A 562,864-nucleotide genomic window follows, 5' to 3' on the forward strand; every position below is an offset into this window, starting at 1 on the left:
GTCCGACCGACCCAGGGTGGTCGGGCTGGAGAACTGGTCCTGCCACAAATGACCACCTATCGTTTGACCCTCCTGATTTCTCTCAAACACAATATCAAGAGGTATTTCTAAGCCATGAAAACAATCAGGAAGCGTCCTCTAAATCGCTAAGGATGACTACCCTGTTGCTTGACCCTTACACGGATGGGGAAACTGAGGCGAGGGCCCGAAGGGCGGGAAGCTGGCCTCTCTCCAAAGGCCTATCCCCTAGCAGTCGAGGGCGTCCGGAAAGCGCCTCGGGCCTGACCCTGTCCCCTCCCCCTGCCCCCGAACTCCGGAATCCGATGCCTCCTCTGGCGCCAGAAATAGCTCTGACCCGCTGGCGCTGGTCACTCACTACTTGTGGCCCGCATTCTTTCAGGGGGTGGGGGAGTAAGGAGAGGAGGTACTGCTGAGGTCCTTCTCGCTTCAAGGGGAGGGTCCTAAAGGTGCTCTCGCTTCCCCCAGGGCTTACCTATGGCCTCCAATCCCAAGTGCCCCAGAGATCTGAAAAATTACAGGGTGAGTCTGGGGATGGCACCCATGGTGGGCTCTGCTCCCTTTCGCTCCCAAATCCTGCTCAGAACGTGTCCATTCCCTCCTGGGCCTGTGTCCAGGTTGGAATTCCAAGCCCGCACTTTTGTCAGAGAGCACATTCTGAACACAGAACTGGCTGCTGCCTGCCTGGCAGTCCTCCCTGAATCCAGACAGGTGTGAGTCTCCCCTGCCTTCTCCCCTCCTTAAGGAGTGTCTGGAAGAAATAAATTTCAGAGAGCTGAAAGGAAAGTCATCTCCCAAACACGCATACCTGTTTGTGATTCCTTTTTCTTAGATTTTTTTTAAGATTTTTTTTTTTTGACAGGGAGAGAGAAAAAGCACAAGCAGAAAGGAGTGGGAGAGGGAGAAGCAGACTCCCCACTGAGCAGAGAACCTGATGTGAGGCTGGATCCCGGCACACCCCAATCATGACTGGAGCCAAAAGCAGACACTTAACTGAGCCATTCAGGCGCCCCTAGATTTTATTTCTTTTTAAGTACTCTTTCCATCCAACATGGGGCTCGAACTCACAACCACGGATCAAGAGGCTCATGCTCTACCAGCTGTGCCAGCCAGACGCCCCTTGATTTTTTATGCTTAAATACATAGGCTCCAAACCTCATTTCCACAGACTAGAAAAGGAACTAAAAACCAGGGGAAAGGCCCCAAACCATCCTTTAGATGTTAAAACTAAAAAATTAATGGCCTCTCAAATCCAAATTTAAAATTCTGCTGCTTTGAAAAGACTAAGAATATGAAAAATTACTTGGGTTTCTAAATAAAATATATTCTCTCATTCACTCCTTCAGTTTACTAAGTCTCCACACACACCCCACCCCCAACCCAACATACACCAGGAACTGGTTTGCAGCCCTAGGTTCTGCTGGTGTTTTAGTGCCTAACTGTATAGTTATATATATGTTTTTTCAAAACAAAAGACATCAGTGGGCACTGGCCTCCTAAGGTACCTCCCTCCTACCATCCTCTCAGAAGCTGCTAGCCACTCTCGTCCTCACTGACCATCCATGGATGCCGGAGTAACTCCCCTTCTTCCTTTTTGGGACAGGTCTTCCTAGATGAAGCAACAGGCCTCATTCTGGCCTCCAGAGTCCCAGTGCCCCAGGCCTGAGCAGCCCCCAGATTTCTGACCAAGGAAGGGGCCTTAACTAGTTGGTGCCAGAAGGTGGGCTAGTCCTGGAAGGAGGCATCAACAACCAGAGCGTGCCTGAAGCCCTTACAGCCAAATCCTTTCCAGTCCTTGCCTCTCTAGGTTGGAGTTCAGTTGGAGGCACTGAGGCCCCCAGGCTGGCCCTAATGCTCTCCCCCTTCCCTAGCCCTTCACTCCTGGCAGATCTCACATGTCTTCCTCCCCCCAAGCCAGAATGGCTCTAACCTCTGGGCGTCATTGCTGGCTTTCTTCATTTTTGTCTGGAGTTGGAGTTCTCCCACCCCCCTATTCCAGGCACTGGAAGGCAGAAGGCCTGGCTGGCCAGAGTTGACCAGCCTTTTGGGGCCTAACTAGCCCCAGCTGGAGCCGAATCAGCTCCCACGGAGCCCATAGGAAAGTAAGTAAAGAGGGAGGTGGACAGCCGTCTTCATGGGCCCCTAGGTTAAGTGGGGGCTATAAAGGAAAGGCCTGTTATTCTCTGTAGTCCTGAGGGTCAAAGCCTTTCCCCTCCCAGGGAACTGAATAACCCATCGTAGTCTTCAGCACAAGGTCTCCAGTGACTCACCTTGGGGGCTATTCTAGAATCCCAGGAGGGCCTAGACCACCTGGGATGGTGCTCACAACCAGTTGGAGGGCAGAGCCAAAAGTGAGGCGCAGAGAACACCCAAGAGGAGCTGCCCACGGGGCCCATGTGGTATGGGCTGGGGGAGGATTGATCAGAAGCTGAGAACAGGGCTCTCCAGGCCTGACAGCCCTCAACTCTCCTGGCCCTTCAGCCTCCAGTGCGTCCTCCTCTTAGACCCCAAGCCAGAGGCTCCAGAAAAATAATCTGATTAAGGTTCGTCTCCTGCAGTGGAACATGAGCCCTTGAGGCCGGAGACCAATCTGCTCAGCGCCATATTACAACCATCACCTAACTACCTACACATAGTAGAGGCTCCATTTCTGTTTGAGAAGGAAAGAATGAGATGTTGCCTGCCTCACTTCCTGGTTGGTAGTCACCACCAAGGGTCCAAGCCCTGGGCAAAGCCCAAGGCAAATGCCGCAGTGTTTACCTGGGGGCCAATATGATTTAAGCTAAAGCCTTGGTTCTAGCTCAGATAAAATCCAGCAGACACCGACATGGACCAAACTTTGCTCTGGTCCCAGGATTCCAGGACTTTTTACTCTGGCATGTTCCCAAGGAATTGAAGGCTAAGGGCAAGTGCCCAGCTTCAGACTCTTCCAGAGGAAGGGAGGCTCCTGCCGCTGCTGCTCCCCCAGGCCCAATTAAGAGGGGCAAGGGGCAGTGCTAGCTGAGGATGGAGGCTCCTGACCCAAATGCCCAAGCAGGGCCAGCCAAGTCAGGGCCAGGGAGGGGTCCCTTTTGTCTGGATTTAACAGAAGGCAGATTGTCTGGCAGCTCTGGCAGAAAGAAAGGGCTGATAAGTTCATCCGGGAGAAACTGCCAGTAGGCGTGTTCGCGGGCCACCACCAGCCTTCCCAGAAGCCAGTTCCTTCTCTTGCAGGGCCCTCCACTCCAGCACTTCCAGTAGGGCCCTTTCTCTGTGTCTGGCACAGGGCCTTCCTCCAGTCAGCCAGGTGGCAGCTTCCACACCTGTCCATCCACGAGTATACAGTCCTGTGGGGACATAAACCCCACAGCAAGAATAAGTGTTGATTGCATGCTTGAAGATCACGTCTTCCCTCTGGGTGGACACAAATGTCTCAGCCACATTCCACTCCCTGCTGGCTCTGAGATAAGACAGTCCTCCAAGGCTGACTTGGGCGACTGTTCCTAAAACACTGGGCTTGTGGCCTTGAACACTGGACTAAACAGCAGATTCTGTCTGGTCTTAGCCAGGCAGCAAGTGGAAGCAAGCAAACTGAAGGTCCTATTTGTTCATTCTCTTCAGTCACTGACCAGCTAGCCCCCAAACCCAGTAGTGGGCGAAGCTCCCCATACCTTCTGGTTCAGCCAGATGGACAGTCCCTCTGTGCTCTCAGTCATGCGTCTAGGTCTGGCTCAGGGCTCTGCCACTGCCTTATGCAGGACAGAAACACCTCTTCCTCTCAGAGCGGGCCTAAGACCTGGGCCTGTTTGTCTCATCAGCCTGGGCTCGCCTTGGTGGCCCTTTAGTCAAGAGACATTAATGGGCTTCCCAACAATCACTGATTCTCATTCTGTTATCATGGCTGTTGGGTATGCCCTTGGAACACTGGAATGTGTTGGACCCGAGTAGACAGGCTTTGTTCTAGGCTCAGTGCTGACAGAGACAGACAGGGCCTCTAGGAACCCCACCTGTGGTCTGGGAATCCCCAACATTTCTGGGAGCCAATTTGAGGGAAACTAATAAAAGGATAAAGAGTGAATGTTGGCTCCTCAACCAAGCTTTGTGTTGGGTCCATATGAAGAATAAGTCCCCACTGGGACCTAGAGCTGAGTTCACTGTGTGATATTTCATAAGTTGTTTGCCTTCTCTGAGCCCCTTGGTCATCCCATCATCAAGTGACCCCGTGTTGTGGGTTTCCGAACTGCCTGCTCACTGAGAGTGACAGAAGACTGCTTTATGTGGCTGAGTCAGGACCAGGATGAAACATCATCATGTGTCGTCAATGCACAGATATTTACTGAGTCTATGATATGCTGGGAACACGGCAAGGGATGAAAGGAACAAACACTGCTGTTGTGGAGCCCAAATTCAAGTGTAACAAGGTAGAGACTGAATGAGTAAGTCAATCAGGGGCTGGGATTACCCGGCAGTAAGTCAGTCTCTTTAATCAGGGGATGGGAGGGCAGGCCAGGGGCTGGTCTGTGGTCCAGTTCATCTGGGAAGTATGTCCTGCAGAAGGTGAAGGAGGGAGCCCTAGGGTTTCCTAGGGAAGGAATAGCATAAGCCTAGGGAATGACCACGGTAAAACAGGGGAAGAAGTGGACAGGCAGGTCTGAGGAATCTCGGAGGTAGCCATGGACCGAACAGTGAATGGAACAGTGAACAAAGGACAAAGAACAACTGGTGGGAGGGAAGGCGCCAAAGCTGGATTTAACCGGGCTGGGGTTTGCCAGGAGTATAGGGTCCCAAGAGCAGGGGCATGGAAGCTGAAGGGTGGGAGCAAGAAGGAGGGGAGCGGGGATGGTGCCCTCAGGCCTCCTGGAAGGAATGTGGTGGGGTGAGGAACTAGAGGGCAGCAGCTTGGCCCCAGCCCCAGAGCTGCTCCTGCCTCTGGTAGGTGGGGAAAGAGAGGTGGGAGAGCAGGCAGGGGTAGGGGCAGAGATGGGGTCTTGCGGGGGAGGGGCATCAGGCACCAGAGAAGTCAAGCCAGAACAAGCATTTAGAGACAACATTTCTCACTTACCCTGCCTCCACCTTCGCCTGGAATGCAGAGAGGTGGCACCCCTCCTCCCAGCTCCAGAGGAGGAAGGAGAAGGGGAAGAAACATCCATTCCCTTGGGCTTGGGCAGCTCCGAGTGGGTGCTACGGGTCAGGGCTTTAGGAGAGACCCTGCAGAGCCCACCCGGAGCACAGAGCACCTAGCACCAACTCCTGGTTGGAGGGAGGTCCATGCGTTGGGCCAAGGTGGAGGTGGGAGAGAGTGGAGGGCGGGTTAGGAAGTGTGGAGTAGGGGAAGGGTCCTGCTCCAAGACAGGGTCAACTCCCTGAGGAGGCTGCTGCCAGACACAGGTGCAAAGAAGGCAGGTAGGGTGGCAGGTAGGGTGTCATCTGGCAGGTAAGGGAGGCCTTGATCAGCTGACCCATCTATCTCCCTCAAGCTTACTGCTGAAGGCCGATGACCTTCAAACGTCCCTCCCTGCAGTTGCCATTTACCCAAGCTGGACTGAAGTCCTGGCTGGGGTCACCCGTGAATGAGGAAAAGAGGGTCTATTTCCATCAGTAGGCTGAACCTGACAAGGGACCAGGAAGGCCTGGAGTGGGAAGCATTGGAAGTTGGGTTCAGTATGGGCCCTTGAGGTAGAGATACCCCGGCTTGAAGCTAGAGCTCTGAACCTCTGGGTGTGGGCATGGCTGGCGGCAAGCATGGTGATGGCTGCGGAGGCATTGACAAGTCCTATACAAAAAGACCCATTCATGATGGGTGGAGAGTTTTTCCAGAAAAGGTGAAAAGAAAACATTTCTTTCTTTTTCTTTCTTTCTTTTTTTTTTTTTTTTAAGAAACCTTTCCTCTCTGCCTCCCCCAGCCCATCCCCATGCCCCCAGGCACATCAGTGGCGTAATACAAAGGCGGGAGGGGGTGTGGAGGGAAGGCTGCTCCTGAAAGGGATATCCTGGACCTCAGAGCCAGGGCCCAGCAGCTGCTCTTCCATGTTGGAGGGGCCCCAGGAAAGAAGGCTGGCCTCAGTTGACCCCTACCCTCCTTCTGCCTGAAACTTCCTTGTACCCTGCTGCCTGGGACCCTTGGTGATTGGTTCAACATCAGTGGCCCTAGTGTTGAGGTAAGCAGAACACTGGGCCTTTTTACAGGCCTCTTTGCTGCACCCACAAACACTGGGACCAATCTCACCCTCAGTGAGTCTCCTCAGCTCACAGGAGGCAGGGCCTGAGGGTACCCCAGTCTTCCTTGCACTTAAGGCCGGTGGGTACTAGTGGGCAGTCCAGGGTTGAGGCCCTGAGGGCTGTGTGCACACCTGCAGGCAGGGGCCCTGGTGCCTGCCTCTGACTGACTGGGCACTTGAGTAAACCCCTTTCCCTCTCCAAACCCTTTCCCTTTCTGACCCTTGTGGGCCAAGGTTTTACAAAAGGCCCATGGTTGTTTCCTCTCCTTCCTAGAAAGGCCCAGACACAGGTGCATACGAAGAGCCGGAGAGCCGAGCAGGGGAGGAGAGGGAAAAAGCAACCCAGGGACTAGTGTGGGCTAGGGGTCCAGAGGGGTCCCAAAGGAGGCAATGCACCCCAGAAGGACGGACTTTGGGGGAACCTCTGGAAGAGGTAGGAGAGCACTTGCCTGCCTCCCTAGCTCCCTTCTCCACCCTAGCATTTGCTTCCCTGAGGAATTCCAGCTGCATCTGAAGGCAAGGGAGCAAGCAGATGCTCCCCTTCCCAACCCCACCCCAACCCCCATCTCTTCACTGGCTGCCATTCTCCATTCCCACGGCCCAGCAACCAGGGAGCTTCCTCACCTGCTGCTGCCCGGGCTCCCTCCCCCTTCCGGGGCCTGCAGCTGTTCCTTGACAGCTGGACCTCTGTGAGGCACTGCCTCAGGCTGAACTGCCAGGACCTTCTCCTCCCCTGTCTTGATGGCCCCAAGGCCCACCCACAGCCCTGTCTTTCAAACATCCTGACCCCCAGTCCTGGAGACCTGCCACAGCTGTGGGCCACCTGCACCTTTGCAAGAAGCGACAGCTGCCTTTTCTCCCAGGCTCCTCCAGGGCCAAGGTCCCCTTGCCTCCTGTCAGCCTGAGGGTGAGGTGCCTGCCCCTACCCTGCAGATCTCCCTTGTCTTCTCGGGCCTTGGTCTTCTGAGCATCCTCTCCCATAAAACACAGGGGCTTCGGGGAGGAAGGACTGTGGGGCCCTGTCCTCTGCTGGAGGCTGCCTTTGCACTACCCACTGACCCAGTCCCCATGTGGGAGCAGCCAGGGCCAACTTCCAACCTACCTGTCCTACTCAAGGCTCTGCCTGACTTCCTGCTGCTGGAGGACAGGGACTCCTCACTCTCCCCTCACAACCCCCTCACCTGCCCAGCTTGGCCCTTCCCCTCCAATACCTTCCCTCTCACCTCTCCACCCTGCATCCTCCCCATACATCTCCAATTCCGCTTCTCTCAATACTACCCCCAGTTCTTTTGTATCCCAGTTTTTATTTTTATTTTTTATTTATTTATTTTTAAGATTTTATTTATTTGATAGGGAGAGATACAGCGAGAGAGGGAATACAAGCAGGCGGAGTGGGAGAGGGAGAAGCAGGCTTCCCACGGAGCAGGGAGCCCAATGTGGGGCTCAATCCCAGAGTCCCGGTATCAGGACCTGAGCTGAAGGCAGACACCCAACGACTGAGCCACCCATGCGCCCCTTATTTTTATTTTTTAAGTAAGCTCTATGCCCAGGGGTGCCTGGCTGACTCAGAAGTGCAGGGGACTCTTGATCTCAGGGTGGTGAGTTCACGCCCCATGTTGGGTGTAGAGATTACTTAAATAAATATTACCCCCCCAAAAAAGTAGGTTCTATGCCCAACGTGGGGCATGAACCCACCTCCCTGAGCTCAAAAGTCCCCTGCTCTACTGACTGAACCAGCCAGGCACCCCCTACCCCAGTTTTTTCTTTGTGCATGACCCGAGTCACATGGAGCCTCTTTCAGTTGCTACAAACACGCCAGGCATCTGCCAGCTCCTCTCAAGCCCTCCCACGTGCAACACTTCTGCCCCCAGCATTCTTCACCCACTTGGCCTACCTCGTTCCTGCTCATCCCGGTCTCAGTTTCTGGACTGGGCAGGTGTCCCTGCTCTGGATCCCTGCTGAGCCCACCATATTAGTATGTCAGATTTACAATTTATCCCTTGCACAGACTGGATGATCTGTGTCTGTCTACTCCCCACCCCTCTATCCCCAGAGCCTTTAGAACTTGAGGCGGTGCCCGGCACTTAGAATGAATCTAATAAAATTGGAATGAATGAATGAATGAATGAATGAATGAGTGAATGAATATTTGATTGAAAATGAGGCTTCCTAGAGCCTTCTGGAGAGATCTGCCAGAGAATCCAATTGGCATTTTGGAGCCCAAACTCCAGAAGCCAATACACCTTCAGGAATTCCAGCCACCTGCAGAATAAATTTAAGCCCCACCCTACACTACTGCGGGCAGTAGGGACCTGCCCCAGGCTAGTCGAAACCCACCAGTCTCATCCCCTCTCCCCAACTCCCTGCGGAGTACCACCTGTGAGGGGCCCTCTCCCTCCACCCACCCAAGTCCTGCTTATCCTACTCAAGAACAACACCCACAAGCCTTCCCAGCACCTGACTTCCCATGGTCTCTAGGAGACCCCAAGCTCCTAGAGGGGGAAGATGGCCCTTGATAATAATATCTGCCATCATTGGGCTCTGTCTGGCACCCCAGGACACACAGAATTTCTCCATGCCTCCCAACAACCCTCCGTGGCAGTTATTGGCCCCATGTTGCAGATGAGGAAACGGAGGCCCAAGATTTAAGTCACTTACCAAACGTTACACAGGAAGTAGCCAAGCCATGGATCTGTGTTCACTTTTACAGCCTTCACTGTGCCTGGCCCAGAGGAAGGGACTCCACTGGTACTTGCCGAATGAGTGAACAAATGGATACAGTTACATCAAAACTTCAAGTAGCATGACCCTGGAGCCCAGGACCCAGAGACCTTGGACTCAGGAGAGGGGCTTCCAGACATGGAAGAAACATGACCAGGTCCCTGTCTTCCCTCCCCACTTGGGCACATAGCCAGTGGCCACTCGGCCTCACCTCATTAAGGTCTTGACACTGTTGAGCCGTGAGAGTAAGTCACGAACCAGTAAGGGAGGGAAGAGGCTGCAGGACAACCTCAGTGAAGAAGGAAAGGCAGAGGCCTCCAGGTCAGCCAGCCTTTTTCAAAAAGCAGCAAAAAGGCCTGGGGGCCAGTGTTTGGACAGAGGTATTCTCAGGATACCCCGATTATAAATTTCTGCAGGATTATAGGATTATGCAGTTCTGGCATTGAATCTAAGCTCACTTCAGTTCTGAATTCTAAAGGGTAAGGAACTGGGTGGAGGGCAGGGAAGTAGGCAAGTCGAATCACAAAGCCCTCTCTACTGAGTATCTGGTCTGTCCCCAGATACACGAGAAGGCCCAAAGTAGAAAAGTAGAAGTCACAGCTGGGACAACTAAGAAGCATGTGTTTCCACTCGGCAGTGGGGAAAGTTACACACAGGAATCAAGGTGTGTGGAGGGGAGTCAAGCAGCCTGCCTGGGCTGAGGGGGCCACCTGGAGGAGGGGTCGCTGCAGCTGAGTCTTTGGGGAGGGGAGCCGCTGAGTTTCCTGTTGGCTTTGCTGGCTTGGTAAATTCCCAGGAGGGGTTCAGCAGTAGCAGAGCCTGTCTAGGCCTGGCCAGATGGACAAGAAAGGGGCAAAGGTGACTGCCCTGCCCGAGCAGGCCCTGACCAGGCCTCCTAGACTTTGCTGGAACTTGCCTGGCTCGGAGCAGAATGGTCTGGAGTGAGGGCCAAGTAAGGGGAGCCCAGGGAAGGAGATAGGGGCACTAACGAGATAGGCAGCCGGACCTGCATTGCCCAACACTAGAGTCATCTGTTCCAGATTCCTTTCATAATGGGATAAAATGTACCCACAGTGAGGCCCAGAGTGGGGCCTGGTAGAGCCCAGGGACTGCAGTGGCAGGACAGTTGGGTCCCAGGAAAGCCAGGGAAGCACACACATTCCTTGGCTTCTTGTCCCCAGCAGCTGCAGAAAGCTGCTCCAAGCTCCCAGCTGTGCCCAGCAGCCCCCATGGACAGGAGAAAGTCTTGTTTCTTACCATCCCTCTGACTGGACACAGAGAGAGTCCTGGATGGGGAGGCTGAGTACTCAACCCCGAGGGAGAAGGTGGGCCTGCCAGTCAACATTTGGAGAGGCAGCCTAGGTCCTGTCTGGGACAGAGCCTGGGAAGGGGGTACCATGGATTTCATTCCCTGTGGCAAGAGTCCCCAACTTTCCTTACCTCCATAATCTGAGAAAGTTATTAACACTTGTCCCAGACAAACACGCCCCGCACACACCATCTTGCCTATAATTTAAAACGGTCCTAAACATCTGGCAGTGCTTGGAGGGACTCCAGGCTAGGAGCCTCTGGAGTGTGCTTAAGGTCGGTGAAATTCCAGGCTGTTTCTGCCTCTACTCGCTGTGAGTCATGGGCCATCTCCTGGCCATCTTGACTTGCACTGCCCTCTAGAGCCTGAGGAGTTGGGCTAGGGAGCCTCAAGGGGCCCACTGGCTCTGCCATCACCTTGGAGCTATTTCAAACCGTCCAATTGGAGACTATAAAAGAAAGAACAGCTTTAAACCCGGCTGAGAATCTAGACCTTCACTATCAGAGGTGGGCTGTCCCACTCACACTAGGCTTCCCCAGATTCCCAGCAGTATTTGCTGCCCGCCTTCCTTCTACCCATCCAGATGAGTCTGGCTGCCAATATGTGGGCCTCTGGGAGCTTTTGAGGTTCTGGGCTCTCATTCCCGTATACACTTAACACATCTTCTATTTTTCTTTGCATTTATTGTCTCTAACAGTCATTCACCACGTTTACTGAGCACCTACTAGGTATCAGGCCTGGGGCTCCAAGAGACACAAGTCCCAATCATGCCCATACTTCTGGGTCCTGCCCAAATCTCGTGTCCTCCCAACTTTTGACCACTACCCCCCACCCCATCCCTGCCCCGGTGCAGCCCTCCCAATTGGTTTCATTTTGAAACCGAATCCTTCTTCCACTCATCTGGGGCTTTGGGGGGTTGCCCAAGTGGTCACCTCTAGCCCAATGCAGAGCTCAGTCCCCGGATTCCAGGATCATGACCGGAGCCAAAGACAGACGCTTACCCGACTGAGCCACTCAGGCGCCCCTCCACTCAGTTTTCTTACCTGCAATGTGAGAATCATTACGATTTCTACCTTAAAGGGGAGTGGTTGGAGTGAAGAACGCGAGCATCAGGAGAGCAGTGCCTGGCGCAGAGTAAATGCTAGGTACGCGTTAGTGATGATTATTATCGTTACTATTCTTATCCTGATTTGTTCCTTTAACGTTGCCAGGAGCTTTCCCCACCTGGATCAGAAAGTTGGTTGCTGTTAGAGACCCACTATGCCATTGGACTGCAGTGCCATTCACTCAGTCCAAGTTTATACAGACTTACTCTTTCTGGATCCCCAAACATTACAAGCAAGAACAACTTGTGTACGTGAGAGAGAGGGAGAAAGAGTGTGTGTGTGTGTGTGTGTGTGTGTGTGTGTGTGAGAGAGAGAGAGAGAGAGAGAGAGAGAGAGAGGGTGCACACATACACACACAGCACAATCTTGGAGGAGGCTATGCAATGAGAACCCTGTCGTGGTCTTGTTTCTAATTATGCATGAGATTCTCAATACAATAGCTGTGTTGGGGGGCACCTGGATGGCTCAGTCAGAAGAGCATGAGACTCTTTGGGGCGCCTGGGTAGCGCAGTCGTTATGCGTCTGCCTTCGGCTCAGGGCGTGATCCCGGCGTTCCGGGATCAAGTCCCACATCGGGCTCCTCCACTGGGAGCCTGCTTCTTCCTCTCCCACTCCCCCTGCTGTGCTCCCTCTCTCTCTGGCTGTCTCTGTCAAATAAATAAATAAAATCTTAAAAAAAAAAAAAGAAGAAGAGCATGAGACTCTTGATCTCAGGGTTTTGAGTTTGAGCCCCACATTAGGTGTAGAGATTACTAAAAAATAATAAATGAAGTTAAAACAAATAGTTGCCCTGGTGATACTGATAACGTCTGGAAAAGACCTTTGGCAAGTTGAGGGTCCAAGGCTCAAGTGAAGAATTCCATTCTGGACCTCCAGTGCCCACCTCCAGCCTGTGCCAGTCCCACCAGCCTTGAAGGGAGAAAGCCGAATTCTTTTTTTTTTTTTTTTAAAGATTTTTTTTTTTTATTTTTATTTATTAGATAGAGAGAGAGACAGCCAGTGAGAGAGGGAACACAAGCAGGGGGAGTGGGAGAGGAAGAAGCAGGCTCATAGCGGAGGAGCCTGACGTGGGGCTCGATCCCATAACGCCGGGATCACGCCCTGAGCCGAAGGCAAACGCCCAACCACTGTGCCACCCAGGCGCCCCAGAAAGCCGAATTCTAATGGAAGAATGACTCCATTTCCCAGCAGGTGGCGCTGCTGTCCTGACTATGTGTAAGGGTTGCCAGCTTGGAGCTGTTTCCTAAGGCTGGAGCCTGCACGAGGCCCAGGAGATAGCACCAAGGAGGGCAACGCCATTTCATTCGTTCATGAATTGAGCAAACATTGATTAAAAAAAAAAAGATTTAAAAAGATTTTATTTATTTATTTGAGAGAGAGGAAGAGAGAGCACAAGACAGGGGCAGAGGGAGTGGGAGAAGCAGACACCCTGCTGAGCAGGGAGCCCGACACCACCTGGACCCTGGGATCACGACTTGAGCCAAAGGCAGACACTTAACTGACTGAGCCACCCAGGCAACCCTATTTTTTTTTTAAGACTTTATTTTTAAGTACTCTTGAGCCCCCATGGGGCTCAAACTCACAACCATGAAATCAAGAGTCACATGTGCCACTGACTGAGCAAGGGCCGTGCCCCTGCATTGTATTTCCATTGAACAGACACCCTCTGTTGTAGAAGGTGAATCAGACAACATACAAATTAATAAATGTGCAATACGATGTCAGCTGGGGAACTGTCGGGGCCGAGAAGTGACAGAAATGAGTGAACAAACGGGTAGAAATAAACACATGAGCCTGGAGATAGCATGGAGGCCAGTGTGCTCAGAGTAGGGGAGTGAGGAGTGTAAGGAGAAGAGGGCCAGTGGCACAGTTTAAAAGATTATTGCTGGGACAGCTGGTGGCTTAGTCGATTAAGCATCCGATTGTTGATTTTGGCTCAGGTTGTGATCTCAGGGTGGTGAGATAGAGCGGAGCCCCACTGCAGGCTTGGTGCTCAGCGGGGAACCTCCTAAAGATTCTCTCTCCTTCTCCCTCTGCCCCTCCCCCCTGCTTGCACTGTGCACTCTCTCAAATAAACAAATAAATCTTTAAAAAAAAGATTATTGCTGTATGATCATTTGGGAAGAAGTATGATGTTATTGATAAATTTAAGGACATGCAGGGGCACCTGGGTGGCTGTCCATTAAGCATCTGCCTTCGGCTCAGGTCATGATCCTGGGGTCCTGGGATTGAGTCCCACTCCCTGCTCAGCAGGGAGTCTGCTTCTCCTCTCCCTCTGCCCCTCCCCCCTCAAACAAATCAATAAAATCTTTTTTAAAAAAGGAACCCCTGGGTGTCTCAGTGGTTAAGCATCTTGCCTTTGGCTCAGGTCATGATCCCAGGGTCCTGGGGTCGAGTCCCACATTGGGCTCCAGTCCCACATTGGGCTCCCTGCGCAGTGGGGAGCCTGCTTCTCCCTCTGCCTACCACTCCCCCTCTTGTGCTCTCTCTCTCTGTCAATAAATAAATAAATAAAATCTTTAAAAATATATATTTAAAAAAAACTTAAGGATATGCTTTCTCCTATAAGCGTATCCAGCAATTTGATTGACTCAAATAAATCCCAGAGGGGCGCCTGGCTGGCTTGGTCACAGGAGCATGTGGCTTTTGATCTTGGGATCCAGAGTTCAAGCCCCATGTTAGATGTAGTAGAGATTACTTAAATAGATAGATGATAGATAGATAGATAGATAGATAGATAGATAGATAGATAAATAGTTTTTAAAAGATTTTTAAAAAATTTATTTGACAGAGAGAGAGAGAGATCACAAGTAGTCAGAGCCAAAGGGAGAAGCAGGCTCTCCACAAAGCAGAGAGCCCGATACATGGCTCTACCCCAGGACCCTGGGATCATGACCTGACCCAAAGGCAGACACTTAACCGACTGAGGCACCCAGGTGTCCCACAAATAAATAACTTTTAAAAAATGAAATAAACCTACAGTAGTGAGTTGCAAAGTTTTTAATCACAGAACAACATTACACTCTTAAAATTACTGAGGACTTAAGAGAGATTTTATGTGAGTGATATCTATGGATGTTTATTAGAAATTAAAACTGAGGGGCGCCTGGGTGGCACAGCGGTTAAGCGCCTGCCTTCGGCTCAGGGCGTGATCCCGGAGATCCGGGATCGAGCCCCACATCAGGCTCTTCCGCTATGAGCCTGCTTCTTCCTCTCCCACTCCCCCTGCTTGTGTTCTCTCTCGCTGGCTGTCTCTATCTCTGTTGAATAAATAAATAAAATCTTTAAAAAAAAAAAAAAAAAAAAAGAAATTAAAACTGAGAAAATTTAAACTATTTGCTTGTTTATTTTTATTTTATTATTTTAAAATTAAATTTGTTTTTAAAATTTAATTTAAATTTTCTTAGAGCACACTCTCTCTAAAAATAAAATAAAATAAAAAAGAACACTCATAAAGGCAACTCAGTAAATATGAAAGCCTGTATCGTTGTATTTTTTGGTTTAGTTTGTAACTTCTCTTTTTTTTCTATATGATTTAAAAGGTGGGGGCGCTTTGGTCAACTCATCTTTGATAAAACAAGAGAGAATGTCTGATGGGAAAAAAAATAGTCTCTCCAACAAATGGTGTTGGGAAAACTGGACAGCAACATGCAGAAGAATGAAGCTGGACCAGTTTGTTACACCATACATAAAAATAGACTCAAAATGGATGAAAGACCTGAATGTGAGATAGGAAACCATCAAAATCCTGGAGGAGAACACAGGCAACAACCTCTTTCACCGTGGCTACAGCAACTTCTTACTAGACACGTCTCCAGAGCAAGGGACACAAAAGCGAAAATGAATTATTGGGACTTCATCAAGATAAAAAGCTTCTGCACAGGCAAGAAAACAATCAACAAAACTAAAAGGCAACCTATGGGATGGAGAAGGTATTTACAAATGACATGTGGAATAAAGGGCTAGTACCCAATATCTATAAAGAACTTACCAAACTCAACACCCAAAAAATAAATAATCCAGTCAAGAAATGGGCAGAAGACATGAACAGATGTTTCACCAAAGAAGACACACAAATTGGCTAAGTTGAGTTGAGTATGCTCAACCATACTCATCATCAGGGAAATACAAATCAAAACCACAATGAGATACCACCTCACTCCTGTCGAATGGCTAACATTAGCAACTCAGGAAACAACAGATCTTGGCGAGGGTGCAGAGAAAGGGGAACCCTCTTACACTGTTGGTGGGAATGCAAATTAATGTGGCCACTCTGGAAAACAGTGTGGAAGTTCCTCAAAAAGTTAAAAATAAAACTATTGCCCAGCAATTGCACTACTAGGTATTTACCCAAAGGATACAAAAATACTGATTCAAAGGGACACATACACCCCAAAGTTTATAGCAGCATTATCATCAATAGCTAAATTACGAAAAGAGCCCAAATGTCCATCGACTGACGAATAAAGATGTAGTATATATATACAGTGGAATATTACTCAGCCATAAAAAAAATTGAAATCTTGCCATTTGCAACGACATGGATGGAACTAGAGGGTATTATGTTAAGCGAAATAAGTCAGTCAGAGAAAGACAAATATCATACGATTTCTTTGTATGTGGAATTTAAGAAACAAAACAGATGGACATAGGGGTAGGAAGGAAAAGTAAAATAAGATAAAAACAGAGAAGGAGGCAAACCATAAGAGACTCTTAACTATAGAGGACAAACTGAGGGTTGCTGGAGGGGGGGATGGCCTAAATGGGTGATAGGCATTAAGGAGGGCACTTATTGTGATAAGGACTGGGTGTTATACGTAAGTGATGAATCACTGAATTCTACTCCTAAAACCAATACTACACTATATGTTAAATAACTTGAATTTAAATACTTGGAAGATAAATAAATAAATAAATAAATAAAAGGCGCCTGGCTGACTCAGTTGGTAGAGCATGCAACTCTTGATCTAAGGATTGTGAGTTCGAGCCCCACATTGGGTTTAAGAGATTACTTAGAAATAAAATCTTGGGGCACCTGGGTGGCTCAGTCAATTAGGGGGTCCCACACGTGATTTCATCTAAGGTCATGATCTCATGGGTCATGAGATTGAGCCCCGGGTTGACTCTACACTCAAGGGGGAGTCTGCTTGAGAGTCTCTTCCTTTGCCCCTCCCCCTACTTACACTTGTGCAAGTGCTCTCTCTCAAATAAATAAATCTTTAAAAAAAAATTTTTAAACAAATGCATAAAACAATTATAAATTTATGTCAGTAGCCATAAAGTGTATAAAGATATTATTTTTGACAATAACAATATGAAGGGGGAGAAACAGATGTATGGGCATAGAGTGCTTATAAACTTGTTGAAACTAAGTTGGTATTATTTAAATTAACTTCTTATAAATTTAAGATGTCAGTTGTAATCCCAAGTTAGCCATCAAGAAAATAGTTTAAAAATATACAAGGGGGGGCGCCTGGGTGGCTCAGTCATTAAGCGTCTGCCTTAGGCTCAGGGCATGATCCCTGGTTCCTGGGATCAAGCCCCACGTCAGGCTCCTCCACTGGGAGCCTGCTTCTTCTTCTCCCATTCCCCCTGCTTCTGTTCCCTCTCTCACTGGCTGTCTGTTTCTGTCAAATAAATAAAATCTTAAAAAAAAAAATTAAAAAAATATATATACAAGGAGCACCTGGCTGGCTCAGTCGGTAGAGTGTGAGACTCGATCTTGTGGTTGTGAGTTCGAGCCCCACATTGGGTGTAGAGCTTACTTAAAATGAAACAGAACAAATATACAAAAAAGATGAAAATAAATACAAAAAAGGAAAGAAGGAAAACAAAGTAGTACACTACAAAAAAATTAACTAAATTTTAAAAGGCAGAAATGGAGGAATTGAGGAAAAACAACAACATACTGAATGCATATAGCTAAACTAAGTGTCATAAGAAATCCTTTATCAGTAATCACAACAAATGTAAATGAATTAAACTTTACTAGTAAAAGTTTGGAAGATCGGATTTTAAAAGCCCAGATCTATAAAAAAATAAAAATAAAAAATAAAAGCCCAGATCTATCTATATGCTATCAATAAGGGACTCACTTTAGATACAAGGACACAGAGAGGTTGAAAGTAAAAAAAGGTAGAAAAATATACTCCAAGCAAATAGTAACCAAAAGAAAGCTGGGCAGCTACGTTATTATAAGACGATATAGACTTAAATCAAAACAGCTTACAAGAGACAAAGAAATATATTTTAGTGTTTATTTATTTAAGTAATCTCTACACCCAACATGGGGCTTGAACTCACAACCCCGAGATCTAGTCACGTGTCTGACTCTTGCTCTCAGCTCAGGTCTTGATCCGGGAGTTGTGACTTCACCCTGCATTGGGCTCCATGCCAGAGGTGGAGCCTGTTTAGAAAATAATAATAAATTTAAAAAATAGTAAAATAAAATCTTAGCAAACAAAAAACAACAACAAAAAACATACTCTGTGATGGTTAATTTTTATGTGGACCACAGAATATCTACACATTTAGCTAAATATTGTTCTGGATAAGTGTGTTTGTGAGGGTGTCTCTGGGTGAGATTAGCATTCAAATAGACTGAATAAAGCACATTTCCCTCCCTAATATGGTGGGCTTCATCCAATCAATTGAAAACCTGAAAAGAACAGACAAGTTTAGTAAGGGGAAACTCCTCCCGCTTGATTGCTTGAGCCAAAACATTGGTTTTCCAGCCTTTCGACTGGGACTGAAACATCAGCTTTTCTTGGGTCTCAAGCCTGCTAGCTTTGGACTAGAATTTATGCAATCAACTTTCCTCATTCTTAGGCTTTCAGACTTGAACTTGAACTGAACATCGGCTCTCCTGGGTTTCCAGCTTACCATCTTGCGAGTCTTAGGGAATTCTCACGCTCCAAAACTGCATGAGCCAACTCCTTATTCTCTCTCTCTCCATCTGTGTAAAATACAACATGCTCAAAAAACAAAAACAAACCATGGGGTGCTTGGCTAGCTCAGTCAGTAGAACATATGACTCTTGATCTCGGGGTTGTAAGTTCTAGCCCCATGTTGGGTGTAGAGATTACTTAAAAATAAAATCTTTAAAAACAAATATGCTCAACATTTCTCTTTAACTTTTAATTTTTTAAATTACTTTTTTCAATTTTAATTCCAGTGTAGTTAACATACAGTGTTCTATTTGGTGTAGGAAACAAAGGTAGGGGGTGCGTGGGCGGCTCAGTCCGCGTTAAACAACTGCCTTTGGCTCAGGTCATAATCCCACGGTCCTGGGATCGTGCCAGCGTCGGGCTCCCTGCTCAGCAAGGAGCCTGCTTCTGCTGCTCCCCCTGCTTGTGCTTGTGCGGTCTCTCTCTGACAAATAAATATATAAAATCTTAAAAAAAAAAAAGATGGGCCACCTAGGTGGCCCAGTCGGTTAAGCATCTGCCTTCAGCTCAACTCATGATCCCAGGCGCCTCAGATCAAATCCCACGTTGGGCTCCTTACTTAGCAGGAAGCCTGCTTCTCCCTCTGCTTGCTGCTACCCCACCTTTTGGAACTTCCGTTATCTTTACTTCTCCCAACCCCAAGGTATATAATCATTTGCTCCTCACAATCCTGGGGCAGCAGGGAGCAGTAGGCAGCAGCACGCAGAAGCTCTTTCTGCCTATGGGTCCTGTCCCTGTGCTTTAATAAAACCATTTTGCATTGAAGAGGTCTCAAGAATTCTTTCTTGGCCATTGGCTCCAAACCTCACCAACACAATACAGCAACATTCAAAAAAACTACATTAATATTGTCTTCTACTTTCTTGAATTTAGCTAAGAGGGTCTTGGCTTCATGAAGGATGGAAATCAGATGCGAGCCAGCAGAAGGTGAAAGCAGAGTTTATTGAAGATATATGTATACAGAATGATACGGACAGAATGTCTAGGAGACCTGGAAAAAGCATGAGTCTCGTTTTTGCTTGAGGCCTGGGGTTTTTATTGGAGATTGTGGTCTGGTGCACATGTCCTCTTAGACATCAGGATCTGGTCAGAACAAGGAGAGGGTCCAGGTGCTCTTCAGAAGTCATTCATTTCCTGAAATCAAGGTCCTTGATGTGAAGGTGTTTGGAGTCAGTGGTCTTGGAGAACGTTCATGATGATCCTGCCCCATCACTCCTTAGATGTGATCTATTGTGCTAGAAGACTCGAAAGATATCACTATCTCTTTATTCCTTACAAGGAAGACATACGCTTTTTGCATTACAAGGTATGTGTAGAGTGGGGTGAGGGTGCTGGTCCTAGTAAGATTAGAAGCCAGGGCAAAGGTCCCAAAGATACAAATGTAGTGATCTGAAGGGGCACCTGCAACCCAATGTTTACAGCAGCGATGTCCACAATAGACAAACTATGGAAAGAGCCCAGATGTCCTTTGACAGACTAATGGATAAAGAAGATGTGGTATATATGAACTATGGAATATTATGCAGCCATCAAAAATGAAATCTTGCCATTTGCAACAACGTGGATGGAATTAGAGAGTATTATGCTAAGCAAAATAAGTCAATTAGAGAAAAGACAATTATTACATGATCTCACTGATATGTGGAATTTAAGAAACATAGCAGAGGATCATAGGGGAAGAGAGGAAAAAATGAAACAAGACGAAGCCAGAGAGGGAGACAAACCACAAGAGACTGTTAATATTAGGAAACAAGCTGAAGGTTGCTGGAGGGGGGTGGGGGATAGAGTAACTTGGTAATGGACATTGGGCAGGATATGTGTTGTCATGAGCACTGGGTATTATATAAGACTGATGTATCACAGACCTATACCCCTGAAACAAATATCACATTATACATTAATTAATTGAGTTTAAATTTTAAAAAAAAGAAGCCCGAGCAAAAGAAAAAAATGGCTATTTTTGTGGGGTTCCTTCAGTTTCCATCTCATTAGTGTTTTGTTTTTGTTTGTTTTGTTTTTTACTAATGGCTGATGGGAACACAAACTTTCTGGCTCTAAGTAAGATTTGGTGTTATCACCTTTTTTTCTTTAGGGTAGTTCTTTCTTTGGCTTTGGGTAGTTTCCTTACATGCATGGGCTGGTTATTACTAAGCTGAAGCCTCAAGGGGATCCCCCTAGAGATCTCTGGAGTCATCTCTCTGTGCAGCTCTGTTCTGTCTAGCTTCTAGCCATCTTTGCTCCCCAAACTCCCAGTTTTGTCTCCTCAACTCAAGGAGCCTGCCACTCCACCTGGGTTCCTCCTCACTGTATTTGGAAACTCTTTCCAGACAGTAAACTGAGACAATCATTGAGCTTATTTTGTTTCTCCTCTTTTAGGGATCGCTGTTCTGTGCTGCCTGATGGACAGTGTCTGAAAGTGATTGTTTTGTATATTTTGTCTGGTCCTTTGATTGGGTCAGGTGGGAGGGTAAATCTTTTCCTATTTACTCCATCTTAGCTGGAAGTAGAAGTATCTAAAATCGAACAATTTGTTCATTTGGAATGTATTCATTGAGCGCCATCTATGTCCAGCATGATGCTAGGAGATGTGAGATACAAGCCAACAGACTAAATTCCTACCCCATGTAGCCCAGTGTGGGAGACAGGCTTTGGGGGGATGATTACAATAAAATGTGGAGAGGCTCTGACAATGTACCATGATCTAACTTAGTCCCAGAGATCAAGAAAGTACTCCCTGAAAAATCAAAATCTAAACCAAGAACTGAAGAGTAGATAGGTGGTTGGTGGTAGGGCAGAAGTGATCTAATGAGTGTTCTGTGAGCAGGCTAGAAGAAGAGAGCGGGCACCATGTGGGAGGAACTGGAGTGAAGGTGCCAGGGATGTGGAAGGGGGCAGGTTCATTGTTTATTTTTTAAGTTATTTTTGTTTGTTTGTTTGTTTTGTAATCTCTATGTCCAACTTGAGGCTCAAATTTACAACCCCAAGATCAAGAGTCACATGCTCTTCTGAATGAGCGAGTCAGGGAGCTAGGGAGCTAGGGAGCTAGGGAGCAGGTTTTGAGTGGCCTGTGGCAGGGGCCATTCATGCTTTGGGCTCATGGACTTACCCAGAGCTTTTGGCTTTTACCTTGAAGCAGAATCCATGAGGATTTCACACTGAAAAGGTTGTCTTGCCACAGAGTAAGTAATGGATTGGAGGGGCTGGAGTGGAGGTGGCTGTCTACCAGGGAAATATGAGGTGAGACTCATCATCTGCAGTGAGGGGCCACACGGCTCTGTGTCTGCCATTGTAACTGAACTACATGAGTTCCCTCCTTGGTGAGTCATGGAAACTATCCAGGTGGAATTGTCATACAAAGAAAATTTACTTGCAGTAAAGAAGGAGATCACCGGGAATAACTTCCAACCTTGACTCCCAGAGCAAGTGTGAATGGGTTCCTTTTATTTAGGGTTAGGATAAATATTTGTTTACTCACTTATTTCATGTATTTTTTTAAAGATTTTATTTTTAAGTAATCTCTACACCCACTGTGGGGCTCAAACACACGACTTTGAGATCAAGAGTTGCATGCTCTTCTGACTGAGCCAACCAGGTGCCCCCTGGGGTTAGGATGCATAGAAATAGGAGCCTTGGGGTGCCTGGCTGGCTTAGAAGAGCATGTGACTCTTGATCTCAGGGTTGTGTGTTTGAGCCCCACAGTGGGTGTGTAAAGATTACTAAAAATAAATAAATGAATAAACAAACTTAAAAAAAAGAAGAAGATAAAGAAATGGGAGCCTTGTCATTGCATGTAGAAGTAGGCATAAGCTCATGCATGTGCCTTAAGGAAACATGCCTATACATATCTTATATGTTATGTAAATGAGGTTTGTGCTTCTCCTTGGGTGGAGACGTTAGTATTATGATGAGGTAAGGGTAACTGTCAGTGACTCCATGGGTCACTCCATGGTCCATCCACCCAGGCATGAGTCAGAGGTTAAGCTCAAACTGGTCTGGGTGATCTGGGCTGCCAGAGCTCTTCATCCAGGCAGTCGTTATTGCTTGAGGGGTAGTTTTGGTTTCCATCACAGGATGCTGTGTCCATGGGGTCTTTTGCCTGAGTTAAAAGATAAGCTGGAAAGGAAAGCTTAGAGAAAAATGTGGGACAAAAGTTGATGGATACTAACAGGCGAGCAGTAAAGGTCAAGTCTTGAGTTCTAGCTGGTGACACTAGGACTATGCTCTCAGAACTGAGTCCTAAAGCCCAGAACTTGTGTGTATCCTCCTGATTTCCAGGGGGCCTATAATCTTGTGGGATTTGAGAAAGCCTCTGCTCTAGCATGGGGTGGTCTTCATAAAGAGGAAACTCTCAGGAACCTGGAGAGACCCAGGCAGTGGATCATTAGTCTGAGTCCAAATGGAGACAGCAATGGCCAGTCCAGGAGACCCAAGGACACAAATTATTTTCCCTTGACAACAGCCAATGAAAAGACAGGGAATGTTTTCTGTCACTAGAAGTCTCTGGGGGCACCTGGACTGGGAAGGCATAAGTCTTCCAGGCTGTTCCTTGGGCTAGCCTGGAATCCTGGTTTTGTGTCTGTCTGATACACCCCTCTGAGAGCCCTGTGGATTATACTGGGCCTGTGTCTTTGGGTTCCTCAATAGGCTCAGGTCACCAAAGCTGGCCATTACCCGGAGGGTTCTGACCTATGAGGAAGGAGCCCCAAAGAGGCCCTTATTCCAGCTCTACTGCATACTGCTTTATTGTCTTAGGAAATCACCAGACCACTTCTGGCCTCAGCTTTGTTATCAATAAAACAGACGTAACTAATGAATGATCTCCAAAGCATTGTTTCCACAAGTGCCTGGAAGGATGGTAATGACAATAAACATAATGGTTAACATTCATTTTTTGCTTTGCTTATTTTTTCTTTTATTTTTTTATTATTTTTTTAAAAAGATTTTTATTTATTTGAGAGAGAGAGAGAGAGAGAGAGCACAGAGGGAGAGTAAGAGGGAGAAGCAGGCTCCCCCCTGAGCAGGGAGCCCGATGCAGGGCTCCATCCCAGGACCCTGAGACCATGCCCTGAGCCAAAGGCAGACACTTTACTGACTGAGCCACCCAGGCGCCCTTTCTTTTTTTCCTTTTAAAATCATGTTTATTGAGGTATAACATAGATATAATAAAAATGCACAAATTTTGGGGCATCTAGCTGGCTCACTTGGCCCACAGAACACGTGATTCTTGATCTCGGGGTTGTCTGAGCCCTGGGCTGGGTGTAGAGATTACTTAAAAATAAAATCTTTAAAAAAATTCACAAATCTTAAGCATTCAGTTTAAAAATTTTTGACAATTGTCTAGACAAATACAACTATCACCACAATCAAATTATAGAACCTTTTCATCACCCCCAAAGTATTCCCTTGTGCTTCTTCATAGTCAATCTCTTCCCTTCTCTCCCTGCCCCAGGAAAAACCGCCCTGATTTGTATTACTATAGATTAGTTTTGCTTTTTTTAGAATTTCACGTAAGTGGAATTATACAGTATGTACTCTTTTGGGTATGACTTTTTTTGTTTAACATAGTACATTTGAGATTTAGTGGTGGTGGTGTGCATATAATTGTTCATTCCTTTTTAAAAATTTTTTGGTAAAATATACATAATATTTACCATTTTACTCATTTTAAGTGTATAAGTCAGTGGCATTAAGTATATTCATAGTGTTGTATAACCAACGCCACTATTTACAGAAATTTTTGTCATCATCCTAAACAGAAACTTTGTATCTGTTAATAACTCTATTTCCCCTTACCCCCAGTCCCTGGCGACCTCTATTTTACTTTCTGTCTCTATGAATTTGCCTATTCTAAGTACCTCATGTAAGTGGAATCATAATACAATATTTGTCCTTCATGTCTGTTTTCTTTTTTCACTTAGCATATTTTCAATGTTCACACTAAAGCATTTATCAGTTTCATTCACCTTTAAGGCCGAGTAATTCCATTGTATGTATATACCACGATTTGTTTATCCATCCATATGTTGACAGATACTTGGATTTGTTCATTTCTTTTTATTGCTAAGCAGTATTCCATTGTATGGATACACCACAATTAGTTCATCTGTTCATCTCATGGACCTTTGGATTATTTCCAATTTCTGGCTATTAAGAACAGTCCTTGAGCGGGCCTATACATCCATTTCTCTTGGGTAAATACTTAGAGGAGTACAACGGCTGATCACATTGTAGGTATGAATTTAGTTTTTAAAGAAATGCCAAACTTTTTCAAAATGGCTGAAAATTATCAATGGATTAAGGTTCCAAGCACTCCACATCCTCGCCAGTCTTTAATTTTAGCCTGTTCGGTGGGGTTGTGGGAGTTCTGATTAGAACGGCCCTGATGAATAATCATATTAAACATCTTTTCACAGGTTTATTCGCTATTTATATTCTTTTGTGAATGATCTGTTCAAATCCTTTGTCCATTAAAAAAAGGGGGGGTGTTCATACCTATTTTTGCAATTAATGTCTGCCGGGCACTATGCTCATTATTGCTCGTGGCTTTATATGTTTTAACTAACCACCGCCCTGTACAGAGATAGTAACGGTGCAAGGCTTGGCCGCGGAGTACGGACGGTATCGCTCCGATACGGAATGGCTCGAACCAATCTGGGCAGGGACCACAGCTCCTGAAGGCTCGCGCCATGATTGGCCGAAGGAGCACTTCCTCAGGCACTTCCGACTCCCGGCCGGCCCGAAACATCAGTAATTGGCTGGGCTGGCCCAGCGCGAGTCTTCGCGGGAGTTGTAGTTCTTGGGGCTCTGCTGGGGACGCCGGGAAGGGCCGGTGGTCAGAGGCCGGGAGCGGCAGTTGGGCTTGGTCGTGGCTGTTGACACTATGTCCCGCGTGTCGGTGCCCTGCCATGTGAAAGGCACCGTGGCCCTGCAGGTGGGCGACGTGCGAACCTCCCAAGGCCGGCCAGGTGTGCTGGTCATCGATGTCACCTTCCCCAGCGTCGCGCCCTTCGAGGTGAGCAAGCCCCGTGGGCGCGACCGGGGCTCCTGGGCGGGGCTGCCCTGGGAACTCCGGCGTGTCCCAGGCATTTAATTTTTTACCGAAAGCCTCTGCAGTGTCCTCGCCCTTGCAAATCAGTTAACCATTTATTTATTACTTCAGTTAACACATGTTTACCGGAATGCAGTTTTCTGTCCTGTTCTCTTCAACATCTCTCCCCAATGTCCAGGACAGGGCAGGCGTAGAAGTGCCAAGATAGTAGAGTGATGCTGGAAATACAATTGTGAACCAAACAGAGGTGAAAGGTGAAATTTTGTTCCTGGCCACTGGGCGGGGGATCATTAGACAATGAGTTACTCCGACACCTGCCTCCTGCCCATTCCCTATCGTCCCTGCTGGAGGTCAGGTTCAGCGCATTCCTCATCAGGATCCCCCCAGTGGCTCCAGTCTCCAATCTCCAGTTGCCCGTCCACATCTGCTGGCAGAGTGACTGACACTACAAGACCTCAGCACACAGGACAAAGCCCACTTTCTAATGGCTTGGCCTTTGGAGCCACTCTGTGTCTGTGCCCCGCCTGCCTCTTGACCCCATGCACTTTGTCCCATAGCATGTGGTCCTCTAACAAGCAATTCCTTACGTAAGCTGGGAAACTTCACTAAAAGGCCCAGCCCTGTAGATACTGATTCAGTAGGTCTGGGGTGGAGCCTGTACATTTATATCTAAAAAAACAAAACTTATTCAGGTGATTCTGATGAGTGTCCAGTGATGAGAATTGCTGTAGCCAGGCTGAATCACTGCTGTTTCAGGAGTGTGCCAGGTTTTCTCACCCTTTGGTGACCCTTTGCTTATGTTACTTTTACACTGTCTCTTTCCCAGTCCACTTGGTGAACTCCTTCTTTTTAAGTAATCTCTACGCCCAATGTGGGACTCGAACTTACAACCCCAAGATCAAGAGTTGCATGCTTTACTGACTGAGACAGCCAGGAGCCCCTGAACTCCTCCTTCTTGAGGCCTCATTTTGTACATTTTCTGCCTCCTCCAGAGTTAGGATTCTGGCAGCATCTTAGACTTGTGACCAGATATGCGGTCATGGTTTATTTGCATGACCTGCTCATTTGGACTGTGAGCTCTTCTAGGAAAGTGAAATTGTCTTTGGGCCCCAGTAGATGCTTATTGAAATTGTTAGATTGGTAGAAGAGTACATTCCTAAGGGGAGGAGGAGATGGTATGTTTGAGCCTCTCCAGCCCTGGGCCTGGGTCTGATTTGTCACGGTGGGTTGTGTGTGCTCTAGTTACAGGAGATCATGTTTAAGAATTACTACACAGCCTTTCTGAGCATCCGTGTTCGCCAACACACCTCAACGCACACACCGGCCAAGTGGGTGACCTGCTTGCGGGACTATTGCCTCATGCCCGACCCGCACAGTGAGGAGGGAGCCCAGGAGTATGTATCGTTGTTCAAGCACCAGGTCAGCTGGGACTCAGCATGGCTAGGGAAGTCCAAATGAGGGCTCAACAGGGGGTCTGGGGATTGGGCTAGGATACCTGGAGGGAAGAGGGGAGGCAAGGCTGGCCTGGGCTTGTGCCCTGGAGGGATTACTGTTCTTTCCTTCCTAAAGTTCTGGGGAGGCAGCGTCTTGGCTCATTGCTGGTTGACAGGCTCTTGGGCAGTGAGCTAGAGCCTTGCTGGGTCCTTGTGTGTGTGTGTGTGTATCTATGTCAGATGCTGTGTGACATGGCCAGAGTACTGGAGCTGCGCCTGATTCTGCGACAGCCATCACCACTGTGGCTGTCTTTCACAGTGGAGGAACTGCAGATTTACCAGCAGGGACCAAAGGTAAGTGACCAGCTCAGAGCTGTTGGTTGGCCCTTTTGCTAGGAGGCTCTTAGCTATGGCTAGGAGAGCTGGGTGGGGGCTGGGAGTGGACAGTAAGACTCAGAAGGAAATTAGCCAGGAGAGAATGCTGGAAGCTAAGGGTGAGAGGTGAGGTCATGTCCTCGTATCCCCTGACCTTTGAGGCCACCTGCCCCTCTCAGAGCTTGAGCCTTCAGGTGCTGGGAGATACTTCTGTTCCTTGTATTCCCGGGGGCTCCTGCATACCAGAAGAGCTTAGGTAGTCTCTAGGTTCTTAGGTAGTCTGACTGCCCTGTGGACCTCATGGACCCCTGGACAGGGTTTTCTCAGTGTCTGAGGCCCTGGTGCCCTTTTCTCTTCTCTGAGGACCTTGGAATCTGGTCCTAGGGCTTTTCCACTCTGCTTCCTTCAGGGCAGTATGCCTTTGCTTTGCAGAGCCCCTCCATGACCTTCCCCAAGTGGCTCTCCCACCCAGTGCCTTGTGAGCAGCCTGCTCCCCTCATTGAGGTAAGCCCTCATCGTGGGTCAGAACCATGTGTGGACAGCTCTTGTGTCCAGCACAGGCCCAGGTGGGCCTCTTTCTGCAAGAATCTGGGGCTGGACCCAGGGCCCTTTGTTCACTCTGTGCCATCTTCCTCTTGGGTGGTCCATGGGATTTGAGACGTCTCTGAGTGGGACTGGGCTGCTTCCTGCACATCAGGCACCAACCTCATGTTTCACAAGGCATCTGGGAATGTTACTGGTCTCAGTTGGAGGGCCCCATAGCCCAACTTGGCCTCTCTGGAGCTTCAAGGGCACTGCTGGGGAGATACCCATGGCCACTGACCCCTCCTTCTGGGGCAGGGTCTCCCAGACCCCAGCAGGGTCTCCTCCGAGGTGCAGCAGATGTGGGCGCTGACAGAGATGATCCGGGCCAGTCACACCTCCACAAGGATCGGCCGCTTTGATGTGAGTGATCGCTTCCCTCTGCCTTGCTCCCGTTGCCCTGAGCAGGTCAGATATGATGGTCTTTTGTTTTGCAGGTGGATGGCTGTTATGACCTGAACTTGCTCTCCTACACTTGAACCGTGGCTGTTAGCCAAGATGTTGGCCTTCCGTGCCCACCCAGACCCAGTTTGGGCCACCAGAGGCTGAAGTGCTTTCCCCGTGCATTCTGAGTGCTGCCTGCATGCCCACTGGGTCTGGGCCGCGCTCACCCATTCAGGATTCATGGGGCTCACTGTGTTGCTTCAGCATGAGCTCTCGGCAGGGGTGTACTCTGTCCTCATCCGACTGCAACCTGAAACTCCTTTTTCTACCCTAAAAACACTTCAGTTCTATTTGCTAAGAATCCCCTTGTGCCCTCTGCTCCTTCTGCCAACATGCACACTCCAGTCTCCTGCCTGCTGCTTCACCCTGAGTGCAGTGGGTTGGGGTGACCTAGTAAACCTGCTCTAACTACAGCTGAAAGGCTGCTGTAGCCATCACACTCCTAGTTTGGAAGCTTGAGGGAAAAACAGGAGCCCATTTCTTCTTTCTGCGCCCTCTAGTGGTCTTCTTTCCCTTTGTGTTATGCCTGTAAGAAGAAATTTCCTTTCTTAACTCTTGCTGCCTACCTAGTGAGCAAAGCTGGAGATTTGGGCAGCCTGAACCCCTTGGTCCCTGAGCTGGCTCCTGGATGTGTGTTCAAATGGGTCTTCCCATCCAGCCCCGGCAGGTGTCTCCGGCAAGGCCGGGGTCTGAGAATGAGTTCTGGGACCTTGGTGCCCAAAGTACTTCCTTGTCCGTTCTCCCAGCTGCCCCCTTCCAAGAGTTATGCTCAGTGTGATGAAAGATCAACCTAGGCAGGGTGTGGGTCCAGGTGAGCGCTCTTATTGGTGTCTAAGAGGCTGAGGTCTGCTACAACCCCAGGCCTGCTGCTGAATAGGGCAGGCTGCTCTTAAGGGAAAATCTTCCTTTTCCGTTTTTTCCTGGCTTTGCCCCCAGGGGCTATGATGCAGCAGTACTCTATAACTTGTGCTAGACCTGGAAAATTGGACATTTGTGCGGCTCAACAGCTTTCTGGAGGAAGGTCAGCCCCCTTTTGGTGGCCACCCTCTGCTCTTACCAGAGTTCTTGCAGGTGTTATCTGCAGGGTCTTGCAGTTATCTTGCACGTGCCTGCAGGGTCATTTACTTAGCCCCATTCAGCTTTTGCTACTAGGGTAATGACCACGATCCTGTGCTCAGGGAGAAGCAGCCCTCAGAGAGGGTGTGTGTGTGTGTGTGTGTGTGTGTGTGTAAGAGAGTGGGGGGAGGTCCCTGGGGGTGTAGTGTGTAAGAGAGTGGGGGCTGGTGTCTGGGGCGGTGGCAGGGACTGTGCTTCATTCATACCCGGCATAGAGCGTAGTGTGCAGCAAGATCAATAAACACTTGTGGAATGCATGACTGCTGGTTGCCTGTGTCCTCCCAGTGGGAGAGCCAGAGACCCTCACTAGAGGCGGGATTACTGATGCGCTCAGCCCACCAGGCCGGCTCCACCCTCCTGCGTCCTCTCCGCCCCCTCCCCTCCCCCCATGTGACCTTACACTGCTGATGTCCTGAATGCGCAATTCAGGCCTTTTGGCCTTTTATAGAACTTTGATCTTTTGGAGGCAGGGCCGTCAGCAAGGGGAGGTCTAGCCCCTAGCTCTGTCTCTGAGCCGCTTAACTGGTTTGGATTGCCTAATCTACCCTGGAAGATCAGCTGGAACTGCCTGGGGCTGTTTCCCTACAGATTGGAGTCACTGCACACTGCTTGAAAGCCCCGCCTGCCCTTTGGGCTGCCTTCCTTTGGGGCTGCCCTCCTTTGGGGCTGCCCGCCCCTTCTGATCCCCTTTGTGGGAGACAGACCTGTCCAAGCAGAGCCGGGACTACATCTCCCAGCGTGCCTGGCAGAGTGGTGGCCTCTGAGTGCCGGCTGCACTGGCTGCGGGCAACAATGCAGCGGGCAGTGAGCATGGTGGCCCAGCTGGGCTTGCGGCTGCAGGCGCTCCCGTCGGCCCTCGGCCGTCCACTCAGCTGCGCACAGGTGGGATCGAGGGTGCCGGGGCATGGTGCCAATTTTGGAGGTGGGGGAGGGAGGAGGGTGGAGGCCGGGACACTGGTGGCCCTGAACCCAGCCACCCGCAGGACGTACTCCGCAGGACACCACTCTATGACTTCCACCTGGCTCATGGCGGGAAGATGGTGGCGTTTGCAGGCTGGAGTCTGCCTGTGCAGTACCGGGACAGCCACGTTGACTCACACCTGCACACACGCCGGCACTGCTCGCTCTTTGACGTGTCCCACATGCTGCAGGTGAGTCAGGGGAGCACCCTGGCTGCCTAATCAAGGCTTCTTCCCCATCTACAGTGGTGCAACCCTCGGCTTTGTGGGGAGCTGGGTTCCAGGGGCCACCACCCTCGCAGACGAGGTAGAGGTCTCCGGTGGCATAGACTATGGCCCCCAGGACATTACCTCAGAGGGCTCTTGGTTGTCTCCTCTTTAATCTCCTCAGCCTGCTCCCACTCAGTGGTGTGCCTCTGTGTCCTGGGTTCCCCCGGGGCTGGCGCCCATTCCCATTGGCTCTCCTGGGTGTTGGTTTGGAAAAGGGGGTATTTCAGGATGGTGCTGGGCCCTTTCAAGTTCCCTAACCTCCCCCATTGCACCCTCTCCTGTATTGGCAGATGTGGGGGAATCAGAGGATGGGGCTCTGCCACCTGTGGAATCAAGGGACTGCTCAGGCATTTTGGCTGGGTTGGACTGGACTGTGGACAGCAGGGAGGATACCTCCTTGATCAGTGGCCTGAGGTTTTTGATCTCTTTCCCAGACCAAGATACTTGGTTGTGACCGGGTGAAGCTGATGGAGAGTCTAGTGGTTGGAGATATTGCAGAGCTAAGACCAAACCAGGTGGGCCCCTGTTCTCTCCCATTTCTGCTCAGTGGGTGTTCTTAGTCTTCAGCCAGCAAATGGGAAGGGTGCGGACACAGTGGTGGCTCAGACACAGCTTCTCAGGGCTTGCAGTCTTGGGGAATGGGGTCCCTGAGTCAAGTCCAGATGTCCAGTTATCTGCAGGGAGGGGGCTTATTCCATCCTTACCACATCAGGCTGGGAAGCCAGAAACCTATGACCTGTTTTGTAACCTTCCATGCTGTCAAACCCCTTGCAATGCAAAGGTAGTCCCTAAACCAGCAGCCTCATCATCACGAAGAGCTTGTTAGGAATACACTCTCAGGCCCTGCTCCAGATGTGCTGAATCAGAACCTGCGTTTTAACAAGATCCCCAGGTGATTCGTGTGATCTCTCAACCTCAGGCTCTGTCCATCCAGTGGGGAGGCTGTGAGGCCAGCCTCATGGTATTCTGGAGTATTGCTGTGGCACTCACGGGATCATCAAGATGGACTTTGAAGTCTCTGTCTTGGGGTTTGGGGCATGGACTGAGTTGTCTCAGGTCTGGGTGGGATGAAGCAAGTCCTAGATGCCCTGGATTAAGTGTGAAGTGGGGCTCTCAGTACTGAGTGGGGAGAAGTACAGAGGCTCCACCAGATCAGGGAGGTCTCAGACCCAAGATGGGGAAGGCATAAAAAACTTTCTCAGCGCACGAGGATCAAAAGCCCTGGGCTTGGGCGGGGGGCCTGGGCTTACCTAGCCTAGCTCCTTGCCCCTCCTCCCCTCCTAGCCCTTTGCTTGAGGGTTCGTGGATTTCTGGTGGCTGAGTGGGCCCAGGGGTGTGTCTGACTCATACTTGAACTGGGCCTCCTGGACCTGGAGGCAAAGATGTTCCACTTTGGCACTAGGGGACACTGTCGCTGTTTACCAATGAGGCCGGAGGCATCTTAGATGACTTGATTGTGACCAGCACCTCTGAGGGGTACCTGTATGTGGTGTCCAACGCTGGCTGCCGAGACAAGGACTTGGCTCTCATGCAGGTACACACCCTTTGTGTTCTAAGTACCCTGTCTTTGCTCACAGAGCAGCATCCTTGTTGTCCAGGACAGACCTGGCAGGGACAAGGGGCTCAGACAATGGCTCTTTTGAGTGAATGAACAGCAGGCCCTCCATGGAGAATGCCAGGTTTCAGTGATGGGGGAGTAGGGAAGATGAGACTGGCCCCCGCTCCCAAGCAAGCATCCTCTGGTGAAGGTGGAGGCTGGAGCCCGATGTGAGTATTGGCGGACCTGGGCTTGGGTCATGCCTACCACTTAGTTATATGACCTTGTAAGATGGGAACAAGCCTACTCTGCCCAGCTCTTCAGCTCTCAGCCCGCAGTAGGTGCTCAGTAAGCGGTCCCAGAAGCTGATGAGGTGTTTCTGTCTTTCCTTTCAGGACAAGGTCGGGGAGCTTCAGAACGAGGGCAGTGATGTGAGCCTGGAGGTGGTAGATAATGCCTTGCTAGCCCTGCAAGGTGAGCAGGACAGGCTAGGGTTGGAGTCGACCTTTGCCTTGCTGGCTTTTTTGACTGCTTAGCATAGGAACCATTCCAGGAGGAAGGTGTGGACGGTGTGGTATTTGTGTGCCCTAATTCTAAGTTTGGAATTACGCCCTCCCTCTACCTGCTATAAGGTTCAGGGGCTGTGGGCAAGAGCATCTTCACTCACCTGCAGAGTAGGACTTGCTCAGTCCTTACTCTGGCCCCTGAGTAGGGGCTGGGTCCAGGTTTTAGGGGAAACTGGGACCTGGACACTGGGTCACTGGCTCCCTGGGCCCAGGCCCCACTGCAGCGCAGGTGTTGCAGGCCGGCGTGGCAGATGACCTGAGGAAATTGCCCTTCATGACCAGTGCTGTGATGGAGGTGTTCGGTGTGTCTGGCTGCCGTGTGACCCGCTGCGGCTACACAGGAGAGGACGGTGTGGAGGTATGTCAAGAAGTGGGTGTAGGGTAGTGCAGGGCATCCACTCTGGACCCAGTTGCCCATCAGCTCTCTGGTGTCCCATGCAGATCTCCGTGCCAGCTGCGACGGCAGTCCATCTGGCCACAGCTCTGCTGGAAAACCCAGAGGTGAAGCTGGCAGGGCTGGCGGCCCGGGACAGCCTGCGCCTGGAGGCAGGCCTCTGCCTGTATGGGAGTGACATCGATGAACACACCACGCCTGTGGAAGGCAGCCTCAGCTGGACATTGGGTGAGTTGGGCTAGTACTCAGGGATAGAATCCTGAAGGCTGGAGTGGCCAGCCCATGACTGCTCCCAAGGCTGTGTACCCCGGAGCAAGTGACTCAGCCTCCCTAAGCCTCCTATCCCTGAAGTTGCCACTGTGGCTTTGCCCATTAGATGCTGAGGATCTTCAGCTGGCTGAGGTGGGCAGCACAGCCTCTAAGAGCTGAGGATGGGCGGTGGGTGGCTGACTGCATTGCAGGGGAGGAATGGGGCTTCTGGATGGATGTTACTTGGGGTCCCACTAACTAGGACCTGCTGTGGCCAGGAGCCTTATGGACTGTGGCTTAATCCTTGTGTGTCATGCTTCAGGGAAGCGCCGCCGAGCCGCCATGGACTTCCCTGGAGCCTCGGTCATTGTTGCCCAGCTGAAGGGCAAGGTGCAGCGGAGACGTGTGGGGTTAATGTGCGAGGGGGCGCCCATGCGGGCGCACAGCCCCATCCTGAATACGGAGGGCACCGTGATTGGTAGGTGAACCAGAGAAGTTGGAGGGCCCTTGTCCTTTCCCCAGGAAGGTGGGCATTGGACTGGCAAGGTGATGCTGACATACGGCCTCTGCTCACACAGGTACTGTGACCAGTGGCTGCCCCTCTCCCTGCCTGAAGAAGAACGTGGCCATGGGTTATGTGCCCTATGAGTATAGTCGGCCAGGTACCCCACTGCTGGTAGAGGTGCGGCGGAAGCAGCAAATGGCTGTGGTCAGCAAGATGCCCTTTGTGACCACAAATTACTATACCCTCAAGTGAAATTGGCTTGGGGCAGGGCCCCTCCCATCCAGGAGCCTGGACCTGGAGGGCATTCTACAAGGGTTAGGAAGCTAAGGCTGAATACACTGGGGGTAGGTGGCTAGGGTGGAGGTTGGTTCTGGTTGTCTGGTTGAGGGGGGTCCCATGCCACTTATTCCCACCCCCCTCCTGTGCCTTTCCAACTTCAAGACCCCATTTTTGAGCAAGGGACCAGCTCATGCAATGTCAGCCTGTGCCCCCACCGACCTCATTCTTGTCTGCCTCCCGGAGGGCTGTGGAAAGCTTTAGTTCTGGCATCCATCCCTTCCACTCGGCCAGGTGCTGGCCGTGGAGCAGAGGCTTACATTTAGGGAATAAAGCCTGCCCAACCTACCTCACCAGGGTTTCTCACACTGCAAAAGGGTTATTACCTTGGGCAGTGCCAGCCATCTCCTTCAGTTTACTTTCCATGAATGCAAACTGCTGCCTCTCCCTGGGTCGGAATGATTCCTGACTCACTGCGGGCTGGCCCTGTAGGCCTGCTGTGCCTGTGTAAACTCGGGGACAGCTGAGGAGGCACAGACTCACTCGTCCACATTCCCGAGTTAGCCCAGCCTACTGCCCAGTAGCAGACCATGCCAGGCTCACCACCTGTTCTGAGCCCCAGGGCTGTTGTAGGACAGGCTGGGCCTCCTCCTGGACTTGACTTACGCTGGCTGACCTTTGCCCCTGGGGCCCATTACTGGACTCCACTGACTTCTAAAATAACATTAAATGAGCTTTCTTTTCTTCTTGCTTGCCAGCCTCTAGCTTCATTGTGTTTTGTCCACATGGTTCCTGGGGTGCCAGCCCAATGCCAGTTTGCCTGGCCTCTGAGGCAGGCTCAGAGTGGGTTCCCCCTGAGAGGGGCAGGTCTATAAAAACTAATGAGGATAAAGCCCCTTCCTGTCGGGCACTCACTACTGCTCCTCCAGGGGGCTGGCATCACCTCTCCACCTCTGCAAGTCGTTGCATTCTGGGCGCTGAGGGGCAGTAGCCCCCCATGTTCCCTCTCCAGTTTCCCCTGTGCATGCACACCCTTGTCCTGTCTGAATAATCACACAGCTGATGCACTTACACATTTAATAAGCCACATCCTCAGTTGAACCTGGGGTGAAACGTGAGACCCTGATTCTGTGTGGTGGTGTCAGTGGGTGGGGCTGGGGCTGCAAAACCGTCATCCTACCAGCCAGAAGGTAGCTCCGGAGTAGGTACACGTCCATCAGTGCAGTGTGGTCCTACTCCCAGTGCACCTCTGCTGCCAAGGTGGCCTAGCCAAAGGCTGCTGGTTGGAAATGTGACCTCTAATAGAGGAAGCAGGCGGCGGGACACTGAGGTAGCCCAGCAGAAGCGGGTAGGAGTACGGCCTTCAGGAAACGAGGCGGTTCTAGCGGTACGCTGCTTTCAGAAATGGCACATGCCACCCACACCTCTGGAAGCTCCCCTGGCCCACTGTGTAGGTGGCAGGCCTGTGGCTCTTCCCGGTTGAGGGTTCTTGGGGGCTGAGATGGTGCTAGTGGGGAGCCTGTGGCCTCTTAGGATGAAGCTCCTGTGGTTCCGGGTCAAGATGGGAAGTGATGAAGCTGCAGGGCATGGTGGGGCAGCGCCACTCCACATTAACTGTCTCCCTATGAAGGGGCAGGGTACAACCCCACGGGCACTTAAAACGGTGGGGGTGGAAGGTCACCCCCCGGGGCTCGGTCTCTTTCAGGTACCCAGCTTCCCAACAAGAACGACTGAGAGGAGTATGAATGAGGTGGCTCATTCCATAGCCTGGCTCATACCTGGAAAGCTCTGGATGGGCCAGGGAGGTGGGTGTTTGGTGCCTCCAAGTCCGGATGGTCCAGCTCCCCCTGCCTTACACTTGAATGGCCGGCTAAGTAACTACAGAGTGAAAGGCCATGTCCAATCCAGAATTCCCTGGCTCCCTGCCCACAAAGCAAAAACAAAGTCAAGAGACCTAGAGCTTAGGGGTCAACAGACTTCTCTTACAAATCCCAGAGCTGGTCAACCTCAAGTTTCCTCTCAGGATAAATTTCTATGGGGTCACATCCCAGGGGGATGGGAAGAGGGACAGGAAAAAGCCAGAGCAGAAAATGGACTGTTGGCCTCCCCAACCCAGAGGCTTCTCCTGAGCTGACCCCTGAGAGAGGAGGGAGGAGCATGCCTTCTCCTTAAGGCACCCAGATCAAGGTAGAGGCAAATTTTACTGGCCCAATGCTTGGGGCTGCTGGAGGCAAGGCCAAGAGCAGTGGAGGCCCAGGCCTGCAAGCACTGGGGTACTCCCTGCCCCCAACCCTGACCTCCCGGCCGTTGTCTCTGGGGTCTGGGCAGCAGCAGAACCCAGTGTGAGAACCAGCAGACCCGGTGATGTCCCTGGAGATCCCTCTGCTGCCTTCCCTTATTCTCTGTGGGTTTTGAGAGGTTCGTTTGCTGTTGTTTCCCTAAAAATGGAGAGAAGAGAGGGGTTATTCCACCGGCAGCCCAACAGTCTCTGATTGGCTCTCTCTAGCCCTTTAGGGGCTGAGGTGGGCTCAGTAAGGCCACACTACAACCTAGACCGCTCTACTGAGTTCCCACAGCCCACACTGGGTCCCCCACCTTTATCCTGTTGACAAATTCTTCCTCCTGGTTCCTCGCCTTATCATGGTGTTCCTGTCTTTCCCCAGTTGCCCAGGATCTGGGCAGTGGCAGGCCTCCTAACTGGCTTCTTGCCTTCTCTATTGGACCCTTTATCTTCTTGCCATGAAGCAGGCAGTTACAAAGACAAATTAGATCAGGCCATAGCCTGGCTGAGTCCTTCAATAGTTTCCTGAGATTTAGGATAGGGTTTCATGGTCCCTCCATGCCTTCATGTTTGAGCTGCAGTGTCACAGCCTTGTCTAGTCTTCCAACATGACACTCTTGTTCTTGCCCTGGCTCTTGTGCTATCCATTCTCAGCCTGGTACACTTGACCACTCCCTAGCCTTTGCCCTCAGCTTAGCTGTTTGGGGAGAAAACTCTGACTGCCCTCACCCTCTGCTCTGCTGCTCTTCCCCCCCCCCTTTTTTTTTTTTTAATTTTTTTGCTGCCCTCCCTTTTAAATCTCTGGCTCCCCCTGTAAACAGGGACTCAGTTCTTGTTCTCTGGACCTAGTGTGGCCTCTGTCATATGGTAGGAGCTCAGAGATTAGTTGAGTGAATGCTGTGATTAGTGATTTGATGTTTTAGAAATGAGGAGGCTGACCCAGATGAGGCCAGTCAGTGCAATAAGGACAGAGGCTCCTGCCTTCTTAATTGAGGGGCTTGCAGTAGAGTGGAATCCAACAGACTTGCCACTTCAACTCTGAAATCACCACCAGCCTCACAGGTTGCTGAACAGCCTATTGACGGGCTGTTCAGAAATTGGTGTCACTTGAAGCCTGAGTTCTACTTGCAGGCCTTGGAGCTTTCTGCAAAGGCCACTAAACTGGTGGACTCCTGCCCTGAGAACTTCTTGCCCCTTTCCCTGTTCCCAGCACAGGCGTGTCCTCTGCCTGCCAAGCATGGGGTTGCCATGGGCACAGATTTACTCACCACGAAGTGAAATGCGTGGAGCCATCAGGTGTGGATCCGTTCTGGCCGCCCAGACCTGGGGGCAGGAACACATCCAGAGCTGCAGCAGGCTGGGGGTGGGGATCTGAGCAGGTATCAGCCCAGGTCAGGTTAGAGGCCAGTGGTGTTGTCTGGTGGAGTCTCGTGGGGGCCCTAAAGGGACTATAGTAGTGTCTGATGGAGGTTCAAGGGAACAATTAAAATGTAATGCGTGGACCGGGGTTTCTGGCATGAAATGGTATCTTGGCATGGGTCAGGGTACAGCGTTAAGTAGTGATAAGGTTCTTAGGGGATCAGTGGTAGTCTACGGGGTTCTGGGGAGCCCAGTGGTACAGTCCGGTGGGGGTGGGGAGCCTCACCTGGGCGGTGATACAGCCCTGTCACCGTGCTCCCGTAGAACCCCCACGCCAGCTGGATGCCCAGGAGACTTAACACCAACCACAGTAGCAGCAGCTTGAAGAGAGTCACGCGCATGTCCTGCGCCTCCCACTCCCGCAGGAACTCGCTGCCCAGGGTGCCCAGCGCGCCCAGCAGCGTAGTCGGCAGAGCCTGTAAGGACTGCCCAGACCAAGGCTCCGCCATGACTGGTCCATGCCCCACCCCGGGGACTGTCACTGTAGTCCCCACTGCGCAGGCGTCTGGTCTTCCGGGGCCAGGCCCGTTAGTGCGCACGCGTAAACCAGGCAAGGCGGGCCTACTTCGCTTGCGCGAAGAGTTGGCAGTTTGGGGCGGAGTACTAAAACCGCGCACGCGCACTAGCCCCACCCTGCTTACTTAAAGGATGAGTGAGTCGAGGAGCATAAAATAGCAACCGGGTCTTTTATAGCCCCGGAGTTCCCGTGATGCCCCACGCGGCTACAGTGATTGGCTAAGCGCCTTGCTGTTAGGGCGTGGACGCGCTCCTGAGCAATCGTGGCTGAGCTGTGAGTGCGCGCGCGCGCGCGAGGCCGCGGCTGGGGCTGGCTCGAGCCCGCTGGCACACGGGGGCGCGCACGTCGCTCCCCGCCCTCCCGCCGCCGACCGCCCTCGCTCGCTCGCGCTCCCCGCCCGCCGCCCGCCGTCCTCGGTCGGTTCTCTCGTTAGTCTGCTGCCGTCTCCTCAGCCACCCGCCCGTCTCCGAGCTTGCGACTCGCGGACAGGCGTCCTCGGCGCAGAGAGGCCGGACTGCGAGTCGTCGCCTGAGGTGAGCGAGAGGGTTCCCTCCTGGCGCCGCGGCGCCCCGGGCCCGCCCGCCCGGCACTCTTCCGGCCGCCCGCCGGCCCGCCGCCCCGCCGCGGCCGCGCCCCACCTGCTGCTCTCAGCCGGCTGCCCCTGGGTCCCGGCCTCTGCCCCTGCCTCCCGGCCCGGGCCCCGCTCCCCAAAGCGGCGGCCCCGCCCGCGCAGTCCCCGGAAGCGCGCCCCGCGGCCTCCCGCGCCCCTTCCCCCGCCCGGCCAGGCCTGGTGGAGCCCAAGCCGCCCGCCCGCGGTCCCCGGCTCTTCCTCTCTCACGGCTGTGCCGGGCAGGGCGGGGGCTTCGAGCCGGGCCCGGGCACCGCGCCGTGCAGCCGGCCCCGGCGAAGCGCGCGTGGCTGTCGGGGAGTTGAAATGGGAAAGAAAAACTCTTTACAACTCCATCTTGGCTTTTACATTGAATATGAAACATGAATCACCGTTTTATACAGGGTGAAGTCCAGTTATGTTTTGGGTAGATTTTCTTTTTAAATGCAGTATTCTCGGAGATTGTGTAAGTAAAGTACTGTTGAAATCTTATGGCTTAGGATTCTTGGGTATTGAAAAGGGAATTTTCCAGTTGAAAACATTTTTTTCATGATTTAAACTGTGTTGCATCGAAATAGAGTATTAATTTGCAATTTTGCTTAGTTTAAGTTACTGCCTTGATAGGAATCATCTAAACAGCTGTCCTTCGTTACCGATTGAACCCAGTTACAACCCGTCTTTATTAAATAGCACTGTTTGCACTCCGATTTGGTCAAAAGAATGTTTAGTAGTTTATGGTGGAAAATTGGCATCCTTTTTGCCTGAGTTGGTTTCACTTGTGTTTTTTAATGGTCCTGATTTAAAATTTTTACCAGTATTGGTGACTTGTTTCCTTCTTTTTGTGTTATTTTTAAGTTTGTGTTTGAAGTCAATGTTTCTTGCAGGTGTGCGGTCAGATTATAGTCCTCCCTGCCAGATTTGAAGGGAAAAAATACTTTTAAAAAATTCTTAAAAATGTTAAATTTGGTGAGAATTTTTCAGTCACTTAGTGTCAGATACCCAAATGTGTAACATGTATATACCATTGCATGATTGTCTCTTTAGGTATGGCTAAGTTGGTAGAGATACTGGTACGAGCATTGGGCACAAGTGACATTGCTTGGCCTGAAAATACAAGACTAATTCTTAATTGTGAAGGGTAACTTACTTAAAGATCTCTTGATAAGTTGTCCGGAGAGTAGTTCCATCTACTTTTGTAGAGCAGTGGTGGCTCTTGAGGAACCCAACAAAATAGAAGAAAACTTGCTTTGTAAGTCAGAGTCTACTCCTAGAGTTATGGCTTCTGTTCTCATAAAAATCTGTACTAGATGGAAGAAGAGAATAGGAATCCACCAGCTTTTTTGTAGATTCAGGATTTTAGACCCAAAAGGAATCTTCAGGACTTAATATGGTTCAACCCCATTTGTAGGTGAGGAAACTGAGTCCCAGAGACTTATGTAAATTTCCTAAGGTTATTTGTCTAGTCAGGTGCAGGCCTGAACCATTTTCTCTTACTGTATTCTCCTTGTGCTCTCAAACAGCTTGCTTAGAGTTAGGTAAAATTCGGAACGTAACTTATTTCCAGTGTTTTTTTTTTCCTTTTATGTGTTACTGATTTTATATATGTTGTGAGAATCTGAAAAATTCATTTTCTAAACAAATTTCAGTTCTTTAGCTTCACAACATTAGCCTCCCTGAAACTGGATGGTCCTGCAGAAGTTGATTGAAATACATAAATAAATATACAGGGTCCTTGGTTGGCCTAGTTTTAGCTTTAGGTGTTTGGGTTCTTTTTTTTTTCTATCGTAAGATTTATTTATCCATTAGAGAGAGAGAGAGAGCACGCGCACATGCGTGTGTGAGTGTGGGGAGGGGTTGAGGGAGAGGGAGAGAGAAACCATAGCAGACTCCTCCCTGAGCTCGGGCCAACTCCGGGCCCAGTCCCACGACCCCAAGATCATGATCTGAGCCAAAACAGAGAGTCAGATGCTTAACTGACTGCACCAGCTGGGGCCCCTGGGTGTTTGGGTCTTCTTGGGGGAAGAACTTCTTCCAAAGGGAGGCCCAGACTCCCCTGTTCCAATTCCAACTTAATTAGGTCAGGCCAAGATGTTACCATGTGACTGAGGGCTCTTTTGCCTATTGATTTGAGGTGAAATGGAGAGAAACTGCGCATATCAAGTACATAGTTCCCTGTGTATATGTGTGTGGTGGTAGTAGAGTGTTCTCGTCGTCCTGATTCTTACTAGGAGAGTGAAAACAGGTAGATCTTGAGGTGTTTCCTGTCCATGGAGTAGAGTTCAAGCAGTGACAGGAGGAGGAGTTGCTACTTTGGGACTTAGTTGTCCTAGAGCTGAGAGATTTATGTTAACTCTGTCAGAAGAAAGACTGATACTTCAACTTCGAAAAGAACTAATTTGGGCTTGCTGAGCTTCTATAGACAGCACTTTGGGTTTAATTGCACTAGTGATAATGATAAATGGTACATAATCACTGAATTTTAATCACATACATTTGTACTTGTAAAAGGTACCTGAAAGTTATTTTACCTTCCCTTACCTCTTAAGTTTATCCCTTTATCCCTGGCCAGTGGAACCTAGTTTGCCTGCACCTTCACTTTAAATGTAACTAAATTTTAAACGTGTTAACGTGCTCTTTGGGGATATGCTCACTGCTAAGTACTTAGGAGATTAATAAATTAAAATTTCCAAGACAGTTTAAAGTTAGTAATTACTGTAAAATTCCAATTTCAAGTGTTTCTATTTCAAATGACTCATTTTTAATCTGTGGTGCTGTAGTATTAAGTGAAGGCCTTGTATACTCATAATTATGGTAGTCATGTGACAGAAAATCAGATAGGCATTGAAGCTGCTCATTCTGGGTGTTGGTCTGAATTTATTGGTGCTTCCTCCAGATGATCCTGGTTAACATTTTGTAGTTAATAATGATCAAAATATGAGATACACTCTGTTACATTGCAGCCAGTTTGCAGTTTGTCCCAAATTGAGCTTTTTTTTTTTTTAAATGAAGAGCGTGGATAAAGTAAATATGTTTAAGCATGTTTATACTAGTATCTTACTATTCAGGTGAAGGGAAAGAGGAGAACATAAGCAACTGAACTGTTTGGAGTGGAGTAAAGGGAGAAGTGGAAGGTAAAATGAGAGAGGTGGGTAGGGACCGGATCATGTAGGGCCTTTAGGAAATGGGAAGTCCTTTGGGTTTGTTCTGAAATGAGAAATCATTAGATTTTTTTTTTAAAGATTTTATTTATTTGCAAGAGAGCACACAAACATGGGGAGCGGCAGAGAGAGGGCGAAGCAGGCTCCTCGCTGAGCAGAGAGCCCGACGTGATGCGGGGCTTGATCCCAGAACTTGAACCCAGGACCCTGGGATCATGACCTGAGCTGAAGGCAGATGTTTAATTGACTGAGCCACCCAGACACCCCTTATTAGATGTTTGTTAGCAGGAGAATGATACGATCTGATATTAAATAACTAGAATCACTCCCCAAGAGTAGGAGTAGATCTGAATCCATTCTGACTTCAAATAGTAAACTAATATATATATATATATTTATTTAATATTTAATCTATCAGAGAAAGAGCACAAGCAGGGGGAGGGGCAGGCAGAGGGAGAAGCAGACTCCCTGTTGAGCAAGGGGCCTGATGTAGGACTTGATCCCTGGATGCTGTGATCATGACCTGAGCCCAAGGCAGATGCTTAACCTGACTGTGTCCCAAGTAGTAAGCTAATATTGATCATTTCTGACAAAAATATCAGAAAGATTTCCTAATATTTTCCTTGACCTAAGGACTTCACCCTGATTTTTTGAAGCCATTGATTTTCTGACAGTTGCCTTTCAGCCTGTAATTTCTCTGTAATGCCATATTAAGAAGAATGTGTAATTAGATAAAGCAAGTTATTCAAATGTTCATGGTAGTCTAGGTGGTAGGATTAGAGGTGTTCATGGTAAGATTCTTTTAACTTTGCTATGTGTTTGAAAATCTTTATAATGTTGGAAAATTAATTTGCAAAGGATTCATTTGCTTTTGATTTTTGCTTTTAAAAGGGCAGTATTATAATATTCACGAGATAATGTTGATTGTGAGCATTTTATTAACTGAAGGAGGTTAAGACTTGTATAAATGTGATTAATTTGGTGGTATATCAATCAAAGATTAAATTCTACACTTTTTCGCTCTCCTGGATTCTAAATTACTTAACGGAACTTTGGGCAAGCCTGTTTACATCCTGTGTTTTGTTTTGTTTTTTCCTTGTAAAATGAATGGACATAATTCCTGATATTTTTATATTTTTATAGTGCCTTTCATTTGAGAAGTTCAAGGCACTTGTAGAACTTCTGCCACACAGGCCGTGGGTCTTGCAGCACATTCGTAAGGTATGTAAGTAGAAACCTCTTTTACTCCCCTTTTCCCATGGAAGACAGATTATTGTATATTAACGTTAAGTTCTAGGGAAATGTGAGTGCATTATTGTTAATGAGTCTCTTCACCAATCTTGAATTCTTTATCTTATTCCATACCAAGCTCTCTGGTCTTATTTTCTTATGTCTCCATAAGGTACTCTTCTAATTTCCCTTTTTACTTCTAAGTGATCTTCCTTTCCTTTCCTTTCCTTTCCTTTCCTTTCCTTTCCTTTCCTTTCCTTTCCTTTCCTTTCCTTTCCTTTCTTGATGGGGGGGGGGAGGAGCAGAGGGAGAGAGAACACCCCAAGCAGGCTCCATGCCCAACACAGAGCCTGACACGAGTTTTGATCCCACAACCCCAAGATGATAACCTGAGACAATGACCTGAGCTGAAACCAGGAGTCAGACGCTCAACCAATTGAGCCACCCAGGCACCCTAAGATATTTCCTTTTTTCTTATTTTATTGAAAGATTTTATTTATTTGTCAGTGAGAGAGAGAGCACAAGCATGAGGAGAAATAGGCTTACTGCTGAGCAAGGAGCCCAATGCGGGACTTGATCCCAGGACTGGAGTCATGACCTGAGCTAAGGGAGATGCTTAACCAACTAAGCCACCCAGGCCTCCCAAGATATTTCTTTTTTAGAGGAGGATATATTTCCTAAGGAGATGGACTGGACTCCCTGTGTTACACACATATTCTTTTACTTCTGGGCCATTCCCATCTTACTCCTTCTGTTTTTCATCTTTAAGCTTTCATTTTTTCAATAGTTTGGTTGTAATATAGTTTATCCAGAGCTTGTGCTTTGGGTATATCAAATTATCAATAGCAAATGAGCCAGTTAGAGAAAGAAGATCAGAGGACAGTCTTTCCTCTTACCAGAGGGGGTCAGAGACATATTGGCTTAGGTGGGAGCAATATTAACAGCTGGTGTAATAGCCTGTCCAGGAGTTGTTTAAATATTTAAACTAATTACAAATAAAGGAAATGGAAGTATCTTAATTGATACCATGATAAATATCTTGGTCTAGTACTTTTTAATCACCTTTCCTAGTTCTCTTTGGGTCTGAGGGAACTCTGTATATGGAGAAGTGAGCTGTGAAGAGGATGAATATTTTTTGGTGAGATGGGCTACCTGGCAGTGAAGGCATATAATGGTAGTGGTTTTGGTTGGCTTTGAACTCCTCCATGTCATGGTAGAAAGAATGGCCAAGCTAGGTTGTGGTTTTGTCATTAATTCATTGAACAAGTAGTTACTGAATAGCTACTGTATGTCAGATGCTGTTCTGGGACAATGTGAAGAAAAAGGTCCTTGCTTTCCAGGTGTCTGGCTGGCTCAGTTGGTAGAGTGTGCTACTCTTGATCTTGGGCTCTCTTGATCTTGGGGTCATGAAATCACGCCCCACTTTGGGCATAGGGCTTACTTAAGAAAATAAACTGTAAGTCTCACATTAAAAAAAAAAAAAAAAGGGGGCACCTGGGTGGCACAGCGGTTAAGCATCTGCCTTCGGCTCAGGGCGTGATCCCGGCGTTATGGGATCGAGCCCCACATCAGGCTCCTCTGCTATGAGCCTGCTTCTTCCTCTCCCACTCCCCCTGCTTGTGTTCCCTCTCTCGCTGGCTGTCTCTATCTCTGTCGAATAAATAAATAAAATCTTTAAAAAAAAAAAAAAGAAAAGAAAAAAGAAAAGGTCCCTACCCTTAAGAAGTTGTTCGTTTTAGGATATCTTCATTCCTAAAAATATGAACAGTTGGTTTGGAACTAAAAAGTTTGTTGATTTTGAATCTTACCTACTTTTCTCAATATTGTTGACAAGAAAGTAGAAAGCACATCAGGTGTTAATAATCACAAAAATATTAATAGTCCTGCTTTCAGAGTTACTGTTATAGTAGGGAAGTCTGATGATAGGTAAGGGATGGGCTTGCCTTTTTTTAGGGAACAGCAAAAAAACTTGAATGGTTGGAACCTAAAGAACAAGTGGGAAGAGAGGAAGAAATAAAGTCTTAACAGGTAGGCAGGGGCCAGATGTTGTAGGAACTGGGAATTCAGAGTTTATTCAGATTGTGTTGGAAAGCTATTAAAGGGTTTTTATAATGGGAGTAGTGTGATCTGATTTATTTATATTTTTAGCTCGTGTATGGAGAATAAACTGTAGGGTGGCAAAAATGGAAGCAGGGAGCTCTGGTGGAAGCTATTTATTTATTAGAGAGAGAGAGTGCGTGCTCTCACGCACAGTTGGATGGGAGAGGGAGAGAGAATCTCAAGCAGACTTTGTACTGAGCGTGGAGCCTGATGCGGGGTCCATCTCACGACCCTGAGATCATGACCTGAGGTGAAACCAAGAGTCAGATGCTTAACTGTGCTACCCAGGCACCCCTATTGGAGGCTCTTTAAATCTAGTGACAGATGATAGTAGCTTGGACAAGAATGGTAACATGGAAGTGAAGGGATTCACAGTATATTGTAAAGGAGTGCTCATAGGTTTTGCTCATAAATTGAAAGATGTGGCTTCCTGAATCTCTGATCCGTGGCAAGATAGGAAGACAACTAGCCCAGCGCCCCTTCTCCTTTAAGTACTTTGAGTAATGCATTAGAGTGGTTTGATTGATGGCCTCCCCTGTAAGAGGGGAGACTATGTTTCAAAGTTGTTTTCTCAATTGTGTATTTCTACATTATTGTATGTAAAAACAAAACAAAAGGAAGGAAGGTTATGCTTATCAGATTCTTTACCAAAAATGCTGATGGCCCTGTAATTACAAAGAAGTTCTGCCATAGAAGAGGTGTGTGTGTACATATTGGCGTAGAAGAGGTGTGTGTGTACATATATACACACACACACACATAGATATTTTAACCAGATTATTTGTTTATTTAAGATTTTATTTATTTATTTGACAGAGACAGTGAGAGAGGGAACACAAGCGGGGGGGAGGGGGCAGGGAGGGAGAAGCAGGCTTCCGGCTGAGTAGGGTGCCCAATGCCGGGCTCGATCCCAGGACCCTGGGATCATGACCTGAGCCGAAGGCAGACGCTTAACAACTGAACCACCCAGGCACCCCAAACCAGATCATTTCTGTGAGCCTTGGGACCTGTTTATAAAATGAAGATTACATTCATTTTATAGGAGTTTTGTGGAATTTTTTTTTTTTTTTAAGTAGGCTCCACACCCAGCGTGGAGCCCAATGCAGGGCTTGAACTCAAGACCCTAGGATTAAGACCTGAGCTGAGATCAAGAGTCAGACGCTTGACTGACAGACCCATCCAGGTGCCCCCATTTTATAGGAATTTTAGATGAAATAATAATGAAGAGCACAATGCTCAGTGCATACTAGTTTTCTCCCTTGGTGGAAATACTTGTTCTGACTCTAATAGATTCTTCAAGGATATTTTGCTTTCAGGTTATTAGTGGATTGTATTTATATAGTGACCATTTGCTTTCAGAGTGACAGGGATTTTATTGGTAGAAAGCAAAAAGTTATGTGAATTTCTTTACTGCCACCTGACTGAATCAGGAGAAGCACATGTTTGGTGTTTGCATTTTCTTGTCTTTTGGTTAACTGTAGGAGTTAGTATGTTGGCACTTAGGTCCTAGGATTTTGCCATCATTTTTATAAATGTTGCTTGACATTATAAATAATAGTTTGATAACATGAGACTATAAATCACAAATTGTCTTGATTCATTCTTGGGTTGTAGTAAGGATTCTGCCTTTATTTAATTCTGGGGTCATTTAGTTCCACTCTTTAGCGGTAGAGATGGCACCCTCCAACAGGTGGACAGAAAAGTAGATGGTGGGGTGAAGATTTTTTTCTGCTGAGACTACCTTTTATAAGTAAAGGATTCTTGGACAATTTCTAACCCGTGCTAACTCGTACACACTTGTGTGTTGAGCTGCGGCTTAAGAGGGTTCAATCATGAAGCCATTTATTTATCATGTACCTGCTATGTGCACACTTCATTTATCTTTTAGGCTTATTCTTTAGAAGTTAGATTTTTCATTAATTAAGTTTTCCAATTTTAGTAATGCTGCATCCTGGCCATAGTCACTAAAAGTATTTTTTTTCAAGTTTTATTTATTTAAGTAATCTCTACGTCCATCATGGGGCTCATATTTATGACCCTGAGATCAAGAGTCACATGCTTTTCCAACTGAGCCAGCCAGGTGTACCTAAAACAAATTTCTAAAACGTATGGGAAAATGTTTTTTTGGTGTTTTGTTTTGTTTTTAAGATTTATTTATTTGACAGAGAGCACAAGAACACAAGCAGGGGTAGCAGGAGAAGGAGAAGCAGGGTCCCCACTGAGCAGGGACCCTGATGTGGGGCTCAGTTGCAGGACCATGAGATCATGACTTGAGCCTAAAGCAGTCACTTAACCAGTTGAGCCACCCAGGCGCCCAGCTCGTAGCTATTTTAAAACACAGAGATTTAATTCTGTTACTTTCAAAAATTGTTTAGACTTTAAGCATATGGTTGAGAATTCTACTTTTGTTTTTATATATATTTTTACCTTTTTCTCATTGTGTCCAAGTCTCTCTGGTGCAGAGCAGTTGGTCACTTAATGTCTCTCTCATGAATCCATAGAGCAAATGCTATGTCACTTTTCTGGTGTACTTTTATGTAACTGTGTTTTTCGGTATTTAGGTTTTGAGAGCCTAAGGAAGTATATTTAAGGTGGATATTTAATACTGTAGCTATACAGTTTTTGCCAGGAGATAATTTTATTACATAATTTGGCAGTTTTGTTGGAAATACTGCATTTAATTTTTTGTGGAAAAGTTCTTTTCTGGATGAAGTCTCTTTAGCTTTTCTAGTTACTTGGAAGGAAATTCCTGTTTATCTCTTGAAGGTCTTAAGTTCAGAAAAGGAAGGCAGTAGAATATGTTGGGTAAGAACATGGGTCTGGAGAGATGCTGTGACAGTTAAGTACTAGTTCTTAACACTTTTTTTTTTTTTAAAGTAAACTCTGCCCCCAGCATGGGGCTCGAACTCATAACCCTGAGATCAAGAGTCACATACTCTACCAGCTGAACCAGCCAGGTTCCCCTAGTTCTTACACTTTACGACTCTGGACAGTAATATGACCCCTTTGAAGCTCAGTTTCCTCTTCTGTAGAGGTGTGTATCTATATATCTTAGTATGTATATAGGGTTAGTATCGGAGTGCTATGAGAGTTCAGTGAGAGAGAAGCACTTAGCTCCAGTGCCAGATGTGCAGCCCTTTAACTTTCACTATTCAGGCCACGGTTTGTAGTACTTCCAATAATCACACTAATTGAACGTGGAAGAAATTGTTATTTTAAGTGTTTTGTTTGGTTGGTTGGTTTTTTTGTTTTTTTGTTTTGTTTTGTTTTGTTTTAATATTCTGCACCCAGTGTGGGGCTTGAACTCACAACCCCGAGATCAGGAGTTGCATGCTTTATTGACTGAGCCAGCAAGGCACCCCAATGTGGAAGAGATTTTTGGGGGGAGGAAAGGGGGGGATAGCATCCTAAGATGTAATTCTTAGGGAAATACAGCAGGGCTCTTATGCTTGGGAACAGTAGCTCCCAAACTCGGTATATCCCAAACTTGGGATCCAAGTCTCAAAATTGGAGTCAGTTTGGGAGGGTTTTTTTGTTTCTGTTTTTTGTGGGGTTTTTTTGTTTTTTGTTTTTTTTTCCTAATCACCTTTGTTTAGATATAAATTTACACATAGTAAAATGCATCTATTTAAGAGACAAGTTTTGGTACATACGTACACGTGTAATTGCCACCCAATCAATATACAAAAGATTTCTTTGAAAGCTTTAAAGTTTTTGTTTTTGTTTTTTTAAATAAATATACTTTAAAATTTTATTTTTAAGTAATCTCTACATCCTGAGTGGGGCTTGAACACACAACTCCGAGGTCGAGAGTTGCACGCTCTACCAACTGAGCCAGCCAAGTGCCCAAAGTTTTCTTTTTTAAGTAGGCTCCACACCCAGCATGGGGCCCAGTACCAGGCTTGAACATGGACTTGAACTCACAGACCCTGAGATCAAGACCTGAGCTGAAATCCATAGTTAGCTGCTTATATTATGTGTATTTTACCGCAATAAAAAAAGAGAAGGGGTGTCTGGGTAGTTCAATCAGTTAAGCAGCTCACTCTTAGTTTCCTCTCAGGTCATAATCTCAGGGTCATGTAGGGGCCCGGACTCAGCGCAGAGTCTGCTTGTCCCTCTCCATCTGCTCCTCCCCCTGCTCGTGCTTTCTCTCTCTCTCTCAAATAAATAAATAAAATCTTAAAGAAAGAAAAAAGTTTATAATAAAAGATGGGGGTGCCTGGCTGGCTCAGTTGGTAGAGCAGGTGATTTTTGATCTTGGGGTTGTGAATTCAAGCTCCACGTTGGGGGTGGAGTTTACTTTAAAAAAAAAAAATGTGTATTCTTATCCCAGAGCATAGTCCTCTCTCATTGTATTGCTTCCTTTGGGGCTTTAAAAAGATTTTATTGGGGCACCTGGCTGGGTTAGTTGGAACATTCAACTCTTTTTTTTTTTTTTTCTTTAAGGATTTTACTTATTTATTTGACAGAGAGAGACAGCCAGCGAGAGAGGGAACACAAGCAGGGGGAGTGGGAGAGGAAGAAGCAGGCTCATAGAGGAGGAGCCTGATGTGGGGCTTGATCCCATAACGCTGGGATCATGCCCTGAGCTGAAGGCAGACGCTTAACTGCTGTGCCACCCAGGCGCCCCATGAACATTCAACTCTTGATCTTGGGGTTGTGAGCTTGAGCCCCACGTGTAGAGATTACCTTTTTTTTTTTTTTTTAAGATTTTTATTTATTTTAGAGAAAGGGAGAGAGAGAGAAGGAGCAGTGGGGAGGGGCAGAGGGAGAGAGAGAGAAGCTGACTGCCTGCTGAGCAGGAATTCCCAGTGTGGGGCTAGATCCAAAGGCAGATGCTAAACTGAGCCACCCACATGCCCCAAGATTACTTTTAAAAATAAAAAAAATTTTTTTAATTTTTAATTTTTTAATTATTATTTTTTAATTTTTAATTTTTTAATTGTTTTAATTGTTTTAATTTTTAAATTTTATTTATTTGAGAGAGAGAGCAAGAGAGAGGTGTGAAAGATCACACAAGCATGGGGAGAGGGAGAAGGCGGCTCCCTGCTAAGCTGGGAGCCGGACTTGGGGATCAGTCCCAGGACCCTGAGCTTGAAAGCAGATGCTTAACTGACTGAGCCACCCAGGCACCCCTTGATTTTTTTTTTTTTTTTTAAGATTTTTTAAATTTATTTGACAGAGAGGGGAGTGAGTGAGAGTGAAGGAGAGCACAAGCAGGGGGAGTGGCAGGCAGAGGGAGAAGCAGACTCCCTGCCCATCAAGGAGCCTGATGGGGGACTTGATTCCAGGACCCTGGGATCATGACCTGAGCTGAAGGCAGATGCTTAACCGACCCAGGTGCCCCTAAAAAAATTTTTTTTTATTATATTAGAGCAGGGAAGTTGATGAAGCATGTGTATGAAACAGTGCAAAAGGGGTATGCATGAAAAGTAAGCCTTTCTCCCATTTTAGGCTCCCAAAGTCCTCCTTTAGAGAAAACCTTGTAACTGTTTCCTGTGTATCCTTCTAGAGATACTGTGTCTATATGTTACATATTTTTCCTTTTTTTAGATACATACTGTTGCACATCACAGTGTTAAGGATGTTATTCTTTCTCCGTAACAGTAGGTCTGGGTGATTATACGGCAAGATATTTAATAGCATACACTGTGGAAAATAGTTTGGCAGTTCCTCATATAGTTTATATTATAGAGAGTTAATTTGGAACCCAGCAATTCCATTCCTAGATCTATACTCAGAAGAATTGAAAACAGGTACTCAGACAAATGCTTGCGTATAAATGTTCATAGCATCACTATTCATATAGCCAAAAGGTGGAAACAATCCAAATGTCCACCAGCAGATGAGTGGATAAATAAATGTGGTTATGTACATAGAATAGAATATTATTCAGCTGTTTAAAAAGATGAAGTCCCTGCTACAAAAGGGATGAACTTTAAAAGTGTTGTGCTAGGGGCTTCTGGGTGGCTCAGTCCGTTAAGTGTCTGCCTTAGGCTGAGGTCTGATCCCGGGGTCCTGGGATTGAGCCCCTCTTAGAGCTCCCTGCTCAGTGCGGAGCCTGCTTCTCCCTCTCCCCCTGCCTGCTGCTCTCCCTGCTTGTGTGCTCTCTCACTGTGTCAAATAAATAAGTAAAATCTTAAAAAAAATTTTTTAAAAAGTGTTATGCTAAATGAAAGAAGCCAAACACAGAAGGTCACAGGTCACATATTGTATGATTTCATGTATATGAAATATCTAGAATAGTAAATCTATAGAGACACAAAGCAAATTTGGTGGTCGCCAGGTGCTAGGAGAGGGGAAACTGAAGACCAACTGCTTAATAGGTATGGGGCTTTCTTTTGTGGTAATGAAACTATTTTGGAACTAGATAGACTTGGTTGTTGTGCAACATTGTGAATGTGCTAAATATCACTGAACTGTACACTTTAAAAGAGTGAACTTTATATTATGTATATTTAACCTTAATTAAAAAAAAAGATTTTTAAATAGATTGAGGCCTCATCCTGAAGAGTTTTCATCTGCTAATTGTGGAGCCTTGAGAGGAATAGAGATGTTTGTGCCAGAATGCAGGGTTTCTGGCTGTGTATTGTCATTGCTGAAACACCTAGGCAGCTCACTGGAGCTACCTCCTGGTTTATTCTTCTCTGTATGGCAGTTCTCCTGACAAGCATTGTCTTGTGGGCAATGTAAGTGGAGAATTAGGCTGCACAAAGTCAAGTCCTGATTCTGCCCATCCATTTAAAGTTAACCCTGGAATATTTACATTTTGAAGTAAATGATAAGATGTGCTTAACGTAGGACGCCAGAAGGAAGTGTTTCTTTCCTCTAGCCCCAAAGAAGAATTTAAACCTGGGGTTGTTCTCGTTTGGCCTTATATTACAGGCTTTGTGGGCTTCTCCTCTGCTTGCCTTTATGTGTTTTAGGCCTGGTGCTCTTCGTATCTAAGGGCCCTTGAACTGACATCGACCCTTGACAGCTGCTTGATCAAGATGGCAAAATAACGACAATACCAGGCTCAAGGGCATTATGAACAAATGGACAGATGGTTTGAGCCTTTTTGCTAGAGGTCTCCTATGTTGTCTGCAGATAAAATAAATGGCTTTCCATTTTCAATTTAATTTCCCAGTGTTTAATGGTGTTTTCTGTGTGCCAGGCACAGACCCGCTGTGGGTGAACCTGGAGTTGATAGGACAGGTTTCTGCTCACTGCTCTGAAACAGTTTCAATGTAGTGATTTTCTTTGACTTAATGAAGTACTGTGTATTCTATTCATTTTACATGTGTACTCTAACAAAGGACAAAAGCAGTAGAATGGAAGGTATTAGAGAAGGGAGTGCCTGTGAAAATCTACACTTTAAACCAGGTTTATTGTTTGAACAAAAATTTAGGTCTAATTTGGTTGTTACTTTTAGGACTGAGTGGAGAAAAGGCTGTGTTTTGACCGTTATTTTCAGTTTCATAATTCTAATAGCTTTGCTTCCAGAGAATGCATTGTAGGGCGTCTTTTAAGTTTTTATGGGATTCATGTGTGTTTAGGTACAGTATGGCTCTTGTGGGAAAATTGAGATCTTAAACCACTGAAATAGTATCATTGTGTTCTAAATAACTGAAGCTTGCTTTCTTAAACTTTAAATTTTGTTTTGTTTCTGTAGTGGATGTCTTTTTCCTGTCTTGCAGTATCTGAGACTTAAGCTTCCCTGTGTAATAATTGAGGTCTTTCCTCCTAAGGGAAAGAGTTTTTGAGTTCTATCCGTGGAGTATGTTGGCGTGCTTTAGGACTGGCCAGAATGGCACTTCTCTTGCTCCCCATTTTATATTTCTGAGCCTGATTTACAGGGTTTTCTGTCTCCTGTGTCTTGTCATAGGCTGCACCTCTTTCTCACCCAAGCATGGATTTTTCTAACTGCTGTGAATTCAGCTACTGGCCAGTTAGACTTACAGAGTTTATAAAATAAGAGCAAATGAGTTGATAGGGAGGATCTGAGTTTTAACACTCCTGTTACAGATAACTTAAGTTTCTGATTTATATGAGGGGTTTCCCTAATTCTGTGAGGGCAGACTCTTTTTTTTTTTTTTTTTTAAGATTTTATTTATTTTGACAGAGACAGCAAGAGAAGGAACACAAGCCAGGGGAGTGTGAGAGGGAGAAGCAGGCTTCCCGCCAAGCAGGGAGCTGGATGCGGGGCTCGATCCCAGGGTCCTGGGATCGTGACCTGAGCTGAAGGAAACGCTTAACAGCTGAGCCACCCAGGCGCCCCATGAGGGCAGATTCTTGAACTACTAAAACAAGTGTCCTAGGAGATAGCCTCACCACTAGTGTACACAGCTGATGTTGTTTTAACTGTTTTCTTTTTAAAATATGTGTTCAGCAAATTGGTTATATAAAGCTTCTTTGCTCCTGGAAAATGTATTTTTTCAAATTGTTATTTGAACACTTAACCACTATGTGTTTGCACCTATGCTTGTCTGACAATGGTGAATAAGACAGATAATGATTCTAATATTAATAGAGTTTGGGAGGAAGAAACTTTGGAGGGTTGTGATGAATGAGGCAGAGAGAGATGTTTGGTGCTGGGGGAGTATCCAAGGGGCCTGATCTAAGTAGGGAGCTCAGGGAATGCCCTGAGAGACAGCGACTTAGTCTAAAGTATGAGTTATCTAAGGGGGGGCGTGAAGCGTAAGTGGGGTACATTCAGGGCAAGAAAGAAGGAAGAAATCATGGTGTAATAGCTTGAGTTATAGAATATTGTTTTGGCTGAGTGTGGTTGTAGCCTTTGGGTTTTATAATTTCATAAAATATAAATCTTGGGATTTATATATTTTCTTATCTGCAATATGACATTTTGTGTCCAGCTTTCATCCAAAGTATTTTTTGCATAGTTCCCATTCATCCAAAGTATTTTTTGCATAGTTCCCATTGACACTACACCCTCTTGCGGAAACTGACATTGACAAAACCTGGGGTTGGGAGGAAGTTTTTAATGTGCAGAAGGATCATCATTCTTCTGTGTGAAATTCACAGGATTAAGTTTGCTTTCCAAAAGACTGTACAACTTTTGCTTTTTAATAGTCATCTGTATAATACTGATTCATAACAACTTACTTGGAGAGAGAAATAAAACACACACTAGTTCTTCTTACCCATGGTTTCTGTTACCCATGGTCAACCGTGGTCTGGAAGTAATGATCCTTTTTCTGACATCTGTCAGAAAGTCAGTAGTAGCCTAATGGTACATCACAGTGCCTACGTTATTCACATCACTTCATCTCGTCACATAGGCATTTTATCATCTCACATCATCACAAAGGGTGAGTACAATATGGTATTATGAGGGGGTGAAAGGGGACTACAGTCACATAACTTATTACAGTGTATTGTAAGTGTTCTATTTTATTAGTTATCGTTTAGTCTCTTACTGTGTGTAATTTATAAGTTAAATTTTTTCATAGGTATGTATATACAGGAAAAAGCTTAGTATATAGGGTTCGGTACCCTCTGTGGTTTCAGGCATCCACTGGGGGTCTTAGAATTTATACTTCGGAGAGAAGGGGGTACCACAGGATATAAAAGTGCAAACTGGATTATATAATTGAGGCATAGGGATGTTAAAAAGGTAAGTTTTATGAATTCAGCTTCTAATTGTGTCCACTGCGTTTAAAGTAACAGGTACAGTAAAAAAATAAAAATTAAGTCATGTCCAAAGCTATGCTGTATTAAATGCTTTTATTTCTTGGCTGGTTGAGAAACGGTAGAATGCTTGCTGTAATCATCACTGCTTCTTTTGCGTAATTAGTTCCTTTGAAGAATTATGAGGTAAAATTATAATTATCTCAAGTATGCTAAATTAATCATTTTAAAGCTGTGATTATTTTATCTGCATAGAAATTTATTCATTATCCTTCCAAAATATTGTAAAGATCTTGATCCAGCAGAAGCAGCATAGTTATTCAGTTGAATTATTTTTACTTCTGTTTCTTGGCTGGAGAACTGTTTTGTGCCTGCTTATAATGAATGTTTGGCTAATAAATGTATAATACATGCATTGTAACCTAGTAGCACCATCTGAAACATCTTTGGTTGCTTCTTATCTGCCAAAAATAAGCTAAAAATTGTGCACAGAGGCAGATTTACTGTGAGTCTGAGAAAATAAGTATTACAAAATGTGTAGTCCCTGAACAAGTTACTGAAATTATTCAGCTAATTTGGGTTGTAGAATTCAAATTACTGTCACCCCTGAAGTTTAGTTTAAATGAACATCACACCCAGTCTCCAACTTACCTAATTTGAAGTCTATTTTTTAATAATTTCCCAAGAGAAATAGCAGGAGGGGCTCAGTCCGCGTCTCTGAGGTAATAGCGTGGTTATCAGTCAAGGAAAATCAGACTTGAGGGCATTAGAAAAGGTGCTTAAAAAGTATTGAGAGCAATGTGATTGCGTGTGTATGTTTAAAACAAATTGGCATTGGATTAAGGATTTTTTTTAAAGATTTTGTTTATTTGCTAGAGAGAGAACATGAGCACACAAGCAGGGGAGAGGGTCAGAGGAAGAGGGACCCTGGGATCATGACCTGAGCCAAAGTCAGATGCTTAACTGACTGAGCCACCCAGGAGTCCCAGGGATTTAAAAAAAAAAAATTATGTATTTATTTGAGAGAGAGCACGCATGCACGCACAGAGGTGCAGAGGGAGAGGGAGAAGCAGACTCCCCTCTGAGCAGGGAGCCTGACATGGGGCTTGATCCCAGGACCCAGAGATCATGACCTGAGCCTAAGGCAGATGCTTAAGTGACTGAGCCACCCAGATTAAGGATTTTCATAGCTGTCTTTTGGAAAGTTCTGAAAACTACAAACTCATTTGATGGCAAAACTTGAACTGAACTAATGAGAGGTTGTTTAGGCTTTATCCTCCTTTGTATGAATGCTCATTTATTTTACTGAAGTATTAACCCGTTGGATGTGTTATGGAGTATTTGGCATTTGCACCATATCATCTTTCTAAAATCGGAAAAATTCTGACTTTGGAAACATCTAGTCCCAAGGCTTTTGGATGAAAGTGGGCCTATAATTCCAGACAAGAGATAAGCTAAATAGTAACTTCTTAATTTTATCAGTAGGAAAGAAGAGGGTGGGATGCGGTATGGATGTGATATATACTTTGGAAAACTAATTACAGTTGATTCTTGAACACATGGGGGTTAGGGGCACTGACCTTTGTGCAGCTGAAAATCCGAGTATAACTTGACTCCCTGAAAATATAACTATTAATAGCCTACTATTGATTGGAAGCCTTAGTGATAACATAAACAGTCTATTAACACATTCTGAGTATGTTATACAGTGTTATATACTATATTTTTACAGTAAAGTAAACTAGAGGAGATACTAAGGATACTAAGGATACTAAGAAAATCATAAGGAAGAGCAAATACATTTAGTACTCTAATGTAAATCTGCATGTAAGTGGACCATGCAGCTCAAACCCATGTTGTTCATGGGTCAACTATATTTGCTAGGTAGGGAAATTTAAGAAATTTTAGGAAAAACAACATTCTTTTCAGGTCAGGCCATATTACAAACTGGTCTTCAGGTTCTGGACAGTTGGAATTTAGAGTTGCCATTTGTCCAAAATAAGACCTAAATAATAATGAGAAACATTTGTTGAACACTGACCTATTTTCAGTAGGTAAGCTCTTTTTGTCTTAATCTTCATACCAACACTTTTTAGAAGATTTCATTCTCCATTTGACACATAAGGAAACTGGTTGTAATGGGGCACAAAGCTAGTAAGTGATAGAGCCTGGATTAACTCTTAGGTAGTATAGCTCCTTTACCAGTACTTTTAAATGCCTATTATCCAATAACTATTGCTGCTTATAACTGAAATTAATTTCTAGTAGAATCTTTTCCTTTGGCTAGTCTGGAACCTGTCCATGTAATGAATATTTCTGATTTTACTGAGTAGTCCATATGGTAGATGCTGATGTTCATTAGACACACAGGATGGGACTCAGATTTTGAAACCCAAATATGTTTGGTCAAGTAAGGTTTTTGGTAGTGTTTTGGGTGGGGATGGGAGGTGGGTAAGAATCATCTGGAACTCTTTGAGAACATGTGTCAGAGGGCCCCTCCTAGAATGTGTGGTTGGGGTAGGGATTGGAATGCATGTGTCACACCTTCCTCCAACTAGAGAAGAGTCGAGATTATTCGTTCACAAGGTGAAATATGGTGATTGTAATGCACAATTTCCGGGCCTTTTCTCTGCTGCTTGGGAACACTTACTAGGATACAAGAAAGGAATCCTAATAGGCCTTAAAAACACTTGTCCTTGGGGCGCCTGGGTGGCACAGCGGTTAAGCGTCTGCCTTCGGCTCAGGGCGTGATCCCGGCGTTATGGGATCGAGCCCCACATCAGGCTCCTCCGCTAGGAGCCTGCTTCTTCCTCTCCCACTCCTCCTGCTTGTGTTCCCTCTTTCGCTGGCTGTCTCTCTCTGTCAAATAAATAAATAAAATCTTAAAAAAAAAAAAAAGCAAAAAAAGACACTTGTCCTTAGGGGTTCCTGGGTGGCTCAGTCCATTAAGCATCTGCCTTCAGCGCAGGTCAGGATCTCAGGGTCCTGAGATTGAGCCCCCCAGGTCTTGGCTTCCTTCTCAGCGGGGAGTCTGTCATCCCCCCCCCCCCCCGCCCGCCCCATGCTCTCTCTCTCAAGTAAATAAATAAAATCTTAAAAACACTTGTCATTAAAAAATAGTTACTTTGCTAGATTGGGGAAAGTTTCAGTTTTGAAAAAACACCACTGTATTCAGGTAACCTTGAATTTGCTCTCATCTTCAGTGCTTTAGCTGTTAACAGATTATTTTTGAGCTTCCATAATGAATCTCTTCAGCAGTCGAAATTGCTGCTCTACAGTATTCTAAGAATGGGGCTCCTGGCTAGCTCAGTTGGTAGAACAGGTGACTCTTGATCTCCGGGTCATGAGTTCGAGCCCCACATTGGGTGTAGAGATTACTTTAAAAAAAAAAAAAAAAAACCTTAAAAAAGAATATTCCAAGAGTACTAATTTGTCTTCAACGCTTTTTGTCATATGTAAGATGATAAGATATTTAGTCGTCTTTTTTCCCCTCCCCTTTATGTTGTTTCGTATATGAATGTATGGACTAGGGAGTTTTATATACAGTAGTTCGTTACTTGTAAGTCTAGTTTGAAAAGAAGTAACTTCCTACTTGAAGAATGAGACTTAAGGCCAATTTTTAAAAGAAGGGAAGTGCTTAGAGGAAGTAAATTTGAAGGCTAATGTCTAATCTTAGTAACTTGAGATTTTGAAAGTTTGCTTTCAAAAAGTTAAATTAACTCTTTCTTATACCGGTGCATTTTTAAATTTAAAAAAAAATTTTTTTTAAAGATTTTATTTATTTATTTGACAGAGACAGAGACAGCCAGCGAGAGAGGGAACACAAGCAGGGGGAGTGGGAGAGGAAGAAGCAGGCTCCTAGCGGAGGAGCCTGACGTGGGGCTCGATCCCAGAACGCCGGGATCACGCCCTGAGCTGAAGGCAGACGCTTAACCACTGTGCCACCCAGGCGCCCCACCGGTGCATTTTTTTAAAGTTTATTTATTTTTAGTAATCTCTACACCTATCATGAGGCTGAAACTCATGACCATGAGATCAAGAATTGCATGTTCTTCTGACTGAGTCATCCAGTTGCCCCCATACCATAGCACTTTTTATCCATTAACTTAGGAAGGCTAAGTTTCTTATCCTTGATTCAGTCGGCAAACACTTCTGTTGAGTGCTACTTTTTACCTTGTCAGGCGTTATAGGGAATACAGAAATGAAGATACAGTCTTTTTACTGGCGTTTACAGATAATAGTATCCAACAGTTAAAACATTAACTATTATGTGCCTAAGTATTGTTCATTCTAAGCCCTTTCCTTTGTTAACTCATTTAATAATTACCACTATCTATAATGGTAGGAACCATTTTTCCCCCATTGGTACAGATGAAGAAGTAGGGGTAGAGGGGGTTAAGTAACTTGCCCAAAGATTCACAGCTGCTCTGAATACTAGTACCCTGCTTCAGAGCCTTCTCTCTACCATTGCAGATAGAACATCAAGCGAATGTGGGCTTACATAATCATTTGGGAAGCAGCACCTAGTAGACCAAGTGCTATGGGAGTTAGGGATGAAGAATGAGTAGTGAGGGAGGCCTCTCTACAGGAGGTTGTAACTCTTGGCCTAAAAGGAGATAAAGAGAAGTAGTAGGAATCAATTGGCAGTGTTATATACTGTACTTGAACAGATAATCTTGTTTTATTTAGGGGTGCCTGGGTGGCTCAGTCAGTTAAGCATCTTAAAAAAAGTTTATTTTATTTATTTGAGAGAGCGAGCGAGCACGAGCAGGAGGGAGAGGGAGAAGCAGGCCCCCCACTAGACAGGGAGCCTGATGCAGGGCTTGATCCCAGGACCCTGAGATCATGACCCGAGCCAAGGGCAGACGCTTAACTGACTGAGCCACCCTGGCACCCTCTTGTTTTACTTCCTTGTAGGGAAGAGAGTCTAGCCTAGGGAAGTTGTAAGGGCGAGAGCGGACAGTATACTTTTAGAGCCTCCAGCAGCAGGTCAGATACCAGGATGGATTTTTTTTTTTTTTTTAAAGATATGATTTATTTGTGGGGGGAGGCAGAGGGAGAGAATCTCAAGCAGATTCCCCTGCGTGCAGAGGTGTAGGGGCTAAATCCCACAGCCTTGAGATCATGACCTGAGCTGAAATCAAGAGGCCTACGCTTGACCAGCTGAGCCACCCAGGTGCCCCTCTCCTGTTTTTAGATAGCACCACCACCTTTAGCTCAAACTTTGTTTCCTTTCCGCAGCTTCACTGTCAACTGAGAAAATGGAAACAACTAGAAGGGTCTGCTACTACATCTACTCACTTGCCTATGTTTGGCTCTTGTGGTTCTCTTCCTCCTTTGTTATAGTGGAGCAGTCCCTTAGGAGTCCATAGTTCATGTCTAGGGTTATCCCTTCCACTTGTGTGCCCCTTAATCACAATGTAATGTATTCCCCTTAATCACAAATGTTGCTGTAGCAATTCTTCTCTCTCCTGCCCCAATTCGGCATACAGTCCACTGGCCAGACCTTAATGACCTCACCTAGCTGCAGCAGAGGTCAGGAAATGTAGTTTTTCTTATTGGCAGCCACGTGACCAAAGAGGAGAAGGATAGATCATGAGGCAGACAACAAGCGCTGTCTACCACACCTTCCAGACCGTTTTTTCTTAATTAAAAAAAACTTTTGCTGGTAGCAGTTTTATGAGGTATAATTTACATGTCATACACTTCACCCATTTAAAGTGTATAATTCAGTGGGTTTTAGTATATTCACAGAGTTGTGTAATCAATTTTAGAACATTTTCATCACCTCAAAAAGGAACTTTTCAGCTGTCATTCCTCGGTCTCCTATCACCACCCCTAGCCTTAGGCAACCATAAATCTTCCTGTCAATGTAGATTGCCTGCTCTGGACATTTCGTATAATGAAACCACATAATATTTGGTCTTTGTGACTGGCTTCTTTTACTTAGCATAAAGTTTTCAGTGTTTATCCATGTTGTAGCATATATTTCCTGACTTTTTGAAATCGAGCGTTTTATACCACCTTCCTCGGAACCCTCATCTCCTCAGTCCACCACAGTATTACTAATACTCTTTTCTCATGGCCAGTGAACAGGTTTCCTCTGTATTGCTAGAGGCCTTTTGGTTGCTTTGTCTATGCCCTTTTCACTAGCCATTTCTTGAAATGCCCTCTTCCTTTCTCTTGGTGCTGGTTGTCATCATAGCTTTCTGACTGTTCTTTTCAGATATCTCTGTCTTCTTTATGCCTATGTTTTTCATGTTACTAGTAGTCTCTGGAGAGATCACTTGCTTCTCCTCATTCCATACACTTGAGGGCTATGCGGTTTTGTTTTTTTTTTTTTAAGATTTTATTTATTTATTTGACAGAGAGACAGAGAGAGAGGAAACACAAGCAGGGGGAGTGGGAGAGGAAGAAGCAGGCTCCCAGCGGAGGAGCCTGATGTGGGGCTGGATCCCAGGACTCCAGGATCACGCCCTGAGCCGAAGGCAGACGCTTAAAGACTGAGCCACCCAGGCACCCCGGGGCTATGCGGTTTTTACCTTAATACACAATTTACCTGGACTTTAATCTCTTTTAGCTGGTTTGGAAGGGGGGGGGGATATGTGTAGGGTTAGGGAAAAGCCTGTAGGTTGTGCTCCTTCCACCTCACCCTTTCATTACGCTTCTCTCTCCAGGGCACTCTCATACCCTCACCATGGTCTTCTCATCCCTGTCCAGTTCACCTCCTAGCCATCTGTCATGCTGCTGCCAAGGCTGTCTTCATAAATCACAGATCTGATTGTGCTGTTTCATTGGCTTTCCTTTGCTTACAGAATAGAATACAGGTTGCTATGTATGACATTCCAGATCCTCCAGTCCAACCATCGCTCATATTTCTAGCTTCGATTTCTAAGCCTCCTTTCTGAATTTTTATATTAAGTGTCATTGAGGTTATTTGCTCAGGAAAGTGTTCCTAAGCTGCTTTTACTTTTCTCAACTCCTTCAGGGTACTTGGTCTTATTCTTCAAGGTCTAGGTCAGATGTTATCTTTTCTGAAGACCTCTGGCAGAATTGCTTACTTTTCTCTTTATTTTATGGGAGAGTGAGAACTTTCGTTATAGTGCTTAATTACATAGTTTGTTTTCTCCAAGACTGTCTTCCACATAAGGCTGCTCTAGCACTTAGAACAGAGAATGGCCCGGGGTGTCTGGGTGGCTCAGTCGTTAAGCGTCTACCTTCGTCTCAGGGCATGATCCCGGTGTTCTGGGATCGAGCCCCACATCAGGCTTCTCCGCTGGGAGCCTGCTTCTTCCTCTCCCACTCGCCCTGCTTGTGTTCCCTCTCTCGCTGGCAGTCTCTCTGTCAAATAAATAAAATCTTAAAAAAAAAAAAAAAAAAAAAAAGAACAGAGAATGGCCCATAGAAAACCCCCAGTTTGTGTTAGGCTGATCAAGTGTAAGGGAGATAAGAATTGAGACAAGGCCACTGGACCTGGCAAGGAGGTGATTGGCATTGGGCTGAAGTAGTGGATGGAAGAGTGACTTGGAGGAAGCATGAGGGATGGGTGTTAAGTGCCTGTCAGAATTTAAGTGATCTGATTAAATGTTTTCTAGAAAACCTATAGAATGAAAATATGGGTATGTTCTCTTTGGTGGGACCCTTGTAGTGTGCAAAAAAAAAATAATAATAATAATAACATTGAGTAAGAATTCTGCATCTGCCAAACAGCCATGGGAGAATTATTTAGAAGACTGCTATCCAGTAGACTTTGTAATGATGGACATTTCAGTATCTGCCCTGTCCAGTACGATAGTCCTATGTGTCCGTTGAGCGTCTGAAATGTGGCCATTGGGACCAAGGAAGTGAATTTCAAATTTTTAATTAATTAAAATATTAATTAAGAAATAGTCACATGTGACTAGTGGCTACTGTGCTGGTCAGTGAAACTGTGACAGTACCATTTTGGGAGTGTATGCAGCCCAAACACTCTGTCTCTTGTGTTCAGGTGCTTCAAACAACAACTCTGCTCCCCATATATGTTTTTTTCACTATATTTATGTTCTATTGTAGAAGTCTTTGGCTTCCTCCCTGCTTATGTTGATTGAGATATGAGGGAAGTCTTTCTTCATGGTATTGAGGAGGGCTTCACATGTGCTTCCTTTGAAAGGTGGAATGAAGTTAAAGTTTTATTTCTGTATTTAGCAGCCACTGGTAGATTACACAGTGGTTTTTTTTGTTTCTGGGTTTTTGGGGTTTTTTTTTTTGGTTTTTTGTTTTTTTCCCCATTGAGCAAACACATATAGATAGCCTAATGGTGTCTGCCATTGATGGTGTAAAGATGAATAATAATACTACCCCTGCCCTAAATTAGCTTTCAGTCTAGTAAAGAGAGTCTTGATTAAGTATGAATGATACGTAAGGGTGAAGATACTTATGAAGTAAGTTGTGTGGGTTGGGAAAAGGAAATGGAAGATATCAGGAAAGAAATGACTTTTTGTCCTCTTGAAAGGTAAATATTTACTAGATAGACAAGAGGTGGGGAGGTTTCCTAGGCAGAAGGAAGGTATATCTAGGACCACATATACCTTTAATTTTATGAAATTGTATTGTGATGCTAAGATGATAATGGAATACAGTGAACTGGACCCTTTGCCTGGAGACTTGGAGGTGACTTTAATTTCAGAGAACTTTGTTGGAAAACATTGATTCTGCAGTGCAGTCCTTAAAACCCAGAAGGTGTCTCGTGATCCAGTTTTAAATTAAATTTCTGATCTTTGATCCTTGAGCTGATTTTTCTACCTGACCATCTTTCTTACCTAACTCTAGGTGAAGTTCTTGTTTGTTATACTAGCTTCATTGCTTAGTAAAATCAACTTTGTTGGCAGTTATGTAGGGTTTTTTTCCCCTTTTTTTCAGATTTTATTTTTAAGTAATCTCTACACCCAATGTGGGGCTCAAACCCACAACCCTGAGATCAAGAATCACATGCTCCACTGATTGGGCCAGCCAGGAACCCCAGCAGTTATATAGTTGTTAATGATTGATGTATAAACATATAGTAGTAGGTACTTTGTATTTTCTGTCATTGAAATGTCTCATGAATCCTGCAGGTGCCTGACTTTGAGCAGCCTTCTGCTCATCTTTGTTCCAGTTAAATTGTAATTAAGGTATGCTTTTTAAAATCCCAAATCACAACAGTATTTGCAACAACTAGTTACCTGCACTTGTCACTCTGGGCGCTTGGAAGATCTCTTAGGTGACTTCTTCACTCTTCTTCATTAAGTAAGTTTTTCACTTTGATTCCCTATTTTCCCCTTTGTCTGTTCTTTCATATTAGTAACCATGATTCATTCCTTTTGACCTTTTTTTTTTTTTTTTTTTTTTTTAAGTAGGCTCCATGCCCGGGTGCCTGGGGCACCTGGGTGGCTCAATCGGTTAAGTGTCTGCCCTCAACTCAGGTCATGATCCAGGGTCCTGGTATTGAACCCTGCATCGGACTGCATGCTTAGCAAGGAGTCTGCTTCTCCCTCTCCTCCCCCCACCCTGCTTCTGTGTGCGCACCTGCTCGCGCGCACCCTCTCTCTCTCTCTCTCCCTCTCTCTCTCTCAAATAAATAAATAGAGTCTTAAAAAAAAAAAAAAAAGGCTCTATGCCCATCGTGGAGCTCAGCGTGGGGCTTGAATCCATAACCCTGAATTAAGACTGAGTTACCCAGGCACACACACCCCCTCCTTTTGACTTCTCTTCTTTTCTTTTTTTTAAGATTTTATTTGTCAGTGCACAAGCAGGGGAAGCTGCAGGCAGAGGGAGAAGCAGGTTCCCTGCTGAGCAAGGAGCCCAATGTGGGACCTGAAGGCAGACGCTTAACTGACTGAGCCACCCAGGCGTCCTCCCTTTTGACCTTTTTTGAGAGAATTTTCTTTAGTTTCTCTATTGCCACCATTAACATTTGTAAATTTTCCTTGGAATCTTGAGCCCAGGATTAGGCCATTATGTTTTCCTAGTCCAACTTTTGTTCCATTTGTATTTTCTCATTATATGTTCACTGTTTCAAACTGATAGCATTTCACATGAAGTCTGAAAAATCATGACATGGGCTATCAGGGTGATTGCCTTTTACAGCCTTTGGACACTATGGATGAAACACAGACACCCGCCAACAAAGGGAGGGAAAGGAAGCTTGCTTTCTTTTGTAAAACTCATTTGCTTTTGTCTTCTGAATCAGTGTATAGACTTGAGCCTACCAATCACTTTTTTTTTTATTGAGTTAAAATACACATAACAAATCTACATAACATTGTAGCCATTTTTAAATGTTCAATTCATTGGTATTAAACACGTTCATTTCGTTGTGCAACCATCACCACTATCCATCCCCAAAACTCTTTTCATCTTGTAAGTCTGAACGGTACTCATTGAACAATAACTCTCCATTGCCTCCTACTCTCAGCCCCTGGCAAACACCATTCTACTTTCTGTCTTTATGATTTTGACTACTCTAAGTACCTTATAGAAGTGGAATCATACAGTATTTGTCTTTTTGTAAATGTCTATTTCAGTAAGCATAATGTCCTCAGGGCTCATCCATGTTCTGGTATATTGCAGAATTTCCTTTTTAAAACTGAATAGTAGGGACACCTGGGTGGCTCAGTCGGTTAAGCATCTGTCTTCAGCTCTGGTCATGATCCCAGGGTTCTGGGATCGAGTCCCGCATCGGCCTCTGCTCAGCAGGGAGCCTGCTCCTCCCTCTGCCTGCTCCTCCCCCTGCTTATGTGCACTCACTCGCTCTCTCTCTGACAAATAAATAAAATTTTAAAAAATAAATAAAAACAAAACCGAATAGTACTCCATTGTATGTATATTTAACATTTTGCTTATCCATTCATTGTTTGATGGATACATGGATTTCTTCCATGTCTTAGCTACTATACATAATGGTGCTATGACCACGAGTGTACTTTGTATGTCTCCAAGACCCTGTTTTCTGTTCTTTTGGGTATATACCCAGAAGTGGAATTGCTGGGTAATATGGTAATTCGGTTTCTAATTTTTTGAAGAACTGCTATACTGTTTTCCACAGCAGCTGTACCATTTTACATTCTTGCCAATGCTTGTTATTTTCTGGGTTTGTTTTGTTTGTTTGTTTGTTTGTTTGTTTTTAGTGGTTGTCCTGATGGGTTTGAGGTGTTACCTGATAGTTTAGATTTGCATTTCTCTAATAATTAGTGATGTCAATTATTTTTTCACATGTTTATTGGCCATTTGTATATCTTTTGAGAAATTTCACGTCCTTTGCCCACTTTTGAATCTGGTGGTTGCTTTTTTTATTAAGTTTTAGGAGTTCTCTGTATGTTCTAGATAGTAATCCTTTATCATATGTATGATTTACAAATATATTTTCCCATTCTGTGTGTTGCCTTTTTATTCTCTTGGTGGTGTCCTTTGAAGCACAAAAGTTAATAATTTGGTGAAGTCAAATTTACTTTTTCTTGTATTGACTTTGCCTGTAGGGTCATATCCAAGAAATCATTGCTAAATTCAGTGACAAGAAAAACTTCCCTCAATATTTTAAGCTTTTTATAGTCTTCCTCTTAGGTTTAGGTCTTTTATCCATTTTGAGTTAATTTTGTTTATGTACAAGTTAAGAGTCTAAATTCTTTTACCTGTGAATATCCAGTTTCCCCCAGCACTGTTTATTGAAAAGACTGTCCTTTCTCATAAAATATCTTGGTACTATGTCAAAAATCAATTGACCATATTTGTGAAGGTTTGTTTTTGGTCTCTTTGTCCTATTCCATTTGACTAAATGTCTGTTCTTATACACTGGCATTTTGATAGGGGTTCTATTAGTCTGTAGATCATTAAAAAAATTTTTTTGTTTTCTAAGTAATCTCTAGACCCAGTGTGGGGCTTGAATTTACAACCCCGAGATCAAGAGTCTCATGCTCCACTGACTGAGCCAGCCAGGTGCCCCTCTGTAAATCATTTTGTATAGTATTGTTATCTTAACAATATCAAGTCCTTCAGTCCATGAACATGGGATGTCTTTTCATTTGTGTCTTTAATTTTTTTCACCAGTGTTTTGTAGTTTCCAGTGGACAAGGTTTTTGGCTTTCAGAGCTCTTTTGCTGTACCAAATCATCTATATGGTGACGTTTCCTTATGATGACACAAATGGAATAATGACACAAATGGAGTATAAACTACCTTACTCCTAAATCCTGAAAAATTTTCTAACAACAAAATGAGAACCAATTTGCAAAGGGAAAAGTTGCTTTCCTAGATGGAATGAAAGCAGTCAACCAGCCAGCATCTATTCTGGCCTTTCTAAAAGTACTCCTTTCTTCCCAAATCAATTTTTATAATACAAATTCCAATTTCTTGAGTAATTCTCTCAGCTGGGTGTGAGGAAGACCAGTAGATTGTGGTAATATATAAAGTGTGACAGGCTGGACTCTTTTTATAAGAACCTATAAAGTCCAAATAAACACCCTTAGATGATTATTACATGAGAGATAAACCTTCTTTGACTATTCCTTGGCCACTCTAAATAACTTAGTTTGTGCTTGGGGGAAAAAAAAGGAATGGGAAGGTATATAAAAAAGAGAAAGACTAAACTGTGAAAAAGTCTTTAAGATATCGGAGGGAAGCAATAAACAGAACCATGATACAAAGCACTAGGAAAGAAGTGATAAGTTAAAGAACTAATAGTACAGGAGTTAATTTTTTTGGATAAACAATAAATTTTGTGCACAATTCAGGAATTTCACAAAGAGAGGAGATCCATGTAGCCACCACTAATATCAAGAAGCAACACAACAAGCATCCCCAAAGCTTCCCTATGTCTTATTCCTCTTAAGGTACTCCTGGACTAGTTTGATTTCTCTTACTATTGATTAGCTCTGCATGGATTTGAATTTCGTTGCTGGATTTTGTTTGGACCTGGTTTATTTAACAACCTTTTAGAGATTCATCCAAGTTGCTTCAGGTAGCAGTTGGTTTACTTTTCATTGCTTTGTAATATTCTGCTCTTTGATAACACTATGTATCTACTTAACTGTTGACTGATGATGATTTCTATTAGGAAATCTTGCACATGTGTTTGGAATACTTATTTAGTAAATATTTCTGTGGGTTTATACCTAGGATTGAATGTTCTGCTTTAGTACACACTATTTTTTTTTTAAGATTTTATTTATTTATTCGACAGACAGCCAGCGAGAGAGGGAACACAAGCAGGGGGAGTGGGAGAGGAAGAAGCAGGCTCATAGCGGAGGATCCTGATGTGGGGCTCGATCCCATAACGCCGGAATCACGCCCTGAGCCGAAGGCAGACACTTAACCGCTGTGCCACCCAGGCGCCCCTTTAGTACACACTGTTAAACAGTTTTCAAAGTAGTTGTACACTCCCACCAGCAGTAAATGCGAGTTCCAGTTAATTAGCATCCAGCAGCACTTTTTTTTTAAGAGGGAGAGGGTGCATGTTGGGGGGAGGGGCAGAGGGGAGAGAGAATCTTTTTTTTTTTTTTTTTTTTTTAAGATTTTATTTATTTATTTGACAGACAGGCAGTGAGAGAGGGAACACAAGCAGCGGGAGTGGGAGAGGAAGAAGCAGGCTCCCAGCAGAGCAGGGAGCCCGACGTGGGGCTCGATCTCAGGACCCTGGGATCACACCCTGAGCCGAAGGCAGACGCGTAACGACTGAGCCACCCAGGCGAGAGGGGAGAGAGAATCTTAAGCGGGCTCCATGCCCTGAGATCATGACCTGGGCCAGAATCAAGAAGTGGACACTTAACCAACTGAGCCACCCAGGTTCCCTCCAACAGCACTTTTTACATTTTAGCCATGCTGGTGGGTGTGTAGTGAAATCTCATTGTGGCTTTAAATTTTTTAAAGATTTTATTTATTTTAGAGAGTGTGTGTGCATGCGGGCAGCAAGGGGGAAAGAGAGGGACAAGCAGACTCCACGCTGAGCATGGAGCCTGATGTGGGTCTTGATCTCACAAGCCTTGAGACCATGACCTGAGCCGAAATCGAGTCAGATGCTTAACTGACTGGACCACCCAGATGCCCTTCATTGTGGTTTTAATTTTTATATGATGACTGATGGTCTTTTCCTGTTTATTGGCCATTTTAGAAAGCTGCTTTTGTGAAAAAGGATTACTTTGGACTAAGAAGTTCAGTGATTGGAGGAAATAAGATGCCTATGAAACAACCTAAGATGTAGGTTGAAATTTTATAATAGAAGCCAAAAGAGAGGCAGAGTAGCTCAGACGATCAGATAAGATGCCTATGAAACAACCTAAGATGTAGGTTGAAATTTTATAATAGAAGCCAGAAGAGAGGCAGAGTAGCGCAGATGAAAAAATTTCAGAGAAATTGTAAGACTCACTAAAAATTAGCTTTAGGTACCTGGTGGGTGGGCGTTTCATTTTACCTATAAAGATAGCATACACTAAAACAGGTTCTCAAAGTTGAGCATGAGTCAGAATCACCTGGAGGGCTTGTTTATTTATTTATTTATTTATTTATTTATTTATTTATTTATTTTATTTTGAGCAGGGGCAGAGGGAGGCAGAGAAGCAGACTCCACACTAAGAAAGGACTGTTCCAGGACCTTGGGATCATGACCTAAGTCAAGGCAGACGCTTAACTGATGAGCCACCCAGATGCCCCTGGAGGGCTTGTTTAAACCCAGATTAATGGACCCACCCCCAGGAGTTATGATTCACTAGGTTTGTAGTGGGAGCTGAGAATTTGCATTTCTATCAAGTTGTCGGGTGACATTGATAATACTTGTCTGGGGACTACTTTGAGAACCACTGAATAGACTCAGGATTCTTAAGGAAATAGCTAGTTGAACTGTGGCTAGATAATCGGTTTAAGATTATTTTGTTAATTGAAAATGAATGATTGAAGGATTAACAATACAGGGTGTTAGGTCAATCAGTAGTGCCTTACAGTATTTGATTTTTGTCCAGTGAGCAGTACTTTTTAATTTCCGTTCAATTAAACTAGGAAGACTAGACTGCTGTATGTTAAACTCTCGGCTAAATGAACAGTCCAGAAAACCTTCAGGAAGCTATTTAGACAAATATGAGTCTACATGATGGTCACAGAAACATGAGGAAATCACCAAATACTGCTATGTGAAGTGGAGAGAATTGAATGTTAATGCGTGGTTGTGGTTTACCTGTCCAAGTGCAGGAAGCAGCCACTCTTAACTTCTGAAAATGTCTGATGGACAGACCACTCCCCCACTGCACCTAGATGAGCAAGGCAGGTAGGAGTGCAAATTGGCTGTAGTTACCACAGGAAATCATTAGATGTGTAAAAAGAAGTGTGAAAAGGGCTGGCCACCACTTACTCAGTCTTAGGGTAGCAGAGTTTCCTGCAGCGCAGAAAGCCACAACCCTTGCTTGACATCATCTGTCCCCCAGTGAGAGTAAACAGGCTTAAGACACACTAGAACCAAGAGTTGCTAACTTCATAGCAACTCAAATATACTTGACATTTGGCAACTCTCTCTTCCTCTTTTTATGTAAATGACATTCTGAAAAGAATGTGTGCAAAAAAGTCACAAAAGGCTAGAAAACAACCTGGGAGGGGCGCCTGGGTGGCACAGTGTTTAAGCGTCTGCCTTCGGCTCAGGGCGTGATCCCGGCGTTGTGGGATCGAGCCCCACATCAGGTTCCTCCGCTAGGAGCCTGCTTCTTCCTCTCCCACTCCCCCTGCTTGTGTTCCCTCTCTCGCTGGCTGTCTCTATCTCTGTCAAATAAATAAATAAAATCTTTAAAAAAAAAAAAAAAGAAAACAACCTGGGAAACATCAAATAAATATAACATGGTTTTAAAACCACAAGCCTTTTTTTTTTTTTTTTTTTTTTTTTTTGAGGTAATCTTGAAGCACATGGTTGGCTCAGTTAAGTGTCTGCCTTCAGCTCAGGTGATCTCAGGATCCTGGGGCGGAGCTCCCTATCTGTGCGTGTGCACACTCTCTCTTGCCCTCTCTCTCTCTCTCAAATAAATAAAATCTTAAAAAAAAAAAATCTTAAAAAAAAAAAAGTAATCTCTACTCCCAGTGTGGGACTTGAACTGAAAACCCTGACATCAAGAGTTGCATGTTCTCCCTAATGAGCCAGCCAGGTGTCCCAAAAACACGATCAAATACATCAAAACCTCAAGGAGAAATAATTAAGAGTAATCAGTTCCCTTCAGTTACAATATTAATTGATTGACTCTTTCATGATGTCACCAAGGTTCACGTGGGTAGCAGAGGCGAAAAGGACACTATTAGCTGTATGATAGCTTCTTGACATTTGGGGAGAGGAAGGAGGGCAAGAAAGTGGAGTGTTTAGGAATGGGGGCTGTGGAACAGATTGCTTATTAGTTCAGTGCCCAGTTCTGCCTCTTACTGGTTAGCTGTGTGACCTTGGGCAAGTTAGCCTTTTGGTACTTCCCTTATCTGGAAATGAGAATACTAGGCTCTATCTCATTGGGTAGTTATGAGGATTAAATGTGTTAATAAAAAGTAAAGTTTGTAACAGCATTATTAAAGTGTTTACTATTTCTGGCATTTTCCACAAAGTGGTGGAAGACAAGATTTCTTCACCTTTAGCTAAATGCCTATGGGTCTAGGTGTAAGTTGGAGAAAAAGGAAGCTGTGGAGGAGAAGGTTGAAAAAAACCAAAAGATCTAAATAGATGGAAAGACCTCTTGTCTTCATGGATCAGAAGACTTAATACTATAAAGGTGGCAGTAATGCTCAATCTATAGATCTATAGATGCAGTGCAATCCTTACTTAAAAATCTCAGCTGCCTTCTTTGCAGAAATCGACAGCTTCTCCTAAAATTCATTTGGAAATCCAGGGGACTCGGAATAGCCAAAACAATTTTGAAACAGAACACAGTTGGAGGACTCACACCTCCTGATTTCAAAAGTTACTACAAACCAACAGTAATCAAGACAGTGTGGTGCTGGCATAAAGACAGACCTACAGATCAATGGAATAAAATTGAGAATCAAGAAATAAGTCCTCACATTTAGGGTCAATTGCTTTTCAGTATGGTTACCAACACCATTCAGTGTGGAGAGAATAGTGTTCATAATGCTGGGATGACTAGATTTCCACATGACAGAATAATGAAGTTGGATTCCTACCTCATATGATGTATAAAGATTAATCTAAAATAGATAAAAAGTCTAAATGTAAGACTTAAAACTATATGAGTCTTAGAAAAAAATATATAGATTTCTCATGACCTTGGATTTGGCAGTGGTTTCTTAGATGTGATGCAGATTGACAGCAACCAAGGAGAACATTAGATAAAATTGGACTTCATCAAAAGTGTGCCTCAAAGGACACCATCAGGAAAGTAGAAGCAACCCAGTTCAGAAATGGGCAATGGATTTGAAAAGACATTTTTTCCAAGGAAATATACAAACATCCAATAAGCACATGAAAAGATGCTCGACATTATTATTTATTAGGAAAATGCAAATTGAAACCTTGTGAGATACCACTTCACACCCACTCAAATGGCAGTAATTAAAATAGTGTTGGCAAGGATGTGAAATAATCGGAACCTTTGTACATTGCTAATGGGAATGTAAAATGGTACAGCTACTGTAGGAAACATTTTGGCAATTCTTTAAAAAAGCAAAACATAATTGCCTAACAGTTCCACTCCTAGGGGTGTGTGTGTGTGTGTGTGTGTGTGTGTGTGTGTGTGTGTGTGTGTGTGTGAGAGAGAGAGAGAGAGATCTGTATCTATATACTAAAGGAGTTGAAAGCAGAGACATGAGCAGATACTGGGCGCCAGTGCCCATTGCAGCATTAGAACAATAGCCACAATGTGAAAGTAACGCCATGCATCCACCAGCAGGTAATGGGCAAACAAAATGTATATCCACACCATGGAGTATAATTCAGCCATAAAAAGGAATGAAATTTGATATATGCTACAACATAGATGAACTTTTTTTTTTTTTTTTTTTTAAGATTTTATCTTAAATCTGAGACAGAATATGAGCAGGGAGCCTGAAAGGGTCTGGATCCCGGGACTCTGGGATCATGACCTGAGCTGAAGGCAGATGCTTAACTGACTGAGCCACCCAGGTGCCCCAACATAGATGAACATTAAACATTACGCTGTGTGAAGTTAAGCACAAAATGGCAAATATTGTATGATTTCATTTATATGAGGTATCTAGGCAAATTTATAAAGACAGTAGAGTAGAAGAATTTATCACGGGCTAAGGGGAGAGAAGAATGAGGAGTTACTGCTTAATGGTTACAAGTTTCTCTTTGGCGTGATGAGAAGGCTTTGAAAATAGTGGCAGTGATTGCACAACATTGTGAATGTAATTAATTGCCACTAAATTGTTGGAAGGGAAAAAAATCTCCTGTTTGTATCCTTTACTCTCAATGCTCCCTACGACATCTTCCACTTCTCACACTTTTGGTCACCAAATATTGGGGGGGAGGGTTCCCATACCAAGCAGTTCCTTAACACTGACTGGTGTCCTATAATTCAATTCAGTTCTGACACTATCTACCTGAAGTTAGCATCAGATCCCACAGGTTAAGCCCTTTGTCCCACAAGACTGCCCCGCAGCCTCCCACTTCAGACCGCAGTAGCAAGTCCAGGTTATTACCTGTGCTTCTGGCTCACTGAATATAAATCCCAGGATCCCACAATCTCCTCCTGGAGTTCAGTTAATTTTCAAGAGCAGCTCACAGAACTCAGGAAAATATTTTAATCGCTAGATTACCAGTTTATTATAAAAGCATATAACCCAAGAACAGCCAGATACGTAGGATAAGATATGTGGGAAGGGATGCTATGTGGGAAGGGATGGGGAGCTAGCTTGCCCGACCACCCCAGATGTGCCATTCTCTCGGTACCTGCACATGTCCACCACCCTGAAAGGTCTTTGAAGCCTGCCTTTTTAGTTTTTTGGTGGCTTTAAGTAGGCATGATTGATTAAATCATTGATCTTTGGTGATTACTTCAACCTCCCGTCCCTCTTCCCTACTCTAGGTTGGCAGGGAGGGGCTGAAAGTTGCAATCACGGTGCTTGGTTCCCCTGGCAACCAGCCCCCATCTTTAAGGGGTTTTCCCCGAAGTCCCCTCATTTACATAAACTCAGGTGTGGTTGAAAGAGAGTTTGTTAAGAATCACAAGACACTCCTTTCACTTTGATCGATCCTTCCAGAGCTATTTCAGGAACTGGAGCTATTTGAGGACAAAAGATCAAACATAAAAAGTTCTTCCATTGTTCATATAATTTAGGAAATTACAAGGGTTTTAGGAGCCCTGTGCCAGGAACAGGGACTAAGACCAAATATGTATAAATTACGGTATCACAGTTGTATACTTAAAAATAATTAAAATGGCAAGTTTTGTTATATATTATCACAACTTCTACAAATAATGTAATATACTAAAACTCACTGAACTGTATACTATTTTCTCCACTTTTTTGAGAGATAATTGACATCAGACATTGTGTAAGTTAAAGGTATGCAAAGTGTTGATAGGTTAGCTAACATCTGCATCATGTCACATAATTATCATGTCTTTTTTGTGGTGAGATCATGTACGATTTAGTCCTTAGCAACTTTCAAGTATATAATACAGTACTGGGGCGCCTGGGTGGCTCAGTCATTAAGTGTCTGCCTTCGGCTCAGGGCGTGATCCTGGAGTTCTGGTATCGAGCCCCACGTTGGGCTCTTCCGCTGGGAGCCTGCTTCTCCCTCTCCCACTCCCCCTGCTTGTGTTCGCTCTCTCACTGGCTGTCTCTGTCAAATAAATAAATAAAATCTTTAAAAAAAAATAATACAGTATTAACTGTAATCACTATGCTGTACATTAGATCCTCAGAATTGTATACCTTAAATGTGTAAATTGTATGGTATATGAATTATATTTCAATAAGCTATTTTTAAGAAACATACTGTATATCACACTTGAATAGCTTCTTTTCACATGTCTCCAAACCGCCCCCCTTGTGACCAGTAAGGTGTTCTTCCACAACATGTTTGCTGAGTAGACCTGGCCTAATTTATCTGTTGACTGGCAGAAATATAGGCTAATAGAGTTTAAGTATGATTGACTTGTAGGCAATGAGTAAATCCTTTCTTGTCTGTCCCAATTGCACAAGTTCTGTTTCAGCAATGTCTCTAAAAACAGATGGGAAACTATGTACCTCAAGCCGGAATGGTTTTTCAGTTTGAAAATTAATGTGTTTTAGTATACTGGCCTTACACTCAATAAATTTTAGTAACTAAGCTTCTTTCCCTGTTGGTAAAATAGAAATGAATGGTAATTATACCTCCCTTTGGAAGTTCAGGATCAAATAAGTTCCTGTCAGATGTATAGAAAGGGCATTGTGATACACAAGTGTGTAGGTGTCATGGTCGTTCATGAAGGTCAACACAGTTTGTTAGGATCTGTTGTAGCAGACACCATTTGTATTAAAGGGAACACCAGGAGAATGGTTAGTATAGTGTGGTTTTGTTTTGTTTTTTTTCTTAAAGAAGTTGTATGTCAGGTAATAGGCGGAAATGGAGTTGAGAGCCACAACTAGCCTGTGATTAGCGGTGGGCATCACTATCAGACATGGCAGTGAAGTGTATCTCGTGGTTGCTGTGATTGTCCCTCTGATGGGGCCAGTGAAGAAAATGCTTTGGAAAGTGCTTATCAGCAATGCCAGCAGAGGAGTCACCCTGAAAAACGAGGCATTACTCCGAAGTACTTATTTTTTTTAAAAAAGATTTTATTCATTTGAGAAAGAGTGTGAGCAAGAGAGCAGCAGAGGGAGAGAGAAGCAGACTCCCCACTGAGCGGGGAGCCCAATATGGGGCTCGTTCCCAGGACCCCGAGACTATGACCCGAGCTGAAGGCAGCCGTTTAACCAACTGAGCCACCCAGGTGCCCCAACTCACAAGTACTTACAACCATGTCAACCAGGATTTGCACATCACAAAAAAGATGTCTTACCTTCTATCCTTACTGCTGTTCAGGGGAGAATGTTTATGTCCAGACAGCCCTTATTTTTCTTGTGAAAGGAAGACACAAGGGTGTCATCTTGCCATTCATTCCCAGCACTGCATCTCAGCAGCAGGGCCAGTCCCATCCTCTTGAGTTCCAAGTAAAAGCCAAATCTTGGTAAGTTTTGAGTCTTTGGACCAATAAGACAAAGGTTCCTACTCTTCTAATAGAAACCATTAAATAGCAGTAACAGGGTTTTTTTGTTTTGTTTTGTTTTTTATACTTTAACCACAAGATGATTGAAAGTTAGCCATAGATAGCCACCCACATGTCATTGTTAAGTCTACCCTATTGCTGTAACTTAAAGCTCTGTGTCCAAGCATTCTGGACACAGTTAGAAGGTCTTACTGACACTGTGTGTGATTATCAGTAACTGTGAGTGAGACTAGACCAGGAGAATGGAGGGGCTTACATTTTGCCTATAGAATAGTAACTGTCTATCATTAAAGCAAGGTACCAGAGGCAGGGCAGGCTCCATATCCAAATCATGGTCACCTTCTTCTTATTGTTTTGGGTTTTTTTGATTTGCAGCATCTGTTGATACTGATAATTGCCTGTGTTTCCCTTCCAGGGAATTTTCTTGGCCTTGTAAATCAAAGGGCAGGACGAGGCCTGATAATGCTTGGTACAGTGTCACACTATGAACAGTAACCACTAACAGGAGTCATCTTTGCTCAGGTGCTACCTGGCTTTCTGGCGGCATTTTATGGAGATGTTTTCAGGTGTGAAGGATCCAGTGGTGGTAGAAAGTATATACGTAAAATTGGAGACTTTTGAAAGGCAGCTAGCAAACATTATATCAGAGCTAAAGAGGGGAAGCTGGAATGTTGAGACTCCAAAATCATCCCTAGTAAATCAGGTTCAGGTTAACCTACTTTAATTAGTCTGTTTTTTTTTTAAGATTTTATTTATTTATTTGATAGAGAGAGAGACAGCCAGCGAGAGAGGGAACACAAACAGGGGGAGTGGAAGAGGAAGAAGCAGGCTCATAGCGGAGGAGCCTGATGTGGGGCTCGATCCCAGAACGCTGGGATCACGCCCTGAGCCGAAGGCAGACGCTTAACCGCTGTGCCACCCAGGCGCCCCAAATTAGTCTGTTTTTCAAAGGAATATCATTGAAATTCTCAGTACTGAGTATAGCATATATGCAGGTCCGAATAGTCTTTTTCATTATTTTTGTGCTTGGCCTATGTTAGTTTGATTAGAATTTCAGTTGTTTGATTCTTCGCTGTTGCACCAATTTTTTTTCCCGATCTCCTGAATTCTATAAAAAACAGTCCTTGCTCCAAGAAAAGAGTAATCAGAGGGGCGCCTGGATGGCTCAGTTGGTTGAGCGATTGCCTTCGTCTCAGGTCATGATCCTAGAGTCCCGGGATCAAGTCCCTCAAGTCCCATGTCTTGCTCCCTGTTCTCCCTTTGATCCTCCCCCCTCTCGTGCTCGCTTTTTCTCTCTCAAATAAATAAATCTTAAAAAAAAAAAAAAAAAAGAGTAATCAGAATATCAAGGAGTCAAGTTTGTGGTTTTTTTTTTTTTTTAAGATTATTTATTTATTTGACAGAGAGAGAGAGAGAGCCAGCGAGAGAGGGAACACAAGCAGGGGGAGTGGGAGAGGAAGAAGCAGGCTCCCAGTGTAGGAGCCTGATGTGGGGCTCAATCCCAGAACGCTGGGATCACACCCTGAGCCTAAGGCAGACGCTTAAGACTGAGCCACCCAGGCGCCCCAGGAGTCAAGTTTTTTTATCAGTATTTTTTTTTTATCAGTATTTTTAGGAAATAGAAAGTCCCTTCTTTGGACTTTTGTTCCTCTGTATAAGCATCCCGTTCAGCATATCCTTGCTACAGTAATAATGCAGCTCCAAGTGGGACAGACCAAGCCAAATGTGGTCCCTGTCTTTAAGAAACTTATACTCAGGAACAGATAGGAATCAAGCACACAAGAAATATAACTGCTGTCTCTCTTCCATAGAGTAGGGTGCCTGGTAAAAGTGGTTGAATTGAGGTGTATATTATAAGGACCAAGAGAAGACCAAAGCCTCACTTGGAGGCAACATTTGATTTTGGGGAGTGAAAGATGTAGGACCAGAATTAAGAAACGGGCTTTGGGGGGGTGCCTGGCTAGTTCACTTGATAGAACATGTGACTCTTGATCTCAGAGTTGTGAGTTTGAGCCCCACATTGGGCATAGAGATTACTTAAAAATAAAAAATCTTAAAAAAAAATAAAAAGGAAAAGAAATAGGCTTTGGAACAGAGGGCAATACTTGGGGTGGACTGATGAGGTATTATTTTCTGGACAAAGGGAGAAAAAATTTCAAATAAGGTGTTACTTTGAGCTGAGGTGGGGGAGTTTTACAAGTCCAGTTAGTGGAATTGGGTCTGTGATAAGGAATGGAGAGAAGGTGGGAAGAGAAAATTAGAATTTTAGAGGACCCTAATGGTAAGGCTGCGAAGTCTTTTTTTTTTTTTTTTTTTTTTAAGATTTTATTTATTTATTTGACAGAGAGAGACAGCCAGAGAGAGAGGGAACACAAGCAGGGGGAGTGGAAGAGGAAGAAGCAGGCTCCCAGTGAAGGAGCCTGATGCGGGGCTCGATCCCATAACGCTGGGATCACGCCCTGAGCCGAAGGCAGACAGTTAACAACTGAGCCACCCAGGCGCCCCAAGGCTGAGAAGTCTTGACCTGATTTTGGCATTGAGGACCTTCTGAAGGCCTTTGGGTAAAGGCCTGATGGGCTAAAGCCCAGGCACAGGAATGGAGAATTTGGCTGCAGCAAGCAGGACAGAAGGGAGGTGAGACCAGTTGGATTTTTGCTTTTTTCCAGGTAGGTAGTACTGAGGACTGAGGACTTGAACAGTGATGGAAAGTCAAAGTGGGTAGTGGTAGTGGTGGAAGGGAGACCCATGAAGGGACAGAATTCCCCAGAACTTGAAAGCAGTCTTGCTGTGAGAAACAAAGGAAGTAAGAGAATTGTGTAACCACAGGGTTTCTTTTCTTTGCTTTTTTATTAGAGAGGGAGGGGCAGAGGGAGAGAGGGAGAATCTTAAGCAGGCGCCCCGCCCAGTTCAGAGCCAGACTTGGGGCTCCATCTCACAACCCTGAGATCATGACCTGAGCCAAATGAAGAGTCGGATGCTTAACTATCTGAGCCACCCAGGCACCCCAAACCACAGGGTTTCTACAGTGAGTTGAGTATTTAGGAGTATAATTTTGTTTTCATCACCAAAATTGAGGTAACTGGGAAAAGAAGATTGGACAGAAGTTGGGATGATGTCTGGAAGATGTTGAATTTGAGATGCAAGTAGAGCATAGAATTGAGGTGTATCAGAAGTTTTAGAACAGGGACTGGGTCAGAGAGAGAGATTTGGGAATGAAGTGTTTTTTGAAGAATTGAAATCCCCGGAGATAGGTAGAATATTAGGAGAATGAGGGAAAAACCCAGCATTTCTGAGAGCGATTAGGTGTGGAGGCTATAGCTAATGAGACAGACAACAGAGATCAGTACATCAGCATTATTTTGTTAGGGAGGTAAGTCACAACAAAAAATACCAAGGAGAATGTGGACTGTATTTTGTGAAGGGAAGTCATTGGTGATTTCTGAGAAGGTTTTGGTAGTTTGGGCAGAAGGCAGGTTGAAAGGATTTTAAGCAAGCCAGTGGGTATGAAGAAACAGAAATGTATAGCTTTTCTTTGAAGCAGGCCAGAGAGAGAACAGTAACCAGAAGAAAGCATGAATGTGGGAAGATTCATTATTTTAAAGTAGGGGCACTCTGCACTTTGTTGTAGACTGAGAGAAGGAAGCCCTTAGAAAGGAAGAGATAAAGGAGGTGTGGGATACCGCATGTGGCAATACTGTATGAATTGAAAGGTGCTAGAGGACGTGAGGTTAGGCCTAGCTGGAGGGAGAGACCGTGACCGTAGTAGTAGGAGCTGCTATTCACTGAGTGCCTCCTCTGATGCCAGACCCCATAAGAAATGCTTGCTGAGATACTGTACCCCCTGTAGAGGAGTGCTGCCCTGGAGGCCTATGGTGTGGGCTCCTGAGTCAGTGAGCTAGCTGTCTGCTCTTGTGTCTGTTAAGTATCTATTGCTTTTCTTGGGCATCCATTTCTATTTGCATGTTGGTGGGAAATATATTACAATATTGGTGGTCTTTGTTAACAGTAACTGCATAATGTAATTTGCCAAAGTCTGGTCCACATCCAGAACACAATTTTTTGAGACTGGGGGGAAAGACTGATCTTGTGATGGCAGATAACATAAATTGAAGTAGGTATTTTCTGTGCCCTCTCAGCACCATGGGAGATCAGTCTCCTTTCGACCTTTCTTTTTCCTTTTGACTTCCATGAGGGTGGCACAGTAACTTACATAAAGGTTTTGAACTGAGGAAGGAAATTTACAGTCATTTACGTACTGTTACAGGTGACTTAAATATGTCATATCTGACTTATACTGGACAAATAAACTTCTCCTCAAAGCTCTTAAGAATTGTTTCTGAGGCTGCATTCAGCCTAGAAAATGACACATCTGGTAGCGCTGAGTGTGATTTCCTTTCTTAAGCTGTGGCAAGCCATGTACTTAAAAAAGATGCTGGACTTATAGCAAAGTTAAAAGGAAAGACTAGAGTAACATTTTCCTGGGTCATTTCAGGAAATGACCTGATATTTTTACTTTTCACTTCTTGACAACAACTCTGGTTGTGTGGCCAGACCCCCAGAAATCAGCTTGTAATTCTAGGCTTTCATTTTCATTTTGTCCCATAATCACTTGTAATTCCTGTCTTTCTCACCAGTAGAGGCTGATTGGTTTTACACTTTTCCTGGGCCGAATGTTCCCCAAGGAAAATTTCCCAAAGCTTTTTTGATTGCTCCCTGACATTTCCATTTCGTGCATCTTTAACCACATTAGATTGAGAGAAATTATTTCTTGAGACTTGAGTGCCTTCTAAGAAGGAAGTATTCAGAGCTGGCAGCCTTTCTTTAAACCAGGGATTTCTTGAATTTTGTTTGCCCTGGTTGTTTGACTTTGGGCACAAACCAGTACAAGTTAGGCCTGAAGAGATGTGTAAAGTATATAAAATCTTGAAGTGAATTTGAGAGCATGAAAAAAACAGAAAATGATTAAGATGTTAGCAGTCAGACGGAACCTAGAGGAATGATATTTTAAGAGGTAAATCCATTAGTGTCTGTGCCCTGGATTCTGAAAATGAGGTAATCTATCTCCTTTCTCATTTAAAAAAATGTTTTTTGGTTTTTGGTTTTCTTGTATTTATTTAATAATACCTACTACATGCCCACTAAAGTACCAAACTGCATAAGGCTGCAAAGAAATTTAAGATATATTTTTTGCCCTTGCGTGATTTGCAGTCCATTTGGAAGAGAAAAACACAAGTGAAAAACTACAGGACCTTGAGACAGGTCCCATATCCTTAGGAATCCAAAGCAAAAAAGGAAAAGGGAGCTGAAGGGGTGGCCAGAGTACTGGGCTGTAGTTTAAAGGCTGGTCTCAATACAATACTGTTTTTGTTTTGTTTTTTATAAAGATTTTATTTATTTATTTGACAGAGAGGCAATGAGAGAGGGAACACAGCAGGGGGAGTGGGAAAGGGAGAAGCAGGCTCCCCGCTGAGCAGGGAGCTGGATGCGGGGCTTGATCCCACAACACTGGGATCATGACCTGAGCCAAAGGCAGATGCTTTACAACTGAGCCACCCAGGCGCCCCTATAATACTGTTTTGATTGCATGCTCCTATTGTTTATTTTTTTTAAAGTAGGCTCCAAGCCCAATGTGGGGCTTAAACTCACTACCCCGAGTTCAAGAGTCACATGCCTACTACTGACTGAGCCAGGCAGACTCCCCTGCATGCTCCTGCTGTTTGAAGAATATCGAGCACATTTCCTGTTTATGCTTATTATTGTACTTTTGTTATTAGTATTATCCTCGATCTAAACGCTTTTGTGCAAAAAATAAAAAATCTTTAAAAAATCACTAGATCACTTTTGGGTTTGGTTCACACTTCATAAAGTCTATGTATATATTTAGGCACATATTGCTGTATGTTAAGCATACTGAGAACTCACAAATTCATGATGGCAGTACTGTGAGCCCTTCCCATTATGGGATCTTCTGCTTACAAGTTTATGCAATTAAAATTTTAAAGCTAAATTCCTTAGGTTTTCTGGACTTAAAAATGTGTTTCTCGTGTTTCTTTCATGTATCCCCAGTGAATTATCATACCTGCTCCAGTTTGGGAAGCATTCCCTTTAGATAGTCTGGTTTTGTGAGCATGTATTATTGAGCATTGGTTTGACTACAGGTAACAAAGACCTGAAAAATATCCTCTTAAAGAAGATAGTTATTTATTTTTCACATGACGGAGTGTGGAAGTGTAGGCAGTCGGGCTGAGATGGTGGCTCCCAAGAGCATCTAGGATCCAGGTTCTTTCTGCCTTTTATTTCTACAACTCCGGAATGTGGCACCTATGTTCTTCATCCACACATCTACATCCTCACATTCCAGGATGGCTGTTCAGAAAGGAGCCTTGGCTCCGGGTTTAAGCACCAGGAAGGAGGAAGGGAATGAGGAAAGGCATGTGACTTCACTTTAAGGAAGGCTTCCTGGAAGTCCCACAGGCATTGCTGATTACATTTCATGAGCTAGAACTTCTAACATAGTTATACCTCTAATGTAAGGGAGGCTAAGAAATGTAGTCTTTTAACTTAGGCAACAGAGTACACAGCTAAAAGCTGGAGTGCTGTTCTAAGAGGGAATGGTGGAAATTGGGGTGATTGACTATTAGTTAGTCTCTGGCAAATGGAAGGATTCTGGAGGGTTTGTTTGGTGTTGTTTTTTTTTTTTGTTTTTTTTTTTGTTTTTTTTTTTGGTAACAGCTTTATTGAAATACACCCCACATACCTTACAGTCTACCCATTTGAGCGTACAATTCAGTGTCTCATATTCACACTATGTAGTATACTCATAGAGCTGTTGCTGTGCATCCATCTCATGACAATTTCGTCATCATTCCCTTTGTAATCATTTTCTTTCCTCCTTCCTCCAACTCCCTTAGGCAACCACCAACTTACTTTCTGCCTCTGTATTTTCCTATTCTGAACATTTTATATATACACACATATACATATACATATACATATACACACACACGGATTGTTTTTTTTTTTTTTTTTTTAAATTTTAATGTGGAGCTTGAACTCATGACCCTGAGATGAGTCCCGTGCTCTACTGACTGAGCCAGCGAGGTTAACCCTGGAAATTTTATTCAAATGGAGACACTTAATATGTGGTTCTTTGTGGCTATCTTCTTTCACGTATGTAATGTTTTCAAGTTTCATTCATACTGTAGTATGTATCAGCACTTTTCCCTCTCTTTATTGCTGAACATGATTCTGTTGAATGGATATATACACCACATTTTATCTGTTCATTAGTTGTTGGATGTTTGGTTTGTTTCCACTTTTTGGAGGAAAAAAAGATTTTTGGGGGCGCCTGAGTGGCTCAGTTGGTTAAGCGTCTGCCTTCAGGTCAGGTCATGATCCTGGGGTCCTGGGATCGAGCCCCACGTTGGGCTCCCTGCTCCATGGGGGGCCTGCTTCTCTCTCTCCCTCTGCCTGCCGTTTCCCCTGCTTGTTCTCTCTCTGTCAAATAAATAAAATCTGTTTAAAAAAAAAAGATTTTATTTATTTAGAGAGTACACAAGGAGGGAGAGGGAGAGAATCTTCAAGCTGACTCCTTGCTGAGTGCTGAGCCCAAGGTGGGGCTCAATCTCGCAACCCCAGCCAAAACCAAGAGTGGACAGTTAATAATGACAGAGCCATCCAGGTTCCCTGACTGTGATGAATATTTTTTTTTAAAGATTTTATTTATTTATTCGACAGAGATAGAGACAGCCAGCGAGAGAGGGAACACAAGCAGGGGGAGTGGGAGAGGAAGAAGCAGGCTCATAGCGGAGGAGCCTGATGTGGGGCTCGATCCCACAACGCCAGGATCACGCCCTGAGCCGAAGGCAGACGCTTAACCGCTGTGCCACCCAGGCACCCCTGTGATGAATATTTTAATGCTGCTATGAACATTTGTGTATAAGTATTTGTGTGGACATAGGTTTTCATTTTTTTCAGATGTATGTCTAGGAATGGAATTGCTGGGTCATATCTATTAGGATCCTTTGCGCCTCTCTTTTTTTTTAGATTTTAATCTTTTACAGAATGCATGAGTACGGGGGGGAGGAACAGTGGGGGAGGAGAAAGAAGGGGGAAAGAATCTCAAGCAGATTATGCACTGAGTGCAGAGCCTGATGTGGGGCTAGATCTCACTACCCTGAGATCAGGACCTAAGCTGAAACCAAGAGTCAGATGCTTAACCAGCTGAGCCACTGAGGCACCCCCCAAATCAACATCTTTATTGCAATCTCATGAGAGACCCTGAGTCAGATCAACTGCCTAAGCTGCTTTTTTGTTGTTGAGTTCTAAGGGTTCTTTATGTATTCTGCATACAAATCCCTTATTAGACATGATATTTGCTAACATTTGTTCCTATTCGGTGGGTTGTCTTCTTATTTTCTTTTTTCTTTTCTTTTTTTTTTTTTTCTTTTTAAACGTAGGCTCCACACCCAACCTGGGGCTTGACCTCAGGACTCTGAGATCAAAACTCATATGCTGAGCCAGCCAGGTGCCCCAGGTCTTCTCATTTCCTTGATGGTATCTCTTGAAGCACAAAAAGTTTTAAAAATTTTGACGAAAAGTCCAATTACCTATTTTTTCTTTGGTTGCTAGTGATAAGTATATACATATATATATATATATATATATATATATATATTTTTTTTTTTTTTTAACTTATTTATCAGAGCAGGCAAGCATACATGGAGGGGTGGGCCAGAGGGAGAGGGGGAGAGAGTCTCAAGCAGACTCTGTGCTGAGCATGGAGCCTGACACAGAGCTTGATTTCAGGACCCCAGGACCCTGAGACCACGACCTGAGCTGAAACCAGGAGTTGGACACCCAACCAACTGTGCCACCTACACCCCCCCAATATATTCTTAAATATATTATTCACAGTGGCCAAGAGGTAGAAGCTGCCCAGTATTTATCAGTGGATCAATGGATAAACAACGTAGTGTATACACATTCAACGGAATGTTATTCAACTTTAAAAAGGAAGGAAATTCTGACACGTGCTACAACATGTATGAACCTTGAAGACGTTATGCAGTGTGAAATAAGCCAATCCCAAAAGGGCGAATGCTGCTTGATTCCACGTCCATCCACATGAAGTAGCTAGTAGTAAAATTCAGAGACAGAAGGTAGAATGGTGGTTGTCAGGAGTGAGTGGGGAGGAAAGGGGAATAGGGAGTTAAATATTTTATGGTTTTAGCTCTTACCTTTGGGCCTATAATCTTTTTTTTTTTTTTAAGAGATTTTATTTATTTGAGATAGAGCGAGCAGGAGTAGGGCAGAGGGAGAGGGAGAAGCAGGCTTTCCACTGAGCAGGGAGCCGGTGCACGGCTTGATCTCAGGACCCTGGGATCATGACCTGAGCCAAAGGCATATGCTTAACTGACTGAGACACCCAGGCACCCCTGGGCCTATAATCCGTCTTGAGTTAATTTTTGTGTATGCTGTGAGGTGTAGCTTTCTAACTTCATTCTTTTGTGTGGCTCTATTAAGTTGTCTGAGTACCATTATTGAAAAGATGGTTTTTCCTTCATCAGATTGTCTCGGCATCCTTACTTGACCCTAAATGTGGAGGCTTATTTCTGGACTCTCAATTCAAGAAGCCAGCTAGTATTTTGTTAGGGATTGTCTTGAATCTGTAGAATAATTTGGAGGATGTTGCCATTTTACAGTATTCCAATCCAAAAAGATGAATGTGTTTTCATTCATTTTGATCTTTCTCTGAACAACGTTTTGGAGTTTTCAAAGTATATTTTGTACTTTTGTTAAATTTATCCCTGTTCTTTTTGAAGCTATTGTAAATGAAATTGTCTTCTTAATTTCATTTTCACTTTGTTCATTGCTAGGTTATAGAAATACAATTGGTTTTTGTATGTTCATCTTGTATCCTGAAACCTTACTGAATTTGTTCTAGTAATTTTTAGTGGATTCCTTAGGATTTTCCATATATAAAGTCTTGTCATCTGCAAATTAAGATAGTTTTATTTCTTCCTTTTCAATCTGGTTGTCTTATTTTGTTTTCTTGCTTAATTACTCTGGCTAGAATCTCCATTATCATTTGGATAGAAGTGGCAAGAGTGGCCATTCTTGTCTTGTTCCTAATCTTGAGGAATAGTTTTCGGTCTTTTTACCATTAACTATAGTCGTTAGTTTGGGGTGCCTGGACACGGTCAGTTAAGGGTCCGATTCTTGGTTTCAGCTCAGGTTGTGATCTCATGGTCCTGGGATAGAGCCCCAAGTCAGGCTCTGCATTCAGCACCGAGTTTACTTAAGATTCTCCCCCCACCCCCCGTCACTCCACTCACCCACTCTCTCTCTCTCTCTCAAATAAATAAATGAAATCTTAAAAAGAAAAAAAGCGTAAAAGGTATAATCATTAGTTGTGGAGTTTTGGTGTCAAGGGGAAAGTTGTATTAGCATTTTGTATTTGGGTGTGGTAATAGAGGCTTGTGCCCCATGGTCAGAAAAGTGTGTGTCATAGCCTGAAGCTATTAATAGCTGCTTGTGCGTTCTAGATAACAGCTTTGTCTCATGTTTCAGCATGGCTGCCATCCGGAAGAAACTGGTGATTGTTGGTGATGGAGCCTGTGGCAAGACTTGTTTGCTCATCGTCTTTAGCAAGGACCAGTTCCCAGAGGTGTATGTACCCACAGTGTTTGAGAACTATGTGGCAGATATTGAAGTTGATGGGAAGCAGGTGAGTACACTTTTCATAACAACTGGTTTCATTTTGCATCTTAGGCAAAGATGTTCATAGAGCCTGTAGAGAATTAGGCCTTTTTGTGTCTTTAGTACACAATAAAATAGTAAACACGTTTGAATCATAGCCCAGCTTGGTTCATTTGTGACTGCTATCATCTAGACTTTACTCACATCCCTATGTATTTTACATAGGGAAGCCTCTTTACAGCTTTATGTTTGAAATTTAGTTTGTTGCCAGATGGATAATGCTAAAATGAATCTCTTCGTATGGATGGACCCCCCCCCCCATTCTCATGATATTTCATTCAGTGAAGTATGAGGTTACTAGGTCAAAAAGGTCATTTTATGGGTCTCAAAGGGGTATACTAATCTACACCACCAGCAGTGTGACATTTAAATAACATCCTCATAGTTAATTTTTTGTAATGGTTTTTTACTTTAACATAAATAGGCCGCCACCATTGCTTCAATTACCTGTCACTGGCAACAAGGACAGTGTCTCTTCGTGTCTGTCCTGAAAGTCCACTGGCAAGACTAGAGCAAAACTCTCCTGGAATTAGAGTTTATATATTTTTAAAATTTTTTGTTCCCTTTTTTGGCAAAATAATGTCTTACCCAGCTCCTGTACAACTTTTGAAGAGGCATGAAATTCTTACTGCAGATGGGTCAGCTGAAAAGAAAACTAGAACAAGGGGCTCTTCAATATAGTCAGTCCTTTTGGGCATTCAGTCACATGTCTCATGCTGGTAGCACCTAATATATTGGCCCCCATAATTCCATGTCCTTTCTCCCTTCTCATTTGCCTGCTTTACCTATTAATCTCTTTCTGTCCCAGTGCTACCTAGCTTCAGTTTGTGGCACCGTGTATGGAAAACACATAAGCCAACTATTCAGAATTCTGGGGTCCCCGAAATAAAAGTGCTTGATAGCAACTCAGTAGCCTCCAAGTTGAGAGAGGGTGCTGCCTAGGAATGTTCATTTAAGAGTATACAGAAATAGCCTAGGAAACCATCCAAGATTCTAGGTGATTGTGGTCCCAGGAACAGACCTACCAAAGATGGAAAAGCCCATTCTGACAAGAGACAGGGGCAACACCCTGAAGCATTTCTCAGGAGATAGTCAGGGCTGGATGTGTCTAACTGAGCACACATGAGGCCTGGAGGGGCCAAGGTAGTGTGATCTGGCAGAGAGTGAATGAGCTGTACCATTCTGAGGTCCATTCTGTTGTGAGGCTTGGGTATCAGTGTATTAGAAATACACATACCAAACCTGTGGTGTATGTGCATGACAGAAGTGCAGTGGGCCTAGTGGAGGATGTGAGCGATGCATCCTAGGGCAGAGGTGGAGGGTGGAAGAGATAATTAGCCATCAACTTTAAGGAAAGAATGATATTTAGAAACTTTGAAATATGGGTTGTGAAGTCTCTGGGGAAAAAAGGATATTCCAAGTACTAGAAAAAGAGCTTCTGGCCCCAAAGTGTCCCTGAGCAGAAGCATTAAAATCCCATTCTGGTTGTGAGAAATCACAAGGCTGGCTGCGGTGCTGGACAACATGGAAGGAGACCTATGTCCAGAGCCCAGGCATCAGTTTGCCCTCCTACTACAGGAAGGTGAGCAGGTTCCCAGGGGTGAAAGGGCTACCCTGCTCTCTTAGTGATGCTTTCATTCAGACATTTTTTGAGTGGAAAAGGGAGATCCAGAGACCTTTCTTGTCCACTCAGACCTTGCCTAACATCCAGCATGGTGTCTTTTCTTACCCACCAACTCAAATATAATCTTTTTAAGAATTTATTTATTTGAGAGAGAGTGATCATGAGTGTGGGGAGGAACAGAGGGAGATAGAGAGGGAGAAGTAGACTCCCCACTGAGTAGGGAGCCCAATATGGAGCTGGATCCCAGGACCCTGAGATCACAACCTGAGCGGAAGGCAGACGCTTAACCGACTTAGCCACCCAGACGCCCCTCAAATACAGTCTTGTCTCCCTGTTTGCACATTGGGGCATAATGATGAGACAAAGTAATCAAACAGTTGAATTAGATTGTATTGGGAAAAGTTACTCAGGTCTGGTGTTTCCCTATCTTGTTTTGTACACCTGATAGAATGTTGTTTACAGTTTGATATTTCTTGTTCATCTGTTTTTCTACGTAGAATCTTGTTTATAATTAAATACTGTGCTTCTTACAAACTACAAAGTTATTTTTGACTTGATATTTTAAATTATGTACTTTATATAGTTCTAGTATTTTGGGAAATTTCAACCTAAAACAATTTAAACACCCCCTACCTCAGGCTTGTTTTACTATTTTGGGCAGTTTGCCATTTGAATGTACTCTGGTGAGTACCACTTCTTCTGAGAGTGGGAAGGATTAACCTTGCATTCTTGTGTTTATTTTTCCTATCACAGGTAGAGTTGGCTTTGTGGGATACAGCTGGGCAGGAAGATTATGATCGCTTGAGGCCTCTCTCCTATCCGGACACTGATGTTATACTGATGTGTTTCTCCATTGACAGCCCTGATAGTTTAGGTGAGTAACTCCGCAGCCTGATGTTTGTCACTGTCTGTGAGCCTGGTGACCCTTGGCTTCTCAGGTCCTTTCTGTGCATCCAGTGGTTGAAAAGCAAACATCACCTTCACAGAAGGAATCATCAGTGACCAGAGTCCTAGAGCTTTGGAACTATAAAACCTGGGCCCTGGGTCACTTTTCAGCCTAGGTCTCCTGTGTGTCTACCTTGTAAAGTAGGTGGGTTCCAAATACAAAGCCATCTTTTCAACTGAGGTTTGGGGAATGCCTTTTTTGGGTGCTCACACCTTTTTTCAGTACTCACATTGAGCCTGTTGCTTCCTGATATCTAGACTGGTGATTTGCTACTTCTTGGTAGTGTGTTTGTTTGTTTAAAGGTTTATTTATTTATCTGAAAGAGAGAGTGAGTGCGCGGGGAGGGTCATAGAGATGGAGAGAAGCAGACTCCCCTAAGATCAATAGTTGGATGCTTAGTCACTGAGCCACCCAGCACCCCTCCTGGTAGTATTTTTAAAGCTCCATCTTAGCCCTTTTCTTCTTTTTTTTTTTTTTTTTTTAAAGATTTTATTTATTTATTTGACAGAGATAGAGACAGCCAGTGAGAGAGGGAACACAAGCAGGGGGAGTGGAAGAGGAAGAAGCAGGCTTCTAGTGGAGGAGCCCGATGTGGGGCTCGATCCCACAACGCTGGGATCACGCCCTGAGCCGAAGGCAGACGCTTAACCGCTGTGCCACCCAGGCGCCCCTATCTTAGCCCTTTTCTACAGTATCTTAGCTAATAGAGAGAGACTTGAACTAAACCATTTCACTAGCTCAGTTGGTCACATATCTCAGAAGCCACCTTTTTTCAGAAAAAGACTGAATAATACTGACCTCACACTCTGCAAAGCAAGGCTCCAAGGCCTGAAACAAAACTAACTTTCAGTTTATACCTAAGAGGATAAAATGTCTCTCTTGGTGATGTAGCGCTCTGTCTTTACAAGGTAGCAGTTGGGCCAAGAACATTGTCATCATTAACACAAACCTTGGAGGGCCTGCTGGTGATGTGGGCTTGCGCTAGCAGGTTAGGGTTATGTGAACTTTTTTTGCCGATCGTGGTTGTACTCATTTTAATGACAATACTTGGGCCTTCTAAGATTTTGAACCACTTGATCAAGGTTATGCTTCCCAAGGCATCAAGCTGAGACTGAGCCCTCTGTGCACTGTCTCCCAAGACTGAGACAGACAGAGCAAGTACTCTCTGCCATTGGTTCATTTTGATCATTTTAAGCAGTTGTTTTAGTTTTAGTTTCTCAGGTGAACCTGGCTTCCTTTGGGGGGCTGTTGGAAGGCCCTAGAGGATGGGGCAGAGGAAAAACAGAGCCATGCAACACCCTCCCTTCACACACACATCGTGGACTTTGAGTCCCATGGGAATGAGGAGGAATGTGCGCCCTGTATCTCCTCATCCAAGGTATAATCCTTTAGGGACAAAAACACTTTCAGGGCAAAAAGTTACTTTTCTACATGTCTCCTGGTCTCAGAGGAGGTCTGTAGCCTTCGATCCCAGCACCCTGGGTTCATGACCTGAGCTGAAGGCAGATGCTTAATTGACTGAGCCACCCAGGCACCACTTATTTTTATAAGTATTTTTTAAAAGTAGACTCCAGACAAGATTTTATTTGCTGACCCCTGATCTAGATGATAAGGATTCCTTCTTTCTAGCTTTCTGGAATTCCCAAAGGCCCTCATACAACCCCACTGTAAATTCATGCAAAGTGATATTCCTCAATGTGATCAGATTATTTTGGGGGTGGGAGATACTATATGTGATTGCTGTCACTGATTTAAAAAATAAAGTTTTAGGGCCGCCTGGCTGGTTCAGTCAGTAAAGCATGAGACTCTTGCTCAGGGCTGTAAGTTCAAGCCTCATGTTGGGCATGGAGCCTACTTTTTTAAAAAAAGGGGGGAAGAAGAGAAAAAAATAAAGTTTTAAAGTTATTCGTGGAAAAAGAAGGCAAGACAGGGGCAATTCATTTTAATTTGTGTGTCCTGAATTCCAGGGGGTAGGAGGACTATTGGAGTAATAATTTCATATATTCAGCAAATAATTACTGAAGACCTATTTATGGAAGAAACTTCTAGATTAAGGGAGACAGAAGAGCAAAAACAACAGTAAATCTAAACAGTAAATCTGATAGAAGAAATTTTACAAATAACATTCTTAGAGGTGGGTATGGAATGAACTGTGGTAGTATTCTGTTTTAGAGGATGACCATAGAATAGTCAGCAACCATACTGAAAAGGTGACTTCTGGAAAGACCTAAAGGATCTGAGGAAAGCCAGTACAGATACCTAACAAAAGAACCTTCCAGGTAGGGGGAACAGGAGATGCAAAGTCACCACGGTAGGAAGAGGAAGGAAGGAATCCAGTGTAGCAGAAGGGGTGGGAGTGAGGGTTGCAAAGCCATGTGGTTAATGGTGTAGACTTTTCCTTTCATCGTGAGTGAGATGGGAGCTCTTGAAAGATTTGAGCAAGGGAGTGATGTCTCACCTTTTAAAGTGACCACTGTCACAGCTGAACTGAAAAGTGACCACAGGTGCAGAGGTGAGAGCAACGTTCGGGCTGAGGCTGTTTGGCTTGGTTGGTAGATGGATTGGTCCTTTTCTCTTTGTTACTCTATATTCTGAGGACTGGAACACTGTACTTCTTTGGGAACCTCTTTGTTTCAGAATAAAACTTTTGAGTTTTAAGTTGTGACATTGATGATACAAATTGACTCTGTTGTTGCTGTAGCAAAGGAAGAAGGACACGGTCAAGTGTCCATCTTCTGTGGTGAAGAATAGAGCATTAAATTGTAAGTTTCCTGACCTCACTCATACAGCTTCTTTATCTGATGTGGTCTTTCAGCCAGAAGACAGAACATCATCTTTCCATATTCTAAATAACTCTTGCCTTTTGATAATTTGTGTTGAAGTCAGAGAATGAACCGTTTACCTATTTTATTTTATTTTGTTTTGTTTTATTTTTTTATTTATTAATTAGAGTATGCATAAACAAGCGGAGTGGCAGGGAGAGAGAGAAGCAGGCACCTCTCTGAACAGAGAGCCCAGCATGGAAGTCCATCCCAGGATCCTGAGATCATGACCCAAGTTGAAGGCAGACGCTTAACCTACTGAGCCACCCAAGACGTCCCTGAATAGTTTACTTCCAAAATATAGCCTCAAATTACAAGCAGACCATTTAAATGATTGTCATTATTAAGTACTTTGTATGCATTGACTTAGAATAACCCTCTGTAAGGCAGGTAATACTATTATCCCAATTTTATGAAATCATGTCTGACACTGGGATGCCCAAGGCCGTGGTTGTGGGAGGTTGAACCTGGGCTACTTACACACCATGGTGTACATCCAACCTTTGTAAATTAGTACAGCATTGGCAAGAAACTGGTTATCACTCATTTTTAGAAGTCATTCTTGAGCCATTTGAAATACCAATAACCTACAAGATGGGGGTCATGCTGAAGGTCCATAAGCAAAGTATAGAGAGAACATGGGGACCGTGGGCCAGCTGCAGCCCTAGAATGGAGACCCTTTCTGTAAGATGTGGTCAGAATTACCAGCCAGCAGTGACAGAAATGGTCCATGGATAGCTTCCCTCCTTGAGTCAGGTTGCATCGCTGTGGACCCTTTGCTCCTCCAGAGACTTTAACTGGGCCCTACTTCCACAGGAGCTGAGCTCCTTAATGGGGACTGAGGAAAAGCTGGTGATTCTGTGCTCAATGGAAGAGGGGTTGTCTTTTTCTGTGGTTTTGAAACTAGTGAGATTCCATTAAATACCGAGCATACTTTTTAAGTAGTTTCCTTGCAATTTAAGTAGGGCTCTTGGACATTCTTCAAGATAGAATTGTATGTATCTCCAAATTTTCTTTCTTTCAGAAAACATCCCAGAAAAATGGACCCCGGAAGTCAAGCACTTCTGTCCCAACGTACCCATCATCCTGGTTGGGAACAAGAAGGACCTTCGGAATGATGAGCACACAAGGCGGGAGCTAGCCAAGATGAAGCAGGTATGGTCTGGTGCAGGGCTCTGTTTTCCTGTAGCATTCTTAAACCCAGGGCCCAAGGTTGGATGCAGGGGGCCCAGCAGAGAGTCCTAGAAACCTCTTTTTTGCATCTGTTCCTCATTCACTGGGGCCTGCTCAGAGGGTCCTTAAGACTCCCTACTCATATGAGATGGGAACCTCTCCTTTGAGGTGCTCTGCCTCCAAGGATTGCCTGCCTGAGAAGGGACCATCAACAGCAGTAGTCAGTACCCCAGATGCAGGAGCTTTTTATCAGGCTCTTGATTTCCCGGTTCAGTTATTACCTTGGTATATGTGAGAGCAAAGATTAAATTGGTGGCAACTAAAGGATCAGGAAATCCTGAGGACAAGGAGTCCAGAGAGCCCTGATTCTTTATAAAAGTGATGATGGAGGTTGCATCTTAGCTTCTGAGAAGCCGGGTGGCCCAATGGCAGGGCTTCCCCAGTGCAGGACAAGAGCCTTGAGGTCTTTCAGCCCAGGTTCCTCCACTGAGGTTTCTCTCTGAATGTCAAGGTCAGGATCTGTTTCCTTCCAGAGGCATTCAGTCCTCTGTCAAGCTAAGTACAGGAAGACCCAAGTGCTTACCCTGGATTGACAGCTTGAATCATTTTGCCCTTGATTCCCTCCTTAACCCTGCGGGGCTTCTCTGGCCTCTCCCTGCTTTCTCTCTACTTCCCAGAGAAGAGCTTGTTTGGTAGGGATTTTATATAGGGTAGGGAGGGTCACTGCATATGAGTTCATAAGACAGAACTCAAATCTGGGTTTGGCAGCTTTTAAAAGAAGTCTCTTAAGCTGAATTTGAGTACTTTGCACTTACTTCATATATGTGACACTTAACTGAAAGTGCTCTTTTCTCTTTGGTAGGAGCCAGTGAAACCGGAAGAAGGCAGAGATATGGCAAACAGGATTGGCGCTTTTGGGTACATGGAGTGTTCAGCAAAGACCAAAGATGGAGTGAGGGAGGTTTTTGAAATGGCTACGAGAGCTGCTCTGCAAGCCAGACGTGGGAAGAAAAAATCTGGGTGCCTTGTCTTGTGAAACCCTGCTGCAAGCACAGCCCTCATGCGGTTAATTTTGAAGTGCTGTTTATTAATCTTAGTGTATGATTACTGGCCTTTTTCATTTATCTATAATTTACCTAAGATTACAAATCAGAAGTCATCTTGCTACCAGTATTTAGAAGCCAACCATGATTATTAATGATGTCCAACCCACCTGACCACCGGGGTCCTTCTGACACTGCTCTAACAGCCCTCCTCTGCACTCCCACCTGACACACCAGGCGCTAATTCAAGGAATTTCTTAACTTCTTGCTTCTTTCTAGAAAGAGAAACAGTTGGTAACTTTTGTGAATTAGGCTGTAACTACTTTATAACTAACATGTCCTGCCTGTCATCTGTCAGCTGCAAGGTACTCTGGTGAGTCCCTACTTCAGAGCTTTACTCCTTAACAGATTTTATTGGCATAGCTCTGTGATGGGCATCCAGTTTTTTTAAAATGCCCATCCAGAAAGGCCCAAGTCCATGCAGCTGTGGCAGAGTGTTACAGTTCTGTGGTTTCATGTTAGTTACCTTATAGTTACTGTGTAATTAGTGCCACTTAATGTATGTTACCAAAAAATAAATATATCTACCCCAGACTAGATGTAGTATTTTTTGTATAATTGGATTTCCTAATACTGATATTTGTCATCCCTGCAGAAAGTGTATTGGTTTTTTAAAAAAGAAAGTGTATTTGAAAATAAAGTCAGATGGAAAATTCATTTTTAAAATTCCCGTTTTGTCAGTTTCTCTGATAAAAGATGGCCCATATCACCTCTTTTCGACCCCACATACCCCTCCCCAGAGCTGGGCTAAATAAATAGGAATTTGGTTTCATGCCTGAGGCACTTAGACACTTCAGAAGGTGGCATAACCTGTCTCACCTGGATTGCAGGGTCTGGCTCTAGTTCACAGTGCTCTTTTTCCTCACTGTATCCAGGTTCCCCCCCAGAGCAGCCGCCAGTTCTCTTGGGTGGCACTCACTTTCTTCTCTCCAGCTGACTAAACTTTTTTTCTGTACCAGTTAATTTTTCCAACTACTAATAGAATAAAGGCAGTTTTCTAAACTTCCTGTATCCTGGTGTTTGTGTTGCTCTCTCCAGGGCTGGGAGTGGGAGGATATATCCATCCAGCCTAGCTCTCGTTGGAAGGTTCCTTCAGAGTGCGAAATACCAGGTTGCCCCCCCCATTCTGACCCCCCCCCCGATTTGGCACTAACCTGGCTCCTCCTAAGAAGGTGGAAATGATTATTTTGTGTCACATTAAAGTTCACAGTGGCCTAGTGTGTGGAGTTCAGTGTACGGGGGAGACATGCGGGGTACTCCAAGCAGTCATTCCTCTGGGGGAATCTCAGGAGTGTGACATTTTTCTCTTCCTGTCCATTTTCAGTGGAACCTGAGCCTCAGGTGAAGTTGATTGGGTATGGAGGATGGCCTGAAATCGGCTGGGTCCACTCCAGAAGCTAGGGAGGGGGTGGGCCTCAGTGGCTCCTTGGGAAAACCAGAGCTAAGGACAGTGCCACACTGGAGATAGAAAAGGAGAGACCAGAGGCCTGGATGAGAGGATGCGCCTTGCAGCCCCAGAACGCAGGGAAAGGAGTTAGAGCTGCATTTTGGAGCCAGAGCCCTGGCTACCCATGGCAATGCCCACTTTCCTCCAGCTTAACCTTCCTAGAGCCACAGCGCCTCATCGCAGAGAGAACACTGCCAACTGCACCACCACAAGTCGCAACTCGCTCTGTGCACCTGGCGACAATAGGGCACTGACAGCAAGAGGAGTAGTATGGCTTAGCACCCGCTGCTGTTGCTGCCCAGTCTCCTTGGGCCCTGCCCGATCCCTTAACTAAACACCTTGGAGAAGGAATCGGAGCCCTCTTGGGCCCGAGTCTTGGGCGGGTAACGCGGGAACGCCACCAGCGCTGCGCTGCCTAGATGGAACCTGGCTTGCCTGCGGCTCCGCGCTGCATGGGCGGTGCCCGCATCCGGCCAGACCGCACCCTCCCACCCGGCTGGAGGGAGGGCGGAGGCCGGATGAGGCGGGGCGGGGCGGGGCGGGGCGGGGAGGGAGGAGGAGCTGCCGGGAATGTCCCTGCGCCACGTGACTCCACAGTCCTTGCTGTCCCCCGCGGAAGCTCCGCATTGTAGTCGGAAAGTCAGTCATGTGCGCCGCTCCGCTCGCCGCCGCCGCCGCCGCCGCCGCCGCTGTAGTGGCGGCGGCCCCGCGCTCGGTGTATGCCTTCTCTGCGCGCCCGCTGACCGGCGGGGAGCCCCTGAGCCTGGGTTCCCTGCGGGGCAAGGTGCTGCTCATCGAGAATGTGGCGTCGCTCTGAGGCACAACGGTCCGGGACTACACCCAGATGAACGAGCTGCAGCGGCGCCTCGGGCCCCGGGGCCTGGTTGTGCTCGGTTTCCCGTGCAACCAGTTTGGGCATCAGGTGCGCGCTGGGGGCAGAGCGGCGGGGGCGGAGGGGAGGGGGCGCCTGCCGGGCGGGGTTCAGGTCTGCCTAGGGGTTGTACAAGAAGGACAAGAGCCCGGTGACTCATCGAGAAACTTCTCGTTTGCGGTCCGATCGTTTCCCCTCTTGCGGCCCCGGGTTCCAAGCTCTTCTTCCCTCCCGCAGGAGAACGGTAAGAACGAAGAGATCCTGAATTCCCTCAAGTACGTCCGACCCGGCGGCGGGTTCGAGCCCAACTTTACGCTTTTTGAGAAGTGCGAGGTGAACGGCGCGCAGGCGCACCCTCTCTTCGCCTTCCTGCGGGAGGCTCTGCCTGTCCCCAGTGACGACGCCACTGCGCTCATGACCGACCCAAAGTTCATCATCTGGTCTCCCGTGTGCCGCAACGACGTCGCCTGGAACTTTGAGAAGTTCCTGGTGGGCCCGGATGGCGTGCCTGTGCGCAGGTACAGCCGCCGCTTTCCAACCATCGATATCGAGCCTGACATCGAAGCCCTGCTGTCCCAGGCGCCCAGCTGTGCCTAGGCAACCCTCCTATCCCTGCTGCTTGGCAGTCACAGCGCTGCCCTCTGGGGATTTCGTCCATGACGGTGTTTCCTCGAAATCTGCATGGAGGAACGCCTGATTTCCAGGAAAATCCTCTGAGCTGGGCGCTTCTTGTCCATCCCAGCACCGCCCCCTCCCCCCCTTACAAGCCTGCTCAGTAATAAAGTGTTGGGTGTTAGCAGAACTCTGTGTGTGTCCTGTGTCATTTGGGGACATCTTCCCTAATAACCTTATTGTCACAGGGCTGTGAGCTTAAGTCCCCACCCCTTGGCCTTTGTTTTAGCCAAGCCTGAACTTCCTTTGCTTTTGTCTGCAGTGTCTGGAATCCACTCTTTCCGGTGTTTAAAGCCTAACTCCTGTCCCAGTGTTTTTCCCTCTTCCAGGATATTTAGTAGGGCCATCCCAAGGCCCTGTTACAAGAGAAAGTCCGGATTCCAGAAAGAGGAAGACAAGTCAAGAGCCAAGTGCCAAATGCCGGCAGTAAGCCTCCTTTCTAAGTATGCTAGGCATGAAATGACATTCGCAAAAGAGAACACGAGTTCCCACACACATTCAGAGTCGGTGGCTTCTCCAAGTGTCAGGCCCACCTACTTTACACAGTTGTAAAACCATGCCATTTTACAAAAATTTTCCCATTACTTTGTTAGATCTTTGCATGTTGCTACCCAGACTTACTTATGTCTGCTCTGATGCCGCCCTTACCCGTTGTCGCCTCTCATGTATTCAGAGTGAGAAGAATATACAACTGGCCCTTCTGACCATGCCCTGCTTGGCACTTCGCAGTTGGAATTGCATGGTCAGGCTCAGGGTAGGGGCTTATCTTGGAAGCCAGCTGCTGCTTCTCGGGTGTGTTTGGGTCTAACCTCTCTCCCTCTCTTGGCTCTGCTGCCTATCTTTTGAGACAGACTTGGAGTCGTTCTTTCTTTCTTTCTTTTTCTTTCTTTCTTTCTTTCTTTCTTTCTTTCTTTCTTTCTTTCTTTCTTTCTTTCTTTCTTTCTTTCTTTAAGATTTTATTTTTTTATTTATTTGACCGAGAGAGAGACGGCCAGCAAGAGAGGGAACACAGGCAGGGGTAGTGGGAGAGGAAGAAGCAGGCTCCCAGCGGAGGAGCCTGATGTGGAGCTTGATCCCAGGACCCTGGGATCACACCCTGAGCTGAAGGCAGACGCTGAACGACTGAGCCACCCAGGCGCCCCTGGAGCCACTTTCTATCACAGTCCAGGGGATTCTGGACGGCTTGGATGCAGCTGCTGCTTGGGTAGACAAGGACGCACAAACACGTCAGCAGTGTCACCCAGTCCAGAATGTGGGCTCATCATTCGGTCCGTGTCATGTGTTCTGTTGGCTGCCAGGAACGCAGTCCTCGGGAAGGCAGACTATATCGTTACTAAGAGCATGTGGAGTTCGAGGTAGTACAGGGTACTTTGAGAATAAGAGAGCCCGGCCCAGTAGGGAGATCATGCTTCCCTCCTGGAGGAAATGGCAGTGAAGCTGAAGAGAAGTCAAGAAGCATTCAGCTGAGGAATGAACTGATGGAGGGTGGACAGGCAGGGAGTACAATGTGCAAGGGTCTGACGTGGGAAGGGGGCATCACTGACTGGGTTGGACAACACAAGGACAGGCAGGCTTGGGGAGAAGAGTATGTGTTCAGATGGAGACATCTTGCATGAGACGCCCAGATGGAGTATCTGGAGCAGGTAGTTAGAAGAGGCTCAGAAAAGGAGTATGGGGTGGAGACGAAGGTCTAGCCAAGGGGACGGTAAGTAGCCATTGGAGACTATGAGATCACTTGGGGAGAGTGGCAAGAAATAAACCGGGGTCTGGGGGCCTAGACCCGAGGCCTATGGATTCACAATCCTGGGTCAGGTAACAGGCACAGCGGGGAGCACAAGGATGGAGTCAAGGGGCCATGAGAAGGGATATTTCGTAACGGTTGCTGGGGCAAGTGCTTGTGGATTGAGTGTTCCTCAGCAAGCACAGTTTGCGGGGGGGGGGGGGGGGGGCAGCTGGAGCTGAAGCCAGATAACCAAGTGTCTGAGATGTGCCAGGTCCTGTTCAAGGAGCTAAACATAGAGCCTCCAAGAATCACCAGGGTACTTGTTAAAACTTGTGTTCCGTGGCCCTCACCCAGAGATACTGCTTTGGAAAGTCTGGGGACTTAGGATCCTACTCAGCTACCTCCCAGCTGAACCTGAGGACAGACCTTCTGCTCCAATTCTCCCGTTTCTTGTAAAGAGTCAGTGCTGCCGCGGCCACATTCTCTGGTTAGGCTCTAGATGGGAACCCAGGGCTTTCCGGACTAACTTCAACCTCTTCCCTCCCAAGCTGCCTGGTGACTCACTCTTACTCGCCCACTTTTTTTTTCCTCTCAGTTTATGCCTTGGGTTGCCAAAGAAGGGAACTTACGAGTTTCCAATGTGGGTGCCCCTGGCGGGCATATCCTCCTAAGACTTAAGCTGCCTGCCTCCCTTAACTGAAAGTCATTTCCAACCCTCTCATCTTCAGGAAGAACCAGAATAAAGCCAGTTACCACCACCTCCTCCTCCCCAAGAAACTGGACATCTTCCCCCAACACACACAAACACACACAAACACACACGCCTACACATACACATTCCTTATCATTCAACCATGAAACCGCTACTGGCTCCGACCTGCACCCGCCCCACCTCATCGTGAATCAGCAGTTCAAGTGAACAAGGAAAAGCGAAGGAATGCCGGGGAGCCCGCCAGAGGTCCCAGTGTTGAATTAAAGTGGCTGCAGGACCCTGCTTGATCTGGGAGCAGGCAACAGCATTTAGGCCACAGGCCTTCTAAGAAGGGAATGGGCCCTGCTGTTACTCAGGTTCACAAGCTTCGTTTTCGCAGTTCTTCCAGAAATACTGGGTTTTCTTTTTGTTTTTAAAGCATTAAATCTCAAAATTATGTAGAAGTACATCAAATCACCACAACGTACGCTTCAAATATTTTACAATTTTATTAGTCAATTAAACCGCAATAAAACTGAAAAAAAAATCTGACAAAATACAGACACTTCTTGCACAGTTAGCTCTTTATCAGATGACTTCCTCATTCTGACTCAACGTAGTTCCACAAACAACATTTGAAACTAGCTTTTTTTTTTTTTTTTTTTAATTAAAAATAGGGGCTCCTGGGTGGCTCAGCCAATTAAGCAGCTGACTTGGGCTCAGGTCATGATCTCAGGGTCCTGGGATTGAGCCCCACGTCTGGCTCCTCACTCAGCGGGCAGTCTGCTTCTCTCTTCTCTCTCTCTCTGTCTGCCCCTCCCCCTGCTCTCTCTCTCTCTAATAAATACATAAAATCTTTTTTAAAATTTTAAAAATAAATGAATAGGGGCGCCTGGGTGGCACAGCGGTTGAGCGTCTGCCTTCGGCTCAGGGCGTGATTCTGGCGTTACAGGATCGAGCCCCATATCAGCCTCCTCTGCTGGGAGCCTGCTTCTTCCTCTCCCACTCCCCCTGCTTGTGTTCCCTCTCTCCCTGGCTGTCTCTCTCTCTGTCAAATAAATAAATAAAATCTTTAAAAAAAAATAAAATAAAAAATAAAAATAAAAATAAATGAATGAATAAATAAAACAAGTTTATTTTCTCAGAAGTATTCCTGGCCCTATCAGTTCAATAAATCTCTTCATATCTTTTATTTATGTATTTATTTAGAGAGAGAGGGAGAGAGACCACATGGGGGGGGGGTTTGGGGGCAAGGAGCAGAGGGAGAGGTAGAGAGAATCCCAAGCAGGCTCGATACCCATTACAGAGCCTGACACAGGGTTTGATCCCGTGACCCGGAGATCATGACCTGAGGGGAAAGCAGTTGGGTGCTCAACTGACTGAGCCACCTGAGTGCCCCAGTTCTATCAATCTCTTGAGTTTAAATTTTTGGATAATACTGAGTAAAAAACACTGCCTAAAGATTTCCCTAAGAGAACCCAGCATGGATCTATAAAGAATGGGCAGTGATCCTTGCCAAAGAATCCTGAAGTTGGCAGGTTTTTGTTATATTAACAATCAACAAATAGGCTGGGAGAGCATGCTGTCACACACAGAGATGTGACACGGCTGGGATGGCACGAAAATAAAACCCAGCTTCAGCTGGTCACACAAGTCACCAGACACATGCTTTGCATCAGGCACTGCTGGATTGGGAGCTGGGAGCCCAAATAAGAGAAGTTCTTGCCTAAGGAGTAAGGGCCCATGAGTCTGGACCCTAACCCTGGGAGTAACAGAGAAGCAAACTCTGAGCCCTGACAGCCTTCAGCTTTGATCTCCCCAAGAACTCAACTCCTGATTTGTCATGTGAGAAAGCAAAACAAAAATCACGAACTAGGTAGGCAGCTTGCTGATGGGTATTCTGTTAGTTGCATCCAGAGGAAGTGAGACTGACCTGACATGACAATGTTGTGCTAGGCAGAGGCCCAGGGGCCTTTCCATCATTTATCTCTCAGACAGAACACCCCCTCCCCCCCAGTGTCCCTCTCCCCAGGCCTAGTATAGTTGCAGCCAGAAAGGCCAGAGTAAGAGACCACAAAACAGACCCACTTCATCCAAATGCCCAGAGTTCAAGCAGTATCCAGGGCATTGTGTAGCCTGCCTTGGGTGGTATCTTACAGACCTACAGGCCACCAGGCTCCACAGGGAGACAAGTGGAGGAGATCTGAGTCTCCATACAGAGGAGGCACCTGTTACCCTAGCCTCCTCTGTCCCCAGCACATAACTATGCCTGTGTATATGTGTGTATGAATCTAAAGACGCCCCGGTCCTCTGAGCATCTCTTGCGGACTCATCGAACATGCCCAAAGCCCAGGGGGAATGATAGCATGTCTTGGCTTCCTATGCCAGCTGCTTGGGTTTCCTTCCCAGCAAAGTGTCTGCAGCATCACCCTCCATGTTCCTGGACCACTTCGTCACACAACACACAGACTGTAATTACATGTGAAAACATCTTCCCCAGCCATACAGGCTGTGAATCTCTGGAGGGTAGGGACAGTGAGTTCCGGTACATAATGGATTATTAGTCAAATGAAAAAATGACTAGTATCTGGTACTCTTCCATTCATTCATCTGAGAAATGCCTATTGAGGATTTGCTCTGTACAAAGGGCAAACAACACAATAGTGAAATACTTGCGTATTCAGAAGACATCAATGGTAATAAAATTAGAGGAGGAAGAGAAGACACTGGCCACACCTGGGCCCAGGAAGCCACACCCTCTCTGCCAATCAGGGCTGGCCACCAATAGTGGCATAACCAGAATGGAATCTGTCCAATAGCAGGAGTCTTCAGTGTAGGAACGCTGATCCCACTTCCTCTCTGAGATTCCTTCAGGTCTTTGGCTGTCACCTTCCCCAATAATCTAATCCTTCTATAACAGAGGTTATAATGTCACTGCTAAGATGTTTAATTCTTCTGAAATGTACTAGAGCCTTTAACTTTTTCATAGTTTCCTGGGCAGGTTAAAGGAGCACAGACAAGAAGAAAACAATGTTCTCCCCTAAAGAGACCTGTAATCGAAAGCTGCCCAATATTTGTGAACACTGCCACACGTGCTCTGTCACTGCTGGCCTAGTGTGGACCATTGGGAGGGCCAACTCCACTTAGATGTAGAGCAAGCCACAGTGCCAGCCAAGGCAAGAACTTTATGATTTGGAACCAAATAAAGCTTAAAGTTCACACACCCAGACATTACAAACTCTCACTTAGGTCATCATGGTCCAAGATCAAGCAGTATGTGACCAATCAGTCAAACCTGTTTCCTCTAGCTCCCTTCCTGCTTTCCTTCCTGTTCTTGTGCCCCAAGCTGCCATGGCAATGAGGGGGTTGTTCAGTTCTACGTTTTGGTTATGAGGCCAAGTGAGTGCCCTACTAAGCCTACACCTGTCCCTAGGGTAAAAGGCCCAAGAGAAAACATGGCCCTGGTGCCAGGGTGTCCCCTGAGCTGAATCACTCATTTCCTCCCAGATCCACAGGTCACCCACAACAGCAGGAACACACAGGCAGAGGTTCATTTTGTTTCTAGTTCCCAATCTTAAAATTTTAATCAAACTCACTAAAAGCATTCTATTTTTTAAAAATTTTATTTATTTATTTGAGAGCAAGAGCAAGGAGGAGAGGCACAGGGAGAAGGAGAAGCAGACTCCCCCACTGAGCAGGGAGCCCGATGTGGGGCTTGATCTCAGGACCTCGGGATCATGACCTGAGCCAAAGGCAGCCACTTAACCAACTGAACCACCCAGGCACCTCAAATGTTCTATTTTTTAATTTGATTTTTTTATAGCTCTATTTATTTAAGTAATCTCTATACCCAACATAGGGCTTGAACTCACGACCCTGAGATCAAGAATCACATACTCTTCTGACTGAGCCAGCCAGGCACCCCATTAAAAATGTTTTAATACTTTGGAAATAACGATTTTCTGACTATGAAGTTTCACTTTATTCCTCGCATTGTAACTATTGGCACTTTGTGATCTTAGTATAAATTTTTTAGGAACTACCCATAATTAGAGCAAGATTTTTACAGCCACTTAATAACGCTGAAGAGATCGTGCCTTAAAAAGGTTTTCCAAAGTTTTCTTATTTATAATTAGGTTTTGTCCCCTTTTCTAGTGGTGCTGAGGACTTGTCCTACTTCCTTAAGACTCTGACCCAAGCCATAAATGGTATAGGAGAAATTGCTAAAAAAAAAAAGAAGAGAGTAGACACTCTCTAATGTAGGTTCTGAAGTCATGTCGATAACCCAGCTTTCTTTTTCCATAAATAATGGGGCTAAAGGTAGTGTTTCTCATTTCACAACATTTTTAACACTTTCAAATAACTTTCACAGGAAGGCACTCAGATTGTCAGGGTTGGCTTCCCAGATGTAGAATTATCACGCAGTGGTAACTTCTCTGCAGAGGATTAACAACTATAAGGGTATTCAGTTATTCAAGGCGGTTTTAATTCCAAATTTCCTTTTCCCCTCCCATTTACCCAACTGCCAAGAGGCCTGTGTTACCAGATGCTACTTGAGGGGTGTCCCAGACAGTGCAAATTCGATTCGTGTTAATTTCAATTAGCCAAAACCTGACATTAAAATAGTAAATCTGCTCAAACAACCTACCACACTGTCACCTAGCCAGTGCTCCCTCCTCCATCCCCAACACTGAACATGGCTCATCTGTTTCTACTCTGCTCCCTCACTGCCATCTCTCCAGTTAAAGGTTCTTAATAGATCCCTTCTGGGCTTCATCATTATGCGTATAAAGGACCCTCAGCCATTTTGTCTGTGCTCCAAAATCTTTTACAATATCTGTGAACCATTTAAAGCAGAGTATGCGGCCCCCCGGCCTCTGTTTTAGCTTTAGATCGAAGGTTCTTTCCAGTAGTCTGTACCCAGCTTAATTGGTCTAATCCTCAATCTCTGATTCTGACCTTCTTGTTTCAGAAACTGATCCCGTAGTCTCCCTTCCTGTAGAATGCACCACCATTTCTATGCTTCTTTAAAACTACACTAGAATGCTACCAAGTCAAAGTCTGACTCACAAGCTCAGGGGTCTATAGTCTTTGGTTCATAACCCTTTAATGGCACTTACCTACCACACACTGCTTCACCGTGGGGTTATTTGTGGAAGATCTCTTCTCCATTAGCTTGTTTGAAGTCAGGCACTGTGACTTATCTTTGAGGGCCAGAACTGCTAGACCAGCTGCTAGCCAGCTGCCCGGTCTCCTCCTTGCTCTGGGCTTACTTCCCACTCCATGAGGGCTGTGCTTTTTGTATGCAGGGTCGAGTGGAAGACATAGGGTTCAGGACACTGCATCTTGTTGCAGCAACAAATTAAGCAGCGGCTTGGGTACTTAATGTGGAGAACACACCTGGACCTCTCCTGCTTCCCCCGTTGCTATCGCCACTCAGCGGCTGCTTGTCTCCCCGACAAGGCAAGTAGCTAGCTCAGTGTGGGGGGCTTGGGGAATTCGGTCGTGGGCTATGATTCTGGCGTCTAAACTGAGAGGACTGTTAATGACTAGATCATACCGAGTCCCGGTCCCAAGGCGCTGGTATACCCGGCAGTCCCCCAAATCCCTGTAGGGCCTCCAGGGCAGGCACCCCGATCCCACGTTTGGGCGGCTAACGACTGGCCTAAGGTCTCCAGCTAAAAGCAAGAAAAGCTAGTTCCAGGGCTTCCCCTACCTGGCCCTGGGTTTATCTAAGGACAGGCTATCACCGCGGGCCCGGATGGGGTGCCCGAGTGGTCGAGGGGCCTGCGGTCAGGGGCCGAGAGATGGCGGGGCTAGACAGAGAAAGGGATGCGGAACAACCACCCCGCCGCTCCGCCCGCAAGGCGGGAGGAAGGGGCGGCTAGTTCGCTGGCGCCCACCGCCTCTTCCGGCCCTCTCCTGGCTCCGCCGCGCACCCGTGGGAGAGGGGCGGTGCGTGAGAGGCTGGGAGAAAGAGCGGAGGCCGGCTGGCGGGCGTTCGCGGCCGCGGCGCGAGGTGGGGCTTGGGCGCGCGCTCGCGTGCGTGCTTGCGTGCGTGCGTGGGCGCGGCCCACAGCACGCCGTGCGCGAGGCGGATGTCCGGGCCGGCTGGGCCGGGGCCGCGGACGAGATGGCGGAAGGTGGAGGCTGCCGTGAGCGACCGGATGCGGAGACCCAGAAATCCGAGCTCGGGGCCTTGATGAGGACCACGCTCCAACGAGGGGCGCAGTGGTGAGCACCAGACCCGCGTTTCCGCCGCCCAGGCCCAGAGGTCCCTCAGGCCGGACCCCTCTTTCCCGGCTTGGGTAGGGGCCGGGCGGAGGCGGTGTTAGTCACCCTGAGAGGGTGTCCTGAACCCTGCCTCTTAGGAGAGGAACCACAGGTTCTCCTCCGGGAAAGTGTGAGGGTTGTCCTGGCCCATTCGGAGCCCCAGAGGGCGGACCCGGTGGGGCGAGGGCTGCAGGAGGGGGAGAAGGGGAGTGCTTACGGGGACCTCCCGTATGGGAAGAGCCCTTTACCTTCGAGGACTCGCTGTGTGTGACCTTGAGCGAAGGCGACCACACCTCCCAGACCCCGGTGTCTTACTATTAAAGCCAGGGTAGCAGTATTTGGCACCCCCACCTTATGGGTTGAGGAGAAGGTCAGAAGTAGTTACTTTTGTAACTTATAAACTGCCGAACAGATGTCAAGGTCAGAAGTTGAACAAATGTTTGAGAGCCCCAGGTTATTTTGGTAGCAAATGTCAAAAATGATTGTGGCAGCGGTCTCTCGGAGTGGGAAAGGAGGATAGCTTAGAGCCGAGATAAAAAGATTAAAAGTCCAGGGTTTAGAAGAGCAAGTCTGAGGAGGTTTCTTAATAAATTGTTTAGTAGAAGGGACAATACTTCCACTAGTGAAGAGATTCCTGGGTGGTGTTATCATGTGAGAGTAGAGAGCTAAGGCTTAGGCTTTGCATCGAATATGATTGAACATCCATCTTTAAGAAATTGTGGTGGTGTTGATGATGCTACTTAGGGTTACAGAGGAATTGACCAGGGAAGGGAAACATTGGGCTTAGGAGGAGTTCAGATAGGGCTGCACAGCTGGCCAAGCTGTGAGAGGCAGGGCAAGCAGAAGTTATCCTCCATAGGGGTGATATATGAAGAATACTCAGCAGAACCAGAAGGAGGGTGAGATAGACTAAGATCACACATGAAAGTGTTTGGAGGGTGTTGTTCGAGGCGTTTGGAGGGAAAAGAGCATTTTAAAGATTTGGGTGTGTTTATGGATCCTTGTGGGCTCTGGGAAGCTGCCTGATTGCTGAGGTTTGTTTTTTTTATAAAACTTAAAGATTTGGGGTGCCTGGGTGGCTCAGTTGGTTAAGCATCTGCCTTCAGCTCAGGTCATGATCCCGGGGTCTCGGGATCTCTCTCTCCCGCTCTCTCTCTCAAATGAATAGATAGATAAAATCTTAGAAAAAAAAAAAAAGGCAAAAAAACTTAAAGGACTCTCCAGTATAATGGTTGTGCTTTTTTCCCCCACAGAGATTTACTTCTCCTTCTGTCTTAATTGTAAAACAGCATAGTGATACTTTCATTTTTTTATTTTTTCGTAGTGATACTTCAAAAATATAACCAGATCAAATTAATAACTAGAGACTATTATTTGTGTACAGTACCATACCTAGACACTATTATATGTGTATGTGCATACATATATGTGTACACAACACTTTTTTTATTTTTGTATTTATTTGACAGAGCACAAGCAGGGGTAATAGCAGACGGAGAGGGAGAAGCACACTCCCCGCTGAGCAGGGAGCCCGATGCGGGGCTTGATCCCAGGACCCTGGGATCATGACCCGAGCCGAAGGCAGATGCTTAACCATCTGAGCCACCCAGGTGCTCCACACACTATTTTTTTTTTAGCACACATTTTTAAAGTGTCCTCTTTGGTACTCAAAGGAAACCTGAATTGTATGGTGTTATTATCCTGTTTTCAGAAAGAGAATTAATTTAATGCTTTCCATGTAAACCAGTATAACCAAACTGTTCTGGACAAGGATCTCTATAAAGATCATTATGAAATTAATGACTTGGTCATTAGCAAACAAGATTTTACCCATAGGAGGACTTTAGTTAAATAAGCATTTTGAAGCCAATCATTTCCTTTCATTTACTCATTAAAAATTTTTTTTTTCTTCTTAAATAGGCTCCATGCCCAGTGTAGAGCCCAACACCGGACTTAAACTGACAACCCTGAGATCAGTACCTAAGCTGAGACCAAGAGTCAGATGCTTAACTGAGCCACCTAGGCATCCCTCTTTTTTTTTTTTAATTTGAAGATTTTGTTTATTGAGAGTGAGAGTGCATGAGTGGGGGGAGAGGTGGAGGGAGGGGGAGAGAGAGAAAAAAAAAATCTCAAGCAGACTCCATGCTGAGTGAGGAGCTTGACATGGGGCTTGATCTCACGACCCTGAGCTCATGACCTGAGCCAAAATCCAGAGTTGGACACCCAGCCAGCCGAGCCACCCAGGCGCCTGTCTTTTTTGTTGTTTTTTTTTAATAAAGATATTTATTTTTATTTTTTATTTTGAAGATTTTATTTATTCATTTGACTGAGAGAGAGACAGCCAGTGAGAGAGGGAACACAAGCAGGGGGAGTGGGAGAGGGAGAAGCAGGCTCCCAGCGGAGGAGTCCGATGTGGGGCTCGATCCCAGGACTCCGGGATCACGCCCTGAGCCAAAGGCAGACGCCAAACGACTGAGCCACCCAGGCGCCCCTAGATATTTATTTTTAAGTAAGCTCTGTGCCCAACGTGGGGCTTGAATTCATGACCCCGAGATCAAGAGTTGCACACAAACGCCATTGACTGAGCCAGCCAGGCACCTCTATTCATTCTTCAACAGTCATTTCACTTAATGGACTCCTGTCCTGGGCCAGGCTCTCTGTGCCATCTGAGGCCTAGCCCTGCTCTTGTTCTTGAGAATGTGTTTTTGAATGGGGAATGTGTGTTCCCCGGGTGGAAAGATCGTAAAAAAAATTAAAGGAACAACTGCAAAAACTTAGAACCTCAGTTTTTCTGGTATAGTAAATTTTTATCTGTCTCTAGGTATCTTATTGACAGCCGGTGGTTCAAGCAGTGGAAGAAGTATGTGGGTTTCGACAGCTGGGATATGTACAATGTGGGTGAACACAATTTATTTCCTGGCCCAATAGATAACTCCGGACTCTTTTCAGGTATAGTATTCCATTGCTTTTCTAATTGAAATGCCCACCTAGGCAGTGGCCTGAGGCCGTGTTTATCAGTAACATGGACGCTGTGAACCCGACTTTCTTGCTGTGACAGGATAGAAACAAGTGCCCTTGGTTTGCTTCTACAGCAGAAGTCTTTGTAAGACCCTTGGGGAGGAGTGAAGCTACTTTATTTCTTTTTTATTTATTTATTTTTAAAAGATTTTATTTATTTATTTGACAGAGATAGAGACAGCCAGCGAGAGAGGGAACACAAGCAGGGGGAGTGGGAGAGGAAGAAGCAGGCTCATAGCGGAGGAGCCCGATGTGGGGCTCGATCCCATAACGCCGGGATCACGCCCTGAGCCGAAGGCAGACGCTTAACCGCTGTGCCACCCAGGCACCCCGAAGCTACTTTTTTTCTAAACTAACTGCTTCACACAAGAGCATACTTCTAGTGTTTTTTTTTGCCAGTTAGTTTGTTAGAGATGTCAGATTTTAGATTAGCATGTGGAATGGGAAGAGATAGGATATCATTTTGAAATTGCATCTGGAATCTGAAATTTGGGCACCAGAATTTTCTGTGTTACCTTTGCAGTGGAACAAATTGCAGACCTGTCTATATCCATCAAGCATTCTTGTGATGGTTGTTTGTCATAGGAGTGTGTGAGGAGAGGTGGAAGATAGTTACTATCACAGTCAGCTCCCATTGGACGAAGTGATTGAAAAAATGATGCATGACCTCCCAGAGCTGGGCTTGTACCTGTAGATGCATAGATATGACAGTTGACCTTTCCCAGGCTGTGTTCTGTTTAGCTTTAGACTCTCTTGCAAGCAGAATGAGGGTGGTCTGTCGATTGTGTCCAAAATCAGGGCAGTAGGAAGGCAGACCATGTATGAGGCTTGATCTAAGTGCTTAACGCTGACTTGGGTGTTTTTAAAAATGGGCAGTGCTTCAGCTCAGACTTGTTTTAGGAGAGGTCTGAGTGACATCATAATTCCTGTGCTTTGTTTCCTGACGTAGGTCAGATGGTGGCATCACACCATGCGGTTTGGCATAAGGGAACATAGCGGTGTGTTTGCACTTTTCCTCCCCCTGCCCCCCCCCCCTTTTTTTTTTTAAGTAATCTGTAATCCCAGTGTGGGGCTCAAACTCATGACACCGAGATCAGGAGTTGCATGCTCTGCTGACTGAGCCAGCCAGGTGCCCCTCTTTTTTTTTTTTTAAATAGAAGATTTCTTAATGCTTTTAAGAATACTAATGATGAGACTCCTAGGGCTAGAGGGGCTCTGTGAAATCATTTTGCATGACCTTCAGCTAAGGGTAAGCATTTCTTCCATGGTCCCCCAATTTGATGTCACCTGGCTTTTCCTTGAAACCTTTGCTGTGTGCTTGGGAGGTGAGAAGTACATTGTGTTCAGACCCTGCTTGGAACATTGACGGTGCATGAATGGTGATGCTGAAAGCTGTGTGTTCCTTTCCCACATTTAAAGGTTTCTGGCTGCTGCTTGGCACACTGTGTATAGACAGATCTGCGTAGTGCTTAGTGTCAGAGATGAGGAATCGGATCTCCCCAAGTAAGACAAGAAGTGAATAACTTCTGTGAGTTTTACTTTATAAATCAGAGAAGAGTTGAATTTATAAATCAGAAAAATTTAATTTATAATCAGAGAAAAGTGTTAATTTTGGAGGGAAGCTTTTGTCTCAACGGACTGATACCAGTGGGTCATCCTTCTGTTGCTCAACAGAAAAGCCCTGCTCTGTCAGTGTTAATAGTCATGCCAGAGCTGCTGTGGAAAGTGGTTGGCCTATCAATGTGGAGGATCCATCTTTTTTTTTTTTAATTATGGTAAAATACACATAGTAAAATTTATTCTAACCATTTTTAAGTGTATAGTTCAATAGTATTAAGTATATTCACATTGTTTTGCAACCAACCTCCAGAACATTTTCACCTTGCAAACTGAAACCCCCTACCCATTAAACAATAACTCCCAATCTCTTTTCCTCCGAGCCCTTGGCAGCCACCATTCTACTTTCTGTGTCTGAATCTGACTATTCTAGATACCTCATTTAAGTGGAGTTGTTCAGTGTTTGTTTTTCTGTGACTGCTTTATTTTATTTAGTATAATATTCTTGGGTTCATCCTTGCAGCATGGGTCAGAATTTCCTTCCATTTGAAGGCTGAGTAATATTCCACTGTAGGTATATACTCCACCGTATGTCTTCATTCATCCATCTCACCTTGGTATTCCTGTCCTTCACTGCTATTCCTTTCCTCTTCTCCCTGGAAATGAAGAAGGCAGAGGTGGATCAGATCTGAAACTTGCTGTAAGGAAGGGCAGAAGAGCTGATGGGATAGGGTATAAACTGGTTGGGGGAGCATGCGGGTGATGGGAACCCCCAGTCACTTTGTGAATGCTACTTATGGTTTTAGTTTTGGTTTTTAACATGATATACCTCAAGTTACAGATGAGTTGCACCATTGTGGGTACTTTTGCACCCGCTGCGGAATGGGTGTTGATGGGCACAGGGAGGCTCCGTTGGTGGGAGGTGATCAGTCTTCTCTTGGTCCAGTTCCTTGGTCCTCAGTTGAGGGAGTGTGTTTCATGGATGTCCACTTCTGATTCCTGGTCATGTTGCCTGCGTGTGGTGGGTGTGAGGTGGACGTATAGCATGTTAGGGCGTTAAAGACATTTCCCTCCATAAGGGGTTGTCCAGCTGGGTTTTGGCTTGGACTGTGGAAAACTAAGCATACTGAGTGACTCTTAAAGTTAACTTCAGTGATGCGTTTGTTGCTTTCTTAGTAAATCTTCCAGAAGATATTTGACCTCAATAAAGTTTCACTAAGCAGAATATTATGTTAAATATTCATAATTAACAGTTTCATTGTGGAATCTGGAAGCATGTTGAAAATGTAATTTGGAGTTTTTTATTCTCCCTACTCCCATTTCATTATAGAAGAAATGCACATTCCTCTGAGGGCATGGCTGAAGACAGTTGTCAGGTCTGCTCTATGTTATGGCCAGTGACAGCATTTTGGAATTTTGTACGTGTTCCTATAAATAATTTTCTTGTTTCTGAAAAGTACATAAAAATCCTGTAAAACAAATATTTCTGGGGAGAAGAGCAGTGAGTTATGAGCTGTTTTCTTTTTTCAGATCCCGAGAGTCAGACCTTGAAAGAACATTTAATTGATGAATTGGACTATGTGTTGGTCCCAACGGAGGCCTGGAATAAATTACTAAACTGGTATGGCTGTGTAGAAGGCCAGCAGCCCATTGTCAGAAAAGTGAGTACACAGATTGTCGCAGCTGCTGGTCAGTGTCTGCGAGTACTCCCTGGGGACACTGACTGGTGTTGGCTTTCTGGGGTACTGGATGTACCTAAGTGGTTGAATAGAGGTGTTTGAGGCCTTGTTTCTGGTTCTCTTTAGGGAATTGTGGGCGTGAGTGGTGGTGAGTGAGTTGCTCCCCTGAGATGTTACAGTGAGTGGCCTCCAAACATCAGAGCTGCCCAGTGGCTTGGGATGTGTCCAGCAGTGCCATGAGAGCACTTTCTGGAAGGCTTTATGAGAGAAAGTTTACTTGGGGTTAAATGGACATACAGTAATGTACTGCTTCTTGTTTATCTTACAACTTTTCTGAGAACGCTTTTTCCTCTGTGTTTATGAGTCTTTGGCCATACTGTTGAATGTCTCAAAAAGCAGGTGTTTATAAGCCAGAGAAGAATAGCAGGCCATGGGATAGAAACCCAGATTCTTCACCCCTCTGGTAGATGGGACTTACGAGAAGACCATCCACCCTGACTCCCACAGTCATTTGCTTGTCCTACCAGAGGGGAAATCACATGCCTGCTAATAGGTAGACATTGGGTAAATTTCTCACTCTCCCTGGTATATAATTCCCCTTCTCAGAGTAGGAGAGATCTACAGTCCTGAGGCCATGCTTCTAAGAGTCATTGTTTGGGGCCAGAACTACCTTCTTTCTCCAACTGGAAACCTGGGCCCCTGAGAGGGGCTAGGGATTAAAAAGTTGGGGGTGTGCCAGTCTCCTGCAGATGTCCCCTAATGCCCACAGGCCCACAGTATTGCCATATGGTGGGTGTTCTGCTACCACAGGGATTTAGCTGCATTCTCTAGTCCTCCCATTCGACAAACCCTGCAAGGGAGACATCATGATCCCGACTTAGAGATGAACAGTGGCTTCCCTGTTGTGCAGTGTTGTAGCTAGCTCTGGTTCCAGCCGGGTGCTCTTCCTCATGAAAGAAGAAAGATTTTAAACTCTTGGACACATGCTGGTGGCTTTAAAAATCTGTCCTTCTGATCCCCTGATCACTTAGGAAAACTGATTATTGTGTGGATTCTGCCTCTTACCACTGATGAAACCTCTCGTTTCCAAGACTGTCTGGTGTGGAATCACTGCTTCTTCACCTGTGCCTCTTGTTCGCAGGTGGTGGAACATGGCCTGTTTGTCAAGCACTGCAAGGTGGAGGTGTATTTGCTGGAACTGAAGCTCTGTGAAAATAGCGACCCCACCAATGTGCTGAGTTGCCATTTCAGCAAGGCAGACACCATCGGTGAGTAGCTTGGCTGGGGGTTCCTGTGTATCCCAGGGGTGAGTGCAGAGCACTATGGCTGATGGGAGCAAAGCCGGGCACCCACTCCAGAATTGTTACCCACGTAGTCTCAGGTTGTGGTTACCAGTCCTGACCTGGTTCTTGTGGAGAGCTAAGCCTGGGAATCAGGTTTTATAAAACCCTGGGTGTGCTCCCTGACATGAGGTGTTATGGTGATAAAGACGAGGAAACACAGATTCAGAGAGGTCACAGTAATTTGTTAAAACATCTCTGCGAGAAAGTGGCAGTGCTGCTATTTGAAACCACATTTATTTTAACTTCAGAGGTAAGTTTTCTCACCTTTCTGTGTTGCTTGTGTGCTGTAAGTGGTACTCACCTCATCAGAGAAGGAGAACCGTAGGGAAAGTTTCTAGGTATGCGAGTGCAAGAGGATGCCCGTGGAAGACATTTGGCCTTAAGAATCACCACGGAGTTGAGGCCGGTCAGAACTTTCTGTTCAAAGCACTCTGTGACTGACCATCTGAACAGGAAGGAGGATGAGCATTAGCTTGCTACAGCTGTTTTTAGCCTTGTATCTGGAGGAAGTCTTGAGTGATCTTTCTTCCCGTCTCTAGCAACCATCGAAAAGGAGATGCGGAAGCTGTTCAATATCCCTGCTGAGCGTGAAACACGGCTGTGGAACAAATACATGAGCAACACCTATGAGCAGCTGAGCAAGCTAGACAACACTGTCCAGGATGCTGGGCTCTACCAGGGTCAGGTAGGAGGGCTCAGGCCGTGCCCAGCAGGCAGCCCTGCCAGGGTGTGAGGCCAGATATCTTCTGGTTCTGAGCTCATCACCAGTGAGGTGCTTTGCATATTCCTTATTTGGTTTCCCCTTTCACTCAGGTGCTAGTAATTGAGCCCCAAAATGAAGATGGCACATGGCCGAGGCAGACCTTGCAGTCAAAGTAAGTGAACTTTCTTTCCCTTGTAGCTGGGCGTAAAGGTGTAAGAGAGACACTATTTCCTAAGGCATTTACTTGTGCTAAGTAAAATTCTTTGGGGTCAGATGAGGAAACATTCCGTTTCATATCCAGAGTCTGTAATACTGGCCTTTTGGTAAGCAGCATGCTGGGCAGCCTTCTGAGGAAAGCTCTCAAAGTGTGTGAACACAGTGGTGAGGCTGTCCTTCTTGAGAAGGAAGAGAAGGGACCCAGATCCGGGAATGAGCAGCATTCCCAGCAAAAACAAAGAGGCGGCTTTGTTTTTGCCAGGGCTTTTATTTTCTCCACCTGTGATTAGAAGCTTGGCTGGAGAAAAAGAGGGTTCAGGCATGGGGTCCTGTATGACTTAAAGTTTGATCCCACCGCACTTTTTACCCACAGGCCTGTTAGTCATTGTTGCCCTTTTTGCATACTGGGGGGAATATTCTTTTGTTAAACTGGGACTCCAGGCACCTCTCTCTCAGGAGAGGTTTGTGTGTTGTGTGGAATTGTGTGTGTCCTGAGAAGGGGACAGAAGTGATGAGTTTTTCTTACGGTATAAGGTGGGGAAATTGTGTCTGTGTTCTGATAGTTATGGGGATAGTGTTGGTCTTTGCTGTCTTCCTTCAGTCAGGTCTTGGACAGTGACTGTTTGCTAGTGATGGGCTTGTACGTAACTCTATTGAGAATCATGAAAGCTATAGGCTCTCTCTTGAGAAACACGTCAGAATATGCAACATTTTGCCAACAATCTCAACAGTCAGGTTTTACAGATAACTTGAAGCCTAGCCATGGATTCCAGTTTTAGAGACCCTGATCACCAGTTCCTGACAAGATAACATATAGCTGTGGAAGGCAGAATAATGCCCCCTCCATGTCCAACTCCTAATCCCCAGAACCTATGAATATGTTAGGTTACATGGCAAAGTGATTAAGATGTGATTAAGGGTCTTGACATGGGGAGATTATCCTGGATTATCTGGATGGGCCCAGTGTAATCACGGGGTGAACGGGGGAGACAGAGTCAGGGAAGGAGATGTGAGGACGGAAGCAGAGTCTAAGTGATGATACGTGAGAAGGACTTCACTGGGCGACTTTCCAAGATGGTGGAGGAGTAGGAGACCTTAGTTTCATCGGGTCCCGGGAATTCAGCTAGATAGTAATCAACATTCTGAACACCTGCGAACTCAACCAGAGATCTAAGAAAAGAATTGCTGCAATTCTACAAATAGAAAAGTGACCACTTTCTGCAAGGTAGGGGGTGCAGAGAAGTGAATCTAAGGTGATATATGGGAAGGTAAACCAAGAGGGGAGGGAGTCCCTGGCAGCCAGCACCGGAAAGTGATAAAGCAGCTGAGCACAAAATCAGAACTTTCAGAGTCTGCTCTGGGGAGGGACGTCCCTGCCTGAAAGGCGGTCAGGTGGCAGAGAGGGGCAGAATCCTAGATGGGACAGTGTGGTCTCAAGATCCTTGGGGTCCCAGAAAAACCAGGGGTGCCTGAGTGTGGCAGAGTTCCGAGGCATCAGAGTGGGGAAGCTGGCTGCTATCAGTGAGCCCATGAGTGGGCTTTCAGCTCGGTTTTGTCATAAACTGCAGACTGCGGCACGGTTGGGCAAGTGTTCTCCGAGCAGGGGCCTGCCCAGCAAGTGGCAGAACCGTGGCAGGACCCACTCCTCCTCCCCGCCCCCGGGAGGAGTGGTGCGGGAGCGCGCTGCAGAAGCCTGCAGGGTCTGGAGACTGGAAGCGGGGTTGCTTGCCTGAGCTAGAAATGCACAGTCACAGGCCTGGTGAGCACGGAGTGCAGCTGGAGACTTGGAAGACAGGAGTGATTGACTGCTTTTCCATGAGGGCACACTGAGGAGTGGGGCTCCGAGTTCCGCTCCTATTGGGAGGCTGCCATTTTCGTTCTCATCCTCTAAAGCTGAAAGGAAAGCCTTCAGGGAACAAAAGACACATAGAGCAATCTGAAGCCGCTTGCTTAGCCTGGCCCCTGGCAAGGGCAGTGCGACTCCATCCGGGCAAAGACCCTTGAGAATCAGCACAGCAGGCCCCTCCCCCAGAAGATCAGCAAGAACCTCCAGCTAAGACCATGTATACCCATCGTAGAGACCTGCAAAGCTCCAGCACTAGGGGAGAATAGTATATAGAATTCATGGGTTTCTTCCTGATTCTTTAGTCTTTCAATTTTAATTTTATTTCTCTTTTCAACCAATTTCTTATTTTAGTAACTCTTTATATAACTCTTTCTTAATTTTCATTTTTACAGTTACATTCTATCCTTTCATTTTATTTTTGTACATAAAAAAGTTTTTCTTTCTTTACAATTTGGGATGCAGTTTCTTTTAACAAATAGACCAAAATACACCCAGATTCTAGCATATTGCTCTGTTCTGTTCACCTGATTATATTCTTTTTTTTTTTAAGTCTTTTAAAATTTTCACCTCTACAGTTACATTCTATCCTTTCATCATATTTTATTGTATTTTCATATATATGTAAGTTTTTCTTTCTGTATAATTTTGGGATATAGTTTCTTCTAACAGACCAAAATACACCCAGGATATAGTATATTGCTCTGTCCTGCTCACGTGTCTGTCTATACTTTCTTTTTTGTTTGTTTTTGTTTTTGTTTTTTTTTTTCTCTTTTTTCATTTTTGCAGTTACATTCTATCCTTTCATTGTATTTAATTTTATTTTGTACATATATAAGTTTTTCTTTCTTTACAATTTTGGGATCTAGTTTTCTAACAGACTAAAATACACACAAGATCCAGTGTATTTCTCTGTTCTGTTCACCTGTCTGATTATATTCTCTCTCTCTCTTTTTAAAATTTTATTTATTTATTGTTTACTTAATTATTTTTGGTTTTGGGTCACCTCTTCTGATTGGTTTAGTGTATATTTCTCTGGGGCTGTTATTGCCATTTTAGTATTTTGTTCTCTCGTTCATCTATTCTTCTCTGCACAGAATGACAAGACGGAAAAACTCACCTCAAAAAAGAGAACAAGAGGCGGTACTGACTGACAGGGATCTAATCAGTATGGACATAAGTAAGATGTCGGAACTAGAGTTCAGAATAACGATTATAAAGATACTAGCTGGGCTTAAAAAAAGCATAGAAGACTCGAGAGAATCCCTTTCTGGAGAAATAAAAGAACTAAAATCTAACCAAGTCGAAATAAAAAAGGCTATTAATGGGATGCAGTCAAAAATGGAGGCTCTAACTGCTAGGATAAATGAGGCAGAAGACAGAATTAGTGGTATAGGAGACAAAATGATGGACAATAAGGAAGCTAAGAAAAAGAGAGATAAACAACTACTGGACCACCAAGGGAGAAGTCGAGAGAGAAGTGATACCAGAAAGCCACACAATATCAGAATAATTGGGATCCCAGAAGAAGAGGAAAGAGAGAGGGGGGCAGAAGGTATATTGGAGCAAATTATAGCAGAGAACTTCCCTGATTTGGGGAAGGAAGCAGGCATTCAAGTCCAGGAGGCACAGAGAACCCCCCTCAAAATCGATAAAAATAGGTCAACACCTCGACATATAATAGTGAAGCTTGCAAATCTCAGAGACAAAGAGAAAATCCTGAAAGCAGCTCGGGACAAGAGGTTCATAACTTACAAGGGTAGAAACATTAGACTGACAGCAGACCTATCCACAGAGACCTGGCAGGCCAGAAAGGATTGGCATGATATATTTGGGGTGCTAAATAAATAAGAAAAATATGCAGCCAAGAATACTTTATCCAGCAAGGCTGTCATTCAAAATAGGAGAGATAAAAAGCTTCCAGGACAAACAGAAACTAAAAGAATTTACGATCACTGAACCAGCCCTGAAAGAAATATTAAAGGGGGTCCTTTAAGTGAAGAGAGAGCCCAAAAGTAACATAGAACAGAAAGGAACAGAGACAATATACAGAAATAGTGACTACAGGTGGTACAATGGCGCTGAATTCATATCTTTCAATAGTTACTCTGAGTGTAAATGGCTAAATGCCCCAATCAAAAGACACGGGATATCAACTGGATAAAAAAGCAAGACCCATCAATACGCTGTCTGCAAAAGACTCACTTCAGACCGAAAGACACCTCCAGATTGAAAACAAGGGGGTGGAAAACCATTTATCATGCTAATGGACATGAAAAGAAAGCTGGGGTAGTAATACTTAGACAAATTAGATTTATAATTAATAGGTCTATCCAACAAGAAGATGTAACAGTTGTAAATATTTGTTCCCCTAACATGGGAACAGCTAATTATATAAACCAATTAATAACAAAATTAAATAACTACATCGATAATAATACAATGATAGTAGGGGGCTTTAACACCCTACTCACTGCAGTGGATAGATCATCTAAGCAGATCAACAAAGAAACGAGGGCTTCGAATGACACGCTGGACCAGATGGACTTCACAGATATATTCAAAGCATTCCATCCTAAAGCAACAGAATACACATTCTTCTCGAGTGCACATGGAACATTCTCCAGATCACATACTGGGTCACAAATCAGGTCTCAACCAAAAGACTGGGATCACTCCCTGCATATTTTCAGACCACAATGCTTTGAAACTTGAACTCAGTCACAAGAGGAAATTTGGAAAGAACTCAAATACATGGAGGTTAAAGAGCATCCTACTAAAGAATGGATGGGTCAACCAGGAAATTTAAAGAAGAATTTAAAAAATTGATGGAAACAAAAATGAAAACATAACTGTTCAAATCTTTTGGGATGCAGCAAAGGTGGTTGTAGGATGGAAGTATATGGCAATACAAGTGTTTCTCAAGAAATAAGAAAGGTGTCCAATATACAACCTAAACTTACAGCTAAGGGAGTTGGAGAAAGAACAGCAAATAAAGCCTAAATCCAGCAGGAGAAGAGAATCAGTAAAGAGTAGAGCAGAAGTCAACAAAATAAGCGAAAAGAACAGAACAGATGAACAAAGCTAAGAGCTTGTTCTTTGAAAGAATTAATAAGATTGATAAACCCCTGGCCAGACTTTTCAAAAAAGAGAAAAAAAAAAAGAAAAGAGAAAGGATCCAAATAAATAAAATCATGAATGAAAGAGGAGAGATCACAACCAATGCTAAGGGAACATATTATGAGCAACTACAGGCGAACAAATTAGGCAATCTGGAAGGAATGGATGCATTCCTAGAGACGTATAAACTACCAAAACTGAGACAGGAAGAAATAGAACACCTGAACAGACCCATAACCAGCAAGGAAATTGAAGGGGGTAATCAAAAATCTCCCAACAGAGAAGAATCCAGGGCCAGATGGCTTCTCAGGGGAATTCTACCAAACATTTAAAGAAGAAATAATGCCTGTTCTTCTGAAGCTGTTTCAAAAAATAGAAATGGAAGGAAAACTTCCAAACGCTTTGTATGAGGCCAGCATTACTTTGATCCCAAAACCAGGCAAAGACTTCACCCAAAAGGAGAATTACAGACCAATATCCCTGATGAACATGGATGCCAAAATTCTCGCCAAAATACTAGTCAAGAGGATCCAATAGTACATTAAAAGGATTATTCACCACGACCAAGTGGGATTTATTCCTGGGCTTCAGGGATGTTTCAACACCCACAAATTAATCAGCGTGATATACTACATTAATAAAAGAAAGGACAAGAACCATATGATCCTCTCAGATGCAGAAAAAGTACTTGACAAAGTACAGAATCCTTTCTTGATTTAAACTCTTCACAGTGTAGGGATAGAGGGAACATATCTCAATATCATAAAAGCCATCTGTGTAAAGCTCACAGTGAATATCATTCTCAGTAGGGAAAAGTGAGCTTTCTGCTAAGATTGAACACGGCAGGAATGTCCACTGTCACCACTTCTGTTCAACATAGTACCAGTCAACAAAAAGAAAAGTCATCCGAATCAGCAAATAAGAAGTCAAACTCTCACTCTTTGCAGATGACATGATACTGTACCCCAGGATTGCTACAACCCATACAGGAATTCAGCAAAGTAGCAGGATATAAAATCAATGCACAGAAATCAGATGCATTTCTATACACTAAAATGAGACAGAAGAAAAAGAAATTAAGGAGTCGATCCTATTTACAGTTGCACCAAAAACCATAAGATATCTAGGGATTCACCTAACTAAAGAGGGGCATCTGGGTAACTCGGTTAAGCATCTGTCTTCCGCTCACATTATGATCTCAGGGTCCTGGGATCGAGTCCCAGGTTGGGCTCCTTGCTCGGCAGGGAGTCTGCTTCTCCCTCTCTCTCTGCCCATCCCCACTGCTCGTGCTCACTCTGTCTTGAATAAATAAGTCAAATCTTAAAAAAAAAAACAAAAACAACTAACCAAAGAGGCAAAGGATCTGTACTCAGAAAACTATAGAACACTCATGGAAATTGAGGAAAACACAAAGAAATAGAAAAATGTTCCATGGTCATGGATTGGAAGAACAAATATTGTTAAAATGTCTGTGCTGTCTAGAGCAATCTATACATTCAGTGCAATCCCTATCAAAATACCATCAACTTTTTTCACAGAGCTTGAACAAATAATCCTGAAATTTGTATGGAATCAGAAAAGACCCGAAATAGCCAAAGGAAGGTTGGAAAAGAAAACGAAAGCTGGTGGCATCACAAATCTGGACTTCAAGCTATGTTACATAGGTAATCATTAAGACAATATGGTACTGGCACAAAAACAGACACATAGATCAGTGGGACAGAATAGAGAACCCAGAAATAGACCCTCAACTCTATGGTCAGCTAATTTTCAACAAAGCAAGGAAAGAATACCCAATGGAAAAAAGACAGTCTCTTCAACAAATGGTGTTGGAAAATTGGGCAGTCACATGCAGAAGAATGAAACTGGACCATTTCCTTACACCATACACAAAAATAGTCTTAAAATGGATGAAAGACCTAAATGTGAGACAGGAATCCATCAAAAGCCTAGAGGAGAACACGGGTAGCAACCTCTTTGACCTTAGCCACAGCAACTTCTTGCTAGACACGTCTCCAGAGGCAAGGTAAGCAAAGGCAAAAATGAACTATTGGGACTTCATCAAGATAAAAAGCTTTTGCACAGCAAAGGAGACAGTCACCACCACCAAAAGACAACCGACAGAATGGGAGAAGATATTTGCAAATGACATATCAGACAAAGGGCTAGTATTCAAAATCTATAAAGAACTTACCAAACTCAACACCCAAAGGACAAATAATCCAATCAAGAAATGGGCTGAAACATGAACAGACATTTCTCCAAAGAAGACATACAAATGACCAAGAGACACATGAAAAAATGCTCAGCATCAGGGAAATACAAATCAAAACCACAATGAGATACTACCTCATACCAGTCAGAGTGGCTAAAATTAACAAGTCAGGGAATGACTGATGTTGGCGAGGATGCAGGAAAGGGGGACCCTTCTACATTGGTGGTGGGAATGGAAGCTGGTGCAGCCACTCTGGAAAACAGTATGGAGGTTCCTCAAAAAGTTGAAAATAGAGCTACCCTATGACCCAGCAATTGCACTACTGGGTGCAATTACCCCAAAGATAGAAATGTGATCTGAAGGGGCACCTGCACCCCAGTGTTCATAGCATCAGTGTCCACAATAGCCAAACTATGGAAAGACAGATGAATTGAAAAGAAGATGTGGTATATATCCACAGTAGAATATTATGGAGCCATCAAAAATTGAACTCTTGCCATTTGCAACACCGGATGGAACTAGAGGGTATTATGCTAAGCAAAATAAGTCTGAGAAAGACAATTATGTGATCTCACTCATATGTGGAATTTAAGAAACAAAACAGGATCATAGGGGAAGGGAGGGAAAAATAAGACGAAATCAGAGAGGGAGACAAACCATAAAAGACTCTCAATCATAGGAAACAAACTGAGGGTTGCTGGAGGGAAGCGGGTTGGGGGGATGTGGTTACTGTGCGATGGCCATTATGGAGGGCATGTGATGTAATGAGCAGAAAGACTTCACTGGCCATGAGCCAGGGAACGTGGGTTGCCTCTAGAAGTCCGTAGAGCCTCCACAAAGGAACACAGCTCTTTAGCTCAGTGAGAATCATTTTGGATTTCTGACCTGCAAAATTGTTAAGATAATAAATTTGTGTTGTTTTAAGCCAGCAGGTTTTTGGTAATTTGTGACCCCCAGCAATCAGAAGGCTAGCCCAGACTGCTAATTCCCTTCTTGGAACTATAAATGCTACAGAACTGAGAGAAAATAACATAAAAACTGTGAGGAACCCCCAGGGGAGACAGAAGGTGGATTCCAGTCTGGGAGGTAGGGTTGACAACTTGGAGCAGAAGAGGCTGGATGTACTGGCCAAGGGAGACTTACAGTTCTGCCTTTTTCTCTTCCCGGTGCTGCTGCTTCCCATCCCTTCCACACCCTGAGGTCTCAGATTCCAGTGAAGGGAGCTAGCTTTTGGAAAAGCAGTACCTCCTTGAATTTGCCTGACGGTTAGATTCTCCCTGCAAAGTGTATCCAGTGGCCAGTGAGCCCAGAGTGAGATTCCTGAGGTACACTCCCCTCCCCCACTCTCCTAATAGTGCCAGACACTGTTCTAGATATCGAGAATACAGCAATAAAGTTTCTATCCTCAAGGAACAGTAAGTAGGCAAGAACTATCCACGTGTCCAGTGGTTTATAAGTACTGTGGGAAAAAATCAGGGAAGAAAATCAAGTGCTAGGCTTTGGAAAGGGGCAGATTTAAGTAGGGTGATAGGTCCCACTGAGGTGCCATTTGAACATGGTCATAAAGGAGGTGAGAGAATCAGCAGCGAGTGGAGTGCTTAATGAGAATAAGGTGGTGAGGCTGGGGCACCAGCAGCCGTGGAAGTTCTGAGGCAGAAGCAGGCTTTGTTGAAGACTGGCATGAGTTTGTTGGGGCTGGTGCCGGGAGGGCTGGCAGGAGGGCTCGGGGGTCAAGGTGGTAGACCCCCTGGGCCATGTGAGACTCTCAATTCTAGTGGTACCTCTGGGGGAGGTAGGGAGTTCATTGGAGGGGGTGCAGTGAGTGGAGGAATAGCATGGTCTCACCCGGTGAACAGCTCATAGTGAGCCATAACGAAAAGCTGCCGGGTATAGTCGAATGAAAGGAAAATTGGCAGATTGACAGCCTGTGCTAGTGGGGGCACAATTCGTGTTCCCAGCCTCCTGGGAGGTTGGAGTAAGCATAGTGAATATCATCGAGGAAAGGAAGTGGGTACCTGAAACGAAAGTAAGGAGGCATACTTGGGAACAAAGAATTTAGGAGATGGATTGAGTAGCAGAATGGATGTAGCTGAAGACTGATTAGGAGGGATAGAGAGATGAAAGGCGAAGCAAAGTGCCATGGAGGATGGGGGGTAGAAACGTCAACATTTGTGTGATAGGAATCTCAGAAGCAGAGAGGAAATGACAGGAGGAAGGGGAAGAAAATGTTTGAGGTTATAATGACGAAGAGTTTCTCAGAAATCATAAAAGAGGAAAGATCTGAAATTTAAAGAATGCTAAACACGACAAATGGAAGGAAGAAAGCCGACGCCTAGACACACTAGGGTTAAAAACAACAAAGATGTAGAGAAAATTCCAAATCTTTTTGAAATAAAAAGTCTCAAATAAGCAGACTAGTATCAAACTTGTCAGTAGCAACAATGGATCTAAGATACTTTCTCAGCATCAAAATAACTTTAAAAGCAGAATTTTGTATCCTACTAAATTGTTATTTAAATGTAAAGATGAAATATGTTTTTCCTCTAGCATAGCTGTCCTTGGAAGGTTTTCCACACAGAACTCCTGAGTGGGGAAAGTAGTTGTAGAGCCCAGGGGCATGCAGTGGAATCCATAACTTGGGGGAGAGCACACACCTAAGGAAGTGTTGTGTTGGCCAGAAAAGCAAGGGCTTTGGGACTGGAGTGAGCAAGGATTTCTGACGCAAGGCACAACAACGCTACAAACCATGGAGGAGGAAGTAGACAGAGGGGTGACTGTGACTTTTAAGTTAAGAACTTCTGTTCGCCAGAGAGTAAAAAGGCAAGCCACAGGGTGAGAAAAGATACTTGCAATACATATGTCTGACACACTGCTTGCTTATACCCAGAATTTTGAAGAAACTCCTCCCAAGTCAGTAAGAAAAAGTTAGGCAAACACATTAGAAAGGGGGCAAAAAAATCTTTAACTGTTCGTTTACCAAAGAGGATACCGGGATGGCTAGCAAGCACATGGAGAGGTGTTAACCTCTGCAGTCATCCAGGAATGGCCAGTGAAAACCACAACACAGTGCTTCTGCACACCCGCCAGGATGGCTCAGTGAAAAAGATGGACAGTACCAAGTGATGTTGAGGTGTGGAGCACCCTGAATTGTTGGGCCCTGCTGATAGGGCATATAAATTGATGCGGTGATTTTAGGAGATTTGGCAACCCTTATTAGAGGAAGAATTAAGTACATAGTCTGCAACTCAGTGGGCCACTCCTAGGCATACAGCCAACAGAAGTACATCTCATATTCACTTAAAGGTATATTCAGAGATGTTCACGACAGCACTGCTTGTCATAGTCACAAAGTGGAGTTAAACCAGATGTCCACCAAAAATAGAGGGGATAGATACATTGTAATGTATTCACACAGTGAAAGTCAGTAGGGACCCAGCAGTGTTGAGGGTCATGAACAACTTTGAAAAAGAGAAGCCAGACGCAAAGCATGGCGTCCTATGTTCTCTTGATAACAAGTTTAAGAACAGGTAAAACTTAGCTAGGGGGCTCAAGGTCATGGTAGTGGTTAGCTGTGGGAAAAATCATGACTGAAGGGAGCATGAAGAGGACTCCTGGGGTCTAGGGCTGTCCTGATTCTGGGTCAGGTTACGGGTTATGTAGATGTATTCATTTGGTGCAGATTTCTTGATTTTGACTTTCATTATGTATTCTCTGTGTAGTACTTCAATAAAAAGTTGAATACTAAGGAAAAAAGGTGTAAGAAAGCAACCCATATCAATAACAGTCCAGAAGTTAGTTCTGGGTCATCCCACCATGGAAGACAAGTGAGGAAATGGGAGGCAGTGTGGAGCAGAGAGAGATGGGAATGTGCTGTACTCTTTCTCTATGGAGAAATGTAGGTAGTTACAAGTCTAAGTAATTGATGGGGGAAAATAAAAATAGTTATAGGTCCTCATAAGTTAATGGAGTAACTGCCAGAAATGTAAAAATAGAACATATATCTTTGAAATATGCTGTGTTGATTAGGAAAGTTTCGATGGCTATTAAGAAAGATAGATGCTTAAGTCTTTCTAAGAAGAATTTCTGAGGTGGGCAGTCCAGTGCTGGTATCATTAGAAACCCAGCCGCTCTGTCATGTTGTTCTGCTGTGTGCGGCTTCTACTTCAAAGGTGTTTCCCTGTGGGTCTAGGATCCTGGAGTTGCTGTGGTTACACCTGCATTCAAGTGGCAAGGAGGAGGAAGCAGGAGGGACATAGCCCTTCCTTTTAAGGAAATTTCCCAGAAATCAGGCATAAAACATCCTTTTGCCTCTCTTTGGCCAGTGATATGACCATACTGGGCTTCAAGGGAGACAGGAAAATGCCTTTTAGCACGTTTGCAAGGCGTCTGGCTAAAAATTGAGTTTCTTGGAGTGCCTGGGTGGCTCAGTTAGTTAAAAGTCTGCCTTCAGCTCAAGTCTTGATACCAGGGTCCTGGGCTCGAGCCCCGCATCAGTCTCCCTGCTCAGAGGAGGTCTACTTTTCCCTTTCCCTATGCCCCTACCCCTGCTTGTGCGAGTGCGTGCACGCTTGCTCTCTCTCTGTTTCTCTCTCACTCACTCTATCTCCCTCAATTAAGTAAATAATATCTTAAAAAAATAAAAAAATAAAAAATAAAAAAATAAAAATGGGAGTTCTTTTTTTTTTTTTTTAAGATTTTATTTATTTATTCGACAGAGATAGAAAAGAGACAGCCAGCGAGAGAGGGAACACAAGCAGGGGGAGTGGGAGAGGAAGAAGCAGGCTCATAGCAAAGGAGCCTGATGTGGGGCTCGATCCCATAACGCTGGGATCACGCCCTGAGCCGAAGGCAGACGCTTAACCGCTGTGCCACCCAGGTGCCCCAAAATGGGAGTTCTTTAAGGAAAAAGGGGAGAATAGTTTATTGGGAGGTAGAACGGGGGGAAAAAAAACCCACAAACCCTCTTTTTCTTTTCTACCAGTACTTCTTGCCACCCACCACGTGTAGGTTTTTCCCACACCATCCAGTTCTCTGACACCTGCTGGGTGTGCACAATTTCACTCAATTCTGGCGCCATCTACCTGGAAGTAGCATCAGATCCCACAGGTTAAGGGCTCAGTCCCATCAGACTGGCCCACTTTAATCCCAGTTCCAAGTCCACATTGTTACCTGTGCTTAGGATGACTGCCAATTAATCAGAAATTCCTGTGATTCCTTTGACCCCTCCTTGACTTGATAATTTGCTAGAACAATTCACAGAACTCAGGAAAACAGTTTACTTGCTAGATGTCCAGTTTGTCAAGAAAAGCTGTAACTCAGGAACAGTGAGATGGGAGAGGTACAAGGTGTGGGTATAGGAAAGGGGTGAGGAGCTGCCCTCAGTCATTCCACCCTTCTGCCATCTCCATGTTTTCACCAACCCGGAAGTTCTCCAAAAATCCCATACTTCAGGGATTTTTGTGCAGGTCTCAGTAAGCATGATTGATTAAATCATTTAGCCACTGGTAACTGAACTCGGATTTCCAGCCCTTCTCCCCTCCCCGGGGGCTGGGGGTGGGCAGCTGCAAGTTCCAACCCTCTAATCACGTGGTTAGTTCTTTTGGCTAGCCTCATCCTTTGTGACTTTCCAAAAGTCATTAACATTAAACTGAGGTGGTTGAAAGGGATGTGTTGGAACTGAGACCTTTCACTTTGATCACTTTGAAGCTATTTCAGGAACCAAGGACAACAATGCAAGTATAACAAAAGATGCTCCCATCACTCATCACTGAGGAAATTACTGAGGGACTGTGTACCAGGAATTTTGGACAAGACCAAAGTGCATATTTCTTACTATTTTTTAAAAATACATATTTCTTACTATAAATCACAGTACCCTAGGAGACAAGTAGGAAACTGCCATACCTAAGAAAGGAAATAGAGAGCAAGAAGTAAAAAAGAACAACTGAAAAGTTGATAATTAGAAAACATGAGATAAGGAGGCGGAATTAAGGGCAGCTTGAGTAGTGATTAGAATAATATAAATGGGTTAAACTCATCAGAACTCTCAGATCAGATTTTATTTTCTTTTTTTTTTTTTTTAAGATTTTGTTTATTTATTTGAAGGTTTTATTTATTTAAGAGAGAGAGCATGAGTGGGGGTGGGGGGTGGAGGTGAGGGAGAAGCATGCTTCCTGCTGAGCAGGGAGCCTGATATGGGGAGTCGATCACCAGACTCTGGGATCATGACCTGAGCCAAAGGCAGACGCTTAACTGACTGAGCCACCCAGGAACCCCAAGATTTTATTTATTCATGAGAGAGCATAAGCAGGGGGAGGGGCAGAGGGAGAGGGAGAAGCAGGCTCCCCGTTGAGCAGGGAGTCTGAAGCTCAACTTGATCCCAGGACCCGGGGATCATGACCTGACTCGAAGGCAGACACTTAACCAACTGAGCCACCCAGGCACCCCTTTTCATTGGATTTTCTTTAAAAAACAAAACAAAACAAAAAAAAAACAGCTATGTTTAGTAATGCATCATCTGTCAAGCAGACACAGGTTAACCTTGAGGGGGTGATAAAATTCCACAAGTGAATTTGTCATCCAGGGGGAAGTCATTGATTGGCCTAACCCTTTTTTTTTTTTTTTAAACCGGGCTATAGAGTCCGTTTTACATGTGTTGTGGCAAGAGAACAGCATAAATTGTTTCTGTTCAGTTCTTTTATTAGTGAGGGCCACCTTGTTAATTCTGAACATTTTTTTTTTAAGATTTTATTTGTTTATGAGAGAGAGAGACAGCCAGCGAGAGAGGGAACACAAGCAGAGGGAGCGGGAGAGGAAGAAGCAGGCTCCCATCAGAGGAGCCTGATGTGGGCTTCGATCCCAGAATGCTGGGACCACACCCGGAGCCGAAGGCAGACGCTTAATGACTGAGCCACACAGGCGCCCCAATTCTGAACATTTTAAGACAGTTTTCTCTTCCTTGTGGATTGCTCCAACCTTTGCATTCGTGCTTCCAAGGTTTTCTGTAGAGCAGGCCTCACTTCTCTCTCCCTCTTCTTCTTTCTAACCTGATAACTCCCTCTGATTTTACTTGCCTGAGGTCTCTAAGGCCTGGTTAGCTCTGCACCATGGCCCCCTTTTGAGGCTGCCTGTCCAGAGAGAGAGGAGGGCAGTGTTCCTGAAGTGGAGATGTGGGTGCATGCAGATGAGTGTTAACAGCATTGCTGTGGGGAGAGCATAGCTTAGGATGTTGTGAAGGCAGTGAGGATTCCAGTAAGAGTTGTGTTACCTTTTTTTTTTTTTAAGATTATCTTTCGTTCTTTCCCTAAGATTTTATTTATTTATTTGACAGAGAGACAGCCAGCGAGAGAGGGAACACAGGCAGGGGGAGTGGGAGAGGAAGCAGGCTCCCAGCGGAGGAGCCTGATGTGGGGCTCGATCCCAGGACTCTGGGATCACACCCTGAGCTGAAGGCAGATGCTTAACGACTGAGCCACCCAGGTGCCCCAAGATTTTATTTTTAAGTAATCTCTACACCCAGTGTGGGGCTCAAACTCACAACCCTGAGATCAAAGTTGCCTACTCTACCACTGAGCCAGCCAGGCCCCCGAGTTCATTGTTATCTTAATGATAATGCCAGGTGCTGGACTCTGGTTACTTGAGGTCATCCCTAAAGGCTGGGCTCATTTGCAGAGCAGCTTTCAGCCTAGAGAACATCTGAGAAGCATGCAGAGGTCAGTAGAGCAAGGAGGGCAGGCATGAGTGTGTTACAGGGCTTCAGTCATGGGCTCAGGGTATGTTCTAGTTGTGGTTGGTAAGGACTGGATATGCCTAGAAGCAGGAAATATCTGGGTAGAAAGCTACTGAGAGACCAGAGGCTTGACCAGAGTGTCTTTTAAAGGAGCAGAGGAATCTTTCTTTGGAGTTGTAGCCTCTGTTTTCAGAGTATTTGTGGCATGAGACCCAGTGAGGTCTTGCCTCACTTAATATGTACCCTTGAGCATAAGGCGTTTCCCACCAGTTGCCTGTTAATCAGCCTGCAGTGCCCCAGAATGTGCCCTAAAGCTGCCTGATGACAAGTGACAAGTGCCCAGGCATCTCCCAGATAGTCACTTTTCTGCACAGAGGTCTTGCTTTTTATCTGTCAAGGGTGGAGTTTAAGAAAAACTTTGACTTGTGGTGTATAAGTGGCTCAGTTGGTTAAGTGTCTGACTCAGTTTCAGCATGATCTCAGGGTCATGAGATCAAGACACCTCCTCCCTCCACCGCCTCAGTGCAGAGTCTGCTTGTCCCTCTCCCTCCCCCCTGCACCTCTCTCCACCATCTTGCCTTTCTCACTCTCTGAAATAAATAAATGTTTTTAAAGAAGGAAAACTTTATCCTTTTTTTTTTTTTAAGATTTTATTTATTTATTTGACAGAGAGACAGTGAGAAAGGGAACACAAGGAGGGGGAGTGGGAGAGGGAGAGGGAGAAGCAGGCTTCCCGCTCCCCCCGGGGTCATGACCTGAGCCGAAGGCAGATACTTAACAACTGAGCCACCCAGGCACCTCGAAAAGTTTGTCTTAAGTAAATTTTCAAGCATATAAAAAGAAGTCCTTATGTTCTCATCATTGGGTTTCTTTTACACTGAATTTACTCTGAAAACTACTGGCATTATTTTCTAGAACATTTTAAACAAATGTCAAATAAAATTTTTCTTCGTTTTCTTTCATTTCAGCCAGAAATGTCTGTTTAAGAAATTGACAGATCTTGGTTATGCATAGCTTCTATGGATTTTTGCCCTTTTGAGTTCAAAGAAATGGAATAAGTTACTAGTGAAGTTAGTAAAAAAGGGGAGTTTTTAGATTACATGCCTTGAGGTTCTGCATGTCAGAATTCAAATTTCACTATCTTATAGTACCTGTCAACAGACCTGAGAATGGTATGTTATATCAGACCAGCCTTGGGTAGCGACTTTTCTGCCTGCATAGGAAGCTGGGAATACCTTTTTTTTTTTTTTTTATTAAAGATTTTATTTATTTATTTATTTGAGGGAGAGAGAGAGAGAGAGAGTGAGCGAGAGCGAGCACAAGCCAGGGGAAAGGCAGGAGAAGCAGACCTCCCACTGAGCAGGGAGCTTGATTCGGGACTCGATCCCAGGACCCCGGGATCATGACCTGAGCCGAAGGCAGAGGCTCAACCATCTGAGCCACCCAGGTGCCCCTGGGAATACCTTTATCACATTGGACAGGTTTCATATATGTGCTAAAGTCCCCCTCGGTGCCCTTGGCTCTGCCAAGTCTCACTTATTGAGGTATCTGGGTCTTTGGACCTCTTCGCAACATGAGGATGAGGCTCTATGAAGCAAATGCTCTTCAGGATTTGAGAAAGGTGCATTTCCCTATGAGAAGTTGGGGGGCTGGGAGCCCTCTTTCCCTCTCTCTCACTGTGACGTCAGCACGTGGAGCGGAACTCAGTTCCTGATGCCCGCTGAGGCCCCTGGATAGTTTCCTGATGTCTGGCCACTGCATGTGTGGGTGCAGGGTCACTCCTTATTTCTGCTGCCTTGTTTCACTTTCTTGCAGGGAACCCTGGTTGAGATCAGATCCCATTAGGTTGGGCTGTCTGCTGGGGCGTATTGTAATCATTTTCTGTAATCTAAAAATAACCCCAAATCTAGAAGGAAAATCACATTTGTACACATTTGAAACAAAGCAGAACGACTCACTTTCTTCTACATTGTAGTAGAAATTTGATAGAATTTTAGTAGATTTTAGTAGAAAATTGATTTTAGTAGAAAATTGATAAAATTCATACCAATTTAATATTTGGCACAGCGCTTGCATTTATTAATTGGCGAGTTGGTGTAAATCTAAAATACGATTCTGTGAAAAATATTGAAACATGAGTTTGAAACAGAGGTTACTCACATTGGATAAATTTGAGGAAGCAAAAGCAATTCTCCTTGAATAACATAGTGAAACCAAATTACCATTTTTTTCTTATAGTGTACTTATTCCCAGCTGTTCATTTCGGGTCAGGTATTTTTGGGGATATTCATCTTTTATTGCCATTTTTCTGTGTCTTTCACTAGTAACTCTTATTAGGGAAGCTTATGATTTATAAATTGAATCAGGATGCCCTAAGGATTAACTTTGTGGTTTATCCTACTCAGGAATTGGGTGGGTGACCTTGTGGATTAATGAGACCAGGAGGATCAATTAATTTCTTGAGTCACTTAAATAAAATATATCTTGAAGTTGTATGACAGTAGGCCTTTTGCAGTTTATTTTAAATAACTGAATATGGAGAACATTTATCTCTTTTTTTTTTTTTTTTTAAAGATTTTATTTATTTATGTGACAGAGAGACAGCCAGCGAGAGAGGGAACACAGCAGGGGGAGTGGGAGAGGAAGAAGCAGGCTCATAGCGGAGGAGCCCGATGTGGGACTCGATCCCGGCACGTCGGGACCACGCCTTGAGCCGAAGGCAGACGCTTTAACGACTGCGCTACCCAGGCGCCCGAGAACATTTATCTCTTGAAAAGAGATCTAAGGCATTCAGTAGGGCTTGCTTTTTGCAAAAAGTCAGTAGCGTTGTCTCTGCTTCCTCTCTCCCAGATCAAGCACTGCGCCTAGCAGAAATTTTCCTACCTCTCCAACATCATCAGCAAGTCCCTATTCCTCAGTGTCTGCCTGTCCCATTGCAAATGGTGATAGCACTAACACCTCTGGGATGCACAGCTCCGGTGTCAGCAGAGGGTAAGAGCAGGCCCTTTCACTTTGCTTCCCTCCCCCTGAGTCCTTTCCCAGCCTGTGCCTGGAGAGCTCCTCTGCTGCCACACTAAGCCTAGTGGGATCAGGGTTCCCCGTGGGAATGTGCTGCATGTGTTTTCTCTCTCCCTTTCATACTCACCGTAAGGTATGCCTCCTACTTCTCACTTACGTTGCTTGTCCTTATATGAGCTGCTGTTTTGCCCACAGCCTAAGTCACTGGTGGTACTAGGGGGTTGCCACTTTTTGTGTGAAGGGATGGGCTGGCCACATCAGCACAGTAATAGCTGTGAGGGAATGGTTCTCAGCTGTGGGGGAGCCCTGCCTGTTTTCCCTCCGGATGGCTGTGATCCTTTGTGCAAGCACCTCAGGAGTGCCTGCCACGTAGCACAGACTGAACGGAGGAGGGTGAGGCGAGAGAGTGTACATGAATACTCAGGCACAGTCAGGACCGAGTGTGGCCTGGTGAGTGGTGGCAGGTGTGAGCTCTTAATCTTGGTAACCACATGTTCTTTCCTGAAGTCACATGGCAGTTAGCCTTCTAGAGGCATACACAGTTAGCATTTGCCAAAAGCCTGAGAGTAGAGAACTCAGATAGCATTTCTCCCCTTAAGGATGTGCTTATACCTGCTGTCATGTCAAATCAGGGGCAGGGGTGGGAGAAGGGAGTGGCTGGAGGGCTGGCAAGGGGAGTAGAAAGAACTTGTATCATGGAATTATTACGAGATAAGAATTGTAGAGGCCCTGGAGGAGCCCCACAAGGTATCCTGAGGGCATGTGCATAGCACCCGCTTTTATTGCTGATGTGGGTTGTGTTTTCCAGTGGATCTGGCTTCTCTGCTTCGTATAATTGTCAGGAGTCCCCCTCGTCTCACATACAGCCTGGACTCTGCGGACTTGGAAACCTGGGGAATACCTGCTTCATGAACTCCGCTTTGCAGGTAGAGGGGAGAACTGTCATCTCAGTAACACTGCTTCTTCACAGGACCGAGGCGTGGTTAGGAAAGGCGTTAGGGGGAATCCTTTACCAGGGGTCCCTGCCTACCCTTTGTCAGTACTTCAGGGATCCCTGTCAGGGCAACTCCCTACTGGTTAGTATAGAATGGGCTTATCACTGTTAATGGTCCTAAAATGTCTTCTTTTTTTTTTTTTATTTAAAGATTTTATTTATTTATTTGACAGAGAGAGAGACAGCCAGCGAGAGAGGGAACACAAGCAGGGGGAGTGGGAGAGGAAGAAGCAGGCTCATAGCGGAGGAGCCTGATGTGGGGCTCGATCCCAGAACGCTGGGATCACGCCCTGAGCCGAAGGCAGACGCTTAACCACTGTGCCACCCAGGCACCCCCTAAAATGTCTTCTTAATCAGTTCTGGGGTTCGTTTTACAGTAAAAATATTTTGAATTTTGTTGGCCATTAAGGAATGATCTCTCCAGAAAATATTGGAGTACTTGCCTGGTTGGTTTCTGCTGGGATGAGAACTCACTGCAGCTGGTACCATCTTCTTACCAATGAGAGCTGTCTTATCTCATGCCCCTGATTGTGCAAAATCCTAAAATCCACCTTTGATACCTCATTTGTTTGTTGACCAAATATTTATTGGGGACATACTATGTGACCATAATTTGGTGGACTTGGGCTGGAGTTAGGAGTGCAGAGTTCCCAAGACTACTTTCACTTCTTCCTTTTTTTTTTTTTCCTACTTTCACTTCTGACACCAGCTGCAAGTTTGGGAGTCCCCAAGACCGCCTTCAGTTTTCAGTAATTTGGTAGAAGGACTCATAGACTCACTTAAAACTAACATACTCACAGTTGTGGTTTATTGTAGGGAAAGGGTACAGGTTAAAATTAGCCAAGGGAAGGAACAAATAGGGAGAGTCCAGGAGGGTTCCCGTGCAGAGTTTCTGTTGTTCTCTCCCTTTGGAGTCAGGACGCATTATTTTCCTGACGTTCATGTGTAACAGTCGGCATGGGGTATTGCCAAATACGTAAACTCACCCGAGCTTTGGTTTCCAGAATGTTTATTGGTGGTTTATTACATGGCATGATTGATTGATTGATTACCCAGGTGGTTAAATTCAGTCTCGAGGTAGACTGGTATGATGTGACCCAAGCTTCCCCCTGCTCCCCCAAGTCACAGTGTTGGTCTTTCTGGAGTGGCTAGCTCTCACCTAAGACGACAGTGTAAGTGTGACCGCCACCACCCCAGATCACAGTGTTAGATTCTCCAGTATGACTGATGACCTCCAGACAAACAAAGATATTCCTGTCAGGGATAACATTCCAGGGGTCAACAGAGTACCTTCCAGAAGCCAAGAGCAAGGTACGCTTGGCTGGCTCAGTTGGTAGAGCATGTGACTCTTGATCTCAGGGTCGTGAGTTCAAGCCCCATGTTGGGTGTAGAGCTTACTTTAAAAATAAGTAAATAAAGATTAAAAATTTTTTAATTTTTAATTAAAGAAGCCAAGGGCAAAAGCTAGACTTTTTCTTTGGGCAAGGGCAAATTCTTTAATATACAGAGAGACTCAATGGTGAGCAAATGAGACATGGTTCTTGTACTCACAGGACTTACAGTCTAACTTTGAAGTTCGTGGAGTAGAAAGGAAAATATGACATGTAAAAAAATAGGTAACTCTTGGATTTGGACATTATTTTTCCCACTGTGGTGAGATGGGAAGAACAGAGGACTAAAGAAAAGAAACTTGTGATTTGGCTTTTCATGGGTAGGTTTTCTCAACTCTGCATATCCTCAATTTTCCTCAACTATCAAATGAAGATAATGATAACGAGGAGGTCTGTAGCGCTACATGTAAATCTCAGGGGAAAAAAAAAAGTTTAATTCCATGATTTAAGTTTCTGTCTCTTAATGCTAGGGAAAGAACAAACAAAACCCAAACGTAGTGGAAGGGGAATAATAGAAGAACAGAAATTAATGAAAGACAGGGGTGATTTACACTGTAGCCAAATGTGATTCTTTGAAAAAAAAACAAAACAATAAAATTGACATAAATGCTCAGGGAAACTGATGAAGAAGAAAAGAGAGAAAATATAAATGACCAAAACTAGGAGTGAAAGAGAAACGTCACTACAGACCCTGTAGCCATTAGAAAGATTATAGTAAACTAAACCAATATTGCACTGTGTGTTAACTAAGTAAAATTTAAATAAAATTAAATTTAAAAGATTTTTAAAAAGATTAGAAGATAGTAGAACAACTTTATGCCAATAAGACAATTTAGATGACAAGTTTGGACAAGTTGCTTTGAAAGGCATTATTTATCAAACGGACACAGGAATAAATAGAAAATATGAATAGTCCTGTATTTGTTAAAGAAATTGACTCGGTAATCAAAAGCTTTACAACAAAGAAAATTCTTATTCTGGATGGCTTTATGGGTGAATATATTCAAAGATTTAAAGCAAGAAGTGATACCAATCATACAAACTCTTTCAGGAAATGGGAAAAGAGGAACAGTTCCCCAAATCATTTCACAAGGCAGCATACTCTGATACCAAAATTTGACAAGGAATTTTTTTCCCCCTCAAATTTTACTTATTTATGTATTCATTCATTCATTCATTCATTCATTCATTCATACATTGATTCAGTTTTTAAGATTTTATTTATTTATCTGACAGAGGGCACAAGCAGGGGGAGTGGCAGGCAGAGGGAGAGGGAGAAGTAGGCTCACTGCACAGCAGGGGGAGCCCGATGTGGGACTCAGTCCCAGGACCCCGAGATCATGACCTGAGCTGAAGGCAGTCACTTAACCAACTGAGCCACCCAGGCACCCTCTAAAATTCCGTTTTTAAGTAATCTCTATACATAGTGTGGAGCTTGAATTCACAACCCTGAGATCAAGAATCACATGCTCCACCGACTGAGCCAGCCAGTACCTGCGACAGGAATTTTTAAAAAAGCAAAATTTTAGATGGTCATATCTCATTACTGTAGATGCAGGTAATGTAAATGAAATTTTAGCAAATCAAATTCAGTGATATCTAGATGGAGGTGAAGAACAAGGAGGATTTGTACCAGGAGAACTTGGTTGGTTTGACACCTGAAAAATTAACGTGTGTCACTTAGCATAGTCACAGAATTAAGAAGAAAACCATATGACCATCTCAGTAGATGTAGAAAAAACACTTGATAAGATTCAATTCTTGAATTTGAAGAGTTAAAATTAGTATGTACACACATATATCGATGTTATTCATTGTTTTTTCCACTATCTCGTTATCCTGATCTTTTCCTCCATAATGTTTCCGTTCTAGTAAGATATTTTGTCTTTAGCTTATTTATATTTTGTCTTTCCATGAGACAGTGGAATGTCCTAATCAATTCCAGTTAAAAAAAATTATCATCTTAAAGTTATGATGTTAAAAATTATCATCTTTCATTGAATAGAAAAGTATTCTGTCATTCACTTGGGGCATGCAGCTTGTGCCCTCAGGTAGTTACTTCAGAGACCGTGTGAGCCCCAAGACCATGTCCTTGGGAGGTTAGCTGCCAGGTAGGCCACCAGCGTGGGCTTCTGAGGCTGTGCCTTAGAGTTGTGAGCCTTGTAGAGAAATTGCTGAGAACCTCGTTTTGTTGGCAGTTGACCCTCACTGGCCCTTAATAACTTGGTTTATCTTTATCTCTGTGTGCTAGCCAGAAGGGGCGTGAGCTCTGATTGTGTCCTCTTTCAGTGCTTGAGCAACACCGCACCACTGACCGACTACTTTCTCAAAGATGAATATGAGGCTGAAATCAACAGAGACAACCCTCTGGGAATGAAAGGGGAAATTGCAGAAGCCTATGCAGAGCTCATTAAACAGATGTGGTCTGGAAGGGACTCTCACGTGGCACCTCGCATGTTCAAAGTAGGTTGTTGTATATACGTCCTTTTTTCCGTTTTGTGGAGGTTGATTTAGTGTTATTGCTGTTGCACTGGGTTTAAGATGGGGTCTGAGATTAAAAGCCCCACACGATGAGATCCTCCTTTTCTGTTGTTCAGTCATTCAGCACACAATTGCTCTAAGTGACCTCGGTCCCCACCTCTGGGCTGGGGATACTGCAGAAGTCTTTGTAAGCTGGTTGCTCAGAATGCTGTATTCTGTGGTGCCAGATTTGAAGTAGGAAACATCCTAAGCCAGACTAACAATTCAGTTTAATTTCTAGTATTATCTGAAGGATATTCGTAGGTTCTCTGAACCTGGAACCTAGCCCTCCTGTGGGCCCCCTAAGTCAGGAATTGGGTTGATATTTTTGGAATGTGGTGTGAAAGTCAGTTCTCCCTTGGATCCCTCAGCTAGGAAGATTGGGTGAACTGGAGTGGTGGGCTCTTGGAGCAACTTGGGCTTTCCTTTGCCTTAAGTGTTTTTTCCTGTTGAGGGGAAGTACCTTGCCTTCATATTTGAAATCTGAGAGACCCTATTTGGCCTGTACCAGTGGAGTTTAAGGAGCCTTCGTGAAGCACATGGTAGAAAAAGATAGGCTTATTTTTTATTCAAAGGGGAGGGGGGTCGTAGCACCTTGGCTCAGTGAGAAAATTTAAATGTTTTTTTGAAATTGAAAACTAATTCTTTTTACCCCTGTGGTCACATTGATCCATGGGAAATACATGTAAATCACTACTCCCATACCCTGAAGTCAGAAGGAGACTAGAATCAGGTGATGGCACATTAAGCTCAAACTCATGTAAGTGAACAACTGGCAGGCCGTATTTAGAGATGTTAGGGGTAGTTCAGAGCTTCCTTGATGATGGACATTTTCTCTCTCTGCGCTCTCTGGTATGACAGCCACTAGCCACTTGAAATGTGACTAGTGTGAACAAGGAACTGAATTTTTTTATTGTATTTAATTTTAATTTAAATAGTCACATGTGGTCAGTGGCTATGGTAGTGGACATCACAGGTAGAGAGCATTGATTGCCCAACTTTAGGATTCATCAGAACCTCTGGAGGAGCTTGTTAAACACGGACTGCTGGACCCCCGAGTTTCTGAATCTGTAGGTCTGGGTTGGGCCCAAGAATGTGCATTCCTGACAAGCTCCCGGGTGATGCTGGTGGTGCTAGTTGGGGGTCACGCTCTTGAGGATCGTGGATGCAGAGCAGTACAAGGCAGACCGTTATTTAAGGGCAGGAGGACTGTTAGATACGGGAGGATTCCTCTGGCTGATGCAGATTCCATTTGTAAAGTTCTCGTGGAGATGCTGAACCAAGGAAGGAAGTAAGAGAGGGATCTGTGTTGGTACTTGCAAGGAGTTGGCCACTCAGGATGCCACCCGTCACTTCACTCTTCTTTTAGGGTAGTGGCCCCGGTGCCAGGTCTACTATTGTTCTGGCTTTTGATTTGAGCCCTCTCTCTGTTGAGAACTACTGGCCTCCTTTAGGCTCTTGACGAATTAATTGGGTCACTCGGCCAGATGGTGTGTGTTCTCCCATACTATCCCAGCTGACCCTGCAAAGTTATTATTATTGTTTTTTAAGATTTTATTTATTTATTTTACAGAGAGAGAGGCAGCGAGAGAGGGAACACAAGCGGGGGTAGTGGGGGAGGGAGAAGCAGGCTTCCCGCTGAGCAGGGAGCCCGATGCGGGGCTCAATCCCAGAACGCTGGGATCATGACCTGAGCCGAAGGCAGGCGCTTAACGACCGAGCCACCCAGGCACCCCTGCAAAGTTATTTTTGATGGCAAGTTCCCATCTGACTTCAGTGGTTCCTTAAATCTTATGCCTTCTGATGTGATTGCTTTTGTTGTAGACCCAAGTGGGACGTTTCGCCCCTCAGTTTTCTGGCTACCAGCAACAAGACTCCCAGGAGCTGTTAGCCTTTCTTCTAGACGGATTGCATGAAGATCTGAACCGAGTCAAGAAGAAACCCTACCTGGAGCTGAAGGATGCCAATGGGCGGCCAGATGCGGTATGATACTGCATTTTTCATAGAAGTTGCTTCCTACCGAGAGTTTCAGGGACATTCTTTTAGTCTTTGAGTATTGGTGCCAAGGCCCTGGTTGCCCTTTGCTGTTGACGACATGGACACGAGCTCTTGTAGAGAAATGCATTCCAGGTCAGAAAGAGGCAAACTGTAGTTACTCCTGATTCTCCTGCTTGGGCTTCTTTAAGTTAGTGCCAGTTTGTGTAGTATAATTCCATTGCTGAACCAGAGACAAGGGCAGTCTGAAAACTAAAGTGCCTGTAGTATGGGCTTTGGGATTATTACTGCCCTCGTTGAAATACACATATGATTATTAAAATAGTTTGTTCTTAACATTATTAGGGCACTGATTTTTTGCCTCGATTTTCTGATGTATGAAAAGAGAATTCGGTATTTAAGTTACCCTATCACGTTGGGCTTAATCATTTGAAAACTTGGAAGTAGTATTTATATCTTGAAGGAAAAACTATGAGTTAGCTGAACGACAGTATAAATTAAAACCTCACTAAAGGGACTTTGGATCATTGAACACCTTATAGGAGGCAGTCTTTTCCCTCTTCAGGTCCATTTGCCCACAGTGCTGTCAGGGCTGTCTGTCTCCTATCAGAGGGCACACAGACGCCTGTATGCCCCATGATCCTATGTGAAGACTTCGTTAAGTGTGGGATTGGGCATAGAGCTGGCGTGTGGTTGTGAGTATGGTACACTGAGAGCAGTCCAAGCCCTGGCCGGCCTGGGCCAAGTTCTTTGCTGTAGAGACTGCCTCGCAGTGCAGCTCACATTCTATTGTAGATCGTTCCGGATGAAGGGGTAAACAACTCAGGTGTGTTGAGAATGTCTTGTTTATCTTTCCTTCCAGGTGGTGGCAAAGGAAGCCTGGGAGAATCACAGGTTAAGGAATGACTCTGTGATTGTGGACACGTTCCACGGCCTCTTCAAATCTACTTTGGTTTGCCCAGAATGTGCAAAGGTTTCTGTGACCTTTGACCCATTTTGCTATCTAACTCTCCCACTGCCCCTGAAGAAAGATAGAGTTATGGAGGTCTTTCTGGTTCCTGCTGACCCTCGCTGCAGACCTACCCAGGTAAGAGGATCTGCACCCTCACGGCACCCCTCCCCGTGGGACCCTGAGCACGGCTTCTTCTACCAGCTGCCTCTGAATCCCTGTGGCGCTTGCCTGAGTGCGCGCCCTCGGCCTCCGCCAGGCCTTTGTGTAATCCCGTATCACTCAAGGAAGACTGTGAAGGTCCTCTGGGTTTCTCTGTCACTTTTTTCCCCCTGGTCCATTCATTCAGCTAGGATAACATGACTGATCTGCTACGTGGTCCTGGCATCTGAGTGCTGGGAGGCAGCAGCAGGGTCCTTCTTGGTCAGTCAGCCAAGAGAGTCTGCTAGAACAGAAGGCTAGATGGATGGCATGGCCCGCGGGGCTTAGGGTCCCGCCCTGCTGCTGGCTCACCGGATGACGGTACTGCTTCGCCTTCTGGCTTCGGTTTCTTCACCTCTTACAGATGCATGACTTAGCAGTCTGTAGAATTTTCAGCCATTCCTTAAAGGAAGTAGTGAATGACTGCCAAAAGTGAAGAATAAGACAAAGCAGTATTTAGGAGGGGAAGGGGTGGCCGGGCTCCTGCGCTGCTGCCCGAATAGAGAGGCGGGTGCTGAGGCGGAGGGCTTGCCGTTGGCTCTTCTGTCTGCTCCTCTGGGCCCTGACCTCATGGACACTGTTCCTAGGAGGTCATCTCTGCACTCTGCGATGCCTGCTTCTCCCAGCTCGTCTCCTACCCTTTGCCGAGCACCTTTGTCAGCCCTCCCGTCTTTCTTTTTGCAGTACCGTGTGGTTGTGCCGCTGATGGGGGCCGTGTCTGACCTGTGCGAGGCTCTTTCCAGGCTGTCCGGCGTTGCTGCGGAAAACGTAAGGCGGAGTGGTCAGTGGCACTCAGCCTACTGGGGCCACTTCATAGTCCTTGGGAGTGTATTTTCAAACTTGTAGCCATTTTTAGGGGGTGGTTCTTACTGGCCAGCACAAATGTGATTGTATGTGGATGCCTCAGACCTCCTGACCTCCTGGCCCTCGCTCACTGTGCACACCGCGGCTGGGACTGTTCCTTCGGCCACGGGGAACACTCTTTCCTCCGTTGATGGCGCATTAGCCGTGGTCAGAGGGCCAGGAGTAGGGCTCTGCTCTCAGCTTTCCTGTCCCTTCCCACATGACTTTCTCTGTAGTCTGAGAAGCTGTTTCTTTCCTACACTAAACCCTGTAAGTCTGGAGTGACATTATGATGTTCTTGATAGAAATCTTTATTTAAAAGCAACTGCCCTCCTGAGTTTTCTGCAGAGGCTGGCCCTGTGTGGCATGGGGAAGGCAAAGATCCCTTCCCCATTCTCCTGCATGCTCCGAGCCTCCCCCCCTTGTCCTAGCGCTCGTCAGCGCCCTTGCTCAGCCCCACTCCCGTTGCACCCCAGCTGGTTGTAGGCAGTTGTGTTGTTGAGGTCTGGTGTGTTCAGCTGTGTGCCGAGGCTGGTTTCGAGACTCTTGGTCCCGGGGGACACCCCAGAGGTTTCTGGGTGACTACCAGTCTCTGCTCAGCACTCACTCCCCACCATTCCTGCCACTTGAGGGCAGATCCCATTGTAAACCTTAGGACAGATGTTACCAGCGTGCTTTCTGCTGGTGGCAGTCATGCTGTTCTGCCTTGGGCCCTGGCCCCTGAACTCTGGGGCTGGTGGCGTGGCGGTCTCTCTGGAGGCCACACTTGGCTCTACATTGTTTTCATTTGCTTCTGGGTTATGTAGAGGCTCTTAACCAACCTGTAATCTTTCTGTTACTGTTGATTCTTAGATGGTGGTCACAGATGTATATAATCACCGGTTCCACAAAATTTTCCAAATGGATGAAGGTTTAAACCACATCATGCCTCGGGATGACATTTTTGTGTGAGTACTCAGTGGTTTCTGCTGCAGTGTGAAAGGAAACATTCTAGAGGCTTTGCCTTGTAGGCGTCTCCAGAGCAGAAGATCTGGTAGTCAGCGCTCAGGTGCATTTGCCCTGACTCCTGGGTGCAAGGGATGGGTATTCAGAGCACTGTGGGCAGCCACCAGTGCTAAGCACCGCCTGGCACTTCAGAGCTAGACATTCCAGATAATTCTCTTCAGCACGGACATAGTCTTTTGTCAACAGTTAACTACCTTTTAAGAAGGTCTGTTTAATGGTTCTACAGATGGACTTGCTGTCAGAAATGCCTTTCTCAAGAAGAGTTAGAGCTGTGCAAGGGGCTACGGGAAGGTGAGAGAAGGGATGTGGTACACGCAGTGGCTCCTTGGGCAGGTACCGTCTCAAGAGTGACAGGGAGGGTTGATAGAAACAGCCTTTTTCTGTTCTAACATTCTGTAAGCTCTGAGACTTAGTTTTCTCATCTGTGTGGGGATAGTACACTGCCAGCTCCAGTGGCCCCCTGGGCCCCTCCCAGGTCCCTTTACTTCAAGGCCTTGTAACTTTGTGTGTGACCCTCTCCCAGGTCGGGTGGAGTGGAATGTGAGCCTGCCCGTGCTCCCTGACAGCCACTTGTTCGGGGAAGCTGAGATGTAGACCACACCCGTGCTCTTTCTCCCTCATTCCTTCTCACTGGAAACTTGACTCTGCTGAGAAAGGTTTTTAGGATTTGTTTGGGTTTGTATTTTGGTTGAGGAATGCAGTACACAAAGGAGGGATTTCCTTCTCTTTCAGTTTTTGGGCCTGTGACTTCTAGATCACTCTAGAAAGAGTACTTCTTGAGCACATCCAAGATCCTGGTTCTGTTCACACTTGCACAGGCTGCCTCCCCACTCACAGCCATCTTCGCTCACTTTACAAACGGGGGGCACCAGGACTGATGCTGGGCATTGGGCTAAGGCAGACCATTTCCGACCCCAAGCCCTGGACAGTGTCTCCCCTCAATTCTGGAAACTAATGCTTGCATACACTGGAGCTTAGACGAGCTGGGGCATTGCCGTGTGGGGAGCTTGGCAAACTACTACCAGTGAATTTGTGGAGGCCTGAGTGCCAGCCATAAGGAAGCAAGTTGTTTTAAAGATGAACTGGTAATTGTCATGAAAACACACTAGTACCGCTGATAGTCTTTGAGCATGTGGAGCACTGTGCTGCTGAGTTACTGAATTCTCACAGCTGCCCTCTAAGGTGGGTGACCCCATTGTTCACTGAGTAAGCAGTGTCAGAGGGGAGCACTTGGCCCTGTTACCAGAGAGTGACAGCAACAGACCTGGAATTTGGGCCAGCCTCACTCCAAGACCTGGTTCTTGACCCTAATGCTGGACCATAGGGCCTTTACCTAGAGTACATCTTGGACATTTTTGTTGAGTTTTTCTTAGAATTCCTCCTGCACATACTTCCTTTAGGATCGTTTGCCAGGCATCTGGGGAGGGGTGTGTGTGGTGTGTGTGTGTGTGTGTGTGTTCATAGTTCTCAAAAATTGAATCAGTAAGTTTGTGTCTCCCCCTATAGGAAGAGGGAAAGACTACAGTCGGTTGCCAGCAATTTTGGTAACATCTGTTCCAGGATAAAACATCTATAAATCTCCTCAATCCCATGTATTCACTAAGTAAGACACATTTTTCAAAATCGTTGATTTGTATTTAGCATTTTCTTTGGTTATCTATAATTTTTTAAAAATATTCTTTAATTTCATTGTTTTTGAACGAAGATGGCAGTTAGTTTTATAAATTTGCTTCCTCATTTGAAATAAAGAATCTTTGTCTAATATTCTAGGTGTACATTCTGGTATGATATTTGGTTTTATTAAAGGTCAGGGCACGTAGGAATACCTTTTTAAAAGTTGAGCTCCTTGGTTACAAAAGATGAACTTGGTGGCCAGGCCCCCCCCCCCCCGCCCCCGTGCCTCTGTGTCTGCAATGATGGTCCGGATGATGGCTGTCATCTGTGTTGAATTCCATTTGAAGGACCACAGAGTTGAGGCCATGGTTGGCGGAAAGAATCACGTTAACCCCAAGTCCCGGGTTGTGTCGGTTCACGTTTTGCTGACAGTGACCCTTGGGATTGCTGACCCAGCTTCTAGAATCATCTTGGAAATGGTTTATCCACCTTTTATGCTGAGGTATGGTTTGTCCCAGCAACCACAGTCCTGGCCACCATGTAGCTGCAGCTCAGATCTCTGCTGCTCGTAGTGACCCGCTGCTGAAAGTGCCCTCTTGTGTAATTGACACAGGTACGAGGTCTGCGGCACCTCCGCTGATGGCTCTGAGTGTGTCACGCTTCCAGTCTACTTCAGGGAGAGGAAGTCCAGGCCGTCGAGCACTTCCTCCGGGGCTGTGCTATACGGGCAGCCGCTGCTGGTTTCTGTTGCCAAGCACAAGCTGACCCTCGAGTCTTTGTACCAGGCTGTTTGTGAACGTATCAGGTTGGTGGCAGGAACGCGTTTTGCCTGTTATCTAAAATCTCAATGGGCCCAGTCACAGTAGTACCTGCCCCCCCCCCCCCCCCCGCCCAAGAGTGCCCGTATTGGTCCTGGGTGCTCAGTCCTATGAAAATGCAGTTGGGCTGGTCCCCAGGAGGGCCAGGTCAGGTGCTGTAGGGATGGGGCATCTGGCTTAAGTGCCATGACACTGGCACCTTAGCTTCCTCTGTGGTCCCTGGAGTCGTGTCTGTCACACTTGTCAGTCACTGGTTTTAGGCCCTCTTAGTGCTTTGATGTCAGTTTGTGTTTGAACACAGTTTCCGAAGTACTCCACTATCATTTTGAAGCTGGTGATTAATGTTAACTGAGAAATACTTCTTTTAATGATGGTGCCACGTGACATTCATAGAAGACTTGAAACAGGCATTCACAGCAGACTTAGAGTCTTCAGTGACTTGGTACTTAAACATCGTATCTTTTGGGTTCCTCTCAATTTCTTAAAGTACTGAGCCATCATGTGATTTTGTAGCCCTTTGATTTCCCTGAATTGCTTTGTGAGTAGCTGTATGTCAGTTGTGAACCGCATCTAGCTGAGTAGTGGAGAAAAACAGGTAAGTGTTGCGGCTAACCAGGAATTCCTTTTCCTTCTTTTTTTCCCAGCCGCTATATAAAACAGCCTTTGCCCGAGGAGTCTGGCAGCTCGTCCTCGGAGCCGGGGGCCTGCAACGGCTCCAGGGGCAACTATGAAGGTGAGCGCTCGCCACGTTGTGGGGCTGTGACTGACCAAATCCCTCTTGGCCTCCCTCTTCTTCCAAAGGTACACACAGGAGAGGGAGGCTCTGAGGCCGGGTGGGAGCTCTGGCTGGAGAGCAGACCTGGGAGCCCCGTTGCGCCGCTCCACGCTGCCGGCGCCTGCTGTCCAACTTTGGAGCCTCGTGGAATCTTCTTAGACATGTAGACTGGCTTTCACCTCAGGTAGAGTTAGCTTGACAGGACTGAGCGACTTGCCCGGGTCACGAGGCAAAGTCAAGAGTCGATTCTGGTCCGTTGGGATTGCAGAGTAGGAGCTTAGCCAGCCCTGACGCCTCCATGACCGGGCTTCTGCCTGCAGAGCTAGCGTGTTAGCCCTTACCCGTCACTCTGGTGCGGTACCGCCTCCGGGAAGGACAGGAGTCCTGGCCAGCCAGTCAGACGGCAGAGACAGTTTCTCTTGAGTGTTTCTTTTGTTCTACCCAGGAAGCTACAGGTGATCGCTGACTCTAGAAGGCTCTCACTGTGGGAGCGAAGAGAGCCACACTGTGCAAAGCGGTAGGCTAGGCTGGTTGCAGGAAACCCAGAGCCCTCGCCATCCTCCCGTGGTCAAATGCTCACAAGCTCATCCCTGACTGGGGACTTGTGTTGGACCTGCATTATGGTTGTCACCCTTCTTTCTGGGGCCTAGGTGGCTTAGTGGGTTTATCACTGTAAAACCACAAATGTCCTGCAAGTTAGTGCCATAAATTTTCAGCTGCAAATCCAAATGCTCAAATTTCTCTGAGACGCGCACGGTCTGGGAAAGCGAGAGTTGACATTAGAAATAATGCCTACGAGGCTCCGTCCTTGCGGGATATTGCAAGTCATGAGTAATTTAGGTTGAGTATTTAGTATAGGTCTAATGTTATTCTTGCCCAGAATATCAGGTCCTCCCACTAGGGATGAAGAGGAGGGGGTTTTGTGCGCAGGTCCCACATGCAGAGATGGCACAGTAGCCATGGCGGTCTCCGAGCAGACCCGGGCGACCCGCCGGTTCTCGGCGCTCTGGCGGTTAAAGCACTGTGATTCCTAGCTTAAAGTGTGGGGTGGACTTCAACAAGTCACCTTATTCCTCTGAACCTTGATGCAGCCACCTGCAGGATGGGATGAGAACATCCGCTTCCCAGAGTTGAGGTTACAGTTTAATGAGATAACGTGGGTTCAAGTACTTGGCACGAAATGGGTGCTCAATTAATAATCCCACCAGGTAAGTATTTGCTGCTATTATAATTAGCCTCACTTTTTAGACATTCCAGTTGTCAGTCTCCTGTTTGGGAAGAATTAACTGCCTTCTTTTGAGTCCTTTAACGGAGTCTTGGTGCACAGACTTTGAACTCCGTTTCATGTTGAAGTACTTCTAACGTCTTCACTGCCATGGCTGCTTGTCAGGCCTGTGGTGGCTGTCTCCTGCTCATTCTCTCAGTGATCTTGGGTAGCTGTCACAGGGTTCCTGTGACATCCACTCCTGCCTTAGCAGAAGCTTCCTGAGATTGTCCAAGTAGCTGGCAGCCAGTGGCACAGCCAGGAAACACAGTTTTTGTAGTTCCTGGGCTCTGTTTGTTCGCTGAGTGGGGCTGAAGGAGCTTTGGCTGTGTCCCTCTCAGGGGTAGCAGGTAGGGCAGGGTTTCACTTGCCGGTCTGGGAGCGGGGTAGGCTCACCTGGGGGTAAAAGGGCAGTGCAGCTGTTTCAGGAAAAGGAACGTCTGTGAGGGGCAGCCTTGCTGTCGTAGGCCAGCTGGCTGTTTGGGAATGGTGCCGATGGGGGTCCGTGTCACACCCTCATCCGTGGCTGTGTTGTTCCTGTGGCCTGAGAGGAAACTGCTGCATTGTCCTGGGCCTGACTTGTCGTCCCTTATGAACACGCCCAAAGCAGGCTGTCTTTGAAAAAGAGGATTCTTACATTAGAACATCCTCTTTTCCTCAGTTTCCATGTCTGCTGCTATTTCCCAAGTATATAAACCTCATATTTTAAATGTTTTCTTTTCTTCTTACTTTTACATTACCTTTTGGAGTTGTCCCATTTTTGTTGAAATTACTTACCCAATACCCTGACCTTCCCTGTTTCCCAACAACAAGAAGTGCGATGACTGTGTTTATGGATCATTTTACTGCCGCCACATATACCAGTTCTCTGGAAATACCTGGGAAATTTACTCCTCAGTGTATGTCTCTAGAATGCCTATTAAAACTCTTGAGGGGCGCCTGGCTGGCTCAGTTGGAAGAGCATGCGACTCTTGATCTCGGGGTTGTGAGTTCAGGCCCCATGTTGGGGGTAGACATTACTAAATAAATAAATAAACTTAAAAAAAAATTCTTGAAACTCAGCAACCTCAAATGAATAAGACAAAAAAAAAAAAAAAAAGATAGGGAGGACCGTGTCTGCTGTGTCCCTGGGACCCAGCCCAGAGCCTGTACCTGAGAGACATTCACCGACTGCTTGTTGAAGAACAGTCAGCATGTTTCTTGTAGAGGAACTGAAGGCTTTTGCTTAGTATTTGTAATCATAGTGATATTTTTTAAATTGACTTGTAAATTGTGTTTCTTAACCATTTGGTCCTTTTCTCTCTGATTGTCAAATGACGAAGTTGAAAAAGTCAGAGGCTGGGGGTGAAGCCCAGTAAGGTACCAAGTGTGGAGGCACCCACATTAGGACGGGTGGGCCTGCTGACTCACCTCATGCCTTCAGGGGCCTCTGTGAGCTGCGCTGGGCCTGCGCTTCCTCATCACGCGTTAGCAGGGCCCCTCCGTGTGTCTCACCGGCTCATGGTGAGAGTGAATTCAGGTGCCTTGTAAAGGGCTGGAGGGAGTTTCACATACACAGGACAAAATGTGGGAGGAAGCACCAGAGTCAGGTATGAAGTAACATTTTTTTTTTAAAGATTTTATTTATTTGTCAGAGAGAGAGAGAGCACAAGCAGAGGGAGCGGCAGGCAGAGGCAGAGGGAGAAGCAGGCTCCCCCCGAGCAAGGAGTCCAATGCGGGACTCGATCCCAGGACCCTGGGATCATGACCCGAGCCGAAGGCAGACGCTTAACCGACTGGAGACACCCAGGCGTCCTGAAGTAAAATTTTTAACATTGAAGTGGTGGCAGATGATATACCCTGGTTTTTGTTTGTATGCCAGGAGAAGACGAAGAAGAAATGGAGCATCAGGAAGAAGGCAGAGAGCAGCTTTCAGAAACAGAAGGCAGTGGGGAGGACGAGGTGGGTGGTGACCACGGTGAGACCACCCAAAAGAAGGTCAAAGGCCAGCCCTGCCCGAAAAGGCTTTTTACCTTCAGCCTTGTGAACTCCTATGGAACAGCTGACATAAATTCCCTTGCAACCGATGGAAAACTACTTAAACTCAACTGTAAGCACTTTCTTTGACCTTTCAAACTGGGCTGGCGGGGTGGGGGCGCTAGACTGTGTCTGAAAATCCTGTTTGCAACCAGCACCCACTGCACTGGGCTCTCACCATCTCCCTGTAGCTCCACGAACAGACACTTGTGTGGGCCTTGGCTTAAAGCTCCCTAAAGACTGTTTCCGAGACCTGAGCCCCTGCGCCAGCCGTCTTGTCAGGCTTGTCTCTCTGGTCCTCTCTCCGCCACCACCGCCCTTGGGGCCTCTGCTCTGGGGTGATAACGTTTCTCATGCCTCCTGCGTGGCAGCATTTCCCTGGACTCCTCTCCCTTACGAGACTACGTGCCTATTTCTTTTGTTCCATACGACCACTTGTGACACGTGACCCATCTAGACGACGGTCATGGGTTTCGAGCGCTGTTTGTTAGCTGGAGCCTGTAACGGGGGCTGCCGAGCCCACGGAAGGGCCCCCACGCAGGACGCGTGTGGAGAGCACAAGAGAATGGGGAAGACCCCTGCCCAGAAGCACGTCTCTGTCTCCTTCACTGGAAAAGAGATGAGCCTTCTTTCACTCCCTTTCTTTTTTGTTAGATCTCTTTTAAAATGTGTTCATACCAGCTTTATTGAGGCGTTTTCGGGTCTCTCTCCCTGTCTCTGTAGCTCCCTCTTCTCTGTGCAGCCGCCTCCTCTTGTCAGTGCCTTGCAAATTCTAGCCACTTCCTCGAAGTCCAGTCTTTGGCTCCCCACCTCCGCCTCCCCATCTCCTTCCCCTTCTCTCGCATGCTGCGGCCTGGAAAGTGCCTGCGGGCAGGAAGCTGGGCCGGGGTAGGCCTCACCTTGTTTGTTTGCCTTCTCTCCGGGATCTCACTCTTCCTCTGCCTAGTACCCATCATCTCAAAACCACGGTTTCGTTATTTCATCAGGTTTTCTCATGAGTTAAGGTGGGAGGGTTAAATCTGGTCGCTGTTACTTCATCTTGACCTCTGCTCTATCCTATATAGTTAGCGCCTCTGGAACTTACTGTAGCGTTGAGGAAATCTTTGCCAAAGGATTTGGGGGTCCAGGGGTTCCGAGTTGGCTGGCTCGGGGCAGAGCATTGCTCTTGCTGCGGCTGGTGATGGGGGAGCAGGAGTTGATGGTGCAGCCAAGGTGTGTTCTTCTCACTCCATCGCCTGAAGAGCCTCTCCTGTTGCTGGCTGTTAGTACCAAGTGACACTTTGGTCCTCCTCCACAGCTCGATCCACACTGGCCATCGATTGGGACAGTGAGACCCGGAGCCTTTATTATGATGAGCAGGAGTCTGAGGTGGGCGACTCGGGGTTCCTGGTCGGGGGGGATGCTGGGCTCTGCTCCACTGTGTATTTGGGTCACTCTCACCAGTTCCCCAGCAGTTGAACACATTCTGTGTCAGACTGAGAATGGAAAGCACTTAAAGATTTTGCATTCTATGTTCAGAGGCTCCAGAAAGTACATTCTCTTCTGGGCATGGGAGTTTGTGAGGTGTTGGCTTCGCCTGGTAAGAACTTACCTCCCCCCAGAAGTCAGCGCTCTGTTCCCACAGGCCTACGAGAAGCACGTGAGCATGTTGCAGCCTCAGAAGAAGAAGAAGACGGCCGTGGCCCTGAGGGACTGCATCGAGCTCTTCACCACCATGGAGACCCTTGGGGAGCATGACCCCTGGTAGGCAGCTCCCCGGTCTGGGCAGGGGCACCCGTACACCCCGGACTGAGATCTGCTGGGGCTATCTGTGTGCACAAAAACGCTTTTGGGGGGGGGGGGTCACTTCTTGTCACTTCTTTACATGACTGATCCTATATCACAGTCTTTCCGTGCAAATTGTTTTCCAGACAAAGAAAGCCATCCCCCCGTTTCAGAAGGTGGCTTAGAGACAGCCCCCCCTCCCCAAACTGTCATGCTGAGCGCAGGAAAGGATGTTGTGGGACTGTGGCTGTGCCTCGGTGTTGGGTGCCTGGGGGCCCTGGCTCCCCGCCTCCCCGCTAAGTGGAGGTTTCTCTTTTCTCTGCAGGTACTGTCCTAACTGTAAGAAGCATCAGCAGGCCACTAAGAAGTTTGACCTCTGGTCCTTGCCGAAGATCCTGGTGGTTCACCTCAAACGTTTCTCCTACAATAGATACTGGAGGGATAAGCTCGACACAGTTGTGGAATTCCCAGTCAGGTGGGTCCCTGAGCTGCAGTGTCCTTAGGAAAATTCAAAAGTAGGCAGGAGACCTGGGCACTGATTGGCTGAGAGTTTGTCCCCAAAGACTTCTCTGCATTAGGATGTGTGTTGCTGGGCCCCAGGCAGCTGGACTTCGGCTCACCCCCCCTCCCCCTCCTCCTACCTTTGGAGAGAAGATTCTCCAGCAGAAGTGCTTCCCAGGCTCAGGGTGATGCTGACCCCTGCTGCCCCGTAACTGAATGGCCTCCTGGCCGTCGTTGGTCCAGGGGGCCTGGGCCCAGCCGACAGCACGCACACCATGCTGCTTCTCCTTAACTGGCCAGAAAGCAGCCGGAGCGTAGTCTGCTGAGGAGAACTGGAAAATGGGGGGCTGTAGCGGGGTTCCAGAGCCACCTATCCAGTCCCTGGGGCAGAGAGTGGGACTGGCTGTCTACTCGTGGCCCAGGGTCCCAGGATGTAGAGGGACGGGCTCAGGAAAGTAAGTCAACCACATAAGAGTTCGTCCACAAAGTGCAGATTGTGAAGTGCTTCCTGGGGGGTGGGTGTGGAGGTAGAGACACGGACAGAGTAAAATGTGTTTAACTTTTCTGTATGTTTGAAATTTTCAAAATAAAATGTTGGGAGAAAACGTTTTCTGGGACCTGTTTGGTATTAAGCTGAAATGTTTACGGCACTGACCGTAATGTTGACCCTGACGGCCGTTTCTGCATGGATGCTGCGGCCCTCTTATCTGTGCCCAGAGCCCTTCCCCGCCGCTGGGTGTGGGGCTGTAGTGACCTGGGCGTCCGGTGGTCCGCACGAGCCCCCTGTGCCCCTGCCGCCGCGGCCTCTTCATTCATTCCTGCTGCAGTTCGTGTTCGAGTGCTCCCGTGTTCCAGCCTTGTGCATAAAAGGGGTTTGCTGGGTTACCCCAGCTTCTTGCTCTGAGTTTAATGTATTAAAGGCCATTTTTGTGTTTTGTGCCCAGAGCTCTGAACATGTCCGAGTTTGTGTGTGACCTGTCGGCCAGGCCTTACGTGTATGACCTCATTGCCGTGTCTAATCATTACGGAGCCATGGGGGTTGGCCACTGTAAGTACTGGCATCCGCCGCCTCTGACGTGTTGAAATGCCCCCGGCCAGTCTCCCCGGCCGCTCCCCGCTTGCCGGGCCCTGTCCCAAGCACTTCACACGGCATCTCAGTCCTCTGCTGTCAAGGCTTCAGGCTTGGTCCAAACTGCTGCTGCTCCTTCGCCACTCACTCTCTCTCTGTCTTTATCTTCATATTCTTCTTCATTTGTTTTCAAGACCTTAGTTGTAGGTAATATCTGCACCCAGCGTGGGGCCCGCACTCATGGCCCCGAGATCAGGAGTTGCGTGCTCCACCGACTGACGGGCCAGGCACCCCTGGTCTTCATGTTCTTGACTCCCATAGCCCCACCTCTGGGAAGCTGGCCTAAGGGAAGTACTTGACACTGGGAAAAAGCTTTATGCCCAAAGATTCACCTATTTGTGATAGTGAAAAATGAGTAGGTGCCTCAGTGACCCAGCAGTGGGCACTGCCGTCCATCTACGTGATGGAAGAGTGCACGGCCCTTGCAGGATAAAATGAATGATAACTTGGGGACATGCCCATGACGTGTTCAAACTTGTGTCATTGCAGAAGCTAGTATCACAATTATGGTAAAGCAAAAAGCAAGGAAACTTCTCTTTGCCCTACCTTATCTTCCAAAATGTCTGGAATGTGTAGGTTTTTGTTTTTGAAATGATTTATTTTTTTATTTGAGAGAGCGAGCGTGTGCGGTGTGGGGGGGCAGAGGGAGAGGGCCAATGGGGGCAGGCCCTCGGCACCTTTTCCTATGTTCTTCACCCCTGCGGTAGGCGCTCCAGTGAGAAGTAAAGGGCTGACGCAAAGTCATGGAGCCGGTGGAGACGAGCAACCAGTTCTCCATTAGAGTCCGTCATTTCGTAGACTCTGGAAGGGACAGGAGTTGCTCATTGCCGCTGCGATTGCTGCTGTAAACACGTCCTGCTGGGGAATAGTATACAGTCAAGACAGGAAGTGTTGGCTGTGGGGAATGCTTGGACCACTGTGAGGAATTGTTACCCAGCCACAGACTTGGACTCACAGTTTCAGAGAAAGATACGTTTAAGGCGTCTTGTCCACATCCCAGTACCGCAAACCCATCGCCCAGCATGTCCCTCACTGGGATTACCCCAGAAGCTCCAGAGGCAGAAAGAAGCAGTAGTAGCCATCTACTGGACCAAGTGGAGTTTAATTTGACCTGTTCTTTTGAGGGCCATTTTCGCTTAAATCTTAAAAGTATCAGCTTCTTTTATGGGTTCCTTAGCTCTGGATTATTGCTTATAGCCATCCTGAAGATTGATATGGGATTTCTCTATTCTTTCGATTCGTTTCCCAAAATTACAGCTTAGAGACTTGGTCCCTTACAGCTCCATTTTTAGCCGCCCCCCCATCTTTTTTTTAAGAGCAGGAGGGAGAGAGATTATGGGAAGGGGAAAGACAATCTTGAGCAGGCTCCACGCCCAGCATGGAACCCGACATGGGACTCAAAATCACAGCCCTGAGATCATGACCTGAGCTGAAATCAAGAGTCGGACACTTAACCAACTGAGCCACCCAGGCGCCCCCATTTTTACCCTTTTTGAGAAAGAACAGATTTAAAAAAAAAAAGGAGTTATCTTTTGGTTGTCACCTGTAAATTACTGTTAATTTCAGGGTCTTTGCTTTATTTTTTTCAGAGTTTTATTGTTGTTTAGTGCAAGCCTGGTAAATTAGCCAGATTAGTTTTCTGGTGAGTGCTAGAGGTGTTTTCTTTGTTGACTTGGCAGACACGGCATATGCGAAGAACAAAGTGAACGGGAAATGGTATTATTTTGATGATAGCAACGTGTCCCTGGCCTCTGAGGATCAGATAGTGGTGAGTAGGCTCTAGTACTTGGTTCCTCCTCTTACCTGACCGGTTAAAGCTGGGAAGCGTCTCCTGTGCTGGTTGGTTATTTGGTCATCCTGATGTGCCAGTGGGAGCTAGATGTGATAGAGAAGAAGAGTTGACTGCCTTTCCTTCCAGGACCCTTCCTAAACGAGAAGCGCCACTCTCTGGGTTCTGTCACAGGCGCCGGCCCTTCCCTGCTCTCTGGGTAGGGTCACCTTTCTGGTGGCCTCTGTGCAATGATGCACAGGGCAAGACGGCAGATCCCTGAGAGTGGGTTTTAAACAGGGAGCAAAGAGCTGGGAGAATGGGTGATAATTCCAACCGCTGAATGAACTTTACCCCTCTTGTGTTTTAGACAAAAGCAGCTTACGTGCTGTTTTACCAGCGTCGAGATGATGAATTTTATAAAATGCCTTCAGTCGTCGGTTTTCCTGGATCCTCTGAGGGAGGGACGAGCCCAGGCAGCTCACAGCAGGGCACGGGGGACGATGAGGCTTGCAGCATGGACACCAACTGATGCCGCCTCCAAGACCCTGCCGCCCCACAGCACCAGTGTAATCCCCCAGGAGAACATCTTTGACACTTTGAAGACTACTAGTGTTCGGTCTAAAACCCAGATAAGGAAATCCCCTTCTTTTATGAGCAGAAGAAAAAAAAGACCCTGTTTGCTCAGAAGGGTTATGTCAAGAGGCTGAATTATTTTTCTTTTTATACAGGTGGTGAGAAATTTCTGTAAGACCTGTGGAGCTGGAAAGTGGGGGGTCGGGAGGAGGGTGCACAGTGGAGTAAGGCCGATGAGTTCCAAAGAATGGAGAGGAACACTGTAATTGAGTATGGTGGCCACGAAGACCTGCGCAGGCTGCCCTGAGTTCCTGGATTTCTTATTCTGGTGCTGGTTCCTGGTCACCCCAGCAGTCTGCCCACAGTAAACCAAGCCTCCAGTTCACTTGATGTTGTCCCCTTCTCCCTCGCTGTGCACTGACATGGGTTTATAATTCCCTCAAAATTAGTCCCTGAAGCCCGTTTCTGTTTCCCTTTGAGCCATCTTGGAATTTCCAGCTTTCTTCCCCCTAATGAAATGAAGATCTTTCGTGTTGGGGTCTCCCGCCCCTCAATCTCGTGTGGAACCTAGCAGCTCTGTTATGTCCCTTACCATCCTTGATGAATTGAGACGGTTGGAGACGGTGTGGCGCTTTTATTAGGTATCACTTAAAAGAAGTCGGTACACAAAACTGGGTACAGTGGCCCATCCCGTTTTCTCTCCACGTTGGTTTGGGAATGGGAGCCTTCTCCTTCTTAACGACTTTGGTAAGAAGTGAGATTATGCGCCCCCCCCCCGCCCCCAGCGGCTTCTGGGCGGTCCCCTCCCCCCCCTCCCCGCCCCTTGCCCCGGCCACCCCCACCCTCCGTCCACTGCATCCGGCCGTTTCCCTCGCTGGTGGGGTGGGGGGGGGCTCGCTTCCGCTCCGGCCTAGTGGGTTTTAAGAACGGGGTGGTTGGTCCGGACATTCTTGTCTGACCTTTAACCTTGGCGGGGGGAGCAGGGAGCGCCATTCTCGGGCGAGCCATCGGCCGGGGCGCGCGCGGCGACCGTTGGCGGGGGTGGCGGTGTGGCCGCGCTGCCGGGTGAGGACGGGGCTGCGGACCTTCCGCCCGAGGGCCGGCTGGGGCTGCAGAGTCGGCCGGGGCGGCAGGGGCGGGCCGGCCCGGAGCTTGGGGAGGCGGGGCCGGGCGTCCCTGGGGCTCCCGCCAGATCGCTGGTTCCTCCGGGAGAACCGCGGGCCACACCCAACACCTGGGGAGGAGGGTGCCCGGAGTGTGGGTTCCTCTGCCCCCTGGCCCGTGGCGTGGATCAAGCTCCAGGAGATGTGTTTTTCGGGGGTGGTTTGCAACTTCGTCTGTAACGTTATTCTCGTGTTGCTCTGTGCATTTCCAATGTGTTACATAATAAAGACGTGGTCGCTTTTAGGGGGAAATGTCTGAAAAACTGAGAAGATGCAGAAAGGAGCTGACCGCAGCCATTGACCGGGCCTTTGAAGGCGTCAGTCATTCCCAGGAGTGCTCCGGCCGGCAGAGGCTGGAGCTGGACGCCGCGCCGCCCTCCTTCCCCCTGCCCGTGCACCGGCTCGTCTGCAGGAGACACCCCCTGGCAGCCTGCTCCTCCGGGGCTCCTTTCATTCCGGCCCCGTGTGCTCCAGAGAGCGAGAGCCCTGCCTTTGCTCCAAACCATGCCCCAGTGAATGCAAAGCCACATGCTTTACGCCTGAAGAGAAAGCCTCTGGCCAGTAAGGAAAACGTACTGATGCACCCCTCCGGGCCGGCGCCCGAAAGACAGTTTTGGAGAGCCCCGGGGGACGGGGAGGACTGGAGAAAAGACAGCCTAAGGTGATTCCAGCCTGACAGTGCAAAAAGTTACAGTCGGGGCTCTCATTTCTGAAAATCTTGAAGTTCCTAAACTGAGTCTGTAGCGGTGCTTCCCCTCTAGGACTCAGACCGTTTCTAGAAACCACTTTGCCCTTCCCACAGGGCTAGCGAACGTTACCTGATTTCTAAGTCACTTTACTTTTTATCCTGCAGAAACAAAAATCCTCATTCCAATGACCATACTAGGGAGAGGCCAGATGAATGGCTGGACCCTACTTCCCGCTTTCATCTTTGCTGCTTCTCCCTTCACCCCCCTTCCCACCCTACCGCGCCCGGCCTCATGAGGTCTTAGACCATCCCTGGGTCAAGATCTCCCCTAGACCGTTTTTTCCCTGATAGCTTTAAAGTTTATTTATTTATGTGATCGCTACACCCAACGTGGGGCTCAAGCTCACCACCCCAAGACCAAGAGTCACACGCTGTTGTGACTGAGCCCACCAGGCACCCCTCTCCCTGGTAGGTTGAAACTGCCTGGTTCTAGGCATCTTGATTTGGAGCAAGGATGACCATAGGGGATGGAACGTCAGGGTCCTGCCATCTTGGCTGCCCTGGAGGCAGAGAAGGAAGAAGCCATTTCGTTGGTTCCATTCTAACAAATGTGAACACGGGTGTCTGTAGGCATGAATGCGCTGTCCTTACTGCTGTCGCTGATGCTCATGAGTCATGAGGGTGATGCTGTTAAGTCAACTTCACTGGCTTAGGTTTCCAGTTGTCCTCTCTGATCACAGCATAGGAGCCGATTTAAAGTTACCAGTATGTTTCTGCTTTTAAGATTAACACTGAGTTCCCTACAGTATTTTCTTGAAAGAGGCTCTAATCCTCCACCTTTTCTTCTTTCCCCCCCCCCCACCTGGGGGTTGCAGGAAAGATATGGAGAAAGATTTGAAGGTTGACTCAAACATGCCACTCAGCAATTCTAGCCAAGAGGTCACAAAAGATCTGCTTGATATGATCGGTGAGTACAAAGCACAGGTCCATCCTCTCCTTGGGAGGATAGGTCCTTCACGCAGACTCCTGAGTCAGCTGGTGCCTTAAAAAAAAAAAAAAATCAACCCAGAAAACAAAATACACTCTTAGTTCTCATCCAGCTACGTGGTGGGTTTGTTCTGGCAGGCTCTATGCGTGGAGCCCTCACGGAGCTGGTAGCCTGAGGAAGTCACACGTGAGTCAGGTCATTCCATACACGGTTACAGTGAATCCCTGGACGTAAGGGACAGGGGTTCCCCAGGACTTGGTGGTTGGGCTTAGTTCTGGAGATAGGACATAGGCAAAGATGGGGTGGGTGGGGTGCAGTCCAGCTTGGGTAGATAATACCAGATGAGAAGGAAAGTTAGAATCGATGCATAGCCTTGGGGGCTGCCTGGAGCTGTCGGCTCTGGAAGAAACTCCAGGTTTGGGGGATGAAAGGGAGGCCTGGTGGGAGGGTTGCTCCCAAGGCCACAGAGCAAGCCGGGTGCCATGCCGCCACGTGAGGGGTTGGAGTCTCCTCCAGGAGCGGCGGGAGGGGAGCTGAAGTCCTCTGCCTCGGCTCGCCATCTTCCACAGTCCTTGCCAGCCCGGGCAGCATTTGAGTCCCCGAAAGACTCCATTTCTTCACCCGATGTCTTGTCATGCCTGCAGGTCAGGGAGTTCCCTGAGGTCCAAGACAAGCCCGTACGTCTCTGTACCCTCCCACTTGCACCTTCCGTGGGTACTGGCGGGTAGTTGGGCTCAACAAAGGCGGAGCCGAAGGGGTGGGCACCAAGACCAGCTTAGAATTCGGCGCTCGGTCTGGTAGCCTGCCTGCCCTGAAGTCCCTGAAGAGTGGCCACCCGTTTGTGCAGTGTGTCCCGAAACCACTCCCTGGAATTGTAATGCTCAATGTTCTCATTTTTAAGACCATACGAGCATCCGAACTATTGAAGAGTTGGCGGGGAAGCTAGAATTTGAGAACGAGCTGAACCGTGTGTGTGGTCGCTGCGGAGATTCGCCCTTCAGGGAGGAAGCCTGGGCCTTGCTGGTGGACGAGAGCCCTCAGAAGGCCCCAGACAGCGACCCCGGCAGCCTCAAGCAGGCTTTCGATGATCACAATATTGTCGAGACTGTGCTGGACTTGGAAGAGGACTACAATTTGATGACCTCTTTTAAATACCAGATCGAGTGAGGACAGTTGACCGGAGCTTTGGTTCTCTCCAGCAGGCGGCTGCCGGAGTGGTCAGTGTCACTGGGGGCCGCCGCCACGTGGCTGGCAGAATCTGAGTCACCACACCCTCTTTCACTTCTACTTGTGTCCCTTTTTGAGCTGAAAGCCCAATTTTTTTATTCTGTTGCTTTGAATTGTTTCTTACTGTTGATTTTTTTCACTTTTCTTGACCTCTCCAGTGTGTTTTTTGATTGCTGTTTAATACACCCCGTACCCAAGGTGGGTGCGGGTGGTGGGCCTCTGCTGTGTCTCCTGGTGTTCTTTTCCATGGGCCCCGGAAGAAGCACTGGGACCACAACCAGGGTGGGCTCGTGCACCCCCGGGACCAGCCCAGGCCAGCACAGCCCGCACAGACTGTGGCCCCAAGCCCTACTACCCTTGCACACCTCGCATACATGGCTGTTTGTTCTCTGCATGGGCTCCATACCCTCCTCGTGTCCAGACCAACGCCTCTCAGCACCCCCAACCCTGACCCTGCTCAGCTTGAAGACTCTGCAGGGGCCTCGTGGTTGTGTTGGAGGGGCTGATCCCCGCCTGACCCGACATTCCCACGAGGCCTCCCCACCACACGCCCCACATCACACACCTGGGCCCCCAGCCAAGGGCAGGGGGAGGAAAAGGTAAACAGAGGTCCTGTCCATCCACCTCCATGACTGAGCCCTCACGCATCCCACGCCAGGCCTGGAGACCCTGGAAGCCACGGGCAGTCCCTGTGGCAATGACCCTGCTGGGGCAAGACGGGCAGGAGGAGAGGAGCCAGGCCCAAAAGCCTAGCAGGGCTGGTTCCAACCACACCTCTTGAAAGAAAGGACAAGGACAGCATCAGAAATTATTTTGACAAATGTTCTTTCAGGAAACATAAGCTATCGGGCAAGATTTGACGCCTCCCAGAAATGGAGTCTCCGAGAAGTGCCTGCTTTCTGGGCTCAGACGGGGAGCATGGGGTGCGGAGGCTGGTTCAGGGCCTACTGGTAAGACCCAAAGCACTGGGAAGGAAGGCCCCAGTGGCCAAGGGGTCCCCTTGCCAGGCCATCTTTTAGGCTACAGACCTGAGCACAGGGCAGGCTGCAAAGCTGGTGACCCAGGCTCTCAGCGGGAGACCGCACACCCACCCCTGATGGGCCTCCCCTGCTGGGACAGCGTTGGCCACTGCCCTGCCTGGGGCAGAGGGGGACAAGATTAACCGGCGGCTCCTCCCCAGCCACCCCACATTCAGTCCCTGCAGGGGGTGGCACCCTCAAGCACTCACCGCCCGTGGAGTTGGGGACCAGTTTCTTCTCCCTTAGCAGGAAGGACAGGAGCAAATGAGAAGAAAGGCTTACAGCATCCTGGGCTGCCCTGCTCGGGTGAAGAACGGCTGTGTGCGTGGAGCGATGTCCGCTGATATCCAGAAAAACCAGGGCTCACAACCGTGCTTTCCAAGTACTAAGTGTTGATGTGGAGTCTCCCGTGGAGAAGGCGGAGCTTAATCCAGCCCCTGTCCTTTCACCCCCGCCTTGAGGCCGGGCTAGCCTTAATGACACACTTCCAAGGAATAGAGCAGGGAAAAAGAAAAACAGATTTTTTTTTTTTTTAAAGATTTTACTTATTTGTCAGAGAGCGAGAGCTTGCACAAGCAGGGGGGGAGGCAGGGAGAGGGAGAAGCAGACTCCCTGCTGAGCAGAGTCTGATGTGGGGCTTGATCCCAGGACTTTGGAATCAGGACCTGAGCCGAAGGCAGACGCTTCACCGACTGAGCCACCCAGGCGCCCTAGAACAGTAGATTTCTATGGAAAAGCTGACAGCACCTAAGCGAGTGATGGAGGGGAACACCACCAGTGATGTTGTGTGCATGCCCCCCCCACCCCCGCCATAGGGAGCGAGGAGAAGAGGGCTCCACCTCTGTCGGGTTCTTACCCAGACCCCATGTCCCCGGTCTAGTCACAAGCTATATGTCAGGCAAACCCAGACTGGGGGACGTCCTGCTGGATGCCTGGCCAGCATTCCAGATCGTCAGGGTCATGAAGAACAAGGACAGACTCAAAACCCGTCACAGACTAGCGAAGACTAAGGAGACACACTGACTAAACCCCCGTGTGGTATTCTGGATTGCATCCTGGAGCAGAAAGAAGACAATGGAAAAACTGGGGAAGTCTAAATAAAGGCTAGAGTTCATGTGTTTTCTTAGCTTTGACAAATATGCCTCAGTTACGTAAGATTAGAGGAAGCTGGGTGAAGGGTAGATACAAACTGTCATTGTAACCTTCCTGTAAATCTAAAGTTATTCCAAAATTTAAAGTGTATTTATTTTTTTAAAAGTGCACTTGAGCTCCAGTTTGTACAGATGTGTGTGTGAGCACAGTACGTACAGGAGATCGTTACAGAGGGACAAGGGGGTTTGTCTTTTTTTCCCTTGTCCCTATTTTCTAATTTATCTGCAGTGGACAGTATGGCTTCTTAAAGCCCTCATCTCCACCAACCAGCCGTGGGTATCCTTCACCAGCTAACTGCCCCGAGCTGACCTTCACAGTCCCCAGAAACCGGGACAGAGGCCAGAGGACCTTGACCCTGAGGATGCTGGGTCCCAGGGACCGGAAGCTCTAGGTCTCCTGGAGCCGCTTCTCAGCATTCCATTGCTGCAAGGGAGGGGGGTGGGCTGGCCCTAACGGGAGAAGACTGAAAAGAAAGGATTCTTTTTTTTTTTTAAGATTTTATTTATTTATTTGACAGAAAGAGCCAGCGAGAGGGGGAACACAAGCAGGGGGAGCAGGAGAGGAAGAAGCAGGCTCCCAGCAGAGGAGCCTAATGTGGGGCTCGATCCCAGAACGCCAGGATCACGTCCTGAGCCGAAGGCAGACGCTTAGTGACGGAGCCACCCAGGCGTCCCTGAAAAGAAAGGATTATTTCTGCCAGTAGAGGAGACTATGGTCCTTGAGAACAAAGGTCAGCATGGGGGAGGGACCCGGCTCTCCCTGGCAGGACAGACAAACATATTGCTGTTTTAGCTAAGCCTTTATGTAAAAATTCAGATTTACCAGAAGGGTAATTCATCCTGGGATCCTTGAATGAGGAGCTTTTCGTCCCTGTAGAAACACAGCTGTCCAGTTACAGCCGGTGAGCCCTGAGCCTCTGGCTGTGCAGTCCCAGATGAACAGGGTAGCCGTATGGTCATTTCCCCGGTGACATGGACTGCCATCTCTGCATCCCCCGCTCGCTGGGGTGCCCCAAGGAGACCTTCCTGCCTTTGTCATCTGCTTTCCTGGGCAGATGTGTGCTCATTTACATACGCGGGGGTGTTCGGGGAGTGGGTCTCCAGGGACTTAGCTAGAAGGGGAACAGGAGTCTAGAACATTTATTTTAATACAACTTCCTCAGGTTTTCAGGGGGCTGGGACCAAAGGCTCCTCGGGGAGACAATGATAGTCATATTTGAGAAACTAAAAATGTTTCACGTCATTTGGTTCTCTCCCCCGCAGCTCGTCTTGGCAAACCAAACAATCACTGAATTGTCTCCGTGGAAACACCAAACTGTGATTTGGATTAGCCACTCAAAATAGAAACAAGGCAACCTCGAGAATAAATAGGGGCTTTGGAACCTGCTAGTCACAAACTGCGAATTCAAGCCACAGCACAAGGCACGTGAGAAGAGGGGCCCATCCAGCCGTGTAAGAGGTCACCAGGTCCCCTGGCTGCGTCCCACCAGTGTCCCTGCCCAAGCCACTAGAAACCAGCTCTATATGCAGACTGGGAAGACTTTGTAAGGTGGGGGCTGGTCCATAGGAGGTCCTAGGACTTGCTGAGGGGCAGACAAGGAAGGCTGAGGAGGAAGGGCTAGGGCAAAGGAGAGAGATGAGCCAATGGTTGAGCGAAGGTCGGCAAGGAGCAGAGAGCCACAGCTGAGGCCTGAGAGCCGAGCAACAATTCTTTCAAAAGGACAATTCGGGGATGGCCATGGGCTGGAAATGTTGACCCTGCCTCAGCCTCGTCCAGATTGCCACGTTCTCCACATTCCTGGGCATGGCTGTCTAGCCACATGGGTCTAGAGTCTGAACTCTTGTCAGGGCAGCTGGGGGCGCTTCTAGTTAGCACGCCTCTGCTACTGTGGGCTCCGGCCAGCGCAACCAGGCCCTGGGGCCTGCCTTCTCCTCTCCGGGTCTCCGGGCTCCTCTCCCCCTGCCTCCTGCTCCCCCTCCCTGGGGGACTAGGGGAGCCACCGCCTGGCCCACCTGTCCTGGCTCCTTGGACCCTCCACTTCTGATCCCAAGGCAAACTGCAAGGGTATCAGGAGACCAGGCAGAAGGGAACAGACAACCTGGAGCATGAGTCCCTCACCTGTGCACCCGGGAATGGGCTGACAGGGCAGCGACACCACCCTCCCACTAGAGGAGTCGCGAGCTGTTAGTGATCAAGGAAATTGAGGAAGAGGATTTGCAAAAGAGGCCTAATTCAGGCCAATCTCCCTCTTCCTCAATGGCCAGGCCAGGGGCCCACTGGGTGCCAGCGTGCCACCTCGGCTAACCGGAGCACATAGCGTTCAGTATGGCAGTGACCAGTGAAGAAGGCACGCAGACAAGGGTGGGCACTGCACCGGATTGTAGAGAATTACTGAAAAGGCTTTCATCCCAAGACTCTCCGAGGCTCTGGCCATTTGCTTTCTCCCTGGAGTATGTGGGAGAATGTTAATATTTTATGTTCCAGCTAAATATTTATAGAGTAGACCAAGTTTTACTTAGGAAATCTACTTGACAATGAATCCCAGCCTTAGTGGGGAAGGACTCTCTGTGCTTGGCCGGCTAGAAGATGACTGATTGGATGAAGAGTTTTGGCCTAAAGCCTGGCAGGAAAAAATTTTCAAACCTGCTCAACCCTTGTAGGAAACAACTATCTTTTTCTGAAGGCAGAAAGGCTGCTTTCTGGGCACTTTGGGTGGAGAGGGGTTGCTGGGGAAGAGCGCATATTGCAGGAGACCCCTCATCGGGAGCCCTCTGGAACCTCTGAGACAAAATGCCAAAAGGGAAGTTGCAAAGGGAACCTAGAGAGACCTGACTTTGGGGCAGGGCTGCAAGGAGCTGTTCAAATGGTAAGCAAGACATCCCTGCTGTCAGCACTTGTCAAGTGTCTGCTCGTGTCAGACATTCTCCTGGATGCTGAGGACACAGCAGGCATGAGGCAGATGCTGCTATTGCTTCTGAGGTTTATTTCCCAACCTGCAAGGCAGGTGAAACGTAAGTATGCACATGGTACGCCATTTCAGATGGAGCGGCAGGGGAGAATTAGAACAGGGTAAGGACATGGGCAAGGAGTAGGGCAAGCTTCTACAGGAGTGGTCACACAAGGCCTCTCTGTAGGTGACATTTTTTTTTTAAAGATTTTATTTATTTGACAGAGGGAGACAGCCAGCGAGAGAGGGAACACAAGCAGGGGGAGTGGGAGAGGAAGAAGCAGGCTCCCAGTGGATGAGCCCGACATGGGGCTCGATCCCAGAACACCAGGATCACACCCTGAGCCAAAGGCAGACGCTTAACAACTGAGCCACCCAGGAGCCCCTATAGGTGACATTTAAATTGATACCTGAATGTCAAGACAATTAGGTGCTGTGGTTGGCTTTATTTCCATCCTCAGATGTAGCTGGGGTCATGAGCAGAGGGAGGCACCCCTAGGGGGCTCTCCGGGTCCTAGGTCCCTAGACCTCCCATGACATCCGCCCCTGTGTAGCCACATCTCTATCAGCATCCAAAGAGCCAAAAACGTTGTGTGCTCTGGGGATGTGCCTGGGCTATGTCACGCTCACCAAATCTGGCAGGAACACAGTAGTTTAAAAAAAAAAAGTCTTAGGAATAAAATAAGAAACAGAATATCCTTTCTTGATGATTACCAGAAACAGGCGGTGTAATTTTAATTAACCCAGGCTTGTTAGGAGATAAATTTACTGCTCATTCTACAAAAACACCCAGCTCATGGAACACTGAGTCACTCTGATCTTTGACTTCATGACACAAAAAGAAATACTTCTGAAGAAAAACAGAATTTTGTAACTCACAACAGAATCAAAGAACAGAGGGTCCTGCTTTGACATTTCAAAATTGGACAGACCCTTCAATGAGAAGGAAGGCCACAGTCATAAATATTATGAGTTAAAATGATTAAACTTTTCTAATTTTTTAAAGATTTTTATTTATTTGAGAGAGAGAGAGAGAGAGAGAGAGAGACAGCAGGGGCAGAGGGAGAGGGAGAAGCAGTCTCCCTGCTGAGCAGAAGGCAGCCGCTTAACCATCTGAGATACCCAGGTGCCCCAAAATGATTGAACTTTTCAACTTAAAGTAATAAAAGATTTCCAGATACAAAACCCTATGGTCTACAAGCCTTATGCTAACCGCTCAACAGCCACCTGTAGTCAGTTTGAGAAGGGCTGGAAGGAACCCATGGCGTGGCTGGGCCCCTTCCTCCCATGCCTTCCTCGCACACGCAGAGCAAACCAGTAGGGAAGGCAGGAGAGGCTGACGGAGGGCAGGGCAAACAGACACCCAGTGAGGCTCACAGGGCGAGAAAAGGCCCGGCAGCTTGAGGCAGAGCCCAAGTCTGCACTCCCTTGGCCTTGGACAGGGCTGCTGCCATTGCCTATGGCTCCCAGCTACAGGCCACAGGACGTTCTTGATCTGGAAACAGGAGTCAGAGCAGCTGCGGCTGGTGCCTGGTATCCCTGCCAAAGGTGACGAAGGCAAATTAAACTCAGACTTTTGTGGGACACACACCCTTGAAAATAAAGAATGTAAAAATAAGAAAAAAATCAAGAACCATTGCTTTCTATAACGGTCCACTCAGAGGCCCTAGTGTCATTTACTACTGCCTTGAAAATGGTCAACGACATGGATGGAACTAGAGGGTATTACGCTGAGCGCAATAAGTCAGAGAAAGACAAATATCATTTCACTCATATGTGGGATTTCAGAAACAAAAGAGATGAACATAGGGGCAGGGAAGGAAAAATAAGATAAAATCAGAGAGGGAGACAAACCATGAGAGACTCTTAACTCTAGGGAACAAACAGGGTTGCTGGAGGTGGGGGAGGCATGGGGTAACTGGGTGATAGGCGTTAAGGACATGTGATGTAATGTGCACTGTTACATACAATTGATGAATCACTGAATTCTACCCTTGCAACTCATAATACACTATGTTAACTACCTTGAATTTAAATAAAGAATAAAAAAAGAAAAAAGAAAATGGGCAGATTCTGGAAGCCAATCCATCCAGTGAGGATTTTTACTTTCAAACAACAAAGGAAGAGGAACCAGTCTGAGTAGGGTGGTGTTTATTCAAAATCATCTTGGGAGAAGCCTACAGATTAAAAAGATGGTATGTATCTTATCCATTTGGTTTTCTTAAGTTGATGGGAGATCACTTCAATAAACTTAGTGAAAAAATATGCTTTTTTTTTTTTTTAAGATTGTATTTATTTATTTGACAGAGAGAGAGACAGCCAGTGAGAGAGGGAACACAGGCAGGGGGAATGGGAGAGGGAGAAGCAGGCTCCCAGCAGAGCAGGGAGGCCAATGTGGGGCTCAATCCCAGGACCCTGGGATCACGCCCTAAGCCAAAGGCAGTTGCTTAACGACTGAGCCACCCAGGTGTCCCCCCAAAAATATGCTTTTAAGTGTTCTGTTTTTTGTGGGTTTTTGAGAGCGAGAGAGAGAGCAAGCAAGTATGAGTGGGGGGAGGTGCAGAGGGAGAAAGAGAATCTTAAGCAGGCTCCACTCTCAGTACAGAGCCACACGTGGGGCTCAATCTCAGAACCCTGAGATCATGACCCGAACCAAAATCAAGAGTCGGACGCTCAACCAACGGGAGCCACCCAGACGCCCCCCCAAAAAATATGCTTTTAAATGTTTTATATGTTTTATTTTTTGTTACAAAAGAAATATATAACAAAAATTCAAAACTTCTGTAAGATATAAACAGAAAGCCAAAGTCTCATATAAGCCCAATGTTCTCCAGAAATATTACTGGACCTTTAGATGCTTTCATTAGCTTGAAACAGGATGGGGAAAAACAGCCAGGAAGAGAAATGGATTGTGTGGCTTGTACACAGCGGCACTCCGGGCATTCGCTGGGTGCACGTCAGCTCTCCTTCATGGCAGCTTCACATTTTCTGTCCCTCTGTGCGCAGGAGGACTGACAGCACGTTCTGCAATACATCTACTGATCAAAAATGCGCGCGCTGACTGTGAAGCTGGATAAAAGTAATAGTGAAAATACTGAGCCTGGATAAGTATTGGTTATATGTAGGAAACACTGTGAAGACCAAAACTGTTGTGTTTGGGAGGCATGTTGCCACAGCAACAGTTCTGCGAGAGCCCTTCTGCCACTCGATAGCCGTCCTTTCACCAAAAACGGCACCTCCTCCTGCTGCCCTACACCCAGGCCGCTGCCCCAGCTCCCCACCACTGTCTTCACACACGTCACTCCAATAGGTAAGGATGCGTGGATCTCTTCTGCCTGCCACGGGCAGCACCTGGTACCCCGCATGCCAGAGCTGCTCCCCCAGCCCCGCACCCATCCTGCACTGACCCCCAGCAGGGCCTCTGAGCCTGAGGGCTCCCATCAGGCTTCAGGGACTTTCTGCTGTTGCCAGCTCCAATGCGCGATCCTTTGTCTTTCCGGCTGAGACCAATCAACTATCAGCTGAAGACATTTTGCGGGCTGGTCAGAAGCCATCGTCACTGCTGTCAAAACCCAGGTCATAGAGCATATTCTTCCCTGGCTCCTTGCACAGAGGGGGTTCTGAACTTCCGAGGTTGAGGTCGCTGAACCAGCTCATCTGGCGGTCCCCCTGGGAACTGGGAGAAAGCAGGCCGTTGTCTTGGGAAGAATACCCACTGAGTTGTAAGATGTTTCCTTGTGCGGCCCTCGTTGCCTTACTGCGCATGACTGTTCCTCCCAGAAGAGGGCTGTCTGGCTTTGTGGGGCTGCTGGGGCCCCACAGGCGCAGGGGCTGAGCAAGGGGTAGGGGGGACCTTTGTGGGCCAGAAACTGGAGGCTGAGGATACTTAGAAATGAAAGCACAAGTTTTGCTAGGGGCTTGTTCTTGCTTCCTGGCTAGCAGCCTGCCTCTGTGGGATTTCCTGGGCTGCTGCTTCCTGCCTTTCCGCCCTCTTTCCCCAGCTCTGCCTTTCTGTGCAGCCACCAACCTTTCTTCACCAGGGGCACATGGAGACACACCTTCGGTTTGACATTTTTGGCAGGTGTTCTTAATGCTGGTTGCACGGTTGTTTAAGTCCAGGGGTATAAGCCTTGAGGTTCCTTGAGAAACCTGGTCCCTACCACCAGGAACTTCAGGGCCTGGGAAGCCGGAGCCATGGTTCTCAGAGCTGGTTTTAGTAAGGGTCTGCACGACCCTGTCCTTGACTTGCCGGTTTCTTTTGCTGGTTCCAGCTGCCATCAGCACAGCCTCTTCTGGGAGAGCATCACTTTCCTCTCCCTTCCTGCAGACACCAAACTCTCCAGGCTGCAGGGAGCCCATACTCCCATCCCACACCGCAGGGCGGGCCGGGGCCTGCCACAGAACCGGTTCCTCCGGAGCAGCTCTGTCCTGCCTGGTGAAATGGAGGCTCTGGGCCAGAGCTGGTGAGGTCTGGGAAGTGCTGTCTTTCACGTGCCTGGGTACCCCAGGGACTGAAATCAATCTCTTCAGCTCTGCTAGGACGCTGGCCACATTCAGCTGGCCTAGCTGCTCACACAGCTGCTGGAAGTCCTTGCTCTGCTGGGCAACTAAAACTTCAAGTTGCTTCAGGTCGGATTTCATTTCTATAAATTCTGCTCGTCTCTAGGGAAAGACAGTGAGGAAAGAGTCATGGACACTGCAGCTCAGAATGTACAATGACATGTGCAAACCAACCAAAGGATGTGCCAGCAGAACCAAAGCTTGTCCCTTGCTGGGTGCTTTACAGAGGAAGCATGGCAACGTTCTGGAGCAGGGCCCCTTGGGTCCATATCATGCCAGAGAACCTTGGAGGAGGAAGTTGGCCCTACCCTGGTCCATCACCAAGGTACCTATCTGGCTTCTGGTCTTGGATGAAACAAATTGCAACTTTAAAGGTGTCTCTCTGGGTCTTAGTGACAAAGCTAAAAACATACTTGAGGAAAGAGGTTGGGATCCGCACTTACAGCTTCAAATCTCTTCTGTATCTCAGAGATGACCTGCTCCATGTTGCCTTTGTTGTGAACTGATTCCAACACCAGATCACTCTGGGCCCGCATAGCCTCTTGCACTAAATACAGGAAAACGACAATCACTTCATGAAGACTACGGCAATGCCCACCCTGCCCAGACCACAATGGTGATAAAGGGGGGAGGTGGAGTCTGGCTTGGGCCACATGAGCCTGGTCTGCTAGGAAAGACAGGATAACAACCAGATCAGCCTTGGTGAGGACAGGAAGCCAGAGTAGGGTGGTTCTTCCACTGTCTCTTCTTCCCTCCCTCCCTGAGAACATTCTGGCCAAGGCAGACTTAATCTCAGCAACACCTGGGGACTCTGAAACCTGCTGCCCAGACGATGGCACTAACCTCCTCCTTGGCCTACCTTTTTGGTCCTGTCATCAGAGTGATCTCTTCAGAATGTAGATATGTTCATGCCTCCTCTGAAACCTGCACTGAAACTTCCAGTAGCACCTCAGTGGCCACTGGATAAAGTCCGAATCTTTATTTATTTTATTTTTTAAGATTGTATTTTTTCATTTGAGACAGAGAGAGCACAAACAGGGAGAGAGGCAGAGGGAGAAACAGACTCCCCGCCAAGCCGGGAGCCTGATGCGGGCCTCAATCCCAGGACCCAGAGATCATGACCTGAGCTGAAGCAGATGCCCAACCATCTGAGCCACCCAGGCGCCCCGAAGTCCCAAACTTTGAATTGGCCATGAAGACCCAGGCTCACTTCCCCTTACCCTCTCTGTCCATCTCCACATCTCTGAGGTCTATTTCCTGTGTAATCTCTCTCTCACCATTGGCCTTGTCCGTGCCGTTCCCTTGGCTTGGAGTACTTACGTTCTATCCCTTATCAGCTCTACCCATTCCCCTCACTCACCACCTCAGTGCAGCTAATTCCTTTTTTTTTTTTTAAGATTTTATTTATTTATTTGAGAGAGAGAGAACACGAGTAGGGGGAGGGGCAGAAGGAGAAGCAGACTCCGAGATGAGCAGGGAGCCTGACACAGGGTTCAATCCTGGGACTCTGGAATCATGACCTGAGCCGAAGGGACATGCTTAACCGACTGAGCCACCCAGGTGCCCCTCAGTGCAACTAATTCCTATTCTTCCCTCTGCTCTCAGCAGTCACCTCCTTGGAAAACAGCATGTTCTGGCTGGCTTGGGGGCTCCTTTTCTCTGCTGTTGGCACCATGTGTGTGCTCTACCATCACTTATCACCCATCACCCATCACTTATTTATCCCCTATTTACACTTGGTCTGTAATGAACTTGGTGACCTGAGTGCTAACCACTCAGGACTGATACCGATTCTTCTCTTTGGCATAGGGAGATTTTACACACACACACACACACACACACACACACACACACACACTTAACACATTGTGTTGCAGTCAATTATTGCCACCCTCTTGCTAAATGGGAGGTCATGTGAAGACACTCTTACATTTATTCAACAGTATTTGATGAATATCTACTATATGCTATAAACTATTATAATTTCATATACATATTAAATACATAAAAATATAATTTACAAATAATCAGGAATAATACACCAGATACTCCTTTTATCTTCTCCTACCTATCTAAAGGGTGTTTCAAGATTCTTGACAAATTTTTTTTTAATTTTAGATGGGTAACAAACAACTTGGCAACATGAGAGTGCTTAATTCTTCACAGTAAATGGAAGGAAAATCAGAGTGACATCTGGTGATTGAAAAGACAGGATAACAAACTCAAATTTATGGGATGCTTGGGTGGCTCAGTTGCTTAAGTGTCTGCCTTTTGCTCAGGTCATGATCCCGGGGTCCTGGGATCAAATCCCACATCAGGTTCCTTGCTTAGCGGGGAGCCTTCTTCTCCCTCTGCCTGCTGCTCCCCCTGCTTGTGCTCTCTCTCTGACAAATAAAATCTTAGGGGAAAAAAAAAAACCCACAAAAAAACATATTTGAAAACTTGCCTCAATCTGATAGGGCTTTGGTTAGTTCCCCGTGTTCTAACTATTCTGTCTCTTTTATCTTCTCTTATCAGCCCAAGGGCAGGAATTTAACACACGCTATCTAATAAAGCTTAAGTGATTTACTTCAGAGTTTCTCTTTAAAATAAAACATAATCCCCTTCCTAAAATGAGTCTTACACTTCATATTTCTTATATTAACATAAATTCTAGATAGATTAACAATTTTAGTATAATTAAGTAAATCATAAAGTACAAGAAGGAAACATGGGGGAAATTGTAACTTTGTAGGGGAAGGCCTTTCTAAGCAAGACATAAAACCCAGAAGCCATTAAAAAAAAAAAAAGGTGAGTTGTGTATTCTTAAGTTTATTCTTAAGTTGTTTATCTTCTGTGTTACATTTATAAATGGCATCTTTTTTCCCATTACATTTTTTGTTAATTTCTGCTACCTTACTAAATTATCTTATGGTTTGTGGCACTTTCCCAGTGTGTTCTCAGACTATCAAGGGAAAACATGAGACTCAAAAAAATGTCTATAAGGGATTGTACCCAGATAACATAAAGAATCAAGCAGCAAAATGGCATCAAACATCTCAATAGCCAGACTAAAACTAGAAGACAATGGAACTATGCTTTAGAAATTCTGAGGACAAAGCACTTCCCCCTAGGATTCTAGACCCATGTGGAGATAGAGGACATTTTCAAACATGTAATGTATAAAAAAGTTCCCCTCCCATATACTCTTTCTCAGAAAGCTACTGGAAGGTGTGTATCACCAAACACAAGTGTAAACCAAAGTCCAGGAAACAAAGGGATCCAAGCTTGGGGATGAGAAAAAGAGGATCCTTAGAATGACAGTGAAGAGAAGTCCTAAGATTGGGACCTCAGGAGTAATCTGCCCAGTTTGGAGCTGGAAGACTGAGCTCCAGGCAGGGCATCTCTAATGAGAAAATGAAACAGAAAGAATTCTTGATGTGTTTGAATGTATTATTTAGAGATTTACAGTTTTATATGAAAATTATTATCAGATACTGTGCTAGGAATATGGAAACAATCTTGAACAAAACTGTCTACTTACGTACATGAATTTTTGCGGTTTTTTATTTTGAAAAAATAAAAAAAGTAAATAGGCATGTACAGATATAAATGAAAGCTGTAATAAATGCTATGATAGGGATTATAATAAAAATAACAGAGTGGGGAACACCTATTTCAGATAAGGCCATCAGAGATGGAGACATTTATGGTGAAACCAGAAGGATTAAAAGGAGCTAGCCCTGCAAAGATTAGGAGAAGGTTATTCAGATACAGAAACCAGCAAATGCAAACTGAAAGAGCCTGTTATGACTAGAAATAGACAAGCCAGTGTAGTCTTGCAAAATAGCAGTAAGAAATGATAAATTTTATGTTATGTGTATTTTACCAAAGTAAAAAAAGATTTTTTTTAGAAAGCAAATTTTCTATTACTCAATACAAAGTTAAATTCCATATGTCAACCAATTAGAAAAAGGCTGTTTACTTATGTTTCAAGTACTAGATTCCTATTCCTAAACCCAATTTGTCAAATATTTTTCCAGACATCCTTGTAGATATTTGTAGTAGAAAGCAAATGTAATTATCCTATCCTAGATGAATTCCTAAATAGCGATGTTTCTTAGCAACACTGAACATTACCAACCACAAAAGCAGAGAATGGGGAGGCAAGCAAAGTGTTTAATTCAGTCCTCAGAAAGCATCTATCTGTGGTCCCACATATTCTTTCCTTGTCCCCTGGGAAACGTATATTTGGGATCTTCTCTTTCACAGGAGCTTTTGTATCGAGCTCATTACTTCCAAAGTCTATCCCTTTCTTTTCCTTTTAAAAAGTTCATTTAAGAAAATAACTCAAACCTGTAACAGTATAAAAAAGCATGCAATGAAAAATTGACCGATTCTCTCCCCTGCAGACCTTGGTTCCACTTCCTGGAATTTAACATTATGAGCAGTTTCTGGAATTTTGCATTGATACATTGATACATGTGAATATCCATGTATAGATTATAGATCGTGTGTGTGTATGTACGTGTATGGGTGTTCTCTAGATGGGGACTCATTTCATTTCTGCTTTGGTCATAAACATCAGGTATTTTTAGCTTTTTTGTAAAAATGCCATTTAAAATCCATTTCCATATTCTAGACAGTATCTCTATTTTCTTTGAAGATGAATTTTTTATTCATTTCTATTTTAGCAATTTGATATGGGCTCTACTGACATGAGATCAGATTCTGATCCTTTTCCACCGATGGCCAGTGGTTTTCCTTTTATGTACTGTGTAGTTTTGCTCTCCCTGCCATGCTGATGACAGCCTGAGGAAAGGTCTGGGAGCCTCCATGTATAAGAAGAGATTGCTCAGTCTCCCATTTTATTTGGGATACCCTTCCCAATTTTCACTAACTGGTCACACTCCTTCACCAGATGTGTTCTGGAGTAAATTATGTGCACACAAGCAGCACGCTGCTCTTGTTATTTAACGATGAATACATATTTCCATTTCAACATGGTTCATAAAGATAGACCTCGGGGTGCCTGGGTGGCTCAGTCATTAAGCGTCTGGCTTCGGCTCAGGTCCTGATCCCAGGGTCCTGGGATCGAGCCCCGCATTGGGCCCCCTGCTCCATTGGGAGCCTGCTTCTCCCACTCCCCCTGCTTGTGTTCCCTCTCTCGCTGGCTGTCTCTTTCTCTGTCAAATAAATAAAATCTTTTTAAAAAATTAAAAAAAAATAAAGATAGACCTCATTCTTCTTAATGATTATATGTGCCTTGCTTTGAAAGGCATTTCTCCACTCCAAAATTATAAAAATGTTGCCCATTTTTCTTACAGTTTTTACGATTTAATCATTACACTTACTGTATTGATTTATATGGAATTTATTTTTATGTATAGAGTTCTCTGTTTTCTAAAGAAGACATTTTTCTGATATTCTTTCTTCTTCCTTCCTTTCTTTATATTTTTTTAAACATTTTATTTTTTTATTTGAGAGAGAGACAGTGAGAGAGAGAGCACAAGCAGGGTGAGGGGCTGAGAGAGAAGCAGACTCCCCGCTGAGCAGCGAGCCCAATACGGAGACTCGATCCCATGATTCCGGCATCATGACCTGAGCGAAAGGCAGATGCTTCACTGACTGAGCCACCCAGGCGCCCCATCTTTTTTTATTTTTTTAAGTAGGTTCCATGCCCAGCATGGAGCCCAACGCAGGGCTTGAACTCACAACCTTGAGATTAAGAGTTGGATGCTTAACATCCTGAGCCACCCAGGCACCCCCATTTTCTGATTTTCAATAGAAGCCCCTCCTTTTTATTTTCCTAATGATCATATTTTTCGGTAGAACTGATACCTATTAGGTGGTACTGCTCTTTACTAATTAGCCCACCTAAACCTAAAGTAGATGTGGACAGCCTTGGTAATTCATTCTATCACTCTGGTCCTCAGTCCTCAGCTGAAGAACAAGAGGCGTTAGATTAGATGGCTTGGAGTGATTCCTCTGGTCGAACAGGCAGACCGTGACTGGGGAAAGATTTCATGACCTCACTCTGTGAAGGTGCCCATTACATAACAACACAAGAGAGCACTTTTACACAGTACCTTTCCCTTTTCCTTAAGAGCCACAGTGAGTGCATACCGAAGGCTGCCGAGTGTACTGACTGGCAAATTCAGGGCTTCGGGCCAGCTAGACTGGGCCACACCATATGATGATATGTCTGGTTCCTTTTTCAATGACTAACTTCCTGATCCTGATCACTACCTACCAAGAAAAGGAATGACTCTGAAAAGGCCACTTGTGCCGTTTTCAAGAATGATCTGGCTTTCTAGGAGCGCCTGGGTAGCTCAGTCGATAAGCATCCGACTCTTGATTTCAGCTCAGGTCATGATTTCAGAGTCTTGGGATCAAGGCCTGCTTGAATTCAACTAAGCCTCCATGCTGAGTGTGTAGTCTACTGGGGATTCTCTAGCGCTTTCTCTCTGCCCCTCCCTCCGCTCAAGCTCTCTAAATACATACATACATACATACATACATGCATAAAATCTTTTTAAAAAGGAGAATGATCTGGCTTTGTAATTATTATGATGTCACAGTGTCTGTTACTGTTTGCCCTATCAATGTGGCTCCTTCTCCTGAGTCTTATTCTCTAAGAAGGAACCATCAGGGTGAAGGATCAGGATCCTTATGCCTACTATAGGCCAGAACCAGTTCTAGTCCTCGCTCTGCCTTGACCTTGTATTGGGAGCTTGGGCACTTCCATTCCCTAGTCTGGGCTAAGAATGCCACACCTTTGCTGCATGCAATCTTCCTTTTTGTACTTCACCTAGTTTTAACGTAGAAAGCAAAAGGAGTGCTTTCCTTGGGCACTTACAAATGAGTTATTCTATCATCTTATACAAAGGAAGCATTCCTGATTTGCTTGTGCTCTGTCTTGTTACTTCTTATGAGGGCAACAGTCCCAGGCTTCCAGAACTGCTTTCCAAACAGATGCACAGTTGCCCTGTGTGTGGGATACCCAGGTTGGAAGCCAGCAGACAGTACAGTGCTTTTTTGCAGACAGATGGAGATTAATTTCTAAGCCACACAAAGACATTAATTTTTGTAAATCATGAGCAATCCATTCCAAAGCATTTAAATAAGTTGACTTCAATTTGTTTAAAATAAAAAAATAAACACAGAGACAAATGCAAACAAGTGCAGATGCAGTCATCATCTTGCTGTTTAGTTGAGAAGCTGTTGGCTCTACAGGGGTGTCTGCCTAAGGAGAGCAATGGTATGGCTCTCTCTTCTGTTCAGTAAGAGCCAGGACCATGGTTTTACCTAAACATAAATCACTAATTTGTAGAGCAGGAGACTTTACAGATCACTAACTATAACTGAAATGGAGAAAGATGCTGTGATTCACTACAAAACAGCTCTCGTTGAAACCAAGGCAGCAAGAAGATTAGGTGACTGGAGTATTTCTAACTCCTAAGGGAGCAGTCTTCATTTCTAAGTCCTGAGGGAACAATGTCTTTACAGACAGCACAGCCAACAACTCATCAGGGACTCAGGGAGGCTGCCGATTCACTTCGGGCAGTGAGCTGAGAATCTGGCAGAGCTGCGTCTCCCGAGCGGCAGGACTAGTGGGTGGAGGGTTAGTGCTTCACAGAGGGCGTCTAGGGACCAGGAACACTCCCAGCACCTAGGTGGGTCCCACTACCCAGTCCAGCGTGCTCCGCAGCTCTTCAGGGCTAAGCTGCGTGTACCCATCCTCTCCTCTGAAACACTATGGAACCTCATCCCTGACAGAAACGTGGCTAGGGTCAGAAAGTTCAGTTCACTGTTCACTAGTGCCCTCTGCTGATAACCTCAAATACAAGATACTCACATGTCTTGGCCACAGTCTCCAAACAATCCAAAATAGACTGGCTTCTTGAGCTGAGATGTTCCTCAGACTTCTCCACAGATGTCTGCAACTAAGCAACCCCAAATTAAGAATGAATTCACAGACCATTGCCTTATTTTCCAAACTTGGAGTATTGTCATTTAATGATAAAAAAAGGTAGTTAAAATACTGCTATGCTATATGAATTAAGGCCAATGTAATTAGTAAACTTCTTAAAATGTAAAATGTTCTAATTCCTTGACATGTAGCTATACTTACCCTGTGAATGCTTTCTCTGATATGGGAAATGAAGTTGTATAGAGTCTCACTAGAATAAGCGAGAAAAAAGAAAATAAATCTTTGTGAAATACTGAAAAAGTATGTAACAGAATTGATGCCATGAACATGGCAGGCCTCCTCCTGGTATAGCATCAACACAGTGCTTGATTAGCGTTGGATCAGCCCTGAAGAATTTTAGTGTCCAGCTACCAAAAAACGAGAACATTGACTTTTTGTGACCATTGCCAAGGCAAACCACTTTTTTCTTTTTAAAATGTACTCTATGTGTATCTTAAATAAGATAAATATTAGCAACTCAAGTGGTTACTACAGTAAAACAGACCAACTTTCATATTCCTAGGAGCAACGGCTTCAGAAAATAGTGACTTCCTTCAGGTAGTCCAAAATTCCTGGAAACATCTTAGCCTAACGATTACTTCTTTGACTGTAAGAATGGGTAGAGATGATTCTGGGAGTAATATTAATTTCTTTTTTTAAAAGATTTTATTTTATTTTGAGAGAGTGAGCAGGGGAAGGGACAGAGGGAGAAGGAGACAGAATCTCCAGCAGACGTCCCGCTGAGCAAGGAGCCTGACTCCAGCTTCATCTCACGACCCTGAGATTATGACCTGAGAAGAAATTAAAGGGCCCCTGGGTGGCTCAGTCATTAAGCGTCTGCCTTCGGCTCAGGGAGTGATCCCAGGGTCCTGGGATTGAGCCCCACGTCGGGCTCCCTGCTCAGTGGGAAGCCTGCTTCTTCCTCCCCCACTCTCCCTGCTTGTGTTCCCTCGCTTGCTGTCTCTCTCTGTCAAACAAATAAAAATCTTAGAAGAAGAAGAAGAAGAAAGAAGAAGAAGAAGAAGAAAGAAGAAGAAGAAGAAGAAGAAGAAGAAGAAGAAGAAGAAGAAGAAGAAGAAGAAGAAGAAGAAATAATCAAGAATCAGAGGCTTAACCGACTGAGCCACCCAGGTGCCCCTCTTTTTTTTTTTTTCAAATATTTTATTTATTTGCTTGTTTGTTTATTTGAAGTGGGGGGAGAAGCAGAGGGAGAGGGAGAAAGAATCCGAAGCAGACTCTGTGCTAAGTGCAGAGCCCACCCTGGGGCTCAATTAAACAACTGGGAGATCAAAACCCGAACAAAAACCAAGAGTCAAACACTTAACCAGCTGAGCCACCCAGGTGCCCCAGCAATATTAATTTTTAATGAAAAAGAAACTATAACAATTATTCCTCAAATATTCCACTTTTGAAAAGATTCAGACATGGATTGTCATTAAAAATTTTTTATAGGTTTTGTTTCTTCAATCTACACAATATAAGTGCAAATATCAGGTTTTGAACCCTAATAGGACTACTCTTCATACCAAGTCTTTTGGATGCTCCGCCAGACTGACTTTAAAAGGAGAATTTTGGGGCGGTTCAATGGCTCAGTCAGTTAAACGGCCAGTTCTTGGTTTCGGCTTAGGTTGTGATCTTTGGGTCGGGCCTCGAGCTCAGTGGGGAGTCTGCTTGAGAGTCTCTACCTCTGCCACTTCTCCTGCTCATGTGCTCTCTCTCTTTCTAAATGAATAAATAAAACATTTTAAATAAATAAATAAATAAATAAATAAATAAATAAATAAATAAATGGAGAATTTTATAGGACCACTAGGGGTCTACAAATCTTACTTATTATGAAAGAGATTGGGATGGACATTACCTGAAAAATTTCAGTGTCCAGCTACAAAAAATGAGAACATAGACTTTTTGTGACCATTGCCAGGCAAACCAGGCAAACAATAAAAATATTAAAAATAAAATAGTTAATGAATTAGGGGCACCTGGATGTCTCTGTCGGTTGGGCATCTGACTCTTGATTTCAGCTCAGGCCACGATCTCAGGGTCATGGGATTGACTCTGTGCTGGGCTCTGGGCTCAGCGGGGAGTCTGCTGCTCTCCCTCTCTGCCCCTCCCTCCTGCTCACGCATGCACACTTGAGCTCTCTCGCTCTCTCTCTCAAATAAATAAATCTTTAAAAAAGTTAATGACTTAAGGATATTAAGAACAGAATGCTATTAAATTATAAAACCAGAGAATAAGAAAAGGATCTAGAAATTAAAAATAGCAGAAGCAAGTAGAATAGTTAGAATATAAAGTTAAGGAAATAGGATAGAAAATAGAACAAAAGACAAAAGAGATGGAAAATAGATCAATAGAAAAAAAAAAAGAGGATAAATGCAGGAGATCCAACACACACCCAAAACTAGAAAGAAGAAAGGAAGAAAGAAAAGTAAAGAAGAAAGAAAAATTAAAATATAGAGATTTTCAAAGATAACAAAAGAAAAATTCCCAGAACCAAAAAACACAAGTTTATAGGTCAAAAGGAACACCTCAATGCCCAAAGATTATGACATGCTACATGAAGGCACATTACTGTAAAATTTCAAAAGTCTATGGATAATGAGAAGGCCTTAAAAACTTCCAGAAAGAAAAAAGCAAGTGATGTACACAAGATCAGGAACTAGAGTGGCAACAGACCTCTTAAAAGCAACATACAAAGTGATACGGCAATGACAACAATGCTTTAGAAATTTTGGGGGAAAATAATTTCCAATCTAGAATTCTATATCCAGCCTAATTTGCAATCTACTGTGAGGGGAAAATAAAGAATTTTAGGTGCCATGCACCCATTGTCAGGAAGTTTCTGGAATATATGCTCCACCTAAACCAAGGAGTAAACTAAGAACAAAAAGGAGATAAGATCAAAGTAACAGAGAACTCAACACAGGAGAGAGGAGGTAGGAATGCCTAGGATGACAGTGAAGGGAGAACTCAGGATGACAGCTGCGCTGCAGAGCAAGAGAGTACCAAGTTCAGATCAGAATTAGGAAGGGGACTCTGAGAAGAAAATGACACTGAAGAATTTCTGATGTGTTTGGGTATAAAACAAGGAGCTTCTGGGGCACCTGGGTAGCTCAGTCAGTTAAGCGTCTGCCTTCAGCTCAGATCATGACCCGGGGTCCTGGGATCGAGCCCCATGTTGGGCTCCCTCTGCTCATGCGCGCTCTCTCTCTCTCTCTCTCACACACACACACTCTCTCTCTCAAATGAATAAATAAAATCTTTAAGAAAAAATAAAACAAGGAGGTTTTTAGTTCTGCTGCAGAATTTGGGGATGGACTGTGATTCCTACATGGAAAAAGCAGCAAAAAAGAAAACAAGGCAATTTTTAAGATCAGGAAAATGTAATCATAGTATATATAATTTTTCTAGGCTATCTAGATAAGGATTTAAAGATTGAAAACTGATTTTTTTTGTTTTGTTTTTAAATATTTTATTTATTTGTCAGAGAGAGCACGAGCAGGGGGAGGGGTAGAGGGAGAGGGACAGGGAGAAGCAGACTCCTTGCTGAGTAGGGAGCCTGACGCAGTGCTTGATCCTAGGACCCTGGGATCATGACCTGAGCTGAAGGCAGACGCTTAACTGACTGAGCCACCCAAGGGTCCCAAATGAAAACTGATTTAACTAAAATGATGGAAGATGAGAAGTTTATGGTGGAGGAAGCAGAGACGCAAATTTTTATTCCAGGGTAGAAGTCATTCTCTGAAGCTGAAAAAAAATCAAGAAATGACAATATAAGCTATCTATCATATGCTATAAGATATATGGACCTAAGTACTAGCATAGCTAAAAGGGTTGCAAGTTGGTTGCAAAAAGGAAAAGGGAACTAAAAGTGGGGGAAAACAGGCCTGCTGTTTTTCACTATAATCCTAATTGAATTTTATTTTATTTTAAGATTTTATTGATTTATTTGACAGAGAGAGCACACAAGTAGGGGGAGCAGGAGGCAGAGGGAGAGGAAGAAGCAGGCTCCCCACTGCTGAGCTTTCAACTCTTGATTTTGGCTTAGGTCATGATCTCGGGGTCATGGGGACCAAGCCCCATAACCAGCTCCTCACTCAGCACAGAGTCTGCTTGAGATCCTCTCGTTCCCTCTCTGCCCCTCCTCCTGCTCGCTCTCCCTAAATAAATAAATGAATAAAATCTTTAAAAAAATATGTACATGTAAAAACTTGATTAAAAAATACATAAAAATCGAGGTGCCTGGGTGGCTCAGTCAGTTAAGTGTCTGCCTTTGGCTCAGGTCATGATCTCAGGGTCCTGGGAGCAAGCCCCACACTGGGCTCCCTGCTCAGCAGAGACCCTACTTCTCCTTCTCCTTTGGCCTGTCTCCCCCAACTTGTGCACTCTCTCTCTCTCTGAAATAAATAAAATCTTTTTAAAAAACCATAAAAATTTAAAGATGTCTAAAGTCTAATAATGCTACCAAAATTCTTCCCGTGAAAGCCCCTACTATATTATACCACCACTTATACCATGGTATATCACCAGTTAAGAGTGATTCTTTATTCTTATGACCTCACTCCTTATTAGTACATTTGGGAACCGATGTTCCCAACAGGAAACTATATTATACAAATTAAATACTGTTTGTGTATAATTTTATATTGAAATGTTTTTTTCAAAGATTTATTTATTTTGAGAGGTGGGGAGGCAGAGGGACAGGGAAAGAGAGTCTTTAAGCTGACTCTGTGCTGAGTGGGGAGCCTGATGCAGGACTTGGATCTCAGAACCCCAAAATCACAACCCCAGACAAAACCAAGAGTCAGACAATCGACTACGCCACCCAGGCGCCCCTATATTGAGATGTTTTATATATAACTGATAGCTCCCATTACCTTAACTGTTTATTAATCCTTGATTCCACCATCTAAACTGAAATTCTGATTTACCCAAAGGCCTTAAATTAAGATGCTTAATAAACAGTAAAAGCATTAAAAGCTTGATAATTGAACCTTTCATAAAAAGCTGGTGTTTGTTTGGAAGCCATTTTTATTATTGTTTACCAAAATAAAATAAAAAAGGATGCTTAAAAGTAGAGATTTCTCACCCACCCGATATTATGTATAGGTTCATAGGAAGTCAATTATGACCTAATCTTTTCTCTAGAAAAAGTCAGTTAGGAAATTCTCTTTATTTGTGTTAACGCGCGCACACACACGCACACACACACCCTATTTTTAAGAACGGAAGTAATTTCTGTACTGTCCTATGTTGGTGTGTTATTTTGCTTTGAAAATCCCTCATTTTTTCAACAACTATTTATTGAGCCTTCTTTTGTGACAGGTCCTTGGTTATAAGCTTTAGTGAGATGGAGTGAAAAAAATTCAACTCCCTACCTTCAAGGAGTTTAACTAGCTGGTGTTTTTGAATGTGGTTTCAAAATCCACTCAAATCGAGTGATCTTCTTTATTAAAAAAATTGATCAAAGTGTATTGAATCAAATCTGCTTATGGAGATGTCCATTAACAATGTACTTATGTAAATTACAGTACATGCAGAGCTGACAGCAACCTTGCGAGGACATAGCTGTGCCAATTGCTTATAGTCAGCATTTTTTCTGAGTGGTTAGTATTCAAGTTGTATTTTTTAAAATCACTTTATTGAGTTAAGGTTGATATACAAAAAGCTGTACACATTTAATGTATGTAAGTTTGGAGATAAGTACACAACTGCTAAACCATCACCACAAATCTATTCCATACACATATCCATCACTTCCAAAAGCTTTCTCTCACTCTCTTTAATAGCAGTGGTAGTAGTGATAAAAACACTTAAATTAAAACATTTGCCATCTTAGCAAATTTTAAAGTATACCAATACTGTGTTGTTAACTATAGGCACTATGCAGTATGGTAGATCGCTAGGATTTATTCATCTTGAATAAACTGAAACTTTGTACCCTTTAACTAATACCTTCCTGTTTGTCCCACACTCCAGTCCCCAACAACCACCGTCCTACACTCTGCTTCTTTGACTCTTTTACATTCCTCATGTAAGTGCTATTAGTACAGTTGGCCCTTGAACAATTCAGGGGTTAGGGGAGCTGACCCCCCCACACACAGTTGAAAATCTGTATATAATTTTTGACTTCCCAAAAACATAAAAGCCTACTGTTGACCACAGCCTTACTGATAAAACAAATAGCTGGTTAACACAAATTTTACGTTATATGTACTATATATTGTATTCTTACAATAAAGCTAGAGAAGAGAAAATGTTAAAGTCGTAAGTAAAAATATTTACAGTACTGTGCTATGAAAATTTCAAATATAAGTGGAACTGTACAGTTCAAACCTGTGTTGTTCAAAGGCCAACTGTATTTGTCCTTCTGTGTCTGACTTATTTAATTTGGCATAACATCCTCCAGGTTCATCCATGTTGTCACAAGTGACAGAATTTCCTTCTTTTTTAAGGCTGAAGACTATTCCATTGTATGTATATACCGCATTTTCTTTATTCACTCATTGATGGATATTTAGGTTACTTCCATGTCTTGGCTATTGTAAAGAATGCTGTAATGAATATCGTAGTGCAGATATCTCTTTGAGATCCTGATTTCAATTCCTTTGATATATACTTAGAAGTGGGGTTGCACCAATTTATGTTCCCACCAACAGTGTATAAGGATTCCCTTTTCTCCACATCCTTACCAACACTTGGCTTTTTTTTTTTTTTTTATATAATGGCCAACCTGACTGATGTAAGATGATATTTCATTGTGGTTTTGATTTGCATTTTCCTGATGTCTAGTGATCTTGAGCACCTTTTTCATACACTTGTTGGCCATTAGTATGTCTTCTTTGCATATATGTATATTCAGTTCCTTTGCCCACCTTTTAATTGCGTTGTTTTTATACTATTGAGCTGTAGGAGTTCCTTATATATTTATTAACCCTTTATCACATACATGGTTTGCAGATATTTTTTTATCATTCTGTAGGCTGCCTTTTTATTTTGTTGATTGGTTCCTTTGCTGTGCAGAAACTTTTTAGTTTGATGTTATCCCACAAGTCTATTTTTGGTTTTGCTGCCTGTGCTTTTGATGTCATATCCAAGAAATCATGGCCATTGCCAATGTCAAGAAGCTTTTTACCTATGTATTTTTTTTCTTCTAGGAGTTCTACAGTTTTGAGTCTTATGTTTAAGTCTTTAGTCCATTTTGAATTTTTATGTATAGTATAGGATAAGGGTCCTTTTTCATTCTTTTCCATATGGATCCAGCTTTTCCAACACTATTTGTTGAAAAGATTAACCTTTCCCCTTGTGTATTCCTGGCACTCTTTCATGCTGTGCTAAATATTTAAAACATAACCCCCTGAAAGATCCATATGATAGAGTACAATGCAACCATTAGAAATGATTTTGTATATGGAATAGAAACATAATCATTAAAGATTATTAAATCTAAAAAGCAGATTAAAAAATAGTCCATAGGAAACAATATTTTTATTTTAAAAAATACATAAAAATAGAGCAGCGTTATATAAAACATTGTTAATGGTGGTTCACAGAGTAAACTGATCTAAGAGGCAAACTTGAGGTTCTGACAGACCCAAGATCTCTGCGCAAAACTCCTAGTTTAGATGTGCCCCTTTGGATGGAGTGTTTCCTGACACCCCCAGTCAGAGCTGGGAGCCTGTCCTAGGGCTTCCAAAGCATTTGGATGCAACCTCTGCTATACCATTTACAACTTTGTACTTAGAGTGGAAAGTCCAGAGTCTATTTTAGGCTGGTTTGTATTTGACCCTGTTTTCTGTTTAAGTAGTTCTTCAGGTTAGCAATCTTGGGGGGAACCAGAGCCTCTTTCTTCCTCTAGAGGTTGAGAGTGCCAGGGGCTTGCTTTCCTAGTTTCTCCTGAACCCTGGGCTCTTCCTTCACACATAACTTGCCAGACCAGGAGTCAGGAGAAAAAGACTGAGTTCTCTCTCTAGTGGCTGTGGCTCCAGCAGAAGGAAGAGAGAGTTCTAGGAGAATGGTAACAGGGTCTAGGACTAAACTGGCTACAGTGCAGGGAGGGTCTACTACTCTCTGGGCAGGGGTTAGTGGGCAGCAGAATTTGTACTGGACTAATTTTGTGGCTTGGTTTGGAGAATTCTCCATGATGCGTAGCACCTGGCAATTGCAGGACTGTTGCAAAAACTTAAAGTGGCCTCATTTTCTTCCTTGGAAATCAGAATCCTGATTTTTTTTTTCTCCCTCGATGCACTGCTACCCAGATAGATGACACTCCCAGACTCCCCCGAAGCTAGGTGTAGCCATGTGAGTAAATTTTAGCCAGTGTGAGGTATAAGGAGTGTTGCGTGTAACTTCAAGAAGAGTCCTAAATAGAAAGGAAGATACCCTTTCTTCTTTCCTTCATCCATTGTTTGTCTGGAACTCTGACAACAGCTGGAACTCCAGCAGCCACCAAGCACTGTGAGGACAGGAGCCACACCTTAGGGATGCAAGACCAGAGTGCTAGAAGGAGCTAGATCCTTAAGAACCATGAAGGTACCATTCTAGTCCTGGACCACACGCTTCATGATGATTTTTGCATTAAAGAAAAATAAACATCTATCTTTTTTAAGGTTTTGTTATTATGAGTGTGTGTGTGTATATGTTATATGTATATATATATATATATGTTATATATGTGTGTATATATATGTTATATGTATATATATATATATGTTATATACAGATGAACATAATCCTAGCTAATAAAACAAGCCACCCAATATCTTTTTCTCTCTTTTTAAATTGTAATTGACACTCATCACCCATCTAATATCTTTTAATAACTTTTTAACATTAAAAATTTTAAGTTAACATATAAAATTAACTGTGTATGTGTGTATGTATACAATTCTGAGTTTTAACACAAACTTAGGGTTCATGTAACCATTACCACAATCAGGAGGGCAGTATCCAAAGAAAACCTTCATGCTGTCCCTTTGTGGTGAAGTCCAGCCGTCCCTAACCCCTGGTAATCATTGATCTATTCACCATCTCTATAGTTTTGCCTTTCTTAGAATGTCACATAAATGGAGTCATAAAGTTTATAACTTTTGGACTGATTTCCTTCACTCAGAATAGTGTCTTTGAGATTCACCATGTAGTTGTATATCAGTAGCTCATTTTTTACTGCTGAGGAGTGTTCTGTTGTATGGACATACCATAGTTTGTTAATACATTCATTTATTTAAGGATATTCACGTTGTGTCCAGTTTTTGGTGATTATGAACAAAGCTGCTATAAACAAACATTACTGTACAGGCTTCTGTGTAGACATAGTTTTCATTTATCTAGGGTAAACGCTTAGGAGTAGAATTACAGAGGCATATAGTAAATTATGTTAACTTTTATTTTTAAATATTTTTATTTATTTATTTATTTGAGAGAGAGTGAGAGTGAGAGAGATCACGGAGGGAGAGGGAGAAGCAGACTAGCCATTGAGCAGGGAGCCCGACGTGGGGCTGGATCCCAGGACCCTGAGATCATGACCTGAGCCGAAGGCAGCCACTTAAACGCTTGAGCCACTCAGGTACCCCTTATGTTTACTTTTATAAGAAACTGTCAAACTTGTCCGGAGAGTCTATATCATTTTGCATTTCCACCAGTAAGAATTCCAGTTATTCTATATCCTTGCCCCGCCTTGGTATTATCAGTTTTTATTTGTTTTAAATTGAGCCATGCTAATAGATGTGTAGTAATGTCATTGCGAGTTTAATTTCTATTTCCAAAATGGCTAATGATGCTGAGCATCATTACGAGCATTTTTGTAATGAGCATTTTCATGCACTTGTTATCCATATGTACTTTTTTAAGTTTATTTATTTAAGTAATTTCTACATCCAATGTGGGGCTTGAACTCGCAACCCTGAAACCAAGAGTCACATGCTCTTCCAACTGAGCCAGCCAGGTACCCCTGTTACCCATATACTGTCTTTGAAGTATTTGTTAAAATCTTTACCCATTTTTTTTAGAGTTGCTTATTATTTAATAAGTTTTAAGAGTTCTTTTTTATATTCTGAATATAAGTCCTTTGCTGAAAATGTTTACAGATATTTTTCCCACTCTGTTGTTTTCTTTTCTTTTTTTTTTTAAAGATTTTATTTATTTATTCGACAGGATAGAGACAGCCAGCGAGAGAGGGAACACAAGCAGGGGGAGTGGGAGAGGAAGAAGCAGGCTCATAGCGGAGGAGCCTGATGTGGGGCTCGATCCCATAACGCCGGGATCACGCCCTGAGCCAAAGGCAGACGCTTAACCCGCTGTGCCACCCAGGCGCCCCTGTTTTCTTTTCTTATTAAGATTTTTTTTATTTGAGAGAGAGAGAGCACAAGCAGGAGGGAGGGGTAAAGGAGGAGGGAAAAGCAGACTCCCCAGTGAGCAGGGAGCCCAAAGTGAGGCTGGATCCCAGGACCCTGAGATCATGACCTGAGCCGGAGACAGACAGACACTTAACTGACTGAGCCAACCAGGTGTCCCTGAAGCTTGTGTTTTTCATTCTCTTCAACAGTGATTGTTGCAGAACAAACACTTTAAATTTTGCTTGAAAACAAAAACACAGGAAATTCTAAGCCAGAGCTTTCATACTTTGAATTCAGGTTTCCTTCCCCAGTTGCCACCATTTACTTTTCAGAGTCCTTAAATGCCACATGGACTGTGTCCGGGGCTTTTAGTTGCATTCAGTGGGAGAGATAGGATGCAGTATGCTTACTCTGTCATACCCAGAACCAGAACCAAATAAATAAATTCCTTTTCCATTTAAATGAACTTATTTCTATTGTTTACAACCAATAATTCTGACCTAGTTGTATTATTTATCCAACAAATGTCTGTTTGCCTACCCAGACTGAGAACTACAAAGACAAATTCGTAGTACCGGGCCTAGCATAGTGTTTGTTTAGTGAATGAATGAATAAATTTCACTATTGTGATCAACAATTATTGAAAGAACATGGTTATTTTATATTCTACTTGTAGTATTTAGGTGATTTATTCATAATGAGACTAATCTGTTTTCTCAAATATTACAGACAAAAAAAACAATAATCTGGGTCATGGTCATCCAATGTTTGGTGTACCCAGAATCCTCCTCTAATGGGGAACTGCGTCTTTCTGCATCCAAACAGTGGTTCTGGTGAAGACTTCCAGTCACACCTCCTTCCTTTCATCCCTAAGATCTAAGCAAGCCTATCATAAGCTTCCACTAGGATTTTTCAAATTCAAACCAAGGGAAAAGACTGCCTTTCTCTGTGTTGATAGGAAGCTGGTCTCTAATAGGAAAGAATAAAGTATAGATGGAGAGAGAAGCACAGAAAAGAGATTCTGATTTCATTTCATTCCCTGTCCTTTCCAGATTGGTTAAAAGAGCTAATATAACCTCTGTTTTGTCAAAGCTAGTTTGAGGTGAGTTTCTATTTGCTACCAAAATGGTCATAACAATGCAATCTGAGCTAATCGATTGGGATTCTTTTAAGATTTCTTTCCCTCATATGTTTTCTCTATAAGTTTGGGAAAATATGTACTTTCAAAACACAATATGTAAATCCATGTCTTATAGGTTTGTAGCATCTCTTATGTTTGGACCCTGCACCATGTCTTATCACTTTCCTGCTTCCAAATTTACAGTGGTATGCATTCTCTCTCTCATTTAAAAAATTTTCACTCCTTCTCACATTCTTAAAAAGATTTTATTTATCTGAGAGAGAGAGAGCATGAGCAGGGGAAGGTCAGATGGAGAAGCAGACTCCCTGCTAAGCAGGGAACCCAATGCGGGGCTTGATCCCGAGACCCTGGGACCATGACCTGAGCCGAAGGCAGACACTTAGCTGACTAAGCCACACAGGCGCCCCTCACATTTTTTTTAAGTAGGCTCCACACCCAACATAGGGCTTGAACTCAGGACCTTGAGATCAAGAGTTGCATGCTCTACCAACTGAGACAGTCAGGTACCCCATTCTTACCACAGTTCTGACAAGCACTAATTGACACACACACACAAAAACAAATCTAAAACTAAAATCTTGAGTTTTGGGGCACCTGGGTGGCTCAGTCAGTTATTCAACCGACTCTTGATTTTGGCTCAGGTCATGATCTCAGGGTTGTGGGATGGAGCTCCACATCAGTCTCCACACTTAGGGTAGAGTCTGCTTGAGAGTCTCTCCTTCTCCCCTTGCTCCTCTCTATTTGCCCCTACCCCTGCTCACGCTCATGCGCGCGCTCTCTCTCTCTCTAAAATAAAATCTTTAAAAGGAATAATAATAAAATAAAATATTGGGTTTTATTTTTGCCAGAATTTATTAAAATTATGATTTTTTTGCCTATTATATAAGTCAGTATCTTAAGCTTGAACTTTTAATGGAGAGAGATTCTTCAGAGTCCTCATTATTTGTTCTATTTATGTGCTATATATTTTTTTCTATCTTGTAAAAAATTGTTAACAGAAACTCATTTCACTACAAAAAAGAGAAGGAAATGATAAAGGGAGAGAGAGAGAGAGGAAGGAAAGAAGAAAATGTTGAGAGAAATTTAATGTTTCAAAAAAGTTTTTTTAGCTGCAGAATCCTTTTTTTTTTTTTTTTTTTTTAAGTAATCGCTACACCCAATGTGGGGCTCAAACTCACAACCCTGAGATAAAGGGTCTCATGCTCTACCAACAGAGTCAGCCAGCCTGCCCTTGCTGCAGAAATCTTGATCAAACAAAATATAATCCCATGCCCAGAGAACAAAAAAATTTAACATTCATCTATCTGAAGGAGTAAGAAGGTGAGTATTCTGCAGTACTGTACTAAAGCCATGAGGGGCCTCTGAGAAACTGTAGGGTCCTAGAGCCTGGATTCCCAGGGAAAAGAAATCTCTCAATGTCTGGGAAATGTTTATTTACCAACAGAATCAAACACTTCAGAGCATTTTGGTTTTCTCACTAAAGGAAGATAAGTATTCAACAGAAAGGATACTTAGTCTAAGAATCCTTAAAGAAACTTTGGCTCTTTCAAAATGAAAGTAACAGTGGTGACTCTAAGTGACACATCTTCACTGTCACAGAAATAATAAAGTATATCTCTGCTTGAGTGTTATAATTTCCATGACACCTAAAGATGTTCCCTGGTAACTTACTACCAAGAAATGAACAACTTAATTTCCTCAGTGACTTCAAATTATTTATTTATTAATACAGGAGCCCTAATTTATCTCATGTATTTGCTGAGGTAAATGAATAAACATAAAACTAACAAATAAGACTATGTATAAAATTTAGGGTATATCTTAAAAAATACCAACATTTTGCAGCACCTGGCTGGCTCAGTCAGTGGAGCATGTGACTCTTGATTTGGGGGTTATGGGTTCGAGCCCCATGCTGGGTATAGAGATTACTTAAAAATAAAGTCTTAAAAAGAATACCAACATTTCAATGTGAGAAAATCAGCCTGAATAGCCTGAATCAGCTTTTTAAAGAATTCATGTGCTGTGCTCACTTCGGCAGCACATATACTAAAATTGGAACCATACAGAGAAGATTAGCATGGCCCCTGCGCAAGTATGACACGCAAATTTGTGAAGCATTCCATATTTAAAAAAGAAAAGGAATTCGTGTGTTATATTCTTGACCCTAAAACAACTGTTACCTAATTTCCTAAATCAGATGATCTGAAAAGATAACAAATTAAAGAGCAGATTTTGGCAAAATAAACATAACATTACTTGAATACTGTATTTCTCTAAGAAGTCCTTTAGCTTACTTTTTCAGAGGGCCAGAACTGTGGCAGCCAAATTCAAATCTGCCACAAGTCACACTGACAAGTAAGCAAATAAAGAGTAATTATTAGATGAGCTATAAAGGCAACAGTATTATCATACTGAAATAAAATTATTTGACTATTAATATTCCATTTCTGTTTCCCTCAAAAGATATGAGATGTCTCATCCACTTGAAAAGTTTGCATACCTGTCACATTTGTCTTTTGCCCTTTTCTTTTTCTCTTCAAACTGTTCCAAGAGGCCCTTTGATTTTCCAACTGACAAAGGAAGAGGAAATAAACCTCTATCGTTTGTATCTCCTCCAAACAGCTGGGGTTTTGTCTGGTACTTTGTGAAAATACTAGGTTCACTCTGTTAAATGAAAAAAAAAATCACAGCATTTCAGACATGAAAATATTTATAGCATTCACTATTTTCTACACAATGTAGAGTCACCTTTACGTGCAAAATACTACTAAAAAACAACATGGCATGTAGTATTTCCTTTTTATTTCATATACATCAGAAAATTACATTAAAATAAAGCAACTCTTTTTTTATTTATTTTTTAAAGATTTTATTTATTTTATTTATTTGACAGAGAGAAAGGCAGAGAGAGAGGGAACACAAGCAGGGAGAGTGGGAGAGGGAAAAGCAGGTTTCCCACTGAGCAGGGAGCCCGATGTGGGGCTCCATCCCAGAACGCTGGGATCATGACCCCAGCCAAAGGCAGACGCTTAACAACTGAGCCACCCAGGCACCCCAGCAACTCTTTTTATTAACAAGGTTTCTGTCTTACCAGCCCAGAGATATTAAAAATGTCAGCTATGGGCGCCCGGGTGACTCAGTCAGTTAAGCGTCTGTTTTTGGCTCGGGTCATGATCTCAGGGTCCTGGGATTGAGTCCTGCATGGCATCAGGCTCCCTGCTCAGCAGAGTCTGCTTCTCTCCTCTCCCTGCCACTCCCCCTGCTTGTGCTCGCGCTCTCACTCTCGCTCTCTAATAAATAAAATCTTAAAAATATATATATACATCAGCTAATCAGGGTGCCTGGCTTACTTAGTCAGTAGAGCACATGACTCCTAATCTCAGGGTCACGAGTTCAAGCTCCACGTTGGGTGCGGAGCCAAATTAAAAAATAATAATAATAATAAAATATCAGCTAAAATGGCTTAAAATCCATTGCACAAATTTGAAGGCAATAACAGAATTCTTTATGCTGTCTCTGAGATGATATGTTAAGTTTACATAATAAGTTTAACTCAATTACTAGTTGAACTAGACTTGTTGATAAGTTTGACCTGGACTTGACAGTAAGCATGCTGAAATGTGGTGAGTCATTTTCAGCATTCTGAGGCAAAAATTACCCTGAAACATTCAGGGAGTACATTTTCTCCTTCATATCACTGGGTACCAATTTTTGTACTGAAATACTTATCTGAGAGCATACCCTACATCTTAAAGCACTGACCTAATCTTATCCATGGACTCTCTATTTGATTCAGTTAAGTCTATATATAAAGTTAAATCTAGTTTTAGACCAAAATAAATAAATATAGAAAAATATTTCTGACCCATGAAAGAAGACAGGCTGGTCTCAAAAAATTGAGGACTCAGGAGACTCTGTTCTTGATTCTGGCCCTTATTCATTAACTAAGTCCTCAGAATCCTCACATCCTTCTTCAAGGAGATAATGTAGCACAGTAGGCTAAAATCCACAAAGCACCTAAAGTTTCTTAGAAAAAATTTCCATTTAAAATAAAATTTATGTTACTTTATTCCTATTTTTCTAAAACTCTTGTTTCTTATGAAATTTTTACAAATAATAGTATGTGTTAGAAAATGTCATGCAATATTTGTCTCTCCCTGAGGGTCAAGGCACTGGCAATATTTTGCAATATATATATATATATATTTTCCATTTCAGACTACCAAGTTTATCAGACTACTGAGTTATCAATTGAGTGTAAATCCATTTAGAAGAGTAATCCTTAGAGGTGTATAATTCTAAAATATAATAGAACAGAATAAGTCTTCTTTATTGCTTATCTCCATAATGACTATGAAATGTGTGCAGAGAAATTCTGGAAATGAGACTCACGTCCAGAGAATTCTGTTGTGACTGTTTTGGATGTCTCAAGTGGACACCGTCCAAGGGTGCTGACAGAGTCTCTGAACTTTCCGGACAGAACTGGGATCCAAAGAGGAACTGGGAATCACTGAGACTGGAGTAATCAGTTTGATTATTATTCCAGCTAGATGACTTAGTGGTCCTGAAATTAAGCAAGAAAAGAGAAGTATATCAAGTGGGCAAACTTTCTGAAAAAGTGAAATCATAATTCACAGCTACTCATTTCTGAATATTCTGGGCAGAGTACTAGTTTGTCCTGACCTCCTAGTCCCCTGCACACTGCCAGTACTACCTATAAAGAAACACAAAGAAATTCTGAATTCCAGGCATTTTGATTACAGAAAAACAATCAGATGGAAATTCAAACACTAAGGACTGGCACCATTATTCCTTGTACAACAGTACTGTGGGCTATAACACCATTTGGGGGATCAAAGTTCCTGAAATCTTTAGGGATTAAAAGAACATTATCTTTTAAAAAGTTGAATCTGGGGGTGCCTGGGTGGCTCAGTCAGTTGGGCATCCAACTCTTGATTTCAGCTCAGGTCATGATCTAGGTTCATGGAATCAAGCCCCATGTAGGGCTCTGTGTTGGGTGTGGAGTCTGCTTGGGATTCTCTCTCTCCTTCTTCTGCGCCTCCTTCCCACCCCCATTCTCTCACTCGGTCTCTTGCTCTCTCTAAAAAAGAAAGTTGAATCTGTTAATCACTAAGGGAATAGATAAAAATAAAATACGGTGTATGCATATAACTGATGCATTAGTCAGAAGCAATAAACTAAATTTACATATAACGCATGAATAAGTCTCAAAAATGTAATTTTGAGTGCAGAAGAGTAAAAATGGAATGAACTCTATATCATTTATATAATCTTTTAAATCTACATCATACCACACCAAATAAGTATGTAACTGTGTGTGTAGAAGGTGAATTAGACTCTCGTTAACTTTCCTAGAGTGTGCCTACAGGGAAGGGAGGCAGCAGGATTACAGGGAGAATAGGAGTCCTAATACAAAAAAACACAAGACAGGTTAGTTACAGACCGAATATTTTGTGTTCTCCAAAAATTCATATGTTGAAGTCCTAATCCCTAATGTGATAGTATTTGAAATGTGGCCTTTGGGAGGTAGTTAGGGTTAGACAAGGTCATGAGGGTGGGGCCTTCATGATGGGATTAAGGCCCTTACAAGTAGAGACACCAGAGAGTTTGCCCTCCTTTCTTTCTTTTTCCTCCATGTGAGGACACAGAGAGAAGACAGTTGACCGCAAGCCAGGAAGGGAGCCCTCACCAGAAATGATCCAGCTGGCACATGGTTCTACGACTTCCAATCTCCAGAACTGAGAAAATAAATGTCTATTGTTGAAGCCATCCAGTTTAGGGTACTTTGTTATGGCAACCTAGCAGACTAATACAGGCCTCACCCAGACTGAAGAATATCATCAACTCAGATTTGTGCACAGGAGGATCCATTAAACATTGTTTTTGAAAAAAAGTGGTGTTCCCTTTCACACCTTTAGTGTATTATTCTTGCTTGAAGGACTTCCAGCTGTGGACTTCCAACTTGCTTCCTCTGGATATCTACACCAGTCTTTAAACCTCTCATATGAAAGGGAGAGTGATATTGATAATGATATAATCACACCTGAACACAGTGTACTGAGCCTATTACAGAGACAGCACATAAACAGGCAGACAAGTAAAAGACAGTCTTCAAGTTTTTACTTGAAAGATATCTCAGTAACAATTTGTGTTACTTAACGCTGTTGTGCAACCTGAAAAAATATGCTTTTCATTAAAACACACAAACACAAACCATTCCTTTTTAAAAAAGCTAAATCTAGGGGCACCTGGGTAGCTCAGTTTGTTAAGCATCCAACTCTTGATTTTGGCTTAGGTCATAAATCTCAGGGTTGTGAGATTGAGCCCTGAATTGGGCTCTGCTCTGGGCATGGAGCCCACTTAAGATTCTTGATTCTCTTTCTCCCTCTCCCTCCGCCCCTCCCCCGGCCTGCTCTGTCTTTCTCCCCTCCTCCCAAATAAATAAATAAGCCAAATCTAAAATAATTAGATAGCATATAAGTACATATCCTAAGCCAAAGGAACCATCATATATTAATGCGAGACAAAAAGAAACTCTAATAGTTCAGCACAGGAAAGAGCAATTATTTCACTGATAGAACCATTTTCTAAGATTAGCTAAGGTAATGGGCTGCACACATGTATTATAATACGGGTTGCGTAATCACTGCTCAAAATAGCTTAAATAGCTCTCTGTGACTCCCCTCTCAGGTCAAAGAGAATAATTAGCTGGGCTAGAAAAAAAAAACCTGTGAGGTTATAGAAATTACATAGGATTTACATCTTAAAGCTACGATCTAGAATTTAACAAAGATAGATTTTTCCCTACTCAATATCAACTGTAAGCATTTTTTTTTTCTTTTTGAGAAATAAAAGCACAGTGCTCTAGGTTTTTATTGAATTAATCACTGTCTTCAGGAAGGTGCTACGAAGAAAATAAACTATCCAATAATAAAACATGCCAAAAACAATTAGAAATCCCTTAAATATATACTACCTCTGGGGCACATCCACCAAGTTAGCAATGGCAGGCCCACTGCATGTCTGGCAGACACAAATGTAAATACTTCAGGGGAGCAGCAGAAAGGGCAATATCTTAGTGAGCCTTGTCAACAGCTGGAGTGGCTCTTAACTCCACAGCGCCTACGAATGGTACTACACAACTGAATACGTGCCTGAACGTTGTCTTGATGTCGCTCCCTGCTGTTTCAATAGCAATCGCTCCAACCAAGGTGAATTTCTAGATGTTGGGCCATGTCTAATTCTCACAGGCCCTATAGTCCTTGGGCCCAGTGCTGCACACAGAGCCACTGCTCAGTTAACACACACAGCTGAACTGACATTGCTTTTATAATCAGAAAATCGGGCAAAAGGAAAAAGACGAGGATGGGAGAGCAGTGAAAGGAAGGGAGAAGAAGGGGAAGAAGCTGTATGAAGTAACTCTATTACTAATTAACTAATAAGAAGGAGAGCCTTTTTCTATGAAATCAATACAAATATAAGACCCTCAGTATCAGAGAATATAACCAGAAAACTTACCCAGAGCCTGAGGGAATACTGAGCATCTCTTTGATATTCCAGACATTGAAATTCATTTCTTATGGTTAGCCCTATTAAAAAGAGAGGAATATTAATTTAAAAGGTTAAGATAGTATAACTTCCCCCCAAAGATTACTTTACTGGTGACTATTAAATGTAGATGAGGACATTTCAGCAACTACATTCCCATTCATTTGGTGAAAACTCCCATTACGTATGTGTCAGAAACATGTATTTTCAGGGCACCTGGCTGGCTCAGTCAGTGGAGCGTGTGACTCTTGATCTTGGGAATTATGAGTTTGAGCTTCGTGTTGGGTGCAGAGATTACTTAAAAATAAAATATTTTTAAATATAAAAGAAATAGGTATTTTCTGCTATTAAATTGCATACAAATCCCCTCCTTCTTAATACCAAGGAGAGCCCAGTCATCTATGAAACAGTAAATTTGCATTCCATCTTCTGCTCTCTTGTCCTTTTCTCTTGCTATCCTATTAATAATCTGCTTTTAGAAAAAGACCAATAAACTCTATTTTTCATTGCATTGATAAAATGAATGACTTAATCTATAACCTCTCCCAAGAAGACTAGTTCTCCCCCAATCATAGGATATGGGAATGCCAAGAGTGCTGTGGAATTTGGGCAATAAAGAAGCTTGATGAAGAGTGAGTGTTTTGGGCAAAGTGCTTTCCCACACCTCTTATGAGCATACCTCTTATTGGCTACCCTGCTCACTGCCAACCCAACACACTGCACACTATGGTTCATTATTATGATCACAGAGCCTGGATTTTATGAAACAAGACCAATTTCTAAATTTCTAAATTTTGTCTTCCTGATCTCACAGAACATTCATATTTATCAGATTATATATTACCAGGAGGGCATCAGAAAATGATTCCCACACAAATGGTAGGCATATGTGACCAAACATCAAATATTGTCCCAACAGAGATCTAGATAAAATGAAACACAAGTTCTGAATAAATATAAACAGTTTAGTATACTTTTATATAATTTAATCTTGTTTAGAGAAATCTGTTACATTGAAGTTTTCTAAATTTTTTTTAAGATTTTTTAAAATTTATTTATTTGACACAGAGAGAGACAGCCAGCGAGAGAGGGAACACAAGCAGGGGGAGTGGGAGAGGAAGAAGCAGGCTCCCTGCCAAGGAGTCCGATGTGGGGCTCGATCCCAGACCGCCGGGATCATGCCCTGAGCCAAAGGCAGAAGCCCAACGACTGAGCCACCCAGGCGCCCCAAAGTTTTCTAATTTTTTAGAAAAATAGATGCATTGGGGTGTTTATAACCACTTGTTTTGCAAGACTAGTAAGCACAGATCACAGGATCAAGGGGTGAAAGGCATTATCATTTACATAACCCTACTATGTATTGGGCACAGTGCTAGATATGCTGCAGGATACAAAGTTAATGATTTTCTGAGGCAGGTGTTGTTATTCCCACTTAGAAGTTTGTAAGGACTCACATGGTCTAAATAATTAGTTCAAGTTCTATCTGAATTTGGAGGTAAATATGTTCTATGCTAGGTCAACCCATTACCGAAGGCCATGCTGTGCTCTCGTTTCTCAACACTGGGTCTGTCTTAGATACTTTCTAGAAACAAGCAACTCTGTATTTCTTCCTTTATGAGCAGCTTGGTAATGACTTGAAAGGATATGACTTTAGAGGAATAAGATCAAGGTTCAGATCCTGATTTATAGTGTGAACTTGGGCAAATTAGCTAACTTCTTTGTTTTTTGTTTTTTTTTTTTCTTTTTTAAGATTTTATTTTTAAGTAATTTCCACATTCAATGTGGGGTTCAAACTTACAAACCTGAGATGAAGAGTCACATGCTCTACCAACTGAGCCAGACAGGCATCTGAAATTAGTTAACTTCTTTGAATCCCAGTTTCCTTAGCAGTTAAATGAAGACAACACCTATCTTTAAAAGTGGGGATAGGGATTCAAGAACATGAATATCCAGTGCCTGGATATGGATACTGGCACTTTTTAGGTGCTTCTTAATTACTTCCTCAGAGACTGTGGCTTCACCATTTTCAAACAAATCTATGGTCTCGTGGAGACTTTGACATTCACCTACTCTCAGTTCAAAGGACTCTCATATGTAACACACCAAGTCTCTCGCATTCACCTAGCTGAGAATAAAATTTCTGCAAGGTTGGGACTAAATACCAGAGTTAATTAATTATTTTGTCTCAGCACTCTTGAACACAGTTTAGACTGTGTAGAATACCTTCAAAGAAGTTCAGTGTAATATTACTATCCCATGATACAAATAAATTAATAAAATACCTCATTGAGATGAAAACTGAAGAAAATTCATTTTAAAAACTGGCAATATTGTCCAGGCAGATCCACAAGTGAATTCTACCAAACAATTAAGGAAGAAATTATGCCAATTCTCTAAAATCTCATCCTATTACCAAAACCAGATAAAGACATTGTAAGAAATGAAAACCACAGACCAAGATCTCTCATGAACATAGGTGCAAAATCATCAACAAAATATTAGCAAATTGGATGCAACAATATATAAAAAGAATTATACACAACTGTTATTTATTCTAGACACACAAAGCTATTTCAACATTTGAAAATCAAATAATGTAAACCATCACATCAACAGACTAGAGAAGAAAAATCATGTGATCAAATTAATAAATACTAAAAAAGCATTTGGGGTGCCTGGGTCACTCAGTTGGTTGAGTGTCTGACTCTTGATCTCAGTTCAGGTCTTGATCTCAAGGTTGTGAGTTTAAGCTCTGTGCTGGGCTCCATACTAGGTGTGGAGCCTACTAAAAAAATTAATTTATTAATTTTAAGAAAAGCATTTGACAAAATCCATCACCCATTCATGAGAAAAACTCTCAGCAAAGTAGGAAATAGAGGGGAACTTCCTCAACTTGATAGAAAACATCTACACAAAATTTCAAAGCTAACATCATACTTGATGAGAAACTAAAAGTCTTCTCTCTTAAGATCAGGAACAAGGCAATGATTCCCCCTCTTCTCTCAATACAACATTGTACTAGAAGTTCTAACTAATGAAATAAAACAATAAAAGGAAACGAAAGGTAAATAGATTGGAAAAGAAGAAATAAAACTGTCTTCGTTCAAAACCACGTGACTTTCTATGGAGAAAATCCAAAAGAAGTGACAAACTCCTGGAACAAACAAGTGATTATACCAGTGTTGCAAGATAAAGATTAATACACAAAAGTTAATCACTTTCCTATATACCAACAATAAACAAATGGAATTTGAAATTAAAAACACAACACCATTTACATTAGCACTCCTAAAATACTTATAACAAAATATGTATAAGATGTATATGAAGAAAACCACAAAATTCTGATGAAAGATATCAAAGAAGAACTAAATAAATGGAGAGATATTCATGTTCATGGATAAGAAGACTCAATATTGTTAAAATGTTGTTCTTTCCAACTTGGTCTATATATTCAAACAATCTCAATAAAAATTTGAGCAAGTTATTTTGTGGATATTGACAAACTGACTCTAAAGTTTATATGGAGGAGCAAAAGATCCAGAATAGCCAACACAATATTGAAGAAGAAGAACAAAGTCAGATGACAAACACTACCCAATTTCAAGATTCACTATAAAGCTACACTAATCAAAATTATGTGGTACTGGCAAAGGAATAGACTAATAGATCAATGGAACAGAATAGAGTGCCCAGAAATAGACTCACTCAAATATAGTCAACTATCTTTGACAAGGGGGCAAAGTCAATAAAATGAAGAAAACATAGTCTTTTAAACAAATTGTGCTAAAACATCTGGATATCCACATGCAAAGAAAATTTAGACACAGACCTTATACCTTTCACAAAAAATTAACTGAAAATGGATCATAGACCTAAATGTAAAACGTGAAGCCATAAAAAACTCTTTGAAAATAACATAGGAGAAAATATAGATGACCCCTGCATTTGCCAAAGACTTTGTAAATACAACACCAAAGACATGATCCATGAATGAAAGAATTAATAAGCTGGACTTCCCTAAGATTAAAAACTTCTCTGTGAAAAACACGGTCAAGAAAGTGAGAAAACAAGGCACATACTGGAAGAAAATATTTGCAAAAGACATCTGAAAAAGGTATCCATAGTTTCCAAAATACACAAAGAACCCTTTTTTTAAAAAAAAAAAACATATTATTTTTTATGGGGCGCCTGCGTGGCTCAGTCGTTAAGCGTCTGCCTTTGGTTCAGGGCGTGATCCGAGGGTCCTGGGATCAAGCCCCACATCAGGCTCCCTGCTCCGCTGGGAGCCTGCTTCTTCCTCTCCCACTCCCCCTGCTTGTGTTCCCTCTCTCGCTGGCTGTCTCTCTCTGTCAAATAAATAAATCTTTTATATTATATTATATTATATTATATTATATTATATTATATTATATATTATATTATAAATAAATCTTTAAAAAATTATTTTTTAAAGTAATCTCTACACCTAACATGGAGCTCAAACTCACGACCCTGAGATTAGGAGTCACATGCTCCACTGACAGAGTCAGCCAGGTGTCCCAAACATACAAAGAACTCTTAAAATTCAATGATAAAACAAACAACTCGACAAATACATCAATGGAATAGAAAAGAGAGCCCAGAAATTAACCCATGCATATATGGTTGATTAAGTTATGAGAAAGGAGTCAAGAATATACAATAGGAAAAGAATAGTCTCTTTAATAAATAGTGCTGGGAAAACTTGACAGCCACATACCAAAGAATGAAACTGGACCCTTGTCTTACATTACATACAAAATCAATTCAAAATAGATTAAAAATTTAACACCTGAAACAGTTAAATTCCTATAGGAAAACATAGGGGGTAAGCTCCTTGACCTCAATCTTAGCAATGATTTTTTGATCTTGACATGAAGAGCAAAAGCAACAAAAGCAAAATGAACAAGTGAAACCACATCAAACTGAAAAGCTTCTACACAGCAAAGGAAATCTTCAACAAAATGAAAAGGCAATCTGTGGAATGGGAGAAAACATTTGCAAACCATATAGCTGATAAAGGGTTAATACCCGAAATACATAAAGGACTTGTACAAACCCAAACAAACCAATTAATAAATGGGCAGAGGAACTGAACAGACATTTTTCCAAAGCAGATACACAAATGGCATAAGGTACTTGAAAATGTGCTCAACATCACTATTCATCAGGGAAATGCAAATCAAAACCACCCAGAGATGTCATCTCACACTTGACAGGATGGCCATCAACAGAATAACAAGAGATTAATATTGGTGAAGATTTGGAGAAAAGGGAAACTTTGCATTGTTAGTGGTAATGTAAACTGGTGCAGCCACTATAAAAAATAGTATGGCGTTTCCTCAATAAATTAAAAATAGAACTACAATATATAATCCAGCAATCCTACTTCTGGGTATATATCCAAAGGAAATGAAAACATCTGTACTCCATGTTCATTGCATGCACTCCATGGAGACATCTGTACTCCATGTTCATTGCAGCATTATTCACATAGTCAAGATCTAGAAACAAACTAAAGGTCTCTCAATGGATGAATGGATAAAGAAGGTATGATACACACACACACACACACACACACACAGAGAGAGAGAGAGAGAGAGAGAGAGAGAGAGAGAGAGAGGAATATTATTCAGCCATGAGAAAGAAAGAAAGTCTGCTACTTGTGACAACATGGATGGAACCTAAGGGCATTATGCTAAGTGAAAGAAGCCAGACAGAGAAGACTGCATGGTTTCACATACATGTGGAATCTTAAAAAAAAAAAGAAAAGGGAAAAATAAGGTCAAACTCATAGAAACAGAGAGTAGAAAAGTGGTTTGCAAAGGCTAGAGGGTGATGGAAATAGGGAGACACTGGTAAAAGGGTACAAACTTTTAGCTATAAGATGAATAAGTTCTGAGAACCTAATGAATTATGTGGTGAGTATAGTTGATAACACTGTACTGTATAATTGGAATTTGCTGAGAGTAGAACTTAAATAGTTTCACCAAATAAATACACACATACATATATAAACAAACAAATAAGTGATTTACAAAGTGATGAATGTAATAATTAACTAGATGGGGGAGATCTTTTCACAATGTCAAATCATCATGATATACACTTTAAATATATTATAATTTTGTCAATTATATCTCTTTAAGGTGAAAAAAGAAACCTAGGCAAAAACTTAACAAGAAATGTCCAAAAGTTATGTGAAGAAAGCTATAAACCATTCTTGAATAATGAGAAAGATACATCATGTTCATTGATAGAAAGAATCAACATCACAAAGATGTTAAATCTATCTAGGTTAATTTATAACTTTGAAATGTCCCAATAAAAATACCATCATTTTTTTTTCTACAGGGAGAAAACTGATTATAATGCTCATTTGGAAATGAAAAAAAGCAAGACCAGCCAGGAAAATCCTGAAATAGAAAAGAGGAAAGAGGAGGAGGAAAAAAAAGGGGGGGAGCAGCCCTACCAGATATTACAAACATAAAGCTTCTACAATTTTACATTATATTGGTACATGATTAGACAGACAAGCCAGTAGAATAGATCATAACAAAAGATCTAATTGAAAGTGGAAATGTATATGAATATATGATAAAGGTAGCATCTCAAATATATTGAGGAGAGAAAAACATTTTAAAAAGTAGAGTTGAGGGGTGCCTGGGTGGCTCAGCCAGTTAAGTGTCTGCTTTCAGCTCAGGTCATGATCTCAGGGTCCTGGAATCGAGCCCCACATCAGGCTCCCTTCTCAGCAGGGAGTCTGCTTCTCCCTCTCCCTCTGCCTGCCGCTCTCTCTTTCTCTCTCTCTCTCTCAAATAAAATCTTAAAAAAAAAGAAAAGAAAGTAGAGTTGAGGGGTGCCTCGGTGGCTCAGTCAGTTAACTGTCTGACTCGGTTTCGGCTCAGGTCATGATATCAGGGTCCTGAGACTGAGCCCTGAGTGGGCCTCTGCGTTCAGCATGGAGTCTGCTTGTCCCTCTCCGTTTTATCCTCCCCCCAGCACACTCTCATTCTCTCTTTCACATAATTAAATAAAGTCTTTTTTTTTTAAAGTAGAGTTGGGATAACTGAATAGCTATATGAAAAAAGATTAAGACTGAATCTAGTCCTTTCACCATATACCACAAAATATCCAAATGGATCAGAGATCATATAAAAATAAAACCATAAAAGCACTGGGGTGGGGGGGCAGGAGAGAAGCTGAAAAATTCCTCTATAGCCTGGACATGGGGAAAAGTTTGATTCAAAATTCAGAAGTAGTAAGAGAAAACACTAATAAATTTGACTGCATAAATTTTTTAAAAAGATTTATTTACTTGAGAGAGAAAGAGAGTAAGTGGGAGGGAGAGGGAGAGAGGATCTGAAGCAACTCTGCACTGAGCGCAGAGCCGGACGTGGGACTTGTGGGGCTCGATCCCAGGTCTGAGAGATCATGACCTGAGCTGAAATCGAGAGCCAGATGCTTTACTGACTGAGCCACCCAGCGCCCTAACTACATAAAATTTTTAAAAAGAACATTTTGTGGGGCGCCTGGGTGGCTCAGATGGTTAAGCTTCTACCTTCAGCTCAAGTCATGATCTCTGGGTCCTGGGATGAGCCCTGTCTTGGGCTCCCTGCTCAACGGGGAGTCTGCTCCTCCTCCCTCTGCCTCTTCCCTGCCCACCCCCCAACTCGTGCTCTCTCAATGAATAAATAAAATCTTTAAAATAAATAAATAAATAGGACATTTTGTTTTACATTAAAGTCTTATAGAAAATGATCAAGACATATAAGCCAATAATTCACACCCAGCTTTTGGTCTTAAAATACCACTCACCACTAAAAGGAACCAGGTCTGGGACAGGAAATGTGCGAGATGAGTCTAGGACATCTTGTTGTCCCAGAGAACAAAGAAGTTAATTAGACTACCAGGACCAAAGACTACTGAAGAGCTAACTTAAAGGGGCTTTAAATTTATAATTATGGTTTTTTTTAAACCCTCATCAGTCACTTTGGAGGATAGGCAACAACTTATTATTCTGAAAACTGGTAGGGTAGACAAAAGAATCAATCATTTATCTTACCTTTCTAGAATAGATGTACCTCAAGGTAACCAACATATAGATGGTAAGAAAGTTCTTCTTTATGGAAGTATTCCAGCTAATAAACACAGAATGAATGGTAGAATTAGATTATAACCATTTTGGAGGTCCAATGAAAATAATGAATCTAGGCAATGATTATCAATGGCTGCTAAAACCAAAGTAAGAACCTCTTGTTGCAGTTCAACAGGAGGTGCCAAGCATTACCAAAGAAGTAGGTATACTTGCCAAAAATATTGAGACTTAATCTGGTTAAGCTTCTAGATCTAAGAACCAGTTTACAGAAAATACAGGGGTTAAGTGGAACCAGAGGAATGTAATCGGCAAAATCCAGAGTGGTTAATTCTATAGTTTCAATGACTATATTCTTTTACAGCATAAAAGACAAGGGGTGGGGACGCCTGGGTGGCTCAGTCGTTAAGCGTCTGCCTTTGGCTCAGGGCATGATCCCGGCGTTCTGGGATCAAGCCCTGCAACAAGCTCCTCCGCTGGGAGCCTGCTTCTTCCTCTCCCACTCCCTCTGCTGTGTTCCCTCTCTCTCTGGCTGTCTGTCAAATAAAAAAATAAAATCTTAAAAAAAAAAAAAAAAGGCAAGGGGTGCCTGTGTGGCTCAGTTGGTTAAGTGTCCGACTCTTGGTTTCAGCTCAGGTCATGATCTCATAGGTCGTGAGATCAAACCTCCAGTCAGGCTCTGCGCTCAGCATGGAGTCTGCTTGAGATTCTCTCTTCCTCTCCCTTTGCCCCTCCTGCTCATGCTCTCTCTCTCTCTCTAAATATTTAAAATAATCTAATGTTTGTGCTTTGCTTTAAAACATCCAATCTGTCAGCAAATACTATGGCTAATTCCTTCAAAACATATCCAGAATCTGCCCACTTCTCATTCCTTCCATTATAGGTTTACCAGGTAAAATATAGGATGCCCAGTTAAATCTGAATTTCCCAAATATTGCATGGGACACATTTGTACTAAAAAAAACATTGTTTACCCGAATTCAAATTTAACTGGGTGTCTTATATTTTTATTTACTAAATCTGACAACACTACTCTACTGCCACCAGCTTGGATTACTGGAATGGCCTCCAAACTGGTCTCCCTGATTTCACCCTTGTCCCAACTTTATAGAGTCTTCTTTATGAAGCAGAGTTCAAACCTTAAGCCAGATCATATTGCCCCTTTGCTCAACTCTCCGCTGCTCCTACTCTACTCAAATACAAGCCAGAGTTCCCATGATTATCTTTGGTGTCTCCAATCTCCCCTTACCCTTGCTTCTTTCCCACCTACACTCCATTCCATACCTCTTACAGGGCTCCTCACTGTTGTTCTCCCTTGCTGGGCACACAACCAGCTTCAGGTCCCTTTCCCATACTGTTTCCTCCACTTGGTTCATTCACTCTTCCCTCCGATACTGGCATAATAGGCCAAACTACCTCCACCACCTCCAGATGTTCTCTCAAATTATCTGTTTAAAATTGTAATGCCTCAATATTTACTGTTTCTCCCTTGCTTTTTCTCCACAGCATACCATTATTCTAATACATTACGTATTTTATTAACTTATCTTGTCTATTTCAGCATGTACACCCAAGCCTACTACAATGTAATGTTAAGCTTTTTGAGGATAGGAATTTTTGTGTGTTCTGTTCCCTACAGAAAACCTAGTTTTCTATCTTAAAAACCTAGAAATTGTGCCTGGCATACAATAGAAAATATTTACTGTTTTAAAAAAATTTTTTTTAAATGAGAACTATGGGCACCTGGATGGCTCAGTGGGTTAAGCATCTGCCTTCGGCTCAGGTCATGATCTCAGGATCCTGGGATCCAGCCCTGCTTACCACCCCCCGCTCAGCAGGGAGTCTGCTTCTCCTTCTCCCTCTGCTACTTCCCCCTGCTTGTGCTCTCTCAAATAAATAAACAAATCTTTCTAAAAATGAGAACTAAATTAGGACAAGAGAGCAAAACTTTCCAAGTATCCACAATATTTAAAAATATATGATTTTTTTCAATTACTACATTTCAAATCCCTAGATCACCACAGACTTATTACATATTTTAAGAAAGGGGAAGAATTGAAGTAAATTTAGGATTCCGAATTCTTACATTTACTTATTTCTTTGATAATCTGTTTTTTATTCTATCCACACTTGTGAAAATCCCTCATTCTAGATTTAGAATCTAGACAATTTTATACACATCAATACAAGACCATTATTTAAGACCATTATTACTACATCTAGATGATAAATCCTCTATCATCTTCCATTTCTGTATATGCTGAGAGAGGACAATAATTTACACAGTATATAGCTTGGCGTTTAGAATAACTACATTGGGGGTTCCAAACTAACTTATTCTTAAGAGGTTTCATAAGGACCACATGGGGCTGGATGTGCTCAGCCTCAGGTTTATCTGTTCTCTGTGCACTTATCTCCATGCTACCTACATAGGCTTCTAAATTCCCATCTGCCTAACCTGTCCTTGTAGATGCTAGTATACTAGTAATAAAGAGGTAGTCATTCTTAGGTAGGACACTAGGTAAATGAAAACTGATATGCACACATTACAAACTTTCAAAGGCAGGGTTCTCCCCCCCATCCCCCAATCCTATTAAAAGAAGCATAAAAGCAGAGGAAAGGTTTGGGGGCGCCTGGGCGTCTCAGTCGGTTGAGCGTGGGACTCTTGGTTTCGGCTTGGGTGGTGATCTCATGGGTCCGAGGATAGAGTCCTGCGGGCTCCGCGCTCAGTGGGGAGTCTGGGGATTTTCTCACTCTGCCCTCCCCCCCCCCACACCAAAATAAATAAATGACAAAAAAGGCAGAGGAAAGGTTTAACTGCATGCCAGGAACACGGCTGTCTCCACAGGACGGGCCCTGGCAGGCAGGGGAGGAACGTGTGGGCTGAAGAGAATAACCTAAGGGTCTCATAGAGCACCCCTCACCCCCATCCGACCCCGTTTTCAACAAAGAATCCTGAAGCCACACTGTGAGGTCCTCTACGTGCCCCTCTGCCTCCTCCACTAGGTCGCAGAAAGCAACAGTCCTGTCCCTCAGACTTTGTGGTCCCGCGGGCCAACATCCTGCAGCCATCCTCTCTTCATCTCTTTTCAACCAGGAGACATGTTCTGGGCTCCTAGACTAAATCATTTCAGTGTTCGTTCCAGAGGCCTCCAAAGGATACTGCATAATAATAAAGGCAAATCGCAGTCGGTTTCCCTGGATTCCTGTTCACCCTGACTTTCTGGGTCAATTCTCTTCCTCGCGTCTAATTCCGGACTCGGGATGAGAGGCTGTGGAACCCCGCGAAACTGACGAAAACAGCTCTCCAAAGATAAGCACAGAAAGTAAAGTCTCCTCGAAGACCCAGAGTGGTCTTTCGTCACAGGGAAAGAATGAACGGCTAGAACCTCTAGGGCAAGGATCAAGTGGACAAGCCAGCGTCCCAAGAAACTCCTCGAGGTCCCCGGAAATCCCGAATCTACGCGTAAAGCCCCATATGGCTCCCCAACCCCCCCACCTTCGCCCCACCCTCCCCTCCCTGCCCTCTCTGACCAAATCCCTCCCGCCTCCACCTCTGAGGGCTGGCTCGCGCCCCACCTGGGGCGTCAGTGATCTCGCCTCAACGCCAGTCCCGCCGAAGTTGCCGGAGCATGCGTGATCCCGCCCCCCAGGGCCAGGTCTCACCAATGAGGGTTAAGCCCCGCCCCTGGGCCCGCCCCCTCTGCGTCGCGAGACTAAAGGTTCTAACGGTTTTAACGGTTTTAACGGTCCTAACCATTTTACCAGCAGTTCATTGGCCGCAGGTGGCCTGCCTCTCATTGCGTACCGCTACACGGCCCACGTGTACCTCGCAAGATGTACCCGCTCACCTCCACAGTCACACCCCTGCCGCCACCCGCACCCCACCGAGCATGCCCTCACCAATGCAGACCCGCTCAGGAGTTACCTGACCCATCCTGCTGTATGCGGAGTGGACTGGGTGCCCAGGGGCTAGGGCATGACGGGGGCCCAAGAGGTCCTAACAAGAGCTGGTAGGGAGAGCCGCTGGGAGGCAGCCACAGAACTGGCTGACTGGTGGGGAGAAAAAGGCAAGAAATAGTCCAGGGAACCTGGCCTGCTAGATACTGAGACAATCTGAGAGCAGGGTGGGCAGGGGCAGAGGGTGTAGGGAGGAAGGGTCTGTGGAACTCTGCCTCTGATGGTTATAGATGGCTTTTAACGCCATGAAACAGAGATCACCAATGAAAGAGTATGGATGGAAAACAGATTGCCCTGAGCCCCAGGACACACAACTTTAGAGGCCTAGATAAGGAAAAAGCAGCAAAGGACCCCAAGCAGGTGCGGTCAGGGACAGAGGAGGGACACCCAAGAGAGCGAGGTGCTGTGGAAGCCTCCTGGATCATCCTTCAAAGAGGAGGAGGAGACCAGCTATGTTGTTACTGGTGGGAGAATGGAGGAGTGAATGGAGGTCTCAGTTCTTGAATTCTCCATGAGAGACTTACATGAGGATCCCCACTTGAATAAAGACAGCCAGAAGGAAAGTGGCAAGCACAGAGCAATTTATTAAGTTTAAGACAAGAGAGTGGGCAGGCCCAGAGATGGGAACTGTACCAGGGTTAGGGGTGTCTTTTTATGTTTGCAAAGTTTATGGGTCACAGTGAGGGAAGTCTCTGACAGAGGTTGTTTCCAGTCATCTAATGGACTCCTCCTACTGGTTAGGAGGAGGCGTTTTGGGCCCTACGAGATTCTTGCTAGAACTGTCATGACCATCTTGCCCCACTGGGGGTCAAAACCACAGTGTAAATATAACGAACCTAGGGGGTTACCCTGGGGCAGAGGTTGAAGAGGAGAGCGCATGCTCTGCATCTGTGGCTCTTGGTCTGTCAGCCCCTGGGTTTTGGAAGCAGCAAGACCAGGATGTTAAAAGCCACAAAGTTAGGATGTTGTGCCCTCAGGTTTCTAATGTGTCACCTATTTATCACAGCCTTTGCCTCCCGCTCATGTCTAACTAACTGCCTGCTTTATCAATGTCAAATGCTGCTGATAGGTCAAGGAAAATGAAGAGTGAGAACTAATTATTGGTGACCTTGACTAGTGGTATAGTGGGGACAGTGTGTGGATTCAAAACATAAAGAAACAAAATATATAAAGAACTGTTAAAGCTCAACAATAAGAATACTACCTGATTTTAAAATGGGCCAGGAGTGCCTGGGTTGGCTAAGTGACCTACTCTTGATTTTGTCTTGGGTCATGTTCTCAGGGTTGTAAGATCAAGCCCCGTGTCGAGCTCTGCAGTGGGCATGGAGCCTGTATAAGATTCTCTCTCCCTCTGCCCGTCTCCCCATATCTTTATAAATAAATAAATAAATAAATAAATAAATAAATAAGCCAACACAGGGTTTAAGACATTGCACCAAAGACAGCAAATAAGCATACGAAAAGATGCTCAACATTATATGTTATTAGGGACATGAAAATTAAAACAACACAACAATGAGGTACCACTACACAGCTATCAGAATGGCCAAAATCCAGAACACTGATAACACATATGCTGGTGGGGATGTGGAGCAACAGGAACTCTCATTCATCACTAATTGGGAATGCTAAATGGTACAGCCACCTTGGAAGACGTTTGGCAGTTTCTTACAAAACTAAAGATACTCTTATTAAATGATCCAGCAGTCATGCTCTTTGGTATTTACCCAAAGGACACGAAAACTTATGTCTATGCAAAAACCTGCACATAGATATTTATAGCAACTTTATTTCATAATTGCAAAATCTTAAAAGCAATCAAGAAGTCATTTTCAGTAAGTGAATGAATAAACTGTGGTAATCCAGACAATGGAATATTAAGCAGTAAAAAGAAATGAGCTATCAAGCTAGGAAAAGACATAGAGGAAACTTCAATATATTTTACTAACTGAAAGGAGCCAATCTGGAAAGGCTATATACTGTAGGATTCTAATATAACATTGTGAAAAAGGCAAAATTATAGAGACAGTAAAAAGATCACTGGTTACCATGGATTGGGGGGAATCAGGGATGTATAGGTGGAAAAGAGAGGATTTTTAAGGCAGTGAAACTATTCTGTATGATAGTATAACGGTGCATACATGTAATTGCAGTATACTTTTGTCCAAACCCATAGAATGTACAACTGCAAGAGTGAACTCTAACACAAACTACGGACTTTGGGGGATAATGATGTGTCACTTTAGGTTCAGCAATTATAACAAATGTGCTATTCTGGTGAGGGATATTAGTAATAGGAGGGGTTATACAAATGTGGGGCAAAAGGTATATGAGAAATCTCTGTACCTTCCATTCAAGTTTGCTGTGAACCTAAAATTGCTCTAAAAATTCTATTAAAAATATATATGTATACATATATGTATATATATGGAGAGTTTTGCATATCCATACAATGGAAAACTACTAAGCCATAAAAAGGAATGAGTGATTGATAGGTACCATGACATGGATAAAACACAAGGTAATTACCCTGCATGGAAGAAGTCAGACACAAAGAATACATATTGAATGGTTCCATTTATATAAAATTCTAGAAAATGCAAAGTAATCTATAGCAACAGAAAGTTAACCAGCAGTTGCTTGAGACCAATGAGTGCCATAGAGGAGGATTACCAATGGGCAGAAGGAAACTTGGGGGTGAGGGATATGTTTACTACCTTGATAGTGGCTATGTTTCATACATGTATACATAGGTCAAAATGTGTCAAATTGTACACTTAATATGTGCAGTTTGTGTTAGTTATACCTAAATAAAGCTTTGAAAAATAAAAACACATAGAGTTGAAGCTCCACTCTGCCTTCCTTGATACCATTCCCCAGGTGACTTCTATCCTGAATTTGATGCTTATCATTTCTATGCATGTTTTATACTTTTAGTTCATATGGTTGCATTCATAAATAATATATAGCATTGTTTTGCATTATTGTATCATGTTATAAATGGTATACTTTGTGCATTTTTCTACAATTTGACTTTTTGACTCACAATTTTTAAGATATATATTTGTAGATTAAAGTATCTTTCCTATTGCCCTATTGGTAAAACATTCAGCTGCTTACAGTTTTTCCCCTATGCAGATGCTGCAATGAAACTTTTTGTACCTGTGAATACCTGTGAGAGTGGGTCTTCAGGGTAACTATAGTAGGGTGGTTTTTCTGGCTGGTAGGGTTGTATCATGGACACCAGCACGGTCTGAATGTTTTCTGCTGTTCAACTTTTTATTGGAATATTTTTAGAGGCTGATTGCCAGCTCTTTTTGGTTAGTGAAAGAGATGAACTTGAACTGTTCATGTCCCTGTGTTACAAATGAGAGAGAAAGAGACAATAATCTGCTGAAGTGTAGCTTGGAATGGAACCACAATGTCAGATATTTTCATGCTCCTTCTTTTGCTCCTCTGATATGCTCTCCTTCTTTTCTGGGGCCCTGGTAACAGTCACCTGCCCAGTGTTCTCAGGTGCCACAGACTCCCAAAAGAAAAGTTGACAGAACCTTATTCTGAAGCAGCAATTTTATCCTAAGAACCATCAACCCTTTTAACATTTCTTCTGACTCTGTGGAATGCTTTCTTTTTTTTATTTTATTTTAATGATTTTTTATTATATTATGTTAGTCACCATACAGTACATCCCCGGTTTCCGATGTAAGGCTCGATGATTCATTAGTTGTGTATAACACCCAGTGCACCATGCAATACGTGCCCTCCTTACTACCCATCACCAGCCTATCCCATTCCCCCACCCCCTCCCCTCTGAAGTCCTCAGTTTGTTTCTCATAGTCCATAGTCTCTCATGTTTCATTCCCCCTTCTGATTACCCCCCTTTCTTTATCCCTTTCTTCCCCTACCGATCGTCCTAGTTCTTATGTTCCATAGATGAGAGAAATCATATGATAGTTGTCTTTCTCTGCTTGACTTATTTCACTTAGCATTATCTCCTCCAGTGCCGTCCATCTTGTAGCAAATGTTGAGAACTCCTTCTTTCTGATAGCTGAGTAATATTCCATTGTATATATGGACCACAACTTCTTAATCCAGTCATCTATTGAAGGGCATCTCGGCTCCTTCCACGATTTAGCTATTGTGGACATTGCTGCTATGAACATTGGGGTGCATATGGCCCTTCTCTTCACTAGTTGATTCATTAGTTGTGTATAACACCCAGTGCACCATGCAATACGTGCCCTCCTTACTACCCATCACCAGCCTATCCCATTCCCCCACCCCCCTCCCCTCTGAAGTCCTCAGTTTGTTTCTCATAGTCCATAGTCTCTCATGTTTCATTCCCCCTTCTGATTACCCCCCTTTCTTTATCCCTTTCTTCCCCTACCGATCGTCCTAGTTCTTATGTTCCATAGATGAGAGAAATCATATGATAGTTGTCTTTCTCTGCTTGACTTATTTCACTTAGCATTATCTCCTCCAGTGCCGTCCATCTTGTAGCAAATGTTGAGAACTCCTTCTTTCTGATAGCTGAGTAATATTCCATTGTATATATGGACCACAACTTCTTAATCCAGTCATCTATTGAAGGGCATCTCGGCTCCTTCCACGATTTAGCTATTGTGGACATTGCTGCTATGAACATTGGGGTGCATATGGCCCTTCTCTTCACTACGTCTGTATCTTGTGGAATGCTTTCTAAATTTATGTTCCTGGCAATATGGTTACACAATTTTAAAATGCAAGATTCACCTTTAAAATTCTTTGATATTTCATTGACTATGAGTTCATCACACTCCACTGTGGAGTATATGTTTCTATATGTAAGGACTCTATCTAGACTGTTAATGCTGAGGGACAGATTTCTCTCATAAAGAAGTAAAAACAAGCAGGAAGCACAAAAGGGTAGCAGGCTGGGCACTGTCTCAACAATCTCAGCAGCATTGTGCAGTCACAACCTCCCTTTGTCACTAAGCAACAAGAAGCTGAGATTCTCTTTCCTCAGACATAGCCTCAAAAAGACAAAAGGAAAGTTTGCCTTTTCTACTTCCTTCCTGGAAAGATGCAAAGTGCTTTAGTAGGCTCCTGGGTAAGAGCACACTTTACAATTAATCTTGGCTCCTGGCCCTGGGGTAGTACCTGAAATGTGAATGAATCATGGAGTAAATTTAGCAAGAAAGATTTCATCCAGCATCCAGGCTGGAGGAGGACCCTGAACTTCCCACTCCCCCTCCGTCATTCTAAGGTTACCCCTAGAACCTACCTAGTCTTTCTGATGCCATGTCCTTTCCCATGTGTCCTGGTCTCACACTAACCAGCTGAATCTCCTAGTCTTCTAGCCACCCCATTTATTCCCAGTTTTTTGCTTGGTCTCCCCAAACTTCTGGAGTTTGACTGCTCTCTATGCTGGGAACATCTTGAGGGCAAAGACTGTTTTCTACCTGTATATCCCATGCCCAGTCCCGTGCCTGGAATGCAGTAAAGGCAGCCCAGTAAACAATATTGAACTAAACTGAAGAGAGAGCAAGTTAAACAGATAATAGAAAGATGGACAGACAAGTTGGGCAACCCAAACCCTCAGTGGGATGAAAAGATAAAGGGCTTTTCAGTCATGTATAGGAAACTGCTATGATGGCCAGAGGCCACAAACTTGGGTCAGCTTCTTTCTGCTCAGGGCTATGACTCCTCATATTCAGGTCCCACCCTCATTGTCATGAGGGGCTATTCCTGTACCCTGTCACTCTTGATCTAGTCATCAGGTTATTTTGTCCCTGATCCTATTCGTTGTTTCTGACTCCCTCACCATAAGGAAGTTTCACAAGGTCCAGGATAATTCTGTCCTTTCACCATGGTCTCTCCAGCTCATATTAGGATCTTATGAAAGAAAGAGGGGAAGGATGGAAGAAAGGAAAAAAGGGAAAGAAAAATAAAGGTGCCCTTTCCCTACACATACATAGCCCTCCCAGGTGGGCCAGCACAGCTGAGGCCAACTGTTCTTTTTCTTTTTCTTAAAGATTTTATTTATTTGTTAGAGAGAGAGAGAGAGCACAGCAGGGGGAGTGGCAGGCAGAAGGAGAGGGAGAACACTCTCTCCTCTCAGCAGAGAGCCCAATGCGGGACTTGATCCCAGGACCCTGGGATCATGACCTGACTTGAAGGCATATGCTTAACCGGCTGAGCCACCCAGGCATCCCAAGGCCAACTGTTCTAACGATGGATGACAGATGGGTGTCCCTCTTCTCAGATTCTTTTTATTCTCTCAGTAGCTCTCAGGAGAGGCTTCTGGCCTGGGGACCTTGAGGTCTGAGACTCAGGGTAAGCATTTGGGAGGGATTCACCCTCATGCCTGCCTTATTATAGCACAATGCTGGCTTCTATGGACACTACAGAGGCCAATTCAAGAGTGAAAGTGCTCAAGAATACCGCCTTGCAGCCAAGCCCCAGCCTCCAGCAGTGTTCCTGCAGCGATGTCAGGTACAAGGCAGCCCTGGGGGCAACTGGGGTGGCTGGGCCAGTTTGTTTCTCTTGGACCCCAAAAACATCTTCTCCAGACCTACCACTGCTGAACCTCAGGAAATGCATGAGTCCTGGCCACTCTTCTCTGAAATAGCATTATTTCCATTTCTCTACCTATAGAAAGGGTGGAGAAGAGCTAGTACCAAGCTGGACAGTCTTGCTCAATGCTCCTCTTAGGCAGAGGGAGGGTCAGGGTCCAGTTTGGGTAGGTGACCATGGGAAAAGACCCTCCAGAACCCAGAAAATAAGCCTTGAGTTTTGCCAACAACTGCTCTCAAGCTCAGATTCCTTGATGTCCTAAAAGCCCATGGTCTAATCCACAGTCAGCCTTGGAGTCCAGAGGCCCAGGAGGCTTCCTCTGGTGAAGGAAGCAGCATAAAGTGGCTGGGTACCCACCCACATGAGTAGCCAAGGAGGACTGGAAAGGAGTGATGGCAGAAGTGGCTTTAGGCTTCCAAAGAACAGGAGAGAGAGAGATGCAGGGCCCAGACCCTCTACTGCTTCTAGGCCTGGAAACAAGGAAGGGGCAGTGATCATTGGTTGGGGTCCCAACAGTAAAAAGCTCACTCAAAACAGGAGAACTCAGCAGAGTGTAAATGCAAAGGAGTGGATGTGAGGGCCTCAGGTAAAAGTGGTATCACAGGTTGGTAACAACCAAGTGGTCAGTACCATTGGGCCAGAAGGGACAGGGCAAGGTATGGCTCCCAGAACCCAGAAGGAGAGGGTGGTGTGGAGAGAACCACCCTGAAAGGAGTGGTGATTTTGGGTGGAGAGACACAGACAGGTGGGGGTTAGTCTGGGAGGGAGTTAAGAGAAGAAACATCTCTTTCCTTCCCTCCTTCTCTTCCTAGGGCTTTTCAGTGGCCGGAGGGAAGACAGGCTGGTGAGAAATGCACTTAGATCAGCCCCCTGGGCAACAGCAGGGTGGAGAACATGGAAGAGTGTCTGGAACATGCTCTGTCCACTGCAGCTTCTTGCTTCCAAGCCTCTAGCCAGATCCTACTTGATCTGTCATCTGAATTCTCCATGACTTGCTTTCCCAGGCCAAGAACATGGTCTGGAAGCTCCCATGTTATGAAGCTTGCATTTCCTTAGCATTCTTAGTTGGAAGGGTTGCCTGGCACTGCCTACTCAGAAAGCCAGGCCCAAATGCAGCTCCAGACCACTTATCTGGGGCCACTACCTCCCCCTTGAGAATAATGGGACCTGGGTAATACAGGGACAGAGGCAAACTGGGGACTTTCTGCTGGGTGTTTGTAGTTGCCCAGTGGCAGCTGTCATCCTAAAGACTGGAACATCATCTCAATCTGTCCCCCAGAAACAGAAGTAGGGAACGTGTTTTGGGATATGTTTTAACCGAAGACTTGTTACACAAAGCATTTACTGGCATTACCAACAGCTAGCTCCAAACAGCATGATCTATGTGTCTTGGGCTCAGATTGTATAAATGCCAAGTCTGGTGGCTCATTCTACGTCTAAAGCTCTTCTAATTAGTGGGACTGTTTGGGGAAGGTGCACATTTTATTTTCCTATTAGCTAAGAGATATCAGGTTTCAACCCAACTACTTGTAGTTATAACTGTTGAAAAACTTTTCAAGATGTGACACCACTTTTCTTTAGTTTTGGTCAGGTAGAAATTTTATCTGTGTCATTCAGGTGCAAGAAAATTCTCTTTTCTTCTTTTTCTTTTTCTTTTCTAGACCAGATTAACTTATTTCTAGCTATCACCTGCCTGACTCTTGGGACATGTAATCCTGGTCTTGTTTGTTCTTAAGGTCAGACAAGAGTCCCACGGACTCATGGTTTGGAGTAGGTCCTTCATTGGTGGTACCATGATTGTTGTATCCCTCCCTGTCCCACCCTGCCATGCCTCAGTCTGTCACAGGGGCTCCTTACTCAGCATCCTACTGACTGCAGAATGCCCAGCCTCCACAAGGGCCCTTAGCCCTCCCACATGCAACTACTGCCCCCTCCCAGGAAATCTACCTTTCCTCCAAGGTCTCTTCAGTTGGAATCCCAGCCTAAGCCCACCTGCTCAGAGACCACGGGTTTTACAACCTCAATGGAAAAGGATCCTAGAAACAAAGATGCAGGGGAAATTCTCTCCAGGGACAAGAATACTCAGAACTGCCTGGGTGGAAGGAAATGACTGCACTCGTTACCAGGCTCTCACTATTTTGAGAACAAAACTTGAGTCAATGGGAGTCAATAGAGTATCCTGCCACTGTTGGAATAGTGAGTTTCACTCTTCCAGGGACTGTGTCTAGAGGCATTCAGACTAATCCAGAATCTGACATCCCATCATAGGCCATCCTACAGTACAGCCTCTAACTAGGCTGTCCTGAACCCTTGATAATGGAATCGTGTACCTTTATACCAACAAGGTTGGGAAAGCGCCACAATCCACATGGGGCAAGTGACCAGGCTGACTTCAAGAAGTTTGTGTTGTAAGACCTAAAGTTCTTATGAAGTTGTCTGAAACAACATGTCAGCAGGGCCTGTAGTGATTCCCTATATGCTACGTGTGTCTATGACCAGATCAAGTGTGCTTTCCTTACTGAGGAGCAGAAAAGCACTGTGAAAGTGTTGAAGGCACAAGAACAGAGTCAGAAAGCTAAATTTTTCTTAATGAAGATTTTTGGAGTAATAAAAAAAATCAAAAGGCAAAAATACATATATAGTGAGTTTTCAGAGTCAGAGCTGCCTCCAACAACAGAGGCATCCACATTCTCGGGCTGTGTACAATTCTTTAGCCAAGGATAGAGATGGAGAAGAAATTTGGGGGTCAATTGGAACTTGCTGCATACTCCCAGGGTTTTTTAATTGAAATTTTTATTGAAATAACTGTGAATTCATAACCTGTTGTGAGAAATAATAGAAATCCCTTCCATATTTTTCCCAGTTTCCCACAATGATCGCATTTTGCAAAACTGTCATATAATATTGCAACCAGGACATTGACATTAATGAAACCCACCTATCTCAGATTTCCAATTTTACTTACACTCATTTGTGTATATTAAGATCTATAAAATTTTATCACCTATTCAGGTTTGTGTTTCCACCACTACAGTTAAGATACTGGCCAACATCACAAGTATCCCTGGTGGTGCCCTTTTATGACCACACCCACCAGCCTCCTGCTCGTCTACCCTTTCTCTGTCTCTAATCCCTGGCAACCACCAGCCTCTTCTCCCTTTCTAAAATTTTGTCATTTCAATAATGTTATATAAATGGAATGATATGGCTTGCAATATTTGGAGATCGGTTTTTCTTGCTCAGCATAATTTCCTAGAGATTCATCCAAGTTGTTCATGGTTCATTTTTCTTCATCACTGAGTAGTATTCCATGGTATGCATATACCAGTTTGTGTAACCATTCACCTATTAAAAATATCTGGGCTGATTCCAGTTTTTGGCTCTTACAAATAAAGCTGCTACAGGTTTTTGGGTGAACATAAATTTTCATTTCTTTGGATTAAATGCCTAGGAGTGCAATTGCTGGATTATATGGTAGTTGTATGTTTAGTTTTTAAAGGAAGCTGCCAAACTGTTTTCTAGAGTGACTGTACCATTTTACATTCCCACCAGCAATGTATGAGTGATCCAGTTTCTCTGCATTCTCAGCAACATTTGGTATTGTCTCTGTTTTATTTTAGCCATTCTGATAAATACGTCGTGAGAGCTCATTGTGATTTTAATTTGCATTTCACTAATGTTTAATGATGGAAAACATTTTTTCATGTGTTATTTGCCATCTGTATATCCTCTTCAGTGAAATGGCTTCATGTCGTTTGCCCATTTTCTTTTTTTAAAATTGAATTTCAATTCATTAACATATAATGTATTATTTGTTTCAGGGGTACAGGTCTGTGATTCATTGGTCTTATATAATACCCAGTGCTGATTACAACACATACCCTCCCCAATGTCCATCACCCATTTACCCCATCCTCCCTCCCCTCTCCCCTCCAGCAACCCTCAGTTTGTTTCCTAAGATTAAGAGTCTCTTACGGTTTGTCTCCCTCTCTCGTTTTGTGTTCTTTCATTTTTTCTTCTCTTCCTCTATGATCCTATCCCTTGTTTTTTAAATTCCACATATCAGTGAAATCATATGATAATTGTCTTTCTCTGATTGACTTATTTCACTTAGCATGATATCCTCTAGTTCCATCCACATTGTTGCAAATGGCAAGATTTCAATTTTTTGTTGGCTGTGTAATATTCTGGTGTGTGTGTGGGTGTGTGTGTGTGTGTGTGTGTGTGTGTGTATCACATCTTTATCCATTCATCTGTCAATAGACATCTTATGTTTGCCCATTTTCTAATTGGATTGCTATTTTACTGTTGAGTTGTGAGAATTCTTTATATATTCTAGGTATTATTCCTTTATTGGATATTTGGTTTGCAAATATTTTCTTCCAGTCTGTAGCTTATCTTTTCATCTTCTTTACACAAATTTTCACAGAGCAAAACTTGAAGAATTTTTTGATGAGAGCCAGTTTATCAATTTTTTCTTTTATTGCTCTTGCTTTTAGTATCAAGTCAAAGAACTCTTTGCCTAGTTCTAAATACTGAAGATTTTTTTCCTATTTTTTTTCTAGAAGGGCTCTGGGTTTTTAATCCCTGTCGTGTCAGCTTGCTTTATGAGGAATGAAAGGTAAGGCTGGCTGGCTTCTCACCTTCATGGAACTTTCATTGTATTTGGAAACCAGCACCAACTGTCTAGGGCAGGAGGTCCTGATAGGGGAGCTTGTTAAAGACACACACCACAGAAGATTCTGGTTCAGGGATCTGGGATGGAGCTAGCCCCAGCCTTTTATTTAGGAACCTGCTGTCAGTCATTGCTCATACCCCAACCCAGCCAAGACTAAACTCACCAGATCAGACACTTCATTCAGGTCTGCAGCAGGAGAAGCTGAATGGCTGGGGACAGGGAATTATGGGGCTAGAGACCAGGCACAAAGGCAAAGTGGATGGTCTTAGAAGAGATTCCTATTGAGATCTGGGGGTCTGTGGAGTGGTCTTTCTCTGCCTGGGTATAGGCCATGGTTCTCTGGCTCCAACTGGGCCAAAGCAAACGCCCTGGGAACTTTCTGAACCCTGTTCATTAATTAAACAGCAAACATGTATTTTCCCAGGCACCGGGCTCAGTGTTGGAGTTACAGATGAGAGCAAGACAGACAATAACCTTTGCCCACAAGGAGCTTATGTTCTCATCAGGAACATTAAGCAACATCATACTATGTAGTCACCTACTATTCCAGAAAGTGGAAAATGCAGAGTTGGGGTGATGGCACTGCTGCTGTTAGTGCTTGAAGTCCTCCCAAGAGGGAAGTGAGACGGAGTCCTACGGCCAGCTACAGGAAGAATCCCAGACAGAAGGCACAGGTGGTGCAAAGGCCCAAAGTGGAAATAGCTGGTGTGTTTCAGGAGCAGTAAGAATGCCAGTGTGGTTGCAGGAAATGGAGAGATCAATATTGTGTGGGTCTCATGGACCACTATGATGACTTTGGCTTTTACAAACGTGAGGAACTGTTGCAGATTTTCAGCAAACAAGGGAGATGATCTGATCTAAATATCAGAAGAATTATTCTGCCTGCTAAGAGGACAATAAACTGGAAGGGAAAGCTTGGAAGCAGGGACACCAGGCAGGAAGCTCTTGCAATAACTCAAGCAAGAGAAGAAGGTGTGTCTTTGATCAGGGAAAGCAGTGGACATGCTGAGGAGTGGTCCAATCCTGGGTACATATTGAAGGAATAATCAACAGGATTTCCTGACACTTTGGATATAGAGTGTGAAAGAAAAGAATCAAGGGGACTCCAAGGTGTTCGGCAGGATCTAGCTACCATGACCTGACCTGACCATGACCTGAGGCTGCGGAGGGGTGGGGTTGGTAAATGATCCAGAGCTCAGGCATGTGTTTGGAGATGCCTGTAAGACATTTACAAGGGGATATGGAATAGGCTGTTGGCTACTGAGTCTGGAGCTCAGGAGGGAGTTCAAGCTAGAAAAAGAAATGGCAGTTTCCAGGTGGTACTCAGGGCTAAGAGCTTGGGTTGCTCTTGTGTGGACAGAGGGGAGGAGAGAACCGAAGCCTGGTCCTGGGCAATCTAAGAGTTAGAGGGCCTGACATGAAACTTGAACCACTCCCCTTCTGGTGGAAGGATGTCTTAGGAGATGCTTTAGCCCCTTCATCAATCCGCAGCCCTAGAGACTTCTGCTTTGGAGGCAAATACCAGCACGAGGTGTCCTAGGAGTGAGGCATTGCTTTAATTTCTAATTGCCTTTTCAGGATTTTGGCAAGTTTAGCAGTTTAGGGGTAGTGGCTCCTGCCAGCTTCCCTCCATTACAGGTCCTGAGGTAACATCTTAAGGGCAGGTAAGCATCATTTTTTTCCCCATTCACCTTCTTTCTCACTGTCTTTAAAGGAGCCGGCACAGCAACACTTGTTCTCCAAGCATGACAACCGTACTTCTTTCGACAAAGTGAGTGCTGGAGAAAGGAAGGAGAGTGGGCAGGGCCCCAGCCTAGGTTGAAGTTGAGGTAGGGTGGAGGGGATAAGACACTGAGGGGAGGGAGGGCTCCTGACAATCTCTCTTGTCTGGGAAACAGCCCATTCCCCAAACAAAGGTACCTCTGCTTTGGTTTCATCCACTAGCTTGCCTGACAGTGAGCAAATATCCCTGGGGCCACTGACTTTCTGGATGTTTCACCCTGGAATGGAAGGCATGGCTGGGGAGGCAGGCCAAAGAGGCTGGGGTATAGGCCAGGGGGGCCAGGCATCACCAAGTAGGCTTGGGTTGAGGAGGGGGCAAGGGCGTGCTTGGTGCCAGGACTGTGGGCCAAGGGCCCATACCGTTGAGGAGGGCCCCTACTGCCTGCTGCAGGGAATCGGAAGGCGGAAAGACCTGGAGCGCCTGGGGCAGCGGCACACCTTCCTGCGCTGGGCACCCCATGAGCTGGAGTTGAGCCAGCAGCGGCCCCTTGAATCCTCCTACCAGGCCAATTTCCGGTCAGGCCCAGGACTCAGTGACCTCCCCCAGCGCCTTATCCACTTTGTGCAGATCACGCCTCCCCGTACCAGCACCACCTACCAGCAGAACTTCTGCCACCCTTCCCGGGGTGGCCACTGTGGCAGCAACAATATGGGACCAATCACCAACACACTGCCTGACCTCCCAGGGATCCCAAGACCCAAGCTGCTACAGCATTACCTTCATGCTGGGGTCTCGGAGTGTCTAAATTGGTCCAGAACATTAAACAAGGACAGCTGACACAGCGGCCTGTCTGTGCGTGCAGCCCAAGGGGCGTAGAAGCTGGAGAGCAGTAAGGCCCATGGCACCTGTGCATTGGGCAGGGGAGGTGCTGCCCTGGGAACCCTGCCACTGAGTGAGAAGCCTGCAGGAGGCTAAGGGTCCTGGAGGGTCGCCATGGTCACAGCAGATCAGCGCTGGGACCCCAAATCCATTCTTGCAGTAAACCCAGCTGTGAGCCCCTTGCACTCATGCGGCTGCAGGGAAAGCAGAGTCAGTGGGCCCTCCTAGTGAGCAGCAAAGTCTGGAGGAGGAGGCAAAGGCTGGCAGCTCTGATTTCTCTGGGAGGCTACTATGCCTCTAGGGATCTGGTGGGAAGCCACATAGTTCTGCCTTAGCTGGGACAGGGGGAGTCTGCCCTGGCCTAACCCCCCACTGGACCACCCCTCCCCATGGAGGTGCAGAGACTTTGAGGAGATCCTGCGTGACATGGACCTAGAGGTCATCCTGACTCTGTGGTGCTTTGCTGTGGTTTTCTGAGCTCTTCTGGCTGTCCTGTGAGTGCCCTCTAACACCCAGGACAGTGTGGGGCAGCAGTCATCCTATGTCACCAAAAGAGAAACTAAGGCTTCAGTGGGGCTAAGACACCAGAACACTTTGGGGGCAGAAGCCAGATCCAGAGGGCTACTCTGGACACTCTTCCCTGGGAGAATCAAGGCCCCTGAAGGAGGGCAAGGGGCTGCAGGGGCAACACAGGAGTCCACACCAAGGGCCATATGCCGGATTTTAGCAGCACTTTTACTTTCACATCTGAACTTCCTGGGTCCTCACAACAGCCCTGTGAGGTAGGTAGGGCAGGAAGGTTTCAGAGATCCCCATTTACAGATGAGGATGCTGAGGCACAGAGAGGTGAAATGACTTGCTCAAGATCACACAGTCAACAGTGTAAAGGGCCCAAAGCCAATATTCCTCTGGTCCTCTGGAGGTTCCTACACCCACTCCTCCACTCCCTCTGTGTCCTCTGACCTCTCTCAACTCTCCTGGGGCCACAGAGGCCTTCAAGGCAGGCTGACAGGATTTTTCAGGAACAGCCATTGGGGTGAGCCCGGTCAACTCCAGGCAGGCACTAATCCTGTGGGGCATGAGGCCAGCTCTCCCATCCTCCCACTTTCCAGTTGGACAGAGGGCCCAGTAGTTCCAGAGCAAGTGTGGAGCTAGGCATGGTCCATGAATGAATGGGGTAAAGGTGGGTATAAGCATATGTGTCCTGCACTAAAGACAAAGTCCCCTCCCCCTCTGAGACATTTGTCTCAAGTACCTGACCCTGTGCCTCCCTCATCCCACAGAGCCACAGTGAGCTGCTTCAGCAGCAAAAGGAGCCACAGACATTTGCCTCTGGCGCTGCGCTGCTCCAGATGACACATCCCATCAGGCATTCAGACCCCATCACACAGACACAGCGCCTCCACAGCTTGGCTGGGACCCTGGGCCACACCCCCAATGACAAACAGCCGGGGCCCAGCCTGCAGACTAGAACAGGAGCAGCGGGCTGTGGGCATGGCAGGCAGGGCCTCCCAGCGCCGCCGTGCAAGGCTGAAGCCCTCCACAGAGCCCAGAGGGCACGGCTGGTTGCCTGCAGGAAGGAGACAGAAGTTGTAAAGGGCACCGGCTGCAAGGGCCCCCGCTCTTTTGCTCGCTGAGCCCAGAGACGGCCCAGCAGGCATCACCCCAGGATGGGCTACCCGTGCCTTCCTACTCATTGCCCCCATTCATCATTTGTTCATTTCTTCAGATTTCTATTTGTCCGTTCATTCAGTGGTCACTTGTCCTGTTTCTGTCTCCACTGATGCCGGTACAGAGCCATCAGGTGCTGAGGGACACCCCAAGAGTGAGGCTACGCAGACTATCCCCTGTCTGCTTCACAGAGCGGGAAAGGGAAGCCCACAGAGCCCTGACCCCTGCCGTGCCTGAAGAAGGGCAGAAGGTAGTGCTCATGCTTCGGGTTCCTCCTTCCTGTCCTGGGCTCACCTCCTATCCCTAGCCCCACAGATACTCACCAAGGCCCCCAATGGCCATGATGTGGCCCCCAAGGGAGCCAACCACAAAGTCGGCCCTCTTATCCCTCATGCGCAGGCTGCGGGGCAGCTTGGTCCAGGACCCTGCAAGAAAGGGGAGGTCAGATCCAGTCCCACGACACACACGGTGCCCCTCCCTCCCATGGAAAGGAGGACAGCCCAGGCTAGCCACTGCTCACCATGTTCCAGGTCGAACATCTCCACAGTGTTGACAAAGTGTGGGCGGGAGTAGAAATTGTGGGGCCCGGGCTGCTGCAGGCCACCCAGGCTGAAGACGTTGCCTTCCGCCATGGCACAGCCAGCAAAGGCCCGGCGGCTGGGCAGGCTCGGGTGCCGGGTCCAGGTACAGGCCTCCAGATCAAAGGCCTCAAAAGCAGTCACTGGGAGCTTTCCCTGGCGGCCCCCTGCCAATGGAATTGGAGCACCTGGGAAGGAGCCTGGGAGGCCTAGCAGGCTCCTCCTCCACCGGGTTGCTAAGCCTTCACCACTGCCCACCCTAGCCCCCCCATACCCAGCTGTGTGCACACCAGAGCATGGGTCACCTGCCCTGCAGATCCTGAGGCACTAGGGTTTGGTTTTTCAGCCCAGGAGGGCCACCAAAGGTCAGAACCTCTAAGCAAGCCTGGCTCACTCAAAGCTGCTCTTGTCCTGCCATCTCAGGCTTAACCTGATCCCGGCCAACCTATGGGGATAGGTGCTTCTGCACTTCGAGCCCCTTCTCCGCCTCCCCCAGGCCCTTACCCAGGACATAGATCTTGTTCCCGTGCAGGAAGGTAGAAGCCCCGTAGCAGGGTGTGGGCATGGAGGGTAGTGAAAGCCAGCAGTCCCGCCGGGGTTCATATACCCGAACTTGGGCCTGGGGAGCCGTGTCTGGGCCCATTCCCCCCAGAGCATACACCATACCATCTGCATAGAAAAGAGCAATTCAGAGTTCACCTCAGCCTGGCCAGGGCACCCTACCCTGACAGCTGCCCTGGTCGGGCCTGGGGGTGCCTGGGGACCCACATGTTTGTAGTACCCCTTCCAAGCAGCAGAGAAACCCTCCTTCCTTTCCAGAGTGGGGGTTGGGAGAGCTAGGATTCCTGCTCTGGCCAGGGCCCCTCCAAGGGAAGAGCAGGAGGCAGATGATCTAATTATAATCCATCTCTGTCTCCCTGGAGATGCTATGGCAACCAAGTCTGGCATCTAAGCAGGACCGGTGGTCAGACCTGGAGGCCACAAGGTGGGGGCTCCCCTAGGGGAAGGAGGGTAGAGGATGGTTTAAGCTAGGGAGGGGCATATGGGGATCTGCTAAGCATAGAACTCAGACTGGGGAGGGATCTCCGGGGATCAGCTGGGGGCTAGGAGAGGGGCTTATGCCTGTAGGGTGGAGGTGCTGGCCGCAAGCCTTCTGCCCAGAAGCCCTGCCAGGACCTTTGTATCCCACCCTTTCATTACAGGAGGTTCTGGTCCTGTTACACCCTCCGGGTCAGCTGGGGGCATGTCTGGAGGCCTTGGGGAGATGGGTCAGTCAGCTGAGGGCTTCCATGGCAACTATCCCCAGGCCAGCTTGGCCTTCCCATCTCAGGCTCCCTGGTAAATGTGTATATGGGAGGAAGAGGGGGGAGGGAATCTAAGCACTCACTGGGCTCTGAGCCAAAGCCCTGCTCCCCTCCCCCTTCCCTAGACTATTTATAACCTTGAGAGTCATTGGGCTACCCCTCCTTGTCTCTTAGAGAAGAGGAATGGGCAGGGAGGTGGATGGGGCCTCCCATCATGCTGGGGGCCAGCCTGGGCTCTGCCCCCCACTTCACAGTGGGAAAGGGCGGTTAAGGCTACTGCTAGCTCAGCTCAGACCCAGGGAGGAGAGGGTCTTTATGAGAGTCAAAGCTGTGTCCAGGGCACTCAGACAATGTTTACAGCTCTTGTCCAATCTCTGAGGGTAAGGGACCAAGTCAGAAAAGAATAGAGGGTGTTGGGGCACCCGAGGGACTCCCTTAAGGCCACTCACCTCTCTCCACAGTTGCAACCCCCATGGCTGCCTGAGGGAGGGTGGCCCGACGCTCCCAGCGGCCCTCATCAGCCAGGAAGGCCTCCACGGCAGCTACAGGGCTCTGGCCCTCATCCACACCGCCCACCACTAGCACCTGCTTGCCCAGCACCACAGCAGCCGCACCGGCCCGGGCAGTGGGCAGGGGTGCCAGTGCGAGCCATGTATGCGAGGCCATGTCCAGTGTCTCGGCAGTGTCCAGGGGCAGTCCAGCCCGGCCACAGCCCCCCAACACTAGCAGGTGCCCATCCTGGTATGCCACTGTGCCATACACCCGGCAGGTGGGCATGGGTGGGAACACCTGCCAAGCAAAGGCTCGGCCACCTCCTGTAGCCATGGTGTTCACCTCCAGTGGCAGGCCATACTATCTGCTCAGGCTGCCGGCCTCACTGAGGGGCATCATGGGGCCTTATCTTGACTCTATCAGGGCCACAGGGAGTGTCTGACCAGTTCAGGGACCTTGCCTTCACCTGGAAGAGAGAGGGAAAACAAAGGGTCAGGGCCACTGACCAGTCCCTGAGGATACAGTTGAGCAGTCTGTAGCTGAGGGCAGGACTGGCCCAAAATCACTGGTGGGAAAGGCACAGGGAGGACCTACCCCTCCTGGCTAGCACGCCACTATAGAGGCCCTCCTGGGTGGGAAAGAGGGCAGATTCCCAGGCAACTTCCCCCCTTCCTATGGGGCATGAGGGATTCTCCCTCCACCCCTGCCCTCACCTAAGAACACCCAACATCCCCCCGCTTCACATCTAGGTCAAGGTGGGAGGTAAGTTGACTAGGATAGGACACTCCACCCTGGCCCCCTTCCCTTTCTCTTGACAATCCTCGTTCTGGTGCTCTGCATGAAGGGAGTTCTACTGTACCCTCCCCTTATTGCTTTCCAGTGTGCCCTGGACAGCCAGGGAGCGGACTCCAGGGTATACTTACAACCCTTTTGGGGGCCATTCCATAGAGATCATCCATTCCCATCAGCAAAAGGCCAAGATCAGGGCGTTTGGGACTGGGAGGGGAGGAGCTGGACGCCAGGGTTTCACATTCCCCCTTCAGGTCTACTCTTAGGGGTTTGCCCATGCCAGGTTCCCAGAGGCCAGTCTCCTTGGTGTCCAGAAGTAGGGAGGGGGATGATTTGGGGATCCCATGAGCATTAGGACTCTAGACTCCCATAGTCCAGGGCGTTTCCAGTAGGAATGAGCAGCTGGACTTCCGAGTCCCCTCACAGCAGATCCCCAAGTTCCTCAGCCTCTCCTTTCCCGCGGGGGCCACGCTCCTGGGACCCTTGGCATGATGGCCTCCTGGCCCCAAACTTCCAGCTCGCGGGAGGCGGGGGAGTGGGGGGCGGGTCCAGGCGAGCACGCTTGGGGCTCTGCGCCCCGCGCCCCAAACTTCCCCTGAGCGCGGCTCCTGCGGGACTCACCGGCCGGGGCTCCGGCGCCGCCGGGGCGCGGGGTCCGCCGTTCCGGCTCCGTGCCGGCTCTGGCTGGGGCTGAGGCCAGGCTCCGGCGGGGCTCCGGCGGGGCTCCGGCTTGGCTCGGCGCGGGGCGGGGCTGGACCAGGTCCGCCCCTCGTCCCCCCCTCCCGACTCGGGAAAATCTCCCCCCCGCCTTAACCCTGCACCTGCCGTGGCCAGAGCAGGGCGCGTCGACCCATAGTCACACGCAAATCGGTAAACAGACGGATGGACATGTGGACGCTGGGCCTGCCCAGCATTTAGGGTCCGACCTCGGGCGGGGTGGGGGAGAACTGAGGCAGCAGTGAGAAGCACAGCACGTGTATGGTGGGGGACCGCTCTGAACGCGACCCAGCCTCGGAGCACCCGCGGGGTGGGAGGAGGTGGGGGGGCGGGGGGCGGGCCAGCAGAACCAGCAGGCTTGAGGGGCCGGCGCCCGCCCACCGGCATTGAGCTCGTAGGAGCCTGAAGACGGGCTTCGCGGCGGCGCCCCCTGGAGGCCACTTGGGGAGTGGCCTGGGCCTCTGGTAGGGGCGGCGGCTGGGTCGCACTTCCCAGGCACACAGCGAGGCGCTTACGGTGGACACTGAGACTAGCAGGGGATGGAGGAGCAGGCAGTGCCGGCCTCAGGGCCTGACGGGCCCTTCCAGGCCTGGGTGGGGGAAGTTCTTGCTGGGAGGGTAGCTCTGAGTGAGGATTGAGCTTCAAGAGTCAGAGGCCAGGGGACCTCCCAGGCAGGTCACTGCAGGGCCTGAGGCGGCTATGATGGGACCCAAGACATTTTGTGACTGTTCATATCCAGGGGCTGGGCCTGCCTGTAGCCAACTCTGGGATCAGGTGAGAGCAAGTTGGTGTGACAGAGGCCTATCTATTTCGGAGCCAGGCCCTGGCACAGCCTGTCTTCTGGGCATTCAGAGTACTGGCTAAGTCTGTGAGCTACAGGACCATTTGTGCAGGTTGGTGGTCACCTAGAAGAACTCCTTGAGGTTGTCTGTGCTTGCTACTATCTTGTCCCTCTTTTATGGACTGTGTGTGTCTCACTTTCCCCAGAAGCACATCTGGAGACAAAGATATCAGTACATACAGTTCATGTGGGAGGTGAGGCCAGGAAGCACCAGCAGATGAGTGGCAAAAAGAGAAAACAGTCAATAAAGGCCGTGTCATCAAGCAAGTTACCACTGTGGGCAACTGGGACCAAAGCTTGCTGCGTTCCCTCCCAGTGCAAAGGTTGCTTGAGGAATTCATTCTCAAATCTCCATCAGTCGTGGGCAGAGAGCTGCTTGGGGGCACTAACTCCTTGGTTTGCCTAATTTCCGAAGCCAACCCTGAATGTGGGCAGAGCCTTCTTCATGTCCAGAGAGAGCCTCCAGCCCCTTTTACAGGCTGGCAATTGGAGTTGGAAGGCTTCCATGGAAATGGTGGTACCGAGGCCAGTTACAGAACCTAGACAGAAGGCTTCCATCCTCTCCACTCTGCTCCCGACTTGTTCTTCACTTAGGGCACTGGTACCTTTCCTCCACAGGGTGTTCCCACTGCTCTGCAAAACCCCTCACATTTCCCACTCTTCCCTTTCCAGGCCCTTTCCCTTCTCCAGCAATTAAGCACTTAAAATCCTCCTACCTTGAGATACCTCCCAGTACCCTCAGTCCCTCCAGTCTCCCTTTCCTCCCCTCTAGTCACCTTGATATCTGCTACCCTGTGTCCACTGCTCCCCCTAAATTGCTCTTGCCGAAGTCACTATGAAACACCATACAGGTAATACTACGGGTCCCTATGGTCTTTGTCACAGCTGAAATCTTGCTGACATCTTCAAAGTTTCATTTCTTGTGACCTTGGCACCTCTGCTCCAACTTGTCCTGCTTCTCAGAGTCTTTTGAAGACCCTGCTTCCTCTTCTCCCCAGGAAGTAGTTCCTCAAGATCCAGCCCTGGCTTTTCTCCTTGGCACACAGACTCCCTCCCAGGCCCACTGGCCTCATGCACAACTAGATCTCTACCATATCTCTCTGGTCAGGTGGAAATGAACCTAGGGCCCATCACTCAGGCCGTAAAAGATGCCAAATGGAGAGAAAGGGCTGGATCCTGGGATGACCCTGGGGTCTCTACCAACCTCATCCTTTCTAATCCCAGTTACACTTACAGGGTCAGCATCCACGAAAATCCAGGTTAAGTCACACTTTGGTCTGATGAATGCTCCCAGAGTTCCAACTGGCACATACTGACCACCAAGAGGCCGAAGAAGGCTCAGCTTCCCCTCAGGATACTAGGTACTCATGACTCTGACCCCTAACCCCTACTATCCTCCCAGTTCTAATGTCTGCAAGCCTGGGGATGGACCTGCCCTACCTGGTCCTCCATTTTGCACTGAACTCTGGGCTGGACATCACCAGAGAGGGATTCCCTTTCCAGGACACACCTAAATCCATGCCATCCCTGGAGGCTGGGCCCTGCCTCTTCATGGGACTGGCTTCTGTTTACACAGCACTGGCACTACCTAAACATGGAGGGGCCAATGCTGCTGGCTTTGGAGAAGCTGTGGAAGACAACTGGCACAGAAGGTAAGGCTAGATTGGTCCTGAGCTAATCCTCAACCATGGATGGGGCAGAGACAGGGCTCACCTACAGCTGGGGACTGGGCATACAAGGTGGGACTTCCTGACTGCTCCAAGAGACCCTGGCCCTTGGAACTCCACACTTCCCTTCTTTCTGACAGGATGGGGGGCTAGAAGCACTGACCCCAAAGGAGCAGGAGAGTTTGCATTTACTGTTGGGACACCTTGGTTATGCTTGAAGGCACTGAAGACCTCACTGTCAGTGCTGAGGCCCTGGGAAATTCAGAGTTGCCAGAGGAGGCCTAGGGTGGGTTGGGCATTACTCTTTAGGGGTACCCAGACCTTTCCATATTGACAGAAAATGTAGAGCAAGCCTGAGGATCCTGGGGTCATACGGGGAGAGAGAAAAGCTATTAGTCCCTAAATGAAGCATCCACCCACACTCTTGTGACTGCCCATAGGCTTTCACCCACCCCCAGCTATCAAATATGGCACCATTGTACATGTCACGGTCCGAGTATTGTGGCAATATTTCTGCCTCCTAGTTCAGGCTCTGACTGAAGTGCAAATGACCCCACTATCTCATCCATAAAACCAGAGCTTCCATGCTGGCTCCGAACCTGGACTTGGGGGGGCCTCTAAGAGGGGCCTTTGGTCAGAGTCTGACCTCTTAGACTTCAAGGGTTAATTTCAACCGGTGTCCTCTCATCTGGTGCTGCTTGGGCAGTGGGCCCTGTAACCACCAGCCCTCTGCTGACCCCAGGGTTCAGGTAGCAAGACTGAGGTCCCAGTCTCCTGGGCAAAAGGACAAGGATTCTGGGCCGAGTTAAGACTGGAGGCAGGACTTCCTGCCATTGATGGGGCTGAGGCTGGGCAAAGGTTCTCCCACTACACCCATGCACATGTTCCTGGGCAAGTACACAGTATGCTAGGACTCTCATATTGGACATGCCCAGCTTTGGGGTTGTTTGCAACATATGCGTGCCCACCAGCCTTTCATGCCACATGTGGTCCTCATTCTTGGGAAGAGAGGAGGGCCTGCTGCCCTTGAGAAGATAACCCTGCAGCACTCCCAGGCAGGCAAGGGGCATTCCTCTTTCCTTCTGGTCAGGAGCTCGGGACAGAGGCAGGCCTTGTCCGTGGCTGTGGGAGGACCAGAGCCTGGAGGATGGCTTGGAGCTTGCAGGGAATCCCTCCCAGATGTTGCTGCACCACCAGGCCCCTCAGAGGGGGTGTCAGTTAGGCACTAATCCAGTCCTAGGAGGGCTCCTGTGCAGTCCTGTCTGGGACAAATCTGAGAGCACCTCTGCTCCTCAGACTCCTGCTCAGGTCCGGATGGATTTAGAGCCGTCCCTGCGGTCACCTCCTCCAGGAAGCCTTCCTTGGTACCCACCTGCCCTGCCCCCAGACTTTGGGGGAAACGGGGTCTCGGGGGGGTCAAGGGTCACTAGGGCGGGCCAGGTCCCGGAAGCGGAAGTGCGGCACACTTCCGGTGCGCAGCGGGCGGCCATGTTGGAGCAGCGGAGGCGGCGCAGAGGCGCGTCCTGGGTCCCCGCGGCGGCGCCGGTAGGTTGGGGCCATGGGCCTAGCCGCGCCGCGGAGGGGCCGTCCGCGAGGCGACGGGGCGGATGGGCCGGGCGGCCGGCTCTTTCGAGACCCGCTCCCTCCACCGGCTTGGCCAAGACTCCCCCCACCCCCCTACCCCTTGCCCAGCGACCCCACCCTGGGGCTGCGCGACCGGTCGGGCTCGCCCCGCTCGCCCCGCCCGCCCCGCGCGTTTCGCTTCCTCCAAGATCCCTGCTCCTATCCGCGGCTCAGGCCCCAGGGACACGGACTCCCAGGCCAATGGCCCTGATCTGCCCCCATCCCAGTCCCCCTTGTATGAGGCCTCTCCCGTCCCCCATCTTTCATCAACTTCCCTGTCGGCCCCGGGGGCACGTGTGAAGGGAAGTCGGGGGCCAGACTGCAGCCTCTGTTTCCGGAGCCTCTTGGAAAGTCCAGAAGACCCCTCCCAAGAGTCTAGACCGACCTGGGCGGAAGAGCCCCCAGTTCACCCCCAATATCTGTGCCTGCGGGGAAACAGGCCCCTCCCTATTCAACAGTTCACAGTCCCGGGAACTACACCCCTTGGAAAAAAAAAATAATAAAAGAACTAAAGTCATGTGCAAGGACTGTGCTTGGAGAATGGCCTCTGGAGAAAGGAAGTGCCCGAGACACCTGAGGATCCAAGAATGTTTCCAGACAAAGAGCCCCAGGGCACTTCCTCCAGGGGATTCTGAAAACTTCCTCTGCTCCATTAGGGCGGTAGGAAGAACCTGCACAGACGCGCCTCCTGGCCCCAGGGACCTGCCTGATCCCAGCTGATCTTTTAATGCTCCCGTACAGCTGGGGAGCTCCCTCTGGGAGGCCTCAGTGTTGGGTTGGGCATTAGACATTAGTCCTGACTGACCGCCTGCGGCTTCTTCAGAGAAGAAGCCTGGGACAAGTTGGGTGTACCCAGACAGCTCCATGTGGGCTGTACCGAGGTCTGCAGCCCTCCAGACCCTAGTTAGGACAGCTCAAATTTCTAGTGTCCACCTTATTAACCATCCTGTTGGAGCCTTTGGCTGTCAGACCTTGGGCTCTTGGTCTGGCTACCTGGCCCCCAGGCTACCCGATTACCGAGACATGTATCTTGAGTACCTGCTAATTCTTAGTTTCTGTCGAAGGAGAGTCTGGCTCTTGCTTTGGGGTTAGTCTCCATGATTTGAGTGCCAGGATCAGACCTCTGAGCCTGTCTGGGGACTCCAAAAGCAAAATGTCTGGTGGGCAGGGAGGTTCACCCCTGAGCACCTTAACACCAGAGCTGGAGGAACAGAGATGGGCATGACTTCAAGGCACATGTTGTCCTGCTCTTAGCTGTTTTTCCATCTAGACTTCCCAGCCCTGACCACAGACTCCAGTCACACACATTAAATGTGCCTTACTGTTTCTCATTTCCAAGCCATTGCATAGGCTGTTCCCCTTTTTGCTCCATTTCCATCTGGGCCTTTCTATTCATTAGTCACATCCCATCTAGGTGTTGCTTCTCCTAGGAATCCTTCTCTAATTCAGTGGCAAGCTGGGCTGGGTGACATTGTGCACCCCCAAGAACTTTGATGGTCTCTGTCTTGCCTTCTGTATAGGGCTTCTTGAAGACATACTCACCTGCGTTCCCAGGGTTGTGTCTAATACCAGGTTTTTGGCCTCAGAAAACAGAGAATTGAATTAAAATGGGCCAACCAAGCCCAAATCTTTCAAGGGACCCAACAGCAGGTTGGATGGCTCTCTTGAGCTTCTGGACATTTATCTTGAAGAAACCGCCTTTGACCCAGACCCATGTGGGTCCCCCCTGCCACCCCAATCCTCAGTCTGCCACCATGGTAGTTCAGGAGACCAGGGGTTTGCCCCAAGCAGTGGCTTACTCTGGCCAGGACTTTTGTATCGATGATTGTTATCATGGAGAGTGCAGGCCCTGATGGACTTATCTACCTGCCTTGCCTCTTACCTCAGTGCTGGTTTGTTTTTGTTTTTTTATGTAATGATATATTTTCTTTAATGCAATATATCTGAAGTATTATCGTTTTTTTAAGTAAACTCTACACCCAACATGGGGCTTGAACTCACGACCCCGAGATCAAGAGACGCATGCTCCACCAACTGAGCCAGCCAGGCGCCCCTCGGTGCCGTTCTTATTGATTCTTTTCCTCTTGTCTTGGAGGTGCCGAGCGCTGGTTTGTGGATACCCAGGCAGATCTGCAGTGCCTAATGCCATGAGCGTGGTGCAGCATGTGGAGGAGAAAGCTGTGCACTCCTGGTCGCGGATCTCCACGGCAGGGAAGAAGGCCCTGGAGGAGGCGCTGCTTGTCTTTAACCCCATGAGCCAGGATCTCAGTGCCACAGAGGCCCAGCTTGTAGCCTTCCTGCAGGGCCTGCGGGATGATGGCTTCCAACCCACCATCCTGCGCAGCGGTGATGTCTATGGCTATAGTTCATGCACAGCCAACCCCCCAAGCCAGACGAAGCTGCAAGCTCGTGCCCCCACCCCAGCTGCCACATCACCTCCAGCCAGTGCTCCCCGAACTGCCATGCGGCTGCCTGCAGGCCGGGCCACGCTGCTCCCTATGCCACTATCTGGGAGGCTGGCCAAAGCGTCCACACCAGCCCTTGCCAAGCATGCTACCACCAACCTGCTGCTGAGCTCCCTGAAGCAGTCAAGTGCCAGCCGTGCCCGGGGTGCAGCAGTGGGCTTCCCCGCCCACCTCTATCCAGGTGTCTACCCTGCCATGCGGCTCTCTGTTGTCCTTGAGGCCCTGGTTCCACTAAAGTCTCCCATGCCCTGCTTGGGTGCCAAGCACAAGGCACAGTCACTGCAGCTCTCACTTGCAGACTCTCCCCTGAAGTTGCGCAAAGGTCCAGGGAAGAGGCAGGGGAACTGTCGGCCCAAAGCTCCCAGAAAAGCCACAGGCAAGGGCCCCAAGTGTCTGACTCACAGACGCCGCAGGGCCAGACCCCAACAAGGCACTACACCCCGGAACAAGACCTGCAAAGCCACTGGGTCCCTTGGTGGCCTACGAATGAAAGGTGGCTCTGCCCTGGGCACCAAAACGTCCCAGGCCAAGGCAGCTCGAACACTGGCCAAAGCTGCCCAGGCCAAGGCGGCTCGAACACAGGCCAAAGCTGCCAAGGCTCGGGCAAAAGCCAAGGCAGCACAGATCAGGGCCAGGGCCAAGGCGTCACGGATCCGGGCCAAGGCCAAGGCAGCACAGATCAAGGCCAAAGCCAAGGCGGTGCGGGCCAAGGCCAAGGCGGTGCGGGCCAGGGCCAAGGCGGTGCGGGCCAGGGCCAAGGCGGTGCGGGCCAGGGCCAAGGCGGTGCGGGCCAAAGCCAAGGTGGCTCGGACCCAGTCCAGGAGCAGGGGCAGGCCAAAAGGGTCTGTTCAGGCCAGGACTGCGAGGAGGGGCCCGAAAAGCCGCCCTGAGACTGTGGGGCAGAAGAGGAAAAGGGCTGAGGAGGCAAAGGATCTTCCTCCCCGGAAAAGAACACGACTTGGGCCCCGATCCCCTAAGGCGTGGCTAGGGCCTGGAACAGCAAAACTGCTGAAACTCCGGGCCATCAAGGTGGACAGGCGGTCCTCGGACGATGAGGTGCGGCAGCGGGCTCAACGGATCCTCCGTGTGAACCTGTCCCCTGTGATACAGCTCCAGCCGTTGCTGCCATACTCAGCGCCCTGATTCCTTCGCATAGCAACATTTGGGGAAACTGAGCCCAATTGTCTGTGTGGCCAGTGGCACAGTGTGCAATGCCCATGGATTCTACAACCCCAAGGACTCCAGGTGCCTCTCCTGGGCCCTGAGAGCCACCATTCTCCTTTCAGAGACTGGAGGATATGGGGTGGTATGGGTGGGCGGGAGGGCCGTTCTCATGGCGCGATGCACTGTGATTTGTTACTCTTCAAGTTGTACCTCCACTGTTCCATCTATCACGTTTTATACCTTTCCACCTTCCAGTCTCCCTGCCCACCCTTAATGGTCTTTTTTGCATTTGTAGCTGCTGGTAGGCCAGCTTGAGCATACAGGAAAAGTGGCCCCAGGAACAGGGCTGCCAAAAGGGGGTCCCAGTAGCCTGAGATAGGTCATCGCTGTGAGTGGGAAGAGTAGCTCTCAGGCTCCTCTGGAGGTGCTGGCCTCTGTGGATGTGCGAGAAGCAGCCCCTGTGGACAGGGGCAGAGCCACTCTGAGGTGGCACACCTCCCATTCAGGCTGCGCTGGTTTGTTTCCCAGTTAGGCCATACTACGCAAGAGGACAGTCGGTGGCCCTGTGGGGAACCTTGGCAGCCAGCAGGTTTCTAGGCCAGGGAAGGGGGATTTTGTGGTACTGCTCCCCAGGGGCCATTCAGACAGCCTGGCCTTGTCTCCTAGCTGGCTGTGGCTGAAATCTTGGGGCTTTACCTGAGCTTGTCTGGGGAAGGGCCAGGCCTAAATTACCTGAAGTACCTCTGTCTGTCCTTCCAGCCTCGACTTTTCCAGTTAGTGGCAAGGGTTTGGGGGTAGTGTCAGAGGCCAGGGCTCTGGGTTGTTTGGCCACTGAGTCTGTCCTCACTGACTGCAGAATTTTCTCCTTGGATGAGTGGGGTACGGTGTTAGCTGAGCCAGGAGAGTTTCTACAGCTGCTTCTCCCCATCAGCAGTGCTTTCTGCCTGAGTCCCAAGCACTCTGTTCCCAGGTCCAGCCTTATCAAGCTTCCCGACAGGGGTATGTGTGTGTTTCAGACACTAACAGCTCTTCCTGCTTTGGAGAGGGGGCTGGGCCCCAAACAAAACTAGCTCCCCGCCCATCTGCCAGTCCTTCCCTGTCTGCCCAGCCTGAAAGGCAGTGGCTGGGGCTGGCAGTGAGGGGGACACATTCCCCAGAGGTTCCTAGAGACCAGCAGCCTTTCAGGGCTTGGGGTGGGAGCCTCATTTGAATGAGAATCGGATCTCTTCTGTCTCTGTGGGTTGGTCTGAACCCTGGCCCCACTAGCGCCAGCTACATCAGGTGGTGGAACTGTAGAGAAGTTCTGCTTGCTTTTTGGTACCCCCCTACTTACCTTTTTTTCTGCATCTGATGGCTGCCATTAATAGGGTGCGGCCTCCCTTGGTTCTCAGGCTCTGGGGAACCCCTTGCTGCCAGCCTCACTGTGGCTTCACAATCCTGCATGCTCCTTGTGTCTGGCAGTGCTGCTTTCATCTATGTGAGTGTGGGGCGACACCCAGCTTCTCAAGGTCAGCCTGCTTGGGACCCACTCTTCATCCTCTCTCTCAGGCCTGATTCCAGCTCCCATGGCCCAGGACCCCCAGCCGGGCTAGGCCTCCTTTTTTGCAGTCTGCAACTCCTTTCAGTTCTGCTGCTGCTGCTGTCATGAGTGGGTGAGAGGTTGGCTCTTTCCTTGAGAGCTATCCAGAGGGAGAGAACTCTCAAGGCCTCCCTGTGGGGCAGAGTGAGGTGGGGGGTACCCCTAGGATCTCTACTCAGACCCTGTCCTTCCCAGTCCAGGCTCCCAGAACAATTGCTGAGGAGGTGCCAGACACACTAACATCCCCACCCCCACCCAGCTGCTCAAGTGGCAGCTGCTACCCGCCTACTGGCCACTTGATTGTTGGCCATGGCCAGAACCTTCAAGCCTCGTCCACCTGTGGCCTCCATGGCCCTGAGCCATACTGCATTGCCAGTCAGCTACAGGTGGGGAGGAGTGTAAGGGCTCTGGAGATGGTATCTCTGGGTTTTCCTGCAGGTTTGGCCTTGTTGGGTTCAGGTCATTGCTGGGGGCTGGAGGGGGGAGGACTGTGCTGTGAAATTTTGGAATTGGGGGCCAACCACCTACCTCTTGCCTTGTCATTCTCCTTGGGCATGCCCCCAGGAATCTGAGAATTGCTTCTTTTGTGACTCGGGACCAGGGAGGCCATGGCATTTAAATGTGATCTGGATTGATGGTCGTGGCAGCAGCAAGACCTGGTGGCAAGCAGAGAGTAGTGAGGGTACCCATGTGCCCGTGTGTGCAGGTCTAGGGTCAGGGCCTGGTCACTCTGACAAGCCCTTGTGGTTGCAGGTGTTGAGAATGTCACCATCCAGCTGGACCTAGAGAGTGCCTTCTACTTTACCCACCCCATCATGACTTTCAAGGTGACCCAGTGCCCCAGCCTGAAGGTGTGGTCGGTGCCTCCTGACCTGATGGGCACCAGTGATGCTTGCCCCTGGTGACCCAAGGATCCCCCTCCTGTCCCCAGACATTCTGCCCAGCAACTCTGCTCCTGGGGCGCTCAGTGGACCATGGCCACTCCTGGCATGTGTACCGATACTTTGCCTACAACTGCTTGGGCCTTTTTCCTGGGATCCCTCCTGCTCCTGGCCACAGAGTGACCTTGTTTGTGACCAGCGTTACTCTGACATCAAGCCTTCCACTGAGGGAGAGGTCACACCCAGAGGAAGGGGGTTTGGGCCCTGGGGTGAAGCCAGAGGCTCAGGTTTGCTTTTTTTCTCTCAGGTAATTTTCAAAGTTCTGGACCCAGGCACTCTGGTGGAGTACCCAAACAACCCCAAGATTCAGGGTAGTCGTCCCCACAGCCAGTCCTGTACTCCTTGCATGTTAGGACAGCCAGATACTGGGGGGAGGGGAGGTCCTGCCTGAGTGTGTACACAAGTGGGGCAGGGGTGGCAGGCAAGCCAGCATCACTCCCCAGCTCTGCCCCGTCATGGTCCTCCATTGTGGGCCCTGTTATGGCCCTCCATTCCTGTCCCATCATTGTTCCCCGTACCTGTGCCCCGTGCATAGGGACTGGCATGTGTAGCAATTTCTATCTCTGCCCCATCATAACTCCTTTATGGGGCCCCATTGGGGTTCTCATCACTACTTTCTATGCCAGCCCCCAACAATGTACCTATAATGCACCTATAACCTCATAACTGTCCCCGTTATGAGCCTCCATCACTGCCCCCATCATGGACCCCTGGCGTTGCCCTCCCTGACTCATCACCTGGGCCTTAGTTGGTACCCTGCATCTCTGCAGCTGCCTCTAGGTGGCGCCAGGGCGTCTCTGGGTTGTGACCTTTTTCTTGTAAAGCAGAAGTCTTGAAAGGTAAGAGACACAGAGCCAAAACCCAGCAGGGCCACCCAGAGTCAGGTCAGGCAAATACCAGAGCAGGAGATACCCCAAACTAGCATTTTCTTTGTGCTTTCCACCCCCCTTGACTGATTGTTACCAACTACTCACCAAGTCCCCCTGCTAGGTTTCCAAGCAGCTGTTGCTCTTCTGATCTGATCAGGAGAGAGACACCTGGCAAAGGAGGGGTATAAGAGAGAACCTTGGCTCAGTAACTGACATAAGCTGTGGAGCAGAAAGGAGCCATGGACCCATCTCTCCCATGTGTACGTTGAGCAAGTGCCCATTGAACTCTGCTGTGTTCCGGGCATCTGTCTTCTGAGCAGTGCTCAGTGGGGAGCAGATAGACAAGATGTCTTCTTGGAGCTGCCATGAAAGTGAGAAAAACAGTGGATAAATAAGCTAATACCGTATATGGTTTGGCTGGATGATAAACTGTTTTCTAGTTTTGGTGATGGGCTGGGGAATGGAATGCTTTACTGCATTGGGGAAGCAGGTTTCAAATAGCTAGTGATTCCAGGATGGGGTGTTCAGGAAGCAGTGGGATGTGCAGGTCTCAGCTCAGGAGTGATACCAGGGCTGGAGCCATGCAGAAGTGGAATTCTCACCATTAGGCTGTAGTCACCCTAAGATGGTATGCCCAGAGGAGCAGGAGTGGGGGGAGTCCCACAGCATGAATGCCGGAGGAGGTGGCTGTAGGGATGCAGAGAAGAGGCCCTACCCCCATTCCTCCCCCTTCCATTTCAGCCATAGAGGGATGATGACCAGTGCATCTGAGGTCCCCCAGTCTGTGTCTCCAGAGCTCCGCATGTGACAGACCTCCGTGTGAACTTCTCCAAACTGCACACACTGGGTGACAGGCCTCTGGGGGGCCTAAAGGGACACCCCTTCAACTACTATGCGTTTTATAAGCTCGTGGCCCCAGAGGCAGCTGCCTGTGCCATGGCCATGCCTCTGAGTGTAAGCCCACAGCTCGGACCCCAGCCAATGTGAAAAGCATGGCGAGCACCATGGGAGGGGCATCCTGTGGCTGGTGGGGCGGGCAGGCTGGGAGGACTGGGGCAGACTCATCTTGCCCTCCTCCCTGGCAGGTGCATGGCCTTTGCATCTGCCACCACCACACAGCTGGTACCTAGTGTGAGCGCTGCCAGGACCTGTACCAGGAACACCCATGGCATGCAGCAGAGCCTGGGCACCCTCACACCTGCCAGGGTAGGTGCCATGCCCTCTCTGCCTGGCCGTATTTGCCTGGGTCAGCCCACTCCATATCCGCCTAGAATGCAAGTGCAATGGGCATGCCCGCAGTTGTCACTTTGACATGGCCTTGTATCTGGCACCTGGCAATGTGAGTGGAGGTGTGTGTGACGTATGTCAGCAAACACAGCTGGGCGTCGCTGTGAGCTCTGCCAGCCCTTCTTCCACCGAGATCCCAAGGAGGATCCCCGTTCCTTCCTCTTGCAAATGTGAGTCCTCCAATCCCCAATTCCAACTCTGACCCCGATCCTTCAGCTCCATGGTAACCTCTGACCTAACTCTGTCCTCACCTCTGACCCATGATCCAGCTTGTGACTGTGACCCTGTGGGGACCCTGGAAGGGGGTTTGTATCATGCCCACACAGATGAGACTCGTGGCCTCCTCTCTGGGCAGTGTCGCTGCAAAGTTCATGTCTGGGGCCAGCGCTGTGACTTCTACCGGCCTGGTCACTATGGCCTCAGCCCCACCCACACAGAAGGTTGCCAGCGTGAGTTACCCTGGGAGAGGACCCCAAACCCCATGTCCTTGCTCTGCCTTCAGTCACTGCCCTAATAATATACACATGCACCTACCCTTGCAGCAGTCCCAATAGCACCCTGAGAGCCTGGTGCCCTAGCCTGCAGGTGTGACCTCCACGGCTGGGTCCCTGGCACTCATGCCTGTGATCCCACTAACGGTGCCTGTCACTGCAAACGCTTTGTCTTTGGACACGACTGCAGCCATTGGTAAGCCTTGACCCACCTCTGATTTGACCTTGATCTTGGGCATTGAGCTTCTAGAAGCCGATAAGTATGAGGCTATAATCAGGGTGACTATAGACTGAGCCTTGCACATGGGTTGGTTCGACTCCCTGCCCGGGCTGTCACGGTCAATGCCACCTCAGTGTATGTCCTCAGGTGGGAGCTTTGGGAGCATAAAAAGGAAAAGCGATGGAACAAGTTACAACAGTATTGGTTTAAAGCACTGGGTTTAAAGGTGTTTTGCAACAAAAATATTTGAAGGAACACTCGGTCCAAGAAACAATTCCATCCCTTTCTTGCCTCTCCTTGAACATAAATCCTTGGCTTAACTTTTGCTTTAACCCCTGCAGCGTCTTCATCCTACCACTTACGAAGTTGTGCATGAGTACACAGGGGTCTCCTCACCCCCTCTCAGCAGTAAGCAGAGGAGCATTCAAGCCCCGTGCCCACACCCTTTCCTCCTGCAACAGGCAGTCCCAGTATTTGACCTCCCAGGCTCCAGATCTTCTTGTCCTTTCTCCACCTACTTGCTCTCTCTTGCAGCCCAAGTTCTGGGGTCTGAGCGGTGACTCTGTAGGCTGCTGGCCCTGTGACTGTGACTTTGGGGGTGCCTACAGCAGCAGGTACAAGACAAGGCCTGGGAATTGGGATCAAGTGGCAAGAATCAGGAGTTGACTCTCCTTCCCCACCCCCATCTTGCTCAGGTGTTCTGCTGGGGAGGGCCTCTGCCTGTACCGCCCTTACCTCCGTGGCCGCCGCTGCCATGAACTCCAACCTGGGCACTTCTGTGCTGCTCTTGACCAAGCCACTACTCAAGCTGATCTTGGCCAGGTCCTCCGGCCAGCTGACCCCCAGTTGCCTATGAGTGTCCAGGAGGGGGGGAGGGGCAGGGGCAGGAGGAAACCAAGGCTCAGACTTGGTTTTCAGGGGAGGGAGGGAGTGTGTAGAGAGAGCTAGTTGGAATAAGAGGCTGAGCAGGGTTAGGAAGGTGAGAAAGTCCAGGTGGGGGCATCAGCATGGTTAGAGGTTTGGTGTCTTAGAACCCCCATTTTCAGGGCAGTGTGGGAGAAGAGCGGGCCAGAATGTTGGAGGACACTGACCCCCGACTGGCCCCCAGGGAGCCCCCTGGCCTATTCCTGCCCACTGTACACAAACCTCAGGGACATCTCCTGATTGGTTTCAGCCCCGACTTCGGAGACAGCGTGACCCTCCATGTGCCCGCCACCCTGCTAGGCAAGCCTATTCAGTAGCCAGCTGCCCAAGGTGAGGAATCTGAGGAACAGGGTGGGGTCATAGGTCGCCAGGGTCTTAGTAGGGATGGGGCCCTAGCCCTGGGGATGTGGGTCCCTGAGGTCTTGGGGTAACGGGAGCCTAAATCCTGAGGGTCCTGGTCTTGGGGTGATCTAGGCCTGGGAGTGTGTCTCACATCCAGGCCCCAGAGAAACCCCTGCCCTTGCAGCAGGGAGCTGGCTCTGCACTGCGGACTGGCTTGGGCTTTGCACATGTGATTGATGGAGCTGGCCTCTCTCTGCTGGCGCCCACAGTGCCTCGTGCCATGGAGTATGACATTGTCCTATGCTATCTGCACTCAGAGCAGCTCTTCCAGGTGGCCTTGACCTATCCACACAGGCAGGACCCTAGGACCTCCATTAGCAAGACCCTATTATGCTGCCAACACATTTGAAATAACATTTGAAGTGGAAAATCTCCAATATGGAATATCATCATGTCATAGAGCAATCAAAACAGGGACTGAATGTGACACAGAGTGGGATTTAAGAAGTTGGTCTTTTTTGCATGGGCCATATGATGAAATACTGGATGCAGCTGAAATGGGACACCCCTGGGACCACATGATCACAGCCTCCTTACCCCACCCTTACTCCTTCCCTGCTCCGGGCGGTGCTGTGGGGTTTTTTTGTTTATTTGTTTTGTTTTTTTGATTCATTTATTTGACAGAGAGAGAGACAGCCAGCGAGAGAGGGAACACAGGCAGGGGGAGTGGGAGAGGGAGAAGCAGGCTCCCGGCAGAGGAGCCTGATGTGGGGCTCGATTCCAGGACTCTGGGATCACGCCCTGAGCCGAAAGCAGACGCTTAACAACTGAGCCACCCAGGAGCCCCCAGAGCTGTGGTTTTATCCAGACCTTTTTGCTTTGAACCAGGAACACGCTACTCTGCGATCCTATGGCTGTGGAAGACCAAGGGGGTGCGGAGACCTGAGGGGGGCACTATCCTTCTGGATTCAGTGAGGTCCTAGGGGCTCCACCCCACATCTGGGGGAGACAAATTACAGCAGGATGATGTGGATGCGGGGGGCTGGGGAGTAGGCATCACAGAGGCCTGGAGTTGCACCAAGAGGACTGAGACAGGTGGATAGATAAGGCGGGGGATCCAGGCAGGAGCAAAGCACATGCCAAGGATAGAAGATGAGAATAGGCAGCCACCAGACCTCAAAGGACCTATGGGCCGGGAGAGGGGCTTAACCTTTATTGTGGGGCTATGGGGAGCCGTGGAAGGGACTTGAACGGGGCAGATTCATGGCGGAGAATGGATCATTAGGGGGAAGCTGCTGCAATGATTCTGAGTGAGAGGCGGCATTGCCTGGACTAGATCGGGGCCATTGGACAGGAAGGAGAAACAGACTCAGAAGAGGACGAGAAAAGGGGCAGGAAGGGGCTGTGAGACCCACTGCAAGGAAGTGTAGTTAGTAGGTTTAGCGAGTGGGGCTGGGCTTACTGCCCTCTGCCTGCCACCCTCCACCCTCCTACTAGATTGTGCTCTTGCCGCGGTGAAGGAGTCGCTGGCGCTGCGATCTGGGGCCACAGGGCACGTACAAGAGCTCCACAAGGCAGGCTGCATGGGGGCAGCGAGGACTGGCCTCCCCAGCACTGTGCCTGAGGTTTGTGCCCGCCTCGTCTGCAGCATCTCGGCCCTGCTCCACGGGGGCGGCCTTGGTGAGTGTGTGCCCCTGGCTTGAGGGGGCTGCAACACGTGTTACAGGAAGCACCGTGAGGTTCACCTTATCTTGCTCTTTCTCCTGCCAGCCTGTGACTGCTGCGCGTCTGGAACATATGGCTTCGGGTCCACTGGCTGCAGTGGTAAGCCTTCAGGGCCAGTGAGTATGGGTGTGGGGTCTGGGACCAACCATCTCCTTTCTCTGATGGCCCTGTCATTCCCCACAGAGTGCCGCTGCCACACCGAGGGGGCCACTGGTACCATTTGCAACCCTGTGAGTGGGCAGTGCACATGCTGGGCAGGCCTTGCTGATCGCCACTGTGACCACTGCCTCTCTGGCCGGCGGGGCTTCCTGTGCTGCTGGCCCTGCGCCTGCAGTGGGCACGCTGAGTTGTGCCACCCACTCACAGGCGTCTGCCAGGCGTGCCGGGGAGCCACCACAGGCCAGCACTGTGAGAGGTGAGCACTGTCACCGGAAGGGCTGGGTAGGAATTATGATGAGTGGGCCATGTCCCATTCCATGTGCTACTGTCCGCAGGTGCTTGGATGGCTACTATGGAGACCCTACGCTGGGCTCAGGCCAGCAGTACCGACCTTGCCCCTGTCCTGGGCATCCTGGCTCTGGCCTCTATCATGGGATTTCCTGCCATGTGGACAGTGTGAGTAGACGTGTCTTGTGCCTCTGTGCACCTGGCTATGCAGGTGAGGGATGTTTGACAAGGGAAAACCTGAGGCCCTGCTCACTTGTTCACAATTTCATCAGGTTCACGACACCTGTATGCCGAACTGCAGGCTGGGCACCTCTCCTGGAGGAGTTGCTGTTGGGGGCGGGGGGGGGGCGGTCAAATGGAAGGAGCTATAGGCATGGAATTTGTAAGCCAGGAAGGTGGGCTGTAATGTAGCTCCTGTGTTCTCTGCCCTCTTGGCTCGATCTCAGACTTTCTGGCTGGGTATGTGGGACCCACAGGCCACAAGGGTACAGGAAGCTACCTGAGACAACCCACACATACCTCGATCCTTTCTAGGCCCCTGCTGCAACCACTGTTCCTCTGGATGCTTTGGGCACCCTTGGCCAGGGGGAGACCCCAGAAGGAGTCCATGCCGGCCCTGTCAGTGCAACAATAATATCGATTCGCATGACCCTGCTGCCTGCGACCCCCACGGTGGCCACTGCCAGTGCTGTCTGCACCACAGCCATGGTCGCAGCTTTGCCCACGGCAGGCCTGGCTTCCATGGCAGTGCCCTGCATCCAGGGGGCTACCGTTGTGAGTGTGTGGCTAGGATGGGTGAGAACATCCCAAGGCAGGTGGGTGGGTTCTCCTTCCTCAGGCCCTCCCTCGTCCCCAGGCTGCAGCTGTGACCCCCAGGGCACTGTCCCTGCACGGTGCCCCCTCGGGCTGAAGCCTCCTTCTGCAACCAGGTCAGCGGGCAGTGCCCTTGCTGCCCCCACACACCGGGGAAGGACTGTAGCCACTGTGCCCCCCTCTCCTGGCACCCGGGGGGACCCCGGGGCTGTGAGCCCTGCACCTGCCATGCCCAACACACTGTGCAGCTGGCATGTCACCCAGTGAGTGAGGCCATATTGCACATAGCTTGTGGCAGTGTCCGGGTGTGAGTGAAGGTGTGTGTGCCTCTGACAAGACGTTATTTGTGGCTGGTGTGAGTGTTCACGTGACCATCAGCAGCGGGCATGTGGCTGCAAACAGCTGTGTGAGTCTCTGCTTTTGTGTGACATCGGCTATAAGATGGTGGCGGGATTTGGGGTAGAGCAGACATGAGACCACACGTGCCTGACCCCACATGCAGCCGTGTGCTAGTATGTGGGTGACCCACTGTGAATGGGTCCCGGCAAGTGGAGTGAACGTGGTGGGGGTTGGGCGGGGGAGGCTGAGGAGACACCGGTGAAGGGTGGGGATTGAGAGCTGGTGTAGGCAGAGGGGGAAGGTCACTGTGAGCAAGAGTTTCTAGGAGGAGAATGGTCAGCGACTGAATGAAATGAGGCCTGAAGTATGTGTTCTTCTGTCCTTGACAAAGAGATAGTGGGAGTCAAGGTGAAGGAGGCATCGGGTAAGGGTATGGAGACAGCGGGGTGTTTGGATCAGGACACAGAGGGGCAAAGAACAGCAGGTCAGGAGTTGAGAACCCAGAGGGTCTGTGGGAGGCTGGCAATGTGGGAAGGTGGGGCTGGCCAAGGAGGTCAGGCCAGAGGAAGCAGGAAGGGAGAAGCCTCCGGCCAAGCACAGGTGTGGGTGCTGCCCAGGGCAGGAGCAGGTCAGGGAGAAGACTCTGGTGTGCATGCACTGCCTTCAAACACTCGTGTCCTTCTCCCTGGCCCGAGGAGGCTCTGTGCTCCTACCGACTGGCTCATGCTCTCTTCCCTCAGGCCACGGGTCAGTGCACCTGCCGGGCAGGATTTGGGGGGGTGACCCAGAGCAGGACTGCAGAGGTGAGAGGACCACTCACACAATCCACAGCAGCAGGGGTGAGGTTGTCCTGAAGGAGCCCAGTGTGGAGTAGCAGGGGAGCAGCGGGGCTTTCCTGAGGGCGAGCTTAGCATGCTTATCGCTGTTTTCCCCAAAACTCAAAGAAATACTCACGAAAACGGCTGTCGGCAAGGCCAGGTGGGGTATGCCTACAGAGAGCACACATCAGGTGGCTCTTTTCTGAACCCATCTGCCAGTTCTTCACCCCAGCTGACCCCTGACTGGACTGTAGAGCTTCCGGAGCATTGTGCTGTTTCCCTGCCCAAAGGCTGCCATGCCGTATGGCCTCTGTGGCCAGGGAGGATGCCTGTGCCCGTGGTCATTCTGAGCAGTGGCTTAGGCAAAGGCTTGCGTGCGCCCTCCCACTCATACAGGGCTGTCCCCCAGGCTTCTTGGAGGCAAGGCTGGGGCAAGTGCTGCCTGCTCCCTGCTCCGACCCTGTCTCTCCCCCACAGCCTGTGCCTGTGACCCACACGGCTCCATCTCGCCCAGTTGTGATCCACGTGCAGGCGCCTGCCTATGCAGAGAGGGCATCTCAGGGCTGAGGTGCCAGGCGTGTGCACGTGGCTCCAGAGGTGGCTTCCCACGCTGCGTGGCCTGCCCTACCTGTTTCACCTCCTGGGACCTATGTCTAGCTCTGCTCCAGCTGCGGCTGGGAATTGTGGCCCAGAAGGTCACCTCCCTATACCAGGTGATGCCTGACTGGGGTGCTAGGGGCCAGGGTGGACACCTGCAGGCCCTGGAGGGGATACTCCGGACAGGCACAGATTCTCCTGGAATCTTCTTCACCCATTGCGGGGACTCTGGAGCAACTTACAGAGTGGATAGGCGGGTTCAGGCAAGGGGTCTTGGGTCAGTAAGGAGGAGGTCTCCAGCTAGCTTCTTAGGGTCGGGGATTTCAGAGAGTCTCAGGTTGGCCTGAGTCCTGGGTTTGGGAGTCAGGTGGGTTCTCTTGAGCGAGGCGTCATGGAGGAGAGTACATCTCTGGTCGGGCTGATAACGCCACCTTCCTGCAGAAGGAAAGTGATTGCATTTGTCCAGACACTGTGGGCCATAGGGCAGTTTGTGGCAGAAAGAGAGCCATGGGTTAGGAGGCAGTGTGCACAGCTGGAAGAATTATCCCCGGAGCTAGACTGTGTCAAGGGCTTGGCCTGGCCCAAAAGGGCCACAGGAGCCCAAGGTGAGGCCTAATGGGCAGGTGGGTGGGCAGGTGAGGGTAGGGGCTAGGCTGGGACAGAAGGAAGGGGCCAGGTGTCCTGGCTTATGTATCTGGGGAACCCAGAAGGCTGATTGGCCCTGCCTCAGCCAGTGGAACCCTGAGTCACCCCTCTATCCATCCCTGCCATCCCCCGCAGATGCTGTGGCCCAGGTCTCCTCAGCTGCCCTGCTTTCCCAGGAGGCCCTGCTTGGAGCCCAGGTTGTGGCCACATTTGGAGAACCAGACAGCATCCTGGGAAAGGCCCAAGAGGCCCGGCGGTGGACGGAGCAGCTGCTGTGGGGGATGGGCCAGCCAGGGACAGGGACAGCTGTGTGGGAGCTGAAACTAAAGGAGCTGGTCAGCAGGGTCCAGATGTTGCATCCACAGCTTCTGAGACTCCTCGTCAAAGCTGGAGTGGTGGGTGGAGATATGGATCACTAGAGAGGTTTTACCAAGGCGAGGACTCTCTTCTACGGTAACCTGGGTGTAGGGCAATAGGGGATTTGCGACATTCATTTCTCACTGGATCACCTGTCTTGTTTGCAGGAATGCAGGGGTTGGGGACCTGGGCTGTCTGTATTTCTGTACCCTGTGCTGTTCCCTCTTGCCCTGGGACCCTTCCCACTGCCCAGTGGGCTCCACTTGCTTCCCGTAACTCTTCCGATAGCCTGGACATAGCTGCCACAGCCTTAGAGCAGCGTCAGCAGCTGGTAGGAGCCATTGGGGCCATGAATGGGAGCCAAGGGGGGAGTCAGAGGGAGCCATAGCTTGGCCATAGGGTTGCAGGAGACACAGTCCACATCTGACCCACCCCTACCAGCTGCAGCGAATCCAGGCCCGGGAGACATGGCATCGGGCAGGGGGGCCCTGGGGTGTGGCCACCGTAGCCCACGTGCAGATCCTCCAGCATTTCGTCTTGGGTACCTGTCGGCTTGTTGTGTGTCTGTTCATAGCTGAGGGCAGGGGCAGGTAGGCATCTGGACATTGCTGTGATACTCCTTCCAGAATGAGGAATGCTCATAAGGGCTGACCAGGGGTCAGGTGGGAGCAATAGCGTGCTGCTAAATATTTAACAATTGGCTGGAGGTCAGAGGGAACTGATTGGTAGTGAGAGCCAGTTTCCATGGTGTAAGTAAATCCACCATGGCTGATTTTAGTCCGCCCACTGTGTACCAGCGGATTCACAAAATTCCTGAAATTTTAGCACTTGGCTCTTGTTAGCCCCCAGCATACCATGTAGTCATGTCAGAGGCAGGACCAGTGAGAGGTTAGGGTCAGGGTTTGTTGGGTCAGAGATCAGAGTTCATATCTGAGATTCCTACCCCAGTTCCCAGAGACGAAGGCGCAGAGGCTATGAGTGTGGAGCTGGTGGCATGGCGTGGGCTGGTGGTGCCCCTCCCCCAAAGTTGGGGCAGTGGGCATTGCCTTCCTGCTGGGTCAGATCCAGAGTGCCCTCCCTGCACCAGACGCCATAGGCCAGGAACTGCCCTGAGCTGAAGGCGTCCTCCATCAGGCACAGCAGACCAGGTGGAAGGGCCGGGAGGCTGGAGGCAGAGGGCAGAGGGTGGGGAGGAAACTGATCATCTGCACCCTTCAGGGAGGGGACATCTAGGGCCAAGGACCAAGCACTGGATGTTCAGGGGGTGCTGGTTGAGGTGAAAAGTCACACAAGGGCTGCAGAGCGAGGGCTGCAGGCAGCAAAACAGACACTAGGAGGCCTGGAGGCCAGTGTACAGGAGGTGACACCACACCCATACCCCTCAGCTCCTTCACACCTCTTGTTCAGTGGCTGCTATTATCCCTATCCTCCCCCTGAGATCCTTGAGCCACTGTGATACCATGGTGCTAGGAAATACACAGACCATGAAAGCACCCTACTTAGCTGCTATCCTGCTGGGACCTCCCTGTGATCCTCTGACCCTTGCCCCAGGCAGTGGAGGTGACCTCAGTCCTGGGGCATCTGTCCAGTGCAGCTGTGGCTTTCAGGACCTCTTTGGCCCTGAGTCAACAACAGGCCCAGGAGGCAGAAGAGCAAGCAGTCCATGGAATGGGGGTGGCTGGGGGCCTGGGCAAGGTGAGATGGGTACACTGGACATTGAGGTCTCACAGGTGAGATTTAGGCTGGGACTGGGCTATGCTGGGCTGAGGCAGGGTTTCAGTTCTAAAACCCCCTATCCTGCCCCCGCAAGGTACCTTGGGTAGTAATATGCCTGAGACAGTAGGATCTAGGTGGGGTGGATTTCAGGTCAAGTCCGGCTCTAGGAGTTGCAGGTGGCCCAATTAGGCATGGCAGAGTTGCAGAAGGGCACACATAGCCTGGTGGCCATGGCGCAGGACGCAGGAGAGCGGGCACAGCAGGCCCGAGCTGAGGCCCTAGAGCTGCTGAAGTGGGTGCAGAACAGCTGGAGCCAGCTAGAAGGGATGGAGATGGGCCACGGTGGGGCGGGGATGGGGTGGGATAAGGGTCAGGTGGGAGGGTCAGAGTCAGAACAGGGATGGTATGGGAGGGTCAGGGCTGGTGTCAAAGTTCAGAACAGGGGTCAAATGTTGATTAGGGTTAGAGTTCATTTAGGGCTAGGGTCAGAGTTGAGGTCATGATGGAATTGAGGGCCAGGGTCAGAGATTAGGGCCAAGGTCAGAGCGTGGCTCACATGACCTGATCCTCAGGGTTGGAGCGCTTCCTGATGCAGAATGAGCAGACACTGGGCAAGAAGATGGCGGCCCTGAGGGCCCTGGAGCAGCGGGCAGGAGAGCTGCTTGAGCACATGCTGCTGTGGGCAAATGTGTGTGCCACCTGCTGACTGCGGTCCATGGATGTCAGTTAGGTGGACTCGGGGACTACCTGAGTGACTCCAAGTGACTCCAAGTGATTGGCCCAAGAATCTCCCCACCTTGAGAGATCAAGGACCCCACTGAGTGCCCGTTGACACTGAGTAACCCCCCACGTGACCCCATGATATCCTCCAGTGATCCTCTGTCCTTGAGAATCCAGATTATCATGTAAACCTCAAAAAGCCCATCTAGTGCCTTTGACCCTGACAGAACATTTTCTGAGTGATCTAAAATACTGAGTCACCTCTAGCATCGCTGAGCCCCTCAGGTTGACTACATGACCCCTGGGGGTAACTGGAGACCCCTACTCCAGATAACTGCAATAACTCCCAGAGACCCTGAAAGTCCAGTGGATTGACTACTATCCTGCTCGGATTCTTCTTGAGAAGCCTGGTGATTCCCCCCAAGAACCCCCAGCTTTCTCCCCCGGTTCCACAGCCCTGGTTACTCTCCACCTGGCCCCAGACAGAGTGGGCACAGCTGTGGAGCTCAGAGTCACCAGGCCCTGGCCCTACAGACCCACGGAGTCCTCTGTCCCGCCTGTGGTCCCAGGGGCCAGGGTGGGGCACTCGCTCCAGCTCGCATTCCAAGCCCGGGCTCTGGCCTCCCGGCGGGCCAGAAGGTGTGGACCGGATGAATAGTCACGAGATCTGGATTCACTCACTGCCTCTGCCATCGTTTTCTCAGCACCCATTGTTTCACGCTGGCAAACTGAGACAGCGCTTCTTGTGCCTACTTGTTGTAGTGACTAAGGGAGGTGGAGACCCCTGGAGCCGTGGCTTGGGCAGGGGATGACCTTTCTCCATCTCTCCTTCTACCCCCATCTTGTCCTGTCACTTGGGCCAGGTCAACCTGAAGTTTCCCATGTCCCTAAATAGAGGAGCTTGATGTCTCTGTGTGTGCCCTCTCACCTCCCCACTGATGCTGGAGCCCTGGGACTGAACAGCCTCATTGATGGTGACTTCCACAGCACCTACAATGGTAGGGACAAAGGCTGTGTTCCAGGGGGCCATTTGAAGTCTCACATCAGACTCCTTTCCTTTGCTCATGCCACACCCCCTCCTTGGTGCACCCCCTAACTGTGGAGGCCTAAAGCCAAAACCCTTTCCCCTTGCTCTGCACAGGTGTGGGTAAGGGAGCTCAATAAAGATTTGCAGGTGAGCTGGCCTGTATCCGATTTCTAGAATGAGGGTTTTTTTCTGGGGAGGTGGGAAGAGAACTACTGTATGGTATTGCACTCCTGCCCAAGATCCGCTCCATGCTTTCCTTCTTGCCGTGCTTCTCAACTTTGCTCAAAGTCGCAGGACTCGGCTAGTGGAGGGGCCTCCGGCCGGAGGATTGAGTGGGAAATCAGCCACGGACTTACGCGGGCAGGGTCTGCACGGGACCCCGAGGGAGGGGGAAGGTGGGCACAGGCTCCTGACTTCTTATCACCCCTCATTTGGATTCCCCTCCTCTTCAGGATGGAGCGGGCCTCAGGGGACCGAGGGAGGGACCTGCGGGGACAGCCTGGGCCCTGGGAGCTTCGACTGGGCCTACTGCTGAGTGGTGAGAGGGCCTAGTGAAGGCCTGGGGTTTTGGGATGTGATGGTGGGTCCTGGGGAAGCCAGCCCTGGGGCTCCTGGGTGGGAGCGCAGCGGAACTGGCTGACCCACTGTTCCTAGTGCTGGCCACCGCCCTGGCCCAGGCCCTGGCCCCGGATGTGCCAGGCTGTTCGAGGGGAAGCTGCTACCCTGCCACAGGTGACCTGCTAGTGGGCCGTGCTGACAGACTGACTGCCTCATCCACCTGTGGCTTGCATGGCCCCCAGCCCTACTGCATCGTTAGTCACCTGCAGGTGCGGCTGGGTGGGATGGGGGTATTGGGGGGTAGGGGGTGCTGGCACTGCCTGAAACACTGACCCTGACCTTGACTCTGACCCAACCCAGGATGAGAAGAAGTGCTTCCTGTGTGACTCCCGGCGCCCCTTCTCTGCTAGAGACAACCCAAACAGCCATCGCATCCAGAATGTAGTTACCAGCTTTGCACCACAGCGCCGGGCAGCCTGGTGGCAGTCAGAGAATGGTGAGGCCGTGGATGGGGCATGGGGTGAGCAGGGTTGCCCACCAGTAGTCTCAAGTCCCTGACCTCCGACTCCTGCCCCAGGTGTCCCCGTGGTCACCATCCAGCTGGACTTGGAGGCTGAGTTTCATTTCACGCACCTCATTATGACCTTCAAGGTGCCCGCATGTCTGGGAGCCTGCTTGAATCACCCTGCTTGGCTCCCCATTGCCCCTGAACAGGGTCCCAGCTCCTTAGCCCAGCCTTGCTGAGCTCATAGGCTGTGTTCTGGCTGCATGGAAGGCTCCTTCGCCTCCCATACCTTCTGTTGCCTTCTGCCTCCAAGCCTTTGCCCATGCTGCCCCAACATGAGGCTGGGTCAGGTGCTGCCTCCCTGGGCCCCATGACCCCTGAGCCTTCCCCCTAGAAGTGGCTGCCTTCCCTGATTATTGCTTGGCTTCCAGTGGTCACCCCTGCCTGTCCATGAGCTGCTTAGGGGCAAGCCCCAGCTGGGCAGGGCTCTCTTGATGGGCTTGGGCTGGTCTTGAGTCCTGATGCTCACTGATCAGCCATGCCCCCCACCCAGACATTTCGTCCTGCTGCCATGCTGGTGGAGCGCTCAGCTGACTTTGGACGCACCTGGCATGTGTACCGGTATTTTTCCTATGACTGTGGGGCTGACTTTCCAGGAGTCCCACTGGCCCCCCCAAGGCACTGGGATGACATAGTCTGTGAGTCCCGCTACTCAGAGATTGAGCCATCCACCGAAGGCGAGGTGAGGGCTGGGGTCTGACGTAGGGCGGGGGGAGGGGGGATAATGGGCCTGAGGCAGGGTCCAGTGTCTCTAAAGGCTCCATGTCCCTCCAGGTCATCTATCGTGTGCTGGATCCTGCCATCCCTATCCCAGATCCCTATAGCCCACGGATCCAGAGTGAGTGTTCCTCTCTTAGAGCCTGGCACAGTCCCAGCGTCCGGCTGGTGACTATTGGGGCCTCAGTAGCTATTTTGGGTGCTTCTTAGGGCAGGTGCCAAGTCCAATTTAGCTCATACAGCAGTAGACAGGAGGTCTCCCAAGGTGACCTTGGCAGCTGCAGCCCCTGAGTGGGCAAGGGGCAACAAGAGCCTGCCTGGCCAGCTGGCTCCCAATCCTTTCCCCCCACTTAGACCTGCTAAAGATCACCAACCTACGGGTGAACCTGACACGGCTACATACACTGGGGGACAACCTGCTGGACCCACGGCGGGAGATCCGTGAGAAATACTATTACGCCCTCTACGAGCTGGTTGTGCGTGGCAACTGCTTCTGTTATGGACATGCCTCGCAGTGTGCACCCGCCCCAGGAGCTCCAGCCCATGCTGAGGGCATGGTGAGGACTTCAGCTGGCTGGAGTAGGGCTGGGGGCAGGAACAGGCCTGGCTGGACAGTGCTGACCACTTGCCTGCCCGCCTCCTAGGTTCATGGGGCCTGCGTCTGCAAACACAACACTCGTGGCCTCAACTGTGAGCAGTGTCAGGATTTCTATCATGACTTGCCCTGGCGTCCAGCCGAGGATGGCCACAGTCATGCCTGCAGGAGTGAGTGAGATCCTGGCCCCCATAGCCCCAGAACACTGTGGCCTGGCTGTGCCATGGGTAGAACTTAGAGCTGGCTGGTCAAGCGCCTAACACCCGGGCTATCTCCGAAAGTTATCCAGGCCTTAAGGGACTCCCTTAACCCTTTTCCACAGTCTGCTCTGGGCAGGGGCCCAGTACGATGCTGAAACCTTAAGTACCTGAGCCCCCACCCACAAATTCTGGCCTGTCGTCAGGGACCTGCACTGTCACTGGGACCCCTATTCCCCTTATCTTCAGGATATGGTTCCTCAACTGGCCTTTGTCCTGCCTTCCCCTCCCCCAAGAGTGTGAGTGCCATGGGCACGCCCACAGCTGCCACTTCGACATGGCCGCATACCTGGCATCTGGCAACATGAGTGGGGGTGTGTGTGACGGATGTCAGCACAATACAGCTGGGCGCCACTGTGAGCTCTGCCGACCCTTCTTCTACCGTGACCCAAGCAAGGACCTGCGGGACCCAGCTGTGTGCCGCTGTGAGGCTGGGTTTGGGCGTGGGAGAGGGAAGGCTGAGTCTGGGGTAGGAACTAGGAAGCCAGGCTGCTGTCCAGGTTGCAGGAGTTTGGGGTGGGGCGTGGGGGGTGGAGGGTGGAGCCAGGCTGGGAATCCAGCATGGGGGAGGCTTGGGAGATGCGTGGTGGTGGGCTAGTTGGGATAGGGTGACCCTGCGTCTCTTTTTGCCCTCAGCCTGTGATTGTGACCCCATGGGTTCCCAAGACGGTGGTCGCTGCGATCCCCATGATGATCCTGCTCTGGGGCTGGTTTCGGGCCAGTGTCGCTGCAAAGAACATGTGGTGGGCTCTCGCTGCCAGCAATGCCGTGATGGCTACTTTGGGCTCAGTGCCAGCGACCCTGCAGGCTGCCGGCGTATGTGCTTCTTGCCCTAGCTCCTGTACTGACCTTAACCCTTGACTTCTTACTTTCGACCCAATTCAACACCAGCACTGCCACAGCTCCCCAGAGTGTGTTGGGTCTCCTTCCCTGCAGGGTGTCAGTGTGATGCACGGGGCACAGTGCCTGGGACCACCTCCTGTGACCCCAACAGCGGAACCTGTTTCTGCAAGCGTCTAGTGACTGGACGTGGCTGTAACCGCTGCCTGGTGCGACTGAAGGGGCTTGGGGTTCTGGGGTCCTGCACTTATCCTCAGAGCACAGGGCTAGGGATTGGTGTCTATGCCCCCACGGGGTCGGTGCGGAGAGCTTAGGGTCCATTCCTGGCTGAGAGGCCTCAGGTCTGGGAGGCGAAGGGGGGAGCCATGGTCTAGGAACCGTGTTTTCACCAAGGGGTGGTAGAGGCTGAGAGCTGTCATTGGATTCCTGGATGGGTGGTGAGGGGGTCTGTTTCTAACGCCCAGCAACCTCCTCTCCCCTAGCCTGGTCACTGGGGCCTGAGCCATGACCTGCTTGGCTGCCGTCCGTGTGATTGCGACGTGGGTGGTGCCGTGGATCCCCAGTGAGTGCTGTATAAGGGGTCCCAGGAAGGGTGGGAAAAGATCGTGGGCAGGAGAAGGGGTCCTTCTTGAGTAACTGTGGGCTTCCCAGGTGCGATGAGGCCACAGGTCAGTGCCGCTGTCGCCAGCACATGGTGGGGCGACGCTGTGAGCAGGTGCAGCCCGGCTACTTCCGGCCCTTCCTTGACCACCTAACCTGGGAGGCTGAGGACACCCGAGGACAGGTAGGGGGCAACGTTGGAGGGCAGGGCTTGGGTGGGAGAGGTGGCGTTATGGGTGGCGCTTTGCCTGGGGAGGGTGTCTGGCCTTGGACAGGGCCTCAGCTGAGGAGCTGGGGTTTGAGGACAGGCTGTGGCAGAACTTACCTGAGTACCCACCCTGAGCTGTATCCCTCCCAGGTGCTGGATGTGGTGGAGCGCTTGGCGACCCCTAGTGGGACTCCATCCTGGACAGGCCGGGGCTTTGTTAGGCTGCAGGAAGGTCAGACACTGGAGTTTTTGGTGGCCGCTGTGCCGAGAGCCATGGACTACGACCTGCTGCTGCGCTTGGAGCCCCAGGTCAGACCCTGTGAAACCTGACCCAGAGCTGCCCCTCTGGATGTGGTAGTGCTTCCCTCACCATCCCCTCCCCCCAGGTCCCTGAGCAATGGGCAGAGATGGAAGTGACGGTGCAGCGCCCAGGGCCTGTGTCTGCGCATAGCCCGTGTGGGCATGTGCTGCCCAAGGATGACCACATTCCAGGGACTCTGCAGCCAGAAACCAGGTGAGGGTGCTAATGGTAGCGTCTGTAACGGTGGAGGGTTGTGGGCCAGCCCTGATTCCCTGCAGGGTACTCGGAAGACACCGCTGCTCATACCTCTGTCCCTTGCTTCGAGTGTCCCTCCTCCTGAGTGCTATTCACCAGGTGCTGCTAGGAATGGCACAGGTCAGAAGACGGAAGCAGAACAAGGCCTGCTGTCTTCGGGGGTCTAAGTTCCAGAGGCCTGTGGCAAGAATTAATGGGAAGCCATTAGTGTCATTATAGGGAATGCCCGCAGGGGGAAGGGAAGGCTTGAGAACATTCTGAGCAGCAATGTGACTCGTCTGATGATTGTTTCCTTCCGTTTTGGGTAGGATTTGTTTCAAGTATCTTTTGTCATCACCTTTTTTAAACTTTTTATCATGTAAGTATTCAAACAATACACAGAGGTGGAGAGACCAGCGTATAATGGGCCGTACCCATTATAGATGTTTTACCAACTGCGACGTGTATTTAACAAAGATCCCTCTACTTGCTGAGTGGAAAATAGACTTAAAGCTGGAAGCTGTTGAGTTAGCTGAGTGACAGTGGGTTGGACAGAGGTTTAGCAGTTGTTGTGGCAAGATGGTGAAGGTTCCAGAGGGTTCCAGCGGCAGAGCTGATGGCTTAGACATGGAGGAAGGGGAGAGAAAGTGGAAAATGACTCTAGCGTTTTGGCCTTGTTCATCTGGGTGAGGATTGGGCTCTTTACTGAGATAGAGACATAGGGAGAAGCAGTTCCGAGGTACTTAGGCATGGAGGAGAAGGTCAGTGGGTGGTTAGATTTCTGTGTCTGGAATTACTGGGAGGCCTCCAGCTGGAGATACAAATTTGGGGCTGATCACTAAGGAGATAGGTCTAAATGAAATGACCAGGGAAAGGAAGGGGGACCAGAACCAAACTTTGGGGTGTCTGAGGCCAGTAGAGAAGGAGGAGTTGGGGTGGGGGAAAATCAGAAGTGTGGACAGGGTTCCAGAAGGAGAGAGAAGAATGTCTCAGGAAGGAGGAAGCACTGCTTTCATCACATGCCGTTGAATGCTGGAGCAGACGGGAACAGAACAGAGGCTGCTGGGTTTGGCCACATGGAGGTCGATGGTGAGCTTGGTACAGGCTGTCCTCATGGCATGTTGGCATAAAAACTGCGTTGGCGTAGGAGGCTAGAGTGGAGGCAGTGACCACAGTCTAGTTTTCGGAATTTGTTGGGCAAGCAAATTTGTTGAAAGCAAAGATAAGGTAATGGCTAACGGAGACTCAGTGATTGAGGGAAGATGTTTTCAAGGGGGATAAAAGAACCCTAGCATGGTTTTGCAGGCTGATGGGAATGACCTAGGAAAGGCAGGGCCAGGTGGCAGAGGGGCGATGATGTCGTCTTGGTGAAGAAGAGCAGAGGTTGTAGGTCAAGGTTGGAGGAAGTGTGAGGAGGCTGTTGAAGAAAAATTGGCAGGTATTTGTGCCAGGGAGATGCTGTGCGGCTGCAAAGTTGTGGGTAGTGTTTTCAGAGATTGGTCTGCACAGGTATAGGAAACCCAGTGAGCCATGTTTGTGGGACTCGCCTGTATCAATTTTCTGTTGGGCTGTCCAGCTGTCTGTTGGCATGACCCAGCCCAAGTGTCTTTCTTGGCCAGTGGTTTGGTTGCAGGTGTGCGGGGTGGGGAAGCCTGGGGTGGCGGGTGTAGGGACCCTGGCTGAACCCCATACCTGTCTTTATCTCCCCCTAGGTATATGGTGTTTCCCAGACCTGTCTGCCTTGAGCCTGGCGTCTCCTACAAACTGCATCTGAAGCTGGTGCGAACAGGGGGACGTGCCCAGACAGAGGCTCCCTACTCCAGACCCAGCCTGCTCATTGACTCGGTGAGGAGCCCCTCTCCCCACTCTGACCAAGAAGGCAGGGTCTGTGGGATGGGACCTGTGGCGGGGGCCGGACAGGAGGGGCCCGTGACAGAAGAGGCAGGCCCATGGTGGTACTCGGTGCTCTGGCAGTCCCGATAGGGTCCTGGGTCTGGGCCTCACTCTTCCTTGCTCGTCGCTTCAGCTGGTGCTGCTGCCCCGTGTCCTGGTGCTGGAGATGTTTAGTGGGGGGGATGCTGCTGCCCTGGAGCGCCGTGCCACCTTTGAGCGCTACCGCTGCCATGAGGAGGGGCTGGTGCCCAGCAAGACCCCTCCCTCTGAGGCCTGCGCCCCCCTCCTCATCAGCCTGTCCACGCTACTCTACAACGGCGCCTTGCGTGAGTGTCTGTGCTGTGGGTAGGTGGGGCAGAGGTGCGGGGGCCCCAGGCTGACTCGGCCCTCTGCCCCTGCCCCACAGCCTGTCAGTGCGACCCCCAGGGCTCACTAAGTTCCGAGTGCAAACCCCACGGCGGCCAGTGCCTGTGTAAACCTGCGGTGGCGGGGCGCCGCTGTGACCTCTGTGCCCCCGGCTTCTACGGCTTTGGCCCCACGGGCTGTCAAGGTACCTGCCTGCCTTTCTTCTCTCTTATTCTCTCTCCTCCCCATGACTGTCCTCCTTCCTCCCTCTGACTGTGCTTCATCCTTTCTCTAACTCTGCCTTGGACCCCCTACTCCCAGCACCAGGGCACTGGAAGTTCTCTTCGATTCCCCGACTTTCCTACCCTGAGCCCACCTAGATTCCCTCCAACTGCTTCCCTGGCTCAGCCTCTGCCTTGCCCCCAGCCTGCCAGTGCAGCCCCGAGGGGTCACTCAGTGGCCTGTGTGAAGGGACCAGTGGGCAATGCCCCTGCCGAACTGGGGCCTTCGGGCTTCGCTGCGATCGCTGCCAGCGTGGCCAGTGGGGCTTCCCTAGATGCCAGCCGTGTGTCTGCAACGGGCATGCAGATGAGTGCGACACCCACACGGGCGCTTGCCTAGGCTGCCGTGATCACACAGGGGGTGAGCACTGTGAAAGGTGAGCCTGGAGCAGCTAGGAGTGGGTGGTGGGTGGGTGGGAAGGCGACTCCGGGATCACATATCTCTTCCTGTCGCTCCCTGAAGGTGCATTGCTGGCTTCCATGGGGACCCACGGCTACCATATGGGGGCCAGTGCCGGCCCTGTCCCTGCCCTGAAGGCCCTGGAAGCCGGCGGCACTTTGCTACTTCTTGCCACCGGGATGGCTACTCGCAGCAGATCATGTGCCAGTGTAGGGCAGGCTACACAGGTGAGTAGCTAGATAAGGTGCAGGCATGGGATCAGGGTGGGGCAGCTGAACTGAACACTCATGCCTTCCCCAACTGTGGGCAGGGCTGCGGTGCGATGCTTGTGCCCCTGGGTACTTTGGGGACCCGTCAAGGCCAGGTGGCCAGTGCCAACCGTGTGAGTGCAGTGGAAACATTGACCCCACGGACCCTGATGCCTGTGACCCCCGCACGGGGCAATGCCTGCGCTGCTTACACCACACGGAGGGGCCGCACTGTGCCCACTGCAAGCCTGGCTTCCATGGGCAGGCTGCCCGACAGAGCTGTCACCGTGAGTGTGGGATTGGGAGGGGATGGCTGGGGTCGGGCTCTGCTGCTCGGGCTCCCCTTGATTAATGTGCTTGACTGCCACAGGCTGCAGCTGCAACTTGCTGGGTACAGATCCCCAGCAGTGCCCATCCGCTGATCGCTGCAACTGTGACCCAAGCAGTGGGCAGTGCCCATGCCTCCCCAATGTCCAGGGCCCTAGCTGTGACCGCTGTGCCCCCAACTTCTGGAACCTTACCAGTGGCCATGGCTGCCAGCCCTGTGCCTGCCACCCAAGCCGAGCCAGAGGCCCCACCTGCAATGAGGTATTGGACCCTCCCGTGGGTCCCTGGGTGGATGGGACCAGCTGTCTGTCTCGAGTCTCAAGAGCTGAGCCTCTGATTGAGGCGCTGACCTCTGCCCTCTTCCCACTCTAGTTCACAGGGCAGTGCCACTGCCGTGCTGGCTTTGGTGGGCGAACCTGTTCAGAGTGCCAGGAGCTCCACTGGGGAGACCCTGGGTTGCAGTGCCGTGGTGAGAGAGCCAACAAGGCCAGGGTGGCTGGGGGACTTCCCAGGATGCCCCACTGCTACCCTAACTCTGTGGTCTGCCCTTTCCTGCAGCCTGTGATTGTGACCCTCGTGGAATAGACACACCTCAATGTCACCGCTCCACAGGGCACTGCAGCTGCCGCCCAGGCGTGTCAGGCGTGCGCTGTGACCAGTGTGCCCGTGGCTTCTCAGGGGTCTTTCCTGCTTGCCACCCATGCCACGCATGCTTCGGGGACTGGGACCGCGTGGTACAGGACTTGGCTGCCCGTACACGGCGCCTGGAGCAGCGGGTGCAGGAGCTGCAGCAGACGGGTGTGCTGGGTGCCTTTGAGAGCAGCTTCTGGCACATACAGGAGAAGCTGGGGACTGTGCAGGGCATTGTGGGTGCCCGCAACGCCTCAGCTGCCTCCACTGCACAGCTCGTGGAGGCCACAGAGGAGCTGCGGTGCGGATGGGCCTGAGAATACGTGGAGGGATGGGGCAGAGACCCAGTGGACCAGGGCTGAAGCTTCTCTAAACACCAACCCCCACCGGCACAGGCGTGAAATTGGAGAGGCCACTGAGCACCTGACCCAGCTGGAGGCAGAACTGACAGGTGTGCAGGACGAGAACTTCAATGCCAACCATGCACTGAGCGGTCTGGAGCGAGACGGGCTTGCCCTTAATCTCACACTGCGGCAGCTGGATCAGCATCTGGACCTGCTCAAGCATTCAAACTTCCTGGGTGAGCTGTTGGCCAACGAGGCAGGTCGACCAGGGTTGGGTGATTTTTTAAATTTTTTTTTAAGGGAGAGAGAGTGTGAGCAGGGAGGGGCAGAGGGAGAGGGGGAGAGAGAATCTTAAGCAGTTTCCACGCCTAGCGCAGAGCCCAACGTGGGGCTTGATTTCAGGACCCTGAGATCATGACCTCAGCCAAAATCAAGAGTCGGATGCTTCATCCAGGCGCCCCAGGTTAGGTGATCTTTAGCTGACTGCCAGCCTCTGTTCAATATAGGTGCCTATGACAGCATCCGCCACGCCCACAGTCTGTCTGCAGAGGCAGAACATCGTGCCAACACATCGGCCTTGACAGTGCCCAGCCCTGTGAGCAACTCAGCAGATACCCGGCATCGGACAGAGGTGCTGATGGGTGCCCACAGGGAGGACTTCAACCGCAAACACATGGCCAACCAGCGGGCACTAGGCGAGCTCTCTGCCCGTACCCATTCCCTGAGCCTGACAGCCATAAATGAACTGGTAAGGCACAGTGTAGGGTGGGACATGTGGCTGTGGCTGTTCCTTCCACAGGGCCCTGACTTGTTCTGTGCCCGGCAGGTGTGTGGACCCCCGGGGGATGCCCCCTGTGCTACAAGCCCTTGTGGGGGTGCTGGCTGTCTGGACGAGGACGGGCAGCCCCGCTGTGGGGGCCTCGGCTGCAGCGGGGCAGTAGCCATGGCGGACCTGGCACTGGGTCGGGCCCGGCACACACAGGCAGAGTTGCAGCGGGCACTGGCAGAAGGTGGTGGCATCCTCAGCCAGGTGGCTGAGACCCGTCGGCAGGCAGGCGAGGCACAGCAGCGGGCCCAGGCAGCCCTGGACAAGGCTAATGCTTCCAGGGGACAGGTGGAGAAGGCCAACCAAGAACTCCGGGAACTTATCCAGAGTGTGAAGGACTTCCTCAGCCGTGAGCCTCCCGTGTGGCCCAGGCCATGTGGTTGTTTTACCTGTGTCTGTGTTCATATTTGTGTCCCTGTGTTCATACTTGGGTCAGGGCCTGCACTGGACCTATGTTTGTGACCCCACGTCTAGTCCCTCAACCCTTGCCTATATGTGGTCCCGAAGTCCGTGACCCCGAGTCTGTGCCCACTTAGAGTTCCTGTCCTTGTAGTTACATCACTATGCCTATTAACAAACCCATATTCCATGTGTGGTCCCACACCCCAAGATTATGTTCGATGCCTGTGCTGGAGAATCTGTGTGCCTGAGCCCTTGCCTGTGTCCCCATAGAGGAGGGGGCTGATCCTGATAGCATTGAGATGGTGGCCACACGAGTGCTAGAGCTCTCCATCCCAGCATCACCTGAGCAGATTCAGCACCTGGCAGGCGAGATTGCAGAGAGGGTCCGGAGCCTGGCGGATGTGGACACAATCCTGGCGCGTACTGTGGGAGATGTGCGTCGGGCAGAGCAGCTGCTACAAGATGCACAGCGGGCAAGGTCTGATCGTGACCCAGGCCCCTATCCTTGGCACCTGGTCCTGATACTTATAGTTCCTGATTCCCTCTCTTCCTCAGGAGCCGGGCCGAGGGGGAGAAACAGAAGGCAGAAACAGTACAGGCAGCACTGGAGGAAGCCCAGAGGGCACAGGGTGCTGCTCAGGGTGCCATCCAGGGGGCAGTAGTTGACACACAGGACACGGAAAGGACCCTGCACCAGGTGTGGTCTCTCTGGAACATCAGTGGGGCAAGATTATGGGCACGCACCCATAGACCTGTTTAACCCTGGGTCCACCCGTGACAGGTGCAGGAGAAGATGGCAGGTGCGGAGCAGGCACTGAGCTCTGCAGGCGAGCGGGCTCAGCAATTGGATGGTCTCCTGGAGGCTCTGAAATTGAAACGAGCAGGGAATAGCCTGGCAGCCTCTAGTGCTGAAGAAACAGCAGGCAGTGCCCAGGGTCGTGCTCAGGAAGCTGAGCAGGTGGGTTGAGGCAGAGCCAGCTGGTGGGGGTTGGGGTAGAGGCTAGGCCTCCACTGGGCCACTGCGCTGACTTTGCCCTCTCTATCCCCAGCTGCTGCAGGGCCCACTAGGCGACCAGTACCAGACAGTGAAGGCCCTGGCTGAGCGCAAGGCCCAGGGCGTGCTGGCTGCACAGGCGCGGGCAGAGCAACTTCGGGATGAGGCTCGAGGCTTGTTGCAGGCTGCTCAGGACAAGCTGCAAAGGCTGCAAGGTGAGGACTGGGGTGGGTGGAACGCCACAGGGGTGGGGCTGTGGGAGAAGGACCCTACAGCTGAGACCTGCCCCTCCTAGAGCTGGAGGGGACCTATGAGGAGAACGAGCGGGCACTGGAAGGCAAAGCAGCCCAGCTGGACGGGTTGGAGGCCAGGATGCGTAGTGTGCTTCAAGCCATCAACTTGCAGGTCCAGATCTACAACACCTGCCAGTGACCCCTGCGGGATTCCTACCCCAGCCCCCAGCCCCGCCCCGCCCCGCCCCCGTTACTGCCTCTGCATGGAAAAGTTCCCAGCCTGACCAGGCCCCCAATAAACTGCTGTGAATTCCCACTGTGTAGTCTGGACTCTGATTTGGGGAGGGCGAGGTCTCTGGGCGGAACTTCAGGGTGCCACCAACAGGGCCAGGGCGAGGCCAAGGCACCGGAGCCCCGCCTCCTCCGTTCGGGCCCGCCCCGGAGCTACCCGCCGCCGCGTGCCCACTCCCACCGGAAGTGCGTCACCAGCTAGGCGCTCAGCCACCCGCGGCCGTAACTAGAAGTCGAAACAAAACAAGCGGCTGAGGCGGCGGCGGCGGCGACGGGACGGGGGAGGGGCGCGCCGGAACCGGAACCGACCAGACGCCGGAACCGGAACCGAGAGCGGGTTGCCAGGGCCCTAAGAGGGCTGGCGGCGGCGGCCTCGCTCGGTGAGTGGGACGGGCCGCAACTGGCCTGTCTGGCTGGAGCCAGGGAGGCCGCGACGCGGACCCCGGGCTGCTTGTTCAAGGTCACGGGCCGTGCCAGCCTCGAACCCTCGAGCCCCGCGGCGTGTCGGGCCCACCGATGCAGGCTGGGCCGTTACTCTACGCCCGGGGTCGGCCTCCTGCCTCCGAGAGGACTGGCGGCGAGCGAGGGCGGCTTCCTGGAGGAGGTGGTGACGGGCCCAGGGTTTGGAGGCTGGAGCTGAGTCGCAGCCTGGCCGCGGCCGGGGCGCTGGTCTGTAGTCAGTAACCCCCGCAGCAGTATAGGCCGGCATGGGCTCTAGACAGCCCCTTTCTTGTCTCGGTGTCCCCGGGAGAATGGGGAGGGACGCGACCTTAAGTTGGGGCCTGGTGCAAGGAGGTGGAGGGTGTCCACCCCTCGGCTCTAGATCTGTCGTCATTCAAGATCCAACCCACTAGTCCCCCATAGAAGAACGTCCCTCTCTATGCCACACCACACATACACCTTGGGGAACACAAAGTAGTCACTATTTGCTCTGCTACCATCTCAGGCCAGGCTTGAGGCTGCCACGGGTCCTGGATTCATGGTTCATCCCCACTGTTACCTCAATTTTGAGAACTTTATTTTGGATGGAAAAACAGTCCAGAATCTACTGGTGGGTCTGTGGGAAACTGGGTAGAAGGTCTCTAGCCCAGTACAGATGAGTGAGTGGACCTGGGAAAGAAGGGGATGATGTCTGTTTCATTCTCAAACTGGATGCCCCTCCTATTTTGGCTCTCAGGCAGGGTTGCTGCTGAAAGGGTAGTGTGACAGCTAGATACCCTTTTCACCCCAGCTTTTGCAGGCCCCTCTCTGCTTGGGACAGCCGTTGGAGAGAAAAATCCCTCTTGGGATGTAGGAAGGAAAACCAAGCAGTGCATAAGAACAGGTTCAGAGGAGGGTGGGAGCTGGCAGGTGGCAGGTGGAGCACCTTAACCCCAGGACCTTGCCTGGGCAGTGGTAGCACCTGGGCTGAGCCTGTCTTCAGCCACAGGGCCTGGTCCCCTTGCTGCTTGATTGTCTTCTCCTTTCTGCCTTCCTCCTCCACCTCCTACTTCTCGGGTGGTGACTAAGCAGCCAGTGAGAGTGAGGAAAAGTGAGCACCCTGCTCAGAGTGCCAGCCCTGTGGGCTGGAGCCATGGCTCCTCTCCAGATTGGTTGAGGAGCCTGGTTCCAGGCCATGGCTGCCTTGATCTGGAGCCTCCTCTGTGAGGCTCCCATCTTTGCAGGTCTGTATGGCAGGTGCTAGGAGTCTCTGCCAGAAGTTGTTGTGGCTACTTATATTGTTTATTCTCCCTTCAGGATAGTCTGAGAATGTCCAGGGCTACATTAGGTGGTGGAAAGCTATTGCTCTGTAGGCTTAGTTGTATCCTGGGTTGCTGAGCCCTGGCTGTAACCGAGGAGCAAATCGTTGGGCCTTGGTACTGATCACTGGTCCCTTCTCATTAGGCTGTCGGTTCCTTATTGGAGAATTTGGCCACAAAGAGTTGCCAAGATAGCTGGGCCAGGAAGAAAGCGCCGTAGCCCTGACCCAGACGCCGTTGCCGACCCCGGGGCACTCTGGCTGTCGACCAAGCGGCTCAAGATGTCTGGCGGGGCCAGCGCCACGGGCCCAAGGAGAGGTCCCCCAGGATTGGAGGAGGCCACCAGTAAGAAGAAGCAGAAGGATCGAGCAAACCAGGAGAGCAAGGATGGAGATCCTAGAAGAGGTGATTGTGGCATTCCCAGAATGCTTGTGGTCTCCTCCTCCACCCTGTTGAGTGTATAGATTAGGGGTTGAGAAATGACATTTTTGCTGTTCCTTCTGTTTTGGTCTGATACTGAGAGAAGGACTCACAGCAGGCTAGGTAGAGCCTCAGCTTTAAGTCTATGTATCTGGCAGAGATCCTGAAGATGGTGCTTGGTGGGGTGGTGGAGTCTTGGAGGCTGCCTCTCCATCATCATTTCCCGGTTCTTTTCTTTGTTGTCAGGGTCAGCGTCCTCTCGGGAGGAGCAGGCCAAAGAGGGTGAGTAATGTGTAGGCCTTTTGGGTGTTGGAGTGCTAGAGGCGAGGAGGGAGCACTGGGACTCTAGTCTTCATCTGGAGCAGTTCTGTTAGGGCTAGGTCTCTGGCACCTGTTTATCCCCATCAGTTTATGGAGACCCTCATAGTCACTGGTACTCCTCCTACAGAGTTGTTGCTTGATTGGAGGCAGAGTGCAGATGAGGTGATTGTCAAGCTGCGTGTGGGAGCAGGTCCCCTGCGCCTAGAGGAAGTGGATGCTGCTTTCACGGACACAGACTGCGTGGTGCGGCTTCCAGGTGTGTCCATCTGCCCTGAGCCCAGCTGTGTATTTGAAGCCTCTGGTATTCCCCACCCCAGCTCACTGCCCCCCCCCCTGTCTCCAGGTGGTCGGCAGTGGGGTGGTGTTTTCTATGCCGAAATAGAAAGTTCTTGCACCAAAGTACAAGCCCGTAAAGGTGGCCTCCTGCAGCTGGCACTGCCCAAGAAGGTGCCTCTGCTCACGTGGCCCTCTCTTCTGGTAAGTTCCACAGCAGAGTAGGGTAGGGATACCCAGTGTGGTTGACAGAGCCTGACTGCAGTATCTTTGGTAGAAGAAACCTCTAGGAACCCAGGAGGTGGTGCCAGGGCTGCGGTGCCAGGAGAATGGGCAGGAGCCATCTCCCATTGCCCTGGAGCCAGGCCCTGAGCCCCGTCGGGCTAAACAGGAGGCCCGGAACCAGAAGCGGGCCCAGGGCCGTGGTGAGGTAGGCGCAGGGGCTGGCCCCGGGGCCCAGGCAGGGCCCAGCGCCAAGAGGGCTGTGCATCTCCGCAGAGGGCCAGAGGGGGAAGGGTCCAGAGATGGGCCTGGACCCCGGGGTGATGCCCCCCCCTTCTTGGCTGAGGCAGCCACCCAGGTGAGAGTGGGGTACCTGTGGGAGCTGGGAGATGGGAGGGTTGGGAGATGGACTGCAGTGGGGGGGCCACCTGCCAGACCTATAGCTGATCCTGCACACGATCTTGCCACAAATAGGCTGAAGCTGAGGAACAGCTCCGGGTACCACCGCTGAACCCCCAGACCTGCCTCTTGGGCTCAGAGGAGAATCTAGCACTCTTGGCAGGAGAGAAGACCGTGTCCGCCAGGAGTGATCCAGTCTCCCCAGCCATGGCCCGGAGCAGAGACCCTGAGAAAGGTGACCGTTCCAAAGAAGAGATGGCAGTGGCAGCAGATGCTATAACCTTGGTGGATGGTAAAGGTGGGGCTGTCAGTGGGCAGGCAGGCACCCACCCTAGGTTGGGTTGCAAGGTTGGCGGGTGGATTGGGAATAGAACAGCAGTGGGCGAGAACCTGTCCTGAGTGGCGCTGAGCTGTGGTCTCAACGTAGAGCCGGAGTCCATGGTGAACCTGGCATTTGTCAAGAATGACTCATATGAGAAGGGGCCAGATTCAGTGGTGGTGCACGTGTACGTGAAAGAAATCCGCAGGGACACTTCTCGAGTGCTTTTCCGCGAGCAAGACTTCACACTTATCTTCCAGACCAGGTGGGTGGGTGGGCAGGACATGGGGCAGAGGGTACACTTCAGGCAGGACAGTGTGTCTCATGCTCTTCTTCCCACCCTTCCTCCTGCCCTGTCCCTGTTCTGCTTCTGCAGGGATGGAAACTTCTTGAGACTGCACCCGGGCTGTGGGCCCCATACCATCTTCCGTTGGCAGGTGAAGCTCAGGTGGGTGGTTCTCGGCCCCAGCATTATGCCTGTCCCACCCTGGGCTCCATCTCCCTGGCCCATCTAGCCCGACACCCACTTCACCTAAGTCCCTGAGTTCAGCCTTTCCCCACAGGAACCTGATTGAGCCCGAGCAGTGCACCTTCTGCTTCACGGCCTCTCGAATTGACATCTGCCTTCGTAAGCGGCAAAGTCAGCGCTGGGGGGGCCTGGAGGCCCCAGCTGCACGAGGTCTGCACACGAGCTCCCTTCATTGTCCAGTCCACATAACCCAGACCCCCACCCCCTGCCACATGCTGCTAACCACCAGCCCCCTCATTCCCCCTTTTTAAGGTGCAGTGGGTGGTGCAAAGGTTGCCGTGCCGACAGGTCCAACCCCTCTGGATTCAACCCCACCGGGAGGTGCCCCCCACCCTCTCACAGGCCAGGAAGAAGCTCGGGCTGTGGAGAAGGAAAAACCCAAGGCTCGATCTGAGGACACGGGGCTGGATGGTGTGGCGGCCCGCACCCCCATGGAGCATGTAGCCCCAAAGCCAGAGCCACATCTGGCCTCAGTGAGAATCCTCGGGTGGGGAGGGGAGGGCCAAGGTTAGAGGCTGGAGAACCACAGGGCTGCTCTCTCATGCTCCTCCTTGCTCCCACAGCCCAAGCCCACATGTATGGTGCCTCCAATGCCCCACAGCCCTGTGAGTGGAGACAGTGTGGAGGAAGAGGAGGAGGAAGAGAAGAAGGTGTGTCTGCCAGGCTTCACTGGCCTTGTCAATCTCGGCAACACCTGCTTCATGAACAGTGTCATTCAGTCTCTGTCTAACACTCGGGAGCTCCGGGACTTCTTCCATGGTGAGAGCAGGGCCAGGAGCCCAGGGCTGTGGGCAGAGGGGATACCTTTCCCTGCTCACACCTCTACTTGGCTGCTGTCCGTAGACCGCTCCTTTGAGGCCGAGATCAACTACAACAACCCACTGGGGACTGGTGGGCGTCTGGCCATTGGCTTTGCTGTGCTACTCCGGGCGCTGTGGAAGGGCACCCACCATGCCTTCCAGCCTTCCAAGTTGAAGGTGATCTGTGGCTACTCCCACCCTGGCTAGAGAGGGTGGGAAAGGCTCGCCAGCTGGGTACATGGTGGGTGTTGGGGCTCCATGCTCACACTTGGCCCCTGCATCCAGGCCATTGTGGCGAGCAAGGCCAGCCAGTTCACAGGCTATGCGCAGCATGATGCCCAGGAGTTCATGGCTTTCTTGCTGGATGGGCTGCATGAAGACCTGAATCGCATTCAGAACAAGCCCTACACAGAGACCGTGGACTCGGATGGGCGGCCCGATGAGGTCAGGGATGGGGGCAGAGGTGGGGGCATATCTTATGCACATCCCAGTCCCCAGGTCTCCTTGATCCTCACCACTCTGCTCCTCAGGTGGTGGCTGAAGAAGCATGGCAGCGGCATAAGATGAGGAATGACTCTTTCATCGTAGACCTGTTTCAGGGCCAGTATAAGTCGAAGCTGGTGTGCCCTGTGTGTGCCAAGGTGTGAAGGGCTCCCCTGGAAAGCGGCCCCTAGCTTGGTCTAGCTAGCCTGGTCAAATTGGGTTGGGGGCATGTGCATCTTTAGCTGTTGTTTGGGCAAAGAGGCTGACAGGGAGGCCTTCAGCTTCTTTGTGGGCTGCAGAGGTCAGGCTGGGTAGCTTCCCGACTGAGGCAAAAGGGCGATTTGGGCTCAAAGACAGCTATAAGATGGGGTAGGGGTAAGATTGGAAAGACACGTGGGGTATGAGTGAGGGGCAAACTGACACGGGGAAGTCTGAGCAAGGCCTCAGTTGCTGGCGAGAGGGAGTATTCTCTCCTGGTAGCCCTCCTTGTCTGTCCAGTATTCTCAAGGCTGAGAATTTCCTGGTTGGCCCTGAGGCCCTGAGAGCCATCCGAGTGCATGGATTGGGCTCCCTGGGCATGAGCGTCCTGTCCCCCACTCCCGGTGCAGCCGCCTAGTGCCACTTGTGCATCCGTAGGTCTCCATCACTTTCGACCCATTCCTCTACCTGCCGGTGCCCTTGCCACAGAAGCAGAAGGTTCTCCCCGTCTTCTATTTTGCCCGGGAGCCCCACAGCAAGCCCATCAAGGTAAGAAGTAAGCTCCTATTTCTGGGCGATCCCAAAGACCCTGGCCCACCTCCCCCACGGACTCTACTCTTGTTACCAGTTTCTGGTGAGCATCAGCAAGGAGAATTCCAGCGCGAGTGAAGTGTTGGAGTCCCTCTCTCAGAGTGTGCACGTGAAGCCTGAGAACCTCCGTCTGGCTGAGGTACATCTGTCCTTCCCCAGGCTCTTAGGCACGTGGATACGTGTATGTGCAGACACGGGTGAATGGTCGTTGGCATCTGTATGTGTACCCACGAACGTGCGTGTGACTGCACGAAACCCATGGGTGTGCTAGGACTTGAGACATGAAGCCAGGCATTCGGGCTGTGCAAGAGAAGTGCTCTCAGGTCCCCAGGTTGACATTGTTGGGGTTTACTCCCCCTTTCGGTGGGGACCCTCAACTGCTCTTCCATCATCATACAAGGAGCTAGAGCTGCAGGACTATCTTTCTAGCAGCTGTGGTTTTCCCTGTATCCCGCTGCTCCCTCACATTATCCCGGATCTGTGTGCTAGTCTTTCCCAAAGGTTCCTAGCTTCCAGCCTGGAGTGCTCTTTTCTTTGGGGATGAAAGTGGGAAGGAGCCTCCTCTGACGTGGCCCCTCCACAGCAGCCGTGTTGCAGCCTGTGGGGCCCCACTGATTGATAGAGTGGAGGCCCTCGGTATGGATTGCTGGTTTGGTCGCTGCCTTTCTCACTCTTGGCTTTCAGGCTCTCTGATGCACCGGGCTGCTTACTTTGTTGGGCACTGAAGCTGGTGCCAACAGAGGCATAGGCTGCTTTGGGGCCGCAATCCCCACTCTGCTGCCCAGACCCAAGTTCAGGGCCAAGTCTCCTCCTCGTGCGCTGAGGCAGGGCCAGAGAACAGGCTCGTCCTCACAGAGGATCTGTGCGTGCTCTGTCCCCAGGTGATTAAAAATCGCTTCCACCGTGTGTTCCTGCCCTCCCACTCATTGGACACTGTGTCCCCATCCGACACGCTCCTCTGCTTTGAGCTGCTATCCCCAGAGTTGGCTAAGGAGCGGGTGGTGGTGCTAGAGGTGCAGCAGGTAAGTGAGGACCAACCTGATGGCGCGAGGCCCTGCGGGAGGGGGTTAGTCTCACCCGCGCTGGCCTTGCTGAGCCGGACAACCCACCCTAGCGCCCCCAGGTGCCCAGCGTCCCCATCTCCAAGTGTGCAGCCTGCCAGCGGAAGCAGCAGTCAGAGGATGAGAAGCTGAAGCGCTGTACCCGGTGCTACCGCGTGGGCTACTGCAACCAGTGAGGGCCCCCCGCCTCCCCCTCCCCATCCCTTCTCTCCACGTTTCATGGGCACCCTACCTCCTCTCCCCATAGAGGCACATGTTTTAAGCCCTCCACTTACTGTTCTACTCTGCTAGGCTCTGGGTGGTGGGGGCAGGGCTGGCATATGCAGTTCCTAAGGCCAGAGGCTAACCCCCCAGTGGCGAGTCATAGGAGGTGGGGCTGAGGCCCTATTCTTAATTCCCCCTTCCCTCCAGGCTCTGCCAGAAAACCCACTGGCCTGACCACAAGGGTCTCTGCCGCCCTGAGAACATTGGCTACCCATTTCTGGTCAGTGTACCTGCCTCACGTCTCACTTATGCTCGTCTTGCTCAGCTGCTAGAGGGCTACGCCCGGTAAGTGCCCAGTGATTGGATTAGGGTGGGGTAGTTGGGGGAGCAGAGGCACCAGGTAGGCTTGTCAGGATTCTTACTTGCCTTGCTGCCTGTTGCCAGGTACTCTGTGAGTGTATTCCAGCCACCCTTCCAGCCTGGCCGCATGGCCTTGGAGTCCCAGGGCCCCAGCTGCACTACGTTGCTCTCCACTAGCTCCCTGGAGGCTGGGGACAGTGAGAGGGACTCGATTCAGCCGCCTGAGCTCCAGTTGGTGACCCCCGTGGCTGAGGGAGACGCAGGGGTCCCACGGGCATGGGCGGCCCCTGACCGGGGCCCTGTGCCCAGCACCAGTGGCATTTCTTCTGAGATGCTGGCCGGTGGACCTGTTGAAGTTGGTTCCTTGCCTGCTGGTGAGAGGGTGTCTCGGCCCGAAGGTAAGAGTCTGCTTAGAAGGCTCTGCAGCTGGGGTAGGGGAGGTTGGGGGAAACTTATTTAGGTCCTGGTAGGTTGAGGAGCTCTGATTGTATGTTTTTTCACAGCTGCTGTGCCCGGATATCAGCACCCAAGTGAAGCCATGAATGCCCACACACCCCAGTTCTTCATCTATAAAATTGACGCATCTAACCGAGAACAGCGGCTAGAGGACAAAGGTGTCTGAGGCTGTGGGTGGGAGCCATGGGATGGGGTGGGCTGGCCATTGTCCACAGCTGCGTCACCCCTCTCCCTGCCTACGTGTAGGAGACACCCCCCTGGAGCTGGGTGAGGACTGCAGCCTGGCGCTAGTCTGGCGGAACAACGAGCGCCTGCAGGAGTTCGTGTTGGTAGCGTCCAAGGAGCTGGAGTGTGCTGAGGATCCAGGCTCTGCTGGGGAGGCTGCCCGCGCTGGCCACTTCACTCTGGACCAGTGCCTGAACCTCTTCACCCGGCCTGAGGTGCTGGCACCCGAGGAGGCTTGGTGAGGACGGGGCGGCAGGCAGGTCGTGGGGCAGGGCGGAGTGGAGATCTGCTGGTCTTGACCCCACCTCTGTCCGCTATCAGGTACTGCCCGCAGTGTAAACAACACCGAGAGGCCTCCAAGCAGCTGCTGCTGTGGCGCCTTCCTAACATACTCATTGTGCAGCTCAAGCGCTTCTCCTTTCGGAGTTTCATCTGGCGTGACAAGATCAATGACTTGGTGGAGTTCCCTGTTCGGTGAGCGATGAGCCCCTGCTGACCGTAGTCAGGTCATGGGGGGAGGGGGGCTAGCCTCCTGGGTGCCTGTTGACTGTCTCACCTTTCTCTGGCTGGGACCCCAGGAACCTGGACCTGAGCAAGTTCTGCATCGGTCAGAAGGAGGAACAGCTGCCTAGCTACGACCTGTACGCCGTCATCAACCACTACGGAGGCATGATCGGCGGCCACTACACCGCCTGTGCGCGCCTGCCCAATGACCGCAGCAGCCAGCGCAGCGACGTGGGTGAGGGCACACGCAGCCAGCAGGATAGGCGGTAGGGGTGGTGGCGCAGGTCATGTTCACACTCTTCCCACCTCGCTGTAGGCTGGCGCCTGTTTGACGACAGCACGGTGACAACAGTAGACGAGAGCCAGGTCGTGACGCGTTATGCCTATGTACTCTTCTACCGCCGGCGGAACTCTCCTGTGGAGAGGCCCCCCAGGGCAGGTCACTCTGAGCACCACCCAGACCTAGGCCCTGCAGCCGAGGCTGCTGCCAGCCAGGTGAGGCATGGGAGAGGCTTCGCAGTCTAGAGAGCTCAACTCGCAGACGGGAGGGGGTGGGGCACAGCCTCCTCTCCTCCAGCCATGGGTCCTTGGAGTCTTGGGATTCATGATCCTCTTACATCAGGGTCCTAGCTAGAGGGATCCCCATGCTGTAGTGACACTTAGAAAGGTGCACGCACACCAGGACATTGCTGTTGGGGTGCATATAGGCACCCTCTTGGCACAGGCTGAGTAGCTGCTCAGAACCTCACTGGGTGGTGGGATGCCACGGACTGTACTTTACATTCTCCCAACTTCCATTTGCACCTTCCTCACATGCCAGCCAGCCCACAGACCCTCACTTGTCATAACGCCTTTGTTCTGATGTGCACTCAGGACAGGGCCTATCCAGGCTGGCCATGGGCTAGGGTGGCCGCCACCCTCTCTGAGGTGAGCGTCTGTCCCTGCTGAGCCCTTGGGGTCTTCTGTCCCTTACTGACATGAGGTGCCATAGGTCTTGTGGGTGGGCACCTGCATCTCTTTTCTGGACTGGTTTCTTCCTTGCTGTCCTCTCCTCCCTTGAGCCCTCTCTGCTCAGATGCAGAGGAATCCTGATAGGAGACAGTGGTCACAGTCTATCTGGACGTGGGTGGGAGGGAGCCGGATTACTTGGGTTCCAGCTCTACCCTCCATGAGCTCCTCTGTGGGAGCCCCAGGCTAAAAAAACTGACCAGCTAACCATCTAGCCCGGCCAACCCCTGTGGGAAGCTGCATGTCAATTGGGAAGCTTCTTGAGGGGGCCAAAATGCTGTCAAGATTCGCCTGCCTTGGTGCTCTGTCTAAACAACCCTGCGAATGGCCCACTTGGCTCCCGCCTGCCCACCTCCCTGCTGCTTGACTTGGGTTGTGTAAGGGGTTAGTGCCAGTCACCTTGGGCGGGACTTCTGTGGCCAGGGGTCTCTGGGACACTGGGTCCCTCCCCACCCCCTGCCCCAGGTGCTGATGGCCGTTTCCGCACACTGTAGGCTTCCCGGATTTGGCAGGAGCTGGAGGCCGAGGAGGAACCGGTACCCGAGGGGCCTGTGCCCCTGGGTCCCTGGGGGCCCCAAGACTGGGTGGGCCCCCCACCACGTGGCCCTACCACACCAGATGAGGGCTGCCTCCGGTACTTTGTTCTGGGCACCGTGGCAGCTTTGGTGGCCCTCGTGCTCAACGTGTTCTATCCTCTGGTATCCCAGAGTCGCTGGAGATGAGCTCGCCTGCAGGCAGCTGCTGTGAGCTGGCCCACCTGCCTGCCCACCGGGCAATGCCTGCCTCTGTGGTGGGGACCAGCTCTGGGCTTGGGCCTCAGTGTGTGCATCTGGTGGGACAGGGCGGGCAATGTGGCTCCTGCAGGGGCAGAGCATCCTAGGGTGGGTATCCGTCCAGCTGTCTGTCCGTTCGTCCTGCTGCTCTGACCCTTGGCCTGGGGCTTAGCCCTGCCCAAGAAGCTTCCTGTATTTAAAGTGTTAATAAAGTGAGACTGTTCAGGCCCGATCTTGTCTCTCTGTCTCAACGCCGCTGCTGTCTGCGCCTGCCTTGGGACCCTCCCTTGGGTGCCGGGGCTCTGAGCCAGCACCCCCGGGATGCCAGGCAGCATACTGGGCAGCCCCCAACCCCTGTCCTCATATTCTGTTGCAGGGACTAGGCCCTGGCCAGGCCCCCGAGGTGGCCCCCACGCGGACAGCCCCTGAACGCTTCGCCCCCTCTGTGGACCGCCCAGCCCCCACCTACAGCAACATGGAGGAGGTCGATTAGCAGGTCCCTGGATGGTGGGGTGGGGTGGGGACTGGGTTTGGGGAATCCCCGACAGAGGGCCAGCTCTTTGCCACTTCTCCTTCTCTAACCCAGAGGACACTGGCTTCATCAGTGGGGGTTTGGGGGTATGATTTAGGTGGGAACCTCACAGGTTGGGCCCTCTTGTCAGCTTGACCCCCCTAACCCATGGACCTTGGCTTCTCCAGCCACCCCCAGTGCTGCGTGATTTGATTCTCAGTTGTACCTTCAATTCTTTCTGACTCGCATCATAAACGTTATAATTTTATTCTAAAAATTGTAATTTTTTTTTTTGCATTTTGGAAGTGATTGCTGCTGTTTAAATATATTTTAAAAATAAATGATAAATAAGCAGACTTAGTGACTGTGATGCACCAGGTGCTGTGGCCACCTCTCCCCATCCTATAGAGGGTGTGTATGTGTGTGTATGTGTGTGTATGTGTGTGTAGATACGTTAAAGACCCCGAAAGTGCTCTGGTCTGAGGAGAGATGGTGGGGTCCCACCTCAGCCCCCGTGGGTCATGAAGCCATCAGCTTTTGGGGCCTACCTGCTGCCTTTTGATCCCACTAGTTCTGGGTCTCCTGTGGAGGCAGCTGTGTTGGGCATCATTGTCAGTACTTCACACCTAAGGTGGATGAGTACCCCATGAGGCTCCAGAAGCCAGACAGCAGGTCAGGGAGGACTTCTTGGGCAACAGGAAGCACTGGAAGTACTGTCTTCCTCCTTCCCTAGTATCAGATCTTTCTTTGCTGCAGTCTGAGCACCATCTGGATGACTTAGTGGAGAATAGAACAGGAAAAATTTGCTGTGGGGAGAGAGATCCTGTTCCAAAAGGACAGGCAGTGAGCCCAGAGCTCATCTTGGCCGCCTTCGTGTGGGAGGGAAGGCGCGGGGTCCTGGCAGGCCATTTCTTCCCTTAAGTCTCTGAGACCTTGGCTCCTGGCCTTTGCCCCAGGCTGTTTACCCATAGTGGGTCTGTAGTCTTGTCCTTGTTTCAGGGCCTCTGTGACCTTGTATATAGACATAGCAAGGGCAAATCTTGTGAGAAGCTTCCTTGCCTCTCTCCATGGATAATGTTGCCTCTTTTCTCTAATTGCTTAAGGGTAAGGGTGGGTGTCTCCAGCCAGAGATGAGGAGCAGAGGTACTCATGAGGCAACTGTTTAGATAAGCCAGAAGGAGTATAAGGCAGGTGGGGGGCAGAGGGGCAGGATCTTGGCAGCCCTGTAGATCCATCCCTGTCCCAAGCCTCTGGGGCCAGTCTTAAAAAAACCTTAGCATGTGGGCCCTGCTAGTACACCTTAGCCTCAATTGGAGTTAGGGGTGGCGGTGAGCAGAGGGCGCTGCTGGAGGCTACCCCTGTGACCAGTGTTGGCTTTTTCTTATGGGAACATGGCACAAGGGCAGTGTAGGGTTGCTGGCTATGGAGTGGAGCCTGGAGAGCTGGGTGTGAGAGCCTGCAGAAATGGTGGAATTGCCAAGTGAGTGCTGGTGCTGGCATACTGTTGGAGGGCCTGCTAGGTATGAACCACAACAGGATTGTACTGGGTCTTTACTGTGTACAGCCCTGAGTGTCTAGCCACTGGTGGTCTGGTTGTACTGGACGCAGTGATCAAGGGGCTTTGTCTGCCCCTGACCATAGCCTGGCTGCTGTTTTGTCTGCTGTATAACCCTTCTGTGGCATCTGCACTATGGCACCTACTGCCTCTGTGCTGCCAGCCCAGGACCCTGCCTCTTCCCATCCCACAGCTGGGCCTTGCTGACTGCTGCCTGGCATTTCTCCTTGATCATCTTTTTCTTGATTTTTCTTGAAGTAGTGCCAAGGGCCCATGCAAGCAAGCCAGCCCTTGGGCTAGGCCATAAAATGTCATGGTTCTATTCTGTGCAAGTCATAGGGCTCCAGAAGACTGGCTCGCCTGCCACTGCTCTTGTGGCATTCTTGGTAGCATTGGTGGGGCTGCTGTCTCATCCTGTGACATGGAGCCACAGGATTCCCAGGGTAGGCACCATGAGTGAACCGGAAAAGGGGATGTAGGCTCTAACTCCATTGAGGGAGTCATCACCAGACCTGCAGGACTCAGTGGTGGTGGTGGTGCTGTAATAAATCCTTTGGTGGCATCAGTTACAGAGGGGACAGTGGATGTGGCAGGCACTGTGCTCATCATAGGCACCTTTGTTGTGGGTTAGGTACCTGCAGCTGTGGACTCAGCACAGGGGTGGTATGGCTGAGGCTCTGCTTCTTGGTGCCTGTCTATGCCACTACTGCACTGCATCCCCTGCTCAATGCCTACACCTGACCTTGCCTGGGCTGGACATCAGGCTGGAGTCATGGGAGCCAAGACACAGGACTGGACTTAGATATTGATGCAGTGTGTGGCCCTGGGCAGAACCTGGATGTGGTCATCTTGTGGGACCCAGATGTAGGCCCAGAAATGGAACTTGGTCATTAGTGGGATATGGCCACAAATCAGGACACAGAATATGGATAGACTGCGGTCAGTATCCTGCCCCATTCTTGAAGGTCCACAAGTATTAGTGACACCAAAGCCTCAAAGAGCTTGTGTTCCAATCCCAAATTTGGGGATCTTCTCAGCATCCCAGCAGCTCCAGTTCCACAAAGAAAACAGTTCTCTTTCAGCCTGATTCTCAGTGGGTCCTGGTCCCAGTGAGAGACTGTGGGGAGATCCCCCCAAGCACCTCTCCTCTGCCCCACCCTATCCCAACTTCAATAAAATATCTTGTCAAACACTTGCAGATGGATTTCAAGGTCTAATTTGCTTGTGGGTTTTGTGACATTTGCATGCTTTGGCAAGAGAGGATAAGTATGTCAGATTTTAAACTAAATCATTACAGAACATCTTCGAGGTCCTTCCTCGGCCCAGACCTCTCTGTCTCCTAGCCATGTGTGTCCAGGTGGACGCCTGAAAAGTGCCGGACTTAGGGAGCCCCTCTATCTGCCATTCGACACATTATCTGTGCTGGAGGCTTGACCGGTTTCCCGGGGGTTCGGTTTTTGTTTTTTGTTTTTTTGTTTTCCTTCTCAACGGTTTCCATGACAACTCCAAAGCTGTGACCTCAGAAACGTGATAGGAACTCGCAGTTGCTCCCAACAACAGAAATGGGATGGTCCCAAGGTTTCCTGCTTCTGTGCTGAACACCTTCCCTCCAGGTCCGCGGCAAATCTCCCCTGAAGTCCTGCCGCCCCCTAGCACTTACTTCACTTCTTCAAGTGACCCGTAGCGGGAAGACGGAAGTGAAGCGCCAGGAAAGACCGGTTTGGGCGGCCTCTGTCTTTTAAATGGCGCCGACAACCCTGGCTAGCCCGCCCCCGAAGGCTACCATTGGCTCTCCCTGGCGGCTTCGCTCTCCTATTGGTCAGTGAGCTAATGCCAACGTGCAGATTGGCCCCAAAGTTTTCTTTCGGTTTCCGGTGTCCCAGCAATGGCGGCTCTGGACTCGCTGTCGCTTTTCACCGGCCTTGGCCTGAGCGAGCATAAGGCCCGGGAGACGCTCAAGAACACGGCTCTGAGCGCGCAGCTGCGCGAGGCGGCGACCCAGGTGGGAGTCCCTCTGCCCTTGACCCTGGCTGCCGACTGTGTTCCAATGCCGGACCGGGTCCCGATCCCGATCTACCAACCTTGTCTAACTCATGTTTTTCTTACTGGGCGTGGGGCTTCTCTCCTGACCCCTTGGACCCCAGGCGCAGCAGACTTTGGGCTCCACCATCGACAAAGCTACCGGGACCCTGCTATATGGTTTGGCATCCCGACTCAGGGATCCCAGGCGTCTCTCTTTCCTTGTGAGCTACGTAGCCAATAAGAAGATCCATACCGAGCTCCAGCTGAGCGGTGAGACCCCTGCCTGCTCTGCCACTTCCACCTCCAACTCCTCCCTTCAGCCAGTACCCCTGTCTGGCTTTGTGCCAAATCCCCCAGTGTCTCTATGCTTCTACTGCACTCCTCTTTAAACCCAGGCCCTGGCAGTGAAGGGTGGAGAGGGTCACTCCTGGTGAGACTGACTAGGGAACTGTGTAGGTCTGAGGGAGAGCCTTGCTCAGAATACGATTCTTTCCCGTGGTCTCAGAGCTTCTCTAGAATGGTGCAAGGCTTAATCTCTAAGGAGGCCAGATTGTAATTATTGGGGTTTCGTGGGGCTAGGGCCTTGTCTAACTACTTCTTGGAGCTGAGCTACCACTCATTGGTTCTCTTTTCTCAGCTGCCCTTGAGTATGTGCGAAGTCATCCCCTGGACCCCATCAACACAGAGGACTTTGAGCAGGAGTGTGGTGTGGGTGTCATGGTGACCCCAGAGCAGATTGAAGAGGCTGTGAGTCTTTCCTTAGGCATTGGGTACCTCCTTAGTACTGACCCTGGAAAGGAGTGGCTCAGGTTCTCCACCCAGGAAGAGCCAGGGTGAGAGTGTGGGTCCCTAGAGCATTTCTGAAGGACACTTTTCTGAACCACATGGTTTGTCTTTCTGCAGGTGGAAGCTGCCATAAATCGCCACCGGCCCCAACTCCTGGAGGAGCGTTATCGTTTCAACATGGGACTGCTGATGGGTGAGCAGGGCCTGGGGCAGAGGACTATGTTGTTCTCTCGGGTCATACATTTTTTTCTGGGCATAAGTGAGAGGGAGGAGAGGGAGGAATAGGAGCATTTTAAAAGTGGTCTGGCTGGGCCCAGGCTCTGGTTCTTGAGGTCAGCCAGGACATTTTCTTGTGAAAGAGAGTAGGAAGTGTCCTTCTTGGCCTTTCTGTAGCTCCTTGTGCCCATGTTTCTAGGAGAGGCTCGAGCTGTGCTCAAGTGGGCAGATGGCAAAATGATCAAGCACGAAGTGGACATGCAGGTGGGCAACTCCTTGAGCTGAAGCAGGCAAAGACCCTGCCATGGACAGTGCCTAGAGTCCACTGAGGGATACGTGGAGGTGGGAGGGAAAGAGACCCTGTCCCTATTCTTATGGTGCATAGAAGAGCCTAGTGTGGCACAGCAGCACCTTGGTGGGCAGTAGAAGACTTGGGCGTCTAGATTGTGCCTATATTCCGGCGAGTTGCTTTCCTCTGAGCCTCAGTTTCCTTATCTTGTAAATAGAGGTGATATGGCCATCATCTCACATGATGGCTGAGAATCGTAAGAAGCTGATGGCTGAGGTAGTTTATTGTCGTGATGCTGAGCCCACAGTTCCTCTCTCTAAGTGGCAGTTTTTGTTACCTCTTTTATCACCAGCTTTTGGACTCTCGGGGGGGAAAGAGCATTTGAGGCCAGCAGAACCATATGAGGAGCAGAAATGGGATGGGCTAGGTAGGTTCTGCAAGGCAGTGTTGGTAGACAGACCAGGAAGCCCTTAGGTGGGTAGATGGGGTCAATCAGGGGCTCCTTGAAACGGAACACTCCTGTTTCAGCCCTGACTCTGGTTTCTGCTCAGGTTCTTCACCTTCTGGGTCCCAAGACAGAGACTGATCTGGAGAAGAAACCCAAGGTGGGGCTGAGTATGGTCCTGGGTCCCTGGGGATGAGGTGGGGTGAGACTTCGGGCTGGGGAAGGGAGTATCTGACCCCACTGATCCTGAGACCCTGACCCAACTTCTGGGCTTCTCTCAGGTGTCAAAAGCTCGGCCAGAAGAAAAAGACCGGAGGACAACAAAGGACATGATGGAGAATGGTGAGAGGCTTGCGGTCCCTGTCACATTCAGCTCTCTAACTTCTAGGCTTTCCACCTAATGAGTTGTTATAGCCCAGTCTCCTCAGGCCATTAGCTTACTCATCACCCTGCCTTCCACTGCCAGACTGGAATTCCTGGTGTTTCCTTTGTTCCCATTACCCAGACGTTAGCATGAGGAAACTGAGAAGTCTGGCTCTGTATCTCTTGTCTCGGGTTGGGGAAAAAGGGACCTGCCTGGTTTTCTTCTGATTGTGGGATTTAGGTAGTACCAAGAGGTACCTCCCTGAGCTGGATGGGGTAGCTGTATTCAGAGGATCAGAGGATAAGTTTTCTTTGGTCTTTTCTTCACAGGTGAGGCTGCTAACCAGGCCCTGTCTCTGATGGAGCAGCTCCGAGGGGAGGCGCTTAAGTTCCACAAACCTGGTGAGCAGGCAGATTAAAATCCTGGGGAGGGTGAGATCTTAATAGCAATTCTTACAGCCAGCGTAGGGAGCCTTGGGCTGCAGCCCAGTCCTTAGGCTTGTTCTGGCCCTGGCAGGTGAGAACTACAAGACCCCAGGCTATGTGACCACGCCACACACCATGGATCTACTGAAGCAGCACCTGGAGATCACTGGAGGACAGGTGTGTGGAAGTACTGTCGGGCAAGTTAGTGCCGTCACTTGCCAAGGGGCCTGGGCTGCCTTCAAACTGCCCCATCTAACCTATCACCGTGGCCTCCCTGGGAAGGGGCATCTGTTCCTTGATGGTAGTCTCAGTTCTGGCTTAATTCCTCTGTTCCCATTTCCCTTATCTCAGGTACGGACCCGGTTCCCACCAGAACCCAATGGAATCCTGCACATAGGACATGCCAAAGCCATCAATTTCAACTTTGGCTATGCCAAGGTGAGTGTGTGGGGATCTGGCAGTCAGGATGACCACTTGCTGCTCCCAAGGCTGGATACCAGAAAGGTGTCCCTGCCTTTCCTGCTGCTCCTATAATGTGCCCAGAGCAGACAGAGGCCATGGAGGGGAATCACATATGTGATATGAGGCCAGGAATCCACTGGGCTCATTGGGAAAAAGCTGTAGGTGAGGCAGTGAGTTCAACTTTGGTGAAGTTCCCAGTGCGACTTCTCAGGTTTAGAAAGAGGATGTCTGCAGTTGGTGTAAGAAGCTTTGTTTAAGGTATTTAGATATAGGAAGATGAGTGAAACTCCTGAAGGCGTTTTCAATTCTGACATGGGAGAGCTCTGAGAATGTCCCAGTTTGATGGGTTGGACTCTGGAAGCTGGTGATGTGAAAGCTCACAGATTCTATGACTCCCTAGGCCAACGATGGGATCTGTTTTCTGCGCTTTGATGATACCAACCCCGAGAAGGAGGAAGCAAAGTTCTTCACTGCCATCTATGACATGGTGGCCTGGCTGGGTATGGGCTGGGCAAGGGCTGGGAAGAAAGATCGGGTGGTCAGTGGGCCTCTCCTTGGACCGTGGCTTGCCATTGGGTGTCCCTGGCTAGTTGCTCGTACTGTGTCTTTTTCTGCTCCAGGTTACACTCCTTACAAGGTGACATATGCCTCTGACTATTTTGACCAGCTGTATGCTTGGGCCGTGGAACTTATCCATAGGTGAGGCCAGGGCTGCCATGTAGAGCCAGGCAGGCTGCCCAGGACATAGCCATCCTGGGCGCTCATACGTGTTCACCATAGGGGCCAGGCCTATGTGTGCCACCAGCGAGGAGAGGAGCTCAAAGGCCATAACTCGTTGCCCTCACCCTGGAGAGATCGTCCCATAGAGGAGTCACTGCTGCTCTTTGAGGTGGGGTTCTGGAGGGGCAGTTGTGTCTGGGTGGGGGTGGAGGAGGAGAAGCCCCTGTGCTGAGAGGCCGTCTGAGCCCTTGCTCCTGTCAGGCAATGCGCAAGGGCAAGTTTGCAGAGGGTGAGGCCACACTGAGGATGAAGCTGGTGATGGAGGATGGCAAGATGGACCCTGTGGCCTATCGAGTCAAGTATACACCACACCATCGCACAGGGGACACCTGGTGGGTGTGAGCATGGGGTGGGGCTATGGAGTTGTAGAGTGGGGTGGTGGGCCATGGGTAGGGCGGAGTGGGGCTGGATGGTGGGGCCCATTGCCTATGCCCTGCAGGTGCATCTATCCCACCTATGACTACACACACTGCCTCTGTGACTCCATCGAGCACATCACCCACTCACTCTGCACCAAGGAATTCCAGGCCCGGTGAGGGAGCTGGGCCCGTGGGGTGGGTAGGGCCAGTGGGAGTCCAGAGGCCCTTCCTGTGGTCTCCCTGATCTGAGGTGGCCAGACCTGACTCTACCCTCCCACCCTAGACGCTCTTCCTACTTCTGGCTGTGCAACGCATTGGATGTCTATTGCCCTGTTCAGTGGGAGTATGGGCGTCTCAACCTTCACTATGCTGTTGTGTCTAAGAGGAAGATTCTCCAGCTTGTGGCAGCTGGTGCTGTGCGGTAGGTGTGATTGTTTGGCTCACTGAAGGTTGGAAGTAACTAGTGGCATACACTGCCAAAGGCCTTCTCACCACCTCCTTGCCCACAGGGACTGGGACGATCCACGGCTCTTCACGCTCACAGCCTTACGACGGCGGGGCTTTCCGCCTGAGGCCATCAACAACTTTTGTGCTCGGGTATAGCCCAGTGGGCTGGCTGGGCAGGTGGGGGCTGAGCAGAGCAGTTTGTGGTTGTGGCTATGAGTGATGCTGATCTTTCCTGCTAGGTGGGGGTGACAGTGGCACAGACCACAATGGAACCCCATCTGCTAGAAGCCTGTGTGCGCGATGTGCTGAATGACACAGCCCCACGGGCCATGGCTGTGCTGGAGCCATTACAGGTCATCATCACCAACTTTCCTACTACCAAGGTAGGTGTGCCTCTATGTGCGTGTGTTTGGGGGGGTGCACCTGGGTCTGGGCTTGGGGGTCCCAGTGTCTAGTGTGACTCAGACACCCTATCTCCTGCTATAGTCCTTAGACATCCAGGTTCCCAACTTCCCAGCTGATGAGACCAAGGGCTTCCATCAGGTTCCCTTTGGACCCATGGTCTTCATTGAAAGGACTGACTTCAAAGAAGTAAGTGGGGGTGTGTGAAGGGCCCTGTTTGCAGCTGACCCCAGTCCTGAGATCCCATCATCTCTTCTGTTAGTCCACCTCTTTCCTACTTCAGATGAACCAGCCCCTGCCAGACATGGGGGTGGGGGAGAAGCCTCTTGTACCTTTTTGACATGTGCAGTCTCTTGTGTCCACACCACTTCTTACCTCTAGGAAGCAGAGCCGGGTTATAAGCGCCTGGCATGGGGCCAGCCCGTGGGCCTGAGGCATACAGGCTACGTCATCGAGCTGCAGAATGTTGTCAAGGTGAGAGCAGGCTGCAGCCTTCCTACCTCAGTGAGGTAGGATCTGGGTGCATGCAGCCTCCAGTTCTAGTAGTGGTCCTTGGGTCTAATTGTAGGCCCCTCGACTTCCAGGGACCCAGTGGCTGTGTAGAGAGCCTGGAGGTGACCTGTAGACGGGCGGATGCTGGAGAAAAGCCCAAGGCCTTTATTCACTGGGTGTCACAGCCTCTGACTTGTGAGATTCGCCTTTATGAGAGACTGTGAGTGAACAGAGCTGGGGTGCAGGCAGATACAAGATGGGCATTGCCTGCTGTGGCTACCCAGCTGGAGTCTTGACCTTCCTTCTGGCTGCAGATTTCAGCACAAGAATCCTGAGGATCCTGCTGAGGTGCCTGGTGGATTCTTAAGTGACCTGAACCCGGTAGGCTCATGGGGTATAAGGTGAGGGTGGTGGGTCTCCCTGGCTGGATGGCCACCTGAGTTCCCTGCCCACAGGCATCGCTACAAGTGGTGGAGGCAGCGTTAGTGGACTGCTCTGTGGCCTCGGCAAAACCCTTTGACAAGTTCCAGTTTGAGCGGCTTGGCTACTTCTCCGTGGATCCTGACAGCTGCCAGGGACAGGTGCTTGAATTTACGTGCCTGCCCTTTGCACAACAGTCTGTGGTGGCTCCCATTTACTGTGCCAAGTGCTCTACTAACATTCCCTTAGTTAATCCTTACCACCTGAGATGGGGTTCATGTTTTACTGATGGGAAACAGGTTCAGAGGTCCATGCACAAAATTTTGTATGGACCCTGCCTTTCTTACTCCTCAAGGTGTAGGGGTCAGGCATAGTGGTGGTTATAATCCTTATAAAATGGAGGTCCAGAGCCATCCAGTCCCCTACCCAAAGTCATAGTTATTGAGAAACTGAGTGTCCTGACCCTCAGCTCCTCTGGGATGCGGTGAGGGTAGGGTCTGGTGAGGTCTGGGCCTCCGAGCCTGGTTCTGGCTTGGTCGTCATTCTTCCCCATCTGTCATCCAGCTTGTCTTCAACCGGACTGTCACACTGAAGGAGGATCCAGGAAAGGTGTGAGCTGTAAGGAAGCCCCGTGGACCTACCTCATGCTTCTGGAGGCTAGGGGTACCCAGACTCCATGTCAATAAAGAACGGCTAAATCCCCTGGAGTCTGTGTGTTATCTTTCTGCACTTCCAGCTCCTGAGGACCTTAGGGACTTGCTGGGGTTAGGGGGGAGGTACGGTGCACACAGAGCAGTACTGACAGCTTTGAAACCACTGGTGCACTTGGTAGTGCTCTAGGGCAGGGACCTGGGCCTGAATCGAAATCCTCTGCACCTGGTCTGAGGGGCTAGGAGGCTCTGGGTGCTGTTCCACTGTTAGCAACCTTGTGCTAAAGGAATCGAGGGTTTGTGTCTGCCTGTGTGCCTAGGCAGATGAAAACACCTGGTTCGCAGTCCAGTCATTCAGCAAATAATTATTGAGTGCCTACTACGTGCCAGGTAAACAAGGAGAAGAGGAAGACTTGTGCAGTGGCCTTCTAAGTTGACTGTCTAGTTGGGCAGAGGGTGACCAGGCACTTGTGCAAGAGAGGTTTCCCTGGGGCCTGTGCAAGGCTGGAGGAAGTTCCTGACCAATCCTGTGCCTCAGACTACTCTCAGGAGTTGACTCCTTGGGGAACCCCTAAGGACCAAGGAGATGTTTGCCAGGGCACTAGGAACAAGTGCAAAGGCCCTGAGGCCCTTTTTTAAAAAGTCTATAGCCGACTGGTTGTCCTCTGGGGCAGTGTGGGCTACTAGTGAGGTCCACGTGTGCCTGCAGCTTTAACACCCTCCACATTTTCCCTGTATACAAACACCAGGCTACTGGAGGCCCGCTTTAAGGTGGACTGGGTTGCGGAAGGCCGGATTAGGATGACAGCGGATTGAGGAGGGGGTTCCAAATGTTAAGGACTCCTGCACGAGAGTGACTCCGGGCTTCCCAGGTGGGACGATGGTACGGGGGCGCAGAGTCTAGATCAGCGGCTGTGGGGGCTACCTTAAGCAAGAGACCGGGCCCCGCCCCACGTGGGGCTGCGCGACTGAAGGAGGCCCAGGCACGCTGCAGAAGGTGGGTCCAGGGAGCAAGCTTGGAGCCCCAACCCGCCCAGGCTCCAACTCCAGGACGATCTCCGGCCCTGGCTCCGCCCAGCATGGAGGGGCGTCCGGGGGCGGGGCGCTCCGCCCTACACTCCTGGCTCTACTCGCCGTTTCTGCAGCCGGAGGCCAGGCCTCTCGCCTCGGCTGAAGCGTTCCCTTTAAGTTTGGCCAGGAGGCAGTCTCAACTCTCGCGGGATCCGACGCTTCGGTTATCGCGAGATGGGCATTCGGCACCCATTGGCTGTGAGGGTTGAATGTAAGATGGCGCCCAGGGAGCTGTGAGGGGAAAATCCTGTCGGTCTTGGAGCGGCGACGGCGGAACCGGGGCCCCGAGCGGTGCGGCGGGGCCGGCGGGTAGAGCGGCGGCGGCGGCGGCGACGACGTCGCCGGGTGAGGGCTGCAGTGGGGGCAGGGATGCGGCGAACCTGCGGGCCTCAGACAGCGGGCCCACCCCACACAACGGCGGGCGGGGGCGGGCGGGCGGGCCTCTGCCGCTGGGCCCAGGAGACCTCGGGGCGGCTCCGGAGCGGAGAATGTCCCTGGGCTCGCGCGCCCCCGCCCCTTGTGGGGTGGGGGAGGCAGGTCTGGGACTCGGGTGGGCGCGGCGCGCGAACGCGCATTGGTTCTCGCGCGTGGCCGGGCCTGTTTATACGCGGGCGCGCGCGCGCTGTGCGGCCCTCTTGGTGCGCGTGGCCGCCGACGTGCGCGTTCCCGGTTCTGATATCTCCGCTCCTGGTGCTGCGGCCCTTGGGCAAGAGCGGCTTTCTGTGGCGCGCGCCCGCCCGCGACCCCCGGCTTCGGGGCGCGCGCCCTGCTGTTGGGTGGCGCTGCCGCCGCCGCGAGGACGCGCAGGACACCTATGCTGCGTGGAGCGGCGGCGAGCTGGCGGGCGGCTCGCAGTGTGAGGAAGGTTGTGGGTTGGGCCCTTCCTGCTCTGGTGACGTCCCCGGACCGCCGTGGCCTAGGCCTGGGGAGAAACCAACCGGCTTTGCCGTCTGACTTGAGGATCCGTTCTTCTGCGAGGCGGGCGAGATTGCTCGTTCTTCTCGAGGAATGCAGTGACCTGAGGCCAGTGTGCGGGGAGGGTGCTGTCCTGTTTCTGAAACTGAGCCCCGTAGGTCTGTGAGGGCAGCGAGCCCCCTCGAGTTTGCTCACCTTGTTCTGGTGCTTTGTGCTGGAGAGGGAAGGTTAATCCTGGAAGGCTCTTCAACGGTACCTGCTTTCTTGTCATTGGAAAGTAATTCTTCCATAAGCGCAATTCCTACACGTCGCCTCTGTGCGCTCCGGAAGGGGATCCTCTTCTGTGGTCGTGAAACTACCCGAGCTTTAAAATTCCACTTCAAATCCTTAAATGCAGCCTTTTCTTCTGTGTGGGTGGGAGGGGCTTAGTTGTATTCTGTTAGACTAAGGAAGGCCCGCTATCGCTCAGCCAAAAAGTTGCCCAGAACAAAATTAAACAACCTGCGAAATCTGTGCCTTGCCTTCTTTATAATTACAAAATTCCCCAATAGAAATTTCTAAAATCTGTTCTATATCACTGCAGAAGTCACTTTTGATGTAGAATTTCAGTCCTTTTCAGCTTTTTTGTTGTTCTGGTACTAGGGGAATTCTAGGTTTGTCCTAGAGAAATATGCACTTCTTTTTTCTAAGACAAGAAAGACATCTGACTGTTTTACAGTCTTGCTTAATTAAGTTGAAGGAAAAAGAAGCTAAGAGGAAGTAAAATTAGCAACCAAATTTAATGATGGGGGGTATTTCTTTTAGTATACTGTATTTTAGGAACAAAGTTAAAATTTAAAAAGAGGCTGAGGATGGAAAGGACTTCTTTGTTCTATCTTCTTCAGAATGTTACAAGTCTTAAGAACTCAGGACAAGCAGCAGAAAATACATGCAACATGGTGACTGGTGAGTTAAAATCATTCATATGCTGAAAATATGTGTGCAGTCTTTTTCCTAGTAATATCGAAACATTACAAATCCTGCCAATCATTCTGGGTGCTGTCTGACAGAAACTACTAAGTGCTGGGAAATTGAAGATGTGGGAGAACTGCATCTTTGAATCCAGCCACAATTTGCTGCTTGAACACTTTTCTTCTCTTGAAATGTAAGTCAATGCAACTTTCAGGTTTTAGCATGAGGATGCACCAGCTTTTCTAAGGACCTTAAATGGTTCAAAGAAAAGCAGTAAAGTTTGAGATAGACTTAAAATTTTAATATACCTTTTAGGCCTGCTTGTTCCGGGATATTTTTGTTTTTAACTATTAATTTTGAGATCTGCCTTTTAAATTGGTGCTTGTAGATAATATTTTTTGTAAGCTCATTAACTTAGATTTACCTATTAGAAGATGTCCTACTTCCAGCCCTCTGTGATGAATAATTTGTGTACCTCTTCAGGAACCTTTGCTTTCCACATCCCGTTTCCAGCTTATGTTGTTGCCATTTCACACAAAAGATCAAATAGGGGTTCAGATTCCTTATAAATTTGAATTGCTCCCAAAAGGTAACCAAAGTCAGGGGCTCTAGGTATGGCTGTCTTCCATTATGACAGCTTCAGAATCAGGGACCTCTTCCTTAAAGCTTGCATGCTGTCTTTTAATTTAATCAGTTGTGGTTTGTCCTCTATGTGTCATGCTTCTTGCTTGTCTACTTTTTAAATGGCCACTCTTTATCTGTAATGGTCTTTTATTTCTCAGCCTCAGAACGAGGTGTTATATGAACACCTGTTCTTTTCTGTTACTTTATACTTAGTTGCCCTGCATTTTGTTCCAGATGTTTTAAGTCCTCTCCAGGCTAAATGCTTCATTTGTCACACTGGATTGTGATTTCTGATTGTGGCTGCATGAACAAATGATAGATTAACCTCTTGCTTTGCTGAAAAGGGGGAAAGAATGAATCTTTGGTGTCAACACTTGAGGCTAGAGCGAAATTGTAGTTAGAGCTGGTCGGCTGTGTCAGAAAGCTTTTTTTTTTTTTCTTTTTTGTAATACCTGTAAATTCAGGGGATCTGAATAAAATTTAATGAAAAGTTATAAAATGAGCCACTGTGTAACTACCATCTCTTCAAGAAGTAGAACAATGCCAGCACCCCTGCACCCTTCATGGGTCCCTTCCTAGTCGTAGCTTCTCAACCACTAGAGATAATTATCATTCTGACTTATGTGACAATTGTGTTCTTTTTTTTTTTTTTTTAACTTTTATCACCTTCATATCCCTCAACAACATAATTTTGCTTTAGAGTTTTAGGTAAATGAAATCATGCTGTATTCTATGTTTTCCTTCTTTTAGCATTGCTTTAATTCATCCATGTTGTGTGCTACTGTAGTTCATTCATTCCAGGTTCTTTATAGTATATGACTATACCACAGTTTATTTATTCCTTCTACTATTGATAGACATCTAGATTCCTTCCAGTTTGGGACTGTTATTAACAATACTACTATGAACATTCTTGTAAAAGTACCTTTCTGTATGTGTGTCATACAGACCTCGGGATAGAATTGCTGGGTTATATGGAAGGAATATTGTCAGCTTTACTAGTTAATGGAAATGGTTGTGCCAGTTTACAGCCCATTAGTTTTTGGTGGGAATGTGAATTTAAGTTCCTGGTTGAAAGTGTGTTGTCCAAAAATAGAACCATGGCAAAAATTCCCCTAAATCAGGGATTCCTCTGGTAAAGACATGGGGCAGATGAATGGCCCAATGGGATAATACCAACACAAACCATATATTGGTTTAGTATCTTGAAGAATAGAAGCGTATCTCCCAATTTGTTTCTTTGAAATGATTCTTTATGTTAATTAGGACAAATATGACTGCAACTCCTTAAAATAGAAATTGATTTCTTTTTTAATGTGAATGTGTTCTTCAAACCAGAGTTACGACAAAGCTATAAGGAGCCATCTACACATAGAGTAGATGTGAACCGTGAGAGGGACCCAGTAACATGACTGGGCAAACAGGAGGAGACAGGGCTCTGAGGCAGCTCAGAGTTTCTTCTCTTAGTCCATCTCGTATTCAAAACCCACTTTGTGGCACTGCATGGGGAACTGGGAAGAGGTATCAGAAATTTGAGGAGACCCAAGATAGGATGATTTTGGTGAGTACTTAAGTCTTCCTTTAGTACCTAAATAGAAAAAAGAAAGAAATGCAAAGAGACGTATGAAAATGTAATAGATTGTTCCTTTAGAAAAACCTTTGTCCATCATACCTTTTTGTGTTCTAGTTTATAAAATAATAAAAGTATTGATAACTTTCATACATTGAGGGCCTAAATCTATGTCAGACACTGTGCTAAGCTCCAGTAGAAGGTACAGGGGAAACACTAGTGATTAATAGGTGTATACGAGCGAAAATTTCCTAGGTCTGTTTGTGTGGGGTTTGTCTGTTTATTGTTTTGCAAAGCAGCTATGCTTAAAAGTATTCAGAAGCAAATGCTTGTTTACAGACTCCCCTATCCCAGTGAGCCCCAAAGTGTTTTCCTCTTCCTCGCTCTTTCCTTTTTGACTCCCAGAAATTGGGAGTATTCAACTATCCCTCAAGCTTCATGTTTTTCTGAAGTATTTTAATTAATCTGTTTGTTTACTGTTCCTAACCAAGCCTTTGAGTTGGAGCTAATTAAGAATCTTGCTTCTTTGGGGGCTGTAGAGAGTTTATCCATTTCTCTATTACCAAGGCTCACTCTTGTGTTTCTTGTGAGCAGCATCTTGAAGAAGTTGACAGTCTTCATCAAGGTCTGGTGCTTGATGATTTTGTCTTTAAGAGTTTCAGATTTTGAGGGAAAAATGCTATGATCAGCCAGAATTGTTTGTGTCTTTTACTGTTACTGTGGTATAATTACTGTGTAAAAAGATTAATTTTTAATTATCTTTTTGATTTAATACAAATTGTGGAAAATACAGGCGAGTATTAAACAGGAAGAAATTTAAGTTCTCTGTGATTCTACCGCTAAGGCATAACTACTGTTAGGTTTTTTTTTGCGTTTTTTTCCCTTAGGTGTGTAAACAATACGGGGATATATAAATACAATTGTATTGGTTCCCTGTTCACATATTTATTTCAGCGTTGTTAAATTTAAGTAAACAAACTTAGTGTTGAGGGGACAAGGAATCTTCCAGATAATAACATCTTTTTTTTTTTTTTTTTTGCTACTGTGTTAATAGAAAAATCTGTTGAGCACTCGGTAAATGCTTAGGAGCAGACTTTTCTTTATATGAATTCGGTATAGGATAACAGTGGCATTTCAAGTCAGTGGGCAGAGGAATTTCAATAATTCAATAAATGATACAGGGACAAGTTGCTTGCTCTTTGAAAAAATAAAATTAGACTTTTACTTCACATTATGCAGAATAAATTTTAAGTGGATCAAAGCATCGTATTAAAAAATTACACTGTAGGGGCGCCTGGGTGGCACAGTGGTTAAGCGTCTGCCTTCGGCTCAGGGCGTGATCCCAGCGTTATGGGATCGAGCCCCACATCAGGCTCCTCTGCTATGAGCCTGCTTCTTCCTCTCCCACTCTCCCTGCTTGTGTTCCCTCTCTTGCTGGCTGTCTCTATCTCTGTTGAATAAATAAATAAAATCTTTAAAAAAAAAAAAAAAAAAAAAAAAAAAAAAAAAAAAAAAAATTACACTGTAGGGGCGCCTGGGTGGCACAGCGGTTAAGCGTCTGCCTTCGGCTCAGGGCGTGATCCCGGCGATCTGGGATCGAGCCCCACATCAGGCTCCTCTGCTATGAGCCTGCTTCTTCCTCTCCCACTCCCCCTGCTTGTGTTCCCTGTCTCGCTGGCTGTCTCTATCTCTGTCAAATAAATAAAATCTTTAAAAAAAAAAAAATTACACTGTAAGTTAAAAAATTGTAGTTGATTAATGACCTAATTTTATGGTAGGGAGGGCTTTTTCTGAGCATAAAAACAAAGGAAGAAACCGTGATCACCACTATTGAGAATTTGCTTAATTTTTCTCAGTGTTTTATATTTCCAAAACTTTCCCTCCACCACCCCCTCCGCCCCCCTTCTAAGCAGCACTTTTGTGTCAGGTCAAATGCTGACTTAGTGTACTTTCATTATTGGGATGTGTCAGGCTGGTGGATACTGCCAAGTGAGCAGGTTAAAAGGACAAGAAATGAAGCCATGTGTGTTTTAGTCTGTATAAATGGGCAGATTCAAATTGGCCTTTTCCATTAAATTTTTAAGTTTTCCAGGGGGTGCTTGGCTGGCTCAGTCAGTAGAGCATGCAACTCTTGATCTCTGGGTTGTGAGTTTGAGCTCCACATTGGGTGTAGAGATTACTTAAAAATAAGATCTTAAAAAGAATTTTTTTAAGTTCTCCATTGAATCCATTATTGGTTAATATTTTTAGCTTCCTCCGATTCATTGGTTCTCAAAGGATTTTGTGGACTTGTACAGACAGAGTCCATGAAGAACCTCCTAGGGGCTTAGTGAAAGAAAAAAGCAATGGGAATTGGGAAGCCATGGTTTCTGCTGGAAGCTCCACTGACTACAGTCGCCTGGCTCTAAGCTTGGAGCACTGCAGAGGGTTTTTATACTTTGTAGTCTAAACTGTTTAAAATACAAAAGGTGTTTTTATCATAGAATGTTTCAAATATTTTCACAAGGATACAGACGAATAGAATATCTGTTGAGGAGCCTTTATCAGCATTTTCTAAGTTTTAAAGAATTTTTCCTACTTCAGGTTGTTGGTGTTTTGTTTTAATGAAATCTTAAAGAAGGAACTTTGAGACTTTATAGCAGGTACATTTCCAAGCTTTCATTCCATTCTTTCTTTTTTTAGTTTAATTAATTAATTTTTTGAATAGGCTCCACACCCAGCATGGGGCCCAACACAAGGCTGGAACTCATGACCCTGAGATCATGAACTGAGCTGAGATCAAGAGTTGGACACTTAACTGACTGAGCCACCCAGGCGCCCCTTATTTCATTCTTTCTGAGAGCTGAATATCCATCCATCTTATTTGTCCTTTTTGGAATAAATTTATAGTTGGACTAGAGTTTCTTACAGTGATTTATCTTAAGATAATATTCGAGAAATTCAGGCCGGATTTGTTTGGAGCAGAGTAGTTTTTATCATCTTTGGAAACTTGATTAAAAAAATAATAATAATGTCCCGAGTAACTTGGTATGAAATGCTGTATTCTAAAAGTAAACTATTGATTAATCCCTTCACTAAATGTTTGTCAAAAATAGAGAATGCGGGACTTTAATTTCCTTATCTTACATAGTGGGAAGTCTAGAGATACTCTAAAATTAATAAGTCTACAAATAGAAGTTCAAAGCTATGAAAGTGATCATGGCAAAAATAACAATGTGATTGGCAGAGGTTGGTGAGAGGAGGATGATTTAAATGCCTTAAACTTACCTTTCCTGAAGGACAGGTCAGTGTTTAAAATTGGTAGATCAAGAAAGCATACTTACGTGTTTTTTTGTGGGGGGTTTTTTATTATTTTTTTTTTCTGTACTATTTGAATATTTTTTCTTAGAGAATGGATGTGTTACTTTTACTTTCTCCCCAAAACCAAAAACAAACCAGGAAAGTAGGTGTAATTCTACCCTGAAAACTAAAGAAAACTTGTTTCTGGAAAAAGAAGCTGGTGTAGTTCTCCTTTATATTTAACATCAGACTTCAGATGAGGTTTAAGCCTCCTGATTACTGAGACTTGGAATAATGAAGGGAAATAAGTCACTAGGAAGTTTTAGGGTCTGCCTTTACCATACAATGTTTGTATGAAGGTTTTCTTTTCTTTTTCTTTTTTTTTTTAAGATTTTATTTATTTATTTGACAGAGAGAGAGCCAGCGAGAGAGGGAACACAGGCAGGGGGAGTGGGAGAGGAAGAAGCAGGCTCCCAGCAGAGGAGCCTGATGTGGGGCTCGATCCCAGGACTCAGGGATCACACCCTGAGCCGAAGGCAGACGCTTAACGACTGCACCACCCAGGCGCCCCTGTATGAAGGTTTTCTGATTCTGTAAACTTAATTTATAACTTTTGGGGGTATTTGTGTTTGTTTGTATTTATTTTCTCCCAGATTTGAGACAATGGTTTTGCTACATGGTTCTCCATATTTTTTTAAAAATTGCTTAAACACTGTAGCTATGATTCCAGTACAGATTCCAGTACAGACAGTCTTCAGAATTTAAGCAGTGTCTCAGTATTTTATGGGAATACAACTAATTGCTGAAGAAAATAAATTTGGGGAAATATAAGTTTCAGTTGACCTCTGCCATTCTTTTATTTGGAGATGGAAAACTGAAATATGTAACAGCATGGCAGAGAACCAGTTAATTGCTGTTCATGTATCTCTCCTTTGTCCCTTTTTGAGCCAGAAGGGTAGGTATGTTTAGGTATTTAGAGTCACATGTTGGGAATTCTGTAATGTTGTTGGGTCTATATTATGAGAGCTGCCTTCTTCAGAAGGAAATTCCAGTCATGATGCTCTTATCAGAGGGGAGATTTGACACATTCTGTACCAGTGTGGTGAGTGTTTGTGGGTCACCTACACTGGAATGTCCTTTGAATAGGTAACAAAAGGATGATGTGCTTGGCCTTGGTGGTGGTCTTACTCATTTGTGCCATGGACATCATTGAGAGCTTAATTTCGAAGTCTCATAGCAGACCTCCTAATTTTCAACTCAGAGAAGATACCTGAATGCCACTGCAGCAGAGAGAAGGAAGAACTGAGCAAGGGAGATGGTCAGAAGAGAAGTGAGAAAGGGACAAATGAGTTAAATTTCACATTAGAGGCTGTCAGCAAAGGTTTTCACCTTGCCCTCACCTGACTTGCACTTGCTGTTCTCTGAACTTTATTGTGCTTGCGGTTTCCTGAGAAATCGAGGTTCTCCTGAGAGTAGTGGCCTGGGATTTGATTTTAGGCAGGACAAGGTATATGTGTTGTTCTTTATTTATGGAGAAATATATTTAGAATATATTCTATGCATCATTATAAAAGATTTATTGTTGGGTCTATTCTCTTTGAAAGCACCCAAATATAACTTGTATAGTATACTTACAGTGTCCCACAGAAATGTTGCCAGTGTTAGTAACTTAATAGCAGTAAAGATCGTATGTTTTCTTTGGTCTCACACTTGTCCTGGTTATATAGGTTCTTCTCCCAAGATATATACTAACCATTTACCAAGAAAAAGGGTAACATTTATGGTTGTAAGTTATAGATGTTACAGGGACAAAGAGCCATAATCCTCCTTTTTTGCATTCAATTGCAAATGCAATGTATATACATATATGTACCTACAGTGTGTCAGCTATTCAGAGAGTATTGGAACACAGTGTTGTCTGCCAGGAGTTTAGAATCAGGTGGAAGAGATGAGATGATTATCCATACGCCTTATATCTGTAACATAAGGCAGAACATCTGGGCAGTGAAAGAGAGACTGGTATTTCTAGCTGTTTTTTTCTTTTCTTTTTGTTTTTTTTTTTAAGATTTTATTTATTTATTTGACAGAGAGAGACAGTGAGAGAGGGAACACAAGCAAGGGGAGTATGAGAGGGAGAAGCAGGCTTCCCGCGGTGCAGGGAGCCCAATGCGGGGCTCGATCCCAGGACCCTGGGATCATGACCTGAGCCAAAGGCAGACGCTTAATGGCTGAGCCACCCAAGTGCCCCTGGTATTTCTAGCCTTGATGCCCTTCTAGCCTTTTCTTGATGGCTTAAGGAAACAAACCACTTTTCCATTTGCAATTGACAAAGAGTCATTTTTGGCAAAACGGTTCACATGGTTTGTGTGACTCTCATATCCTGCTGCTGCTTTTATTCTGGAGGTGGTTCTGATCCAGAGGGGAGGGAACAGTATGAAAGCAGCAGTGGCAGGGCACTCAGCAGTCCATAGATAGATTGCATGGTTGCCCCCCCAGGTAATTGAGAATTACTATCTACACCAGCAGATTAATTCTTAGGATAAATACCCAATGACAAACTTGCCGAACTGATTTCTGAATTTTAGTAGTTACGTTATTTGAAGCATTATTCAACTCCCTTCCCCAACTAATTTTAATGATACTAGTTAGTACTTATATAGTGCTATCTGTGTTGGATGCTCTTCTAAGTACTTTACATATGTTTAATCTTTCTGTCAATTCTGTATGGTAGGTACTATTTTGTCCTCATTTTATATGCAAGAAAACTAAGGTTAACTAACTTGTGCAGGGTTTCAGAGCTAAGGAGAGATCGAGCTGGGATTTGGACCCTGATAGGCTAGCTCCAAAATCCATGCTTTTGACCAGTAAGCTGTGCTATAAAAGAATGGGAGCAGTATATGGCAAACAGATTTTTGGTGTGTCTGGTGGGAGATGAAGTATATATTCCCTTTCTCTAGGGTGTTGCTTCAGCTAGATGGCATATGTGTTCTTCACTCTAGGACATCGTTGGCTGCAGAAATTGAATATGTCAGTAGGAATCCCTGCTCCTAGCTTCCTTGGTAGTCCTCTCTGTGATGGTCACAGAGTAGTTTTGCATGTGACTTTTATTGTCCAGTGCTTGGCTCTGCAGAGAAGATGGCATTGGCCTAGAGCTGGGTGGAGAGTGTGTTTTCAGCCTGTTTCATCCAGTACTGTGACGCATGCCTTTGTTTTTTGTTTTCAGTGTGATAGTTTGATTTAAGAAATGTTTATAGAAACAATTTTTAGACATTGTTAACTAAAAAAAGAATAAGGTGGTATAATAACGTTTTTTGGATTCTAGATGTACACAGCTGCCCTGAATGTTCCACTCTGATGCAAGCATGATTGCTCTGCATTTCAAAATATGAAAACAATAGCATAATTTTGACTTCTGACCATTTACTTTATTTCTAGGAACCCTAAGGACTCTGCAATATGAATAATTCTCTGGAAAACACCATTTCCTTTGAAGAGTACATCCGAGTGAAGGCGCGGTCTGTCCCGCAACACAGGATGAAGGAATTTCTGGACTCGCTAGCCTCTAAGGGGCCGGAAGCCCTTCAGGAGTTCCAGCAGACAGCTACCACTACCATGGTGTACCAACAGGGTGGGAACTGCATTTACACAGACAGCACCGAAGTGGCTGGGTCTTTGCTTGAACTTGCCTGTCCAGTCACCACCAGTGTTCAGCCACAAACCCAACAAGAACAGCAGATTCAGGTTCAACAGCCACAGCAGGTTCAGGTAAAAGGGAGATGTTGAGGTGCATCCTGTTTAATAGATTTTATTTGCCATCAGGGTTTTGGTTAGTAGGAACATCACATCTTATATACAAATGTCCAAGGTTATTTTCACTAAGGGGAGTACTCTGGTTTTTTTAAAAAACATCTTATTTAACATAAAGGCTTTCATAGTTAGTACGAACTAAAAATATTTGAAACTACCATAAACTAAAAAGACTACAGATACTTGCCGTTTGCTTTGGAGAATTGAACAGTATAGGAATTAGTGGTCTTCTGGGACTAGATTTGGATGTGACACAGCTGTGTGTAACTGAAGGTTCCCTTTTGTCTGTGTCACCCTGAACAGATCAAGAGCAGAGGAGGGGCTCATCTTAGCTCATTATTTACAGCGTGACATTTGGAACTTGTTTTAAAATGGATAGGATATATTTTAGTGATCTTTATTTAGTTTTATGGTTCCCTGACTTAGGTCACTCGTAGATTTCTAGGTCTTCATTTACTATTTGTAAAACTCAGGAAATAATGCTAATTGATAATCAGCTTACAGAAAGAGGAGAAACTTTTATGTGCTGAGAAGGTAAAAGTGCCTCTTTAGGCTTTCCTCATATGAAATTAACAGTATGGTCCATTTACAAATGCTGCTTTCTTGCTCCTGTCTATTGTGATTCTATTTCATTTTGCCCTCAATGCTTTTTCCACCAAGAGAATTAGAAAGGGTAGAACCTGACGGAGGGGCAAGGACTGTGGAGAGGTGTGTCTGATGGGCTAGAAAGACTGTGGTCTCTTTGCTCCTTAGGAATGTGGGCAGGTATATCAGAAGGACCTGGGCTCTGGAGTTGCATTCCTGGGTTTAAATCTGGCTTGATCTCCTATTTATTGACATGATTTAAATCTTCTTAGCCCTAGATTTTTCATCTGTTAAATAGGAATAATACTATTTAGTGAGACTGAATGAGATAATAGACAAGAAAGCATCTGGCACGTGGTGGAATGCAGTTATTGATTTTTCCTGTTCTTTTTTTTTTTTTTTTAGATTTTATTTATTTATTTATTTATTGAGAGAGAGAGAGAGCACAAGCAGGGGGAGCGGCAGGCAGAGGGAGAGGGAGAAGCAGGCTTCCCACTGAGTAGGGAGTCCGATGCGGGGCTCTATCCCAGCACCCTGGGATCATGACCTGCGCTGAAGGCAGATGCTTAATGACTGAGCCACCCGGGCGCCCCTGTTTTTTCCCTTCTTTGTAAGGAAGGGGGGATGCTGGAAAGGTAGATAAGAGAAGGCTGACTGTTTGGTTTGAGAAATTATTCTGCTGTTACTTACAGCATGGACTTCCTTTTTCATAAGATTAAAATGGGCATCTGACTGGCTAAGTCCGTAGAGCATGGCGTACGACTCTTGATCTTGGGGTCTTGAGTTCAAGCCTCATGCTGGGCATAGAGCTCACTAAAAAAATAAAAGGGAAGAAAATGATTTAGGATTTGAGTCTACAGTTGTTTGAGACTTTACGTTTAAGGTGGTTGATTGAGGACACCTATTAACATCATCTTCTTTCCTCAAGACCCCTGTAAATAAAAGAAATGTAAATATAATAGATCCATGAGATATGAACACTGAGCAGGAGCTTGCTTAAGATTCTCTTTCTCTCCCTCTGCTGCTCCCACCACTTGCGCCCTCTCTCTCTCTCATTTAAAAAAACAAAACAACAAAAACCTCTTACGACAGATATTTACATTAATAACTGGCTTAAGCCAGAGGGATTTAATTTTTCTAAAAATTGGCTTTGTAAATTTAATATAAAGATTAAATTGATATTAACTAATGTTAGTTACATGAAAATTGACATTGTTAATCTAAAGCTACCAAAATCATAAACCAGACAATATTAATAAAAATATGACTAAAGATACAACTCTATGTAAGACTTCAAAAAAACTTTTTTTCTGAGTGACATCAGAATCTTATGCCTTGCAGCTACAAAATATTATACAGGGGTACCTGGGTGGCTCAGTTGGTTAAGTGTCCAGTTCTTGATCTCAGCTCAGGTCTTGATCTCAGGGTTGTGAATTCAAGCCCAGCTTGAATGCTCAGCCCCACGCCCACTTAAAAAAAAAACCCAGAATTACTATACACGTGTCGGTTTCTTGATCTCTTTTATAGGTCTATCTGTACTCAGTTTGAAAGGATAATTTTTGAAACTAAAAATAGCACATGATGCATAGGGAGGTTAAGTCCTGTATCAGTAGATACTGTTTGCACCCAAGCTGTTTTAACTGGAGCCTGTGCTTCTAAATAGTAGGGTTTTTTTTGTGGTTTTTTTTTTTTTAAGATTTTATTTATTTATTTGACAGAGAGAGAGACAGCGAGAGAGGGAACACAAGCAGGGGGAGTGGGAGAGGAAGAAGCAGGCTCATAGCGGAGGAGCCTGATGTGGGGCTCGATCCCATAACGCCGGGATCACGCCCTGAGCTGAAGGCAGATGCTTAACCGCTGTGCCACCCAGGCGCCCCTAAATACTGTTTCTAATACACAAACAACTCTTAGAAATTAGAAAAAAATAATCTAGTAAAAAAAATGAACAAAGGATATAAGTAATTTATGGAAGAAGAAATACAGGTGGTGATCATAAGCATATCAGAAGGTGTTTCATACTCCTGGTGATTATGGAAGTATAAATTTTAAAAATGAAATATATTTCATTTATTAGATAGGAAAACATCTATAAAGATTTCACCCAGGACAGCAAGGATATGGAGAGGAGAAATTAGTGTAACTTTGAGGCACCTGGGTGGCTCAATTCAGTTAAGCGTCTGCCTTCAGCTCAGGTCACTATCCCAGAGTCCACGATCGAGCCCCACATCTGGCTCCCTGCTCAGCGGAGAGCCTTCTTCTCCGTCTCTCTCTGCCGCTTGTGCTCTCTCAATTGCTCACTGTCTCACTGAAGTGAATAAATAAAATCTTTTTTTAAAAATGCAAAAAAAAAATCAGTGTAACTTCTCGGAAGTGAGTTTGGCAATACTTGTCAAATGTTTAAGCGTGCATGCCTTTGGCCTTGCCTGTGTATTCACAGATATATGTGTATATAGGGGTATTCACTGCTGTACTACTTATAGTAGTAACATTAGAAACAAGTCACTCAGGGGAAATGGCAAATAATGGTACACTTGTAGTATATTGTCCTGTGTAGCCCGAAGAATGAGGTAGCTCTGTGTATTTTGACAGGGTAGGGTGGTTAACAGGTGGCTGGGTATCAGAAGCAGTTTAGTATCACTGACTTCTAACATGTAGAGTATAGTGGTCCTTGAGTAATAGTAGTAAGGTTCAAAACAGTAATTGGGCTCAGGAATGAGGTGCTAAGGAGGAGAACTTGAATTTTTATTTATTTGTTTATTTTTAAGTAGGCTCCATGCTGGGCTTGAATTTTTGAGTAAGCATGAGGGGTGCCTGGATGACTCAGTCATTTGAACATCTGACTCTTGGTTTTGACTTAGGTTGTTGTCTCAGGTTTGTGGGATCAAGCCCTGCATTGGGCTCCCCGCTTAGCAGGGAGTCTGCTTCTCTCCCTCTGCCCCTTCCCCTGCTCGCATGTGCATGAGCACTCTCTCTCTCTAAAAATAAATAAAACTTAAAAAAAAAAAAAGACATAAACTACTTTTGTGATGAAAGAAAAGTGCTGTTTGGGAATATTTTGCTTTGAACTTGTAGGTATAGGGTAATGATTCTTAACCTTTCTTCCCTGTCCCAGACATCTTATGTTTCTTTATGTATAAAGCCCTTTGCTCTAGGTGCTTGGGTACAGCAGTGAACAAGACAGAAAACTCCCTGATCTTGTGGAGCATAACATTATAGCTGGAAGGAGATAGATAGTACATAAGAAAAATCTTGTATGGTGACGAATACAGAGGAGTGAAACAAAAGCAGATGGGGGAAGCAGGATAAGCCCCAGTATGCTCTTAACATTGAGTTAAGACCAAAGAGTATTGGCCGATGAACTGTGGTGGTTATCTGAGGAAAGAGCATTCCAAATCAGAAAGCCCTATTGTGGGAGCCTGCTAATTTTTTTTTTTTTAAGATTTATTTATTTATTTATTTGTCAGAGAGAGAGAGACAGCCAGCGAGAGAGGGAACACAAGCAGGAGGAGTGGGAGAGGAAGAAGCAAACTCCCAGCGGAGGATCCTGATGTGGGGCTCGATCCCAGGATCACACCCTGAGCCAAAGGCAGACGCTTAACGACTGAGCCACCCAGGTGCCCCGTGCTTATTTTTTAAAAATGGCAAAAAGGCTGGGGCGCCTGGGCAGCTCAGTTGTTTAAATGTCTGACCCTTGATTTTAGCTCAGGTGTTGATCTCACAGTCATGAGTTCAAGCCATGTTGGGCTCCACGCTGAGCCTGGAGCGTACTTAAAAAGAAAGGTAAAAAAGCTGGTATCACTAGAGTGTACTGAATGAATGCATGAGGCTAATGACATGTACGTACTGAAATGTAGGTCTGTACAGACCTGCCTTCTCAGTTCACATGGTTAAGAGACTCTGCCCCGTGGTATGGTTGACTCTTGAACAACGTGGGGTTAGGGATGTTGACTTCCTGCACAGGTGCAAATCTTCATGTAATTTTTTTTTTTATTTTTATTTATTTGTTTGTCAGAGAGAGAGCGAGAGTACACAAGCAGGGGGAGTGGCAGGCAGAGGGAGAAGCAGGCTCCCTGCTCAGCAGGATGTGGAACTCGATCCCAGGACCCTGGGATCGTCACCTGAGCCGAAGGCAGACGCTTAACTGACTGAGCCACCCAGGTGTTCCTCTTCATGTAATTTTTGACTCCTCAAAAACTTAGTAGCCTACTGTTGACTGGAAACCTTATCAACAAGATTCATAGTCAATTAACACACATTTTCATGTTATATGTATTATATACTGTATTCTTATAATTTAGAGAAAAGAAAATGTTATAAAGCAAATTATAAGGGAAGAGAAAATACATTTTCTTTTTTTAATGATTTTATTTATTTGAGAGAGAGTATGTGTGTGCATATGAGGGTGGGGAGCAGAGGCAGAGAATCTCAAGCGGGCTCTGAGGAGCCCGATGTGGGGTAGGGCTCAGTGTGGTGACCCATGAGATCATGACCTGAATTAGACACTTAACTGACTGAGCCACCTAGGTGCCCCGGAAAAATACATTTTCAATACTGTACTGCATTTATCAAAAAAACCTACATATAAGTGGACGCATGCAGTTCAAACCCAGGTTGTTCAAGGGTCAGCTGTATTGTGTCTCAACCTAACCCTTTTGATAAGAATTAAAAATTATGTCTATATTAATGTTATTTAAAATTTCAAAACAATTTACGATCTTGAGAACCTAGGCTGTTTTCTAGATTGCTTTTTTTTTTTTTTAAGATTTAATTTATTTATTCAACAGAGATAGAGACAGCCAGCGAGAGAGGGAACACAAACAGGGGGAGTGGGAGAGGAAGAAGCAGGCTCATAGCGGAGGAGCCTGATGTGGGGCTTGATCCCATAACGCCAGGATCACGCCCTGAGCCGAAGGCAGACGCTCAACCGCTGTGCCACCCAGGCGCCCCCTAGATTGCTTTTTTTTTTTAATTGTGGCAAAATTAGATTGCTTTTTAAAAACTGTCTGTTAGCCACCTTAGAGAGTTTCCTCTACCAGACTTCCTCGTTTGTCCAGCCTAGAAACAGCACATACATTGTTGGATTTGACACAGTAATTATATTCTTAGAACAGTTTTAGTGAATTGGTGGGAGACAAAGGTACATGTTAAAGGTTAATCACAAAAGTAGCTATCTGAAGTCTGTGTTCCTTTACTCTCTACTTCTAACACAGTCACACTTCAGGCCACCAAATGTGTGGGTTTTTTTCTCACATCGACCAATTCTCTGACATCAGCTAGGTATCCTACAATTCAGTTGACACTGTCTACTTGGAGTTAGTGTCAGGTCCCACAAGTTAAGGGATCAGTCGCACAAGACTGCCCTCCAGCTCATACACCAATCAAGTCCCAGGATATCACCTGTACTTCTGATTGACCAGCTATCAATTGGGGTTCTCACTACCCTTCCTCAGGTTTCATAATTTGTTAGAACAACTCACGGATCTCAGGGAAACATGTTTACTGGTATATTGTATAATATATGGTATGATAGAGGATACAAATGAACAGCCTCTGTCCATACGGAGTTGGGGTACACCACATTCCTGACATGCGAATGTGTTCACCAACACAGCAATTCCCTGAACCCCATACTTCTGGGATTTTTATGGAGGCTATATAGGTATAATCCATCAGTAACTCAATTTCTAGCCCCTCTTCTCCAGAGAACAGAGTGTGGGTCTGTGAAAGTACCAAGCTTCTAATCAGGGCTTGGCTTTTCCGGTGACCAGCCAGCATCGAGGAGCCCACCCAGAGTTGTCTCATTAGAACACAAGATGCACCTAGCATTTTTATTATCACTTACGAAATTACAGAGGTTTTAGGAGCTCTGGCCAGCATCCAGAGAGAACAAAATACATATTTTTTATTAAATCACAGTATCATACATCTAGTTAAGATAAGGAGGCACCTTCTAAAGGCAAAAATGAGCTGCCATGTAAATGCCTTGACAGTGTACAGTACTAGGAAAGGCCCAAGTTTTCTGTTCCTGGTAGGTCAGCCTGAGCTAGGTAAAGGGGATTCATTTGGAACTTCCCTTTCAAGAACCCTCTTGAGTTGGATGCTTCCTAAAGCATCCACATGTGGTTAAATGCATGTGCCAGAGAGAAGACCTTCTGATGGTGAATCCCAGGGGTTGGGTTTTACTTAGCACCCATAAAATTGCTTGTTTCTTCTCTGCCCTTCTACAGGGCAGGAGCTGAGGCTTCACACAAGGCTAGTGGGTCAATCTGGCCTCACTAAGTGAAGGATACTTTGGGGAAGGGGATCTCTCATCACTTGGTGCTTTTGTTGTTAGAAGTAAAGACCTCAAACCCTCAGTGGCTCAAAGTGCAACTCTTCCTCATTTGTCATTTCAACTTTTTTCCCTCTTCCTCTTTTTCTTCTTGCTGTTGCACATTCCCTCCATGCTGGATGGTCCCTAACCCCTCATCATAGTGTGGAATTACTGAGAGTGAGAAAGAGTTAATCAAAAGCCAGACTCAGCTCTGAGACAAACAGGAGTTTGGTCTGCCTCTCCAACTTTAGATACATCATCTTAGACAAGTGATTTAACCACGGAGTCCATTTCCTTATCTACATCATGAAAATAATAGAATTTATGTTGTAGTTACTTTGAGGATTATATAAAATATTAAGTCCTAAACACATTCCCTGGCACATAGTAATCCTTAAATAAAGAAATAATAGCTGCTGTTGTTTTCTTCTTCCTCTTCTCATTAGTGCCGTTACTACCTTGGGCCTCAGTTGCTTTTCAAATATTTGAAAAGTACCCAAACATTTATAAACAAGTATTCCCACATTGTTGGTAGTGCCATTTTTATCCTTTTTTTCTTCTTTTTTTAAGTACATGGAGCTTGAACTCAAGACCCTGAGATCAGGACCTGAGCTGAGATCAGGTCAGATGCTTAACCAACAGAGCTACGCAGGCGCCCCATCCTTTTTTTTTCTTTTAATACATAAACTGTTACAGATGCAATTCAGATCTCTAATAACTCCTCTGAACATCCCTCTCTTCCAGAGTAAATGGTATTTTAAAGTTTTCAGCTTGGTGTGGTATTTTCTGTATCCATTTGGGTATTGATTTGTAGTTTACAAATCTTAGACATTCCCCCTTCCCCCTAGTTTATTCAGAAAAAAATTGACTAAAGGATAGTAGTTAGCTCAAGGAATTTATGGGAGGGACAGAGAATGGGTCTTGGAGACTGTACAGTCCGGAACAGGACTCAGGTCACATTGCTGACCTGCTCTGGCAGAGACTCTGCCACACCCTTGGGCACAGGTCCTTGTTCTACCACAGTCTCGTTGGGATCTATGCCATCCTGCTCCATTTCTGCCACATTCCTCCACTCTCACCAGAAAATGGAGGTTGTGGTTCTTGCTGCCTCATGTTGCTCCCTTCTGAGTCCAAATTTCATGCAGTGTATCTAATTTGGGAAGCTTTGGTCACATGCCTGCACTCTAGCTGCAGGAGAGATTCGGAGTGTGATTCTGGCTTCTGCCTTTGAGAGGCAGCACTTATATTATGATGTATTCTGCAAACATGGGTTTGCAGCCAAAAACGGGACTATAGTAAGCTACTCTCTTATTGGTACACTGTGGGCTGATTGGGATCCTGATCATCACTTTGGATTGGAGAGCCATTTATTGCTCCTTTTTCTAGCCCTTCATGTCCAGCCTTTTACTTACATTTAAATTTCTTCCCTTACCATATTTCTAAGCTCATTTTGGTAAGTGTTTTAATACTTGGATAAAGACTTTACCATTTGTGGAAGAGTGTTATTCAAACAGAGAAATTCTACCAAGGTCCCTAAATTTTTGCTAGACTAGTTGTTAAACGGTGCAGGTAGGTTCCTCCGTGTGTGATTCCTTACCTAGTGGGGTGTTTTTCTACCACACTAAGCACTGTCCTCAACCATCCCTCCTCAGTGAGACTCAGAACATGAAATGAAACATGAGCCATATACGTTATTATAAGCTTTTAGTACTCTGGTTTTTAAACGGGATAAAAGAAAGGTGAAATTGATTTTTTTAATCACATTTTTTTAATCTAATATTTCAACATGTAAGCAGACTCTGCACTGAGTGCAAAATGCCACATGGGGGTTGATCTCCCAACCCTGAGATCATGACCTGAGCTGAAACCAAGAGCCGGCCGCTTAACTGACTTGACTGTGCCACCCAGACGCCCCTATTCTCCTTTAAATGGTTTTCTGGTTTTATGCTTTAACCAGAAGAAAAAAAAAATCAAGAAATAGTATTAGATTTTTTTTTTCAGTTTTGTTTGTTTTAGTTTCAGTGATAGGAAGAAAAGAAGCCTAATAAGGGTAATACATGTGTTACTTCATGATTTCTCATTGTGCTCCATTTCTGGAATGGAATTGGAATACGTGGTCCTAATGTCATGTTGAGCTCTGGATTACTTAGGTTCTGAATGACACTGAGGAAAAAGGAAAAGATTATCCATCGGCAAACTAATTAAGAACGTTGACAAGTTAGGGCCAATAAAACTTCTAGACTAGTGGCTATCCAGGTGACTAGAATCACCTGGAGAGGTTTTGTTTTGTTTTGTTTTAAGATATTTCTTTTAGAAAGAGAGAGAGTCTGGTGGGGCACAGAAGGAGAAAGAATCCTGAAGCTGACTCCCCGCTGAGCACAGAACCCAACACAGGTCGATCTCACCGCCCTGAGATCATGACCTGAGCGGAAACCAAGAGTCATCTGCTTAACCATCTTAGCCACCCAGGCGCCCCTCACCTGGAGAGTTTCTTAAAATGAAAAATGGCTGGGGCACCTGGGTGGCTGGTCGTGGCTCCATGCTCAGTGGGGAGTCTGCTTGAGCATCTCTGCCCCTCCCCCCCACTCATGCTCACATGTGCTCTTTCTCTCAAATAAATAAATCTTAAAAAGAGAGAGAATAGCTGCTTCCCTCACCCCACACCCTGAATTCTGATTCAGTGTAGGTAGGACTGGGATTAGTTCTGAATGTTTGCATTTCCCCCCAATTTTATTGAGATATAATTGAGATATAGCATGTGTAAGTTTAAGGTGTACAGCTTAATGCTTTGACTTACATATATCATGAAATGATTACCACAGTAAGTTTAGTTAACTTCCATCATCTCATATGGATAAAAAAGATAAAGAAATATTTTCCTTTGTGATGAGAACTCTTAGGAGTTACTCTCCTAACAACTTTCCTCTATACCATGCAGCAGTATTAGCTACAGTCATCCTGTAGTACATTATATCCCTAGCATTTATGTGTCTTATCTGAGTTTATACCTTTTGACCACTTTCATCCAGTTCTTCCTCCTCCCTGTATCCACTGCTTTTAGTAATACAAATCTGATCTCTTTTTCTATGAGTTCTGTTTTTTAGATTCCATATATATGAGATCATGTAGTATTTGTTTTTCTCTGACTTACTAGCATAAAGCCCTCATTGTCCATATATGTTTCACAAATGTCAGAATTTCTTCCTTTTTTATGGCTGAATAGTAGCCCATCTTTTATGTATTTCATAACTTCATCATTGACAGACACTTCAACCATTTTCCTGTTTTGTTTATTATAAATAATTCTGTGAACATGGTATAGATATCTCTTTGACATAATGTTTTCATTTCCAGAGGTTTTTTGGGGGGGGTAAGATTTTATTTATTGGGGTGTCTGGGTGGCTCAGTCCTCTAAGTGTCTGCCTTCGGCTCAGGTCATGATCCCGGGGTCCTGGGATTGAGTCCTGCATAGGGCTCCCTGCTCAGGGGAGAGTCTACTTCTCCCTCTCCCTCTGCTGCTCTGTCTCTCTCTGTTAAATAAGTAAATAAAATCTTAAAAAAAAAAAAAGATTTTATTTATTTGAAAGAGCACATGGGAGGGGAGGGGCATAGGGAAAGAGAGAAGCAGACTCCCCGCTAAGCTTGGAGTCCGAGGTGCTTGATCCCAGGACCCTGAGATCATGACCTGAGCCGAAGGCAGACGCTTAACTAACTGAGCCCCCAGGCGCCCCAAGAATTTTCATTTCTAATAAATTTCCAGGTTGATGCTGAATGTGCTGCTCTGTGGATCACATTCAGACATATTTTTTGAAAAACTTAATTGGTAATATACTCAACGAAGTAAAGAATCTAAGAAAGAAGTCATGAGAATAAAGAAAACAAAACCAGCTCAGAGTTCAGATCCAAATATCTGATTTCTTACGCAGTGTGGTGGCTCTACAGAAGAGCCAGAAAGCAATCTGCCCAGGTTGAGGTAGTAAGTCAGAATGCTTAAGAAGAAAGCAGTAGTGCTGTACATATTATGTGGTCAAGAGCCCAGAAATAGTTATATTAAGTGTGTCTTCTGAACAAGAGGGGGAAAAAAGGCAATTAAAAACTCTGGAAAAGGTGAGGGGAGCTGAATGAGAAGGTTGAATGATTTAAATGTGAAGGGAACTAAAACACTGATTTATGAGGGATTGATAGAAAGTGAGAAATAGTGGTTTTTGAAGCAAAAAAAACAAATTAATTTCCCCAGAAATGTCCCCCTCTCCCATTTGATATATAACTTTTCTAGGATATGCTAGGCTTAGAGATGATCTTTTTCCTTTTTGTACCTCTTGAGAATCATCTTAAATCTAGGCTTAAGTTTCAGAATGCTTTTTTTTTTTTTTTTTAAGATTTTATTTATTTATGTGACAGAGAGACAGCCAGCGAGAGAGGGAACACAGCAGGCGAGTGAGAGAGGAAGAAGCAGGCTCCCAGCAGAGGAGCCCGATGCGGGACTCGATCCCGGAACGCCGGGATCACGCCCTGAGCCGAAGGCAGACGCTTTTTAATTATATATATATATTTTTATTTATATATAATATTTTTAGTTATCATATATATATATATTTAGTTATCAGTCTGTCAGTTGGTTTTTTTCTTTTGAGACAATTGACCTAGGTATTATAACCTTGAAAATTACAGCTAAACCTGTTAAGAAACATAGAGCTGATGAATCACAGTATCAACTTTGAATGTCTACCTTAGATTTTTGTCTTTTCCTCTTTTTTTTTTTTTTAAAGAGGAATCTTTTAGGAATTCTCTTACTGCAAATAAATATTTGAAGTTGATCAATTCTTTCAATTCACTTCACTTTTGCTTCCTTTTTGAGTAAAAATTAATTTTTTATGTTTTGAGTTTCCAAATTCTTACTATGACCGAGTATTAGTGATTAGCCAGACAGAAAGTTAATGTTTTTATATAAATAAAAAAATTGGGAGGTAATAAAAATAACATTTAATTCTTATTGACCTGTGATAGTTAAGAATAAAGGTTATGAACGTATAATATCTGATTTCTTATGCAGTATGTTGACATTGGTAAAGAAATGTCACAAAGGGCTTTAACTCTTAACTTTTACTCCTCTAATTTTAAATTCTAACTACTTTGGATCTAAAATGGCATCAGATTATTTGTACTTGTTTATTCTGGAGTGAGGAGTAGTCCTGTTCCCCCCCACACACCGCAGTTCTGATTCTATATTACTTGTGATAACTTGTTTCTGTTTCTATTGGAAGTTTGAATGTTGATAAGTCAGATAAGTGTCCAACTCTTGGTTTTGGCTCAGGTCATGATCTCAGTGTCATGGGATCAAGCCCCTCATGGGGGTCCTCGATCAGTGGGGCATCTGCTTGAGGTTCTCTCTCCCTCTGCCCCTCTCCCCCCACCCCCGTGTGCTTACTCTCTCTTCCTCTCTAAAATAGATTTTTAAGTAAAAAAAGATACAGTGAACTTATGAGGCATATAGGCTATGATTTAGTGATAATAACCAGATTTTTATTTATTTATTTATTTTAAAAATTTATTAGAGAGAGGGTGCTGGTGGGGGGAGGGGCAGAGGGAGAGACTTCAAGTCAACAGCTTGCTGAACGCAGAGCCTGGTGTGTGCTCAGTCTCACCAGCAAGGAGATCATGACCTAAGTCTAAACCAAGAGTTGGAGGCTTAACCGACTGAGCCACCCAGGTGCCCCAATTTTTAAATTTTGTTTTGTTTTTTTTTTTAAAGATTTTATTTATTTATTAGACAGAGATAGCCAGCGAGAGAGGGAACACAAGCAAGGGGAGTGGGAGAGGAAGAAGCAGACTCGTAGTGGAAGAGCCTGATGTGGGGCTCGATCCCATAACGCCGGGATCACACCCTGAGCCGAAGGCAGACGCCCAACCGCTGTGCCACCCAGGCGCCCCTAAAATTTTGTTTTTAAGCAAGTAATAACAATTATAGAATAATTATAAAATATACTATGTATTTAACTCTATAGTAGTGGTTCTCTTTTTTTTTTTTTTTTTTTTTTTTAGGATTTATTTGAAGGTTTATTTAGTTGAGAGAGAGAGCATGTGCAGAGCAGGGGGAGGGACAAAAGGAAAGAGAGAGACTCTCAAGCTGACTTCCCAATGAGCTCAGAGCCTGACCCGGGCTCAGTCTCTAGCCTGAGATCATAACCTGAGCCCAAATCACGCTTAACCATGCTTAACCAACTGAGCCACACAGGTGCTCCTATAAGCAGTGGTTCTTAAAGGGTGGTCCAAGACCAGTCATCTCCAGTACCCTTGCAGGGCTCCTTAAGGTCAGAGCTGTTTTTATTATAATACTGAGATGTTATTTGCCTTTTGCACTCTCATTTTCTCATTAATGTACAGTGGAGATTTTTAGAGGTCACGTGTGATGTGTGTACAACAGATTGAATGCAGAAGCAGATATGAGAATCCAGTTGTCTTCAATTAAGTCAGTCATTAAAGAGTTCTGCAAAAATGTAAAAAATGCAACTCTTATAAATTTTTTGTTTTGGCAAATACAGGCATACCTCCAAGATACTGTGGATTCAGTTCTAGACTACTGCAGTAGAGTGAATATCTCAAAGCGAGTCAAATGAATTTTTTGGTTTCCCGGTGTGTATAGAAGTTATTCACACTATACTGTAGTCTATTAAGTGTGCAACAGCATTATGTCTTAAAAAAGAATGTACATGCCTTAATTTAAATACTTTATTGCTGGGGCGCCTGGGTGGCACAGCGGTTAAGCGTCTGCCTTCGGCTCAGGGCGTGGTCCCGGCGTTATGGGATCGAGCCCCACATCAGGCTCCTCCGCTATGAGCCTGCTTCTTCCTCTCCCACTCCCCCTGCTTGTGTTCCCTCTCTCGCTGGCTGTCTCTATCTCTGTCAAATAAATAAAATCTTTAAAAAAAAAAATACTTTATTGCTAAAAAATATGCTAACTATCATCTGAGCTTTCAGTGAGTTGTAATCTTTTTGCTGGAAGGTCTTTCCTCGATGTTGATGACTGCTGACTGACTGATCAGGGTGGTGGTTGCTGAAGGCTGGAGTGGCTGTGGCAGTTTTTAAGATTTTATTTATTTTTCAGAGAGAGAGAGAGCACAAGCAGGAGGGAGTGGCAGGCAGAGGGAGAAGCAGGCTCCCCACTGAGCAAGGAGCCCAATGTAGGACTCCGTCCTAGGACCCTGGGATCATGACCTGAGCCGAAAGCAGATGCTTAACTGACCAAGCCAGCCAGGAATCCCTTGCAGTTTCTTAAAATAAGACAGCAGAGAAGTTTGCTTCATCAATTGACTCGTCTTCTTACTAATGACTTCTCTGTAGTATGCTTTTTTTTTTTTTTTAATTTTTATTTTTTTAGAGAAAGTTCTTGAGCAGGGCAGAGGGAGAGAATCTTTTTTTTGAAGATTTTTATTTACTTAGCACAGAAGGAGAGGGAAAAGCAGACCCCTGCTGAGCAGGGAGCCCAATGCAGGGCTCAGTCCCAGGACCCTAGGAACATGACCTGAGCGGAAGGCAAACACTTAACCAACCGAGCCACCCAGGCACCCCAGAGAAAGAGAAACTTAAGCAGACTCTGTGCTGAGGGAGGATCCTGAGTGGGGGGCTCGATCTCATGACCCTGAGATCATGACCTGAGCCTAAATCAAGAGTCAGACCCTTAACTGACTGAGCCACCCAGGTGCCTCATTCTCTGTGGTATGCTATGCTGTTTTGATAGCATTTTACCCCCGGTAGAGCTTCTTTCAAACTTGTAGTCAGTCTTCTGGAACCCTGCTGCTGCTTTATCAAGTAAGTTTATGTGATACTCTAAATCCTTTGTTGTCATTTCAACATTTTTTTTTGCCTTTTTAAAAAGATTTTATTTGTTTATTATGAGAGAATGAGAGTGCACACGCAGAGGGGAGGGGCAAAGGGAGAGGGAGAAGCAGACTCCCCACTGAGCCAAGGAGCCTGATGCAGGACTCCATCCCAGGACCCTGGGATCATGACCTGAGCTGAAGGCAGATGCTTAACGGATTGAGCCACCCAGGCACCCTCATTTCAAGTTTTAACAACATTGTCACCAAGTGTAGATTTCATCTCGAGAAACCACTTTCTTTGCTCATCCTTAAGCAATTCTTCATCCATTCAAGTTTTATCATGAGAATGTACCAATTCAGTCACATCTTCAGGCTCCATATTCTAGTTCTCTTGCTCTTTCCACCATATCTGTAGTTACTCTCTCCACTGAAGTTTTGAACCCTTTGAAGTCATCTGTGAGAATCAGAATAAATTTCTTTTAAATTTCTGATAATGTCGATATTTTAACCTCTTCCCATGAATCACGAATATTCTTAAAGGCATCTAGAATGGTGAATCCTTTCCAGAGTTTTCAGTTTACTTTGCCCAGATGTTCGGGAATCACTCTATATCTAAGCATATATAGCTTTACAAAATGTATTTTTTAGTTTATAAGACTTGAAAGTCAAAAATACTCTTTGATCTTTGGGTTGCAGAATGGATGTTGTATTCACAGGCCTGAAAACAACAATAATCTCGTCATTCATCTCCATTAGAGCTGTTGGGTGATCACATGAATTGTCAGTGAGTAGTAGAATCTTTTTTTCTGAGCAGTAGGTCTTAACAATGGGCTCAAAATTAAAATATTCAGTAAGCCATGTTAAAAACATGTGCTGTCATCCAGCCTTTGTTGTTACATTTGTAAATCCTAAGGGCCCTGGGACCTTTGGAATAATAAATGATGAACATTAGCTTCACCATAAAGTCATCAGCTGTATTAGTCCCTAACATAGTTTCAGCCTGTTCTTTGAGGCTTTGAAGCCAGGCATTGCTTTCTCCTCTCTAGCTATGAAAGTCCTAGATGGCAGCTTCTTCAAATATAAGGCTGTTGGGGATCCTCAATAATTTTTTGAGAGGTGGCCGAGACCAAAAAGCTTGAAAACTCCTGTTCTGTAGTAACTGGTTTCATAGTTTCCTTTACGTTCTTGATGTAAAGCACTGGTTCTAAACTTGAGCATGCATTAGTCACCTGGAAGACTTGTTAAGGTAGATTGTCGGGCTTGTTACCCAGAGTTTCTGATTCAATAGTTCTGAGGTGGGACCTGGGAATTAGTATTTCTAACAAGTGCCTGGGTGGTGAAGCTGTTGGCCTGGGAAGTATATTTTGAGATTCACTGGTGTAAAGAAATATTGCTTATAATGAAGGAAACCTACTTTTTGAGCACCTACTTATCTTATGCTCATAGCAACTCTGTAGGGAATTAAGTGTTCTCCCCCTTTTTATTTTTTATTTTTTTAAAGATTTTTATTTGTTTATTTGACAGAGAGTGAGCGAGCACAAGCAGGGAGAGCAGCAGGCAAAGGGAGAAGCAGGCTCCCCACTGAGCAGAAAGGCCAACGAGGGGCTTGATCCCAGTACCCTGGGATCATGACCTGAGCCGAACGCAGACGCTTAACTGACTGAGCCACTCAGGTGCCCCTCCCCCTTTTTATTATACCTGAGGAAACTGAACTTGGGGGACTCACAGCTAGAAAAGTACAGCAGTAATTCAAGTTCGAGTCTAACTTCAAAGCCTATTCTCTTTACATAACGCCTTGCTTATCTTTTTAATTAGTGATGGCTTTTTTGAGATCTAATTCTTGTATAATTTACCCATTTAAAGTATACAATTCAGTGGGCTTTTTTTTTTTTAAGATTTATTTATTTTAGAGATAGCACGAGTGGGAGGGGCAGAGAAGAGGGAGAATCAAAAGTAGACTGCATGCTGCGTGCAGAGCCAACATGGGACTCAGTCTCATGACTTTGAGATCACAACCTGAATTGAAACCAAGAGTTAGATGCTTCACCAACTGTACCACCCAGGTGTCCCCGTTTTTGGGGAGAGGTTAATTTATTTATTTTAGAGAGACAGAATGCACACATGAGCAGGGATGGGGCAGAGGGAAAGAATCCCAAACGGACTCCCCACTGAGGGTGGAGCCCGACAGTGGGCTTGATCCCAAGACCCCAAGATCATGACCCGAACTGAAATCAAGAGTCAGAAGCCCAACCGACTGAGCCACCTAGGCACCCCATCAATTAAACAGTTTTTTAATCTACTCACAGAGTTGTGCAACCATTGCATCAATTTTAGAACATTGTCAGTACTCCAGGAAAGAAGCCCTCTGACCGTTGGCACTTTGTATTTTCCCTAATCCTATGCTCTTAGACAACCACAAGTCTACTTTCTATTTCTATAGATTTGCCTGTTTTGGACATTCACATAAATGGAATCATACAGTATTTAGTCTTTGTGACTGACTTCCCTTAGCATAACGTTTTCAGTTTTCATCTACTTTGTCTCATGTATCAAAATGTCGTTCATTTTTATTGTTAAATAATACTCTGTTCTATGAAAATACCACATTTTATTTATCCATTTATCAATTGATGAACATTTGGGTTGTTTCTACTTTTTAGCTATTATGAATGATGCTACTATAAACATTCGTGTCCAAGCTTTTTGTGGACATAGTTTTCATTCCTCGTGAGCATATACCTAAGAGTGGAATTGCTGGGTCGTGTGTTGTTTTTCATATCTTTGTCATATGGTGTGTTTTTTGTTTTTTAAAGATTTTTATTTATTTATTTGAGACCGAGAGAAAGAGAGCACAGGGGAGGGGGAGGGCAGAAGGAGAGGGAGAAGCAGACTCCCCCACCCCGTGCAGGGAGCCTGATGCCAGGCTCCATCCCAGGACCTTGAGATCATGACCTGAGCCGAAGGGAAACACTTAACCAACTGAGGCACTCAGGCACCGCTGTCATATGGTATGTTTAACCTTGTGATGAACTGCTAGACTTTATCCAAAGCGGCTACACTCCCACCAGCAGTATATGAAGATTCCAGTTTCTTCACATCCCTGTCAACACTTGTTACATTATCTTTTTATTATAGCCATCTTATTGGCTTTCAAGTGGCATCTTAATGTGGTTCTGTTTTGCATTTCTGTGATAGCTAAATGTTGAACAATTTTTCATGTGCTTATTGGACATGTGCATGTCTTTGGAGAAATGTCTGTTCAGATCCTCCCTCCTTTTTTTGTGTATGATATGAAGAAGAGGTCCAACTTCATTGTTTTTATATGGATAACCAGTTGTCCCAGCACCATGCTTGGTTATTTATGTGATACATCTACTGTTACTAGATAGATATAATCTCAGGGCGCCTGGGTGGCTCAGTCAGTTAAGCGTCTGTCTTCAGCTTACGTCATCCATGCATAAGGCTCCCTGCTCAGTGGGGAGTCTGCTTCTTCCTTTCCTCCTCCTCCCTTGTGCATGCACACTCACTCGCGCTCTCCCTCTCAAATAAATAAATAAAACCTTTTAAAAAAGAAAAAGATACAATCTCTTATCTGCCTTCTTTTTACCTTCCTAGACCAGTGTTTAGAGTTTAGATACGTGTGTCTGAAGGAAAAATCTTTTTTTCAAATTACAAACTATACGTGACATCCTTTCATGCTGCTTTGTATGCTGAGGTAACAGCAGTAAGAAATGAGGTGCATTATCATTCAGAAATGTGTGATTCAGGATACAGTAGCCTTCCTTAGATTAAATTATCAGGAATCTTGTGGAGTTTTTTAATGGCTTCTTTATTAAAACAAAGGTATCTTAATTAAGCACTCTTTAGTGCCTGCATTTTGGTAGCAATGTTGGAAGAGCCCTCCAAAAAGGATTTCAAGAGTTTCATCTTGCCTGTGTTTTTCACTGGTCTGTGGTGGGAGTAGTTTTGATCCTGGGTTGAGAACTGCATGCCTGTGAAATGTACTTATCTTACTGATTGTTTAGAACATTGGTCCCCACACTTTTTATCACTCAACCCATGGATAAGCTAGTTTGTTTTTGTTTTTGTTTTTTGTTTTTGTTTTGTTTTGTTTTTTAAGATTTTATTTATTTATGTGACAGAGAGACAGCCAGCGAGAGAGGGAACACAAGCAGGGGGAGTGGGAGAGGAAGAAGCAGGCTCCCAGCAGAGGAGCCCGATGTGGGACTCGATCCCAGAACGCCGGGATCACGCCCTGAGCCGAAGGCAGACGCCCAACGACTGCGCTACCCAGGCGCCCCAGATAAACTAGTTTTTAAACATACACCAAAATATATTTTTATAAATTACATACTTGTACTACTATACCAGTATGCAAAAACAAAGGGGTCACACCTTAAAACAAGAATTAAAAATAAGTAGAAGTTCTGATATTTTCTTTTTTAAGATTTTTATTTATTTGACAGAGAGAGGAGAGAGCACAAGCAGGGGGAGTGGGAGAGGGAGAAGCAGGCTTCTTGCTGAGCAGGAAGCCTGGTGCTGGGACTTGATCCCAGGACCCTGGGATCATGACCCAATCTGAAGGCAGCCGCTTAACGACTGAGCCACCCAAGTGTCCCTGATATTTTCTTCATAGATCCCATTTGATGGTCTTGCTTGCTCTCATAGATAATTGTTGCTCTGAGTGCTGTGTGATGCTGGAGAGTTTTGCATTTGGTTTTGGGGTTTGTGGCCTCAGAAGCCTTGGGTTGGCAGCCCCTCCTCACATTACTGAAGGCCCCTGCCTGAGATCTCTTCCTTTTGTGGCTGGATTCTTAATGTTGCCTGATTCACTCACTGCTGAATCTTGTCACTGCAGGTACAGGTGCAGGTACAGCAGTCTCCGCAGCAGGTCTCGGCTCAGCAGCTCTCCCCGCAGCTCACTGTTCACCAGCCTGCTGAGCAGCCCATCCAGGTCCAGGTGCAGATCCAAGGCCAAGCACCGCAGTCGGCAGCCCCTTCCATCCAGACCCCGTCTCTGCAGAGCCCCAGCCCTTCGCAGCTGCAGGCGGCCCAGATCCAGGTGCAGCACGTGCAGGCAGCCCAGCAGATCCAGGCTGCGGAGATTCCAGAGGAGCACATCCCGCATCAGCAGATCCAGGCTCAGCTAGTGGCTGGCCAGTCTCTTGCCGGGGGTCAGCAGATCCAAATCCAGACCGTGGGTGCCCTTTCCCCACCACCGTCTCAGCAGGGCTCGCCCCGGGAAGGGGAACGACGGGTTGGCACAGCCAGTGTCCTCCAGCCAGTGAAGAAGCGCAAAGTGGACATGCCCATCACTGTGTCCTATGCCATCTCAGGGCAGCCGGTGGCTACTGTGCTGGCCATTCCACAGGGCCAGCAGCAGAGTTACGTGTCTTTGAGGCCAGACTTACTGACGGTAGACAGTGCCCACCTGTACAGTGCCACTGGGACCATTACTAGCCCTACAGGAGAAACCTGGACCATCCCTGTTTACTCTGCCCAGCCCCGTGGGGATCCTCAGCAGCAGAGCATTACCCACATTGCCATTCCCCAGGAAGCCTACAATGCAGTTCACGTCAGTGGCTCACCCACAGCCCTGGCAGCTGTAAAGTTGGAGGATGACAAGGAGAAGATGGTGGGCACCACGTCTGTAGTGAAAAACTCCCATGAAGAGGTAGTGCAGACCCTTGCAAACTCTCTCTTTCCAGCACAGTTCATGAATGGCAACATCCACATTCCAGTGGCTGTGCAAGCTGTGGCAGGCACCTACCAGAACACAGCTCAGACTGTCCATATATGGGACCCCCAGCAGCAGCCACAACAACAAACCCCCCAGGAACAGACACCGCCGCCGCCGCCGCCGCCGCAGCAGCAGCAGCTCCAGGTTACTTGTTCAGTAAGTGAAGGCTTATTTGCAGTGCAGCCTGCTTCCCCAGGGCCGTGTGCAACAGAGAACTTTCCTGGCAACCTCTGGCTTGTTTACTGCAGGGATGTTGGTCTTTCAGTAGTATAATATTTAATATTTTAGTTGAGGTTGAAGAGGGGGGAATAGCAGCAGGTGAAAACTATGGAGCAGGTAGGAGTTCTGTCCTGGTACCTGGAGGTAGATGAAATGATCAGTAACTGCTTTGGGGGTAGATGCCTTGGATGCTTCTTTTGTAATCTCTTTTTAAGAAGAATAAAGTTCTAGGGAAGGACTAATGGGACATCCCAAATATTATCTCAGTTTAATAAGCTACTTTCTGCATCACGAATGGATCTGGTGGAATCCTTGTTGTTTAGTACACAGGCTATAATCTCATCACAGCGGAGAGACTGTGAAATTATTCCATTTTAGTTACCATTTGTGGACACAGTGTAGGTGAATTAGAAGATATAAAATAATTCCTGGTGGGCCTGTTAAAAGTCATCACCTTTGGGAGTGTCAAATAAGCCACCACTGCAGGTGTTTTTATGTTCCTTAAAAATAATCAAGCCTTGGTTAATCTGTTATGGACGCTATATTGAAAAAAATGTTTTAACTTTTTATTTTGAAATTATCTTAGACTTACAGAAAATAGAACTCTTTTGAAACTCTAACTTTAAAATTGGCTCTTTTTTCTAAATGTTAAATGCTTTTTCTTTCTTTCTTTTTCCTTTTTTCAAGAGAGTGTTAGTGTGAGCAGGGGTGGAGGGAGAGGGAGAGAATCTTAAGCAGACTCTGTGCTTAGTGTGGAGCCCGACTCGGGGCTTGATCTCATGACCCTGAGATCATGACCTGAGCCGAAATCAAGAGTCAGAGGCTTAACTGAGCCACCTAGGCTTCCCTAATTGTTAAATCTTTTTAAGGATACCACAGAAGTGTGGATAAATTTATTCCTTAAGACTGTTAGCAAACCTTAGGGCCTCTGGTCTCATGGGACTGCTGAACGCAGTATGCCTCAGAGGGCAGGTTCTCCTGGGAATGCATGCAAGGGAGCTGGTATAAACAGAGCACTGTTAGACCAGGGACCATACTCAGAAACTCAGGCCGTAAGCAAAGGCTAACCAAGTGGTTTCATAGAGAACGGTATATTATTGTAGGTGACTTTGTTAAGGACCTATTAAATATCTAGCTGTCAGGCCTAGAAGTAGAACAAGACAGAATCCTTGCTTCAGGTATCTTATAGTCCAGTTTTGGAGTAAGAATGTATGATTTCTATTTTCTGAATTCCTTATAAGGCAGCATAATCAAGTGTGACGTTATATATTCCACACACACAAAAACAAACTGGGTATTCAGAGACTGTTCTAGGTTAAAAAGTCAGCAGAAGTGTCTTTGTGGAAAAAGTGGCATTTGATCTCTATAGCTTCAACTGGCAAGAATGGAGCAGCATCATTACAGAGCCAGGGATGGACAGAAGGGACATGGCCTGGTGCAACATGAGAGGGGGACTGTGGGAGAGGAGTTAATACAGGGAGCAAAGGATGTATCTTCCCAAAGTGAAGAGTTGAGCTTGAGCTGATTTGTGGTAGGAAAGTTTTCCAGAATCCTAAGAGTTGTGATAATAAGAATCAAGTACAGATGTGTAGAATTAATTGCATGTAGGAGAGACCAGCCTGGAGAATTGTGATGTAGCTCAGCTTTTGCTCACAGGGATGGGGAGGACATCAGGGCTCTCCTCAGCTTTCCTGGGCCTAATGGTCCAAGTTGCAGGTCAGGCCTCTTTTGATGCTCATTGGTCTCTGTAATTTCTACTTCTGGGCCCTTAAGCAAGAGAAGATCTTTTGGGGAGTTCATTTTAGTAGGCCCATGTTCTTCAGAGGCAATGTCTCCTTTGGGAAAGTCTTAATGGGAATGAATGTCAGGTATTACCAGAAAAGGAGAAATTGTGACTACCTATCATGTAGGAAAGATGAGTTTGTCCATTTATACCACAAACATCCTTCTGCCCTACTTATTAGGTTTAGTGTCAAGGTGCTGAGGAACAGATATGAATAGTCTCTGCCCTTGGTGTACTCACAATCCATGGGGAAGATAATTGTTCTGTGATGTGAGTTGAACCGTAAGGGGAGCTGATGACAAAGTGTTGTGCTCTTCACCTGGCATACCCTTTATGAAAGTTCTCTTATCATCTGCCTTTAAAACCAGATTTATGGTGAAACCTCCCTCCTTTGAGCTCACATCCACTTCCATCTGTTGCCCCATTTCTCTACTCTGCTTTATTTCCAGAGTTCTCAAGCATCATCTGTCCAAGTTGATTCTGCCTACTAACCAATTTTCTCTTCAATTTATGACGGAGTCTGTTCTTGTCAAGGTCAGCAGTGACCTCCCTGTGGCCAGATCCAGTAGGCATATCTGTTTTTATCTCACGGTAACATATGACACAACAGACCATACCTGCCTTCTTGGAATTCTGCTCTGGCATGGTTTTCCTCCTACCCCCACTGGTTCTTTTTCCTTCCTAGAAGAGTTTGCTGGTGCTTATATCTGAACCATACATGTTAATGTTCCTCAGAACTTGGTACTAGCCTTCTTTTCTCCCTAAAGAATTTCTGTCTTTGGCCATAGTTTTCAGCACCCTCCAGATGGCTGGTGCCACTGAAGATGATAGTCACTGACATTATCCTCCAGGCACTATTTCAGTGTTACGCAGGTTAACTCATTCAGTTCTCATACCAACTTTATGAGGTATGCACTACTATCTCCATTTTACAGATGAAGAAACTGAGGTACAGATTAAACAACAAGACCAAAGCCACGATTAGTAAGTAGCACAGTTGGGTTTCGGCCCTGGACAGGCTGGCTCTGGAGCCCATGTCTTTTACCCTGTGCTGCATTGAGACACAGGTAAAGACCTGTGTCTCTAGACCATGCCTTTCCCTTTGAACCTTTCTCATGCATCCAGCAGCCTATTTTTTCATTTACTTAGATTTATTGAAGATACCTCAGCCCTTCATTAGCATCACCTCTACCACCATTGAAAACCTCTCCTCTCAGGGCATCTGGCTGGCTCATTTGGTAGAGCATGTGACTCTTGATCTTGGGGTCATGAGTTCTACCCCCATTTTGGGGGTAGAGTTTATTTAAAGATAGATAGATAGATAGATAGATAGATAGATAGATAGATAGATGACCTGTTTTGGTTTTTTTTTTTTTAAAGAACAAAAACAAAACTTCCATTCTCAGAAAGTGGTACCATCATCCTCCCATTTGTTCAAACCAGAAACCCAGGAATCATCCTTAAGTCTGCTTTCCCTTCACAGCCAACTCGGCAACAAGCCACTTTGGTTCTGCTACCACACTTCTTAGCATTTCTTAAATCTTCTCCATTGCCATCCTAGTCCAGGCCACCAGCACATTTGCTCCTCAATCCATTCTCCATAAATCAGAAAGAATTTTTTTTTTTAATGTAAGATTGTGTCACTTCCCAGCCTAAAACTTTCCAAGGGCTCCATTATAAAGAGGAAGGAAGACTGTATACCACAGTGTACAAGGCCCTACTTACATCAGTAGTTTCCATCCTGGTTGGGATCATTATCACCCCTACCCACTGATAGACATTTGGACGTGTAAAAGAATTTTGTTGTCAAGATGCTTGGGAATGCTACAATAGCGGGTGAAGGCACACAGTGAAGGGGGCTTGGCTAAACACCAGAAGCAAAGTACTGCCCCAGATGCCCTGGCTCCCACCTACTTAATCTAGTCAGACTTCTAGATTTCCAGCTTTGGTAGATGGTATTGCCATTGAACAAGGTAGGGAGGGAACTCTGAGGAGAACAGTTCTGGATGGGGAAAGTGATGAGTTCTCTCAATAGATGGTAGTCTGAGGTGGTTGTAAGATGTTTGGTTGGAGACATAACGTTACTCCCTGGGTATATTAAGGGCAGGGCTAGCTTTGGAGGTGCATAGTTAGCAATCACTTCCACAAACATGGAAACTGGAAAAGGGGGTAAGACTCACCAAGGAGATTGGTACTTGAACTGGGAAGTGTATCTAGATTGGAGCTCCTGGGTTGACAAACATTTAAGAGCCTCACACTGGTATTGCTTTATTTCCTTGTTTAATTAGCTTATGAAAGCTAAGAGACGAGTTTTTACTTTTATTAATTGAGAAGCAGATTTATGTGTCATAAATTATTTTGCCTTCAGTTTGAATGATTTGACATTCCTTAGCTCTTTGGGTAAGCCCTGGCATGGAGAATTGCTCAAAGGAACTTGTTCAGAATATAGACAGGTCTGTGAGACCCAAGAACCTCTGCCTGGTATCTTTGTTGGTGTCTATCCCGCCCAATATGGGGATTGTGATTGATGCTCATGGACATTTCCTGCCCCTTTGTGTGCACAGCTTGGCTATTAGACCATTGAGGACAAGATGACTCTTCCTTTAGAGGCAGGAAGCTGGAGCAGTGCCTCCTGTCTTCAGAAGATGCCCTTAGGAAATAGAGCAGTATTACTGAGAAGGAATTTGGGGGTGGGGGGAACAACCTTATATATAGCTAGAGAAGCCATATACATCTTCAGGTCTTATCGTCTCATCTTCCAATGGCAGGAGAGAGAGCACAACTTTTGTTTGTTGTACTTGTCTTTTTCTTAAACGATGAGTTTCAACCATTGCTGGACATAAGAATCACCTGGGAGCTTTTAAAAATACTGATGGCAGGTCTCCATCTTAGACCAATTAAATCATAATCTGTAGGGATAAGGCCCAGGCATGGATATTTTCTGAAAGCAGCCCAGATGTTTTTAAAATGCACCCCAGTTTCATGGTCACTACTCTGGACATTTGGTATTCAAAATGTGGTCTGCAGAGACCAGCTCCCTTACTTGGGAACTTGTTGGAAATGCAGAATCTCAGGTCCCACCTGAGACCTTTCAAATCAGAATCTGCACTTTAATAAAATTCTTAAGTGATTTTTTTTGCACTTTATAGTTTGACAAGCAGTGCTTTGGGCCAGTAGTTCTGAGCAGTGACTAAACTTTAGAATTGCCTTTTTATGTGTGAAGGTTTTTGAAAGACTGTAATCTCTTTAAGAAGAGATTCTGGGGTAGAGCCCAGATACTAGTATTTCTAATTCAGGGATTCAAAAGTCTAGCCAGGGCTGAGAAGCACTGCAGTAGCCCTAACTGTCCCTGGAGTAAAGAGTAGACCTCCAGGGGTCTTTGAAAGTAGGAAATCAAGTGGAAGAAATTTTTTTTTTTTAATTAAAAGAACCACAGCTAACATTTTTCTAGCAGTTTTGTGGAGGGGCCTCGTGCAAAACAATATTGACACATTTTGATGGTTTCTCTCTTACAGGCTCAGACTGTCCAGGTTGCCGAAGTTGAACCACAGTCACAGCCACAGCCTTCCCCAGAACTTCTGCTTCCAAACTCTCTGAAGCCAGAAGAAGGGCTTGAAGTATGGAAAAACTGGGCCCAGACCAAGAATGCTGAGCTAGAGAAGGATGCTCAGAACAGACTGGCACCCATTGGGAGTGAGTGTTTGTGAGGGAGAGAGAGGGGTGGACTCTGTCTAAAATGTAGTGGTACTGAAACAGCAAGAGGATGGAATGGTAGGAAAGTGGTGTCCCTTGGCTCTGGGGGTAAGGGATCACCATCTGAAAGTATGCCGAATTCAGGACAAGCAACAAGCAGACCTGACCTGCTGCAAATGAGCAGGATTTATGGTGTTTGCCCAAGACCAGGCATTTTCATACACACGAATTTCTGAAGTCAACCTAGCAGATCTGGGCAGAGTGAGTTCTGGAAGGGGATAGGAACCAGTGACTGTCTTCAAGGCCCTTCTTCCTTAACATTATGTTCATATTCTTCCTCACCTTACAGAGTGTGGATTTTGTGGGTTTTTTGCTCATTTCTTGGCCCTAATAATAATTTTGAAGGTATGTGAGGTGGAGGGGATTGTGGGAAGGAAACCCTTAGTGTAAATAGGGCATGTAGGATTATTGTCTTAGTAGGCCAGTTCTGATCTTAGATACAGGTGACCATTTCCATCCTAGCTCCCTGATGATGAGTATCTTCCTTGAGTCCTACTTCCAGGGATATGAGCAGCCAGTTAAGAGATTACTGTTGCCAGTACCCCCGTTCACCTTTCGGGGTCACCTTTGGCTTGTGTTTCAGGGCGCCAGCTATTGCGATTCCAGGAAGATCTCATCTCTTCTGCTGTGGCTGAGTTGAATTATGGGCTCTGTCTAATGACACGGGAAGCTCGAAATGGAGAAGGTGAACCTTATGATCCAGATGTGCTCTACTATATTTTCCTGTGTATTCAAAAGGTAGGAAACAGAACTTCAGAGGAACATGTTTGAGCTGTGTTCCCATTGGATATTTGCTGGTTACTCGAATTAGTAAAATGATAAGCAAGTGGTTATAAAGAAGTTCTCTTTCAACTATATGATGAATTTTTATTTTAAAATTTTATTTAAATTCAGTTAATTGGGGCGCCTGGGTGGCACAGCGGTTAAGCGTCTGCCTTCGGCTCAGGGCGTGATCCCGGCGATCTGGGATCGAGCCCCACATCAGGCTCTTCTGCTATGAGCCTGCTTCTTCCTCTCCCACTCCCCCTGCTTGTGTTCCCTCTCTCGCTGGCTGTCTCTATCTCTGTCGAATAAATAAATAAAAAATCTTTAAAAAATAAAAAAATAAATAAATAAATAAATAAATAAATACATTCAGTTAATTAACATAGAGTGTATTAGTTTCAGGGATAGAATTCAGTGGTTCATCAGTTGCATATAACACCCAGTGATCATTATATCACGTGCCCTCCTTAATGCCCTTCTCCCAATTACCCCATCCTCCCACCCACCTCCCTCCAGCAACCCTCAGTTTGTTCCCTAGAGTTAAGAGTCTCTTGTGGTCCCTCCCTGATTTCATCTTACTTTGTTTTTCCCTCCCTTCCCCTATGATCCTGTTTTGTTTCTTAAATTCCACAATATGAGTGAAATCAACTATATAATGAGTTTTTTTAATGTACTTTTTTTAAAGTCTTTGTTTTGGTTTGTTTGGTTTTTTGTTCAAGATTGTATTTATTTATTTGACAGAGAGAGAGGCAGCGAGAGAGGAAACACAAGCAGGGGGAGTGGGAGAGCAGGGAGCCCAATGCGGGGCTCGATCCCAGAACACTGGGATCATGACCTGAGCCAAAGGCAGACGCTTAACGACTGAGCCACCCCGGCACCCCATTTAATGTACATTTTTAAAAATTACAGAAGAACTAATATGTTCACTTTAAAAGAATAAAATAGACATCAGCCATAATCTCATCATTTAGAGAAACTTTTGTTAAAATATTTGTTATAGTATCCTAGAGCCTTTTTTAAAAAATCACAAAACATTTATATTATACTTTACTTTTTATTAAAGTAAACATGGTTTACATAAAAATAATTTATCCAAAACAAATTCTGGTGCTAACATTCAGCTCATTTTCTCATTGTTCCCTGCATTAACACAAAATATTATTTGAGAATCTATAGAATATAGGAGTGTAGGTAGGCTTTCAGGACATCTAAGGTGTAGTATAACAGGGAAACTTGATTTAGGACTGGCAGTTTAGGAGCACAGGGGTGGATGTCTTAGTGTGTGTGAATGCTCTTGTGGAAAAGCCCACAGCATGATGGAAGAGCACTTGCTGGTTGGGACTCACCCTGTTGCCTGGGCCTAAGAAAAGTCTGCATCCCAGTTTATTTCTCTTTCTTCCCAGTCACCCAGGGCACTGAGTGAATGCTTTACATGTTCTGTTTCATTCCATGCTCTCCCTAGTCCTGGAAGGCAGGCACAGTCATTTCCACTGACAAAAAAACCTGAGCCCCAAAAGTTAAAATACTCGCATGAGGTACTTAACTTACATTACAACTAATAAGAGTCTGGCCCCAGAGTCTGCATTATGTTTTTTGCTACCACAAGACATTGCCTTGCCTGGATGAAGTAGCAGTCACAAAATCTGTCCCATTGACCCAACTCTCCAGAGTGTTGTGAGAGTCATTTCACATGATCTGAAGTGTACTATAGAAGTGTCATATGCTGGACATTTTTGACCTGTTGTGTTGGTTTGTTAAGGAGGCAGTGATGGGTAGGGAGAGGTGATGATACTAGTAGCACAATGTTTATTTCCCCTGAAAGTTTTATTCAGGAGATTACCAACAAATTTTATTGTTCTTCTTTTAGTATCTTTTTGAAAATGGAAGGGTTGATGACATTTTCTCCGATCTTTATTATGTTCGATTCACGGAGTGGTTACATGAAGTTCTGAAAGATGTTCAGCCCCGAGTCACTCCACTTGGTAAGAGTCTTCCTAGTCCTTGGATGTCTTTCCCACTTGGTGTTAAAAAAGGTCAGCTGCTTGTGTGCCTGGCTATGATACAGCGTGTGGGTGAGGGTGCTATAAATCCTAGGTACCAGCATCAACTTCTGTGCTGCTTGGCCTGATATGGAAGGGACACTGCACACTTGACAGAGAACCTGGCTGGTCCCAGTGTGGCAAGGACACGGGGGCATGCAGGGAGTTTGGGTACTTTTTTTTTTTTTTTTTTTTGGTTTGGTTTGGTTTAATTAAAATGTATTGATTAAAATTAGAATCATTGCATTAAGAATTATGAACTGTTTCATCTGTAGGTTACTTATGTTATATATAGGAGTTTTTTTCCATGTGTTTGGATATATATATATATATTCTCCATATATCGAACATAATTTTTGTTTTACCCACATAACCACCTGAACAGCATGTGTTGGAAAGAACAGTTTTACAATAGAATGTCTGAGGTGTTTGTGTTTTGTTTTTAATAAACTTTTATCTTTTTAGAGCAAGTTTAGGTTTACAGAAAAAAATGAGCAGGACATACAGAGAATTCCCATATACTCCCTCACACACTGTTTCTTCTATTATTTAGTATCTTGTATTGATGTGGTGTATTTGTTATAATTGATGAGCCAATATTGATATTAGTAACTAAAGTCTATAGCTTTAGTTCACTTTAGGGTTCACTCTTCCTGTTCTACATTCTCTGGGTTTGGAAAAATGTATAATGACATGTATCTATAATTACAATATGATACATAAGTTTCAGGGCTCTAAAATCCTCTGTGTTCCACCTGTTTATCCCCCTCCCCCCCACATCCCTGGCAATCACTGATCTTTTCACTGTTCCATAGTATTGCCTTTTCCAGAATATCATATAGTTGGAATAATTCAGTATGTTGCTCTCAGATTGGTTTCTTTCACTTAGCAATATGCATTTAATGTTCCTGTGTGTCTTTTCGTGACTTGATAGCTCATTTCTTTTTATTGCTGAATAATAATCCATTGTATGGATGTACTGCACAATTTGTTTATCCATTCACCTATTGAAGGACATCTTCGTTACTTCCAAGTTTTGGCAATTATGAATAAAGCTGCTGTCAACATTGCGTGCAGGTTTCTGGTGAAAGTATAGACAAATCACTGGAATAGAATAGAGAGCCCAGAAGTAGAGTCACACAAATAGAACCAGCTCATCTTTGACAAAGGAGCAAAGGCAGTTCAGTGGAGAAAGAATAGTCTTGTCAACAAATGGTGCTGGAACAACGGGACACCCACATACAAAAAAATGAATCTGAATGCAGACCTTATGCCATTCACAGAATCAGCTCAAAATGGGTCATAGACCTAAATGTAAAAAGCGAAACTATAAAACTTCTAGAAGATAACATAGGAGAAAATCTAGGTGACCTTGGGTTTGGTAGTAACTTTTTGGATATAACAACAAAAGCACAATCCATGAAAGAAAATAATTGATAAGTTGGACTTCATTAAAATTAGAAACTCATGACCTATGAAAGACAGTTTTAGGAGAATGAAAAGACAAACCACAAACTGGAAAAAAAATCTTTTGCAAAACACATACCTGATAAAGGGTTGGTATCCAGAATATACAAAGAACTCTTAACACTCAACAACAACAACAGCAAAACCTGATCCAAAAAATGGGCAAAAGATCCGAACAGATTCCCCACCAAAGAAGATATACAAGTGGCAGATAAGTATATGAAAAGATGTTTATCATTAGATGTCATCAAGAAATGGCAAACTAAAACAAGATACCACTATATACCTATCAGAATGGCTAAAATCACAAATAATGGCAGCCCCAAATGCTGGATAGGGAGTACAAGAACGCTCATTCTTTGCTGGTGGGAATCCAAAGTAGTATAATCCCTTTATAAGACAGTTTGACATTTTCTTTAAAAAGTAAACATTTTCTTACCTTATGATCCAGCAGTTGTGCTCCTTGGTTTTTACCCAGATGAGTTGAAAACTTAAATCCACACACAAATATCCGAGTTTTAATCCTGGCTTTGCCATTTATTAGAATGTATGCTGCTTAAACTTTTTTCCCCCCATCAAACTAACTGGAATTAAAATAACTTTTTTTTTTTAAATTGAGATATAATTGACATATAACATACTGTTTTAGGTATACAACATAATGATTTGATATGTGTATATCTTGTATAATTATCTAGTTTAGTTAACATTCATCACCACAGAGTTACGTGCTTAACCTTTAAGAAAAAATTATTGGTTAAATACTTTTTGAGTGCCTGCTCTGTGCCAGGCAGTATTCCAGGTATAGATAATAAAATATTGTAGTGAACAGAATGGAGCTTGTAGTCTAACAGGAGGAGACAATGTGTAAGTAACCAGTTTATGATTAAGTGTCTTAAAGAACAAAGCATAGGGGAATGGAGAGTGTTAAGGGCATTAGGAGGGAGGCCTTTCTGAGGGGCTGTCATTAGAACAGAAAACAAGTAAGTGGATCACTATGTGATTTGCAAATTTTCAAGCCACATGTGGCTATGCAGAGTTTGCTTTTTAAAAATTGTATTATGGAAATTTCAAGCACATGTAAAAATTAGAATAGATAAATGACATTCCCATCTACCCACTGTCCATGGCAAATCTTGTGTCATGTGTACACCTGTTTTTCCCCTCCTGTATTATTTTGAAGTAACTCCTACGCACTTTATTATTCATAAATATTTTAGTATGCCTGACATACCATGATGCCATCATTATACTTGGGGGGAAAAAAGATAATTCCATAATGTCATCAAAGTCTACTCTACCCTTTGTTCAGATTTCTAAGTGTCTCATAAATGTCATGATCTTGTTCATTTGAGTCAAGGTGCAGATAAGGTCCCCACATTGAAATTGCTGGTATGTCTTAGTATTTAGCTTTACTCTTTAATTTTCTCCTTGATTCTGTTTTCTTGCAATTTTGTATGGAAGAAGCTAGCCATTGATTGAGAAAGAGAGTGTGTGGGAGCGCTTGGGGAGGGAGGGACTGAGAGAGAGAGAGAATCTCAAGCAGGCTCCATGCCCAGTGTGGAGCCCAATGTGGAGCTTGATCCCACGACCCTGAGATCATGACTCAACTGACTGAGCCACCCAGGCACCCTGAAACTGGCCTTTTAAATTGTCAGTCTGATTACGTCCGCATATTGTAGTTTATTATAGTTTTCTGTTCCCTCGTATTTACAGTTAATTGGTAGTTCCATATAAAGACTTCATTGATCAGGTTTTGATTTTTGTGTTTTCTTTTTGGCAAGGTTATGTCATAGATGGGTTATATACGTCCAACTGATACCCATAATGTCTGGATCCATTCATTCTTTAGGAATTGCAAATGGTGGTATTCTGATGTTATTTCTTCTTCATTATTAGCTGAAGTACAAAGCAAAACTTTCCCTTGATCGCTCTTTGAATACGTAGCAGTATAGTTAATGGATTTTATAGGAGAGGTGGGATAAGGGCTTATTTTTTTCTCTTTGTTTAGCAGTTTTTATGGTAATGAGTTGGTTCACCGGTTTCATCCAGTGATAACCAATTCACTTTTTTTTCTTTTTAAGGAATCATTGTGAACGAATTAATTTAAACATATTTAATTTGGTTCAGTCCATTGCAGTTATCTTTTTTGCTGTGCAAATTGTTCCATCTTTGGCCATTTGGAACCTCTTAAATTGGCTTTTAAGTTCTTTTGACGTGGCCCTACTTCCTTAATTTCTGATTTGCCAAATGTTCCAGGCTGATCTTGGACATTTTCTATTTTCTGTCTCAATGTGGAATTGGTCAGTTCTCCATGGAGACTGGTTCCTTTTAGTGGTAAATGGTATTTTAAGTAGCACAGTCTGGTTGCACAGGGGTGTTCATTGCTCCTGGGTTGGTCATTGTTCATAGGCCTTTCAGTGGGAAGAACTAAAAAAAGATAAAATAAGTCATGTTGATGCTTGCAGTTCAGATTGAGAACTATAAAGTTTTTATATGATGTCCTTATCTGCATCTCCCTTCTCCCATGCCAGGAGTCCTGGTTTTTAGACCCTAAACTTCACTTAAGTTTTGTTAAACAGTGGTTAAAGCTAGGGAAGCTCATATAAATGGCAGAGTGAAATAAACCCAAGAAAATAGCACCTCCCAAGATATGCCACTGGCCTTCCCCAAGGAGGGCTGTCTGTGCCACTCATCTGCTTCAGATATGTTTGAGGGCAGGGGAGCTTATCTCATTGCCTGTAGGCCACAGAATAGAAGAGTGGAGGCAGAGCTGCCTTGAAGAGATGGGCGTGCACTTAATGGAGTCAGAGAGCCAGCTTTGGCAGGAGCAGAGAAGAGGAATGTGTTGGGCAGAATATTTCTTTACCCGCTTCTATGAAGTGACATCCTTACTGCCTGCCTGGAGGATCCTGAAACTCCTGCAGGAGAATGCTTTCACCATGGCCTCAGTGCCTGGCACACAAACACTTGTACATTAACTGTTGAGGGAACACATGAAGGGGGCTTGATGATCAGCTCAAGTATCCTCTTCCTTTGGTGTAGACCTGGCTGCACAGGGCTTTTGAGCAAACACTGGCCTTTGCTCCTGCCCAGCTCTCAGTTCACTTATGAACCAGGGTCTTAAAGTAAAACCTTCCCTGTCGGGGAATCCTGTAATAGTTCTGAATATCATTCTCTCCTTTACCCAGAGAGGGGATGAGAATGCATTTGCTTTCTAGAGGTGGAAAACGTGAGAGGTTTAGCAAGGGCAGACAGGGGCACCCATACCAATTCTTTGGGCCCTTACACCTGAAAATATGATGCAAGCTCTGTATCCTCTTTCTAGAGAAGTATGCATACATGCAGAGTTTGATTTATAGTTGTGGGTGTTTCAGTGTTCTTTTGCCCCACTTTAACCTTGGATTAGAGGAAGAATTAACATCAGGTAAGAAAAATCAGGAACTTGTTAGAAATGTACATTATCAGGTCTCACCCCAGAAACTTGGGCTGGAACCCAGCCATTTGTGTTTTAACAAGCTTCCAGATGATTTCTGCCATTCCCTAGGGAGATTTTTCTGGTTAAACTTGTACTCTTTTGTGGTCCTTGTGCCTCCCAACTCCCATCCTGCACCTCTGAGGGCCCACCTGCCATCCTCTTGTTGTAGCAGTGCTCTATTCCTCCTAGGCTATGTCCTGCCCAGCCACGTGACTGAGGAGATGCTGTGGGAGTGCAAGCAGCTCGGGGCTCACTCCCCTTCCACCCTGCTGACCACCCTCATGTTCTTTAACACCAAGTAAGTGTTCTAGAAGCTCCATGCTTAGCCACTGCTGGCATCTGCCCAGTGAAGAGGGTGGAAACTATCCAGGTAGATACAGGAATTCCTTTGACATATATTGGAGAGCCTTTGGGCTACTGAAAGCCTTCAGCACCACTTGGCTACATTTGTGTGGTGACCATTGAGGCAGACAGCCTTGCCAGACCCCTGCCATCAATCTTGATGTGGTTCCTCCACTAGACAGTGTTTTTGGGTATGGGCCTGCCCAGATCCTGGGAGTGTGCGCAGCGGCTCCGAGGCACCAATGGCAGAGGGTAAGTCATACATAGTCTCCTCCTGGCACCCCTCCCTTTGCCTTGCTTTCACTTGTGGTACAGATACTTCCTGTTGAAGACAGTGGACCAGCACATGAAGCTGGCCTTCTCCAAGGTTTTGCGACAAACAAAGAAGAACCCCTCTAATCCTAAGGATAAAAGCACGAGTATTCGGTACCTGAAGGCTCTTGGGATACACCAGACTGGCCAGAAAGGTAGGGGCCGCAGAAACAGGTGCAACTTGTCCTGGCCTGCCCTTGTGCCTGGGGGGTTAGTGTTGAGTGTGAAGGTTGGGACTTGCTGGATAGGAATTCTCCATTCCCTTCTCCTCACCTAGAAACTTCAAACTCTTGTAGAAGCAGAGATTCCCCAGAAGTGATTGCTGCTTTTTTCCCTTCGTACTTTCCCTTCATGCCTCACACCCTTTCCCCTCCCAGTAAGTCTAGTTGGGATGGCTAGAAGCCTAAGGTTCTTAATCTGATCCTGAGCTAAGGCAGTCTCATGCCATGTTCCTGGTGGTGGGGGGTGTGTTTTATAGTTACAGATGACATGTATGCAGAACAGACGGAAAATCCAGAGAATCCACTGAGATGTCCCATCAAGCTCTACGATTTCTACCTCTTTAAATGGTGAGGAAGCTTTATGGTGGCTGGGTGACTGTATGTGTGCATGTGTGCACTGTACCTGTGTACGAGGCGTTCTTTAGTCCCAAACAGAGTAAAAACACATTTCCAAAAAGTGAAATATAGAAGCAACCTGACCGGTTTCCCTAAAACATGTGAAATGACTAGCATTGTGATTTTTATATGGTCTCCTGTCTTGGAGAGGGGAATGAAAGTAGATGGAGGCGAGTATAAAAAGGCAGCCTCCATCATGTAGCATAGTCTTGCATCTTCCTGGCCTTGACCTTTGTCACTAGCAACATCAATCTAGGGGGGATTTCTTTCCTTGGCTTTTACTCTCTTGCCCTTGCAGTTGGGCATGTCATCTTTACAGCAATGCCAGAATCATCTTTCTATGTTATAGGTCTTATGTTACTTAGATTAAAACCTTCAGTGGTTTCCATTTATTGTATAGAGAAAAGAATAATCTTAATCTTGCCGACAAGGCGTTACGTATACTCCCCTTGGTAATCTCATGTCCTTGTAGCTCTTCTCTCTCTAGCCATACTGGCTCCTCTCCACTCCAGAGCGTCATGCTCTCCCTACCTCCAGGCCTCAGCTTAGAAATTTTCCCTGTTGGACAAGCCTCCCCTCATCGCCCCCATATTTGGCTAGTTGGCTCCTATCCATCCCTCTTCTCAAAACGGCTTTATCAGAAGCATTTCCAGATTCCCTGCCTGTTCTTTTGGGCTGTTTCCTCTGTAGCACTTACCACTGATTTGTTATTTTTGTGTGTATTTATGTTACTGTTTAATTGTTGACTGTCTCTTATCCGTTAGCTGCATAGGGTGTGGAGTCTTGGATCCTGCTCATTTCTTGAACACAAGCCCCTAGTGCAAGCCTGGCACACAGTAGCCCTTTGATAAATCTTGAGGGGATGGGCAAATATAACTGTTAGAAGGTGGCATGTGCTAAGTGTACAGCACAACGTTGAGGGGGGTGGAGGGTGAGCCCAGGTAAGGGTCCCAGCATCACAACCAAGCTAGGAAGGCAGAGTCCCTTATGTAAAATTTAGGAATTCAGTGGTTTGGGTAGAGGAAACAACATGAGCAAAATACTTGGAGAGGGAGGACCTCGTAGGCAGTGAAATTGGTTCCAAGTGGGATATGGTGGGACTCAAGTAGATGAACCCTGGCATCCCGAGGCAGGTGGTTAGAGGAGTCACAGCTGGCAGCCATGTGAGGGAGGAGCGGAAGGAAGGCAGCCTATTTCTGGCATTGGCAGTAGCCCCAAAGGAGGCCCTAGAGGTAATGTGTGTTGACTGCATGGAATTCAGTAGCTATGCCATCATACCTTCAAGAGCTGCTGTCTTCCCACCTTTTGCATATAGCATCTGTCTGGAGGATTCCAGGGTGGGAGGGTTGAGAATGTTGTGATTTTACCCAGCTCTTACTGATATATTTTTCAGCCCCCAGAGTGTGAAAGGCCGGAATGACACATTTTATCTGACGCCTGAGCCAGTGGTGGCCCCCAATAGCCCAATCTGGTACTCGGTCCAGCCTATCAGCAGAGAGCAAATGGGACAGATGCTGACTCGGATCCTGGTGATACGAGAAATTCAGGAGGCCATTGCAGTGGCCAACGCAAGCACCATGCACTGAGATCCCTAAGCCATGGTGCAAGGGAGATGATCCAGGAAAAAAAAAAAAGGACAGACTTTCACACTAAAGAAGAGGCCTCCATTTTTTCTTTTCTTTTTTTTTTTTTTTTTTTTATTGGTGTAGTTTATGAAGCCTTTCAGACTGCTTCTGTTTAAAATGTAAAAGGAAACTTTGCCTCCTGTGCGTCACCGTAATTCTGCTGCAGCAGATTCCTCAGCCCAGGGGGGCTCTGGGTTTCCTGAAAGCCAGATGTCCTAGAAAGTTGCTGGCTGGCTTTTCTTTTTTGTCTGGAGCCTGGGGAAAGGGCTCGGACTGTTAGGAGAAATGTGGCCCCTTCCCTTACTCCAGAAAGATGGAATTAGTGACGGACCCTCCAGGGAATCTCCCCAGCTGGCTTCCACTCTGGCAGACGTCGCTGACCACAGGGGAGCCATGGTCTTTACTTTCTTCATGCGCAGACATAAACTTAGCATCTTAATGGAAGGAAAATGAGGGGAACTTCAATTATGATTTATTAAAGACAATTTCTATTACACCCTCCTTTATGACAAGTGACATTTTAGATGTTAAAGTAAAAACTTTACCATGCCTCTTTTTTTTTTTTTTTTTTTTGGCCTAACATTGAGGCCTTAAACCTGAGGCTCCTGTGCCTGATGGAATTCTTGTAACATACACTTGTGTATCATATAAAGATACCACTCTGTTTCTCTTATGTATTCTTAATCTAGTTGTTTATTAAGAATGACAAGCACGTCTTTTCAACATGCTAGTGAACATCGCCTCTTTATTTGGGAGGAGCCTTGCGGGCGAGTGGAAGCAAAGCCTTGCCTGCTAGTTGAACGGGTCACGGTTCTGTGGGAGGGGGCAGCCTCGGGAACACCTAAACTTTGTGGCTCCACGGCTAGGGCGTTCTCCGCGCATGCGCTTCCTCGATAGCCCCGCCCGGGAGGCGCACGGGTTCCGCCTACTCGCGCTGCGTCCTGACGTCAGTGACGCGCAGGGCGCAATGACGATATCGGCGGGTTTATATTGGCGCGGCCCAGAAGGCTGAGGCCTCTGCGGCGCGGTCTTCGGACACACGCGGCTTTGCCCGGCGCTGGCCATGGCCGACTATCTGATTAGCGGGGGCACGTCCTATGTGCCAGACGACGGGCTCACGGCACAGCAGCTGTTCAACTGCGGGGATGGCCTCACCTACAAGTGCGGGCCTAGCTGGCTCACCTGGGCGAGGAGAGGGGCGGCGCGGTGGACTGGGAGGCCGGGCGGGGTTTTCCGCTGAGCCCGCTTCGACTCGGGCATGGGAGACAGGTTCTGGAGAATCCCCCACCCATCTCTGGGACTCGGTTTGATAGATCTAAAGTGGGGAGGGATGGAGGAGGCATCTTGGCAGTGCTTGAGATTTCAGTCTAGAATCTCCGTTCTCTCAGCACATGGAGTTGTCAGGGTGCCAGGGTCGCTGGTGACAGCTAGGTGGCAGAAAAGGTCCCGTCTCCATCTCCACTTTGTGATTTGTCTGTCCTGCTTGTGACAAGGGCTAGGTCAGTGCCCTCTAGGCCCAAATGCCTTATGACATGATCTCTGGGGATGGAATCTCGGGCCGCCCTAAGCCTGAGCCTTACTCCCAATTCGCTCCCCTCCCCCGTAGTGACTTTCTCATTCTCCCTGGGTACATCGACTTCACTGCAGACCAGGTGGTGAGTATGGCCAGAAATTGGGTCCTGAGCATCAAGGTTGGGTAAGGTACTTGTCTTCCCTGGTCTCTTGGCTACCACAGCAGATTGGGCTTGGGGGTGGATTCTGTGGAATAGTCTGATTGGCATGCAGGTTATACAGGGCACCTGTTTTATGGGGGAACTGGCACCACCCTGAGGCTTTTATGAGGTGCTTTCCCACATGAGCTGGCCGTATTTCCTCAGGACCTGACTTCTGCTCTAACCAAAAAGATCACTCTGAAGACCCCACTGGTTTCCTCACCTATGGACACAGTCACAGAGGCTGGCATGGCCATAGCAATGGCGGTGAGCATCATGGGGTGTAAGGACAAAAGGAGGGGCCTCACTCACACTCTTCCCCAAAGACATACATAGTCATGCTGCTCTTTGTCACTTTTTTGCTATCTTCTGTTTATCATGCAGCTTACAGGTGGTATTGGCTTCATCCACCACAACTGTACACCTGAGTTCCAAGCCAACGAAGTTCGGAAAGTGAAGGTCAGAAGGGCAAGGATCGTGGTCAAGAGCTCCTGGGAATTGCACTGAGGTGGAGTGGGGTGGAAGTGGGGGATTTGTTCTCCTAATTTAGGATCCTTTTTTTCACCTCTTTGGGGCTCAGTTCCTGAGAAGAGCCTGGGACCCTGTGTCCTAAGGCAAGGGAAGAGGACCAGGTGGATAGTACCGACAGCCCACCCATGTTTACTATCCCTGGGTTCGAATTGTGATTTGGTCCTGTGGTACTGCCAGAGGGGGAGCTGGCATAGACCCCAGGCTTCAGACCGGTAAAGATGGTCCAGAAATGTTCTTTCTCACCATCCCTTCCAGAAATACGAACAGGGATTCATTACAGACCCTGTGGTCCTCAGCCCGAAGGATCGAGTGCGGGATGTGTTTGAAGCCAAAGCCCGGCATGGATTCTGTGGTATCCCAATCACCGACACGGGCCGGATGGGGAGCCGCTTGGTGGGCATCATTTCCTCAAGGGACATAGATTTTCTCAAGGAGGAGGAGCATGACCGGTTTTTGGAAGAGGTGGGTTCTACTGACAAAGGAAAACCAAGCTCTGGCGGCCAAGGCTTAAGATGAGGTTTCTGTTGCCTGAATGGCATCTCTGGGGGCCTCTGCTGTCCAGAAAAGATGAATGCCCAGCCAAGTCTCTGACCCTTTCATGGGGTTCCTGCATCCCTTCCCCACCAGAAGCTCTCATTCTGCCCAAGTGTTTGCCAGCATGCATGCTGGGTTGCCACTCCCAAGGCGGGGGCAGTGCTCAAGGACCAACATCAGCCTCCTCTTTTCTCTAGTCACCGCTCTGGCGTGGCCCTTCTTTCTTTACTATGTAACTGCATGTTCTCTGCACCACTTTGTCCTTTTACTCCATTTTCACCCATGCCACTGTATTGCTGCACTGGCTGTTGGCTTCACTTGAGGAGGGTGGTTTGGGTGCAGGTGTGTGATCGTGGTGGTCTGTGGAACCTCACCCGAGTTAGGGCAGGGTGCGTTGGGAGGTCTGGTCTCTGGGCCCATCTGACAGCTCCCCTCACTGCTAGATCATGACGAAGAGGGAAGACTTGGTGGTAGCCCCTGCAGGCATCACACTGAAGGAAGCAAATGAAATTCTGCAGCGCAGCAAGAAGGGTGAGTTCTAGAGGCGGAAGGGTTCTGGAACCAAAGACCAGGGTTCTGATCTATATACCTTCCCTACCCCAGGAAAGTTACCCATTGTAAATGAAGATGATGAGCTGGTAGCCATCATTGCCCGGACAGACCTGAAGAAGAATCGGGATTACCCCCTGGCCTCCAAAGATGCCAAGAAGCAGCTGCTATGTGGAGCAGCCATTGGCACTCATGAAGATGACAAGTATCGGCTGGATTTGCTAGCCCAGGCTGGTGTGGATGTAGTGGTTTTGGTGAGCTCTTGCACGGGCAGGGTGGGGCAGTAGGGACAGCTGTCATACCAGGCTCACTGCGACTTTCTCCCGGTCCCAGGACTCTTCCCAAGGAAACTCCATCTTCCAGATCGACATGATCAAGTACATCAAGGAGAAATACCCCTCTCTCCAAGTTATCGGAGGCAATGGTGAGGCAAGACTGGGCACCAGAGCACGTGGGGCGAGAGTCAGGGGAGCTAGGCTCCCACTCAGACTTTCACACAAGCCTTTCCCTGTTCTTCACCGTAGTGGTCACGGCTGCTCAGGCCAAGAACCTCATTGATGCTGGTGTAGATGCCCTGCGCGTGGGCATGGGCAGTGGCTCCATCTGCATCACCCAGGAAGGTAGGAAATGCTTCAGCGGGGCCCTCAGAGACCCTGGCTTCAGCAGGGCCTTCAGCCCCATAGGGCCCAGAACCAAGCGCCCTTGTGGGAACCATACTGAGTCCTCCAATAGGGGCAGTCCCAGGGCCAAACAGGCCCTTTGGATGGGTGACATGCTGGAAGACGAGCTCGTCATTCCTCACCTGCCACTCCCTCCCTGCCTAGCCTGGCCTCCTTGCTCCTGCTCTGCACCCTCTCTAAACTCTGGTCTGTTTGTTTTATTTAGTGGCTCCCAAGATCCCTCCAGACATAAAGTCCCACAGCCCTAAATGCCCTTCTACTGTCAAGGGCTGCTATAGTAAGTCCAGCCCGGCCCACTGGCCCGGCCCAGCTGCCCACTGCCCGGCTGCTTGGTTGACTGTAGCTGTAGCCTCCCGGGGTTTGTGGTGCTGATGGGTGGGCAGGGCAAACTGAATGACAGACCATGGTTTTGGGGGCTGCTGGAGAACACAGCTCCTTTCTCTTCCTGGGGTGCTTGTAGGGCAGGACCTCCTTCCCAGGTAGGCCCTAGTCGGCCCACATTTCCTACAGTAGGCACAGCTCAAGGATCAACAAGCCCACTCTTCCTTCCACATGACCACTCCCCTGATCTTGCCCAAGCTGCCAAGGACGCTGGAGGATGGGGTGGGCCTCTGGGTACTAACTGCACGGTGACCCGCTCCCCCCACTTGATACCAGTTGGGTGGGGCTTTTCCCGGCTGCTGACTGCATGTGCCTGAGGCTGCCCTGGGCCATCCACACATGCACGCGCACATGCAGGGTTGAGTGGAGGCCATCACGACTGTTTGAACTGTTGAAGGCAGATGGGGCCGCAGCCATTCCAGACATGACTCCTTCTCAGCCAGGCTGCAGTCCTGGTGCAGGTGTAGTGGAGAGCTCCTGGGTGCTGAGTTACGGCCTCAGGGTCCCTTGCCTGTCCCCACTAATTCCACCCACCCATCTGTTCCTCCGTTTCTCAATAGTGTTGGCCTGCGGGCGGCCCCAAGCAACAGCAGTGTACAAGGTGTCAGAGTATGCACGGCGCTTTGGTGTTCCTGTTATTGCTGACGGAGGAATCCAAAATGTGGGCCATATCGCCAAAGCCTTGGCCCTTGGGGCCTCCACAGGTGAGGCCCAACACCCAGGGAGTCTGGTGGGATTCCTTCCTCAGTGCCACTCAGAGTCTGTTCCCATCACTCCCATTTGTCCATAGTCATGATGGGCTCCCTCCTGGCTGCTACCACTGAGGCCCCCGGCGAGTACTTCTTCTCTGATGGGATCCGGCTAAAGAAATACCGTGGTATGGGTTCTCTTGATGCCATGGACAAGCATCTCAGCAGCCAGAACCGTTATTTCAGGTGAGACAGGAAGGTCAGTTATCCTATATTGACAGCCTTGTACTGCTAGCCTGCCTCATCCATGCTTTGACCTTGATGAGGTCATCCTGACTCTCCCTACAGTGAAGCTGATAAAATCAAGGTGGCCCAGGGGGTATCTGGGGCTGTGCAGGACAAAGGGTCCATCCACAAATTTGTCCCCTACCTGATCGCTGGTATCCAGCACTCCTGCCAGGACATTGGTGCCAAGAGTTTGACCCAAGTCCGGTAAGCCTGGGGAGCTGGGACATGGGTGGAGGAGCTCCTTCGGGCCAGGTACCCACCACTGACATTTGCCCCTCTTCAGAGCCATGATGTATTCTGGAGAACTCAAGTTTGAGAAGAGAACATCCTCAGCTCAGGTGGAAGGTGGTGTTCACAGCCTCCATTCGTAAGTGACCAACCCTATTGTACCCATCTACCCTTGGGGCAGGTTTCTGCCATGCCTCCTTCCTCCTGCCCCCACCTCAAAGCTGGTTCTTCTGCTTACAGGTATGAGAAGAGGCTTTTCTGAAAAGGGATACAGCATACCCCCTCAGTTTTTCAATAAAAGTTTGAAAAAAAACCAAAACAAGTGATGCTTTATCTTTGAGGTCAACAGGCAGGTGTGGCGGCCACTACCACAGATGCACACTAACACGACACTCACTGGTAGGGAAAGCCTCAGACCACGAGATCGGGATAGTCCTTGGATCTAGAAGGAGGTACTAATTCTAAATTCATAAGTCCCTCCTGAGGCAGGTCACAAGGTAGGTCTGGCCCGCTCTGCTCACAAGGGTTCGGTCTCACATTGTGGCTGCTTAGGACAGGTCATGGAATAGTCCTTGGGGGCTTTGGACTGGCACCCACAGGGCCTCCTGCTTGGCCACACGGGACCAGGTTGAGACCCACATATATATTCTCTAACTTGAATCTCCAGAGGCCCTTGTGGAGAAAGCACTGAGGGCCCCTCAACTCTGCATGAGCCAGTGCACAGATCCGCACTGTGGAACAGGTGCCTAGACTGCATCCGGCCTCTAAGAAGTAGTCTAAGTAAAAAGGGGAGTGCCCTGGTTTCTTCACAACTTCCCCCGCCCCCCCGAGAGCCCAGTGAGCCAGCAGCTCCTCCTGGCCAGCAACATACCTAGTACAAAATGGGAAAAGTGGATTAAATTATTAATTTGTTGGCAAGAAAGACAAGTGTTACAGTGCCAAAGGGGAAGGGCTAATGAAAGCATTTTGCACAAAGTGCCAGGACCCTCCTGGACAGGTTAGGTCAGTTCCTGTTGGCTCATTCTGCTGCCTGTGCTAAAGATGTGAGCACCGTCCCTCCGGACGGAGGGATAAGAGCAGCTCCTGTTACTCGGCCTTCATGACACAGGAAGTTGAAAGTGGCACAGGCATTGGGCTGCAAAGAGAAAGCCTGCATCAGCTTGGCAGGGGTAGGCCCGGCCCTGCTCCGCGCTCCGAGGGGCAGGACTCACCGTGTCCTGCACTTCCGCCGCGATGCCCCGCCGCCTCAGCGCTTGCAGCACCTGGGGCTGCAGCCGTTGAGTCCGGTCTCCCGTGCCCACCACAACGATCTCTGGGGAAAGATGGCCAGGGCTGGGCTACGGCAGGTCTGTGGGGAGGCTGGGGCGGGGAAGCACCTCAGCCCTCCCCTTCTCCAGTACCTATTCGGGGCTCCAGCAACCAGAAGAGAGAGAAGCTTTCCTCGGTGATGTCCAGGTGAGTTCCTACCTGTGTTGGGAGGAGGCAGGTTAAACAAGTTCGCGCAGTTTCCCCCACAGAACCCTTACCTGCGCCACAAAGGGGCAACGGAAAAGCCCAAGCTGGCCAGGGACAGAATCGGGGGGCAGGCCTGGGACTCGGGCCCTCCGCGGCCTCGCTGCTCACGTTCCACTGCACCACCGAGTGCGGGAGCAGCGCGCAGGGCCCAAGCACGCGATTTCCGTTGACCATGAAGCCGCGGCTACTGTAGCTGTCGATATACATGGACTGCGGGGACTCGCGCTGCAGCAGAGAGATGCGCGTCCGCTGGTACAGCTCGTCGTCCGCCGGCGTGAGCCGATGCCCTCGCCGTGGGGCCCTGCGGAGGGGGTGTGCTCAGGGTCTAGGGGCCAGGACGAGCCGGGCCGGGATCGTGGGGCGGGGGGAAGCTCGTCCTGGGCTCACCTCAGCAGCTCGGCGGGGGACCAGCGTGGCGCGGCTGGCGCTCGGCACAGGCCGCGAAGCACGAACGCGACGACCATGGCGGAGCGGCGTGCAGGGAGGCCGGCGCTGGGTCAGCGCGGTCGTGGCGGAGCCCACCGCAGCGCGCCGACAGCGCCCCCTGTGTCCCGGAGGGCACCGCGCGGGTCGGCTGCCCCAGCGCGGGATTTTGAAGGAGCCGGCCGGTGCCAATTGTCCCAGGAGGGCCCGTCCCCCAGCGCGGCTCCGGTGTCTGCACCTGCCGCCCGCCCCGCCCCAGGCCCCCGTAGACCGTCCTGGGGGAGACAGACACCTGGTGGCGTGGCCGGCCTCAGAGCGCCGCCTGGGCCCCCGCCGCAGCCTCGTCCCCGGCTCTCGGCCATTACGCAGGGCTCCCGGGGCCTGGGGCGGGGCGGCCGCGCACCTGGTCGAGTCCCGCACACCTGGCCAGGGCGTGGGGCCAGCCTTCAAGCCCCTAATCCCAGGCTTTGGAGCGTCGGGTTCTCAGGGCGGGGCGGACGGCTCAGGTTTCCCTCGCTCTCCCGCGAATCACGCCCCTCCCCAACCGTCACCCGCGCGACCGTTGGCGTCGCCGCCGCGCGTCTACCGGGGCGTGGCTGCGCGTGGATTGGCTTCTCGGGAGCGCGAGGGGGCGTGGCTGATTGGTTTCTCCTTAAAATGGCTCCGAGTCTGCGCCCCGAACAAGCGGAAGGGGAACGCCGTGGTAGGGCGGTTGTACCTGTCCAGGTGTGATCGACCCGGCCGAACGGGACCAGATACTGAACTAGACAGCGGCTGGAGCATCGCCCTGTCGTCGCTCACTCTGCTCGCGGCCCGAGAATTCCCCGACCCCCCGTCTTGAGCCGAATCAGAGGGCCTACTGGCGCGAGAGTCGCTGGCGCCCGCGCGGGTTTCGGGCATCTCCGCGTCCCCACCGTGTGGTGGCCTCAAGAGAACGTTGACGCGTCTGCTACCCACGGGGCCGGGTGGGAGGGAGGTTCGGCACAGCGGAGGACGTTCGCAATGGATTCCCGGGGGTCCCGTCGCCGCCATTGGACACCACCCCCCCCCTCCCCGCCCCAGCGCTCCGGGCGCTGGCAGAGTCACGGGACAAAGGGCCCTGGGTGCGGGGGTGTCCCCGAGGCGAGTGCGCGGGTTTACTTCCTCTCCGGCCCCACGAGCGAGCCCGTCACTGTACCGGTGGCCTGGCTTCATGGGACCAACAGGAGTAATCCTACCCTGCGGATCTAATCCGGATCGGGACCGGTCCCAGGGGAGGCCCGTACCAATCTTCCTATTGTTTTGGGGCCCAGGTGAGCGCCTCGTTCCCACCACACTCGGCTTTACCACCCACTCCTAGGTCCGTCTTCTGGTACTGGGAATGGGGGAGTTCTGATCTGGCGCCAGGGCAAGGGACCACCACCCTTCCGGGGTTATCCCCCTCCCTCGCGCCCACGGCTGGACAGCGGGCAACGGAATCCCAAAAGCAGCTGTTGTCTCCAGAGCATTCCAGCTGCGCTTGGATTTCGTTCCCTGCTCTCCTGCCAGAGCAGCGTCCTGGCCTAGATGGGGTGGGCCAGCCCCTGACCCCCAGACGTACTTTATTTGGGTCGCTCTGGTCTCCGGCCATTGTCTCAGGTGCGCCCTGGAAATGGTGGGCCTAGACGTCGGAGAGCCAGGGTTGTGGTCAGCTCTGGAACTTGGAGTAGCATTGGCAAAGGAGATTGGTTCCAGGGCCTTCGGACAGGGTTGCAATGGCGGTGAGTCCCACAGGGCAGGGCCACCCCAGCCCGCAGCTCGCTATAGATAGCCTTTCACTTCCTGGGGAAAACCCACCCCAACCGTCTTCGTGTACCGAGAGTAGCTGAAGTCCCCAGCTTGGCCTCCAGCCCCCAGCCGTTAGTAGCTGTCCCTGGGTCATGCGACTGCTGAATAGAAAGCGCTTTGGAATGACACGATCACTCCCGTTGAGTGGGCACCCAAGAAGCCATCGGGAATGTCGTGTCCGCCCAGTGCTCTTTCGGCGATCCCATCAGGGCCTTGCAGCCCTGGCCCAGGAAGGGGTCTTGCCAAACTTCCTGCCCCTAGGATCCCCTCCTTTCTGAACTCTGGGCACTCTCACTGCTCCAGAGCAGTAATTACGGGTTTCCTGCACTCTGTGCTGTGTCAGGTTAAATCTCCATTAAAGAAAATAGGGCAAAGGGGGATTTAAGTTAGATTGTAGTGAAAACATTCCGGTCGTGGGACAGAGGGAAGAACTTTCTCTCTGTAGAGGACTGGGATGCTCCCAACTGAGAACAGTCCTTCAGCTGGGTCTTCTCATGGTCACATTATTTTGCCTACGATGGCTCATTGCCTAAACCAGGAGGCCAGAGTATCCCTGATAATGTACACAAGGTTAAAAGAAAAGCATTAAAAACTGGTAATTCTGGAAAGTATCGTGATGATTCTAGTTCCTCAAAAACCAAGAGAAGAAATTCTACTAAAGTACGCATTTATCGGGGGTAAAGACGACCCAGATAGCATAGGAGAAAATGGTTGTAAATAACCTGAAGCTGCAGAACACAAATTCTTTCAAAAACGGGATTTTTTTAGGAGTTCTTGAAAATGCCTTTAATGTTAGCTGCTCTATTCCGCTGATAATTCATTTGGAACTTTTGACGTTTGATCAAGTGTCAAATGTGGGAAATGAAACGTTATCGCAAATAGGTAAGATTTCGATGAGAGAAACAGTCGGGTCTGGGCCGCACCCGGTAGCGAGGATCCTCTCCCTGGCTGCTAATGCCGGTGACGACGACGGAACTCTAGGCCTAAGGCGGACCTCGCGATCCCGGGCCGGGGCCGGGCAGGGCAGGCGGGACACGGGGAGGGAGTGCTGGGACTGAAGGTCGAAAGCGGCCGCCACGGTTCCCTCTGGAGCACCTGTCCGCTCAAGAGACCTCCACCGGATACGCTCCCCGGCCAGTCGGGGCTCCCGGAAGTTCGACCTCCTGACGTTTTGCTTCCGGTTCCGCTGGCTCCTTCCGGTCGCCATGGCGACGGGGCGCCTGGGGGTCGGAGAGACGCTAGGGGCCCTTAACACGGCTCTGGGGCCTGGCGACCCCGTGTGGTTCAAGGAGACGCGTGCCCGCCACCTGCGCGCCCGAGACTTTCTGGCGCCGCGGCCCGCGCTGCAAGCGCGCTTCGGGGACGGACAGGTGGGCGCCATACGGGCGGGGATGTGCGGCCAGGGGCAGCGCCGCAGCCTGCTCACCGCCCTTCCTCCCGCAGGTGCCCGAGCGTGTGGTTCGTGCGGTCGCCGGCCTGCAAGGCCCCGGAGTGGCCCCAGTGCTGCGCTGCGCGCCGACGCCCGCGGGTCTGGCACTCCAGCTGCAGCGGCCCGCCGTCTTCGAGCGCGTGCTCGGCGCCGTGGCCGCCTATGCCGCGCCCGCCGCGCCCGCCGCACCCGGCCCGCGCGTCGTCCTGCACTGCCCTGCGCTGCGCAGCGCTCCTGGCGTGCTCCGCTTGAGCCAGCTGCGCGCCGTGCTCGTGGCCGATCATTTGGCGCGAGCTCTGCGCGCTCATGGGTGAGCGCGCAGCGGGTCCAGAAAGGTTGGGGTGGCGAGCTGGGCCTAGAGCCGCTGCGGGTGGGAAGGAGGGGGAGTTGCACCGGGTGCTTGGGCTGAGACGGCCGCGCTTGCTCCCCAGGGCGAGTGTGCGGCTAGTGCCCGCCGTGCGGGACCCGCACATGCCGACCTTCCTGCAGCAACTGTGCGTGGACTGGCCCGCTGCCTCCCAGAGAGCCGACACCGAAGCCCTGAGGAGCCTCGCGCTTGCAGAGCTTAGCCCTGCCCGGGACGGGGGAGCCCTGCCCCCTGGCGTCCTGGGCACAGTGTGCCTGAAGGAGGTGATGCAAGAACGGGGACACGCAGCTGGCTATGACCCCAACCTGGACAAGTGTCTGGGTAGGAGCTGGAGCCTCGCAGGACGGAAGAAAAGGTGGGGACCCTGTGCTCCGGGCTAGCTCAGCACCCCTGTGTTCTCTGCAGTGACTGAGGATCTGCTCTCCGTGCTGGCGGAGCTGCAGGAAGCCGTCCGCCACTGGCCTGGGGACGGCCCTGCAGGCCTGGTGAGTGACTGACGCCCAGCCCGTAGGCCTCTGGCAAGCCGTGTCCCGTGTCCGCCCAGTGACCGTCCTCCTATCCTGTAGGCTGCGGCCGCAGAGGCTGATGCAGACGGCTGCATGGTTGTACACGTGGTGAGCTGTGAGGAGGAGTTCCAGCAACAGAAGTTGGACTTGCTTTGGTGGAAGCTGGATGTCCAGGCTCCTCTCACACAGGTGGGTTAGTGATGGTGGCGCGCCCCCTGCTCCCACCAACCTGAGGGCCCTTGAAAACCCATCAAGGGGCACGTTAGCTGATGAGCGCATAGGGGACACCTGATCTTGAGGGGGCTGTTGGGCTTGGTGAATGGGCACTTGGGGTGGGCGGAGCGTCCTGGGAGAAGAGGTGGGGTCTGGAGGCACACCCCAGAGAACACTTAAGAATAATAGATTGGGGAAGCGGGACTGTGTGCTGAAGGGTGGGCTTGAGAGGGAGGCACAAAGCCTGGTGGCAAAAGGCTGGGGGAGTCCAGGCACAGGGTTTAGCTTCTTTGAGGGATTTATTGCTGGAGGGACGGCCACCTGGGCTAAGCGCCTGCTCTCTTCCTGGCAGAAGCACCTGGTCTGTGGCCCAGTGAAAGCAGCTGGTGCACCAGGCACCCTGACTGCTCCTGAGTACTACGAGTGAGTGAGGCTGGAAGGGAGGCCACCGAGTCAGGGCAGTTGAGGTGGGGGGACTCAGCACTAACCTCCCTGCCCCAGGAGGCGCCCCCCTCCCCGAGGCCCTTGGCTCACTCTTCTCCACATGCAGTCTGCGGCATGCCCAGGTGTGCAAGGCGTCGGCACTGAAGCACGGCAGGGAGCTAGCACGAGGTGCGCCTGGGGGAGCCGGGCTGGGAGAGCCGCGGGCTAGGATAGGGCAGCGGGCTGGGGGAGCAGCGGGCTGGGAGGGCAGCGGGCTGGGAGGGCAGCGGGCTGGGGGAGCTGCAAGAGCTGCGGGCTGGGGGAGCCCAGTTGTGCTCCACGGTGGGGGCAGGGCATCCCCTTCCCTGCCAGCCCAGACTGGGGGACCACTCCTGCAGACCCAGCCTGGACAGAGGTCTTCAGCGTTCTCTCTGTGGCAACCATCAAGTTTGAGATGCTCAGCACAGCTCCACAGAGTCAGGTGAGCCCAGGGGCCTGAAGAGGATCGGGGCTTGGGGAACAGACTGCGTTGTGGCTGCAGCTGTGCCCCCCTTCCTCAGCTCCTCCTGGCCCTGGCCAACGGCAGCGTTTCCACAAAGGGCACCAAGAGTGGCACCTTCGTCATGTATAACTGCGCCCGTCTCGCCACACTATTTGACGGGTACGAGCACAGCATGGAACAAGGTCTGTACCCCACTTTTCCACCTGTGAGCAGTCTTGATTTTTCACTGCTACAGGATGAGGTGAGTGTCCTGGGTAGCTGGGCACCTGCAGGAGGTTGGGACCTCCCCTCCCAGTGCCCTTCTCCACCCTCCCCTCCTCTCCCGCCCAGGGCGAGTGGCTGCTGCTCTTCAATGGCGTGCTCCCCTTCCCAGACCTGCTGAGCCAGACCGCAGCCCTGGCGTGCGCGGCCCCGGGGCTCCACACGACTGCACGCACCGAGATGGTGAGGCAGAGAAGACTGGGACAGACACCGCATGCTTGATGCTTTATTCTGGGCTGGGCATGAGATCAAAGAAACCGGCCAGTGACTCAGTCTCTGTCTCTAGATGTGCAAGTTCCTGGTTCAGCTCAGCATGGATTTCAGCTCATACTATAACCGCGTACACATCCTAGGGGTAAGTACAGCAAGGTGGGGGCGGGGGGGCGCGCTTGCAGGGGTGCAAGGGAAGCAGTGGAAGAGACCAGCAGGCCCCTTCTCTCCTCCAGGAGCCTCGACCACACCTGTTTGGTCAAATGTTTGCCCGTCTCCAGCTTCTGCGGGCCGTGCGTGAAGTGCTCCACGCTGGCCTAGCCACGCTGGGTCTCCCTCCACTGAACCACATCTAAGACCACAGAGACCCCGATATCTAGGAATGTTTATAAAGTCATCACCTGGAAGAAAGATAACAAAGATTTTGTTACAGACCCGAAGCCAAAATAAATGGCTTCTGTTGCACACGAAGCCTGGTCCCGTTTGGACGCAGTGGCGTAGGTTTGGTCGGCCCGAACAGCACCCAGCTCACCTCCAGCTCCTGCTCTGAAGTCAGGAACCCGCGGCTGCCGCCTCCTCCCCTCGGGCATACTGGGCATGGGCACAGACGGTCGCTCCTGTTCCACCCTGTCTGCGAGCAGGTCCCATGCCCAGCACGCCGGCCACCGCGGGACGCCTTAATCATACCAGTTGTACACCTCAAGCCCCTGGCCCCCAAGAGCACAGCGGTGGCCAAACTCAGGGCTTACAGGCCAGCAGTCCATGTCAGCCACGTCGGGGACATGGTACACGGTACTGTTCATGAAAGTGGGCTCACCATGCCCCAGACGCCAGAAGGTCAGCCGCTGGTCGATGGAGGCTGAGACCATGAGGCTCGGGCTTAGGATCCTGAGGCCTGTCACATGGGCAGCATGCGCACAGGGGACGGAGTATTCCTCTAGCGCATGCAGCTGGGGCACCAGCTCAGCACCCCCCATGGCCTCTTCCAGCTCCGGGGTCTCCACAGCCAGCACAAAGACATGGAGGGAGCCGTCCTCACTACCACTGGCCACGAGATGGCCCTCACGTGTGGGCAAGGTGTGCAGGCTGTTGACACCACAGCTATGAGCCTGGAGGGTCAGGCACGGGGTCCCCAGCCCTGGAGGAAGAAGATGGTTGTCAGGGCCCAGCCTGCCACATGGGCGAAGGCAAAGTGGGAGGTGGGGAGGGACAGACCTGGCTGTACACTAGCTACTCACGGTAGGGAAGCCCAGGGTCTGTTGGAGGTTCCAGGGCAGTGGAGCCATGGTCCAGCACGGTAGTGAGATCCCAAAAGGCCAGGCTGCCGTCAGTGGCTGCACTGCACAGGAACAGCCTCCTGGGAGCCAGGAAAGGGCAGCGGGTCAGTGAGGGAGATGGAAAACAAAAAGAGACCCTACCCGGCCCACACAGGGCCCCCAGGCAGCCCCTCTCACCGCCGCTGGTTGGGTGCCTCATGGGTAAAGGAATGGACCTTGAGGACACACCGCTTGTGGTGGAAGGTTTCAGCCAGGAGCTGCAGCCGCCGCCCCGAGTCCTGCAAAAGGAAGAGCCTGGGGGGCGGAGGGTGGCCCAGCTCAGAACCCACTCTGGACAACCTTCCAGCCCTTGTCTCTTGGCCCAAGGCCCTCAGCTCTCACCTCACTGCTCCATCACTGCAGGCTGCAGCCACAAGGGGGCCAAGGCCAGGCCGGTCGAGCTCACACACAGCTAGGGACATGTACCTGCAGAGACAACCCCGGGCAGCCATCAGGGGAAGCCTGGGAGCAGCTGTAAGGGGCTTGCCCTGCAGGACACCACCCCATGCTCCCATCTCACGGTGCGCATGTTACCTGGTCTCTGGGTCCACCTTGACCATCCGGTGCCTATTGCGCTGCCGGTCCCAGTACTCATCTAGCCGGTGGGACGAAAGGTGCATGACATGGCAGGCGAGGCGGCTTGGGGTGCTGGGGTCCAGGGTGACCATGAGGCTGAAACAGTGCATCTCAGCCCGGCCCCCCGCAGACACGACATGAGCGGTCAGGCCTGGCCGAGGATCCTGAGGGCCACCTGGGGTACCGATGCCCCACACAGCCAGGGCACGCACGGAGGAGATATGATTACAAACCGCTGTAAGCGCATGGGCCGAGCCGGTGACTGTGGGGAGCGCCAGGACGCAGACGGTAGTGTCCTCGCTGCACGTGATCACGATGTCAATCAGGCCCGGCCCCTCACTGCCAGGCTCCAGGTGGTCGGGCTGCATGAAGCTGGGCACCTCAAATTCAGGCCCCAGAGTGATGGTGCCCACACGCTTCACGCAAGTGATCTCACGGCCATGCAGGCTCTCGCGGAGAATCACATGTGGCCGGGTGCAGCCACCCAGAGCCCGGTAGAGCATGACATCCCCATCCTTGAGGTAGGCAAAGGCCATAGCCGCCTCGGTATCAGAGAAGGCCCAGGAGCGGTGCCCTCCACCACAGTTGACGATGTGCAGCTTTTCATGTGACCGGGGACTCCACACCACAAACTCATTGGCATGGAAGCCCAGGATGACCATACTCCCGTCGGCCACCATGCGGAGCCCAGCCACCCAGTTCATGCCTCGACAGGACTTTTGCCTTAGGACGGGCTGCAGTTGGCCACCTCGCACAAAGAGCTGGTAGTAGGCACCATCGCGCCCTGTGGTATACACGTAGCCACCATGGCAGGTGACTGACGTCACACCCTGCTTCCCATGCAGAGAAGGGAGGGTGGACACAGGGCCCCACTCAGTCGAGGCAGTCTCACTCCCACCACTGCCACTCCCTGCTTCAAGTGCTCCAGCAATAGCTCCGGCCTTGCCCCCAAGCCCAAGATCCTTCAGCAGAGCTGGTCTGGAGGGAAACAGCAACACAGAGCCCCGGCGGTCCCCACACACCAGGAAGTCACCAGGGGGTAAGAAGGCACTGCACGTGTGCCATCTCTGCTTGCTGGGAGGCAGCAGATACCGGCAACGTTCCTTTACAAAGATGGCTTTGCCGGAGGGCGCAGCTGAGATTTCCAGGCAAGCCACCACACCGCCAGGGCCCGATGCCAGCAACAGGAGTTCCTCATAGCCACGCAGGGCCCAGCTCAGACTATGCACTTTTCCACGGAACAGGGTCAAGTCCACGGCTGCAGTTGGTGTGTTGATGGGGACAACCTTGACACGACCCTCCCCATTGGCCATGGCACAAAGTCCGAAACCCTCAGGACCAGGGGCTGCCTCCAGGAGGCAGTAGGACTGGAAGCGCTTGTCCTCCAGCAGCTGCTCCCAGCACTTGACCTCAAGGTCGTAGAGATACAGAGCCCCTGTATCAGTCATTGCCAGCAGTCGCCAGGAGCCAGCCAGTGTCACAGCCTTGAGGGTACCTGGCCTGCTACGAGACTTGAAGCAGAGAGCTGAGACCCCTGAACCCGGGTACCCACGCCCCACCAGGTGCCACAGCCGGATGCCTGAGTCATCGCCCCCAGTGACCACCCAGGCCTGCCTCTCATGGGCAGCTACAGCCCGGATCCCACGACCCTGGTGGCCCCGAAAGGCCTGAAGAATCTCACCTTCGTGGCTCCATACCAAGCACACACAGTCCTCTCCTGCACTGATAAGGTAATTCTCTAGGAGCTTGACCTGCCACACCCGGGCACTATGCCCAAAGCAGTGCCCAATATTCTGTACCCGACCCCCAGGCACCCGCAGGTCACCCACCTTCCAGATGCGGACACTTCGGTCCTCTGAAGCTGTGGCCAACAAGCCCTTGCTTTCCAGGTACGACATGCTGAAGATGACACCCACGTGCCCACTGACTCGACGGTCAGGGGCCACAGGCTTATTGTCTATTAAAGCGGCCGCTGGGTACCAGACGAGGAGCTGATTGGAAACTGCACCTGCCACTATGGTCAGCTCCTTCCAGGTATCTCCGATCAGACAGGCTGAGGAGAGGGTGCACCTGTCTGTGCAGGGCACCTCCTGCAGCATGCACCCTACCACAGGGTCGTACAGCACTACCGAGTTATGGCCCAGGGCCAGGGCCACATTGCCCTCAAGCCAACGTGCATCCCAGATCCAGTCAGACATGTTCCACAGGCCAGAGCGCCAGAGCTCCCGGAAGCGGCCCTGTCCCCAGCTAATTTTCACAATTCGGAGTCCCTTGCTCCCAAACACAGCCACCATAGCCTCCGAGTCAAGGTCTCCATTTGGTTCTGGTCGCACCCGGAACCCATGGATAAGATAGTGGCCAAGCACGTTCTGCACACGCTTCATCATCCGCAGATGGCCACCAAAATCGAGGCTGTACACCAGGACATCCGGCCCCTCGCCTAGACAGAAGCAGAGAGCAGCATCAGAACCTCACTCAGTGGGGCGCCTGGGTGGCTCAGTTCTTCGACTCAGGTCATGATCCCAGGAGCCTGGGATCGAGCCCTGTCTTGGGCTCCCTGCTAGGTAGGGTGTGTGCTTGTCCCTCTCTCTCTCTGTTCCTTCTCCCTCTGCTTGTGCTCTCTCTCTCAAACGAATAAACAAAAATCTTAAAAAAAAAAAAAAAAGAAAAGAACCTCATTCAACTCTGCCAAGCCACGAAGAGGCAGGGGCACGGGAAATTCAGGCACGTAGTATAGCCTGCGAATGCATTAGAACATACCATCCCGCGGACTTGAATCCTGGAAAATCCTTGGTCTCAGCTTCAGCTGGACTTTCAGTGCTGACTTTCGGATGCCTACCAGTCGCTCCAGACAGTTCAACCTGGCTTCCTCAAACACCGCCTCTTCCTCACCCCACCTGACTTCTCCTGCTTCCAGCAGGAACCCTCAAAGCCTTCATCCCAAATCCTCAGCTGCATCTGTCTCTACACACACTCTTCCCACTCTCCCTCCCCCAGGGAAGAGGCTGTCCCCAGACGTGATCCTCCCACCTTGGGGCCACAGCAGAACCCCTCTGGATTTCCAAGAGCTTCTTGCAGCTCCGATGTGAGCATGTTCAACACTGACGGGAAAAACCAGGACAGGCGGCCCCAACTTTGGCAGCCAAGGCTCCCGTGACCCTCAGCTGCCTTCTGGCTGCCCGGCGGGGCCCTCTTACTCTACTAGCTCACCTTCAAATTCTCTCCACTCTCCTCACTCCACTGCGTTACCACCCTCTACCCAGCCCGAAACCAGGAAGCTCCCTGCTTATTCCTCTAAACTTCCCACATCTTCTCATGTTCTCAGTCGCTAAGCTCCATGTGCTCATTTTCTAAAGATTTTTCAAATCCTCCCCAACATAGTGACTTTGGTCCAGGATATCTATCACCTGTTAACACTAACAGTCCCTCATGCTATCCTTAGCCTGCAATCTCAATCTTTTAATGCTCAAGAGACATGCGTTGAGCATCGATTATAAACCAGACAAGGAACTACAGCTGGAGCAGTGAGTAAGAAGCACAGACCCAGGCTCCTGGCCATCAGACAGACACTAGAGAGTATCACCCAAGTAACCTGCATTGTTATGACTTTGGTAAGTTCCAGGAAAGAACTATGCGGACTGCTTTATTCTAAAAGAGGGAGATCGCTCCAGTGATTTTCCCTCCAGAAGACATCTGGCAGTATCTGGAGACATTTCTAGTTGTCACAACTCGGAGTTATGCTAAATGGAATTGAGGAATAGAAGCCAGGGATGTGGGGCGCCTGGGTGGCACAGTCGTTGGGCGTCTGCCTTCGGCTCAGGGCGTGATCCCAGAATCCCGGGATCGAGCCCCATGTCAGGCTCCTCTCCTGGGAGCCTGCTTCTTCCTCTCCCACTCCCCCTGCTTGCGTTCCCTCTCTTGCTGGCTGTCTCTCTCTGTCAAATAAATAAAATCTTAAAAAAAAAAAGAAGAAGAAGAAGAAGAAGACAGGGATGTTGCTAAATGTCCTGCAAATCACAGACGACCCCTCACACAAAAAAATGATCTGGGCCAATATGTCAATAGTGCTGAGAATGAGAAACCCCGGTGTCATCTATGCAACTTGGTGAGTGTCGGGGGAGGCCACCTTGAGAACATAACATTTAGGCGGAGGAATCAACAAGCAGTGGTAACCAGAGAAACAGTATGGGGGAGATGCGGGACCCTTTCTTGGCAGATGGAAAGCAAGTTTAATGGCCCTGAGGTGAGCAAGAACTGTAAGCTGTGTGGTTGGAACAGGAAACAAAGGGCTCAAGGATGGGCTGAGAGAATGCTGCTGTGGGGGTCCGGGAGCCAAAGTTGCATGGCCTCCAATGATGGCAGTAAGGTAGAGAAATAGATGCCACAAGTATGAAGTCAAAATCAACCAGACTGGCTTGGGGACTGAGGGAGACGCTTGGGCTTGAGCACCTGAGTGGCTGCTGCTCTCCCTGCTCAGCTGGAGCACCCACAGGATGATTTCAATTTGAAGGCAGCTGTGCACTTGGGCCTGGAACTCACAAACAGGGCTGGAAATTGAGATTATAGGTGCACCTGGGTGGAATCTGAGAATTGCAGCAATACAAAAGTCACAGGAGCAGGGGAGTTCACTTGAAGAGCTTTCTAACCTGTATTTCCCAAGTCATTTCCCTGCTTAAAACCCTTCATGAAACCTCTTTCCACCATCATTGAGTCAGATGTAGGCATAAAATGATCTGGCCTCCACTCATTTCTCCAGCCTCTTCTCCCAGACCCCACCCTTGCTCAGCCTCACAGGAACTCCCTCATTCCCGCAAAGTAACAAATTCTCAACCTCAAGGCCTTTGGCAAGCTTATCCTCTGCCAGGAACTCACCTCTTCTCTTAGCTCATTCTTGTGATCCTTTGGGTTTCTGCCTACCTCTCCCCTCCTGCAGGAGCCTTCAGAGTCTAACCCGTGGTAGGAACCTTGGGCTCCCAGAGCCCCCATACCAGATCACAACTGGGCCACCTCTCCACAAACACAAAACCACCCCCTTAGGATAGGAAGCAGCTCACTCAAGGCTTGAACGCCAGTGCCCTGCCTCTGGGCCCTTAAAAGACAGCAGCACCACCATCAGTCACTAGTGGCTTCCTCTTGGGCCTCGAAGCTTTCCGGGCTCTGCTGTTTCAGGTCCCAGGCTTTTGAGGGCCTAGGCTTCTCGACTTGACCTTCCCCGAAGGGCCATCAACACTGGATTTCCTGGATGCAACCATCTCAGAAAGGGCCTCAGCGTCTGCCTCCCCAAGCACCGGCCCATTCAGAAAGGTCTCATCCCTGGTTTCCCGCCACCCCATCCTCGTCCCCACCTTCCACCGAGGAGCCTCACGGGCCTCTGGGAGCCCACAACTCCGCCTACCGGGCCCCGCCCTCCCCCGAGAGGCCACACCACAGACCGCCCCCGGACCCGCCCACCTTAAGGGGGCTCACCCCCAACCTCCCCCCTCGGCTCCCCGCAGCGGCCACACACCTCTCTCCCTGCCTGCCCCGCCTCCCAAGCCACTGCGTTTCCTGGAATTTTCCCGCGGCCCCACCTCCCTTTCCAGGTCAGCTGCAGATTGTTAAGGAACTCGATAGCCACGTCGGGTTTTGTTTTTTGTTTTTTTTTGTCTCTGGGGCTCCTCCGGCCGGGCCTCCAGCCCGCCATCTCCTGGGCTCTCACCCCCCTCGGTCGGGCTTCATTCATCCCGCCGCCCGTCCTCCTCCTTGGGGGCATCCCTTTGTTCTCATGGTCCCGCCCCATGCGAGCGCCCGGTTTCTTCTCCGCTAGCGCGCGCCTCGAACCAAACCTCACCCGCCAACAGCCGATCCCCCACGCACTCCAGACCCGTGACCGGGAGGAGTATGAGCTCCGAGGTTGCCCGCGGCCAAACGTAGTCCTCGTGAGCGTCCATGTCGGTCCTCGAGCCGCTGCGGCTGCCTTGGCCAAGAAGGGAGCTGACTTCTCGCGAGACGAACCTTCCTCGCGCGCAGCAGAGCCGATCTGCAGCGGCCTTAGCAACAGGTAGCGGAGCCCAGGGTCGCCCGCTGCCGATGTCCAATCAAGACCCTTCGCCCCACGAAATCCTGCTCGTCATTGGCGAGACCGTCCTCGCCCCTCCCTCTGACGTAACGCTTGCCGAGCGCTGCGGCGGGCTCCTAATGGCCCGATCTACCTCCCCCCAACCCCACCTGCGGCTTTTCGGCCCGGCGGCTCAAAGCCGTATAGTTTTATTTGAGGGGGCAGCATGGGTCTGTACACAATAAATAACACGAATATAGGAACTGTGCCCTAATCGCGGCTGGAGGCGGGTATGGGGCAAGACATCGGCCAGGCCTTTGGCCTGCATCTGGACAGGGGGAAGGCAGGTCCCCCGACCCGGGGCGGCGGGCGGCCTGGGGCTGGGGGCTGAGGCTGGCACTCCCCTCAGAGCTCCACGCGCGCGTCGCGGTAGGCCCGGTCCAAGGCCCACTCCGGCTGGGAGTCAGTGCCACCTTCGCGGGCCAGGCGCGCCATCTCCTGCTGGAATAGCGCCTGCCGCGCCCGGCTGGGGTCCACATTGATCCAGTTGTTGGCAATCCACTTAGTGCCGCTTGTGACCAGGCAGCCCCCGTGCAGCGAGTAGTCGTCCACGTCGCCCACCCAACCTAGGAGAGGAGGAAGGTGTGAGCAAGGGAGATGACCAGAGGGACTCTGGGCTGCGCTGACCTGAGCTTGACCTCATACAGGCCAAGGGCATGGCCAGGGTGGGCCCAGCTGTGCACACACAGGTGGCAAAATCCGGCCCCACAACCTCCTTGGGGGTTCAGCATCTCTCTCCAACTAATGCACTGACAACACTACTGGTCTTCTGAAACCAGCTTTCTTGCTGCCAGCCCTGTCCGCAGCCTGGGTTGGTGACAGATGTGTCCCCAGCCCCAGTGAGCTGGAAGGCTGGAGCATTGTGGAATCAATCACAGGGGTCTAGATAACCCAGGAGGCTACACAGGTGCAGGCCGCTAAAGTCACTGAGGATGATCTTTGCGGTACACCAGGGGCAGAAAAACATTTGTAGCGGTGCCGGAAACATCCCACCGGGGTGGCCATCTGGGCTAGATAAAGGGAAGCTTCCCTCAAGGCACCCTTGGCCTGATTACAGGCCCTCACCTTGTCCATCAGGCAGGTAGTTGTACCAGAAGACTGCTGTGCCCTGCCGGGGCTTGACACGCAGGTTCCCCTTGTCACAGTGCCTCCGAGTGTCACGGAGATCAACATCATCCTGAATCAGACTCTGTAGGCAGCAGGATGGTGGGGTTTTCAAACCTCCCCCACTGTATGGCCAAGAGCCAAGGCCAGGCAGCCAAAAGTGGCCAGAGAAAAACCAGTCAGAAGTGCCCAAGGCCCAAGGGATCACTTGGGCCCGTCATCCCAAGTTTGGAGGGGTATATACTATGACTGCCCAAGGCCCTGCCATCCCACCAGAGTAACAGCCTGGTTGGCCCTTACCATTTCATCGTAGGTTCTGTTGTCGGCTACAGGGAAGACAGTCTCGCCCCCACCGGTGACGTTGTTCAAATAAAACAGTACCGTCATGTAGCTGTAAAGCAGGGGGCCCGCTGAGCAGCTGTGGACACTCCCACGGGCTGACCTGTGGGCAGGATAAGCTGCCCAGGTTCCCAAGGGCCAGAAGGGCAGGCTGAGATGAGTGACAACACTGCAAGTCAATGCCAAGATGTCCCTAGCCTGTCCTTCCTCCCGCAAATCCAGTCTCTTTCTTTGTGTCATGATGTTTTGTGTGACCAAGATCACAGGTGCACTTAGCTAAATTACGTGGCTGGCTGGGAAAGGTAGGCTAGCAGAAGCAGCACAATCCTGCAGGAGGGCTGGCTGGGAGTAGAAGGGGCTGACCCAGAGCAGTCACACGAAGAGAAGAGACCTGCCTCTGTGCCTGAGCAGGGGAGGGGCACACAGCTTCAAAAGGAGAAGGTGAAGCCTCCAGCAGTGGAGGAGAATCGAGATCCAGGGGAGGGGGGCGCCAAAAAAGCTAGAGACCCAGCCTTGCCTCAGCACTCTGGGGACAAGTTTCAGCATCTGTAGGTACCTTAGTTTGGCCACTAAGACAAGATGGCCACCCCTTTCCTGCCACTTGGTAAACAAACTGGGGAGAGAGATGGGGTATCCTCAATCAGGACGGCCCAGTGCTCTCCTGGCCCCATACAGGGGGCATACCGTTAGGGCAGGGCTGTGTTTATGTCATGGGAATGCCTGGTCTGGGAGTTGAAGGCCACCCCGGGTGGGAGGTACTTGCCGGCAGGAGGTCTCGAAGGGTACAGACTCATTGGCTACCAGCTTGGTATGGGAGCAGATGGTCTCTGGGTACACAGGCCCGCTGTCCACATGGGCATGGTAGTGGCCTCCCTCGCCATACCGCACAACCTGCAGTGGCTCGCTGAGCTCCACGATTTCAGGTGACAGGCGGGTGAGGCGTAGCACCCTGGTGGGCAGCAGGCATTCAGCTGGGCAGTCCCATGCAAGGTGGCACCCTGAAGAAGCCAGACCCCGGACCTGCCACAAGCTCTGCCCCTGCCCACCTCCCCTGGAAACCCTGAGGCCCTCCAACCCCCGACCAGACTGGCCCTGCAGGAACAGGAAGGGGTTACTCATGAGCACTTCTCCCTGGATGCCAGACACCACGCTGGGTGGGGAAGATGAGATTTCCACTAAATTGGGAGCGGGGGTCACTCCCTCCAGGAAGGAGGTTGCTTATCTAAAACCCCTGGCTGCTCAGGGGCAGGGGGTCCTGTGGACAGAGATAAGAAGTCATTTCTCTAACTAGCAAAACACAAACATTCCAATCTATTTCTAATCCCAAATGTATATTGTTTGCCCACAATGAGGGGTAATTTGCCTTTGTTAATTGCCTGTCTTTTAATGGGTCCTAATCCCGGTCTAACAAGTAGAACTTAATTCTGAGTTGGCTAATCAAGCCTGTCCTCTTGGCCCCAGCCAAGAACTTCTGTGAGAGCCCCCCGTGGCCTGCTCCTGCTGAGGGGCTCACCTCTGGCGGATGGCACGCATGACGTGGTGGGCACCTTCACCCTGGTAGAGCCATGTGTGGTGGCTGTTCCGCACCAGCTCGCTGGACGCCGCCTTGTGGCTCCTCATGTACTTGTGGAAGTCCCGAAGGTCCATGTCGGAGAACTCCTGCAGGCTCAGCACTCCTGCGCAGGGCACCCATCATCAGTGCCCCCCAAGCCCCTGTGAGGAGGTCACGGCAGCAGGCTGCACCATCCTACCTCTCCCTGGCCTCAGCCACTGGGGGACCACGTGCACCTGTCCCCCAACCTGGACTCTTGGGTCAGATGAACCTGGCTTCTGCCACATCAGGCCCTACAGGAAGACCTGGGGAAGTTCACTTCCTCAGTTTAAAGCCGGATTTGGTCCCCCAAAAGAAGGAGCCCAACCCCTACTAGGGCCAGAGCTGAGTGACCAAGGGAAGCTTGAACCATATGGCCAAGTCCCCCAAGGACTGCCCCTGGCCCTTCAGCCTGACTCTAAAGCACGTGGTGGCTACCTTCTGGTCCTACAGAGGGTGAAGAAAGAGCAGTCAGTGCTGGGTTCCATCCAGGGCCTTCCACGCTGTTAGGTTTAATCCAGGGCTGGTGCCCAGGAGGAGTTCCCTTATGATCTCAGGTCCCATCCTGAATGGAATATATCTATCTATCTAGCCAGTCCTGCCTGCTGAGTTAGCAGTCAACCTCAACAAAGAAAGCTAGGCCACTCTCCCAAATGAGAACACTCTCCCCTGTGCCTGCCCAACCCACAAAGCAGGAGCTCCACTTTCCTGGGGTTCTGGAAGAGTAGCTGGTGTCCATGTTATCCTGGCTGAACCAAGGGAGAAACCTACCTTCCTTCTTCTCTCTCTCTTTCTCTCTCCCTCACTCCCTTTCTTCTTTCTCTCTTTCTCTTTCTTTTCTTTCTTTCTTTTAAGTAGGCTCCATGCCCAGCGTGGAGCCCAACATGGGGCTGGAACTCACCACCCTGATATCAAAACCTGGACTGAGATCAAGAGTCTGACGCTTAACCAACTCAGCCACTCAGGTACTCCTAAGGGAGAAGCCTTCTATTGTTTGGCCCAGGTTTCTCTGAGGGTGGGGAACACTCAAGGCCTGGAGGCCAGTCACGGGCTCTGTTCATACGAGCAGGAGCAGCACGATGCCCCTCCAGCCACAGGTCTTGGTCAGATAATTCCCTCTGGGTTCACCAGCCATGGGACCATTCTTCCGAGTCCTATTTCACTGTTGTACCTTCCCCATTTCGCCCAGAATTTGGGCATGTGAGTGATGACCTCACCTCAGTAACGCCCTGGGAGTTATTACCAAAGGGGGGTGGGGCACTTGCATGACAGCTCCCCTACCCAAACCACCCCCAGCAGTTAGCATGACTCTAGGTGAGCAAAAGGAAGGCAAGCAAGATCTTAGTTAGACCAGAGAGGGTGTCTTCTGGGGAAGACCCCGTGCCTGGCTGGAGAGAGGCAGACGGAGCAGGGGCAACAGCCAAGCTCCAGCTGGCCTCACCGGCCTTCTACTCCTGCGGTACCTACACTGTCAGTAATTCCCCTCCTGGACCCCAGACTCCGCCTGTCGAGGTCAAAAGGGCCTCCAAGAACTGCCCTCTAGACTGTCCCCAAGGCGAATGGGAGGAGCCAGCCTACTGCCCAGGAGTGAGGGCCAGGCTGAATCCTCACCTCCTCATCTCTGGCTACTCTAGAAGCTGGGTACACAGGGGACAGGAGGCTCACAGGAACAGAACTGTGGCGAGGTATGAGCTCACCATCACCATCAGGGTCAGCCTTGATCGCAGAGTACATCTCCTGAATGTTCTCTGGAGTCATCCACCGTCCATTTCCCAAGCGAGTCTGGGCCAGGACCTAAAGCACAAGATGGTCCCTCAGTGGAGTGGCGCCAGTGATGGAGGGCCACCAGAGCATAGCCAGCCGCCCAGTTCTTGCTGTAAGGGCTAAGGGTTCAGGTGATGGGGTAATGGGTGAGGACCCGGGACAGAGCCCGAGGTCCCTGAGCTGAAGGGAGGGTAGGCAGAGAGGCCCACAGGCATCTGGGGAGGTGGCCAGGAAGACAGCTAGGAGACCTGTGGGCCATAGGCGTTCCTGGCCCTGTTGGGACTGTGGCCTTCATGGCCAGCACTGTCAGCTGGCTGGAGGCAGAATGAAGCACAGGACTGTGACCCACCCAGATACTCCAGGTTAGATGGGGGAGGCCAAGGCCTCGGTGCAAACAGGGTACAGGCACCAAGGGGAGGCCTGGCCAGGGCATGACTACCAGGCTTGTCAAGAAGACCAGGCTCAGTGGGGCACTCTGTATAGGCAAGGGACCCTACACCCTGCCAAGACCTACGTGAGAGACACGTAAAAGAGAGATGCAGACTTCTGGCTACCCTCCGACCTGCCACCCCCTCCACCATGAGTTCTGTACGGTCCCCAGCCATGGCAGCCACGAATCCATACCACGGATGGCACACCACCCAGGAATTGTGGTAATGAATGTCATCACCCCCAGGGGGATTCTCCTGCCACCTTCTGGGAATCCTAAGGCAGCAAGGGGCTCTCCAGGGAAGGAGAAGGGGCCCCTGGAACTGGGCATGCCCAAGCTGATCTGAGATGGCAACTGACTCTTGGGGCCAGGGCTGAGCAGGCCACCAGAAAGACAATTCTAGGCACTCCCACCCTGGGCCTACTCCAGGCCCCAGGATCCCAACCTCACGGAGCTGCAGGCGACCATCACGGTTCTGGTCCAGCAGCCGGAAGAGGTCTAGCTGGCTGACCTGCATTGTGCCCATCGCTTCCTCGTATTCTTCAGTGGGCAGAATCTGGCTGCGCTGTAACCCCTTCATCTGGGCCAGCTGGATGATGAGCCGACACTCCTCGTCACTCAGGAAGCCAGGGATTTCTGCCAGAAGAGGAGGTGGGTGAGGCCAAGGACTGAGCCAGGGCACTGATGCAAGCAGTACCTTCCTCTCTGCAGAGCTCCTAGGTACTCCTGTCCCCTGGTGGTCGCCAGGTCAGGACTTCACACACCTCTTTACCTCTACTCTGGACTCTGACCCCAGGATTGAGTTGTCCTGCAAAGGCTGGCCAGCATTCGGAATGTGGGGCTTTTTTCTTTGATGCTGAGAGCACACATTTCCCAGGGGAGCCAAGGGAAGCTTGCTAGAGCTATGCTGAGCAGGGGCTCGCCCACCTTGGGGTGGGACTGAAGGCCAGAGGGTTGACCTCCACTTTTGATTGGGTACATACTTGAAAGTGGGGTGATGGTGACTGTGTTTTGTTTTCATTTTTGCTTTCCAGCATTGTTCAAATAAAAACAAAGTGTAAAACCTTCAGTGCCGTAGGCCAGTCCTTGCCCTCCACTCTCCTGCACAAGTGGGCGCCGACCATCTGCCCAGGCTGAGTTGCCCAGTGCCGGCATGTCCGTCAGTGGGGTCTCTTAGGTTTTTAGCAGATGCTTTGAGAAGATGTCCCGGGTGTCCTTTGCTTTCTAAGTCCGAGTAAAGGCCAGGCAGGCTTGGGGCCTGGCTTCAGTGGCTGGATGCCCCCACACCAGCTGCACAAGCAGCTTGGTCAAGCTGGAAAGTGAGTCTCACACCTGCGGAGCCCACATCCCAGTGGCCCCAGGCACTTGTAGACAGGAGCGTGGGCCCTGTTTCCTTCCGTCGTTTCTGGAGGAGAGGACTTCCTTAGAAGGGGACCAAGAGGCCCACAGGGGAACTGGCTGGAGGCAGGACCCTGCTGCCACAGTGACCCCTCAGAACTGCAGAGCGGTCTACCACCTCTCTGGGCTATACTCCTGGCATTAAGTTCCAGGCATTGCCAAGAGGAAGGAAAATGGCTGCTCAGAGCCAGGACTGGAAGGGTTTTAGTGGTTATCACAGCAAATCACGCTTAGGTGGTACAGTTCTGTGCCCTGTCCTAAGCACGTCATCAACTCCTTAATCCCCATTCTCATCCTAGGAAGCCGGGCCCCTTCAATTTGCCTTTCTCATCCATGACGCATAACAGGCAGAGACATGAGCAACTAGCCCAGAGCCTCCCGGGCTGCTGTACTCGAGTCCACGCTCACGACCAAATTCAGCTTCCCTAGATAGATGACCCAGAGGTGAGGACACTGAGGGCAGGATAAAGGCCCCTACCCAGGCCTGCTTGACCCCCCACCCAGCAAACCCATAAAGGGTGTGAGCCCTCCACTGCGGGGGGGCGGGGGGGCGCAGCTCCGGACAATGGGTTAGACGGAGCTGCTATTCAACAGTCACCTCCTGGTAGCTTAAAAACTAGATAAACAAACAAGAACAGTAAACCAGAAAAAGAAAAAACACAGGCCCAGGTTTCTTCAGTTTATTAAGTGCTGGTAATCCGCAGGCCCAAAGATGCCACCGACCTCTACAGTTCCCTGCAGCGTGCTAATCAAATGCAAATGGCCCAGGCCGACACATTGGGGCCTAACCAGATGGGTCCCAGCACCTGGGACCTGCACAAACACTGGCTCCTGGGGTGTGGGCACAGACCTATAAAGGCCTCAGCTTCAGCCCATTAAGAACAAGGCAGACAAAGCAGGTGATGGATCAAGGGCTGTGGCTGTTAGTGGCACTGGTGGTGCTGTGGGGTGACAGCGGAGCAGGGGCTCCCTGGGGCCCCACACGGTGCATGCCCATTCCCCAAGCCATGGCACTGTGCCACGACATCGGCTACACAGAGATGCGGCTGCCCAACTTGCTGGATCATGATACAGCGGCCGAGGCTCTCCAGCAGTCAGTCAGCTGGCTACCCCTGCTGGCCAGGGAGTGCCACCCTGATGCCCGCCTCTTCCTCTGCTCCCTCTTTGCCCCTGTGTGCCTCGACAGGTAGGGCAGGGGCTCCTAGGTGTGTGTGGGGGGAGGCACTTTCCTCTGCCAGGGCCTGTTCACTAACCATTGCCACGTACCTCTCAGTGCTGGGTGCCGACAAGGGTGGGGAGGGAAATGAAGGATTGTCTTGTCAGGGTGTTCCTGGCCCAGGGGAGCAGGTGCCCATGGGACAGAGGAGACATAGGCAGGGGACCACCAATGGTGAGCACCCTTGGCATCAAGGGCTCTTCAATGTCAAGGTATGGCAAATGGGTAGGCCGCTTTGGGCTGGGGGGCTGGAAGCCCCTCTCCGGTGAAGTGTGGAAGCTGTCTGCCCAAGAGATCCTGGCAAGAGATGGAGCTCAATCGAGCGCCTTTTCTCTGAGTCCAGAGATCGCAAGGCTGAGTCCTCTTCCCCAGCCTAACCTACCCCGTGAAAAACAGCTCCTTGAGTTCCTCCTTTGCAGACTGAAGGACCTTGCCAGAACCTCAGGGTGACCATGCCAGTGGCACCAAGAATGGGTTCTTTCAAAATCCAATGATCCGGCCTCTGCTCTTTGCCAACCCAGCCCTGGCCAGAACCTGCAGTCTCCCGCAGGCCTTTCAGGACAAGAGGGAGGGCCCTGCTTTCTCCCTCCAAGATGGGGAGTGAAGGCCCAGAGTGCAAGGCCCTTTGTATACACCCCTCTCCGCGGCACTGGACGTTCGCCCCAGCTGGAGGGGGAGGTGCGCTGGAAAGCTGGAAAGCAGCCCGGGCCACGTGAGGACGGTGGGGGCTGTAAGACGCAAGCCCGGCACGCCCGGCTGAGAGCCGTTGCTAGGTGACCAGGTGTCGTTGCCCAGCAACCGCGCAGTCCCTCGCTGTGCTCTGTACTGGGAGCTGCGGGGGGCGGGGGGCGGAGGGATAGGGGCAGGGGAGGAATGGAGGGGGGCCCAGCCCGGAGCCCAGGAAGCAGGGTCCTGATTGCCCCCTCGCCCCGTTCCTTCCATCCTCCCCCCCCCCCCCCCGCAGGGTCATCTACCCGTGCCGCAGCCTGTGTGAGGCCGTGCAGGCCAGCTGTGCGCCCATCATGGCCTGCTACGGCTACCCCTGGCCTGCCATCCTGCACTGCGGCCGCTTCCCCGCCGGCCACGGCCTCTGCGTCGCGGCTGTCTCCAACGGCTCCCGCCTGGGCCGCCCACGTGAGTTCCCGCACGGCTCCCAGCCCCGGTCCACGGGCAGCGCCCCACCCTCCCAAGCTACTGCCCGCAGGGCCAAGTACACAGGTCTCCCTGGTAGGGGAGACAAGGGACCGGCCACAGCAGCGGGTCTCAGAAAGGATGAACAAGGGGCCAGCGGGAGGGCCCACCCCCCCCACCCCCCCCGCTCCGGCGCTGGTGGCCCCTCCCCCACTCGCTCCCGGCGGAGCCTCACTCGGCCCCTTCCCCCAGTACCGCGCGCCAGCTGCAGGGACTGTGAGTTGCAGGACGCCCGCTCGTCCAACGAGGTCCTGGACGTGCTCTGTGCCAGCGACTTTGGTGAGCCCCTAGCGTCCAGCACCCCTTACACCCACCTCACAAGTGCCTCCATCCCAGCTCCCAGCTCGGTGTAAGAAAAATGAAAGAGGGGACACTCAAATGCTATACCTGGTTAGAGCTACGAAATAAATGCCTTTAATAAGAGTGGCATTGCTAAAAGAACACACCAAACAAATCTGCCTAGGAGGGTGGCAGCCAGGACTTCAGCCCTTCTCTAGGGCTGAAGAGTAGAGCATCAAAGAGGGTGTGGCTCACCAGGTGGAGGGGATGGGGGTACTCCTAGAGGCCCTGCGCATCACCCCACTCCTCTGATCCCATTCAGCAGTGAAGGTTAGGCTCTCCCGATGCAACGGGTCAGCCTCTGGTCTCTCAGACTGCCACCTGGACTCGCGGCTAGAGGTGCTGAAGGCAGGCCCACTGCCGGCCGTGGAACTGGCCCCTACTCTGCGTCGATGGCTGCAGCTGGATGCCACGTGCGTGCACAACCTCTTGCGAGGAAGGCACACTGGGACCTACGTGCTAAGCGGGGAGGTGCAGGGCCCTCGGCTGCTGGTAACCACAGCCTATGTCTGGAGCCAAGGCCACCGGAATCTGCAGCTGGCCATGCGCAGGTGGAACCATCACCAGTGCCCAGAATAGGGGTTCATACAGGCAGGGGGAGCCTGCCACAGCCTCGGCAGCAGCCAGCCACACAAAGCCCGTGCTGCCCTGGACACACATAAAACCCTCTAGCTGTTGCCCTTCATGGATATTTGCAGACCAGAGTCCAGAGAAATCTCAGGAAGGGCCCAAGCAGGGCAGAAGCCCACTTCTGTGGCCACAGCTAAGGGGCCCCTTCCTGAACTGCAGTGTTCTGCCCGGACACGAAGGAGGCTGGCTCCCTGGCAGGGGAGTGTGTGCTGGGTAGGCAAGACCACCTTTCTGTCCTTCCCAGGCCTGGGATGACAGCCTGGCTATTGCCCACAAACCCCGGCAGCCCAAGCTGTCTCAGGGCAGGTGCAAAGCCTCAGGCTATACTCATCCTGGGCAGGATGCTGCTTGTCAAGCCCCACACAGACTCAATTTTATCTGCCCAACCTTTACTGAGCCCACAGTTTCACCAAGCTGCAGCCCCGTGGAAAAGCACACGGGGTGGGGAGAAGTCCATACAGAAAACTGCATTAAGCTGCTTACAAACCTGGACTTACATACACACAGTTTTTTCCCTATTTCTGGGCCTCCAGCGTTTGTCAAGAATACAGTTTCTTAAGTAACTGCCTAATTGTTTTCTTGAGCTGACTTGGAAATCCTATGATGAAGCGGGCATGGTTTTAAGATAAATTGTTTTGTGTACTGGTGTCAATTACTCATTTACCTTAAGTAGTTAAGAAAATGGGATAAAACTCTTGTTGGCCTTCTGGAAGCGCCCCCTGCTGCTCTTGAAGGGAATGCCAAATCAGGGGGGACCTGCCAGAATGGTGGGACGTCACTCTGAGTAAGCAGACAGGCGCTGGTCTGGCTGAGTGCCCAGTAAACCCCTCCAGCCAGCCAGTAATGCCCAACAATAGACACAACTCTGGCTGCTGACTGCACAGCCAGCACAAATCAGGCCTCTCCCACATGCAGCTCACTTTTAGGGGCAGAAGTACGAATGACAAGTAAATACAGAAGACAGTCTCCAGTGATGCTAAGTGCAGAGAAGAAAACCAAGCAGGCTGATCCAAGGGTGTCTGGGAACCTCTTAAAACCAGTTTGAGGTCAAGAGAGGTCTCTGAGGAGGGGGTGTGTGCGCAGAGGCCCAATGGAGCAGAAGGCACCTCTGTGGGAAGATCCAGGTCTGAGCTTTCTGGTGGAGGGCACAGGAAGTACAAAGGCCCCAAGGCAGCATGAGCTTGGGGACAGCACGGAGTGAGGAAGGCACAGCAGGAGATGAGGGCACCACCAAGGGACACTTAGAGGTGAAGTGGGAATCTCGGAGACTTTTAAGGAAGGGGGTAGTAAGACTGATCTGCTGTTTAGACACAGAATGGGGGTGGGGTGGGATGGAGGAAGAGGTGAGTCACGTGAAAGGCGGCAGTGTCCCCAGAGAGATGACAATGACTCAAAACTGGAACACCTCCCTTCTGAACTGAACAGGACGAAGTCCTCAGCTGACTTCTGATGGTCCAAATCCTTGTGAAATGCCTACCACAGTCAAGTAGGTATTATGTCAAGAGCTTAGAGTGGGGGCCTTGGTGGTCCAGGTCCCACTTGCCCCAGGTCTCTAGGGACAAAGGTGCGAAACAGGGAAATGTTTCCCAAAGGGAAAGACTGGAGGTTGCATGGGGTCTTCCCCATGAAGTGGTGGGGCTCCCTCCCCTGGAGATGGGGGCACTCTGGGGTAGAACCCAATCCCCTTGCCCCAGCTTACATCCTGAATAACCACCCCTCAAACCCTGGCATGTTGGGTCCCTGGGGCTGAAGGTCACAGGTTTGGAGCCAAGAGCAGCAAGGCAGAGGTGGCAGAGCCCACAGCAGGCCCATTCTCCTTGGGCCCTCCTGCCTTTTTGGGGTGACAGTAGATGAATAAACGGGCAGGTACAGAAGACAGACACTGCTTCTTCTTGAGGTAAGGCTTCCTTCTTTGGATCCATCCAACACCATAGCATTCAATAGCTGCCCCCCCTCTGACATCCTCTTCCCTGTGCTTTCCCTGCCTCACAAGTGGACTTCCTATAATCACTGATCTCTTCTTCACGTGGCTCACCTCATTTACCAAGGAGCAAGCCCCAGGACTTCCTGGGTAAAACCTGGGACACCATCCACCAGCAGACTCAAAGTCCATGTAAGAGTTGGGAGAAAATGGGGGCCACAGCTGAAGGTTCTTGCTGCAGCGGTTCAATTCTCCCAGCCATGCCCTTTGTAATTTGCAGATACATAGACCCATCTGATGGCTTAACCAGAACCAGTTTATCTTGCATCAGATCTCTCCTGCTTTCTATACTTTATGGGGTTTGGGTTTCTCATTCTCTGCTTTGTAGGACTTTGATGCAACAGCTGCATTGTTAGGGGGTGAGGGATACAGTTATGGGTCATGGTTCATTTAATTTGACATACATCTGAATTAAGAACATACAGGTCCCAAGAAGGCTGAGAATACAACCCCTTCAGACATGCCTGTTCACGGCAGTGTAGCAGTAAAGGGGTGAGGTTGTTCCCTTTGCCTGGATCACCCTTTCTTGACAGCCCCCTGGCTTGATCCCATAGCTCCTAGTTCAAATACCTTTCACAGGGAGGCCTACCTTGGTCACCCTATTAAGAGTTTCAAGCCCAGTTGAAATTCTGCCTTATTTTTCTGCAATCATTTATCACCATCTACATCTCACATATATTTGTTTGTTTATTGTCTGTCTCCTTATTTGAATGTCAGCTTTAGGTATGCATGTGTGTTGTTGTTGTTTTGGTTTGTTTGTTTCCTATTTTGTTCAATGCTGTGTTCCCAGCACTTAAAATAGTGCTTGGCACAGTCTTCAATCTTATGCAGTAATAATAATAATAGCAACAATAACCTTTTAGGGCTCCTCCCACAACAGGACAGATATAACCTATTTCCCCTTACACTGCATGCATGTGAAATCATTCTCATAGGTCTCGGCATAATTCTCAACCAGGGCCCTCTGCCCCAGGGGTAATAGCATGTGCTCAGATGCTCTGCTTTGGTCCCCAGCCCCCTCCTTAAAGCCCCTAACCCACACCATCCTCCAACAGGCAGGAACAGCCCCAGGTCTGCAGGTAAGTGTGTTACTGAGACTGGGTACCCAGGGCTAGGTGGGCAGACCTATCCTGGGCAAGGTCATGAGTCTGGGGAACCCAGACTAGTTGACACTGGTGGTCTCTGAAGGACTTCAAGAGCCTTCTCAGCTAGCATGTTGGCTATAGAGTACAGCTCTAGAGGCAGGCTACCTGGGTTCTAATCCTAGCTTCTCCCCTAATCTAGCTGTATGCGTCTGGCCAAGAATCGAAGCTCTCTGTGTCTCACTTTCCCACCCAGTGACCTGAGGGTGGGATCCACACCCACTCACATAGGGGTTGTAAGAATTAATTGAAATGATCACGTGAAGCCTACCACGTAACCAGAGCTCAGAAAATGTGAGCTTATAATGCTGGCTCCAAATGAGGTCATGCTGGAAGGTTTTGCGTACTTACGGCTGAACACAACTCCATCCTAAGAACCCTCAGGGGACCACGAGATCCACTTTGGGAGTGAGATTCCTCCTCAGAGGCCCAGAGATCAGTTAGGACCTGGTTATCAGTCTCTCCCACCCTCCCCCAATTCTAGAATGTGACAGAATTAATGATGGCAGGAAGTGTCCAAAGATGGTTTCAATGAAGTGTTTAGACAATTGCTTCAGGGTCACATTGCCCAGCCCTGTAATGGAAGGATCAGCTGCCAGAGTAGGGGTCAGAGAGGGGTGTGTAGAAAGGTCACCCTGTGACCCTATTATAAAGGTGGGGGTTGGTACTTCACTTTGGGAGACCTTTGGGTGATAAAAGAGCTACTCTGAAGCAGCCATTTTCAAAACAGAAGTCACGTGGCCAAAACGAGCCTGTAGGCGCCCCCAGACAGCAGCCCCTGGCCCTTCCCAGGAGCGCCCAGCTAACTTACCGAAGAGCAGCGGCTTGAGGCTGAGGGTTCGGATGAAGTGATCCCTGTCGGCGACCAGCTGGACCTTACGCTCGTACCCCACCTAAGGGAAAGGGGCACCGCGGGCAGCTCGGGCCCCAGGCCGCGCCACCCGAGGAGGGTACAGGCGCCCGGGCCCGAAGCGCGACGAGCCGAGCGAGGGGTGCGCGCGGGGCAGACGACGCAGAGAGCAGCGTGGAGGTCGTGGGCTGCGCGGCGGCCGTCACGGGCTTGCCGTGCAGGGCCTGGAGCGCGGCGAGACGGGGGTCCTCACCTTGATGCCCTCGAGCCGGGTGAGGGGACCCAGGGTCGGCGCGGGCCCGGGGCCCTGGGCACGGCGCTGGGGCCCGGGGTCGCTGCTCTCGTCGCCGTTACTGTAATGCACGAAGAGCAGCAGCGCCAGCACGTTGCCCAGGTACAGGTGCACAAACACCATCAGCACCAGGAAGTAGGCGCGCGAGCAGATGCCGCGGGGCTTGCACAGCGGCCGGACCGGCGCGTCCTCGCAGTCGCCCAGCCCGGCCGCGTCCCGGGCTCGCTCGTGTCCAGGCGGCGCCCACTGCGGACTCGCGGCCTCCGGCCTCGGGGCCGCCGCCGCCGTCGCCGCCGCCATGGCGCCCAGGTCGCGCGCACGCCCAAGGGAGGGGCCGCGGGGAGGCCCGCGCCGCGCCGCGCCGTCGCCTGGACAACCGCCGCGTAGCCTGCGCGCGCCGCGGTCTCTAGGCGACCGTGCCTGGGGATGCTGCACCAGCCGGCGCCGCCCGCGCCCGGCCCTGCGCGGCGCTCCGTCTCCCTTGCGCCCTGGACCCCGGCCCACGCTGAAGTTTCTCTTCCCGGGGTGGGCTACTGTCAGGAGGAGATGCACACTCCCCAGGGCAGAAGCCAACGCCCTCCGCCGCCCCCAATGCAGAGGCAGGCAGGAGCAGCACCGTTAAAGGAAACACCCTTAGTAGTTTCTCCGTCCCCTGGTTAAGATGCACTTCCCTCTTCCCGGAAAAGTATGGCCTGCGTTTTCTCGCTCCCGGGAGTGGGGTGACAGCGACGAGGCAGTGCCAAAAGATGACTCAATAATGCGGCGGTTTGGGGGCTCCGCGGAAGCCGACGACCGCGCATGTGATGGTGTAGGGCCCACAGCTTTCGGCACTGTCGCTCACCAGCTTAGAAGGCCAAGAATGCCTTGGAGGCCTATAGGAGTCAGGCCTTAAGAAGCAGCTGCCTGAGGTTCAAGGTCGCATATGAGCATAGACGGTGGGATCCAGTCTGGAGTGGTCAGAGAGGGCTTCCTGGAGGAGCCCCCGGCACCAGGAAGCTCAAACCCCTAACAACAACCTGCAGGAATTCAAGCAGGTATTCAGGTGCTCTGGTGCACAGGAACATTCCTTGCCTCAAAGCCGGCACAGGGGAAGGGGGAGAAAGGCACTTTTCTGTAAGAAAAGAACTTTTCTATAATTGAGACACCATTGCCTCAGAGAAAAAGTAGACAAGATTGGGCGCATCAGGGTGGTGTGGCTGTAGTTGGCTCAGAGGAAAGAAACTCAGATGATCACCAGGTATGGAGGTGGAAGGACATACCAGTGGCCACGTTCCAAAGCCTGGGCATTTTCATGCTCCCTGCTCTTCTGGGGCTGGATTATCCTCAGAGATGCACAGGCCCCAGGGCAGAAGCCAACCCCTCCAGGTGGACAGGCAGACAAGAGCGGCACCACTGAGTCAGGTCTCACTAGTGGTTTTCCCTTTACACTGTTAACAGGCCCCTCTCCCACCCGTTTTCTTCCAGAAAAGTGGCGTCTGCATTTTCTGGTCTCCCCAGAGCAGGCCAGGGGCTCCAAAGGCGGGCACACCTCCTTCTCTTGGAGATTCTACACACAATGGCAGGTTTCACCACAAGCACATGGGTGCCTCCACTCATCCAGCCACCCTCAGGGACCATCTTGTCAATCTCCTTAGGATACTACAGAGAAACACTGCCCAACCAAAGGGGACATTATGGACGTTTCTAATGGGGAAACGTCCTAACGTTCTAACCCCTCCTCCCCATGGGGTAATGGGAATTGTTATAGTTCAGCCGGAATTGGGATACCTCCCCATGGGGTAATGGGAATTGTTATGGCTCAGCCGAAGTTGGGATGCTGACCAAACACCACCAGTGGTCCAGTATTCTGCTTCAGATGGAGTGGGAACTGACAGCTCTGCAGCTAACTGGACTCCCTGTGCATGGAAGTGAAGACAGAGGCAGCAAGGGCCTGGCCCCTGCTCCCTGAAATGAATTCTAAAGCACATACATACAAACATACATACGTAGAATTGCCACAAAAGAAATGTTTCAGATTCAAATGGAAAAAATCCTATTACCAACTTAGAAGTGTCTGAATTTCCTGCAGCTTGTCTTTAAGCCACTCTAGTTAGCTCAGAAGTCTCTCAACTTCCAAGTACATAGCACAATCGAAACAAGTAAATTTTCCCTGAATCGTATTAATCTATTTTTTTTTCTTTTTGTGATCTAAGTTCTTCATTTAAAAAAAATTTTTAAAAAGATTTTATTTATTTGACAGAGAGCATGAGCAGGGGGGAGAAGCAAGGGGAGTGGGAGAAGCAGGCTCCCTGCTGAGCAGGGAGACTGATGTGGGACTCAACCCCAGGACCTTGGGATAATGACCTGAGCCGAAGTCAGACACTTAACCGACTGAGCCACCCAGGTTCTCTCTCCTAAGTTCTTTAATGTGAAAAAAACCAACCAACCGAATCAGTTTCACCAAGGATGTCATGGTTTTCTGGTACCCATGAATGAATGTTGAGACCATTTCCTCTTTAGCCTTTTAATACCTATAATTAGATCACCACAAATCCTCATATTCCTTATTTTTCTGAACCCCTTTCTCCCATATTTCTATCTCCTGTATGCAAGTGACTTATGCTCACTGACAACAGCTTCTTCTCTAACTCATCACCAGACAACAAAAGGCACTGGGGTGGGAGTGTGGAATGCTGTCTAGTTCTGCTCCACCTGCTGTTGGTTGTGGGAATCTCAACCACATCATAAACGAGAACTTGGCCTTTTAAAACCTATGGCCCTTTTGCTATCTAAGGACCATAAGGTTTCTCTCTTTTTTAAATAGGCTCCATACCCAATGTGGGGCTTGAACTCAGGACCCTGATATTAAGAGTCCCATGCTCTGGGGCGCCTGGGTGGCACAGCGGTTAAGCGTCTGCCTTCGGCTCAGGGCGTGATCCCGGCGTTACGGGATCTAGTCCCACATCAGGCTCCTCTGCTATGAGCCTGCTTCTTCCTCTCCCACTCCCCCTGCTTGTGTTCCCTCTCTCGCTGGCTGTCTCTATCTCCGTTGAATAAATAAATAAATAAAATCTTAAAAAAAAAAAAAAAAGAGTCCCATGCTCTACCGACTGAGCCAGGCAGGTGCCCCATTTTTAAATTAATTATTTTTTAAAGTAAGAGCCATAAAGTTTTTCCCCCCTCAGGCTGGCTCACCTCACAGGGGTGGAAGTCCCACCTCAATTGCTGTCACATCTGGGCCTCGTGCTCTGTTCTTCCATTAAAAAATTGGACTAATTTCCCTTTTTTTTTTTTTTTTTTTTTAAGATTTTATTTACTTGAGATAGAGCAAGAGTGAGAGAGAACAAAAATGGAGAGCGGCAGGCAGAGGGAGAAGCAAGCTCTCCACTGAACAGGGAGCCCATTGCCGGGCTCAATCCCAGGACTCTGGGATCCTGAACTGAGCCGAAGGCAGACCCTTAATCTACTGAGCCACCCAGGCGCCCCTTATTTCCCACTAAGTGGGTATGTGCTCAGTCACCATTAGTGTGATTGTCTTGTGGGTACAGAAACTGGCCTAAGTTAGGACCAATAGCTGTGTCCTCTGTACCCAAAACAGGGTCCAGTACAGGGACAGTGCTCTGATTATTGCCCGTAGACTACATGGAAAATCCCTCCTCTAGACTTTGCTAGAATGTGCTATCTTCTCTTGTTCATTTTGAAAGATTTTTTTTTTAAGATTTCTTTTATTTGAGAGAGAGAGAGAGAGAGAGAGAGAGAGAGAGAGAGAGACCACACAAGCATGGGGAGCTGCAGGCAGAGGGAGAGGAAGAAGCAGGCTTCCCAGCTGAGCAGAGAGCCCAATGCAGGACTCGATCCCAGCGATGATGACCTGAGCCAAAGGCAGAGGCTTAACCAACTGAGCTACCCAGGTGCCCTCTTGTTCATTTTTAAGATCCCCAAGGGTATGGTGCCAAGGCCATGGTACCCTGCCCACTTATCTACAGAAGTGACCCTTTAACCCTGGGCCTTGCTGCCTCAGTGAAAACATTCACTAGTGATCAATTCCATCTGTGTCCCCCATGTTCTGGAGGTTCTGAGATGGGAGAGCCCATGGATCTTTTGCACACCATTGTATGTCCAGGTGCCATGTATGGGGCTCGGCACACCAGAGGGCCAGGGACGAGCAGCTGTGGAGCTCAGATTGGCAGTGCCTGGTGCCTCTCTGGCCTTGCCTGTCCCGTGCATGCTGCCCACAGCTTTGGAGCCTTAACCTCTGAGCTATCAGTGAAGTTGCTGCCCCTCTTGTCCCAAGTGTGGACCCCCTTGATTCAGAACCCAAACTCTATTTCCTGTTCTCAAACCTTGGGATTAAACTCCACACACTCAGGTTTCTGTCTAGAGTCCTATCTTTGTAACCCCCAAGTCTCTGCGAAGCCACCCCCACCCATACTGCATAACCCTAGCCTTCCACATCTGCTTTAGAGGGACCCAGGGGCTTTGCGAATGAGGGACTCAGGGCCTCTGCAGGAGCTGTGGGGCATTCCCACCAGAACTCTGCCAGTATCCCAGGATCTTTTTGTGGGCGGAATGGTGTGGCCTGAAACCCAGAGAGAGGAAAGTAGAAACAGGCAGGATATTCCACTTCCCTCCACAGATGCCCTCTCCTCAGAAAGCCAGAGAGAGAAGGCAGAATAGAGGCCAGTGGGACCTTCACAGCTCTGGAGAGGGGGTTCATCAACAGGAAGGCCCTCACTTGGTGCTCCCTGGCCAGAATCCCCTGGGGTGTTGGCTTAGGTTACTTGGATCCCTGGAAGGAAGACTCTACACAGTTTTATAATCAGAAACTTTATTTTGAATAAACCACTCAACACTGAGCAGATGACGTTGCCTCAACTTTTTCTTTGAAGAAAACAAAGATATTATGGTAAATTCATGAAAACACTGTGCCTTCATCTTCTATCCTTTGTAGGGCAGAAAAATTCTACCTGACCTTTCCTATCTTCCTGATGATGTTCGTGAAGGACAGCCACTGAGGGCACAAAAGGAAGCTCTCCACAGGTCAAGGGCTGCAGGCTATAGTCTGGGCACAGAACCTCCTGCAGCTCCAGTGGCTGGGGCCCCAGCTGGGTACAAGTGTACCACGTGGTAGCTGTGCAGTCCAAAAATGGCCCAGGATGCCCAGGGTGTGCCTTAAGGCGCAGAGCGGCAACACCTCTGCCATGGCAGTGACACAGAAAGGACTGGACGGAGAGGTAAAGGCTCCCGACGCCAGGATCTTCCGCGTGTCAACGCAGCACTGACACCCACTCCAGGTCCTGCAGCAGGCGCGCTCCTCCTTTAGTGAGCTCCCCGCTGTTCAATTCTGGGCCCGTGTGCTGCACTCCTAACTCGTTCTCCCACTCCACCCCACAGTCCCTCCCTTGCAGATGACAGGAAGAAACAGCCTGGGTTGGGGCTGGAGGGAGGGAGACAGGAAGCCTGCAGCCATCCTTGTACCCCATGATCCCAAGAATCACAGCTGTCCTCTGTCTTTAAAAGCAATTCAGTTTACAGCTAACATGGTACCTGGGAAATTGCTAAGGTGAGAATGTCTGAATATCAAAGAACTTCCACCGTAATATTCACAGATCTCCCAAGTAACTCTTGCAGGAGGTGAAGGAGGCCCTGTCAAGTACAGACATCTCTGCCAGCCTGAGCGGAGGCAGTGAACAAAGCCACAAAAACTCCAGGAATCACAGATGTAACTTTTAACAGCCCCACAGGACTGGGTTCAGGACAGGCAGGACACCACACAAACCACCTGTTCCTTTGCACTCAACTGTGCAAAAGCTGACCCTCTCCCCTGGCCAGCCCTTCCAGGATAGTAGCTGGGACCACAAACCCAGGACCCTCCTGGCCTCAGGCTCCCAGACCCCAGAGATCGGTGTCCTCCGGCAGCTAGACCCAGGCAAGGGGGAGAGCACCCCGCCCCCAGGGCAGCCACTCTGAAGGAGAACACGCTTCTGATAACCTGAAAACCACTTGTGCAAACAAGGCCCCTGAGTCCAGAAGACCTGTGCCCTTAGGAGGGCCATGCTGAACTTTGACCCTGAAGCTCACTACAGAACAGTGTAGCAGGACAGTGTCAGGTATGGACAGCCGTGTGTGAACCTGCTTAGTTACATCACTGGAGCACTGGCACAAAAGAAGGGACCACGGTAAAACGAATTTATTTTGGGGAATAATTCCCTTTAAAAGTAGATCTCTATCTTTAGGAGACAAAAGGAAACACTGTGCTGAACTCAGGTCCCCTGGTCTGGAGGGCCACAAGCCCACCTATGCTCTGCTGTGGGCTCTGGCCTCAGTGGCCAGACCCAGGTAAACCTGGAAGAAAGATAAGCCCACAGACACACAGTGCCATCGGAGACGACGACACCCTGTGACAAGGCCCCTTTCTGTATTATCTCCTCACTGCAAGGTAAGGCAGGTGCACCCAACCATAAAAGGGTCCCCAAGGACCAGGCAGGAGGCATGATGTGATTCCCTGTGCTCCATGCCCGTCACACAGGCCAACTCAATTCCCCACCGTCTGCCACCCACGCTCTTCCCTTGAGACACCAGCTGTGGCCAAACACATGAGAATTGGGAAAACGGGGACCACCCTGGGGCCCTCTTGCAGGAGACATTCTGAGGCGGGGGGGGCAGGCAGCATATGTTACATTCTAAGTAAAATAGCTAGAGGGTAAAACACTCCAATGCCAATTTATTTTTAAAAAGGGTTCTGTGTAATTCTATGGTTTGCCTTTTTTTTTTGTATAATTATACAACCTTTGAAAATTACATAAGTTGTATTGATCTAATACTATTAATAGTCATTCAGAAAAAACTTTCCCTCCCTCCCAACAACCATCCAGGGGGAATTAAAAGTCCTGAAGAGAGGCCAATTCAACATGGCCTCTACCCTGGTAGAAACAAAAAGCGAAAAGATGAGAAGAAAACAGAAATGGACTACGAGGTGTGTGGCCAGTGTCTATCAGGAGTGGGGCCCTGGCTGTTGCCTGAGGTGGTGAAAGGCAGAGCCTGCAGCATGCAGTTCGGCAGCCGGGAGGCCTCGCAGCCACATCGTCCTCACTCCGGCTCATCCGTGTCCCAATCTAGGTGTCATGGAAATCCTTCAGCAGGGTTCTCCTCCGTTGCTCTGCTATGTGCATCTGGTTCTCTAAGTCCTGCACCAGGGAAGCAAGATGGTGCTTGCACGGCCCAGTCCCCAGAGCGCGGAGCAGCCAAAGCCACGCCCACCACGTCAGGGGCTCCAAGCGGTCAAAGGCACTGCCCTTCCCACCCTTCTCTGCAGCAGCTTCCCGTCCACATGCTAACAGCCCTGTCACCTGTTAACAAGCCAGTCCTGCCTGGCCCACACCAGAGGGACCAAGAAGGGGGCAGGCACTTACCCCTCTGTCATAGCTGTCTGCACGCTCCACTTTCCACGACAGGTTTTCGATCTCAGCCTCCAGCTGAGCCTGCTGGTATTCAAACTGTATGGGCAGAGCAGGAGGGTCAAAAGGAGAGGGGCTGCAGCCGGGGCAGGGCCTGCAGATGGAGGGGCAGACGCAGCACCTCAGGCTCGCATGAGCTACAGACAGGCCTGAGGCTGTCCTCAGAGAGCAGTGCTAGTTCCTGTAGCCAGAGCCGGAACCCAATCAAAAGGCCACCTGAAGAGTACAGCCAAGTGGCAATGCCACACTCACCCTCCGCCCCAAAAGAAAGGGGAAAAATTTAAGCCACCAAAGACAATATGCCCAACATACAGGGAAACAGATGCTGCAAAAACAAAATGGATATTCACAGACATGGTATTCACTGAATACTTCATTTTTTCAGTCCTTCTGCACATCAAGACTTAAAAATATTCAAGCCATTTGACTTAGTCATTGTACATCCGTTGTACAATTATACACAAAATGTTCCTCGAAATCTTATTTATACTAATGAAAAACAGAAACAATGAGCGCCCAACTGATGGTACAACCATATAATGAAACATTTATGCACTTATTAAAAATGGTATTTACCAGACTGGTAAATAAGGACAGCTGCAACAATAAATGATTGTAACAACAGAATGTCATGTATATAATTAACATTATATGTAGAAATAAATTTAAAAGGCTGAAAAATGCTAACAGTGGCCATATCTTTCTGGTGGGATTATGGATGATGTAAATGTTTTTGTTTTTCAACATTTACACAATAAATGTGAATTACTTTATAGTCAGGGGAAACAATCCATATCTAAGAAAAAGAATTAAACAAAGATGTAAAAAAGTCAACTATAATTTTGGAATGTGCACGCTAGGTATCCTCCTAAAGCATGGGTGCGGGGCTCCCAAGTGGCCACAGAGCTTTTTAGCCAGTTGCCCTGTAGCTATGACCATTCAGGGGCTTTGATATATCTGCCTTAATATAGCACAAAATGCCAGGGCCTGAAATCTCTTTTAGAGATGCCTAGAAGAGAACTGAACTTTTTTTTCAGCGAGCGAGCGAGAGCAAGTGATCAAGTGCGTCGCACACGGGGGAGAAAGAGAGAGAGTCTTAAGCAGGCTCCGTGCTGAGCGTGGAGCAGGGCTCAGTCTCACCGCCCTGAGATCATAACCTGAGCCAAAACCAAGAGTCAGACACTTAACCGACTGAGCCACCCAGGTGCCCCAGTAGAGCTGAACTTTTAAAACTGACAGTTTTTTTGCCCTCCCAACAACCAGGTTCTGGTCCCCACTCTCCTGGAAAGTGCGGGTAGACAAGGATACCTCTAAGCTAGGAGGGCAGAGCGGAGGACTGCTTGGCCTTACCAGCTTCTTCCTCGGGCCGGACTCCATGTAGTAGGCATACGGGTAGGTGTACTGCAGGGTGTACCGGCACTACAACAGAAGAGAGAAGGCGTCCGCACGTGGGCACCTAACCTGCACGCATCTCAGGTGGCTTTTACAATTCTTATCCTACCATGCAAGCCAGCCTGGCTCTATGGGCATGGGTTCGAAAGAAATGAGGCCAAGCCAAATCAAGGATGAACTGGGGGACAACACGGGAAAAGCTGAAACAGAAATGGTCACAGAACACCCACAGTTCCTTTTTCAAACTGTGATTTATTACCAGCAGCTGCCTCAATGGCTCCTCCCTTGAGTCGGACATCAGAGTCCACACATCTATCTCAATACCTGTCCAAAGACAATCTCTTAGTTTCTTTGGAGTGACGCGTGGATGGGACAAAAGGAGAAAAGGGCTCTAGTTTTCCCTGCGTTCCTTCCCTGTGGCTGAGGTAGTGGAATACTCTTCTTGGAAATCCCCTGGCAGCGAGCGGCAGGCTGGGGCCTCAGTGGGCACAGCCCAGGGAAATGTGGGCCCGGAAGCAGAAGCATGCAGAGCGACACAAAGTGCTGTGTTCCCGTGCCGCCTACACTGCCTCCCACCCTCAGACATCTGGGCCTGACAGGGCTGGGTGCTGGGCCAGGGATCAGAAGAGGGAGGTGGCACAGACCTTGGCCAAAAGCTTGGCGGCATTCTGTAGGTACTGCCAGTCGATCCACGTCCCCAGATTATTCATGACTCTCTCCTGAATCTTCTCATGAATCCGCTGATAGGTCTGTGCCTCCAGCTGCAAGCTCTTGTTGTGGTTTTCCCACTACAGGGTATTGAGAAAGGTGTACAAGTCCAGACAGAAGTTCAGAATAGACACCTTGGTTGGCATAGCATGGCCACAGCTTCATCTAACTTATGGGGACTGTGTGTCCTTGAGAGTGCAGTAGGAGGACTTTTTCTTCTTCTTTTTTAAAGAATTATTTGAGAGAGAGAGAGAGTGCCCACGCGTGCATGTGCACACAGGGCAGGGCGGAGGGGCAGAGGGAGAGGGCAAGAAGCAGACTCCCTGCTGAGTGCAGAGACCAGCATGGGCTAATTCCAGGACCCTGAGATCATGACCTGAGCTGAAATCATGAGTCAGCTGCCCAGCCCACCGAGCCACTCAGGCACCCCAGGAGGGGCCCTTCCTCAGTCCATACTACTAACCCTGTCCTAAGCAGTGGCCTGCCGGCCAGATCACTCTACCAACCAGTGCAATAGGGCTTCAGCCCTGAGGACTAAACAAAGCTAGGTCCCTACTGCTCTGGTGTGCTTAGAAAGCAAATCCGCCATGCTCTGTGGGCTTCTGAAGGGTCTTCCTGGGAGGAAGTGCCCTCTAAATCTGATTAAGATGGTACCAGAGGGAAAAGACTATCTGATGGTCCCCTCACTGTCCCTCAACCCATCATTCAAACAGCTTTGTTGGTTGTGGCTGCCCTGCAGAGCCTGAAAGCCACATTTATGGAAGCACCACTCAGGCCCACTGCAGGAGCTCCTCTCCCTGACTTCTGTGTACACGTACCAGCACACCAGTCACTGGGCATTCTGCCTCAGCGGGCCAGTGGGAAGAAGCCCACTAGAAAGGAGCAGTTGCCCGAGAAGATGCCTACCCTCTCAAAGTAGAACAAGTACTTCTTGAGGGCCTCCCTGGCCTGCGCTTGCTGGCTCTGGTTGACAATGTCGGGGTTCTCCTTGTACCGACTGCACTCATAGTACTCGCTGCCATGGGTCTTCCAATCTCCTAGACACATCCAGCAGAAGTCTGCAAAGAACAGAAAAAGAGGCATTTACACCCACAAGATAAGCCCACAATCCTCCAACGGCAAAGCAGTGGAACAGATCCTGTGAAAGGGGAGTGGGGTGGGGTTGTCACCTGTCCAGAACTTCCTAAGGGTGCCTCTGTCCAGGAGGAATGTGCACCTCTCCTCTTTGCCACCTAACACTGTCCCTGTAGCTTTTCCTTGCCAATACGAACAACGGCCAGCAGATACTCTTAGTTCCATGAGGACATAAGCTTTGTACCTCTTTAACCCAACACAGGCAGACACAGACTGCACAAGACTGCTGGTGTGCTGTGTCAGTGCTGAGAGAAGCAGAAAGTCATCCAAGGTGGTTGTCCAGAACACATGCTTGCCCTCCTGGGTACCTCCCACACTTATGATACCTGTCCTAAGAAGATTCTGTACACAAAGTTGGGAATTTCCCCTATTTTGTCATTTTTTTAAAAAAAAGAACACTTCTATAAAACCAACAGCTACCCAATAGTTCCTATGCAGAATTATGAGCCTGTGCTGAGGAAGCAAAGACGGAAAATAAAGATCCACTAAACATCCAACAGTTACCATGGTCTAATGGAGAGGAGCCAACCATAGTTCTGTTAGATGGCCACATCTCTGTCCTGTCTGATCTATATCCTATCTCTGACAAAGACCCTGAAAGTGGGTAAACCCTGTTTCCCAGGATTTAAGCTGGCTCACTGACTTCTCCAAAGGACCTCTGATATAAAATTTGGGGAAACTAAAGCCAAACTCAGAGACCCAGAGGTCATTCTCTTCTCCTGGGAGCCTTCACTGAACAGCAGCAATACTGCTATCTCCTTAATCAGCTAGGTGGTGCTTGCTGAGAGGTGAAGGTGGTCAAACTGCACAAGAATGCAAGGGAAGGCAGCTAACTCTGGGTGGTGAGGGATGGGGAGACTATGGGGAGGGACACACAGGGGACTTCTTGAGTACTAGAAATATGATGGGTACTGGGGTGTTCACTTGCCAGTTCTCTTTGTACGCATGTCTTATGCACTGTTCTAAGTGGATGATACACATCCCTCTCACTCAAACACATAAAGACCGAGTGGGATACCACTAAGGAAATATGCCACTACCCATGGCCTATCTTCATTCTACACTTCACAGTCACTGTTCCCTTCCAACGCCTTGCCATGTCCATTCTGATTACGATGGGCTCCTGGGAAAACACAGGAATACCATTAGATGGACCCTTACAAAGAGAAACCCACAGGGCCTTCTGGTCAGCATTGAAATTGCTGTGTAGTAGACCTGTTTGGACATACTTTCTACTCAAAAAAATTTTATTTCTTTACTTCATCTGGCAGGAAGGAAAGCAAAACCAGCAGGTTCTATGTAAGCTACTCATGATGGACGAAGATCTGAAAGGCCAAATCAAAAGCCCTGTAGAAACTCTGTAAAACCTCGAAGGAAGACTCTTCTGTTACTCCCTCCAATAAAACAGCCTGTTCTGAAAGCTCTCTGTAAGGTAGCACAGATAAGCCCCACATTACTTACCTGCCTTGGCAAAAAGAAAAAGAGCACACTAGAATCTTCTTGGATGACTGAGGATCATGAAGGTCTAAGAGTCATCCCAACCTTGACGTCTGACTATCTGTGTCAGCGAGATGGCAGTGGAATTATAAGAGGCACCGGAAGAAGTATATGAAACATCAAGAGCTGCTGTAGGCTGGGTACTGTAAGTGACGGAGGCTGCCCTTGTCACTATACTACGAAAGCACTCACTAAACAAGCGGGGAGGCCCACGCGCAAGAAACGCACACTGTGCCCCTGGGCCTTGTGCACCGCGCCCGGGACTCACCGTGTTTACACTTGGAGCATTGCTGTCAGAGGGAAACAGAAGAGAACATGTTAAGGGCACGCTGACCAAAGGCTCCATGGCACACATGCAAAGGGCACGGGCTTCTGCTCACCATGTGATTGCAGCCTCCGTTCTTCTCAATGCAGATGTTGCACTTGGGACACTGAGGAGACAGAAGGGCGCCGTTAGGCTCACACACCACCAGGCCGGTTCTAAGACAAATTACACAAAGCTCCTGGCACCCGTGCCCAGTAGCTCATCGTGCGAGCCCTTCTGGGGAGGAGCATCTCACTTAAATGTGGCAGGTCGCTGAGGCTGGAACAGCAATTCAAGGAAATGAGGTCAGCACGTTTGGCTCTGAAACACTCCAAGCACCGGCTGAGCCCCACTAAGTCTTCCACCATCTGTCTTTGCCACGAGGCTGCTCAGATTAAGCACAAGCTGAGTCAGCACAAAGCCTTCCTGCTTGGGAAGAATGCCAAAGCAACACAAGAGCTGGTCCTGGTCAGCTTGCCTGGACTTCTGCTTCCACAAGAGGGCAAGGAAACCCCATCTAAAGCTCACTTGCTCTCATTTGAGAGATGCCCCAACCTAGGCAGCAAGGCAGAGACCAGTCTGACACTCTGCTCTCCCTTTGCCACGAAGCAGACTGTTTAATGAGGTCACGGTCATGGCTATGCTGGGAGTGCAGCAACTTGGCACATGACAGGCGCAGGGTAGGTGCTGAGTCACCCAGGGCTCAAGGGGCTGAGGGCCATGTTTTCCCACGGGAAGTTTCAGAATGAGAACTGGGCCTGCCTGGGCTTGCCATCAGAGCCTTGCTCTTTACTACATGTTGTTATCAACCACCTCCCTCCCAGGGCTGTTAAAGCCTGGGAGGCACTCAAAAAAACCAGGTTTTCTTCTAATTAGTCAACCCATGGGTCAAACTTTTCCAGGTAGTTCAGCATTTTAGTAAAATAAATGCGCCCAACACATACTAGGATAGTCTGCTGCAAACTCTGCCAAGTCTGGGCAAGGGTCTGTAGCCTCCAGCAAGGGCCCTGGGGCCCTGGGTGTTCTGCTCTCAAATGGCCAGCCTCCTGGGCAAGGCCTTAGGCAGCATTAAGGAGGGCAGATCCATGACAGGTAAGACACAGTCCTTACGTCTTTAGTGTGAGCACTAATGTAGTTGGCTGTTTCAGAGTCGTCTGCACACTTCGTGAGCCATTTCCGGATAGTGGCGCAGTCTGTGGGGGCGTGATACATCTGACGACACTTGAAACTTAAAACCAGAAAAGAAAAACATTCAAATAATTGTTAGGTCAGGGTCCCATGTTTTCAATTTTCCTTCTGTCCAAGCCAACAGATCCTGAATTAGAGTTTTCCAAAGAAGGAAAGTCACCTCTCAAGGCCTTTGGGATCTTTAGTTACCCAGGGCTATACTGAAATACTGTATGAATTTCTCTTCATCTAAGCACTTCTAAGACACACTCTTAATACACCCAAGTAAAATGCTTCTGTCTTAAATATCCTGTGTGGTGTCAACCCTCCCTTAAAGGATGTCATATTCAGAGTTCAGATTCTCAAAGGACATGGCGAGGTGCTCTGAGACGGATAACTCAGCTCAGACCCAAGGCAGAATCAACATCCGCTTTTTGGGAGCCTGGACTTAACTCCCAGCCATATGTGCACAGTATGTACACACAACAGAACTTGTTCAGTCTGCAGGGCCATGATAACTCTGACAATACCTGAAACTTAAAATCAGAAAAGAAAACATTCCAGCACTCATCTGGCTAGGCTTCCATGTTTTTCATTTCCCTTTTGTCCTAGCTAACGCGATATCTGGATAGTAAAGGCACTCAGGCAAACAGCCTAACACATGCCCCAGGGAAAGGAGTTCATAATGTGGGACACAGGGGTGCCTGGGTGGCTCAGTCAGTTAAGCATCTGTCTTCAGCTCAGGTCATGATCCCAGGGTCCTGGGATCAAACCCCGTGTGGGATCTCTGCTCAGTAGGGAGCCTGTTTCTCCCTCTCCCTCTGCCTACACTCTCTCATTCTCTGTCAAATAAATAAAATCTTAAAAACAAAAAAAGTGGGACACAAAGGATGAAGAGCAACTACATTAGCGGTTCTTTTTCTTTTTCTTTTTTTTTTAAGGTAAACTCCACACCCAGCATGGAGCCCAGCATGGGGCTTGAACTCATGACCCTGACATCAAGACCACAGCTGAAACCAAGAGTCGGACACTTAACTGACTGAGCCATCCAGGCACCCTTATGTTAGTGATTCTTAATCTTTGGTGAGCCATAGACTCCCTCAACAATGTTTTAAAAGGCAGGAACACATGCACATACACCACATTTTCCATGTAGTTTCTCTGAAGCCCCACCATGAATCATCTTAGGGAGGCATGATTAGGGACAGACACAGATGTGGACCTAAATTATGGCTCTGTCCTTGCCTTTCATCTCCAATTCCTCCCCTATAACATAAGGGCAACAGTATCAATTGCACACAGTTGTGACAATATAGGTTAAGTGATGAGAACAGTGTCTTTCCCACAATAAGGCTTCAGTACACTTAAGCTATCCCCCTATCTCCTGAATGGAGCAAACCCCAAGTAGACATAAACTAGCTTTATGAATTACAGTGTTATAAAATTAGCCTACAAAGGCCAAGATAAAGATTCAGACACTGAAGATTGTAGCTTTCAAACACGGTAATATGTGATTATCTATGCAGGCACATATACACCCACACTGACACAATCTCTGTGCCATGAGTCTCAGTAGCATAAACCGTAGCATATTCTCCCAGAATCTGTGCCACTTTTTTGTTTGATAATCTGAGCATTATCAAACATCCCATGGAACATGAGATGCTGGGTACATACCCTGCCCACTTGGAGCAGAGCTGGTGGTTAGGCTCAAAGACCCTGTCTTTCCCAGCCCCACCCTCACCCATAGCAACAGCAGTGGTGCTTCTGAGGACAAGGCAGGAGCCCAGGGCTGCTCAGCACCCACACTCACTCTTACCAGAACACCTCGTTGCACCGATTGCACTGTACTCGGCGAGCTCTAGGCTCCTGTACCCGAATAACCATGGGGCAGTCTGCACCAGGGCACAGCTGGAGCTGGTAATGACTCTGTGAACACACCAAGGGGAAACAATGAGGACATCCCCTAGTCACTGCTTCCAAATTAGACTTCCCTGAGAGCTCAAACACCTGCTGTCCTTCCAGCCGATGACTTCTATCAAGCGGCTATAGGAATTCAGAAAGGATGTCACAAGGAACAGCGTTCAGCAGATACTGAAGACCTATGAATGTTTAGCTAAAACTAGGTAGCAACTCACTAGAATGATCTAAGGCTAGATTATAAAATGGAGCATAGAACTGTGTCTGTGAGATGAAAGTGCACAGGCAGCAGGTTTGAAAAGGAACACAGCCCAATCAGCTGTGCATCTGAAAGTATTATTCTAAGTGAAAAAAGACCGAGAAAGACAAGTACCATATGATTCCACTTCTGTGCAGAATCTAAAAAACAAAATGAAAAACAAAACTCAAAGATACAGAGAATAGAAGGGGAAGGGGGCTTTAGGGTGGGTGAAATGGGTGAAGGGGGTCAATTATATGGTGACGAATGGTAACTAGACTTACTTTGGTGATCACATTGTAGCATATACAAATATTGAATTATTATGTGGTATACCTGAAAACAATATAATGTTACACACCAATTTTACCTAAAAACAAAAACAAAAGCTCTGAGAGGCTCAAACGACCCTCATGCACGTACCAAAGGCAGCAAACAGCCCAGGGAACAAGGCGCTGTTTATCCCGCAGCCCATGCATGAGAAGACCCAGCCCGTCAGGCCATCTTGTAAGCTCAGGCACAAGCGACGAAGATGAGAGCTATGCAGCATGAAGGCTGCTAGCCTCAGCCGGGAGCCCAAAGGAGGGGAGGGAATCCCAAACTGACCACACTGGAACCCTGGACGAGTTTTCCAACTGCACAAGAAGCAATACCCCTTCTCTGTGCTTTATAATCACACAGTGAACCACAGGCAACAGCAGCTCCTGAGATAGCCCTGATTCGTGTTCATCCCCTGACATACAACAGCTTGTTTAAGCAACTGTGTAGAAGAGGAGGAGGCCTGACCATTCTACCAGAGAAAACCAAGACTCAGAGAGGTCAAATAAAAGGTGGAAGGCTACACAGCGGGAAAGTAACAGTCCTGGGACTCATGTCGTTGTCAGTCTGCCTCCAAGGCCTGTGTTCCTCACTACCACTCTAGTGGCTTCTCTACTTTGTAAAAGCCATAGAGCTCTTTTTTCAAATTATAGCACCTAATGGCAGCCTCGTCCACAAAGTGACTGTGGTGAGCATGAGATGGAACACAGGCCCAGGAAGACAGACGTGCAACGATAGGGGCCGGGTCATACCTCCACATAGTCCCTAAAGAGGTAGCGCCTGTATTTGTCTCTCAATTCTTCATTGGGCAGCAATGGAAACACGAAGTCCTCTGGTGTTCGGAGTGGGCAGTCCTGAGCCATGCAAGAGACTCCTGTTGAACAAAGACAACATGATGGATAACTGTATTGCAGAAGACACAACAATAATATACTCCCCACTGAGTTCACCCAACAAATTCAGATTCCGCATAGGAAATCCTTGAAGCCACAGAATTTATTTTAAAAAGAGAGAGAGAGAAATTAATGTATTTGCAATGACACAACTAAAATTTATCTCAAATTACATATATATCACAAATAGCACCACTGAAAAAGCTGTATCATCTAAAAAAAATCCTACATGGTTCTTGGGGCACCAGCTGGCTCAGTTGGTAAAGCAGGCAACTCTTGATCTCGGGGACATGAGTTCAAGCCCCCCATGGGGCACAGAGCTTAATTAAAAAAAAAAATCCTATACGGTTCTTGACTAACAATTTCGTTTTGTGATATTTAATACTACGTGCAAGTGACTACCACCCAACACAATGAGGTTCTGCAGATACCGCTGATGGGATGCTAACTGAGTTTGGATACCATCAAGTCATAGTGTGACAAACACTCCTATAACCAATCACCAAATCTGATTTGGGTTATGCTACCTAAATAGCAGCAATCTCTTGAGGGTTTCTGAGGTATGGCTACCACCTGGGGCATCAAGATAGGGTAGGCAGCTTAAAGGAAAGTTCTCCTAAAAGTTTACCTTGCACTCACACCAACATTTACATATATGCCCAAACAATAGCCTTAACCTTCTCATTTTGCTCAGGACTAGGGAAAATCTTGCCACTGTTCAGCCTGATGTGTTTGGAAACTAATGGTTCTGACAATAAAAACCCCAATCAGGCTCAGAAGAAACATGCAGCTGACCTGAGTACCTGCAAGGGCAAAACTGAAGATAAAGACTTCATGCCAGCCCCTTACAAATTCTGCAGCAGACTCACCCACACCCACGCCGTCCTTGACAAGTACTGAGCAGTGCTGCTCCCAGCAGCTACGGCAAAACTGGTGCTGACAGGCCAGAGAAAGTAGGTTTTCCTTCCGCACAAACTGCATACACACTGCGCAGTGGTGAGGGGGGTGGGCCGTGGGAACCTGGGGAGAGACAGAGCCAAATGAGTGAAAAGGAGCCTTCAGATCCTGGGAGGCCACAGGGGTGCCTGACGAAGCTAGGTGCATGGGAGGCGAGCCTGACCCTGCAACAAATGTCAGAACTCAACTGCAATGTGTGGGCTCTGTGGGTCCCAAAAGTTCTGAATAGAAAGCACAGATCAGGAGGGCTTCCTGAAGGAGGTGGCACATGAGCTGGGTTTGCACAATCACTAGGATTCAGAGAGGCAGAGGAAGGCTGAAAGGAGAACTTACAGCAGTTTATAACGTCAGGCTGAAAACCTCAGGATTTCCAAATTGCCAAGGTCCTTAAAGGTTATTCAGTCTAACTTCTGCTTTTAGAGGCTACTGGGTTTCTTTTATAAACTGCCCCATTCGGGGCACAGAGCTGCTACTCAACAGGTACTACAGACGTTCTCAGAGCGTATGAAGCTTCTAGCAAGCCCACGCTGCAGGTTTACTTGTCAAAGACAGTGCTTTTCCCCACACAGATATGCCCCAAACACAAAACATTATAGTTTTTACTAACTCACAACTCATCCTTAACACACTGCAGATATGTCACATACACTTAATTTAGAGGGATAAGGAAGATCCTACTAGGGAAGAAACCTTCTTCTAGGATGTGGACAAATAACTGCAAAGCTTGAACTCCAGAATCCATGACGTACTATACGAACTGGCAGACAAAGACGATGTGGGACCCCCGGCCCAAGTCACAAACTGATGGAGAAGTCCGCTACAGGTTTATATTAGGTTCTGGTTAGTTCACTGGGAATGCAAACAACAATTGGAGGGAAAAGGCTGTATTCTCATGTTTATCCAATATGCTTCTGGAAATTTTCTCCTAAGAGCTACAGAAGTTATGTGGTAATTTGAACCCTGATTCTCCTTCCTAAAGAGTGCTTTCGACATGGCCCTTACTCACTTGACAAATGTTTGTCAAACTCCTAATACACAGGACATTGCTATGCATTGTAAGATATGGTTCCTAAACATAGAGCACACACAGTCTGGTGAGGGAGCTGAAAAAGATGAGTGCATCGCTACATCACACAGGTAAAGATTTCGAGACATAACTAGAGGCGTTTGGAGAGGAGAGATCACAGGCTTTGTGAGAGACAGCTTGATCTTGGTCTTTAAAGATGAGTTTCATTCCCACAAGCAAAGATGGGCATAGGGTCGGGACATTCCAGGCCAGGGACGGCACAAGCAGAGTCAAAGAGGAGTGCGGGGAGCTTGGGAACACCAAGGAACCCATCAGGAATGGAGTGCAGGCTGTGTGTAAGTGTAATGAGGAAGGTGAGGCTAAAGAGGGCCCCAGGGCAATGATTTATTCTTCATCCATAAGGAAACTCTTTAAACTAAAATGGAAATGGAAGATTTAGGTCCATATTGGAACAAAAAATCTCAGGCATGTTGTACTATAAACAAAGCAAGATGGTTCTCAGTAACACCATAAGCCACAGCAAGAGCCATGTGTGTCAGAAGCCTTGCTCAAGTGGGAGACACTCACATGTTTCGAGGGACTGGGCTGAACGCGAGCCTCAACGAGCAGCTGAGCAGAATTAGACTTGTATCTACAAAACAAAAAGCGAAATAAAGGGATTCAGAAACAAAGACAAACATTTTAACCTCTGAACAAAACCAGATGAGACCAACAAGTGCTGCAGTTGCACTAAAGCGCCTTTGTCTCTAACTACCTTCTGACAGTTTCAGGCTTCCTTTCACCTTAGTATAAATACTTTTCTCTTTCAGTCACTTACTTACTTACTTATTTATTTATTAAGATTTTACTTATTCATTTGACGGCGGGGGGGAACGCACAGGCAAGGGGAGCAGCAGGGGGAGAGAAGCAGTATCCCCGCTGAGCAGCGAACCCAATGTGGGGCTCGATCCCAGGACCCTGGGATCATGACCTGAGCTGAAGACAGACACTTAACCGACTGAGCCACCCAGGCGCCCCATCTCTTTCAATTTGTTTAGCCCTCAATTGGTATGAGAATAATAACCCTGATTCAAAGACATCAAACTAGGAAAAATACTTACGAAGGACCGTATCTGTTTTCAACTCCTTTCTGGAAATATCTCTGTGTCTTCAGAACAGGGAAGGTATCTTAAGATAAAGAAAATGCAGGGGCACCTGGATGGCTCAGTCGGTGGAGCACATGACTCTTGATCTTGGGGTGATGGGTTCAAGCCCCACCTTGGGTGTAGAGATTACTTAAATAAAAACTTAAAAAAAAAAAGACATAGAAAATGCTAAGCATATGGGGCACCTAACTGGCTCAGTTGGAGGAGAATGTGACTGGATCTCAGGGTCGTGAGTTTGAGCCCCACATTGGGTGTAGAAATTACTTAAATAAAAACTTAAAAAAAAAAAAAAAAGCAAAGCATAAAGGAAAACTTGGGACAAATTGTTACATTGAAGAAGTTCAGTTCATCAGAACACAACATAAAGTGAAAAGCCAGGATATAAATGGAAGATAATTCAATACATATATCATTGGCAAAAGACTGATTTTCAGAATAAATAAAAACTTCCTCCAAGTCCATTTGAAAAGACAAAATAACAGAAAAAATGAACAAAGACAGAACAAGCACTTCACAGAAAAGAAAGCACGAATGGCCCTTAACACGAAAAGATGTTCAACCTCAATAATAATCTGGGACACAATTAATTATGTGTCATTTATACCCACCAGATTGCAGAACTTCAAGTTTCACAGTATCAGGAACAGTCATATACCACTGGTGGGCATGTAACACAGTGCAATCACTTTGGAAACATTTTGCCATTTAGTAAAGCTAAGGAGCAGATACCCTCACTTTCTATACTCAACCGAAGAAAAACACATGACACTAGGAGTCATGCACAAGAGTTTTGAGAGCTGCATTATTATATTTTTTTAAGATTTTATTTATTTATGTGACAGAGAGACAGCCAGCAAGAGAAGGAACACAGCAGGGGAGAGGGAGAGGAAGAAGCAGGCTCCCAGCGGAGGAGCCCGACGTGGGACTCGATCCCGAAACGCCGGGATCACGCCCTGAGCCGAAGGCAGACGCTTAACGACTGCGCCACCCAGGCGCCCCTGAGAGCTGCATTATTTTTAAAAGCAAAAAACTAAAACTCACAAATGATTTTTGACAGGAATATGGATAGGATGTCATAAAATGCAGCCTTGTTAATTTTAAAAGTTGAAGAACACACATAGCATGATTCCATGTCTGTGAAGTTCTAAAAACATACAAAACTAGGGGTGCCTGGGTGGCTCAGCTGATGAAGCATCCAACTCTTGATCTCAGCTCAGGTCTTGATCTCAACAGTCGTGAGTTCAAGCCCCTACTTAAAAAAACAAAAACACAAAACCATACAAAACTAAAGGATATATAATTTTTTTTTAAAAGATTTTATTTATTTATTTGACAGAGATAGAGACAGCCAGCGAGAGAGGGAACACAAGCAGGGGGAGTGGGAGAGGAAGAAGCAGGCTCACAGTGGAGGAGCCTGATGTGGGGCTCGATCCCACAACGCCGGGATCACGCCCTGAGCCGAAGGCAGATGCTTAACCGCTGTGCCACCCAGGCGCCCCAAGGATATATAATTTAAGAATAACTAAAAAGGGGCGTCTGGGTGGCTCAGTCAGTTAAGCATCTGCCTTTGGCTCAGGTCATGATCCCAGGGTGCTGGGATCGAGCCCCGCATTGGCCTCCCTGTTCAGCAGAGGGCCTGCTTCTCTCTCTCCCTCTACTGCTCCCCCGGCTTGTACTTGCTCTGTCAAATTAAATAAATAAATAAATAAATAAATAAATAAATAAATAAATAAATAAATAAATAAAATCTTAAAAAAAAAAAAAAAAGAAACAAACAAGGAAATGATCAATACCAAATTCAAGATACTGGTAGCTCTGGAGAGGAAGGAAGGGGGTGTGGCCAGGCTGCCATCAGAGGCTTCTAAGTAAAGCTTAGAGGGTTTCTTACTTGGGTGGACACTTAAGTATGTTTGCTTTGTCATTCTTTAAAACGTACACACATCACATACGTGTGCACAAACATACATTTTTGAAAAAGAAACATAATAAATATTTAATTCCTTTCTGGAATGAGGTATGGAAAACATACATTTAAAAAGAAAAACAGGAGCGTCCCAGTGGCTCAGTCGGTTAAGTGTCCGACTCTTGATTTTGGCCCAGGTCATGAGCTCAGGGTCCTGGGATAGAGCCCTGCGTCAGGCTCCATGGGGAGTCTGCTTGAGATTCTTTCCCTCTCCCTGTGCCCCTCCCCCTGTTCACACACACTTTCTAAAATAAATAAAGCTTACAAAATAATAAAAATAAACACAATTATCATGTGGTAATACAAGTGTCACACAAAGCCCAGGAAAACGCATTACCCAGAATCCAGGAACCTATGCAGGGAAGAATGTCTCATATACGTGACTTCCTTATCCCACCTAGTCAAAATGACTCCTACTGCTTTTATTCCTACCTCTCACACTAGTATTCTTAATGTCTTCAGCTATCTTGTCCATTCCCAAGTTAGGCTACAGAGTTTGGACAGGGAGAGATACCCCACTACTGGAACCTACATGGGTCCAGAATTCTGGGTAGTAGAAACAATAGTGCAAACAGTGGAAGTTCACTTTGAAGTCTATCTAAAGTATTTAGCTCTTGGGTATAGAGAGTGAGAGTGCATCAGTGAAATCAGGAGTGCACTTGCTTCTTCCTGAGTAGGCCAAGCTGCTCCAGCAGATACAGCCACCCCAGTTATGTTTAGCCTGGAGAAGGAAAGGCATGACCTTGCTCCGCAGATAAATGGATCACACCATACAAAGGAAGACTCAGTGGTGTGTGAAAGGGCGGGGATGTGACCATTCTCACTAGTGGCAATTTTGTTCTCCAGGGGTTACTTGGAAGTGCCTGGAGACATCTTTGCTTTCAAAGGCTTGGGGTGCTAATTTCAGTGTCCATGTTAATGGCTTTTCATGCTTTTCTGTGAAATGCTTGTTCTGTCTTTTGCTCATTTTTTACTGTTATTTTGTCTTTTCAAATGGATTCTGCCAGAGATTCTGCCAAACGTCTTACAATTCACAGAACAATGCCCCCACAACAAAGAATTCTCTAACCCCAAATGGCATGGATGCTGAGGGTGAGAAACCCTATGCTAGACAGAACCACATGCCTCTGCAGGCCGGGCATGGGGACTCTTTCTAGAGGGGGCAGCAGGAGGAGGAACCCCTCCTCTTGACAACTTCCAGGACATCTTGAGACTTCAAGGTCTGTGCTTCAAGAGGCCTGGTTCTGGTGGTAAACTGGCCTATCTTTTCTGAAGGTAATATTCAAAAGTATGCTGCATTCCTCACTTGATATATCCCAAAGAAACAAATGGAGATGTTGGCAAGTGTCATATAGAAGGGCACTGATTACAAATTCACCACGGCATTAAAAAAAACTGAACTAACTTCACTGTCTGACAACAGGGGTTTGGAAAAAGCATGGGACATCTATACAATGAAATACTAAGCAGCAATAAAACTGAGGTTGAAAGAGTATGATGTAATCATGGGGAAATGTTCCCCAGGTACTGAGAGGAAAAAAGGATATACAGTATGATCCAATGTTTTAAATATATAATACGTACATCGTAAGGATATACTCTAAAACATAAATTAATCACCACTGGGTGGATGGGCAGAGAAGGAAGCTATGGGTGATGCTACCTCTCTTCCCCCAAACACCTTACCTGTCCAATATCTCTGCAACTTGCCAGTGGAAATTAACTAATATAAGTTTAGCAACTGAATGAGATACCTAGAAGGAAGAAACAAAAAAATATCAAATTACAACTGTAGTTTCCTTCAGAGAACTCCACATTTTGAGAAGTGCATACATTTATGTCTACAGCAGGCCCAGGCTTGATTTCCAAATTCTTCCTCTTGGTTCTCTGCTTCATCTTTTTTTAAGTTCAGACTCTTAATAATCTTAGTATAATCTTTCCTGGATCTCTTTGACTTTTCTTTGTTTTCATTACTGACACTTCCAAGAAATTAGTTTGATATGAAACTGAAGCAAAACCACCCTGTCTACAACAACCCAGCATCCAACTGAAACGAAAGAGCTGTGTGTTCCCTAATGTGGCCTATGTTCCCTCAAGCTGCTGTAGGAGACCACACATGGGAACTGAACCTCCAGTCAGGCTTGTTACTCACAGAAAAATCTCCAGGTTTGGACTTTTTGTATAAATCCAGCAAGTGAAAACACTCCTGTTTAAAATCTCTAAATTCCTGGCAATCAATGAGTCCTAATTGCAAGTATGATTTAAAAGTCTATGGACAGCCTTTGTGGCCCCTACATTTTAAAGCACACTGGTTGTGGCTATTAAAGAGCCTCAGAAGGCGCTCTGAGCTAGCAATTCTACTTCTGTAAATTTTTCTGAGGAAATCACAGAGGATATGTGTACTGCAGTGTTTTACAAGAGTAAAAATTTAAAAATAACCTAAATGCCCAACAAAAAAAGGAACTAGGTAAATAATATATGACAGATCCATGCAATGATTTAGTATGCAGTCACTGAAAAGGATGTTACAGAAATAAGTTTATTGACATAGAAAGTTCACATTTTAATGTTAGGCTAAAGAAGCCAGTAGTAAGACAGGATGTATGTGTTATAGCCACAATATCTTATTAATAGGTAAAACAGACAATGGCGCCTGGTGGCTCAGTTAAGTCAGTTAAGCGTCTGACTCTTGATTTCAGTTCACGTCATGATCTCAGGGTTGTGAAGAAGAACCCTGCGTTGGGCTCCGGGCTGGCCGGAGAGCCTACTTGGAATTTTCTCTCCCTTTGCGCCCCCCCACCTCCCCACCCCCAGCTCCCACATGTGCATGCTCTCTCTAAAAAATTAAAAGGGGGAGGGGAAGCAGACTAGACTAGAGTAGGGCCGTAGAAGATAGGGCTGTGTTTGGAGGTCTAGATCAGGCACTGCATAAGCACGAGGATGCTATTGAATCAAGGAGAAACAAGGAGCACACTTCAGGCCAGGGAGCCAAGAGAACACACAGAACCTTGGTATTCTGCCCACTAGACTGAGTTTTTAAGCAGGAGCTACTAAGGAACTGTAAGGCAGCTGGTCCACAGATAAGAACTGCAGGGGGGAAAGACCCAGTGACCAACATGTAATCCCTGCCCCTAGAGCTCAAGTTACTCCTGAAAGGAGACGGGTGCACACTTACTAAACAAGGGCATGTCCAGTACATAATCAATGTCAAAGGCTGTGCAGTGAGTAAATGTCTTTTTATTTTACAGCCCAGGTACATCTGGAGAAAACCAAGGTCTCAAAATAGCACACTTCACTAAGGGTTGGAGGGGTCCCCATGTCCCTTCCATGCAAGGTAACAGGCATCTGATTCATACATGTTGCTGTAGTATTTTTCTGTTGAAGACCGTGGAGACTTTAGGTCTAGGATTCCTGAATTGTAACTGACACTTCTAACTGTAGCCATAACAAAACTATTTAATCACAGCGAACCACTATCACGAAATGAAAACAGAGACAAAACATATGGTTTAAAGTTAAATAACTGTTTTGAATGTAGCTTCTGGCTACAAATTTTTTTTTTTTTTTAACTGATAGTGATACTGTTTTGGATGACCTCCTCACTGGAGCCTTACCTAATGGGGCCAAATCAGCCCTACACCATTTTCTGTCCTGACTTCTAAATGTTTTGGCATGCAGTGGCTATTAGGTCCTAACAAAAGCACTAAACCATGCGGGAAACCCAGAGGAGTCCTGACCATTTCCAGCAGCCACGCCCCCCTTCTCACCACAGATGCCTTCGGTGGAGCCTGTGAGCTAAAAACAGGGGTCAGGCTGCCTCTCACAGATCCACAGAGCCTAGAACTGGACTGGACAGAGGCTGACCATTCAGCAGATGCCAATCATTAAGTGACAGCATGTCTTTAATCTGTGGATTTTCAAAATGGAACTCCTGAACTTTTCTTAGGAAACAGAATTTTAACACTCTACCTAGTCTGATCCTTTGATTTGAACAGCACTTAACAGCAGCAACAAAACCTCAGAATTTGCACACCACATTCAACCACTATGGAGAACATGGCCCTCTGTTGAAACAGAAATTTTATTAATGACTGCAAGTCCACTAATGACCAACTCAGAATAGCCCAGCAGAATTGAGTTTTGGTGAGAAGAGATTATGTAGAAGAGAGGATACACCTAGCACTTTATGCAACTGACAGTGGAGTGATATGAAGCTTTTCTTTCAGTGCCGAAACCCAAGAATACATCAATATATACAAGATAAGAGGCACACATGTGTCAGCTGTACACACCTCCCACCAGCCTTCTGTAGGAAGTGCTACTGTGATTCCCCACATCACAGATGGAGGTGTGAAATGGCCCATATTATGTCCACAGTGTATCACTGGAAATCAGGGACTTTCTCTCAATAATCCATTATAAACCCGAAAAAACTCAGAGACCATTAATTTAAGCAAAATGCAGTGTGACTGTGCCTTGCCCTATAATGGACACTAGGGAATCTATAGGGAAGTCAGGTTCCAAAAGAATCTCTGGCAAAAACAGCACAGGGGTAGAGGAAGAGTACCTAGAAGAATTTATGCTAAAAAAGCAGTCCCATGGGATGCTTGGGTGGCTCAGTTGGTTAAGCATTTGCCTTTGGCTCTGGTCATGATCCCAGGGTCCTGGGACTGAGGTCCTGCATTGGGCTCCTTGCTCAGTGGGGAGTCTGCTTCTCCCTCTGCCTCTGCCCCTGCTCGGGCTCACCTGCTCTCTCTCCCTCTGACAAATAAATAAAATCTTCTTAAAAAATTAATAAGGAAAAAGGTAGTCCCAGCAGGAAGGCCACCTCATCCTTGATTTGGGGTCATAAGAGAGAACTGGGGACCCATGGGTGGCTTAGTTGGTTAAGTGTCTGCCTTTGGCTTGGGTCATGATCCCAGGGTCCTGAGATTGAATCCTGCATGTGGGGGGGGGGGTGTCCCTGCTCAGTGGGGAGTCTGCTTCTCCCCCCCACCCTGCTCGTGCTTGCTTGTTCCCTCTCTCTCAAAAACAAATAAAATCTTAAAACACACACACACACACACACACACACACACACACACACACACACACGAGAGAACTGACCGCACACATGTCCCAACAGTATCTCAGAGAAAGCAAACATGGTGATTTGGGGGCAGAAAAGGATGTGGGAGGGGGTGCAGGGGTGCCAATATTTAAGCCATCTTCCATAAAGAGGGCCAGGACAAACCTTGGGGATGATATTAAAACATTAAAAAGATAAAAAAATCTGTCTTTCTCAAAGTGCAAACAGCTGAACTCTCTCAAGAAAGAATTCCTGAGTATTCACACCATTACTGCTTAATGCTCAGAGAGCTCAGCAATCCACTCTAGTAGAGTCAATAGTTCACAACTGGGGAGTCTTCCATTCTTCTGTATGTTTTCAATTGTGCAGAATAGAATCTTTTAGCAGAATCAAGGTGAGCCCTTGCTGGACTGTTTTGATCAAGAAATTAACAACCTATCAGTGCTATTCTCTGGACCCCTACACTCCATATCCCACAGGATTACCTTCCTGAAACCCTGAAGTAAAAGTAGTAATACTGAACAGCTCTTACAGAGCTCTCATATCTTGCCAGGATCAATTCCCACCCTGTTTAAAACCCATCACTGTTTTCCAGTACTGACAAGTCTTAAGATCTTAGTGGAAGAGTCATCAGAACCACTGTAACCTGGAGTCCAGCAACAGACCAAGTGATTCTAGCACCCCCACACACTTTGCTGACTATTCTCTACCAAGGATGCCCTTTTTTGTAGCAAATACTTGGAAATTAAGAACATACTTCTGTAGAACCTGTGTGTCACAGAAGAAATCACAAGAGAAATTAGAAAATGTTTTGAGCTGAACAATAATGAAAATACCATAGAATAAAACTTGGTGAGATGCTGCTTACATGATGCCAAAGGGAAATTTACAACTGTAAATGTTTATACTAGGAAAAAAAATCTAAAAATCAATGACATAAAGTCCCCTTAAGAAACTAAAAAAAAGACCATATAAATAAATAAATCTTAAAAAAAGGCAGGGGGGCACCTGCGTGGGTCAGTCGGTTAAGCGTCCATTGGACTCTTGGTTTCAGCTCAGGTCATGATCTCAGGATCAAGCCCCATATTGGGTTCCACGCTCAGCGAGAAGTCTGCTTGAGGATTCTCTCCTGCAACCCCCCCCTTCCCTCCACAGGTGTGAGCTCGCGTGCTCGCTCTCTCTCACATATAAATAAATCAATCTTAAAAAAAAAGAAAAAACTAGAAAAAGACAACTAAAATCAAAGCAAGTGAAAGGAAAAAATTAAAAAGAACCAAACAGAAATAAAATTCAAACCAAATAATATTGAAAAATAAAGCCTTTAAAAGTTGATTCTTTAAGAAGATCAACAAAGTTGCTAAAAACTTTAGCTAGAACATTTAAGAAAAAAGGTATACAAATTACCAATAATGGGGGTGAAATAGGGACTATCCCTACAAACCTTACAGGTACTAAAAGGAAAGTAAGGGAATATTATAAATGATCTAATTTTAATAAATTTGGTATCTTAGGTGAAACTGACAAGTTCCTTGAACACTACTTGGCAAAACTGACACACACACAAAAAATAAACTGAATAACTCTATATCTATTAAAGACATGGAATTCATAATTAAAAATTTTCTCACAAAATTCCATGTCCGTAACTTTTTTTTTTTTTAAGATTTTTTTTTTTACTTATTTATTTGACAGAGATAGAGACAGCCAGCGAGAGAGGGAACACAAGCACGGGGAGTGGGAGAGGAAGAAGCAGGCTCATAGAGGAGGAGCCTGAAGTGGGGCTCGATCCCATAACGCCGATCATGCCCTGAGCCAAAGGCAGACGCTTAACCGCTGTGCCACCCAGGCACCCCAATGTCCACAACTTTTTACTGGTGAACTTCATCAACACTTAAACACTTTCAGAAACTCAAGAAAGTAATACTTCTTCCAATTAATTTTATGAGACTAACATAATTCAGATAAAAAAATCTGACAATCATATAACAAAAAAATTACAGACCAGTATCCCTTATGAACACAGACACAAAAAAATCAATCCAAATATTTTAGCAAATTAAGTCCAGCAATATAGAAAAAGGACAATATAGCATAATGAAGTGAGGTTATCCCAGGAATGGAAAGATAATTTAACATTTGAAAGCTCCTATCATAATTCACTGAATTAACAACCTAAAGGTGGAAAAAATGATCATTTCATCACAGAAAACCCATCTGACAAAATTCAATATTCATTCAAGATAAAATTTCTCAGCAAATCAGGACAAAAAGTGAACTGCCTGAATCTGATATAGGGCATCTATGCATTATATTCAATGATGAAACAGTGAATGCTACTATCAGGAAAATGGTACAGATGATTGCCCTCACCATTTAACATTATATATTGGCGGCCCAAGCCAGGGCAGTAAGGCAAAAGGGGGGGGGGCATAAAATACATTAATAAAAGATTGGAAAAAGAAGAAACAAATCTGTCTCCATTCCTAGATAAAATGAGTATTTACTCAGGAAATCCTAAACAAATGTATAAAACAACTACTAGAACTAATAAATGAATTTAGTAAGATAACAAAATACAAAGTCAATATACAAAAACCAAATGTATTTCTATACAACATATGAAAACTAAAATTTAAAATAGGTGAAATGTGTTTTAATAATATATTTTATTTAGACTAATACATCTACAATATTATTTTAACATGTAATCCCCCAAAATGATTCATGAACAATTTTATTTCATACCCTTTTTTTCATATAAGTCTCCAGAGTACACCGTATATTTTAGAATTATAGCACATACCAATTCCAACTGGCTACATTTCAAATGCCCAATGGCTACACAGGGTCACAGCCACCAGACTGAACAACACAGCTCCAGACTGAACACAGCAATCAAAATTAATCAAAATCAAAGCAGGGTTTTTTTGGGGGGCAGAGGGGACAAAGTAAAAGTTGATCCTAAAATCTGTGGAAGGTAAAAGACCCAGAATATCCAAAGCAATCTTGAAAGAGCAAAGTCAGAGGACTTACGCTATCTGACTTATGAAGCTACAGTAATCAAGACAGTGAAGTACGTATGGGCTTAGAAACAGAGAGATCAATGAAACAGAATAAAATCCAGAAGTAAACTCACACCGTTTACGGTTAATTTTATACAGAGGTGCCAAGGAATTCAGTCAAGGAAACATTCAACAAACGGTTCTGGAATAACCGAACATAATTATACAAAAACAAACCACAGAACTTAGACACTTCACAGCACGTAAAAAATTAACTCAAAATAGTTCACAGATTTAAATGTAAAACTAAAAACCATAAGACTTCTATAAGAAAATCTCTGCAACCTTGGTTTAGGCAAAGATTTCAAAGATACGACAATGAAAGCACTATCCTTAAAAGAAAAAACTGATAAACTGGACTTCATTAAAATTAAACTTTTAGTCTTCAAAGACATTATTAAGAAAATGGAAGAGACAAGCCACAGACTAGGAGAAAATAATTACAAATCATATATCTGATAAAGGACTCAATTCAGAATCTATAAAGAACTCATGCAACTCAACAGGACAAACAACCCAATTTTGAAAAATGGGCAAAAGATTTGAACATTTCACCTGAAAAAGGTATGAACAGTAAATACGCAAAAGAAAAGATCCTCAAGATCATCAGTCATAAGGGAAATACAAGTTAAAACAGCAAGATACCACTTTATACTCACTAGAATGGATATAATCTTAAAGACTATCAGTATCGAGTGCTCGCAAGGATGTGGAGAAACTGGAACCCTTATATAATGGCAGGAATCTAAAATAGCATTCCCCTTGGAAAACAGTTTGGCAGTTTCTTAAAACATTAAACACACACTTACCATACAACCTAGCAATCCCACTCCTAGATATCTACCCAAGAGAAATGAAAACATATGTCCATTTAAAGTCCTGGACATGAATGGGCATGGCAGCATATTTCATAATAGCCCCAAACTGGAAACAACCAAATGTCCACCAACTGATGAATGAATGGATAAACAAAATGTAATATATCCATACAAAGGAAAATCATTCAGCAATAAAAAGGAAAGCACTACTGACATGTAATATGACACGGATGAACCTCAAAAATATCGTGCCCAGTGAAAGAAGCCAGATACAAAAGACTACATATTGTACAATTCAATTGATATGAAGCTTCTAGAAAAGGTAAAACCATAGGGAAAGAAAGATGATCCTTAGTTGCCTGGGGCTGTGAGTGGGGACTGACTAATGAATACAACAAGGGAACTTTCCAGATGATGAAAATATTCTATACCTCAGGTTGTGGTGATGGTTACATAGCTGCATAAACTTACTAAAATTCATCTAATGGTACACTTTAAAATAGGTGCATTTAATGGAATATAAATAACACTTCAATAAATCTGTATAAAAATAAAATTGCTTGATGGCTAGATACATAACAAAGCAAATGTAGCAAAAGATTAGCAACTGTATAATCTTGATAGTATACAGATGTCCACTGTACAATTCCTTAAACTTCTTTGTTTTAATTTTTCATAATAGAAGTCAGGAGGGACTTTTAACACAACTGCAGTAACTTGTATGAACAAATGTCACAATAAACAAAAAGCTGACCTTTACGCTACTGTATCAAATAGTCACTTTGACCTTTTGCTTACTCCTCAAAATGAAAAATTCCCCTTCAGAGTTTTAAAATAGTTTTGACCAAAGGTTAACTGATCATACAATGTGAATTTCAGCATAAGCAGATATAACTTCCACACTTGTCTATAATGCTAATAACTTTACAACACTCTGTGGCTATCTCAACCTCCCAGACCAAGCCTTCTTAGTGTTCCAATGGATGCTCTGCTCCTAATCTTTGAGCCCCTTAAAATGTTGCCCTTCCACAAAGCACAGCCTCTCAGGCCTGTCTTTGAGTCATCACAGTTTAAGCATTGGTCAGTGTGGACAGAAGCCCCAAAGGTAAGAACTCCTCTTTTATTTTTCCTGGGAGCTGGGGAAGGGAATGTGACTAATCAAGGTGGGGAAGGGAGGGCAAACAGTGGTATAAAGTTCATCAAAGACAGAAGGATGCCCTCAAGTCTCCAGTGGTCCAGAGTCAAAGATATGCTAAGAGCAGAAGCCAAGAGCAGCCTATCTTCCCTGCTTTTTCTCCTCTTTCTCTATACCCCCAAACCTGAGCAAAAATGGGTCAGGAGCCTCTAGGGAGCTTTCCTCCCAGCTTGAAAAAACTGTGGGATTACCCTGTGCTGTCATTTACCCTGAACACTGCTCTGCATTGCCAATACAGTCTGGCCTTGTTTTGCCACTGCATTTATAATCCCAACACCCTCGAATGGTTTCCAGTTCTTTCTTTCAGGAACACCTTAGCTACACGCATGTCGGAAAGGACTTTGCTGCTGGTCATCAGTATTTCCCAAAAGTTGCAGGCAAAACTCTTCTATCATCTTCTACAATCTATATTTGGGCTGAAGACGCTTAAAACAGAAGCTTATTTCCCTGATAACAGGCCCTCAAAACATGTTGTAGTTACCACTTGTGCACAGATACCTAAAGGAGTAGACAGCTGCTGGGGAGTCAAGTTCTTCTTTCTGTTTCTTATAAACAATGTAGTAAGAGTGCATAAAATTCTATCCCTACTTCATAAGTAGGGCTTGGGGGATGAGAAGTGGGGACCAGTGGGAAATCTAGAATATGGGCCAATGATGCTAAGATTTTTCTCACAGAGATGTAATAAAGTGTACATGAATGCTTTAGCTGCTGTTACCAGCAAGGAGATCCTCACTGGCTAACAGTATACAAGTCCACCAGCTCTGCATTTCATGAGATATTCTGGAAGCACTTCCTTCCATGTTCTAAGGGCTTCAGAGACTGGAGAAATGAAATAGTGTAAACACCCAACTGTCACTTGAAGTGGAGACCACCTTGATGAGATAAAACTTCTGAATCTGTGTGGCCTCCAACCCACTCACTACAAGAAGACATCTGCAGGATTTCAAGACTTTAGATAAGGTAACTCCAGCAGCAATTTGATTATTGCCTGATACTTCAGCAATTCTGTGACTTGCTGTCCCACCTTATGTTTCAACTTTACTGTGTATATTTTCTCCATTAGGTCCCTAAGCAGAAAGCATACTGTGGTAAAAACAATTTTTAAAATCACAGGTCCCCAAGTCCACCTCAAGTTTGTTAGTAAATGAGAGCCACAAATTTCTTCGTCTCTATCAGAATTTCACATTAATCATTGGAATAAACATTTCTTGATCTCCTGCCCACAAAGAACTTAAAACACCAGAGCGAGATAAACCTTGCTACTGAAGGAAATGATAAGTACATATAACATTTTGGACCCTAAGACACAGCCAATATCCATCTTTGGAAAAAAGGTTTTAAGAGTTTCAGGAAATTTAACAGTTACTACTTAACATCCCAGAGCACTTGGATAGCATATGTTTATTATTCAAAATAATGCACGGAACGTGCTAATTTTATGTAAGGATCAAGGCACATAGTGAAGAGCCTCTGCTCTTAACAACAGTTCCCCAAGGAAACCCATGAGCATGGTAAATTGCTTCTTCCTCTTTTTATTAGTCTCCTACAGCTGGTTCAAGCTGTCCAGCCCTCGGGGACAAGTTAATAACATAGCTTGCAAATAGATCTTTCCCCCAGAAAAAAGAAATCCAGCAGCCCACCAAAACTGTCACCAGCCCTTCCCACACTTACCAGTGCCATAGGGAGGATGCAGCTGATGGCAGTGAGCATCAACGGCCTGAAAAAATACAGGTGGTAGTTTCAATTTTTATTTAGAATTCTTACTTGCCAACTGCCTGAAAATTTTTAAGGCTACACGAATGGGTCTCCATGCCTCAGCCTGTGTTAAGCCACTTCATGGTCCAATCACATTTGTTAACAAACACTAGCAGTGATTCACTAAACAGCAGAGATGAAGGAAAGGAGTGAACTATGGGTGAGCTTCTGGGTCTGGGGTAGAAAGGGATATGATATAGGAAAGCTAGCCTAAGGAGATCAAGATGGATGAATTCAGGTCTTGGAGGGCACGGGGTGAGGTGAGAAGGGACTAAAAGGGGTAAGAGGAAGAAACAAGGTTAAAGCACAGAGACAAAGGAGTAGGTGAACATCACCCCAGAATGGGACAAAATCAGCAGCAGTGGTGGTGATACTGGGGTGCCAGCAGGCCTCTGACTTTAGGCAAGGCTCACCCTTACAGTCCAGTTTAAGTGGTGGACCTTCATTTCTCCCATATTTCTCATCTACATATTCTCAGCTTCTAGGAGGTCAGCCTCTCTGGCTCCTGATTATAACCTTGCTTCCTTTCGCTTTTTCTTTACAGGTCTCCACGGAAGTAGGGCTGACTTATAACTGAGGCACCCATGCTATTCATGTTTTAAAAATCTGATTAAATTTGAAGATTTCTCTCGTCTAACCTTAACTCAGCTCTGTCTCTGATCATTAAAATAAATACCAAGAAACCCAAAGACCTCACTAAAATAAAAAGTTATTTACGCAAAATACAATAAAGCAAAAATATGAGCCATCCATCCTTGATCACGAGGGTACTTTTTATTATGAAAAATTCTAAACATCTACAAAAGTGAAGAGTATGATGAAACCCATGTACCCATCACCCAGCTCCAACATCAACGCATGGCCAGGTCCACTCTATCTATACCTCATCTATCCATTACCTGCCACATTATCATGGAGTAAATCCCAGCCTATCTTTTAGGGTGTGCGTTTTAATGAAAAACCTTTGGAAAGTACTTACTACAAAAGGCTGGTTAAACCCCTACCAGAATTCTAAGAGTTTTCCAGTGGGTGCCAAATAAGCAGGATGACCACCATTTTTATGACCCAACGTCATATCCAGGAACCAAACCAAAAGAAATGTAGACAGGAGCTGACATCCAATGAACCGTCATTGTAGGATTAAAAGCCAAATCTCAGACCATGTTCACGCAGCCATAAGCCCATCTTGTCCAAAATGATTTCAAATAATGCTCTGCCTCTTGTAGCTACTGCTACTGTGAGGAGGCATATAAGAGGGAATACACCAAATACTATCTTGGCAGTACCATCCATGTTCCCACTCTACTCTAGAGGATACCTCAGAGGCTACCATATCTTACTGATAAAGCCACACACTCCAAAAACATAATTCAAAGACAGAACTACTGACTGATGGCCTTAGCTATGCTCAAAACATATAATGCTATTTTTATAACCTTTCTGTTTATATAAAACTCCGTCAGAAATGGAAGCTCCTTGAGGACAGAGATTTGAAACGATTTCCTTCTCTGCCATATGCAAGCACTTGGAACAATGCCAGCACCAGTACTAGGTCCTAGATGCTAACACTACCCTCTGTCACTGCACACCCACATTCTCCTCCAGAACCCAGAGAGGCACCAAGATCTTTCAGGCTTCAAGGGGATGAAGGAGGAGGCCAGATATAGCTCCTCTGAGGAAGGTTAAAAAGAATTAAAAACGTTTAAAAAAAAAGGAAGGACAAGAGGTCTCCTGAGAGTTTGCAAAGGGTTCTGAAGGGCAGAGACGCTTACAGGAGGTTTGTGGAGACAAATGTCAAACAAAATGGGTTAGAGAACAGCCAACAGGAAGGAGTTCAGGCTGGAGTCTGAAGAAGATAATTTAAATTTTTCAACAGACCAAGATAATCAAAGTGGCACTTTTAGTGGATATATCAGAAAATATGAAATAGAAGTAGAAAAAGATTTATTTATATTTCCTCTCTCACCATTCCAAAAAAAGAGGTGGCAGAAACCAAAGGCAAAGAGATCTTAAAATTATTTTACGGTAGAGGTCAAACTACTTTCCCCCCAGCTTTCAGCATCTATCTAAAAGTTAAAAAAACAGAAGACACTCAGGAAACACTTGTTTATTGGGAATCAACAAGTTCTTAACCTATCCCAATTACCAATGAACAAAGAAAACCAAATGGTTCATAAAGAACACTTCGATGAAAAGGAACAATACCTGCCACCCCATCCCTCCCCAGCATCCCAGTCTTCCTATCCAGGAGAAATCTCTATCAGTTCTTCTGCTTGTCACCAACATCATTAAGCATGGCCATGATTCTCTAGCAGATTTAGCTTACTTATACCTCTCCCTGCTACCCCCTTCCAAGGCCCAACCTTTTTATATTTCAATTACTATTTTCAGTTCCTTCTATCAGTTACCTTTGTAACTTTAAAGTATTGTTTACAGGACCAGAATTGCATTTTCTTCCTTGTGCTTCCAAAGCCACTATCCTTGAGCCATTCAAAGGACATTCAGACATTAGGCACAAATACGTTATCTCTATTTAGTCGCCACCAATTACCTACACTTGTGCTACTTATGTGTCTGATTTATATTTGGCTTACAACTTTTTGCATATAGTTTTTCTGCTTTGCATAGAAATTCTAATTCCCTTGCCCCTTGTAAAAAGTTCTACGGTTTCTCCACTGTATTCTATCTTCCAGCTTCATTTTATCTGTTGCTCGGAATCTACCCATTCCCATTCCCGAATAAATTTTTCTTGGATCCCACCAAAGTGGTGTTCAAATTTGAGATGGCTACTTTCCAGCATAAAACAGAGTTCCTGTTGTATAGGTAACACGGGACTTTCATTGGACTACTTAGTTCAACCATTTCTTGAATATCTTCCTCTTTTTGATTTTCATCAGCAAGGAACAGCTCCAGAAAAGGTGTAAGAAAAGAAAATTTCAGGAGTCCTTGACATCTGAAAACAAGTGTATTTTCCTATGACAGAACTCTAGGTTCAAAACCATTCTCCCTCAGGACTTGGAAGACTGCTGCTCCACTGCCTTCTGGTTGTCACAGTTGTGGATGACACGTCTGATTCCCATTTCTTTTAGAAGATCCAGTGCATCTTTACAAAAACTCTTAGGGTTTTCCATCTATTCTTGTTTTTCTGAAATTTCACAGTGACAATTCTAGCAGTGGGTCTTTCTTTATTCTTCTGGGTGTTGGGAAGAACCTTTCAATATGAAGAACGGTCCTTTCTTTAGATTCTGGAAATTTTCTTCTTATACTTTTAAATATTTCCCTCTTTTCCATTTTTTGTTCTCACTTCCCAGAAATTCTGGTAGGTGATGGATCTCTGGATTGATCCTCTATGTTTCTTTTTTCTGCATCAATTTTTGCCTGTATTTTGGCTTTATGTTGAGATTTTCTCTTGATTTTATCTTCTGATCTATCTATGGAATATTTTTTAACTTGGCAAACCCATAATTCATCTCTATGAGCTTTTTTATTTTGACAGTTTCTTCCAGATGGCCTCTCTGATTGTTTCATGGATGCCATGTCTTCTTGAATATCTTGGAGAATACTAAATATGTACGCTTTTAAAAACAAGCAAAATCATCTACTGGTCTGTTTCAGCTCAGATCAATTTTCCTGTTTCTCTTCCATTTTGCATGTTTTCCTCAAATGTCTGGTGATTCTTGGTTAAAAAACAAAGGGTCACCAAAAAAAAGGGAATGAAGTAGTGATACATGCTACAATTTGGATGAACCTCGAAAACATCACGCTAAGTGAAAGCAACCAGACACAAAAGGTCATATATTGCATGATTCCATTTATATGACATATATAGAATAAGTAAATCCATAGAGACACAAAAAGAAGATTAGTGGTTGCCCAGGGCTGGGGGGAGTGGGAAATAACTGTTTAATGGGTACCAGGTTTCCTTTTGGGTAATGAAAATGTTCTGGAACTAGATGGAGATTATGGTTGCACACTGTAAATATACTGAACGCCACTGAATTTCAACTTTAAAATGGTTAATTTTATATGAATATTACAACTTTAAAAGGGGAGGGGGCGTCAGGAAAATGAATCCTAACTCTGTGTGCATGGACAAAACCTGTCAACTGACAGGCTTTTCTTTAGGGTGCTTAATCAGAGGCAGCATACACATAAGACTCAAGAGCCCCCAAAGTGACCAATAAGATTAGCCCAATCTTACACTCTCTAAGGGCCCTATCTCTCCCCAGGCTATTCGATTTCTTAAAAATAAGCAGATTATTTTGTCTAGAAACCAAGTGGGGGCAGGGTTGATTATTTTACATAGAAACCTTTAATTAATCCCCTCATTTGCCGCTCATTTATCTCTTCCAGCCTTTGTCAGTCAAATCAAACCCCGCAGTCTCTTCAAAGACCTGCTGGACAAACTGGCTCCAGTGTGCAAGGTCCCCACAAGCCACCTCCCTCAACCTATTCTCTTTTTGTATTATGAATTTATAACATGAATATGCCTTTACTTTCATTTTCATATCTCAAAATAGAAAACCACCCCTAAATTTACCTCGTGCTCTTCATCATCATCTCTCCCCGCCCTCCCCAACTCTCCAGGCAACCGATTTACTTTCCTTCACAATGGGTCTGCATTTTCCAGAATTTTATATGGTTGAAATCATAAAATATTTACTCTTTTCTCCCCCTGGGTTCCCTCATTCAGCATACTTTTTTGGGATTTACCAACGATGCTTATAGAAGCTATTCACTCTTTTTATACTGCTGAGAAGTATGTTGTTCTATGGACACGCCATTATTTGTTCATTCATCTATTTGTGGATATTTGGGTTGTTTCCAGTTTTTGGCTATTGCAAATAAAACTGCTACAGACATGTGAATACCAAACAAACAAAGACAAATGGAGGGGGGACAAAGGTATGTGAGGACAGCCAACTATCTTGCAGCAGAAGCCAATGTTAACACGCTAATAAAAAAAAAAAAATTGATGTGTTCTATGTCATAAAATTCAAAACTTTTAAAACATTCACATTGTATTTATGATTGCAGATATTATTAGTCATTTTTACAGCTACTCATTATCAGCATGGTCCTAAGAACCCACTTTTATCTTGATAATCGATGACACAGGAAGTTACATTTAGACATCAAAAATACTACAGGAAAAAAAAATACAGGAAACCTATCCAACTTGCCAGTATAGTTGGGTGTCTTTATCCTACTCCCCCTCCAGTTATGAAACCAGTACACTCTAAATGTTGGACACATCCTTTCAGCAGCCAAAGAAAGGACATACTCTTTTCTCTGCACTTCGATAACCTGAATTGTTTCACAATTTTTTTGTCCTTCCACATGAATTCTCCACATGAATATAACGTATAATACCTTGCCTCACCTCTGAAGATTTTGTTTTATCATGTCTGCATGAAGTTCAGGCTTCTGTATCAGAATTGACAAAACTAATTCTGAGATGCACCCCAAGCTGGGAACCATACATCTACCAGGTATATACTGCCTCTGTTTAGAATTCAGCAGGCTTCATGGAAGTCCTTTGATAAGTGTGTCTTCTATTTACAAATGGGAACATACAGAAGTAGAGGTCTGGGGTTAAACTCTCAACTTTTGCACTTTTTGACCTGACTCAGTCAGATCAACAAGCAACTCTCAAAGAGTTTAGACCCTGGCTTACAAACAACAGTTCCCAATTAGCATAAATACACAGCAAGACACATGCACAGAATGGTAGAGAGACAGGAGTGCCCAACTGACTGGGGAACAGGGAGGGCTTCGTGGGAGAAGGGATTCAAGGGTAAATCCTCAGCTTCCAGCTTGATGGATGGTGGTATCACCAATTAAGACAGAGAATCCAGGAAGCTAAGTTTGATGGCATTGGAATTATTTCTTATAAAAGGATACAACGCTATCTACAGACTCTGGAAAATGAGAGCCTAAAGTAAGGGATAAAAGAAATGAGAATGAGTAGCACATGTACTGGCCAGGAAAGAAACAGCTAGTCAAAGACAGCAAATTTCTCAGATGGAGACCACTTTGTTCATGATTATCAGAACAGCTCTGCTCTGTTAAAATCTCCAAACCAACCTTTTGCTCACTCTCCCTGTCTTTTTCTCTGTTTATGATTGATAACTTGTGGTTTTCACAGTAAAACCATTTCATGTGTATAAAGGTTCGTGACAGTTCAAAGAAAAGGGAACACAACAAAAGCTTCAAATTCTGACAATTCATGTCAATTTGAGTAATCAAGCCACAGCACAGACACATTTTAGGAAGAGCAAGATGAGAAGCTTCCTGTATCTCACTCTGTACCTTTCTCAAATCTTTCCTATAACTCTTCCCTCTTTTGGGCAGAGGAATCTAATCGGTCAAATTTTTCCTAGAGCAGTAGGGGCAAAGGTGAAGTTAGGAAAACAAAAAAACGGGAGAGACTGGAACAGAGCACAAGTTAAAGCAAGGAGATGCCCCAACAATAAGAACCTCAAAACCAACTAAGCAGGCCCAAGACCAAACACTGCAGTCAACCAAAAATGTAGGAATAACAGACAAGCTATAGTCCCCTTCATCCTTTTCCTGGTTCCAATTCAAAATTCATTGTGTTACTTTTACTTTTCTTATCAGTGGGCCCCAGAAGAAGGGAACCAGAGGCTCTGGATGAAGACAAAAAAATCCAAAGTACATGATCCATCTACCACATGCACATTCGGAGACACGATCAGCAATATGTCACCCAGAACCTTCCTCAATGTGGCTTTTAGTCTATCACTGAAAATGCACAATCCTAAGAATGTGTTCTAAGGAACCAGAGCAAATAAGTAACAATCCCATTGTCCTGCACTTGCCCTGCCTCCACCATGACCATTTGTTTGAACATTCATGTGACAGGCACTTCACATTAATTATCTCATTTAATGCAGTGAAGGAGATATTTTTATCATTATTTTACAGATGAGAAAACCGAAGCTTAGATATGATGAGGAACTTGCCCAAGGCCACATTATATTAAATGGCAAAAAAGGGAATGGAGCCCAACCATCTGACCACTAGCCCAGGCTCTGGCCAAGGTCCAACAAACACAAAGGCCATATTCATGAAAGTGTTCACAGCAACATAACCGGCCCCCAAGAACGGTAACACAATAGTACTTACCTAAACGCCCAACGGGGAAAGTATGAGCAAATTACGGCTCAGTATGATGATGTGATATTCAGCCATTTAAAGTAATTTATGAGGATGAAATAAAAACAGGGGGAAATACTTAAAATACAGGCATACCTCACTTCATTGTAGTTGGCAGACACTGTTTGTTTTTGTTTTTTACAAACTGAAGGTTTGTGGCAAACCTGCATCAAGTAAGTCTATCAGTACCATTTTTTTCTAAAGCTTTTGCTTACTTCATGTCTCTGTGTCACATTTTGGTAACTCTAGCAACACTTCAAACTTTTTCATTACTATTATATTCGTTACGGTGATCTGTGATTAGTGATTACAACTTGCTGAAAGCTCAAGTGACGGTTAGCACTTTCTAGCAATAAGGTATTTTTTAATTAAGATATTTACATTGTTTTATAGACACAATGCTACTGCAAACTTAATAGACTACAGTATAGTGTAAACATAACTTTCATTTGCACTGGGATACAAAAAAAAATCATTTGACTTGCTTTATTGTGATATATGCTTTATTGCAGTGGTCTGGAACCAAACTTGCAACATCTCTGAGGCATGCCTGTATATAAGAAAAAAGCAGAATATAATACATGTACATAGCAATTACCAGAATGTAACGTCAGCCAGGGCAGGGACCTATGTTGTTCGATGCTATTTTTCCAGTGCCTGGCTGGCACACAGTTAAGTGCTTAATAAATATTGGTTGAATGAATGAATTGAAGCACAGTAATATTATATACAAATACGGGTAAGACCTGAAGGATTACAAGCAAGGAAGAAAACTTTTATTTTAGGTTAATGAAATTATGAAGGATATTTCTTTTTTAAATACTATAGTAACATTTCAACAATAAAAGGTTAAATATAAATAAGTTAAGGATTAGAACACAAATGTGGGATTAAAATCACCCACTGAGGGGGTGCCTGGGTGGCTCAGTCAGCTGAACGGCCAACTTTTTTAAGATTTTATTTATTTGTTTGAGAGAGAGAGCGTGAGTGTGGGGCCCGGGGGGCGGGGAGGCAGAAGGAGAAGTAGACTCTCGGCTGAGCAGGGAGCCCACCGCAGGGCTCAATCCCAGGATCCTGGATCATGACCCGAGCTGAAGGCAGACGCTTAACCGACTAAGCCACTCAGGCACCCCCGGCTGACTCTGGATTTCGATTCCGGTAGTGATCTCGGGGTCCTGGGATTGAGCCCGTGTTGTAGGGCTCCCCAGGGAGTCTGCTGGGATTCTCTCCCTCTCCCCCTGCTTGTGTGCTCTCTAAAATAAATAAATCTTAAAATAAGACCACCCCTTGCTTATGCACAGTTCCTACGATAGCGTGAAAGCACAAGAAAAAGACTAGAATGAAAGCTAGCCTTGAATCTGATTAAGAGCTTCTTTTCTGGAAGGCAGTAAACATGCTGTGTGCAGTGCCAGGTGCACAGTGAGCACACAAAGTCAATGATGACAATAACCTTTCTAAACTGGCAAGATACGGACAACTGTAGCACTAGTTGTACTTAGGCAATTCTCAACGTCACTCTGGACATTTCTCATCTCCCTTTTAAAAATAAATTTGTACATCAGTAAAACACACATCAGATTTCCACAGTAAGGCATCATGAAGTATGTCAACACACCCACTAACAAGAAACTATTTGAAACACAGGATTTTAATCTAGATTCTACTGAGATACAGGCATGCAAAGAAACCTGACATCAGGTCATAAAAATAGAAATCAGATGGCTGCTCAGCACATAAACACTCAATGTTACCAGGCCCAGCTTGAGGATACTTTCCCATTAATAGTAATAAAAAAACAACAATTACCATTAACAAATACATAAATAAAAATAAAATGGTCTAAAATCCCACTATATCAGGATACAAAAAAGCTGACATAAGTAAAATTAAAGTCTTTTCCAGATATTATACAAAACTTGGTTGCCACTTAAGAGAAAGACTAAATGTAAGGTATTTTGTGAAGAACATCAATTGCTCATGTTACCAGTAACAAATGCATAGAAATGAGACTGTTTTGAACACGAGGCTATAAAGACTTCTGCACTTGGAGTCAGAAGCCCTCAAAACTAATTATGATTCATCTACAAAGGGGAAAAATGATCCGCGGAAGAAGACTTATGAGAGATTTTCCAGCCACATTTTGCTGAATATCAAACACTAGATTTTAAAATAAATTCAAGCAAGAGGGTGGCAGAATAAAGTATTCTGTGTAACATTTTCCTAGCTCTACTGCAATTAATACAGCAATTCCTAAAGCAAGAACTGTAGTAAAAACACTCATTATAACCAGCGTATTTCTCCAATCCTATCTGGAGGAACACAGCGCTTAAGAAGTGAACAGAGCAGTTAAGCAATGAAGAAGTTTAAAAACTCTAACAGTAAAGACATCCCAGGCTGCATTCACAATCCTCCACATACTACTCCCTTTAACCTATGCTTCTTAGTTTCCCGCCGTAGCTCAAAAGGTAACTTTCCCATCCCCATGCGTATTGACCTGTGGGGCTTGGACTTGACTTGCGTTACCTGCACTGCCCTTCTACTCTACCTTCAAAGTTCTCCTGTAACACAAAGCTCAGATAGCTCACTTTGGCTCCACTGACTGCATCTAGCCCAAAGTGGACTATTTCTTCTCTTTTCTTATGCATTCGGGTGGGACCCTGAACCACATTTCTCCTCTCCTGCCCACACCCCTAGCAGGCTGCAGAGAGGAGCAGAATAGTATGCGGGAGACTCCTCTGGCCCATCACCAATGAAAGCTGGCCTGGACTATCTGGGCTGAGCCTCTTCCTAAGGGCTTGATAGCAAATGCCTCAGGAGTTTGACGGAACAGCGCTAACAGGACTCACTGAATGACAAAATTCTTCTTGGCTTACTACTACATATTTTGCAATAAAAAGGTCTGTTATTACCAGAAAAGGCCTCTCTCATCTATAAGATAACAATCAAATAATCTTCATGTGAGTTTCATATGAAAATACAGGGTTTTAAAAGTTAACTTTGTTTTCCTTAAAGACTTTCCTTAAGACCTAAAGACATACACAATCACGACAAATATTTGTCAGAGATTTTCCCCCTCCTACCACATAATACCTCACCTGGCAATCATCTAATCTCTAATGACTACAACTGATACTTGAACAACATGGGTCTGAACTCCACAGAGCCACTTATACACAATTTTTTCACAATACAGTACTGTAAATGTCTTTTCCTTATGACTTTCTTTTCACTAGCTTACTTTATTGTTAAGAATCTGGTATTAATACATGAAACATACAGAATATGTGTTGACTGTTTATGTTATTGGTAAGGCTTCTAGTCAAAAGTAAACTACTAGTATTAAGTTCTGGGGGAGTCAAAAGTTATACGTGGATTTTTGGCAGTGTGGGGGTTGGCACCCCTAATCCCCGCCATTGTTCAAGGGTCAGCTGTATCCTATCTGTGTAAGATGACAGCTCATTCTAAAAACAATGCTTCCTGGGGTGCCTGGGTGGCACAGCGGTTAAAGCATCTGCCTTCAGCTCAGGGCGTGATCCCGGCGTTATGGGATCAAGCCCCACATCAGGCTCCTCCGCTATGAGCCTGCTTCTTCCTCTCCCACTCCCCCTGCTGTGTTCCCTCTCTCGCTGGCTGTCTCTATCTCTGTCGAATAAATAAATAAAATCTTTAAAAAAAAAAAAATAAAAAAAAAATAAAAACAATGCTTCCGGTTCGTCATTCATTATTTGAACACCAGTAGTTTCCCCCAATAACAGATAAGCATTTTCTCTGTTGTCTATCCTTAGCCTTTAATCTGATTTCCTGGACACTTTCTTTTCTCAATTAATGATCTTACTTACTTATGGACTTGTCTTACAACACATACAGAAAGTTACCCTGAGCCCTCACTAAACCAAAAACCCAGTGTCCCAGACAATTGAAATTTTAATATTCAAGAGACATCAAATCTCCGAAGGCAACAAAAAGTTTAATTTTATGCTGAGCAATGCCTCATCCATAGGTAACTGCAAACACACAATTAGTAAAACAGACATGAGTATCAGTGAAAAAGTCAAGTCAGTCCTCAAACTTAGCTTTCATTCATAAACAACTATTCATATGGCTATAATTTTAAACCACATACATGTCATACCAGCCAAATAGCACCTAAATCATATGAAAGAATTAAACATCCTGATATGTCACAGAGTTGTACGAATAGCACCATGATCAATGGGGGACATCAGTGGTGATCTGGATGATCACCACTGATCTCCACTCTCAGATACACATGCAACAGGGGAGCCAGAATAGTCAAAGCACCAATAAACACCATTCTGTAAATGCTGCACTTAAATTATTGCCTCCTGTCTCATAAAATATTAATTACAAATATAAAAACGTTAGCTTTTAGCCAGCCTAAAAAAAAAAGATTGTATATGATTCCCTCTCCTTTATTCTTAACCAAACTCTTTTTGCCTAGCCTCTTTGGTCAAATTCCCAAACTACTTAAAACACCACTGAGTCCCTTTATGTGCAGCCAAGCCACCAGAAGAGCCAGCATCCTTGCTGCCCAGCTCCAGAAAGAAAATGGTTATTAGCATGCTTCTCAGTGAGGTCTAGGGAGTGGGGGAAAAAATCTATCTTCTACCGTGATCTAAATTTTCATGGACCATTTTCCCCTTTGCCCCATTTTCTCTTTAACCCTTCCCTTGTGTTTCAACTTTCTTCCATCTCTTTTTATTTCTTCATCTCTATACCAGTTCGTTTTGCTCCTTCTTTTCATGATCTTGAGGGTCAGAACAATGCCTTTTCCTGATAGCAGAGAAGGATGTACAGGAGGGGGACTAGGGAATCTAGCTCACACCAACACCATCAGCTATTGTCATCAACAGCTGACAAAATTCACAGTATCCAAGAAACTATTCAACACCTACTATGAATGAAACACTGTGACAGGAATGATGGGGGAGAAAAGGTACAAAGCAGTTCCTGCCCTCCATGAAGTGACAATCTAGTTGGAGAGATCATGCAAAAATACATGAAAAGGTAAAGCAACATAAAGCGGTTGATACACATGATATCCATGAGTTGTAATGTTCGGGCACTGAGAACAAAGGAAGGTGCAACCACTGTGTTGTAGGGGTCTCAAGAACGCTCGCTCAGGAAAAGTACAAGCTAGACTCTGATGGAGCCCTGAGGGTATAAAAGGTGAGGAAGGAAAGGGAGGGTTTTCTATGGGGAGAAGACTTTCCAGAGGGCTGACCCCGTATCAGCTTAATAGCAAGGAAAAATGTAAAATGGGTAAATTTTATGTTACACGTATTTTACCACAATTAAAAAAAATATGAGGACAGGTGTCTGGGCCCCTTAGCTGCCTCCATCAGGGTAGGAAAGTCAGCACAGAAGGAAGAGAATTCTTACGCATAGATGAGAACATCTGATGAACTTAGTCAACTGATGCCATTCAGTAATAGCCACACACCTGACGATACCTTTTCTAATTTTAAATGCCAACACTATGTATAAACTGATAATATGGTTAAAGCTAAAGAAACTAGTTGACCAGATAGAGAGGTGTGTGCACTGTGAGGAAGAGATCTGATGCCTTTTCCACCAGGGAAACGTCCTCTGGAAACAGAGGTCCCAGCACCTTTGCTCAAGCTAGGGTAGAAATCCCAAATCCAGAGGTTCCAATGGGTCCCCATTCTTCACAGTTTTCTACTGACCACAAGAGAGAAGTCTGCAACCCTTCCAGAAGCGAGTCACAAAAAAAGCTGTAGATTTCAACTTGCTACCAACTGCTAATAAAGCCCTGAGTATCCAAATCCAAGGTATTAGCGAGCATTTGCTGACCACCTGGGGAAAAAAATCCCTAGTAGTAAACTAGTATCTAAACTAGTAGATAAAGCAGCTTCTATAGAGATCACACACGGCACACCTTAGTTACTCCCATTTAAATACTATCAAGAAACTTATTTGGTTGAAACCATGCCAATGTGCCCTTGACCTTCAATTTAAGCAGATAGCAAGATCCACGTAACAGTTCCTGAAGGAAGGGCAGTGAAAACAGTGAAATAAGAGAAATGTCCCCACTCTCACATAATGGCCAACATTAGAGGAGAAAGAAACATGCTGGGAAATTGTTTAAATGACCATAAAAATATTCATAGTACATAGTGTTTTATGTGAGTGTACTATGTTCTAGTCTAATATCACATAGCACAAAACGTACATGGTAAGGACAATAACTGGCCTGAGGTGCAAGATTGAAAAGCATGCTAATTTAAGTGGTAAAAATAAGATTCTTGCTGGAATAACCAACTCTAAAATTTTCATATAACTCCCCCAAAATCAAGAAAATACAAGCTAAAATCTCTTTCAACATTAGACATTAGTATATAAAACACTGGAGTTCAGTTAGGCCAGAGGCACTGATTATTCAGGGCACATCCTGGGTACCTCTCAAGACATTTGCCAGAAACTCACAAATGGTTGTATAGAGGATGGTGATTCTGAGGCTAATCATATCTTACCTCATAAAGTTTCGTAAGACTCACTTTCTGAAACCAGTGTTAATCTACATAATTCTGCTTCTATGTACTTCCAGTCTATCCTGAATCTACCCCATACTTCCTTTCTAATTCTTAGTAACTTGGGAATTTGAGGGCCTTAAATATGCATATTTTAGAAAACAAAGCATCAAATGTGTCCAACTAATCCAACACATACCTAAATTTGGTTTCACTACAGTGCCATTCATTCAATCAGTCTGGAGGAGACATCAGTTAGCAACAGCTTGTATTTAGATTTAATTGGGGGAATTACACTTGGAATTGACAACACTGCTCACCTTTAGGACAGAGGCTAAGCTGGTCATGTGCTCATTGAGGGCACCCTCGGACTCCTTGTAGGTCAAGCAGGTGAACTGGTACTCCTCAGGATCAAAGGCGTCGGCCCCCTGCTGCTCCACATCGCTGGCTACTCCCACGTAATAGTCCTCTATGTCCCCAGGGTCCTCATCCTCTTCTTCCTCCTCACAATTTGGGTCATAGTCCTCTTCATTGCTGTCAGACCCCTGGCTATTCATGTCCACAGACATCTTAGCATCCAGCCAAGTTGCAGATCAGGAAAGCAGTTTTTTTTCCCTCCCCCCAAACTTTACCACTTTCTCAAATGCATTAGTGTTTTTTGTCTTCTAAGGAAGGAAAAGAAAAAAATAAGTGTTACTTACTTTCACTATGAGAAGTTTTAACAGTAACCATGAAGAATCAAAATGGCATAGCCTGGTCCTATGCCCATTATGGCCTATTCCAACTCTGGTCTCAGAGGAAACATCACCATCATCTCCCTGCCCAGGCTTATCTAAGGGAAACTCTTTCCTTCAGGGGCAGAAGCAGCTAATAATGGTAACTTCACATGAAGGGCCTGGCATGAAAGAGTCAGGAAGGTTGTCTACTCCATGTCAAAGGGTCAAATTCCCAAGGACTTATCCTTCCTGCAGGAGTCCTTAGGAAAGAGGCACAACCCCACAGTTGGAGGCCCACAGGGGAAGCACCCTAAAGGTTGAGCTACCAAAATTTAAAATCTCTTTGCCAATTATGCCCCACTGAGTAGTGACACAGACAGTACACAAATGACAGTTCTTTTCCACTACAACGTCTAGGAAAAGAATACCACTATTTCACAGACATCACTCTCAGATATCTGGAAAACAGGTGCATGGTTAGTAAAGAAAACAAAAGCTACAAAACTCTTCAACATCCTCCTCTAGTCTGCAAAGTTAACTGATTTTTCAGTTTTAAAGGATTCTACTGATTCTTTAAAAGGGGTACTTTGACACAAAGAAATTGATCCAACAGTGAAGGAAAACTATAGATATACAGAGAAGATTCTGGCAAATACCCATTATCTTTCCGGCACAAGTATTATTTCAAGCAATCATCTGCAAGAAACAGTATTAAATAGTGATTTTTTTTTTTTAAGATTTTATTTATTTGTCAGAGAGAGAGAGCAAGAGAGCAAGCATGAGCAGGGGGAGCAGCAATAGAGGTAGAAACAGGCTCCCCACTGAGCAAGGAGCCCAATGCGGGACTTGATCCCAGGACTCTGGGATCATGACCTGAGCTGAAGACAGCCGCTTAACCCACTGAGCCATCCAGGCATCCCTTAAATAGTGACTTAAATCTAAAAACTAATAGGACTTTAAAATGCAAGAACATCTGGATTGGATGGTATATAAAAGCTTACATAACCAAATCTGGATTAAATACAGAAGTATATATAAAGTCTATTTGAAATAGATAAGCTCTCAAGGGGGTGCCTGGGGGGCTCAGTCGGTTAAGTGTCCAACTTCTGATTTGGGTTCAGGTCATGATCTCAGGGTTGTGAGATCAGCGGGGAGTCTGCCTAAGAGTCTCTCCCTCTCCCTCTACCCCTCCCCCTGCTCTCGCGGTGCGAGCTTTCTCTCTCTAAAAAAAAAAAAAAAATCTAAAAAAAAAAAAAAAGATAATCTCTCAAAAAATCAACCATAATTAAGACAAACAATAAAAATTAAAACACATTAAAATCAATGTGTTAAAAAAAAAGAACGTGTAGTTAATATGTAATCAGTATAAAGGACTACAGAGCCACCTTTTAATATTATAAAAATATCAGTGAATCTAAGTTTGACATGATAACCATAAATGCCCAATTTTTTAAAAATCACGTTAATGAGAGAGCAGTAATATAATATTTGCAGTTTGACTTTTAACAAATTGTTTTATATGGTAGAACCACCTACTTACAAATGAACTATGGTACTTTTCCCTTAGGAGAAAAAGTTAATCTTTAAATTAAAAATACCTGTAATTCTTGAAGATCTTTCAAGATGTCACCCCAAATATTCTGTCATATATTTCCATCTAAAATGAAAAGACAAAATTCTATTTATATTTTTGAAGTTGGTATCCTGGTTTTGCAAATTTATTTTTTAACAAGCAAAGACATTTAAAGGGGTAAGCAGCAAGAGACTAGAGTAACTATGAAATTATTTTCTTCTAAGTCCCACAGAAACATATATGTCACTATACTGAAAACAGTTACATGGCCTTCTAAAAAAGAAAGTATTCAAAGCAAACAGCCAGTAATTATTTAACCTAGAATACTGGTGATGTAAATAGATACCCAATTCCCACCCTCAGTTTGAAAACCTACCACCTTATTCCTATGGTTCAGATTCCCTAAATTAACTAGCACAATTTCAATCCTAAATGTTGCATAGAAGTGGACAAAGTAAATTGCAACTGACTTAAAGGAGACTTTTGTTATAAAGTCACTTCCATGGTGATAATCTAGCACAAAATATTGTCAATATTTCAGATCTCACTTCACTCATTAAAAAATAATTTTGAAATAAAAAATGTCCCCAATAGGATGCCCATTAGGCAATATTAACACCCATTTGCCGCCTCTCAGCTGACATGCTCAAGGGCCATCTGACATGCTCAGAGATACAGATCTCACTATCCAATACTATCCAAGTACTACTTGCTTATTCAATTAGAAGTTTTATGTCTATTTCCTTATCCTTTAGGATTTCTCAGAAATCCAAGAACTACTTGCTTACTCAATTAGAAATCTTATGTCTATTTCTTTATCCTTTAGGATTTCTCAGAAAACTAAAACTTATAACTTCCAAAAAAAAAAAAAACTTCAAACATAGGTAAATATAAACCAAATGAAAATCAAAGTCCAAACAATGATTATAGAAGATTATTTCTAAAATAGTAGAGAATAATTGAATTTTTAAGATCTTTTTTCTTTAGCCTGTATTTTTATTTAAGATACTGCTTACTGGGAAAATAAAATTCATAAATATTGCTCCCATCTACAAAATTTCACTACCAATATTAGCTCTCATTTAATGAGAGCCAATTTCAGGTTTGACTCATTCTCATTAAATCTTCACAACCCTACAAAGTGGCTATCATCCCCTTCTTAAAAATGAGGAAGCCACAGTTCAAAAAGGTTAAGTAACTTGCCAGGATCACACTGCTGGCAAACGGTGTTACCCAGAGTCAATACTTCAACAGATCTATTGGCTGTGGGGATTCATCACTTCCCACCACCCTCCCAGAGAACCTAACACTATCCACAAAGCTACCTCCAGAACCACAACAAACAGAAGACCATGCTTTCCACTTTCTTTGGATTTCTCCCCACGATTTGAACTTAGAGGATGCCCATAGGCTTCTCACCAACTAAATACTCAAGAAGCAGGGGAAAACTTCATACTTCCCTCCAAAAAAGAGAAAGAAATCATTCTCATTTCATACTTAGTGGGAGTTCTAGGTCCGGATTAAACACAAAACAAAACAAAACAAAAAACAAACAAAAAACCAAAAAAACTTATTTTTTTATCTTTTCAAAGTTAAATATCCCTAATTCTACTCAAAAGATTGCTGACATTGTTCAAAGGGGCCAGAATGTTATTGCCTTATTAACAGAACTGATGACAACGCTTTGATTTCCTTTGGATGTTAAATATTATCCCTCTACCCCAGACAGAAAAAGAGTAATAGAAATTACTTTTTCCCCAGAGCCAAAGTCACATGTTCAGGAGACGTGACACCCATCCTGGGCTAAAGGATCCAAACTGAAGACTTCTCTCTCAGTTTAAAGTTGACGAGAACACTTTTTTGGCAAGTGTGAAATGTTTACTCCAGACATAATATTTGGCTCTAAATGGTCATTTATTTACTAAGGCTACATCTCCCAAGAAAACTACTTAGCACTTTTAAAATATGAATCAGTAACTTAGTTTCAAAACCCTACACTATACTATTCTGTTTAATAAGGTAGACACTTGCCCCGTGTGGTTATTAAAATTTAACTTAAAAGTTAAATAAAAGCCTAAAATTTGGTTTTTCAGTCGCACTAGCCATAAGTCAAATGCTCAACAGCCACGTGTGCTAGTGGATACCCTAACTTAAGAACAAAAGTATAGAATATGTCCATTGTGGCAGAAAGTTCTACGGGACAGAGCAACAATCAGTACAGAGGTGAAGTCATCCGACAACACGGCTGTCTCTCCCGCGGCTAACACAGCGGCGTCCGGCTAGACCGCGGCGAAGCTCCTGGGCCGCACGTTTCTACCGAGGCGCAGGGACAGCCGCGAGGACACGGAGCCCACGCGCAGGGGGACCCTTCGCAGGCGAGCGTTAACTAACTGTGCGGGTGGCACTGCAAGGGCTCCGAATGATGACTAGAGTGGGGAGCCCCGGAGGCGGCGCGTATCCCCGGCGCGCCCGGTGGGGAGGGCCCCGATGCGCCGGCGCCAGTCGGTCAGAGGCGCTGGCCTCCGACCTCTCCGGGAGCTGGGAAGACGGCGTGAGGAGGAAAACGGAGAGACGCCAGGAGCCCGCCCGCCCCGGTCGTAGCCTTCAGTCGCCCCTCCGCGGGCGGCGCTGGGTGTTGAGACGGGGAACCGGCGGCCGGGGGCACCGGGGCCTCGCGGGCGGCGACGAAGGCGGAGCCCCGGTCGGGCTAGGGAGGCGCGCGGAGAGCCCACCCCCCTCCCCGACCCGGCGGGGTAAACAAGGCCGCGACCCGCGCCGCACACTTACCGGGAGCCGCAGCCCGCGGCCGCTCAGCCCGGGCGGACCAGACCAGGTCCGGCCGGGCCAGAGGTGTCAGACACAGGCGCAGAGGCGGCGGCGGAGACGACGGGCCGACGCCGGTCAAGGCCCGCGCTCCTTCCTCCCGCGGAGCCGACTCCGCAGCTCCGGAAGTGCTCAGTGCGGTTGCGTCACTTCCGGCCCGGGGTCGACCCGCGGTCGCCGAGGTCGCGGCTGGTGCTGGGTAATAGCGTCCCTTGGCCAACGCTTTATTGCGGGTCAGCTCTCCGATCCCGCGTGTGACCCGGTATGGCCAGCGCCCAAGGCTGCCGGAGGCAGCAGAGGAGAGGAGTCGGTTTACTGGAGAATGGTCAAGGCATCTCTTCCGGCTTTCGCCTACCGGCGCCGCCCGCTGGGATAATTTTAACCAGTGTTTTTCTGATGGACTGCTCGCTTCACTGTGTGTATTCGAGTGTAGTGCACACAGAAGACATACTGACGTCCGTGGAGTGGTAAAGGACTGTTGTTTCCCGGCCGCTATCTGGTGGAAGAAGAACTGGGGCTTCAGGTCACCGCGCCGGGCCGGGACTTTCTGCCTAGACTCTCAGGCCGCCGCCGGGTGGCCCCCGAGCCGCAGATACCACGCCGGGCTTTCCCTTTACTCTCCGCGGCCTGGCCCACCCAGTTCTCCAGCTTCCCATTCATCGTACAAGATAGAATCGTGATTTTGTTTCCTAAATTGCACATTTGTGTTGCTACAAGGTTTCATCAGTCTAGGAAGTATGTGCCATTATGACAGCCAGTTACTTCTAGGACCTGTTGCCAAGTATTGTGGCTGGAAAGCCACTGAGGCTCACTCAAGTTGCTGCTGCACAAGTGGCAATGCGGGTGTGAAGCCGGTGATGTTACGGAGCATCCTGGCTGTGCAAGTCCTCCCATAACCCAAACTATTTCCACCCATACACAAGTCGTGTATGTACTGATATTCAGAATATCTATGTGTAGCGAGCTCTCTTATTTAGTTCTTGCTTCTTGCGTGTATTCGTGTATTTCTTATACATGGTTTTCAGCTTCCAGGTTAACTAAGAGCATTTTCCTAAATAAGGCGCAAATACTAGAAAGCCCCCCCCCCCGCAAAAGAAACAAATATTAGAAAGCCCAAATTAATTTGGAATGAAAATTAATAGCAATGACTAACAATTGTAGGATTATGAATCTTATGTATGTTAGCAACATAAAAGGCTACTAAACTTCAATGTGCTTATTTCATTTGTTTTGACAAAACATATTCCTTTAAATTATGATACTAGCAAAGGACCTAAAATATATTTTCTGTAATTGAAATCTGAATTAGAAGCTCTCATTTTAGGTTACTGGTAATAAATGATCTCCAGCAAATAAAAGGAAACAGTAAGTCTGTACAATTATTGGATTTGCAAAATAGAGACTTTGTTCATATGTCAAGCACATGGGTTTACATACAATATATTGGAATCCTATGTATTTATTTGTTCACCTGTTTTTCTCTTGCCAAAGGTGAGTTTTTGCTTGTTTGTTTTAGAGAGGGAGAGCAAGAAAGAGAGAGGGAGATGGAAAGAGAATCTTAAGCAGGCTCCGCGCTGGGCGGAAGCTCAGTCTCAGCCCTGAGATGATGATCTGAGCCAAAATCAAGAGTTGGACACTTAACTGACTGAGCCACAGGGCACCCCAAAAGGTGAGTTTCTTAAGGGCACAGATCCAACCTTATTTTCAATATTACTCTATTACATAAACATTTATTGGGCTGATGATAATATTTTTAACCAGTGGCAATTTCTCTCCAGGAAATAGAGATTTAAGAATTAAGCCAAGGGGCACCTGGGTGGCTCAGTCATTAAGCGTCTGCCTTCAGCTCAGGGCGTGATCCCGGGGTCCTGGGATCGAGCCCCACATCGGGCTCCTTCACTGGGAGCCTGCTTCTTCCTCTCCCACTCCCCCTGCCTTGTGCTCCCTCTCTTGCTGGCTGTCTCTCTCTCTGTCAGATAAATAAATAAAAAATCTTTTAAAAAAAAAAGAATTAAGCCAAAATGTTTAAGGATATGCATAAAAATATGTGCACATATATGTGCTTTGGAATGCCGATTCAAGTAGAAAATGTTTGCAGCATCCAAAATGTCCAAAAGTAAATTTGTTAAATTATGGTAAAATATACAGTAAAGAAAACCATTAGCAATGATGCTGTACTAAGGCATCTATTAACAAGGAAAGGTATTTTTGATAAGAATAAGAAATTAAATGTGTATGATAGTACTTTTTCAAAATAAATATGCAGAAATCCAGACAGGCCATAGTGGGAATGGTTTATCTCAGCTCCTCAATGTCTGGGGCCTCAGCTGGAAGACTTGAAAGGAGCTGGAATCGTGGGAAAAATTATTTACTCATATATCCAGTGGGTTTTGGTGGCTGTCAGCTGGGAGTCTAGCTGGAGCTGTTAGCCAGAACACATATGCAGATGACCTCTCCATGTTGGTCTGGTTTCTATGAAAGCCGGGTGCCAAGGAGAAGTGTCTTAAGAGAAACAGAGCTAGTTGGAAGTTGTATCTCTTTTTATAACTTAGCCTTTGAAGTCAGACAGCATTACTTCTATCACATTTTCTTGGTCCAAGCAGTTACAAATGTCCTCTCAGGTAGGAAGGAAAGAAATGAAGCCCCACCCTTGACAGAGGAAAACCAACATTGTATCACATTGTAAGAAAAGCATGTGGAATGGGATATGTGTTGGTGTAGCCATCTTTGGAAAATATAATCTGCCACATCACATATTACATATATATATATCTTATACATATAGCTTTCATCTTCATCTTAATTGATTTTAATTACACAACTAATATATTGATATATTAAAGTTGCAAAAAATTAACACAAAAGTATTGATAGCAACATGTGAATATTCCCGTTAACTCACTTCGACTCTCTTTACCCTCTCTGGGGTTGTTACCATTGTCCGATCCTTTCTACGCATTTACATATATATCTATATTCGTAGCTATACACACCCATTTACACAAATATTTTTTTCTGTTAGTAACAAACTATTATAAAATGCTTCTTTTTTCACTTAGTAGAAAGTGCTATTATTCTCCCCCATTCCACCAATGAGCAAACTAAGACACAGGAAGTTCTGATAATTGCTCAAAATTATAAAGCTAGGAAGTGGCCAACCTGAGAATCTAACCCTGCTGGTTTGGCTCCAGAGTCTACCCTCTGTCCACAGTGCTGGACCCCACCTCAGTATTTTCTAATATGAATGTGTTGTCATCCATTTGACCATGCTCCCTTTGCAGGTCATCTGTTTCCAGTTTTTCACAATTACAAATAATGCCGCAATAAACACCGTTGGACATACTTCTTTTTGCACAGATGTGAACATTTGGGGTCATATTTCTAGAAATGGAATTGGTGAGTCAACTGCTATGCTCATACTGCCAAATCACCTTTTAAAAATGCCTTTGATTCTTTGAGCCCAGCTGAAGGCCAGGCACCATGTTGTTAGATATAATGGTGGGGGAAGGAGATCACAGTCCCTGCAGTTTAGGAGCTTTGGTCTAGTAAGAGATGAAAAAATTAGAGGAATCATGAAATAAGTATGAAATTGCTGTGAGGAGAACTACACAGGAGAGTCACTACATCTTCGTCCTCTGCTCTATCTACATTCATTCCCTAGTAATCTCATCCAGTCTCTGCCCAAGGACCTCCAACACAATGAGGATTTACAGGTTTTTCTTTCTAGCCCTACCTGATTCCCTGAACTCCGCATTCAGTATATTCAGTTCTCCATTCAACACCCTATTTGGAGGTCATATTGGCCCTGAAATTTGAAGTCCCAAACAAAACTCAATTTTATCCCCAAACTGGTCATTCTCCCAAGTGTGTCCTAGCTCAGTAATGCCACTATTTCTGTTTACTCAGGCCAAAAATTCACAAGTCTCCTATGACTCTTCTTTCCCTTTCCAATTCCAGTTCCACATTCAATCCGTAATTCTATACCTCCATGATATGTCCTGATTTGGCACTTCTCCCCATCTGCTGCTCTTAGTGCAAACCACCATCATGTGTCCCTGGATGTGAGCAATTAACTAGTTACCATGCTTCTACCCATGCTACTATATTTGTTCTATACATTATCTAGAAAGATCTTTTTAAAGCATAAAACGTGTCAATTCCCTGTTCAAAACCCCTCAAAGCTTTCAATCACAGGCTTTAGTCTTGTAGGCCTATAGAGGTAGGGTCTGGATCCAGATGCCCAGGGTTAGAATCCCAGTTTGGTGACTTCCTAGCTGTGTGAATTTGGGTAAGGAACTTCACCTCTCTATGACAGTTTTCTCATTTGTGAAATGGAGATAATAGAAGCACCTTCCACTGAATGAAAAAGCAGAATAATATTTACAATAGCTTTTCATTAATAAAAAAGGATTTGTGTAAGTGTGTGTGTGTGTGTGTATGTATGGCTGTAGATATATATATAGATATTGAGCCTGGGTGGCTCAATTGGTTAAGTGTCTGCCTTCTGCTCAGGTCGTGATCCTGGTGTCCTGGGATCGAGTTCCGCATTGGGCTCCTTGCTCAGTGGGGAGACTGCTTCTCCCTCTGCCTGCTACCCCCCTGCTTGTGCTCTCTCGCTGACAAATAAAACCTATTAAATATATATACATACATATATATATATATATATTTGTAGATGTATAAAAAAGTTCCTAAAAGATATGTACGAAAGGCTTATATCTTATAGTCCTGTTTTTTAGGTTGACCTCTTTATTTACTTTTTTAAAAGATTTTATTTATTTGAGAGAAAGAGAGACAGCCAGTGAGAAAGGGAACACAAGCAGGGGGAGTAGGAGAGGAAGAAGCAGGCTCCCAGCAGAGGAGCCCAATGTGGGGCTCAATCCCAGAATGCTGGGATCACGCCCTCAGCCGAAGGCAGACGCTTAATGACTGAGCCACCCAGGCGCCCCAATAGGTTGACCTCTTTAATCAGTCCTCAATTTGTGTTTGGTAGGGTGTGTAGAGAGTCTAGTTTTGTTTTTTCTAATTTGAGATCAGTTGTTCCAATACCATTTATTGAAAAGACCATCCTTTATTCACTACTTAGAAAAGTACCTTTATCATGATCTAAATTCCCATGTATACATGGATCTGTTATCTGGACTCTCAGTTCTGTTTTGAGGGTCTATTTGCCTATTCCTGCTTCAATACCAGAGTTTTAATGACAGCTTCGTGGTTTGTTTTTATATATACTAGAACAAGATATCCTTATGATATCTATGTATGAAATTTCTTAGTCATTCTCATACAATTTTTCTTTTGTATAAACCTTAGATTCAGGTTAACATGTTTCACTTTTTTTTTTAAGATTTTATTTATTTATTTGAGAGACAGACAGAGGGCACAAGTGGAGGGAGGAGGGAGAAGCAGACTCCCTGTTGAGCAGCGAGCCCAACACTGGGCTCCATCCCAGGACTCTGAGCCACCCAGGCATCTGTCCAGTGGATTTTTAAAAGTGAAACATGTTGGGGCGCCTGAGTGGTTCAGTCAGTTAAGCGTCTGACTCTTGATTTCAGCTAAGGTCATGATCTCAGGTTATGAGATTGAGCCCCAAGTCAGGCTCTGTACTCAGCGTGGAGTACAGAGATTCTCTCTTCCCTCTCCCTCTGCCCTTCTCCCTGCTCTCTCTCTCTAAATAAATAAAATACTTTTAAAAAATAAAAATTTTTTAAATCCACTGGGGAGCACTGAATTTTTAAGATTGACTTAAGGGTAGTACTGATATCCTCAATATTGACTCTTTGCATCCAAGGAATTGTCTTTACACTGGTTTTTCCTTTATGCCTTTGAATTTTTTTTTTTAAGATTTTATTTATTTATTCGACAGAGATAGAGACAGCCAGCGAGAGAGGGAACACAAGCAGGGGGAGTGGGAGAGGAAGAAGCAGGCTCATAGTGGAAGAGCCTGATGTGGGGCTCGATCCCATAATGTCGGGATCACGCCCTGAGCTGAAGGCAGATGCTTAACCGCTGTGCCACCCAGGCGCCCCTATGCCTTTGAATTTTTATAATTTTATTCCCATGGGTCTTTGATTTAGTCCTGAGTATCTTATGGGTTTTCTTACTATTCTGAATAGGATTCTTTTTTTTTGTGCATGTTTTCTAATTGGTTATTTCTTTTAAGATTATTTATTTATATTTTTGGGTGAGGGGGAGTACGAGCAGGGGGAAGGGCAGAGGGAGAAGCAGACTCCCTGCTGAGCAGGGAGCCTGATGTGTGGCTTGATCCCAGGACCCTGGGGTCATGACCTGAGCGGAAGGCAGACACTTAACTGACTGAGCCACCCAGGCACCCCTAATTGGTTATTGTTAATGTATCAAAAAGCTATTGTTTCTGGATATAGTTCTTCTGCCTATCTCCTTACTTAATTTCTTCTTAGTCTCAATGGGTCTTCAACTGATTTTCTTGAATTTTCAAAGTAGGCATTTGGATTGCTTGAAAATTGTGATATTTTGGATTCTTAATTTTTAGTATTTAAATCTTTCACTTATTCTTTCCTTGTCTTATTTCTCTCTCTCCTTTTTTCCCTCCTTTTTAAAAGATTTTATTTATTAATTTGACAGAGAAAGAGAGAGAGCACAAGCAGGGGGAGCAGCAGAGGAAGAGGGAGAAGCAGATTCCCCGCCAAAAAGGGAGCCCGACGTGGGGCTCCATCCCAGGACCCCAGGATCATGACCTAAGCCCAAGGCAGATGCTTAACCGACTGACCCATCCAGGCACCCTTATCTCCTTCTTTTTTTCTTTCTTTCTTCCTTCCTCTCCTACTTTCTTCTTTCCCTTCCTCCTTTCCTATTGGTCTTATTGTCTTGGCTACCATGTTCAATAAAAGGTTAAGCAGTAATCATGATCAAAAGCATCTTTACCTTTGTTCCTATCATTAATAGGAAGGTTTCTAATATTTTACCTTTAAACATTTTTGCTAAGAAAGATATAGTTACTAAGGTGCTTTAAAATTTTTTTTTTTTTTTTTAGGTAGACTCCATATCCAATGTGGGGCTCAAACTCACAACCCTGATATCAAAAGTCACATCCTTGGGGGCATCTGGGTGGCTCAGTCCGTTAAGCATCTGCCTTCGGCTCAGGTCATGATCCCAGAGTCCTGGGATCAAGCCCCACGTCCGTCTCCCTACTCAGTGGGGAGCCTGCTTCTCCCTCTCCCTCTGCCCCTCCACTAGACACTTGTGTTCTGTCTCTCTCTCTCAAATAAATAAAATCTTAAAAAAAAAAAAAGTCACATGCTCTACTGACTGAGCCACCCAGGCACCACAGTTGTGGGTTTTTTAAAGAGATATTTATGTTTTATCTAATACAAGGGAGTTTACGTAAAAATCTCAAGTTCACAGTTTTATGTTCTTTTCCTTTTTTTTTAAGTTTATTTATTTATTTTTTTAGTAATCTCTACACCCAGTGTGGGGCTTGAACTCAAAACACAACAGAGATCAAGAGTCACATACTCTTCTGACTGAGCCAACCAGGTGCCCCTATGTTCTTTTCCTTTTTTTTTTTTTTTTTTTTAAGTTTTTCTTTATGTAAGTAATCTCTACACCCAGTGTAGGGCTCAAACTCACAACTCCAAGAGCAAGAGGTCCACACTCCTCCGACTCTGAACCAGCCAGGCACCCTCTTTTGTTTTGTTTTTGATAAGGAATGATTGTATGCTACTATTGCTGGTCAGACTCTCTGGAAACAAATGCTGAGATGGAGTTGGGAGAGCAAGGTATTTATTAAGGACCAACATATGTAAAGGGAAGGATCAGGAAGCAGAATTGGGCAGAAGCAAAAGTTAAACTGTTACAGTCCCGGTGAAGCTGCCACTAACCCAGAAGAGAGCACTGGAATTGATGTGGGAAACAAAGGCAGAAAAAAAAATTACTAAATTTCTTTACTACTTACAGCCCACTGACAAGTTTTTGAAACAGGCAGAGTGACTTTCCTCTAGGGACTCAACTGCCTGGATGTTGACACTTTGCTAAGGACAAAAGGCAATTGTAGCCCAACCCCCAGGATCCTGGAAGTCTACCTTAACATATAAAAATTCCTTTGGAAACTTACTTTATCTCTACCCCCAACTCCCCACCAAGATACATGTTGGCAATCATCCCCCAAGCATATGACCCACCGATATACATCTGAAGGGACTCACGAGTAAGGTTTTATGAGTAATATATGACTTTTTCCTAACAATAGCTAGCCCCCTCAAGGTCCTGGAAACCTTGCTTCCAAAATTCCTTAGAGACTTAAGGTATCCCTAACCTCCTCCCAGCTTGAAAGTATATAGTGAGCCACTCCACATGATCCCAGTGCAGCTCTTTCTACTCATGGGTCCTGTCCCTATGCTTTAATGGAATCACCTTTTTGCACCAAAGACGTCTAAAGAATCCTTTCTTGGCCATCAGCTCTGGACCTCACCAACATTCCAAAACTACACCATTTGGCGACCACAAAGGGACCCCTCTTGCTCTAGAGAGCTTTCCTGCTGTTCTCACCTTCACTTAATAAACTATCACTTCACCCTTTTGTGTCCACAAGATTCATTCTTTGCCGCTGCGAGACAAGAACGCTGCAACCCTGTAACAGGATGAACAGTGCCTATCAGAGTATCTTATACCAGGTCAGACTGACCAAGCTTTTATATACTTTTACATACTTGGATTTATACATGTGCTCAGTCACTGGGTGTAGGCTGTCTTGGAAAGGGTATGCCTAGAGGGGAGACAGCTATCCGAGACTAAGTCATCTCTTGAAGGGCTGAGAGCTGGAGGCTGTCTGCTACTGTATGTTTCACAGCTGGGCAGCCAGGCCTTCCTTGAAGAAGGTTCTAGGTGGTACAACTCGATGTCTACCACAAATATTACATGGTTCTTACCATTTATTGAGATGATCATAGGATTGTCATCCTTACAGTATTAGTGTTATGATCACATTATGGGATTTTTAAGTAAGCTCCACACCCAACATGGGGCTTGAACCCAAGACCCTGAGATCAAGAGTTGCACATTTCACCCACTGAGTGAGCCAGGTTCCCTGGGATTCACTGATTTTAAATCACATTTCATCATACTACCTTATCAATTTAAAACTTTGTGGAATTGATTTGCTAATATTTTACTTTTGATATTTTTGTTATTCATGCAGTAAGTGATAGTAGTTTCTGGTTTCCTTTTTCTATGTGAATGCTATCCTTGTCTGATTTTGGCATCATGGTAATGCTAGACTCTAAAGTTTAGGAATAAGTAATAGTGAAAGCAACCACGTACAGAAAACTGTTGGATATGGCCCAGGTACCACCTCTCATATGAATCTTCTGGAATTTTTGTACCAGATACTTATTTTTAATTGAACATCAATGATTATTAAGATAACTACTAGTTTCACAAGTTTTTTTTGCTTACCATGTTTTCTTTCTTGGATTTGTTTGGCTGTAGTATATTTCTTCTTTTTTTTTTTTTTTTTAAGATTTTATTTATTTGACAGAGAGAGAAAGAGAGCACAAGTAGGCAGAGTGGTAGACAGAGGGAGAGGGAGAAGCAGGCTCCCCGCTGAGCAAGGAACTGGATGCGGGGCTGGATCCCAGAACCCTGGGATTGTGACCTGAGCTGAAGGCAGACGCTTAACCGACTGAGCCACCCAGGTGCCCCTATGTTGTGATTTTTATTCCTTGCTTGATAGCCTTTTTTTTTTTTTTCTTCACTCCTAAAGCTTTTTAAGATTCTTTTTCCTTTTGTTCTGAAAAGTTGTCACGGTACATATAAACGCCTTTTGTTATTCATTTTGCTTGGTACTCACTGGCCCTTTTCAGTTGAAAGATGTGAGTTTCCTACTGAGATATTTTTTTCTTTGTACTTTGTCCTTTCCCACTGGAAATACCATTAGTAATACTATTACTCTGTCCTTTCCTACTGGAAATACTATTAGAGAGGTGGGGACTCCTGAATCTGTCCTCTGTGCCATAAATTTCCCCTCTCTTCTTTTTCAGCTTGTCTTTTTTTCCACATTGCCTTTTTAAGAGATTTATCAGCTTGATCATTCAGCTTTCTAATTTTCTTTCTAGGAGTGTCCATATTTTGATTCAGCTAACCTATGAAGTACTTTTAAATTCAAGATTTCTTGTGGGTTCTCTTTTCTTGGATGCCATTTACCTTCACATGTATTGAGTTTGAGATTCCTGTGGGCTGCAGGGGTGGAGCCCATGACAAGTACAGAGATTACAAAGATTTCAGCCCAGACTTAGAATCTGAGGCCAGGAAGAAAGAAAGAGGAAAAAAGGACCAAATAAGGGACAGTAGGAAGATTAGCCCATATTTGATGTCCAGGGTTTAAGAACAGGGCTTCTCACCTGAGGTCCAAGGATGGCTTCAAGTTCTCATGAGACTGAAAGCAAACCTGCATACGTATATGTACATTTTTCTGGGGAAGGGGTACCAGGGGTTTTCCACCCTGAAAATGGCTAAGAACCACTGGCTGGACAATGTCTAGCATATGGAAGGAACTTGGTATACATCTCTTGCATCCGCATGTTATGGAGTAGGAAGGACACTATGTGCTGAAGGGAAAAGTATGTGTAAAGGCCTGGGTCAAGGGTGGGAAGCAGTTAAGTAACAGGTCTGTGTGGTAAACCAGGAGAAGCTCAGCTTGCTCAGAGATGAAGATAGAGTCTAGAGAAAAACAAGGTTGAGGAAGTGTGCTACTATGAGATTATGAAAAGCCTTGACTGCCCAGAGAACACTACTTGTGTTTTATTCTGGTGCAATGAGGAGCTTAGGATGATTTTTGGCCAGGAAATGGCATAGTCAGATTAAATTTCATGTCAGTTTTCTAGTTGTGGGTAAGGCTGACCAGATGAATATGCAGGAAGACCATTTGTTTAGTGGATTATAAGTTACCCTTTGAGGATTTAATAGGACCTGGTGGGCTTGAGTAGAGTCCACATTGAGGTCTGTCATGGATGTGCTCAGGTTTACCAGCAGGGGTTACTAGGAGGGCTATTTTATATCAAACGCCGTCTTTTCTAGAAGCTGCTCTGAGTGCAGGTTGACTCTAAATTAGCTTCTCTTCTGTAGCCAGAGTATTACAAGCAATAAATGAGAGAAATAAGGTCCCATTACGAAACCCTGAATCTTGGACATCCTGCTCAGTAAAACTCCTGAGGTCAATCCAGTGATTAGCTCAGAGTTTTGCAAACAGCAAGGGTTCAGTGAACATTTTGCCCTCTCCTGGTTGAAATTCCCCATAATCTGTGGGAAACAAATGCAATGATGATCACTGGGGAAGAAAGTTGGGAGGAAATCTCAGGTCTAAGGAGCTGACAATCTGCTTTGCACTTGAGCACTCTTCCAACTGCTCTTTCTTGTTCCAATGTCTGAGATTCTTTTTTTTTTTTTTCTATTTTGAAGATTTTATTTATACATTTGAGAGAGAGAGAGACAGAGAGAGCACACAAGCAAGGGGAGAGGCAGTGGGAGAGGGAGAAGCAGGTTCCCCACTAAGCAGGGAGCCAGATACGGGGCTCAATCCCAGGACTTGGAGATCATGACCTGAGCTGAAGGCAGACGCCTAACCATCTGAGCCACCCGGGTGCCCCTAATGTCTGAGATTCTTGTGTTCAGCCATACTGAAGCCCTCTGAGGACAGAAACTCACTTTGTAACTTACTCAACAACAATCATCCTTTTCTTTCTTTTTCTTTCTTTCTTTCTTTCTTTCTTTCTTTCTTTCTTTCTTTTTCTTTCTTTCCTTCCCTCCCTTTCTTTCTTTCCTTTTCTTTCTTTCTTTCTTTCTTTCTTTCTTTCTTTCTTTCTTTCTTTCAAGAAAGGGCATGGGTGGAAAGGCAGAGGAAGAGAATCATCAAGCCAACTCTCTGCTGAGTGTGGAGCTCAATATGCATCTTGATCCCATGACCCATGAGATCCTGACTTGAGCTGAAAGCAAGAGTCAGCTGTTCAACCGACTGAGCCACCTAGGAGCCCCAGGAGAAAGAGAATCCTTTAAGTGGGCTCCACACAGCATAGAGCTGAACCCGGGTCTCGACCTCACAACCTTGAGATCATGGCCTGAGCCAAACTCAAAAGTCAGACTCTTAACCGACTGAGCCACCCAGGAGCCCCAACAACAATCATCCTTTTAAGCACCTACTGCATGTCAGGTGTTATGCTACCTTACTTTACAGTTGGCCTACGGGCTGTCTCCTTGCCTAGCTTAAACAGTTTTCTTCCATCTCGGAGGTTCTTAACAATGGGTGCTTCTCCAGCTCAGTCACAAAGCCTTAAAGACTCTTGTGCCACGATTCAGTTCCAGAGATTCAGAGTCAGAGTCCTGGAGATCCCAGGGATTTGGAAGAAGTTTGCTGGGTGATGCCACACACACTAGATACCACCTCCGCCACCTTAGGGATCTTGTCTTATCAGCACCACTTTCTCTCTTTTCTTGATATTTCCCTCAGCCTCAGTCCCATCTTAAACACTGAAATCGAAACCTTCCTTTAAGCCTTTGTTCTTTTTGCTTCCCTGCCAAACTCCTCGAACCAGTAATTAATTGACTCCCAGTGCCTCTGCCTTCTTGCTGCCTGTTCAGTACTCAACCCGCCACAATACTCCTGGCAGGTTTCTTCGGCATGTCACCAATGACTAATAGTTAAACCTAAGGAGTGTTTAAAATTCCTTAGCTTGACCCAGTATTTGACCCTTTCATCCTTTTACTGAAAGGCATCATTCTCTCTTTGGTTTCCTCAAACTCTAGTAGCAACTTCTGCTTTGGGGGCTCCTCCTAGCACGCCAGCCCATTTCCCCATGGTATAGTCTTCCAGGGGTTGCATATACATTTCTTTGCTGAAACCTTCCTGGCTTCTGTCTCTGGCTTCACCTCTCTCCTGGTTCCCAATCTGTACACCTGATGCTGACCAAATGTGTCCTCAGGGTGCCACAAGCACTGCAATTGCTGTGTGTCTGAAAGCCAGAGTTGCTGCAGGTTTCTGGTAATATTAGCCTCTGGGTTCTAACTCCTTTTCCATCCATCAGTGACCTTTGCCTCAGTTCATGCCTTCACTCCTTCTTGCCTGGACTGCAATAATTCTCTCTCGTCTGGTCTCCCTGCTTCCAATCACTCCCAACACAAATTCATCCATCTAAAATAGACTTCCTAAAACAAATCTGAACATGTCACCACTGTGCTTAAGACTGTTCCACGGCTTCCCATCACCTCTTAGAAAAAGTGTATGGCACAGAGTAGACAGGTTTGGGGCCCTTGCCTCAGCCTCCTTGCCCTCCCCTCCATAGGACTTCTAGCCCAGCCAGGCTCAGTCAGATCCCAATCCTGATCCTGTTACTCATCTTTCTGCCCCCAGCATAGACAGCCTGCCCATCTTCCCCGCTTCAGGTTTTCCTCTAGCCTGAGAGTACTACAAAGGAGGACTATTATCAAGTCAGCTTGGCGGTAAGGTACCTGTCGCATGTCTATTGTTCACAGCTTTTTTGTTTATTTGTTTAAGTTTTACTTATTTAAGTAATCCTGACATGGGGCTTAAACTCAAAAACCCTGAAATCAGGAGGCTCATGCTCTTCCAACTGAGCCAGTCAGGCACCCCTGTCCACAGCTTTATAACTGAGTATTTTCAAATGTACAGAAATGATGAAAAAGTAAGATAGTGAATACTTGGATACCATCCACCTAGAGTCATTAAGGCAAAAATATTAACATCATCCTTAACTCCTCTCTCACATACCTTATGTTCTATTCATTAACAATTCCTTTAGATTCTTCTTTCAGAATATATCCAAAATCCAAATACTTCTCACCACCTCCTTTTCTGTGCCATATCCAAGCAAGCACCTCTGACCATGACTTTTAGCTTCCTCAATGCTCCCTGCTTTCTCCTTGCTCCTTACAGTCTATTCTCACCCAGCAGTCAGAGGGATGCTGTTAACTCACTATGTCACTCCCCTGCTCAAAAACCTGAATGGCAGGGCACCTAGGTGGTGCAGTGAGTTGAGTGTCCACCTCTTGATTTCAGCTCAGGTCATAGCCCCAGTGTCCTACGGTCAAGCCCCGCATTGGGTTCCACTCTCAGCATGGAGTCTGCTTGACTTTCTCTCTCCCTCTCTCTTCACCCCCCCACCACGCTCTAGCGCATGCATTCTCTCTCTCAAAAATCTTTAAAAACAAACAAACAAACAAACAAACAAACAAACAAACCCCGAATGGATTCTGTCTCCCATTTTCTTCAGAGGAGAGGCTGATGTCCTCATAGCCGCACACAAAGTCTGTTTAATGTGCCAGTATTATCTCCATGTCTTTACCGCTACTCCTTCCCTTCCCTCACTCTTCTATAGCCACAAAGGCCTCTCTGTGGTTCCTCGATCAGGCCAGGCACAGCCCACCTCAGGGCTTTTGCATTTTCTTTTCCTCTGCTTCTTAGGTCCCTCACCCTTCACCCCATGTCTTTGGACAGGACTCACTTCCTCACCTCCTCAGTGAAACCCTCTTTTACCTACTTAAAACTGCCTATTACTCTCCTGCCCTCTCCCATACTCTCTAACCCTCTTTCCAGATTTTTCTCCACAGCAGTTATCACCACTTGATACACTATGCAGTTTTCACTTACTTATCTTTGTTATGCTCTGTAAGCTCCACAAGGACAGGGACTCGTGTGCTGGGCTACCATGTGTGCCTCCAGCCCCTGGAAGGGCGGCTGGAACATAGCGGAGCGCTGTCGGCCTCAGCCGAGTGACTGGAGGAATGGGAGCCCAGAGTAGAAAACATTCAAGCCCGGGAAGACTTCCAGGAGGAGCCCATCTAACCGCCGCTCTCCCAAACACAGCCCAGAGGATGCGGGAGCCGGCTCCGCTTCCTCGAACCCCGCCTGTCGGGGGCGGGGCCTCCACCGGAAGCCTCGCTCCCCAGCGGAAGCCGACCCTGCAGCCTGGGCCCTCCTCCCAACCTGTCCCCGGCTCTTGCCCCGCCCACCCGAAAGTGGGTGAAAGGTCAGCGCTGCCGGCGTGTGGCTGGGGCTGTGGAGCAGGACCCGTCCGGAACAGATAGACGCACACTGCCGGCGAGGCGGACGGACGAACCATGGCAGACGAAGCGAAGCCCATCAGCCCGCTAAAGAACCTGCTGGCCGGCGGTTTTGGCGGCATGTGCCTGGTATTTGTGGGGCACCCTCTGGACACTGTCAAGGTGCGAGGAGGCTGGGGCGCCGGCTGGAGGGAGGAGGCCCGGGAGGGGCGCGGAAAGTAGCGTCTCCCACCAGGCGCAGCCCGGGATAGAAGCGGGGCATGAGAAGTAGAATCTCCCTTTCGCTCTTTTCGAGGATCGGGGTTGGGGCAGGGGGAAGCTGTTCTTCGCGCCCCAAAGAGCCAGACAGCGCAGAGAGAGCAGCCTCTAACCGTCCATCAAGGGCTCGCATTTGAAGTTCTCTGTCCCGCGTCCTCTCCTGACCCTGAGCCACTTCTTTGGGGATAGGAAAGAAAAAGCGCCTCCCCAAAGTTCCTATATCAGCAAACCTTATAACATTAACAGCAGGATTGAAACAGGTCACCTGTTAAAGCCCTCCTCAGGAAAAGAGCTAGGCAGAGGCGTAATAATTCTAGAGATGTCTTTTTTTTTTTTTTTTAAGATTTTATTTATTTATTTGACAGAGAGAAAGGCAGCCAGCGAGAGAGGGAACACAAGCAGGGGGAGTGGGAGAGGAAGAAGCTGGGAGCCTGAGCCTGATGCGGGGCTCAATCCCAGAATGCCAGGATCATGCCCTGAGCCGAAGGCAGATGCTTAAGGACTGAGACACCCAGGCGCCCCTAGAAATGTCTTTTGAAACATTCTCTGGGCCCCCACCGTCATCTCCTTCTCATTTTCCCCACTGCAGAGAGGGGGTTGGCCATCTTCAGCCTATCACCTCCCATCAGCCTGATAGGCCTCCTGTGGGAGGTGATGATAACCTCAGAGATTGAGTCCCTTCCAAAGAAAGCAAGTGACTGATTTCTCCCAGGGCCAGGATGATCCTCACAAGTCCCATGTGAGGAAGCTGTAATCAAACTGAGGCTCTGGGAAGGAGGAAACTCATCAGGGCTAGCTCCCTGTCTTCACATCCTACCTCAGTTCTTCCCCCTGCAGCACTTTTAGCAAGGCCTGCCTGGAGCAAAGTCCATGCCCTGTGACTTAGCATTCAAAACTTTATCTGAGTTTTCTAACCTTATTTCTGGAGATAGCTCTGGAGTTTCTTACACAAGAGATAGGTCTGGGGCCATTTCACTCTTGGCAGGTTTGGGCAACAACCTCTTTGCTGCCTTTCATTACTCTTTCGGAGTCAATCTACGGGAAGATCAGGATTAAAACAATCAGGCTGGTTAGGGCACTGTGAAACATGAAATCAGGTGTTTATTTAGCTGATGGTAAATGCGGTGTGTGTTAGTGCTTCCCAGAAAATGGTCATTTTAGACAGCACAGTCTAGTAAGAGAGAAGAATTGTCTGGTGTCTCATCCTACTCTTGATCCATGTAGCCAGATGTCTTGTTAGTTCCAGGCATTTGGGACCTCTCTTCTAAGAAAGCAAAAGCCTTCTTGGCTACCTTACACAAATGTTGCTCTTAACTTCTGAATCCTCTTGCCCATCCTCCCCACAGATGTCGCTCTCAGGAAGGGCCCAGTGATCTCTGTACTGAAGTGTAAATGACTGAAAATGTTCCCTGGCATTTTTATCAGCCAGAAAGCCTCTTTTATGCTTAAACAAAACCACAAATTGCTGATTGCCGTCCTTTTGACCTCAGAGAGCCACCTGGGCTCCAGTCAAAGCCTGGAGGTCCAAGGTCACTAGTTGTGGCCTGAGAAGGCAAGAACTTCAGTACTTCAGAGTTGGAGCTTGGAAAGGCTGTATGGCAGGTGGCTAAGGGCTGGCTGAGTTCTGACTGGAGAAGTAGAAAAACCCAGACATTCTGGGTGTGGGGAAGGCAAGAGTGAAAGCAGATACAGGCTTGGCAGTGGGAGTCAGGCTGTAAAATAAGATCAACCATGGGGTACTTAAATGTTCTTGCTGGCCTGGATGGCGGGTGTCATGATGGGACAAGGATGAGATTTACACAAAATCACAGAAAGGGATCAGCAGTTTTGATCCATTGCTCCCTCCCTACCAAGCGAAGAAGGTTGTGCCTGATCATGGAGGAGCTGAAAGCCAATATAACGGATTTTAGATATAAAGCAGTGGGAGCCTCTGGACATTTCTACTGTTCTGTCCTATTAACTCAGATTTGTATGTCCTCTCCGGTGCCTAGAGAGTGATTCCTTATTGTGACGTGTAAGGCCCTAATAAATATAAGAATGAGAGATTCTAAAGAAACAGAGGAACAGCATGCTGAAAATGGTGTTTTGAAAAAGTTGGTATGATAGCAACCTGAGAAGGACTTGGAAGCCGAAGAACTCTGAGCAGGAAAAACAGCCAGGAAATAGACTACAGAAGAAACTGGATGTATCAGTTATCTATTGCAGTATAACAACTTACCCCAAAGCTTAGTGATACGAAAGAACAGCAGCCATTAACTCTCACAGTCTCTGTGAGGCAGGATTTGGGGGGCAGCCTTAGGCAAATAGTCTGGCCCAGGGTTGCTTCTGAGATTGCAGATGTTGGCTGGGATCCAGAATGTGTAAAGAACTCTTACAAGTTAGGGGTGCCTGGATGGCGCAGTCGTTAAGCATCTGCCTCCGGCTCAGGGCGTGATCCCAGCGTTCTGGGATCGAGCCCCACATCAGGCTTCTCCACTAGGAGCCTGCTTCTTCCTCTCCCACTCCCCCTGCTTGTGTTCCCTCTCTCGCTGCCTGTCTTTCTCTGTCAAATAAGTAAATAAAATCTTTAAAAAAAAAAAAACTCTTACAAGTTAATAAAAAGACAAATAGCCCAATTAAAAAATGGGCGAAAGGCTTAATATTCGGTAAATATTAAGCAAATTTATAGAGACAGAAAGTAGATAAGTGATTGCCAAGAGTTGAGAGGAGAGAAGAATGGGGAGTAACTACTAATGGTGTGGTGTTTCTTTTTGGGGTCATGAAAGTGTTATAAATTGATTGTAAGGAAGGTTGCACAATTCAAAATACTAAAATACAGAATTGTGCACTGTAAAAGGGTGAATTTTGTGGCATGTAAATTATATCTTAATAAAGGCATTTAAAAGAAGTACTGAACCAGGCTGCCTAGCTGGCTTAGTTGGTAGAGCATGTGGCTCTTTTTTTTTTTTTTTTTAATATTTATTTATTTATTTTAGAGAGAGAGAGAATGTGCTCAAGCACAAGCAGGGGGAGGGGCAGAGGTGTAGAGGGAAAGAAGCAGACTCCCCACTGAGCGGGGAGCCTGATGCGGGGCTTGATCCCAGGACTCCAAGATCATGACCTAAGCCGAAATCAAGAATCAGAGAGCATGTCACTCTTGATTTTGGGGTCACGAGTTTGACTGCCACGTTGGGTGTAGAAATTGCTTTAAAAAAAAAAAAAGTACTGAACCAAAGACAGTGCACCTCCCCCCACAATAGGTGTTATCTGGGACTACCAGATTGGCATCCATGTGGTTCATTCATGTGCGGGCACATTCATGCTGCCTGTGTCAGGAGGCCTTTTTTCCTCTGCACATGGCCTCTCTAGGCTGCTTGAGTGTCCTCATGACATGGTGGCTGACTTCTCCCAAAGCAGATAACCTGAGATAGAGAGAGGCAGAAGCTGGCCTTTTTATCACCTAGCCTTGGAAGTCGTATAGCATCAATACCACCACACTCTATTCGATAGAAGTGAGTTCACTGAGTCTGGTCCACATTTAAGGGGAGTGAATTAGGACTTACCTTTGAAGGGGAAAGAGCATTAAAGAATTAGTGGACATAATTGAAAACCACTACACTGTGTATGGATGGGTTAGAACTTGCCCTGGGAGAGGACTCAGACAGAGAGAGGAAGAAATTAGGATTCTGGAAGCATCTCGAAGGACCACTTTAACAGACTTGGTTCCCATGTCATAAGAGCAACAGGATAAGTAGTCAGAGGTGATGCTGTGGTTTCAAATTCTGAGAAAGTGGGTGGCTAGGTGGCTCTGGCACAAATGGCACATTCATCAAGAGGGTGAGATTCCAGAGGTAATTTGAGGAGGGAGATCTTCTCCAGGCAGTTAGAAGTGTAGCCCTAAAGATGGGAAAGAAGGTCTGGAGATGACCAAGTGATCGTCATCACTGAGCAGAAGCTGAAGCCCTGCAATCTTGAGTTTTCTGAAAGGGATTGTGGGCCAGATGGGTAGGGCGCTGAGCCTTGAAGAATGCCTGGAGTAGAGAAGGACATAAAGGACGGAGTTGTAAGAAGGGAGGTTTCAAGAAGAGATAGTTTGAAGCTTTGGATGCACCAAAAGGTCGAGAAGGATGAGAACTAAGAAGAGTAGCATTAAATCCACCTTATTCCAGAATGCCTCTGTGGAGTGCCTTACCTAACCACCAGCATACCACCACAAATGGAAGGGGGATGGTGGCTAGAGCGGGAGCTTTGCATCAGCCAGGCCTTATTACTGGCACATCACTTGAATTCCCTAAACCCAGTCTTCTCATCTGTAAGCTGGGAATACCTATCCCATTGGGTCACTGTGGGATCCATTAGGTAAGAAATAAATGGTGGAAGTAACTGGATGAGGGGAAAAAAGAAGCACGCTACTCGTGACCTGTAAGTGCAGCCTTGGAATAAACTGGAAGAAAAAGAAGTCTGAATCTAGCAGGTTAAGTGAATGCCAAAGACATGTACACAGGCACAGCTTTCTCTGTTCAGAGTTTGGCAGGCAGTTCTGTTTCTGGGAGATGACTGCATTTTAACTTCTGGTTTCAGGTCCGACTGCAGACACAGCCCTCAAGTTTGCCTGGACAGCCTCCCATGTACTCTGGGACCTTCGACTGTTTCCGGAAGACTCTTGTTAGAGAGGTATGGTACCCAAGTGCTGGGCATTCTTCTTACTCAGAGGACCACATTCCCAGAGTTGGTTTGTTATCCCCCTGGGGGGATAGAGTGACTTTCTGCTGGAGGTCTAGCCCACAGCTGTGGCTGTCTCATCATGCTGTCCTTTGCCCTCCTGTTGTTGCGCTGGAGTCTTTGATAATTCCAGCCACTTTTATATGCAAGACTGAAGCTAATAAAATGGTTCTCTCATTTGGAAGGCAGAATTAGACCACAGGGAATTAGTGGGGAATAATTAGAGATGTGAAATGAAAGAAAATACAAATCTGGATCAGTTGGTTCAATAGAGGTCAGTGTTAGAAGTTCATGTAAAGTCTCAGGGTGCCTGGTTTTCTCAGTTAGCGGAGCATGTGATTCTTCATCTCAGGGTCATGAGTTCAAGCCCTACGTTGGGCATACTTAAAAAGAAAAGAGAGAGAGAGAGAAAAGAAAAAAGAATGTAATCAAAAAGTTCATGTAAAGGGGTGCCTGGGTGGCTCAGTTGGTTAAGTGTCTGCCTTCAGATCAGGTCATGGTCCCAGGGTCCTGGGGTCAAGCCCCACATCAGGCTCCCTACTCAGCAGGGAGCCTGCTTCTCCCTCTCCTGCTCCCCCTGCTCTCTCTGTCTCTGTCTCTCTCTGTCAAATAAATAAATAAAATGTTAAAAATAAAAGGGGGAGGCACCTGGTTGGCTCAGTCATTCAGCGTCTGCCTTCGGCTCAGGTCATGATCCCCGTGTTCTGGGATTGAGCCCCACATCAGGCTCCCTGCTCAGCAGGAAGCTTGCTTCTCCCTCTCCCACTCCCCCTGCTTGTGTTCCCTCTTTCGCTGCCTCTCTCTCTGTCAGATAAATAAAGAGAATCTTAAAAAAAAAAAAAAGTTTATATAAAGTCTAGAGGAAAAGTCACCCAGCCTGAAGAATAGTGAGAGAGGCTGGTGAGTCTGCAAACCCCTAGACAAAGACACAAATTGGTTTGGGGTTTTTGAATTACTTAATAACTTTTCAGGTATTTCTTGGAGTGAAAACATGAGATTTTATTTATTTATTTTTAAAGATTTTATTTATTTATTTGAGAGTGAAAGAGCTCATGCGAGAGAGCCCAAGCAGGGGGAGGAGCAGAGGGAGAGGGAGAAGCAGGCTTCCGCTGAGCAGGGAGCCCTATGTGAGGCTCAATCCCAGGACCCTGGGATAATGACCTGAGCTGAAGGCAGGCACTTAACTAAGCCACCTATGCGCCCCTATTTATTTATTTATTTATTTATTTATTTATTTATTTATTTATTTTTAAAGATTTTATTTATTTGAGAGAGAGAAGGGAAAGCACCCAAGCAAGGAGGGGGGGGAGAGGGAAGCAGCAGAGGGAGAGGGATAAGCAGACTCCCTGCTGAGCAGGGAGCCTGGCTCCATCCCAGGACCCTGGGATCACGATGAGCCAAAGGCAGATGTTTAACTGACTGAACCACCCAGGTGCCCCTGAAAACACAGGATTTTAAAAAAGTTTTTTTTACTAGTGATATTTATTACTCACTTCATTAGCACAATATGTTAAAAGACCTTGTTGAGAACTTTTCCTTCACTTCCTAAAATATAACTCTCATATGAAAACTCTATTAAACATATAATCCTTATTAAAGGTACAGAAACTGAGAAGTAGATGTTACCCAGATAAAGAGGGGATGTTGGTAAGTGATGGGCTCAGCCTCGGGGGAGAAGTTGTTCCCTGCAGGACCCATGCCTGAGATGGTGCTGCCCTTTGTTCTGTAAGGCATTTTTTCTTTCATCTGTGCTGCTCCGGGCAGAATTTGACGTCTGATTGAGGCTTTAAGCTTTGGGTCTGCTCAGAGTCCTCTGCCCCGGAGGAAGAAAGGCAGGATTACCTGCCTCTTGGTCAACAAACACTGAGCACCTGTTTAACAGCTTGGCAGTGTGCTGGGTCCTGGAGGCCTGGTGAGAATGGCTCGTATAAACCCAACCTTCTGCAGAGTCGAATAGGCTTCCGCAGTCCCAGTCCGTATGTGTGCGTGTCCCTGGTTTTTGCTGTGCAGACTGAGCTCTCTGCTTTCTGAAGCTGCCAGAGGTGGTGGGGCATGGAAGTGGCTGGGCCAGCATAATGGAAGAAAGGCTCGTGGAGTTCTCAGGAGGCATGGGCTTAGCCCCTTAGTACCTGGGCATCCTTCTCAGCCCAGGCGGGGAGCTGTGGGCTTTGGAAGGACTTGGTCACATGCTGCTTTTGTAGACCTCCTCAGAACCTTCTCTTTCCCCTTCATTCTTTCCTGTGTGCTGCCTTCGGACTTTGTCCTCAGAGAGTCTGCTTACGGCCTGTGGCAGTGTTAGACCTTTGCAGGATCCAAGAGTGCTGACTTGTACAGCTGGCCCCTTTAGAAGGCTGGTGGCGAATGCCCAGAGTCTGTGGAGAGACCGGTGCTTCAGCCTGTGTCTGCGGACCCTCCCAGCGTGTAGCACCACCCTGTTTCTCCTGCAGCTATCTCTCTGTCTTTTTTTTTAAAGATTTTATTTATTTATTTGAGAGCGTGGGCGAGCATGAGCCGGGGTGGAGGGTGAGCAGAGGGAAAGGGACAAGCAGACTTTGCACTGCGTGTGAGCCCAACGCAGAGCTCAATCTCAAGACCCTGGGATTAGGACCTGAGCTGAAGTCAAGAGTCCAATGCCTAATGGACTGAGCCACCCAGGCGCCCCACCTGCAGCTCTCTCTTAAGGAACAGCTTTTTTTGGGGTACGTGGGTAGCGCAGTCATTAAGCGTCTGCCTTCGGCTCAGGGCATGATCCCGGCGTTATGGCATCGAGCCCCATGTTGGGCTCCTCCTCTGGGAGCCTGCCTTCTTCCTCTCCCACTCCCCCGCTTGTGTTCCCTCTCTGGCTGGCTGTCTCTCTGTCAAATAAATAAATAAAATCTTTAAAAAAAAAAAAAAGGAACAGCTTTTTTTTTTTTTCTTTTTTTTTTTTTTAAGATTTTATTTATTTGAGAGAGAACGAGAGCACAAGCCAGGGCAAGGGGAGAGGAAGAGGGAGAAGCAGACTCCCCCCCTGAGCAGGGAGCCCAACCAGGGGCTGGATCCCAGGACCCTGGAATCATGCATTACCTGAGCCCAAGGCAGACACTTAACCAACTAAGCCACCCAGGTGCCCCAAGGAACAGTTTTAATATATATATTTATATTTAATATATTTTATATATTATATATATTACTATAATATATATTAATTATAATATATATATTAATATATATATTTTAAGATTTTATCTATTTATTGAGAGAGAGAGATCTGAGAGCCTGCGAACATGTGTGTGTGTGTGTAAGGGTGTGCAAGTGCGCAAGCTGGGGGAGGGGCAGAGGGAAAGGGAGAGAGAATCCCCAGCAAACTCTGAGCTGAGTGTAGATCTCACAACCCTGAGACCATGACCCAAGCCAAAACCAAGAGCCAGATGCCCAACCCGCGAGCCACCCTTGCGCCCTTTTAATTTTTGTTTTTCAAATTATTCGTTATTGGGTCACCTGGGTGGCTCAGTTGGTTAAGCGTCTGGCTTTGGCTCAGGTCATGATCCCAGGGTCCTGGGATCGAGCCCCACATTGGTTTGCTTCTCCCTCGGCCCCTACCCCTGCTTGTGCTCTCTCTGTCTCTCACTCCCTCTCAAATAAATAAATGAAATCTTTAAAAAATTATTCCTTATTTTTTTTTTAAGATTTTATTTATTTATTTGACAGAGAGAGACAGCCAGCGAGAGAGGGAACACAAGCAGGGGGAGTGGGAGAAGAAGAAGCAGGCTCCTAGCAGAGAAGCCTGATCTGGGGCTCGATGCCAGAACGCCAGGATCACGCCCTGAGCCAAAGGCAGACACCTAACGACTGCGCCACCCAGGCGCCCCTATTCCTTATTTTGTATTGAAGTGATACAAGCACTTGGGTTTGTTATTAAAAGGCTTGTAACAAAGTAGCAAAGTGATTTATCCCCCCTTCCTCAGAGGCAACTCTTTTCAGCTCTTCCTGTTTCTACCTTTACTACTCTATTTTATACATTTTTATATGTCTTAGCTACCTGTTTGTGGTAGATGATTTTTTTTAAAGATTTTTTATTTATTCATTTGACAGAGATAGAGACAGCCAGCAAGAGAGGGAACACAAGCAGGGGGAGTGGGAGAGGGAGAAGCAGGCTCCCAACGGAGGAGCCTGATGTGGGGTTCGATCCGAGAACGTTGGGATCACACCCTGAGCCAAAGGCAGACGCTTAACGACTGCGCCACCCAGGCGCCCCTGTGGTAGATGATTTTAAGTCTTACATTCCTTTATCCCTTCTTTCTGCCCTGCTCATATAATTTTATCATATTTTGTGGTTTAATCCAATTCATTGTTTTCATGATTACAACTTTATATATATTTTTTCTGTTAACTAAGTAATGTACTATGAGGTACATTTTATTTCTTGTGTGACTGTTTTTCTTGAGGTTGGGTTATTAATTGTGTCAGTTTCTTTTGCTTGTGTTTCTTTGAATTGCTGTCTCTGTTATCTTGTATCTGAAAAGCTCTGTGGAGTAGTTTTCTGTTTGGTTTTCCACACTGCCTAAACAGTTAAATCTGTTGTTCCACTCTGAGTTGTTTTGCTTTGTTTTTCTTGGAAACATCCCTTCTGGAGTCCTCCATCCTCATATTCTCGGGTGGGCTGGCTTCTTTCCAGACTGACAGTACTCAGCACCATCCTAGAAACCCCATTCACCTCTCTTGGGCTGAACCCTTAGTCTCCTGGGTCCCAAATCTTCCTCTTCCCTGGGTTACTAGCCTTGTTTGGTTGGGATATCTATCTGTCTATTTATTGGCTACTACATAGTTGATTTTATCACCAAACTGTGTGAGTGAAAATTGATGTGTGGTCTTAATATGGTTTCTAACAATAAAACCCCCATGTCTTAATACTTGGAAAACACAAAAACTTCTTAATTACCTGTCATCTCACCCCAAGGAAGTCAGATCACATTGTGCATCTTATTTTTTAGCCTGCTTTTACGGTGGTCTCTAAGTAGACCTAGTAGTCTCTTCTCATGTTATAATGTGATTTAATGGCTGTGATAGTCCATTTATGGAATTCCCATCATTTGTCTTGTTAGTGTCTTGTTTGGGAGTTTTTTTGCTTTATTCCAAAATTTTGGGAGCTTATAATAGCCTGATGTCATTCCCTTTTTACATCTCTGAGTATTTTCTTAGAATAAATTTCTCGACAGAGAATTTCCTGATGAAAGGGTATGCTGCATATTGCCAGATTGCTTTCCAGAATGAAAGCTGTTTCCAGTTTCCTCAGCAGTGTATAAGAGGACAACTATTTCTGGGGTTTTCTTCCTATTTAAAGCTCTCTTTGCTTGGAGAAGAGGTAAAGGAAGGAAGCCACAGGCTAGAGGACGCACTACTTCCCCGTTTCAGCAGTATGAAGGGTGGTTGTGTCTATAAACAGCTTCTGCTTCTGTGATTCCTTGCAGGGCATCACGGGGCTATATCGGGGCATGGCTGCCCCCATCATTGGGGTCACCCCCATGTTTGCCGTGTGCTTCTTTGGGTTTGGTTTGGGGAAGAAACTGCAACAGAAATCCCCAGAGGATGTGCTTAGGTGAGTACTTACAGATCTAGAGCACTTGAAGCTGTTCTGTCTGGTGATGTGACATGGGCTAAAGGAAAAAATCTTGGCAGATAGGGAGTGGCTCTCTTCCTGGGCCCTTAACACTGGCTCCTGGTTGCTCCCCATGAGGGAAGTACTTGAGTTTCTTTTGCCTTGTGAACCAAAGAGAAAAAGAAAACAATCCAAAGCCCTCCCCCCCCCCATCAGGTTGTCATAATTTCTTCTGTGAAGTAGTATCACTTACTAGAGATATTAGTAATGTCAACCCCTCAGCATTGGGACGTCCGAATGCTCTAGTGTGTGTGAAATGCCATGAACAGTTCCTGGTGCTGCAGTAAAGCCAGCGGCAGCCTTGTTTTCCATCACCTGGTTGGGAAAGGGGAAGGTCTCAACTTTTGTTTTACATCATTTTAATAATATGATTATAATTATTTCAGATATTCGTTTCTCTGCTAAGTGAAATAAATTAATGTATTTTCTTTTCATAAACTTTAAAAAAGTTGGATTTGGGTATGAAGAGGCAGGTGAGTCAGGATTACAGCTCAGAATTTACAAAGTAGTTAATCAAAACAGGTCAACTTCTTTTAAATTAAACGTTATTTAATTTTTAAAAAGATTTTGTTTATTTATTTGAGGGAGAGAGTGAAGGAGAGAGAGAAAGCATGAGAAGGGGGAGGGTCAGAGGGAGAAGCAGACTCCCCGATGAGCAGGTGGGCACTTTGGGATCATGGCCTGAGCCAAAGGCAGACGCTTAACCGACTGAGCTACCCAGGTGCACCCATTTTTTTACTTTTGATTGAAGTAGAGTTGACATATAATATTAGTTTCAGATGCATAATGTAGAAATTCAACAATTATATACATTTATGAAGTGCTCACCATGGTAAGTGTAGTTACCATCTGTCACCATACCAAGTTGTTACAATATTACTGACTATATTCCCTGTGCTGTACGTTTCATCAGACCAGCTTCTTGGGATGCAGGGGAATTCTGAATGGAAACATGAGATGGCAAGGTGGCTCGGTCTAAGACTTGTAAGGTGACAGCTCCTGGGCTGCAGGTAGCACAGAACCCACGGAGGCTAGCCAGGCTTGGGATCCAGGAGCTCGAGGAAGGAAGCCCAGGGTGCTATGTGGTTGTTTTCTGTCACTACTTCAGGCCACAGCATGCCGAGTAAGGGTCTAGGACGTAGATAGAGATGCTTGTAATGTGAAACTATTTCTGGAGTCCTTGTGACCCTTTGAATGTGCCCAGCGTCTATAAACAGCCACAGGTGGCCACAAATATGGATGTGTATGGGGTCCTTTTGAAGCCGTGTTTGGCTGTTGGTAGTCCAAATATCCCACGAACACATGTCCTCTCTGAGCACCTGGTCCTCTAGCTCATGTACCAGCCCATAGCTGTCCCAGGACCATGCACTAAAACCTCCAGTGGGGTCATTGTTAGTACTTTGACCTGTGTTTTGTGTTCCCTGTACAGTCACGTTAGTGTGCAGAGAAACACCCTTCTTGCTTGAGCAAAGGTCGAGACATTCGGGACCCCACCCCGATAATCCTGCCATGTTCTAAATTCTGAACATCAACCCTGCCATGTTCCCCTCCCTGCTGTGGTATTTAGGGAGAGTGTGAAAATGAGCGCTACCAGGACCATGTAGAGGGGATGCCCAAGAGGTCCAGACTCACAGATGCCAACCTGGGGTGGGAGTGGGAGGTGGCAGAATGGGCCAGGCAGTCATAGAGTGTCTGCAGAGTACCCTGTGCACACACAGAGACCCCATTCAGAGGAGAGTCTTTACTCCCAGGAGACGGGGGTGTGCCTGACCTGGGGTATGGGCATCTTGCAAAAAACAGTTGGTCTCATGAGGGGAAGTTCAGTTGCGGAGAGGGCTCCTCTTGGGGGACAGTAGTGTGAACTGAGCCTGTGAAGGAGACCGTGCATGAAAACAAGTCTCTTGACTGTTAGACAGTCAACCTGTGTCTAGACTTGTCTGCCTGAGGTATATGTGTGGGCCCTGCCTGGAGGAAAGAACCTGCAGTAGATGTCTCCCTACCCCCATTTGACATCTGCTCTCCAGATCTTGGGCTCCTTGTGGGTGAGACCTGCCCAAAGGCTCAGCTGGCAGAGGCTTGGGGTCAGGAGGGGCCTGAGGCTCTGGCAAGTAATTGAAGATGTTTAGCAACATTTTTTAAATTGTGAGAGCTCTGTTGAAATACTAATTATGGCTTTGTGCTCCACCACCTCCTGGCCACCCTTATATTACTGACCCCAGAAAGAAAAGGAGATTCCAGAGATGGCGCAGACAGCTGTGTGCTATAAATGCCTGGAGCCTCAGACTCCTCTAAATACTTGGTGTGGTTCATTCTTTGAGGGCCAGGGTGAGGATCTGTATTTCTGGCCACTGGGGGCCCAGTCCCGGCAGAGAGGGCCACAGAACCCATCATGCCTGTCTGGGCCTGTCTCAGCATCTTAGCCCTTGCAACTGTCCTGGCTGCCCCTCAGCCTGTGGAGGTGGCCACAGCTGTCCGCCCAGCCACGATACTGTCCTGCTTGTATCTTGGCTTAAAATGTTCTCAGGACGTTGGTGGTCCAGAGGAAGTGAGTTTGGAGGGGAACTAGGGTTGACTGACACCCAGATCTTGAGTTACAGGCTTTTTTCCACAACAACCCTGAAATTTACAAGTGGGGAATCAAGGCTCAGTGAAGCCTAAAAACTTGTCCGTAGTCGTTGTGCATGGCAGGCCCAGGGGAGGGAGCCATGTGTCACTATAAAGCTCGTCCCATGGGTGAGGCCATCTAAGTGTGCAGGTAGCCTTCCCCGACCAAGCTCCTGTTTCTCTTGGCACTGAGAAATTTGCCCTGGGAAATTTGACATCAGAATACACCTAGAACTTGGCTTTTGTGCAAATATGACTTATTGTGCTGGGCTTCTTGCCTAGTCCAAGTGCTTATTTTTTCTTTTTCTTTGTTTTTTTTTTCTTTTCTTTTTAATTTAAATTCACGTTAGTTAACATAGAGTGTAGTATTGGTTTAAGCGGTAGAATTTAGTGATTCGTCGCTTACCCGTAATACCCAGTGCTCATTTCAAGTGCCCTCCTTAATGCCCATCACCCAATTAGTGCATCCCCCCAACCCTCACTGCTTATTTTTTCTTACAAAGTCACCCCCTTTGCTGGAATCGCCTCTTTCCTGGGTGGTTAGTCACAGGGGCTTGCCTCTGTTTTTTGTTTTCAATACAGCTACCCCCAAATATTTGCAGCTGGGATGTTATCAGGCGTATTCACCACGGGAATTATGACCCCTGGAGAACGGATCAAGTGCTTGTTACAGGTATGGGTGGGATCTGGGGTGGCGGGATATGATCTGGGGGGAGGTGGCTAGCTTTTTCCATTCAGTATGCAATGTTGTGTGGATGTTTATGTCCTTTCACCTTTTATAAAGGCTTCAGGTCAGGTGTGCAAAACAGTTTCAAGGTTTTCAGGAACATGGAAGCAGTCGTAGTAGAATCGAGAACCAAGACAGTATAACAAACCAACCAAAATGTCACACCTGTGACGTGTCATTCCAGACTTATCCACTCTTATTAACAGCTTCTTCAGGAACTCTGAAAGGTGAGTCATGTCTCTTCAGAGGTGGAAGGGAGGCTGCTACTGCCCACTGTATCTTATGTCTCTATCAGTTCCCCAAAAGCTCAGTGCCCTTGGAATGCCTGGCTCGTTCATAGCCCAAGGCTGCTATTACCACACAGGGCTCCTTTAAAACAAAAAAGTTACTGCTTTTTTCTTCTAATGGCTGAAGTAATTTAACACACCACTCTTGCTAGAAAATTTTGATAATGCAGGGGCGCCTGGGTGGCTCAGTCGTTAAGCGTCTGCCTTCGGCTCAGGGTGTGATCCCGGGGTCCTGGGATTGAGCCCTGCATCGGGCTTCTCTGCTGGGAGCCGGCTTCTTCCTCTCCCATTCTGCCTGCTTGTGTTCCATCTCTCGCTGGCTGTCAGCGCGATAATGCAGAGAAGCACAAAGAAAAAAAATGTATTTCTCACCCATGATACCATCCCACTGAGGTAACCACTGTTATGCTTTCTTTTTGAATTCTGATCTTTTTGGTAAACACAAATGTTAAGAAATATTAACTTTTGAAATAAAATTAGGGTCACATATTGCATTAGTTTTATAACCCACGTTTTTCATTTGATGTATCCTAATTTTTTGTGCGGTTATTTCTCAAGCATCATGTTCTGCATATTATTTCATTACATGGCTGTCATTTACCCAATAATTCCTTATCTAGGGGCATGACAAATTATATACGATAGTGAAGATTTTTGTAAATAAGTTTTTGTGTGTGTACCTGATTATTTTCTTAGAGTGAATGTCCAGGATTGAAATTATTATGTTTAAAGGTGTATACTTTTTAGAAAAAGATTTATTTATTTATGTATAGAGAGAAAACAAGTGGGAGGGACAAAGGGAGAGTGAGAGAGAATTCCAGGCAGACTCCATGTTGAGCATGGAGCCTGACATAGGGCTCAATCTCACGACCCTGAGATCACGACCTGAGTCAAAACCAAGAGTTGGACGTTTAACCAACTGTGCCACCCAAGCACCCCTAAAGGTGTATACTTTAAAAAGAAAGTGTGTGTGTGTGTTTTAAGATTTTACTTATTTATTTGTCAGAGAGAGAGAGCACATGTAGGGGGAGCGGCAGGCAGAGGGAAAAGCAGGCTCCCTGCTGAGCAAGGAGCCCCATGCAGGACTCGATCCCAGAACCGGAGATCATGACCTGAGTTGAAGGCAGACACTTAACCGACTGAGTCACCCAGGCGTCCCTAAAAAAAAGTTTTTAATACCTATTACCAAATGGTCCCCCTATAAAGGCCTATCACTTTCTATTCCAGTCAATAACAGAAGAGCGACCACTTATCAGCAAACTCGGCAGCATCTAATTTACAATCTCTTCCAGTCTGGTGGGTGAAAAATTGGCATTGTTTTAAATTTTCATGCTTTTAAATGGTGGTGAGGTTAATTATTTTGATGGATATTCATTGTTTGTATTTTTCCTTTGTGAAGTGCCTGTTTGTGTTCTTTGCTCATTTGTTTTTTGACTTACAAAAGCTTTGGACGTATTAAGGTTGTTAATTATTTATAGTATGTGGCAAGTCTGTTTCATGGTGGGCATCTGTCATTTAATTTTATGTTATTTTTTTGAGATTTTGACAGTGCAAGCTTTATTCCAGTTTTGTGAATTTTTTAAATCAAACTTTTTATTTTTAGATAATTATGGATTTATGGGCAGTTGTAAAAAATAACACAAAGGAAAAAATCATAATAATACAGAGAGATATCATGTACCCTTTACCCAGTTTTCCCCACATCTGGTAAAACTTTGGTACAATATTACAACCAAAATATTAATATTGATACAGTAAAGATACAGAACATTTCTATCATGCCATGGCCACATCCACTTCCCTTCTCTCACTGCAGTTCTTAACTACCCTAGCAACCACCAGTATGTACTCCATTTCTGTAATTTTATAATTTCAAGAATGTTCTACAAATAGAATCACACTACAGTAAACTTACCAAGTAAACTTTTTGGATTGGCTTTTCTTTTTCTTTTTCTTTTCTTTCTTTTTTTTTTTTTTAAGATTTTATTTTTATTTATTCGACAGAGATAGAGACAGCCAGCGAGACAGGGAACACAAGCAGGGGGAGTGGGAGAGGAAGAAGCAGGCTCCTAGCGGAGGAGCCTGATGTGGGGCTCGATCCCATAACACCGGGATCACGCCCTGAGCCGAAGGCAGACGCTTAACTGCTGTGCCACCCAGGTGCCCCTGGATTGGCTTTTCTGACTCAACATAATTTTCTGGAGATCTGTTAGATTGTTGCGTGTATGAATTATTCATTCCTCTTTAGTAGTCCGTGATATGTTTAACTTTTCATCCATTGAAGGACATCTGGGTTGTTTCCAGTTTTTGACTATTAGGAATAAAGATGGTATAAACATTCATGTTCAGAAGTTTTTCTAAGAAAATAAGTTTTCGTTTCTCTGGGATAAATGCCCAAGAGTACAAATTGTTGAGTCATGTGGTAGTTGCATGTTTAGTTTTTAAAGAAACTGCCAAACTGTTTCTTAGAGTAGCTATGCCGTTTTCTATTCCTGCCAGCGATGTATGAGAGTGGTCCAGTTTCTCTGCATCCTCCCCAGCATTTGGTGCTGTCACTATTTTTAATTTTATCCATCCTGATATGTGTGTAGTGATCTTATTTTAATTTGTATTTCCATAATAGCTGAAGATGTTGAACATCTTTTCAGTGCTTACTTGCTCTTTGTGTATCCTCTTTGGTGAAATGTCTGTTCATGTTTTTGCCCATTTTCTAATTGGATCTTTTTTTAATTGTTGCATTTTGAGAGAGTCCTTTATTCTAGATACTAGTGGTTTGACATATACATGGTTTGCAAATATTTTCTCCCAGTTTATAGTTTGTCTTTTCATCCTTTTAACAGAGTCTCTTTTTAACGATTTTATTCATTTGTTTGATTTGAGAGAGAGAGAGAGATCCCGCGCATGCATGAGCAAAGGGAGGGGCAGAGGGAGAGGGAAAGAGAATCCCAAGCAGACTCTGCACTGACTGTGGAGCCCCACGCTGGGGCTGGGTCCTAAGATCCCGAGATCATGACCTGAGCTGAAGTCAGATGCTTAACTGGCTGAGCCACCCAGGTGCCCCCAAATTAAAATCGTTTGCTCAAAATACTGTTAAGGGGCACCTCGGTGGCTCAGCTGGTTAAGCGTCCAACTCTTGGTTTCGGCTCAGGTCGTGATCTTGGGGTGGTGACATCAAGCCCTATGCAACCCTGCCCTTTGGGCTCTGTGCTCAGTGGGGAGTCTGCTTGAGATTCTCTTCCCTCTCCCCTTGCCCATCCCCCACTCATACTCTTTCTCAAATAAATAAATCTTTAAAAAAAAATCAATTGGGCATATTTGTGTGGCTCTACGTTTTCATTTTGTATTTTCTTTTATTTATCTATGTGTTTATTCCTCCACTAATACTACAGTCTTGATTAATATAGGCATATACTAAGTCTTAAAATTGATTAGACTGATCCCTCCAACTTTATTCTTTAAAAAAAAAAACTTGTTCTAGCTATTCTAATTCCTTTGTATTTCCACATAAACTTTAGGATAATTTAGAAAATTGAGGGGCACCTTGGTGGCTTAGTTGATTAAGCATCTGCCTTCAGCTCAGGTCATGGTCCCAGGGTTCTGGGATTGAGCCCTGTGTCAGGTTCCCTGCTCAGCGGGGAGTCTGCTTCTCCCTCTGCCTCTCCCCCCTGACTTGTGCTATCTCTCTCGCTCACTCTCTCTCTCTCTCCAATAAATAAATAAGATCTTTAAAAAAAAAAAAGAAAACTGAGAAAAATCTTGCCAAGATTTACGTTGACTCTATAGGTCATTTTGGATGGAATTGACACTATTTTGAGTCTTCAAATCCATGGACACAGTATGTCTCTCTATTTATTTAGAACTTTAAATTTCTTTCATCAGCTCTGTGTAGTTTTCAGCATGTAAGTCCTGTACGTGTTTTCTTGTATTAGTCCCTAAGTCTTTTCTCTTTTTTGACTTTGAAAAATTGCATTGTGAATGGTACTGTCATTTTAATTTTGTTATCTACATGTTCATAGCTAGTTTATAGAAATAGAGTTGATTTTTGTATGTTAATCTTATGTCCTGTAACCTTCCTGAATCCCTTATTAGTTCTAGGATTTTTTTTTTTTTTTGATAGAATCAGTGAGATTTCCTATGTAGAGAGTCATGTCCTTTGCAAATAGGAACAGTTTTATTTCCTCATTTCTTATCTGTTTAACCTTTATTTCCTTATTTCACTGGCTAGAACTTCCAGTACTACGTTGAATAAGAATGACAAGAGTGGACATTTTTGCCTTGTTCTCAGTCTTACTGAGAAGTATTCACTATTTTATTATTAAATATGTTAGATGCACTTTTTTTTGTAGATGCTCTTTATCAAGTTGAGGCAGTTACCTTCTTTTACTCTTTTCCTGAGAATTTTATCATGAATGGATATTGACTTTTGTCAGATACTTTTTTGCATTGATTGATGTTATTATGTGATTTTTCTTCTTTAATCTGTTAATGTGGTAGATTACATCAGTTGATTTTCAAATATTAAATCAACTTTGCATTGCTCGAATAAACCCACCAACCTGGACATGGTGTATAATTCTTTTTATATATTGCTGAATTCTATTTGCTTATGTTTTGTAGATTTCTGTGTTTTATAGATTTGTACATCTATAGTCATGAAAGATATTGGTCTGTCATTTTTTTTCTGCATTGTTTTATCTGGTTTTGGTATCAGGATAATACTAGTTTCATAAAACAAATTGGGAAATGTTCCCTCTTCTTTTTTCTGAGAGAGATTGTGTAGAATTGGTGTTCATTCTTTAACTTGATAGAATTTTATAATGAAACCATCTAGACTTAGGAATTTGGGGAGGAGTTTTAAATTTTCTTTTCTTTTTTTTTTTAAAGATTTTATTTAGTTATTCGACAGAGATAGAGACAGCCAGTGAGAAAGGGAACACAAGCAGGGGGAGTGGGAGAGGAAGAAGCAGGCTCCTAGTGGAGGAGCCTGATGTGGGGCTTGATCCCCTAACGCCGGGATCACGCCCTGAGCCGAAGGCAGACGCTTAATGACTGCGCCACCCAGGCGTCCCGAGTTTTAAATTTTCTTAATACTTACAGGGCTATTCAAATTACTTCATGTTGGGCAAATTGTAGTAGTTTATGTTTTTATTTTTTCATGTGTGTTGTCAAATGTGTGTGTGTAGAGTTATTTGTAGTATTCCTTTATTACCCTCTTGACGGCTACAGGGTCAGTGGTGGTATCTTCTGCTTTATTCCTGGTATAGTAATTTGTGACTTCTCTTCCTTTTTTGTCAGCCTTACTAGAGGTTTGTTGCTGTTTTTGATCCTTTCAAGAAAACAGCTCTTTGTTTTATTGATTTCCTCAACTCTTTTTCTGTTTTCGATTTCATTGGTTTCTGCTCATATCTTTATTATTTCCTTCCTTTTGCTTGTTTTAGGTTTAGTTTGCTTTTCTTTTAGAAGGGTTTTTGAGGTGAGAGCTTAGATGGTTGATTTGAGTCTTTTTCTCTTTTCTAATGTATGTAGTCAGTGCTAATGGCTTTCCTCTCAGCAGTGCTTTAGCTGTGTCTCACAAACTTAGATATATAGATATGTATTTTTAAAAATTTATTTAGTTATTTAAGTAATCTCTATACCCAATGTGAGGCTCAAACTCACAACGCCGAGATCGGCAGTTGCATGCTTTTCCCACTGAGGCAGCCAGGCACCTCTAACTTCTATATTAATTGCCAGTCAGTTCAATGTGTTTTCTGATTTCCTTTGAGACTTACTTTTTTGAATTATTTAGAAGAATGTCGTTTAATTTCCAAGTATTGGAGATCATTGATTTCTAGTTTAAGCCCATTGTGACCAGAGGACATACTCTGTATTATTTAAAATCTTTTAAAGTTCTTGAGGTTTGTTTTATGCCTGTGGTCTGTCTTGGTCTGTGTTCCATGGGCACTTGAAAGGAATGTGTATTCCTGTCATTTGGTGGAGTGTTCTATAAATGTAAATTAGATCCTGTTGGTTGATGGTATTGAGTTCTTCTCTATCTTTGCTGATTTTCAGTCTTTTGGCTCTACCAGTTTGTTGATAGAGGGAGTTGAAATCTCCAAGTATAATTCTTGGTTTGTCTGTTTCTCCTTTCAGTTCTGTCAGTTTTGTTGCACATAGTTTGTAGCTTTTTTGTTTGTTACGTACACATTTTGGATTGCTGTGTCTTCTTGGTAGATTGACCCTTTTATCACTATATAATGTCCCTCATATTATCATTATGCAATATCCCATAATTTTGCTTACTGTGTTCTTGCTTCCTCCCCTCATGTTTCAGGGTTCCTTCTTTCATTGTTTCTTTTCTGTGTAGAGAACTTCCTTTCACTATTTTTGGGGGGCAGCTTTTCTTTTGGGGGAGGTCTTCCTTTGGCAAAAGATTCTTAGTTTTCCTTCATCTAAGAATGCCTGATTTCCCCTTTATTTCTGAAGTATATTTTTGCTAGACATAGGATTCTGGGTTGACAATTCTTTTCTTTCAGTACATGGAAGATAGTGTGCCATTTCTTTCTATCATCCCTATTTTCTGCTGTCATTCTGATTGTTCAGGTAAGCTGTCATTTTCCTCTGGCTGCTTTTAAGATTTTTTCTGTTTTTTTTTTTTTAGAGGGCAGGAGGGGCAGAGGCAGAGGGAGAGAGGGAATCTTAAGCAGGGCTTAATGTGGGGCTCGATCTCACAACCCTGAGATGACCTGAGCCAAAAATCAAAAGTTAGAAGCTTAACTGACCGAGCTACCCAGGCACCCCAAGAATTTTTTCTTTGTCTTTAGTTTTCAGAAGTTCATTTGTGATGTGTCATTGCATGGATTTATTTGGGTTTATTCTTTCTTTTTTTTTTTAAGATTTTATTTATTTATTTGACAGAGAGAGAGACAGCCAGCGAGACAGGGAACACAAGCAGGGGGAGTGGGAGAGGAAGAAGCGGGCTCCCAGCAGAGGAGCCCAATGTGGGGCTCGATCCCAGAACGCCAGGATCACGCCCTGAGCTGAAGGCAGACGCTTAACGACTGAGCCACCCAGGCGCCCCTATTTGGGTTTATTCTGTTTAGTATTTGCTCAGCTTCTTGAATCTGTATGTTTATGTTTTGCCACATTGGTAAAGTTTTGGGAAGCTTTTGGCAATGGTTTCTTCAAGTACCTTTTCAGTCCTGTCCTCTTTTCACCTCTCCTTCTGGGACCCTGAGGCCACAAATATTAGATTTTTTTGTTCTAGTCACACAGGTCTTGAGGTTCTATTCAATCTGTTTCAGTCTGTTTTCTTCCTGTTGTTCAGATTGGGTATTTTCCATTGCTGTGTCTTCCAGTTGATTTTTTCCCTCTCTTGCCTCTGTTCTGCTTTTTTTTTTTTTTTTTTTTTTTAAGATTTTATTTATTTGAGAGAGGGAGAGAATGGGGGAAGGGGCAGAGGGAGAGGAGAAGCATATGGCCTGCTGAGCAGGGAGCCTGATGCGGGACTTGATCCCAGGATGCTGAGATCATGACCTGAGCCGAAGATAGCTGCTTAACCGACTGAGCCACCCAGGCACCCCTCTGTTCTGCTCTTGAGCGAGCCATCCATTGAGCTTTTTATTTTGGTTATATTTTTCTTTTCCCCTTTCCTTTCATTTCCTTTTCCCAGTTGTATTTTTCAGTTGTATGGTTTCCATTTGATTCTTCTTACATCTTCTATTTCTGTGCTGAGACTTTATTTCTTTGCGGTGGCTATCTATATTTTTGTCTGTTTCAAGCATATTTATAATTACTTATTGAAGGATTTTTACCATGGCTGCTTTAAAATCTTTGTCAGATAAACAAAAACGCAAAGAAAACAAAACAAAACTTTGTCAGATAATAATGACATCTCTGTTGTCTTGATGTTGTCATCTGTTGCTTGTCTTTTTCCTTTCGGTTTGAGATCTGCCTCGTTTGGGGTATGATGGGTGATTTTCAATCGAAACCTGGTTATTTGTGTATTATGTTGAAACCGTGGATCTTATTTGAACTTTCTATTTTAGCGGGCTTTCTCTGACTCTTCCAGCAGGAAAGGGAAGGATGCTGCCTTGTTATTGCCAGGTGGAGATAGAAGTCTAGGTTTCCCACTTGGCCTCTGTTGGCACCTCAGGGTGGGGCACTTCTTTTTACTGCTGGGTGGGTGTGGGAGTTCCAGCGTCTCCACTGACCCAGTAGGATAGGAGGGTGCTGGTTACCGGCTGTCAGGGATGAAAGTCCTAGCTCCCTACCTGGCCTTCTCTGACTGCACCCTAGCAGCATGGTAGGTGCCTTGCTAGAGCCCTGCAAGGATGGAAGTCTAAGCTCCCCACTTGGTGTTTGCTGGGTGTGGATGGGAGTGAGGCCCCAGGTGGGTTTTGTTTTTTTTTTTAATGGTATATGGTTGGAGTAGAGTGTTTATTGTCTAAAAATTTTTTATCTTTCTGAGCTGTCCCTTTCCTGGTCATTTGTCTAGAGAACACAGGCTTTTGCTGGGGCTTCTTTTTGGTCTATGCTTGCTGGCGTTCCTGCATTGCCAGTTTTCTCAGCTCCAAGTCTGAGATATATCAGAAGGAAAATCCAAGGAACTCACCACCATGTCATTCCTCAAGTTCAAAGGCCCCTCGCCAGTCTCTCTTTTTCTCCAAACTTTCAGAGTCTTCTCATGTTTGCTTTAAGAATAACATCTAGGGTTTTTGGCAGCTCTTTCTGCCCATGGGTCCTGTCCCCATGCTTTAATGAAACTACCTTTTTTATACTGAAAAAAAAATCTAGAGTTTTTTGTTGCACTTTAGCAGGAAGAATTTATATTTCCAACTCGGGCTTTTCCTGCACTCCAGACTAGCATTTGGATGCTAATAGGCACCTCAGTGTCACCATGTGCGAAAATGAACTCCTGGTCTTCCCCAATCACGGCTCCACCTACAGCCTTCTGCAGCTCAGTTGGTGGCAACACCATCTTTCTAGTTGCTCAGCTCTAAAGCCTAGGAGTCATCCTAGATTCCTCTCTTTCTCTCACTGTACATATCCCATCTGTTGAATAGTTAAGCTTGCTTTCAGCATATCCCAAGTCTATCCCTTCTCATCCCGCCATTTGCAGCCACATTGCTCCAGGTCACCTTCATCACGTAACAGTGAGAAGATTCTCATAATAATATGTCAATTCCATACCAATCTTCTTTGGCCCCCCACGTCACTGTGAGTCAGCTCCAGTGTCCCCTGGTCACGTGGGTCTCCTTGCTATTCCTCAGACATACCAGGTTTACGTGTGCCCAGATCTTTTGGGGCAGTCATATTTTAAAAAGCTGTTACTACTTGATTGACGTTGTCTTAAATTAATTATTTTTAGAAAAATTGATGTCTTTGCAATGAAAAACTGTACTAACCAGAATGATGACTCTTTACACTTGTCTCTTTTTTTAATGTCCCCTGGAGGTGCTTTAGAGTTTTATTTATGCAAATCCTATTACTGTTTGATGCACATATATTTTATTGCTATTTAGAAGAGGATTCTTTCCCATTATTTTCAGGTTGTTATTGCTGGTATGTAAGAAAATTATTGGACTTATATGTTTATTTCATGTTTCTCCTTGGGACTGTTAAAGCTTAACTCTTCAGCTTTAATTATTCTTTGGTTGATGCCTCTGTGTGCTAGGATTCTTCTTGGCTCTGTGCTTGCTGTGGATCTTGCATGGGGTTCTTTCTCTCAGATCTTCTCTGGGATTACCCCTGCCTGCCTTACTCAAGCTCTTGTCTCTTAGGCCCTGGATCCCTGAGACTGGTATGGGGGCCTCTCCTTGGCCCTCCCCTGGCTCTGCACAGGATCTCTGTTCTGGCACTTAGAGCTCTGCACAGCCATTTCCTGTTCATCTTTCCTTAACCGAGCTTTAGGATCAGTGAAAGCTTGGAATGGATTTGGTACTCAGTGGGTATTTGTTGAAGGAATAAGTGAATGACCTTCCAACTAGCTTTATTGGGAATGCTCTTGTATTGGAGAGAGTTCCTCCACTTATTTTCCAAATCCTCTGCTGATTTTTTTCTTGTCAGTGTGTGCATACTTTGTGATATTTTCATTTAACCTTATTTCCTAGTGATTTCCACCAATATTCTATGTTCCAAATAACTATCAGTTTGACAGTGAAGTTTTTCATTGGTCTAATCCTAATGACCACTTCCACACTCACCTTGTAATCTTCTGTAACTTGCTGAGTCTGTTGACTTTCACGTTGCTGCTACTGACTTGATGGCTTTTTCCCTCCCTCTCAGATTCAGGCTTCCTCAGGAGAAACCAAGTACACCGGGGCGTTGGACTGTGCAAAGAAGCTATACCAGGAATCTGGGATTCGAGGCATCTACAAAGGGACAGTACTCACCCTCATGCGAGGTAACCTTTTAGTTTCTCCACCTGAGGTCACCTTGCCAGGGGTGGGGGGGCACTCATCTGAGGTGGATTTGCCACAGAAGATCTTACCTGGATCCCCAGATTAGCCTTGGCACTATACGAGCTATACTTCTGACAAGGCTGGCATGGTGTGTTTTTTTAGGCAGTCTCCCCCCGGCCAACATGGTCACAAATGAGGATGGGAGGACCTCTATCCTTCTGGCAGCCTGGCCCTCAGGGATGCAAGTCAAGGCAGTGGCAGTTACAGGGGAGTGGCAAGTAGATAGAAATCGTGGCTGGAGGGGTGAGTGGGAGGGAAGAGTGACTAAGGATCGTGGGGCTCTCCCTGGTTTCGAGAGGCATGTCCTGCTGGGGTGGCAATAGGAGAGGCAGACACAACCTCACCCCTGTCCTGACATGGCAGCTTGGAGGAAGGCCAGAGGCTAGCTGTAGTTGTAACCTGGAGTGGGCGTGCCCGTGGGGACCACTCAGAGGGGACTTTGAAGGTGAAATGATGTCATGCGTGCTCCCTCACACCACCGCTTGCCCCAAAGCAGCATCCAGTTTCTGTAAAGTGATTACTGCAAACACAAGGTGCTGCTGAGGAACTTTCCAGGAAACCTTGAAAGGGCCAGCACCAACCTTGGCTCTTCTAAGTTCTAGAAATCCCTGAGGATTTTATATCCTTTACTTCGCTTCTTTCTTGCCCCTCACAGATGTTCCAGCCAGCGGAATGTATTTCATGACATATGAGTGGCTGAAATATATCTTCACACCAGAGGGAAAGAGGTAAGGAGAACAGAAGAACTCAGAGGCCATTTTGCTCGGTCATGGGTTGGTTGCCCTGTACTGTGAGTGGATCTAAAGGCAGAGTGGGGCTTGCTTCTGGTTCCATGTCCACTTTCCTCTCCTTGCTGCTGAGACCCAGCTAACACTGCTTACTCTGTACCTCACCTGCTAGAGCAAGTATATGAAACAAGTTCATGACCCCTCCTCCAAGGAGTGGCAGCTACCATGTCACAGGAGCCCTGGCCTTGGACCTCCTCCCTCTGGCCAGTTTCTCCCTCTCTGTAACTGCCCCATCTGCCAAGGGAGGGATGGTCTGAATGCCTCGCTCACAGCCTTTGTCTGATTGGCACTGCGGTTGGTATTCTGCAGTGTCAGTGAGCTCAGTGTACCTCGGATCCTGGTGGCTGGGGGCATCGCAGGGATCTTCAACTGGGCTGTGGCAATCCCCCCGGACGTCCTCAAGTCCCGCTTCCAGACTGGTTAGTGGAGGGTAGTGGGGTAGATGGGGGTAGAGTGGGGACCAGAACTGGCTGCTCCTGGGTGCAGAGCTCTTAGGGCCCTAGAGATACCCACTGTTCACAGCAGCACCCAGCATCTGTCTGATCAACGTTTTCCCTTGCAGTCTTTGTGTCCTAGGAACCCTAGACTCATTTCCTGTTGGCCAAAACACAAAATAAGTGTGATAAGCAGTCAGATCAACTCTGCTGCCTTCACAGGAGCAGAAGGACTATTATATTCTTCATTCTTCTTCTCCACTCCCTCAGCATCAGTAATCCAGACATTGTGTCTGTTTGTCCCAAAGTGAACTGTGTTGTCTGTGGACTGGTCCCAGATGACCTAGAGGGTGTCCTCTTCCTGATACGGTGACCCTGAAGGAAGACTTGACTACAGAATTGTCCCCATGTGGGTCACCATAGGCAGATCAGGAAGCTTCCTTAAGCCTTAACAGTTGGATTCCACCCACAGCACCTCCTGGAAAATATCCTAATGGTTTCAGAGATGTACTGAGAGAGCTGATCCGGAATGAAGGAGTCACATCCTTGTATAAGGGGTTCAATGCAGTGATGATCCGAGCCTTTCCAGCCAATGCGGTGAGTGGAAGGCAGGGGCTATGCTTTCCCTTCAGGGCTTAGAGCAGGGTCCAAGGTATAGGTGGGCTGACTTTTGCTTGTTCCTAGGATTGGACTGGGAGCTCAGTTTTCTCCAAATCCAAGCCTCAGCCAGAGCCTCCTTATTTCCTTCTTTTCCTGAAGCTTCAGGAGGGGTTGTTTTTGGGATTCTTTGAGGGGAGGGGCTTTTTTTTTTTTTTAAGATTTTATTTATTCATTTGAGAGAGAGAGACAGAGAAAGCACAAGCAGGGAGAGAGGGGGAGGGAGAAGCAGACTCCCTGATGAGCTGGGAGCCCCACTTGGGGCTCAATCCCAGGATTTGGAGATCACAACCCAAGCCCAAGGCAGACGCTCAACCATCTGAGCCATTCAGGTGCCCCACGAGGGGCCCCTTAGATCTCCTGACTTGGTTATCAGAAATGGGTAGTTGTGAGACATGGATTTTCTTCCCCCCTGAGGAATATGAAAGCACAGCCTGATTCCCTGACCTGGGGTGGGAATGAAGTTGGGAAGGGGCTCTGATGAAGTTAGGGAAGGGTTCTGGTCCTGACACGGTCAGCTAAGCATGGTGCTGGGGTCTCTGTGATAGTCACAACTCCTACTAGCTTTTTTCTTCCTTCTAATCCTTTCTCAGGCCTGTTTCCTTGGCTTTGAAGTTGCCATGAAGTTCCTTAATTGGGCCACCCCCAACTTGTGAGGCTGAAGGCTCCTCGAGGCTTCTGGATGATGGAAGCTATCACGGAGGAGGAGCAGTGGGCAGGACTAGGCAGTCCTGAAAGGCAAAGGGAGGGGAATGGTGGGATCACAGCTCTGTACATGCACTTGTTGAGACCATTGCCTTAATGACATCATCTACCTGGTATAACTTGGTGTGCCATTTTGAAACTTGAATTCACTCATGTCAATTTAAGGGATCTCAAGAGGATTTGGAGGTGGAGTAAGTAGCTTCTAGACCAGATACCACCTATGGTCAGAGAACTATCTACTGGTTAACTACAGGCCCTACTACACCCAAAATACTACTCAAGAAAGAGGGAAACTCAGCTTCTCACTGGAGACACTATGCACGTTTCAACCAGCTGACCAAGAGCTGGTGTTTTCTTTGATCCCTACCCAAGAACATCCACCAGATTTCCAGGGTATCACTTAATCCTGGCCTGCACATGGGGATGTGGACTCGAGGTCCACATCTCTCTGTCCAAGTGGACTGAGCAAATGTGCCTAGGGGGAGATAGCCTGTTAACAGTCGGTTGATTTTTCTTTTTAAATGCATGCAAGCAATCAAAACTAAAACTACAGTAGCCTAATTTCCCAGGAGTAGATGGAGAGCTTTCCCTCCTACACAGCGAGGAGGGTTTTGAATCAGCAGTCCTAGCCAGCTGAGATAAGTGACAAAGCCTGGGGTGTAGGAAAAGCTCTTTTCACACTCTCTTTTCTCATGAGAGCACCCTATTTTAACAGGAAACAATAAACATTGTTTCTCATTTTTGCATTGTGTGAAATTATTTTGATTCTGGGTCATTTCAGCAGGCAGCCTGTGGCCTTGGTGGAGGCTGTCCGGGATCTGGTATCCTTCTTTGGTGGCTTCAGGCAGGGACTTCAGCTGGAGAAAGAGGAGGAAGTTTTGGCTAGCCCAGCCTTCCCTGACCGTCCTAGCAGCAGCTGCCTGATGGGGAAGGGAAGTGGATGGGGTGGGGGTAGGGTTTGATTGCTAACTGTTTTTTTTTTTTTTTTTTAAGATTGTATTTATTTATCTGACAGAGAGACAGCCAGCGAGAGAGGGAACACAAGCAGGGGGAGTGGGAGAGGAAGAAGCAGGCTCCAAGCAGAGGAGCCTGATGCGGGGCTCGATCCCAGAACTCCAGGATCAGGCCCTGAGCCGAAGGCAGACGCTCAATGATTGAGCCACCCAGGCGCCCCTGATGGCTAACTGTTCCCATAGCCCTCCGTACAAGTTTGCAGCCCTTCCCTTCATTCTTTCACCTCTCTGCCCTGAGCTAACAGAGTTGATTGTTCTAAAAGCCAAAAGCAATCCTGACTTATCATGTGCGTTTGGGAGTCACTGTGATCTGATGTCACCAGCCGGGCTTTGCTAATTAGGCTATTGATGATGCCCAGGTACATCCAGAAGAGGTAAGGGAGACAAGTTAATTTGGCCTTGTCTGGTGGCTGGCGAGGCTGCTGGAGCTGGGCTTCTCTGGCATTGTCCCATCTGGCGGTCACAGTTATAGTTCTGCTAGCACGTCCCACCTTGCCGCAGCTGCACAGAGACCCTTGGACTTGGCTTTAGCGCCATCACTCTGCATAAGAGGGTGAGGGGGCAGGGACCTACCCCCATCTGGGAGTGAGCGTGGTCAGCCCAGCAGGAAGCTGAAGATTTAGGGGTTTAAGGAAGGATACTTTATTCCTGGGAAGATGTTTTTGGATGACCAGAAAGGAATTATGGTCAAGTAAAAACAAAAACAATAACAAAAAAACATCGTTTAGAGATGCAAATTGTGTGCCTTCTGCCTAGGAAGATAATTCATTGTTATGCCTGCCCCCTCATGCTGCAGGATGTCTTTATTTAATCTCTCACTGGTTTGGAGAAGGCCACATATGTGTTTCCTGAAGCTCTTCTTGACAGCACTCTGTCCTTGAGATAATCCTGCAACCTCAGCCTTTGCCTGGAAGCCCCTGTGAGTGCATTTGCATTCCAGCCAAGTGACAGCCATTCCCATGGCTCAGGATTACTTTTACAGTCTGTGCTTCTGGAGAATTTGCCTTTTGAAACAGCTTCCATTTAAAAATGGAATGTTTTGGTTCCTTGATGTCAGTGGTGGTAGATTCTTCTATTCCTTTGGTTGTTCAATAGGTGCTAAGTCAAATAGGGAAGCCCCAGGAGACATATTTGTGAAGGGAGCAGAGCAGATGGTGAGTAACTCCCTCCTGGCTGGCACTTCCTTTTTATGATGCGCTTTGAAATGCCACCTGTTTCTGATACATCTCTTCTCTCTCTGATGGGGGTAAGGGTGGGGGAAAGACGGGCCCTCCTCAGCAATTTCTCTGTCACAGACAGCATTAAGTAGAAGCCAGACAGCAGGTGTTAAAACAACCAGCCGGTGATAACAGCCTCACCCAAGCACAGAGAAGAGTATAACTGGGTCAAAGGTGAGGGGCAGACAGTGGGATGTTGCAACAAGCCTATTAGAAGCAACAGTAGCGCCATTTCTGCTGCAAGGTCATACCGTCTCCACAGCCCTATAGTTCTTTCAAGGCTGGAACCCCCTATGCCCTTTCTAACTTTCCCATGGTTCATTCTTAATTCTTCATCCCCATATAACTCAATGTTTAGTGGGCAGGGATTTTTACGCACGCTTTCAGATGTGGAAGCCAGTGCTCAGACAGGGTAAGCTGATCTGCCAAGATCATTGACAGATTGATAATAAGAGTGCAGATAATAGAGCGATGCCTGGGTGTCCACAGGCCTGAAGAAAGGCTTGTGATACTATCAGAGGCTGTCCTAGGGCTGCTTGACCCAAGCTCCAGGAGGCCTGTCTGTGCTATAGGGTCAAAGCCTGGCAACTGGCCTGTGAGTCAGGCCACAGAGTCCCAACAGGCACTGGGAAAGCCCCAGGGCTAGGTGTTCCCTGAGGGCTCTCTTTTCTGCTTTCTCTGCTCTGGTGAGCATATAGGCCTGTGGCTCTCCAGCCAGGCTCTCCCTTGCTTCCCGGGCTCTGTCTTTGCCTTGAGGGGTCTCTGAGGCAGACCCAAGATCCGCAGAAACTGACACTTTCTTGGGACTCAGTGTCCTGGGGAGGGGGTGGTTCACAGGTGTAGAAACACGTGGCCTGGGAATTAACTGCTCCCTGGGGCATGGATACTTGTTAAAATACATCAGACTTCCTGGTCCAAAGGCAGTGAACTCATGAGGGAGGCATTATAGAGGCTGAAGGATAGCTTGGGTGATGACAGAGAAAATGTAGTCCACTTCCCCAAGCCTTCATGTCCAAGAGGCTCATAAACACTTCTAAGGCAAAATAGACTGATGGTGGTAGACACTAAATGAGCTGGGAAGACTGGACCAGAGGAGCTAGGATGCAGGGGTGGTCAGATGACCAACAGGTTCCAGGAGACAGGTAGGCGACTGGAGTCCCTTAGAGATCCTTTTTGGGCAGAGAAGAGGGAGGTATTGTTGCTTGGGCTGAGTCCACTCCCCCATCCCTAGTAGACAGAGGGTATCAGAGGGCAGAAGGTGTATAAACTGGGAGATCTGGGCCAAGAGCAGGCTTCCAGAAGGGTCTGGGGGAGTTCGGGTGTTTCCCTTCTTCTTGGAAAGAGAAAAAACCCTTTTAAATAATAAACCTATCAAGAGTACATGAAATCCACTGTTTCATTGGAAATAGTAGTTGGTACCCTACCCATGTTAATTTTCACCAGACCCACTGCTGTCAGGCTAAACATGTGCCCTGCCTGTGTTACTGTGATCCATAGTTGTAAACATCTCTGAGAATCGGCCCCGTTGTGTTCATGTCTGCCTGTGGTTGGTGGTGTGGCAGTCTGTGCAAGATTTGCCTGCTTGCTGGGTAGTGACTCCTAGGACTGACGCATGGAGCTGAGCACCTATCAGTGCTCTGGGGCCTCCTCTTCTCTCCCACAGCCTCTGTATTTCTCCTGCTTTTGAGGGTCTCTGTTTTTGCCTTTTCCCCCACCATCACTTAACTGTTGGTAGATGTTTCCCGGTTACCTGCTGCCTGTAGGTTTGGTTGCCATGGTAACCTCTAGTGGTGTAGCTGGACAGGCTTGAATGCAGTTTTGAATCCTAGGAGGGTAAGGGTAGAAGATGTGGGATTCAGGGCCTTGGTATTCTCTCTTGCTTTACGGCACTCTTCCTTGCCCAGCTCAACTGGGCATTCATGAAGGCCCTTGGGATTCCACTTGCAACAGAAGGGCTTCCCAGAAGGGGCAGAGATGGATCCTTGCTCTTGGACCAGGTGCTAGGGAGGGGAGCCATGTAGGGCCTGGAGGCTGGCTGTCCATCCTTACTCTCAGGCTGGTCTGTGGAGACAGGTTAGGAACAGCTGTGGGGTTCCTGCTTTCTGTGGCCCTCATTCCCTCCAGGTCCAAAGATGCTCTTTGAATGTCATATTTGGTGGATGAACGGATGGCCAAGCCTTGGGGCAGTTGACAGCAAACCAGCCTACTCCTGGCAGAGGCTGATGGAGTTTCCTTGGAATGACTGGGAGAACCTGCCCACACCCAGCTCTGTCATCAGCCCTAGAGTAGTCTTCCTCTATCTTATTTGGAAATTGAGGTGAGAGTCCTAACTGTACAGGCACCTGTCCCCCTTTAAAACATATAAAACCTGAAGAATGAGCAAGCTAGGGAGTGGAGTTGTGAATTTGCCTTTCCAAAGGGTTGGTTGTAGGATTGTTTGAAGTAGGAAGATCCCCAGGTGTGGTGGTGCGGTGGGAGTGACACCCAGGTTTTCTGGGTATGGGCTGACTCCTTGGAAGGGTCAGTCTACTCAAGAGCAGAGGAGTTGATGAACCCCGCCTCATTAGCTTCTTACTGCCCATCCTTAGTGAAGTGTTCATAGGCTGAGATCAGAAACACACTTAAAAGAAAAGTATCCTAGTTCTGAGACAGGGGTCAGGAGAGCAATTTCACTGACTCCACTTGCTGTGTGGAAGCATGCATGCATGCATTCATTCATTCATTCATTCATTCAGTAAACCTTCTCCAACAGTATGTAGTAAGGACCCATCAGGAAAAAGTTGGACAGTATCTCTGCTTTCACAAAGTAAATTGCGTAAGACCTCCCCCTGGGGTCAAGGAACTTGTCCAGGGAGACACTGCTGTTTGGAATCAGAGGCTTGCCTGGCCTAGACCGTGGATGGCTTCTGTACCAGTGGGGATCTGTTGCTCCTGTTTCCAGAAACTCAGTTCCCAGCAGCACTGAACTCCTGGCTGTGTGCCAAACCAATATGAGAGGCCTTAGTGCTGATTTTAATTACTACTGGGTAATTACCAGGTGGAGCTTAACCATCCCAAATGCCTTGGAGGTTCCCAAGCCTACAGCTCATCACTTTCTGTCTGGACCCAGAAAGGAGAGGCCGGATTCTGCCCTATGCCCACTGGGCCTTTCGTCAACACTGTGACCCAGGACAATCACCTTTTTCTATTCCCTTCGATCTGGTGTGGGTGAAGGGGGCAACTTGAGAAATAGCCTAGCCTCTCCAGTTCACCTATGCCCCCTCCCTAGGGGCAAAGGATAACAGTGCCTTGTAGTCTGCTCAGCACCACCAGTATGGACCCAGGGTGGAGTGTGGGAAGAGAAGAGGTGTGAAGAATCCTGGTGGGAGTGCTCAAGAGAAGGAAGAGACACAGGTGGTTTCTGCTCTGTTCCTTATTCCAGTTTCTCAGGGTACATGTTTGGCCTAGTGACTCTTCCAGGCTTATTTCTCTGCCTGTGGCTCCCAAATTACTATGTCACTGAAACTCCTACCATTTACCACGCCTATCCCGTTTGACGTATCACAGACCTCCTGCCAGACTTCTGAGGGCCCTATCATCATGCCACCATTCCACCCCCGGACCAGGGTGGTCCTGACTTTTTACCAACCCTTTGCTCTTGCTGTCCTCTATGTTCAGATGGCTTTTCTCAAGATTTTCCTGTAGTCGGATCTTGTCCAGGCCTCGGAGTCAGCTTGAATGTCACCCCCTAAAGTGGGCGCTCTTGCTCTCCACAGCAGCCAGAGCCACACTGAGGTTGTAATGTGTGTGCCAGGCGTGTATCTAACTCTAGGCTGTGTCCCTGGAGCCTACCAAGTGTTGGCAAACAGGAGGCTCGTAGCGAATGTTGAAACAATATGGGAAAGGTTGTCGGGACTAGGTGGGAAGCACTGACGACTCCCTTCAGCGGGTAGACCACTCATTCCCGCGATTCTACCCCGGACCGCACAAAACCGGCGGGCGGCCCAGCGGCGCACGCGCACTGGGGGCCGGCGGTCGGCGGGGGCGCGCACGCCCGCAGCCCCGTGCGTCACAACCCGGGCTTCTGCCCCGCCCGTCCCGCTTGCCCGCTCGTGGGTCCCCGCGGCGGCGGCGGCTGCCCAGTGACAGCGGCGGCGGCACCAGGCCGGCCGGAGTATCTTAGGGTCGTGCAGCCCGAAAACGCACACCCGGCCGAAGGGCGGCGCGGCGCAAGGAAGGCCAGAGCCGGGTCGCCCGTGAGGAGACCTCGCGGGTGCCGAGCGAGAGGCCGGCGTGAGGGAGCGCGGAGGCAGTGGCCGCCGGCGGCCCGGACCCGCCTGTCCTCGCGGCCGCCGCCGGCATGAGCCACATCCAGATCCCGCCGGGGCTCACGGAGCTGCTGCAGGGGTACACGGTGGAGGTGCTGCGGCAGCAGCCGCCCGACCTCGTCGACTTCGCGGTAGACTACTTCACCCGCCTGCGCGAGGCCCGCTCGCAACCCGCCAGCCCGCCTGCCGCCCCTCCTTCCGGCTCCCAGGCTCTGGAGCTCGGCCCTGGCCTGGTTGCCGACGCGAAGGCGGACACCGAGTCGGAGGACGACGAGGACCTGGATGGTAGGCGGCGGGCTGGGCCGACGTTCGCGGTGGGGGGACGAAGGGGCGGTGCAGGGGTCTCCAGCGGTCTAGAGGGGCTGCGGGGACCGACCATACTGGGCCGGGACCTTGGAGCTCTCGAGCGGAGTTTGTCGGGGTTCCCCGTGTCGGGGTTTCCCGAGCCGCGGGCGTGAGCCCAGCGTGCGCCACTTCCCAGCTGAGCTCGGGGGTTCTCCGAGCCCGGGAGCGCACGGAGTGAGTTGTCGGATTAAGCCTGGGAGAAAACGTGCGCGCCTTCAGCCCGCGTGGTGGCGCGGAGCCCACGTCGGCCTCGCCTCTGCTGGGGGACCCTTCGCCGCGTTTGGTTCCGAAGACAAGGACGTTTACAACCACCGACTCATCTTTAATAACCAGGACGGTAACTTTGTTTGGAAATCATTCATTTTGTGAAAAGTTATGGTGGAAACTTTAAGCACAGGCAAAAGTAGTGTGAGAATAGTTGAAACGAACCCCTATATGTCATCATCCACATTCAACAGTTTAAATATCTGTCACAGTCACAAATGTTTCATCTCTCCTTTTTTTCTTTGCTTTGCTGAAGTATTTTAAAGGAAATCCCAGTCAGGTTATTTCACCTCTGCATAACTGGACATGGATTTCTTAAAATAGTCTTACTATTTCTTAAAATTTCTTAAAATATTTCTTAAAATATATGTAATATATATTTCAACTTCGCTAAAACGATTGGATCAAATTTGGTGAGGGTAAACGGTAACTTGTTGAGCATATAGGGTGCAGGGGAAAAAAACGAGTAACCATTTCTATATCTGATTTAAGCAAGGTTGTCAAAAAACAGTCCCATTTTCCTTGGTTGCTTCAACATAGGCTTTGTCAATTAACAATAGAATTATCCTACTTTTCAACCGCCAAAATTTAACAAAACGATGAAAACAGAGACAAAGTTAGAGACTTAGTGTTATTAGAGCGTACTGGAAAAAAACACAGAGTAGTTCTGAGTCGAATCCACATTCAGATCCGCTAACAAGGAGTTAATCATTGGTCATTGCTGTTGGAGGTTGTAAGCTTCAGTGTTGTGGACAGCTTCCCATAGTTTATTCACTGTCAACAGTAGAAATGGTTCTCAGTGTTTCTTTGACTTTTTGCACATTCAGTTATGAGATTTTCACCTTAAGCCTAGAAATCAAATTGGTATTTTCCAAATCTCTTCTACAGATTTGCTCTGTGGTCTAAGACAAGTGGTTAAACCTGTTTGATTTCAGATTCGCTTATCTTTAAAATGGGGACAGTGACAGTGATCTCCCAGGGATAAATGTGTCTCAAAAAGTTTTATTTCAGGAGTGACTGCTACATTTATTTCACTGTCATATCTATAAATCACAAATGCTTTGTGAAATTTTTGTGTACACATATTAGTATTTTAGAAATTAATCCTAGATGAGTAAAATGGAGTTTACAGGTTTTGTGTTATATCTACATTCTTTGTCATCTTTGATATCTTCTTCAAAATTGAGTTGACTTAAATCTTTGTAACCGTGTGCTTTATTTTATTGGCATGTAAATATTTGTTGTTTATGTCTCTAACGTGGCTGTGCTACGTATAATTATAGAAATCAACACAAGGTGAACTTCTATTTACAGATAATAGACTAAAAATACATTGCACACAATGAGATACCACTTCACACCCATGAGGATGGCTATTACGGAAAAAAAAATTGCAAGTGTCAGTAAGAATGTAGAGAAGTGGGAGCCTTTGTTCATTGCTGGCGGGAATGTAAAATGGTCTAGCTGCTGTAGAAAACAATTTGGTGGGTCCTCAAAAAGTTAAATATAGAATTACCGTATGATTGAGCAATTTCACAGCTATGTATATGTCCCAAAGAATTGAAAGTGGGGAGTCAAACATATAGTTACATGCCAGTGTTCACTGCAACATTATTCATGATAGCCAAAAGGTGGAAACAACCCATGTCCCATCAGCAGATGAATGGATAAATAAATTGTGGTATATACATACCATGAAATGCTATTCATCCTTTAAAAGGAATAAAATTCTAATACATGCTACAACGTGGATGAACCACAAACACATTATGCTAGTGCAATATGCCAGACACCAAAAGACAAATCCATGATTCCACTTACATGAGGTACCCGAAATAGGTAAATTCATAGAGACAGAAAGTAGGATAGAGGTTAACTGGAGCTGGTAATGGAGTGTTATTGTTTAATGGGTGTAGAGTTTCTGTTTGGGATGATAAAAAAGTTCTGAAATTGGATAGGGGTGACGGTTGCACAACACTGTGGATGTACTTAATGCCACGAGCTGTACACTTAAATGGTTAAAATGGTAAGTTTTATGTATATTTTATCACAATTTTTAAAAAGACAAGAAAAATATACATTACATATTCAGTGATTAGGAACATTAGAGTAATAAGCCCAGAATACCTAAAATAAGAACTAGGATGTGTAGAGTTGGATCTGTTTTTAGCAAGGGAGATTTTGTTTAGTATGGCTAACCACCAGTTCAGTTTGTAAAATTGTATGCTATTTGAAACACTCAAATAAGTTACTAGCAGTTATTGGTTTTTTTTTTTTAAGATTTTATTTATTTATTTGACAGAGATAGAGACAGCCAGAGAGAGAGGGAACACAAGCAGGGGGAGTGGGAGAGGAAGAAGCAGGCTCATAGTGGAGGAGCCTGACGTGGGGCTCGATCCCGTAACGCCGGGATCACGCCCTGAGCCGAAGGCAGACGCTTAACCCCTGTGCTACCCAGGCGCCCCTGTTATTGGTTTTAGTAACAATGTTTCGATGTCAAACAGCACACCAAGTATGAAGTATGGTAATGAGTATTTAATTCTTGGAAAAGCCTGAAGACTTCAGACTTATTATTAATAAGTTACTGTAACTGCATCCTCATGAGAACAATAAATTGGCATCCAGACTTGATTCACTTCTGTACTTACTATAAAACATTTATACCTGTGGATCTCCCAGCATATATATGTATACATACACATATACATATATACATACATATGTATATATGTATATATATATATATATATACATATATATATATATTAATAGCTTTGTGGACTATAACTCACATACTATATAATTCACTCATTTAAATGTATAATTCAGTGGTTTTTTTATATTCACAGATATGTGCAACCATCACCACAATTTTAGAACAATCAAATTTCATCACCCCCAAAACAACCTCATACACTAGCCATCAATGCCAATTCCCCTCTAATGTGCTTTCTGTTTATAGATTTGCCTATTGTGGACATTTCATATAAATAGAATCATATAGTATATGGTCTTTTTCTCCTGGCTTCTTTTGCTTAGCATAATGTTTTCAAAGTTCATCAGTGTTGTAGCATATATTAATATGTTACTCCTTTTTGTTGCTGAGTACTATTCCATGTATGGATATACGGATTTTGTTTATCCACTCATCAGCTGATGGACATTTAGGTTGTTTTCACTTTTTAGCCATTATGAATAATGTTGCTATGAATATTCATGTGTACAGGTTTTCATGTGGATGTATGTTTTCATTTCTCTTTGGTATGTATATGTAGGAGGAGAATTGTTTGACCATGTGGTAACTCTATTTTTAACCTTTTGAGGAACTGCCAGATTGTTTTCCAAAAATGGCTGCACCATTTTACATTCTAACCGGCAGTGTATTAAGGGTTCTAGGGATGCCTAGGGTGGCTCAGTTGGTTAAGCGCCTGACTCTTGATTTTAGCTCAGGTCTTGATCTCAGGGTTGTGAGTTCAGGCCCTCTGTTGGGCTCCATGCTGGGTATGGAGTCTACTTAAACAAACAAACAAACAAAAACAAACAAAAAAACCCCTCTTAATTCTGTTCCACTGACCTGTGTATCTGTTTGTGTGCCACTACTACACCGTCTTGATTGCTATACTATAGATTTGTACTAATTTTGGAATCAGCAAGTATGAATTCTCCAGCCTTGTTCTTTCTCAAAATTGTTTTGGCTTTCGGGGTTCCTTGAATTTCCATATGAATTTTAGGATTAATTTGTCAATATCTACAAGGAGGGCAACTGAGATTTTGATAGAGATTGCATTGAATTTGTAGATTAATTTGGAGAGTATTGCCATCTTAACATTATTCGTCTGATCTATGAATATGGGATGTCTTTCCATTTGTTTAGATCTTCTTTAATTCCTAAATTAAAGAATAACAATGTTTTGTAGTTTTCAGATATAGGTTTTACACTTCTTTTGTTAAATTTATTCCTAAGTAATTCATTCCTTTTGATGCTATTGTAAATGGAATTGTTTCCTAACTTTCATTTTCAGATTGCTCATTGCAAGTGTATAGAAACTGTTAAGTTTTTAAAATATTGATCTTGTGTCTTGCAACCTTGCTGAACTTATTTATTCTAGTGGTTTTTAAAGTGGATTCCTTAGGAATTTTCCCCAGCATTTTTTACTGCACAGTGTATACCACATAACATAGGAGTTGGCCCAAACAGCATTAGCAGAACTTTTTTGGAACTGCTTAATAGTAATATTCCTGCAGTTCGCATAGCTGGATCTCTCAGCAGGATTTTGACACTGTTGAACCACCCTCTCCTGAAATTCTCTCTCTCTTGGCATTTGTGTCTTCATTCCCTTGGCCCTCCATCCACCACTTGGTCTCCTCTCTGCCCTTCAAATGATGGTTCATGATCTCTAGAATTTAGTATGTTACCTTTTCAGCTTCAGTGAGCAACTGTCTTCCTGAGCTTTTTTATTGCCTTGAACCCGGACCTTCAAAATAAAAACTATAGCTTCAAAACGTTCTCTGCTGATACACATACCTGTTTATGCTTATTTTGCCAGCTGGTCATCTCTTATTCATCTCTCAAACTCATATGCCTAAAATTGATATTGTTAGCTTATTTGTCACATTGCTGTTTCCTCCAAGTTTTTTAGCTATAAACCTAGGAATCAGTCTTTCTCTGTGTCTCTCACTCTCTTATTTTATTCTCGGGGCTCTCTCATCTTTCCTTCCCCACTGTTCCTGTCTTGGGATTGGCTTTTATTGCTTCTCAGGTGTATGCAGCTGAGCGTCTGTGGGCTTTCCACTCATCTCTCCTCCACCCCATCCATTCTCTACACTATCACTTAAATCACCCTTCTCCCTCCTACCCCTCCCTGTTTAAATTGTGGTAAAATATACATAATGTAAAATTTGCCATTTTAACCTTTTTTTAAAAGATTTTGTTTTTAAGTAATCTCTACCCAATGAAGGGCTCAAACTTTACAACCCTGAGATCAAGAGTTGTATGCTCCATCAGCTGAGCCAGCCAGGTGCCCCCCTTTTTAACCATTTTTAGTATAAATTCAGTGGCATTAAATACATTAAATACATTTACAATATAACCACTTTGCTTACTTTTCTTTTCTTTTCTTCAAATAAGCTTTATGCCCAACATGGGGCTTGAACTCATGACCCCAAGATCAAGAGTCAGTATGAATTTTGTGATCAGCTTTTCCATATCTGTAAGAAAGCCTGTTTTCTTAAATTTTTATCATCAGAGTGTTGATTGTGAAGGTATACAACTACAACTGATTTTTGTGTGTTGATCTTGTACCCTGCAACCTGTGGATTCTTCAGGGTTTTCTATATATAAGATCATGTAATCTGTGAATAGTTTTATTTGTTCCTTTTCAATCTGATTGCCTTTATTTATTTATTTATTTTAAAGATTTTATTTATTTATCTGACAGAGAGAGAGACAGTCAGCGAGAGAGGGAATACAAGCAGAGGGAGTGGGAGAGGAAGAAGCAGGCTCCCAGTGGAGGAGCCTGATGCGGGGCTCGATCCCAGAACGCCGGGATCACGCCCTGAGCCAAAGGCAGACGCTTAACAACTGAGCCACCCAGGCGCCCCTGCCTTTATTTATTTTTCTTGCTGCTGTGGCTAGGACTTCCAGTACTATGCTGAATAGAAGTGACTAAAGTGGGCATCCTTGGGGCTCGTGGGTGGCTCATTTGGTTAAGGATCTGCCTTTGGCTCAGGTCATGATCCTGGGGTCCTGGGATCCAGCCCCCTGTCAGGCTCCCTGCTCAGCAGGGAGTCTGCTTCTCCCTTTCCCTTTCCCACTCCCCCTCTCCCTGTTCATGCCCCCTCTCTCTCTCTCTCAAATTAATAAAAATTTTAAAAAGTATAAAGTGTGCATCCTTGTCTTTTTCCTCATCTGGGGAGAAAGTTTTCAGTCTTTTACCATTGAGTAAGATGTTAGTTGTGGGTTTTTTATAAATGCTCTTCACCATGTTGAGGAAATTCTCTTTATTTAAAAAAATTATTTATTTATTTGAGAAAGAGAGAGAGAGAGCACAAGTGGGGTGGGGAGAAGCAGACTCCCTGCTGAGCAGGGAGCCTGATCTGTGGCTTGATCCCAGGACCCTGAGATCATGACCTGAGCTGAAAGCAGATGCCTAACTGACTGAGCCACCACCCAGGTGCCCTGAGGAAATTCCCTTTAATTCCTAGTTGTTGAGTGATTTTATCATGAAAGGGTGTTGGATTTTGTCAAATGCTTTTTGTGCATCAATTGAAATGATCATGTGGCTTTTTCCCTTCATTCTTTTAATGTGGTATATTACACTGATTGATTTTTGTATGTTGAACCACCCTTGCATTCTTGGGATAAATCCCGCTCGATCATGGTATAAATTATAATCCTTTTAATGTGCTGCTGGATGTAGTTTGCTGCTTTTTGTTGTCATGATTTTTTGCTGGATTTTGTAAATCAAGTGAATATATTATATTCTATTTAATTATTCTCTTTTAGGTTGCCTCCAGTTGTTTGCTTGAATGAACTTATTTTATGTATATGGGTTGTTTTTTTTTAAACAATTGATAATTTTTTTTTCCTTAAGATTTTATTTAGTTGAGAGAAAGTGAGAGAGTGAGCAAGAGTGCACAAGCTGGGGGAACTGCAGAGGGAGAGGGAGAAGCCAGCTCCCCACTGAGCAGAGAGCCTGACCCAGGATACTGGGATCTGAAGGCAGATGCTTAGCCAACTGAGCCAGCCAGGTACCCCAACAATGGATAGTTTATGAAAGTAGTTAATTTAAGTATCTGCAGTGGTGACTTCAACCTTGATTCCTGGCTCGGTGCTGACGGAAGTAATCTGTTTAACAATCTCAGGACTGTGCAAGTTAGTGAGTTACTTGTAGATCCTTATCTGAAAAAGATCCCAAGTGTTAGTACCTTCACCACGAAGAGTAAAAAGTCTTTTTGTTGGTTTGTTTTGATGGGTTTTTTTTGCGGGGGAGGGGGAGTAGGGGCAGAGGAGGGGGGAGAGATTGAGATTGAGAGAGAGAGAGAGAGAATCTTAAGTAGGTTCTACGCCTAATGTGGAGCCCAACATGGGGCTTGATCTCACGACCCTGAAATCATGACCTGAGCCCAAATCAAGACCTGGACGCTTAACCATCTGAGCCATCCAGGCGCCCCAAGGAGTTTTCTTTTTTCTTTTTTTTTTTTTTTTTTTAAGATTTTATTTATTTATTCGACAGAGATAGAGACAGCCAGCGAGAGAGGGAACACAAACAGGGGGAGTGGGAGAGGAAGAAGCAGGCTCATAGCGGAGGAGCCCGATGTGGGGCTCGATCCCATAACACTGGGATCACGCCCTGAGCCGAAGGCAGACGCTTAACCGCTGTGCCACCCAGGCGCCCCCCCAAGGAGTTTTCTAAGCAGTGATTCACAGAGTCTTGTTAGGCACCTGACTGGTCCTTTCATTTTGAGATTCTTTTCCTTTGCTCCTCTCATCAAGGCAGCATACACTTTCTTCAGAGATTTTATGTTCCGGCTAGTTAGGGTTAATTCTGGTTTGGTGAATCGCTACCTCTGGTTCCAGGGGTGACTTTCTGTTGTATTTAAGAGTCATGGATGCAGTTCAGCTTCCTGACAGAATTGTTCCTCAGGGAGGGCCGCTAGCAGGGAGTCAGGAGTAGGAGCCGGCACCCCAAGCTCCACTGCAGTTGTGACCACATCGACCTCAAAGAGTGCACAGCCTTTTAAACATTTTTGGCTTATTCTCCTAGAATATATTGCTAGGAATAGAACTATTTTGTCAAAATGTACTTTTCTTTGTTATTTAATAAGTACTATGTAATCATATGCTTTTCAGAAGGATTGTGCTGATCAGTATACACCGTCACCAACAACATATGTGAATACAAAATTTGTACGTTTGAAAACACAAGGTATTAAAATTCTTTAAAACGTAGTAATTTTTGGAAAAATTTTCTCAATGTTTTAATTTCGATTTTATTCATTTTAGGAAGGTTGAACCTTTATCTTCATCTCATGTCTGCTTACATTCCATGTAGGGTTGTATACTTGAGATACTTATTTTGATTGAGTTGATAAGAATTATTGACTCCTTGCTTTTGGAAGGTGAGGGAGAGAGGAAAGTCAGGGTTTACTCCTCACACTCCTCCTGGGGTGAACCTGGTATTTTTCTTGGAATACTAGAGGGATAATGCTGTTAATAAAGATACTAGATAAAGGAAAGCTGTCGTTTCTCTGCTCCCAGCACTTCTAACACTACCTGGAGTTAATGCAGACCACACAGGTTAAGGGCTCAGTCCCACAAAATGGGACCCTACTTCAGAGGCTAATCATAAGTCCCAGCCTCCTATACTTCTAACTGACCATCTGTAAGTTGGGGGTTTCCACAACCCCCTCCTGGAGTTTGATAATTTGCTAGAATGGTTCACACAACTTAGGAAAGCACTTTACTTACTGTTACAATTTAATATGAAGGATACAACTCAGGAACAGCCAAATGGAAGAGATGCATAGGGCAAGGTATGTGGGAAGGGGCGCAGAGCTCCCATGCCCTCTCTGAGCGTACCACCCTCCCAGCACCTCAGTGTGTTCAATCTGGAAGCTCTGAACCCATTTATTTAGAGTTTTCTGCAGTTCTATTATGTAGGCACGGTTGATTAAATCGTTGGTAATTGGTGATGAGCTCAATTCCCAGCCCTTCTCCCCTCCCTGGAGGTCAAGGGGCTGAAAGTTCCAATCACCTGGTTGGTTCCTCTGGTAACCAGCCCCCATCCTCCTTATTAGCTTAAGCTTGGGTATGGTTGAAAGGGGCTTATTAGGAATAACAAGATACTCCTCTCAGTCACTCAGGAAATTCTAAGGGTTTTAAGGAGCTCTGTGCCAGGAACCAGTGCCAGAGGCCAAAGATATATTTCTTATTATATCACAATATCATACTCAGAATTGTTAAGATTAATCTTTCTTCCTCCCCTCCCTTTCTTCCTCCACTTCCTTCCCATCTTCTTCCCTCCCTGCTCCCCGACTTTTTTTTCTTAAATTAAGGGGAAGACAGAGTTGGATCTGTTGCATCAATTTGATAGGTTTGCAGGGTGGCCAGGTAGAAATAGCCATGGTAACAACAGCCTGGAACTGGGAGGCAGGTCAAGACTGAAAGAGAGGTGTGGGGAGCCATCAGTGTGGTATGGAAGTGGATGAGGCTATCCATGTTGGAGAAAATAAGACTGTGACATGATCCTGGGGACCTCTGACATTCTGGGTTTAAAAAGTATGGGTAAATGCCAAGACTTCAGATTAGGATGGGGATGAGAGTAGTTTCTGATTGTTTTCCCCCCTCACTCTTACGTTCATCCTTTTCAAGTTCTATGAAATACTGCCTCCAATTATTTACCTCTGCTATACTAGCTTTGATTCCATATGTTTGATAAATCTTATGTTTTGCTTTCTTTTTCTCTTTTTGTAATTGAGATATAACACATAAAATTTACCCTTTTAAAGAATACAATTCAGTGGTTTTTAGTACATTCACAAAGTTGTGCAACCATCACTGCTATGTAATTCCAGAACATTTTCTTTTTTTCTATTTTGGTGCAAAATGGTGATTTTATTTAAGTATGGGGACAGGACCCATGAGCAGAAAGAGCTGCTGCCAGAACATTTTCAATACCCCCAAAAGAACCCCTGTACCCATTATTGTCACTCCTCATCCCTCTTTCTCACCCTGGCAGCCAGCAATCTATTTTCTGTCTGTACGGATTTTCTTATTTGGGACACTTCATGTACATAGAATTATATGTGTTCTTTTGCTCCTGGCTTCTTTTACTTAGCATGATGTTTTCAAGGTTTATCCATATTATAACATCTATCAGTACTTCATTCCCTTTTATGGCCAAATGCTATTCCACTATATGAATATTGCATTCTCTTTATCCATTCATCAAATTACCTATTTTGAGGTGTTTCTACTTTTTGACTGTGATGAATAATGCTACTGTGAACATTTGTGTTAAAAATTTTGTGTGAACATACTTTTCCCCCCAGTTTTTTTGAGATACTTTTGACATATAACATTCTATGACTTTAAGATATACAGTGTAATGATTTGATACATGATGTATTGTGAAATGATTACCACAGTAAGTTTGGTTAACATCCATCAATCACCTCATAATTAACTTTTTTCTTGTGATGAGAACTTTAAAGATTTACTCTTTTAGCAACTTTCAAATGTATAATTACAGTATTGTTACCTGTAGTCCCCACGATGTACATTACATACCCAAATTACATCACATAAAATTTTGTGTGAACACAAGTTTTGAAATGCTTTGAGTGTATATGTAGGAGCAAATTTGCTGGGTTGTATGACAACTCTGTGTTTAACTTTTTGAGGAACTGCCAGACTTTTACAAAGTGGCTGCACAATTTGACATTCCCATTAGGAATGTGTGAGGGTTCCAGTTTATCCACATCCTCACTAACATTTGTTATTGTCTTTTGTTGTTGTTGTTGTCATTGTCTTTTTTTAAAAAACATTTTATTGAATGAAATTCACGTATCATTAAATTCATCGTTTTATTTTATTTAAAAAATATTTAAATAATGTCTACACCCAACATGGGGCTCAAACTCACAACCCCGAGATCAAGAGTCACCCTCTCTTCTGACTGAGCCAGCCAGGCATCTCTAAAAGTCATCATTTTCAAGTGAACAATTAAGGGGTGGAGTGCCTGCGTGGCTTAGTTGGTTAAGCGTTTGCCTTAGGTCGTGATCTTGGGGTCCCGGGATAGATCCTTCCTCAGGCTCCTTGCTCAGTGGGGAGTCTGCTTCTCCCTCACCCTCTCCCTCTGTTCCTCTCCCCCCACTCATGCTTTCTCTCTCTCAAGTAAGTAAATAAATAATAAAGTGAACAATTAGTGGCATTTAATACACTGACAATATTTTATAATCACCTCTGTCTAGTTCTGAAACATTTCCATCACTCCCAAGTAAAACCCTTCACCCATTAAGCAGCTTCTCCCTATTCCCTCCCCTGCTTCCTCCCACCCCTGACAACCACCAGTCTGCACTCTGTCTCTATGGATTTGCTTATTTTGGACATTTCGTACACGTGGAGTCGTATAGTATGTGATCTTTTGTGTCTGCCCCTTACTCTCAGCTTTGTGTTTTCAAGGTTCATCTGTATTGTAGCATGTATCAATACTTCATTCTTTTTTTATTGCTGAGTAGTATTCTATCATATTACATGTATGTATGTATGATGTATATGTGTGTATATATATGCAAATATATATACATGTATATTGTGATTTGTTTTTCCATTAATCAGTTGGTGGGCATTGGGCATTTTCCACCTTTTGGCTATTGTGACTAGTGCTGCTGTTGCATACCTGTGCATTTACTTGTTTGAATACCTGTTTTCAGTTCTTTCGGTATATACCCATAAGTAGAATTGTGGGGTCATGGCAATTCTGAGCTTAGCTTTTTGAGAGGGGCCAAACTTTTTTCCACAGTGGCTTAACCATTTTACCTTCTTGCCGGTATACTCGGATTTCATTTTCTCCATGTCATTGCCCACAGTTGTCTTTTTTATTATTGCCATCCTAGTGGGTGTGAAGTGTATCTTATTATGGTTTTCATTTGCATTTCCCTAATGACTAATAATGTTTCTTGTGTTTGTCCATTTGTATATCTTCTTTGGGGAAATGTCTGTTTAGGTCCTTTGTCCATTTTAAAAACTGGGTTGTCTTTGTTGTTGAGATGTAAGAGATTTTTACATATTTCAGATACTGGTACCTTATCCAGTATGTGATTTGCAAATGTTTTTTTCCTATTTTTTGAGTTGTCCTTTTACATTCTTGGAAAATACAAGTTTTAAATTCTGATAAAGTTCAGTTTGTCTATTTTTTTTCTTTTGTTGCTGTGCTTTGAGTGTCATACCCAGTATGCTTTTTCTGGGTCCCGACCCTAGCTCTCCTCTTGTGCTTGGACAACCACGGTAGTTTCTTATCTCAGACATCTTACTTCTCTGGTCCATTTTCCACCTAGTAGCCAGAGAGATTTTTTATTTTTATTTTTAAAGATTTTATTAATTTATTTGACAGAGAGGGAGAGAGAGAGCACAAGCAGGGGGAGTGGCAGGCTGAGGGAGTGGGAGAAGCAGGCTCCCCGCTAAGCAGGGAGCCCAATGCAGGACTCGTTCCCAGGACTCTGGGATCATGACCTGAGCCGAAGGCAGACGTCTTAACTGACTGAGCCACCCATGCGCCCCTGAGAGATTTTTAAAAATGGAGATGAGATCACATCATTCTTCAATTTAAATCCCCTCATTGCAAGTGGAATGAAATCCACGTTTCTTCTGTGGTCTACACAATCCTGTAGGATTTGGTCCCTGTCTTTTTCTCTACTTCTCTCTCTAGCCCTACCTACCCCTCCTTGGTTGCTAAGCTTGTTTCTACACTAGCCTCGCTCTCTCTCCTCAAGTACTTTGTGATTGTGGCTGGCCCTTCCTGTATCTTTCTCCCCTGGCTTTGACCAGCTGGCTCTTCTTTTAGGACCCAGCTTCAGATAGGCTTTTGCAGGTGCCCTGCTTAGAGTGGGTGTCTCTGTTGAGGTTTAATGGCACCCAGGTGGTTACATTAGAGCTCTGTAAGATCTGGAATTCTCATTTGGTTTTTGTTGTTTCTCCTTCAATAGGATCGAAGCCCCTTGAGAATGGGAAGCTTTCTGTCTTATTCTTTGTCTCCAGTGCTTAGCTTACACCTGGCGCATAGTGGATACTTAAAAAGCTCTTGTTGAGTAAATGAGTGAGTGTATGACGGCGAGCTGATTTTGGAGACTGATATCATAGAGTGTGAGAGCCCAGAGATGGGAGCTACAGAAGGGACCGGTCAGTCAGTGGTGTTGGAAGCAATGGAGAGGTCAGCAGTGGTAAGGCCAGTGTTCAAGTGGTTGCGCTGAGCTGTAATTTTCAGGATGTTGTGTGCTGGTCTCAGCCTGGTGTTAACAAGTATTGTGGTTAGACTGGCTCTTGTGCTTTTTATTATGATTGCAAGACACCCTTCAGCAATAACCATCAGGAAACTTTGAAAGAATAAAGGTTTAAGAAAAAAAAAGAATAAAGGTTTCTTATTTACAGGACCTGGAAATTACACAGCACACGTGGAACTACACAGCAAGAACGTGTGGGGTGAGGGCAGAGTGCGTGAGCACAAGCCTGAGAACAAGAGCGCAGGAGCACACACAGGCCTGGGGTTCTCCTTTTATTGGAGTTGAAGGTGGGGCCTAGGGTTTGAAGGTGGGGTCTAGGGTTTGAAGGTGGGGCCTAGGGTTTGGGGCCTTTCTCTTTATTGATGAATTTAAAACATAAGAGGGGGAATTTAAAGCATGGGAAGAGAAAAGAAAAAGTGGGCGAAAGGACCATTTAGCAAAGTCAACCAAGATCTCTAAAACAAAGGAGCCTCAGTGACGGGAGGCAGCTTGGGCTCTTTATCTAATCAAGTGGCTAGCAATGTGTTTATTCAAGATAGCCCTCTTGAAGTAGCTGCCTCTTTGAAGTGAATGCCTCTTTTACTCAATGTTTAAGTCAGTCACTTGCATTTCAAAAAAAACCCCAAAACTGCTTACACTGTACTTAACACTGGATAGAGCTCCAGTGGGGTTGTGGTGGAAGAGGTCAGGTGGCATTCAGGCAGGGCTGAATGTGTGTGTGTGTGTGTGTGTGTGTGTGTGTGTGGTGTGGTGTGGTGTGTGTGAGGGAGGGTGGCTGCAGATGGTGCAGGTGAGGAATGGGGACTATATTTTGAAGAAGAAAGGACCCAGTGAAAGCTTGAAGGAGAGGTGGCAGTGAGGGAGGTTTTTGTTTTTGTTTTTGTTTTTGTTAAGATACGGTCACCCCTAGCACGTTCCTATGAGGAGGAAGAGGAGCCAGAGGAGAGGTAGCCACTGATGCAGCAAGGCCCTCAGGCTGGCTCGGTGAGAACAGGGAGAAAGTGGGGACACCTCATATTCAGAGACTGGAAGGGAGTGCTATTTACCTTCCCTGTTATTTAATTTAAAGAGTAATTTAAGGTTTTACTTCAAGGCCTTGTCTTTTACAAGTTGAATCTCAGAGGTGAATGTTTAAGCTAAGGGAAAATTATCTCTTTGAAACAGGTTATTGATTTTTCTAGCTTATCTGTCTGTTGGCTATTTTGAATGCCATAGATCCATGAGAAAGAAATAAATGCATTTAAAAAAAAAGAAACAAATGCATTTTAAAGATTTTTATAATGCAGACCTTTTTTGGGGAAGGATCCTTTTTTTTTTTTAAATCAACTTTTTGGGGTGCCTGGGTGGCTCAGTTGGTTGGGTGTCTACCTTCAGCTCAGGTCATGATCTTGGGGTCCTGGGATCAAGTCCCACATTGGGCTTCCTGCTCAATGGGGAGTCTGTGTCTCCCTTTCCTTCTCCCTCTCTCCATCTCCCCCACTTGTGTGCTCTCTCTCTTTTTCAAATAAATAAATAAAATCTTTTAAAAAAATACCAACTTCGGGCGCCTCAGTGGCTCAGTTGTTTAAGCATCTTCCTTTGGCTCAGGTCATGATCCCAGGGTCCTGGGGTCAGGTCCTGCATCGGGTTCCCTGCTCAGTGGGGAGCCTGCTTCTCCCTCTTCTCCCCACTTGTGTTCTCTCTCGCTATCTCTGTCTCTTTCTCTCAAATAAATAAATAAAAATCTTAAAATTAATGCCAACTTCTTTTTACAAAATCTTTTATCTAGAAATTAATGAAAAGGCAACTTATTGGAACCTCTTTCAAGTCTCAAAACTTCACTATCTGATGAGAGATGATGAGCTATTTCTGGATGACTTTATTTGTTGGAATTTTCCATTTGTTGCTGTTAGAAACTTCTTACTCTGTTAAAAAAAGTGAAAGAAAATAAAAGGTCACTATTATGAAAATATTTAGGAAGCAATTATGGTAACGAGGGAATCACTAACTTTTACATTTCTAGAAATAGCCAGGGGGCGCCTGGGTGGTGTAGCGGGTTAAGCGTCCAACTCTTGGTTTTGGCTGGGGTCATGATCTCAGGGTCTCAGGGTCGTGAGATCGAGCCCACACTGGCTCCATGCTCCGTGTGAGTCTGCTCGAGATTCTCTCTCCCTCTGCCCCTCCCACTTGTGCTCTCTCTTTCTCTAAAATTAAAAAAAAAAATAGAAAAAGACATAGCCAAATACTCAAAATTAACAATTAAATGATTGAATTATTCTTGGATTAGTTTTTTTAATGGAGATATTTAATTGAGAGTGCTGAAGATTGCCTGCTTTTTCCCCAGTCTTCTGATTCTTACTATTCAAATTTAGATAAAGAATGATGTCCCTCAGTGATCTGCTCACACACTGATTTTATTACAGAAAAGAGCAAGACAGTCTCCAACTAGAAAAGTGAGGTACACAGTACCGTGACTCCCACACTGCTCCTCCTCTGCCTAGTCCTCCTCTTTGAGACTGACATTCATCACATCGTAATGAACGTGTCTGTGACTCTGGTGAGACTCCTGGGGCCTATATTCCTTGGTGGGAATGGGGGCTCATCAGCTTCCTGGGTGTGAGAATGTGGGGTTACTGCTCCTCAGGGACCCAGCTCTTCACTTGTGCAGCTAAAAGATATGCGGCCCTCTTCCTTCTTCCAAGCTTTTACAGTAAAATTGAGAACCTATTGCCCTTTTTGAAAACAGCTATGAGAATGAGTTGCGTGAAAGAAATAATTTTCCAAATACAAGGGAAAAGGTGGGCTCTCTTTGTATGGTGGCCCTTACTAAGAAAATATGATTATTTAAAAAAAAAAACAAAAAACGAGGGGTGCCTGGGTGGCACAGTCGGTTAAGCGTCCAACTCTTGGTTTCAGCTCAGGTCATGATCTCAGGGTCCTGGGATCAAGCCCTACGTCGGGTCTGCTTCTTCCTTTCCCTCCGCCCCTCCCACTGCTCGTGCTGTCTCTCTCTCTCTCTCTTTCTCTCTCTCTCTCTCTCTCGCTGTCTTGCTCGCTCAGTCTTTCAAGTAAATCAAATCTTTAAAAAATAAAATAAAATTAGAGGATGCTTATTCACAGAACACAAAAGATCTCTTTTAATACAAAAAACTGAACTTTGCCTAATGCATGTTTAGTAACCTATGGGCTGTCTTTGAAATGCCCTCATTTGAAGGACCAAATACGTTGGAGGATACAAGTGCATAATATGTAGGCAAGGACAGGTTGGGCATATTTGCCCATTTCGGAGACTGAGGAGCTTGTTTTTGTCATCTTTGGTGCAGAACATCCTTAGTTTACAGTTCTGTTGAAGGATGAGTTATTATTTCAAGATTAAATGTTTCCTTAGTAAAAATGGATCGAGGCTTTCTCTTCAAATAAAAAGCAACTTGAAGGAAAATAATAGGGAAAACATTTTTCTCATTCAGTCTTTTTGTAATAATTTTAGATGATGTGGCTCCAGACCGAAATAGGTGTTGGCACAGCTATTTTTTGTCTCTAGAAACAGGTGGTCTGATAGGGACTGTTCTTGTATATTGTATCTTCCCAATAAATTCTTCTCATGTCATTTTTCCTGTTAAGTGTAAAATTTAGTTTATGATTCTTTGGAGTTAAAAAAGGTGGGAGTGTTCAGAGCTGGGTAACTAAAACTTTTAGCTTGTATTATTTATTTTGCATTTGAAGTTCCACTTAAATGAATTTAAGATCTAAAAATAAATGGCTTGAATTTTTCTCAGTCCAAGCCCTGATACCTGGCTGGGAATTTGTCAGCAACAGTTTTAAGATGTGATACCCCATAAGATTTGTGTGTGAAGACAATGACTAATGATGTTGAAATTTGTATAAAGATTTTTTGGCTAAGCCAGTGGCTGGAGAATTATTTTTCCTTTTGCAATGTTATAATTAAGCACTTTTGTTTTTTGAGACATCCAGTATTTTTAAAGAAAAGTAAAATGATGATTAGAGGATTTGTTTCATACTGTAAATAGACATACTTGTCACCTTTTTGTTCTTGATGGCTCTTTTGGGAAAGATTGTTGAGGTTTTTTTGTTTGGGGACTCCGTTACTTTTAACAAGGAGGTGATCTGTCTTGCCATTACTGGGCCAATGCTCAAGTAATGGATTTTTCAAATGACAAAAGAGGAACCCCATCTGGTTCGTGATGTTAAGGGTTTTTTCCCCTAACAATCACTAGATAACAGTTGGAGTATAGTTAAATTTAATTCATAAAAAATCATTTTTTGTTTTATATTTTAGAGCTCGAGAGGGAGGGAGGGACAGAGGGAGAAAGAGAATCTTAAGCACGCTCCATGCCCATAGTGGAGCCCAATCCGGGACCCAATCTCATGACTCTGAGATCAGGACCTGAGCCAAAATCAAGAGGCGGACACTTAACCAACTGAGACATTCAGGCTCCCCAATGCATAAAAAATTTAAAAAATGGTGTGTAGTTTAGTAGATGAGTGCTATCTGAAATGCTATTAAGTGAGAATGGATTTTAGTGCTCCGAAATGAGTGGACATCAGTGGTCTTAGATACCTTTTTTTATGTTTGTCTTCATTTTTGTAAGTTGGCTGGGATTTTAGCAGTTTGTTTTGTTGCATAAGAAAGAATGTGTCTGGCCTTTGTGCCTTCCAAAAATCTTAGAATTTCCCAAGCAATAGGGGTGTCTTCTTATTCACGAGTCCCTTGGATCCCACCTGAGTTAGTGTTCATGAGATAATTCAGAATGGGCCCTGGTCACCAGAAAGACCAACCATATAATTAGAGGATTGGGACTTTGAGCCAGTCTGACTTCTGGGGGGGAAAAGTGGATCTGGAGTTGAGTTTAATCATGTGGCCATGATTCAGTCATGCCTATGGAATGAAACCCCCCCAAAAATCTTTGAACACCAAAGCTTGGTGGAGCTTCCTTTTTGGTGAACACATTTATGTGCTAGGAGAGTGACGTGCCCTGACTCCATGAGTAGAGGGAATGGAAAACTCTGTGTTTAGGACCCTTCTAAACCATAACCTTTGTGTTTCTTCATTTGGCTAATCCTGATTTGTATCCTTTATAATAAAATTGTAAGTATCGTGTTTTCTGGGGTTCTGTGAGTTGTTCTAGCAAATCAAACCTGAGGAGTTGTGGGAACCTCTAAATTTGTAGTCAGTTGGTCAGAACTTTGAATGGTGTGGGGACTCCCAAAGTGCAGCTGGCATCTGAAGTAAGGGCGGTCTTACTGGGGACCAGGTCCTTTAACTGTGACTATGATGCTGCTCTGGGTGGTTATCCTCAGAATTGTAGTGAATTACACCAATTGGTGTCAGATGGGGTGCCTGGGTGGCTCAGTTATTAAGCGTCTGCCTTCAGCTCAGGGCATGATCCCGGAGTTCTGGGATCGAGCCCCACATCAGGCTCCTCCACTGGGAGGCTGCTTCTGCCTCTCCCACTCCCCCTGCTTGTGTTCCCTCTCTCGCTGGCTGTCTCTCTCTGTCAAGTAAATAAATAAAATCTTAAAAAAAAAAAAAGAATAGTTTTATATTCCTGTTTTAATTCTACTTAAATTGGTGGCCAGATGTGAGTTGGTGATCAGTAAGGGGACTTGGCTTTTAGTCCTTTCCAGCCTGGATAATAGGAAATAATTCATTCAGTCCATTTATATTTAGTGTCTATATGTGCCAAGGTCTGTACTAAACAAAAGGCGGCAGGAAAGGCCCTATCCCTCTTCCTTAGGAGCTTTGAGTGTGATACAGTAGACACATGGAGTTTTTGTGTGCCGTGAGAGAGAAGGAGTGCTCAGCCCCTGGAAGGGAGCTGTCTTCTTTGAGTCTTGGACAACGGGACTGGGTTAGAGATGGATCTTTTTTAGGGGGTACTTTAGGAGCAGAGAGATGTCACACCTACTAGTTAGTGTACGCGGGGGCAGGGGTTGTGGGTGGCAGTGGTTATTTCAGAATAAGTGACTATGTTTAGTGGTTGGATGTACGTGTTAGGGCAGTGTTTTGTAAACAGTGTGTAAATGAACCATCTGTATCAGAATCACCCTGCCCACTGGTTCCCCTTTCCCCACACAGAAATGCTGGTTTTCTTTTTTAGTTTTTTTTTTTTTATGATGGAAAATGTTAATTATTGACAATAGTAAGAAGAATAGCGTAATAAACCCATCTACTCATCACCCAACCTCATGGTAGTGATACCATGGCAACCACCTCTGATTTATAGTGTTTGCCAGTTTCCCTTGGGAGTATTTACCCATATATTTACCTTGCTAATTTCAAGCTACCAACACAATTTCATTGAACAAGGAGTTGGGGAAAGATTCTTAGGATCAGTTTTCCTGATCTGGTGCAAGCTTGTGTCAGCTCATGAGTCATTTGCACTCAGACCACCTTCCTCCCAGATTATTAAATAAAATACTAGAAAAAATAAAATTCTAGAAATAATTTTACCTATAAATGTTTAAGCTTATATTTTTAAGGATTAGTTTTAACAATATACCCAAATATACCCAAAACTTTTATTACATCTAAAATAATGAATAATAACTCCTTAGTATCAAATACTCAATCTGTGTTCAAACTTCACACATCTCCAAATGAGGTCCATAGTTACATTTGGCTGCTTTATCTCTCTCTCTCTCTCTTTTTTAAGATGTTATGTATTTGACAGAGAGCACGAGCCAGGGAGTGGCAGGCAGAAGGAGGGGGAGAAGCAGGCTCCCCGCTGAGCAGGGAGCCCGATGTGGACTTGATCCCAGGACCCTGAGATCATGACCTGAGCCGAAGGAAGACATTTAACCAACGGGGCCACCCAGGCACCCCTGGCTGCTTTATCTCTTAAGTCTCTTTTAAACTATAGAATTTCTCTCTCTCTCTCTCTCTACTCCCTCATTCTCTCTCTTTTTCTTTTGAAGCTTATTTGTTCAAGAAAGTATATTTTATAGATTTTTTTCACAGTCTGGAGTTTGCAGATTGTATCCCCATGATATTTGCATCGAGTTTCTCTCTCTCATTTTTTCTCTAAATTCATAATTATCACTAGAGCAGTGGTTACCAAAGTGAAGTTCCAGGATCAGCAACATCAGCCTGGGAAACTTGTTGGAAATACAGGTTCTTGCTCTTACTCCAGGCCTGTTGAATCAGAAACCCTGAGGGTGGGGCCCTACAATCTGTATTTTTTAAAAGATTGTGTTTATGAGAGAAAGAGAGCAAGAGAGAGAGAGCACGCAAGTGAGAGCACGAGGAGGGAAGGGGCAGAGGGAGAGGGAGAAGCAGGCTCCCTACTGAGTAGGGAGCCTGACATGGGGCTCCATCCCAGGACCCTGGGATCATGACCTGAGCCGAAGGCAGACACTTAACCCACTGAGCCATGCAGGCGCCCCTGCAATCTGTATTTCAACCAGTCCTCCTGATGATTCTGATGCACACTGTAGTTTGAGAACCATTGCTATGTGGGCTTGATCAGATTCAGGTTTGTTCCCCACCTGCTACCCCCCACCACCTCCACCAATTATTTCATAACTTTTGATGTGTTTTGTATTAGAAGGCACATAAAGCTAACTGGTCTTCTCATTTATGATGCTGATGATCATGTTGATTGTTGCCTAGATTATATTCATTAATTCACCAAGGTTTCAGATGGCATTAATTCTATCATTCTTTCTTCATTGCCTATTGGAATGCTTCTGTAAAGAAAAACTTCCTCTCATTAGCTCTTAGGTCACCCAGCAGAATAGTTTGTTCAGGAAAGACAGGATGAATGCTTGAGTCTTTCCTTTTATTTACTTCTTTTTGGAATAATAAGTTGGTTTTCTAGTAATCTCCAAAGGTGACCAATGAAGTCTTTTAAAAAATACCATTATAAAGTCAAGGATTTAATTGTATTTGGTGTTTTAGTCCCTTGCCATTTGTTCTTATTTGATGCTCATATTATCCCATCTTTGTGTAATGGGAACGTGTTTAAGTTTCCTCTAATTTCTTTTGACCTGATCCTAGTAGTAGTTTCTATCATCCGTGATTTCTGGTAGATTTCTCAGTCTCGTTACATGTTTAGCTCCAGACCAGGAATCAACAATTTCTTCAAGGAGGCCTGTTTCCCTTTAGGCAAAAATGGTGAAGACCATAATCTGGATGGTAGGGGTGCTCATTGCTACTGGGGTTAGTCATACGTCCAATTCAAATTCAGGACTGTACTGCTCTTATTTAACCTAATGTATGTCTTTTCTCTAAAGCCAGAAAATTGCATTGTTCAATAATATAATTACTCATTTTCTTAACCCATAATGCACATACAACAGTCTGAGAATCATGAGACTAGCAGTATGATGTTTGAAAACTGTTTAAGATTTTCCTGAGTTCTTACTATCTTTAGGATAATATCCCGCTAGGATATCCGGTTCAGGTCTCTTGAAGTAGTTATTTGTGTGGCTCTCCTCTCAGGTCATTAGACAGTTAATTTACTTTATGATTTGGGGATTACTTTTTCAAATTATTTTTGTAATTATATTTTGTAATTCAAAGTTAAATCTACAAAATAAGGTACATTCCTTGAAGTTTGGTTTCAACCCTTAAAGCCTCCACTTCATTCCTTGCCTCCCCTGTAGCAATGTTTTTGAGCCTTGGGAGCTTTTAAAAACAACAACAACAACTGATGCTCAGACTTCATATCCAAGCAATTAATTCATAGCTTGGGAGGGGAATTGAAAGAGAGCGAGACCCAAGCATCAGTCATTTTTACAAGATTTCAGGTGATTCTCGTGGATAACTAAAGCTAAGGACAACTGATGTTTAATTTTTTAATGATATATTGTTCCTTTAAAATGTGTGTGTGCATGTTTGTGCACATGCACAGATGGAGTACATCTATTTTGGTTCCTCGCTCCCTCCTTCCCTCCTTCTTCCTTCCTTCCTTCCGTCCCTCTTTCCTTCCTTTTGAGTATAGTTGGCATACAATGTTATATTAGTTTCAGGTGTACAACAATGCTTCCACAAGTTTATACGTTATGCCGTGCTTACCACAAGTGTAGCTAGCATCTGTCACCATACAGCGCTATTACAGTACCCTTGCCTGTATTCCCTGTGCTGTACCTTGTATTTCCGTGACTTATTCATTCCCTAACTGGAAGCCTCTGTCTCCCACTCCCCTTCATCCATTTTGTCCATCCCCCGCCCTCCTCCACTCTGGCAACCATCAGTTTGTTTTCTGTATTTACAGGTCTGGTTTTGCTTTTTGTTTTTTTATTCATTTGTTTTATTAGATTTCACATATGAGTGAAATCATATGGTATTTGTCTTTTTCAGTCTGACTTATTTCTCTCAGTGTAATATTGTCTATCCATGTCACAAATAGCGCAATCACATCCTTTTTATGGCTGCATAATATTCCATTATATATATTTACACACATACGCACACATCCCACATCTTCCTTGCCCGTTCATCTATTAACGGACACTTAGGTTGCTTTTATATCTCAGCTATTGTAAATAATGCTGCAATAAACATAGCGCTGCATGTATCTTTTTGAATTAGTGTTTTTCTTTTGGTGAACACTCAGTAGTGGACTTATTGGACCTACTGCACTCTTCACTGAACATGACCTGGAGAGTTGTGACACACTGTGCAGTGTCAGAAGCTCCTGGGTTTTCTTGCCACCTGCTAAAGCTGGAGAGTGCCAGTGTTATAGGTGTTACAGGACTGAAAAAAAGAAAAGTGACAGTTGAGTAATTTTTCTTCTCAAGTATATTTTTTAAGTACAAAATAAGGAATTCTAAGCACTTTTAGATAATTCTAAAAGTTAATGCTAGGGAATTATGAACACATGTGTGACTTGGGAACTGCATCTTACATTGTGTGATTCAGATTTACTAACTAGCATCATGTGTGATTTCCACTTAATTACTGGTCTGTGACATGTGTCTTGTGTTCGTATTATAACTTGTGAAATTTTGTTTGTAAGAAAATAAAAATGGCCTAATTTTTAAATCTGTTTTTTATTTGACCATAAAGTTTATTTTATCTTATTTTTTGCATCATTTACTAAGGCCATTTTTTCCTCTCTGTTTCAGTCCAAGCACTCAGTAGATATTGTGACTGCCAGCTGATGTTCTAGCAGTTTAAAACAGTTCTATGGCCACATGAGTTTGAGAAATGCTGCTGTGGGTTGGTGACCCATTAATAAGCTTTATAAATGGGAGGGACACCATCATGTTTGTGCCCTAGGCTAGCAGTGTGAAGAACTGGTCTGAAGCAGGGCCAGAGTGAATGCTGGGAGACCCCCTTGTAATCCATTGTAATGATACAAGTGAGTAGTGATTAGGGCCTGAACTGAGCCTAGTGAAAGAGTTAGTGTTAGGGGTTTTCAGGAATGTTATAAAAAAATGAATGTTTATGGGGCACCTGGGTGGCTCCATTGGTTAAGTGTCTGCGTTTGGCTCAGGTCATGATGCCAGGGTCCTGGGATTGAGCCCCATGTCAGGCTTCCTGCTCACTGGGGAGTCTGCTTCTCCCTCTGCCTCTCACTCTTTCTCTCTCTTTCCCAAATAAATAAAATCTTCAAAAAAAAAAAAAAAAGGAATGTTTTACTTGAGTTGAGTCACCACTTCTAAGACTTGTTTTTCTGTTTTTCAAGTCCAGAAAATAGATGTTTTAAATACACCCATATGCCCATATATGATCAATCCCTTGATGGCTGACTCATGTTAATTAAATTCACTGGAAACTGACTTACACAGAATCAGGCAGGTTGATACCCTTGGCTGATATCCTTGCTCTGTCACAGCTCTGACCTTCAGTATTCTCATTCTTAAAAGGGGAATTCTTGACTACTTTTCAGGGGTGGTGAATATTAAAGATAATGTATGCTATGTACCTATCATAGTGACTGGTGTGGTGACTATAATTGGTTGGACAGTCTTTTCTATTGATCCTAGAGCTCCTATCCTTGAAAACCAGGGAACTTGCCCATATTAAAATCTTTAGAGACTTGGATTATCCATAAGAAGTTTGATTGGAAAACATGGAATTATTATCAGCAATATAGCAATAGCTAAAGGGGATTGAGGTCGGTAGGGGAAGTTGTTCTAGTTCTGGAAAAGCCAGATGCAAAGTTGGTCTTTACCCTACAGCAGAGGATGATTCATCAGGGCCTGGATGGTTTGTGTTCCCAGAGTTGGTTTTGCCCCTGGGTTGGCAATGCTCTGTGCCACTTCTGACTTGACCCCCAGTCCCCACGCTGCTTCTGACCTTGCCACAGTCATGTCCTGTACTCTGGGAGGTGTTTGGTCTCTTCCCATGAGGCATGAATTACGTCAGACTAACCAGTCCACCCTTGACCCTCTGTTACAGTCTCTGTGTTTACGAGATCATGGGGAATAATTAAAACTATCTGGTGGGAGAGGATGGTGACATTGCTTCTGAGGCAGGGAGCCTGGAGGAGCAGGAGATCTGAAGGTGATTGATTTCATTCTGGACCAGTTGGGTTTCAGATTCAGTCCCTGAGGCTGGAATTCCAGCTGGCATTTAGCGAGCACTGGGAGTGTGGCTCTACAGAGGGCAAAAGTCATGAGTCAAGCTCATTTTTCATGTTTCTTCTCCTTTGCATATGCCTTCCTTTCTGCCTGGAATGCTGTCTTTCCCCTTCTTTGTCTGCTGAGCTACTCCTTGTCTTTTATCAGCCAGTTCAAGGGTTTCCTTTTCTGCATACCAGCAACTCTATAAGGTAGGTACTATTATTATCCCAATTTTTTTTTTTAGATGAGGAAATTGAGGCACAGGGGTTAAATAACTTATCCAAGGTTACACTGCTAGTAAAGTGATGTAACACTGGGATTTGAACCCAAGTGGCATGGCTTAGACTCTGCTCATAACTACTTCATCTTACTGCTTTTTAGTTACTCAGTAAGTCACTTATTGTATGAATCAGGTGTCCACATTGCTCATCTCTATATGTGGGATTCAAGGGGACAGGTTTTTCCTTTTACGACAATATTTCCAATGAGACAGAAAGCAACTCCAAAGTGTTCTCTTTTGTCTATTCCTCTTACCATTGTCTTGGTTTAAGCCCTCATCTCTTGTCAGGACTATTATTGTAGAACCATTACTGGTTTTCCAACTGTGTGTCTTACTCTCTTGGTGTCTTTTTTCATGGCTATTACTGAATCATCTTTCTAAGATGCATACATGACCCTGTTACTCCCCTGCAGAAGACCCTGCTTTGGCTCCCTAGTGCCTATAGCATTTCTTAATCTAATCAAAAGAGTGAGCAAGATTTCTGTCCTTGCTTGGCTTGGCTTGGGTCAGGTTCCCATTCTAGAACAAGTCATTGTGCTGTGGCAGTGGAAACACTATGATTTGCCCAGGTTGGATCATCCACCCTGTCCTGTGGCCTAGGTGGAAGTGAGGGTGAGGGGCAGAGCTGAGAGTGAAGCCCCACAAGAACTTCAAGTTTGAGAGAGGCCACTCCTTTTTTTTTTTTTTTAAAGACTTTATTTATTTATTTATTTGACAGAGAGAGAGACAGCCAGAGAGAGAGAGACAGCCAGCGAGAGAGGGAACACAGGCGGGGGGGGGGGGGGTGGGGGGCGTGGTGGGAGAGGAAGAAGCAGGCTCCCAGCAGAGCAGGGAGCCCAACTCGGGGCTCGATCCCCCCACGACCTGAGCTAAAAACAGACGCTTAACGACTGAGTCACCCAGGTGCCCCGAGAGAGGCCACTCCTAAATGATAACTCCAGATATCTAGATAGAAAGAGGAGGGGGTACTGAGTGATGCCATGGGGGTGGAGGTGGGCTTACAGCTAAATCCTGTTGCAGCTGTCAGCTTCCCTCTGCATTCTGGCTTTGGTTGGGCAGATGCTCAATTTGTTGGGTGCTGGGATACAGAAGAGAGGAAGAGCATTCATGCCTGCAGGAGCGTATCATCCGGTGGAGACAGCGAGCAGGCAACGTGATGTCATCACATCCCTCCACAGGAGCAAGCTGAGGAATTCTAATATACAGTATATTGCTGCAGTTCCATAATTAAACAGTGGTGGGACTTTTTCCCAAAAATGTAAAACAGGCATTGTATTTAATCACAGCTCTGCATTTCCTGAGTTGTCAAATTTAGATAAATCACATCCTGGCTTAACCACTTCCTAGCTTTGTGCCCATCTATTTGAGGGCAGTTCTCTTAGTCTCAGTCTCCTTAGCTACAAAATGGGATGATAATAGGGTTGTTGAGACAATTGCGTTCAATGGTGCATTTGAAATTCTTGGCTCAGTACTTGCACATAGTGAAACTAAAAAAATTGTGACTAAAAAAAATGTTTGAACAGGGTACACATGGTGAAATAGCAGCTGTGAAAAAAATGTGAAACTGAGCTCCAGTCTTTTAAAGATCTATAATTTTGAAAAAATACAGAATTGAACTATGATATCCCTAGCATTTTACAGTCATAGCACCTTCATACATAGGGTCATTGAGTCCCTCTTCAGGTCATTTGTGGTAAATAATACCGTTCTCATTGAATTTATGAGGATGCCAAGGCCTCAGAGAGGTTAAGTTCTAAAGTTAGAATGCGAGTCTGTCTTTGACTTCAAAACCTGTTATGACTCTTGGGGCCCCTGGGCGGCTCAGCTGGTTGTACATCCAGCTCTTGATATCCGGGTCATGGGATCAAGCCCCCAGCCGGGCTCCACAAATCAGGGGAGAGTTTGCTCGAGAACCTCTCCTTCTCCTTTTGCTTCCCCTGCTCTTGGGTGTGTTCTCTTCTCTCTCTCAAACAGATCTTAAAAAAAAAAAAAAAACTTAGGACTCTTACATTTGCCTCATTCTGCAAAGCCTTATCAAATATTAAGAATAAATGACTTATGGGGCACCTGGGTGGCTCAGTTGGTTAAACGTCCGACTCTTAGTTTTGGCTCAAGTCATGATCTCTGGGTTGTGAGATTGAGCCTCGGGGAGTCTGCTTCCCCTCTGCCTTTCCCTTTGCTCCCCCCCACATGTGCACACACTCTCTCTGAAATTAAATAAATAAATAAATAAATAAAATAATTAATGAGTTATGTTGTAAAATGACAGACTGAAGGTTAGTGGTATAGCTTTTGTCATTTGAAAGTATGGCAGATACTCCTTATGCAAAGAATTTGATAAGCTTAGTTGATTGGCTTCCAGTTTTCTTAACAGGCTAGGCTGATTTCTGTTGGTAAGAATGCCTTGGGTGTGGTAAAGGTGGGAGTGAATATTGGCATATGAAGGAAGATAAGCCTGACTTGCCTCTTCACGAACCTTTGCATCAGAGGCACCCAAGATAAGTTTTCGTATTACATAGTACTCTTGGATGCAGTGTGTGTTAATGTTTATAGAAAAACTAGTGCTTTGGGGAATGGAAAATGACTGACTCTCCCTCTTCTAAATTGCAACATTTGTGTACTTGGAGGATTAAGAATCCTCTAGTTTCTTAGTAGCATGGCATCTCTGAATGCCAGTGCTTTCAAAAGAAACAAAAACCTGAAATGGAATATATACATTCAGTCTTTTACAAAAATTTGCCAACACTTCTGAATATCAAAAGGCTTTAGCACTGGTGAATTAAAACCACCCATTTTCTTCATATCCTAAAAGACATATTGAAACTCATGATTAAATATTTACAAAACAAAAGTTTGGGGGCCCCTGGGTGGCTCAGTTGGTTAAGCGTCTGCCTTTGGCTCAGGTCCAGATCCCAGGGTCCTGGCATAGAGCCCCCATTCAGGCTCCCTGCTCAGTGGGGAGCCTGCTTCTCCCTCTCCCTCTGCCCCTCCCCCTGCTTGTGCTCTCTCACGCTCTCTCTCTCTAATAAATACAATCTTTAAAAAAAACCCACAAAGCTTAAAATTAGAAAATAAAAGGGGACTAGCTGTTTGCTACTAGACAGAGCTATGCTTTGAATTGCTGGAGAGCTGCTCTGATTTAAGGGCTTCATAACTTTGAACTACTCTGATTCTGTGATATGTTATTCATTGATAGCAATGATTCTCTACCCTGGTGCACATCAAACTTATCTCTTAGAACTTTATGGAAATATAAATGGAACAAGGCATTGAAGAATGTTAAAAATCAGCAGAAAGGTCAAACTTTGTTCAAGATTCAAAATACATCTTTCTTAAAAGAAACTGGAAACCATAAACCTGGTCACTCTTTGGGTGAATAGAAAGGATTATAAAGTCAGTTGAATATCCTACTCAGTGACCCTTCACTATTAACATTCTTGGTAAAACCCCCCCCCTTGCCTTATCTAGCTTTACTTAGAACCTTTAACATGGCACACAGCAGCTACCTAAATCACAAACTTTCTGGAAATTGCAGAGTTTTGTCAATCCCACGGAAGAATTGAGGCTCTGTTGCCCAAATCTCTATAATCAAGTGGACTTTTGTTTTCTATATCCAGAAGCTGGGGAGGTACCTCCTATTCCTTTCTAATCAGAATCATACCCCAGTCTTTATCTCTTGTCTTTAGTTCTTTGTGCTTTAATAAGTACAATGTTATATTTAATTTGATTACTGTGACTAACACAGGATTAGACAAGTTTTTGCTGTCTGTAGAAATCAGTTGTGTTTACAAGTTCTCAGAGTTTAAAAAATCTGAGCACATTTCAGAGCTGAATTTTTAAAAGTTTAAACAGAACACAAGGCTTCACACAAAGTAGTAAAAACTTTTTCTTTTTTTTTTCTCACAGTTGTCTGTAATGCCAAATGAAAAAAAGGGTATGATGAATTATTTTCTTCCTATTAATATACCTCAGAACCTACTAAGTCTGTGCCTTATTGTGTTACAGGATATGTTTGTTTATTGTTTGTTACCACAATTAGATTATAAACTCCACTGAGGACAGGTTACTTGTTTTGCTCTCCACCCTAATCCCAGTGCCTAGCATATAGTAGGCACTCAATAAATATTTATTGAATGAAAAAGAATGATATTTTTCCCTGTTTTTCTCTTTACTCTGTTTCGTTTCCTCTCCATCTTCCTTGTACTTAATATTGATATGAATCATGGCTAAGGGCTTTCAGTGTTTTTTTTTTAATGAGCTTTATTGACATATAATACATATAACATAAAATTCATCCATTTTAAGCACACAATTCAATTTTTAAAAAATATTTTATTTACTTATTTATTTGAGAGACAGCACAAGCAGGGGGAGCGGCAGGCAGAGGGAGAGGGAGAAGCAGCCTCCCCGCTGAGCAGGGAGCCCAACGTGGGGCTCCATCCCAGGACCCTAAGATCATGACCTGAACTGAAAGCAGACACTTAACAGACTGAGCCACCCAGGCACCCCCAATTCATTTATTTTTTCATAAATTTTACAGAGTTGTACATTCATCACCACAATTTTAGAACTTTTTATTATCCCAAAAAGATCCCTTGTGCCTTTTTGCAATCACTTCCTTTACCCACCCTGGTCCCAGGCAGTCACTAATCTACTTCTGTCCTTAAACTTTTGCCTTTTTGGGGCATTTCATTTAAATAAAATCATACAGTACGTGGTCTTCTGAGCCTGGCTTCTTTCACTTAGCATAATTTTAAAAAATTGAGGTGAAATTCATATAACATACAGTAACTTTTAAAGTGTACACTTAAGTGGCATTTAGTATTTAGTGCATTCACAGTGTTACGCAACCACCACGCTTCTGGTTTCAGAATTGTCTCAGTGCCGCAGAACACCCTGTACCTAGTAATCATGCCTCGTATTCCCCTTCCCCCATTCCTTGGCAACCATCAGTCTGCTTTCTTTCTCTATGGATATATGGGTTTCCTTTCTGAATAATTCATATTCGGAATATGAATCATAGAGTATTTGAGCTTTTGTGTCTGGCTTCTTTCATTTAACAGGCTTTCAGGGTTCATCCAAGTTGTTACCATGTGTTAGTACTTCATTTCTTTTTATGGCTGAATAATATTCCACTGCATAGATAGACCGCAGCTTATCTCTTCATCTGTTGATAGACATTTGGGCTGTTTCCACCTTTTGGCTATTGTGAATAGTGCTGCTATGAACATTTATAAACAAATATCTGTTTGAGTACCTGTTTTCAATTCTTTTTGAGTATATACCCAAGAGTGGAATTGCTGGGTCATTTGATAATTCTACATATACCTTTTTGAGGAACCACTAGACAGTTTGCCACAACTACCTCACTATTTCACATTCCCATCAGGAGTGTTCAGGGGTTTGTTTCTCTGCGTCCTTGCCAACATTCATTAACCACTTTTTGAATTAAAGCCATCTTGGTGGGTGTGAAGTGGTGTTTCATTGTGGTTTGATTGGCCCTTCATTAATGACCAGTGATGTTGAATATCTTTTCATGTGCTTGTTGGCTGTTTGTGTATCTTCTTTTGAGAAAAGTCTATTCAAGTCCTTTGCCCATTAAAGAAATTTATTATTGGGGCACCTAGATAGCGCAGCAGTTAAGCATCTGACTCTTGGTTTCAGCTCAGGTCATGATCACGGGGTTGTGGGATCAAGCCCCATGTGGGGGTCTGCACTCAACATGGAGTCTGCTTGGAATTCTCTTTCCCTCTCCCTCTGCCCCTCCCGCTCATGCTCTCTCTCACTCTCAAATAAATAAATAAATCTTTAAAAAAATTTATTATTGAAGTATATAATCGACCTATAGTATGTAGTTATAGTGATTGACAATTCTAAACATTATGCAGTGCTCACCATAATTAGTATAGTTCCCGTTTGTCACCATACAAGTTTATTGCAATATTATTAACTATATTCTCTACATTATACTTTCCTCCCCATGATTTAACTTATTTATTTTATAACTGAAAGTTTATACCTTTTAAGTTCCCTTCACCTATTTCAGTCAGCCCCCCACCCTCCTTTCCTCTGGCAACCACCAGTTTGTTCTCTATGAGTCTTTCTGTTTTTGCTGTTGTTTGTTTATTCATTTTAATTGGGTTGTTTGCCTTTTGTTGTTGAGTCATGAAAGTTCCATATATATTATGGATACTAAAAGTTATTAGATATATGATTAGCAAATATTTTCTCCCATTCTATATGTTGTCTTTTCACTCTTTTTTTTTTTTTAAAGATTTTATTTATTTATTTGACAGAGATAGAGACAGCCAGCAAGAGAGGGAACACAAGCAGGGGGAGTGGGAGAGGAAGAAGCAGGCTCATAGCAGAGGAGCCTGATGTGGGGCTCGATCCCACAACACCGGGATCACGCCCTGAGCCGAAGGCAGATGCTTAACCGCTGTGCCACCCAGGCGCCCCATCTTTTCACTCTCTTAATAATGTCTTTTGATGTACAAAGTTTTGGTTTCAAATATAAGAATCCATTGAAAAATCCAAGATCATGAATATTTACTCCTATTTTTTTCTAATAGTTTTATAGTTTTAGCTCTTATATTTAGGTCATTGATCCATTTTGAGTTAATTTTTGTACGTGGAGTTAGGGTTCCAACTTCATTCTTTGCATGTGGATATTCTGTTTTAGCACTATTTGCTGAAGACACTATTCTTCCCATTGAATGTTGTTGGAACTGTTGCTGAAAATCAGTTGACCACAGATGTTTGAATTTATTTCTGGACTCTCAATTCTATTCTGTTGGTCTGTATGTCTCTCCTCAGGCTTATACTACACTGTTTTTGAACACTGTAGTTTTGTAGTAAGTTTCGAATCTGAGAAGTCTCACTTTGTTTTTCTTTTTTTTTTTAAGATTTATTTATTTTCAGGGGAGGGGCAGAGGGAGAGAGAGAACCTTTAAGCAGACTTAAGAGTGCGGAGTCCCACGTGGGGCTCAATCCCACAGCCCATGAGATCACGACGTGAGCTGAAACAGAGGGTCAGCCCTCAACCAACTGAGCCACCCAGGCGCCCCGGTTTTTCTTTTTCATATTGTTTTGGCCATTTGGAGCGTTTATAATTCCATGTGAATTTGAGAATCAGCTTTTCCATTTCTACAAAAGAGGCCATTGGAATTTTGATAGAGATTGTGTTAAATCTGTAGATCTCTTTAGAGAGTATTCCATCTTAACAATATTAAGTCTTCTAATTCATGAACATGGGATGTCTTCCATTTAGTTAGGTTTACTTTAATTTTTTTTTTTTGGTTTCTATGTTGTATATTTCTATAATGTTGGAATTGCTTAAGTGAATCTGTATTTGTTTTGTTGGTAGAAAAAACAATAAAGATGATTTTTAAAAAATTTCAAATCCAGTATAGTTAACATATAGTGTTATATTAGCTTCAAGTGTATTTCTTTCAGTGATGTTTTGTGGTTTTCAGTGCATACATCTTCACTTCCTCTGTTAAATTTATTCCTAGGTATTTTATTCTTTTTGGTTCCATTTAAATGGAGTTGTTTTTCTTTTTTCTTTTCTTTCTTTTTTTTTTTTTTTTAAAGTAAACTCTGTGCCCAATGTAGGGCTTAAACTGAGGACCCTGAGATGAAGAGGCACATGCTCTACCCACTGAGCCAGCCAGGCAGACACTTAACGATTGAGCCACCCAGGCGCCCCGAAAAGTTTTCAGTTTTGCACAATTGGGTATGATGTTAGCTGTGGACTTTTATAAATACTCCTTTCCATGTTAATGAAGTTTCTTTCATTCCTGTTTTTCTGACTCTTTTTTTTTTTTATCATGGAAGACTGCTGTATTTTATTAAATGGTTTTTCTGCATTTATTAAGATGATCATGTGGTTTTTTTCTTCATTCTATTAATGTGGCATATTACATTGATATTCTTATGATGAACTACCCAGGCACTCCTGTGCTAAATCCTACTTGGTCATAGTGTATAATCTTTTTTTTTTTTTTTAAGATTTATTTATTTATTTGAGAGAGAGAGCAAGCATGAGAGGAGGGAGGAGCAGCGGGAGAGGGAGAGACAGAATCTCAGGCCAGCTCCTTGCTAAGTGTGCGCCAGATGCGGGGCTCGTTCTCATGAGATCATGATCTGAGTTGAAACCAAGAGTCAGCCACTTATCTGACTGAGCCACCCAGGCACCCTAGTATATAATCTTTTTAATGTGCTGTTGGATTCAGTTGGGTCTGTTAGATTTTGGATGCTTTTTTTTTTTTCATCTGTATTCATAGGGAATATTGATCTAAAGTTTTCTTGTGATATCTTTGTCTAGCTTTGGTATCAGGATAATGCTAGTATAATTATGTATTAGGAAATGTTGCCTTCTCTGCAATTTTTTGGAAGAGTTTCAGGAGAATTGGTGCATGTTGTAAGTGAATGAAAGCATGAAAAATAACTCAGAATTTTGTTTTTACTCATTAATGAGCTTGCATTCGAGTTCTTAATTTTTCTGGCATTTATCACTAAATTTTATCCCTGAATTTTGTGATTTAAGAAAAATTTTTTTTAATTTAAGTAATCTCTATATACAACATGGAGCTTGAACTCATAACCCCGAGATTAAGAGCCACATGTTCTGACTGAGCCAGCCAGGCGCCCCGAATTTTATGATCTTTTGTAGTCTCTGTGTAGGCATTTACTTCATATTCCTTACCTGTTTAAATAACTGCCTTGAACTTAGGCGATTTGCATTTCTAAAAACCTCAATTTTATTAATAATTTCATGTAATTTATTTTTGATTATTGCTTAATCAATTACATTTTTAATATTGATTCCTAACTAAATATTTAGGCCATGTTTCAGTATGTTAACAAAGGAACACAAATATAAAGTTATCATGAAATGAGCTCATTGTATATTCTTTTGAGAGGCTCACATATTTCAGCTAGGAAAAGAATGTATGAATTTTTAATACATAAGACACTAAGTTCTGATTCTCAATACTGTTTTCACTGTTCACTAACAAAGAGCTGGTGGTTCATAGTTCTATTTTGTTTCATACTTTACGTTGAAAGAATATATTTCTTCTAGCAGTAATATATTTTCAATTTAGAAATTATACAGGAGCATAAAGAAAATGTAAATTTTCCCTGATTCTACCCCCCAAAGAAATCCTCATTAACATTTTGGTGGTTTTCTTTTTTATTTATGCACAGGTGAAAACGTGTATGTAAAAACTGACTTTGCATAGCATAGTCAGGCAGTTTTTGCACTGATTAACCTACATGAGCATTTTTTCCTTGTCATTAAATGGTTTCAAAAACATGATTTTTTTTTCAACATCTTCTTTTATTAAGTTAGAAGTTTTGGGGGTTTTTAAATTTTGTTAGTTAACATGCAGTGCAATATTGGTTTCTGGAGTAGAATTCAGTGATTTCTTTCTTACGTACAACACCCAGTGCATATCATAACCAGTGCCCTCTTTAATACCCATCACCCATCTAGCCCATCCACCCCCACCTCTCTCCATCATCCTTCAGTTTGTTCTCTGTTGTTAAGAGTCACTTATGGTGGGGAGCCTGGGTGGCCCAGTCAGATGAGCATCCGACTCTTGGTTTCAGCTTAGGTCATGATCTCCAGGTTAGGAGATGGAGCCCTCTGTTGGGCTCCACACTCTGTGAGGAGTCTGCTTCCCCTCTCCCTCTGCCCCTCCTCCTTCTTGAGTGCTCTCTCTCTCTCTCTGAAATCTTAAAAAAAGTCACTTATGGCTTGTTTCCCTCTCTCCTTTTTTTCCTTCCCCCTTCCCATATGTTCATCTGTTTCCTTTCTTAAATTCCACATATGAGTGAAATCATACCGTATTTGTCTTTCTCTGACTGACTTATTTCACTTAACATAATGCACTCTAGCTCCATCTAGGTCGTTGCAAGTGGCAAGATTTCATTCTTTTTGATGACTGAGTAATATTCCATCATATATGTGTGTGTATGTATACACACCACATCTTCTTTTTTTAAAGATTTTATTTATTTATTTGAGAGAGCGAGCGAGCAAGAGAGAGCATGAGCAGGGGCAGGGGAGAGGCAGAAGCAGGCTCCCCACTGAGCAGAGAGCCTGATGCGGGGCTTGATTCCAGGACTCTGAGATCATGACCCGAGAAGAAGGCAGACACCCAACTGACTGAGCCATCCAGGCACCCCTATACCACATCATTTTATCCATTCATCAGTGGATGGACATTTGGGCTCTCTTGGCTATTGTTGATAATGCTGCTATAAACATCAAGGTGCATGTATTCCTTTGAATCTGTATTTTTTATCCTTTGGGTAAATACCTAGTAGTGCAATTGCTGGGTTGTATGGTGGTTCTTTTTTTTTTTTATTTTAAGATTTTATTTATTTATTTGAGAGAGAGTGAGAGAGCATGAGCGGGGGTGGAGGGAAGGGCAGAGGGAAAGGGAGAAGCAGGCTCCCCGCTGAGGGGGGGAGCCCGACACGGGGCTTGGTCCCAGGACCTCAGGATCACAACCTAAGCCAAAGGCAGATGCTTAACAAACTAAGCCACCAAGGCGCCCCAGGGTAGTTCTATTTTTAACTTTTTGAGGAACCTCCAAACTATTCTTCAGAGTGGCTGCACCAGTTTGCATTCCCACTAACAGTGCAAGAGGGTTCCCCTTTCTCCACATCTTTGCCAACACTTATTTCTTGTGTTGTTAATTTTAGCCATTCTGACAGGTGTGAGGTGGTATTTCATTGTGGTTTTGATTTGCATTTCCCTGATGATGAGTGGTGTTGAGCATCTTTTCATGTGTCTGTTAGCCCTCTGGATGTCGTCTTTGGAGAAGTGTCTATTCATGTTTTCTGCCCATTTCTTAACTGGATTGTTTGTTTTTTGGGTGTTGAGTTTAGTAAGTTATTTATAGATTTTGGATACTAACCCTTTATCAGATATGTTGTTTGGAGATATCTTCTTTCATTCTGTAGGTTGCCTTTTAGTTTTGTTGACTGTTTCCTTCACTCTGCAGAAGTTTTTTATCCTGATGAAGTCCCAATAGTTCATTTTTGCTTTTGTTTCTCTTGCCTCTGGCGACATGTCTAATAAGAAGTTGCTATGGCTGAGGTCAAAGAGGTTGCTGCCTGTGTTCTCCTCTAGGATTTTGATGGTTTCCTGTCTCACATTTAGGTCTTCCATCCATTTTAAATTTATTTTTGTGCGTGGTGTAAGAAAGTGGTCCAGTTTCGTTCTTTTGCATGTTGCTGTCCAGTTCTCCCAACACCATTTGTTGAAGAGAATATCTTTTTTCCATTGGATATTCTTTCCTGCTTTGTCAAAGATTAGTTGACCCAAATCGTTGTGGGTCCATATTTTTTTTTAAAGATTTTATTTCTAAGTAATTACTACACCCAACGTGGGCTTGAACTCACAACCCTGAGATCGAGAGTCACATGCTGTATTGACTGAGCCAACCAGGCACCCCTCCAAAAACATGATTTTTGAAGGCTCTGTAATGGATCTGCTTAACCGTTCTCTTAGGAATAAACATATTTTCTAATTTTCCATATATTCATGTTTTCATTCAGAACTCATTTTTTAACTTCTTTTGAAATAATTTCAGATTTATAGAAAAGTACAAATAGAACAGAGAATTCTCATACACATTCCCCAAATGTTAACATTATACCACATTTGCTTTGTCATGTTCTTTTTCTCTGTTATGCACACACATTTTTTTTTCTGAATTGTAATAGTAGGGCTGGGACTAGCATGAGGAGAATATGCCCATTTGCCTTGCGCACAAAATTTGAGTGGGTACCAAAAACCTCAGGAATCAAGATAGATGTTTTACTGCAATATTGAAATAAAAATTAATGTAAAATAATGTATGATTACTATAAACATTTTAAAGACGGTGTCAGTAATTTCAGGCATGATGTCTTTTTTCCTTTTTTTTTTTTTTTAAGATTTATCTATTTATTTTAGAGAGAGAGACAGAGAGAGGGGGCATGAGTGGGAGGGGCGGAGGGAGGGGGAGAGACTCCACGCTAAGTACCACCCTGAGATCACAACCTGAGCCAAAACCGAGAGTTAGATGCTTAACTGACTGTACCACCCAGGTGCCCCGATGCCCCTTTATTTCTAAATATTTCAGTGTGTTTCCTTTAAAAAAGGAGGGATGGTATTCTCTTACATAACCACAATACAATGATCAAAATATAGAAAATAACTTTGATGTAATTCTAGTACCTAATATCTAATCTACAGATGTTCAGTTTTTCTCAGGTGTCCTAGTAGTGTTCTTTATAACAAAACAACTTTTTCTGACTCAGGATCCTATCCAGGATCAAACGTTGAATTAGTTGTCTTGTCTCCTTAATGACATGACAACTTTGAACTAAACAATGACATCCTTTGAACTAAACAATTTTTATCCTTCATGACTTTAACACTTCTGAAGAGTGCTGACCATGTATTTTATAGAATGTCCTTTGATTTGGGTTTGTCTGTTATTTCTTCTTGATTAAATCCAGGTTATAAATCTTTAGTAAGACTACCACAGAAGTCGTGCTGTGTCCTTCTCAGTGTATTACATCAGAAGACACAAGGTGTCTTTTTTCCCACTACTGGTGGTGTCAGCTTTAATCATTTGGTTAAGGATGTATCTGACCAGGTTACCCCACTGTAAATTTATGATTATTTTCTAATTAGTTGATATCTTGTGGGGAGATACTTTGAGACTGTAAAGATACTATTTCTCTTCATACTTTTTAGTATCCATTGATGATTCTTGCCTTAAATAGTTATTTACTATGATGCTTGCGAAATGGTAATTTAAAAAATTTTCCATCACTCCTTTCTCATGTATTGGTCAGAATTTTACTCTAAGGAAGAATTTTCTTTTCTTACTTATGTGTGTATTATGTTATTAATATATATCAGTATGGACTCATGGATTCGTTCTTCTATGAGTTATAATCCAGTACTATCATTATTTTATCTTGTTAAATACAGGGTTTTGTTTTGTTTTGTCTTTTCTTGCTCAGGTCACAGTCTAATGTGTATCAGCTCCCCACACATTCAGAGACCCAGGCTCCTTAAACCCCTAGAGTAGCCCTTTCAACTGGAAGTCTGGGGAAATAATTAAGCCCTAATGCCGTAAGACATCTACTGCATGCAACAAGTTAATTTCTCTATGATTCTGAAGTGGTAACTAATTATATGCCATCCTTGGGAGAACTGAGGAGTTAGTCTGGTCATTCACATCATTGTATTAAGGGCTTAATTCTCTCAGGAAACCCTGGTTGGGAAGGGGCTTCTCTGGAGACTCAGTCTTCTGCTGACTTCTCTGCAACTGGTTGAAAGAGGAGGGAAGAGAACATAGAGGATCCTGTGGGAGGATTCTGTGAGGGGTCAAGCCAGAGTTGGCAACATCAATCGCCAATGTTCCATTAGCTGGAATGGTTCAGTGTTGTCCCTGCCAGAGAGGCTAGGAAACAGTCTAGCTGTGTGTCCAGTAGGAAAAGAAAACAGGATTTGGTGAATTCAGAGCAATCTCTGATTTGCTTCCTTTACTCTGCTTCCTTACTCTACTTTGCTTTTCTTTCTATCACTTATTCCTGATGCCACATGTCTATTTCTTGTTTGTTTCTCCCACTAGAATGTAAATTTTTTTTAAAGATTTTATTTATTTATTCAACAGAGATAGAGACAGCCAGTGAGAGAGGGAACACAAGCAGGGGGAGTGGGAAAGGAAGAAGCAGGCTCATAGCGGAAGAGCCTGATGTGGGGCTTGATCCCCCAACGCCGGGATCACGCCCTGAGCTGAAGGCAGACGCCTAACTGCTGTGCCACCCAGGCGCCCCTAGAATGTAAATTTTATTTTATTTATTTATTTATTTAATTTATTTATTTGACAGAGATAGAGACAGCCAGCAAGAGAGGGAACACAAGCAGGGGGAGTGGGAGAGGAAGAAGCAGGCTCACAGCGGAGGAGCCTGATGTGGGGCTCGATCCCATAACGCCGGGATCACGCCCTGAGCCGAAGGCAGACGCCTAACCGCTGTGCCACCCAGGCGCCCCTAGAATGTAAATTTTATTGATAAAAGAATCTGTTTTATTTTCTATCTCCTGATACAGTATCTAGCACGTAATAGGCAAAATCTTGAATTAATTACCTCAAACCCTACTGTATAATGTTCCAGCATTAGAATGTTCTTGCCATCTTTAGTCTGACAAGACAGAAGGAAAGGATATCTTGAGAAGGCTCATATAATAGCAGAGGCAATGAGGTATTTACCCCTTCTTTGTTGATGTGAGAAACGTTGCAAGGCATTCTGGAAGTGATATTTAGCCTTTGGGTTGTAATTTGTTACTGAGTTTTGAAATCTATTTATTTTTTTAAGATTTATTTATTTTATTTTAGAGAGTATGTGCATGAGTGAGGGGAGGGGCAGAGGGAGAGGGAGAGAATCTCAAGCCAACTCCTCGCTGAGGGCAGAGCCAGATGCAGGGCTTGATCTCACAACCCTGAGATCATGACCTGAGTGGAAATCAAGAGTTGGGCACTCAACCAACTGAGCCACCGAGGCACCCCTGAAATCGATTTAGAATGCAATGACCAGCATTATGTGTTTTTTTTAATCAAATAGAATAGAGAATACTAGAGTTTATTGCATGTAATAAGGTTATATATTTTCAGTTATGATTGTATATGTATATGTATACTGGGTTGCAGTATCAAATGTGTTTAATTGTGGTAAAAAATACATAACATGTAATTTATTAAATATTTTTAAGTATACGGTTCCGTTGTGTTAAGTATATTCACATTGTTGTGAAACAGATCCTCAGAACTTTTTCATCTTGCAAATCTGAAACTCTGTACCCATTAAAAAATTCCCTTTTTCCCCTGCCTCCTGGTTCCTGGTAGCCACCATTCTCCTGTTACCATATATTAAATGTATTTTTTACTGTGCAAAATACATTTGAGAAATATTGGTCTAAGACATCAGCAAACACCGTCTACTCCAGCTCAACATCTGTGCGCCTATTGTATGTCAGGTCACTGGAGATTCCAAGATGAAGTAGACATGGCCTCTGCTTTTGAGACATTCCCATTCTACCTGGGGACAAAGACCAACAAAGCAAGTGCTGTTTGCCAAGCAGAGAAAGACAGGAATTGTAGGCCAGGTTACAAAGGCACAGAAACCTCAGAGTATAAAATCTGTAGCTTGGTGAGTCAGGAAGTGGCAGGCATTAAGATTAGGGAGGTGAAATAAAAGATTGTGAAAAGTCCTTGAAAGAAATACTTTGGACCTTGTTCAGAGTCAATGGCAAGTTATCAGAGATAAATTGGGGGAATGATGTGGTTAGTAGTCTGTATTTGGAAGATTGTCTGGAGCTGCATGGAAGGTACTGGTGTGCTCTCTGGGGGTATTTTTTAATTTTTAAGGAGATTTTATTTATTTATTTGACAGAGTGAGAAAGAGCACGAGTGGGGGAAGGGTGAGAGGGATAAGCAGACACCCCTCTGAGCGTGGAGCCTGATGTGGGGCTCGATCCTGGGACTCCTGGATCATGACCTGAGCTGAAGGCAGATGCTTAACCAACTAAGCCACCCAGGCACCCCGGCGGTATTTTTTTAAAGTTGAGGCTAGAGAAAGCATAGCGAGTGGACAAGAATTTCAAGAGCAGACTCAAGTCTTGGTGCCCAGTTGAATGTGTGTGGGGGTGGGGGAAGGGTGATGTGGTGAGGCAGAGGGAGGAGGTATAGACAGGCTTTAATGGTGATGGTGACAGGGAGACCTAGTACAGATTTGGTCTCAGACATTCAAGTGTAAACCTCCAAAGGCAATGAGAAATAGAAGTTTGGAGCTCAGGAACAACGTAGGAATATAGAAATGGATTTGATATGTGTGTGGATTGGAGTAGTAGCAGCAGCAGCAGCAGCAGGAGCGGGAGACGGAGACTGCTACAGAGGTTGTGCAGAGAAGATGGACCAAGAAGGAAGCCTGGGGCTTTTCAACAAGAAGGGCAACAGTGACAGAGTGCCAGTGAAACCAGAAAGGTAGGAGGAGAAATGAACAACATTTTGGCCAAGCCAACAGAAAGGGCAATTCAAAGAAAGCAGGGCTAGTCAACCATGTCAGGTGTATGGGAAGTCAGATAGAATGAGGAAGGGGCAGAGGGTGATGATGGTGAACTGTCAGCCTCTTGGTGAGTGAGGACCATGGCCCAACTGCATTGGTACTGAGTTCCACTCAGGAGAAAGCTTTGTTTATCATCTAGTGTATGGCTCTACATGCTTTACCAAACAAATTGCCGGGTATTAAGATAATTTATTTCTGAATTTGCTAACCTTAAAAGCTTAGAAACGTGTTAATTTTGTATCTTTTATGAAGTTAAAGTCTCACTATGGAAAGAGTTACCATCTTTTTCATGTTACCTAGTTTCTGTAGGTGGTCAGCATTGATACTTTTTAGATCTCTCCTCACCCCACTGCATGGGAAAGGCCAATTTCAGATTAAAGAATTTACCTGAATTGGATGTGTTTTGATTTAGAAACTTCTGAAGAATGTACAGTTTTCACAGATCACACAATGAAGAAAGTAAAGATGTCCCAACTTTTCCTGCTTTGGACTCTGCTTCCTTTGGAGTTGGCTTCTTTTAGTTTACATCGTTAAATGTGTTGTAGTTTTACTCCCTAGAAGAAAGGTGAAATCAACCGCAAAAGTGGTAAAGAGAGAGAGCATGAGCAGAGAGGCAGAGGCAGAAGCAGACTCTCTGCTGAGCAGGGAGCCCAACACAAGTTGGGGCCAATCCCAGGATCCTGAGATCATGACCTGAGCCAAAGGCAGACACTTAACCGACTGAGCCACCCAGGCGCCCCTGAATTGCATACTCTACATGGTAAACGGTATGGTGTCTGAATTCTATCACAATAAAGCCATTAATTTAAGAAAAAGATGTTACTTTTAAAAAGTGGTCTGTTTTCCTTTTTGTCTCCAGCAATTGCAGACTCAGCGCCCCTGAGAGTTTAAGCTATGGCCAAGTATGATTATTTTTCTTTTTTTCTTTTTTAAAAAAGAAAGTATAATTGACACACAATGTTATATTTGTTTCAAGTGTACAACATAGTAATTGGACAGTTCTATATACTGCTCATTGCTCACCACACTAAGTGTAGTCACCATATAGTATTATTACAGTTTTATTGACTGTATTCCCTATGCTGTACTTTTCATCCCCATGACTTATTTATTTTATAATTGGAAGTCTGTACCTCTTAATCTCCTTTGCCTATTTGGCCTGTACTTCTCTTTTCCTTTATATTGACTCACTCTTTGTACTTAAATGAATTTATTTTAAAATAGGAAAAAAAAACAGTTTTAAAAATAACTTTTTAAAAAAGATTTTATTTATTTGAGAGAGACATCCAGGCGAGAAAGAGAGCATGAGTGGGGGGAGGGGCAGAGGGAGAGGGAGAAACAGAGTCCCTGCTGAGCAGGGAGCCTGACTTGGGGCTCCATCCCAGGACCCCAGGATCATGACCTGAACCAAAGGCAGACACTTAACCAGCTGAGCCACCTGGGCGCCCCTAAAAAGAACTGTTAATGCTGATCTTAGAAAAGTACTCAATTTTGAACCTGGTTCAACAGATTTTGCTTAGTGAAAGTACTAATATTTGATAAACTGAGCTAGTTCTAAGAAATTATTCAATCAGGACTCCAGATGCAAATTTCTAGTGGTGGCTTTTAACTTCATTTAAAGAGACATTTTAGACATTTCAAGAAAGAAGGTGCTTTCACAAAGTTGCATGGATGTGAGTGTTACCCAGTTACCCTGCTAGCACCCCCTCGGTGGTTCTTGATGTTAACCTCTATCTACAGCTACCTGTGTGGCTGGCTGAGAGCATGGGCTATGAAGCTAAAGCTGCCTGCCACCGAACCTGGTTCCACCTTTGTTAGTAGAGTGAGTTATTTAACCTTGTCTTTGATTCTTTTTCTGTTAAGTATTACCTCATAAGGTTTGTGTGAGAATTAAGTGACTTGATACCCATAAAGTATTTAGGCCAGATCCTGGCACATAAATGTTAGATATTTTATTCCATGTCCACAATTTCCAGCATTCTTTGTCATCTTGATAGGCTAAATTTGCTTTGGTTTCTGTATTGTTTAGGATTAGGTTTGTGAGTGACAGAAAATCTAAAATAATAGCACTTAAATGAAGCCTGAAGTATAGCAGCCCAGGGTCAGTAGGACAGGGAGCTTCAGGAAGTTGTCAGGGAGCCAGATTATCCTATCTTGCTACTCTGCAAGCCTATTCCTACTCTTTTTTAGAGTTAAAAGTCAAAAGAGGGGCGCCTGGGTGGCTCAGTCAGTTGAGCATCTGCCTTCAGGTCAGGTCATGATTCTGGGGTCCTGGGATCAAGCCCCACATTGGGCTCCCTGCTCAGTGGGGAGCCTGCTTCTCCCTCTCCTCCCTCTGCAGCTCCCCCTGCTTGTACTCGCTCTCTCTCTTTGTCAAATAAATAAGTCTTTTTTTTAAAGTCAAAAAATAGAAAGAGGATCAGTAATGTAATTGTTATTTGGAAATTTGAAGTAAATCTCAGGAGAAATAGCTGAAAGAATTGATGTGGTTGCCTCTGGGGAGCAGGAATTGGGAATAGAGAGATGGATTGAAGGACGACTGTGTTTTGCTGATACTGTTTTCTTAGTTATAGTTTTATAGTACTATTTGGCTTTTTAAAATTTGTGATATGTAATAGTTTGATCAAAGACAAAATTGTTAGAAAATCAGGATTATGTCATACTGTGCCTGTGCAACTTTTTTCACATAACAGTGTATCTTGAAAATCTCCCTGTCAGTTCACATTGGTGTGTTGCATCCATTTTAATGACTACCTAGAGGTTTGTAGTCTACCCAAACCAATGTTTCCTTCATTTCTTCTTTAGACAATTTTCCTTTCATTTCCTTTCCTCTTCTTTCCTTTCTCCTTTCCTTTCCTTTCCTTTCCTTTCCTTTCCTTTCCTTTCCTTTCCTTTCCTTTCCTTTCCTTTCTTTTCCTTTCCCAGCTGTTATATACAATACTGTGGTGATTGTGTTATATATATTCCTAACTGTTGCTTGGTTAAAGGGTGTTCACATTTAAAATTTTGACAGAAACTGCCAAATTGTCTTCCAGAATTTTAAGATCACTCTGATAACTGGGGAATAGATTTCACGACCCTGTGGAGTAGGACTGGTAGTTGGAGGACACATTGGAGGCTGTTGTGGGTCATCAGGCAAGAAATGATGTACTTCAGGCTAGGATAACAGTGGAGTTGGAGAAAGACTGATGTAAGAAATAAAGTGGGAGGGAAAACAGATGGAGTTGTTGTGTGAGTAATAAAAGAAAGAAAAAAGTCAGTGATGATTCAGGTGGACCACTGACATCAATTAGTGTTACCACATGAGATGGGGGGGGGGGCGCCTGGGTGGCTCAGTCGTTAAGCGTCTGCCTTCGGCTCAGGGCGTGATCCCGGCGTTCCCAGATCGAGCCCCACATCAGGCTCCTCTGCTGCAGGCCTGCTTCTTCCTCTCCTACTCCCCCTGCTTATGTTCCCCCTCTCACTGGCTGTCTCTATCTCTGTCAAATAAATAAATAAAATCTTAAAAAAAAAAACAAAACAGAGTAATCACATGAGATGAACCTTACTTGTCATGGCCAGACCAGATGACTTCATAGATACTTTACAACTCTGACATTTTATGATTTTGGGATCTATGACAGCACCCTTATTTATAGGTTGAATGATATCTTTCTGCTCCTCCCCAGCTGGAAGAGAAAGAAAATGCATACAAATAACCAGCTTATTACTTCTGAATATTGCCCTGCCATAGGATAGCTTCCAAAATGGCCCTTGTTCACCTCTTCACCCTCATCTCTGTGCTCTTGTCTCGCATTGCTCATGCCATACATAACCCTTTCGTTTCCTGAAACCACACGTTTACTCAACTCCCAGCCCAACCATGCTGCTAACATCCTACCCGCTCAGCTCTTTAAGTTCAGTGTGCCTCCTGTTTGCCTTTCCAACAGTTGTAGAATGTTGTGTCCTCCTGAATTTTGCCTTGCCTTAGTTATGCTTGGATTATGATGTCCAGGTTTTTATTCCATGTCCTGTTACATTCATAATGAAGATTCTACTATCTTACTGATCACATGTTTGAACTTAAAGTAGAGACTTTTGGGGTGCCTGGGTGGCGCAGTTGGTTGAGCCACTGGCTTTTGGTCTCAGCTCAGATCCTGACCTCAGGGTCGTGAGATCAAGCCTCATGTTGGGTTCTGCACTCAGCACAGAGTCTGCTTCAGATTCTCTCTCCCTCTGTCCTTCCTGCTTCTGCTCTCTCTCTCTCTCTCAAACAAATAAGTAAATCTTTAAAAAATAATAAAATGGGAGAGACTTTTGGAAATGTTTTTGATTTCTCCAGCATGATCTTAATGTTATTCACCACATAAAATATCCTACCTGTTCCAAGAGAACATAATTTTCAGGGCACATCAGCATTTAGGAATTCCTTTCATCAGGAATCATGAATTTTAGTTTCCACTGAGATGGCATTAATGTTTTTGAGGCACATGTTTTCAGACCAGGTTACATTTTAAGTCTTCTTATCCCATCAGTATTTGTTTATAATGAAAATCGGAGAACATTTGAGGCAGTGTTTTCTGTTGGAAGATTTTCTTATACCTATGCTAGTTGAATATTTTGTCTGATCCATATAAAGTCTGATGTGATCTGTTTTTTTTTAAGATTTTATTTATTTATTTGACAGAGAGAGACAGCCAGCGAGAGAGGGAACACAAGCAGGGGGGGTGGGAGAGGAAGAAGCAGGCTCCCACCGGAAGAGCCTGATGTGGGGCTCGATCCCATAACTCCAGGATCATGCCCCGAGCCGAAGGCAGACGCTTAATGACTGAGCCATCCAGGCGCCCCTGATGTGATCTGTTTTGAGCTCTCTATAAACAGTGGTGAAATTAGAATAAGGTGGTCTCTTTGCTATAATTGCGGATAGCATTCTCTGGATGCCTTGTCAATGTATCTTGCTCTAACAGCAGCTGTTTCTTCTGGCCCCGTAAAACCTTAGAAGACATGTACTAATTTAAAATTAAATTGCACACAAGTTTAACAGGTGGCATGTTCATCCTTTCATTCATTCAAGCTAAAGACCTTAAGACCCTTGTTTTCGATTATGTTTTCCAGTGCAAGTCAAGTTTTTGTACACGTTTGAACTCTTTTCATAGAAATAGAGAATGCTTCAGAAATTTAAAAAACATTTTGTCTTTTTTGCATGATATATGAAAATAGTGATTTTAAGTTTGCATTTATTTGTTTGTTTGTTTGTTTGTTTATCTATCGGGGTGGGGGGAGAGAGTGCGCACAAGCAGGGGGAGCAGCAGGCGGAAGGAGAAGCAGGCTCCCCACTGAGCAAGGAGCCCAATGCGGGACTCGATCCCAGGACCCCAGAATCATGACCTGAGCCGAAGGCAGACACTTCACCAACTGAGCCACCGAGGTGTCCTGATATTCTTATTTTGAACCACCCTTGGACTCCTGGGATAAATCCCACTTGGTCATGGTGTATAATCACTTTAATATGTTGCCAGGTTTTGTGTGCTAGTATATTTTTGAGGATTTTTGTGTTTATATTCATAATGAATATTTTCTTTACTTGAAGTGTCTTTGTCTAGCTTTGGTGTCAGGGTAATGCTGGCCTCATAAAATGAGTTAGAAGTGTTCTCTTATCTTTGATTTTTTGGATGAGTATGGGAAGGATTGGTGTTAATTCTTTAGATGTTTAGTAGAATTTACAATGAAAACGTCTGATCCTGGGCTTTTCTTTGTTAAGAGATTTTTGATTACCAGTTTCATCCCTCTATTTGTTATAAATTGTTGAGATTTTTCTTTCTTCTTGAGTAAGTTTCAGAAGTTTGTGTATTTCCAGGAATTTGTCTATTTCATGTTTCATCTAGGTTATCCAATTTGTTGACATACTGTTTTTCATAGTATTCTCTTATAATCCTTTTTATTTCTGTGTATTCCATTGTAATGTCCCCACTTTAATTTTAGTAATTCGAATCTTCTTTTTTCTTAGTCAGTCTAGCTAACAGTTTGCTGATTTTCTTGATCTTTTCAAAGAACCAACTTTTCGTTTCAGTGATTTTTTTTCTATGCTCTATTTTATAATTTCTCTCCACTCTGAATTTCCTTATTTCTTCTGCTTTAGGATTTAGTTTGTCCTTTTTTTCTACTTCCTTAAAGTGTACAATTAGCTTATTAATTTGAGACTTTTTTTCTTTTTAAATCTAGACATTTATAGCTATAAACTTCCCTCTAGCACTACTTTCCGTCCATCCCATAAGTTTTGGTATATTGTGTTTTTGTTTTCATTCATCTCAAGATATTTTCTAATTTCCCTTTGATTTGCATCTATACATTTGAATCAATATAATTGTAGTAAGTTGTTGGTAATGATGTTTTACAGTGATTTTTTTTCAGCATTTTTAGATTTTATATACCCAGACAGGGTACCTTGCATCATAGTTTTTAAAATTTCAATGTGTTATTTTTTTCTTAGAAGTTCCAAATTTTTAAAAAGTCTTCCTGTTTTGTTTTGTTTTGGTTGTATCTTATTCCTTTATTTATGGTTTTGATTCCTGTTTTTATGTCTTTATTTTAAACATTCTGTTCTCATTTTATAATAGTTCTTAATCTTAATATCTAACCCTTTGTTTGAGATATTCCCTGATAGCACCCATGCTAAATTGTTTCATTGTATGTTTGATAGTTTTAAGTTGTATACTAATGTTTAGTGGGATTTTTATTATGGAAATGTCATGAGGCCTGGGTTGTGGGTGTAAGTTGGTGTACATTTCATCTGTCTACCTGAGTGACAGGAACATGTGTTTTAAATAATCAAAGGAAACTCCTACATCCCTCAAGCTAGAATGCAAGCTTCCTAAACTAGGAGTCTTTGTTTTATTTACCAGTGTCTTCCAAATCGTGTACTACAGTGCATGCCATTTACTAGGCACCCTACCTGTATTTGTTGATTGCATTTGTCGTCTTCGTTTGCTGGTGGGTGGATTAATTTTGACAGATCCATAGTTTTTTGGTTTTGTTTTTTTGTTTTTGGTTTTTTTTTTTGGCAGAGCCACAGTTTCATTGAAGAAGTAGGAAGGGACTATTCTGTCAATAATGGCTGGAGTTCTCTTTTGAATTTTCACCTCTTTGTTGCTAACATGACTTTTACCCCATGCTGTGAAAAAAGATAATTCTAGTCCTGTTATGGTGAATGAGCATTTGTCTCCGTCCTGGGTCTGTTTTATTTCAGAGGCCTCACATTAGTTGAGTTTGGCTCTCTAAGCCATCTTCAGTTTGTTTTTCACTAATCTTCAAGTTTATCTTTTTATGGTGGGTGAGAAGGCATATTTTACATATTTTTTTAAATAAAAATAATCAGATTAAGCTCTGAAGGTTAAAACCCACTCGGGGTGCCTGGCTGGTTCAGTCGGTGGAACACATGACTCTTGATCTCAGAGTCATGAGTTCAAAACCCACATTGGGTGGAGTTTAGTTAAAAAAATAAATAAAATCTTTAAAAAAACATTGTATTCATGATATAGTTTAGTAATGAGAATTTAGATAATCGTCAAATATAAGGAATGATAGGTGAAAAGTAGAAGAGATTAGCAAAGGGAAAATGTATGTGATTTTTTTTCAACCTAAAGACATTTTTCTGATTAATACACTGAGTGTGGATGTACTGAAGGAGAATATAACTTAATGGTTAATTTCTTTTTCATTTTAGTGTAATGCTTATTAAAGTATTTTAAAATGAAATTTAAATGCTGTTATCCAGCAGGTTTTGGGATTATCTTTGAAAAATATTAAAGAAGAAAATTAACTATTTAATATCATAACATTACCAATAAATTTAGTAGATGTCTTATTCATTTGATATGATACAAATTAGGTGGAACATGAATGTAAACAGAAATAAAATTGCCACCTTCAGTACATTAAAGTTATAAAGAGCTTGTTTTCAAAGACGTAAGTTCTTCCTTATATTGCCTTGTGTGATCATGTTTAACTACTGTCTGTGGTTGATTATAGAAGAGTATGAATTGCTCCAACATTTGGTATTAAGGTGCTTTTAGTTCTGTTGTTAAAAATGGGGTCATGTGGGGTGCCTGGGTGGCGCAGTCGTTAAGCGTCTGCCTTCGGCTCAGGGCGTGATCCTGGCGTTATGGGATCGAGCCCCACATCAGGCTCCTCCGCTAGGAGCCTGCTTCTTCCTCTCCCACTCCCCCTGCTTGTGTTCCCTCTCTCACTAGCTGTCTCTCTCTGTCAAATAAATAGATAAAATCTTAAAAAAAAAAAAAAAAGAGTCATGTGCCATAATGATGACTAAATGTTGCTTCTTCTTTGTTTTATAGTTCCAATTCCTGGCAGATTTGATCGGCGAGTATCAGGTATGTATTCTCTTTCATAACATACTGCTAAAATGCTGTTTCAAGATGGGATTATTTTAAATAAAAATAAACTGATCTTTTAAATAAAAAGGTAAGTTAGTAGCATTATAGAAAATTATAAAACTTACCTGTAATTCCTTCATTCTGTTTCATTTTGAGTTCTGAGAATATATGTACATATTTGTCTCATTAATGTCATTAAAATTTTTTCTTGTTCATAATTATGGCTTCTAAAAGCTGCCTTTTTTTCAGCACTTCATACATCACCCAGTGCTCATCACAAGTATACTCCTTAATCCCCATCACTTGTTTAACCCATCCCCCACCCACCTCCCCTCTCGTAACCATCATCTTCTCTGTAGTTAAGAGTCTGTTTCTTGGTTTGCCTCTCTCTTTTTCCCCCCCTTTGCTCATTTGTTTTGTTTCTTAAATTCCACATATGAGTGAGATCATGTGGTATTTGTCTTTCTCTGACTGACTTATTTCACTTAGCATTATATTCTCTAGCTCCATCCATATAATTGCAAATGTCAAGATTTCGTTCTTTTTTATGACTAATATTCCATTACCCCCCCCCCACATTTTCTTTATCCATTCATTAGTTGATGGACACTTGGGCTTTTTCCATGATTTGGTTATTGTAGATAATACTGCTATAAATATCAGAGTGTATGTATCGCTTTGAATTAGTATTCTTGTATTTTTTGGATAAATACCTAGTAGTGTGATTGCTGGGTCATAGGGTAGTTCTATTTTTAACTTTTTGAGGAACGTCCATACTGTTTTCCAGAGTGGCTGCACCAGTCTGCATTCGCACCAACAGTGCAAAAGGGTTCCTCTTTCTCTGCATCCTCGCCAGCACCTGCTGTTTCTTGTGTTGTTGATTGTAGCCATTCTGACAGGTGTGAGGTGGTATCTCATTGTGGTTTTGATTTGCATTTCCCTGATGACGAGTGATGCTGAGCATCTTTTCATGTGTCTGTTGGCCATCTGGATGTCTTCTTTGGAAAAATGGCTATTCATAAAAACTACTTTTCATATTATTAGTATTTCTGGTATTCTAAAATATGCTGTGTTAACTACTTGCATACATTGTTGACCCACTAAAACTATTCCCTCAATTATGGTGCTGGGTAGCATTCTCTGGTCAGAGACTGAGCATTGCCTGCGTTTTTTCCTGTGTATTGCTTTCCAGAGTCAGTCTACACAATAGGCTGCAGGGAGAAAGACACCCTACAAAGGCTTCTCTTCCACCACCATCTCACTGACATAGACGGTTCCTACTACTTTAATTTAGATCTAAAATAGTGCTTCAGATTGTTTTATTTGGTACTCCTTTGATTACTAACAAAAATGAATGTTTTCCAAATATGAAAAATCTATTTTTATTTTCCTATATGGGACTAATTTGGTAATATTTTTCTCTATTATGATCCAGATTATTTCTTTAATAAGTTTAAGTAAATTTCTATCATGATTTTTAAACTTTTGAAATTTTTAAAAAAGATTTATTTATTTGAGAGAAAGAGAGAGAACATGAGCAGGGGGAGGGACAGAGGGAGAAGGGAGAGAATCCCAAGCAGACTATGGTGAGTACGGAGCCAGATGGAGGGCTTGATCTCATGACCCTGAGATCAGGACCTGAGCTGAAACCAAGAGTCAGATGTTCAACTGACTGAGCCACCCAAGTGCCCCACCTTTTGAAATTTTTAATGAAAAATTTTCCTGGTTCATTGTGCTACTTAGTTGAATTTTGCTATTTTTTTTATTGACTCAAAAATTTTAATATGTGACTGGTTCCGTGAACACTACCTGGCACATAGCAAGCACTCACTAAATATTTATTGAATATATATATATATATGTATATATATATACATATATATATATACATATATATATATTCTTTTTTTTAATAATTGCTCTTAAACTGAGAAGGTCCCCCTTTTTTTTTAATAAAGCTGATAAGTATATTTTCTGGAAGTTTCCTTACAATTAAAATGTTTGACTTTTGGATACATCTAGAGTTTATTTGACTGTACAGTGGGGACGTTAATGTGTTTCAAAATTGCTATGGGAGCTATATGTATCACATCATTCTTTCATATCCCCTCATTCTGGGAAGGTTTCTTGATTTTAAATTGTCACATGACCTAATATGTAGTGAGACTAGGAATCCCTTTTCTATCCCTCTGTCCTTTTCTTTGAGAAAATCTGCTCATTTATGTCTCAGAAAGCCTTTGGTAAGGTTGTACACCAAAGTCTGTTGAAAGGAGATGGAAAAAAATGTTCTTATGTGTAGAGAGACATTACAGAGAAGAAATAGAGTGGAGATTAAGGTTGGTACGAGATCCATGAGCTATTATCTTCCATTTTTGTTCGTCCTTGCCCTATACCCCCCTTTCCCCAAATGATTAGTAATATCCCTTGACATCTGTAGGACAGATCTGGGAGATGGAGAGTACAGTGACATCCTGTCCAGAGGTCACGCATAGTGTTCACGAATTGCTGCTTGAGCTTCTGTCAGTGTTGTTCAGGCCTTGAACTCTGTGGAGAGCTCAGACAAGTACATGGTATTATCCCTCCTCCTCAGATTTTACAGTCTTATTGAAGATTTAAAACTTTTTAATATTATTCAAATGTTAAGTTAAAATAAAAGCTTCTTTAAAGAATCCAAAATGATTATGCAGGAGAGAAAATAGCCTGTAGGAACAGCTTATGTTTTTTTAATCGAGACTATGTGCTAGGTGCACAATTTTAAGGTCTCTCTAAATGCCTCCCTTGTGTCATTGAACATAATCCTCACATTAACCCTATGAAGTACATGCCATCATTATCCCCACTGTATAGATGCAGAAACTGAGGACAAAGCGGAAGTCAAGTCACTTGGAACAGTCAAGGCAATAATGTGCCCAAAGGTAGCGTATGTCCTAAGTACTACCCTTCCTATCTCTAAGGACCCTTTCTTATTACCCTCTGGACCTCTTGGTCAGTTTTCATATAAATCCCCTAAATTCTCAGCCTGTACACTCTTCCCTCTCCAGCCTTTCATCTTCTGGATCTAGCTGAAGCTTGGCTTACCCTGCAGGCTTCTCAAATGGTGATTCTTCTTTTCCACCTTTCTTGTAACATGGACAGGAGACGGGTAAATGTTTCTATACTCCTTAGTGCTTCCAGACTATTCTCTCTCCCTCCTCCCTACAACCCTCACCTTCAAACCTCACATCATTATATTCTGTCAGCCACTTTCCGTCCTTGTTTTAGTTATCTAATAATCCAAGGGCTGTATTCTTATTTCCATATAGATGATTCTTTCAATGTCTTGCACTTCCATTCCTTGACCTCTTGTCTTCCACCCTACTTCAGCCACTCACCCCCAAGGTCATACTCTGGAATGACAAGCATTACAACTCTTTTTTTTTTTTTTTTTTTTTTTTAGGAGTGGGGCAGAGTGGGGGAGAGAGAGAATCTTAAGCTGACACAGGGCTTGATCTCATGACTCCAAGATCATGACCTGAGCTGAAATCAAGAGTCAGATGCTTAACCACTTGAGCCACCCAGGCACCCCAAGCATTACATTTCTTCATACTCAAACAGTGATCCTAATCTCCCACCACCTGCTGTCGCCTGGGCTCTTTTGCTGTCCCGCTCCAACCCTGACAACTTGATTTTCCTTTTTGTTCCTCACTTCATCTGTTACTAACCTTAAATTCCTTGATCAGCGATTATAACCATTCTGTGGCTCATACCCTCAATTTCCTTTTTCCTTTTTACTTGCTTGGCTAAACTATATTCTGTTTAAGGCCAGCTGTCCACTTAATTCTGCCTCTGCACCACAGCAGTACTTGATTGAGGGAAAATACACAGCCCTGTTGACTGATCTTACTTTCAGTACGTGATCGTTCACTACTAGTAGGCTCTGGATGCCAGCAGTCACACTGTGTCTCCGTTCTTCTTTCAGTCTCCTGTTCTCCCAGACAAGCCTTCATACCTTCTTTTCTCCCAAAACCTGCACCTCCTCCTTAGTCCTCATCCCTGGCAGATGATTTTGTTCTTAATTAAGAAAATAGAAGCAACAGATGATAGTTTCCATAGACTCCCACCACCACATCTATCCTTCCTTACCTGCCTATAAGTCCAGTGTCTACCTGTACACTAGTTCATCCCTTCATCCTTCCTGCAGTTACCTCCTCTTTATCCTGCATGCTCTTTATCCTTCAATGGGATTATTCTTATCAGTAGAGAAACAGCATTGACTTCCACTTCTTAAAAAATAAAATAAAACTTTTTTTAAAGATTTTATTTATTTGACAGAGAGAGCGCGAGAGGGAACACAAGCAGGGAGAGTGGGAGAGGGAGAAGCAGGCTGCTCGCCGAGCAGGGAGCCCGATGTGGGGCTCAGTCCCAGGACCCTGGGATCATGACCTGAGCCTAAGGCAGACGCTTAACAGCTGAGCTACCCAGGTGCCCCTAAAATAAAACTTCTTTAAACCACTCTTCCCTCTCCAGCCACCACCCTTTTTTTCTCCATATCTTTACAGCAAATTCCTTGAAGGAGTTGTCCATATTTGTTGTATCTAGTTTCTCTTCTTCTATTCTCTCTTGAGTCCTAGACCTCAGACTTTTGCTCATGCACATGCATTCTCTCTCTCAAATGAATAAATAAAATCTTTTTAAAAAGAGATTTATTTATTTATTTGAGGGGGGTCAGGGGGAGAGGGAGAATCTCAAGCAGACTCCCCACTGAGTGTGGAGCTGTTGTGGGACTCAATCTCAGGACCCTGAGATCATGACTTGCGCCAAAATCAAGAGTCAGGTGCTTAACTGACTGAGCCATCCAGGTGCCCCGCAGCCCAGTGTTGTAAATGTCTCCTCCTGTCGTTAACCTTTTACATGATTTTAGTATCGTTATGCCCTCTTACTCTTGAAGAGACAGACCTAGGATCTGGGACACAGAGAAATAGTGAATGAGTGGTGGGTGGATCCCAGCCCAGACCCCAGTAGCTGTAGAGATGAGCTCTTCCCCCAAAGCAATGGAATTGAAAAGCTGTGCCTTCCAAGTTTAAGTTCTAGCAGAACAGTCCTATATCTATCATGTGATAAATTCATTAAATGAAGAGAGTTCATAAATTCTTTAACGGCAGCTTTCTTGAAATAGTCCTAAAGTAGTATTAACTGTCTCTGAGTTTGAAATGTTAGTCTGATTCTGTTAATTAAAAAACTTCACCCCCAGAAAACCCTTTCTTTTATTAAATACATGTTGAAGCTTCAAAGCATTTTAATCAGAAATTTGTGTGTTGACATCATGCTACATCTGGGCAGGGAGCGTCTGACTCTGGTGATGACTGTGACCAGTCAGTCAGTAGAGTCTGCCGAGAATCTGGTGCCACGGTAGTCACTCATGTCTGCACAGTAGGTGCTCTTCCTTCCCCAGGGGTCGCTGCCTTTGAAGGCTTGCATGCTTATAATGGACTGAAGTACTGATGTTTGTCTTACTATCCTTTCACAGTATTCAGTATTTTTTCCACCAGTGGCTATCTTCAGGTGAAATATTACCAAGCATTACTGAAAATAATTGAGAAAACCCAGTGTTACATACTGAATTGTGTCCCCCTCAAATTCCTGTGTGAGGCCTAAGCCCAATATGACTCTATTTGGAGAAAGGGCCTTTAAAAAAAAAAAGAGGCAGTTAAGGTTAAATGAGGTTATAAGGGTGGAGCCCTAATCCAATAGGCTTGGTTTCCTTATAAGAAGAGGAAGAGATACCCGGAGTGCAGAGTGCGCCACAGAGACAAAGGGCCATGTGAGGACACAGTGAGAGGACAGCCACCCGTGAGCCAAGTGAAGAGGCCCCAGGAGAAACAAAATGTGCCAGTTCCTTGACCTTGAACTTCCATCCTCCAGAACTGTGAGAAAATAGATTTCTGTTCTTTATGTCACTCAGCCTGGTATTTTGTTATGGCAGCCCAAGTTGACTAATACACACAGGCTTGAGTCAGCTCTTCATGGGAGCTAGCAGGAGAGCTTAGAGCCTCGGGCTGTGACCGGGATCTGTGCTCATTTCTTTGTAGAAATGAAAACGTTTTCTCTCACCAGCACATTTTAATGATTCACATTTCTGGGGGCGCCTGGCTGACTCAGTGGAGTGTGCAACTCGTGATCTCAGGGTTGTGAGTTTAAGCCCCACGTTAGGTGTAGAAATCACTTAAAAATAAAATCTTTAAAAAGATGATTTACATTTCTGGATGACAGAAGCATCAATTAAAACTTAGAAGAAGAAATTGTGCTGGATAGTCTCTTGTCACTTTGTGCAGTTTCATCTTGCTGACCAGTGACATCTGCTGGAGAACTGTGGCAATACAAATTCCCGGGAACAAGGGATTGTGCTCTTTCAGTCTTCATTTTCGGTGGGTCTTAAGCTTCTTGTGACACTTAGTGTTGTTCTGGAGGCTTCATAGGGGATCACACAGACTCTGGGGCAACAATCACATAAACAGTTAAAAATCGGTTTTTATATGAAAGATGAGAAGAGTGATCTGGGATCAAGACCAGGAAGAAGTTAAGGAGGTTGGATGGAAACGGAAAAAGCGAAGGGAGGTGAGTCTGGAGTTCAAAAAAAAAGGGAAAAAAAAGTTTCAAAACCAGTTTTGAAAAATAAAATAATGCTTTTCTATAAATAGAAACATTAATAATAAGTTAACTGGAAATAACTATTTTTGTTTAAATCACAGTGCTGTACCTTAAGACTTGAAGACTGTAACATCTGCCTCAGTTATGTTAATGTCTAAAAACATAAAAGTGAGGGGCACCTGGGTGGCTCATTTGGTTAAGCATATGACTTGATTTTGGCTCAGGTCATGATCTCAGGCTCGTGCTCAGCGTGGAGTCGTCTTGAGATTCTCCCCACCCCCCGCCCCCACTTGCTCAGGCGCACATGCATATGCTCTCTGTCTCTCAAAATAAATAAATAAAATCTTTTTTAAGGAAAGATCTTTGAGTCTTTTTTAAAAAATAAAGATATAAAAACAAGCTAAGTCATTAAAGTACTTTCCTTTAAAATCAAAGGAAAAGCAAGCCTGGTGATAGGCCGGCCCAAGACTGCATCATTATCAGTAAAATCCTGTCAGTCTCAACCCTGCAGGCTTATTATTTTAAACTTTTTAAATGAGAATTTTCATACATATGCAGAAGTAGAGAAAGTTATTATAATAATACTCATGTACCCATCTGTCTCCAAAGTGAGGGTTGTTTTTTTTTTTTAAAGATTTTTATTTATTTATTTGATAGAGACACAGCAAGAGAGGGAACACAAGCAGGGGGAGTGGGAGAGGAAGAAGCAGGCTCCCAGCGGAGGAGCCTGATGTGGGGCTCGATCCCAGGGATGCAGGATCAGGCCCTGAGCTGAAGGCAGATGCTCAACGACTGAGCCACCCAGGCGCCCCCAAACTGAGGGTTTTTAAATGCATTTTTCTAAGAAGACACTTTGAGTTCCTGGACCAAGGAGTAGCAACTGGAGTACACCGAATAAAGGTCAGCTAGGAGACTCTTTCTGAAGTAGAATTTGATGTATTCATTGGGTAAGAGGTGAAGGAAGAAAGTCATGACGAGTTGCCAGTTTCTGGCTTAGAAAACTGGGCTGCTTATGACAACGTTAATCAAAAGCACAGAGAACCAAGAGGCTTGCAGTTTAACAGTGTCTGCCCTCGGTGCGGCTTCCTCAGATTTCCTACCGAAATACCTATGAAGATGCAAAAAGTGGCAGCAGTAATGTCTGGAAACTCAGGAAGGTGTGTGTCTTTTTTTTTTTTTTTTTTGATATTTTATTTGTTTATTTATTTGAGAGAGAGCCAGAGAGCACAGGGGGAGCATCAGAGGGAGAGGGAGAGGAAGAAGCAGGCTCCCTGCTGAGCAGGGAGGGAGGTGTGTGTCTTAATCTTTAGGACAGATCTGGGATAAATGTAGCTGACCTCATCTTTGGAATCAGGAATGACTTGGAGAAAGTTAATGAGTCCTTATCTACATTCTGTTGTCCCTTTCCTGGCTCGGCTACCCAAAGCCTGTACCAGCCAGGGACTAGGACCCTCCTGCAGAACGTCACCTGATGCTGGTTTAGGGACCAGAATGGTTATTTGTCCTCTTAACTCCCTTCTCCCTAATTTTTCTCTGTGTAAGGATATTGGATCCCTGTTGGACAGGCAGAGTAGTGATGGCATTACAGTACAAGAGGTGTGGCCCACACTAGAGTACTGCAGGCTAGGCAGGGAAGGGACTCCTTACTACATGACATACCATTTCTCAGGTATTCCGTGAGTTCAGAGAATCAGTAGAAATGGGAAGCTGGGATGCAGCTAGACCAAGGCTGCAGTGAGTAAATGTGTCTAAGAAACCAGGGGTTAAATCGAGAGCAGTGTGTATCAGTTTGTTTCCTAGTTGTTAGCCATCACACAAATGCATTGAGTGTAGGGTCAAGAACCATTTGCGTTCCTTGCCTGCTGACTTCCTGGTTCATCCTGCTTTTGTTTCCCTTTGGGAAAAAAATAGGTAAAAAAACTTTTGCATATATACTCATATTTATATATTTATTTTCCCCTCTTCTTAGCTCTCCTTCTTTCTCACAGAGGTCCTTTCTTATGGAAGGGATAGCACACTTCATATATTCTTCACCTTGCTTTTTTTCCCCTAGAACTCACTTTTAGCTGGTGGAGATCTTCCTCGTTCTTTCTTATAGCATATTATTCAGATAGTTAGTTATGTCATATTTTTTGGGTAGTTCTATCATTTCTGATATTTTGCTATTACAAACAAATGTTCAGTGAATATTTTCTGAATCTTTGAATTACAACAGAGACAAGTCCTGCAGGCAGCCAGCACAACAAACACAGGCTACCTACAAAAAAATCAAGTTGATTTTAGATTTATATAATATATTGTACCCAGAAAAAGACTGACACACAGTATTCATTTTGTTTAAAATTCGTTCTTATTTTTAAGTCATTCATATGAATGACTTAATGAAAAGAATGATGTTGAGTGATTTGAATTGATTCTTTTCATAATTATTCCATATCCATATCCATGTGTTTATATTGCATATGTTGTACTCTCTGGTTTTCCACCTCTGCTTAAAAATTCAGCAGAAGACAGCACCTCCTTGCTTGTCCTTGCCACCACCATGAGATCTACTCTATGATATATTTTACCAACTCTCTCCTATTTGGGACTACCAATCCCTAGAAAGCTGGCATTTTAGCACCTAATAGAATTCCTGGCATGAGTAGGTACTTAATATATTTATTAATTGACAAAAAGCCTTTAAAAATCATTACAGCTTTAGAAAACAGTGAATAACAGGAAACTATGTTCACTTCCTATTTTTCCAGTAAAAGTACACATCTGTTTTATTCACTTTTCTCTTTATGTTTTTCTCTCCAAATTTAGTCTGTGCTGAGACCTACAACCCTGATGAGGAAGAGGAAGATACTGACCCAAGGGTAAGAACTGCTGCAAAGGCCTTAGGTAGAATTGTTTTATTCCCCACTCACTCCCCTCCTCCTCTACATCATCCTGATAATTAAAGTAAATACAAATTAACATCTCAACAAGATGCTACTTTTTTTATCTACCAGATTGACAAATATTAAGAAGAATGAAAGCAGGGGCACCTGGGTGGCACAGCCGTTAAGCGTCTGCCTTGGGCTCAGGGCTTGATCCCGGAGTTCTGGGATCGAGCCCCACATCAGCCTCCTCCACTATGAGCCTGCTTCTTCCTCTCCCACTCCCCCTGCTTGTGTTCCCTCTGTCTCTGGCTGTCTCTATCTCTGTCAAATAAACAAATAAATAAAATCTTTAAAACAAAAAAAAAGAAGAATGAAAGCAGGACTGGTTGAGGTTATGGTAAGATGGAGTGCCTAGCTGTAGCTGTCAAAGCCTTAAACATAGTCAAGCCAACTGACTCAGCAGTTACCTGAAGGAGAATTCATCCCTAACAAGTAGCTGGATCTTTCCCAAGGATGTATAAACAGAGATCATTGCAGTGTTATCATAGTAAAAAATGAGAACAATGCCCCCAAATAGGGGATTACTAGGGGCTAAGTTATGGTACATTCAAATTAAGAGAATCTGCAGCCATTTTCTAAAATAAAAAATAATTTAAAAAAATATTTATCTGGGGCATCTAGCTGACTCAGTCGGAAGAGCATGTAACATTTAATCTTGGGGTCATGAGTTCAAGCCCCATGTTGGGTGTAGAGATTACTTAAAAAAGTAAATAAACCTTAAAATACATATGCGTGCACACGCACACACACACACACACATATATATACATGTATATTTATCCATCTGTGTAGTATTTATTAGTACAAAGAATTATTTCTGGATGGATATATCCCAGATGTTAACAGTGGTTGTGGCAGGACTACAGTTCACTTTTGGTCTTTTCTTAAAAACTCAGATTTTTTAAAACTTTTGTACAATTACCAAATTGTTTTTATAAAAGCATATCTGAACCACCATTTTTAAAAGATTGATGTTATAAAAGAAGCTTTAATAATCTTTCAAGTATGCCTTAAAATGAGCAGCAAGGTTTCTGAAAGATTTCTGAAGTATTCTAATAATAAAATGCTACCATTGTGTGAATATAATAGATATGTAAATTTAAAAATTTATTCTGGATATTATAAAATTCTTGATGACTTTTAAAAGTTAAAGCAGTTTAACAGTTTTTTGGGAGGGGCACCTGGGTGGCTCAGTCAGCTAAGCGTCTCTTGATTTCAGCTCAGGCCATGATCTCAGAATCATGAGATGGAGTCCTGCATTGGGCTCCATGCTCAGCGTGGAGGTAGCTTGGGATTCTCTCTCGCCTCCTCCCTCTACCCCTCCCCCACCAAAAAATTTAAAGCATTTTTTTACTAACTTTTTAATATCCCAAATTTAAAATACTTAATACTTTTGACATCTGTTATTTCTCATCAGATTAAGAAATGTACTTTTTTTTAGTACTTAGGTCTCTAAGTTATAACAGCAACACTAAGCACTAATTATTTTTTTTAGTTCAATGAACATTTATTTAATATCAGTAATAATAATAACAGTTTTTTAGCACCCACTAAATACCAGGTACTGTTTTAAATACTGCATGTATTCTTTAATCCTCTGACAACTCTAATTTAGTAGATACCACCACCGCTACTACTAAACTTTTAATGTTTGAACTCCAGCATGTACAGCCATTATTTACTTGCCGTCTCCACTTAGATTTCAATAGGCAACTCATGACGAATGTGAGCTCCTGATTATTTCCCTTTAAACATTCTTCTCCACCCACAGTCTTCCCCAGCTCAACTCATGGCAGCTCCATCCTCCCAAGGGCTCAGGTCCAAAACTTGAGGATCACCCTTAGCTCCTACATTCAGTTTTCCAACAAATCTGATGGGCTTAGTCTTTGAAACATATCCAGCATTCTACTCCTTCTCAACACCTCATGGCTACCACCCCGGTCCTGACCACCACCATCTGGCACTGGAATAATCACAGGAGTCTCTTGGCTTCCACTCTTGCTTCCTTCCCTCGAGGCTGTTTTTCACTTAGTAACCAGTGTGAGCCTTTTAAAAACATTAATCAGATCTTTTTCATTCCTCTGTCAGAACCTTCAAATTGCCCCCAGGTGGCTAGGGAAAAGTTGTAGTTCTGTGACCTACAGTGCTCTCTGTGGTTTGGGCATTACCCTCACCTAACCCCCCGACTTGGTCTCTTCCTGATCTTTTACCCTTGCTCTGCATGAGTCATACCTATTTCTTGGTTCTTTCTCAGACATGCTCCTCACCTACCACAAGGCCTTGTTTTCACTTACTGTTCCCTCCGCTTGAGGTGCTCTTGCTGTAGAGATGTCCACATGACTCACTCCCTCAGGTCATCCTCATTGCCTTGAGAGCTTCACACAAATGTCACCTTCTCAGTGAGTCCTCATCTGCCCACTCCATGCACACACTTTTTTTTATCACCCTTCCCTAACTTATTTTTCTCTTTAGCCTTGTCACTCTCTAACATATTTTACAGATTTATTGGATGAGAGCAGGTGTTTTTATCCGTGCATTCCCTCTGTCCCTAGAGTTGGAACAGTGCCTGGCACCTAGTAGATGCTTAGTATCTGTTGAATGAGCAAATCGATAGCCTTTCGCTTTACAGATGAGGACGCTGAGGCTCCCAGGGGGTAACTGACTTGCCTGCCAGTCACACACATCAGTGAGTGGCCCCAGGGTGAGTGCTCTGTCACATTGCCCCTCCATGGTCAAGGCACTGCTTGGTGTTTGTATAGAATTAAAGTCATAATAAACATGCTCTTAATTTTCCCCACTTTTTAGGAGAAAGAAATTTACTGATCTGTAAAGTCAGATTTTAAAATGGAATAAAATATGTCTGTGCTTTCATTTGGATTGGCAGGTGATTCACCCTAAAACTGATCAACAGAGATGCAGACTTCAGGAAGCTTGCAAAGATATTCTCCTCTTCAAAAATCTTGATCAGGTAACATTGGTTTTTAAAAATATTTTTGTCTTTTAGCTTTTCTCCTGTTTGTCATTTAAACAATTTTTGTCATCTTAGCCTCAGCCATATGAGGCATAAAACTTTAGATTCATCTTACTTATAAATGTTTGCATTGTGTTGCCTGTCATAACTCATAATGAGCTTTTCAGATGACTTCTGGTATTTCTCTGAATTGCTTTCGTACTTCCTCCACGAAAACAGCATCTGAGAACCATACAGTTTGGTCATGTTGAAAGGAAATGTTCAGGTTTGCATGACCCTGACTTAGTTTGGAGGGTCTGAATTTATGCTGCAGAGTAATTTGGCAGACGCTTAACCACTGTGCCACCCAGGCGCCCCTAGAACACCTTATTCTATATCTTATGATGCTGATATTTTTGAAGAGTCCAGAACAGAAGAAGAGTTACTCAGAACGAGAGGCTGCCAGTGGACAGCCCACAGGCCAGTTACAGCTAGAGTGTGTTTGGTCTGTTTTGGACATGACAATTTGAATTGTTACCTGTATTTAAACATGAGATTTCTGGCAACACTGGGCTCACATTCCATGTGAATGCGGAATGCACGTGAATAGCACTACCTTTTTAGTATTTGCCAGCTTGTACAGTATTCAACACATGGAACTGTGGAACTAAAGAGATGCTTTTAGTGGTAATCGGTTATTTTAGGTGGTACAGTCACGCTGACAGACACTAAATCACATGGAATTATGCAGCAGTAAAATTTTTCCTTGCCACGTCTTCAGTCCACATTCCTCCAAGGAGAAAGTCTTTCTTTGAGCTAAAGCTGGTTTTCGTTAGTGTCCCCTGACAGTCACTAATCTCCCTCCCTGACAGAGGGATGCTGGCCCTAGCCTGAGACCACTGTTTTGTTAGAATTTAATAGCATTGTTTTGTTTTCACTACATTCACCAGTACAGTTAGTTACCTTCTGGTTATAGCAGGTAATGATAAGTAAGCAATTGTATGTGTTGTATATAAATGTTCGAAGCAGTAGTAGCTGTCCAATAATAGATCTCAATTTTTGAGTACCTCTTGTGTGATACTTTCCTTAGGTTTTTCTTTTTTAGTCATAAAAATTAATGAGCTAGAAACTATTAAACCCTTTTTAAAATATGAATTAACTGAGGCTCGGAGAGGTTAAGTGATGTGTGTGGCTAGTCAGAGCAGTTGTTGTGCTGCTCTGTGAGGTAACTTCTAAGTCCATCCCAGCCCTTTAGAGTTGATGATCCTGTTAAGATCAACACCTATAGGAAGGTGGCATTGCATGGCTTTACAGATGACATAGTGGAGCCATCAAGGCACCTGACAGTCTGTGGGTGTGACTGGGAGAATGGGCACCATGATTTAGATACCTATGGTTGTATAAATTATGGAATGTTTTTAAAAGCAATACTGCCTCAAAAAAACCTTGGCAACTATGCTATATATATGGAGGTACAAAGCTGAATGGTCAGAGGAAAACATTTGTTTCAGGCAGCTTTAAGGATTTTGCTTGAATATGGAGAGCAATCTGATACTTGTACTTCCACTGTGTAGTCGCAAACTGAGATGAGCATAGTCATTTTTTCCCAGCAAATGTAAAAGCCATCTTTTCTCTTTGTGTGTCTACGGTGCAGGAACAACTTTCTCAAGTCCTTGATGCCATGTTTGAAAGGACAGTCAAAGTTGATGAGCATGTCATCGACCAAGGAGATGACGGAGACAACTTTTACGTCATAGAACGGTAGGAGATGGAGCTTTGCAGATGTGTGGCTGCGCTTAGTAAGATTCCTGACGCAAGGCATGTACTTTACCCTATGCTTTGTTTGGCCCAGAGAGGGCTCAGGACCAGGCATACAAGCTTCTTAAAGCTTGTCCCTCTCCTCACTCATATGTGGAATTTAAGAAACAAAACAGGATTACAGGGGAAGAGAGAAAAAAATAAAACAAGACAAATCAGAAAGGGAGACAAAGCATAAGAGACTCTTAATCATAGAAAACAAACTGAGGGTTGCTGGGAGGATGGGGTAACTGGGTGATAGACATCAAGAGAGGGCATGTGATATAATGAGCACTGGGTATTATATAAGACTGATGAATCACTGACCTCTGCTTCTGAAACCATAATACATTATATGTTAATTACTTGAATTTAAATAAAAATAAAAAATTTTAAAATCGGGGGAAAGAGTTGGGTGCTTAACTGACTGAGCCACCCAGGCGCCCCAAGAACTTCTCTTAATAAAAAGACATCATGAAAGGGAAAAAAAAGGAAAAAAAAAGCTTGTCCCTGCCCCTCTATCTACTGCCATCCTGAGGCCTCAGTACAATCCATATTTGGGTTGCCGTTATCAATACTAAACAGTAAGATATGCAAGATGTGCTTTATAAACGTGCTATTTGCAGTGTTCAAGTGAATTGATTTCATAAAGAAGCCATTTTGCTATGTTGTCATCTGGATCTTTTGGTCCCAGCCTAATTTTACACATGAATACACTGCCTCAATTTCCATGTCCCTGGCCCCTTCTGGCTCTGTTCCAGGTATAAGCCATGTTGGGAGGCATGACATGTGTGGGTTTGACCTGCTGGCCTTAGTGTGTCGTCAGCTGTTAATATCATCTCGGGGGCTGCTTCTGACCCCCTCTCAGACCTGAAAGGAACCACCCTCACCAGATTATCTCCTATAGAATGCCTAGAAATGGTGTCACTGGTAAAAGGGTCTCTTTAAGGAATTGTTTATATGTTGTTAATTATCTTGCAGAAACATTGACGCGTTTAAGTTTACCTCAGTGGTGTATTGAGAGTGCCTGTTTCTCTAGATGTTTGTCAGTTCTGAGTATTATTCTTTAGCAGTCATTACCAGTCAATAGGTAGAGTGTTGTAACTTTTGGTTTCTTTATTTTAATCAGTTCTATAACCTAGTTTTCAACAAACTACAAAAGAAGACCCATGCAGTCATTTCAATCCCTTCAGGAAAAGCATTTGACAAAATTCAACTCCTTTTCAATGTAAAAACTCTCAGCAAACTAGGAATAGATGTGGTTTTACACCAGTCAGATTAAAGGAATTTTTTTTAAAAACCTACGGCCAACATCATAGTTAATGATGAAAGAGTGACTGTTTTGCCCTTAAGATCAAGAACAAGACAGTGATATCTGCTCTCATTACTTCTATTCAGTATTATACTGTACGTCCTAGCCAATGCAATGAGGCAATGAAAAAAGGAGAAGAAAAAGAGGAAGGAAGGGAGGGCTTATAGATTACAAAAGAAAAAGTGAGACTGTCTTTGTTTGCTGATGACATGATCCTCCCTAGAAAATCCCAAGCTACAAAAAAGCTGCTAGAACTGATAAGTGAGTTTAGCAAGGTCACAGACTACAAAGTCAGAATGCAAAAATCTATCGTATTTCTGTATACTAGCGAAAATCTTTTGGAAGTTGCCTATTTTATATCATATGTAGCTTCTATTTCTGTACCACCTGCCAGGTCTAAATTTTTTTTGTTAGAAATAATAAATGAAATTATTTCTTGTTATACTTCCAGGGGAACCTATGATATTTTAGTAACAAAAGATAATCAGACTCGCTCTGTCGGTCAGTATGACAACCGTGGCAGCTTTGGAGAACTTGCTCTGATGTACAACACCCCGAGAGCTGCAACCATTGTCGCCACTTCCGAAGGCTCCCTCTGGGGACTGGTGAGTTAGAGAAATGATTCTTCTAGTGTGTCATAGTGTTAATTCCCCTTACTTCGGGGTTTCCTATCCTTGGGCTGTTGGTTCACACTATATTTTATAGCTAGTTCTCTGAAAGACATTATGAAACATCTTGTACCAGTGTGTTTTTCCATTTCTCTAAAATGATTTGTCAACAAACCATTTACTCCAAATTGCAGGGAAAAGACTGGGTCTTATCACCTTGTAGTCATGTCAGTTCTTATTACGCTTTCTGTTTATGTTTTTATCAGACAGGTAGAGACAAAGGGGATAATTTTCTATACAAGAGGCAGCCTAGAAAAATAATTATCATGGAAAGCTCTGCCAACAGTGTTTTCCATTTCTAGCTGTCCCAGAATGAACTTTTGTCCATGGCCAGCCATCCACTTGTGCACTGGTCCATGCCAATATCCAATAGGTTTAGATGACTAGAAAGGCTGATGGCCATATTCTGGGAAAGAGAACTTTCCTAGAGTGTCTATGACACAGCACTGCTGTGATCCCTATCCTCTGTTATCCATGGTCCACTTTGCTTCCTTCAGCATCAAGCCTTCAGAATCTGTAACTGTCTTCCTTCTTAAACAAATAATTATCCTCTTGTACAAATCCCAAATTTCACTTTTAAGATATTGACATCTGTGATAATTTGTTTCTATTCACTTTACAAGCAGAATTAAATGTATACCATAGCATTATCGATATAGTTCCTCAAATGAAGTCACATTTTAAAGACATAACAGAGCACTTTCCTGTAATATATTGATGTAGAACTAAGAATGTCTTGAGAAATGAGAGATATAATGGCTTAAGAATAGATCACACACTTGGGGACCTAGTGGTTGAAAAACTCAAGGATAGGGGGGCCTGGGTGACTCAGTTGTTAAGCATCTGCCTTCGGCTCAGGGCGTGATCCCGGAGTCCTGGGATTGAGCCCTGTGTCGGGCTCCACCTCTGGGAGCCTGATTCTTCCTCTCCCACTCCCCCTGCTTGTGTTCCCCCTCTCGCTGGTTGTCTCTATCTCTGTCAAATAAATAAATAAAATCTTAAAAACAAAAACAAAACGAAACAAATAAAAAACTCAAGGATAGGGGCTCCTGGGTGGCTCAGTTGGTTGAGCATCCGACTCTTGATTTTGGCTCAGGTCATGATCTCAGGGCTGTGCACGCCTTGCTTAAGATTCTCTCTCTCCCTCTGCCCCCCGCTTGCATGCTCACTTGCTTTCCATCTCTCTCTCTCTTAAAAAAAAAAAAAAAAAAAAAAAAAAGAAAGAAAACCTCAAGGATAGCTCATAGATCAATAAGTAATGGGGGAAATAAACTCAGTTTTAAAATGTACTGATGCCAGGGCACCTGGCTGGCTCAGTCAGTAGAGCATATGACTCTTGATCTCAAGGTTGTGAGTTTGAGCCCCACATTGGGTATGGAGTCAACTTAAAAAAAAAAGTATTGATGACAACTACTGGTCCAGGTCAAGGTGAAATAGCCCCATTCCTCACTAGTTTCCTCTCTTAAAACTATAGAAGTCCAGATAACATACAATAAACAAACTTAGGAAGACCCTGGAAGATGGAAAGGAGAAAGTGGAATGGCTAGGGATCTTGGGACTTAAAGAAGGACAAGAGAGTGAGTCCCAGATGGTGTTCTGGAAAAGCCTACAACCTAGATCCACCAACCAAGTACATACAAAAACAAACCCAAGAAAAGCCTGACCCCTTTAGCTAAAGGACCAGGAAAAGGTCAGCCTAGCAAAACAGATAATATCACCCTATTCCAGCCAAATACCAGAGGAAAAACTGCTTCTTCCTCCCCACAGCGTCACTGGGGCTAGCAGCAAGCTGAACTTACAGCCTCACCGAGCAGCAAAGAGGCAAAATGAGATGATATGTAGTGTCACTAGTTGGCGTTCCACTTTCCCTGCCACGGTTGTGTCAGTTGAGTCCAGAGGGGAGCAGAGCATTCACTTCCACGTGTACTTGCACACCATACCTAGTAGAGTGCCTGCAAAAGAAGATTAAATTGGATACATAATTTCACAACATAATACCCCAAATGTCAGAGAGACAATAGAAAACCACTTATTGGGGTGCCTGGGTGGCTCAGTCGGTTAAGGGCTGCCTTTGGCTCAGGTCATGATCCCGGGGTCCTGGGATGGAGCCCCATATCAGGCTCCCTGCTCAGTGGGAGCCTACTTCTCCCTCTCCCTCTGCCCTCCCCGCCCCCTGCTCATGCTCTCTCTTGCTCACTCACTCTCAAATAGATAAATAAAATCTTTAAAAAAAGAAAAAGAAAAAGAGGGGCGCCTGGGTGTCTCAGTTGTTAAGCGTCTGCCTTCGGCTCAGGGCGTGATCCCGGAGTCCTGGGATCGAGCCCCACGTCAGGCTTCTCCTCTGGGAGCCTGCTTCTTCCTCTCCCACTCCGCCTGCTTGTGTTCCCTCTCTTGCTGGCTGTCTCTATATCTGTCAAATGAATAAATAAAATCTTTTAAAAAAATTTTTTAAATAAATAAAGAAAAAGAAAAAGAAAGAAGAACACTTGTTATACGTAGAACAGGGAAATTCTCAACCTGAGTGAGAAAAGACAATCAACAGATGCCAATACCAAGATGACAAAGATATTGCAATTAACTGACAAGGATTTAAAGCAGTTATCATATAATCAATAATATAAGCCATCAACAAGCAATTATGGACACACTTGAAAAAGATGAAGAAAAAATAGAAGGTCTCAATGGAGAAATAGAAGATAGAAAGAAGATCCAAATGGAAAATTTTAGAACTGAAAAATAAAATGACCAAAATAAAAACTTACTGAATGGGCTCAAGAGCAGAATGAATATGAGAGAGGAAAAATATCTGTGAACTTGAAGGTAGAAAAATAGAGATTACCCGGTCTGGACAACAGAAAGAAAACAAACTGAAATGAAGTGAACAGAGTGTGTGGGATAATAACAAAAGATATAATATTTGTATCAATAGAATCCTAGAAGGAGAGGGGAAAGAGTATAGAACTAAAAGATTCTTCAAAGAAATAATAGTTGAAAACTTCCCAAAATTGGATGAAACAATAAACCTACAGATTAAAAAAAGACTGAGTGAACTCCAAATTGTATAAACACAAAGAAATCTATGCCAAGAGAGAAAAAAATGCATTACCTGTAAGGGAACAACAGTTTGAATGATACCAGATTTCCTGGCCATGGAGGCCAGAAGGAAGTGGCACAGCATTTTTCAGTGTTGAAAAAAAAAAACTATCGGCTCACTCTATGCCTAGTGAGAATATCCTGCAGGAATGAAGATATGTTCATATCAAAGAAAACTAAGAGACTTTGTTACCAGCAGGACTACTTCGAAAAAATGGCAAAAGGAAGTTCTTCAAACAGAAAGGAAGTGATAAAAGAAGGACATTTGGAACATGAAGAAGGAAGAAAGAACAACAGAAAAAGCAAAATATGGGGAGATATAAAAGGCTATCCTTTTGAATTTTCTAAATCTAAAAAATTTCTAAATTTTCTAAATTAGATGCTTAAAGCAAAATTATTGTCTGATGTGGTTCTCAGGGTATATAGAGGAAATATTTAAGACAATGATAGTCTAAAGATGGGGAGGGTAAAGGGGCCAAAAGGGAAGTAAAGGTTCTACACTTTATTCCAACTACTAAAACGTTGACATCAGTAGATCATGATAAATTACATATATAAATATAACACCTAGAGCAACCAATAAAATAATCGGTACAAAGGGATGTATTCAAAAGCTCTATAAATCAAAATTCTAAAAAGTGTTCAAGTAAACCATAGGAATACAGGAAAATGAAATGAAGGGACAAAAAACAGAGGAATAGCAGAAAACATATAGTAAAGTGGTAGACTTAAGCCCTAATGTATGAATAATTACTGTAAATATAATGATCTAATTATACCAACTAAATGACAGAGACAAGTCACATAGATTTTTTTGATGACCTAACTCTATTCTGTCTGCACCAGCCTCACTCAAACATAATGATATAGGTAGGTTGAAAGTAAAAAGATAGAATTATATATATACCATGCAAACATAAACCAGAAGAAAGCAGGAGTAATTGTATTGATATCAGATTAGATAGACTTCATAGCAAAGAAAGTTACCAGGGACAAAGAGGAACATTACATAATAATGAAGGGGTTAATCTACTAAGAAGACATAGCAGCTCTAAGTATGTATACAGCAAACAACAGAGCTTCAAAGTCCTCCCTGCTTTGGCCTCACAAGGCATTTCTGAGGCCTTGGAAGGTACAAAAAGTCAGGCTGTAGAGGACCCTCTGGGAGTCACTTTCCTGGAGGTGGTACTAAAGCTTTTGAGAGGGTTTGAGCTATAAAGCGCATGAACAAAGCAGGAGAAAAGCAGAGGCCAGAAGGGCATCTTGATAGGATGTGAAGCAAAAACTGATAGAACTGAAAGGAGAAATAGACAAATCCACAGTTATAGTTGCAGACTTTAACACTTCTCTCTCAAGAGTTGGTGGAACAATTAGAAAACCAGGAAGGATATAGAAGAACTTAACCACACCATCAGCCAAAAAGATCTAATTGAAATTTATAGAACACTCCATACAACAACAGTAGAGTACCCATTCTTTTTAAGCCCATGGAACATTCACCAAGATAGACCATATCCTGGCATATAAAATGAAGCTTAACACATTTAAAAGAATTGAAATCAGACAGCGTATTCTCTAACCACAATGGAATAAATCCAGAAATCAGTAACAGGTAACAGGAAAATCTCCAAACACTTGGAAATTAAATAGCACATCCCTTAAGAATCTCTAAGTCAAAGAGAAAGTTGCAATAGAATTTTTTTTTTTAAACAAACTGAACTGTAAAACCACCTGGCCCATGGTTGGGGTCTGAGAATTCAATAGATGGACATGAGAGAGGCAGTGCCCTTGGAGTCTGGCAAAAGGTAGGGGCTTACGGAATGGGACACCTGCGCCTCCATGGTTGTGGTGCTACTATCACCATTCTCTTCCTGAAGCTCCCTCTCCTGAGATCCCTGCCTTGTCTTTCTGCTTCCTAGCCTTACCTTTTGCAGTCTTTTCTTCCTTTCCCTACTGTCCTTAAGCATCCTATCAAGATGCCCTTCTGGCCTCTGCTTTTCTCCTGCTTTGTTCATGCGCTTTATAGCCCAAACCCCCTCAAAAGCTTTAGTACCACCTCCAGGAAAGTGACTCCCAGAGGGTCCTCTACAGCCTGACTTTTTGTACCTTCCAAGGCCTCAGAAATGCCTTGTGAGGCCAAAGCAGGGAGGACTTGGTGTTGTCACTTGAGTTTCTGCAAATTTCTCTGCATTCCTGCTCTTCCTGGGGGCATCTGCCACCATGACCACTGCACTCAGTCTCTGCTCCCATTCTCTCTTGCAAAAGTGAAAGTCAATAGAAATTTTCTTAGGAAACACTTGCAATCAGGGGAAGGCACAGTATTCCTTTTCTCTTTTGAACTTCAGGCTTGACTCTAAACATTTGCTGCCTGAAGGAGCCACTATTTCACAGTGGGCGTTTCCTCTTCACAGCTCCATTGGAAGCTCCCCGAAAGCTGGGGTAATGTCTGATGCTTTTGCACACTATCCACAGCCACAGGAGCCAGGTGGGCACAGCGCGAGAGCTCCGGGAAGGGTGGAAGTATGTGTAGAAAGGGTTGGAATGCAAATAAATAAGCCATTTTGAGAGATACCAGTTTTCTCTTCATCTAGAAATAGTTTGATATTGCAATTGTAGCAATCTTTGTACCATTGTAGAGGGATTTTAAAAATATAAATATGTATTTTTTAATAATATTTTTTATTATGTTATGTTAGTCACCATACAGTACATCCCTAGTTTTTGATGTAATGTTCCATGATTCATTACTTGCGTATAACACCCAGTGCACCATGCAATACGTGCCCTCCTTAATACCCATCACTGGCCTATCCCGATCTTCCACCCCCCTCCCCTCTAAAGCCCTCAATTTGTTTCCCAGAGTCCATAGTCTCTCATGGTTCATTCCGCCTTCTTTTTACCCCCCCTTCCTTCTTCCCTTTCTTCTCCTACCGATCTTCCTACTTCTTATGTACCATAAATGAGTGAAACCATATGATAATTGTCTTTCTCTGCTTGACTTATTTCACTTAGCATTATCTCCTCCAGTCCCGTCCATGTTGCTGCAAATGTTGTGAAATCGTTCTTTTTGATGGCTGAGTAATATTCCATTGTATATATGGACCACAGCTTCTTAATCACTCTCTGACTGCTCTAATGGGCCGCATGATTTGCTACTACTTTTTTAAAGTCCAAGGTTAGCGATGTATCATTTAAAATGTGACTGTTACACTTTGGAATATTATTCCATTATCTTTAGAAAATTCAATTTCTACCTGTTTTCTGGGCCAATCTCGGCATGAGTGCTATGGAAAGAGGACAGTCAAAGGTTATTATTAAAATATTAAAAATATTTTTAATCCGAGATGCCCTTCAACAGATGACTGGATTAAAAATATTTTTTGGTAATGGTTACTCAAATAGAAGGAAGAGGACTTTATAATTCCCATTTTTTCACTTTTGACAGTCCTCTTTCCATAGCACTCATGTCTAGATTGGCCCAGAAAACAGGTAGAAATTGAATTCTAAAGATAATAGAATAATATTCCAAAGTGTAACAGTCACATTTTAAATGATACATCGCTAACCTTGGACTTTAAAAAAGTAGTAGCAAATCATGCGGCCCATTAGAGCAGTCAGAGAGTGAATGGTTCTTTTCAAGCAGACAGATGGAGAAGAAATGCAGCAGAATCGGGCTCTATGCTGAAGAGCAGACGATTTGTACAGCAGTTCAGAGGGAGGTTTGGAGTCTGCCATAGCTCGTACTAGGGGAATAGGGTGTAGTAAGTGACTCTCTTGTAAGGCAGATGAAACATGGTATGGGATAGGGGCTGGGAATTCTGTAGCTAATGGAATGTGAGCCAATGAAACTCATCTGTAGCTAATGGAATATGAGCCAATGAAACCCATCTAGACATCTCAATTCGTTGTCTTCTATGTGATTTCTCTACCCCACTACTGCCCCATCATAGGGAATACTTAGAGTTAAACATGTCCTTACCTTGCTATGTTTCGTTTTGCCAGCCTTGAGGATTTCATTATGTGCTTTCAAAGGAAACAAACAAACAAACAAACAAACACCTTTCCACTCCTGACAGCCTGAGGTGGACAAAAGGTATAATTAACTTAGATACAAGAAACCTAAAACTAAGCAATTAACATTCTCCTGGCTCTGTGTCCCTCCCCACACGTATGTACACATATTTGAGAGGGACCTGACGGTAGCTCTGGTTAGCTATCTCCTGATCTGAATCCATGACTTGCTGGGGTCAAGGGACCTTTCACATTCCTGCCTTCCATCTTGAGTTTCCTCCTCTCTCTTTCCATTTATTTAAATCCTCCCCCTCTTTCAGGTCCCCTCCCAAATTTATAGTTTTTGAATTTTATAGACTTATATATTTATGTAATATATATACACACGTATTTGTATATACAAAATCACACACACACACACACACACACACACACACACACACACACACATTTTTGTTTTTTTAGGTAGGCTCCACACCCAGTGTGGAGCGCAACATGGGGCTTGAGCTCATGACCCTGAGATCAAGACCTGAGCTGAGATCAAGAGTTGGACGCTTAATCAACTAAGCCACCCAGGCGCGCCGCCAAAATTTGTATTTTTACAACAAAAATATCCTTGATCACTCCAGCCTACTGTGATCTCTCTCTCCCTCCTCAGAATTCCTGTGGCTCTTCTCTTGTCTTTATCGTTCACCTAGCACATTTCATATGCTGTCTTGGACTATAGATTTTTTTATTCCCAGATATTTTGTATTGTCTCCCCATTGAGACTGTAAAGTCCGTCAGGGCAAGAGCCCTCTCATTGTTTTATCTCTTTTTTTCAAAGGTGCATGTTTTCACATTGAACAGTGGCTGTGAGCTTGCAAGTGTTTGGGAGTTTTGTATTTTGTATTCTGCTTATGACCCATAGGTGGCAGTCATGGAGTGCTAGAGAGCAAGCAGTTACACGGGGGACATCTGTCTGACACAGGCTAACAGTCTTTCTCTTCCAGTGATGACTCAGATTAAAATGTCATTAAACACTCAGTTGGCCCAGTACATTCCATAGTCCTCTAATTTTTGCTGTCATCCAGTTAATTAAACCATAGGTGTTCTGTCACAGAGGCATTTACCGGAATTTTCTTGTTCTTTCTTGTAGGACCGTATGACTTTTAGAAGAATCATAGTGAAAAACAATGCAAAAAAGAGAAGGATGTTTGAATCATTTATTGAATCTGTGCCCCTCCTTAAATCACTAGAGGTAAAGTGTGTTTGAATAAGAGTCTGTTTATGGAGATTTAAGATTTAAAACTAATCTATTAAATTTTCAAATTGGACTATTCTAACCCGTTTCTGTGTTGTTTAGGTATTATTTGTGACTTTCAATTGAGGTCTTTTCCTTGTAGTTTATGGGTATGTCCATTGTTCCAGGTGTCAGAACGAATGAAGATTGTGGATGTAATAGGAGAGAAGGTCTATAAGGACGGAGAGCGCATAATCACGCAGGTGAGCAGGTCCCCGTGCAGCTTCTTTCCTGCGAGTCCCCTCCTGAAGGACTAGTGCATTCCTTGTCCTCTCCCTTTGGGAGCTCCTGTTGCCAGCTACTAGAGCACATCTCCTGCAGAGTCCTCTGAAGCCCACTGATGTTCATTTCGTGGACACATGCACATCTCTTGCCTCCATTCCCCTTTCGCTGGTTTCTGGTATTTGTTCTTTTGGACATCATTCTCTTTTGACCCTTGAGTAAGCTTCATCCATTAGTGCTAAAGCCTGGAGAAGGTTGAAGGGTTGTGCCCTTTACCTTCTATATTTGGCACGAAGGTGCCCTCTTAGCTAATCCAACATAAGCCAGTCTCTTCAGTCTTCAGTGATTGACCAGATTTGTAAGTTGTCTTTAATGTTTCCTTTGTGCCTTTCTCTCATGTTATTTTTGGGTGCTGTAAGGATCACCACACAGTGGCCTGGGTCATTGTGATGAGTATTGTGTAATAATTTTCCTTGTCTACTATGTTTGCATCTTTAATTATATGTGAAAACTTCCAGGTGTAAACTTCTCTGCCTGTGATTCTGGCAAGAACACTGGCAAGATATCTGGTTGGTCTGGGTTTGGTAATGTTCCCATCATGAACCCAGAGCTGGGGCTGGGAGGAGGAAAGGCTCAGATTGGTCAAACCTAAATCCTGAGCCCATCCCTGGGGCCAGTGGGTAGAGTTGGCCCAACCAGCCTACAAGGACTAATCAGGCTTATTGTCACAGAAGGAGAGAGAGAAACTCCCAGAGAAAAGGGACTAAAAAAACAACTATGTCTGAGTGGCATCTCCAAATGCCTTTGTTTTCTAGGTACCCCTACTGTTAATAATTCCTTCAGTTAAAAATTGGTTTACTTCTCTATAGACATTAAGATACACAGGTAGGACTAGATAAAGCACTGTAATGAAGGAACACATGACTGTCAGTGAGAATGTAGGAAAGGAAGTATTCCGTATGGTTCTGTGAGGGAAATACCATTTGGGCTGGGCTTAGAATAAGTGCAGCTTCAGCAGTTGAAGTCAGGGAAAGGTCTTTCCGGACAAAAGAACAACATGAGCAAGGGCCTGTGGGTGTGAGCTGTGTTCCAGGGCAGGTGTTCTGGTCTGTTAAGAATGTGGGGCTGAATTGCAGAAATGGGAACATGTTGACAGGTCAGATTTGCTTCTGAACCTGAGGTGCTATAATTTACTCCCAAAGGACCTCTAGTTCATTCTGAAAGCCCCAGGCCTTCAGGAGGTATATGAGAAGGTATGAGAAGCTGCAGTGTTTTCTGGAGTGTCTGCCTTCTTGAAGATAGGAGTGCTGGGTGGCTCCCCAGAATGGGCAAGAATTAAGATGATCTCAGCTAATTCTAGACCCGTTTTGGCACTGTCTCTAGACAAGGGTCTCCAGGTGAGGTCCCAGGAACAGCAGCATCAGCGTCATCTGGGAATTTGATAGGAATTATTAGAAATGCAAGTTCTTGGGAGTCAGAAACTGTGCTTTATGTTGGTCTGTTTTGGTCAGCTTTGTTACAGTATATTTTACATATAATAAAATCACCAAGTGTACAATTCTGGAGTTTTATAGCCATCCCTACAGTCATAGAATCGTAGTATAGGGCATTTCCATCACCCCAGGAAGTTCCCTCATTTATAGTTTTAGTGAATTCACTGCTCCACCCACTTATTCTTGGAAACTCCTGATTTGCTTTTTAACACTACAGAAATTCCTTTTCTAGAATTTCAGATAAATGAAATCGTATAACAGGTTGTCTTTCGTGTCTGACTTATTTCTCTTAGGCTAATGTTTTTGAGATTTTTTCATGTTGAATGTGTCAGCAGATAGTTCCTTTTTATTACTGAGTAGTATTTCACTGTATGGATGTACCATAATTTGTCTTTCCATTCACCCGTTGAGGGACATTTGAGGTCTTTCCAGTTTGGGACAGTTATGAATAAAGCTGCAATGAACATTCTTATACAAGTCTTTGTGTGGACATATGTTTTTATGGAATTGCTGAGTCATGTGGTATATGTATGTCTAAAAAAACTGCCAAACTGTTCTTAAAAATGGCTCTACCATTTTGCATTCCCCCAGCAATGGAGTAGAATTCCAGTTGTTCCACATCCTCATCAACATTTAGTATCAACAGTCATTTTAATTTTAACAATTCTAGTGGGTAATTCATTTTGAAGTGGTAATTCATTTTGGTTTTAATTTGCATTTGCCCAAAGTCTAACAATGTTGAGCATCTTTTTCCTGTGACTACTTGCCATCCATATGTTTTTTTGATGAAGTTTCTGCAAATCTTTTGCCCTATTTACAATTAGGTAGTTTGGTTTCTTATTATTGAGTTGTAAGCGTTCTTTATGTGTTCTGACTACAAATCATTTATCAGACAAATGATTGGCAAATATTTCTCCCAATCTGTGGCTGTGGCTTGTCTCTTCATTTCCTTTTCTTTTTTTATTTTTTAAAAGATTTTATTTTATTTGAGAGAGAGAGAGAGCGAACAAGAAAGAGCACGAGCAGGGGGAGGGGTAGAGGGAAAAGCAGACTCCCTGCTGAGCAGGGAGCCTGACACAGGCCTTGATCCCAGGACTCTGGGATCATGAGCTGAGCCAAAGGCAGACTCTTAACCGGTTGAGCCACCCAGGTGACCCATTTTCTTTTCTTTTTTAAATTCTTTTTTCTTTCCAAACTTTTATTTAAATTCTGGTTAGTTAACACACAGTGTAATATTGGCTTCAGGAGTAGAACTCAGTGATTCATCACTGACATATAACACCCAGTGCTCATCATAACAAGTACCTTCCTTAGTCCTCATTACCCATCTAGCCTTTCCCCATCCACCTCCCTTGCCCCTTCACCTTCTTAATGGTAGTTTTTAAAAAGCAAAAGTTTTTAATTTTGAAGAATCTAGTTTATAATTTTTTTCTCTTGTGATTCATTCTTCTCAGGCCCTATTTAAAAAAATCTTTGCAAGGTCAATAAGACTTTCTCCTGTGTTTACCTCTAGGCCAGCACCATTAAATAAATATCATGTAAGACACATATGTAATTTAAAATTTTTTAACAGCCAAAATTTCTTTAAAAGGTGAACTTAATTCTAATAATATGATTTTTGTAACCTAATATCTTCAAATAATACCATTTCAACATCTAAGTGGTATAAAAATTCAATGATGAAATATTTTACCTTTTTTTTGGTACTCAGTCTTCAAAATTTAATGTGTAATTTATACTTACAGCACATCTAAATCTATAGAAGCCACATTTCAAGTGCTCAGTAGCCACATGCTACTGTATTGAGCAGGGCAGTTGTAGATATTTCAGAGTTTTAACTCATACATTTAGATCTGTGATCCCTTTTTTTTTTTTAGAGTAGGCTCCATGTCCAACATGGGGCTTGAACTCATGACCCTGAGATCAAGAGTCACATGCTCTACTGACTGAGCCAGTCAGGCACACTCCTGATCTGTGTTCCATTTTGAGTTAATTTTTGTACAAGGTGTAAAGTTTTTTATAGGGTTTTGCATATGGATGTCCAATTGTTCCAGCATCATTTGTTGAAAAGATTATCCTATCCCATTGCCTTGACAGTTGTATTGAAAAATATTTGGGGTCTATTTCTGGTCTCTGTTTTGTTCCATTGAATACTGCACTATCTTGATTATAAAAGCTTTTTCTACTAAGTCATAAAATCAGGTAGTTTAAGCCTTCCAAATTTTTTATTCTTTTTCATAATTATTTTGGCTGTTCTGTGCTCTTTGCATTTCTGTATATATTTTAGAACCAACTTAACAATTTCTACCAAAAAACCTGCTGAGATTTTTTTTTTAATTGGGAATATGTTGAATCTATGGATCAATTTAGAGAGAAATTGACATTGTAACAATAATGAGTGTTTTGTGTCAGTCTCAGGCTGTCAGTAGTGATGCTATCAGCTAGGAATGCCTGGGGCACGCACCTACGTCTAGCAAGCCCCCACAGACATTTCTCCAGAGCCAGTGTTATAGCTGGACCAGCCCTTGTGGTTCTTATTATGACTGCAAGACTTACCACAGCAACAACCATGAAGGAACTTTGAAGAAGCAGGTTTATTACTCACAGATCTCGGAGGGTCCATGGCACATCCAGAGCCACACAGTGAGGTCACAGGGTGGGGTGGGGGACCTGGAATTCTGTCTTTTTTTTTTTAAGATTTTATTTATTTATTTGACAGAGAGAGATAGCCAGCGAGAGAGGGAACACAAGCAGGGGGAGTGGGAGAGGAAGAAGCAGGCTCCCAGCGGAGGAGCCTGACGTGGGGCTCGATCCCAGAACACTGGGATCACACCCTGAGCTGAAGGCAGCCACTTAACGACTGAGCCACCCAGGCGCCCCCTGGAATTCTGTCTTTTGTGGGGGGTGAGGGTGGGGTGTCCAGGGTTTGGCAGGTTAACTCTTTTATTGGTGAATTTAAAACATAAGAGCAAGAATTAGGTTGTGGGAAGAGAAAAGTGGGGTCACTCAAGTGGTCAGTTTTCTACATTTCCCAGGGCTTTATAAAAGGGAAACTTCATAGGTGGGAGCAGCCTCGCTTTTTATCTAGGTGTGTAGCTAGCAATATGTTTATTCAAGATGGGTGTCTTTAAAATGGTTGCCTCAATAATCAAAAGCTTGATGTCAGTCACATTACAACCAAAAAACCTTATTGTCAGATAAGTACACTACAGTGAGTTTGTTCATGAACATAGTATATCTATATATTTTTTTAAATTTTTCTATATATTTTAATTTTCCTCTGTAATATTTTATACTTTTCAGGTCTTTATACTTTTTTATACTTTTATATACTTTTTATATACTTTTATTTATATTTTTCTCTCTATATATATTTTTAAAGGTTTTATTTATTTGACAGAGAGATAGCCAGTGAGAGAGGGAACACAGCAGGGGAGTGGGAGAGGAAGAAGCAGGCTCCCAGCGGAGGACCCCGATGTGGGACTCGATCCCAGAACGCCGGGATCATGCCCTGAGCCCAAGGCAGACGCTTAACGACTGCGCTACCCAGGCGCCCCATATATTTTTCTATATATTTTAATTTTCCTCTGTAACATTTTATAGTTTTCAAGTCTTACACATCTGTTAAATTTATACCTGGATATTTCATACTTTTAACATTATTCTAAGTGGTTTTCCTTTTTTCAATTTGTAATTATTTATTGCTAGTGTATAAAAATACAATTGAATTTTGCGTATTGATTCTGCATATTGATTGCTAACCTCACTGATTTTAGTACCTTTTTTTTAGCTTCCTTGGGATTTTCTGTATAGATGATTATTTTATCTATGAATAAAGACAGTTTTCCTTCTGTATACCTTTTTTAAAATTTTTAATTAATTAATTAATTTGCCTTATTGCATTGGCTGGGTCCTCCAGTACAATATTGAATAGAAATGCTGAGAACAGACATCTTTGTCTTGTTATTGATCTTGTTACTGATCTTAGGAAGAAAGCATTTAATTGTTCATCATTAAGTATAATGTAAACTGTAAGCTTCTTTATAAATGCCCTTAATCAGGTTAGGAAAATCCCTTCTCTACCTAGTTTTCTCAGTTTTTATCATGAAAAGATGTTGAATTTTTTCAGATGCTTTTGCTGTTTTTGTTTTTTTTTTTTTTGAGGTGCTCATGTGGGTTTTCTTTTTTAGTTAGTAAATATGAATTACATTGCTTGACTTTTTTTAACATTGAATTTTGAATATTAAACCAAGCTTGCATCCTGGAGTGAGCCCTACTTGGTCACGATATATTATCCTTTGTATTTATTACTGGATTTAATTTGCTAAAGTTTTGTAAATTTTTTTTATTTGAAGATCTAATTGACTTTATTAACTAATTGTGAATTAGGCAGCATCCCATCTAGCATGTAGTGGGTAACTCCCTTGTTAAGGATTTCATAAAGGATATTGGTCTGTAGTTTTCTCTCCTTGTGATGTCTTTGGTTTTGGTATCAAAAACACCTCCAGATGATTTTAGTGTTTGCTAAAGTTTGATAACCACTGCTATAGACTACTCCAAGACTTGGTAATGCCCTTGCATTAAGAATACTTGGTGGAAATGTTTGAGAAGCACTTTCAAAGATTTTTGAGAGGAAGGATGACACTATGAGAGTCGTCTTCTCAAAACATAGTTCTGGCATCAGTGAAAAATGAATTAGCTTCAGCCTCATTGAGTGATCAGGAAATGCAAATTAAAAACCACAGTGAGAACTATTTTCATACCTATTAGCTTGCCAAAAAGTAGGACTCTGACAATTCCAAGATGTAGTAGGAAGTTTTATTCACTTAGCTGAACACCTTTTGAGAGAAATTTATTCTTATCCTTTAAAGCTGAATTTATTCTATAATCCAGAAATTTATTTTCTAGATATTTTCAGAGAAATACCCTTACACCTCAGAAGCTGTTCCACCTTCATGAGTTCCTTCCGAGTCACAGCCCTCCTACCTCTGGGTCTCTGGGATCATGACCTGAGCCGAAGGCAGGTGCTTAACCAACTGAGCCACCCAGGCACCCCCCAAAAGTAGACAGTTTTCAACTGATACTGTCATCATTCATGGTTTTATTTTAAATTTTTCTTCTTAAATTGTTTGTGAACTATGATAATCCTTTCTGGTGATATAATAGCAAATTAGTAAAATTAAAAGGATCAGAGATGGTCCTGCCTCTGGTCCAGAGAAAGAGAAGAGCTTTTACCTAGGCAAGCCTCCTTATTCCACATGGTCTTGGTAATATTCCTCCCCATCTCCTCTCAATCTTGAATCCACCAGCTATTCCCCCTACCTCCTATGGCAAAGTTATTTATCTTCTGATCTTCCAAGGAAACTCATCTGTAAAATGGGATAGCAGTAGTACTGACTTTATTGACTTCTTGGGTGATCGTGTGAGGCAGTGCACATGCAGTGCTCACCAGAGTGCCTGCTGGGAGCGAGCACACAGTGTCTTTAGCAGATTCTGTTTTATTTGAGCTCCTCTATTCATCAAACTCATTCTTTTCATCCCGTAGACATGCCTGAGTCTCTCTTGTCCTCACAATACACTCACATTCCTCCACTCACTCTGTTTTTACTCCAGCTACTAGCTTCTCATTCCTCTCACAGGCAGGCATATTCAAAGTGTGGTCTCACAATGTGGACTAGAAGAAGCCAGACACAAAAGGCAATGTATGAATCCATGTATATGAAGTTAAAGAACAGCCTTATTCTCATAAACAGAAGTGAAGGAAAACTGTAAGGACAGAAGTCAGATTCAGTTACCTAATAGGTGAAGTGTGGTGGTTTTGACTGAGAAACACTCCATAGGGTGGAGGCCAGAAAGATTTTCTGTTTTGATTGAGGGGGTAGTCACATAGGTGCACACATGTGTAAAAGTTTGTCAGACTGCAGCCTTGAAAAATGAGCACACCTATCTAAACAAAAAGAGCTCAGGCACCACCCTTCACCACCTGTCCCTTTTGTGGCTCATTGCTACCACTCACCACCCTCGTCTTGGTCACCAGAATGTTTCCATACATTTGAATCGTTATTACTCTTGACCTCCCAACAGCAGTGAACACTGGTAATCACATCTTCCTTTATGAAACTCCCTTCTTGGACCTAGAAACCACTCTTCCTCCTGGTGACCCTGCCTCTGGCTCCCCCTTAGTTTCCTTCAGCAACTCCTGTCAGGGAGCTGTTTGTGTAATTCTAAAATTTCATGCTGATTTGGCTCTGCTGCGTGCAGGGTACCTACCCAACACAGCAGCGCAGAGACCCATAGACCCCCTTTATAAAGCTATGGCTTTTACACACATGGAGCAGGGATTATTACCTAGTGAACTGGGACTAGACTAACTCAGGAATGATAGCCTCAGCTGTAAGGTGTCCACTTGGAGTTCCGTCCAGTAGTCAAAGTTGAAGTCTTACGAAAATTCAGAAGTGTAAATTCTTCTGAAGACATAAGACCCACATGGAATGAAGACACATGATTAGTATTGAATTATCCACTGTAGATGGTCGTTGCTCCAGATGTTAAGAGAAAGGGGTCAGAGACTGAAGAGGGCCTATGAAAGCCTCTTCTCCCATGTCTGCTTCCTTAACTCTAGCCTCACTCCAGCTTTTGCTCGGATCTCACCCTCTGGATGAAACTCTGCTGTATACTGTAGCCATCTCCTCCCCCAGCACTCCAGAACCCACGTTGCCTGCTCTGCTTTCTCCCCATAGTACTTAATTGCCTTCCAACACAACAGTATCATTTGCTGATTCACTCTGTTGATTGTTTACAGTTTGTTTGGCCCATCAGACTGTAATTTCCACAAGGGTAGGGATATTTGTTTTGTCCACTGATACATCTCACATGCCTAGAACAGTGCCTTGGCACATATTAAGTACTTAATTACTTGTTGAAGTACCTGAATGACTGGTTCAGCCAAGTGGTTTAAAATCCAGGCAAGCAAAAGAAAAGCCTGAGGCTCATAAGTGTGACATCAACCCACATTAAAGTACCTCCCTCACCAAAGCAGGGCTTTCTCCAGATCCATGCTGTCCTCTGGAGGGCTACATTTGGTGGTCCAGATTATACCTGGGCCCCAGGCCCAGGGGTAGCCAGGAGTCACCTTGATATTGTCTGTAGCAGTATCAGCTGCTGGTCCCCCTCCCCCCTGGTCACAGGTTTCAATAGCAGACTGACCTGAGCAGCAGCAGTAGTGATGCTGTGTGCAGCCTGGGCATATTCATGGGGAGAAATATGAATATTCCATGTTAGGAAGTGAGAGGCGTGTGTCAGTTACAGTTGGACCGACATTCCTGGTGACCGGGATCCTCTCATTTTGTACTGAATATGTTAGCCACTGGTTAATTTGTAGAGTTGGCAAATAAATACAAATCAGGGCAATGAGAAAATGATCTATTTCTGTGTCCCTCGCCAATACATATGTATAGCTCTGATGACCTTCTCTGTCTTTCTAGGGTGAAAAGGCTGATAGCTTCTACATTATAGAGTCCGGAGAGGTGAGCATCCTGATCAGAAGCAAGGTGAGTCTGAGTGGTGCGAGTTATGCCAGGTGCATGCACAGAAAGTAGCTGCTTGCGTTAAATAACGCCAAGCGTCTCTCTGTAGCAAAGCCATCACTGTTCTATGAGGTATGGGACTGGCAAACACCCATGTTGTTTAAGTACCTCCAGTGTAGGGATTTAGTATATTTCTCCTTGTTCCTATTGCCTTTGCCTCTGTGACATAATTAATGATATGAGAAATATTGGCCTACAAATCAGTAAGAAAAGATAAATTCCCTAGTAGAAAGTGGGGGAATTACATGATAAAGGCATACACGGGGGTGTTGACTATGAAAAAAGCTTCCTTTCTAGAGCACTGGTGGGGAGGTCTGTAGGACCAGTATTACTCTGCCATTTTGTGGATAGGGAGGCCTAGAAAACCGATGACCAGTAGGTGGGAGGAATCATCTTCATCATAAATCCATTGTCACCAGATTTCCTTATTCCATTTTTTTTTTAAGAATGTAGCATTTGTTAAAATAGTTAAACATAATTCTAACCTAATATGAAACGCTTTACAGAATATCTTAGTAAAAGTTAAATATGGAGAAAGAAAAATATGATTACTGCTTCTATTAAAAACAGGTCTGCTGTTTCACGTGAAACAATAGGTTGGAACGTCTATGTTCTTTTACTTATTGTTTTTGGACTAGTGATATAGTTTGTACTTTTCTCAAATACTCATTGACACCTCCCGATCACAGCATAGTGTTGGGTATGTGGAACCAGCAGCACTGTGGCCCTGGGGGTTGGGGGAGCTTGTCAGGAATGCAGAGTCTTAGACTCTGCCCCAGCCCTACTGAATCAGCATCTGCATTGTAACAAATCCCCCAGGGGCCTGGTGTGCATGTGACAGTGTGGTAACTGCTACTCTGAAGAAGGGATGGGGGGGGGGCACAACGTGTCTACAGTCCCAGAGAATGCTACAGAAATTGGAAGGGGAGCGTTGGCTCTGGAGCACATCAGCTTCAGAGCAAACAGGTTGGGGCAGAAGTGTGGAAGGGGGCTTATCTGCCTATAACCTAAAGTGGCTCTTAGAGACTGAGACTAATTCTTATTAATAAATTCTAAATATTTTTTTCTGAAATTATTACTTAGCTTAGCAGATGAATTTGTAAAAAAAAAAAGGAAACTCTAGATATTAAATATGCTACATTATTTTCCATAATTTGATAAGCACAAATTACATCCTGCTTGATTTCTTTTTTTTTTTTTTAAGATTTTATTTATTAGAGAGAGAGAGAGAGCACAAGTGGAGGGGAGGGGCAGAGGGTGAGGGAGAAGCAAGCTCCCCACTGATCAGGGAGACCAATGCAGGGCTGCATACCAGGAACCCAGGATCATGAGCTGAAGGCAGACACTTAACCGAGTGCGCCACCCAGGCGCCCCCTCTGCTTGATTTCTTAATACAGAGTTAAAGCATTAAATGTCCAGGTTAAACATTGTTAAAAAAATGTTTTTAGTTACTCAGCTCTTGTAAAAAATGTGTGTGGTGAGGGGTAGGGGGACTACTGACTGAAGAAGCAGACAGTACCTAAAAAGAAAATTCGTCACTGTAAAGTATTGTTCAAGAAAGGCATGGTCCCAAATCAAAAAGAAGTAACCCAGAGTTGTGACTTTACCTAAGAGAAACATTGACATCATTTAGCAGGAATTCGCAAAAGACCTTGTCTTTTGAGGCACCTGGGTGGCACACTCATTAAGCGTCTGCCTTCTGCTCCGGGAGTGATCCTGGCGTTCTGGGATTGAGCCCCACATCAGGCTCCTCCACTGGGAGCCTGCTTTTTCCTCTCCCACTCCCCCTGCTTGTGTTCCCTCTCTCGCTGGCTGTCTCTCTCTCTCTCTGTCAAATGAATAAAATCTTTAAAAAAAAAAAAAAGACCTTGTCTTTTCCCTTGTACCTTAGAAGTCAGCATTCATATATATAAAATAAATGTTAATGTGTTATATAAATATATATGTATTTTATGTTAATATATATTGACACTATAATATGATCATATATATTGACATATATAATGTATGTTATAATAATAATTATATATATTTTTTCCTTTGGAAGATATACATAAATCTTCCAAAGAAAATGGTCTGCTCCCTGTTTCTTGATATTTAGCCAATACCTGAAAGGTGTTGGGACTTGGATAAAGCCCTGGTAAAAGCCAACTCCTCTAATTAAACCAGACCACTGAGATGAATTAGCCCATGCTGTTGACATGGTACAGTGTCTCCGCAAAGCGCCTTTCTCAATAATTGTGTTTTAAGTGTCCTGAGAAGGGACTGCAAATATGTGTAACTGGACATGCTCAGCTGTGATTCTGGAGTCAGCCTAGGTCATGTTTTCCACCTGTTCTAGACTAAAGCAAACAAGGATGGTGGGAACCAGGAGGTCGAGATTGCCCGTTGCCATAAGGGGCAGTACTTTGGAGAGCTTGCACTGGTCACCAACAAACCCAGAGCTGCTTCGGCTTATGCAGTGGGAGATGTCAAATGCTTAGGTAAGAAAAATAAATTCTTTATGCATGAATACTTTTTTTCCTAACATGCAGTATTTTTTTTTTCCCATCAGTAAGCCTTGACTCATTTCACCAGTTCTCACACACATCTAGGCTTGAACAGTCTGTGGGACCAACTAGAAATGGGTGAATGTACCCTTTGAGCAAACATTTCCGAGCACTGAGTGAGGATAGCCTGTGGGAAGACCAGTCACGGAGTCAGGTGTCCAGGGCTCTCCCGGGACCGAGTGAATAGTTGCGGCTGGGCTCTGCAAAGTCGCAGATGACAGAGTCCGGCTGCACTCACATAGAAACATCCGTCCTTTTCCAAGCGCCCAGCATCCCACAGTCTGATTCCCTAAGGTGAATGGGTATATGTAAGAAAAGGTTTGCATGAGGGAAATGACTTTGAATTATTGGTGTAGAGAATTCATTCTCTCTCGCGCCTCTTTTTAACAATACAGTTATGGATGTACAAGCATTTGAGAGGCTTCTGGGGCCCTGCATGGACATCATGAAGAGGAACATCTCACACTATGAGGAACAGCTGGTGAAGATGTTTGGCTCCAGCATGGATCTGATTGATCCCGGGCAGTAGGTGTGCCACATCCCGAGCCTTCTCAGTGTGACACCAGAACCTTCCGGTCAGCCACAGAACACACACAGAAGACAGACACGACAGAACCGTTCCTGCTGTTGCCACCGCTGCTGCCATTGCTATGGCCATGGGCATTTAGAAAACTTGAAAGTCAGCACTAAAAGATGGGCAGAGGTTCAACCCACACCTCCTCCACTTTGCTTTTGGAAGCCCATTATTAGACCACTCGTAATGATTATTCCAACCCAGTTGTCACATCTTTGGTTCAAAATGGCATGTCTCTCCAACAATTTAAGTGCCTGATACAAAGTCCACAGCGTAATCATCTTTCCTCTCTGGCTGCTACTGTTGCTGTTGGAAGTCACCACAGGTCTGCACAGACCTGTGTTTAACTGTAGACACCGCCCCTGACCTTTCTCAAGGGAGGAAATGTTGTAGCCCTTGATCTTCTTGTTTGTCCTTTGAGAAAGTCCGCATTTGTTCACAATGATAGCCTTCGGTTTTACAGTAGAAGATGGCGGCAGGTAGGCTGGAGGTCTGCGGGCCTGTGGCATTGTCCTGGCTGCTGACAGCTGCACCCCTGTGACAGCCGTCTCCAAACTCACAGTGATGCTGCCCTGGGCCCAGCAGGTTAGCTCCCCAGAGCACACTGACTGGTCACGAGGACCCATGTTAGAGCAGAGAATTTGGGTTCAGCAATTCTTCAGGTAGCGGAGAGCCAGGGAAAGTTTTCTGGGTTGGGGGTTTGGTTTGGTTTTGTTTTAGTAGATTTTGTTTTGTTTTATTTAATCTCTGTGCAGTTTGCATGAATGAATTACTGTCCATTTCTAAGGAGCCAGGGTCTGGATGTGCCATCACTTTATCTGGCCCAGATACTTCCCTGGGCAGCTCCCGCCATCTCCTTTCCAGTTGCCCCTACCAGCTGATAATGGCAGTGTGCCAGCAAGAGGTTGTACTACAAAGAGAGCCCTTCCTTCTACTCCAGTGTTGTTACATAGCCTTGCTGTTGAACTGTCCATTTTTAAACTCTTTAAAGAAGAAGCAGCTATTTTTTTGAAATTAAAAAAAAATTATTTCTGTATTTAGGGAATTCCCGTTGGACCTATTCATATGTATCAGTATGTCGGCTGACTCAGGCATTCATCCTGAAGATCAGCTCTTTTCGTTTTAAAAATTGGAATCATTCACCATTTCATAGAATTACTGCAAACCTTTCTAATTAAGGTGTTGGGATATTTGGGGTTCCAGTTATTAATCTCAGAGGAAAGTAAATTAGCTTGTATTCTAAAACGTTTTAACCTTTTAATTATATCAAGTAAAATTCTGATGAATTATCCTAATTAAGTGGATATATTTCAGAATGAATTTTTTTTTCTTGAGAATGACTTAGAATCAGATGCTACAAATGACCCTAAGAGCAGTGTGAAGTTTGCATAGAGATACGTTTGATTACAGCCAAGGTTATATTAAATCAAGAGGCCCTTTCCAATATGATTGACTTTGTCAACTTGTGTAAATCAGTAAATCCCTAAGAGAGTGTATGCTGGGGCTTGAGTCACTCCTGTTATAGGATAATGATGGAGCCCACATGGTCACTTCCATAGAAGCCAGGCTCTCTGCCTTTGCCATGGATAGTGCGGCAGAGAGATTTCCAGAGTGGTGACCCACCACAACTTTGGTCAGGTCTCCCTTTTTCTTGCGTTCTGTGAAGTGAAAGCAGAAGGACTCTTTTCAGACTGCCCTAGCTAGGTAGCCTGCATTGCAGCTCCCAGAATCCTGAAAGATTGTATCTTGTACCCCCAAATACCCCAAAACAGGCAGCTAGCACTGGGAAAGCCCATGTGGTTTTTTTTCCCACGATTTTCCAAGGTTGTTCTTTTCTAGGGTGTTGCTTTATTATCAAATCAATTAAGAAAGCAGATCATGCACTTTAGCAGACAAGAATCACGCCTGTTTCTTCCAAAAGCAGCAGATACATCGAGCTTTAGGAGTGTCACAGAAGTCTAGCCCTGATTATGTGAGGACTCTGTTTAACCACTGAGCAGATGCTCCCTTGTACCCGCCATGCCAGCATTAGTCAGGGCTGGCTGTGAGCTCAGTTCCAGAGTCACTCCTGCAGGCGGCTGGGCATGGGCCTTCTCATCCTGCCTTCTTGCCCATCCCAGTTCAGTCTTCCCCTTCACGGAAGCCTCTTTATACCCCCAACTCACTGATGGTTGCTGTTTTACAGAGTAGAATTCATCCAGGTTTAAGTCCTCCTGCTCTAACTACAGACTGACATATGGATCATGAGTCCAGGTCCTCACTGCATACAGGGCCCCTTGGGGGTCTGGGTTGAGGAAGGAAGACTTCAAAGGGACCAGTGTGAGTGAAATAGTGCTAGGAGTCTGACAGTGTTCAGTTCTCTTTGCAGCATGGGGAATCAAAGGTGGCAGACCAAGTTTGACTGAGGGCTCTGGTGTCCACATTACGCCAGGCAAGCCCTGCACTGTTGGCTGAGCCTCGGGGGAGGAGCGTGTTGGGAAGAGATCCCTTTGTTGTTTTATATTGTTCTCTTCCATGGGTTAGAGCTTCACGCCCTCTTTCCTGGCTTTGCTATTGATTTGGGATCGTGGAGAATATTCCTGAGAGCCTTGAGGTCCAACCTACAGTATTATCCTTCTTTCTAGTCCCATTTCATCACACCCACTCTCTTCTTTTGGTTGTGGTCTCTGAAGGAAGGGTTCGTGTGCACTGTCCTATTAGTTGATAGTCTTATAGATGCCCAGAAGTCAGAGTGCAGCTTTTCTTTGAGCAGTTTAACGAGTGAATTCAGCAGCAAAGTGGCAAGAAATGGTTCTCCGGCCAGGAGAGGTCTTGTTCATCCTCTTAATGCCCAGATTCTCTGCTCACAGTGGTAATCAGTGGGAGGTGCCACTGGTACCCAGCGGCACCCTGGACACACAGCATTTCCATGTCAAGTCGCAGTGTAGAAACAATCTTCTCTCATCTAGAAAAAGTGGAAGAGCATTTTTGCACAGAGAAAAAGGAAAACGACCCATGAATGTCATCTTTTATCTTTTGTTTTTGGTTGGCTGATGTTGGAATTTTTGTTCTTGACATACACTTGTAAACCAGTCTTGCCAAGATACAAGTTGTTTTGGTTTTTCACTACAATTACCTCTTGTTCCTCCTGTCTTGACTGCTGACGTTCCTCAATGATTCTAATGTCTATTTTATGGGAAGCAGCCTTCCCCTGTGGGTTTCCTTTTACACACTGCAGGGCTATCTTTATACTTTAAAAAAAAAAAAAGAAAAGAAAAAGAAAAAAAAAGGAGAAAACTGTCACTAACCTCATGGGGGATTTGCAGAAAACCATTTAGCCCACCTTGAGCAAAAGGTAGATTTCCTCATTGTTTTCTTAAGCTCATTGTAATAAAAGAAATCTAATTCAGCATTATTGTGCTACCTCAAAGGTAAAATGTTTTAAGGTCTTTTTTTGGTCCTGAGTTCTACACATAGTGTTTGAAATGTCTTTCAATTGGAATTGTTTTTAAATCATTGGGGAGAATCTTATTTTAACTGTTTTACACTTGTCTTTTAATCTCAGAAGAATAAGTGATTAGAAAGTGATCAATTCTTGCTCTGTAGTATCGAACATATATTAAATCATTGTTTGCCATAAACAAGGTTGGGTTTTTTAAAAGGAAACTCTAGGGCTTGGCTTTGTTCTTCGTTAATAAAGGCTGACAGATCATGTCTGACTTTCTGGTGCGGCCCTATGTTGTTTGTCCTCTCATTTTTGGGTTCCAGGACATCATAGTACTTGTCTGGCAGATACATTGTTGGGACTGGGATGTGAGCTCTTGAAAATTAGACAAGGAGGCCTGGGAATATGTATTAGGGTTCTCCAATAAGAACCAATAAGAAGTGTGTGAGTGTGTGTGTGTGTGTGTGTGTTTGTAAAGAAATATTATAAGGAATTGGCTTATGCATTTATGGAGGCAGGCAGATTCCATGATCTGCCAGATGAATTGGCAAACTGTAGACCAAGGAGAGCTGATGATTTCATTCCAGTCTGAGTCTGAAGTGTTGAGAACCATGAGAGCCGATAGAGTATTTCCTTTTGGAAGGCTAGCAGGCTGGAAATCCAGGAGGAGCTGATGCTCCAGTTTGAAGGCAGTCAGGCAGGAAAATTATCTTACTTGAGAAAGAGTCCTTTTGTTATATTCGGGCCTGCAACTGATTAGGTGAGGTCCACCCACATTGGGGAGGGCAATGTGCTTTACTCAGTCTACTGATTTAAATTTGACCTCATCCCAAAACACCCTTACAGAAACTCGCAGAACAATGGTTGACCAAATATCAGCCCCCCATGACCCAGTCAAGTTGACATATAGAATTAACTATCATAGGGGCACCTGGGTAACTCAGTCGGTTAAGCATCTGACTTTTGATCTCAGCTCAGGTCTTGATCTCAGGGTCATGAGACTGGGCTTGGAGCCTACTTAAAAATAAAAAAATTTAGGGGCGCCTGAGTGGCTCAGTCGGTTAAGCATCTGACTCTTGATTTTGGCTCAGATCATGATCTTATGGTCATGAGATCAAGTCCCACATCGGGCTCCACACTGGGTGTGGAGCCTGCTTAGGATGCTCTCTCTCCCTCTCCCTCTGCCCCACCCCCATTCACATGCACTCTCTCTAAAATAAATAAAATCTTTAAAAACAGAAGTAAACTTAAAAACTTTTTGAATTTAAAAAATAATTTTTAAAAATTAACTACCACAGCATGGTATTTGGGTTGTTGGGGATGCTGTGGAAGGGCATCAAGTGTATCCCTTGCCAGGGAAGATAAACTCACCAATGAAGCCCAGCAGACAACACCTCCTGTCTAACAATATTACTTTACCATTTTCTTCTCAGTAACGTGGCTATAACGAGAACGAGCAATGATTCTGTGATCACCCAGTGTACCTACAACTTCTTTCCAAGTGACCAAGAGAGGCTGTTCTACAACAAAATCATGTTCCCACCTGGTCTTGCCTTGACCTGGCAGTACGGGAGGGTCAAGTATTGGGTAAACATTTGTGATAGCCCACGGAGCTCAAGAAACCGGTAGTTGAGCTGTCTCAAAGCCAAACCGGCCTTGGTTCAAGGCTTTAAACATGAAATACGGCTTTTGCTTTTGTGGTTTTAGTGGTGGTATTGCTATGAACAGTTAAGAAGTGCCAGGACGACAATAAGATCCTACTGTCCACAGTCTCGGCCTCGAAGAGTGCATGTGACATGAGGACTTTGCGTTCTTGTATGTTCTGTAGTTATCACAGGTACCTGAATATATCCTCAGCGATCTTAGGACATCCATTTTGTAACATCAGAATTAAAAGTCTATTTACACTGTGATTAAGGAATCTGTGTGTGTTTCACAAGGCCCCGTGTTAAGGAT

The 562,864-nt window shown here is 46.0% G+C and overlaps 25 protein-coding genes, 2 long non-coding RNA genes, 1 other non-coding gene and 1 pseudogene across 60 annotated transcripts; 21 read left to right on the forward strand and 8 right to left on the reverse strand.

Moving 5' to 3' along the window:
- The first annotated feature begins 25,084 nt into the window (after positions 1-25,084).
- Positions 25,085-29,556, forward strand: NICN1 (nicolin 1, tubulin polyglutamylase complex subunit). The gene is made up of 6 exons (XM_045778871.2): positions 25,085-25,310; positions 26,589-26,765; positions 27,020-27,133; positions 27,587-27,658; positions 27,995-28,099; positions 28,174-29,556. Exons 1-6 carry the CDS (start codon positions 25,179-25,181, stop codon positions 28,213-28,215), a joined length of 642 nt encoding a protein of 213 aa, XP_045634827.1. The 5' UTR covers positions 25,085-25,178; the 3' UTR covers positions 28,216-29,556.
- Positions 29,557-29,696: 140 nt separating this feature from the next.
- On the forward strand, positions 29,697-34,802 carry AMT (aminomethyltransferase). Of its 2 annotated transcripts, none has more exons than XM_045778870.2 (9): positions 29,697-30,178; positions 30,280-30,447; positions 30,960-31,040; positions 31,928-32,059; positions 32,458-32,536; positions 32,841-32,986; positions 33,070-33,250; positions 33,594-33,749; positions 33,850-34,802. In XM_045778870.2, the coding sequence occupies exons 1-9, from the start codon at positions 30,089-30,091 to the stop codon at positions 34,026-34,028; spliced, it is 1,212 nt and encodes a 403-aa protein (XP_045634826.1). In that variant the 5' UTR covers positions 29,697-30,088; the 3' UTR covers positions 34,029-34,802. The 2 variants fall into 2 exon arrangements, with proteins under 2 accessions (XP_045634826.1, XP_087723174.1); XM_087867048.1 differs by having other exon boundaries at positions 30,097-30,178; positions 30,294-30,447.
- Positions 34,803-35,115: 313 nt separating this feature from the next.
- On the reverse strand, positions 35,116-38,425 carry TCTA (T cell leukemia translocation altered). 2 transcript variants are annotated; one of them, XM_045778874.2, is made up of 3 exons: positions 37,979-38,425; positions 37,602-37,704; positions 35,116-36,490 (listed from the first exon to the last, which is right to left on the reverse strand). In XM_045778874.2, exons 1-3 carry the CDS (start codon positions 38,199-38,201, stop codon positions 36,448-36,450), a joined length of 369 nt encoding a protein of 122 aa, XP_045634830.1. In that variant the 5' UTR covers positions 38,202-38,425; the 3' UTR covers positions 35,116-36,447. The 2 variants fall into 2 exon arrangements, with proteins under 2 accessions (XP_045634830.1, XP_045634831.1); XM_045778875.2 differs by having other exon boundaries at positions 37,602-37,656; positions 37,979-38,419.
- Positions 38,426-38,620: 195 nt separating this feature from the next.
- Positions 38,621-95,619, forward strand: RHOA (ras homolog family member A). 2 transcript variants are annotated; one of them, XM_045778872.2, is made up of 6 exons: positions 38,621-38,802; positions 43,178-43,255; positions 86,761-86,917; positions 89,327-89,447; positions 93,366-93,496; positions 94,377-95,619. In XM_045778872.2, the coding sequence occupies exons 3-6, from the start codon at positions 86,762-86,764 to the stop codon at positions 94,548-94,550; spliced, it is 582 nt and encodes a 193-aa protein (XP_045634828.1). In that variant the 5' UTR covers positions 38,621-38,802; positions 43,178-43,255; position 86,761; the 3' UTR covers positions 94,551-95,619. The 2 variants fall into 2 exon arrangements, with proteins under 2 accessions (XP_045634828.1, XP_087723175.1); XM_087867049.1 differs by lacking the exon at positions 43,178-43,255.
- A 1,027-nt stretch (positions 95,620-96,646) lies between these two features.
- Positions 96,647-97,737, forward strand: GPX1 (glutathione peroxidase 1). Its single transcript, XM_045778795.2, has 2 exons — positions 96,647-96,986; positions 97,173-97,737. The coding sequence occupies exons 1-2, from the start codon at positions 96,711-96,713 to the stop codon at positions 97,530-97,532; spliced, it is 636 nt and encodes a 211-aa protein (XP_045634751.1). The 5' UTR covers positions 96,647-96,710; the 3' UTR covers positions 97,533-97,737.
- Positions 97,738-106,097: 8,360 nt separating this feature from the next.
- Positions 106,098-155,412, forward strand: USP4 (ubiquitin specific peptidase 4). 2 transcript variants are annotated; one of them, XM_045778393.2, is made up of 22 exons: positions 106,098-106,255; positions 109,116-109,243; positions 112,400-112,530; positions 113,690-113,816; positions 114,431-114,576; positions 114,705-114,766; positions 132,568-132,708; positions 133,544-133,661; positions 137,410-137,583; positions 139,465-139,623; positions 140,498-140,722; positions 141,470-141,553; positions 142,481-142,575; positions 144,861-145,052; positions 145,710-145,798; positions 148,966-149,193; positions 150,418-150,488; positions 150,745-150,863; positions 151,210-151,359; positions 152,330-152,433; positions 154,194-154,282; positions 154,653-155,412. In XM_045778393.2, the coding sequence occupies exons 1-22, from the start codon at positions 106,155-106,157 to the stop codon at positions 154,812-154,814; spliced, it is 2,895 nt and encodes a 964-aa protein (XP_045634349.1). In that variant the 5' UTR covers positions 106,098-106,154; the 3' UTR covers positions 154,815-155,412. The 2 variants fall into 2 exon arrangements, with proteins under 2 accessions (XP_045634349.1, XP_045634350.1); XM_045778394.2 differs by lacking the exon at positions 132,568-132,708.
- LOC123779839 (uncharacterized) lies at positions 153,093-160,392 on the reverse strand. 2 transcript variants are annotated; one of them, XR_006776293.2, is made up of 3 exons: positions 160,153-160,392; positions 154,318-154,389; positions 153,093-153,369 (listed from the first exon to the last, which is right to left on the reverse strand). It is a non-coding gene; the product is annotated as an uncharacterized LOC123779839 (long non-coding RNA). The 2 variants fall into 2 exon arrangements; XR_006776294.2 differs by having other exon boundaries at positions 153,093-153,372.
- Positions 155,484-159,142, forward strand: C14H3orf62 (chromosome 14 C3orf62 homolog). The gene is made up of 4 exons (XM_045778396.2): positions 155,484-155,605; positions 156,267-156,682; positions 157,585-157,676; positions 158,599-159,142. Exons 1-4 carry the CDS (start codon positions 155,576-155,578, stop codon positions 158,862-158,864), a joined length of 804 nt encoding a protein of 267 aa, XP_045634352.2. The 5' UTR covers positions 155,484-155,575; the 3' UTR covers positions 158,865-159,142.
- Positions 160,393-166,841: 6,449 nt separating the features above from the next.
- On the reverse strand, positions 166,842-207,343 carry IHO1 (interactor of HORMAD1 1). The gene is made up of 9 exons (XM_045778820.2): positions 207,296-207,343; positions 203,687-203,762; positions 195,571-195,641; positions 192,424-192,595; positions 190,532-190,695; positions 176,716-176,764; positions 176,440-176,527; positions 169,046-169,149; positions 166,842-168,704 (listed from the first exon to the last, which is right to left on the reverse strand). The coding sequence occupies exons 3-9, from the start codon at positions 195,624-195,626 to the stop codon at positions 167,586-167,588; spliced, it is 1,752 nt and encodes a 583-aa protein (XP_045634776.1). The 5' UTR covers positions 195,627-195,641; positions 203,687-203,762; positions 207,296-207,343; the 3' UTR covers positions 166,842-167,585.
- On the forward strand, positions 190,054-190,160 carry LOC123780085 (U6 spliceosomal RNA). Its single transcript, XR_006776319.1, has one exon. It is a non-coding gene; the product is annotated as a U6 spliceosomal RNA (small nuclear RNA).
- A 352-nt stretch (positions 207,344-207,695) lies between the features above and the next one.
- Positions 207,696-221,469, forward strand: CIMIP7 (ciliary microtubule inner protein 7). Its single transcript, XM_087866695.1, is given in 4 exon segments — positions 207,696-207,772; positions 213,991-214,150; positions 220,624-220,680; positions 221,062-221,469. Coding segments are annotated over 4 exon segments (702 nt in total).
- LOC123779992 (large ribosomal subunit protein eL34 pseudogene) lies at positions 215,992-220,449 on the forward strand (annotated as a pseudogene).
- Positions 221,470-222,225: 756 nt separating the features above from the next.
- Positions 222,226-227,345, reverse strand: KLHDC8B (kelch domain containing 8B). 2 transcript variants are annotated; one of them, XM_045778728.2, is made up of 6 exons: positions 226,967-227,337; positions 225,514-226,022; positions 224,265-224,429; positions 223,703-223,927; positions 223,506-223,607; positions 222,226-223,081 (listed from the first exon to the last, which is right to left on the reverse strand). In XM_045778728.2, exons 2-6 carry the CDS (start codon positions 225,887-225,889, stop codon positions 222,885-222,887), a joined length of 1,065 nt encoding a protein of 354 aa, XP_045634684.2. In that variant the 5' UTR covers positions 225,890-226,022; positions 226,967-227,337; the 3' UTR covers positions 222,226-222,884. The 2 variants fall into 2 exon arrangements, with proteins under 2 accessions (XP_045634684.2, XP_045634685.2); XM_045778729.2 differs by lacking the exon at positions 224,265-224,429 and having other exon boundaries at positions 226,967-227,345.
- A 3,696-nt stretch (positions 227,346-231,041) lies between these two features.
- On the forward strand, positions 231,042-236,490 carry CCDC71 (coiled-coil domain containing 71). The gene is made up of 2 exons (XM_045778636.2): positions 231,042-231,115; positions 233,289-236,490. The coding sequence occupies exon 2, from the start codon at positions 233,341-233,343 to the stop codon at positions 234,799-234,801; it is 1,461 nt and encodes a 486-aa protein (XP_045634592.1). The 5' UTR covers positions 231,042-231,115; positions 233,289-233,340; the 3' UTR covers positions 234,802-236,490.
- On the forward strand, positions 236,264-246,781 carry LOC123779937 (laminin subunit beta-2-like). The gene is given in 32 exon segments (XM_087866697.1): positions 236,264-236,299; positions 236,482-236,799; positions 236,966-237,077; positions 237,155-237,228; positions 237,333-237,459; positions 237,462-237,517; positions 237,590-237,656; positions 239,008-239,126; positions 239,129-239,417; positions 239,483-239,578; positions 239,581-239,656; positions 239,658-239,668; positions 239,768-239,947; positions 240,077-240,185; positions 240,285-240,288; positions 240,744-240,823; positions 240,905-241,067; positions 241,318-241,438; positions 241,441-241,463; positions 241,633-241,877; positions 242,308-242,446; positions 242,973-242,988; positions 242,991-243,155; positions 243,246-243,299; positions 243,384-243,615; positions 243,695-243,858; positions 244,182-244,421; positions 244,504-244,542; positions 244,545-244,723; positions 245,540-245,573; positions 245,576-245,602; positions 246,095-246,781. Coding segments are annotated over 32 exon segments (4,062 nt in total). The 3' UTR covers positions 246,562-246,781.
- LOC148108946 (uncharacterized) lies at positions 246,606-250,854 on the forward strand. Its single transcript, XM_087866698.1, is given in 11 exon segments — positions 246,606-246,725; positions 246,772-247,254; positions 247,384-247,411; positions 247,414-247,547; positions 247,658-247,757; positions 248,174-248,244; positions 248,246-248,364; positions 248,435-248,622; positions 248,772-248,911; positions 249,100-249,274; positions 249,505-250,854. Coding segments are annotated over 11 exon segments (1,692 nt in total). The 3' UTR covers positions 249,639-250,854.
- A 78-nt stretch (positions 250,855-250,932) lies between these two features.
- LOC123779916 (laminin subunit beta-2) lies at positions 250,933-262,793 on the forward strand. 2 transcript variants are annotated; one of them, XM_045778612.2, is made up of 33 exons: positions 250,933-251,044; positions 251,132-251,217; positions 251,334-251,506; positions 251,598-251,733; positions 251,815-251,888; positions 252,296-252,484; positions 252,577-252,640; positions 252,874-253,076; positions 253,164-253,284; positions 253,608-253,796; positions 254,008-254,187; positions 254,308-254,420; positions 254,694-254,773; positions 254,863-254,995; positions 255,170-255,328; positions 255,406-255,533; positions 257,267-257,399; positions 257,581-257,773; positions 257,854-257,997; positions 258,219-258,450; positions 258,537-258,700; positions 258,784-259,008; positions 259,092-259,309; positions 259,421-259,517; positions 259,607-259,979; positions 260,074-260,258; positions 260,529-260,770; positions 260,849-261,197; positions 261,521-261,728; positions 261,806-261,947; positions 262,032-262,208; positions 262,300-262,459; positions 262,540-262,793. In XM_045778612.2, exons 2-33 carry the CDS (start codon positions 251,133-251,135, stop codon positions 262,674-262,676), a joined length of 5,406 nt encoding a protein of 1,801 aa, XP_045634568.1. In that variant the 5' UTR covers positions 250,933-251,044; position 251,132; the 3' UTR covers positions 262,677-262,793. The 2 variants fall into 2 exon arrangements, with proteins under 2 accessions (XP_045634568.1, XP_087723177.1); XM_087867051.1 differs by having other exon boundaries at positions 250,970-251,035.
- Positions 262,794-262,976: 183 nt separating this feature from the next.
- On the forward strand, positions 262,977-274,520 carry USP19 (ubiquitin specific peptidase 19). 16 transcript variants are annotated; one of them, XM_045778525.2, is made up of 27 exons: positions 262,977-263,148; positions 264,653-264,912; positions 265,174-265,209; positions 265,376-265,504; positions 265,592-265,725; positions 265,799-266,101; positions 266,218-266,440; positions 266,570-266,726; positions 266,838-266,909; positions 267,025-267,140; positions 267,243-267,463; positions 267,554-267,749; positions 267,834-267,967; positions 268,076-268,234; positions 268,321-268,431; positions 268,910-269,020; positions 269,100-269,201; positions 269,944-270,084; positions 270,177-270,295; positions 270,535-270,672; positions 270,772-271,085; positions 271,191-271,301; positions 271,390-271,606; positions 271,690-271,842; positions 271,947-272,107; positions 272,189-272,367; positions 273,375-273,885. In XM_045778525.2, exons 2-27 carry the CDS (start codon positions 264,789-264,791, stop codon positions 273,600-273,602), a joined length of 4,089 nt encoding a protein of 1,362 aa, XP_045634481.2. In that variant the 5' UTR covers positions 262,977-263,148; positions 264,653-264,788; the 3' UTR covers positions 273,603-273,885. The 16 variants fall into 16 exon arrangements, with proteins under 16 accessions (XP_045634481.2, XP_045634486.2, XP_045634485.2 ...); XM_045778530.2 differs by having other exon boundaries at positions 267,249-267,463; XM_045778529.2 differs by having other exon boundaries at positions 266,218-266,434.
- Positions 274,521-277,571: 3,051 nt separating this feature from the next.
- QARS1 (glutaminyl-tRNA synthetase 1) lies at positions 277,572-284,335 on the forward strand. Its single transcript, XM_045778542.2, has 24 exons — positions 277,572-277,721; positions 277,864-278,011; positions 278,379-278,488; positions 278,645-278,720; positions 278,943-279,007; positions 279,584-279,637; positions 279,759-279,819; positions 280,171-280,242; positions 280,358-280,443; positions 280,618-280,704; positions 281,129-281,228; positions 281,349-281,427; positions 281,509-281,617; positions 281,710-281,840; positions 281,948-282,040; positions 282,151-282,288; positions 282,377-282,464; positions 282,554-282,697; positions 282,801-282,905; positions 283,098-283,190; positions 283,301-283,428; positions 283,523-283,589; positions 283,664-283,789; positions 284,193-284,335. Exons 1-24 carry the CDS (start codon positions 277,605-277,607, stop codon positions 284,241-284,243), a joined length of 2,328 nt encoding a protein of 775 aa, XP_045634498.1. The 5' UTR covers positions 277,572-277,604; the 3' UTR covers positions 284,244-284,335.
- A 1,193-nt stretch (positions 284,336-285,528) lies between these two features.
- QRICH1 (glutamine rich 1) lies at positions 285,529-334,076 on the forward strand. Of its 3 annotated transcripts, XM_045778768.2 has the most exons (12): positions 285,529-285,694; positions 287,149-287,209; positions 287,314-287,408; positions 296,124-296,453; positions 316,072-317,109; positions 322,471-322,648; positions 323,292-323,446; positions 325,341-325,455; positions 330,647-330,755; positions 331,115-331,266; positions 331,590-331,680; positions 333,122-334,076. In XM_045778768.2, the coding sequence occupies exons 4-12, from the start codon at positions 296,145-296,147 to the stop codon at positions 333,312-333,314; spliced, it is 2,340 nt and encodes a 779-aa protein (XP_045634724.1). In that variant the 5' UTR covers positions 285,529-285,694; positions 287,149-287,209; positions 287,314-287,408; positions 296,124-296,144; the 3' UTR covers positions 333,315-334,076. The 3 variants fall into 3 exon arrangements, with proteins under 3 accessions (XP_045634724.1, XP_045634725.1, XP_045634722.1); XM_045778769.2 differs by lacking the exon at positions 287,314-287,408; XM_045778766.2 differs by lacking the exons at positions 287,149-287,209; positions 287,314-287,408.
- A 266-nt stretch (positions 334,077-334,342) lies between these two features.
- IMPDH2 (inosine monophosphate dehydrogenase 2) lies at positions 334,343-339,267 on the forward strand. Of its 2 annotated transcripts, XM_045778777.2 has the most exons (15): positions 334,343-334,514; positions 334,960-335,008; positions 335,231-335,332; positions 335,450-335,524; positions 335,852-336,058; positions 336,574-336,661; positions 336,734-336,933; positions 337,013-337,103; positions 337,204-337,299; positions 337,565-337,636; positions 338,301-338,444; positions 338,531-338,675; positions 338,778-338,921; positions 339,001-339,084; positions 339,186-339,267. In XM_045778777.2, exons 1-15 carry the CDS (start codon positions 334,417-334,419, stop codon positions 339,205-339,207), a joined length of 1,617 nt encoding a protein of 538 aa, XP_045634733.1. In that variant the 5' UTR covers positions 334,343-334,416; the 3' UTR covers positions 339,208-339,267. The 2 variants fall into 2 exon arrangements, with proteins under 2 accessions (XP_045634733.1, XP_045634734.1); XM_045778778.2 differs by lacking the exon at positions 337,565-337,636.
- Positions 338,775-341,439, reverse strand: NDUFAF3 (NADH:ubiquinone oxidoreductase complex assembly factor 3). Its single transcript, XM_045778780.2, has 5 exons — positions 340,848-341,439; positions 340,569-340,761; positions 340,346-340,412; positions 340,157-340,257; positions 338,775-340,080 (listed from the first exon to the last, which is right to left on the reverse strand). The coding sequence occupies exons 1-5, from the start codon at positions 340,922-340,924 to the stop codon at positions 339,964-339,966; spliced, it is 555 nt and encodes a 184-aa protein (XP_045634736.1). The 5' UTR covers positions 340,925-341,439; the 3' UTR covers positions 338,775-339,963.
- A 977-nt stretch (positions 341,440-342,416) lies between these two features.
- On the forward strand, positions 342,417-347,065 carry DALRD3 (DALR anticodon binding domain containing 3). 4 transcript variants are annotated; one of them, XM_045778773.2, is made up of 12 exons: positions 342,866-344,059; positions 344,133-344,428; positions 344,550-344,806; positions 344,891-344,970; positions 345,052-345,180; positions 345,557-345,627; positions 345,706-345,816; positions 346,000-346,108; positions 346,188-346,370; positions 346,460-346,573; positions 346,677-346,745; positions 346,837-347,065. In XM_045778773.2, the coding sequence occupies exons 1-12, from the start codon at positions 343,895-343,897 to the stop codon at positions 346,954-346,956; spliced, it is 1,704 nt and encodes a 567-aa protein (XP_045634729.2). In that variant the 5' UTR covers positions 342,866-343,894; the 3' UTR covers positions 346,957-347,065. The 4 variants fall into 4 exon arrangements, 3 of the variants coding, with proteins under 3 accessions (XP_045634729.2, XP_045634730.2, XP_045634731.2); XM_045778774.2 differs by having other exon boundaries at positions 342,867-344,059; positions 345,755-345,816; positions 346,005-346,108; XM_045778775.2 differs by having other exon boundaries at positions 342,868-344,059; positions 345,755-345,816; positions 346,026-346,108.
- Positions 346,601-354,594, reverse strand: WDR6 (WD repeat domain 6). Its single transcript, XM_045778764.1, has 7 exons — positions 354,323-354,594; positions 348,451-350,932; positions 348,259-348,342; positions 348,055-348,171; positions 347,839-347,957; positions 347,133-347,738; positions 346,601-347,001 (listed from the first exon to the last, which is right to left on the reverse strand). The coding sequence occupies exons 1-6, from the start codon at positions 354,420-354,422 to the stop codon at positions 347,278-347,280; spliced, it is 3,363 nt and encodes a 1,120-aa protein (XP_045634720.1). The 5' UTR covers positions 354,423-354,594; the 3' UTR covers positions 346,601-347,001; positions 347,133-347,277.
- Positions 354,595-354,722: 128 nt separating this feature from the next.
- P4HTM (prolyl 4-hydroxylase, transmembrane) lies at positions 354,723-369,165 on the reverse strand. 3 transcript variants are annotated; one of them, XM_087867054.1, is made up of 9 exons: positions 368,818-369,165; positions 368,526-368,607; positions 360,329-360,453; positions 359,321-359,417; positions 357,546-357,708; positions 356,796-356,981; positions 355,994-356,084; positions 355,655-355,778; positions 354,723-355,155 (listed from the first exon to the last, which is right to left on the reverse strand). In XM_087867054.1, the coding sequence occupies exons 1-9, from the start codon at positions 369,154-369,156 to the stop codon at positions 354,935-354,937; spliced, it is 1,428 nt and encodes a 475-aa protein (XP_087723180.1). In that variant the 5' UTR covers positions 369,157-369,165; the 3' UTR covers positions 354,723-354,934. The 3 variants fall into 3 exon arrangements, with proteins under 3 accessions (XP_087723180.1, XP_045634735.1, XP_087723181.1); XM_045778779.2 differs by having other exon boundaries at positions 360,263-360,453; XM_087867055.1 differs by lacking the exon at positions 356,796-356,981 and having other exon boundaries at positions 360,263-360,453.
- A 6,374-nt stretch (positions 369,166-375,539) lies between these two features.
- ARIH2 (ariadne RBR E3 ubiquitin protein ligase 2) lies at positions 375,540-421,779 on the reverse strand. Of its 2 annotated transcripts, XM_045778407.2 has the most exons (16): positions 421,621-421,779; positions 418,859-418,917; positions 416,865-417,209; positions 392,642-392,709; positions 388,415-388,478; positions 386,733-386,883; positions 385,723-385,844; positions 384,314-384,423; positions 382,438-382,555; positions 381,404-381,454; positions 381,292-381,313; positions 379,299-379,450; positions 378,329-378,472; positions 377,643-377,711; positions 376,248-376,331; positions 375,540-376,022 (listed from the first exon to the last, which is right to left on the reverse strand). In XM_045778407.2, the coding sequence occupies exons 3-16, from the start codon at positions 417,111-417,113 to the stop codon at positions 375,951-375,953; spliced, it is 1,476 nt and encodes a 491-aa protein (XP_045634363.1). In that variant the 5' UTR covers positions 417,114-417,209; positions 418,859-418,917; positions 421,621-421,779; the 3' UTR covers positions 375,540-375,950. The 2 variants fall into 2 exon arrangements, with proteins under 2 accessions (XP_045634363.1, XP_045634364.1); XM_045778408.2 differs by lacking the exons at positions 418,859-418,917; positions 421,621-421,779 and adding an exon at positions 402,770-402,815 and having other exon boundaries at positions 416,865-417,003.
- Positions 421,780-421,951: 172 nt separating this feature from the next.
- Positions 421,952-428,926, forward strand: LOC148108947 (uncharacterized). 2 transcript variants are annotated; one of them, XR_015726682.1, is made up of 3 exons: positions 421,952-423,325; positions 424,938-425,052; positions 428,260-428,926. It is a non-coding gene; the product is annotated as an uncharacterized LOC148108947 (long non-coding RNA). The 2 variants fall into 2 exon arrangements; XR_015726681.1 differs by having other exon boundaries at positions 421,952-425,052.
- Positions 428,927-436,637: 7,711 nt separating this feature from the next.
- SLC25A20 (solute carrier family 25 member 20) lies at positions 436,638-464,687 on the forward strand. Its single transcript, XM_045778887.2, has 9 exons — positions 436,638-436,866; positions 441,523-441,615; positions 447,114-447,241; positions 450,488-450,578; positions 461,186-461,303; positions 462,017-462,089; positions 462,459-462,568; positions 463,056-463,180; positions 463,834-464,687. Exons 1-9 carry the CDS (start codon positions 436,762-436,764, stop codon positions 463,894-463,896), a joined length of 906 nt encoding a protein of 301 aa, XP_045634843.1. The 5' UTR covers positions 436,638-436,761; the 3' UTR covers positions 463,897-464,687.
- A 5,543-nt stretch (positions 464,688-470,230) lies between these two features.
- On the forward strand, positions 470,231-561,182 carry PRKAR2A (protein kinase cAMP-dependent type II regulatory subunit alpha). The gene is made up of 11 exons (XM_045778886.2): positions 470,231-470,767; positions 520,355-520,390; positions 529,829-529,881; positions 532,832-532,915; positions 534,552-534,658; positions 536,458-536,611; positions 544,917-545,018; positions 545,189-545,263; positions 554,260-554,325; positions 556,703-556,844; positions 557,306-561,182. The coding sequence occupies exons 1-11, from the start codon at positions 470,515-470,517 to the stop codon at positions 557,437-557,439; spliced, it is 1,206 nt and encodes a 401-aa protein (XP_045634842.2). The 5' UTR covers positions 470,231-470,514; the 3' UTR covers positions 557,440-561,182.
- The last annotated feature ends 1,682 nt before the right edge of the window (positions 561,183-562,864 follow it).

Source organism: Ursus americanus, chromosome 14 (assembly GCF_024610735.1).
Source record: "Ursus americanus isolate L20-20 chromosome 14, mUrsAme1.1.p, whole genome shotgun sequence".
Taxonomy (NCBI): domain Eukaryota; kingdom Metazoa; phylum Chordata; class Mammalia; order Carnivora; family Ursidae; genus Ursus; species Ursus americanus.

Excerpts from the sequence above, each read along its gene's own strand:
- QRICH1 (XM_045778768.2), top strand. The coding sequence starts at position 296,145 with ATGAATAATTCTCTGGAAAACACCATTTCCTTTGAAGAGTACATCCGA. Across the intron at positions 322,649-323,291 it reads CAGACTGGCACCCATTGGGA|GGCGCCAGCTATTGCGATTC; the intron begins GTGAGTGTTTGT and ends CTTGTGTTTCAG. Across the intron at positions 331,267-331,589 it reads ACACCAGACTGGCCAGAAAG|TTACAGATGACATGTATGCA; the intron begins GTAGGGGCCGCA and ends TGTGTTTTATAG.
- CCDC71 (XM_045778636.2), top strand. The coding sequence starts at position 233,341 with ATGAGCGTGGTGCAGCATGTGGAGGAGAAAGCTGTGCACTCCTGGTCG.
- IMPDH2 (XM_045778777.2), top strand. The coding sequence starts at position 334,417 with ATGGCCGACTATCTGATTAGCGGGGGCACGTCCTATGTGCCAGACGAC. Across the intron at positions 336,059-336,573 it reads ATGACCGGTTTTTGGAAGAG|ATCATGACGAAGAGGGAAGA; the intron begins GTGGGTTCTACT and ends CCTCACTGCTAG. Across the intron at positions 336,662-336,733 it reads TCTGCAGCGCAGCAAGAAGG|GAAAGTTACCCATTGTAAAT; the intron begins GTGAGTTCTAGA and ends TCCCTACCCCAG.
- QARS1 (XM_045778542.2), top strand. The coding sequence starts at position 277,605 with ATGGCGGCTCTGGACTCGCTGTCGCTTTTCACCGGCCTTGGCCTGAGC. Across the intron at positions 280,243-280,357 it reads GCTTAAGTTCCACAAACCTG|GTGAGAACTACAAGACCCCA; the intron begins GTGAGCAGGCAG and ends TGGCCCTGGCAG. Across the intron at positions 281,618-281,709 it reads AGTCACTGCTGCTCTTTGAG|GCAATGCGCAAGGGCAAGTT; the intron begins GTGGGGTTCTGG and ends TGCTCCTGTCAG.
- KLHDC8B (XM_045778728.2), bottom strand. The coding sequence starts at position 225,889 with ATGGCTACAGGAGGTGGCCGAGCCTTTGCTTGGCAGGTGTTCCCACCC. Across the intron at positions 223,928-224,264 it reads GAACAAGATCTATGTCCTGG|GGGGCCGCCAGGGAAAGCTC; the intron begins GTAAGGGCCTGG and ends TTCCATTGGCAG. Across the intron at positions 223,608-223,702 it reads GATGTTCGACCTGGAACATG|GGTCCTGGACCAAGCTGCCC; the intron begins GTGAGCAGTGGC and ends CCTTTCTTGCAG.
- USP19 (XM_045778525.2), top strand. The coding sequence starts at position 264,789 with ATGTCTGGCGGGGCCAGCGCCACGGGCCCAAGGAGAGGTCCCCCAGGA. Across the intron at positions 265,505-265,591 it reads CTGCGTGGTGCGGCTTCCAG|GTGGTCGGCAGTGGGGTGGT; the intron begins GTGTGTCCATCT and ends CCCTGTCTCCAG. Across the intron at positions 267,464-267,553 it reads CAGAGCCACATCTGGCCTCA|CCCAAGCCCACATGTATGGT; the intron begins GTGAGAATCCTC and ends TTGCTCCCACAG.
- LOC123779916 (XM_045778612.2), top strand. The coding sequence starts at position 251,133 with ATGGAGCGGGCCTCAGGGGACCGAGGGAGGGACCTGCGGGGACAGCCT. Across the intron at positions 253,077-253,163 it reads CAGCCCATGCTGAGGGCATG|GTTCATGGGGCCTGCGTCTG; the intron begins GTGAGGACTTCA and ends CCCGCCTCCTAG. Across the intron at positions 253,285-253,607 it reads CCACAGTCATGCCTGCAGGA|AGTGTGAGTGCCATGGGCAC; the intron begins GTGAGTGAGATC and ends CCCTCCCCCAAG.
- P4HTM (XM_045778779.2), bottom strand. The coding sequence starts at position 369,156 with ATGGCGGCGGCGACGGCGGCGGCGGCCCCGAGGCCGGAGGCCGCGAGT. Across the intron at positions 359,418-360,262 it reads GTCGCCTGCAGCTCCGTGAG|GTCCTGGCCCAGACTCGCTT; the intron begins GTTGGGATCCTG and ends CTTGTGCTTTAG. Across the intron at positions 355,156-355,654 it reads CTACCTGCCTGATGGACAAG|GTTGGGTGGGCGACGTGGAC; the intron begins GTGAGGGCCTGT and ends CTCCTCTCCTAG.
- DALRD3 (XM_045778773.2), top strand. The coding sequence starts at position 343,895 with ATGGCGACGGGGCGCCTGGGGGTCGGAGAGACGCTAGGGGCCCTTAAC. Across the intron at positions 344,429-344,549 it reads CGAGCTCTGCGCGCTCATGG|GGCGAGTGTGCGGCTAGTGC; the intron begins GTGAGCGCGCAG and ends CTTGCTCCCCAG. Across the intron at positions 346,746-346,836 it reads ACCGCGTACACATCCTAGGG|GAGCCTCGACCACACCTGTT; the intron begins GTAAGTACAGCA and ends TCTCTCCTCCAG.
- NDUFAF3 (XM_045778780.2), bottom strand. The coding sequence starts at position 340,924 with ATGGTCGTCGCGTTCGTGCTTCGCGGCCTGTGCCGAGCGCCAGCCGCG. Across the intron at positions 340,762-340,847 it reads TCCCCCGCCGAGCTGCTGAG|GGCCCCACGGCGAGGGCATC; the intron begins GTGAGCCCAGGA and ends CCCCCTCCGCAG. Across the intron at positions 340,081-340,156 it reads CGGCGGAAGTGCAGGACACG|CCCAATGCCTGTGCCACTTT; the intron begins GTGAGTCCTGCC and ends TTCTCTTTGCAG.
- ARIH2 (XM_045778407.2), bottom strand. The coding sequence starts at position 417,113 with ATGTCTGTGGACATGAATAGCCAGGGGTCTGACAGCAATGAAGAGGAC. Across the intron at positions 388,479-392,641 it reads GTTGCAGAGATATTGGACAG|ATACAAGTCTAATTCTGCTC; the intron begins GTAAGGTGTTTG and ends TTTGTTTTGTAG. Across the intron at positions 377,712-378,328 it reads CCGCCAAGCTTTTGGCCAAG|TGCCGGTACACCCTGCAGTA; the intron begins GTCTGTGCCACC and ends CTTCTGTTGTAG.
- SLC25A20 (XM_045778887.2), top strand. The coding sequence starts at position 436,762 with ATGGCAGACGAAGCGAAGCCCATCAGCCCGCTAAAGAACCTGCTGGCC. Across the intron at positions 441,616-447,113 it reads GGAAGACTCTTGTTAGAGAG|GGCATCACGGGGCTATATCG; the intron begins GTATGGTACCCA and ends GATTCCTTGCAG. Across the intron at positions 463,181-463,833 it reads GAGCCTTTCCAGCCAATGCG|GCCTGTTTCCTTGGCTTTGA; the intron begins GTGAGTGGAAGG and ends ATCCTTTCTCAG.
- NICN1 (XM_045778871.2), top strand. The coding sequence starts at position 25,179 with ATGTCCCGCGTGTCGGTGCCCTGCCATGTGAAAGGCACCGTGGCCCTG. Across the intron at positions 25,311-26,588 it reads CCAGCGTCGCGCCCTTCGAG|TTACAGGAGATCATGTTTAA; the intron begins GTGAGCAAGCCC and ends TGTGTGCTCTAG. Across the intron at positions 28,100-28,173 it reads CAAGGATCGGCCGCTTTGAT|GTGGATGGCTGTTATGACCT; the intron begins GTGAGTGATCGC and ends TTTGTTTTGCAG.
- RHOA (XM_045778872.2), top strand. The coding sequence starts at position 86,762 with ATGGCTGCCATCCGGAAGAAACTGGTGATTGTTGGTGATGGAGCCTGT. Across the intron at positions 89,448-93,365 it reads TGACAGCCCTGATAGTTTAG|AAAACATCCCAGAAAAATGG; the intron begins GTGAGTAACTCC and ends TCTTTCTTTCAG. Across the intron at positions 93,497-94,376 it reads AGCTAGCCAAGATGAAGCAG|GAGCCAGTGAAACCGGAAGA; the intron begins GTATGGTCTGGT and ends TCTCTTTGGTAG.
- AMT (XM_045778870.2), top strand. The coding sequence starts at position 30,089 with ATGCAGCGGGCAGTGAGCATGGTGGCCCAGCTGGGCTTGCGGCTGCAG. Across the intron at positions 30,179-30,279 it reads GTCCACTCAGCTGCGCACAG|GACGTACTCCGCAGGACACC; the intron begins GTGGGATCGAGG and ends AGCCACCCGCAG. Across the intron at positions 31,041-31,927 it reads CAGAGCTAAGACCAAACCAG|GGGACACTGTCGCTGTTTAC; the intron begins GTGGGCCCCTGT and ends CTTTGGCACTAG.
- TCTA (XM_045778874.2), bottom strand. The coding sequence starts at position 38,201 with ATGGCGGAGCCTTGGTCTGGGCAGTCCTTACAGGCTCTGCCGACTACG. Across the intron at positions 37,705-37,978 it reads AGGGCTGTATCACCGCCCAG|ATCCCCACCCCCAGCCTGCT; the intron begins GTGAGGCTCCCC and ends ATACCTGCTCAG. Across the intron at positions 36,491-37,601 it reads TCCACGCATTTCACTTCGTG|GGAAACAACAGCAAACGAAC; the intron begins GTGAGTAAATCT and ends CTCCATTTTTAG.
- IHO1 (XM_045778820.2), bottom strand. The coding sequence starts at position 195,626 with ATGAATTTCAATGTCTGGAATATCAAAGAGATGCTCAGTATTCCCTCA. Across the intron at positions 190,696-192,423 it reads CACAACAGAATTCTCTGGAC|AGTGAACCTAGTATTTTCAC; the intron begins GTGAGTCTCATT and ends TTCATTTAACAG. Across the intron at positions 176,528-176,715 it reads TCAGAGAAAGCATTCACAGG|TTGCAGACATCTGTGGAGAA; the intron begins GTAAGTATAGCT and ends GGGGTTGCTTAG.
- WDR6 (XM_045778764.1), bottom strand. The coding sequence starts at position 354,422 with ATGGACGCTCACGAGGACTACGTTTGGCCGCGGGCAACCTCGGAGCTC. Across the intron at positions 350,933-354,322 it reads GGGGGATCGGCTGTTGGCGG|GCGAGGGGCCGGATGTCCTG; the intron begins GTGAGGTTTGGT and ends GCTTCTGTCTAG. Across the intron at positions 348,343-348,450 it reads AAGGTGGACCCAGAGACCAG|GTACATGTCCCTAGCTGTGT; the intron begins GTAACATGCGCA and ends TTGTCTCTGCAG.
- PRKAR2A (XM_045778886.2), top strand. The coding sequence starts at position 470,515 with ATGAGCCACATCCAGATCCCGCCGGGGCTCACGGAGCTGCTGCAGGGG. Across the intron at positions 532,916-534,551 it reads TCTTCAAAAATCTTGATCAG|GAACAACTTTCTCAAGTCCT; the intron begins GTAACATTGGTT and ends TCTACGGTGCAG. Across the intron at positions 556,845-557,305 it reads GGGAGATGTCAAATGCTTAG|TTATGGATGTACAAGCATTT; the intron begins GTAAGAAAAATA and ends TTAACAATACAG.
- C14H3orf62 (XM_045778396.2), top strand. The coding sequence starts at position 155,576 with ATGGGAGCCTTCTCCTTCTTAACGACTTTG. Across the intron at positions 155,606-156,266 it reads TCTCCTTCTTAACGACTTTG|GGGGAAATGTCTGAAAAACT; the intron begins GTAAGAAGTGAG and ends GGTCGCTTTTAG. Across the intron at positions 157,677-158,598 it reads AGATCTGCTTGATATGATCG|ACCATACGAGCATCCGAACT; the intron begins GTGAGTACAAAG and ends CTCATTTTTAAG.
- USP4 (XM_045778393.2), top strand. The coding sequence starts at position 106,155 with ATGGCGGAAGGTGGAGGCTGCCGTGAGCGACCGGATGCGGAGACCCAG. Across the intron at positions 141,554-142,480 it reads CCGGCGTTGCTGCGGAAAAC|ATGGTGGTCACAGATGTATA; the intron begins GTAAGGCGGAGT and ends GTTGATTCTTAG. Across the intron at positions 150,489-150,744 it reads ATGATGAGCAGGAGTCTGAG|GCCTACGAGAAGCACGTGAG; the intron begins GTGGGCGACTCG and ends CTGTTCCCACAG.